This window comes from Mytilus edulis, chromosome 3 (genome assembly GCF_963676685.1).
Source record: "Mytilus edulis chromosome 3, xbMytEdul2.2, whole genome shotgun sequence".
Lineage (NCBI taxonomy): Eukaryota > Metazoa > Mollusca > Bivalvia > Mytilida > Mytilidae > Mytilus > Mytilus edulis.
In genome coordinates, this window is record NC_092346.1 from 4396069 (window position 1) to 4890509 (window position 494441).

Below are 494441 nucleotides of genomic sequence, written 5' to 3' on the forward strand. Positions count from 1 at the left end.
AAAGACGTTTACTATTTGGAGTTTAGTATGACGTCCATTATCAAAATAAAGAAAAGACCTATCCACTAAAGACCGTGCATATTTACGCTAAACATTTTTCATTTTAAGCTGAACAAAGAGATTTTGCAAAATACTCTACAAATTTTAAAATCAGTTGGTTTGATAAATGCAACAAACATCTGTTGAAGTCACTTGTGAAAAATCATTTTCAGAAACAGAATTGAAATTTGTAATTTTCATGACATTTATACATTATTTGATTTAACGAGGATAATATTAAAAGTAATGATAGGTTCGTCTTTAAAAGATTTCATCTTATCAACAATTTGAATAAATAAAAAAATTTGAATTTGATTGTTTTAGTAAAGAAATAAATTTCAATATCCGTCTGAAGGACAAAATATTGAAATTGCTAATCTTAAGCATTTTTAATTTGCCATAAAATTTTGAAAAATGAAAAAGGCTAAAACGTGGAGCATTTTTCAATTTGATTTAAAATTTGAAAAATGAAAAATGCTACAACGTGCAGCATTTATCAATTCGCCTTTAAAAATTGAAAAATGAAAAATGTTGAATTTTCATCTTTAATTTTTTTTCTCAAAAATGAAAATGTTTTTGTATTGAGAATTTTTCAATTTTTTTAATTAACGTTTTGTTTTTATGCTTAAAATATAATACATATGAGTGTATGTGTGAACCCATGTATACACATTTATTACCTTACCCCGAAAAGATAGGAAAAACAACAACGCACCAGCAAAATTTTGTGATGTGGCGCAGGATTATTTTGAAAAAAATATTATTATTTCCCTTGCTTAAATTTTCTTGCTACATTGAAGACCTGTTGGTGACCTTCTGCTCTTGTTGTTTTTTTCTATGGTCGGGTTGTTGTCTCTTTGACACATTCCCCATTTCCATTCTCAATTTTATTTTGTTTAAAACGAAGATAGATCTAGATCCATATAACGTTTCGAACGCAAGGACAATTCTACAGTTATCGATTAGTAAAGTTAACATGTGCGTAGCGCTAGATATTACATAAACCAACATTACCCACAATGCAGTATGTCTCAGGCGGTAGAATATTTCATTTGACTTGTTTAACGGATTAAACATTTTGGCTATTAAACAAATCACTCATTTTAAAATTATTATAACAGATATTCAAATAACAGGATTTGCAGTATCACAATGTCTCAGTTGTTTTTAAACATTGAACCTGATGTTCTTCTTTTACAAAGATATAATAAAATTAGAAAAAAACTGTCCAGCTAAATTGTTGCCTCGGAAATCAGCCATACAGATGTTTGTCATATTTTCCCTTCTCATATAAAAATATTTCCGGCTTTCGTGTAGCTTAACGTTTATTTATGCGGTATGGTCTTTGCTCATTGTTGAAGGCCATGCGGGGACCTATAGTAGTTAATGTCTGTGTCATTTTGGTCACCTGTGGACAGTTGTCTCATTGGCAATCATACCACATCTTCTTTTTTTATATATAACGACACGGGGCCTCGGTGTTCATGTGGTCTAAGTAGTGAATAAGTCAAAGTTGTGTATCACTAGCCTATCAACACTGAAGTTTTTAGTTCGAATTCTATACTTGTGGCACTGGATCGCATGACCCTAATCTTAAATTTGTCAGTTTCCACATTGCCGATCGGTGACTGGTTCTCTCTAGCACTTCGTTTTCCTCAATCATAAAACTGACTTCTACAAAACAATCTCTAGAGAAATCAGTATGAAACATACAAAACAAGAAGCTTTAGCTTTAGCAAGCTATACATGTGTACGTGTAATATTTTTTATTAGGAATAAAACCCATAGAGACCGGTCACCCAGCATCTAAGTTGAAATAATATTTTTTTTTAAACTTCAACAAAAAGACCATTCAGTGTTTCTGTATCAAATTAAAAAGTGTTGCATGCATGATTAAAAACGAGAACAGGCACTCTCCATAAAGTACGAGCAATAGTAAGTCTAAGTAACTATATAACAATATAAACAATATTTGTCATCTTAAACAAGAAATAAACGGTAAAGTAAGCTCACAAATAAGGCCACAACATGACAGAATGGGACACCATTCAAACACGGAAAACATACAATACTATACTTATAACTAATTTACAAAACAATAATCGAAAAAATATATATTAGATACAGCAACGGCAATCATAAACAGTAGGGGTAAACATGATTTCATAATTTCGAGCGCTAATCCCTCCCTTACACTGGGACAGTGTCGTACAGTTTAAGAAAATACTGTTTAGGGGGGAGGGGGTCCGTTGAAATAGATTGAACTCATTTGATCAAAATTTATAAATTATTGAGTCAGCGATTTCATTACCACAATTCAACTAAACCTTGTACTAAATAATTTTATGAAAGATACAAAGATTTTGCTGGAAAATGTGCCTGTACTGTATAATTCTTATTCATACGTAATGTCACATTTTTATTTCTATGATGATATTGTTTATAAAGCACGTAGTTTTATATAATATGCATATAAACTCATTAATCCTTTGGATGAATTTATTTCATGGTTATCAATATTAACCATAGTAAAATCTTTTATCGTCATACAATATTGTTTTTATTGGTTCTAATATTGATTTTTCATTTATGATTTCGTACTTTAGGCCGTTAATTTTCGCGATTGAATTGTTTTGCATTTGTGAATTCGGGGCATTTTGTAGTTGTTATGCGTAATGGGTTTTGCTCATTTGAAACATAACAACTTGTGACTTTTAAGTTATAGAGAAAGTCAAAATAACTGTCCTTTTGTTCGAAACATAGGTACTGAGTTTCTTTGCAACTGTTACAAAGAAAACAAATGGAATTCATTTTTTTAATGAGTCTTAAATTGAATTCCAAATAAACTGAATACATTTTTTCATTCTCCCTTTCATCAGATAGAAAACAGACAGTTTTTTTTTATCGCAAGATTTTAACACCAATCCTGGTGCAAGCTATACTTTATTGTAGTTTTAATATAGGTAGGCATTATATTCGTGATTATTTTTGCTCGAGCGATAGTGAGGGCTAAAATAACACGAATATGATGCTTATATCCATGCACGGTTTTCGTATCTAGGTCAATTTCGAATTGCAACACATTACAGTCATTATAAATGAATAAGTAACAACATGTACATCATTTAATGTTTAGAAGTATTTTAAGTTAATGAAATATATCAAATGCATGCCAATTATGATAAATTCATTATTCTGCAGTAGTCAACATACGCATGTGCAAATAAATTTTATTGGATTTAGAGCATGGTTTTTTTTTTCATAAAGCGAAAGAAGCACGCCACGTCACATTAGGTTCATATGAAAGAATTAGTTTTAAATAATAAGATAAAATCTACTTTGTAATTTCATTTATAATATTTCAAGAATAACTCAATGCATCATTTGCAGACAGATAAAATTTTAATATTTGTCACTGCCGATATAAATGTTACATTTGCCACTACCACCATTATAACTGTAATATTTGCCACTGCCAATACAACTGTAATATTTACTACTACCGACATATCTGTAATATTTGCCACTGCCGATATAACTGTCATATTTACCACATTATTGGTTACATGTACATAGTGTGCTAGTGACCTAATACGGTATATATGGGGTCAGTAAATTCCATATATGACCTATAAAAATTAGCAATTCTTCAATACTGTTAGCATTAAGACACTGTATACTTCCATTGATCCTACAAAAAAACCCTGATACCAACATTAACAATGATAATAATTTAGTCTTAGATGCATCCTTTTAGTTGTCAGTGGATTTCAACTAGCTGTCAGATAACTGCGAGTACTCTCAGATATGTTCATTGTGTCTTTTTGTGTCGGGATGTATAAGTACGTACCCGGCCACGTCCACTTGTATTTTTGTCCATCTGCTGAGTTTAGCCTTTTTCAACATATTTTTATAGTTCGTTCTTATGTTATACCACTGTTCCAGGTTAGGGGGGACCCGTTAACATGTTTAACCCGCCACATTATTTATGTATGTGTCTCTCCCAAGTCAGGAGCCTGTAATTCAGTGGTTGTCGTTTTTTTAATGTGCTACATATATGTTTTTTTCGTTCATTTTTTTTACAAAAATAAGGCCGTTAGTTTTCTCGTTTGGATTGTTTTACATTGCCTTATCGGGGCCTTTTGTAGCTGACTCTGCGGTATGAGCTCTGCTCATTGTTGAAGACTGTACGTTGACCTATAGTTGTCAATGTCTGTGTCATTTTGATCTCTTGTGGACAGTTGTCTCATTAGTAATCATACCACATCTTCTTTTTATCATAATACAACTTGTTAGGTTTAAATGTGTTTTATGAATTTACTACAATCTTAATCATCAATTTCTTCGTCTGTTGAAACTTTTTGGATTTTTTCTCAGAACCGTTTTGTTTTATAACGGGACGTAACACCACTACTAACCGTGTATGAAATAAGCCCCGCCTCCATACTGACTTATATGAAATATATGAAATAAACACGGTCTCCACGAGGGCGCTTTTAACCAATCACATTCCTAGAAACTTATAGGAGGAAAGATCAAACTGTATCTTGCCGCTTGACCTACAACAATATAAGCAGTGAATTTTAGTATGTTACACGTTTCTGTAGAGAATTCATATAAACCGCTTCAAATAGTTAACAGAAGCATTCTCTGCATTAGTACTACATTAAAATTATAACAACGAACATTAGAAAAGATATATACCGACAACATAATGTTGACCATTTTATTTCTTAATTTTATTGTTGCTTCACTAAATTCAATTTATTGTTCGATTGATTATAGGGGCATAATATCTTAAATGACAAGCAGTTGACATTTTGATACGCTAAAAAGTCAACACTTGCCCGAACAATGGAAGCATGTCGAGGTAACCACAATTAATGAAGGTTCGATTTTCTGTCACAAATGGATTATTTTGGTCTTTTGTGGATAGTTGTCTCATTGGCAATTAAACCACATCTTCTTTTTTATAATTCATTTCAATGATTAAGATGATAAACCATACATTTGCTATTGAAGGTGTGGACCTCTTCCATTTACGTTTAATACATTTCAACAATGGCTGGCTTATTTTTTTAAATTCAATTGTCGTAGTGTACATTTATCTTAAACGATATGTTATAGAAATTGACCAAGCAAGTCGGTATATTGGATTTAATCGGCACAGCTTGTGTGACCCTGATTAACCTGAACGACGTAGGCGTTCGGGTTAAAGGGTCACACGAGCGTGCAGATTAAATCCAATATACCGATTTGATTGGCCAATAACTGTTTTAACACATTACGCCATCAATTTACGTGAACGTTTTAGCAATATGCAAACGATGTTCCTCAATCCACGGCTCCTGAATAAAGTTTCTTGTAGAGTAAAGAAAGGGGGAAATGAGCCTTTTTGTAGAAAGAGGTTGGTAAGTTTGAAATTATTTTTATCGTTTCTATGTAATTTATTCTATTTTTTTAATTTTTTTTGGCAATCAATGACGATTAATACTTTCAAATCGCTGTTATGGAGTAAAGATTAATTGCTTTTCTTTCCTTAATGATATGCTTAGATGAAACGAGAACGATTTTAGTAAATAAATTTAAAATGTTGAATAAACAGAAACAACGATTCGTTATCCAATCTTTTACCCTCTCCCCCGACCCCAAATTTAAATTCGATACCAAAACAGTCCTTTTATAGGAATAAATATACCAAAAATCGTAAGGAAATTTATTGAGTTTAAAACTTATTCAAATAAGAACTATCTAAAGTAATCACTAGACAGTCAACACATATAAGTACCCGGCCACGTCCACTTTTATTTTTTCTTTATCTGATGAGTTAAGCCTTTTTCAACAGATTTTTATTGTTCGTTCTTATGTTGTACTGTTATTAAGTCTGAAGAAAGAAGCCCCGAAATGACAAAAAAACAACAATTGAAGCGAGAAACTATCAAACGGCATAATTTATGTACAAATAATAAATAAAAAAACAAATATGATACACAGTAACAAACGACAACCTCTAAAATACATGGACATGGACATATACAGAATGTCGCGTGGTTAAACTAATTTGATAGCGCAACCCGACCTAGTAACCTACATACCATACTATAGAAAAACAATAAACGGAAAATAAATACATATGTATGATGAACAACAACAAATAACAACCATGCACCATGCACTCAAGCACAGGCCCCGGACTTGAGACAAGCACAGGCCCAGGCTTGAGACAAGCACAGTTGTAATGTGGCGATATTCAATCGTTTTAAAGGTACTTACCAACCCCTACCCTGGAATATAGTGGTGTAACATTACAACATAAGACTATAAACAAAAAGTTGATACATAGCCAGAAATTAGTAGTGGTTTTGCTAATTAATATTCATAATATGTAAATGAGAATTGTACCACGTGATAGTAGTTTGAACTAGACTAGCTTGATAGGCTTGATATCATTAAAATCTTTAAAACCCGGATATTATAAGTTGCCCGTCACAGAGTCCTTATTTACAATCACTTTGATATTTCCGTAAAGTTGTCAGGCGGTCAAAATCAAAACAATGAACGCGAATTTAGTGATTTTTTCGTGCTTTCGTGAGTTTATTCTTCTTGAAATAGTGTCATTTTAATTTTACGTGGGAACCTAGAGTTCAACGACTACACATACAAGGTTTGGACTTGCTTATTCTGGAAATTCAAGTTTCAAATTTCACCCCGGCAACCTGTTTTTGTAATGACATTGTAAGCCTATTTTCAACACGAAGTTTGCAAATTTGACGTTTCAGCCATTTTCAGCCGGACAGCAAATCCCTGATTTGTCCGTTAAAAACCCGGATTTATTATTCGAGAATCAAGTGGAGATAATTAAAGAGAACGTCGTCAACAGATGTCGCTGCGTAGAAAAATAATTCCCCGCGGAAGACGACCCGGCAGGAAATCGTGAATTTGTTAAATTATAAGAAACTAAACGTATCACGAGCGGTATGCATGATATGATAATTTTAACAAGTATTTAAAAGATATGAGAAGTCAAATAATTTCATCGTTGAATCAGAAATTCAAGTCATTTATTTTCAGCCTTCGGAACCGCCATTTTTCAACATCGACTGTCATTGACAAATATTCAACTCTGGACGAATTGACACAAACCCGTTTTACTTAGGAAAAATAAATATGATAAGTTTATATTGATAAACTGGAGCATGGAGAACAGAACTGGGGTAGTCACATGACGTTACCCTTCCTTGTTTACACACGAGCACAATTCTAGTACACATCACAAATTGGTAAGGCCCTGCGGGGACTCCCTTCTCTTTTTGATGAAACTGCTCTGCTCTTGACTAAAACAGCTCCGAAATATGACAGACTTGCCACTAATGAAAAGACAGTCAACATGTCATTTGAAATGAACAAAATCTGTTATTTTTTGTGTAATTTATTTCCCTTTTTCATGCCCCAGTACACAAAAATACTAAAAATGAACAAAATTTATTTTACTTTCATATAAATCACACAAATGTTATGAATTCAGCGCATTAAACATGTAATAAAATGTACACAAACCTCCCAATAACATCCCTTTAGCAGTGCATTATTTTTTGGGAAGTCCAGGTGTAAATTATTGTGACACTTGTCAGGTTTTGTCCTGAATCAGTGAAAGAATGACATGTCCAGTGTAAACATTCTGAGATCAGATATATCATAGATAAATAACAGAGGAAAACAGTTTGAAGAGAGTCAGATCCTTATTTTGTAGCTTTCAGATGTAATTTCAAAAGAATGAAGATGATATCACTTCATAATATAATATTGCTTGTGCTTGTTCCCTATTCATCTTCCAGGTTCTAGCAGTCATTCAATAATTGTTCCATAGATGATTGTTCAATCTGCATCCAGTTTACCTATTAGTAAATTAATCTCTATTAATGAATACTTAATCTAGTTCATTCTTTTTTTTACAATTGTTAAGCTGCATGCACCTGCATTTGATGATTGAGGATTTATATATCAGGTCAACATGGTATTTTTTTTAATTCTTCATTATTACACATATTTCAGTCTCTATATATATATGTTACCAGAAATGGTTATATATCATATGTCTCATATGGTATATATTATTTGAGAACATTTATATGTCAATATATATTATACTATATATTATATGAATTATATAAAAAGGTTATATTCATTATACAATTATTTTTCACACTCCATGGCTCAAGCTGTTGAATGTTGTGATTGTTTTTTTTTTCAATTTGAGTACATGCATTACTATCCCACTGAATTACATATAATTAGCGAGAAATCTAAATATATAGTTAGAATGAAAAACCACTGCAGAGAACAAAGTTCAATATAAAATGCAATATTTTTATGACCTCTATTTTTTCAGGAATAGATTTTACTTTTTTAATCAGTCTCTCAATACAAAATGAAATAAAGCCCTGATTTTGTTTTTATTATTTATTATTTTTTCTAAATTTGTATTACTTTGTAATATTGCTACTTACAAACACATAGAAATTACATTTTTGGTAAAGCCTTCTTATAGAGTACTTTGATTAATTCAATTTTTAATCAAAATTGTCAAGGGTATATATGATATCCTATCGCCAGTGACTAGAAGTTGTTACATTTCAGTGTTCATCATTAATGAGGGCCCTCATGGGGTTTTTGATTATGTGATTACTTGGCCGTTTTTTTAATGATTATTTGATTATTAAGCCAAATATTTCATGATTATTTGATTACCTAGGACTGTATTTTTAGTTTATGATTATTTGATTACTAAAGATAAGCAAATATTTAATGATTATGTGATTATATTGGCAAAAAAATGGTGATTATGTGATTACTAGTACCCCCCCCCCCCCCATGAGGGGCATCATTAATAGGCCTCACATATTAAAATAATTACTTGCATAGATAAACATATTTAGAATGGAAATAAACATTTAATAAGTTCACAGATATAACTGACATTGGGTGTTAACTTAACAGAAATTCTCTAAAAACATTATTCTAGAATAGAATATATAACAGCAAAATTGTACATTTTATACCCATAATCTTTATAAAATATATTTTTATGTAGATCTACTAAGAAACAATATGTTTCTGCATCACTGAATGCTGAATCAAAATGAAGAATTTATGTGTATTCAAGAATAATAATTTATGATTCTTCTAAAAAGTATGCCATGAAATAATTATTTCCATCAAAGTAAATATTCCACGAAATGAAAGAATTTGCAAAAAATGCTCCTCTGGCTGTGTTGAAGATGAAATCCATTTTTTAACTAACTGTGAAAATTTTAAATCGGATAGAGATGCTCTCTTTGACTTTGTTTGCCAAAGAATTCCGAATTTTTCTATACTTGATAATCAGCATAAATTTATTTATTTATTAAACTGTGAAGACAATCAGGTCCTTAATGCTGTTGGTAAATTTATTAAAGTGAATATGAGTTAGTAATTGTATTGTAACTGTATGTAAAAAAAAATTGTTTGTATCTATGTATCTATGCAAATCAATATTCTTTTGCCTTATTCATGTATGCTCTGTATGCCCCTTGTGGGCCCTTAATTGGAAATAAAATATGTTCTGTTCTGTTCTGTTCTATACATGACAAAATAGAGGTATACACATGCAATCAGGGAATATTCTGCAACATTCCCCCCTTTAATGATGGAATTTCAACACCAAAGCTTTGGGCAAGTATTTTTTTCTAACAATTTACTGGTCCAAAACCCCTCACTTTATGTAAAAAAAATAACCATATAGAAAACTTTTTTTTATATTTCTTCTGAAGCTGTAGTAATATATTTTTTAAACTGAATATGTAATAATATTTGCAATTTCCCCGATTTCTAGATGATAATCAGATATTTTAATGCAATATGTAATTAAATAGTGATTTACCAAAGCAGACATACATTTTATTATACTTTCTCTCACTGTTTGGGTCTTGATACCTGACAGGTGCCCTCATTCCAATGATTAATTGTAATATCCAAGGTATTTTTCATATTTACACATTTTCCTTCGCACACTGATAAATTATTGGATATTTTACCCCAGAATGAACTCTTTCACTTACTAAAATTGAGCGAAATGGTTATTTTCTCTCGTTTCTGATCAGCCGTCCCTTCAACGACTTTTCATTCGAGTTATCTCCCTTTGGCCGGCCGCTAGTTTTGGGCCTGTTGAATTGACACAATGCCGTTTTACCTGGCGAGTTTTTGTATCAATAGGCATTTCGTGTTCATAATATCAGGAGGTATCATCCCTATAAAGGAAAATACGTTACCATTCCGTGTGTCATTTCAATTTACATTTATTTACCGAGAAGTGTCACGGCCGCGGCACGTTTTTTCATCTTTCCCAATCAAATAATCAAGGAAATTCTATTTTTTCATTCTTAAATGAATAACGTAGTTAAAGTTTGAAACCTGCCGTATTTAATGATGTATTTGGTTACGCATGCTAAATACACAAAATAGCTTTACGCCGTCGATTTCGTGTCGTCATTGCCGTTGCTAAAAAATGCCATTTTTTGAACTGAAAATCACGTGACCAGAATAATAAAATCGACGCCATTATGAGATTTGCTGTCCGGCTGTTTAGCCTGTATTTTACACTGCAATGTTAAAAGCCTCTCGCTTCGATTTTTAAAATAGCTCAGGAACCTGTATTTTTGCAACAACAGTCATTATCTTTCGTTTAAATGGTGTATATTGTTGTGTATATTCATTTTCTGCCCCGGCAACCTGTCTATCACTTAAATTAAAATTAAAAATGAATTTTTTTTCAAAATTCCCTATCATTTTTATGTAATTTCCGTGAACCGTATCCGATTTCTTTAGTATAATATTCAAATAAGCAAAGTGGCGTTGATTTCTGGATATGAAAGACTTAACTCATCAGATTGATACAGATACAAATCAATTTAACAAAAACTTGGACATTCCAGGGTACGAATACATTCCAACAACAAAAAGACACTCAGTACAGATCTGAGCGTACTCGCAGTTTCAGCGGTGAATACTGAAATAAAAATTTAAAAAATTGACTGTGACACTATAGCTATATCCCGTATTTCTAAATTCGTCTTTTTGGTGTTATCTAACAAAATAATATTCAAATTAATATCAGAAAAAATAGATAAAAACACTCTTTAAATTTTATTTTATATATTTATCTAGTTCCTAGTTTCGGAGGATAAACTAGTGGGGGTTTTCCTAACTATTTTTAACAGGAATTCCTTGGTTCAATGTATGGACGACCTGAATACCAAAACATATTTTTTTCAAAATTGAAATACTCTACGTGGTCTTTCTTTTTTTAGTTTTCACTGGACCTTTGCTATTCTCCATCCTTTGAAAAAAATATATAGACAAAACAAGTCGATTGTGCCGCAATGACCATTAGAGGGTTACGGATCTAAATGCCGAAATATGCGTGAAAATTAAGAAATAGCCAATTTTGAATAATGAAATGTTAATTTTGAATAATGGAATGGAATGCTGCGACCCTTTAGCCCCTAATTATAGATTAACCTTATACCTCATTCGAAAGCTTATTACGAGAGGAACAAAATGTATATGGTCAACATGTTCCGCAACGCATATTAGAGGAGTAACGAAGGACTTAAATATCGAAATACGCGTGATAATTAAGAAATAGCCAATTTTGAATAATGAAATGGATATTTTGAATAATGGAATGGACTGCTGCGACCCTATAGCCCCTAATTATAGATAAACCTTATACCTCATTCTAAAGCTTATTACGAGAGGAACAAAATGTATATGGTCAACATGTTCCGCAACGCATATTAGAGGAGTAACGAAGGACTTAAATATCGAAATACGCGTGATAATTAAGAAATAGCCAATTTTGAATAATGAAATGGATATTTTGAATAATGGAATGGACTGCTGCGACCCTTTAACCCTTAATTATAGATAAACCTTTTACCTCATTCGGAAGCTTATTACGAGAGGAACAAAATGTTTATAGTCAGCAAGTTCAGCAACGCATATTAGAGGAGTTACGAAGGACTTAAATATCGAAATACGCGTGAAAATTAAGAAATAGCCAATTTTGAATAATGAAATGGATATTTTGAATAATGGAATGGACTGCTGCGACCTTTTAGCCCCTAATTATAGATAAACCTTATACGTCATTCGGAAGCTTATTAGTATAGGAACAAAATGTATATGGTCAACATGTTCCGCAACGCATATTAGAGGAGAAACGAAGGACTTAAATATCGAAATACGCGTGAAAATTAAGAAATAGCCAATTTTGAATAATGGAATGGACTGCTGCGACCCTTTAGCCCCTAATTATAGATAAACCTTATACCTCATTCGAAAGCTTATTATGGGAGGAACAAAATGTATATGGTCAACATGTTCCGCAACGCATATTAGAGGAGTAACGAAGGACTTAAATATCGAAATACGCGTGAAAATTAAGAAATAGCCAATTTTGAATAATGAAATGGATATTTTGAATAATGGAATGAACTGCTGCGACCCTTTAGCCCCTAATCATAGATAAACCTTATACCTCATTCGGAAGCTTATTACGAGAGGAACAACATGTATATGGTCAACATGTTCCGCAACGCATATTAGAGGAGTAACGAAGGACCTCAATATCGAAATACGCGTGAAAATTAAGAAATAGCCAATTTTGAATAATGAAATGTTAATTTTGAATAATGGAATGGACTGCTGCGACCCTTTAGCCCCTAATTATAGATAAACCTTATACCTCATTCGAAAGATTATTACGAGAGGAACAACATGTTTATAGTCAGCAAGTTCCGCAACGCATATTAGAGGAGTAACGAAGGACTTAAATATCGAAATACGCGTGAAAATTAAGAAATAGCCAATTTTGAATAATGAAATGGATATTTTGAATAATGGAATGGACTGCGGCGAACTTTTAGCCCCTAATTATAGATAAACCTTATACATCATTCGAAAGCTGATTACAAGAGGAACAAAATGTTTATATACAATATGTTCCAAAACGAATATGAGAAGACCTAAATTGAAAAATACGCGTGAAAATTAAGAAATAGCCAATTTTGAATAATGAAATGGATATTTTGAATAATGGAATGGACTGCGGCGACCCTTTAGCCCCTAATTATAGACAAACCTTATACCTCATTCGAAAGCTGATTACAAGAGGAACACAATGTATATAATCAATATGTTCCGCAACAATTATTAGAAGACATAAATGCCAAAATACGCGTGAAAATTAAGAAATAGCCAATTTTGAATAATGAAATGGATATTTTGAATAATGGAATGGACTGCGGCGACCCTTAAGCCCATAATTATAGATAAACCTTATATCTCATTCGAAAGCTGATTACAAGAGGAACAAAGTGTATATAGTCAATATGTTCCGCAACGAATATTACAAGACCTAAATGCCAAAATACGCGTGAAAATTAAGAAATGCCAATTTTGAATAATGAACAGGATATTTTGAATAATGGAATGGACTGCTGCGACCCTTTAGCCCTTAATTATAGATAAATATTATACCTCAATTGAAAGCTTATTACGAGAGGAACAAAATGTATATAGTCAACAAGTTCCGCAACGCATATTAGAGAAGTAACGAACGACCTAAATATCGAAATACGCTTGAACAATAAGAAATAGCTTATGTTGAATAATATAATAGACTACTGTAACCCACCAGTCCCTAATAAAGGCAAAATTTATACACCAAATAAAAGCGTATTGATAGAGTAATAGACTGAGTATAAACGACATGTGCTGCAATGACCATTAGAGGGGTTACGGGGGACGTAGATGTCAAAATACGCGTGAAAATAAGAAACAGTTAATTTTGAATAATGAAATGGATATTTTGAATAATGGAATGGACTGCTGGGACCCTTTAGCCCCTAATTATAGATAAACCTTATACCTCATTCGGAAGCTTATTACGAGAGGAACAAAATGTATATGGTCAACATGTTCTGCAACGCATATTAGAGGAGTAGGGAAGGACTTAAATATCGAAATACGCGTGAAAATTAAGAAATAGCCAATTTTGTATAATGAAATGGATATTTTGAATAATGAAATGGAATGCTGCGACCCTTTAGCCCCTAATTATAGATAAACCTTATACCTCATTCGAAAGATTATTACGAGAGGAACAAAATGTTTATAGTCAGCAAGTTCTGCAACGCATATTAGAGGAGTAACGAAGGACTTAAATATCGAAATACGCGTGAAAATTAAGAAATAGCCAATTTTGAATAATGAAATAGATATTTTGAATAATGGAATGGACTGCGGCGAACTTTTAGCCCCTAATTATAGATAAACCTTATACATCATTCGAAAGCTGATTACAAGAGGAACAAAATGTTTATATACTATATGTTCCAAAACGAATATGAGAAGACCTAAATTGAAAAATACGCGTGAAAATTAAGAAATAGCCAATTTTGAATAATGAAATGGATATTTTGAATAATGGAATGGACTGCGGCGACCCTTAAGCCCCTAATTATAGATAAACCTTATATCTCATTCAAAAGCTGATTACAAGAGGAACAAAGTGTATATAGTCAATATGTTCCGCAACGAATATTACAAGACCTAAATGCCAAAATACACGTGAAAATTAAGAAATGCCAATTTTCAATAATGAACAGGATATTTTGAATAATGGAATGGACTGCTGCGACCCTTTAGCCCTTAATTATAGATAAACATTATACCTCAATTGAAAGCTTATTACGAGAGGAACAAAATGTATATAGTCAACAAGTTCCGCAATGCATATTAGAGAAGTAACGAACGACCTAAATATCGAAATACGCTTGAACAATAAGAAATAGCTTATGTTGAATAATATAATAGACTACTGTAACCCACCAGTCCCTAATAAAGGCAAAATTTATACACCAAATAAAAGCGTATTGATAGAGTAATAGACTGAGTATAAACGACATGTGCTGCAATGACCATTAGAGGGGTTACGGGGGACGTAGATGTCAAAATACGCGTGAAAATAAGAAACAGTTAATTTTGAATAATGATGATTGTACTACAATAAGCTTACTTATAGGGAGGGTAATTGAAATGTATTTTAAACTATTGCTACTATCAATATATTGTGCAGGAACCTTTCTTTGCTGATTGTCATGGATACAATGTATAAGAAATATTTCTTTAAAACCCTACTTCCGGATATATCCAATATGGCGGACATAGAAGTATTGATAGTATTTCATTTTAATATTTAACTTTTTTCCAAATGTAAAGAAAATGTTTTTTTAGCTGGTCACTAAATTTTTGGCTTTAAGTCATCCTCAAAACCACTAATTTTATTCAGCTTTCTATGTTTAAATACAAAGTTAACACTTCCGGGAAAAAAACCAATATGGCGAAAATTACAAAGATGAGTACTCAATCCATATCTTCGATGAAGAGTTTTGGATAGATTGATTAAAACAGAATAAAATCACTTAAGTTCTTAAACATCTTAAAAATGACTATTTTATTGCCGCAAATACATGTTTATTCACAATCGGAGAGCTTATTTTCAAAATTTACAAAAATCGTGGTATTTTTTCTTACATCTATAATGTACAAGCTCCTGATCAGATGAAGAGGCCTCACAAAGAGTTGACCAAAAGGGTTCTCATGGATCCTATTTTTCCCTTCGCCATTCATAAGCGTCTTGACTAGTTAGCATAGAAACAAATACAAAGTTTGTTACTCATTTGCACCCGCCATGGTATAATGCACGTTTTATACTTGGTGAAAAAGACTAGACCAAGTCGTGGGAATAGCCTCCATAAGTATTGCCTATTCCAAAAACACGTGTATTCTTGCTTCGTTAACCCCATATAATAAGTTTGTTCGATCTTACAACAAAACCACGGATCGTTCTATCAACGACATTGTTAAATCCATATCTGGAGACTTTGGGTATCAACCATCATTTTAAATGAGAGAGTCACATCTTCAAAAATCATCCATGTCCCAAACGCAGTTCCTTCTCCAGAAAACTGTAATCTCTCAATGCCTAGTGTATTTGAAAGGTCATGGATAGATATTTATCTGAAGCTTTTCTCACTTCCAAATTCAAGCCAAAGTTCGTCTGCCCCTATTTCACTGAATAGCGAAACAGCAATGACAGCAACATCAGTATCGACTGTTCGAGCCATGACTCAGTTAAAGTCTGTGTTTCACTGCATCAGACACATGTATCTTGATTCAAGTGTCAGCCTCGTCGTGTGAACATGGTGCTAAGCTTGAAACATCATCATGTGGTGGATGACACAAAACATCCTGAGTAAGTGTTGCTACAACTACATTTTCCTCAAAATTGTTTGAGCAATCTGTTGCGAATGAAAACTAAAAAGTTCTTTCTTATTGTCGTCATCTTTCAGAACACTTTGCCAATTTTTAGGATTTTGTTTGGACTCTGGGTTCGTCTGTGTATGCCCCTTCCCCTAAATGTAGCTCTTGCTTCTTATAAAAAATGCTCCTGATATTATATCTTATCTACCTCGTGATGTATTTCAAGTTTATCACCATGTTCACATTAAGAGGCTGCGATTGAATCATGTTGCATGTGTCTGATGAAACACGAACTTGCACGAGTCATGATTCGAATAGTCGTTACTGATGATGCTGTCATTACTGTTTCGCTATTCCGTGACAGGGGTAGACAAACTATGGGTTGTGGTTTGGAGGGCAAAAAGCTTTTGATAAATATATATCAATGACCTTTCAAATGTACCTGGCAATGAGTGATTACAAACACTTATTGTGATCCATGTCTTTACCGGTTGTGATATAGTTTTCTGATTGCTTGAAAAGGAAAAAATATGGGCGACATTGATGGCAATTTGAAGATGTGAATTTAACATAAAGAATGATGATTGATCAGCATAAATCACCGAGGTTTAACTGTAAGATCTGACAAACATATCAGATGAGGTTAACATGGTTTACGATTCAAGAAACTAACTATTTGCACAAAAGGGAAGACTAATTGAGGGTATTCCCTCAACTTGGTCTAGACTTTTCCAGCATGTAAAACGTGCAATATACTAAGGCAGGTGTTTAGGGGGGACGAGCTTGGAATTGGCTCTTATGCTACCCAGTTCAGGCGCTAATTGATGGCGAAGGGACAAAGAGGATCACTTATTTATAACTCTTTCTAAGGCCTCATCATTTTGGCAGAAGCTTGTACATTGTTGATGTACTGGGGAATGCAGTTCAATGCAAAAGATTTTACATCCTAAGCATCAGAAACAAAAGCCATACAATCTACAGTTTAAGTGGAAACATACTTCAACAAGTCAAGCATGACCCGTACCTAGACCTTAATATTTCGGAAGACCTCAAATGAACCACCCACATATTAAACGTGGCAAAGAAAGGAAATTTAATTCAACGTTAGGTTTTCAAAGAAGAAACTTGTGATACTGCCAACAAGATTGCAAAAAAAAAAACAACAGCTAACCTTTCGCTCGTCAGATCAACGATGGAATATGAAGCCATAGTATGGGACCCATACACGGTAAAAAAACACAAATAAGCTAGAAAGGATACAACGTCAAGCGACAAGATTCATCACCATCTATTACAAGTCAAGAGAGGACGGTTGTGTCTCCAATATGATTGCCAAACTGGAACTACAAGACCTATTTACAATTGCAAGACGAACAAGCTAGAAGTTGATGTTTATGTACAAAGTGGTTCAGGGGCTGATTCCCGTTATTGAACCAGACGAGTTTCTAAAAAAAAGCACTTCTTAAGAGAAACCTAACTGCCAAGAAGTTCGAAGAATACCACGCAACAAATATTGTGGAAAACAAGTTAGAATGTTTTGACATTCCACTAAGCAAAACACCACAATACTCAAACTCACTGTTTGAAAAGACAGTGATAGCGTCGAATCAGCTACACAACACTGTAGACTAAGTGCGCGCATCAAGCGTAGAGAGCGTCAAATCTGCTCTTAATGCTCGTCAATATATCTGCGCGCTCTCTTAAACCGTTATATTAGATCCAGAATTGGTATCGACAATGTATTCATTTTTATGGAAATATTCTTTATAAAGCACAAAGGTGTCAGTATTCACCTCAGAAACTAACCAAACCCTTGAATAGACTTATTAAGAAGGGATATAGCTACGATACTGTTGTCAGGTCATTAAAGATTGCATATTTTGGCGTTAATATTGATTCATTTATAGGGCCTTTGCATCGGAACTAAACACATTTATCAAAAAACAGTTGTTGGCATGACACGGGTTATGTTCTTCTCATATATGTTATGATGGTATGATACTAAACCCCTAACGGGAAGGATTGTGCCTGATGTTCATATTATGAAATCATAATCTTTCAGTCAGTTTAATTGAAGATTGGAGCTGGCATGTCAGTTAACTACTAGTAGTCTGTTGTTATTTATGTATTATTGTCATTTTGTTCATTTTCTTTGGTTCTGATATCAGACTCGAATTTTTCTGGAACTGAATTTAAATGTGCGTATTGTTATGCGTTTACTTTCTACATTGGATCGAGGTATAGGTGGATGGCTGTGATCTCACAAACATGTTCAACCCCGCCGCATTTTTGCGCCTATCCCAAGGCAGGAGCCTCTGTGTTAGGCTTGTATTATTTTAATTTTAGTTTCTTGTGTACAATTTGGAAATTAGTATGGCGTTCATTATCACTGAACTAGTACTAGTATATATTTGTTTAGGGGCCAGCTGAAGGACGCCTCCGGGTGCGGGAATTTCTCGCTACATTGGAGACTTGTTGGTGACCTTCTGCTGTTGTTTTTTTCGGTCGGGTTGTTGTCTCTTTGACACGTTCCCCATTTCCATTCTCAATTTTATATACAGATACAAATACAGAGGATGTCGCGGTCATTGTCAATGTAGAAAATCGGGTCTCCCCTGCACTGCTTTGTTTTCATATGGTGGTGACAATGAATGAATGTTTTTTTTTACCCAAATAGTAGTAAATTGATTTTTTTTTTAGTGTTTTAGTAATTCTATTTTGTTTTAATCAATCTATCAAAACTCTAAATCAAAGATGTGGATTGAGGACTCATTTCCTAAATCTACGCCAAATGTTTTTTACCGGAAGTGTTATTTAAACATTTAGATCAGAATAATTTAGTGGTTTTGAGGACAACTAGAAAACAAAGTTTAATGACAAGCAACAAAACCCACAACAAAAGCATTTTCTTTTTATTTTGAAAAAAGTTGAATATTAAAATAGAAAAAAGATATTTCTATGTCCGCCATTTTGGATATTACCGGAAGTAATGTTTTTAAAGAGATATGTCTTATACATTGTATCCACGACAAACACAAAAGAAAGGTTTGCTGCACAATGTAATGATAGTAGCAATACATTAAAACACATTTCATTTACCCTCCCTAAAAATAAGCTTATTCTAGTAGTATGTGCGCCATGTTGGACTATACCGGAAGTAGGGTTTTTGAAGACAATTAATCTCTATCATATAGCCAAAGGTAGTAGATAACAAAGGTTGGTACTTAATACTATGTTAGTAGCATGATAATTACACCTTTTCACAATAAGCCTTCGATATAGGGCTGATTTAAGTATGATAACCGCCATTTTGGATTTTACCGGAAGTGAGACATTTTCTGCAGATGTCTCCGTTTCTGAAATGAAAGAGTAATAGTTGAGGAAGGTCTATGCCAAATGTCATGCTTGTAGCAGGATGTGTACAAATTGTCTGAAATATACGTGTAGCCGCCGCACTAATATCACTATTCCCAAGAATGCTGTTGATTCTGATGATATTTACAATGTGCTCCCCTTCTTGTATAGCCGTTTGTGATCAAACCGAACGTGTAAATCTGCCACTTGAATCCCAAGACGGTGTTGATTTATTGACAACGTTGATAGAGTCTGGCGAGAGTCAGCGTTGCTCTTAGGGTCGCCAAGTTGGCATCGATGATGATCTTCATTTTGTGTTTGTTGAGCCGTAGCTTCCGCTGGATTTCATTGTTGATGTCTTTAATGTCATAGTACCATGTGCTCAGTGCGATGGAAAACCAGTTGGTACCATCGCCGGGAGAGTAGCAAAAGGAATTGTTTCCTGTTTGCATATGAATGTTAGCGATGGAGTTATTGGTTTCCAGGTTCACCAATGCCATCTCGTAGGTCTTGGATTCCTTGAGTTGCAGTGGGGTTGAACCGGGTAAGGATTTGGCTATCGTTTCCAGAAACGATGAAAGAAAACCCATGCTTGGGGTTGGTGTTTTTATCAATTTGCTTGAACCATGTGTTATCGATTTATTTATGGTACACCATTGTCACATTTATTTGCTTCCACTTTTCGATACCGTCATACTTCTAAGTTGTTTAATTACCTTCACCACGATTGCATATACTTCGGCAGGGCGACTGGTAAAGAGGAGTTATTTGAAGGTGAATTTTATCCATTTTTTTTTGTACACGACATTCATCTTCTGACCATCGGATTCAAACTGCAGGAATCTGTCGGAAATCACAAGTGCAAATACCTCGATGTTTGCAGGTACTTTGCGCTCGAACTCGATCAGGATCTGAATGTACTGGTGACTCACATCAATGACAAGAAGTGGGTACAGTTCGACGAAATCGGAGAGGTTAATGTTGAAGTAGTTTTTTAAAAACTCTGCGACTTTCTTGTACACTCTGGCGATCTTTGTTTGTGTGAAACTCGCATTGAAGTTTACCGCCGGGTAGCGTTCTGCGATGAGAGTGACGTAGATAGTTCGCAAATGGCTGTGGTCGAACACGATTGCATTTTGAGTCTGATCGTACTACGATGATGTATCTCGGTTTCTCCCGACCGCTCTTGGCAGACAAACGCCAGTGGAACTGTAAGTTTGGGGTAACACTTGTAGAATCACACTGTCGTATTCGGAAACCACAATCGATCTTACTCTTGCTCTGGATGGTCTTGTACAACCGCAGATTTTTTTTCATCGGAAGGAAGGACGTGAGGAACAAACCAAGAGATCTTACTAAGATTGATTTTCGCCACGTCCACAGGTTGATTTTCGCCACGCCGTTGACGGCAGTAGCAGGATGGCATTGTCGTCCGAGTCGCGTACGAGTGACAATTCGTGCTTGATCCATACACAATCTTGTTGTAATCGTCTGCAAAGCCGAAAATGTGTCTCGGAGGTATGGTGAATGAAAACGATTCTTTGTTGGCGGGCTTAGTCATAATATACCAATGACCTGCTGCAAACCATGTGTTTTCGGCCTCGGCTTCGGTAGATGGTATTTGTACCACAGCTAGTTGAATCCTTGGAATTTGGAGAAATTGTTGGGATAAATCAACATTCCCAGCATGATGATGGCAACGACTGGGATGTTCGATCAGCTAGCTTGAGAGCTTGTATTAATTGTAACTGATGGTCTTGAAGAGATACATGATTCCGTTAAGAATGAGAGAGACTAGATCTGCTTAAGCAGATGCACTACCGTCGTTATTGTACAGTCACCCCTCTACCAAGAGATAATTTTCAGCGGGATGAAGGAACAAGTCTTGGGTTTCGATGTTGATTCGGATTTCACCTGGATTATTCAGGTTGGCACCAGCTTGAGGCTCGTATTCGTGAACCTGATATTCTTGGAGACTTTCGTCGAAGGCCAACCGTTCGGTGGTATAAGGATGTTGGACATTATGTATTTATTTAACGCGCTGCAAGAATTCGTGGATAGTACCAATGCCAGAACCGGAGATCATGTTGTTCAACTTGGTTTGCTGCGGTTTGCTGCGTTGAACACTGGACTGTTGAGTAGAAATTCTGCGGTTTCGGGGGCGGGTAACTTTATCAACCACGTAGTCGACGGCTTTGGTGCCCCTTTTGCAACACCTTTCAAGGCTGCATTGGTGTTTGCACTCACGACCTTACTTCCTGTGGTTTTGGTAGCAGATGAAGTAAACATGTGTCCAGCCAAACTGGCGATTGTTTCAAACAGTCCTCTACCACCGTATGCGTACTTTCAGGCGTAACCTTTCTTGATTTGCAACATTTACTTATAGGATGCTATGATAAAGCGCCAAATATTCTTCGATGCTGATATGTCTACCCTTTTTAATAGCATGGAAAATCGATTCAATTTCGTTGCGCACACCATTATTTCCTGCTCGGTAAGCTGCAGCACACAGTTTCAAGCGATCGAGAATCTGCTTGAAGTTGAAAAAAGCACGGTTTGCAGCTCAATGCCAAACTTATACTTCTGGTAGATGTGGGACACGATTCCCTTCCACTTGTAATTCTTATTCGCCTTAGGGGTTATTGAAAGGATGGAATTGCCTTTATACATAGTACCGGATTTTTTAAGGATCTCTGCATAGTCGTCAGGGTCGCGGAGCTCGAACGATTATGGTTTCTTTTTCACCATGACTTCCCAGAAGCCAAGGGTTCCTTTGTACTTCACTCTATCCATAAAAACATTATCGCCGTCAAAAGTAACTAGTGAGCTTCTGATGAAGATACCAACGTTTTCAGATCGCAATCCAAAGGTGTGGTCGGCGGAAAAAGTCATACGGTGATCTGTGAAGCTGCCTCTCGCTGAGCCTCAACCACAGACTTGAACACCTTTTAAAGGTCCCGGCTAAGTTCAGTCTTGTCGAGACGATGCTGCATATAACTGGCTTGAATCTTCCGTTTGGTGTCTTGCAACTTACGTCATTTATCTAATAGATCAAATGCTGTTGCACGCCCCTAAGCGTTTGTGTGAACGCCCTAATTTATGAGTTGCCCATGAAGGTATTACACAGCTGATACGGATCCCTTTTCTTCGATAGATTCACGTGTCATGGGTATGTGCACTGGTGGCCTCAAATCGTCTTGGCAGGGCATTGGGATTGAGAAAATTGCTCCACCTAACCATAATGGTGGAGGTCCATGCGTTGAAATCACCTCCACCGCTTTAGGTCAGGTGAAGGATCACGCAACCGCATTTTCAACATATGCTCCTCATATCGACTGGAATCCACTCAAAATTGCATTTGCAGGGCTGGGTTCCCCTGTGTCCAGATATTTATCATACTTAAAATAATATTCGAGCTGATCCATTCTTTATCTTATACTGCATAGAACTCATTTAATTTGCATCGATATTTTCCATTTCCCTTGGACCAGCAATGCTTACACAGAGCGTCAAACTGTTTCTTGGTGAGATCGTTGCAGTGATTGCGTCGGATGTGGTCGATATTCTTAGCGTTCTGCTGGAAGAGGCAGGAGAAGTAGGCATTCTCCCGGATCGACTGGCTGGGCAGTGTGAAATAGTTCTGGCACAGGTAGAAACAATCGTCGTTGTCTTCACACGTGTTCTGTTTTCTCAACATCGTCGAACACCCTGAGGTTCACTATAAGGTTCTTGCGGCTGGGGTCAAGTTCTCGGGGGTCTAGAACATCGCTTCCTTGCTCGAAGAAAAAGTGTCGATACTCGGGTGTCGTGGTGGTAGTAAGGTGTTGACCACATCGATCAACGAGTAGGGTGTCTTCTTTGGGGAAGCTTTATTCTAGCGCTTGCTCCGACAGCTGGTAGATAGGTAGGTGAATGGATTATCCGAAGACGAACAATTGATTGTAGTCGGAGCCATCCATCGCGCAGGAATAGGTTGTTTAGCTGCGTCGTCTTACCACAGTCCGACTTCCCAATGATCGACCGTCTTATCGGTCATTGAAGTAGGAGGTAGTGATTACTCCTCGTGTGGGCGTTGGCACTGTATGAAATGTCCTTAATGTTCATTTATTAAACTAAAATAGCGATGATTTTCTGTGTGAAAGTCGTAGGAAGACGGACACAGTTTTGGTTTGTTGCCCCGATTTTGTTTTTTGTCCAGGGATTTATGAGATTTGAACAGCGGTATACTACTGTTGCCTTTATTTAACACCAGCGAGGTAATGACCAGCAACGGGTGACGGTGAAAGGTTGGCAACTGCAAGGTGTGCGATGCCAAGATGTCTCAGTTTTTTGCTACAACCGGTACAGGGTTCATGAACAATCTAATCAACCGATTACCCATGGAAATGCATCTAGCCAGGGACTTAACTTAGAAAGCGACACTTCCCGACGGCACCCTGAAGGCTTGGTGAAACCCATTAATCAAGTTGACGAGGCAGCATATCACCATGATCTGAGGGGTTCACAAACCAGTTCGACGCTAGTTTCATAACGCTGTGTAGCAGTTGGTGGTGTGGATGAGACCTGGGCGGACGACCTTTTTGATATGAGTGACTTCTCCTTAGACAGCAATTGGTATCCAACGAATAATAACGAATCCACAGTATTTCTTAATTTTTAGGCGTATTTTGCCATTTAGGTCTTCTAATATTCGTTGCGGAACATATTGACTAGATACATTTTGTTCCTCTTGTAATTAGCTTTCAAATGAGGTATAAGGTTTATCTATAATTAGGGGGTAAAGGGTCGCCGCAGTCCATTCCATTATTCAAAATATCAATTTCATTATTCAAAATTGGCTATTTCTTAATTTTCACGCGTATTTTGCCATTTAGGTCTTCTAATATTCGTTGCAGAACATATTGACTAGATACATTTTGTTCCTCTTGTAATCAGCTTTCGAATGAGGTATAAGGTTTATCTATAATCAGGGGATAAAGGGTCGCAGCAGTCCATTCCATTATTCAAAATATCCATTTCATTATTCAAAATTGGCTATTTCTTAATTTTCACGCGTATTTTGGCATTTAGCTCTTCTAATATTCGTTGCGGAACATATTGACTATAAACATTTTGTTCCTCTTGTAATCAGCTTTCGAATGAGGTATAAGGTTTATCTATAATTAGGGAGTAAAGGGTAGCCGCAGTCCATTCCATTATTCAAAATATCCATTTCATGATTCAAAATTGGCTATTTCTTAATTATCACGCGTATTTTGGCATTTAGATCTTCTAATATTCGTTGCGGAACATATTGACTATATACATTTTGTTTCTCTTGTAATCAGCTTTCGAATGAGGTATAAGGTTTATCTATAATTAGGGGCTTAAGGGTAACCGCAGTCCATTCCATTATTCAAAATATCCATTTCATTATTCAAAATTGTATATTTCTCAATTTTCATGCGTATTTTGGCATTTAGGTCTTCTAATATTCGTTGCAGAACATATTAACTATATACATTTTGTTTCTCTTGTAATCAGCTTTCGAATGAGGTATAAGGTTTATCTATAATTAGGGGCTTAAGGGTAACCGCAGTCCATTCCATTATTCAAAATATCCATTTCATTATTCAAAATTGGCTATTTCTTAATTTTCACGCGTATTTTACCATTTAGGTCTTCTAATATTCGTTGCAGAACATATTGACTATATGCATTTTGTTCCTCTTGTAATCAGCTTTCGAATGATGTATAAGGTTTATCTATAATTAGGGAGTAAAGGGTCGCCGCATTCCATTCCATTATTCAAAATATCCATTTCATTATTCAAAATTGTATATTTCTTAATTTTCATGCGTATTTTGGCATTTAGGTCTTCTAATATTCGTTGCTGAACATATTGACTATAGGCATTTTGTTCCTCTTTTAATCAGCTTTCGAATGAGGTATAAGGTTTATCTATAATTAGGGGCTAAAGGGTCGCAGCAGTCCATTCCATTATTCAAAATATCCATTTCAGTATTCAAAATTGTATATTTCTTAATTTTCACGCGTATTTTGGCATTTAGGTCTTCTAATATTCGTTGCGGAACATATTGACTATACACATTTTGTTCCTCTTGTAATCAGCTTTCGAATTAGGTGTAAGGTTTATCTATAATCAGGGGGTAAAGGGTCGCCGCAGTCCATTCCATTATTCAAAATATCCATTTCATTATTCAAAATTGGCTATTTCTTAATTTTCACGCGTATTTTGCCATTTAGGTCTTCTAATATTCGTTGCGGAACATATTGACTAGATATTTTTTGTTCCTCTTGTAATCAGCTTTCAAATGAGGTATAAGGTTTATCTTTAATTAGGGGTTAAAGGGTCGCCGCAGTCCATTCCATTATTCAAAATATCCATTTCATTATTCAAAATTGGCTATTTCTTAATTTTCACGCGTATTTTGCAATTTAGGTCTTCTAATATTCGTTGCAGAACATATTGACTATATGCATTTTGTTCCTCTTGTAATCAGCTTTCGAATGATATATAAGGTTTATCTATAATTAGGGGCTAAAGGGTCGCCGCAGTCCATTCCATTATTCAAAATGTCCATTTCATTATTCAATTTCTTAATTTTGACGCGTATTTTGCCATTTAGGTCTTCTAATATTCGTTGCGGAACATATTGTATATATAAATTATGTTCCTCTTGTAATCAGCTTTCGAATGATGTATAAGGTTTATCTATAATTAGGGGTTAAAGGGTCGCCGCAGTCCATTCCATTATTCAAAATGTCCATTTCATTATTCAATTTCTTAATTTTCACGCGTATTTTGCCATTTAGGTCTTCTAATATTCGTTGCGGAACATATTGTATATATAAATTGTGTTCCTCTTGTAATCAGCTTTCGAATGATGTATAAGGTTTATCTATAATTAGGGGTTAAAGGGTCGCCGCAGTCCATTCCATTATTCAAAATGTCCATTTCATTATTCAATTTCTTAATTTTCACTCGTATTTTTCCATTTAGGTCTTTTAATATTCGTTGCGGAACATATTGTATATATAAATTGTGTTCCTCTTGTAATCAGCTTTCGAATGATGTATAAGGTTTATCTATAGTTAGGGGTTAAAAGGTCGCCGCAGTCCATTCCATTATTCAAAATATCCATTTCATTATTCAAAATTGACTATTTCATTTTGTTCCTCTTGTAATCAGCTTTCGAATGGGGTATAAGGTTTATCTATAATTAGGGGCTAAAGGGTCGCCGCAGTCCATTTCATTATTCAAAATATCCATTTCATTATTCAATTTCTTAATTTTCACGCGTATTTTGCCATTTATGTTGCGGAACATATTGTATATATAAATTTTGTTCCTCTTGTAATCAGCTTTCAAATGATGTATAAGGTTTATCTATAATCAGGGGTTTAAAGGTCGCCGCAGTCCATTTCATTATTCAAAATATCCATTTCATTATTCAAAATTGGCTATTTATTAATTTTCACGCGAATTTTGGCATTTAGGTCTTCTTATATTCGTTGCGGAACATATTGACTATATACATTTTGTTCCTCTTGTAATCAGCTTTCGAATGAGGTATAATGTTTATCTATAATTAGGGGCTAAAGGGTCGCCGCAGTCCATTCCATAATTCAAAATATCCATTTCATTATTCAAAATTGGCTGTTTCTCAATGTTCAGGCGTATTTCGATATTTAAGTCCTTCGTTACTCCTGTATTATGCGTAGCGGAACATACTGACTATATACCTTTTGTCCCTCTCTCAATAAGCTTTCGATTGAGGTATAATATATATCTGTAGTTAGGGGCTGAAGGGTCCTGCCAGTCCATTCCATTATTCAAAATATCCATTTCATTATTCAAAATTGGCTATTTCTCAATATTCACGCGTAATTCGATATTTAAGTCCTTCGTTACTCCTGTAATATCCGTTGCGGAACAAATTGACTGTATACCTTTTGTTCTCTCTTAATAAGTTTTCGATCGAGGTAAAATATATATCTGAAATTAGGCTGAAGGGTCCTGCCAGTCTATTCCATTATTCAAAATATCCATTTCATTATTAAAAATTGGCTTTTTCTCAATGTTCAGGCGTATTTCGATATTTAAATCATTCGTTACTCCTCTAATATGCGTTGCGGAACATATTGACTATATACCTTTTGTTCTTCTCTTTATAAGCTTTCGATCGATGTATAATATATATCTGTAATTAGAGGCTGAAGGGTCATGCCAGTCCATTACATTATGCAAAATATCCATTTCATTATTCAAAATTGGCTAACATGTTTAACCCCGCCACATTATCTATATATGTGTCTGTCCCAAGTCAGGAGCCTGTAATTTAGTGGTTGTAGTTTGTTTATCGTTCATTTTTTTTTTACATAAATAAGGCCGTTAGGTTTCTTGTTTGAATTGTTTTACATTGTCTTATTGGGGCCTTTTATAGCTGACTATGCGGTATGGGTTTTGCTCATTGTTGAAGGCCGTACGGCGACCTATAGTTGTTAAGGTCTGTGTCATTTTGGTCTTTTGTGGATAGTTGTTTAATTGGCAATCATACCACATCTTCTTTTTTATATTTCCTCATTTTTACGCATGTTGTGGCATTTAGGTTCTCCGTAAACCCTCTTATGGTCATTGCGAATCAAAATATAGCTTAAGTGTCAACAGTCAATTTTTTTTATATTTATTGCACTATTCACCGCTTCAATTTGAATAATGAAACATAAACTATTTCATTATTCATTATTCATTTTTTTAATATTGAATAATGAATAGTGAACTATTTCATTATTCATTATTGAATAATGAATAATGAACTATGAATAATGGACGTACTTCAGCGCGGTCAGTTATTATGATATATATTCTGACTTTGTTTTGAACAAAGAAAATACCATTTCTTTTCATTCCTGTTCATATTAAAATTTAGTACATATTTTATACAGATTATCGTTGTAACCTTTATTATATACTTAATAGTAAATACAGATAAATTGTATGTGTAAAATGATCAATGGTTGACGACGTATTTAAGGGCATACAGTTTTGTTCCCACAGTGAATTGTTGACGAAAGTTTAACTACAAGCTTTTTCACTTAGTCAATTCAAATATGTAATAAACAGAATACCATCGTGTGCTACTCTTAGAGATATATGGGGGTGTCGACATTTTTTTTTTTTTTTTGCATTGCTATCTTGTGAAAAGACATATATAACTCTTTAGTTTCAAAAGATAAACGAAAGCGGAATTTTGTAAAATCATTTGGATATAATTTTGTAAAAAAACATTTGGAATTTATATTTTCCACATAAGTGTTTTTTAAATTTGTGTAATAAATCTGTAGAAATTATCTTTTTTAACATTTTCATGATTTAAATAAAAAAAAAAAAACTGCATGTTTTGCTGTATATTTATCCAATTTGAAAAAAAAATCATCGGTGATTTGTTCATAAAAATTGGCACACATAAAAGAAGGAAGAAAGATACCAAAGGGACAGTAACTCTCATAAATCTAAAATAAACTGACAACGCCATGGCTAAAAATGAAAAAAGACAAACAGACAAACATGTGCAATGGTACATAGACACAACATGGAAAACTAAAGAATAAAACAAAAGGAACCCCACCAAAAACTAGGGGTGATCTCAGGTGCTCCGGAAGTGTAAGCAGACCCTGCTTCACATTTGGCACCCGTCGTGTTGCTTATGTGATAACAAATCCGGTAGGTCACATTCATGAAAGGGGAGGGGATTCTAGTTACGACGTAAGGAACATATCAGATATCTATCATTTGTGAAACGGTTATTCCATAACAATCAACCAACTCGTGAAGGCGTCCGTAAAATTTACGAAGGGGTGATTTGAACTTCACCATATGGAACTCTTGGTTTATCAGCTTCCTTGTGAGCAGCAACACTCTATCTAGAAAATCATGATAGGAAATGCAAGCACGGGAATATCGTATCAATTGGGAGATATATACCCCGTATGCAGGTGCTGCTGGAATGTTCCTACTTGAAATGGAAAGTTCACAATTGGAAAGCTGAGATCATGTCTTTTGTCGTAAATGTTTTGTTTTCAGCCTACCCTCCTTGTCAATTTCTAGATGTAAGTCAAGATATGAGGCCGACTTAACTGTATCTGTAGTATGCTTTATCTCTAGTTCGATGAGATAGATGCGTTCCACCTAGTCACCAAATATTGAATTATTTAGTGAAAGAACATCATCTATATAGCGGAAAGTAGAGTTGAAGGATGTTGCTAACTTCTTGTCTTTCTTCCTAAGAAGTTCCTGCATGAAATCAGCCTCATAATAATGAAGCAACAAGTCGACAAGTAGAGGGACTCAATTTGTTCCGTTAGGAATGCCAACAGTCTGTTAAAAAACACGTCCTCCAAACCTAACAAATATGTTGTCAATCAAGAAATCAAGCATCTTGATAATATCAGTTTTTCGTTTGAATCAGAGTGATCTTTTATAAAGTAGGATTTATCCCTCCCTAAGACAAGATACTTGTATTTACGTTGACCATTCTTTTTTATGAAGCAAAGCAATACCAACTCTTTCAATTTGTCTTTTAGTTTGGAATGTGGAATACTTGTGTAAAGAGTAGAAAAGTTAAATGTTTTAATACTGTTTAATACAAGATAAAAAAAAAAAGACTTAGATTTTATGTACTCTAAAAGATCTTTGGAATTTTTAAGTATCCACATCTGATTCACGCCACCTCTAGAATAGGCAATTTCACAATAACTTTGAAGCCCGTCTTTGATTGCTGATAACATAGATGTTAATAATTTAGAAAGAGGTTTCGTTGAGCACTTGGAAGACACTTGTGTAAGGACACTCACTTATGTACTTAGTTTAAGTATCCAATACAGTGTTGGAAGATGCAGTTCTTCAGCTTTTGTTGAAATTCCAAAGGAACATAAAACAGACATATGATTATCCAGGATTTCCTCTTTGATAAGTGTCGTGAGGGTATATGTTGAGTTTCCAAGTGAATTGTCAATACCTTATTCGTTTATCAAGCAGTTAATGTAATGAGTTATACAAACAAAAACGATGTTGTTTGGGGGTTTATCTGCGGGGACAACAACACATTTGTCATGGAGGTAGGATAGGTGTTTTGCAACATTTGGGTCTTTAAAGATTGATGTAGCATGGGGATTGATAGACCCATTCATTTTTTTTGAATTTTGATTTGTATCAACGACCTCACTGCCTTAATCTATTCGGAAGGGTGTCTATGTCTTCCTTCTCGCGCTATGCTCATTGCCTAGCATAATCCTCGACTGAATCCATCAAAATTTTAAAGTTGTATTTCCAATTGAAGGATTTAGGCTCACGATATTTCGGACCTTTCGATAACACATTTCGTAGAGAAGAGTTATTAACAGAGTTGAGGTCACTGGTAATAACGTGGCCAGCAGGATTATATGTGAATTGGAAACTAGCACACGTGCAATCAGGAGGTTTAGAAGTCGTCAATATCGAGATCCTGCAAAACGTGTTTGTAATTGAAATTTTTTAGTTGCAATAGGTTTGGTATAGATATTAGTGATGTTTGGTACAGACGGGTCTTTGAAATTAGGAGGTAATTTCGATTGAAATAATTTTTGAAGAAGGATAATGCCTAAGTTGACGCCATCGGGACCTTTGTTGGCGAAGGAAAGCCTGTAATTTAGTGGTTGTCGTTTGTTGCTGTGTATCATATTTTTTTTGTCAATTATTTTGTACATAGATTAGGCCGTCATTTTTCTTGCTTGAATTGCAGTACATTTGTCAGTTCGGTACCTACTATAGCTGAATATGCGATATGGGCTTTGCTTATTGTTGAAGGCGAGTTGTTCATTTCTGTTATTTTGTCTCTTTTGTAGAGATGTCTCATTGGCAATCATACCACATCTTCTTATTTTTATATTGTCTTCTTCGCAATTATACAAATATATAACAAGCTGATACCAGTAAATTGTAATACGACGCGAAAATGTCGAAGCATATGTTATATTATAAAGTTTAAAGGGTTCATACCCTCGCGAATAGGAGAGTTGATCTAGGGAAGTGGGAACTGAATCATACGGGTTGATAGAAGAATGAGTAGTGATATCGTTCATCACAATAAAAGATCATTTACGTAATTTGATCACGCCAAAATAATTTTGTCACTATCTGCTATCGTTTTCAAAATGCGACTTATCGTGCATGCAGTATTTCCAACGATAGAGATTGACAGAGGAAAGATTGAGATCATTTAGATATACACTTGTTTAGATATCTTATAGCGTTATGCAAAATACATCGTATCGTGCATACACATCTTCATTTCGTTCAAACAAAAAATACTAAGTCTTTTATAATAGATATCTATATCAAAGGAGTTAAACTCCTATAATCACTGTCCCTTTGGTATCTTTCGTCCCTCTTTTATTGCTACACATATTTCTAAAATGACAAACGCTATTTTATGGGAATTTTTTTTTATATTTAATATAAACAATCAAATGATTTTTTTGGATTTAATAATCACCTTCAAATTTGTAATACGCGTCTTTATTGGAATTGAATCCGTTTCTTCAGTTTAAAGGTCAGACATTTAGAAATTTAACTGATCAAATACGGTGAACTATTTATTCATTGTAATACAATTACATAGCGGTACGGTCATTTAACCTGAATTTATTTCACAACAGGGCAATTTCTTTAAAGTTTTTAATAATTATTTTCTAAACTTCAAATGTAAACAAGAATAGATTCAACTTTAAACTATAAGGTTTTTACAATATATTGGAGTATTTTCTATATTTGACAAACTTATAAATATCTATATGGTAACTTTGTGTATTTGTTTATAATCCTGGTACATTTGATAACCATTTACACCACTGGGTCGATGCCACTGCTGGTTGACGTTTCGTCCCCGAGGGTATCACCAGCCAAGTAGTCAGCACTTCGGTGTTGACATGAATATCAATTATTTGATCATTTTTATAAATTTCCTGTATACAAAACTTTGAATTTATCGAAAAACTAAGTATTTTCTTATCCCAGGAATAGATTACCTTAGCCGTATTTGGCACTACTTTTTGGAATTTTGGATCCTCAATGCTCTTCAACTTTGTACTTGTTTGGATTTATAACGATTTTGATATGAGCGTCACTGATCAGTCTTATGTAGAAGAAACGCGCGTCTGGCGTACTAAATTATAATCCTGGTACCTTTGATAACTATTTGCAATAAAAGGATCGACATCCTTAATCAACAACAAAATTATATGGGTTGTAGAACTATATATTGTTCTTTGAACATTTCCCGTAAAATTTAATTATTTTTCATATTTGCAATATCTAGATCTGAAAACATTTTTTAGTTTTTTAGTTGAATAGTTTTTGAAAATTATGCAAGAATATTATATTGACTCCTTAATATTTGGAGTATTTTCCTTATATTTTATTCTGTTTAGAGCTGTCACTTTGGTAATCAAATCACTTATCATTATTCAAAATTGACACGAGTATTTGATTAATATTTTCTTCTGTTAGAAAGACGCCTTGTTGGCAATTAAACCACTTATCATTATTTAAAATTGACAAGAGTATTTGATTAATATTTTCTTCTGTTAGAAAGACGCCTTGTTGGCAATTAAACCACTTATCATTATGTATAGACATAGTCGTAAATGACCCTACCTTTTTATACATAGCCTGTACCTGTGATAATGAATTATGTTGTCATCTTGGAAATTTTACACAATCTTTAAAAAGTTACTACCGGTAAATTGTGACAAAATGTGAGAATGACCAAACTGATATCGTTTTATATGAACTTGATATACTTCGAAAATCCAAAACGAATAAAGAAAATCTGTCTCCTCTTTCCGTAGATACTTTCTAATGAAAATAAGACTTTTACAAATTATGCGCGTCAGATGCGCTGTTCCTGATTGACAGTCATCAGGAACGCTCAAACAATTGTATTTGAAATCCAGAGATGTATAAATAGTACTCGGAGGAAACGTAAGGGGCCATATGACCAAAAGGAAGACAAAAGGAATAGCAAAATCGTTTTAGATAAACATATGCATGAGGGAGTTTGATTCTAAGTTTCTATACATTTTTCTTGATTTTTCAACATTGAATCAAATGACATTCTTATTCTTATTTTTGATAAACTACTATTCAATCGGCAATATTTGTAATTAATTGTTTGTAATGTCGTGTTGATAATTGAAGCAACTTGATTTTAATGGCTTAATGTCGCACCACGGTATAATTAGTTTTCAAAGGAACGCGCCTGATAATTTGATACGCAAGAATTGACTATATATGGTATTTCTAACAGGATCATAATCTGATCAAATATTTTAAAACATGTTCTCAAAACTACACTCTTATATACATATTTAACAAAAATACCCACATTAAAACTTTTGCTGACGAGACCTTTAATTTTCAAAAAGTTACATTTGAATTTTTCGGAAATGAATTCTAGTTTGACCTACTCAAGAAATGTATAAAAAGTTCAGTTTTGAATACTTGTTCTCAGTCAGCGTAAAATAAAGCGTCTAACAACTATTGACTGGAACAGAAAAGATAACCTTGACTGCAATTTAAGGTAATTATATTATTTGTTCAATCAATTATTTACCTCAATCTATAATTTTGTAGAAATATTTGGATATCTCAAATTATGGTATACTGCTTTATTTATCTAAAAAAGAAAACCGGCTCAAGTGGAAATGTGTATTTTGATTTTAAATTGTTTCCACATATAACCACATTTTATTTTGAAAAATAGGTAAAACTTTACGATTGACTTATTTTATTGAAAAAATATAAAAAAAAAAGTCTATCCCAAATTCAGGTAGTTCAAAGCCAATCCCAAATAATAAAAAAAAATCTCAAGTAGCTATGCATGTTATAATTGCCACTCAGCAATGATCAGCATCAATTAACAATAATTGTTTCAATTATCATCAATATACTGAGACATCATTCTTTTTTTACTTTGGTAACCATAGTAGAGTGGGTGAATAGCATTACTGTTTTTTTTATCTGTCAATAAATAAACCGCATTTCTCCGTTGCCATGGAGGAAATGGAATTTTGATTGTTAAAGTAATCAGTGACATAAAGAATAGCCAATGAAATGTCACAAAATCGTAACATGATGTTTGATAAGCCAATCAAATTAACGCATTTTTTGTATCACTTTTTTCGTATTACACTCTGCGCAGTGTAAAACGAAAATTATTTTCATGCAGAGAATAAATAAGAGGCCACAACCATAAGCGAAGGGAGTTTAAATTTCAGCAAACGCTTGTACAGAAATGCACTTTTTTGTAAAATCTAATACATTGAATGTATAACGATATCCATTACCTCAGTCAAAATTCAATATGTAGTATACAAAAACGGAGACAAAAATATGTAGAACAACACGAGTTAGTATAAAACCAGGTTCAATCCACCATTTTCGACATTTGAAAATGCCTGTACCAAGTAAGGAATATGTTACTTCTTGTTCATTCGTTTTTGATGAGTTTTGTCATTTTATTTCGCAATGTGATCATAGACTTTCCGATCTGATTTTCCTCTGAGTTCAGTCTTTTTGTGATTTTACTTTTTGACATAAGAAAGTAAATACCTAAAACATGAGTCTGTAACTACGACCATTCTTTTAAACGATGTGATATTGTCTCTTTTTGCGTTTGTATCTACTATAACTTTATCTTCTATAAAAGTGTTTTTCCTGTATCATAATTATTGTATTTGCTGTCATTTATTTTATGGTCAGTCCACTAATAGACAATAAAAGGAAGAGAGTTGAGCTTTAAAAAGAAAACAAGATATCGCATTTGTGTTAAAATGTACTTTTTTCAATATTTGTTGTCTTTTAAAAAATGCATATTTATATAGATTAGACCGTTGGTTTTCCCGTTTGAATGGTTTTCCGTGTTGAAGGCCGTACTTTAACCTATAATGGTTTAATTTTTAAATTGTTATTTGGATGGAGTTGTCTCATTGGCACTCACACCACATCTTCCTATATCTATATATCGTGAACAATATTTTCAATCATAAAGAATGAAACAGGATTGATTGCGATTTGGAAAAAAAACTAGATAAACACTTGCTTAAAATGTTACCTCAAGAGCTGTCATACACGTCATCAATTTTATTTGAACAGTCGTTTTTTTTTTAATTTGATTGATTGGTTATGCTTTACTTTTGAAAAGTTGTAAGAACAATAAATCAAAGAGCGGTATTGTCATGTACCGTGAATTTATTTCACAACGGGGTCAATTTATAAAACGTTTTTAATATATGTTTTCATCTAAAATTTACATGGAAACAATATTGGATTAAACTGTAAACTCTAAGGGTTTAACACTATTTTGGTAGATTTTCTAACGTTTGACAAAATTATAAGCCTTTATTGAAATTTCTAGTATTTGTTTTTAATATAAAAAAAATTCTTTGTCAACGCTAAAATAATATGTGTTGCAGAACGTTATATTGTTTCTAGATAAATGTATAGTTTATTCTCATAAAATCATGCATAAAGGTTACAGAGAAGTAATATACATCCTCGAGTACAATTTATTCATTTTGATAAGAGACATACTTCGAAGAAAATTCACAAACACATTTAAAACTTTAAATATTCTGCAACATCTAGCACTCATACCATTTCTATTTAATTGACAAAATATACTATTATGGATAAAAAGAACGAGAATAGTATATTGATGTTTTAGTTTTGAATACAACAGTAGTTTTAAACACTAGGTTTATTTTACTTTGTTAGACAGATGTCTCATTGAAAATCATATTTTCATACAAGTAGTTAGTCGTAAATGGCCTAACCTATTTACATCTGGACTCAGCTCAGTGAAGACCCGTCTAAACAAAATTTAATTGATAATTCAACAACACTTACGGTTATCTTGATGATATGTTTTCATTAAATAATCAAGCTACCAATACTGCAGAAATTTACCCAAAGGAACTTACTTTTTTTTAAATACATCAAATGTAAACGGTAAAAACTGCCCTTTCCTTAATTTTGATATTACAGTTTTACATTGGAAACTCTACGCTATAATTTACGTCAAAAGGGACGTTTTTTTGTTCCCTATTGTAAAATTTCGCTTTTCCTTCGGCACAATCTTCCGGTGTGTATATATCACATATCATCCGCTATGCCTGTGTCTGTTGTGAAGTTTTGGATTTAAATAAGCGTTATATGTATTACAGGTAAATTATTAAGTCAGGGATTTCCTTACCATCAATTAAATCCTTTACTAAATTCGTCCATAGATATAGATATTTTGTTTTGAAGTTTGGTTGTACCTGTAAAACAAGTATTTCGAACGGGATAGTACATCCTAATTTTCACGCACATGTTGTTTACCGATAAACTTATCGATCATTTAAATAAACTTATTCTAAATGGTTACCAATTCAACCCTGTATCTTTGAATATGCTTTTTATTGGTATTATTATTGATTTTGCCAACGGTAAATTTGAAATCGAATTGAATAATACTTTCATATACACATGAACATTCATGGATAAACAATCTTTTATGATTGGCTTTTAACTAGGTATCAGTAACCGCGAGTATTTTCTGATCTGTACTACGTGTTTTTTGTTGTTGGGATGTATAAGTATCCATGTCCACTCGGTATTTTTTGTTAGATGTTTTCTATTTGTTTCCATCTGATGAGCCTTTTTCAAATGATTTTTAAAGTTTGTTCTTATGTTGTACTGTTACACCACTGTCTCTGGTTAAGAGGATTAACGTTGGCGCCTTCAAACTAAGTTTACCCCGTCACATTCTGTATGTGCCTGCCTGTAATTATGTGGTTGTCGTTTGTTGGTGTGTATCATATTTGTTTTTCGTTCAATATTTTGTACTTGAATTAGGCCGTTAGTTTTCTTGTTTGAATTGAAGTACATTTGTCATTTCGGAACCTACTTTAGCTGACTATGCGATATGGGATTTGCTCATTTTCGAAGGCCATACGATGACCTTGTTAATTTCTGTCATTTGGTCTCTTGTGGAGAGTTGTCTCATTGGCTATCATACCACATCTTCTTATTTTTATATTGTCTTCTTGGCAGTTAACACAATATATAACATCCCGCTACCAGTAAATTGTAACACGACGTGAAAATGTCGAAACTGATGTTATTTTATATGGTTTGAAGAGTGCATACCCTTGCAAATGTGAGATTTGATCTGGGGAAAGGGGAACTGAAATATTTGGGTTAATAGTAGAATAAATTGCTTATGCCGCAATAATTTTTCACCATCTGTTATCGTTAAAATTCGTGGCAACATGCATAGTATTTCCACTTTTAGAGATTGAAAAAGGAAATATTTATATTTGGAAACATATTAAAACTAGATAGTATGAATTTGTTGAGATATCGTATATCGTTTTCATATGGTACATACACACCATTTCTTAAAAAAACCAAGTGTGTAATAATATATCAGTAGTGTTTATCTCCTGTAATCACTATCATCGTACTTTAACACATATTCTTGAATTGTGTGTATTTTTGTTTAAATAAAGAACATCCATAATCAACAACAACATAATAAGGGTTGCAGATATATATATTGTTTTTTTAGTACAATCCTTTCATGTTGTTAAAAGACATCCTTTGGATATACAAAAATAAATTTTTAACTTTTAGGTTGCATTTCTGTAAATATTGACAAAGCAATTTCCCATAGGAACTCCTTTTACGGCTAATACTGTACCACTTTTTCTATGAAATTTTGAAAAAAAACTTATCCTAGAATTGAAAGTTCATATGTCAAAATATAGGGCTGTGCGGCATATTTTCAAAGTTTGTATAGCCTAAACTTCTCAGAGTTTAAAACTATCACTAATTTTCTTAACTACCCCTACCTGGAATGAAGGGTAACCACAGATTTCAATATACACAATATGCACATAGATATATGAAGATGTGGTGTGAGTGCTAATGTGACAACTCTCCATCCAAATAACAATTTATAAAAGTAAACCATTATATGTCAATGTACGACCTTCAACACGGAGCCTTGGCTCACACCGAACAACAAGCTATATAAGGCCAAAAAATTATTAGTTAAAAACTATTCAAACGAGAAACCAACGGTCAAATCTATATAAAAAACGAGAAACAAGAAACACGTATACATTACATAAACAAACGACAACTACTGTACATCAATTTCCTGACTTAGGACAGATACAAACATTTGCAGCGGGATTAAACGTTTTAATGGTACCAAACCTTTCCCTTTTTTCTGAAACAATAGCATATCATCACAACACAGAAAAACACGATAAAATATCAATTAGCAGGCTTAATTCAAATCAAAAATCGTAAAATTACACACTATGAACGAATAAATTTGATCTGCGATATCTGAATGCAAATGTATATTTACTGATAACATTTCCAAGTTATGTCTCTGTGAACACAGAGAGCATAACTTGGAACCAGTAGTAAACAAACGTAATTTTCTATGAATATTCTAAATCTCCCCAAAAGAGGCGTGGTTTAAGAAACAGCTGTATTTACAAAGTGCAATATATACAAACATTTATTTTGAATAGAAAACTCTCCAAAATCAGTTTTTCTCACATTAATACTCATTTATCAGAATGATAGCCTTAAAGAAATCACCGCATTTACTCGAAGTTTTCCTTACTGTACATTGTATACCCCCTCCCCTGTTTCATTTTTCTAATTTGAAAACAAGACTTTTATTATTGCCAGCTTACACTATTTGCATATTTTCTGATATTAAATGCCTATAACCTGTTTAAAACTATTTTGATAACATATTGACAGCATATCAGAATACTTTAACTGTTATGTTTAGCAGTCAATCATTACAACATACAAGATTATATGAAGTGTCCAATCCTGCCTCTGTCTCCAGTCCACATCTTACTGTATACCTATTTGTCAATTAAAGTTCACATTTTCTGCCTCAAATGGTCAATTTAAATATCTTAGAACAGCATCATACTCAACCATATATCTGACAGAATTTAGCTAATATATATACTAGAAGTGTTCAAACAAATTCATATTTGCAATAGTTGTATGTATGCAGATACCAGTCTGAGATATAAATTCACTTAAAATGTTATAGAGATGACTGCTAACATCTGATTTTTGCATAACTTCCATGCATAGTTATTGTTTTTTGTTTATATCAGGAACTTTAAAATCATAAAATAAAGCATTTACAAGTTAAATTATTTGTTTTATCACGATTTAAATGGCGATGGTTTAAGTTATTTAAAATTATTTGTAGATGGATATATGAGGTCTCAATCCTTCTAATATTGACAGCGAACTATTCAAACATCTCCTTTAAAAGGCTGTCCAAAGTATATAATGACTATTGTCTTGAGGATTTATGATGTTTGAATGAAATTAATATTTCGAATTTAAAAGTTGGTCAATGAATTTCAACTACATCATTTCGATGCACTTAACCGTGGTAGTGTTTTAAGGATGTTGGTAAACATTATTTGGGACTTTTTGCAAGATGATATTTGAAATCCTCTGGTTTTATTAATGGGGTGCCATTAAAAAAATTGCCGTCTAACAATTCTTTTCAGAATTTAATTACATATAGCGTAAAAACCCATTTACAAAATCCTTGTTAATTTATCATACTTTTGGAAAAATAACAGGTGCCAATTTTATTAATATAAAGTCTCCAGAGAATCATCTCAAATTTTCAATGGCTTCTTTCTCAAAAACAAGGACACTTACCTGTCATTTTTCTGCTTAATAAGTTCTATTGTACATGTTGTATTCAAACTATACATCTAGAACAGTTTTTCAAAAAAAACTTGTTATTTCTAAGACACAGTAGCGGACACATCTAGGTTCCAAGTGAAGGTTTTGCTTTTTTTTAATTGTAAGTATAAACACCAATAAATTGAGAATGGAAATGGGGAATGTGTCAAAGAGACAACAACCCGACCATAGAAAAAACAGCAGCAGAAGGTCACAACAGGTCTTCAATGTAGCGAGAAATTCCGGCACCCGGAGGCGTCCTTCGGCTGGCCCCTAAACAAATATATACTAGTTCAGTGATAATCTTGTATGATTTTTAATTTTAGTTTCTTGTGTATAATTCGGAGTTTAGAATGACGTCCATTATCACTGAACTAGTATACATATTTTTTAACGGGCCAGCTGAAGGACGCCTCAGGGTGCGGGAGTTTATTGCTACATTGAAGACCCATTGGTGGCTATTCTGATATCGGACTCGGACTTCTTTTGAACTGAGTCTCATTGTGCGTATTACGATGTATTAGTTTTTTCTACATTGGCTAATAGTGTAAGAGGATTGTTAAGATCTCAAAAAAAAAATGTTAAACCAGCCACATTTTTGCGCCTGTCTGGAGCCTTTGTTAGTTTCTTTTATATTTTTTGTTTTTTTTAGTATTTTTCAGAGTTATGTAGGACGTTCATTATTACTAAACTAGTTTATATTTTGTAAAGGGGCCAGTTCAAAGACGTCTCTGGGTGAGGTATTTGCATTACCAATTGGTATCCTTCGGCTGTTTACCGCTCTTTTATCGGGTTGTTGTCTCTTTGACACATTCCTAATTTCCATTCTCAATTATATTACCAATACATGAACCCGAAACAGGTATCAACATTTCGCATGGAATTTGTCTAGCCGTGATAAACAGATAGCATCACCGTGCAATTGGGTTTTTGTCGGTCTCTTTGATTTTCAATCGTTGGTTAAAAAAAAAGAATGTGTAGCTCCGTTTATTCGTTTAATGAATATGTGTTAATGCATCAAATCAGTTAGGTTCAGTTTCTTTTTTACTTTCGATGTGGACATTCTTTTCCAACAAATAACTAAAAACAATCATAACTCTTACTCTAGCTAAGAGGTTACATTGAATTTCACGTGAGTACGAATGCTGCACGTAGAAGAAGTTGTAAAACAGGAACCGTTGCTATGAATACAGCTGTGTCTTAAACAGCTTTAATTTCGTTGTTCGATAAATATCCTTTAGAATTCCTACAGACCGGGTAATGCAGTACCCAAATTATCCAGATTAAATAATGAATTATATGTTTCGAAGATTAGTTGTGGCACGATCATACAAAATTATCCCCATCAGCAAGTTCTGATAATTTCGATTTCATTTTCTTTTTTAAATATCGTCTTCAATCTGTTGACCAGACATCACACTTTTCCTATCACATATGATTGTGTTTCAACGTCAATGTCATACTGATTGCCATTCGGGATTTTTGTTTTAAGAAAATAAGCTGTAATTCATAGATATATGAAGATGAGGTGTGAGTGCCAATGAGACAACTCTCCATCCAAGTAACAATATATAAAAGTAAACCATTATAGGTCAATGTACGGCCTTCAACACGGAGCTTTGGCTTACACCGAACAATAAGTTATAAGGGGGCCCCAAAATTACAAGTGTAAAACCCTTCAAACGGGAAACGCAGCTGTCTTATGTATTTATGCATCATTTTAGGACTAAGTGGATGTTATCATAGAACCGCAGGAATTATACATGTACTTATACACGTAAATAAACTCATCATAGATACCAGGACTAAATTTAGTATATACGCCAGACGCGCTTTTCGTCTACCAAAGACTCATCAGTGACGCTCGAATCCCAAAATGTTTAAAATGTCAAATAAAGTACGAAGTTGAGCATTGAGAACCAAAATTCCTTAAAGTTTTGCCAAATACAGCTAAGTTAATCTATGCCTGAGGTGAAAAACCTTAGTATTTCAAAAAATTCAAAATTTTGTAAACAGTCAATTTATAATTATATAACCATATCAATGACATTTCATGTCAGCACAAAAAGTGCTGACTACTGAGAGTGTGATACCCTCGTGGAAATAAGGTGGTATGGGAGTCTAAAATAAAAATGATAGAATTTGTTCATACTTTGCCAAAACGTAGTATCTATTGATATATGTTGAAAAATATAATAAAAATGATAGATCACCGTGCATTTTCACAAGCTACAGGATGTGACAAAATGACACATTTTGTAGATTATACAGGAAAAAACACCATTTTGTGATAAGAAACTAAACAAAATGATAGAATTGTTAAATACTTAAGGAAAAGATAGCTTTCAGACAATGCTTTAAGAATATCAAAAGAAAAGATAGGGTCACCGTACTTTTTTTCCGGCAACAATGCAAAATAGGAAAATTCCATGTAGAATCCTTCAGAAAATGCACTGTTATTGAGTTACCTCCCCTTGAAATGCCAATTTAATTTGTTTTTAAAACAACCAAAAATGATCATCATTTGCAAAAAAATAATATTCATAAGTTATATTCTTATAAATTGGTTCTTTTAAATGAAAATTCACATCAAATATGTGCATTCCTGCATCAAATTTTGCTAACTTGTTAGAAAATTTGGACCTTTGGTTCTCTGTTTTTTACAATCCAAGATGGAGGAAGACACCCATACCACCTTAAGTTCGCTTTTGTTATGTAACGTCATATCCTTAAAACAATTGCGGGAAAATACTCGCGAGAGTGAAAAGGGAATATCCAAGATGACAAATACCATAGTATTTATTTTAAACATATATATTTATAGTGGATTGCAGCTTATATTAATCCCTTTCCACTTTGCGGATATGGCATTCAAGGCATTGTCTCCGGCAGGGGCGAAAAACAGGCAAATTTGTTTGAAATGAGGATAAAATGTTAGAATATGCCCAAAATACACTGTCAAAAAGAAAACCAATCAACAAACATCTAACAAAAGAGGTATCTGCCTAGTTCAAAAAATGTGAATAACGACTCTTAGGTTTGCTGTATCCAAAGTAAATTAACGAGTTCATAAACTCTAACACCACAACAGATGAAAACACAAAATGTAAAGAGCTATATGACATAGATGTTATGACATAGATGTTTAACACATTATCCAAATATCTCTGTATCAGCTTGTATACATATAGTGGAGTGATCAAGCCAACAATTTTCAGCTTTTATGGACCACCCTTCCCGCAGGCTGAATAATGACTTTTTGGAAAGAGAAATGTTTATTCTTTAATTTTGGCCTGGTCGTAGAATTGAAATAGGTCTAATCTTTTTTAAAGGGGCACTAGCTACGAGATATATGAAAAACCTAATATATTATTTTTACTGCTCTATCAGTAATGAAATGCAAATGGTGAAATGATAATTCCCTTTAAGAGGTTTTAGAGGTTATTAAAAGTCTCCAAAAATATCTGAATTGTTACTTAACAAGAAATTCATAATGAAATAAACAGTGACACTTCATTTTCAACTTAATTTAAAAATAATGAAACCATCGAATGCACATTTTAAAGGGAATTCAGACTAGCATCAAAACAGAAGATTGAACAACCGAATTTCAATTCATTTTTTCACATCGCATGTACTTCGAAAGATATGTTTCAAAATTTTACGGCATTTAGAAAGGTATCGAGGTCAATTTGGATTGTGCTTTAATGTATATGTTTTTAGCAGTCACAAATATTTGACAAGGCAATTAAATCAAATGAGTCAGTTAATGATGGACTAAAGTTTCAGCGTATATTCTAGTTCTAAGAACTTTTTAGGTTTTATGTGCCTTTGCCTTACAAAAATTAAAATCACAAAAATACTGAACTTAGAGGAAAATCAATTCGGAAAGTCAATAATCAAATGGCAAAATCAAATAACAAAACGCATCAAAAACAAATGGACAAGAACTGTCATGTTTCTGACTTGGTACAGGCTTTTTCAAATGTAGAAAATGGTGGATTAAACCTGGTTTTATAGCGCTAACTCTTTCACTTTGATGACAGTCTCATCACATTCCGTTATATTTACATTGATGCGTTAACTAAAGAGGCACATTAAATAAAATAGTCAAAATATGGGTACATCAGTCATCACCGTATAACAATTTTCACAGGAACAATTTAACAGAACACAAAAACATCTACTATCTACAAACACATTCACTGATTTGTGTGTCTAGACGTCTAAGTCAAATAGATTTGTCGTTCAATGTGCATACAAACAAGTTCAAACTTTATCTAGGCAATGTTAGCATACAGGGTATTGACTTGTGTATCTGACGTCAGAAAATTTTATACGTCACATAGATTTGTCGTTCAATGTGCATACAAACAATTTCAAAAGCACACATAATGGAACCCTTAGAAATAGTGGTGATATGCTGTATTTTTAACAAAGGGCATAACAACTTTAAAAACCTGAGATCAGTCATCGTGTTTATCGTCGTCTTCTTCCAATATTGCTCGGTGAGTTGAATAATTTCTACAACCATCAGACTCTTTACATGAACAAATAGCTATCAGGTACCAGGATTATAATTAAGTACGCCAGACGCGCGTTTCGTCTACATAAGACTTATCAGTGACGCACATTTCAAAATATTTATAAAGCCAAACAAGTACAAAGTTAAAGGGCATTGAAGATTCAAAATTCAAAAAAGTTGTGACAAATACCGGTATGGTAATTTATGCCTGGTATAAGAAAATCCTTAGTTTTTCGATAAATTCCAAGTTTTGTAAATAGGAAATTTATAAAAAGACCACATTATTGATATTCATGTCAACACCGAAGTTTTGACTACTGGGCTGGTGATAGCTTTTCTATATCATCACGAAGATGCCTGAACTTTCCCTTCGGATCATACAATGAGGTGATAAATGCACATCCTAATCTCCCATTTGAAAATTTATCGGATTTGGCTGAACGTTTTTGAATTTTTGTCCTAAATATTCTTCAACTTTTAACTTATTTGGTTTTTTTTAAACTATTTTGATCTGAAAACACTAGTGAGTCTAGACGAAATGTGCGTCTGACGTATCAAGATAAAAGCTTAGTGCCTTTATCTAGGAAGATTGAAAGAAGAGCAAATTTCCTTTTCAAGCAGATGAATTATATCACATTTATAACATTTCCACATCGTCCCATCATTATGGAACAGAACTGAAGGTATGGAACCAATACGATATGGCAATATCCTGACAACAGTCTCGTTTTCACGAATATTAGCAAGAATCAAAGCAAGACGAACTATTTTAACAGGTTTATATGTGCCTTAACAAAGTCGTCCGATTTACACTTGAGTTGTGAGGTCTTAGTTGTATCATCAAAAGTATCTAGAGGAGACCTCAACATAGAACTGTAGAAGACATGGGTTTTAGACTCATAAGAGCAGCCTTCCACAAAAGATTAAACCATCTAGTTTCCACGTTCAAGAGATTTAAGAAGACAATCATGAACATTTATTGAGGCTTCATTTCTATAGAAATACTAGTATTTATCAATTGGTAAGGATGATCGGCAATGTTTAATGGATCGGTCATAATTGAATGCATATCCCCTATCAAATCAGAGACATTCTTCTGATCTCGTGTCATTGCCGTTGGCTTGTTTTCTTCGTGTTCAATTTTTTTCATCTGTGGCTAATCCTGATCTTGATCTCATTTCAGAACTGAAATGTTGATTAACTATTTTCGTCTTAACATCGATTGAAGAATTCTTTTAGATTAAAGAAACAAGCCATGAGAGATAGCCTCATACACTAAAGTTCATCCTCGAACACGTCTGGAATAGACCATTTTACATTTGAAAAACAACATACAATTAATTGCCAAATGTTTGCACAGCATATTGTCCACCAGCATGTTTTGACATATCTAAAAATTGTTTTATAGTTGTAAATACTATTGCCATGTCGAGACTTGACATCTTTAACCGGAGTATAGACTACAGACGAAATTCAGAATTAGCTTTTTGTAAGAACCGGTCCAAAATGGAACAATTTGTTCAGTGCTTTCTGTAGAAAATGGAATCTAATTGAAGTTTTGTCTCGAAAGAAGTCGCAGAAATACAAAGACAGGACAGTTATCTCTCGGTTTTCGATGAAACAATGCACAATATTCCCATAAACATAAGACTAACGAGGAGGTTCATTCCGTTATGTTGGCTTGTCGAAAGGGAAACATGCCATAAGATTGTTTTTCGAATCATTCAACGTCAAATATCTTTCTAGTCCCAATTAAACCTTTATGAAACTCATGTAGGCGTTTGAGGATTCGTTTAAATACTGAAATACAATTCTAGCTATGGAGTGAAATGTATTTTTACCATCGATTGTTTCAGCATTTATCATGTTTAAGTCAATATTTTCCGCTCCCTCCTGTATAATACGAACACCTTTTCTAAATACACAATACAATTAGGTACATGGGACATGTCTTGGATGTTGTCTTTTCCGAATCTCTTAACAGGATGCACGAAAGCTATGAGAGTTTAGATTTTAGATTTTTAGAGCTAAACTCATGGTGTAATTGTAATGCCAAAACAAGATGATATGGGGTCAATAGGTTTATGTTTAAAGCAAGAATGCATTCTGTTATTGCCTGGACTTTTCGCAGGAAGTTTAGAAACATTACTACTATCTTTCAATAAGCATCAGATTAACGAGAAGGTCCATATCATATTCATTGAACTATAATGTAAAGTTAAAAATCCTCATTAGAGTTAATTTATAAAGAATACTGATTTGGAATGGCTTTGGAACTTTACAATAGGAAGTTTAAAACATTTTAATTCGGAAAGTCATGAAATTATCAGTGTAATCTAAATTTACAAATGTTGTAACCGCTTTGTTAAAATAATACAGGGTGTGCTTCCGTCCGCTGAACTGAGTGGACCATTCGACAAAATTTAGAAAAAAAGGAATTATAGTTTTACATTATGAATAAACAATCAAACTCTGTATAAAATGCAAAATCGTATGTTAAAAGACAAACAAAAAGTAACAAAATTCAAAGTTTTCCCATCTTGATATTTAAAAAAAATACAAATGATTGAAATGTCTATCGCTTTTAGCCTGCAGGTATGCCGCTCCATTAAATTCGTAAACTTATCATCTTTGTGTGTATCTGTCACTCCATGCACTAATTAATTTGCTATCTTGTCTTTCTCTTGTATAAGATTTAGAGGCACAACATTGTGGTTTTAACTTCATGATTGTTGAAAGTTCTATCGATATCAAATTGATTTGATTTTAATAGTTTCTTTAACATGTTTTGAATATTTTGTAGTTGTATTTAGCAGACAATGCACCAAACATTTTCTTTGGTTATTTTCACTGTTTTGAAAAGCACTGTCTTTGGATGTCCTTCTATGTGTATTTGCGATGGAACAAAGGTCAATTGCGGAGATAAAAGTTTAACAACAGTACCATCTGGAATTCCAAACACAACAACTCATCTGTGAGTACTTTAAAATCAGTTAAAAGTTCAATATTGCAGTGTCCATTACTTTTTTTTCCCGAAATAAAAAAACGGATTGAGATGTAATGATCTAAATGAAGCGAGTCAAACTAATCCGTCTGTCGTATACACTTATGATTTTTGACATTTTCTATAAAAAAAAAGATCATATTATGTCTGTTTGTTCTGTTCAATGTCAATATAGTTGAGTTATATGCTACTGTCGTACAAGTGAGAGGTTTAGCTAGCTATTAAATACGTAACAAACATTTTAATGACGTATAGTTTACAAGTATGAACAAATTTCATGTACAGGTAATTAAACAAGGTGTAAAGATGTGAACAAAATTAATATAAAACAAGTGTACATAGACCGTTGGTTTTCCCGTTTGAATGGTTTTACACTAGTTAATTTGCGGCCCTTTATAGCTTGTTGTTCGGTGTGAGCCAAGGCTCCGTGTTGAAGGCCGTACTTTAACATATAATGGTTTACTTTTTAAATTGTTACTTGGATGGAGAGTTGTCTCATTGGCACTCACACCACATTTTCCTATATCTAATTACATAAAACTTTTGTGAACATATTTTACTCTACATGGCGTTTGGTGTAAACACGGCATAAGTTAGTTATATGACAGTAGTTATCCATTCGTTTGGTGTGTTTTGGCATCAACACTGGTGCATGTCGAACATTTGGTGACGAAATATCTATGTAATTTATATTCACACCAATTTATAAGTTTTTAGTAAAAATGTCTGGGAACAAACATACTTGCAATGTAAGAGATGACATTCAAAGACATGTCATTGCACATAAATGATTTCATAGGATAAATGACTAAGTGTGTATTATACAAATATATTAGCATGATAAGTGCATATAACATAAGATAACTAGTGTTACAAAAATCAATTGATTTAAGAAGCTGCGCGCATCATAAAACTATGTTTATCTGTTTGTATTGAAGATGAGGACAAATGTGATGTCGCAATATATTTTAAGTGTTATGTTTCAGGGATCTGGTAGAAAATGAGTTAACATCGATAAATGGGACAGCTTCCAAGGGCTTAACAGCTCTTTCTAGTTTGTTAGTGAATTGATTTTAAAAAAAAAATATTTTCACCGTGTGATGCTAATTTGATGTCTCATTATCTGTTCATTTTGTATAAAACAAACAATTTGTTGAAGTTATATACTGAAGTACTGTCCTTGGGGATTTACAAAAAATATGTAATTGCAACTTGTCTTGTTATATATCGATTTTGATTTTACATCATTTCACCGTCCATTTCAAAACAGAAAACACGTACTTACATGAAATATTGTGTGACTAAATTTGTCACAATGCTCAAGACTATTTCATTATTTTTTCTAATAGACACGTCTTCTGAAAGTGTATACGATATTTTAAACGAGTACAGAAGTCATGGATTTCGATTAAATTGAGAATCTAACCATTTTAAACACTTCTGGAGGGGCGTTGCTGCGGAGTCGAAACTGACATGGAGTATTAAATGTAATACCATAATTTTAATTCAACCCCAATAATTCATTAAAGCCTATATATAGTTTTCGAAACGCAGAAAGATGCTTCATTGAAAACTCTCTGATTTAATACTTTAATAGCCCGACATACCTCACCGTAGAAAACCATTGTAAGAATAGAGATAACTATACTATCATTTTAGCCCGGTCAAACAGTTTTCCTACAGTGCAGATTGGTTTTTTTTTTTGGCTGTAAAAACCCGATCAAGCGTGACTTCCTGATATTTTTCTTTTCATTATCAAACACGGGAACTCAAATGATTAATTTCTGTATGAGGATATCTGCATATATTTGCTTTAAAGTGGAAGGAAAATAACTCAGCTTTCAGTTGATATCAAATTCAAATATCATATGAAAAACATATTGAGTGAGTTGGTAGAAATTCAATTCCATGTGACCTTTTTGATCCTTTTTGTGACATTCATCCATTGATGTGATGAGCAATTTGTACTCCGTTCGTGGTGTCATGATGTGCTGACGTAAATTCATTGGAGATATCCGATGTTATTCATCGGTTTACAGATTATAATGTATTAGGTTATGCTGCTGAATATTTATATGATCAAATGTTGGTATGAGTCTTTTAGGGGCAAAACAAGTCAATAAAAACATGACTTCATAACTGATATGGCTGTGTTTTAAATGTAAATAAAATAGAGTCTAAGGTTTAAACATATATATGTTCATTGTCAACAATAAAACTATACCCGACCAGACCCACTTGTAGTTTTGTCAATCTGATGAGTTAAGCTCTTTTCAATTGATTTTCATAGTTCGTTCTTATGTTGTACTGTTATACAACTGTCCAAGATTAGGGGGTCCCGCTTACATGTTTAACCCCGCCATATTATGTATATATGTGCCTGTCCCAAATAAGGAGCCTGTTATTTAGTGGGTGTCGTTTGTTTATGTGTTACATGTTAAATAAGTCCGTTCGTTTTCTCGTTTGAATTGCTTTACATTGTCATTTCGGGGCCTTTTATTGCCGACAAACATACATCATAGGTTATCATGACAATAATTGGGACACAACGCACACAACACAGCTTACCAATAAAAAAATTAAACGATGCCAACGAAAACGTTCCTGTGGTTAATAGTAAATATGACAAAAACGCCAACAATTTCTTTTTTTGTAGTTGATTATACATATTGCACTTGTGCTAGTTCCCAATTCACATATATTCCTGCTGGCCACGTTATTACCGTTGACCTCAACATTGTTAATAACACTTCTCTACGAAATGTGTTATCGAAAGGTCCGAAATATCGTGAGCCTAAATCCATCAATTGGAAATACAACTTTAAAATGTTGATGGATTCAGTCGAGGATTATACCAGGCAATGGGCTAAGCGCGAGAAGGAAGACGTAGACACTCTATCCGAATGGATTAAGGCAGTGAGGTCGTTAATACAAATCAGAATTAAGAAAGTGAATGGGTCCATCAATGCCCATGCTACGGCAATCTTTAAAGACCCAAATGTTGCTAAACACCTATCCGACCTCCATGATAAATATGTTGTTGTCCCCGCAGACAAAGCCCCAAATAACATCGTTTTTGTCTGTAAAAGTCACTACATTAATTGCTTGATAAACGAATTAGGTATAGACAATTCACTTGGAAACTCAACATATACCCTCACGACACTTACCAAAGGGTAAATCCTGGAAAACCATAGGTCTGTTCTTTGTTCCTTTGGTATTTCATCCAAAGATGAAGAACTGGATCTTCCATCACTGTATTCGATACCTAAACTACAAAAGTGTCCTTACAAACAACGGTATATTGCTGGGTCTTCCAAGTGCTCCACGAAACCTCTTTCTAAATTATTAACATCTATTTTATCAGCAATCAAAGACGGGCTTCAAAGTTATTGTGAAACTGCCTATTCTATAGGTGGCGTGAATCAGATGAGGATACTTAAAAATTCCAAAGATCTTTTAGAGTACATACAATCTAACTCTCTTTCATCGTGTAACAGTATTAAAACATTTGACTCTTTACACAAGTATTCCACATTCCATACTAAAAGACAAATTGAAACAGTTGGTATTACTTTGCTTCATAAAAAAGAATGGCCAACGCAGATACAAGTATCTTGTCTTAGGGAGGGATAAATCATACTTTGTAAAGAATCATTCTGATTCAAACAAAAAATTCTCTGAAACCGATATCATCAAGATGCTTGATTTCTTGATTGACAACATATTTGTTACGTTCGGAGGACGTGTATTTCAACAGACTGTCGGCATCCCAAAGGGGACAAACTGTGCCCCTCTACTTGCCGACTTGTTTCTTTATTATTATGAGGCTAACTTCATGCAGGAACTTCTTAGGAAGAAAAATAAGAAGTAAGCAATATCCTTCAACTATACTTTCCGCTATGTAGATGACGTTCTTTCACTAAACAATTCAAAATTTTATGACTATGTGGAACGCATCTATCCCATCGAATTGGAGATAAAGGATACTACAGATACAATAAAGTCGGCTTCATATCTTGACTTACATCTAGAAATTGACAATGAGGGTCGGTTGAAAACAAAACTTTACGACAAAAGAGATGATTTCAGCTTTCCAATTATGAACTTTCCATTTCTAAGTAGCAACATTCCAGCAGCACCTGCATACGGGGTATATATCTCCCAATTGATACGATATTCACATGCTTGTATTTCCTATCATGATTTTTTTGATAGGGGGTTACTGCTCACAAGGAAGCTATTAAACCAAGAGTTCCAAATGGTGAAGTTGAAATCATCCCTTCGTAAATTTTACGGACGCCATCACGAGTTGGTTGACCGTTATGGAATAACCGTTTCACAAATGATATCGAATATGTTCCTTACGTCGTAACTACAATCCCCTTCCCTTTCATGAATGTGACCTACCGAATTAGACTATTTACCGGATTTGTAATCACATAAGCAGCACGACGGGTGCCACATGTGGAGCAGGATCTGCTTACCCTTCCGGAGCACTTGAGATCACCCCTAGTTTTTGGTGGGGTTCGTGTTGTTTATTCTTTAGTTTTCTACGTTGTGTCATTTGTACTATTGTTTTTCTGTTTGTTTTTTTCATTTTTAGCCATGGCGTTGTCAGTTTGTTTTAAGATTTATGAGTTTGACTGTCCCTTTGGTATCTTTCGTCCCTCTTTTAAGTATTTGTATGAAAATTAAGTGTGGATTTTTACGAGGAGGGTTACGTTCAGGTCACTATGCATCCGGCGAATTGCTTTCTTGAAACAAGCAATAAAAAATAAATAAATTTCTTATAAAGGTGGACAAATTAAAAAACTTCCCTAGAAAAAGTATATGTACTTAAAAGAGGGACGAAAGATACCAAATGGACAATCAAATACATAAATCTAAAACAAACTGACATCCATGGCTAAAAATGAAAAAGACAAACAGAAAAACAATAGTACACATGACACAACATAGAAAACTAAAGAATAAACAACACGAACCCCGCCAAAAACTAGGGGTTATCTCAGGTGCTCCGGAAGGGTAAGCAGATCCTGCTCCACATGTGGCACCCGTCGTGTTGCTTATGTGATTGCAAAGCCGGTAAATAGTGTAATTCGGTAGGTCACATTCATGAAAGGGAAGGGGATTGTAATTACGACGTAAGGAACATATCCGATATCATTTGTGAAACGCTTATTCCATAACGGCCAACCAACTCGTGATGGCGTTAGTTGTATAATGCAAACTATCCCTTTAGTTATAAAAAAACATATGCATATTTTATTTTTAATTTGAGGTTTCTTATGACTTTAATGAATCGACTGAAAGGCTGTTTAAAGGTTTGAGTAGCTTTTCAGCTGATCTATGAATGTCGACATTTTTATAGAAAATTACAATAAAAAATTGGATGTGAAATACCTGAATATATAACATTATTTTTTTAATCTAATAACATGTTATAGTTTTCTTTTAATTGTCATTTTGAATATCACTTTTACTGTTTAGTGTATTTTTGTGATATCCATTTGATGTGGCTCGGAAAAGCTACGTATCGTCATTGTGTTTTTGTGTTATGCTAAACTTTTGTATTTTTATCTTCCATTTTTGCTTTGCTCTTTGTCCATATGCCCTTTTATGTTTCTTAATTACATATATGTGTGTTTAGTGATTAAGATTATAACTGAGAGTTCCTTATCAAATGGCGGGCGGTCTGCTTTGTACGAGCAATTGTGATATGTTCTCTGTGAAAATCTACGATTACACGACAGAATACTTTAAAACTTCTAATGTTAGTGTATTTGTGCTAGCCGCAATGTTTGCAAACACGACACCGATTGGCCTTTTTGGGAAATAATACTTTTGTCCATATGCCCTTTTGTGTTTCTTAATTACATATTTGTGTGTTTTTATAGTGATTAAGATTATAACACAGTGTTGACGGTTGTACCCTATTTTGACATTTAACATATAAACATGATAATGTCTGTTTGTTTTGTTTATATAATGAAATCTAATGCGACTGTCATACAAGTGGGTTGTTTAGCTAGCTATAACATGTATAAAACCAAGTTTTTTCTACATAAGAAAAAGCCTGTACCGAATCAGGAATATGACAGCTGTTATCAACTATTGATGTGTTTGAGCTTTTGATTATGCAATTTGATAAGGAACTCTCAGTTTTGAACTTTCCTCTGAGTTAGGTATTGTTAAGATTTTACGTTTGACTAGTATGTGATCTCAAAAATCCTGGTGTAAACATTGTTTAGTAATACAGTCATTTTTTTTTTAAATAGAGCACGGAAGCCAGGGGTTCCAATAAAATTGAAAAACAAACATTATTTAAAAAAAATATTATATATTCACTGTATCTAAACATGCTAAACTACACCGGCAAAAATGTTTGGAGTCGATGGTATATATCATTCGGCACGGTGATTATACATATATTAAGTATTTGTATGAACTTTCCATTTAAAAGCTAACTTAAGTAGCGTGTAAAGGGTATGCAAACAGGAAACAACTGTGATACAAACTTCTAGTTCGACTCGCACCTACCAACCCACCTGGACAAAGCAAAGTAAAAAAAAAACCAACTGATAGCCTATTCAATATTACCAAGTTAATGTCCTTTAACATAGACAATGAACGGCATACATAAACAATATATATTAATGTCACATAGCTATCTGTCAGTACAAATGTTATAAGGTTAAAACAGATGTACCAAATTTGAAATAGCTTTCTAGTTATTTTTTTTTGTGATAGATTTGTTTGGATTAAGGACGACATATGTTTTTTTTAATTTTTTTCAGATATCTTCCCAAAAATCGTTTGGCAATGCTAGATGAAAATGCATTTCAAGACTTGACGGCTCTTCGATTTTTGTAAGTAAATATTTTAATAAATGTCGCTGTTCGTAAGTAAATTTATTAATGTATGTCGCTGGTCGTAAGTAAATTTATTAATGCATGTCGCTGATCGTAAGTAAATTTGTTAATGTATGTTGCTGGTTGTAAATACATTTGTTAATGTGTGATACTGGTCGTAAGTGAATTTATTAATGTATTTTGCTGGTTATAAGTAAATTTGATACTGTATATTGTTGGTCATAAGTAAATTTATTAAACTATTTTTCTGGTCGTAAGTAAAGGAATAGGTCTTGAAAGGCCCGATTTTGGCCTCAGATTTCAGTTTCATCTGACGAAAGATTCCGACCACTTTTTAAACACTTAAGTGTCTATTTTATTTGATTATATTAGTTTCTGTTCAAGATTTTAACTGATTTTGTCATTAAAAACGATCCGACTCAAGCTCAAATATGAAAAATCTACAAAATATGCCGAAAAATGTCACTTTTCAGATGTTTTTTGTCAAAAATGAAAGTGGCCGCATCCGTGTTCATCCTCAACCTTTATATATGTTATGTATTATTATCAAATACAACTTACATTTTAATATTAAGGATGAACACGAATGTGGCCACTTTCGTTTTACACGAAAACCGTTTAAAATTTGACTAAAATGTTAGAAATTTGAAGATTTCAGTGATTTAGCATGACTTAATGGTGCTAGTACACGATATATGTTCACTGTATTGTCAAAAACAGCCCATATTTATGTAGCAGAAGCATTCTACTGTACAATGAATAACTAAACGTTTACTGTTTAACAGTTTTGTAAAACTGCTATATTTTGGGGCCAAAAAGAGGTCTTACCGGACCTACTCCTTTATTAATGTATGTTGCTAGTCGTTTGTAAATTTATTAATGTATGTCTCTGGTCGTAAGTAAATTTATTAATGTATGTTTTTGGTCGTATGTAGATTTATTAATGTATGTTGTTGGTCGTAAGTCAATTTATTAATGTGTGTCGCTGGTCGTAAGTAAATGTAATCATGTATGTCGCTGGTCGTAAGTAAATTTATTAATCTATGTCGCTGGTCGTAAGTAAATTTAATAATGTATGTTTTTGGACGTAATTAGATTTATTAATGTATGTTACTGGTCGTAAGTGAATTTATTAGTGTATGTTTTTGGTCGTAAGTAGATTTTTTAATGTATGTTTTTGGTCGTAAGTAGATTTTTTAATGTATGTTTTTGGTCGTAAGTAAATTTGTTCATGTACGTCGCTGGTCGTTAGTTAATCTGTCATAAATGACTAAATATTATTAGATACATAGCGAAAGCGAAGCTCGAACCCCATATGGAATTTACTTACCCTGTATTATATATCATATTAGGTCACTAGCACACTATGTAATGAATTTATCTTACCGACTATCTTTATTTGTTGAAGTTAGACTAAAGTTGTCTTATTTGCTATCATGATACATCTTCTTATTTCTGTATTAAAGTGTTCAAGTGTTCAATTTTAAGAACTTCTTCAATTGGTCTACACTGAACAAATAATGTAGACGATAAATATTTATTATCTAACAACCTTGATATCAACAATATTAAAACAGAACTTTAATAGTTTTGAATAATCAAACAGTGCCCAAGTCGTAAATCCACAACTGACTCTGTATTGAAATAAGCCCCGCCTCCCTACTTACTAAATATTGAATATACACGGTCTCCACGAGGCCGCTTATAACCAATCATGTTCCTAGAAATGTATAGGATGTAAGATAATGTTATATGCAAATCTGTAACATAAAAAATATAGCGTTACATATTTTATCAAAAGCATGAAGTAAGTTGCGTGCATATGACTCATTTGTATTGATAAACATGACAAATGTGATGTCGCAGTACATTTTCAAGGTGTTATGTTTCAGGTTTCTTGGCAATAACCAGTTAACGTCGATAAATGGAGATGTCTTCCAGGCCTCAACAGGTCTTTTGTATTTGTAAGTAAATTGATTTTGTAAAACTCGTTCATTGTTCATATAAAAATCAATTTGTTGAACACGTGAAAAAAGTTCTAAGGTTCTGTTTTCTGGGTTTAAAACTATATATCTGTTTGCACCTTTCCTTGTAATATCGATTTAATATCATTTCATTTTCAAACTTTCGAATAGAATATAAAAAAAACAAATTTGACATTGTGGTTTTATGTTCATTTACTTCAAATTGTTATACACTGCAACTTTGAAGCTGATATACAGTGATAAAGAACTTTCATTTAATTTCCATTGATTTATTAAAAGACTAAGTTCCACAACCTTTTTTGAATTTGGATCCTCCTTGCTCTTCAACTTTGTACTGTTTGGCTTTATAATATTTTGTGTGCGTCACTGATGAGTCTTTTGTAGACGAAACGCGTGTCTGGCGTACTAAATTATAATCCTGGTAAATTTGATAACGATTCCAAATCACAACAGCAAATCGACCTTACATTGTACATGGATTTCACTTTTCTTTTCTATTCCTGCTAAGGGCATATAGCCATCGACGTGGTAAGGTATATCTCGAATCATTTGCCTTTACATTCTTAGAGTTGAGCGTTCTTCATTAAAGTAAATGCAACAAATGTGCCTAAAGGAACGTTAATTCTAGATAAGACTCATCAATAGGTGAAGAGCAAACAATTTAATATTGTAATAGCTGTATAATTGTAATTCTAGTTAAATATCGTATTGTGAATTTTCAAGTGAGAAAATTATAATTACAAATACAGTATTCTATTGATAAATAATCTTCATTGCGCATAATAAGCTTTAAAAACAAATATTAGGAAATGTGTAGACCAACAGTTCTAACTAATAATTCAAGGCACTAAACACTCCAAAGAAACCGTTGTGTTAATAAAAAAATACATATGTATGAGGGGGAAAACGGTACATTTAAGCAAATACGAATACCTTTAGAGGTTGCACTGTATCCTAATACGAAAATATATGTTTATAGGAACAAAGAATACATACTTTTATTTATTCGTTTTTTTTTCAAAAGTGATTGTTTTCGAAGGGTTAAATATTACATAATGGTGTCTTGTCATGGCTTTGTTTGGACTTGTTTGTTTGCTTTTCGGCCTTGACTGATTGTCCCTAATATTCTATTAACTGTGATTGCATTCAGATATCGCAGATCAAATTTATTCGTTCATAGTGTGTTAATTTACGTTTTTTCATTGAGTTTAGCTTGCCAATTGATATATTATTGTGTGTTTTTCTATATTGTGATGTCATGCTTTTGTTTCAGAAAAAGAGAGAAGGTTGGGGAGCATTAAAACGTTAAATCCCGCTGCAAATGTTTGCACCTGTCCTAAGTCGGGAATCTGATGTACAGTAGTTGTCGTTTGTTTATGTTATTTATACGTGTTTTTCGTTTCACGTTTTTTATATAGATTCGACCGATGGTTTTCCCGTTTGAATGATTTTACACTAGTAATTTTGGGGCCCTTTTTGGTTTATTGTTCAGTGTGAGTCAAGGCTCCGTGTTGAAGGCCGTACATTAACCTATAAGGGTTTACTTTTATAAATTGTTATTTGAAAGGAGAGTTGTCTCATTTGCACTCACACCACATTTTCCTATGTCTAGATGATTTACATATTCAATCGGATATACGAGTTTCAGTTATTAATTGTTATTGCACTAATACGGGTTGTCATTAATTGTCTTGTGGCATACATCCCCATTCACATTCATCTGTTAATATTTTTTAATAACTTTAACGGTATTATTCTCTTGCGTTAAAAAACAAAATCTCTCAAGTTTTTATACAATGGCATCAACATAGGTATTGAACATTTGGTGACTAGCTATCTATCTGTTTTATATTCAAACTAACCAATACCTTTTAACTTTTTAACTTTTTAAACATAGGTATTTGTAGTGTAAAAGATAATATCCATAGAAATCACTTTGCACCTTAATGATTTAATGCATACAAAATACTGGACTTATTATTGTTTTATGCAAATCTGCTGGTGCATAAAACATGGAATAACAAGTATTCAATAACTTTAAATCATTTTGAGAATCGGGCATTTAACTCTGTATTGGCGAGTTACATATTAAAGTGTTATATTTCAGGTATCTGGACAATAATCAGCTAACATCGATTAATAGGACCATCTTCCAAGGCTTACCGATTCTTATTATTTTGTAAGTAAAATGAGTTTGAGATACATTTACCATCATGTTTTGCTAACTTCTAAGATGTTGCATTATATCTACAATATCGAGGTGTTCATTTTTTATATAACAATCTTTAAGTTGTGTCTTAGAAATTTAAAACAAAAACAGTTTTTCTCGTTATACTAGTATATCGATTTCGATTTTACATGATTTTATTCAGGGTGTTCCATTTAATAAAAAAAAAAACTTTATTTAAGTTTATTTGTGACTGAATTTGTGATAATGCTCAAGACGTGTTGGTTTATTTCTGATATTGACCTTTTACAGTAAATTAATACGACATTTAAAGCATAAAGGCTAGGATTGAAAATGGGGAATGTGTCAAAGAGATAACAATCCGACCAAAAGAGCAAAAAATCCCAAGGCCACTAATGGGTGTTCAACACAGCGAGAAAATCCTGTATCCGGAAGCCGGCTTCAACTGCCCCTTAACAAAAATATATACTAGTTCAGTGATAATTGACGTCACACTAGACTCCAAAACATATAATGAACAACATACAAAATTTACAGATGACAGAGGCTCCTGACTTTGGACAGGCGCAAAAATTTGGTTGGATTAAACATGTTTGATGAGATCTTAACCCTCCCCGTATACCTCTATCTAATGTAGAATTAAAAAAAAAAACACAAAGTAATACGCACAGTAAAACTGAGTTCAAAAGAAGTCTGAGTCCTATGTCAGAATAGGTATGAAAACAAACTAAGCAAAATAATAATGATACATAAATTAACAAAGGACTACTAGCAGTTACTAACATGCTATCTCCAGACCTCAATTTAACTGAGTAAATAATATGTCTTAATCATTTGAAAATCAATAACAATCTCTACCGTTTCGGATTAAGTATCATACCATCATAAATATATGAGAAGAACCTGGACCGTATCATGCCAACAACTTAGAATAAATGTGTTTATTTACGATGTACTCTATGATCAGTGAAACCGATTTATACCAAAATATGCCATCTTTGAAGTCATATGAAACCAATGAGTGGTGAAAATAATGTTTATCTAATTCTTAAACCAATGCATGTATATATCATAAACTTAGTCTTATGTGCACGATTTTATAATTTTTACGCAAATATATCGTATAATCTGTCTGTTATGATTTAACAAATATGGCTGCTCGTGTTTTGAAGCCGAAGTTTACCGATTGTCACCTTATAGTTAATAAATGACAAAAAGCATGGGTATTGAGCACGTGTTTAACATGCACAATCAGACAATTGTTTATTTTTATGACACATTCATGCGTATTGCGATCACCGGATTTTTGAAAAATTACCTGAAACCAGTAGATGATACTGATGCTCCAAGGGAAATTGATTCTAAAGCACTTTCCTATATACTCTGATATAATACGGATATGGATTTGTTAGCTGATAGTGTGATATTCCTGCATGAAAAAACCAGTACATCTTTATATGCCATGAATATTGCACACAAAGTCTTTATATATCAAGGTACACTATTTTTGGAAATTTGGCAAAAGACTCCTTTAAAACCCCTATAGGGTGTGTCGTGAACGTGTTTTATTGGCATGGTGACGAACATTCAACAAATCAGCAGAAAGAATTATGTGGTCTTTCCTAAGGGTGGAAATGATTTTTCAGGTCATTAAATTTATATCAATTCCAGATATTTCTGCACCCGAAAATAAACACGGGTTGACCAAATATTAAGGTTACTATGTATTCTAGCACTACAAGAGTTTGATCTTTAAGATCTAGACAAAATATTTCAAACGAGATCTTTTTACCAGACATAAGAAATACGATGGATAGTATATGTGCAGCAGGATTTATTTACATTTTATATAAGTACATGAGATTACCCCTAGATTTTGGTGTGGTTCGTGTTGCCACGTCTTTGGTTTACTGTATATTTTTTGATTACAGTTGTTGGTCATATGGTCTGGGGTTTTTTCCATGACGTGGCTAGGTTTTTTTGTCCCTTTATTATTCCTCGTGTCTTTTTTTTAAATACAGAGACTGTGAAACAATTGTGTGCAGCTTCAAAAGTTGGTAGTTTTGTCCTTTTGTTACAGCAATTTTTCAATATTGTATAAAATATGTGTAAATTAACATCGATATACAAATAAATTACGATGAAGTGTTCAAAGTGTTCAGTTCGAATAGTGTTAATAAAAAGTACGAATTGAATTGTGAACTCTAAACAATTTTTTTTTCATACAACAAAGTGTTTATAGTTACAAATTTATCATAAAGGCAAGACGTGTAGAGCAAAACAACTTTCTTGAAAGTAAGTTGGTGCTCGTTTATAGTAATTATGACAAAGCCGACAATACAATGTTGTTACTGTAACTGATAGCACATATGTAATATCATAACATAATACAGTACTACTATAGACTTTCTAGACATAGTCTAATTTAAGTAAAACATATATACAAAGGTTTTCAAAATGAACAAAACTCTGATAAAACCTAATTAATTCGAAACCAACGCTTTTACCCACCAAGGAGACCTTGAAACCAAAAAACCCGATAGCTGAATGCATATTCTGGAGTTAATGTCCGTTAACATAAACAATGAACGGCATACATAAACAATCGATATAAAAAGTGTAAAGCTTACTAGAAGTAAATATGTAGGGTTACAAAAGATATACCCAATTTGTAATCATGGCTTTTACTTTTTATTTGTAAATCTGGTTGTTATTATGATGGCAAATGCACTTGCTTTATTTTTATTTTTTTTCCCTAGGAGACTAAACAATAACCAGTTGGCAAAGTTAGATGAAAATGTTTTTCAAGACTTGACGAAGCTTCAATCGTTGTAAGTAAATCTATTGAACAAAAATAATTAAATGTGCTTCTTAAAATTTTTTTTTGTTACATTGTGATTCAGTAAATAGTGAATAAACCTAACTAGAACTATTTATTTAAACATGTGTTTCAAAGGCATTGTTTTATTTGAAAAAAATTATTTCTTATATAAATTTTAAACTTGTAATTTCTATCAATATTTTTAGTGATTTCTTTTTTAATTTCCCGAAAATTTCAGCGATTTTACGAAATCACTGAAACTGTTTGTGATTTATAAAACCACTTATTATTCTAGTGATTTTTGCATAATCTCTGATATTACAAATTCACTATAACATATACAGCTACTAAGAAATATATAATAAAGGGGCTTACAATCTTGTTATCTGGAATCATTCGTACGATATAAGTTTTGTGAATATAGATGCTTCCTTGTCTCCTTATATCAAACTTTAGAATACATGAGATGGACAGTTCTTGATTATATTGCAATAAACAGTAAAATCCTCAAACAACTGAACTCTGAGGAAAATTCAAAACTGAAAGTCCTAAATCAAAAGGCAAAATCAAAAGCTCATACAAATAAAACGAATGGATAACAACATTCATATTCCTGAATTGATACAGGTTATTTTTAATGTAAAAAATAGTGGATTTAATTTGGTTTTATAGCTAGCGAAACCTCTCACTTGTATGAAAGTCGCATCAAATTCCATTATATTGACTTCGATGTGTAAACAAAACAAACAGACATAATGGGTAAAAATGTCAAAAGGGGTACAGTAGTCAACGCTGTGTTATAATCATTATTATTATAAAAACACAAGTGTAACTAAGAAGCACAAACAGTCATATAGACAAAGCACATTATCAAAAATTAAAAAAAAACCAAGAATACAAATATTTACCACAGCTTAATAACACAATGAGGAGATGTATAGGTACAGAGCCACGTCATTTGTATTAAAAAAAAACATTAAAACCTCCATACAGTGGACAACCAAGTAGATTAAAGTCTATATACAGTAGAAGCGCCCTATATGTTATAAATATTGTGACTTGTATATCCATGTATTACAAAACATAATATATTAAATGATCAAATAATATAATTGGTTTTATGTGGATCAGTTATATATTTGTAATTGCATTTTAATATAATAGCAATCTTCAGTAAGTGGTGAAATCATCATTTCAAACCAATCAATCTTTGAGTAAAACTGTTTTAGAACAAACTTACTTGCATTGTAAAAGAGGGACAAACAATACCAGAGAGACAGTCAAACTCATTAATTGAAAATAAAATGACAACGCCATGGCTTAAACAATCAGAATGTTAATAAATATGTCCAAACTCTTTTATGTCATTTTTAAGTAGAAATAAACCAAAGAACTATGTAAGAGATGACATTCAAAGACATTTCATTGCACATAAATGATGTAATGCATTCAGGATAAATGACTAATTGTGTAATATACAAATTCATTAGTATGATAAGTGCATATAACATCGGATAACTAGTATTCAAAATGCTTAAATCAATTTAAGTAACCAGAATCAGATAACTATGTTAATCATTTTGAATTGATGAATAGGGAAAATGTGATGTTGTAGTACATTTACAAAGTGTTATATTTCAGGTACCTAGACAATAATCAGTTTACATCACTAAATGGGACATTCATTCAAGGCCTGAAGGGCCTTGGTTCTTTGTAAGTAAATAGATTAAGAAAAACACGCTTGCCACTTTGTGTTGCTAGTTTCCTGTCGAATTGTATCTTTTATCTTGTTCTGGTAATTTTTCATATCAAATTCTATCTGTTGAAAATAGTGTCTTCTACTTTTTGGCTTAGAAACATAAATATTTATTTGCACCGTTCCGTGTCAATGTTGTTATATATAATAATGGATTTCATATTATTTCATTGTACATTAAGGAAGAAGAAAAAAAAACATACAGCATCAATTCGTTTTTTGTGACGAATTGTCCACAATGCTCAGGACTGTTCAATTTTCTTCCTGAAATACATTTATAACGTAATTGATAGCACATGTTATATGAACATGGACGCTTGATTTCAATTTTATTTGAGATGCAAGAAGATAACTTAATAAAATTTGGTCTACGCTGCCGATTTGACTCTGATATAAATTGATAAAAAGTTTTAATAATCATCCTTTGACTGATTAAGGTGCAAATCACAAAGGCAAATCTTCCATACATGGGTTTACCACTTCTTATTCATTCCCGGTTAGGGCATATAGCTCTCGAAGTAACAAATAGCATATAACTTTATTAATCATTTCGTATTGATGAACAGCAAAAATGTTATGTTGAGGTTCATTTACAAAGTGTTATGTTTCAGGTATCTGAGCAATAATCAGTTAACATCAATAAATGGCATAGTCTTCCCCTCATTCCTTCAGAGAATGTAAGTACATTGATTGATATATTTATAACGTAATTTACAGCACATGTTATATGAACAGGGAAGCTTGATTTCAAATGTATTTGAGATGCAAACTACAAATAGAAGATTCCATAATGAAATTTGGTCTACATTGCGGCTTTGAATCTGATATAAATTAATAAAAAGTTTTGTTAAACATCCCTTTTTCAAAGTAAATGATTTTGCATTTCATTGGTTTAGCTGAGTGAATGTTAATCTGAAATGGCTTTGAACGCAATATTTTGTTTCTTTTAAGGTGAATGGCGCTTTTAAAAGTATCTGCAAATTATACTCTAAAATATTTGCACCTAAAATAGTAATTTTGTGTTCTCATTTTAGTCGATAAACCAACATTATATATAAAACAAGGCATCGATGTATTACGACAAAATGTCCATGGTTGTCGAGTCTTAAAGTTCTAGTAAAACTTACTAACATATTTATCTTTTAAAGTATTTGCTAAAGAGACACCCTAATAATAGATAAAGAATATCTGCAGAGCAATAGCACTTTCTCGAAAATAATTTTGGATGCATGACATTAGTTGTGTAAAATAAAGTATATGATAGAAGTGTCTGATCGGTTTTATACTGACCAATTGAGGAGCAGAACATAAAAGACGATTGCAACCTTAGAAGACATGTGTCAGCTTGCATTAACTTTTGTTTACCTCAATTATTTTGCTGCAGTATATGAACAGAATAACATGTTGATTTTACGTAGGCACTTAGATATGCAGCGTTATTCCTAGATGTTCATAGTCAACAATGACATGGCGGTACAACTGTTATGAACATACATGTTTTTCATGTAGAAAAAGTATCAACAACAATTGTGGGGAGGTCAATGAAATCTGGCAAAATCAAACGTTAGAGTATATGTTAAAAAACTCTTTCATTCAAATAGAACCTATATACCGACCTGCACCAAGAAGACTAAAAGCCAAAAAAAACAATAGCTGGATGCACAATTACTGAGTTTATGTATTTTAACAGAGACCATGAACAACATACATGAACAAATAATTATTAGCACATTTACATAAGGTAATATCAAAAGTACTTTATGGGGTTTTTTTTGTGGTAAATCTGTATGTATTTGTGAAGACAAATGTGATGAAGCACTGCCTGTCCTACTTTTTTCCAGAATACTAAACAACAATAGGATAGCAATGATAGAAGAAAATGCATTTCAAGACTTGAGGTGGCTCCATACCTTGTAAGCTGTTTATTAAACAAATAAAATGGTGTAACCGTATTATGCTGGCCGACCGGGATATAATATCTCACTTATTCTTTATATCACATGTTAAATTGCAGCATGAGTAAGTTATTTTTTATTAAATTAATTTCCTCTCTGGTTTTAAAAAAATCGTTTGGTCAACTTTCTTTATGATGAATTTTGTTTTAATATCATGACTGCTACGAGTATTAGGGACACCGTTCGAGATATACAAAAAAAACAAGGCATAAGAAACGTGTAATTAAATTCATCAAAAAATGGTACAGGCATTTTACATGTAGGAAATGGTGGCCTGATCCTGGTTTTATAGCTAGCTTAACTTTTCACTGGTATGACAGTCTTATCAAATTCCATTGTATTGATAACAATGCTTGAACAAACACACAGACATAAAAGATACTAATATCAATAATACAGTAGTCAACATTGTGTGTTTATCCTGATCACAAAAAAACCATACACAGTATAAATGTTCCCCTTTTTAACCAAGTGTGTTGGTGATGATCCCGAAAAAGGACGATAAAAATAAACCACTTTTACTTCCTCCATAAACATTCTTGTATATTCAGAGAGGAAATCGTTGTGCGAAACATCACATATGAATTTATAATTGAACATTGCTGAAAGTGGCGTTCAACACCAATGAACCAATCAATCAGTCCATTTGCTACTATAATCTGTTCATGATTCTAAAAGTAACAAAATTTGATTGAGCAATTTAATTTCAAAAATGTTATTCTCAGGATCCTGGATACAAATAATATGACGGATGTTCATAGGGATGCATTCCAAGGCTTACCATCCATTAAAACCTTGTAAGTAAATTAATTATGAAAAGACATGTGTTTGTCACTGTTGATATTGTGTTTGCTTTGGAATTAAATTGCAGAAATTAGTTTATACACTGGTCTCGATATAGTTGTTATAAATATATATAATTGTTTTATAACACATGTCATCAATATCATTGCAAATTAAACCGTTTGATGACTTTTAGAGCTTACCTTCAATATATTATCTTTGACGGTTAATCTTATAAGACATACAAAGAAAGTGACTACCTTATGTATTATAAACATCTGTCAATGTATGTAAACTGATCTATCCAACTTCAAGTTTACTTATATCTTCAATGTAGAACTATTTCTAGTAAAATGATCAATGCAACGTACAAATGATATGACGGGTGTATTTCGTAAAATTGTGTTTTTCGTTGATTTCTGAAGTAAAAAGGTAATAAAACAAGAATACCGAACCCCAAGACAAATTCAAAACGGAAAAATCAAAAGCTAAAACATATCAAACAAATAGATTACAACTGTCCTTTTCATGTATTCCTGACTTAGTACATACAATTTCTTATGTCGAAAATGATGCATAAACCTGGTTTTGAAGCTAGCTCAACATTTCACTTGTAAGTCGATTCAAAGGTATCTCAGAATTATTGCATCTGATATTCTTTATTATTGCATAGCAATATAATATTTCCCACAGAAAGTAACCAAAAGTTAGCGTGCAATAAATTATAATATTTCACTAGTGCAATAAATCATCAAAAGTCATGACGTCATCAACAACAAAATATTAGTTTAAACCAATTTATACTTTCAAATATTATATTACTATACAATAAAAGGGTTATTGCATGAATATTGGGGAATATTGTCCCTCGTAAAACATATATTGCACTCGCAAGCTCGTGCAATATAAAATTCTACTCGGGACAATAGTCCCCAATATTCATGCAATAACCCTATATTATATACTACTGCATGCTTGAAATACGTTATTCATAAATGAACCGATATTTCATAATTTAATTAAAAACGTGATCCAATCGAGAGAGTTTAGTAAATATATTAAAAAATAAAAATGTTGTTAAAGATCTTAAAAATGCTTCGTTCTTAAAACGTAAACGTGAATATCACCATGTGTATTGATATCAGATCATTTGTAAACTCAAATAAGTCCAAAATATGTTAGCAAAAGAAATAATACCCGTTAACATAAGATGAGCTATTTTGCAGGAATCTTGGTAGCAATCTGATTACGGTGCTGGATGCAAATGTATTTGCAGGCTTAACAACAATGACAAACCTGTAAGTTTAATTATTTGCCCGAATAAAGCATACAACTACATCATTATAAAAACATTGCAACATTTCAACAGGGCTAGAGCAAAATAAAATATTCTGTATAATGATTTTTCATCAAATGAGCCATGATATAATTTTAGCAATTGGATGTTTCTATATTGGCCCTGTTATAAATTCGAACGCCAATACAGCTATCGGGGAATCTATAACAGGGCCACTCAAGAAAAAAAAACGTATATTAAATGATTTGAATTCTTTTTAATTAGAATAAACTAAGAAACTTACCACGAAGAAGATACAGCATTGCATATCTTAACTTGTCTTTTTGATTCCCGTCCATTGCTATTGGTTAACATTGTCTGATTTCTTGTCCAAGTAATAATATTCTACTATTCTACTATTACAATTCATTTTATCTTGCAAGTATAAAGTACCTAGGAAGTAAAATCCAGACAGTTGAACTATTCTTACAATTGGATCGTTCTGCGTTCTGATGATTGGTCAACGGGAGTTAAGCAGTGTCAAGAATCAAAGTCGTGTTCGAAAAAGCTGTGAAATATTTTCATTTCCAAATTGCATTGACACTCATAAAACATCTTCTTACATCTGTTCAAGAACAAAACACTGAACATCATTTAAAAGTTTTATTTTATGACTGTAAGACATTAAAATATAATACAAATGTTTTTATGCATAGCGATACGTCCAAGTTAGTTAAGGCGTCAATATATTGAAACCGGAAGTGAACGTTCATGGTCCAATACGCTTTTTTCCGTATTGGCCCTGTTCGACACGAAATGTTAGCTCTTGATTTATATCAAAAGGACAACGTCATTAGTATTGCACATGTGGTTTTATCCGTATAAGGGCTGATTTGATCTTATCATTTTATAAAAATATGTATACACTGGTCTCGATAGAGTTGTTATAAATATGGTCGATTATATAAATGTTTTATAACACATGTTATCAATATCAGTGCAAAACAAACTGTTTGGCGACTTTCAGAGCTGACCTTCAATTTATTATCTTTGGCCATTAATCTCCTAATACATACAAGTAAAATGTCTATTTAATGTATTATGAACATTTACACATATAACTTAAATATCTAAACAGCTCTATCCAACTTAAAGTTTCCTAATATATTTTTACGTAAACCTTTTAGCAGAATTATTGCTAATTACATTTCATATGAGTAGTTTTTTCGAAAAATTGTATTTTGCAGGTACCTGGACAGTAATCTGTTTACCACCGTAGATGTTAATTTATTCCAAAACTTGACGTCGCTTTAAGAATTGTTAGTAAATTGTTAATGCAATTATTTACTGTGTATTGTATTGTTGTAATGATTGAAGTAGGTAAAACCTCAATAGTATGTAATCAGATCCAAAAGCATTTTCGTTGACGACCGATGTTGATCTAACATAATCTGTGAGTTAACAGGTTGCTTCACAGTTTATTTTTTAAGTTTAAAATCTGAAAAATTAAGATAAAAATATCGGCAAACCATCGCAAAAGGTATTATTTCGTTCAATTATACTGACGTATTTGAAAAACGCAACTCTAGCTTAATCTTTTAAATTATAATATTCAAATATCCTTTGATGTAAAGTGAATGTATACTCACCAATGTCATTCATTAGTTCACTGTCTAAACGAATTTGCGGTTCGAATTTTTAAAAGTTATGTTTAATGTTGAACTCATGTGGTATGCACTGAAACCATAGGTGTCACATTACCAATGATGTGTAATTGTTGACTGCATGTAACCAACGCCTAAATAATTGAAAAAAGGGATAGTTGTCTCATTGGCAATCATACCACATCTTTTTTTTTTTTATATCAACCAAATCTTTCGAACATGTTATGAGTTCTGTTTTGTACCTACTGATTTGGCCTCTGTGTTTTGATGAGGTTAACAATTAAGACTTACAATGTTGTTGTTTTTTTCTGCGGTCGATTCTCTGTCATTTCAGTATATTGGAAACATGTATGGCATCAATAACTCAGCTATGACATTCGACGGAACGATTAGTAGTTAACATTGCGGCTGTAGACAAGTTTCACAAATGACATTGCAGAATCAAATTTTAATTAATTGATTAATTCACTACATATTACACTGATCATGGATGGTAATTGACAATTCCCAAATGCATGTACCTTTATTGCAAGAAACGTTGTAAGTTGTATAGCAACAGCAAGTTGGCATGTTCCCTACCTGCAATTTCAAATTGTAAATGGCCGATTTCTGATGTTCATTGTTCAGGCTTAGCAATATGGAGATGCAACAACGATTCACTGATTCCAGTGTTCATTTGGATTGAAAGAATTGTTTTATGAAAACAAAAACTTAAAAAAAGGTTTATTGGTTTCAAATTTCTCCTAAAGAATTCGTGCGATTAAATCCGGTATGTTCAAAAAGCTCGGGTTAAACAGGTTTTAACTTTTTTAAAGAAGTATGGTATCCATGAGTAATAGTTCGATGAGGATAAATCATGTGATTTTTTAAATATTAAGCACAAACATATGTGTTACACTTTTTAAAGTTAACAAAATAGGGGTAATTAGAATATTTAAGGATGAATTTATAAGCTAGCTAACGACAATCTGAATTTTGCCAGTGAGAGGTTTCATTTTATCCTTTTATCAAATTTAAATGAACTTTTTCTCTTCTAATACAATAACATATTAAAAAGATTTTTTTTACAGGGACTTGCAAGGCAACCGAATAACAATGCTAGATGCGAATATTTTCCAGGGATTGGCGTCTCTCACAAGCTTGTAAGTTTATTTATAATTCCATCATAGAAATTACTGATATATTATGATACTATTAATTCGTATATTTAACTAATTTGATTCGTTCAGGGATAGTCAGATGTTAAACTATATTTTGGAAGGTAGATAGAAAACGGCGGATAGCAAAAGGCATATTGCACGGTTAGTTTTAGAATGTTTAAAAAACCAACATACTTAGTTGCGTCGTACAATGAATTCATGATATTTTTTAAAGTTTTATAAAAAAAAATCTTGAAATACCTTCAGTGTAAAAAAAGAAAAGGAAATGATATAACAACTAATATGTTCATATTGTCTTGGAGACAACATGATATCTATCAACTTCCAACAAAATTTGATGACGATTTTGTTACAAATATGGTCGGATATTAATAATATAACAATTATAGCCTTTGCATGAGGTCAATACAGGATTTTCGACCCAAAGAAGTAAATCGACCCCGGACTTAGTCCTCAAAATAGACTTCTTTCAGATCAATTTATCCTTGTATTGACAGAAAACAAGGGCTATAACTGTATATATTAATTACTTGATGTTAATCTTAGCAATATGGAGATGCAACAATGTTTTACTGATGCCAGTGTTCATTTGGATTGAAAGAATTGTTTCACGAAAACAAAAACTTAAAAAAAGGTTTATTGGTTTCAAATTTCGCTTAAAGAATTCGTTCAAAAAGCTCGAGTTAGTCAGGTTTGACCATTTTTAACAAGAAAGGAGTAAGGTATCCATGCGTAGTAATTCGATGAGGATAAATCATGTGAATTTTTTTCAGATAAATCACAAACATATGTGATGCACTTTTAAAGTTTACAAAATAGTGGTAATTAGAATATTTAAGAATGAATTAATGTGCTAGCTAACGACAATCTAAATTTTTCCAGTGAGAGGTTTCATTTTATCCTTTTATGAAACTTAAATGAACTTTTTCTCTTCAAATAAACAACATATTGAAGGATTTTTTTACAGGGACTTGCAAGGCAACCGAATAACAATACTAGATACGAATATTTTCCAGGGCTTGGCGGCTCTCACAAGCTTGTAAGTTTATTTATAATTCCATCATAGAAATTACTGATATATTATGATAGTATGATGTTAAATTATATTTTCGAAGGTAGATAGAAAACGGCGGATAGCATATTGCACGGTTAGTTTTACAATGTCTAAAAAACCAATATACTCAGTTGCGTCGTACAATGAATTTCATGATATCTTAAAAAGTTTTAATAAAAATGATCGTTTATTTAAAAAAAAATCTTCATTTACCTAAGATGTAAAAAAAAAAAGGAAATAAAATAACAACTAATATTTTCTTATTGTCTTGGAGACAACATGATATTTATAAAATTACAACAAAATTGAATGATGATTGTGTTACAAATATGGTCGGAAATGAATAATTTAAAAATTATAGCCTTTGTATGAGGTCAATACAGGATATTTCGACCCAAAGAAGTATATCGATCTCGGACTTCGTCCTCAGTCAACATACTTCTTTCAGGTCAATATATTCTTGTATTGACCGGAAACAAAGGTTTTAACTGTATATATTAATAACTTGATGTTAATCGATTTGGATAGTTATAATCTATATTACTAAATAAAAAGAGTTGAAATTAGGTGTCGACTTTCTTCTTTCACATAAAAAACTCGAATAATGTTTTATACCACAAAGGTATAATGACCAGCGTAGTTTATAACGTGTTCATTTTAAGATCTTTTGGGTTTTATTATAGAGTGAAATTGGGAAAATCCAGTTCGGATCCACCGTCTTTCATGACGTTCGGTTCTGAATTTGCTTGTCGCATCATCGTCATTCACGTCTGCCCTGCAAAATGAAGTTTATGTCGTAGCAAATACAATAAAAATTGACCTACACTGAAACACTTTGTGATACACATTACTTTGACGCTATCAGCAATTTAACAACAGATTGTTACGCGTCAAGAGTCTTTCCTGCAGAGGAACCGCAGCAATTCATCACGAAAAGGGTAGGGAATTCACTTCAGTTTTTGGTTAAAAATTGGTAACGAAGTGCGGTTGGATGCTTTTGGTGTATTTTGTATATGTTTGTTTGTCTTGAGATTGCAACACAGTGATGACTGCTGTAACCATATTTTGACCATTTTACCGATTATGTCTGTTTTGTTCACGCATCATTTTAAAAATAACAGAACTTGATGCCACTGTCATAAAAGTGAGAGGTTTAGCGCTATAAGGTTCAATCCACCATTCACAATTTGAAAGTCAGAAATATGATAATTGTTGTGCATTCGTTTCATGTGTTTTTATCTTTTGATTTTGCCATTTGATAAAGGACTTTCTGTTTTGAATTTTCCTCGGAGTTACAGTTTTGTGATTTTACTACTGATGTTTTTGAATGTGACCTACCCCCATTAATGTATATTGCATTAAATGTTCACCCAACTCATATATTTGGGTGGTTCTGAGCACAGAAATACCACACATCAGGTGCGGATCCAGAATTAACGTCTGGGGGTCATTGTTCTACGCAGCGCAGTATGCTGCGAAGTATTTTTTTGGTAAATTATTTCAGCAAAAGGTATACCCTAAAGGATGGTAGGATTACTTCAGGGTTTTTTGTTTGCAGAATTGTAGCGGTATAACAATGACAAACACAAAAAGTGTCTGTTGGGAACACTATTCCTTCGGATGTCATCTTGAGTGGTGGTATTTCGTTGATGACATGCCTCAAAAAGATTAAAGATCTTTCAAATATTGCCTTACACCAGCACTATATATCTTCAAATTATATACTAAAGTATATTTCAACTTCTAGTACAACTTAAATTAGGACAATCAATGCAAACACTAACATACATGTAGTTTCTCAATTGGCAAAATTATCTGTATATATATCTTGAATAAGGAAAGCTTTACATTTGTTAAACTATTAATATCAACCAGAAATTATGGTGTTTGTATTTTTGATGAAGTCTGTCTCCCTTATTTTAAAACAATGTCATCTTTTCTTTTCTAAAGATTAAAATATGAAACATAGCGGTTGGCTAACAGAACGTTTTACTATTTCTAATCTTCTTTAATGTGTATCATTTCAGAAACTTTAAGATGTGAATGCTTTCAATTGTTTAACTAAATTAAAAAGAGTTGTGAATGTGAAGGCTAATTGCATTTTATCAAAGAAAAGGTTCATGTTTTCCGTTTTTTGAAACTTTAATAGTATGTTACAGTAGCCGTAAAACAGTCAAGGTTTAGAATAAATTGGGCAAATGTTTCTTATGCTGACATGGCTGAGGAACACAAATAATACTTATTATGACGCTACACACCTCTGAGTAGTACATAAAAATTTATAGAATACGAAAAAAAGTGTATTTTGTAAGAGTGAAAAAAAACAATGTGCAAAACATTAAATGATTTCAAAAGACAAACTATAGACACACTATTTACATTTTTTTCTGATATTATATCCCCAAACAGCGCTTTATAAACATCATGACGTTTTTACAGAAACCTAGAAGATAATCAAATAACCATGCTAGATGCGAATGTATTCAAAGAACTGGTGGCTCTTACGACATTGTAAGTTTTTAAGTTTGCAAACTAACATGTGTGCCACCAATTTTTGTCGAAACCTTCTTTCATTGATATTTCACAAAAATATAAACTTTTATGTGATTAGATTTTTCAGTAATGTTTAAATATTCCTTCAGATTTCATCGTTATTTCTAAGAGATACAAGTACACAATAAATGATAAATACAAGGCTCTAATTCAGTGGTTGTTGTAAAAAAAAGATCCGTTTTTATGATGTCTTGTACTGTCATATCAAAGTTTTCTATTCGGTTTCGATTTGGAGACTAGTAGATATTTGTCAAATTTGCAATCCATCTGTAATTTCTTACTTTTTTATTGCTAAGATTATTTTAACTTAATTGATAAGATACTAGATGAAGCCATATGTATGTTGTAAATATATATGGGTACCCGTAATCTTATTTGCAACATTTGTTGTCTGGAGCATGCAAAATATGGCTCTGATTAAAATGTTTGAAATCCGTTCTTAAGGCTCGGGTAAGTCAGGTTTGAACTTTGTTAACAATAAAGAAGTAGGGTAAAACAAAAAGTCTTTAACAAGGAATTAATAAGCTAGCTAATGAATTTTGTCAGTAGAGAGGTTTCGTTTTATCGTTTATGAAACTTAAATGAACTTTTTTCTCTATCGATACAATAACATATTTAAGGAATGACATTTTTCAGGAACTTGCAAGGCAACCTAATAACAATGCTAGATGCGAATATTTTCCTGGACTTGGCGGCTCTCACAAGCTTGTAAGTTTATTTATAATTCCATCATAGAAATTACTGATATATTATGCTAATAACTTAATGAGAATCGAGTCGAATAGTTATAAACTATAACTATAAACAAATGAATAGAGTCGAAATTGGGAAATACTTTTTTTTCACATACAATCTACGAATATTGCTTTGTACCACAAAGAGGTAGTGACCAGCGTAGTTGATAACATGTTCATTTCATCTTTTGTGGGTATTTTTGGGTTAAATCGAAAAAAGCCAGTTCAGATCCTCCATCCTTCCCGACGTTCGGCTCTAAAATTTACGTGCCGCATCATCGTCATTGCACGTCTGCCCGGCAAAGTTAAATTTATTTCGTAGCAGATACAAAAGAAATTGACCTACACTGAAACACTTTGTGATACACATTCCTTTGACACTCTCAGCAATTTAACAATAGATTTTTCGACGTCAAGAGCATTTCCTTAAGAGGAACCGCATCAATGCAACACGAAAAGGGTGGGGTAAATACTTCCGTTTTCTGTTAAAATTTGGTAACGAAGTGCGGCTGGAAGTGGCCCGCACCCATTCATATTATACAATTGTTAGTAATGCATAAAATGTTCATCCCACTCATATATGGGGATGGTTGTGAGCACGGAAACACAAGACATCCGGTACGGATTCAGAATTTGATGTAAGGGTGGGGAAATCATTGTTCTGCGGAGCAGTATTTTGGGGTAAATTTTTTCAGCCGAAAAGTATACCGTAAAGGGTGGTGGATTACTTCGTTTTTTACAGAATTGTGGTGGTATAACAACGAAAAAAGCCAAAAGTTTCTTATGGTAGCCATATTGAGTGGTTGTATTTTGTCTGTCAGTCGCTTCAAAAAGATTTAAGATCTCAATATCCCCTTACACCAAAAGTGAGTTAAGTACATCACAATTTACAGAATACGAGAAACTTGTAAGTAAGAAAAAAAAAGAATGTTAAAAACATAAAATGATTTGAGGATTATATGACTTCAAAAGGCTAAATGTAAACTAAACATTTAAAAATCTTACTGATACTCTATCCCAAACAGCGCTTTATAAACATCATGACGTTTTTACAGGAACCTAGAAGACAATCAAATTACCACGCTAGATGTGAATGTATTCAAAGAATTAGTGGCTCTTACAACATTGTAAGTTTTTAAGTTTGCAAACTAACATATGTGCCACCAACTTTTACTTGTTTGCTTTTGTGTTATAATTCAATTATTCTTTCATTGATATTTCATTAAAATATTACTTTTTCTGTCAATGGACTTTTTAAATCTATTTCTTTCTTATTTTGGATGCCAATTTATTAGAACCACGAATTTGAATATCTACGGAGTACTTTTAATCTGATAGAATGTATTATGATTTTAACAAGTCAACAAAATGAAATATTAACGACAATAAAACTTTTCTTAAATCTGCGAAACGTTTACCTACTAATAAATAATACCAAAAATCTGACACAAACAGAAGAAATTGCCTCAAGCAATTAATGGAATCATTATACCTCAGTATGTTTTTTTCTATAAGAAAAATAATGAAATAGATGTGCTACCCCGGTATATAGTGTTATAATCATATTTCTCGTACTTTTTCATGCTTATTTTTCATTGGACAATAATGACGTCATTAACTATTCTGCTTAAATTGTGTGTGCTTGGCAACGTCAAACTCTAATATCAATAATAGTGTTGATGGTATAACCTGTGTGTGTTGATCGTAATTCCACTTAAACGACGCAATCATAAAAGAGAAAGAAAGTATTTTGGACGAATTTTCAAAGATCTTAAATATAGAACTTAATCTATAATATGTGTCTGTCGTTGTCTTCTAGACCTGTATTTGTGTATGGTGTACTTATCTTACTTTATTATATGCACAAGTATTTCTTGTCTTGTTTGCAATTAATGAAATATTAACAAATAGAACACGAACTAAAAATACAACGTAAAGTTCATCTTGTGCATGTAAAGTTATGTTACATTTGTCTTTTCTTTCAGGTGATATATGTACTCTTTTCGAAAATAAGTTAATTTGTTATATAAGAACACTAAATGACTGTGTTGTTCAGTATACTAAAACACCTAATGACTTGTTGTCCTTTCGCATATAAACTTTGCCCTCGGCTTTGCCTCGAGCAAAAGTTGGTATATCAGGGGCCACAAACTTGCTATTACCCTTACACCCAGCCGATAGGTGTATAATATACTGACAATACAACTTTTCTTAAATATTCGAAACCTTTATCTTCTAAATAATATTACCAAAAATCTGTAAGTACACAAACAGAATTTGTATTAATTTCATATTGACCACTTTTAAGTAACCGAATCAATCCATAAAGACTCAGTTCTGCCTGCACACAATTACAATAAAAGGAAGCGAAATATCCAAAAAGGACATCAAACACAAAAGTCGAAAATAAACTGACAACGTCGTGGTAAAACAGAAAGAAACCTACACACCAATCCCACTGGTCAAAGAAAATGATTGGTGATAATCTACGCAGGTAGTTTAAGTAAGTTTACACCGAGTTGCTGTAAATATAGTAATTTGGATAAACGCTTTCAGGAAGATTCATCGACAGCATTTCGGTAAAACACTCTAATGGCATAGGTGTTTGAATTCTTTTTAGCTTACTGTCGAGTTTATTACAATGACACATTAGAATGGACTATTTATTGCATAATAAACAAATGTCAAGACATATGCACTAGGATAAAAATGTGTTAAACAGCTCTAACTTACTATACGTTGACTATTATGTTCTTCATAAATCTGTTTGTATTATTAAAACGACATTGATAATGAGTCAATCTCATTTCTATATATTTTGTTCAGGAATATGAATAGCAATCATTTAACCAACCTAGACACAACAGTATTGAGCAGTATGACGAATCTTCAAATTTTGTAAGTTAAATAATTATACCGTGTATATCAAGTGTGCTGTCGTATTATATTGTACAAGACTGTGTATTCATATTTCATGTCAAATAACTGAAATACAAGTCGGAGGTTAAGCTTGCTGTACAATAAGGTTTAACCCCCGCTTTCTTCGGAAAATGCCTGTAGCAAGTCAGGATTATGACAGTTGCTGGCTTTTTTCTCTCCTGTCGTTGGTTGATAACGATTGATTTTGATGAACTTTCCCTTTTTTCAATTACCTCGACACATGATCAAAATTTGTATGTTTGTTATACTCTTTGTATTAGTGTTTGAACATAATTGCATCACACATTTAAAGTCTATCTATAACACGAAAAGAAACTGAGGGAATCATATGCGTATACTCTTATATTTAACTGGACAATCACCACAGGATTTAACCAAAAGCTATCCGATAATCCAGCTGTAATTAACATATTTCCTTGACCTTAAGTATAAAATAATACAAACCTTGAAAATTTGGGTTACGTTTGAACTTTTTGCATGCATGGAATGTTAAAAAATCTGAAATAGCAACAAATGTACATGCTAGTTTGGTATCAGGAATAAAACCACTAATTTAAATGTGTTTCTCTTATAAACATGTCAATACATTTGTATTAAAGGTCAAACGTTTTAAATTAAGATGACAGACGTTTATTGCTGTTGAAAACTCGATTATGTTTGAAGAAGAGACATTATTAAGGTAACAGCCATAATTTGAGATTAAAAAGCTGTATCTTATCTTATTTTTTTCAACGTAAATCTGTTTGTATTGATGAAGATCACTTTAGAAGTTTATTAAAAATATTATTTTGCAGGTACCTGAAATACAATAATTTAACCTACATTGATGTTAAAGTATTCACAGGGTTGATAGCTCTTCAAAACTTGTAAGTAAATAACCACTGAAAAATTACCACATTCTTTTGGTGGTTTGATGTTGTATTTAGTTTCACCTTATCTTCTATACTATCGCGTTTTGCTGTGTTATTTTTGAGTCTTTCCTCAGCAGTCTTTTGGAAAGAAATCTTTCAATTTTCCTCTAATTGTACAATGTTGTATGCAACCCGTTTTTATATCATTTCATTATACTTTTAAGATGTTAAGGGGAAAAAAATGTATAACAAGGATTGTTAGACTCTTGTAACTGAATTGTTACGATAGCTACAATAGTTATCAAAGGTACCAGGATTATAATTTAGTACGCCAGACGCGCGTTTCGTCTACATAAGACTCATCAGTGACGCTCATATCAAAATATTCATAAAGCCACAAAACATCTGAATCTCACTTATAGTTTTCCCTGCATTAAAAATAATTTAGTAGAAGAAGGTAAAGCAATATATTTTATTGAGATTATGGTTAATAAAATTGAGAAAGGAAATGGTGAATGTGTCAAAGCGACAACCACCCGACCATAGAGCAGACAACATTCGAAGGCTACCAATGGGTCTTCAATGAAGCGAGAATTCCCGCACCCGTTGGTGTCCTTCAGCTGGCCCCTAAAAAAATTGCATACCAGTATAGTTATAATGGACGTCATACTAAACTTCCGAGTCACTCCTACAGCTTATGTCTTTGCCATCTAAAGAAATTTCCCGTTTTGAGTTTTCTTTGGAGTTCGACATTTTTGTTATTTTACTTTATACATATACATGTAATACGATATTTTGGCCGAATAATATATTGCTGAAAGACAAAGTAAAAAACAATGCAAACCATTAAAGGATCAATTAAACGTTCGCATTTTCATTTTGCATTTCACTGATTGTCTTTGAACATCCATTTTGTAAACCAATTCCCCAATAAAAACCATTAATTCTCATTCATTGCTTGCTATTGGTTATTCGAACGAGAAAAATCTGATATTCATGATTTAGATAAATAGCTTTACTGCGATTACTGTCTTAATTTATTACATTACAAATCAGTCAGAGACCATGTGTGCCTACCATTTCAGAACTTCTGATCGAATTTCTTCGATCTTTATCCTATGCACTCTTCTTATTGTTTGCTTTTCTTTACACTATACTAGTACATTTATACATAAGTTAGGATAATTTAATTCAAATTACATAATATGTTAACCGTCATATATTGTTGAATTACCTCATTTAAGGGTGTTCGCTTGTCAGATTTTCAGAATCACCTGGTTTTCTCCATTTGAATGCCTTAAAACATTTGCCCATTGACCCCTATTTTTTCTTTTTATAAATCTTTTGCATGTATAATTATAAACCATTTATAAAAGTCTTATAAAATCTTATTTATGTTTTAATAGTTTTGAGAACTTTAACTTGTCAATAATAAAGCTATGAAAAATCAAGAGAGAATATTTTCCAGCTAATATCTCAAAAACATGCACATTGGCCTCTATAATTTTTTTTTCATTTTTAGATTCCTTAATTAATCCCAATATATACTATTTTTGTGAAAAGCTATTTATTTTGAAACTGAGTAGCAAACTTCCTTAAGACCGAATTTTAACCGAACATTATGGGGTTTTTTTTCCGGTTGCTGTCTTTTATAAACTTGTAATCGTGAGAAATTCATCCTCATTGTTCAGAAATAATGATGCACGTTTTGAATATTAACATTTCAAAAATTACATGTAGTATTTTTCTTTTAAAGACAGTTAGTTGGGAACCCAATGAACTGTAACAACTGTGAATTATTACAACTACAGCTATTTCTTCAACAAAATGAGGCTTTGAAGTATGCAAATGCATATTGTGATGGAATTAGACGTCTGGTACTTACTTTTGATTTCAGCGACTGCACAGGTATTATTATCCAAATGCATAATAAATTGAACAACTGAAGCAGCTGACCAAATGTTTATCTTAAAATATCTTATTTGTTTCTAAGAAACAATAAAACGAAACAAAAAATGTACTTCATTTTTAATTCATCATGCTTTACGTATTTTTCGATCATGAACTGAAATTGCATTTCCTTAAAACTTGTTGTTGTGTCTTAAATACATAAAAAAAGAAGATGTGGTATGCTGGCCAATGAGACAACTACCCACAAAAGACCAAAATGACACAAACATTAACAACTATAGGTCACCGTACGGCTTTCAACAATGATCAAAGCCCATACCGCATAGTCATATGTTCATTTTAAAGAGAAGCGGATCATACGATCTGAAATACTCACAATATATTATTGTTTTAAGGTTTATTTGTAAGTGTTTTCTTATTTCGTTTATCAGATGTGACAACAGTAGCTGCCAAAACTACTACTCAGCCCGAAACAAGCACAATTGGAAACAGTATATGTAAGTCCATTTTGACCTAAAAAAATAAGTCAAGCTTCATCGCTTTATTGTTTTTTTTTTTCAATAAAAATATTCACCTGTTACCTTTTACCTTATCTGTACGTTCCGCATCTGACAGGCACACCACCAAAAGCTGTATTTAGGATTTTGCTAAATACACGGGTCGTTATCACAAGATTGACACTACTTAATTCAATCATTGTCACATTGTTCCCGATTTTAGTATTTTAATCAGTATGACTTTCTACGATGACAATACGAATAATAAAATCTGGACAATTAAAATAAGGCGTATAGGTACAGCATGTACAGTTTTTAATTTGTTAGCCGGAATGACGTAACTGAACAGCGAATCAAATTATTCAACTTTATTTATAACTCATTAAGGACAATGCTGTTGATTAAAAAATACTCTTTTCCACGCCATTTTGTTTTCGAAATCAAATTAATATTACCAATAATTGATAAGTTCCAGGTCGACGGGTTCAAACAGAAAAAATGTTGAAAGCAGAGACAACTGTGCATCTTATAATCGACAATGCCAATACTAAAATAAGGCTTAGGCATAGTTATATTCTTTAATTCCGTCACACACCCGTGACATCACGGGTATGTTCAAGTAAAGTTGAAATAGGTGTACTGTATATATAACGGCTACTATTAATACAAATGTCTAGTATATAAAATGATTATGTTTGTTTGTACAAAAAGTGCTTCACAAAACAATGCTTACATGTATTGACATACTACAAATGTATTACTGCAAGGTTACAAATATTGTCATACAATATTCAATATCATATTTGGATATTTTGTGCATGGGTTATTACATTTATTGATTTCTAACCAATGAAGAATCAATCAATCAACAATCAATTAATTGCTATACTTTTCACAGCAATATCACGAAGTAACGTCGTAACAACTGAACCAATGAGTGACGATGTAACAACAGTGAAAACATCCATAGCCTTTTCAACAACAGTAACAAATACTCCTGACGCATCAATAATACAAACAACTATCGACGCCATAACAACAAAAGAACCAACTACTGACGACACAGCTCCAACCCCAAATATTGTAGAAACTACAATTAGTACAACTCAAGATACTCAGTTAACATCAACGACTTCACCTGTTACCCAGAGTAAGTACTCAATTACCATCAACGACTTCACCTGTTACCCAGAGTAAGTACTCAATTACCATCAACGACTTCACCTGTTACCCAGAGTAAGTACTCAATTACCATCAACGACTTCACCTGTTACCCAGAGTTAGTACTCAATTACCATCAACGACTTCACCTGTTACCCAGAGTAAGTACTCAATTACCATCAACGACTTCACCTGTTACCCAGAGTAAGTACTCAATTACCATCAACGACTTCACCTGTTACCCAGAGTAAGTACTCAATTAACATCAACGACTTCACCTGTTACCCAGAGTAAGTACTCAATTACCATCAACGACTTCACCTGTTACCCAGAGTGAGTACTCAATTACCATCAACGACTTCACCTGTTACCCAGAGTAAGTACTCAATTACCATCAACGACTTCACCTGTTACCTAGAGTAAGTACTCAATTACCATCAACGACTTCACCTGTTACCTAGAGTAAGTACTCAATTACCATCAACGACTTCACCTGTTACCCAGAGTAAGTACTCAATTAACATCAACGACTTCACCTGCTACCCAGAGTAAGTACACAATTAACATCAACGACTTCACCTGTGAGTAGTAAGTACTGAACAAAATTGAAACAGTTGAATACGGTACAAACAATTAATTTTAAATTTAAAAAAAAATCAAACTGTCCGTTTGAGGCTTAACTGTTTTGTAACCAAACAGATTACAATTCTGTCTCTATGTTTCATCGTGAGAAACCATCTAATTGCTGCTATAGATATATCAAACAAAGCTATTTTTTATATACCTTTTTGATTAGTATACGACATAGAATTCCAAGAGAACGTTGCATGTAACTTTAATACTTATATCGTTACCCTGATTTGTGGAACCTTCTTTTAAATAATCAAAAAGGTCCTTAGTTATACAAGCAGAAGCATTTGGAAGGATGGTTTAAGTCTGCAATTATATGTTGGGTTTGTTTACACGACTAAATCTGTTATTTTATTTATCATTAGTTAGTAATCAACAGATTCGTTTGCAAAAAAAAAGGAAACAACTCCAACCTTCCTAATTACGTGATTGTTTTACTTTAACAGTTGTTGTTTTGTGTGCTATTGTTAACCATTGGACAAAACATAAACATAAACTTATATGGCTATTCAAAATCATCTAAAAGGAAGGAAGTACTGGTTATAGACAGACAGCTTGCTTCTAATACAGTGTTAAATTCGTTTGTGATGTCATTCTTGTTTGGAGGAATTGCGTGTTGATGCTCTGTGTGGTAGTTTCAGTGACCGATTTATCATGTTCTATTTGTATTATATTGTTTGATTATTTTAAAAATTAGTTGTGAACTGTTCCTTAGAATAAACATTTATATCTTCCATGAGGTTAATGAACCCGACATGCCTAGGTACAGATAATTGATTTTATGTGAGATGGGATCATAGATTTTCCCCGAGGGTATCACCAGCCCGGTAGTCAGCAATTCGGTGTTAAGATGATTATCAATTATATGGTCATTTTTATAAATTTCCTGTTACAAAACATTGATGTTTATGGACAAACTAAGAATTTTCTTATCCCAGTAATAGATTACCTGAGCCGTATTTGGCACAACTTTTAAGAATTTTGGGTTCTCAATGCTCTTCAATTTTTTACTTATTTGGCTTATTAACTTTTTTGATCTGAGCGTCACTGATGGATCTTATGTAGACGAAACGCGCGTCTGGCGTACTAAATTATAATCCTGGTACTTTGAGAACTATTTACGAAACTATTAGATGAGATAAAACGAATTGATGTCAAGTAGTATAATTTGAAAACAACATTTTGTAATAGTATTGTTCTATTTTCAGAGGCCGACTATTCAGCTGTTATGACCGGAACCTTAACTGGAGTTTCTGTAGTGGTTTCTGTTATCGTATCTTTTGTGATACTAAAGGTTTGCGGTTTTAAATAATTTGCTGGGGAAAACAGTAGAATATCTATCATTCTCGTAGTAGGGAGATGCAGTATAGTTAACAATGCAATCACCATGCACAATAATCAACTGGTAGTTGTTTCTAAGTGAAATCACAACTGTATCATTAACATTCAATTAACAATATTAGATAAGAAAGTGCTTTTATCCAACATAGTATTAAAATATCAGATTTTCATCTTTATGTTTATTTATCATATCTGTAGTATTTTGTTAATTTATCTTCTTGGTAATTGAATATTTTTTACCTAAAAGTTGTAAATTAATTTAAAATTTTATTAATATTAGATTATGATTTATTTATGTATTAATATTATTTCAAGATTTATTGTTGTATTCCTTTTGATCATATATGCTTTTTGTTCTATTTTTTACATATTCGTATCTTTGTGTTACAGTATATCAATATTCCTATCGAGACAAATTCAGCGTGAATGTTGAATTATCTGTTTGTAAACAATTGTAATATTTGTAAAACTTGTTTTGTAATTTATTTTTTAGGGCCTAACGGTAGATTAGTGTACATAAATTTAGCCACCCTTTTTTAATAAAGTTTTAGTTTTTATTATTATTATTATTATTATTATTATTATTATTATTATTATTATTATTATTATTATTATTATTATTATTATTATTATTATTATTATATTATTATTATTATATTATCATTTTTATTATAAGTACAAAGTGTGTCTTTGGTAGGCAGTGGTCCATAACATGAAGTAGTTTCACAATTATAAATAGGTACAAATGAAAACACGACAAATCAGTGTGCCAATAACTTTACCCTATATATTATCACACATCGATTTGTATTATGTTGTTTCTGAAATTTAAAATAATCGCTTCAATATTAGTGATATGTGCATATATGTTGATTAGAAAATTTGTGATGATAGCCTTTTTTAAGGTTTGATTTTTAGAATGTATACTAACTGTATCGGTAGCATGTTTTATATTTTGATAATAAAAATTTAGATTTTTTTTATAATGAATTAACAATTAAATCCTTTAATCTGCTAGTATCACCTCTTTTCTTTGCGTCTTAACTTTGTGAGGACAATTTGTGTGTTTGTTTGAAGTTTATAGCCAGTTCTGTTTACACATATTTGTATGTTTGGGGCCAATCATGATTACATGAGACCTGAGACTATAACATGTGTAATAGTAGTACAGATGAGACTAAAATGTCTGTTTTGGTTGCTCACTACGTCATGCTGGAGATTGATTTAAATTCAAAACGGAAAGACCATGATCAAATGGCAAAATCAAACGCCCATACACATTAAACGAATTGATTACAACAGTCATATTCCTGACTTGGTACAGTGTACGCTCGTGTATGTAACAATGTATTAGATTTTAGCGAGAGAAATTTATGTATTGCTGAGAAATTATTACACCAGGGTTTTCGATATCACAAACTGGTCAAAACATTTACTAAATTTTATCACCGGTATAAGGAAATAATTCGTAAATATAACTCAACATGCAGACATCTTATACGTTCAGGTATTTCACATCCAAAATTTTATGGAAATATTCTTTATAAAGCACAAAAATGTCAGTATTCTCCTCAGATACTAACAAAACCTTTAAATAGACTTATTAAAAGGGGATATAGTTACGATACTGTTGTCAGGTCATTAAAGATTGCATATTTTGGCTTTAACATTGATTCACTGATAGGGTCTTTGCATCGGAACTAAACACATTTATTTCTAAAAAAAACAGTTGTTGGCATGACACGGGTTATGTTCTTCTCATATATTTTATGATAGTATGATACTAAACCCCTAACGGGAGGGATTGTACCTGATATTCATATGATGAAGACATAATCTTTCAATCAGTTTAATTGAGGTCTGGAGCTGGCATGTCAGTTAACTGCTAGTAGTCTGTTGTTATTTATGTATTATTGTCATTTTATTAATTTTCTTTTGTTACATCTTTTGACATCAGACTCGGACTTCTCTTGAACTGAATTTTAATGTGCGTATTGTTATTCTTTTACTTTTCTACATTGGCTAGAGGTATAGGGGGAGGGTTGAGATCTCATAAACATGTTTAACCCCGCCGCAATTTTGCGCCTGTCCCAAGTCAGGAGCCTCTGGCCTTTGTTAGTCTTGTATGATTTTAAATTTTAGTTTCTTGTGTATAATTCGGAGTTTAGTATGACGTCCATTATCACTGTACTATTATGCATATTTTAGGGGCCTGCTGAAGGACACCTACGGGTGCGGGAATTCTCGCTACATTGAAGACCCATTGGTTGCCTTCGGCTGTTGTTTGCTCTATGGTCGGGTGGTTGTCGCTTTGACATATTCACCATTTCCTTTCTCAATTTTATGGTCTTATGTAAATAATGTGGATTAAATCTGGTTTTAAAGCTATCTAAAGCTGTCACTAGTATGACAGTCGCATCAAACGATACCTTTTGTGGTATCAACCTTCTTGTACAATTTTTCTAGAGATCCATTTACTTTAACTAAAGTTATTGTCCGGAAACCAAATTCGTCTTCGGACGACGAAGACGCAGACGACAACATTATAGCATTATATAAACCTTTAACAGTTTTGTGGTCGTTTAGAAATGGTCTGATTCGAATGTTTTGTTGGGGAACCATACACACTGTTTCTTATTCCTTGATGATTTTGTCAAAGTAATTCATTTTTTTGTGTAACATAGTTGGATTGTACGTGGTCACACGTTATAAAAAAAGTTCCACGATAACATTTTTTTTCATTTTTATACATGTTTCTTGATCAAATTGAAACACCTTTTATACTGAAATGATAAACGTATACAGAGACGAATATAGTTATCAAAGGTACCAGGATTATAATTTAGTACGCCAGACGCGCGTTTCGTCTACATGAGACTCATCAGTGACGCTCATATCTAAATATTTATAAAGCCAAACAAGTACAAAGTTGAAGAGCATTGAGGATCCAAAATTCCAAAAAGTTGTGCCAAATACATTACTGCAGATAATTAACCTATTATGCCTGTTTAATGCTAATTCTATTTGTCAATTTAACGGCACTATAAACATTTATCAAAGCAGTGGAGGGTAAGCCAGCTATACAATTAGGTTAAACCCACCATTTATTCTTTGGCAAACGCCTGTACCAAGTCAGGAATATGGCAGATGTTTTAATGTTCTGTTAATAGGAAGCGTTTAATTTTATTTTGTTTCTGATCTTCCCTTTTTTGAATTTGACTTGGATTTTAGGATTTTTGTTACTATTTCAATCCTAAATGGAGGATAGAATATACAATACACAGTGTAATAAGTTTCATACAACAATCTGTATTTCTGAAATGAATGGACTATGACACAGACAATGTCAGTGCTGGACTAGCAAGGACCATAACTTTGCATATAAATATCAGACCGGAACAAAATTTGAATTTTTTAAAACAGTGTGAAAAACTTATTTGACGGACTGACATGTGAACAGACAAACAGAGTACAAACCTAAAGTCTCTTTCGACTTCGTCGGTGCGGGACTAAAACACAGTATAAAGTCATTGGTGGTCGTATGTTGATGTAGTTTATAAAGTGTTTCTCGTTTCTTGTATTTGATATTGATTAAACCGTTTTTCCTGTTTGAATGGTTGTACTGTTAGGCATTTTTGGTGTCCTTTATATCTTGCTGTTTGGTGTAGCGAAGGCTCCATGTTGAAGGCCGTACTTTAAATTTTAAATAGTTCACTTTTACAAGTTGGCACTCATACCACATCTTTTTATATCTGCTTCTGACAAGGGTAGAATTGCTGTTGTTGCCTATCACAATCAAAAGTATATCCTAGAGCACTGTCATTTGGGGTCTCCAGCAGATGAACAAAGTTCCGTCTTTATAGATAATAATTCAACTTACATTAGTTAGTTTTCTCGTTTGAATTGTTTTACATTGTCTTATCGGGGCCTTTTATAGCTGACTATGCGGTATGGGCTTTGCTCATTGTTAAAGGCCGTACGGTGACCTATAGTTGTTAATGTCTGTGTCATTTTGGTCTTTTGTGGATAGTTGTCTCATTGGCAATCATACCACATCTTCTTTTTTATATATTAATATTTTTTTCTTTTTTTTTAATTTGTGCACTGCTAGACATAGAAATAATGATGGTTATAAGGAAGGAAGGAGAAAAAAAGGACTTCTAATGTCTTTTGTTACATTATAGATCGTTTCTGTGTTTGTTACATTTTGGTGTTGTGTTTCTGTTGTGTCATAGTTCTCTCATATTTGATATGTATCCCTTAGGATTAGTGTGTAACCCATATTTGTTTTTTCTCTATCGATTTATGAATTTCGAACAGTGGTATACTACTGTTTCCTTTATTTTGTTATGAATGCTATTTCCATTTGTTTATTATAAATATCTGTCACGATATATACTGTACAATGTCTCATGTTTTGTTGCTTATACTATCATAATTGTTAATTGTAAGTGTTGGTCCCTGTAAGACCACAATTGGAATAAAAATAATATCTGTTTTCATTTGATTTGATTAAATATCTATTGTTGCTTAGTGTCTCTATGTTGAACTCTTTTCTTTATTAAAATACAAAATTAAGACTTTCACATTTCAACATTTTATTAATATTTCTACTTTTTGTTCAACTTATTACAACTGCCTTTTACTTAGGTATGAATAAATGCATAAAACTTGTAAAATAAGACTAGCAGACAGATATGGACAGATTTGTGGAATGATCGGACTCCTTAAAACCTGATGTATTTCTGGCTTAAAAAAACACATCTCATTCAAGCATAAAAGGGATAATCACTTAAGTTATAGTTTTAAATGCCAATATTTATTTTCTGATTTTAATTAGTCAAAACATACAAATTTAGTTTTCATACACTTGTGTTTATAATCTAACGTAACAGTACCCAAATTGCAACGAGTACCCAAATTGCACCTATTTAGCAAAAATAGCAGCGGAAATCTTACAAGATCTCCTAGAGACTAAACAATTTGTATTTTTATGATTTGATACTATACATGTCTTTCAAAATAGGTAAATATATTTAGATAAACACAAAACGTTCACAGTATTTATCAACAGATGAAGTGTTTACTGAAAAAGCAAAATGTACTGAATATCGCCATGCGACGTCATCAAAACGTCATCTTTTTAAAATTAGCAAATACAATATGTTTCAAGTATTCATTTCTTAAAAAAAGAAGAGTAAGCATGGACAAATATCCAATTGTTCAAAATATTTGAAAAAAATAAACAAAAGCTCTGTTATTCGACTTTTGACGATGCGAATTTAAGCATGGATGCAATTTGGGTACTCCTCATTACAGAATCATTGATGGTTTGGAGGTTAGTTCAGACTAATTTTTCTATGATTCCATATGAATTGAAAATCAAATTGGTGTACCTATATAGTAAAGAAGGATACGGCTACAAAATAAACACAAAATGGAAACTTTTGTCTTAATCATAAAAAAACGTAGTTGAAAAAACTGTCAAAATAGGTGCAATTTGGGTACCGTCACTTTATACACAACACATTTTAGATATAGCAAAGTTTAATGTTTGAGAAATATTCATCACAATTAAATTTTGTCATTTTGTTCAACTATGTTAAGTTTTTCTGACAAAAAACACAATTGGCCAATTGAAGTTGTTCTACTGTTGTTATCCGGTTAAAGGTATTACCATTATAATTGCTGTCATAATATGCACAAAATAACTTAAAGAAATTGGCCCAAAAAAAATAAAATATATAAAAGAATAATGCTAAAATATAATGTATACTGTAAATTCAGAAATTATTGCTTGCATTTATTATTGCAATTTTTTCATTTTAGACTAAAATGTGATTTAAATTTTAGTGATATTGAGAAAAATCCTTTTAAATTCATACAACAAATTTTAAAATGCGAGTTGAAACTTCTATTGCGATAACAACCCTGTGGTATTTTTCGCAATAACAAAAACTTAGCAATAATTTCTGAATTTACAATAGATTATAATGAACAAAAATAGAAGGAATAGAGAAATCATTTAAGAACACAGGCCCGTAGCCCGGAATTTTCAAAGGGGGGGGGGGGGGGGTATTTGGACTCACAAACTCAACTTTAACAGTCACTATTCGAACAGAATGTTGACTTTAACAATGCTTATTTGTTTTCAAGGGGTGTTTGTTGGAACCCCCGAACCCTCCCTCTGGCTAGGGGTATGGAACATAGAAATGAAGGACCGCCAACCAAATCTTTAAATGTCAATTCACTGACAAAAAAAAAAAAGATATTCTGTTAATTGTGTAATGTCCACATGGTCAATAATTTTCATTTTTTAAAAATAAGGTTACATTTTTTATTCATAATTTAAAAGCATCTTTATAAGTGTGCACATTTTAACATCACATATATAAATACACATACTGCCTGCAATAAGTAAATCAACTTATATGAAAATAATAAAAACATTAATCTAATATATCCTGTAGGCATTTTATCTTACTAAGTTGAATTCTTTATTTCAGCTATGAACTTTTAATGTGGCCCTGATAAATGAATATGTATTTAAATAATAAGTTATAATACATTTGTCATAATAAAAAACTAGAGCAAAAATTCTAAAAAAAGCTCTATAAACAATAATAAATATACTGACTAGTCCATCCATCTGAACACTAGTTTATGTATTATTTTTAGCACTTTCATGTAAAAATTTCTATTTCATATGCTGTTCTTTTACCAAATTATAAACATAATTGTTTCAAAAGAGGAAATAACAAATCATTCACTCCATTTGACATTCATATTCTGAAGCATTCTGGGTTAAATTGTCAAAAGATTGTTAATTTTCAGTAAAATACAGAAAAATTCCATCAAATAATGACAAAGACATTGATGTTTTACAAAACTTTAACTGATTAAACCTCAATGATGATTATGACACCAACCCTGATGACAGAAAGTATGGTCACTTGGTCTCTATATATTAAGGTAGATCATAAGTAAATATTTTTTGAGACAGAATTTTCTTATACTTAGCCAGAATGAAGATTTTAATATGCTCTTTTCAAATATATAATAAAAAGGAGGGGTCATCGTGCTATTTTTCAAGCTATGAGTCGTTGAAAATTGCCTAAATTTGGTTAGATTGTTCATGGGAAAACACATTTGTGTGCATAAAAAAAAATCTATGAGATAGAATTTTGAAAAAAATTGTGAAAAGATAGGTTTTGTAATATGTTTTCAGAAAATAAAAAGAAAAAATGGTGTCACCGAACTTGTTTTCTTGCTACAAGTAAAAAGAAAAAATTCCCTATCTGTCCAGTATAAATTTTTTACTAAAAGAGTTATCTTCCCTTAAATGGCTCGTTTGAAAAAAATGATTCTAAAAGCAAAAAAAATTATATTTGTTTAAATATTTTGGATTATACAATAAATTGCCAAGTTTTCTTTATATTATTAAACAGTCTAACCATTAAATTGCAAATTTATCTTCAAATTTGCAGATTAAGGCAAATAACTAGACCGATTTTTTACTGTGATTGCTCAATCCAAGATGGCGGTATACCATGAATCTACCTTAAGCTACAAAATTTTTTATATTAGACAAAATGTTAACCAAATACTTGTTGTAGGTCATCTGTATCCTAAACAATTGATATTCAACCATCCTTGTACTGAGAATTAATTATTATTCCTTTGATACAATTTATTAGTTTTTGTGGATATACCATGAATTTAAATGGTAAACAAAGTGCAAAATTTCTAAAAGTTTTTATGCATACTTTAGAAAAACCATGAAAATAAAATTTTTACCAAAATTGGTATCCACAAAAATAAATGAATCTATTTGGTTTTTATTTCACATTGATTCTACAACTTGACTCTAAATTCACACTTTATCATCAATAAGACTGTGGCATATTTTGGTAGTAAACTTGTATTTTATAATTTTGTCTAATAACATTCTTAATAATAAATAACAAATGAATACATATTTCTTAATTTTTTCTAGAATTTAAAATTGATACAATAAATCATATAGAAAAAGAAGATAAAATTAATGAACAATTATAACAAATTAAACAACAAACAACAATACCTGATATCTAAATTGCACAATGGTCATATTTACTGGCTTACAATGAAAGTACCCAGAATGCAATGCAACATTCAAACATTGCAACAATGTACCCAGAATGCAATGCAACATTCAAACATTGCAACAATGTACCCAGAATGCAATGCAACATTCAAACATAGCAACAACGTACCCAGAATGTAATGTAACATTTAAACATAGCAACAAAGTACCCATATCTCTATGTGAAAATTCAGATCATTAATAAAATTTACCATTACACTAATTACATTCTTGCTTAGCAACAACATACTAAAGATTCAAAGTTTACTTTCATAGAAAGTAACCAATTACACAAAATCCAATTCCAACATTTACACAAAGCAATTCAAAACCACTTGATTTCAATACATACATTTAACATGTATTCACAAACAAAATAGCTATTTAATTATTTACAAACTATTAAAGCTAATTTTCAAATGCTTGTAGATTGAAACTGGAATGAACGTTTGCTCACGCATTGTCATAAAGATTGACATCTTCAAACAATATAGATTGGGTCTTATTTTCATAGTCTTGTAATGTTTACATGTACAATATGGTGTTCTGAATCTCCAGAATAACACCCAATCAAATTAAAGTATAATTCAAACAGGTTTAACTCCACCTATTCTAGATGTCAATCTTTATTACAATTCTTGAGCACATCCCCATAGAAAAAGATGACAAAATTCCAGTGGAATTCCACTGGAAAGCCACTGGCAAAATCAGTGGATTAACCACTGGATTCCAGTGGAATTCCAGTGGAATCCAGCGGTAAAAAATGTCTGGCATTCCACTGATCTACTGGAATTCCACTGATTTACCAGTGGTAACTCCAGTGGAATGCAACAAGTTCCAGTGGAATTCCAGTGGTATTTTCTCTGGCATTCCACTGATCTACTGGAATCTTCACTGGTAAATCAGTGGAATTTCAGTAGATTCCACTGGAATTATCACTGGTAAATCAGTGGAATTCCAGTAGATTCCACTGGAATTATCACTGGTCAATCAGTGGAATTCCAGTAGATCAGTGGAATGCCAGACAATTTCTCTCCAGTGGAATTCCAATAAAAAATTGTTGTATTGAATAATTTGCGGTCACAGTACTTGTTTTGGAAATTAGGGTTTCAGTAAATCATGCATCATGCTAACTCACAGTTTAACAAAAACAACCATAAATCTTTGTGGTATGATCATTCTTTAATCTTCACTATAAAAAATTCATTTCTACTGAAAGTACAAATATAATGAAGCAATTATAATATCCACACTCTAAAAATTATACTGCATGAAAATTCCAATTTAAATAAAAAACTAAAAAGTTATGAGACATAGGATCAGCGTTTTCTTCAGAAAATTTGTTCAGATGGGGATATAATCACAAGCCCGCCTTGTTCTTAAATTGTATTAAATAATACACCATTTTTGAAGGGGCATTAATTGAGAGGGATCTCCGTCATCCCTTGCTCTGAAGAAAACCCCTGAGGATGCCCCTATTGTTTTCTACACCTCTGAAACCGCTTGGCCAATTGGAACCAAACTTGGTCACAAAAGTCTTTGAGCAGTCCCATTTCAAAATTGTATCCGTCATGTCCACACATGATCCAAGATGGATGCCATTTTGGGAAAATGTATTCAAAGATCTCCTCTTCTGAATCTACTGTACCAGTTGGAACCAAACTTGGTGACAATGGTCCTTAGGTGGTTTTCTTTAAAAATTGTATCCGACATGTCCACACCTGATCCATTATGGCCACCAGCAGGGAACATAGTTTAACATTGGACCCTAGGGGAAAAGATTGCTCATTTTGTTCCAATTTGTAAAAAAACATGGACGGTTGCTGCTGTTGGGTATCCAACAGGTTACCAGGTGTGCGGCTCCAGGCTCCAGGGAGCCTCTGGTTTTAGGCCTTATATATATTGTTTGTTCAATTATTACACGTTAATTTTGTATTTTTTTATTTTGTAATTAGAAATGTACATATGTCATTTGGGATCTATGCATTGTATCAGTATTTATGTTTATAATTCATATAGATTTACTTAAATTATATAAATTTAAAAAGGGCATGTTGTTTGTTATATATTATATTGTTTGTTCAATTATAACTTAATTATATGTACATTTAAAATAAGATATTTTTTTTTCCTTTTGATAGTGACCCCTGCGAAATGATTATGAATAATTCATGAATGTTCATGGATGATTCATGAATGATTCATGAACACAATTCATGAATTGTTGATAAAAGATTCATGAACAGTTAATGAACTAGACATGAACTACAAATGGACATGCATGTTCATGAACCAGTGAATAATGAACTATTCATGAACAGAAAGTGTTCATGAACTCTTTGGTTCATTAAAGTTCATGAACAAAAATAGTTCTTGAACTTTTATTATTCATGAATTGTTCATGATTTTATAGTTCATGAACACGCTTGTCCATTTGTAGTTCATATCCTGTTCATGTATAGTTCATAAATTTTTTATGAATGATTCATGAATTTGTTCATGAAATATACCAGTCCATGAATCATTCATGAACACATGAACTACTGTGTTCATGAACTGTTCATCAGTAATTTAATTCATGAACATTGTTTGTCCACTTGTAGTTCATGAACTGTTCATCTAAAGTTCATGAAATTATTAAAAAGGATTTTCTTGAATATTCATTTTTGTGTTATTATCATAAGTAAACTTCTCTTCCTGTCTGTAATTGAAATTGCTGGACTTCCAACTAGAAATGCTACATAACATCTTGGTGAAGTTGTTCTGCTTGAAATTCTTCCCAGTTGAACAGATCTTTTAATCAATAAATGCATCTAAGTTTCCCCCTGCAAAATCAAAAATCACTCCACAAAGAATCAAAAGTCCTTGATATTTGTTTTAAATAAACACTCAAGATTAAACAGTTTCTATCAGGTATAATACAATGTAATAATTTAATTTAATAATTGTTGTTTTTATTAAAATATCAATAGAGTAAGATTAATAACATGAATACTACTTGCCTTTTCATGACATTTCAAATAATGTACCCCCCCTTTTCCCCTTTTAATTTGCCCACACACAATCATAAGAATGGCTGAAGCATGAATTATGTTTACCTTGAAATAAAATATATTGTACAAATCTATCAGTTATTCCTGAATGGAAAACATTAAACCAACACTGTAAAATGTAAAGGTTACTTTCACTTTCTGGTGTTTTATATTTATTATAATTAATCAATAATTATTATAATGCTTCAACAAATAGTTATTCAGCAAAAAAAAAATAATCAAAAATATATATAATTTACTTATCTGATAACAAATCTGCTTTATTTTGACAGCTATATTACTTCATCTTCATTTGTATTGTAAGCGTCAAAACCACCATTTTGCTGACGTAATTATGACGTTTTTCTATTCCCAGTCACTTGTAATCATTTGTCTGCATTGCAATCTTTTGTCAAAGTCATTGAAGCGTTTTACAATAGGTAAACGTAATTCATTAAATATGATAATTATTGACACCGGTCTGCAATGTTTGGGAAAGAATGAATTGTCATTAATCTGGGCTTTGTTTCCAAGTTCCTCTATGTGCCGTATGATGGTTAAGAAAGGCACATGTTTGAACTTGGAGAGACAATCAGAAATTACATCTTTAGAAGAAAGAAATTAAGTTTACCATTGTCATGATTGTAAAAACGAAACATGAGAAACATCTCCAGCTCAAAGTAAGTTACAAAACTTCAAAGTTAGTCCCAAATTTTGTATGACTCTCAAAATGTAACACTCTTCTGGTGTAGTATGAAAAAAAAAGAAAAAGGTGCTGAGCTAATTTCTGTTGTTCAATGAAAAGGAAATATTTTTTTATGGACATACTTTTGCTTATAATTACTTAAGCTTACACTACATTTGTAAACACATCATGTATCACATGTATTGAAGTAATATGAGGCTCTACCTGCATGCTGTGAAAGGGAACTAATCAAATCTGTATGATTTTTTTTTAATTTTGCCTCTGCCATAGCGGAGGGGGCAATACGTTTTACCCTTGTCCCTCTGTATAGATGTACATGTACTTCCACTGATTTTTTTTCCCACTGGTATTCCACTGATTTTTTTTCCACTGGTATAATTTATTCAAAATTCCAGTGGAATGCATCTTTCCACTGGAATTTCAATGGTAACTCCACTGGAATACCACTGGAATAAGTCATTCCAGTGTTGTCCAGTGGTATACCACTGGATTCCAATGGTATACCACTGGTTTCCACTGGAATACCAGTGATATTTTCTATGGGGATGTTAATACAAACAAAGCCAGCAAACAGGCCAACCAAATTCTCAATTTACATGAATTAGAAAACTAGCTCTAATAAATAAGTCACTTAATATTGTTTGATCCATCGGCATATCATTTTAAATTCATAGATTTTTTAATCTCAATTGGCAAAAATATCTTCTAATACAAAATAAATTTTATTGAATTTTGGGTCAAACAAGTATGAAATCAAACTCACAGAGATTTAGTTTAGTACCCTGTGCAGTGTGTTGAAGTAAAAACCTATAACTAAACAGGGAAATGCAGATCATGAAGTTTAAGAAAATTGTCAAGAGTTCCATAGAACCCTGTGTCTCGCATGTGATTTCTGCTGTCAGTTTCACATGGTGCACTAGGGTCAAAACAATGTTGCAGGATGTACAAGTTTCAATACAAGCATTAGTCAACGGATGTATAAGTTTCAAAATTAACATTTTTAAGGTGTGTACAAGTTTCGGGACTAACACTTTCCATGAAATATAATGCCAAGACTAACAATGTTCACATGGTGTACAATTGTTAAGATGTTCATTCTTCACTAGGCGTACTAATGCTAAGACTAACACTCATTCATTCAGATGTGTTAAATCACATTCAAATACTATTGCAGAGAAAGTTGTTCATTATCTACCTAAATCATTAGAAATTTTAATGAATTAATATGGTACATGTTTATTATAATGAATACTTGTCACTGTATTATGCATCAGAAATTCTTATCTGAGACAGATAAATGTCTTTAAATGTGACGACTTTTAGCTTAAATGCTATCTATTGCTTTCAGCTTAGAATGTATTTTCTAATACTGACATATGGTTATCTAACCATTCCGTACTATATGAAATTGTACAAATAAATGTTATTAGTTTACGACATGGTGTGACTTTGAGGGTATTTTTTAATTTTTCAAATCTAAATTGTGAGATAAAAATGATAAATGCCAATATGTATTGTAAACTCTTCTGCTACAAGAAACTATTAATCTTTGAAACCTTTCCATCACTTTGGGTCACACTTGATATTCATAACATGAATTCCTCACATCGAAGTCATAAGAAACCTCAAATTAAAAAAAAATTATGCATATGTTTTTTATAACCAAATAGATAGTTTTCATTATACAACTTATGTACATATACTTTTTTCTGAGGAAAATTCTTTAATTTGTCCACAATTAGAAGAAGTTTTCTTATTTTTAATTGCTTCCTTCCAGGAAGAAATTCACTGACATAATTTCCGTATGCACAGTGACCTGAGCGTAAACCTCCTTGTAAAAATCCGGTGGTTGAAATACACATGGATCTGTCATTAAAATAAACAATTATCTGATTGTACATGTTATACACGTGCTCAATACCCATGCTTTTTGTTGGTTGTTTACTATAAGGTGACAATCAGTAAACTTCGGCTTCAAAACACAGCATTTAAAGAGCAGCAATATTTGTTAAATCATAACAGACAGAGAGAAAAAAAATTGACGATTAAACGATATATTTGCGTAAAAAATGATAAATTCATGCATAGAGGACTAAGTTTAAGATATATACATGCCCCATTGGTTCAAGAATTGAATAAACACTATTTTTCACCACTCACTCGTTTCATATGACTTTAAAGGTGATATTGTTATAGTATACACAGAGAGATAAATATGTTATGCATTTGTTCATTCAATTTGTTTCCATTTTGATGACATGGATATTGTAGTCAGATTTTGATCCACACAAATGTAGAACTTTGGACAATCTGTGCTGACTAACTTTCTCATATCTATAAATGATCAAAATTCATTATTTATTTATTTATTTATATTTAATGGATTTAATAAAAGAACTTCAAAAATATGAAACACTATTTAAAGCAATGTGTACATGTTTACCCTGGCAAACAATATAAAAATATAACCATGATATTATGCACTATACTGATTATAAAACAGCACAACTATTATGACAATACTTAAAATTTCATCGATTGTTAAAGAGTTCATGATTTTTAATTTGTTTATCAAACGAAGAAATATTTCAATTTAATAATTTGATTTGTTCAAGTTTAAAATTTAAAACACAATGTCATATGTGGATATCTTATTCTAACAAACCACAAATTTTTTTTCTCTCACAAATATCATTATACTTCATTATATTATAAATAATTGTCTTGCATGATTGAAGAAAAACATCCTTCTTAGAAAGTGCAAAAATTAGTAGTTATATATATGGCATTTATTTATATAACAAATAAGTTACAATAAGATATGAATGAAAATCACAACGTTATGTATTACATCTCTGACAATGTGTACAAAATAAGAACAAAGACAATAGATTGGTTGACATAAAAATGGCGGGAAGAATCTCAATGGGCAAGAGACAGCTACATCAAAAGCTTCAAATCAATTGATTGATTGTTGGTCTTTAACACCACTTTCATCACTATTGGTTTTGTCATGGTGGTCAGTCTTTATTGGTGGAAAGAGCCTGTCATAGTGGTCAGTCTTTACTGGTGGAAAGAGCCTGTCATAGTGGTTAGTCTTTACTCATGGAACAAGCTGTAATGCCAGGAGAGAACCTTAACCTCCAGCAAAAAAACTAGTCAATAAAGATTGAAGTAAAAAGGACCTGCTGTGTGCAGGGTTCAAACTCACAACCTCAATGTTGACAGAATATTGAACCAGTAAATAAACTTCTTAGACCATTCTGCTGCTGAGGTCACCTAAAACCATATTGAAGAAATGGATAAAATTGGATATTTTTGTTTCATTTTCCTCCTGTTTTAAAATTGCATTGATTTTGAGCAAACAAATTAACATTAATTCTTTGATATCTTTATCAAAGTTTAACGTAGGAAATTATCAATTTTCCCATCACAATCTGTTTCCTATTTCAGAATTGTTGGTAAAGAAAAACAATGTAGGATTTTTTGTATCCCTGCCTATACAGAGCAATTGGAATGAAGATAGAGAGGTGTCAGATTATTCAATGTTGTCCTGGAATATCAACTGAATAAATGGAGGATCTAATAATGGTGTCGCACAGAATGGACAAACTGTCTGGAAACCTTGACAACCATGAGGGACAGGAACTTGTGACCAGTATCTGAAACAAACACAAAAAATATAAAATTAAAAACAAAACAATCAGTTGTAAGAAACACCTTCAAAGTTAATAAAAATTACAATATCTGAATAATAACAAAGTTTAATCCCCCTAACCCCACCCAGTTGCTGAAATTAATGGTTTTGAAGTTCATCCAAACAAAATTAAAACCCCAGGCAATATTTAACATGATAAGTTGCTTTCAAAAACATATTTTAAAAAATGAGAAAATAAGGGGGCCAAAACGTAGGCTTATCGTACCTTGTCCTTGGCTAGGTATATGCATTTTTTTGAGTGACATTTTTGTGTAATGTTTTATTTTCACTCATTACTGCCAAGCTTCTGATTACATATCGTCCCTGGGCTTCTTAAATGTTGTAAATTACAAATTTTTCAAGAAAGAAAAAAAAATACACAAAAAGGCTTTGAAAATTTTGGCAAAATGCATGCTTCCAAAATGTCATATGTGAACTTGAACATTTTTGTAAATAGCAGTGAAATAAAAACTTTGACATTTTTGGATTATCCAAGAACTTAAATTATTTTCACAGAAATAAAGAAATGTACAATTATTTTTTTCCCAAAGCCGTTCTACAACGATTTTCCAGTTTTCATACAACATTTTGGAAGCAAACTTTACAAACAACTGACATTGGCAATTTTGTAATATGTCTTATTTCACAAATGTTGATTGGTCTAACTGTATGCTATTTTGTAATACCAAAGATTACCTCCCAACAAGACCATTGGTGTCAAAAAGTATTTTTAGCCAATAAAATGTCATATACGACATTTTAGAAGCCCAGCGAAATTTATTTAAGCTATTAACAGACTGAGCTTCATATATGATATATGTCTGCAATGTGTCTCAAATAAAGATATTTAAAAAAAACAAATTTTGCCATTATCTAATAAATCAATTTACTTACTTTGCTGTGTTTTTAGATGCCATGTGACCACATGGATTATAGCAATGAGTAGGAAGGTCAGAATCTACATACACACTTAGTTCACATCCCATCTTTAACTTTATAAATGGACCATCCTACAATAGAAATTATAGATTATATGACATCTGGACCAGTCAGAAATTACATAAAAAAATGTATGAACTACAAGCTACTGCTCTCTGATGATACCCTTTCCCAAAACTGCAAGCTACTGCTCACTGAGGATACCCTTGCTAAAATCTGCAAGCTACTGCTCACTGATGATATTCTTGCCAAAAACTGCAAGATACTGCTCACTGCTGATACCCTTGCCCAAAACTGTAAGCTACTGCTTACTGATGATATTCTTGCCCAAAACTGCAAGCTACTGCTCACTGATGATATTCTTGCCCAAAACTGCAAGCTACTGCTCACTGATGATATTCTTGCCCAAAACTACAAGCTACTACTCACTGATGATACCCTTGCCCAAAACTACAAGCTACTGCTCACTGATGATACCCCTGCTAAAAACTGCAAGCTACTGCTCACTGAGGATACCCTTGCAAAAAACTGCAAGCTACTGCTCACTGATGATACCCCTGCTAAAAACTGCAAGCTACTGCTCACTGATGATATCCTTGTCCAAAACTGCAAGCTACTGCTCACTGATGATATTCTTGCCCAAAACTGCAAGCTACTGCTCACTGATGATACCCTTGCCCAAAACTGCAAGCTACTGTTCACTGATGATACCCTTGCCCAAAACTGCAAGCTACTGCTCACTGATGATACCCTTGCCCAAAACTGCAATCTACTACTAACTGATGATACCCCTGATGAAAACTGCAAGCTACTGCTCACTGATGATATTCTTGCCCAAAACTGCAAGCTACTGCTCACATATGATACCCTTGCCCAAAACTAAAAGCTACTGCTCACTGATGATACCCTTGCTCAAAACTGCAAGCTACTGCTCACTGCTGATACCCTTGCCCAAAACTGCAAGCTACTGCTCACTGATGATATTCTTGCCCAAAACTGCAAGCTACTGCTCACTGATGATATTCTTGCCCAAAACTACAAGCTACTGCTCACTGATGATACCCTTGCCCAAAACTACAAGCTACTGCTCACTGATGATATCCCTGCTAAAAACTGCAAGCTACTGCTCACTGAGGATACCCTTGCCAAAAACTGCAAGCTACTGCTCACTGATGATATCCTTGTCCAAAACTGCAAGCTACTGCTCACTGATGATATTCTTGCCCAAAACTGCAAGCTACTGCTCACTGATGATACCCTTGCCCAAAACTGCAAGCTACTGTTCACTGATGATACCCTTGCCCAAAACTGCAAGCTACTGCTCACTGATGATACCCTTGCCCAAAACTGCAATCTACTACTAACTGATGATACTCCTGATGAAAACTAAAAGCTACTGCTCAATGATGATACCCCTGCCCAAAACTGCAAGCTACTGCTCACATATGATACCCTTGCCCAAAACTAAAAGCTACTGCTCACTGATGATACCCTTGCTCAAAACTGCAAGCTACTGCTCACTGCTGATACCCTTGCCCAAAACTGCAAGCTACTGCTCACTGATGATACCCTTGCCCAAAACTGCAAGCTATTTATCACTGATGATATCCCTGCCCAATACTGCAAGTTTACTGCTCACTGATGATACCCTTGCCCAAAACTGTAAGCTACTGCTCACTGATGATACCCTTGCCCAAAACTGCAAGCTATTGATCACTGATGATACCCCTGCCCAATACTGCAAGTTTACTGCTCACTGATGATACCCCTGCCCAATACTGCAAGTTTACTGCTCACTGATGATACCCTTGCCCAAAACTGCAAGCTACTGCTCACTGATGATAACCCTTGCCCAAAACTGCAAGCTACTGCTCACTGGATGATAACCCTGCCCAAAACTGTAAGCTACTGCTCACTGATGATACCCTTGCCCAAAACTAAAAACTACTGCTCACTGATGATACCCCTGCCAAAAACTGCAAGCTACTGCTCACTGATGATACCCCTGCTCAAATATTTCGGTAAACAGGAATGTGTGAAGTGATGAAAACGCATCACACGGTATAGCTGACTTATATACACCCTGAAACCACATTTCAGAAATTCTTGTATTGTAGTTCCTGAGAATAATGTGACCAAAAATTTCAAATTGGCTATCGTACATGTCATTTATGTATATGTAAAATGATACAAGTGTTAAGTTAACAGGAAGTTGTTAAGTGATAAATCTGGAAACCAATCACATGGTATAACTGACTTAAATAAACCCTCAAACCAAATTTCAGAAATCCTTGTATTGTAGTTCCTCATAAAGTTGCAACAAAAATAATCATGGGAAGGACTGAAGGATGGACTGACAGACAGACAGAGGTAAAACAGTATACCCCCACTTTTTTTAAGTGGGGAATTAAAAATATAGATTCTTAAAGTTTATTTCCTGCTTAAACATAGCAGGGACAAAAAAGGGAAAATATAACAAGTGAGAAATAACTAACAACAAGATGAAGGAAAAAAATCTGTTACAATTAGTAAACCATATACATACCATTAGACATAGAGGACAGGTCCTACTATCATCTTTCTGTCCCCATTCATGTTGACCGTGAACATGACCACATTTGAGATAAACATACGGTTGTTTATCTGCAGCACCCAATGTTCCTTTACTTGGTAAAACAAGAGTCATTAAACCTACAGGACACTGAGGACGGCCAGCGTTTATAGTCTCCACTAGGTTTTCAAACTCGTGTTCGCTCTAAAAAAGGATAAAATTGTGAATTTATATACTGTGAAAGTACTTTTATTCGTGGGGTACCAATTTTCGTGGTTTTGGTGGATGACTTTATCCATGAATTTAAGAGTCCAACGAAATAAAACAACCATTGTCCAAATATATAGATAATTTTTTTTTCTTTGAATTCAACTTAAAATGCATAAAACCATTTGAAACGTTTACCTTAAAGTTAAAATGATAGTGTGATTCAGGTTTTCATCACAATCCAGACAAATAATTTTATCTGTTTAACTAGTTGCCGCATTTGTTATTAACATACAGATTTATCAGATAGGTAGACATGACTGTCGAATGTCTAAATTATTTTGTTGCTGACTTGTAAATACTTTTTAAGATAAATTGTCCTTAAAATACAAACCGGAGATGCAACTAATCCCATGGCAGATCTCCATAGCAACGTAGCTCCACAAAGATCAATCAGAGTACCGTCATATAATATATTATCTTCTTCTGTAATCTATAAATAGAAATAATTAGAGTCATATAATGCATTGTCTTATTCCTTTATCTATAAACAAAAACAGTTATGATAAAACATGAATTCAACTGTCCACCAAAATAAATGGGGAATGTGTCCATGGGACACAGATGATGTCCCCGCTTAAATAACATATAAAGTTATAAAGAGATATAACTGAAGAATGGTAAAATTGATGCTATCCATTTGTGTACTTGATTTTGCAGTAATATGCATTGTGTATAAGTTCCATAGCATTTGGTTGAGGCAAACTTAAGTTAGAGAACAGATATGAAAATTTCAGCAAGGTTTCAATTTGTAAATGAACATAACTCTGGAATGATTAAAGGGACACAATCAAAATCAAAAATTTGATCTGTATTTTGTGTTAGTTAGCATTGTGTATAAGTTTCATGGCATTTGGTTGAAGCAAACTTTAGTTAACAAAAAAAAAATAAGCAATTTTATTTTCCATTTGTAAAGGGGTATAACTCTAGAGCGATTAAAGTCACGCCACCAAAATTCAAAGTTGATCAGTGTTTCCTGGTAATTAGCATTGTGTATAAGTTTAAGGTGGTACCCAACACCTTGACTAAAATAAATTTGGCTCGTTTAATTTTCATAAAATTTTGACAAAATATTTACTTTGACCCTTTGAAAAAACTGTAAAATTTCAGAAAACTTGAACCAATCACTTTCTAGGATAAAATTGGTTGGATGGATAGCAGTTTGACAACACTAATTTTGATCATTGAGAAGTTTAATATTAACTTCCTTAAGAATACAACGTTATTAAAACGGTTAGATGATTTTACAGAGTTATCTCCCTGTACTGTTAGGTACCACCTTAATAACATTTGGATGAGGTAAACTTAAGTTAGAGAACGGAGACCAACTGGGGGACGTACAGACATGGGTTAAACTTAATGTTCCCTCATCAACTACAGCAGGGGCATAAAACATAAACATTGCAACTGCCAATTACAACAAAATAAAGTATTGTATATCATGCTTCCACAACACAAGAGTGCACACGCTGAAATGTCTCGCCTTCTATACTAATCACTGATATTATGTTGATAGTCCTTAGTATAAAGCTAAGCTTTATAACAACTGTCACATAAACTTAACATTAACCAAGATAACTAAACATAGACCAATGAACCTTGAAAATGAGGTCAAGGTCAGATGAACCATGCCAGGCAGACATGTACAGCTAACAATGCTTCTATACAACATATATAGTTGACTTATTACTTATATAGTTTAAGAAAAATAGACCAAAACACAAAAACTTAACACTGTGCAATGAACCGTGAAAATGAGGTCATGATCAAATAAAACCTGTGCGACTGACATAAAGATCATAAAATATTTCCATACACCAAATATAGTTGACCTATGGCATATAGTATTAGATAAAAACTTTGACCACTGAACCATGAAAATGAGTCAAGGTCACATGACATCTGCCCCTTAGACATGTACACCTTACAATAGTTCCATACAACAAATATAGTAGACCTATTGCATATAGTATGAGAAAAACAGACCAAAACACAAAAATTTAACTTTGACCACTGAACCATGAAAATGTGGTCAAGGTCACATGACATCTGCCCGCTAGACATGTACACCTTACAATCGTTCCATACAACAAATATAGTAGACCTATTGCATATAGTATGAGAAAAACAGACCAAAACACAAAAATTTAACTATGACCACTGAACCATGAAAATGAGGTCAAGGTCACATGACATCTGCCCGCTAGACATGTACACCTTACAATCGTTCCATACAACAAATATAGTAGACCTATTGCATATAGTATGAGAAAAACAGACCAAAACACAAAAATTTAACTTTGACCACTGAACCATGAAAATGAGGTCAAGGTCACATGACATCTGCCCGCTAGACATGTACACCTTACAATCGTTCCATACAACAAATATAGTAGACCTATTGCATATAGTATGAGAAAAACAGACCAAAACACAAAAATTTAACTATGACCACTGAACCATGAAAATGAGGTCAAGGTCAGATGACACCTGCCAGTTGGACATGTACACCTTACAGTCCTTCCATACACTGAATATACTAGCCCTATTGCTTATAGTATCTGAGATATGGACTTGACCACCAAAACTTAACCTTGTTCACTGATCCATGAAATGAGGTCGAGGTCAAGTGAAAACTGTCTGACAGACATGAGAACCTTGCAAGGTACGCACATATCAAATCTAGTTATCCTATTACTTATAATAAGAGAGAATTCAACATTACAAAAAATTGAACTTTTTTTTCAAGTGGTCACTGAACCATGAAAATGATGTCAAGGACATTGGACATGTGACTGATGGAAACTTCGTAACATGAGGCATCTATATACAAAGTATGAAGCATCCAGGTCTTCCACCTTCTAAAATATAAAGCTTTTAAGAAGTTAGCTAACGCCGCCGCCGCCGCCGGATCACTATCCCTATGTCGAGCTTTCTGCAACAAAAGTTGCAGGCTCGACAATAAAACCCACCATGAGGCTTCATTTCTTACCTGATTACTCTTTAAAGGAGCTGATCTTGATTCTCTGAGTGGATAGACAGTACCACCAACAGATATCTCTCTCCACACACCAGGGGAGGCAATGGCATTAAACCCACCATGAGGCTTCATTTCTTACCTGATTACTCTTTAAAGGAGCTGATCTTGATTCTCTGAGTGGATAGACAGCACCACCAACAGATATCTCTCTCCACACACCAGGGGAGGCAATGGCATTAAACCAACCATGAGGCTTCATTTCTTACCTGATTACTCTTTAAAGGAGCTGATCTTGATTCTCTGAGTGGATAGACAGCACCACCAACAGATATCTCTCTCCACACACCAGGGGAGGCAATGGCATTAAACCCACCATGAGGCTTCATTTCTTACCTGATTGCTCTTTAAAGGAGCTGATCTTGATTCTCTGAGTGGATACACAGCACCACCAACAGAAATCTCTCTCCACACACCAGGGGAGGCAGTGGCATTAAACCCACCATGAGGCTTCATTTCTTACCTGATTACTCTTTAAAGGAGCTGATCTTGATTCTCTGAGTGGATACACAGCACCACCTACAGATATCTCTCTCCACACACCAGGGGAGGCAGTGGCATTAAACCCACCATGAGGTTTCATTATAAAAACACCATTTGTTGTTAAACCATCTATCTGTTCTCCCAAGTACCACTTTACTGCCTTTTCCTATAATTAATTGACATTGGTTTCATGAGTACATAAAATATTACAGTAAATTCAAAATTATTGCAAATAAATTTTGGTCAGAAATAAAACACATATACAGTGAAACCTGTCCAAACCGAACACCCACGGGACTTTACGTTTTGTTCGGTTTTCACAGGTGTTCGGATTGTAGAGGTAAACGGACACCAAAATAATTTTGGCATTTACTGACAAGGGATAATAGGTGACACAACAGACGACAGTTTATTTTTGGGTTGATTTAGATGTAAATGTAAAAATAAAAGAAGATGAAGATAGACGTTTTGCTACATTTTTGTTTGTAAATCAAACGCCACTTCTTCAATCACGCTCGTCGTTGGGAGATGTCCTACGTGGAGCGATTTTGCTTTTTATGATTATTTTCTCATCCGTTAATTCACTGACCAATTCAGATTCACAGTCACTGTCAAATGAAGATTCCGTAGTCGAATCGGGAACGTCATTCAACACACGAGTTACCCGACTAAACTGGTCACCCGCTGATTGATACTTCGGCACACGATAACAGTGAAACAACAGCAGGGGTCCAGTTTATTCTCTGACTTTATCGTTGCTAAATAGCTAACGGAAGTCATTGGGAGCATTCGAATCAAATATATAGGGCCTCTAAAGGGAATCCAGCAATCGAAATCCATTGACCTTGTTGTGTTGCACGACTTTTTAATCCGGTGAAAGGCTTTAAAACTATTATTTAATTCAACAGTTTAGCTACAGAATGGTAGTTTCGATTTTGTGGCCGTAATTATTTGAGTAAGGTGCATTTAATTGATCTGAGGGAAAGTTCCTTTCTTGTCATTATCGGCGATGGGGGTAGCTGACCAGTTTAACGTTTTTTACAAAAAAATCACTTTATACATGGACACACACATACTAATTAGTTTGTAATAACAACTCACAAGTTCATTAAACCTCAAATACCTTCGGGAATACTCTGTCATCCTGTGTTTGTTTAATTAAATCATGCAAATAATTAATAATATTTTATTGTTTTGATTGGTATTGATCGATTTTGACAGGTAATTTTTACATACAAATTTACTAACGAGCCTTCAAAAAGCGTTCGGAATTCGGTGTTGACAGGGTTCGGTTTTCTCAGGTTAGATTAACAGTAATTGATAGGGAAATTTTGTGGGACTTTGAAAATTATTCGGCTTAAACTGAAATTCGGTTTTATCAGGGTTCGGTTTACCCAGGTTTCACTGTATTTTGAATTTATCAAAAATCGAAATAATTAATTTTCTATTTCTGCTGGCGATCGCCATTTTCCCAATTTGTGAAAAAATAATAATTGTGGCGATTAAAATTCATCATTGGCGAAAGAATTTGGCGAAAGAAATATATTATACGATTTATTTTTAGCCATTTTGTTTATTTACATTTTTCGGGTTTCTCGGATTTTATCTTATCAGACAAGATTTTGACCGAAAATCAATTATCAGCTGATTGCATTTCGTGATACAATGTATCAACAAAAAAGGACTAATTAATAAAGGTGTTGATTGTATTGTTTAACAAAAGGGTTTGGTTAAATGGTGTCTGACACATGTCACAAAAGATCATTTATTAACTACTTTGCGACGCACGTGTTCGAAGCAAACTTATGAAGTCTGCTCTCCTTCTTTTAATGATAGTCCAGATACGAAAACTGTTGTTATGACGAAAAAAATTAGAAGCAAGAAAAATCTCTGATTTAAAACTTGATCCTTTGACTTTGATATAGATAATTGATTTTAAAGATTACTTTAAAGTCTTTTGTGTGACACGACATGTTTCAAGCATAGTTTTACGTCTCAACTTTTTCATTTACAATGGTCTAGAAAACTGTCGTAATGAAGAAATCTTTGCAAAAGATTTGGAACAACCCCTCGAAAGGGAGTAACCCTTCAATGCATACCTATACCTTAAATGAGGGATCAATTCTGGGTGATAAAAGATTTTGTTTTGTTGTAAAAACCACTTCATAATCATAGACCAAAAGGGTACCTATTTTTCTTTTGAAGAAACTTTCCAAAAGAACTGTATATCGTTCTTTGTATTTTGTGGTCAAATTTTGTCCAAGAATTTTGTTATATTATGGGACTGATATCTTCTTTATTATCAAAAGTAAGTGGTCCCCTCTATTAGAAAAGTTGTTCAAAATACATGTATAATGAATTTTCACCCTTTTAAAAAAAATCGGTCTTTTTAATAGTAAATGTTTAAAAGTGTTTATTCATTACAATGTAGACTCTAAGATAAGTTTTACAGAACAATCATAGACAACGATGTGGCAAACTCATCTTATTTAGGGGGAGAAAAAAGTAAAAGATAAATATATAATGTTACTTGGCCAAAAAAATAACAAAGTGGTGAAAAAAATATTGTTTTGGCGAAAGAGGTGGTGAAAAAAATAATTGACACAGGGGACTCCCTGCAGGTAAAGAACACAACTTTCTGCAACTCTTTGAAAAGGAAGGATAACAAGAATGTGTCCATAGTACAAGGATGCCCCACTTGCTCTATCACTTTCTATGTTCAGTGGCTTAGGCTTTAATTTTAAAATTTAACAGACTCAAGTAGAGAAATATTGATACACACTTGTTGCAGTGGTGAAATCTGTATTATTTATAATATCACGCTCGTAACACCTTTTTTTGTTAAGTTCTCAACCAACTATGATTTCAGATGTGTACCTACCCCTAAGAAAATATTGTTGCCAGAATCAAACCCTGCAGCATAGATTCTAGCAGTGCATGGTGGATCTCTATCAACTACAATTCTACATGAAAACCGTGATATTGTACTCTGTGTTATATTATCTGTAGCCAGCCTCTCATTTCCAGGAATGGTATCCATGACAACAAAATCAATTGGTGTTTCTGATGATCTTCCAATCTGCAATAGAAATATATCAATAAAGGTACCAAAACATTACATACTTTTATTCAATGTGATTATCCTTTGATTCTAAAGAAAGAAAATGCATTTCTGTTTTGGGAAGATTACAAGAAAATTACAACAAGATCCATTCAATTACAACTTAAAAAAAAACAACATTTGTTTGTTTTTATTTTTTTAAAAGTATATTTTTTGTGATTAACATTTAATTACAAATTTGTGAATCTGTTGTAAAAAGAAAGTAAATAATTAGTTAATAAGTCTAGAAATATAGATTACATCAATGCAACAAGTATGTTATGATATTTCTTTACTCCAGACAAATTTCAATATTTATAGCGTGCGGCTTGGCAAACTTTTTCAATAATTAAAATTTAACTGTTGGGAGTGGAGAAATAATTTTTATCCTTCCGTTTTAAATATTTGTAAAAAGTTGTGTTCTTTATATGGACATCATCAGACTTGGTCACCTTTTTCATGACGTCACAATAGGAAAATTCAAAAGATTCCAAAAAAAATTGACGTCACGATTAAATTTTGACCAATCATTTGACAAGAACAGATCTATATATCACTATATAGCTAGTGCATTTAGTGAGGAGAAATATGTGAAAAATAGCATAAAAATTATAGAAACAAACAGTCAACTGACCTGAAACATATCTGTGTCAGCATCATGTTTGTATTCCACTATCACAGCCTGGTTTCTAGACAAGGTGTATGTCACAGAGTGTTGATGTAGATCTTGTACTGCCTTAAATGGGGAAAAAATATGAACATGATTAATGTTGTTTAGTATGTTAATAACCAATTGATTTTAATGTACAGTCTTACCTGCTGTTGTGAACGTTAAATATCGCGGCAGTACCTTTTTGTAAACATAACGTCGTTCCCGGCAAATTTAACAGTTGCCGATTTAACGTTACGAAATTCCGCCAACATGTGGAGTTCGAATAACATCTTTGTTTTCTAGCTTGTTATGAATCCTACATTTCTTTAGTTTCTTGTATTTACATGCTTTATATCGTTGAATCGGTGTCGAGACGTACGAAATTATGCTTGCTTTCTTTGTAATTCATATGTATGTACGTACTGACAGTTATTTACATGATTTAATCTTGACCGGCAACGGACTATATTCTTACACGCAAGGATAAGGCGTGCTAAGAACTATAAAAACCGGACTTTTCTGATAACGAAACGAATTTGAACCGAGCTAAAAAGAATCCAAGAGGTAATAACGCATACACAAAAAACACATTCAAACGTTTTAACATATTGTATTTCATTTACCTGTATTTATTATTATTGATAATAATAATCTTTGATACTTTTAAAAGTTGTTTAGTCATTATTTAATATCCAGAAACCAAAGATATTGTTTTAAATTAAAGATTGGCAACAATATTTACACCTGCCAACTTTTCGGAATCCCCATACATTGCCATAGGGGTTTTGCGTGCAAGATGGCTGTCATAATCCTAAAAATCCTTCAAGGGGGCCTTCAAATACATTTTAATGTTGTGTTTTGGCTTCTTCATACTTTTTTAAGCCTACAGTCATTGTAAAATTAATTGTTTGTTTATAATTGTGGACAAAATTGCTCTTTCAAAATTTCAATTTGGGAGCCTCCATGGGGGAAATCCCCCGCAAATAGTGACAGTTGGTAGGTATGTTTAGCTGATATACTAAAAGAAGATGAAGTGTATAAAGACATCTACTTTTAGTTTGAAAACTGTATGCTGCCCTCTAGATGTTATTTGATTATTTAATATGTGGTTTTATTGCTGTCTTATATATATGGTCTTACCAGAATTTCATTTGATTATAAACATGATGAAGCTAGTAAAATGAAATTACTTATAAAATGTTTTTTCTTCAGTTATTAAAGTCATGTAAGTTATATCAGGTATACAAATGAATATGAAAATAAAATTTGTTGAATTTATTATTAATCTTTATATATATATATATATATATACATACACACCTAGTACGTACTGTAAGATTATAAAGTACCAAAACGCGATCTAAATGAATACATTTTCAGGAAATTTAGTCCACAAATTATGCTTGAACATTTTTAACAATTTTAGGCCACAATTAAAAATATTTTGGTTTGCCCAAACTCTACCCAAGGTTGAGACAGTGGGTAGGTAGGTAGGCATTTTCTTTTTTTTCTTTTTTTTTTAAGAAATTGAAGTATCCGATGTTTATAAGTCTTCATGCCTATCTGATTAAAAGAAAACTTCTTCAAATCAGAACATTAAAAGAATTTGAGTAGGCAGCTTTTTTCTGGGTAGGTAGGGTTTGGGCAAACAAACCTATTCTTTTTCATGGCCTTAAGAGTGAATATTTTTGCGACAAATATTCAGTTGCAATTTTCACAATAATAAAACCATCCTAAAATTTTCTGAAGATAGTCTAAAGTTTTTTTCAAGATAAATACTGGCATAAGCTTGTGATTTACTCTGGCTCTGTGTGTAGTTAACAGGGTTCTCACTTAGGTGAGTCCATGAGTCCTGGACTCATCATTTTCAAAACTGTTGAGTTCAAAGATTATATGCTCTGACTCTGTGTGTCATTAACAGGGTTCTCACTTCAAGGTGAGTCCATGAGTCCTGGACTCATCATTTTCAAAACTGGTAAGTTCAAATATATATGCTCTGACTCTGTGTGTCATTAACAGGTTTCTCACTTAGGTGAGTCCATGAGTTCTGGACTCATCATTTTCAAAACTGGCAAGTTCAAATATATATTCTCTGACTCTGTGTGTCATTAACAGAGTTCTGACTTAGATGAGTCCATGAGTTCTGGACTCATCATTTTAAAAATCTGGTAAGTTCAAATATATATTCTCTGACTCTGTGTGTCATTAACAGAGTTCTCACTTAGGTGAGTCCATGAGTTCTGGACTCATCATTTTCAAAACTGGTAAGTTCAAATATATATTCTCTGACTCTGTGTGTCATTAACAGGGTTTTCACTTCAAGGTGAGTCCATGAGTCCTGGGCTCATCATTTTCAAAACTGGTAAGTTCAAATATATATGCTCTGACTCTGTGTGTCATCAACAGGGTTTTCACTTCAAGGTGAGTCCATGAGTTCTGGGCTCATCATTTTCAAAACTGGTAAGTTCAAATATATATGCTCTGACTCTGTGTGTCATTAACAGGGTTCTCACTTAGGTGAGTCCATGAGTCCTGGGCTCATCATTTTCAAAACTGGTAAGTTCAAATATATATGCTCTGACTCTGTGTGTCATTAACAGGGTTCTCACTTAGGTGAGTCCATGAGTCCTGGGCTCATCATTTTCAAAACTGGTAAGTTCAAATATATATTCTTTGACTCTGTGTGTCATTAACAGGGTTCTGACTTAGATGAGTCCATGAGTTCTGGACTCATCATTTTCAAAACTGGTAAGTTCAAATATATATTCTTTGACTCTGTGTGTCATTAACAGGGTTCTCACTTAGGTGAGTCCATGATTCCTGGACTCATCATTTTCAAAACTGGTAAGTTCAAATATATATTCTCTGACTCTGTGTGTCATTAACAGGGTTTTCACTTCAAGGTGAGTCCATGAGTCCTGAACTCATCATTTTCAAAACTGGTAAGTTCAAAGATACATCAAGATAGAAATATTTTGTATGAACTGAACACACATATCATTATTTTAGCAAAAACTTAATAAAAGTAATCTGAATTCAATGTCATTTAATTGCTCTATCAGGTCATGGACATAAAAATCTTCTCACTGTTGGACTCACCACATCAAAAAATAATGAGTCCCTTGATTGACCTTCAAAAAATCTTAATGAGAACCCTGATCAATACATTTTAGAGGGGGGATAGGAGGGGTCCTGATCCCAAAATCCTGGGCTTATAAACATGAAATCCTGAGGTACTGAATTTAAATAAATTTAAATCATGGCATCCCAAAATCCTTAAAAACAGCAGATCCAGGAATCCTGATAAAGGTGCTATCCTTCCTCATTTTACCTGAGGCATGTCAACCAGAGTGATTATTTCACTAAGCACAACATGCATAAGCTTGGGTGATCTGTTTACACATTGTGTGTACTCTAATTACCTTAGCGGAATGCGGATTTTTAACAATATGTTTACAGAATGGTTTGACTCCATTTCCTATCTCTTGTAAGTGTGTACTTTAGTTACCTTAGCGGAATGCGGGTTTTTAACAATATGTTTCCGGAATGGTTTGACACCATTTCCTGTCTGTTTTTTATGTAAGATAAATTTACTCTTTCTTCTTCCTTTGTCACCGCTGGGTAAGTGTCCATTGTAACTAAAACAAAAAATTTAAAACAAATATAACACATCTTATTTAAACAATCCAAACTTTACTGATTAATGTAATTCATATATATTCCACAGGTGATATAGCGATTTACAGCTGGGTTTTTTTACATAGAAAATGTTAATGATTTTTATTACAAAATACAATCATCATTTTAATGAGTCCATAGCAATTTTTCAATTTACCAATACCTTTCATCAATTACAAATTGCAACTATTGTTCTGTGGTGCTGTGATGATGAAATTAAAAAAAAATGCAGCTAAGTTTGGAACACTAAAATCGGGTATTTGTCTAACTAGTTGAACAAACAAATGAAAACTTGAATCTAAGTTTGTTTGCCCCAAAAAATGTGTGCATCCTTACACTTTCGCATCTGTCACATTTTCAGCTTTTTTATTGGTTTTGTGTAAAATGATTTTGCAATAAAGTTGCAGCTGATGTATTGCAGTACATACATGTATGTTGTTTTCATTGTTTTGCAAATTTGAAATTAAGTGACATTCTCCATGTTCTGACAACATTTTTTGAGTTGAATGAATTTTAATTATGTTTTGGTTATTTGAATAATAGTTGGGTGTAAAGGTGCATTGGGTGCATATGTACCTTATACCTGAAAACTTCACATGTACTTACAATGTAAATGATCTATTTGTTAATAATTTAATTTTGGATGTAACGCGTCTTCCAATTGGCTGACGTTATTTTGTTATGAGCCCATAGACATACTTTAGTCATGTGACCGTGACGTCATCAACGTTTTTTCATGGTTATCTACGGTTTAAAATGGAATTTAGAATTAAATTATAAGAAATGACTGTAATATTTTTTCTGTCTATTCGAAATAACATAAAAAATGTGGTGCACACTGTTAAATAACCCGCTACTCGCGTTATTCAGTGTTCACCAAATTTTTTATGTTATTTCTTCATAGACAGAAAAAATATTACAGTCATTCCTTCAATAAAAAAAACCTTACCCTAAAACAACTAGCTCTCCATACTTGGTGTAAGATCTAAGGGCTCTTGTTGAAGGGTAACTTTGTAAAGGTGTTCCTGTGTGAACTTTACCCTAAGACAACTAGCTCTCAATATTTGGTGTAAAATCTAGGGGCTCTAGAAGGGGAACTTTGTAAAGGTATTCCTGTGTGAACTTTACCCAAAGACAACTAGCTCTCCATATTTGGTGTAAAATCTAGGGGCTCTAGAAGGGGTATTTTGTAAAGGTGTTCCTGTGTGAACTTTACCCTAAGACAACTAGCTCTCCATATTTAGTGTAAAGTCAAGGGGCTCTAGAAGGGGTATTTTGTAAAGTTGTTCCTGTGTGAACTTTACCCTAAGACAACTAGCTCTCCATATTTGGTGTAAAATCTAGGGGCTCTAGAAGGGGAACTTTGTAAAGGTGTTCCTGTGTGAACTTTACCCTAAGACAACTAGCTCTCCATATTTAGTGTAAAGTCAAGGGGCTCTAGAAGGGGAACTTTGTAAAGGTGTTCCTGTGTGAACTTTACCCTAAGACAACTAGCTCTCCATATTTGGTGTAAAGTCTACGGGTTCTAGAAGGGGTATTTTGTAAAGGTGTTCCTGTGTGAACTTTACCCTAAGACAACTAGCTCTCCATATTTGGTGTAAAGTCTAGGGGTTCGAGAAGGGAAACTTTGTAAAGGTGTTCCTGTGTGAACTTTACCCTAAGACAACTAGCTCTCCATATTTGGTGTAAAGTCTAGGGGCTCTAGAAGGGGAACTTTGTAAAGGTATTCCTATGTGAACCTTACCCTAAGACATACAACTAACTCTCCATATTTGGTGTAAGGTCTAGGGGCTCTAGAAGGGGAACTTTGTAAAAGGTGTTCCTGTATAAACCTTACCCTTATAAGACAACTAGCTCTCCATACTTGGTATAGGATCTAGGGGCCCCTGAAGGAGAACTTTGTAAAGGTGTTCCTGTGTGTGATAACCTTACCCTTACTACATTTTTGTAGCTCTCTATATCTGGTGCCAGATCTAGGGGCTCTAGAAGGGGAACTTTGTAAAGGTGTATATGTGTGAACCTTACCCTAAGACAACTAGCTCTCCATACTTGGTGTAAGATCTAGAGGCTCTTGAAGGAGAACTTTGTAAAGGTGTTCCTGTGTGAACCAGTTTTTCACTTGATATATCAGCAATGGCAGCTGAAATAAAAATAAATGGAAAAATTAAAAACTAATTGTTCAGAGAACAATTGAAGGTCTCTCCACGTCAAAGTTAATAAAAAGAATCTAGTTAGGTTTACTCAATGTTAAAATTGGCATCCAATTATAAGTTTCCTCATACCATGTTATACTGCAGATATCGATAGGATATATAAAAGGTTTCCATCTATTTTTGAATGAAGGGAGATAATGTGTTTCTTCCGGTGAAGTAAATTTCACTTACAGGTCTAATATGATAGCTTCTTTCACACTGATTCCAAAACTAAATAGTTTCTATATACTTTTGTATGTAGAACGGGAGAAAATTGGTCACTTTCGGTTTATCGAAAGTCATTTCTAGTCTTAAGTGATAAGTGTATGTGTCTATATTACAAAAGATATGGATTCCAAATACTTTTATATGAAAAAAGTGCCAAAATAGCTACTCCCCCTTTTTCTTAAGGTCACTTCCGGTTGTCATTTTTCAAGGTCATATGTCACCTTACCTTTTGTAAAAGGTCATATGGCTTTATAATGAGCCAAGTTAAAGTTATATTCAAATAACCTTATATAAAAAAATTTAAGGGGCACTAACTTAGAACTATGAGATGGCCCATGCTATTAAATTGTTTCAGACCAAAAAATTAATGTAACATATATCCTCATTACAATAAAGCAAACATGTTGCACTTGATATTTTATATATCTTTCAAAGGGTCAGAAAAAATGCAAAAACAAGCAAAAGTCACAATTTATAATTTGACCTTTGACCAAGACCTCATTTTCTAAGTTAGGACCTAGGGGTCTCAACTAAAAAAGACTCCAGGGTTATATGGTTTACGGTTTATGAGTTTAAAAAACATACAGACACAGGGTTCTCACTAAGGCGAGTCCATGAGTCCTGGACTCATCAAAATCTGTCTGGACTCATGATGAGTCCCGGGACTCGCCTTCAAAAATTCCTTAGCGAGAACCCTGCAGACAAATTTATTTGGTAAAGGAAGATGACTCCTATAAAATCTCACTGAATAATTAGTCAAAAATTCCTGAGGGTGTAACGAACAATTTGTTAAAAGATTTTTGTTGATATCTTTTTTTGTTACGAAGGAGATATCGATGCACACATTTGATAAACAGTGAATAAGGAGATAACCCTTACAAAGAAAATTGTTCGTCTTAGCAGGGTGAAATTTAAAAGCGCATAAACTGTATGATACAATATAAGAAATATTTAACATTCTAAGGGACATATTGTGAAACAAAAATTCAAAATGAATATTGTATTAAAGGAAACCAATTGTTTGACTTTCAAAGAGATTAACGGGAAATATGTCAAAATAGAAAGCACGAGTGATCTGTCTGACCAAAATGTTTCACTTGCGAGAAATGATTGACAGGTGTGAATAGATGTAGAGGCTCCGACAGGGAAAGTTGTACCAAAAGGAAAATAACTTAATTCACAATGCCTAGATACATATTTTATAAATACAATATGTTGGCCTTATACTTAAAATTGAGTTTCTTACAATAACATATAAAGGAACAGGACGTTAAAAGCGGGAAATAATATAACCATCCACGAAAACTCGTATAATTTACGGGATTGAAGTCTCAACAATTTGATTTAAACTTCTATTGAAAACAGTCTTGGTTGTTATTAGGCTTATTATTTTGAATTAGATGAAATATTTACGGTTTACAAATACAAATACAAAATAGTTTATTGGCACAAAACTATTGAAATAATTGGCAACACAATATATTGTTAAAAATCGTCTTTATTTCATTTTCAAATTATAAAAAAAAAAATTATATTTAATTTTTATTTTTATTCCTATATTTAATTTTATTTCTTATATTTAATTTTAATTCTTTCTCTTTGAATACAAAACAATATTTTACATTTATCTATCCTCCATAAATACTAATATATCTGTACAGGTAAAATTTAATTCTAATCAAGCTGGTACTGTGTCGTACAGATTGATTTACGACCTTCCACTTGGATATTGCACAGCAGGTGTTTATTACACTGGGACAACTGTCTGACCAGTCTGACATCTAGACGGATTAAGACATCCATAAAAATAAGTCCCTACCGTACTGTATCTGACAAAACAGTAAGCGGATCAGGGATCAGAACCCCCACCCCCTAATGCCTGCCTCATATTAATTATGGCACGTAAAATGTATTTCTATTTGTGTCTTGTAATCGAATTGTTGCGTTATGATATTAAGTAACTTTTGATTTTTGATCCTTGATAACCTCATGTTGATGTGCAGTGTCTTTTGTGTAAAATTTAACTTTTGTTCAATATTTTCAGGTGGTTATAGATTTTGATTGAGACTATGGTAACAGTTGTGTTCACATCTACCATTCATTATTTTACAAGCCAGTTTGTAATTTGTTATTTTCCATTTCCTCTCATAGAACTGTTTAATTTTGTGATAGTGCCATCTTCGCTTGTTGTTGTTTCCTCAACCGGAAGCACTCAAATACGGTAGATGGCGTGGTTTTGATTTGACTGGTTCCAAATTCGCTTGTCCGTGAACTCTCCATGCGTTTATCTAGGGAACAGACTATTTCCGTAAACAAACAAAATGGACCTGATTAAAGGAATGATCAACCCTGACGAGTCTTGGAGACTTGGAAATGCTGATCTCATTCAAGAATTCGCCACTTTACTGTGGGTCGAGAAAGGCGAAGATGATCTAATGAAAAAAGTTACAAGTGCAAGAATCGTGTACGAACTTTATCAACGTCTTACAGGAGAAAATGAGATGGATGCAATGAGAAATGAAACCATAGCTAAGATTGCGAAATGGGTTAAGGAGCATCCAAAGGCCACAAAGGAAGAAGTGTCAAAGGAACTTAAAAAACAAATTACATTGTTTGCGAAAAAAGTAGATCAGATGTGAAAATAGACAAACGGAACACTTGGACTTTCCACAAATAATACATGTTGTACCTCAGTGATAATTTTTATTTATGCTAACATTTTCGTTCATACTCAAAACAGACCTAGCTACCAACCATGGGAATACCTTTGTTAAAGATAGTGTGGTACAGTATTCGACAATCAATTGATTCGACACATTTCTTTAAAATAATCCATTTAGACAGGGACAACACTTACATTTTTAAAAATTATGTAGGAAGTTTTTATCAACATGATCAAGTTTTCGTTTACATCGCACTAATGCAGTGAAGATGGACATTTCACTAAGTACTATCATTAATTGGGACACAACTAAATATTTTAAGAAGACAGAGCAATGACATGTACCTCACACATTGTCCATGTTGTCAAAGAATATTTAACTGACAGGAACTTTTTTGTTAAAATAATATAGAAATTCATTTATGTACATGAATTGTAATATCGTAAATATATACATTGTGTACCTTGAATATTTATACAAAACTACTTTAACTTTTAGTTTTGAGTTTAAACAATATTTTACATGCATGTGTGTAAACAATGTTAGTTTATTAGTTTCTGTTTTTTCTAATTCATTAAAAACTTTTAATAGATTTGTATTCATATTATTAGCAAATAATTGGTTCAATAAATATAAAAAAGAACATGTGGTATGATTGCCAATGAGACAACTCTCAACAAGAGACCAAAATAACACAGAAAATAACAACTACAAAGTATAGGTAATCATACAGCCTTCGACAATGAGCAAAGTTCATTTAGAAGTTCATGTAAACCTTCAACACAGAGCCTTGGCTCACACTGAACAGCAAGCTATCTGGGCCCTAAAAAGGACTAGTGTAAAACCAAATGTGAAAACCAAGGTTCTAATCTATATAAAAAAAGAGAAACAAGAACCACATCATTGCACATCATCAAAGGACAACTTCATGTACTGAACATCAGATTCCTGACATAAGACAGGTGCAAACAAATTCAGCGGGTTTAAATGTTTTATTGTAATTAGGTACATTTACATGTACCAACTTTCACCCTTATTATATAGTGTAACATAACAACATAGAAAGACACACTATAAAATATCAATTGAAATAGCTTAACTCAATCAAAAGACATCTTAACACAAGTGAACAAACACTGAACGAATAAATTTGATCTATGATACAATGTAAATTTATACAAAATCAATACAATAAGGGGTGGATATAAGATAAGATAAGATAAGATAAATTTTATTTTCCAAATTAGGTCCCCAGGGGGGCATAAACACATAACATATATGATTGATACAACATACAGTATTTGACATAACATTGTAAAATAAACTATTGAAATAGTCATACAGGTATATAAATAAAGGCCACAGTAGTATACATCATTCACTGTTAGATCTATGCAAAAACAATTAAAAAAAAAACCAATAACCTTGAACAAAAAGCTGCCAAATACAATAAATATAATATATACCATTTTGTACACAGTAAGTTAAATGAAAATAATTTTGTTGTTAACTTGTTAAGTCAGTCAGGGGTAATATTAATACACTTATATAAGTAAATTTGTAGGATAGGATACTTATACAAGTGTATTTTTAAGGTCTTTCCTTTTTCAAAAGGGAAAGACCTTACTGTATTTCTTCTGTTTATTATTATTTTTCTGCCAAACTTTGGCGAAGTTAGCAGCCTTAACCGTAAGACGTGTCGCTTTCATGTTCACACTTTGTATCTGTGTCATGAATACCTATCTGAACTCACCCTGTGAGTCGAAATATTTTGTCGGTTTGGAGTAATCCCTCCGAAACCCAAAAACCTTGTTACCGTTCCAACACCGTAACTGTAAAAGGTAGAAAAAAAACAAAGGGTGAAATTTGTTCAGGACCAGACCCCGGTTCTTCGTTACATTTGGATCGAAAGGATTCAACGACTCATTGGTAGGGTTATGCCCCTATTAAAATTAACCGGTGTCGGTTGGCCACCCAAACTCAGAAAAAGTAAGTCGTAGACACCTAGGATCTTCACCATTCATCATCAATTCATGTGACTTTAAAAAATACCTCAAGGTCAAATGTGTATGTTGAACTTGACCTTTGACCTAACACCTTGTTACCGGATAATCTCAGCACCCATTAAACTTACAGAAGTTTTAAATAGTGGAAAATGTTTGGGTCATTATGGCGCAACTTTGTTACATTTTGACCGAAGAGATTTGACCTGTTTGTAAGGGGCATAACCCCTGTTTTAGGTTTCTGAAGAGACAAAATCAGCTTTTACTATATAACCAAAGTCCTAGACCCATGGGGTCTTCAGCAATGACATTGCGGACTAATGACCTTGACAAAGGTCAAAAGGTCAAGGTCATGTCCCAGATAGCGAATTTAGTGTTTTTAACCTTATATAAAGGATTTTCAGTGTGTTTTCAAGCTTTTCAAGGTTGACCTTGACCTTTGACCTTTCAACTTTTTATTGGATATCTCAAAACCGATTATACTTACAGAAATAGTAAATAGTGAAAAATGTTGAGTTGACTAAGGCGCAACTTTTTTACATTTTGACCGAAGAGCTTTGACATACCCTTAAGGGGCATAACCCCCATTAACGGTTTATGAAAAGACAAAATTAGCTTTAACTCTTGTACCAAAGGTCTTAGACCCATGGGGTCTTTTATTATGACATTGTGGACCAATGACCTTTACAAAGGTCACAAGGTCAAAAGTCAAGGTCATGTCCTGAAAGCGAATTTGTTGTTTTTGTCGTATTTTAACGGTTTTATGTGTGTTTGAGAGCTTTTCAATCCATTCTACGACGATTGGAACATGTATTTTACATTATGAATAGGAAAGACCTCTCAATTGTTCAAGAACAAGAACAATTGACATTTTAATTTTTACTTGTATCTATATCATGTATAAGGTAAAAAAAAAGTTATATCCCTTCAACATTCAGTTTTATAATTACTTATATTAGTGAAAAAAATCATCATATCTTCTTTCCTTGAATTCTTGGGACTTCTTTGCTTTAATAGAATTTCAAATTGTCTGTCCTTTGCAGATGTGATAATTAAAATAATAATTTATGTGTAATTTCATGACAATGAAAATTTCATTAGTCTGTTATTTTCAGAACACTGTGCTCCCACAGGGATATTTTCGAAGGCCTTGTGCAAATGACTGGAGCAGGCCCCCTCTAAGCAGTCAGTGGGCCCCACTTATTAAAATTTCTGAATCCGCCACTGACTATAGCTTAAATACAATTATAAAGTTGAAGTCATTTCCTTGCCCTAATCATACTAATTGGTCATTTAAACTAAAATAGTGAATTATATAGCAATACAACTTCATATTCTCTCTATATGACTTGTCATGGTGGTAGATTGAGAACTCTGGATGTACTAATAGTACCCTTCTCCCACCCCTCTTCTCCTTTCTCCTACCCCCGTACTCCGTTCTCCCATTAGAATAAAACATCTCCTTTTGAGATATTTTTTCTTGAAATATTAGATCATTTTTTAAAAGGAGAGATATGTTATTTTTTCTCCTTTCTCCAACTTTTTCTCCTTTCTCCCAGCCTTCCTCTCCTTTCTCCTACCCCCTTTCTCCTTTCTCCTATCCCCTTTCTCCCCGTCTCCCTTACCCCTGTCCTCCCCCTCAATAAGGAATCGAAATGTGATATGTTTGCTAATAAAACAGATATTCCCAAAAGTAAAAAAGACCAAGATGTGAAGATTCACAGGTCACCATATGCATGATACACACATGCACTTGTCTCAGAATTTTTTTCCTATATTATTAGTTACATGGTGTGTTAATATAGTGACCCCATCCTATTAGGTCACCAGCACACCATGTAACAATTTTATCACCACACTAGAACACACCCGTGATATCGCGGGTCCGTGACTAAATTAAAGTATATAACTATGAGCAAGCCTTATTTTAGTATTAGTATTGTCATCTGATAAAGTCATGCCGATTATAAGATTTACAGTTTTCTCTGCTTTCAAATCTTTCTGTTTGAACCCGTCAAACTGGAACTTATCAATTATTGGTAATATTAATTATTTGGAAAACAGAAGGTAACAATTTGACAATTTAGTAGTGTCAAATTAACCCTGTGATTATGAACCGTGTATATAGCATATTAATCCTGAATACACCGTTTGGTGGTGCGCCTGTCAGATGCGGAACCTACAGATAAGGTAATAGGTAACAGGTGAATATACTGTTGGTATCGGTATCGGACTCGACCCGGAACTTCTTAATTATTGGAAATATTAATAACGTGGAAAACAAAAGGGCGTGGAGTGGTGTAATTTTTAATCTACACCTTTGTACTATATTAGTTATATATAAAGTTGAATTCTTTGATTCGTCGTTTTTACGTGATGACGGCTGACAAATTGGACCTCGTAATTTTAGTATTATAGATGTACTGAAGTAGTATTTTGACTAGCGGTCTATCAAAGTGATCAAGTCTTCAATACTTAGTATTTAGATCCTACTTCCATTTGTCTATACAGAAAACAAATCCCAACAATAGCAACTTTTTACTTTAAATTTGGTTTATGAATTCAAATCATTCATTGTATTTTTAAAAAAAAAATCGTCTGTTGAATCCTTTCTGATTTTAATTTTTTTTTTTTTTTATATCAATAATCAGTTAAGAAGGCAATACATTTCAGCGTGTGCACTCTTGTGGAAATCATGTAAAAATAGATTAAAACCATAACATATACGTATACCCTAATAATGATTGAGGCCAGATTTAGTTTATTGTTGGCCCTGTAATTTAATCAAAAGCAAAAGAGTATTTATACGGAAATTACAAATATGAAATTAATTAAAAATTGTAGAAAATTACATTATACATGTTATAAGGACAAAAACTCGAATAAGATGTCAATTGTCAATTTTGCTCATGTTGACTTATGTGTACATCTTCTTTTCATGATATTTTTAAATAAAGTAAAATCACAAAAAATAGCTGAGGAAAATTCAAAACGGAAAGTCCCTAGTCTAAAATGGCCAAATTAGAAGCTCAAACGAACGGATAACAATTCAGTACGCGACATATCAGAAACAGGAGCGATGAGAGATTGGTTTTTAATTAGATTGAGATTCCAATCGCTTGAAAATATTCACTACTGATTTTCAACAATCGGTAAATTACTGTATTTTCGAAATGACTGCATTAACTACTGAAAACTTCTCACATTTAAAAGTGTAGGCAGATATGGTCAAATATCAGCTTGATTTAACAAATATCACAAGAAATGTCTGATAATATGCTTCTCCTCTTGATCCCATATTACGTAAAATAATGTCACATGAAAGAATAAACTGTTACCATTAATTATTCAAAGAACTCCTGATGTTGGAACGAATACGAAAACGAAAGTTTTATTTTGATTCAGTTCATATATATAATCATGTCCCATTTAGAAAAAAACATGTGAAAAAAGAACCTAGCTATTATGTGTTGCTCTCCTAGCTACAAAATGTATCCAAAATCAAAGATGTAGAACATATTATATCATAATAATTTGGTAACTAATGTAATTACTGTCTCCTACATGCCTTGGACATATTTTTTTTTTTAATTAATAACACTCCTAATGCTCAGATTGGTTGTCATCGTGCAACACAGTTAATAACACCATATAGGAAAAACATAGAACTCCTTTTGTCATAAGACACTGTCAAACATCCAAACATATACTATCCACACTCATCTGTGTCCACACTTGTATATATAACAATAAATATAAGATGCTACCGGCCAGTAGTCAGCACTTCTGTGATGAGTAAGACCTGCATTACATCATTGATATAGTCATATTTATAAATTAACTGAATAAACTAAATAAACAAAACTTTTTAATTTTTGAAATACTTAAAGCTTTTCTACCTCAGGAATAGAATACCTTAGCTGTATTTAGCAAAAAACTTTCGGAAATTTGCAAGACAGTCTTGTGTAGACGAAACGCGCGTTTGGCGTAAATACAAAAATTAATCCTGGTTTCTATAATGAGTTTATTTTTACCGAATATAAATAGTATATACATAACATTAACATATAAATAAGATATGTAAGCAGCAATTATTGTTTCAACTGTCGAGGCACTGAAGACCTATTGGTGACCTTCTGCTGTTGTCTGTTCTATGGTCGGGTTGTTGTCTATTTGACACATTTCACCATTACCATTTTCAATTTTATAATATAATCAAATGAAAAACAAAGTAAAGCACAGTGAATAATTAGAATGATTCTCTTAAGCACATTTAAACTTAAAAATCATCAATACACATTCAAACAAGTAACATAATTATAAACCATGTTATTGACAAACCAAACAGTTCCCTAGGGATGACATCAAAAGTTCAATGTAGGATAAAAAAAAAACTTAATTCACATAGTTTTTTCACTGACCCCCCACCCCCCTCTTAACTTAATTTGGGAAAAATTGATTTACCTATATGAATATAGGATAGGTAAAATCGATTTTGGATTAACAAAACTTGCAGCAATGTTGACCCCCGACCCCCAAACTATTTGATTTAAGTTTTTTATCATGCATCGATCTTTTGATGTCGTCCCTTATTTTGGATAACCATGTTATTGACAAACCGTAAAGTTATTTTGGATGCCCTGTGACCTTGAGAAATTACATTATTTTATAGTCCTGGGTCTTTGATTTGTCTTTGGCAGTCAACTCCTAGTCGATTTTATCATATTTTTCTTCTTCCTATTTTTTTCAAACTATATTGATATTTTCTAAGAGTTTTTTTCGTTCTTCTTAGTAGCAAACAAATCTTCAGATAAAACAATTCAAGCAATTTTCGTTTGATCAGATAACTTTGAAGAAGTTTTCAATTTCGAATTTGAATTGTAACTTAAACAGATATTCGTTCAAAAATCTTGTACTGTTTTCCATAATTTCGAATGACAGAAAAACACGAAATGTATTTGTTTCTTTCGATCTAATACAACAAACGATGTTCTAGGTTTCTTTTAATCCAAAAATAGTTTGAACATAAAACATATATAGTGATAAAAAAAAAAAATTGCTGGATAATAACCCCTCTACATGTATTTCATACTCTTGAATATTTATATCAAGCAAGACTGACATCGTGTTGCAATATTTATATAATAATTGCGACAATTTTGCAATGCTATAATTTTTATTATTGAATACCATTTTGAAAAAAAACAACTTATTTAATTAATATAGAATTGAAAAATTACCGATTAAGAACCAACCACGCAAGGGCGCTTGTCAATTGGGTTTAATAGAATAAAGATATGAAAATAAGGGGGTTAAATTAAAAATTAGTAATAATAATTACAAAAACACTCATCCCTGCCAAATCACACACATCTTCAAATAGACTGTCCTTATACAAATTGGAGCGCAAGCTCCGTCCAATCAGTTGGAATAAAATTGGTAATATTCACCATTTATATTTGACCATACACCTATAACCAAATATTCACCATTTATATTTGACCATACACCTATAACCAAATATTCACCATTTATATTTGACCATACACCTATAACCAAATATTCACCATTTATATTTGACCATACACCTATAACCAAATATTCACCATTTATATTTGACCATACACGTATAACCAAATAAAACACTCATTTAAATTAGCAGTTTGAAATTTCTTTTTCTGCACAATGCATTTAATTGTTTTTGGTTGTCCCGACCAGTGGCGCCGCGGATTCAGACATTTTAAAAAGGTGTATTCCTAACCCAGTATAAAAGGTGGGTTCCAACCATAGGTACCCATAGGGCGCAAGTTCCATATCAGGAAAGTCGCCTCCAAAAACATCAATGTAATAATAATAGGTACCCATTAAAATGCATTGTCCAAAAACAAAGGGGGTTCCAACTCCCGGAACCCCCGGGATCCGCCAATATCGACATACCAACAACAAAGGTTCCAACTCCCGGAACCCCCTGGATCCGCCTATATCGACATACCAACAACAGGTAGGAAAATAAGAAAGGTTTGTGAGAGCATAATTAACACTGGTTTCGCCCAACGACATGTTGTTCCTGCTACAAGTCAGTTATTTGAAACAAGTTTGTGTTGTTCCTGTTTGTCTTTGTTTGTATGTCTGTTATATTTCTAGTTCCGACGGTTTTGATGGTTGGAGTGCATGGTCGGTTGTTCAGTAAATTGCCATGTTATTCCTGTAAATCCTCTTTTTATTTTTCAATTGATTGTCCATAAAATATGTTCTTTTTAAATATATGTTTTTCAATTTATTAGAAATACATTTGAAAATATGCGCTGAATCAAGATAAAAGACAGTACACGGATAAGTAGTTTAATAAATAAAGGAATATCTTGAATAATTTTAATTGGGAGTAGGACCAAATATAGAAAAGTTGCCGATCTCTATAATAGTAAGGCTGCTAAGGCAGTACACGAATAAGAAGTTTATTAAATAAAGGAATATCTTGAATAATTTTAATTGGGAGCAGGACACAATATAGAAAAGTTGCCGATCTATGGTCAGTATAAGGAAAGAAGTTGAAGTAAAAAATGGTAATAACATAGACCATTTAAAAAAATTAAAAAAAATTACTTATATTATATTCACCGTTTTACTTAACTTTAGGATTAATTTTAATTGTTCAAAAATCTCAATACATTCTTATAAATGTTTAGATGCTCGACTGCCAATGTGCATCCCCCTTTTTGACCTACACTTTTTATTTTCCAAATTTATCTTACTCCTTGTTGATTTTTTTCATACATTTGTATGATAACATTCTACGTTTAAGAATATATCTTTTTTTTTCATGCGATGCGATATTTGTATATTCTTTGTTCGCATTTTTGTATTATGTTTCAGAACTGCATGTGCATGCGCTGCAGTCACATCCGGATGGCATCCCATTGTATCGTTGGTAACACCCTTTCAGTCCGTAGCGGTTGTGCTGTGTCCAATCATACCTTGACGGCGCCATTCCATTGTTGGAACCTTGGTAACGCCACCGCATTCCGTAGCCCTCCAAGTTGCGGATAGCAGTTTCCAGCTTCAGCTGAGAACATCAAAAGATTGAAGATTTGTCGGAAGATATTGGTATTTCCTACAGCCAAGAGCTTTGGAAACGTAAGTTTTTATTACTTTTGTTATATTTCGTTACTTTGTTCGTTGTTAGAGTCTGCAAACATGTCAAATGCTTACTTTAGGTAGAAACTTCACTGTACAAATCAGTACAAGTAACAATACAGTTTTAACTTTCTTTCGATTGTTTACGGTATAATAACGTATTGTAAACCAACTTATTTTCGCGGATACTTTATTTCGCGTCTTACCAATTCTAGTCCATTTCGCGCCTTTTAAAATTCGCGATTTTCTTATTTACTTGATGTAGATTAATAACGATTTACTTATTCGCGACGATTTATATTCGCGTTATTTTTCTCCTCGCGGAAGTCGCAAAAATAAATCGCTCACGAAAATAAGTTGGTTTACAGTATTTACTAGGAGAAATGTTATAACGTTGCATTAGATACTGACACTTGAACATTTTTAAGTGGATTTAGAGAAATCTGTTTTACTACTATTCCATTGTAGTCTTTAGTTTAAGCTGCATCATATCATCAGCCAATTATATTATAATTTTTTTTTTTAATTTAAAGTTATTTTATAGAGTTCAAATGGTATATAGAAAAAATAGATAAAAAATTGGTAAAACAAATATGTATTTCATTCAATATATCCGATTTACATATACATTTTTTTCACGGCGACCCGCAGTCAGATTCTACTGTGACGTCGACAATAGATAGATTGATTATTGCTTAACGTCGCGTCATTGACAATAGTGAAGGGCATTTTTTGAAGTTTCAGTATGGTATGAAAAATTACCAAATATGAAGAGAAATATATAGATATATAACATAAGGAGATGGGGTATGATTACAAATGAGACAGACATCAAACAAGAGTCCAAGAATTTAAGCAATAGAAGCCGTCACCGCGTGCAGCTTTCAACAATGGATTATACCATACCGTTTGTGAACAAATGTGTACTTGTCAAACCTAAATCTCAAATTTAAAATATATGTATCCCTGGATTTATACAGGAGGATAGGAAAGTAGTACAAAACCAAATCAATATATATAACTGTGATATATCTTTTGTCATTGCACCTTACTTTCAAATCTGAAAATCATAACTTCAAAAGTTGGTTGCCTTTTTTTACGATACTATTCGATTTATTTGACAAGGCCGTACAAGCGCTTTATTGTCATTTATAAGATAAACGTAAAAGGCCGTACAAGCGCCGTGTTTGCATTCATTTATAAGATCTGCGCAAAGAGCCGAACAGAGTGCATTATTATCACAAATATCAGATCCACATATCAGTGCAGGAAAGTCAGTATACGCGCCTTTTAATATCCGGAAATTCACAAAATACATCTTATAAAGTTGATAAGATACCGATATCTTATTAACTAAATAGGATTAAGTATATACTTTTAAAGATATCTTATGAACTTTACAAGATTTTTCATCCAGTATATCTCTAAAATATATATATGCAAAATATACTAGTATAAGATATTTTATAAACTTTACAAAATATCTCATCAAGTATATCTCTAAAAAAACATGTATGAAAAAATATACTATTATAAGATATTTCATAAACTAAACAAGATATCTCATAAAGTATCTTTCTAAAATATATATGAAAACATATACTAGTATAATATATCTTTTTGAACAATACAAGATATCTCATCAAGTATTTCTCTAAAATATATATTAAAAATAAACTAGTATAAGATATCTTATGAGCTAAACAAGATATATCTCATAAAGTATTTCTCTAAAATATATATGAAAAATATACTAGTATAAGATATCTTATGAACAATACAATATATCTCATGAAGTATTTCTCTAAAATATATATGAAAAAATAAACAAGTATTAGATCTCTTTTGAACAATAAAAGATATCTCATGAAGTATTTCTCTAAAATATGTATTAAAAATATACTAGTATAAGATATCTTATGAGCTAAACAAGACATCTCATAAAGTATTTCTCTAAAATATATATGAAAAATATACTATTATAAGATATCTTATGAACTATACAATATATCTCATTAAATATTTCTCTAAAATACATATGAAAAAATATACTAGTGTAAGATATTTTATAAACTAAACAAGATATATCATTGTGTATAAGATATCATTTAAACTTTATCATATATCTTATTCAGCTGACCATATATCTAATAAAGTTATCAAGCTATATTTAAAGTATGACATACATCTTATTAGTTTCAAATTGAATAAGATATCTCAAATCAAATACAAGACTTTATATTTTTGTGAAATAATTTTGAATATGATGCTAATACGATCTTTATATATAAAATAAGATAAGTGATTAACTGTTTGAGTTATCTTTAAAACTAATTGAGATAACTTATAAACCAATAGGGAAATCTTTTAAACGAATTGAGATATCTGATAAACTAATAGATGTTTGCACCTGTCCTAAGTCAGTAGTTGTCGTTTGTTTATGTAATATATACGTGTTTCTCGTTTCTCGTTTTGTTTATATAGATTAGACCGTTGGTTTTCCCGTTTGAATGGTTTTACACTAGTAATTTTGGGCCCTTTATAGCTTGTTGTTCGATGTGAGTCAAGGCTCCGTGTTGAAGGCCGTACATTGAAGTATAATGGTTTACTTTTTTTTTAAATTGTAATTTGGATGAAGAGTTGTCTCATTGGCACTCAGACCACATCTTCCTATATCTATAATAGAGAAATCTTTAAAACTAATTGAGAGATCTTATAAACCAATAGAGAAATCTTTAAAACTAATTGAGAGATCTTATAAACCAATAGAGAAATCTTTAAAACTAATTGAGAGATCTTATAAACTACTACCTTTATCTTATAAACTACTACCTTTATCTTGTAAACTTTATAAGATATATTCTAAACATATATGCTAAATAAAATAAATCTTTTATTATTACATATTATTGTGAAAACTAAATATTACGTTTTAAAAGAAGTTATTTTAAGATTCTAATCGTTTTCATTGAAAAGGCCACACACTGTCATTTTTGAGATATACGTGAACGGTCACACAAGCGTTCTATATCATTGATAAGATAAACGCCGAGGGCCATACAAGCGCCTTTTTTGTTGTTTATAAGATATACGTGACCGGCCACACAATCGTTCTACTGTCATTGATAAGATAAATATTGAGGGCAGTACAAGCGCCTTTTTTTGTCATTTATAAGATATACGCGAATGGTCATACAAGTGTTCTACTGTCATTGATAAGATAAACGTTGAGGACCGTACAGTCACGCGCCTATTTGTCATTTATAAGATATACGCGAACGGCCGCACAAGCGTTCTACTGTCAATGATAAGATTAACGACGAGGGCCGTACACGCGCCTTTTTGTCATTTACAAGATATACATGAACCGCCACACAATCGTTCTTCTGTCATTGATAAGATAAACATTGAGGGCCATGCAAGCGCCTGTTTGTCATTTACAAGATATACGCCAAAGGCCGTACAAGCGTTCTGCTATATAGATATACGTGAAAGGCCACTATAAAATATACGTGAAAGGCGGTTCAGTCTTTCTACTATAAGCTATACGTGAAAGGCGGTACAATCGTTCCACTATAAGATATACGTGAAAGGCCGTACAATCGTTCCACTAAAAGCTATACGTGAAAGGCGGTACAGTCGTTCCACTATAAGCTATACGTGAAAGGCCGTACAATCGTTCCACTATAAGATATACTTGACAGGCGGTACAATCGTTCCATTATAAGATATACGTGAAAGGCCGTACAATCGATCTACTATATATATATAAGCTATACGTGAAAGGCGGTACAATCGTTCCACTGTAAAATATACGTGAAAGGCCGTACAATCGTTCCACTATAAGATATACGTGAAAGGCCGTACAAGCGCCTTATTATCACGAATATCAGATCCACAACTCAAGGAAAGTCCGTACTCGCGCTTTTTTTAATTCATAAAAGATAACCTTATAAGATATACTATTGACTCATATTCCTTTCTAAAAGATATATTTCAAAATATATAAAATATCGTTTAATTTGTAAAAAGATACCTTATCCAATAAACAAGATATCTTATTAAATAAACAATATATCTTATTCAATAATCAAGATATCTTATTAAATAGACAAGATATCTTATTCAATAATTAAGATATCTTATTAAATAGACAAGATATCTTATTCAATAATCAAGATATCTTATTAAATAGACAAGATATCTTATTCAATAATCAAGATATCTTATTAAATAGACAAGATATCTTATTTAGTAAACAATATATTTAAGACATATTTTAAAGTTTGCAAGACACTTTTTCAATAAACAAGATATTTAAGATATATTTCAAAGTTTGTAAGATATCTTTATAACTTAAAATTAAATGAGATATATCAAATAGAAAACAGATACTTTATAAACATATTGAGATATCATATTTATTATTATTAATTTATTTGAAATTGAATAAATATAAAAACGGTTTGTCATATAGAAGTTATATTGCATTTTTATGAGATATTTTACTTAAAATCAAGTTATTAGAATATACATATCAATAGCAACCGATTCCATTGAGTGTGTAGACAACGGTAATATCTTTTATTAGCTGAGTGTTAACTAAACCGTAAAGTCATTATTAGGTCTGATAAACTACACTCTTTTCGAAGTAGTCTAGTCCAACAGACGGATATATTGTTTATCTGTCGGACCAGGGTATACTCTAAAAGAAGAGTAGTTTGCCTTACATAATAATGACTTCAGCCAACAATCAAGCTAACAAAATATATTATCTTTGCCTACACACTCAATGGAATCGGTTGTAAAGCATCTTATCTCTTAAATTAGAAGTGTCATAAAAGCAGAATGAATCGAGTGTGTATGCGTGAAGTCATTGTTATGCAAACTACCCTCCTTTTATAAAAGTAGACTAGTCAGACAGATAACAATCTCTTTGTCTGTAGGACTATATAGACTACCCCGAAAGGAGGGAAGTATGCATTAACTAATAATGACTTCACAGTTCAAGAAAAAAGCAAGCTTACCAAAGATTCTACCTTTACCTTCACGCTCAATGAATTTTACTGTAACTAATTTTGCGATATCTTTATACTCTATATAAAAGTAAATTTTAAATATACATACAGTTGTATGGTTGTCAGTCTTTTCGGTTAAAAAAAATAAATGTCTGATTGAGGAATGAGGTTAATTTTAGTACTTCTGACCCTGTTGCCATTGAAGTCCTCTAGTTTGTCGACCTTTCTCCATCTTGTAATGTATTTTGGAAGATGGTATCATGGGGTCTTTATAAGTTAAGATGACGCATGTCAATTGTTGAAAGCTACAATGTATACCCATAGCCAGGGGGGTTCGGACGACCCCCCCCTAAAAAAAATAAGCACTGTTAAAGTCAATGTTCTGTTCGAATTGTGACTGTTAAAGTCAAGTTTGTGAGTCCAACGAACCCCCCCCTCCCCCACCCTTTTTGAAATTTCTGGCTACGGGCCTGCAAGGTGACTTCTATATTATTTTGTTGTGCTGCTGAAACAAACGTCTACACATTGCTCAGCGATTTGAGTGTCAGACCTAGTGCATATACTGTTTACCAACTTCTATTGCTTAAAGTAAAAAAAAAAATAAGATAAAAAATCTGACCACTAGTATACAAGGTGACAATCAAGGACAAAATCAACCAAAAATGGCGGCGCCCATATGTAGTCGTTTGATACGCTTGTGACGTAACATTGAAAACGTTATAATGACCAAGGCTCTGTGTTGAAGACCGTACCTTGCCCTATAATGATTTACTTTTATAAATTGTCATTTGGATGGAGAGTTATTTGTCTCATTGGCACTCATACCCCATCTTCCTATGTTTATAGATTGATTGCAAATACATTTTAATATCCACTGCCATATATATAAATATATATATCGTGTTTGGGAGGCCGTAGTGAAGTTGAATACACAATTTTTGAGGGGAATACTATTTTATATTACGCTCAGCACTATGTTTCCCCCTCTTATTATCAATTATATATTTAAACCAGAAATGTTTTATGGAACAGACTATTAGTTCAAATGCTCTCCCATTTGGTATTGCCTCTTAGATATATTTCAATTTGATAGTGAAAGAAGTCTAGTTAGAACTCATCTTTAATAGCAACCATTTTATTTTCCGGGAGGGGGAAGGGGGGGGGGGGGGGGTGGTCGGTCTATGGATATTTTTTCCCAGACAGACTTTTTATCGAATTCGGCTAAAACAATCTAACCATTTTTTTCTTTCAATTTTAGCGATGAGGATGTAAGAAACAAATTATTTTTTTTCTCTCCAAAAACTGCAAACTTTTTTTTTCCAAAAAAAACCTAGCCCACCTAGAAAATCAAATGATTGCTGCCTAAATATATCTTTTGGCATTTAGTTTCTAGTTGATATATAGTACTCGCATATAATTTGCAAACATATAACGCCTCCTTGCTTTAAAAAAAATAGGTGTTTTTTGATTATGCAGTCTTCTTCCGTATCTCCCTCTTCATAATATAGGTGTTTGATGAAGAAGGTCGTTATCTGTTAGCTCAAAGATGAGATGTTTTATAAAGAACCTATAACAAATGAAAAGGATCAACAGACAACATTAGTATACAAAACACAACTTCGCAACACGAACCCCATCAAAACTACCAGGGGTGAGCTCAGGTGGTCCAAAAATGTAAGCAGATCCTCCACTATACAAACCAGGGGGAGCTCAGGTGGTCCAAAAATGTAAGCAGATCCTCCACTATACAAACCAGGGGGAGCTCATGTGGTCCAAAAATGTAAGCAGATACTCCACTATACAAACCAGGGGGAGCTCAGGTCGTCCAAAAATGTAAGCAGATCCTGCACCATACAAACCAGGGGGAGCTTGGGTGGTCCAAAAATGTAAGCAGATCCTCCACTATACAAACCAGGGGGAGCTTGGGTGGTCCAAAGATGTAAGCAGATCCTCCACCATACAAACCAGAGGCAGCTCAGGTGGTCCAAAAATGTAAGCAGATCCTGCACCATACAAACCAGGGGGAGCTCAGGTGGTCCAAAAATGTAAGCAGATCCTCCACCATACAAACCAGGGGGAGCTCAGGTGGTCCAAAAATGTAAGCAGATCCTGCACTATACAAACCAGGGGGAGCTCAGGTGGTCCAAAAATGTAAGCAGATCCTGCCCCATACAAATTCGGGTGATAAGTCTCATTCAGTATGTCACAGAGCATATCCGTCGTCATCTGTACAACAAATATTCCACAACGGTCCACCAACTCGAGATATAACTGTGTTCTTTTTTCTGTAGATGACCAAGCCTAAGAAGCCAGTGCAGTATTGCAATGTTACGAGGACGGATAAAGAGCCACAGCGCCGTCTTCTTAACCGTGGAGCTATAAAAAATGGACTTGGTGGACAAAAAATTGAATATCCGGTTAACAGAGTAATGCCACGTAACAAAAAGGGACAACCACTCAGCTCTAACCGCATTGATGTAAACCTCAATAATTTCTTGCCAAAATTGCCAGATGCCAATACTGGTAATACTAAAAGTAAGTACATTAAAAAAAGGAACGGACCATAATCTTTTTTTTAAAGCTCTGGGAGGAGATAAATCTGCCGAAGAAGCAGTTTTACAGTTTAAATGCCTAGCTTGCAAAAAGGCAGTGCAATTAAGTTTTTTTGCTCAGGCATTGCAATTAAGAGTGACACCTTAAAAAGGTGGATTAATATTATAGTTTGTTTACTTCATAATGTATATAACAAAGAGTTGATTGGACAATGGATATTATATTGGAAACAATTATGATATTCATTGACCAATCAACACTTTATGTGTAGTAAACAGACTGTTATACTCCACCTGCCCGTTGAATTTATGTGTTAATCTTAATTACATTGTCTGAGCAAACAACCAAACAAAATTGGCAAGTAAGGCATTTAAACTCTTGGTTTGCATGCTTTATTGCATGCTTTATTATTTTAACTGTAAAGAGGAAATTTGGTATGATTGTTAAGGATTATGTACCCTTGTGTTGCTTCAATGCTAAATATATGGAAATTTTATAGAAAATCCACAGCCTTTATCCTTGTTCCATCATATTTGGCAATTGGATGACCGATAGATATATGATTATTGCATGCAGTGCTAGCATTGATTTCCTTAAAACAAGTTTATTAATATAGTTATTGGTTAGAAAAATTTAAAAATGGAACAAATCAAGTACACCTTTTAGGGTGCGCTCGACTTTAGTGACTCAGCACGCGGTATTTTGGAATTTACAGATTGTTTAGAACTTTTTGCAAAAAATAAACACTAGCACATCATGGAAAAGCAAGTGAGTAATCTATGTTTCAAATTTTATAACAACAATCTCTGTATTAAAGGCTGTGGATTTTCTATAAAAATTTGATTTATTTGCCACAAAGTCCGCTTTTTCTATTAAATGCAATGCAACAGTAAACAATAATGCTTTGCATCAAGTTTCACCCTAGTAAATGTTCAAAATGGCCTGTTTCTATTATTCATTATATCTGTAGTTTTGATACAATTGATGTTTGAAAAATTCGTACAAAAAAGGCGACAGAAGGGTACATAAACCTTAATGAGACAACTATGAACCATGGGACAACAAAAAACTAGGATGTAAGGAAGTGCTGGTGTTTACGATTTCAAATAATAGACACCGCATATTAGGCTGTAAATACCTTACCGTGTTTAAAATATTTCATATAGTCTATGTTTTATGTTTTTCTAAACAGTACATCTCTTTGTTGTTTTAGTGAGAGGTGTAAACCCATATGCACCAGAGCCTAAGCCTATAACCGATGGCACCTCCTACTTGGATACATACCAGATGAAGCCTGGTTTCCACTTTCCGGATGTTGAAGACAAGATTAAAATTGCTGCTAGGCACCAGCTCCAAATAAAAGTAGTTCCAAAGGAAATAGTTAAGCTTGAGGATGAATTAGATAACAGACCTCGCACTAGAATGCATAGAGAGGTACGTGAAATACATTACAATTTGATTCTCTATTTTTTTTATTAAACATATTATAATAATTAGTTGGTTGTTTTTTTTCAAAACTGATTTAAAATTTCATGGTTTGCAAAAAATGAAGTTTTCTCCCCAAATCCAATGGAAATGACAAGTATAACTAAAACGAATATTTTTTTTGCTTTTTTAGGACAATGTAACAACATTATTATCGCCCTCTGACCTCAGTGTTATATCATATAACCGAAGTGACAGTCCATTGAACATACCTATGCCACCATCACGAAGAGCTAGTCCTTTATACGCTGGACCACCAACTATGCCACATGGAGAAGGAACTCATCTTTCCTCATCAGCAGAACTACAAATTGAAGGGGCTCTTGTACCACGTCCACCACCTATGTCATGTGGAGAAGGACAAGAACATGCATATATGCCATGCCCACCATCTATGTCACACAATGAAGATCGCATGTATATGCCACGCCCACCACCTGGCCCACGTGGGGTGAGACATGCTTTTATGCCACAGCCACCAACCGTACAACGTGAAGCAGATCAAGCACATATGCCAACAGTACCAAAAGAAGATGGCACTTCCTATTATAAGCGTAAAACTTCTGTTAAACTGGAAAACATGAACATTTTCCCACACCACAATACGCAGCTTGGACTTACAGCTGAAATATTGAACAACTGTATGCCTACTGCACCTACTCGATCTGAGAGGAACATTCGCGGACAGTCACAACAGAAAGGTGGAGGCAGAAAGACACTTCCTCCACTCCAAAGAAATATGCCTTATTAGATGGATAACTAGTAAATAAATGAATACGTTGTTGCAATAATACTTATGGTTCTAAAAGTAATATAATATCAATATTAAGCAAGTGAATAATGTGAGTTATAAGAATACCATCGAGTTGTAATTATATATGTGTGATTTAAATGTAATTGAACTTATTTTTACCTTTTGTGCTTTTTTACTTGTTTGTGCTATAACTTGTTTGGATACTACTTGTTTGTGCTTTTACTTGATTGCGTTATACCTGTTTGTGCTATAACATGTATGCTTTTGTGCCATATATGATACTATTAATTGATTTTTTACCTTAATAATAGAAATCGAAAGAAAGGGACTGACTAATGTCAATGTTAAACACTCAATTGTGCCTTTAGATATTTGTTCTTTTCAAAAACCATTTGCTCTGGATAACTACTTCGCAGTTAATATCAAAATTTGATAATTCATAATTTATAATGCTTGTGCTTGTCATAAATACACATGCTAATCCCAATAGCAACTGATTGTGCTAGCCAAGGAGTTTCGATTCGAGTATATGGACTGTTCTGATTGAACATAAGCATATAGAAAATTGCTAAAAAAAAAATAAAAAATATATATATAAAAAAAAAAAAAAAAATTAAAAAGAAATAAAACAAAAAAAAATTAAAAAATATTGTATTACAAATACTATAAAAAAAAATAAACAAAAATATAGATTTGTTTTATTGTGCATGAAGTTGTTTCAGAACTCAGTTAGTTGATAGATCAAAATTTAAATAAGCTCCAACAAAGTTTATGGTTGTTTTTGTTTGTTTGGTGCTAAAGTGGAAGGGGAAAGAGTGAGAACTGAAATGAACCCTTAATTTTTTACCTTGCTCCCATCTTGTCACCATCAATTCAAACAAGTATATACTTCTTTCAATATCAGATGTTATTTAACCATTACACTCAACCTCTATAATATCAATGTTAAGCAAGTGAATAGTGTGAGTTATAAGAATACCATCGAATTGTTATTATATATGTGTGATTTAAATGTAATCGAACTTGTTTTTTACCTTTTGTGCTATAACTTGTTTGTGTTACTGTTTGTTTGTGCTTTTCCTTGTTTGTGAAATACTTGTTTGTGCTACTACTTGTTTGTGCTATAACATGTATGCATTTGTGCCATATATGATACTATTAATTGCTTTTTACCTTAATAATAGAAATCAAAAGACAATGTAAAATTCTAAGTAAGTCTAAAAGATGATAAAAGAAAGGAGCTGATTAATTTTAATGTTAAACGTTCAAGCGTGTCCTTAAATATGTGTGCTTTTAAAAACCATGTGCTCTGGATAGGGCTACTTCTCAGTTAATACCAAATTCATGATTTATAAATGCTTGTGCTTGCCATAAATACACATGCTAATCCCAATAGCAACTGCGTGTGTTAGCCAAGGAGTTTCGATTCGAGTATATGGACTGTTTGGTTGAACTCCAGCATATAGAAAATTAAAAAAAAAAAAAAAAAAAAAAATAGAAAACAAAAATTAAAAAAAATGTTAAAAAACAAATAAAAAATTTTAAAATATTGTATTAGAAATATAATATAAAAAATACAAAAACATAGATTTTTTTATTGTGCATGAAGTTGTGTTGATTTCAGAACTCAGCTGATTGATCAAAACTCAAATTAGCGCCAACAATGTTTATTGTGGTTTTTATTTGTTTGTTTTTAAATTTTAAATTGGGAGGGGAAAGAATGAAAACTGAAATCAGCACTTAATTTTTTTAACCTTACTCCCATCTTGTCACTATCAATTTCAAAAAGTATCTGTACATACTTCTTTCAATATCATTTGTTATTTAAACATTACATTCAACCTCTGTTTAAAAAAAACACAAAATTATCAATAGATTGTACTAGTATATTAATGTTTACGACTGGTTTCTATATCATATAATAACATTTAATTTAGAAGTGAAATGCCCACACACTCGTGTATAAAATCACAAAAAGTGTCAGATCAGAAGGTTTTGTCGTTGTTTCTGCATTGTTTTTTTTTTATTATTTATTTTCGTTACTTTTATTTACCTTGCTCCCATCTGGTCACCATTAAGTTGAAAAAGGATTTGTACACACGTCTTTCAAACTCATTTTCTATTTAACCATAATACTCTGTTTACCAATTAATAGACATATTTTTTCTCATTTATTATAACTTTTTTTTAAATGTTTAGATATTGTACTTAGTAGACAGATAAACACAGTTTTTTTTTCTAAACATTAAACAAATTATTTAGTTACCTAGGTGCCAGATCAGAAGGTTTTGTTACGTTGTTATTTTTTTATTTATGGATTGTATTTGTTTATTTTTTTCTATTTTTTTATTTGCTATGAACAACACCAGGAGGAGAAGGATGATACTGTTGTGTGCTCGCTAAAGTTACTGTATGTAAATTACTACAAAAGGGGGTGCAGAGACATAAGAATATACGATAGGGAAATATCTTATAGAGTTTAAGTTGTTTTTTCGAAAGAACAATTCCCTTTTTTTTTTTTTTTTTATTAAAATCAAGTCTGTTTTTACTGAATTAAGTATATTTTTTTCTCTTAATTAAATTCGTTTATATCCCGCAATCCTGTTAATTTTCACTACTTTAAAATGAGTATGTTGAAGAAACGTACTCTTGATTCATTAGATATTCATTTTTTTTTATATTAAAATCAAGTCTGTTTTTACTGAATTAAGTATATTTTTTTAGATATTTTTTAGATATTCATTTTTTTTTTTATTAAAATCAAGTCTGTTTTTACTGAATTAAGTATATTTTTTTCTCTTAATTAAATTCGTTTATTTCCCGCAATCCTGTTATTTTTCACTACTTTAAAATGAGTATGTTCACGAAACGTACACTTGATTCATTAGATATTCATTTTTTTTATAATGGTGTCTCTTGAAGTTTTTTTTTTTTATTATTTCTTACTGAAAAAAAATGCAGTCTAACAAACTAAAAAATCGGGAAATAAAGGTCACATTCACGAATTTATATTTCAAATTTGGTGGATAAGTTAATTGCTTCTGAAAATTTGTTTCTTTAAGAACGCGAATCGTTAAATAGTGTCCAGATATAAATAACAACGATGTACAAATTACGGGTATGCGTTTTGTCAAAATTTAAATATACATTTCAGTGGATGGGAGATGGATAGTTGATTTTGTTAAAAGACTAATAGTTATTTAGAGGGATTTTTTTATCTTCTAAAAAAATATTCGTCTATTAAAATAAATCAACAACCAAAATGCACGTCTCCTTAATTTAAAAATAATACATTTCTGTAGAGGGGAGACGGGTATTTTGGTTGTTGATATTGTTAAAAGACTAATGGTTATTTAGGGGAATTCTTCTTCTGCACCTTTCTTCTAAATACATATTTGTCTATTAACAAAATCAACAACCAAAATGCACGTCTCCTTAATTTAAAAATAATACATTTCTGTAGAGGGGAGACGTGTATTTTGGTTGTTGATTTAGTTAAAAGACTAATAGTTATTTAGAGGGATTTTTTTATCTTCTAAAAAAATATTCGTCTATTAAAATAAATCAACAACCAAAATGCACGTCTGCTTAATTTAAAAATAATACATTTCTGTAGAGGGGAGACGTGTATTTTGGTTGTTGATTTTGTTAAAAGACTAATAGTTATTTAGAGGGATTCTTCTTATAAATAAGTATTTGTCTATTAACAAATCCAACAACCAACATTCACACCTCCCCTCCCCAGAAATTAATTTTTCAATTTTGATAAATAGTATACCAGTAATTTGTACATTGATGTTAATAATGTACACACTCAGTTTACGATTCGCGTTTTTAAAGAAACAAATTTGTAGAAGAAACATATTCACCAATTTGAAATATAAATTCTTGAATATGACATTTATTTTCCAATTTGTAAGTTTGCAGATTGCATATTCCTAGTAAGAAGTGGCAAATTACCTTCAAAAGACACCATTATAAAAAAAAATGGATATCTAATGAATAAAGAGTACGTTTCGTAAACACAATTCTTCTCTCTTTTTATAGGGAGTTTATTTCAACGTTTGGTTCCAGGGTAATTATTCTCACATTTTCGAGGGTCTTAATGGTGGTGTGTGTTTGGGGGGGGGGGTGTTTCCTTCTCCTCTTGGTACCAGCTGAACCCCTCAATTACGCATTTATGTTCACATGTCATGTTCGAGATTTTGACAATTGCAATAAAATTATAGCTCATTATATACTTGTTTTGTATTTTGAATTTGGGCTCTGTACGCAAATTGATCTTTTTTTCAAAAAAAAAACCAAAACAGACAACACCATGGACAAAAGTAAAAACAGACAACATCATGTTTGAAAATTGAAACAGACAACATCATGCACTAAAATAAAAAAAAAACGACAACGCCAATGCATAAAAAAAAACAGACAACAGTATGGGCAGAAATAAAAACAGACACCTTCATAGTCAAAAATTAAAACATACAATATCATGGTAAACAAATGAAACAAACATCTCCAAGGACAAAATTCAAAACAGACAACATCATGGTGAAAAATTAAAACTAACAACACTATGGCATAAGAAAAACAGACAACAGCAAGGACACAAAAAAAACCACAGGCAGTACCGAGGTCTAAATAAAAACAGACATCATGGTACCGTAAAAAATTAAAATATACAATACCATGGACAAAAATAAAAACAGACATCATGGTCAAAAATAAAAACATACAAAAACAAGGCCTTAAAAGCAAGGACAAAAATAAAAACAGACAACACCATGGACAAAAATGAAAACAAACAAAATCATAGAAGAAAAAAACCAACACCATGGTAAAAAATTAAAACATACAACAACTGTGTGAGGGCCTTAAAAAAAGACAACAGCCAGGACAAAAATAAAAACAGACAACACCATGGACAGGAGACAAAACAGACAACATCATGGTCAAAAATTAAAACATACAACACCAATGCATTAAAATAATTAAGACAAGGACAAATAAAAAAAGACAGTCACAATGCAAGTTCAACAATAAAAACAAACATCATCATGTACAAAAATAAAAGCAGACAACACCTTAGACAAAAAAAGACGACATCGTGGTAAAAAATTGAAACAACACCACGGCCTTAAAAAAAAGACAACTGCAAGGACTAAAATAAAAACAAACAGTATATATGAACAGAAATTAAAACAGACAACATCATGGTCAAAATTAAAACATACAACACCATGGCATAATAAAGGAAACAACAGCAAGGACAAAAATAAAAACAGACAGCAGCAAGCCCAACAATAAAAAAAGACAACATCATGACCAAAAATGAAAACAGACAACACTACGACAGAAATAAAAACAAACAACACCATGGAATAAAATAAAAACAAACAACACCATAGACAAATGAAGTAGTGTTATCAGTAAAGAAAGATAGATTGATACTATAAAATAAGAGAAAATTATATATGCAACTTGTGGTAGGGAGAAAGCCTGAACCACACTAAACATCAGTGTTAAACTATACAAGCTACATGATTTTTGTAAAAATAATTATTCAAATCAAATCAAATTTGGTAGGAATAATGCTGTCCGCTTTTCTATCCTGTGTTATACTCCAGGAAAGCCCGTTACAAACTGAACTCTAATAGTCACTTTAACTGTTACACTTTAATTACCATATCAGTTTACAAAATTACAAGCATGTCGTTGCTTTAGGTCAAACTTTAATTTTAAAGGGCCGGATCAAGCAATTTGAAAAGGGGGGTTGGTGGGTGTTCCAACCATACGTTCCCATTCAAATGCATTGATCGTCAAAAAAGGGGAAAACATGTTAGTAACTTCGCATCAGCATAATTGTTGAAAGTTTCATTATAATAACTAACTACATGTAAGGTCATTTGTCAATAATTTTGGATGTAACACGTCCTCTGATTGGATGTTCAAAAACTTTATCCTGAAACTCCCACTTTCATTTTCTATGTTCAATGGACCGTGAAATTGGGGTCAAAAGTCTAATTTGGCTTTAAAATTAGAAAGATCATATCATAAGCAACAAGTGTACTAAGTTTCAAGTTGATTGGACTTCAGCTTCATCAAAAACTACCTTGACCAAAAACTTTAACCTGAAACTCCCACTTTCATTTTCTATGTTCAATGGACCGTGAAATTCGGGTCAAAAGTCTAATTTGGCTTTTAAATTAGAAAGATCATATCATAAGCAACAAGTGTACTAAGTTTCAAGTTGATTGGACTTCAGTTTCATCAAAAACTACCTTGACCAAAAACTTTAACCTGAAGTTCGACGAACGAACGGACGAACGGAGCCACAGACTTGAAAACATAATGCCCCTCTACTATCGTAGGTGGGGCATAAAACACAGTTGACATTAGCGGGACAGATAGTTCAAAGCCACTAACAACTAATAAAAAAAATGCATGCATTTAAGACTAAGGTATGTCACCCTCCCAAGGGATTTTATTCTGACTCTGACATTGCTGTCTCAGCCCATCAATCTTTGTTCTAACTCCTAAATGCCTTTTCTTTTTTAAATCTTAAAATCCACTTGCTCAAGTGTAGATATCCTTTGATACATGAATATAATAATTCCATTTCATACTTTTTTTTTATTGATGTATACATGAGTCAATTACTTTCAAATTCCTACTATTTTCAGCAGTAAAATATGTGTTGCTATGTAACTTGTTTATCTTGACAACAAAGTATAAAATAAAGTATGCAGTGATCAAATACTCAAATGTTTGTTGTTTTGCATCATTTTAAACAAAAAATTCATTAATTCATGATTTGAGATGAATCACCCTCTTTATGATTCTTAGGTTGACAGGTACTTAAATAAATACATGAAATAGAAATAAAAAGATGTGGTATGATTGCCAATGAGACAACTATCCACCATGAATGAAGTTGATGTAAGCAATTATAGGCAACTGTATGGCCTTCAACAATGAAAATGCCATTGCTAATGGTGTACATGGTGTATATCTGTGAAAGTTTCAGTTTATTATATAAAGCCATTATTTTGATAGCATTTTTTTTCAACTAAAACAGAATTTACAGCATAAGGATTGCATCAAAAGTCCCCTTATTAAAAGAAACATCAAGTTTTGCAAGTGTTTAATGTAAAATATCAAAATCAGCTCAATGCATGTTCACATTTTAAACTATGAAATATTTTGTGCAGTTTCTTTCATACATGTTTTTCTTGTTTCATAACAGATTAGACCATTGTTTTTTTCTGTTTGAATGGTTTAACACCAGTCATTTTTGGGGCCCTCTGTTTGGTGTGAGCCAAGACTATGTGTTGAAGTCAATACTTTGACCTATAATGGTTTACTTTTATAATTTGTGACTTGGATAGCCAGTTGTCTCATTGGCAGTCATACCACATCTTCATATATCTACATGTATCTACATGAAAAACAAAACATGTCCATAATGAAGAAATCTGCTGAATAATTTACTTTGAGAAACATTTCAATATAAGAGCTAGATCTCAAAACAAAAAATAAAAAATAAAATATTGAAGACTGAATGTCAACCTCTTAATATAATTATATGGGTTACCATGGTTACTCACCATTGCTGTTTCTGTTAGGATACCTGCATCTCCTGTTAGTTTACATGTATTAAGAAAACATTCCTTATTCATCCCTTTTATTCTGTCAGCAATACAATCAATTAACATTTTTGTTTATATTATTCATGCTCTTTAATTTATAAAAACACATGACATAAGAATATAGATAGGTTAACATGATTTAGATATATATTGACATAAATAAAAACAAATAACATCAAAAAGTAGCTGCTTTATCTACTAAATGGTATAATGTATTTTGTACAAACAAAACAGAAATATTTGTAAAATCCTCATATTTTTACATTTTGTATTCTACTTGTTCTAGAACTAAATGAACTACTTAAATTTCTTTCCAAAAATGTACAAGAAATGAAACAAAAGATTTATACTTTTTGTTTTATCAACAAACCTTCTACTGCTAGTCATGACAGTATTCAAACATACTTTTTGTATAATTAAAATGAACACAACCTGTGGCAAAAACTTCAAATAAAATATTCCATGAAAGAAACACAAATGGCTGAAGAAAAATAGAACCGTGAGCATTGTGAGGGAACTAAAAAAAGGGTACCCCCACCCCACCATACTTTTTGTATATTGAAGTAAATAAATTTAATCCCACTAAACATGATCATGATGATGTGTAGAACACAGATAAAAACATTTATCAGGTTCTTGAACCAATGTTTATAATTTTATGATTCATTATAGGGTCTTTTGTAAAAAAATATTTTCAATATTGTAATAAAAAACGAATGTGAAACCGGTGAAGTGTTTTTAGTTGTCAATGTTTGTGTTCTACATAACCAGGAAAACCACTCGATTACAAATTTGTAACTATCAAATTGGCAAATGACAACCACAACTCTTCAAACACAGTACTGTTACTCCTTATTCAGAACTCAGATTTAACATTGCATTTTTGTCCCATGTTCATCAATCTCATAGATCAGGAATGTACACAATACACAATAACACTAAATCATGTAGCCTCACTGGACACAATTACGAACGATTTTTGAACTTTAATTATTTTTTTTCTTTGTAGAATACTTTTCTTGAATTGTTTGTACCATAGAATTAAAGATGTATGAATGCTTTTCATTTTGAATCATAATACACATAATTTTCTATTTATGTTGGGATACTTTAGTAAGATTTTCATGACCTGGTTTTATAGGTCTGGCAAGCCCAATATGGACGCAATTACGAACGGCACTATATTTATATATCTGGCAGAAAAAAATCAATGACAACGATCTAAATTTATGAAACATACATTAATCTTATCTTAAACACATTTCCTAAGAAAATAAGAAGTGTAATATATGGTATTTTACGTCAAATTCTTCAGCAGTGGTTGAAGACGAAATTAGTGACAACAAATTTTCTTTGAAAAGAAAATAATTCGGATTTTTTGTTTTTATGCAAGTTCTTTCGTCTAAGAAGCACTGAATTCTCTTTACAGTTAGTGAACCTATGATTTTAATTTATATTTAACCTTTACTTTCAGAGTTCTCGGGACTTTTCAATAAAAATACTATTTTCTTTTGACAATACTCAGGGTCACCCGAGTCTGAGAAAACGTTCATTTTTGGATTATTTGGGCAAGATAAAGGGTATCACACATATGAACAGATTCAGGAGATATTTTTCTATCTATATAATGACAAAAGAAGGCAATTTGCACTAGCTTGTGTGCTTTATTCATGTAATTTCCAAGAGAGGGAGTCATTATTTTGACATTTACCAAACTTAATTTTTCGTCGTCTGCAACATTAACCAAGTGCGCATAAACTTTTTTTTCGTGAAAACACAAGTAATGTAGTGTGTTTTTTATTAATAGAAACATTTATTAATTATCATGCATAAATATAATATAAGGGGGCAAACATTAAAAATTGTTCGTAATTGTGTCCAGTCGTAATTGCGTCCGGTAAGGCTAAATAATAGTGCCAGAGGTAGAAACGCAAATGTACATATGAAAACTAGCTCATCCCTAAACATTGGTCTAAATGTTGGTTTATATTAACAGAGGGTACAGATTGATTACATACAGGACAGTTAGCATTACTAGGATCACTATTCTCATTTTGTTTGTTGTTTATTTTTCTAAACGCGTCATCGATTTTTGATTCCTGATCAATTTTCTGTTTCTTCCTGCTACCAGTCATATCATCACCTGATAATCTCTTTCCAGATGAATGTCGTTTAGATTTATTTTGTCCGTTTCCTGAGAGATAACTTTGAGATGTATTATTTCCATTCCCTGATGAATGACCATGAAAATTATTGTTTCTTGATGAATGACCTTGAGATTTATTTTGACTGTTTCCTAAAACCTGGCTTTGTGATTTATTAGGTATCAATGTAGAACTGTCTGCTTTTGGATCTAATATTTTCAATGATGACCCAAAGTGTTTATTTGCCCAGACACTGCGCACTTTAGAAGCTACCTCACTGTCCACTGAAAAAACTGAAGAAGTTCTATTAATTTGACTTAATGGGTCATGATTTAAATTTGGTAACGTTTTATCATTGTCTTGAGGGTTATTTCCAAATTTCACCCGAGTCATTAAATCCTTTGTTTTAATACTTTCATTATGATCCATATTTGCTGAAGAATTTGAATCATAATTACTTTCATCTAAACTTTTTTCACTTAAAGAATTGTTCAGATTATTCTTCTGTTTGACATCTGTATTGTCATATTTCCAGTTTGATCCTGCACTGAAACTTTCATCAGGTTTTTCGCTATTATCCAACCCATCACATAGAATAAGATCGTCATCATCGGAGTCCGATAACATCAATTCGGCAAATTTTTTTTGGCGTAATAATTCTTTATCTGATATTTTCCCTGAGGTTGTGATTGCGTTAACACTTGTCTTAACAGTCTTTTTGGGCGAGACTTTTACAACAGACTTAGTTTTTTTAGGCGAGTCCTTTACAAAAGACTTAGAAGTACTGGGTTTATTATCATAGTTATATAGCTTTGATGTTGATGGTTTATCAGATTTATTAACTGTTGTCAAGACACCATTAATAACCATCTTTTTCTGTGAACTTTCTGATTGTAAACTTTGCCCTTTACCAAGAAATGACCTGATGTCAGGATTTGTCTTCTTTCCTGCTTTACCCAAATCTAAAAAAAATGTATGATAAAATGAATTCCAACATCCTCATCTCTTCAACTATCTGACACAATTTCTTAAACATTTGTGTGTGTGGGGCCTTAGTGGCTGAGTGGTCTAAGTAGTTACTACTGTAATCACTAACCAGTCAACACCGAGGTTGTGAGTTCTAACCCTGTGGTGCTTAAGAATTTTACATTTGTGATTTGGAATTTAAAAGAAAAACATATGTACTTTAATAAATGTAAATCAGACCATTATTTTTCTCATTAGAATTGTTTCACATTTAGTCAGGGCCTTTTATAGTTAATTATGAGGTATGGGTATTATAATCAATGCAAATCCAAAAACAGGACCAACAGATGTTTGCTGATTTTTCCCATACTTGTTCAAGTATAGTTAGACAAGTTTTTTCTATTTGTGATTTATGAATGATATGAGCCAATTAACATAACAGTATCCTGAAATGAAGCAAAAGTAACAGATGACTACAAACAATTAGGTATTTCTTTTCAAACTTATTGTGTGTAAGGTTGACTCAATGAACAGTATTTGGAAATTATATTTTTTCTTTTATTACAAGAACAAATTCGTCAGTACAAACCTGTATCTTTTTTCTCCTTATTTGTCTCATTCTTCTCCTTGTTTTCACTTTTATCTTTTGACTTCTTTTTCCCATATCCGTCTGGTTCCTTTATCTTAACATACGTTCCATTACACATGTTCTTATGGTCCTTCCACCAGGGGTCTCTCTCTGATGGAGCTCGGTTCATGGCTCGCTTAACATAACCAAAGTATGGTTTTCTATTTTGACACGGTCCATTACATCTCCACCAATGTTGTCTGAAATGGTCCACCTCGTCATGGAAATTATGATACACCTGTAATTAATTGTGTTAAGGAAGTTGTGTAAAGCCTCCTAATTGGGTTTTTGATTATGTAACTACTTGGTCGTTTTATAGTGATTATTTAATTTGATTACCAGACCAAGTATTCCATGATTATTTGATTATTTGATTATTTGATAATCTAGGACTGTTTTTTTGATAATTTGATTATCTTGTTTAAAAAAAAAATTAAGAATATTTGTGATTATGTGATTACTTGGACAGCCCCATGAAGGGCCTCTAGATAGAACTAGACATTCTGAGCAGTTTTGCATAATCAGATTTTAAACACTTACTTTCACTTTAACTTGATGTTCTATAATTAGCCATGGCAGTCGTGTTTGTTAATTGGCAGGAACAAAAAGCATAACAGAAATATATAATCTACATATATACTCCTGTGTGTTAAAAAATTATCACATAATTTCAGGCATTCTTAAAGGTGTTAATGTATAACCTACCACATTTTGTATATAAACATGTTGTCTATGTTTTTGCACATTAATCAGGTTTATATTATTACATGTATATAATTTGTCATTTCAAGTTTTGTTATAAACAGAATCGCTTTAGCTATTTGTTGAATATCAAACAGTAACCTATATAGCTATATTTGCTTGCATCTCTATCATTTAATCTCTGCTTGATAAATATCTCATTGGTAAATTTCTCATTGGCAATCATACCAGATCTTCTCATTTTATATTTGTAGGACAATCTTTTACAGTTTACAAATACAACTTTATCCAGAAGAAACCACAAGCATGACAAGTGACAGTTATAGCTCATATGCTAAAAATAGCATATAATAGGTCCCTGATTTATCCTTCTTATGAACTTTGAAATTGAAACAAAAAGAAAAACAAGAATGTGTCCCAAGTACACTGATGCCCACTCGGACTATCATTTTCTATGTTCAGTGGACCGTGAAATTGGGGTAAAAACTCCAATTTGGCATTAAAATTAGTAAAATCATATCTTAGGGAACATGTGTACTAGGTTTCAACTGGATTAGACTTCAACTTCATAAAAAACAACCTCGACCAGAAACTTTAACCTGAAGCGGGACGAACAGACGGACAGACAAATAGCTTACGGACGGACAGACGGTACGACAAATGGACAAACAGATCCACAGACCAGACAACATAATGCCCCTCTACTATTGTAGGTGGGGCATAAAAATACCAACTGCAATATATATATATAGACTAGGCCACTGAAAGCTGAATTTTGGTTCAGTTGGTGGCCAGGTGGTCTAGAGCACAGGACCCAAAGCAGGTGGTGTTTTCTCTATACCCCAATAGCACTGAGTTTGAATCCCAGCAATGGAAGAACAAAAATTTGCTTCCCCAAATTTGCAGATTTAAAATTGTAGTGCTGATATTTATAGGTATTATCAATATTGATACTCACTGTCAAATTATTTATTCTTTACAAATGATGACATGGCCTCCTAATTACATATCTATACTCACAGATATTTTAGTCCCTGTGGCATCATTAATCCTGTACATGTGTTTATGGAATTCTGGTCCATGTCCATCATGATCCTGTAAACAAAGACATTAAATCAATACAATACACATGATACAAGCATTTATACATAACAACAAACAACATTTATCTCCATTAACAGTGTGTAATTTATTTACCTTTTTGTTGTACTAGTTTACTAAATATATTTGATGTTAACCCTACATACATTTGTAAAACTCACTGTCAGACTGTAAGCAGATCAGAAACTATATAGATTCAAAGTGAATGCAAAATAAATCAATTCAAAGTATGATGACATCATTTTTTCTGGGAAATAATCTAAAATTACAATTTAAAACTAACCTTATTATTATCTGTAATAAACAGGTAGGCATGTATCATCTCATGCTATAATAAACAAACAAATCGATAACAACAAGATTGACAGGAAATGATTTTTCTGCATGTAAATGAAATTTACAAATCTCGACCCTGAACCAGGATCAAGTAAAACATGTAAAAAGAATAAATACATTTTTGTAGGGTTCAGAAATGGAAAGCACAAAATCAATCTTAGTTTCCCTGTTTGTGGTTTAAAGATCTACAACTCAACAACGATAAAAGCTAAAATTATGAAAATCAACTTGATCTTCATGGATCAGTCATCACGGTCATAGGAAATAACAATATGAGCATATCTTAATTTAAAAAGATTTTATCAAAGCTTGTTTGAGTTATTGCAGGGCCACTGTCCCACCTGCCTAACCACCAGCCTTGAATCCTGAAAATGTGACATAAATGTTATTTTTTTTGCTAGATATCTCTCAGGTCACATATATTTTTGTATTTCTGTTTACTCAACATGAACAAATTTCATTTAAACAGATTTTGTGGCTTACTTCTATAACTAGACATAAGTGACCTAAAGTTGTTAATTTCTTGGTCATTTTGGTCTCTTGTGGAGAGTTGTCTCATTGGCAATCATACCACATCTTCTTTTTTTATATCTTTTTAAATTTACATAATAAACTTACAAGTAGTGTTTCTACCAGATCTCTTCGAGGTCGTAACTTTAACAATGGTGAACTGAGTCGAACAGAACATAAACCTCCTCGTCTTTCATAACAACAAAGTCCAGCACATCTGAAATATATAACTTCATTACAAACATTAAGAAAATAGAGAAGTTGAAAATCACCAAAAAGTATTGTGTGAACCCCTGTCTAAGTGACAAAAATAACTTTGACAAATGACAACTCACCAGAAATATGGTTAAATGTCATTCCAAATCTAATTTAGGTAAGGATATAAAGGCTATATATCTGACTTTGCATTTCAATTAAATGAAATAGTTTCAGTGGTTGTTATTTGTTGATGTGGTTCATAAGTGTTTCTTGTTTTTTTAAAAGATGACATTATGTGTATAAGACTGTTGGTTTTTTGTTTGAATGGTTTTACACTAGTCATTTAAGGGCTCTTTATATTAAAGCTTGCTGTTCAATGTGAGACCGTACTTTGACCTATAATGGTTTACTTTTACAAATTAGGACTTGGATGGGGAGTTGTCTCATTGGCACTAATACCACATGAAAATTGGTATCTAACGAAAAATAATGAATCCACAGTATTATAATCACATAAAACAATACTTTCATGGCAGTATGACAGAACTTTGATATATGAGACAGGGTTAATACCCTCTCAAACTAACATTCCACAAGTGTACTTACAGGGTCATTCTTGGGCTCCATTTTACTTCTATTCCTGCTAATCTCCCCCAGAAGAATTCTTCATTAAATTGTAAGAAGAGTTCCCTGATGTCAGGATTAGGGTCAATTGTTTCCCAGCTTTCGTCCACTATAGACAGGTTAGCACCAGGTTTAGATGCTGATTGTGAGGGCTGCCATGAATCACGATCCAATTGTTCTTGTAGCTCAAGTGCCAATAAAAAATCATCATCAATAAAGTTCATCTCGTTCTACAAAATAAAAAAAATAGATAATCTATTAGTATTACCATATAATATTATGCTGGTACATGGTATTAATTGTTCCTCCTTATATGCCTTACAGCTCTGGGAATTTTGTGAAATATAAAAACCATGTTTTGGAATCAATATTCTGTAAGTAACAAAATTTGTAATACTGTTCAATATTTCTCACTGTGGATACAGAAATGTACATGATGTATGATCTCTACATTGGATAAAGTCCTGGCCACCGTTTTACAAAGCATTCTTAACTTTATGAACTTACAATCATCATATATGGTGCTGAAGTGGTCAGTGTGTCAATGTTAGATCATTGATCAAACAATTACATTAACATCTTTGTATGAATATAAATCAAACAAAGAAAACATGTCTCATGTTTCACACCCCAATTATACTTAAAAAGAGGCAAACAAATCAAAAACAATTCTGATTGAAATAGTTTCAAAGAGTAAGCTTTGGGAGACTAGATTTTTTAAAGCATTTCTTAAAAGAACCATTTTAGAAGAAAATTTGAAGAAAAACCTATAAAAATTATTTAACGCCCTTTAATAAAAGGAAGAAAAGGGAGGCTAGTGGAGCTATTCTCTTGATGAATAGCGGACATAAATAAATTATATATTTTCCGACACTGTTACCAATGTTGCTTTAATTATTTACCCTGCAATTTAACAATGAATATTAGCATAAAAGTTATTTTCCATCCAACTTGTTTATGTTGTTGACATGCACATGGTTGAATTTGTTTTTAAATGATACCAACAGTCATGACCAAAACACATACAGCAATGAGGACCCATACCTGCCAACTTTTCAAAATGGCCATGGGGGGTTTTGCGTACAAATTGGCTGTCTTAGTCCTAAAAAACCTTCAAGGGGGGCTTCAAATACATTTTAATGTTGTTTTTTGGCTTTTTTTATACTTTTATAAGCCTAAATTCATTGTAAAATTAATAGTTTTGTTTAAAATTGTGGACAAAATTACTCTTTCAAAATTTCAATTTGGGAGCCTCCATGGGGGAAATCCCCCACAAATAGTGACAGTTGGCAGGTATGAGGACCCCATATTAAACTGTAATGTTAACCTAAACAATTGGTAAACAGTTATTTTAACATAACCATGATAACTGTTTCCTCACAACAGAAGCAAGATACTATATACGAATTATAGTTATCCCATACCATTGTTAACTCGTACCAACCTCAACTCGTACCACTAAAAAAAAGTTGTACCAATGAAAACTCGTACCACTGCTACCTTGTACCATCTTATGTGAAGCCATTTAAATGGTGTTTAATGATGAATATATACTTTAATTTCACTCAATACCTCTTAAGATTGTAAAATGTATATAATTTGAAAGTACAATGACTGCCAATTTGTAGCTAATGTTCCTTGTATATTGGATAGACATTACGTACCGTGGCAGATTTGCTTTGTTGTCTCCCTTGAATAGACTCTTTTTTAAACTTTTACTGATCATAACTATTGGATTTAATTTCTAATCATTCCAAATCAGTTACATTGAATAGATTTGGGTACTTTTCTAATGTTTCTAATTTTATTCATTGAAAGAATCCAGTATAAAATTCAAGTATTTCAACTTTATATTTTTAATAAGTTTACAACAACAAAAACCATAAAACATTCATATTTTTTAATATATTTTTAATGGTATGAGTTTGCAGTGGTACGAGTTCTGAATGGTACAACTTCCCAGTGGTATGAGTTTATGTTAGTACGAGTTAACTTTTTTGGTACGAGTTAATGTGGTACAAGTTTACGGTGGTACTTGTTAACTTAAACTTGCTTCCCTAAGTACCTCTTGTACATACACCATGATGCATACATTTAAAACTTGCTACATGTATTTGTCAACCAATTATTGTACAGTTATAATTTCGATAGCAGGATTACCATTGAACATATGATTTAAAGGTTTAAATTTTGTACCATATTTTTTTTGTTAAATACCACTTAGCAAACTCAAAGAAAGACAACTCTGATTTTCTGTCCTGCACTAGTGTTCAGAGTTTATCTCTCCATTCATGCAAGTGGGAAAACATTAGTATTACTCACCTTTTTTTAATACTAATTGACTGGTCCAGGGACTTGTATCATAGACCTCACCAGTTCCTCATTGACACCTTTTGGCTACCTAAAAGCAAAGGTAGATTCTGTATTAAATATTTTAAAAGGTAGTACGTTTCTGTTTTGTATATGATCACATGATGATGTGTATTTCCTTAAAATTACCAATTTTAGGGCAGCAACCCAACAACAGGTTGTATGATTCATCTGAAAATTTGTGAGGGGATAGATCTTATTCTGATGGACATTTAAATCTTGAAAGATTTGTCCTAAATGTCTTGAGTTTCAAAGATATAAAGCAAAAACTGCATTTTACCACTATGTTCTAATTTTAGCCATGTCAGCCATTTTGTTTGGTAGGTGGGGTCATCGGACACATTTTTTAAACTATATACCACAATTATGATTGTGGCCAAGTTAATTAAATTTGGCCCAGTAGTTTCAGAGAAGAAGATTTTTGTACAAGTTACAAAAAATGACAAAAAAGTTGTTAAAATTGACTATAAAGGGCAATAACTCCTTAAGGGGTTGACTGACAATTTTGGTCATGTTGACTTATTTGTAGGTCTTATTTTGCTGAACATTATTGCTGTTTACAGTTTATCTCTATCTATAATAGTATTAAAGATAATAACCAAAAACTGCAAAATTTCCTTAAAATTACCAATTCAGGGGCAGCAACCCAACAATAGGTTGTCCGATTCTTCTGAAAATTTCAGGGCAGATAAATCTTCACCTGATCAACAATATTACCCCATGTCAGATTTGCTCTAAATGCTTTGGTTTTAAAGATATAAGCCAAAATATACATTTTACCCCTGTCTTCTATTTTTAGCCATGGCAGCCATCTTGGTTTGATGGCCAGGTCATCGGACACATTTTTTAAACCAGATACCCCAAGGATGATTGTGGCCAAGTTCAGGTTAAATTTGGCCCAGTAGTTTCAGAGGAAAGATTTTTGTAAAAGTTTACGGACGCCGGACGACGGACACCAAGTGATGAGAAAAGCTCACTTGACCTTTCAGGTCAGGTGAGCTAAAAATGAAACTAAAGACATATGATTTTTATGTGATTTCTTAATTGTTTCAGAAAAGGTATCACTCCAACAGCTTGAAATTCTTTTCTGGTATTGGCAAACTTTTTGGGAAATATGTGACATCTTTTCACCCCTTTATTCAAAATGTTATAAACAAGTAAACGCAGATTTTTGACATTGACATGATCGATGGATACACCAAAAAGAAATTATGTTTTAGCATTTTAACTACTGGATTAGCTGCGAAAACGTACATGTAGCTCTTAAGGTCCTTTTGGTGATTTTTTATATTTGGGGACCATGCAAAAAAAAATCGAAGGACAATAGAGCTACATTTTCGCAGCTACTACTGGATATGAAATCTATGGAAGATTCTGATTACATACATATGCACATATGACACAAACAGTAAGATTAATTTGCAAGAAAGCAATGAAAAGGGGATATACATTGTAGATGGTAAAATTTATGAGAGTAAATTTTAATATTTTCTAACTGTTTATTGCTTCCTTATCATGCTTATCAAGGATAATCAATTTATTAGAGATACACCTTATCGCAATTATGCTATTTTGTCCGCCATAACTGGACATCACAAAAGTTCCTGTAAAATTTTGACATCATAATAGAAAATATCTGAGGCACAGTGGAAAAGTGATTGTTGTATGATGTCAAAAGTTGAAGCAGGACAGCTGATTCTCGGGGTCAAGAGGGACAGATTTCCAAATATATATGTAGTGATAAGGTGTATAGTAAGACCTCTTATAATTATTACATGTAGATCTTACTGTACAAATGCTTGACTTAATTCAGTTGTGTGTCATGTGTGTATTGTATATATATCTTCATATTGGAAATAAACATATTTATTCTAAAACCAGTTGTTGGCATGATACAGATTATGTTCTTCTCATATATATATTTTATGATGGTATAATACTAAACCCTTAATGGAAGGGATTGTACTTTATGGTGATGATATAACTTTCAATCAATTTAATTGGGTCTGGAGCCATAGCATGTCAGTAGTCTTTTGTTAATTTATGTATCATTGTCATTTTGTTTAGTTTCTTTTGTTACCTATTCTGACATCAGACTCAGACTTCTTTTGAACTGTGTTTTACTGTGCATATTGTTGTGTGCTTGTTTTTTCTACATTGGCTAGAGGTATATATGTGGAAGGTTGAGATCTCAAAAATCATGTTTTACCCCGCCACATTTTTGCGTCTGTTCCAAATCAGAAGCCTCTGGCCTTTGTTAGTCTTATATGATTTTTATTTCTAATTTCTTATGTATATTTTAGAGTTTAGTATGCCATCCATTATCACTGACCTACTATACATTTTTGTTAAGGGGCCAGCTATTAAAGCACGCCTCCCAGTGCGGGAGTTTCTCACTGCATTGAGGACCCATCGGCTGTTGTCTGCTCTTTGGTCGGGTTATTGTCGCTTTGACACATTCCCCATTTCCATTTTCAATTTTATATCATGTATGCATGATCGGGTCGTTGTCGCTTTGACACATTCCCCATTTCCTTTCTCAATTTTATGATGCTTTGTTTAGTATAAGTTTTTAAATTCAGTAAAAGGCTCACCAGTTGTATGTTTTATCACAGGCACTAGACGTTCTGTCAATAGTATAAAAAATATTGGCAATTGGAAGAAAATAGTGTCCATATAATATTGGCAATTGGAAGAATTGCCAATATTTTTTATAAATATTTTTTATACTATTGACAGAACGTCTAGTGCCTGTGGTTTTATGTGGGTCTCATTGGGGTATAAGCGTGACGAAGGATAGCCGATTTTTTGAAATCGTCACACTTGACGGTCAAATTATTGTGCCATGAAAACAGGAAATGAAGTTTAGTGGTTTAGCTGAACACTGGAAATTACAAAAATATGAAAATTGCTTACGTACATAGTGTAAGCGGGATACTGGAATCTGACAAAACTGTAACTGGGATTTGCGATCAGAACCCCCTAATGAGACCCTCTTTTATGCACAGGCACTTGATTCTATGCATGGGAAGACCACATACGTAAATATATGTTGATAGTGGGTCTTCCCAAAGCTTGTAAATATATGTTGATAGTGGCGTCTTTCCAAAGCTCGTAAATAAACGTTGATAGTGGGTCTTCCCAAAGCTTGTAAATATACATTGATAGTTGGTCTTCCCATTGATAGAAACAAGTGCCTGTGCTTTTATGCCTAATTAAAATAAAGTTTTCTATCTCAGACTCAGGTTTGTCAGCTGTTTTATCCAATATGTTTTTCTTTATTTCCAGGATGTGTACATCAAATATAAAAAAAAATAAGCTATTTCAAAATGATTAACTTTAGCGTCTTTTAACTTATGTAAATAGTTTGTTTACCAGAAAATTTATAAAAGTTCTCTGCATCTCAAAAGTTCATTATGTACATTTTTTAACAGTTAGGACAAGCCTGAAGAACTTCCGGGAATGTGAAAAATCGGATTTCTCGGACTTTTTCTATGTGTTGATTATATCACCGGAAGTTGATTTTTGGATTGGAATGTTTTGTGACCAGCCAAAAAGATGTGATAAAAAAGGATGTTTTACCTTTATCATCTACAAAAATACAAATTTAATATAAATAAGGTAACACATGAATGTTTTCTCCCTGTCTGACACTCACACTATCCTTGGTTACTTGAAATTACGCATGTAATGATCGGAACAAGACATGCAGATGGTTACTAAGACAAAATAATTACACAGCAGACGTCGAACTGACAGATAATGACTGTAAACACCCAAAATCATTGAAGATGTAATTGAAAATTTACACATCGAATTCTTAAATCACGAATTGTATGATGGCTTTTTTCACTCAGCAAACGCTCAGGTTCTCTACTTATTTAAAGACCTATTCTCAAGTCAGATTTTTCCCTTCAATTAGACAATTTAGAATATATACCTTAAAATCATGGTCAATCTGGACTATCTATTGTGGTTATTTATATTTGAAATTTAAGTTTTGAATATGTACATGTATATCGAAATGAATTCTTACTTGTGCTTAACAACATGTACATCATGTACATGTTAAAATTTATTAATGCATTGGAAATCATACACTACATGTATGTACATGTTGTAAATAGGCAGTGTTTGTGCATTTCCGCATGTGGGGTCGCATAGCCAATTTGGCCCTTGTAAGCTAGGCTAATTACCTGCAACTGATTTTATAATAAACTGTCATATGATCGGGAAATGAAACCTGAAAGATACACGAAAATTATCAGTTATTATATTATATTATAAATAATTAACAATGATTATAATTATTTGTATGTAATGTATAAGTTAGAAAAAATAGAAACTCAACGTAAGTGTGCATTAAAATAATAAGATTATACTGAATTTGAATAATTGTAAAATGCTTAAAAAATTTGACTGCGAAAGTTATTTTCTAATAACATTCGAAACAGAAACAAAAAATATGAATTATCTAAAACGACTAAAAATAAAGTTTGAGTGTATGCACACAATTTAAAGCAATAAGATAAAATTTCATATGTCATGTACAATGTATGTCTAAAACTAGATGCATTTAATATTTATATTCATGATCATTTATTTTAAGAACTTAAACTGTTTTAATTTTGTATTGTTTTTCTCACTTGTTTGTAAAACTTTTTTTATTTGATTATTATCTAAAAAAAATATCATATATATATATATATTACATTATATCAATAACTATAATTAATATTTTAAAAATAATATTCAAAGACCAACCAGAATGACAAAATTTACAAAAACAGATCGATCCTTATAATTATTGATTTGTTATTTTGGGCACACTACGTTTGGGGATTAAAATGTTTGCGCGCAGCTTTTGATTACATTTGCGCACATTCATTTTACAGGAAAACTCGGTAAAAATACAAATAAAAATTAAATTAAATTATAATCATGATAATTGACTATATATTTTTTTATTTTCATAATAAATATGACTATCAATTATTAATTTTGAAAATATTTTTTAATTCAAATTATATATTGTTCATATTGACATGTAAAGTAATGAATTTATCAATTCTTTTATCTTTCAAATTAGCTATGTTTTATATTAACATTTTCACATTTTTTTCTGTATATATTTCTAGGATTTAGCGCTTGTGCATAACAAAACGGACTTATCTTACTCGAAATCCCACTTCCAACTCATCGTTGGTGAGCAGGAGACTAAGACTATCGGAATGAGTACTTATACTAGTAAACAATTGAACAATTTTTAAATAAATAAGACTTATTTATTTAAAAATTGTTCGTTCGTCCGTCTGTGTGTCCGTTCGCTTCAGGTTAAAGTTTTTGGTCAAGGTAGTTTTTGATGAAGTTGAAGTCCAATCAACTTCAAACTTAGTATACATGTTCCCCATGATATGATCTTTCTAATTTTAATGCCAAATTATAGTTTTGACCCCAATTTCATGGTCCACTGAACATAGAAAATGATAGTGCGAAATTCAGGTTAAAGTTCAGGCCTCGACAATAATGCTTGTCCGATTGTCCGGTACCAGAGGTAAAAAAGGTCGGACAAGTAAAAGCTATACCAAGCTTGTCCGATGGGACAAGTAGAATCGCAGAAAATAAATTTTAATCCAACTTTGATGAACAAAGTATAATTATTAACAAAAAAACAAGAAAAGAAGATTTGTTTGACATCTTTCCTTTTTAAACTGAAACTAATTGAAACTTTGTATTTCTCAAGACCCCTCAGACTTGCAATCGATAATTTAAAACTGGTTCTTTGTCAAGTACTTTTAACAGGTAAAAAGCACACTTTTCTCAGAAACCAGTCTTACCGATCCCATTCAACCATGCACTTTTTAGATAAGGTAACTTTAAAAGACAGTTTGTCACCAGCTCGGAAATGATTCGGCTCCAAGTTTAATAGACAGTTGGGCACTGTAGGAGACATATTTCATAGACATGATTAATATACAGTTTGGCAAGGCAGTAGACATTTCTGGACCAAGACAAATCAGAACTTCTTTTCCTAACTTATTTTGTTGCTTTATAATAATTAATACCAATGTCCATAACATATTTTTTAAATAAGAATGAGGAAATTATTTACCATAAAAATCATCAAATCATGTTTGATCTTTATGTAGAAAAAAACAAATCTTGCAATGCAGTGACCTATAGTTGTTAATTTCTATGTCATTTGGTCTTTTGTCTCATTGACAATCATACCTCATATTCTTTTTATTGATTGCATTTGAATAAAAAATTTTCAACTTTTAAAAAAATAGGATAAAAATCCAATGAGTGTACATTTAGAGGCCAATCAGATGGTGCCTCATGTGCAAAGTATGATGAGACTTTAGCATTGATAAAAACTAGAACCTAAGTCCTGTGAAACAACTAAATTCAGTTGTTCATGGCTCATATCTTTTAAAAGTATTTCAAAGGATATAAATCAAAATCTGTTCAATTTTTTTAATTCATTTTGTTCCTTGAATCAACTTGAAATGCAAAAAAGGTTAATATTAAGATTTTTTTTGGACAAGTTACAATTTCATTCGAACAAGTAAGTTTTGGTATGTACTTGTCCTACTGGACAAGTTGAAAAAAAAGTTATTGTAGAGGCCTGAAGTTTTTGGTCAAGGTACATGTAGTTTTTGATGAAGTTAAAGTTACATCAACTTGAAACTTAGTACACATGTTCCCTATGATATGATATTTCTAATTTTTATTCCAAATTAAAGTTTTTACCCAATTTCACGGTCCACTGAACATAGAAAATGATAGTGCGAGTGGGGCATCTGTGTACTATGGACACATTCTTGTTATAATGACATTTACGATATTTTTCTAGAAAAATATCAATGATTATTGATTAATGAATTATGTATTTCACAATAAATAGCTTCAGTTAATATACATCTGAATACATAATGGATATATAAAGTTTAACTTTCATGACTATGTAATTTTTTTCATTTTATTGCATTAGGTACAAATGTACATGTACACACTGCTTATTACCCTGATAACCACAAAACACAGACCAAGTATGAATTTTAGTGGCATCACTTTAACTGTTTTAGAGTTATACCCCTTTAGAAATTGTTTAATTATTTGTTTCCATTCTCTAACTTTAGTTTGCCTCAATTAAATGTTAATTAACTTATACACAATGCTTATAACCACAGTCTTCACGCTGAGTGGCAGCCCAGGCAGCCCAGGCTTGTTAAATTGATCTCGGGCCTGTAAAAATCATATCTACAGGCCAACAGAATCTAACTAAAAATTTTCAAAAATTGAGCTCCGGGCCTGTAGATTTAACATTTCATTGTAAAGACTGAACCATAAAACACAGATCAAGTTTGGAATTTTGGGGTGTCACTTCAGCTGTTCTAGAGTAATGCCTTTGTGCAAATGGAAAAATTGCTGAATTTTTAGTAAACTGTTATCTAACTTTAGTTAGCCTCAACCAAATGTTATGAAACTTATACACAATACTTATTGCCACAAAATATAGTTCAAGTTTGAATTTTGGGGGTGTGCCCTTTACAAATGGAAAAATAGCTGAATTTTTTGTTTCTGTTCTCTTACATAGTAAGTTAGCTTCAACCAAATGTAATGAAACTTAATGACAAGGCTTAATTATTATCACAAAATACATCAAGCTATCAATATAAAAAAGAAGATGTGGTATGATTGCCAATGAGACAACTATCCACAAAAGACCAAAACGACACAGACATTAACAACTATAGGTCACCGTAAGGCCTTCAACAATGAGCAAAGCCCATACCGCATAGTTAGCTATAATCAACTTTGAATTGTGGTGGTGTCACTTTACATACTTTAATCGTTCTAGAGTAATGCTTTACAAATGGAAAAAATTGCTGAATATATCTTTTCAGTTCTCTAACTTAAGTTTGCCTCAACCATGTCATGAAACTTATACTTATTACTACAAAACTCAGATCAAGAACAAATTTGGGTAGCCTCACTTTTACCGTTCTTCAGTTAATTATGTCCCTTCATAACTTTACATGTATATGATATGCAAGAGTGGGCATAATCTATCTGTGTCCCATGGACACGTTCCCCATTTATTTAAGTAGGCAACTGGGAAAATTATTTTGCTCATGAAGCAGATTGAAAGTAAAATGAAGTTATTACCCATAATATAAAAATAAGGCAATGTGGTATAATTGCAAATAAGACAACTTATATAATCCACAAAACTTCAAATAAAGTAGTTTTATCCAATTCAACAAAACCATACTACCTTCAACAATGAAAAAAAACTCATACTGTATAGTCAGCTATAAAAGTCCCCAATATTTATACATAAAAAAATTAAAACAATTAAATTGAAAAAACTAACAGCCTAAATTGTACATGTTATAACAAAACATAAGCATAAAAAATAAACATGATTAAAAACCATGTTCAACGACAAAAAAATGCAACCAGAAGGCCAATTATGACAAAAAAAATTAAATTACCTTTAGGTAAGCAATTCAGGCTCTTATCAGCCTCTATTTTGAAATTAAGGTTGCCAAATTAAAGTTAAATTAGATGAAAATGCATATTAAACAGATGTTAAAAAGCTTTAAATATGTTAAAGGGCTGTTAACATGATTATTACAGCAACCTAACATTAATTAATAATGTATTACAAGAAATGATATATATGTACATTGTATATATTTGTGCATCTGTGTGTCATAATTGTACTATATATATGAATTTGCAATCAGGACAAAATTAAATACCAACATGACCAATCAATATTTTTTTTAAATCTTCAACTGTAAATACAAATGAAATTACCATCATGATCATGATCTCATTTTCTTTATTATTCATCAATCATGATAAACTAAGGGACACCACAATAAGTGAAATCAGACTATATTAATTATGTAATATTGGTGTCACAGCCAGTGTAGACTGGAATCAAATGATGACTAATTATTGATCCATTTCTTCAGGTGTTCTAAATTAACCTTATTGATTCTAATGTCAATGGACAGGTTTATTTATAGATTGATTCTCAATGTTTGTCTTCATGAGTAATTGGATAATGTCCTGATAAGTACTTATAATAGCTTGTGGGCAGTACAAATTTGCATAATGATGAAAAATACTATGACTTAGCATAAATAGTACAGAGGAAGACTGAGATTGGGACAAGAAGCATTTATAAAATTAGAATTTTAGACACCACAAAAGATTTGACAAATTACCAACAACCCATCAGTACAAGAAAGAAAGAACTTTACATTTATAGCACAAGGCCTATTTAATGAAATAAAGATTATTTGATGTTGTCTGCATGTACTAATTACCCATCTAAAAAGCAGCCTACCCCCAAAAAATATGACATTTATGGTTTCAAAGTTTATTTAGTTTAAAGCTCTAATGTCAATTTGTCAATTCGATTTTTGTCTAAAACATGTACATGGATGTATCTTATCTGTTTATATTATTGGTATAAAAAATCCCTACGTACCATCATGTACAAAACTCTACAAGGCACGGGTATGTACATGATGTAGGCAACATCAAACAAAAACTTTTTCTTGATAATCTGATTTGTCATTCTATTGTTCATTGTTGTTCATCTCTTGACTTTAATCATGTTGATCAGCTGCACCTTAGAATCATTTTATGTAATAAATTTTCATTTCAGTAGGTTTAAGTCATACTGAGAATAAAAAATCAGAACAATTTACAAAAAAAATATTTAATTTAGAAATAAATGCTTAATTTTATTTAAAAAAAATAGATATTAAACAATCTTTGCATTACAAAAATTGTTTCTAGACTATATAAATATTAGGTTGAAATGTTAAGCTTTTTTACATTTATAATGCATTCAGTTTGATATCTTAAACATGTTTGATGTAAATTTAAAACTGAAAGAGAAAATTATGTTCTTAAATTCATATATATTTAATGAACATGATGAACAGAGTTTATGCAACTCCAAAATTCACTGATATATACAGAAGAATAAACATGATAAAGAAGATACAAAATCTGATACAGAATAAAAACTTGTTACACACAACCGATTTTCAGATGATATATCAGATTTGAATAATTGATGTAATATGCAATGACATATATTAAAATCTACCTCAATTGGTCTCTTGTGGATAGTTAATTTTATTTGAAATCATACCAAACCTTATTTTCGTGTAAAGAAAACATTATGTAAAAAGTGCTGAACAAACTGCCACATCTTTTATAGGTAAGTAACTACATTGAGTTAAAGTAATGAATTTTAACATATTTTAAGTAACATTGTATTTTATTTTCAGGTCCACAAAATCTTAAAGATGGGTTAAATACACCTTTAGGTGTAACAGTAGGGACAAAATGACCACTGAAGATCTACTTGTTCCAGGTGTGGTCATCAAAGAAAGATGGAAAGTGGTTAGTATTCATCATCCTTAGATTCTAAATAAAGTAATTAACATGGTAAAAGTACTGGTTAAATGATTTTGGAATATCTACCATGTCATGCATGTTCTCACAAACATGTTTAACCCCGCCGCATTTTTGCGCCTGTCCCAAGTCAGGAGCCTCTGGCCTTTGTTAGTCTTGTATTATTTTTAATTTTAGTTTCTTGTGTACAATTTAGAAATTAGTATGGCGTTCATTATCACTGAACTAACATATATTTGTTTAGAGGCCAGCTGAAGGACGCCTCCGGGTGCGGGAATTTCTCGCTACATTGAAGACCTGTTGGTGACCTTCTGCTGTTGTTTTTTTCTATGGTCAGGTTGTTGTCTCTTTGGCATATTCCCCATTTCCATTCTCAATTTTATGTCTACTAGTTACTTGAATTCAGCCAAAAAAATGTTCATGTGCTTCTGTAATGTTTAATGTTCTTAAGGTAATCAAATAAGTCAAAGTTTAAAGAATGTGTAGGTATTTTGAATAATTGAAGCAAAAAACTTGTATCCAGAAATTATCAAAAAGTACAAAAGATTTGTCCAACATGTCCAAAGTTCAAAGTTATATACAAAAATATGTTTTTAAATAAATTTACAAAAATGATACAAACAAAAATAAGAGAATCCACATTATCAATGATTATAAGGTAAATATTATTTTTGCCATGTAAGAAAATTGTTGTTGATGAAGAAGAGTCATTAGGGGAGATAACTGAACCAAATATGATAATATTTTTTTTTCCAGACCAAAAAGATTGGTGGTGGTGGGTTTGGAGAGATCTACGAAGGAACTGATCTGATTACTAAAGAGTCGGTGGCCCTTAAACTGGAATCTTCTCAACAGGCAAAACAAGTCCTTAAAATGGAAGTTGCTGTATTAAAAAAGCTTCAGGGTAAGAAAACAATGACGTTTAAAAGACAAACCCTTCATTGATGACTGACAAATTATTACATTCTTCAGTTACTTCAAAGCCAGTTTATTGTTTCAAAATTATATGCTTTCTTTAAGTGTAGTTAAATTTATCTGTAAGATGTGGATTTATTATTATAGTAACTATATATTAAGGTCAATTAGTAATAGCAATACCGTAAACTATTGGAAGGCCTGATATGATAAACATTCATGTATCCAAAGAAAAAAAACCAATATCCTGATTTATGATAAATATTAAACATGTTAAAGGAAAATTAGATTATGACGGACAGCAGCCATTTGATTTACAGTTAGACTATGGACAGTCACAAACAAAACATGGCAGTGTTGAATATTTACACTAGAACTTAACTTTCCCAAAACTTGAAACAGTGGTATAACTGCACAACATAAGATTAAATTGTAATAATCCGTTTGACAGTGCTTGTTACCCCAAACAAAAAAACCAACTCACACAGAGACTTATCCTATCTGGTTGAAAACTGAATACTGTCTTGAAAAAAAGTTTTGAAGAACAATGCTGTATTAAGTTACTCCAGGGATTATTTAAAATGTCACAACTAAAGGGTGTTATTCTAAAGATCAATGATTGTAATAAGCTAGTAGCTTATATATATATACTATAGTGTCACAGAATTCTTAAGGTGGTACCTAACACTACAGGGAGATAACTCTGTAAAATCAGCCAAGCGTTTTAATTACGTTGTGTTGTAAAGGGAATATTAAGCTTCTCAATGATCAAAATTGGTGTTTGTCAATCTGCTATATAACCAGTGTAATTTTTCTGATAAAATGGTTGGTTCAAAATTTTTGAAATTTATATATTTTGGTTAAAGGGTCAAAGTAAATACTTTGTCAAAATTTTAAGAAAATTAAACAAGCCAAATTAATTTTAGTGAAAGTGTTGGGTACCACCTTAAGTGGACTTAATTAATAAAAAAAATTAGAACATTGTACTGTTTTATTTACAGGACGAGATCATGTTTGTCGGTTTATTGGCTGTGGTAGAAATGACAAATACAACTATGTAGTTATGACATTACAAGGAAAGAACTTAGCAGAGCTGAGACGGAGTCAATCTCGTGGATGTTTCTCACTGAGTACTACACTGAGACTGGGAGCACAGATGTTAAAGGCAATAGAGTCAATACATGAAGTTGGTTTCCTTCATAGAGATGTCAAACCAGTAAGTTTAAAGTTCACTTTCTAAAGGGATAGGTGAAACAGGGAAATTTTTTAATTTAAATCTTGGTTTAGATCATGACATTAAAGCCTAGAAACATACTGTCAATCTTAAAAAATAGATATTCTTAAGGTGGTACCTAACACTTTTACTAAAATTAATTTGGCTCGTTTAATTTGCATAAAATTTTGACAAAGTATTGACTTTGACCCTTTGACAAAATTATAAAGATTTCAATAATTTGAACCAACCGTTTTATCAGAAAAATTACACTGGTTATATAGCAGTTTGAGAAACACTAATTTTGATCATTGAGAAGCTTAATATTCCCTTAACACAACGTAATTAAAACGTTAAACTGACTTTACAGAGTTATCTCCCTCTAGTGTTAGGTACCACCTTAATAGAAGAGAGATGAAAGATACCAGAGGGGTCATGAAACTCATAAGTCTAACAATGCAATGGCAAAACGTAGAAAACAAATCTGAAAATACAAACAAAAGTACACAAAACATATCATAGAAAACTATAGACTTACCAACACTTACCTAATCATAATATTGTTAAGATCTCAGGTGCTCTTGAAAGGTAAGCAGATTATGTTCCTCATTTTACACCAATAGTGTTGGAACATATCCATCATCACCTGTAAAACAGATATACCATAACAATAAACCAATTCATGATGACTCACAAACAGGGGTTTAAATTTGTTTGAATAATGAGAGTTCCAGGGTAATTTTAATTTAAACAGGAGATGAAAACAGATGCTTTTGAAGGAATATTTTATATAGTAATATTGTAGTTTTACTTGTGTAATCAAGACACAGTTTAGACAGCTTTTACTTTTAATAGAAGAATCATAACTGTTCTGATTTTATTACTACTATTTATACATTGATTAGTACATTTTAATTTACAGTCCAATTTTGCAATGGGAAGACTCCAGAAAGATTGTAAGAAAGTGTTTATGTTAGATTTTGGCCTAGCACGACAGTATACGACAGCCACTGGAGAAGTACGACCTCCTAGGACAGCAGCAGGATTCAGGGGAACTGTCCGATATGCTTCTGTTAATGCTCACAAAAATAAGGTACAAAAAAATTAAATCTGTTGGCTTTGCTTTTGTGAACCTACCGTAATCAGTAGTGAATAATTCGTATTTGTACAGAAATTCAGGAGTGAAAAATTGTCACAATTTAAAAACATTTGGTGAAATACAGTTATTTCAAATCATGGATAGTTAATTTAAAAAAAACGGTATTCCATCATCAAGCATTGTCAAGTAGAATTTGAAATGCTTGTAAATTAATTTAGAACACTTCACTAGTAAAAATTAAAAAAAAATCAAATTTTAAAAACAATTAAAAAAAATTGTGTTTGTCATATTCTGACTTATAAAAAGAATCTTACATTTCAAACAAATAGTTAAAATGTGTAGAAAATCAGTACTTAGATACTTTAAAAGAACAAAAAAGAATTGGAGAAACAGTGCCTTTAAATTACTGTAGAAACATTAATTTTCGTGGGGTTAAAATTTCGTGGTTTTGTCTCTCTGTAAGATTTCATGGGGATTTAATTTCGTGGTTTCCTTAAACTGGAAGTGGTTTTATATGGAAGTTAAATTTTCGTGGGGGTTTTAATTTCGTGGATATATTCTTTCCACGAAATAAACGAAATTAAATCCTCCACGAAAATTTCTGCTTTTACAGTAGTTATTGTATTTATGTTAGAAGGACCTTTAGCTAAAACAAAACATATGTAGCTGTATAAAACACCAAATATGAAGGATCAACTGATTATGGTTTTAAGTTAATACATTGCTATGGATAATTGTCAGCACCAAAACAAGTTGTCTATCAAAATGAAAAGTAACTGCATCAAACAATCAGAAAAACCTGTAATTTTTTGTTTTCTTATTTGCAGGAGATGGGCCGCCATGATGATTTATGGTCACTGTTTTACATGCTAGTAGAATTTCTATCTGGCCAGTTACCGTGGAGGAAGATCAAAGACAAGGAACAAGTTGGCATAATGAAAGATAAATATGATCACTCGTCACTTTTGAAAAACATGCCGAATGAATTTGCCACATTTCTTGAACACATTTGTAAATTAGAATACTTTGATAAACCTGACTACCAGATGTTACACACATTACTTGATCAGTGTATAAAACGTAAAGGAATTAAAGAATCGGATGCTTACGACTGGGAAAAGATCTACTCTGATGGTTCTGTAGCTACCACGATAACAACGTCACCTCCGATAGGAATTAAACAGACACATGGACAGGGGTACATATATATATATATATTTGATTTTTTATTGACCGATGTTTTATTTAATTAGTTGTAAGTGCGTTAGTGCCATTATTATTCATTGACTACCATTGAATACATGTATTTTCAATCATGAAGTAATAATTGTTTGTTTGTGTAATTTAGTTCAGCTCATGGCTGACATTTTTTTGAAGCCATATTAATGAACCAAGTACCCATGTTCTGTACTTTAAAATGGATGGAAATTTGCCGGGGTCCATTAGCCAATGGCACCCAAAATTTGAGCAAGGCTACAAATTGTTTTAAACATTTTTGTTTGATCATATAGCACTATAATATCTATATCTTATTGGTTCATTTAAAGATATTGACTAGGCAACCCTCTATAAATACAGTTTTCATTCCTGAGTCTTTAGGCCATTCTATTAAAACATATATGATACCCAAAGAATGCACTTTGAAAATTGGGTAACCAGCTGTATTATCAACTATAAAATTATTCTAATACTTCATTGTACAAAAACTCCCATCAAAAGATGACATTTTGAAATGCCTTTCCTGGATCTCAAGAACAGCTCTTTTAAAACATTTTAAAAAAAAGAAAAGAAATCTTTGGGCATATGTCAATGAGACAGCAACCCAATAACACAAATAACCAATAGACAAACTTCAACATATATATCAGTCAAAAATATATGCAATGTTTAAAAGGTATATTTTCAGAACTACAATATTTAGTGTTGACATGATTAACAAATTAAAATAAATCCAAAATTAATGGTCCAAATGAAACTTTAGAATAGATATACAAATATAAATTTTCATTGTATCTTTCATTTTAGGCTTCAGCCAGGAGGACCTCACACACCAGGACATGGGGCAACAGAAGCCATGGATGAAAATCTCAGTCAGGATGAGGTCGAGGACAAGAAGATGAAAGATTATATCATCGATAGTAAAAATATTGATAACAAACTACGTGAAGAACATGGCATTATGGAAAACCAGGAACCGAGAGGCGTACTGGAGATACAGGAAAAACATCAAGTGGAAGAATTAGTTAAAGAAGAAACCGTTGAAAATATCGCCAAACCTGAAACTAATATTGATATACTGGCTGAACGGTTGAATAAGATTATGAAAACTGAAGTCAAAGTTGAGGAACAAAAGCAGGATGTTGAAATTACACAAGATAATAGAGAGATTGTTCCGAAAATAACACCAGCCAAAAAAGTTATGATCATGCCTGAAAAAGATGTAGATTTTGATGATAATGATAGACATAGGGATGAAACTGTAGGTAAAAGAAGGGATTCTGGGATTGATCATATTAGTAAGGCAGGCATTACTTTTGCTGTCATGGAAACAGAAGATAAAACACATGATGGTGTCCTTGATGAGAATGCTACCCGAGCAGCCCCATTAACAGTAGCTAGTCAATGGCAGTCAGCCTTTGGTTCTAGCTCTGATAGTTCTAATGATGAGAGTGAAGGTGATAATAATGCTAAAGCCAAAAAGTTGTCTAAACATAGAATGAACACTTTAGGGGATGAGGAAGAATGGCGTCCAGATAATGCTTTACGTAATTCTCTTGTGTTACAGGATGATAACGATTTTCTTAAAGGATCTCTGAATTTCTTAGACGACGAATTAAATGAAAGCGATAGTCAAAGTAAAAGAAAAGATTCACATATGAAAACTAGTTCATCATTGGGACATATTGGTGATAGACATTTATTGAAATCTAGTCCCGGCAAAGGAGCTCTAAAAGACAAAAACACTTTAATGTCGTTATTAAAACAAGGAGGAAGGTCATCACCCCTGGCTTTTAAAGAGGGTTTATTACCTTCCTTAGGCCAGTTTAAAGTGGGTCCGTATGGTAAGCCACCAACGCCACAATCAAAAAGGGACAGTTCACCAGCAAAGAAAGGAACTAAACGGGAAGAAAATTCAGGTGTTAAAATGAAACGATCAGAAAGTGAAGGGAATAAATTAGATAAAATAGACAATATAATGAAGGGATTATTGGAGGAAAGTGATAAGTTTTCTATTGTAAAGTTTGACAATGATAAGCCTGACATTGCTCAAACGGACATTGATACAGTAGATCCAAAACCTGAGATTAAACCTAGTCAACAAGTCACTGCCCCTCCTCGACACAAAAGTGCAATAGATCAACCCGATCAAATTACCTCTAATCCTTACGGTACGAATTTAGATTTCAATTCTATAGGTAAACATTCGGAGCCTAGTACAAAACCAAAAATATCTGTTGATAAAACAATTAATCCAGTCAAACTTGATATTACAGACACTTTAAAACCAGTGAAAACTAGTGATAATGATAGTGGAATTCATATTACTGATAAAACTTCCGATTCTATTTTAAGATGTTTAGACGATAATGTGCCGACAGACAAAGTTGGTCATGTGACTGATGTATCATATCAGTCACCGTTATCAAATCTCTTGTCAAATCCTGGACCACAGTTACACATACCCACTAGTCTAGAAATTATAAATAGCCTCCCATCATCGCCAAAGAGAAGACAACTCCCTGTAATACAACAAGATAATGAAAGTAGAAAAATAACCGTTAGTAAAAATACTGAGTCATTAGAAAAAGCTGTGAGTAAGAATAGTGAGTTGTTAAATAAAGTCAACAGCAAAAAGAGTGGCTCGGTTGAAAATTTAGTCAACAAAACAGATGAATCATTAGAAAAAGTCATGAAGAAAAATACAGAACTTTCTGAAAAGTTAGTCCATAAAAAGGTTGAACTGCCGACAAAGGTAGTTAAACCTGTGATACCTAAGAAACCTGCAATTGAAATAAAATTAAATTTAGATGAATTTAAGTCTTCTAATCAGACGATAAATATCATGGAAATGGATGATCATTTAGATCTAGATGACTTTGAATCAGCGAAACATTTATTTGATAGTGGAGCTAAGATAGATTTAGACAATCTTGATTCCGATCGACAAAGTTCACATAGTTCTCATCATGACGATAAGGCAATAAACAAAGACAAAAAGGAAACAAAGCCTGTAATCTCTAGTCTAAAATCTGAATCACAAAGGGGGAAAGTTAGAAAACACAATAAACTTCATTTTGGGGTAAAAGACGGTAAATTAGTCAGAAATACCATGTCTCCTATACTGGAAGATCCAAGTAAATTAGTTAAGGAACAACTTAGAATATCTTCATCAAAAACATCAAATAAAAAAGATTCCAAAGAAAGTGAATCGAAAGAAAAATTAAAAAGTGATTCATTAAATGAAAGATTAAGTAGAGCTGATAAGCCAGCAGATCAAAAGCGTTCAAATTCGGTTAAAGTCAAACGTTCCTCATCTGCATCACGATTGGATCGCACAACGAAAGATTTAGAAGATGTTAAAGACAAGCTGTCAAGTTTATCACCAAACCCACCGGATGCTGATCGTCTTCCTAAACCACCACCTGGCCATGCGCCAAAAAATGCTGCAGTATTAGCGAGGTAAGATAAAGGATAAAAAACTTGTTATTCCTTCTCCTTTTCCTATATCTTTCACTCTGATTGGACTTTACTAAAAGTTAAAATCAAGGATTAATTCATTAAATGTTTTTTTACCTTGTCCCAATGGCTTTCCAAGATATGTAATGACTACTTTTCCCCTGGTGGTCATTTAAGAAAATATGTTGGTCCCAAAATTATTTTTATTGCCAACTACCTAATTTTCAAGTGTTGGCCCTTCACATTTTGGAGAATTTTGGAAGTCAAAACTTTTGGACCGCCACTTTTCAAGTTCTCTGCAAGATGTACTGTTGGGTGGCATGTAAAACTGCACATTAAACAATAAAAACAAGGATTCTTGCAGTAAGGCCAAATAAAAATATATGTGTGGTTCCAGTAACCCTACCGTCCCTACTTTTCGGCTTAAAAATAGCCTACCCTGAAGATTTTATTGTCATTTTTCATTAAGCACTGTTACAGTCAGAATGTTGCTCCCATAGACTCAATGTAAAAAAAAAACATAAAATTAAAAAAAATCCCTACCTACCTACCCTAACTTTTTTTCAGACGTAACTGGAACCACACATACTTTTTTATTTGGCCTAAACAACACATAAACTATTTGAAAAGGTAGAAATTATAATTTAGCAAAATCTTCCTCTTAAATTTGACAAAAAATCAGTCCTAGTAGAAAAGAGTTGAAAAATACCAAGGGGACATAACTGGATGGTTACACACTGAAATTTTTAAGGGAGATAATTAGCAATCATAAAATGATAAATGTTTCAATGTAATTTTAAATACTTGTAAAAATGGTACAAACATGTTGTACATTGTTGTCAGTGATTTGAAATTATGGTGTAGAGTGGGGGATCCAGTGCAAAACACTAAGAAAAAATACTACAAAACTTGGTAGATAAGAAAACAATTTTTAATCACTGTGATTTACATTCTTATATTTTTTATTTACATCAAGAACATATAGGTAAACCTGTTATCTATTTCATGTCTATAAATTTCATTTATTTTTAGTTATTTCATATATACTGCATGTTACGTATATAATTTATTTCATATAATAGCTCGACTGAATCTTTGTAAGGCATGGTAAGTATAATTGTAAGTGTGGTTATATATTTCTACTTTTTTCTATTAATTAATTAGTTGCACTGTGTCCTTTTATTTTGAAAAAGAGATATTGAATAGGGATTATTTTATGCCTTTCTATCAGCTACCCCCAACCCCCAAAAAGTAAAAGCGGCAACCCCATTCAATAATTACTGTGGATCCATATTAGTAATTATGGTGTATTTATCATAATGGATTTTGTATGTTTGGTGTATAATGAATTTAAGTGTTCAACAAAATACATGTTTTAAAAAGACTTCTTTGAAAATTTATAAAAACTGATTAAAATATTCCGGAATTCTGAAAATTGGTTACCGAATCCACAGTAATTGTGATAATTTGCAATTTCCATGTAACCTATTGCAACGTCATGTGTCTCTCCTTTATATATTTGTATAGCTTTGCTTTTGATGTTTTGCTTACTGCATGTTTTTATTTTATTTTGCAGACGTCGTCGCTACAAAATGGCGTCCACCAATACAAGTCCAAGAGAACCTTCCTCACCCAGGGCTCAATAATAATGGTGGACCATTTCTGTTTTCATATGTGATCACAATTCATAGTGATAAAACTGATTTGAGCCAGTCTTGCCTTAAACTGCAAGACATATGTTCACACCATGTGTTCAGTTTAACTCGTGCATTTACAATGTATTAAGATCTGTAAAAGTGATTTTAAGCATTATTTTGAGAGATCTGTATTATTTTATATCAAATTTATGAGTCATTCTGGTATAGGCCTAGTCCTCTTCTATTTGTATGTTTTGTATGAAAAGAAAATGTATTTGTAAATGCCACAGCAACTGACCAAGCAATTAAGAATACTTTATAAAGATATTACTTGTAAAACTTTGAATTTTATTCCCCATATTCATCATATTTTAAACATGTTGATCTTCTTTAAATTTTTCACTTGTCAACAGTTTTGTAGCACCCAGCACATTTCTACTCAAGTCTTTCTGTCATTTTAACCAATGCCAAAATTGTTTTTGAAATTAAAATATTAAGGTTTCATTAAAAATAAAAGAAAAAAGATTTTTTTCAGCATATTATTAAAGCTGCTGGCTCTTTAGAAAATATTAGAAATGTCTGACTGCACTATAAGCAATGAAAAATAGAGATAAATTCTGGCAAGGATACAGTTGTATATTGCAAGGCATTTGTTTGAAAGGTTATGCACTTATAAATGTTTACTTAAGGTGGTACCTAACACTACAGGGACATAACTCTGTAAAGTCAGCTAAACGTTTTAATTACGTTGTGTTGTAAAAGGAATATTAAGCTTCTCAATGATCAAAATTGTTGGTTCAAAGTTTTTTAAATTTTTATATTTTTGTTAAAGGGTCAAAGTAAATACTTTGTCAAAATTTTATGAAAATTAAAGGAGCCAAATTAATTTTAGTGAACGTGTTGGGTACCACCTTAATGTTCAATTCAGTGCTGTTAGCATGGTTAGTTGTAATAGCAAGCTATTCTACATCAAATAGAAATAGTGTATTACAAAATAGGATGCACATGTTTTGTTTCATTTTGCAATTTGTGTTTATGTCTTTCGATTGATATTGAAGCATTATGTATGGTTGTTTATTATAGATTATATACTTCTACCTCTTTTTTCAATCAGAATTTAGCAATACTTTTCTTTGATTCTTAAAACATATGCGATGTATACTTACATAAATAACGTAGATTTTTTATGTCAATATGAAAATACTGTTAAAACATTGAATTTTGTGGGATTCAAATTTTTCTCTCCAATAAAGCATTTGAAAGTATTGCTTAATTCTGATTTAGGAAATAGTAGCTAAATTCTGTGATTATTTTGTTTGTAGAAAAGTGCTAATATGCTTTATAACAGATCTTTTTTTTGTTTTTGTTCATAGTAATTATGTTTACATTAATTGTATATTTAATTTAGGGAAAAAACATTTATTATTTTTAATGGGAAGAGTTACTTCCACCTTGTTAAAAATCAAACAAACTGTGTTACAGTTTGTTTAAAACAGTTCAGATCATGTTTTGAAATTGAAATGTTAAGTTCAGATTTTTATACGACTGCAAAAATTGAAATTTTAGGGGTATTATAAGGTTTATTACTCTTAAAATTAATTGAGAACTTGGATTTTGAATGCCTCCCCTAAGGATACCCAGACTTGTTTTAAAAGAAGAGTTTCACAATTTATTTAAATACTAGTTAATGTGTTTGTTGTCCAAATAACAAAATCTCTATTACTCTCAAATAATGTGCTACTGGAAATCAAAATGTTTTTTATAGGAGAGTTTTAAAGAAGTGTAGATGAAAAGGTATTTGTTTTGTCTGAGAATTGTGTATAAAAGGATCATAAGCAAATATGAAAAATAATTTTTAAAGAATATTCTCAAAATCATATTCATAATATGACGATCAGTGCTATAACATCTGAGACATAGATAATCATTTTAAGAAACATGAATCACATGATCTGTATAGTTTTTTCATTTGTCATGTGACACTAAGTGCTATCATCTACATATAACATGATTTTGTACATTTACCATGTGACCTGTTGTCATTTCAGATAGTTAAAATGGAGGATCTCCAGATTCTGCAATATAAAAGATTAATACTCTGTGAAAGTATGATTTGTAATAGATCTCGGGCAATGTGTTATGGTTGTATTGTGATCCGCAATGTTTGTTCTCACAAGATTATGATGTTGTTTTGATATCTTTTGTATGGTTGTGTAGTAGAATGCCTGACCCTCAACATAGGCTTGTTTGTACTTAAATGGTTGTTGACATCCCAGTGAATCTGAATTGTAGATCTTTTTTTTATATTTGTATTATTACAATATTTTAAGAATTATATCTCAAGTATAGTCTTTTTAGATATATAATCTTTTTACATTTCTGGAGCTATGATGCGCATTGTTTTGAGAACAAGTTTATAGCCAAAAGTTATTCTGTACACACTTGATTTTGTTGACAAGTGGCAGCACCAACAGTCGTAATGAGAGAAAAAAAAATTGTAAAACCTGAGAATTTTTATTGTTTGAAACATTTTCAACATGTCAGAAGGGATTTTGAAATGTTCTATAAATGAAAATTGTTATCTTCTTATGCTTATGCTGTACACATTTTTCTCAATCTGGGAACACATTATTTCTATTTTTTAGTGTAATGAATAATCCCTGTTGTAGGGAATATGGAGCCATTTTAACTTTTCTCTTTAAACATTTTTCAATCTAACTTCGTTTTCACTTTAAATTCATTTTTTTCAGTATTCCACAATTTTTTTTTGACAATTGCTTCGTAAAATTGATTTTATAGGACTTAACATTGACAAATTAATGCATTGAATTTACATTACATTAAAGATGTTCACATGACGTAAGAAATAGATGTATTTACAATTTTAATTCTATTACTTAGATATACCAATGATTTTACAGTATATAAGTATTATTCGATATAAAAGTACATTCTCATATAAATTGTACATCTTGAAAATTAAACAATACTGATGCTCTTAACATTTGGACCCAACGTTTTTATTTTCCTCTTATGTTATATACAAAATGTGTTAAAATGTCAGAATGTTTGCCATCAAAATGAAGAATAGTTTTCAATGTAAGCAAAGTAAATCTATTCTAAGCTTTTAAAGGTCGCTTCTTGAAATTGTAATGTTAATTTGTTCAGTCATCAGATAATGTAAAGATATGAAATTAAATTATTTCTCCTTACATCAACACAAAAAAATAATAAAATCCTTGAATTAAAAATATTCTTTTCCTGTTTTATTTGCATGATGTTAAATATGATTTTTCATCACTTAAAATAAAAATTTGATAAATATTTTTAGGGAAAAGTCCTTGACATTTATTTATCGGGAAAATGATGTTATCTTCCTAAAATATAATAATCAATAAATATTTTGATATGAATATTGTTCACAAGTATCAGAACTCAATGTAAAAAAGTGAAATGGATAAATTCCCTAGGGGTCTTCATTGCTCTTCCTTCTTTATTTGGCCATTTAAATCTTTTTTGATGAGTTTTTTTGTAGACAAAAATTGTGTCTGAACTTAATTCTAATCCTGGTATCTATAATGAGTTTATTATTAAACAAAGCATTTCAAACAATATCCATTACTGATATACAAAATGTAATTTAAGTTTAAGTATGGAAAAGTGACTTTATGGTTCCTTAAATCTGAGAAAAAATTCTATTCTCTGCTTTCACAAATTCATGTATGCTAGTTTTACATAAAATACATATGGTGATATTTAGCTCATTTCGAAATAAATAAATATTACTGATGGTATCTGGCTTACTTAAATTTGGTGAAGATTTAAACAATGCTTTTCACTTTGATAGTTTAAAAATACTTCTATTTTTTAAATTTAAAATTTAAATTCTACTAGATTTTCATTTAAAAAACTACAAAAGGTTCTTTTTTTTCATTTTTTATTTCTTCAAATTCTAATTGATATTTCAGTAGACTGCCTTCAAAAGAGTCTTTGTGATAGCCATAGTATGTCTGTGCCATCTTATTCTTACTTCGAGATTTCACTGTCAGTTCAGAGCTTCGATGATCACAGATTTCACTGTCAGTTCAGAGCTTCAATGATCACATGTTGTGTTATTCTGTTGTAAGGCTTTCAGAATATGTTTATTGTAATACATTTGTATGAATGGTTATTATTATGGTAGAGTATTGAAAGTAGTCAAATTGTGTTCTAGAACTTTCTTATAATTTTTTAACATAAATAGCTTTTAATTAAAAGAAAAGTGATCACACATTGAATCAATTTGTTTTGGATAATATTCATTTCTCTGAAATCATTTATACTTCTTAATGACCCTGATTTCATTGTTAAGAATATTTTACGTTAAGTTTGCTTATCATTTCATATTTGAGTCTTAAGATTTTTAACTTTTAACGAAATGATTTAATTGTTTTCTGATGTCATTCATTATAGATAAGTTGAGGAGAGATATATTGTGAAAGGGTACATGCCCGTCTTTGGTTTTGATTGGTGTTAACTTTACTCCACATGAACACAAAAAGGCTTTATCATAGCAATCCCTTAACAACTTATTACATTGAAGATTTAAGAAAGTTCTATAACACAATTGTTTATATTTTTGTTATAATTTGATTGGTCAGAGTACTGCCATGTTTGTTTATGTTAATGATGCATTATGGGAAGCATTTTATTTGCTTTTCAAAAGATTACCATGCAATCTTGTTACTGTCAATAAAAACATTATATGCTCATTTGAATTAGTGTATCATTTATCAAATTTTATGTTACCACCCCTTTCTATTTGCAGAAAATGTAATATTAAGCAAAACAATGCAAAATGTTATTTTTTCAATGCCATGATTGTTGTCTTCAACATTTAAATTAAAAAAAAGAGTTGTATGATTGTCATAAGATACATTTCAATATATTTGTTTCTGATGAAAAATGTAAAGGGGAATTACCTGTCCCATTATTAAAAATCAACAATGGTTGTCTCAAAATACACCAGTGGCATATATTTAAGGTATAAGAGTATATTTAGAACACACAGGAATCTAAAAGAGTATACTGCTTGTCCCAATTCAACAAAAAATTCTTACCTTTCAAGTAAAATGTATTTTAAGCCAATCATCAACAGCTGGCAATTTTTAGCACTGTTCTGATTACATGTATGGGCAGATCTTTTCATAAGAAACAGTTTTGAAAGGCCAGTGGGGAAACTTCATAAATATGTGTATGACACAAAAGATTTCTAAAATAATTTAGAAACTGCAAGTAACTGTCAATGCAAAAGGGGGGGGGGGATATAATTGTCACATTCAAATATTTTATGCATTGTAAATAAATCCCTAACTGGTACAGCTCCTCAATTGTATTTTTTGATAATATCACTCAGTTTGCATATAATTTTTTTATACGACCGCAAAATTTGAAAAAATTTTCGTCGTATATTGCTATCACGTGGCGTCGTCGTCTGCGTCGTCGTCGTCGTCCGAATACTTTTAGTTTTCGCACTCTAACTTTAGTAAAAGTGAATAGAAATCTATGAAATTTTAACACAAGGTTTATGACCACAAAAGGAAGGTTGGTATTGATTTTGGGAGTTTTGGTCCCAACATTTTAGGAATTAGGGGCCTAAAAGGGCCCAAATAAGCATTTTCTTGGTTTTCGCACTATAACTTTAGTTTAAGTTTATAGAAATCTATGAAATTTTGACACAAGGTGTATGACCACAAAAGAAAGGTTGGGATTGATTTTGGGAGTTTTGGTTTCAACAGTTTAGGAATAAGGGGCCAAAAAAGGGCCCAAATAAGCATTATTCTTGGTTTTCGCACAATAACTTTAGTTTAAGTAAATAGAAATCAATGAAATTTAAACACAATGTTTATGACCACAAAAGGAAGGTTGGTATAGATTTTGGGAGTTTAGGTCCCAAGAGTTTAGGAATAAGGGGCCAAAAAGGGACCCAAATAAGCATTTTTCTTGGTTTTTGCACCATAACATTAGTATAAGTAAATAGAAATCTATGAAATTTAAACACAAGGTTTATGACCATGAAAGGAAGGTTGGTATTGATTTTGGGAGTTTTGGTCCCAACAGTTTAGGAATAAGGGGCCCAAAGGGTCCAAAATTAAACTTTGTTTGATTTCATCAAAATTGAATAATTGGGGTTCTTTGATATGCTGAATCTAACTGTGTATGTAGATTCTTAACTTTTGGTCCCGTAATCAAATTGGTCTACATTAAGGTCCAAAGGGTCCAAAATTAAACTTAGTTTGATTTTGACAAAAAATGAATCGGTTAGGTTCTTTGATATGCTGAATCTAAAAATGTACTTAGATTCTTGATTATTGGCCCAGTTTTCAAGTTGGTCTAAATCGGGGTCCAAAATTAAACTTTGTTTGATTTCATCAAAAATTGATTAAATTGGGTTCTTTGATATGCCAAATCTAACTGAGTATGTAGATTCTTCATTTTTGGTCCTGTTTTCAAATTGGTCTACATTAAAGTCCAAAGGGTCCAAAATTAAACTTAGTTTGATTTTAACAAAAATTGAAACGTGGGGTTCTTTGATATGCTGAATCCAAACATGTACTTAGATTTTTGATCATGGGCCCAGTTTTCCAGTTAGTCCGAATCAGGACCTAAAATTATTGTATTAAGTATTGTGCAATAGCAAGTCTTTTCAATTGCACAGTATTGCGCAATGGCAAGAAACATTTAATTGCACAATATTGTGAAATAGCAAATTATTTTTTTTAATTAGAGTTATCTTTCTTTGTCCAGAATAGTAAGCAAGAAATATCTAATTTCACAATATTGTGCAATAGCAAGAATTTTTTCAATTGGAGTTATCTTTCTTTGTCCAGAATCAACTTAAATCTTTGTTATATACAATATACAATGTATATTCACTTTTTACTACCAACTGATAAATTAAAATAATCTTTACCATTCAGTGATAACAAGCAGTTTTTTTACATCTTAATATTTTATGATGTATTTAAATGAGTAGTTATTGTTGCAAACTCCATTAGAAATTTTAATTGAGATTAGTTTTGGAATAAGGGAAAGGGGGATGTGATTAAAAAAATTGCGTTCAATTTTTCTCATTTGAAATTTCATAAATAAAAAGAAAATTTCTTCAAACATTTTTTTGAGAGGATTAATATTCAACAGCATAGTGAATTGCTCTCAGAGAAAACAAAAATTTAAAGTTCATTAGAACACATTCATTCTGTGTCAGAAACCTATGCTGTGTCAACTATTTAATCACAATCCAAATTTAGAGCTGAATCCAGCTTGACTGTTGTGTCCATACTTGCCCCAACCGTTCAGGGTTCAACCTCTGCGGTCGTATAAAGCTACGCCCTGCGGAGCATCTGGTTTAAATTTTATATACATTAGACAGTTGGTTTTCCCGTTTGAATGGTTTTACACTAGTAATTTTTGGGCCCTTTATAGCTTGTTGTTCGGTGTGAGCCAAGACTCCGTGTTGCAGGCCGTACATTGACCTCTGTATGTATGTATGTACTGGTAAATGCCTCCGATATCCGAAGAACCCCTCGCAAGCTGCGAGGCTACAGTGGCATCCATGTACACTCCCTAACGGGATTAATGGAGATGTGTCACTAACGTATGTTTATACGACAATTATTTTTAAAAGGACAATCAATCCCCACCCAACACAAAGGGAGTGCTAGGACACCGGGCAGTCTGTTATTATTGTGGAGGAAGCCGAAATACTTGGAGAGAACCACCGGGCCACTCGGTGGAAACAGACAAACCAGAGAGATATCAGAAGATTGATCTCCAGGTCAAAGTAAGTGACAACTTTGACCAACCGAGGCCCCCAAAGTACCCATTCTAGTTTAAACTCCGGTCTGGGTACCAGAGATGTGTGTGAGAGGGTTAAAATTACCCTTCTGATGTGCTGATATTTTTAGCACCCCGAGTGAGAATCGAACTCGGGACCTTCAGCACTGTAGCCATCGGTCTTAACCGCTAGACCACGGACTCACATTGATGGTTTACTTTTTTTTAAGTGTTATTTGGATGGAGAGTTGTCTCATTGGCACTCACACCACATCTTCCTATATCTATATAACCATTGTTTATACATATGTATTAAAAAAAAGTAGTACAAAATAAGCATGAATTACTCCAAACTGGAAACTGAAATGGTAAAAATAATCGAAGTGTTGTATAGATCTAGTATTTGGGGTACTGTGGATTCATTATTATTCGTTGGATACTAATTTTCGTTGTTCTCGTGGGTACAGGTGAACCACGAATTTAAATGTTCAACGAAGTACACATTTTCTACCATTTTGTATGCATACTTTGGCAAAACAACGAAATTACATATCCACGAAAAGGCAAGTTTTCTGCAATCCACGAAAATTAGTACCCACGAAAATAAATGAATCCACAGTATATCAGAACATAAGCAACTACAAAATGCAAAACAGGCCATGCCGATACATTTTGGGGCCTTTAAAAACTCTTCCAATTTAGCCGTTTGTTGTGATACGCGACAGAAAACAATACACACATAGCACTTACTTATGGGGTCTTTAAACGGGCTAATTTAGAGGGTGGTGTAATAGCTTGGAATATCCCCAAAACTAATTAGACAAAACACCGGTCATGACATTCACGTGTATTGAAATTACTGGGAAAATGTTAATAAGACTTTAAACAATCTCAACATAACGAGACTGACACAACATAACATTGTTGAAGGCCGTACGGTGACCTATAGTTGTTAATGTCTGTGTCATTTTGGTCTTTTGTGGATAGTTGTCTCATTGGCAATCATACCACATCTTCTTTTTTATATAACGAGACGCAAAAAATTATGAAAATGGAAAACGTTAAGAAGGTTTAAAATCAATTGGAAAACTAGTAAATTTGTTTTAAGAAAGTAAAATTTCGTGACCATTGTATTTTATCGATCTTTCGATATTGATCAATGTCTCTTGCTGTTGAAACAGTATGTTTCCCCACGCAGACTACACAATTATGTAACAGACTATGTCTCTATTGCAATGATATCTTGGTGGATAGTTGTTTCATTGGCAATAATACCACATACAACATCTTATTTTCATAATCATTTTCTTACATACTTAAAGTACACTATTACTTTTCACAGTGAGAAAGTGCAATAAAAGAGGGACGAAAGATAGCAAAGGGACAGTCAAACTCATAAATCGAAAACAAACTGACAACTCCATGGCCAAAAATGAAAAGACAAACAGACGAACAATGGTACACACAACATAGAAAACTAAATAATAAGCAACACAAACCCCATTAAAAACTAGGGGTGATAACTTATAATGTTTGACTATTAGAACAAATCTGTAAAACAAATGACAACAGATATATGTAGGACTCAAATCTATGGCGGGTTCCAAATCTATGTCAGATTCATAATCTATGGTAAATGTGAAGTTACAAAAGTCAAACAAATCAAATCTATGGCAGATTGTTGTTTTCTCCAAATCATGGCAGATTTAACACATAACGTCACAATTGAATAAGGCCATATTTCATCGTCGGCGCCTCTAACGATGGCAAAACCCATAGATTTTAGCACAATTCCAGATGAAGATATGTCCCTCGAAAACAATTTTAGGAAGGTTTACAGGAAGATGTGACCTATTATCCGGAAGAGAGACAGAATGTGCTGTACCGTCCGAACCCTGCGATGAACAATGACACCTCTTTTTCGGTACATGATATTTCTAGAAAATAATTATAGTTAACTGTCTACGTCTGGCAAAGTTTTTAAAGTGAAAGAAAAATTACCGGATACCAATTTGATTTAAATCGTTATCGAATAAAAAAAAAGATATATCAACAATGAAATAAATATTATTTGAAAGCTAAAACTGTTCACTTTTTTTTCATCAGTTTTGTTTTAGAAAAAAAATCCGTTTTGTTTGTTAAGGGACTTACTAGTTGGATTAATGAATAGGTTAAACAGGACTGTACCATGCACATATAAGAAAAAGTTTTATTTTTACGGAACACACCATTTCAATCTCGAAGTCTGTATTAAGGTATATGCATTCATCATATACGAATTGTTCACGATTTGACCATTATGGAATGTTTTATTTCACAAAGGTTTATAGACATGCTCCCGTTGTCGTACATATCAACTTCTTTAGGACAAATCATTAGTCGTATATGTACTGCATTGTTGTCCATTTGCACAATATATCTGCCATAGATTTGGAAACAACAAAAATCTGCTAAAGACTTGGAAACTACAAAACTTAACATAGAGTAGGATTGTAAAAAATCTGCCATAGATTTGGGATGGCATGACATCACATTTGCCATTGATTAGGGATCTGCCACAGATTTGGAAACCACCATAGATTTGAGTCCTAGATATATAATACCAGATTCTAATAGTTATAAATATAGCGACCTTTGCTAATTGTTTCATAGGAAGTCCATAAAAAAAATAGATAACCTAAGGTTATTGTTGCTGAATCCGGGATTTTCAAGCAAATTTTGATTTTGTTTTTGATAACCGGAATCGCTTATTCTACTCCATGGTCCTAATTCCAAGCTTAGAAAGTTTTGACAAGGTAAACGTGGATCTCTTTAGAAAACATAAAAATATATATTAAGTGAAATGATCATACACGTATACCATTGTTTGTGCTGTATTCTTGTCTCATAGTGTTGTCCTTTCAGTGGTTATTTAAACATTTTCATATAAGCAGGAGGTTTGGCTGGCTATAAAACCATGTTATATTTTTCTTAAAATGTCCTGTACCAAATCTTGAATATGGCAGTTGTTATCAAACAGTCCATTTTTATGAATGTTGGCGTTTGGTTTTTTTTTTTGCAGTTTAGTGTTTTGGTTGTTCCATTGCTTTCTTCTTATAGCGTTTGTGTTTCCTTTGGATTTAGATTTTAACCCGGATTTATTTCCCCTAAATCGATTTATGACTATTAAACAGCGGTATACTACTATTGCCTTTTTTATAAACTGAAAAACTTACAGTAAGGTAAATGTGGCTCATACCACCAAAATTCAGATTAATTCAAAATCAAATTAGTTCAAACGTCGCATTTATCTAAACTAACGGGTTTCCGTATACGTAACGAAAAAAAAATATTATTTGAATTTGCTGTGTTTTTAAGCTGAATAGGTAATATTCCAAGCATTCCCTCTGGTCATGTTGCAAAAGTAATTTATTGGTTTTCAAATATTTTACAAAATATCCTTCCATATACAACCGAAAAATCTGTTAATCATGTTCATTCTTTTTTTATTTTATCTAAAAAAAAAAGGCTATTGACCTCACTTTTTTATGTTATATTTTGAAATTATGGGTGAAAACAAAATATCGCCTTGAATTTTAACCTATTCTAATGTTTATTGTTCTACGTTTAATTAGATGTCCATTATATAACTAAACTATTTTTAACTGTGATTTCGTTAATTTCAATGTATTTTGACGAACAAAACAGGTCCGTGATCCTCATTTGTTATATTGAAATTTTAAAGAACATACACCAAGAAGTATTTTACAGAAATTTAAGAAAAATCTATCGTGAATCATTTAGACAATCCACCTTCTTAAAGGTAAATACTGATTATTCCTGTTAACGATCTGAACTTTAAAAATATAATATTTGAACATTCCATTATGGTTTTGATTAACTCAGATCCTAAGCTAATTCCAAAGATCAATATTACAGCTATATCGTCCAATATCCTGTTATAAATCAGTAATACGCGACATGTGACAGCAAATTAGGATGTTCTTGAATCACAGTTCTGAAAAAAAATTATATTGCAATATTGAAGTAAACGTTCTGAAATGATTTATAAAACCATGTACATCCACCATTTCTCAACAAGAAAATATCTGTAACAAGTCAGGAATACTACAGTTGTTTCCCGTTCGATTGGAACTTGATTTTGCCATTTAAAAAAAAGGACTTTCTGATTTGGATTTTCCTTGGAGTTTGATATTTTGTCCTTTTACTATAGTTCATGCTCACTAAAACGTTTTTATTCTATTTCCTTCTGTTTAAAATGTCTGATTTGAGCTCCTGTAGAATTTCCATGAAATTTAACTGTTCCATGAAGCTGTTATATGGTCATTTTTAGAAATTTCCTGTGTACAAAAGTAAGAATTTTTGGAAATACTACGGATTTTCTTATTCCAGGCACAGATTACTTTAGCCGTATTTGGCACAAATTAAAAAAAAAATTGTCCTCAATGCTCTTCAACTTTTCACTTGTTTGGCTTTATAACTATTTTGATCTGAGCGTCACTGATGAGTCGTATGTACACGAAACGCGCGTCTGGCGTATTAAATTATAAGGCTGGTACCCTTTGATAACTATCAGACTGATATCATCCATATAAATGCCACTCAAATAATCTTCTGACGTTTTCAGTTATCTATATAATTATAAAGTATAATAAATAATAGACTATTATAAAGTATTACCCAGTTAACGGAGACTCAAACGAATTTGCAGGCACTGAATTCACATCCAGAGTCCTACAATAAAGTGCTGACAATGACTGTCTTTTGATCTGTTGTAATTGAGCTGAAAGAACTGCAGAATCATTTTTTTAAAGTTTAAGTATGCATCGTATTGGCTTCATGTGATTATTGCACTTGACTAATAACAGTTGAGGAAAATCTTAACTGTTTACACCTTGCAATTTTATACATTGACAAATAAACGCATTCATTTCTATTTGAAACCACAAAAATGGACATATCGATGGAAAAATATATATGGACTGATCTTGCTGAAATGATGTTAAAAAAAGTTTTCCAATTTTACTTGCATTTTTTTAAATATTGAAATGTGTATCAAGAACAATTTACAGATCTAACATTGTTGAGTTGATGTTTAGACGAGTCAAGAACAATTTATATATAAAGAATGGATCTTTTATTGCAATACGTTTTTTTCTCAATTTGTGTTTACGGGGTAATGAACAAACATTTAATTGAGAAAACAAGTTAATTTTCCATCAATTTTCAAAAAGGTATATTTGATTCTTAAAAAACATATATTATTGTTGAAAAAAGCCAAACAGACCAAATATGTTCATGTAATTTCAGCATAGTATTGTTATAAACAAAGGAATAATAAAAAAAAATATCCATACCAGTAGGAGAAATTAATGGTAATGATGTGGTTCCTTTGTGTTTCTCGTTACTCGTTTTTTATATAGATTAGATCACTGGTTTTCCTGTTTGAACGGTTTACACTTACTAGTCTTTTTTTGGGCCCTTTATAGTTTGCTGTTCTGTGTGAACCAATGCTCCGTTTTGAAGGCCGTACTTTGACCTATAATGGTTTACTTTTACAAATTGTGACTTGGATGGAGAGTTGTCTCATTGGTACTTATACCACATCTCCTTATATCTATATATTCAGATGTTTTTGACTTATGTGTAATTGCAATATTATTGGTTTAAAGGTAATATTGTCTTAACAAATAATAACAAGAAAACCCAATACATATACTTACCAGCAGTAAAACCAGTGGGGGCGATTGCGTTCTAATAAAAGAAACGGTCACCAATCTTAAAATACATGAACTTAAGTCCAATTATACATCTGAATATTAGTCCTACCAGAGCACCTGGTACTGGTGTCTCTGACATTCCACCAGCAAATAAATCAATATCTTCAGGATGGCTTAAAGGAATGAAACATGATTTCGATTACGATAAATAGTATACTGTCACACTAATCATTGTATCGTTGCAGAGTAAAAAGTAATATCACAAAACTACTGAACTCGGTTGAAAAGTTAAAACGGAAAGTCCCTAGTCAAATCGCAAAATCAAAAGCACTAACACATCAAACGAATAGATAACAACTGTCATATTCCTAACTTGGTACAGGCATTTGCTTATGTCGAAAATGGTGGATTAAACCTGGTTTTATAGCTAGACAAACCTCTTACTCACTGGTTTAACAGTCGCATAAAATTCCATTATATTGACAACGAGGTGTAAACAAAACAAACATTGACCTTTGTCAGGAATGCAAACTTCAAATACTGTTTCACCTGAAAAAGTATTTCTTAATATCCAAATATTTATCAATTAACAATGAAATGGAACATAGAAGGTCGATCTTTCAATTCATTGTCCATGTACCTTTTCTTGATTATGTATTCTGACATTAATGTCCTGCTTGGATGTTAAATTTGACAAAAAAATGAGAATAATGAACATTAAAGGCGGTGCGATAACTGAGGTTGCCATACTATCAATAGTATACACCATACATATGAACCATTAACACGCACATGTATAGATTCATTGGTCGATCATAGTAAAACGGAGTCATGATATTGCCATATCGATTCGAGTTGAACCCAGGTCACTTGTTGTTCAGAAATTTGCACATTCGGACATTGAAATCCGAAGATGTATAAGTACCGAAACCGTTAGCGACGTATTTTATCAATGTCTAGCTTTTGTAATTAACGGTTTAAAGACCCAATGGTCGAATTCAGAGATAACACACATTCTTCTCAGGGCTCACACCGAACAGCAAGCTATAACGGGCCCCAAAAATTACTGTTGTAAAACCATTCAAACCAACGTCAAAAATCATGTGTTTTTATGTACACGAACGATAAATAGTGCATTTTAGTTTTGTGAATAGAAACAGAGAAATATATTTTCTAGGGGACAATAGACCAGCAGAAGTGCCAATTCTGACGGTCATGCATACTGCATTTTTGTGTGAACATAACAATATTGTTGAAAGGTTGATAGCAATGGGGTGGAATGATGGAGAAGAATTGTATCAAGAAGCAAAATAAATTCTCACAGGAGTTTATCAGCACATTATTTACACTGAATATCTTCCTTTAGTTCTTGGGGAAGAAGGTATGAACATGTTCGGGCTACGAAGTAAGCGATTTGGGTTTAATACATTATACAATCCTTCTGCAAATCCATCTACGAGAAATGCATTTGGAGCCGCAGTGTATCGATTTGGCCATTCTCTTCTTGGTTCTTTTGTTGAATCGTTTAACGAAGACTTCACACCACGAGCCAGGGAACCTATGGAAGACCATTTCTTCAGTACTCGTTTAATAAGAGATTTTACTACCTTCGGTCCAGATGCAATAGCCAGATGGATGACCACACAGTTCAAGAGCAGAACAGACCGTTTTCTGACCCCTGCAATAAGGAACAGATGATTTCAAACAATGCCAGGAAATGGCTTTGACCTTGGTTCACTTAACATTCAGCGTGATAGAGACCATGGTATTCCATCATATAACAGATGGCGACAGTTTTGTGGATTACAGCCGGCTTTACATTTTGGATCAGGTCACTTAGGTTTAACCAATCATTGTGCGTCTGCTGCTAGGGCATTACAATCTGTCTACAGGTGATTATATATTTTGTAGTTTTCGTAAGGTATAATTGGGAGCAAAATCAAATTTTTCTTCAAATCTCTGATGAATCCTAAAATTATTATTATAAAAGTATTGCGAAATTGTATACGTAGGTGAATACACATTCTAATGCATCAACGTTTGTAACGTTCATTTTGATTGGATAACGTCACTTTCTTACATGGCATCAATTGACAATTGATGCTATGGGACGTACGCGCAAGCGCGGACGGCATATGACAGATTTGAAATACATGTTTGAACGTTGTTTTCTGTCAGTTTCATTAGAATGGAGATAACAATATTGTATTTTAAGCTCCAACGGCATCAATTGGGGATTTGATAGTCGCAAATACCCGTTTACAGTCTCCGCTAACGCGTCGCCAGTAAACTTAATTTGCGACCATCAAATCCCCAATTGATGCCGTCGGAGCTTAAAATACAATTCAATTATCTCCTAATTCCTATGTTCTAAGGTTTTAGGACGCCTCCGGGTGCGGGAATTTCTCGCTACATTGAAGACCTGTTGGTGACCTTCTGCTGTTGTTTTTTTCTATGGTCGGGTTGTTCTCTCTTTGGCACATTCCCCATTTCCATTCTCAATTTTATTTTGATTCAATATTGACAAATATAGCAAACTGATTAAGCATTACAAAATAAATAAGTATAACATTCACATCTCTGAATAAAACAGAGAGACTCATTCAATTCGACAATTGAGTCTTTGAACCGTTCATGACAAAAGCTAGACAAGCGATAATGTACGTTACTAAACATCAAAATAACACTAAAAAGTAATTGTAATTTATTTGCTTACCAAGGTAATACATTCAAGAATTGAATGCTTTTTTTTTTTTTAAATTTGATAGGAGTTTAAAGGCGTTGATCGAAGCCCATTTTCTATGAAGTGTGGAATAGGAGCATTCATTTCTTATGATTTAAATTCAATGCTACAATCGCAAATTAAGAGTCATATCAAGCTTTTCTTGTTTTTTCACTACATTATGTTAACCTTGTTGCGGTTAACACTTGTAGCTTGAAAATTTATTGGCCATAGACCATTATAGTGGATAGCCTCGAGATTTTTGTTAAAAAAATCTAAATTAGGGATTTGTATGAAATATACATGTATTGTTCGTCTTTTATAATTCATAAAGTTTAAAAGAGTGTCCTCATATAACGTCAATGTCTTTCTTTGGAGTCATTAATGTCAGACCAATTTTATCAAAGTGTCCGAATGTGCAGATTTCTATACAATAAGCGTCCTGGGTTCTACTCGAATTGATATGGCAATAAAGCCCTTCACCAGTATTGTGCCATCCGTGAAATTATGATCGACCAAGGAATCAACACACGTGCGTGTACGGTGTATATTATTGACAGTGCGGCAACCTCAGTAATTTCACCGCCTCTAATGTTTATTATTCTCATTTTGTTTCAAATTTAACATTCAAGCAGGACATTAATGTCAAAATACTTAATCTAGAAAAGGAACATAGACAATGAATTGGAAGATTGAACTTTTATGTTCCATTTCATTGTTTATGTGATAAATATGTGGATATTAGGAAATACCTTTTCAGGAAAAACAGTATTTGAAGTTTGCATTCCTGACAAAGGTCATTATATGTTTTATTTACACATCGTTGTCAATATAATGGAATTTAATCCGACTGTTATACTGAGAGCATTAGCTAGCAATAAAACCAGGTTTAATCCACCATTTTCTACATAAGCAAATGCCTGTAGCATATCAGGAATATGACAGTTGTTATCTATTCATTCTGATGTGTTCGTGCTGATTTTGCCATTTGACTAGAGACTTTCCGTTTTTGAATTTTCTTCCTTTTTACACCACAATAACGATACTCATGATTAGTGTGACGTAAACTATTAATTATAATCGAAGTCATGTTTCATTCTTTTAAGCCATCCTGATGATATTGATTTATTTGCTGGGGGAATGTCAGAGACACCAGTACCAGGTGCTCTGGTGGGACCAACATTCAGATGTATAATTGGACTTCAGTTCATGTATTTTAAGATTGGTGACCGTTTTTTTTATGAGAACGCATTTGTTTCCACTGGTTTTACGGCTGGTTAGTATATGTTTTGTTAATCACAACTTTATTTTAATATTATTTGTTAACACAATATAACCTTTAAACCAATAATGTTGCAAAGACACATAAGCCCAAAAAGATGAATATATAGATATAAAGAGTTGTGGTATAAGTACCAATGAGATAACTCTCTATCCAAGTCACAATTTGTAAAAGTAAACCATTATAGATCAAAGTTCGGCCTTCAACACGGAGCATTGGCTCTAACAGAACAGCAAACTACAAATGCCACAAAACATGACTAGTAAGTGTAAAACCATTCAAACAGGAAAACCAGTTTTCTAATCTAAAACACGAGAAACGAGAAACACAAAGGCACCACATCATTACCATTCAAGTAGGAAAACCAGTGTTCTAATCTATATAAAACACGAGAAACGAGAAACATAAAGGCATCACATCATTATCATTCATTTCTACTACTGGAATTGATATTTGTTTTTCATAGCAATACTATGTTGAAACTACATGAACATATGGTCTGTTTAGGTTGGGTTTTTTTTAACAATAGGACATGTTTTTTTAAGAAACAAATATACGTTTTGAAAATTGAAGAAAAATTAACTGTTTTATTTCTCAGTTAAATTTTAGTCCATTACCCTGTAAACAAAAATAGAGAACAAAAGTATTAAAATAAAAGATCAATTCGCTATATATAAATTGTTCCTGATACACATTTTAATTTAAAAAAAAAAGTAAAATTGGAAAACTTTTTTTAACACCATTTAGCAAATAGTTATCAAAGGTACCAGGATTATAATTTAGTACGCCAGACGCACGTTTCGTATACATAAGACTCATCAGTGACGCTCATATCAAAATATTTATTAAGCCAAACAAGTACAAAGTTGAAGAGCATTGAGGATTTAAAATTCCAAAAAGTTGTGCCAAATACGGCTAAGGTAATCTATGCCTGGGATAAGAAAATCCTAATAAAATCAGTCCATATATTTTGTTTCCACCGATAAGTCAATTTTTTTTTTCAAATAGAAATGAATGCATTAATTTTTCAATGGACGAAACTGCCAAGTTTAAACAGTTAAGATTTACCTCAACTGTTATTCACCAAGTGCAAGAATCACATGAAGCCGATAAGAGATATACACAATTTTTAAAAAAAATATTTCTGCATTTTTTTCCAGCTCAATTGCAACAGATCAAAAGACAGTCATTGTCAGCACTTTATTGCAGGACTCTGGATGTTAATTCAATGCCTACAAATTCGTTTGAGTCTCTGTTAACTGGGTAATACTATAGTGTAGTTCTTTATATTTTATACTACTAGCATATAATTATTTATATAACTGAAAACGTCAGAACACTATTTGTGGCATTTTTTTTAGATGATATAAGTCTAAAATGATTCATGGAACAGTTAAATTTCATGGAAAATGCACAGGCATTAAAAAAAAAAACACATTTTAAACTGGAGAAAAAAAATAAAAAACGTTTTTGTAAGCATAAAAAGTAGTAAAATAAGAGAAATACATAATCCAACACGGACAGACTTTATTAAATGGTAAATCAAAAGCCCATACACATCAATCGAATGTAAAATAAGTCTATTATCCCTGACTTGGTACAAGCATTTTCTTGCATAAAAAATGGTGGATTTAAAATTTACTGAAATACATTATTTTTTCTAAACTGTGATTGAAGAACCTCCTAATTTTCTGTTACATTTCAAGTATAAGGGATCTATAACAAGATATTTGACGATCTAGATTTAACATTTATTTTTGTGGAATAGCTTAGGATCTGAACAATAACCATAATTTAATTTTCTAATAATATATTTCAAAAGTTCAAATCGTTAACAATAAACAGGAATAATCAGTATTCAGTTTACCTTTAAGAAGCTGGGTTGTCTAAATGTTCTACGATAGGTTTTTCTTAAATTTCTGTAAATGACCTAATGGTGAATGTTTTTTCAAATTTCAATATAAGAACTGAGGATTACAGACCTTGTTTTTACGTCATAATACATTGAAATTAAAGAAATCAAGGTTATTTATTTTAATTATATAACGGACATTTAATTAACCATCAAACAATAAACATTAGATATGTAATCATTCAACGAGAATTTGGTTTTGACCCATACATAGTTTTGAAATAGGATATATAAAGAGGGGTCAAGTGCCCTCTTTTTCTTGAAAAATGAAAGAAAAATGACATGATGAACAGATTTTTCGGCTGCATATGGAAGGATATTTTGAAAAAATATTTGGAAACCAATAAGGAAATTTTGCAACATGATCAGAAGGAATGTTCAGAATGAATAAATCCGGGTTACAATCTAAATCAGAGGGACATACACTATAAGAGGAAAACAACAAAACAACAGAAACACTGAACTTTAACAAAACAAAACCCCGCCAACATACATAAAAATGGACTATTTAGTTACAAATGCCGTATTCCTGATTTGGTACAAGATATTTCAACCAATGAATAGCCGGTTGAACATTTTCTATAGCTAGCCAAACCACTGGCTTATATCACAATGTTTAAATTACCACTGAAAGGACAACACCATGCGACAATACTGCAGCACCCCAAAAAAAACCCGCAAGAACATAAAGTACAGAGAAATACATGAATAACAAGAATGTGTACTCAGTACACAAATGCCCCACTCGCACTATCATTTTCCATGTTCAGTGGACCGTGAAATTGGGGTAAAAACTCTAATTTGGCATTAAAATTAGAAAGATCATATCATAAGGGACATGTGTACTAAGTTTGAAGTCGATTGGACTTAAACTTCATCAAAAACTACCTTGACCAAAAACTTTAACCTGAAGCGGGACAGACGGACGGACGAACGAACGGACAGACGGACGGACGAACGAACAGACGGACGGACGCACAGACCAGAAAACATAATGCCCCTCTACTATCGTAGGTGGGGCATAAAAAATATAAAAGAACATAACAACATGTAAAACGTAGAATAACAATGGACACCTCCCATGAAATTACGACAGCACACCAGGACACCACATACTAAGTATATATAAACTGTGGGTCCTATAAATAGATAAATGCACAAAAAAGCGACGTATTTTTTGTGACGTTTATATTATTGCTGGTAAAGTCTTAACAATAAAAAAAAGACGTTAAATTTATAGACAAGTACAAGAATTCTAAATGAAACCGTCAATATGACTTAAAATGAAAAAAAAACAGCATTTACTTTACGCTTTTTATTTTAATGGCGATTTTTCGATTGTTTAGAGGAATTAATACACAATCTTGTTCATTTCATCATAAATGCTGGTTCCACCAACAAGTCAAATATGTATTCGACCATATACGATTCAAGATACAGTCCTTTCGGGTAATTTATCGTTATAAGTCTCTTACCTACAATCATGTTTAAGTATGATCATTTCACTTAATATGTATGTTTTATGTTTTCTAAAGTGATCCATGTTTACCTTGTCAAGATTTTCCAAGATTGGACTTAAGACCATGGAGTAGAATAAACAATTATGGTTACCTTAGAGAGAGGGGAAATAAAAACAGAAGTTGGAAGAGCAAAAAATCATATTTAAAAGTGTCAAAAAAAATTTTGCTTGAAAATCCTGGATTCAGCATCATTAACCTTAGGTTATATAGATTTTTTTAGCACTTTCTATGGAACTATTGGCAAACTTCGCTTTGTTTACAACTTGTGAAATCTGGTATTATATATCCGTTGTCATTTGTGTGACAGATTTGCGTTAACGGTCATATGCATAATTGGGCGTGTAAAACGTTATAAGGGATGCACCATCTTTACGTAAGGAACCTTTGTGTTGTAGCGTCATTATAAACAGCAACCGTCTATGTAGAACGTTTTAATGAACAACGAAAATATGCATAATTGTGACAAATATGTTAATAATACATTACAGTTAATTCGAGTTACAAAGCAATGAACAGTACAAAGTAATATAACGAAAATATAACTAACTCCTAGGAAAATTAAAAAAATGAATGTCCCTAATCAAAATGCAAAATCAAATGCTTATACACATCAAACGAATGGATAACAACTGACATATTATTGACTTGGTACAGGCAGACCACACAGACCACAAACAAAGGAAGCCATGGGGAAAAATAATCAACCATAAACAAAATATATTTCAGATAGAATGGATTGGTTCAGACACAAACGTGTAAGATAAAACTAGACCTCACCTTTTGCTTATATAAGTAGTAAACTTGCAAAATTAAAACACAATTAAAATACGCACAATTTAGTTTGTAACAGGATAGACGCTTACTTGAACAGGTACGGCCTTAAACATTGCACAATAACATACACCGTACAACCAGCATTACAAAGTCCCAACGTGACTATATGTGAAACAATTTAAACAAGTAAACTAAAAATCTGATTTATAATAAAACTATCAACGCAAATTTATTATGACAAACCCTGAACTACAGAGGCATAAACATAGGGATGTCGTTGAATTGGCAATCATACCACATCTTATTATTTCTATATAGAGCGGCGGGGTCTAATATGTTTATGACAGTTTAACACCCCTCAAAATTGGGACAGTGGTTTAACAGTTTATCTTAAGGAAAAAACGAAAAATAAGAACGACGAATAAAGACTTACAGAAGGGGGAAAAAATGTCAGTTAATGAGTATACCCAGTTACTAAAAGCTAGTAACAAAAACGAACACAACACAAATTTGTGGATCAAAGATATCGGTATCATTTCACCGGGCAAAGTTACAAAGAGTTTATAAAACGGAGAAGAAATTTTCAAAATGGACAAAATCATTTAGAAGTGGAAGTCAAAATTCGAGAATTAAAAGTATTGGTGAAATGACAATGGTTTTTGGCCATCCTTCAATTCGTGGATAACAGCTAGTGCGACACAACCTATATAGAATAAGCACCTTCAATGATGATATTTAGTCATCAAGATGAACATCCGACTTGTCATGTTTTCAAATGGTATTGGTATAGTTTCCCTTAGTAATATTCCTTTCGATTTGATTGTACAATTAACCGAGTGTACAAACACAGAATATTCAAATGCTGAAAAAGGTCAAGAAAGTTTTTTTTATGCAGTGATATACGAAAAGAACAGTTTGTATGAACCAGATTAAAAAAAACTTTATCTAGAAAGGTCTTTAAGGCGGAGAGGAGAATCTAAATTTGGAACTTAAACATCCATACTAATTCCACTCCAAATATCGTAGATGAATACTATTCTGACCATTATTCTATGGACTGGTCGCTTCATTTATAACAGGGACAGTACATTTCACATGTTTCAGTTTTAAAATTATTTTCATATTATAACAATAGCCAAACATATGCAAGTGATCCTCGAAAATCGAAAGAATTCACAAACATATGGCAATAGTTATCAAAGGTACAAGGATTGTAATCTAAGACTCCAGACGCGCGTTCCGTCTACATAAGACTCATCAGTAATGCTCATATCATAATAGTTATAAAGCCATACAAGTACAAAGTTGAAGAGCATTGAGGACCGAAAATTTCCAAAACATTTGTGTCAAATACGACTCAGGTAATCTAAGCCGGGGATAAGAAAATCCTTAGTATTTCGAATATTTCATACTTTTGCAAACAGTTCAATTATAAAAATTACCATATATAATGAAATGCACGTCAACTTAAGACTGATATGTGAAAGACTGTATTGCAAAATGACTTTCTGTTTCTAAAAACCTTGTCACCAGAGATGCGTTTTGACAAAAAATAGCAGTGAAACCAATTCTAAAGATATTATGATATATATTAAAGTTTGACAAAACATACAAATCGAATTTACACAAAAGTCTTTTTTATATTACTCATATCGCAGTTTTACTTTTCCATTTTCATTCAGTTAGATAATTTGCGCTCTAATTTCGTTTCATTCACTGACTAATGCTCTATTGATTTTTACAATGAATTTTCCACGTGCGAAAAATAAATGTGCTGCCGTAGATTTACAGATCTAACATTCTTTGGCTGATATTAGACGAAACGTATATATATAGAATGATACATGGCAAAATCCGTATTGCATTCTGTATCACCATGAGAAACTAATATCAGTCCCGTGGGTCGTACATCCCGAGGACTGATGTTATTGTAGTCGTAATACAGCATGTGATACGGATTTTGCCATTATTTTTTTTTATCTGTTTATCATATATTTTGACACAATCATAGTCATGATATGTAAGAGGACACTCATTTGATTCTTAGGTGGGAGCCTATCAATATATACAGGCCCCCTTTTAGATGAAAATAAACAATGGTGTCTTATCACACATGAAAAATAAATATCCAAAGACCCCAAATACATTTTGTAATTATTTACAAAGGTATCAAATATTAACAGAACCTCCACAGAGAAGTATTATCATTTTAGCTTACCTGGCACAAAGGGCCAAGTAAGCTTTTCTCATCACTTGGCGTGCGTCGTCTGTTGTCGTCGTGGTCGTGGTCGTCCGTCGTCGTCTGTAAACTTTTACAAAGATCTTCTACTCTGAAACTACTAAGCCAAATTTAATCTTACATAGTCACAATCATAATTGGGGTACCTAGTTTAAAAAATGTGTTCAATGACCCGGCCCGCGTACAAAGATGGCAGCCATGGCTAAAAATAGAACATAGGGGAAAAATGTAGATTTTGGCTTATATCTCAAAAACCAAAGCATTGAGAGCAAATCTTATAGGTTGTTTTACAGAGTGTCTATTCGTCCGGCTAGCCGGACGAATAGTTAAAAATCTCTGTTCGTCCGGCCATCCGTCTGCGGATGCGCAAATCTTCAATATCAATAAAAGTGTCATGTGACACGGAAAGTGTCCCGGATGAGGTGTCCGATAACACACGAGCGTATGCTATGGACGTTTTGAGAATTGGAGATCGTTATTTATATTTAAAGATGTCATAGAGAAAACCAGAGAGAATGTGATTGCTTTAAACCAATGTATATAGGAGTACTAGTGATTCCAGAACAATAGCGTGTACATGACAACTGTGAGGAATAAGCCTGAAATCAAAGTGAAATTGATGATTTACCCCCATTTACCCCCATTTACCTTATGGAGGCAAAACGCATTCGGAAAAAAATACTATATCAAACTTGCTTGGATGCATTATTTTCAAGTTATACTACAACGGAGATCTATGAACATACTGATATGCCTTGACTGGGAATAAGACACCAGGGTTGGGGTTCCCCCCTTTTTTTCTGTTGTTTCTAATACACATTTTTTTTCTAAAATCGAAAACACAGTCCTATTTTTGGGGACAGTTACACGTGCCTGCCCTTTTCTCTAATTTCTTATGAATTTAAAATCGCCAAACAATTTAAATGAAGAATCGTGCATAATCATATGCGGACCTTACTTTAACCAAACTTCACAGAAACAATAAATTCATGATCTTTTGGAATCATAGATGAAGCCAATAATGATTGGCCCGACTATTTACCTTACAGGAAATTCAAAGGCAGAACATCAAAAGAGAGAATCATCACCCCCTACCCAAATTCCTTTAGATTATTAGAATAAAAAAAATCTGAATTAAATGTATAGTTTTTTTTTTCTATTTTATTAGAATGAGTTCTTTTTCATAAAACGATGTTAGACAATAGAATTATTTTAAAACAACTCGTGCTTTCTTTAAATCTTCAAAACACGATGCTATATCTTTATCATTAAATTATTGGCCGGACAAATAGCGAAAAACCGTAAAAATGCTATTTGTCCGGCTTGCCGGATGAATAGACATTTTTGACTATTTGTCCGGCTAGCCGGACGAATAGCCACTACCTTGTTTTTAAAGCATATACATATTCATTAGCGTGTGCAACATGTTCTGCAGATGAATCATCTTGCATTGAAACAATTTCCGTGGCTTTACCTTCAGATTGGTTCAAATAATAATTATGTAGACAAAAGGCATACAAACGAGATAAGCAGTTAAGACATGTCTGGTCCATTGAGCGTGTCGAGTATGTTTTAAATTTCATTGCTAAGCTTACTCTTATAGATTACTTCAAGGACAAGGCACTGCATCCTTTACCATGCAACTGAAATATTGTACTCTCTTCATATGATAAAACTGAGTCAAAGCACGATGTTGCGTCTCAAATACTAACTTAGTCCACACCATTTACTTTTCGTGAAAATAGCATTTTCATTGTCGAATAATTTGCCAGATACCTATTGTTCTTTTCTATCTTAATTAGTAGAGATCTGCTAGTTTAGTTTACAGCACAAACTAGAAAATCACTTCGTCGGTAACATTGCTGATCTGTCCCAAAGAGGACAGGGTATATTACATATGATTTCAATAGCTCAATAAGGGGTTTTGATGTTATTTGTTCTGCCAGTTGTTCGAATGCCGCTTCAAAATATTTAAACATTTAAACCAGTACACCTCTGAGCTAGATTGTATGGCTCAATCCACAATAGAGAATGGAAACGGGAAATGTGTCAAAGAGACAACAAACAGACAAAAGAGCAGCAAAGGGCACAAGGTTACCAATTGATCTTCAACGGAGCCAAAAAATTCCGCACCATTAGACTGGATTTAATAAACCCACTAACAATAGTATTTTTATGTAAAAAGATACAAATGTTTTGGAAATTTGATCACAAACTACTTTAAAACCCTTATAGCTTGTTCTAAAATGTTCTTCGAGTGTGTCATGGTCGTATTTGATCGGTATGATGAGGAAACATTGTACAACATCATCTAAAGTAAAAGGAGTTCTATTTCAAATGGTGGTAGATCTTATGTTCTTCATGACATTTTTACCCGTCTTAGAATGTTGTTTAGCTTCGATGTCGTATGTCTGTTAATCGCTTAACGTGATCTTTTTCCGAATATGACTGTTATACCGAATGTGAATTTGTGTTTCTATACGTGTCTCGGTATTTCGTGCATCCAACATTTGTGTATTTATTTTTGATGTTTCTGTTATGGTTTCGATTAGATAATATGTTATGGCTAATCGTTTGTAGTCCAAATTATTATGAAATTGCCTTTCCATAACATCGTTGTCATGAAAATTCTTTGGATTGCATGTTTGTTACGTAATATCTTCACTGTTCTTTGTTGTTCTGCAGTTTGCATGTGTGTCGACTAGCTATTATTATATTATTTGTCAAGTTGCGATTTCAGAAAGCTTTATATATTCAAAAGTAAAAATGTTTTACTCAACTTATGAAAATATTCAGGGAGCACATTTATATGATTTTTCATTTTAAAGCAACACTATGCACAGGATTTTTTGTTTATACAAATCAGTTTTGATTTAGAAGAAAAACCGACCTGGTCAGCAAATACAAATAATTACACTATTACAATTACAATTTCATGTCAATATTCTTGTCATGGTAAGAAAATAAATATGTCGCTTTGTTTTACGGTTACAGGGGAGATCTGATAACAAAGGAAACAGTATTTTGGGAGATAACTCTTACAATAAAAGGTATTTGACTAAAGAGAGTCATTCTCAAAAGCTTAAGATATTGGTCGAGTGGTAATACAGCCTGTGATACGGATTTTGCCATGTATTGATCTGTTAATCGTATATTTTAACACAATCATAGGAGACACTCATTTGATTCTTAGGTGGGGTCCTGGGAAAATATACAGGCCCCCTTTTAGATGAAAATAAGTTATATTGTCTTAGCACACATGAAAAATAAATACCCAATGACCCCAAATTAATTTTTATTATCATTTACAAAGTTATCCAATAGTAACAGACCATCCGGAAAGAAGTATTATCAGTTTTTGTTTTGAGGGATATGCAATGAACGTTTTCCCTCCTTTTCAACTATAAATTAAATATAGAGAATCAAAGAAGCCAGATTATTTAATTTCACTTTCAGATATATTGATGATGTTCTTTCCATAAACAATCCGAACTTTTCTGATTGGGTTCCATTAATATATCCCCCAGAACTAGAGATTAAAGAAACAACAGACACGGCTTCCTCTGCCTCATTTTTAGACTTATATCTCGAATTTGACTTACACAGTCATCTCAGTACCAGAATCTATGACAAACGAGACGATTTTAATTTTGAAATCATAAATTTCCCCCACCTTAGTAGCAATATAACAACTTCACCTGCATATGGGATATATATTTCCCCAACTTATTCGATATTCAAGAGCTTGCAGCTCCTACTCAGACTTTGTAATACGTCATCAGTGTCTGAGTAGAAAGTTGATGAAACAGGGGTATGTCAAAGAACGTCTCGTTCTTTTTCTAAAAAAGTTCATCGGAAGGTACCAAGACCTTGTTGATAAATATTCCGTATCAACTTCTCAAATAATACACGATGGTCTTGATGTATAGATCCTTCGTACTGATGTTGTTTATCATCTTAACAACGTGTTTTATAGTTCTTTCATTTGTCTTTGTTCTATTATTAATATTACTTTTACTGTTGAATGGTTTCATGTGATATCCGTTTCACACGTGGCTCGGTACTTATACATCTCGTCAATGTGTTTGTATTGGCTTTCAGTTTTTTGTGGTTTGTTTTGTATTTGCGACTTTTTGTATTTCTTTTGTTCTTATAACGTGACTCTGTACTTTAAAAGATCCCGTCAGTATGATATTGTTCTATTATATGTCATTATGATATATTTCTATTATGAATTACAATATACGTTGAACCACAAACGTCAAAATCATTCAATCGCGTAGTGGTATTAACTATTTTTGGATTTTTATAAATTCTATATATAACTTTTGGACTAGTTTAAATCTCGGTCTATTTCTTAAATTTATTCTTACATACTTTTGATTTTTTAACCCTGTATGCTAACATTCCCATGAAAATTTTAAAATTGTTTGTACGCACATTGAACGACAAATTTATGTGACGTATAAAATTTTCTGACGTCAGACACTCAATAAATGTGTTCGTAGATAGTAGATGTTTTTGTGTTCTGTTAAATTGTTCCTTTTAAAAATGGTAAACGATGATGACTGATGTACCCATATTTTGACTATTATATTTATTGTCTGTTTATTTAACGCATCAATGTAAAAATATCGGAAATTGATGAGACTGTCATTAAAGTGAGAGGGTTAGCGCTATAGAACCAGGTTTAATCCACCATTTTTACATTTGAAAATGCCTGTACCAAGTCAGGAATATGACAGTTTTTGTCCGTTCGTTTTTGATGCGTTTTGTTATTTGATTTTGCCATGTGATTATGAACTTTCCCAATTGATCTTCCTTTAAGTTCAGTATTTTTGTGATTTTACTTTTTTCTTAATAATATCGAAAAAAAAATAATTTAAATTTACTGGCAAATTTTATAATTCAGGATGATGAAACTCCTGTTATCGTGAATCCACCTTCGATTGTAATGACACACATACTGGTAAGCACACAAATTAATGGAGAAAGAATTGGTATTTTGATCAGTTTTCAAAATGATTTTTTTAGTATAAATCAGTGTCGCAAATAACCCATTTTCCCTAGCAAGTATTTTTCAAAAGTACAAACTTATTGATGTTACATTTCATATCATGTCAAGAATTTAATACAAATGATTTAGAATATGTTCCTAACGTCGTAACTACAATCTCCTTCTCTTTTCATAAATGTGACCTAACAAATTAGACTATTTACCAGGTTTTTAATAAAATGAACAACACGACGGTTGCCACATGTTGAGCAGGATCTGCTTACCCTTCCGGAGCACCTGAGACCACCCCAGATTTTTGGAGTGGTTCAAGTTGATAAGTCTTTTTATGTTGTGTCATGTGTACTATTATTCGTCTATTTGTCTTTTTTTTATTTTTAGCCATGGCGTTGTCAGTTTATTTTCGATCTATGAGTTTGACTGTCCCTCTGGTATCTTTCGTCCCTTTTTTATACAACAACTGGAAGCCATTGATAAAACTTTGACGTCATACGATATATGATGCCTCGCTCGGTATACGATTCAGGTTAAGCTGTGCGATAGGGTGTGTGCGATACGTGGTATGCAATAGCATAGCAAAACCTGTATCGCATACCCGTTTTTTTATGCAAAAACTTATTCATTACCGCATCTCTTTTAAATTAAAGACTCAAGTTTATATATCTTTAAAATCTATTTCCGATACTTATGTTACGTCATCAATGCTTGATGTCAAATATCGAATGACGTCAAATTTGGACATATGACGTCCAGTTGCCGTATTTCCTATCATGCTGTAACTAAATTAGATAAGAGCCAGCAAGAGGGTTAAGCAGAAGTCTGTTATCGGACGATCATCTGGTTTTGAGGGAGGTTGTAGAGAGAGCTAGAAAATCTAATGAGGTCTGGATATCTATTCTAAACATACAGGTGGCCATGCAGATTATTTGTTTTTACTCAGCCTTGGCCAGAATATTTATTTTCTGATCATCCTTAAATCGACTTCAGATCTAGCCATCTTCGTCGCCCCTCAGCATCAACTCTTCACCCAGTAAAGTAATTTATCTCTTGTGGTACAGATCATGTACTTTAGTTTATTTATAGATTACACATACAGTTTTTATCAACTACAATGTGGAGCAGTCAAAACGTAGTCTCGAATATATATATTCAATTAATATGAAAATACATTATCATTATATTCGAAGGTGGCTCCACGAAATAAGGCGTCTCATTATCCAAAATGGTAAATTTGTGAGTATTTGTTTTCCCTTTCATTTCTGGATTTTATGAATGAAATTGTATATATCAAGGTGAAAGGAGGGTGAACGTTCACCCTGTTTCACCACTCGACCAATATCAGTCCTCGGAACCTTCGGTCATTGGGATTGATATTGATTTCTCGTGGTGCATGCGATACAGATTTTGCCACGTATTATTTTATTTATATCAGATATATTTTTTGGGCCAATATTGTCGCATTTACACTACAATTGATACTATAAGAACAAACAAACCTTTACTCCTGGAAAAAGTTTTAGACATGACCGGAACTAGTCAATTAAATTTATCAAATAGTTCGTTTCATTGAATGTCGGCGTTTGTGTTTTTGTTACACTTCAGTATTCCTGTTGTTCCTTCATTTTCCTCTTTAAATTAATGTGTTTACTTTGGAAACCAGATTTATGACTCAAACGATTTATGACTTTTGAACACCGATGTACTACTGTTGCCTTTATTTTGCAAGACCATGACAAAATCATAAGACTGTTGGACAATTTTGTGCCGGAACTGGGAGTGACATTTATCGGTTGCCTGATCCAAGTCAGGAATATGACAGTTGTTTTTTTATCTATTTGTTTTATGGCTTTGAACTTTTCATTTTGCCTTTTGGCTAGAGACTTTCCGTTATGAATTTTCCTCAACGTTTTTTTTTTTTTTTGGTTATTGTACTTTTTGTTCAGTATACACAGGGTGAGGCAGATGGAAAAATTGTTCTGCCATTATTTTCAATAATCAACAGATATTAAAAAGTAATTCAAAGGGTTGCATGGTAATTAAATCTCCGGACACTTATGTTTAACTTCTTTGTATAAGATATTTTGGACAGAAGTCAAACATGATGAATTGTGGTTTCAGACACGATGCGTTTCTTCAACCAAAGAAGCAATACGGATTATACACTTCTTAGAAATATTGAAAGTATTGAACCAGTGATGTCTTGAACAGTAGGCGCTGCTCACGCTCTTGCACGATCCGACATATCAATATCTTCGGAGTTAACAACAAGACCGGTTAAAGATTTCAGTTTATTGTGTAGGTCCAATACCTCTTCCTCTTTCCGAGACCTTGTTTGTACAGCTAAAGATAGAAACACATGCTGCATTAAAGGCAGTGGTAATTGTAGTGAGCAGTTTACAAGTCAGACTTATTTACAACATTGCAACGATAGGATTGTGATTGGTTTATTAATGCCAATGCACTCTCATTCTCTTTTTCCCTCTCTCTTCACCTTTTTTTCGCAAAACAATATACTATTGCCTTCATGATATTTATTTTATTTTCATAGATCTAACATTCCTTTGAGTGTAAATAACCAATACTGGATTATATCGGATATGTTCCTTACAAATGATATCGGATATGTTCCTTACGTCGTAACTACAATCCCCTTCCCTTTCATGAATATGACCTACCGAATTAGACTATTTACCGGATTTGTAATCACTTAAGCAACACGACGGGTGCCACATGTGGAGCAGGATCTGCTTACCCTTCCGGAGCACCTGAGATCACCCCTAGTTTTTGGTGGGGTTCGTGTTGTTTATTCTTTAGTTTTCTATGTTGTGTCGTGTGTACTATTGTTTTTCTGTTTGTCTTTTTTATTTTTAGCCATGGCGTTGTCAGTTTGTTTTAGATTTATGAGTTTGACTGTCCCTTTGGTATCTTTCGTCCCTCTTTTATATCATATTTGCATTGTATCATGAATCGGTTGTGAACTTTACCATGCTTATTTCTCCTATATGATGTGTGGCATGCTAAACCTTTCCCAAAGGTGCCTTGGCTAAATATTAAGTATAAATAGTTTTGTCGATAATTTTCGTAGGTAAAGATATTTTTTTATTTTTTTACATGCTGGAAACAGGAGTATACCTAACAAACAAGCATACATATGAAAAGTTGAAATTATGTCACACGTTCAGAGTAGGATTCCATAGATTTGTTTTTTCTCAGTGATAATGAGCCAAAATTGTCCAAAATAAAAAAAAATATGTATTTTTGAAAAAGCCCGTTCTGACCATTTGACCACTGTTTTAAAACATCTGTACCACTTTTCCACTCTACGACACGTCTTCATTAAAAGGCTGTATACGCATATTGAAAAAAAAACATTTAAATTAGCTTTACAGTAGTTCGGATCATTAATTTTCTTGATTTACCATACATTTCAACGAACTATAAAGATGATTAAAAGTCCTTTACCTTTTTAGTGTGGCACGCGCTCTTCTTATATTTGTAATGTCTAATCACCTTGCTAATTGATATAACCAATCTTCAAGGATAAACTTTTAACCTGTAAACGATTTTTCTTGTTAGTGATGACAAAAAGGTATTAATCATTTATTTGATCCCTTGTTGAACAAATTAAGTTTAAAAAAAATGTATTTGTTTGTTGGCGCGATTTAAATGAAAGATTTTGAAAAAAAACAGCAAAAAATAGAAATTATCTTTATTCAAATCCGAGTTGTACATGTTGTAGCAGTCATGTTTCCCTATTTTTATTCTTCTTCAATAACCTTTTAATAGTTGAACGAAAAGACCCAAATTCAAATACAGACTTATTTCAAATTTGAAAGTACAAAAAATGCCATGCTTGGAATCTAATGCAGCCTTTACTTATATCAACAAGTATGACAAACCACTGGACATATTGCGAGAGGGAATTTTATTTATATTTTGTATCGAAATAAGGAGATGTAATTGCCAATGAGACAACTATCCAGAGTTGAAATGACGAAGATCAAATCAATTACAGATCGCAAGTATACTTGTATACAAGTATTGCTAACAATACTTTTTTTTTTCCATGAGTAATTAACTGATTCTGAATATGATCTGAATCTAAAGTACAAAAGCAGAAAGAGACATTCACAATATTTCACTTAGATTTTATCTACATTAGTCACGTTAGTTGACACTGCTCATTAGTTTAGAACATATTTCGGAATTCTTTTCCATAGTAATAAAAAAACTGAACAATAAAAAATATAATTGCTTTCATCACCATTAGCATCTAATTTACAAAGTACACACTTTTTGTTTTCTCTGACTAACTTGACAAGTATATAATGGTATAAAGACAAACCATGGCTGATATGTACTAGAGAATCTTTCATTTATTCAATGATTAAGTTATTTATTGAAAATGTCAACCTCACCTTCATACATGTTTTTATACGATTTTATATTCAATGCTAGATCATGTTTTGTATTCCTTTTTAACTATATTTAGCGTTTTTAAGAAACCTTGTTGCAAAGATAAATAAGGAGATATAGTATGATTGCTTATGAAGCAAGTATCCGCCAAAGTTCGAATGTATCTGATGTAATAAGCAATTATAAAAATAAAATTGAGAATGGAAATGGAAATGGCGATTGTGTCAAAGAGACAACAACCCGACCAAAGAGCCACACTCAAGATCAAACAATAGGTACTGAAACCAAAACCGTATAGTATAAAAGGCCCCGTCACGATCAACATGACAGACTTGAACTTAGGACTGAACTGCAGGTTCCTTACTTGGAACAGGTAAATACATAGTGTGGCGGGGTTAAACATGATTGTGAGTGATCAACCATTTCCTAATCTGGGGCAGTCTTGTAGCAGCACAATAAGAACAAACTTTAAAAAATCAGTTGAAAACGTTATTTATCTATCCCTTCCCATTAACAACAAAAAGACAGATAAGAGAGTTCTCGCAGCTACTATCAGCTAGTTCAAACCGTAACAATAGATAAAAAGACCAGAATATTATCAGTTCATATACCAAACATTGGCGGTGATTTTATAATAACCCGTATGTTTTCGTTAAGGTTGATATGGACTTTAAGGTCAATAAACTATCAATCTTGTTATATATCTTGGTGTCCGCCACCATCCGTCGTACGGAAACTGTTTAAAATTTCATATATTACTGTGAAACCAACATTTCATGTTAGTCTTTTATTTTTGGCTGGATTGGTGTTTGAAGGTCCGACACCGAATGAAGTTTCACATGAAAATTTTACTACGGAAGTATAACGGACACATTTACATTTAGGGTATACACACCGTACAGTTGATCTAATGTTTATTATATCCTGAAGAGAAAAGTAGAGCAAGGACAATCGACATATAACAGACGGGAAGTGCGTAACCTAAAACCTGTGCAAGAAATATACATGATATAGAGCATACAGGTATTCTGCCCTTTGAAATGTAAAACTTCATACAAATTATGTAGAATTACTATGTCTCGCATTCTGCTATATCGTAACAAGAGAGATAAGAATTGTATCAAATATATAGCTTCACTACAAAGTTATAGTGCTACTAACAATACAATTGGTGTGCTTTTCTCATTTTATGATTATTCAAATCATATATGATAATGTTTCTATAATATGTTTTGCCAAGGAAATGTATTTGATTATTGTTTTCTTTGAGTACAGTGGAAAATATTTCATTCCATTAGTAGGGGAATGATTGAATGATTTTTGATAGCTTAACGTCCAGTGGCAAATAGTGCATACATGTTCAGGACGAGAACAAATCAAAAATAAAAACAATAGGCCGGTCCTGTAATAGGGGCCGTCTGGAATGAAGTTCTGGAAAATTTGGACTGCCACTGGATAATGAGGGTAAATTGGAAAGGGACAGAAACATTTGTAGCGGAAGTTAAAGGTTCTCAAACATGCAGAGAGGGCTTGACTCTTTTTTCATTGTGATTTGTTCAAAGGAAAAAAGTGTAAAGCTTCAAGGAGTCTGGTAAAGGTTTTCATATTGGTTTGAATAATTGATTTTTAACAGATGGACGCCTTTATGTTCTAAATAACCTTAACCTTAACCTTAATTCTCTCCGCGCCAGAAGTCGCATAAGGCCTCCACGCTACTTTTCCACCCTTTTCTATCTTTTGCCGCTGTTCTGGCTACGTTCCAACTTGTCCATCCTTGTTGATTCCTTTCTCTCTCTGTTGTTCTTCTCCATGTAGTTTTTGGCCTTCCTCTAGTTCTTTTCCCTTCAGGTGCCCATTCTAGAGCTACATAGCTGTTGTTGTCTCTTTCATGCCTTAATATATGTCCTATCCATGTCCACCGTCTCCTTCTGATTTCACAACTGAAGTTTCTGGTGTTAGCTATTTCGTTTACTGTTTTGTTCGATGTTTTACTTTGCCATCTTATTTTTAGGATCTTTCTTAGGCATTGGTGTTCTACGGTATTTAGTTTCTTTTCTTCAATGTTTGTTAGTTTCCAGGTTTCACTTCCATACAATAATACAGGTCTAACTAGTGATTTATATAGGTGTGTTTTGGTTTTTCGGCCGATTCCTATTGCATACCATATATTTCTTAGGCGATGGAATGTCCCTCTTGCTTTCTGTATTCTGTTTTTAATGTCACAACTTTCTCCTCCCTCCTTGTCCATAACTGCTCCCAGGTATGTAAACTTGTCTACATCTTCTACTTTCTGGTCGTATAGTGTTATCAACTCTTTATTCTTTGTTTGATTGGATCTCAGAGTTTAACACTTTTTGGGGTAATGTTTCATTCCAACTCTTTCAGCTTCAGTTGTTAATTTCTGTGTTTTTTCATCAAGGTCGCTAAATTTTGAGGAAAGAAGTGCAATGTCGTCAGCAAAGTCAAGATCTTCTAGAACAATATTAAAGTTCCATCGTATCCCTCTGGCTTTGTCTGTAGTTGTTTTCCGCATGATCCAGTCTACGACTAGAAGCAAAAGAATACCTGACATTATGCATCCCTGTTTCACTCCTGATTTTATCTCAAACCATTCTGATGTTTCTCCCTGATCGATGACAGAACACTTAAATCCTTTATATATCTCCTTTATGGTTCTTATGATCTTGTCAGGTATTCCGTAGCTCTTCATGATATACCATAGAATCTCTCGGTGGACTAAGTCAAATGCTTTTTCGAAGTCTATAAAAAGTATTATTAAAGCTGCCCTCCATTCATTTGTTTGCTCAAGTATGTTTCGAAGGATAACAATTTGTTCAGTTGTTCCTCTTTTTGGTCTAAATCCTGCCTGCTCATTCCTCAATCTCTTGTCTATTCCTTCTTTTATTCTTTCTATTAGCATTCTGCAGAATACTTTACTAAAACAGGTAAAAGAGTCACTCCCCTCCAGTTGTTACAATCTGTCATATCGCCCTTCTTAAAGATCTTACAAATCAATCCCTTTCTCCAGTCTGATGGCCAATTTTTTCTTCTTCCCATAGGCTGTTAAATATTTCTGCCATTTTCTCTGCTATAAGGTCGATGTCTGCCTTTATAAGCTCTGGTGTTACACTGTCTATTCCTGCTGACTTCCCATTTTGTGTCTTCTTCAGTGCTCTTTTAACTTCAACTACTGTCCATTCTCCTAGATCGATCTCGTCTATTATAAAATTCGGTCATATCTACATCTTCCTCTGAAATTGGATGAAGAGGGTCTTGCCTATTTAAAACTTCACTAAAATGTTCTACCCATCTATTTAATATATTATTTCTTTCACTTTTCAGTTCTCCTTCTTTACTTTTTACTCCTGTGTGTTGCCTCTTTCTTTCACCTGTTAGGATTTTAGTGATGTTATAAAGCTCTTTGCTTCTGCCATTTTCTGCTGCTTTTTCTGCATCTTCAGCCATCATATTGTACCAATTCCTTTTATCCTCTCGGGCACTATTCTTAACCCCTTTAATTTTTCTGCTTGTATTCTTCGTTGAGTCTCACTTTTAATCTTTCCGATCTAATTCCTTCTAATTTATTTTTAATTTCTTTTCTTTCATCAACCATTTTCCATGTATTGTTGGTTATCCATGGTTTACTGATCTTTTTACTGCTCCCCAATACCTGTTTAGCTGCCTCAATGTATATCTCTACTGCACCTTCATATTCCAACACTGGATCTTCTATGTTACCTTCTTCTAGTACTTGGAATCTGTTTCTCACTTCAATATTGTACTGTTTTCTTACATCCATACTTTTTAGCTTGTTTATGTCATATCTCATTTGTTCTTGTCACCTTTATTTCTTGCCAGTTTCAGTCTGATCTTTGACCTTACTAAGTAGTGGTCAGTATACACATCTGCTCCTCTCATTACTCTTGTATCTAATACTGATGTCCTCATGTCCCCTCGTACCATTATATGATCTATCTGGTTTGTTGTTTTTCCATCAGGGGATTTCCATGTTACTTTATGTATTTCCTTATGTGGGAAAATGGAGCCTGTTATGATGAGGCCGTTGATTTGGCAGAAATTGCATAATAATTCACCATTTTTATTAATTGTCCCACATCCATGTTTTCCTAACACCTCTTGCATATGGCTATTGTCTTTGCCTACTTTTGCGTTCAGGTCACCCATAACTATAAGCATATCATTCTTATTGCAGGATGAAACATTGTCTTGTAGTTGTTGGTAAAATTCTTCTTTCTCTTCCTCTTTTTCGTCATTTGTTGGAGCATATGCTTGTATAACTGTCAGTTTCTTATACTTTGAATAGAATCTTTCTTTTATCATTCTCTTGTTGATTGGTGTCCATTCCATCAATGATTTCTTAGCTCTTTCATTCATCATTATGGGTACTCCCTTGACCTGATGTTCATCATCCCCGACATAGATCACTGTGTCTCTTTAAAGCTTGGTTTCACCCGATCCTTTCTATCTACTCTCACTGATACCTAGTATGTCCATACCACAATTTTTCATTTCCTTCGCTACTTGTGCTGCTTTTGATATGTCTGCCATTGTTCTAACATTCCAACATCCTATATACATATTCTGTTTTGGCGCTACTATGGAACCGATCGGCTTTTGGGCTTCCTTTCGGCTTTCCCCCAAATGGGTCATGTTTGGTTCCTCAGCAGTACACCAATCTTGGGTTTCTTCAGCGTTTCTGGTTTCTGTAACAAGTTCTTTTTTACAGAGTTGGGTAGTTAGCCCAATGTCCAACCTCCACTCTGGTGGGCCGGGTTTTTCTCTCTGGGTAGTCCTTCCCGTAGATGATTGCATTACCATGCTAACGGATTGCATCTGTCCGGATTTCTTTCTGGGTTGTCTCCCATAGCCTTTGACTTTCAACAGTCACCCACAAGGCAGTGGGGCTATTTACCCATAGATGGGGGATTGGTTTGCAGGCGCCAGGGCGTATCCACTCACCGGTGGGCCTAGCATGCCTTGCATCTAGGGGCCAAACCTCCTCCGAGACCTTGAGGTTTTGCCTGGGGCCGTGAGGTGCCCAGTTTCCATCTATCACCTCGTGGAGGATCCCATATCTGGGCCACATAGGTCTTACTGCATGAGAGGCTGTAACTGGCAGGAAAGACTAACGCACTCGGCTCTCCTTTTCACAGCAAGCTGCTAGCCAGTAATGAATGCTGAAAGCGAGAGTGACAAGCACATACACAACAACACACATACAGGTGCGCATCACACAGTCATTTGACAGACATGTTCTAAATAACAATCAAAATGATTGTTTGTTTGTTTGTGTCTTAAACGAAACAGAATATATTTTTGCTATGCTCGGACATAAAAAATAATGTGTATTCCTAAAAATTTACGAGCAGTAAATAAAGTTTAATGGTATGAATATAGGTGGATATCCATGCGAGAGCTTTGTATAAAATAACTTTTATGCATTGGGCTTTAATGAAATGCCATATTGTGAGAACGAATTTAATCCGTGACGCTTTAAATGCAATATCAGAAAATACAAACTAGATGTGTCAAAGCGACACGAATGGCCCGTCTCAAAAAGTTGAAAAAATCGGCAATTCCAATAACACATGTGGACACAAACATGATGGTAGTCTCACATATCAATAATAAGCTCAAAATCTGCAGGCGTATAGAAAAATGACCATATAACTGTGAATTTCAAAAATTACAACAAAAATTAGCCTAGCAAAACAAAACTTTATCTTGATCTGTAACTCATCATGGTTAACTCACATGCTAAAAACCATCCCAATATCTGAAAGTGTTTAGAAAATTTAGAAAAAAGTCCGTTTAACTGTGATTTTCAATAATTTATCAAAGTTCAAAGCCCGAATTTACAACAAAAATTAGCCGAGCGATACAAAACTTAAACTTGATCTGTAACTCATCTTGGTTAAATCACTTGCCAAAAATCAGCCCAATATCTGAAAGCGTTTAGAAAAAAGTCCGTATAACTGTGATTTTCAATATTTATCAAAGTCCATAGCCTGTAATTTCGGCCAAAATAAGCCGAGCGGAACAAAACTTTAACTTGATCTGTAACTCATCTGGGTTAACTCACATGCCAAAAATTATTCCAATATCTGAAAGGGTTTAGAAAAAGAGTCCGTATAACTGTGATTTTCAACAATTTATCAAAGTCCAAAGCCATTGATTTCGGCAAAAATTAGCGGAGCAAAACGAAACTTAAACTTGATCTGTAACTTATCATGGTTAACTCACATACCAAAAATCAACCCAATATCTGAAGGCGTTAAGAAAAAAACTCCACATAATGGTTTGTTGCGGAATGACGGAATGACGAAATGACAGAATTACGGATTTTGGAATTTCGGAATGACAGAATTACGGAATGACGGACACGGGTAAAACTATAAGGCACCGACAACTTCGTTGCGGGGCCATACAAACTATGCCAGAGTATTTAACCCATCTTTACTAGTTGCAAAAAAGTGTTTAAATGATCCTATGGCATTTCCTTCAAAAGTATAATAATGCTGAATTTTGAAGAGATCAATTTGAACAGAATCACAGAAAAAAATACAAATACTCTAACACTCACTGAATTTAAGATTCACTCGATTCTGGAAGTTGTATTTTAAGCTCCAACGGCATCAATTGGTTATTTGATGGTAAAGAAATAATTGATGCAAGCTATACTTTATTGTAGTTTTAGCATGGGTAGGCATTATATTCGTGATTATTTTTGCCCGTGAGATAGTGAAGGCTAAAATAACACGAATATAATGCCTACCAATGTTAAAACTACAATAAAGTATAGCTATAGCCTTGCATCAATTATTTCGATTCTGATTAGGACAATTATGGTATTTCTATGTCTGATAAGGGTAAATCGATTGTGTATATAGGCTCTTCCATGAACCTCCTTTTTTTTTGTAAAGAAGCAAACAGCTGGCACTCTGATTTTTCAGAGGGAGGAATTTGGAACAGCCAGCATGAACGGTTGTCGTATCTAGGTCAAATATGTCAATTTCGGAATGCAACACATAAACTTTTTGGAATTTTGGCCCTCAATGCTCTTCAACTTCGTACTTTATTTGGCCTTTTTAACTTTTTGGGATTCGAGCGTCACTGATGAGTCCTGGTATCTATGATGAGTTTATTTACAGTCATAATAAATGAATTAGTAACAACATGTGCACCATTTAAGAGTTTGGAAGTGTTTTAAGTTAATGAATTATATTAAAGATGTTAAAAACATGCCAATTTGATAAAATTCATTATTCTGCAGTAGTCAATATACGCATGTGCAAAAAAATATATTGGATTTAGAGGAAGGGGTCATTCAGAAAGCGAAAGAAGCACGTCATATTATAATCGCCAATTAAGTTTAGAGGTGACGCTGTAAACGGGTATTTGCGACCATCAAATCCCCAATTGATGCCGTCGGAGCTTAAAATACAATATTGTTAGCTCTATTCTAATGAACTGACAGAAAACAGCGTTAAATCATACATTAATAATCTGTTATATGTCGTCTGCTCTTGTGCATATTTTTCATAGCATCGTACGTTCATTTGAGATTCCCAAAGCTAAATGGTATTTCGCGGCCGGGAACAGAATACCTATCTGAGATAGCGGATTACTAACGGCGAGGGAACGGATTAATTGACTTAGGGAATGGCTTACTAATTAGAGGCAACAGGTTTTGATTCCGAGATAATGAATGAATGCATTACCAAACCGAGGGAACAGATTACTAATTCGAAGGAACGCTTGAAGTTATTATCGAGGTAACGGATTAAAAACAATTTATGTAATATGTCCTTTTCTGGGCTATGACTTAGTTTTTTTTTGTAAATTCTTATTACCATTGAGAAGAAACTTACGCCAGGTCCCCCAAAGTGCAAAAAACTTGCCTACTTAGCCCTGGTAAGACCCGTACTTGAATACGGTGCTGTCATCTGGGACCCATTCACCATCAGGGAAATAGAAAAAATAGAAAGCATACAGAAACTGTTTTGGGGTGCACGTTTCATCTTGCACGATTATAAATCCAGAGACACCGGGTGCGTCACAAATATGCGTTCTAAGCTGAAACTACCACCTCTCCAAGAACGAAGGAAACATCAGAGGCTGACTGTGTTCTACAAATAAACTGGACCCCTGTAGTGTTCACTTATCGCTCCACTGACATTCGGTGCAAGGCTTTAGATGGAATGGCGGACCAGGTTATTCTACAAAGTGGTTGAGGCCCTCAGGGATTGGTGCCGGCTATTGATCCAACTATTTACCTGCAAAAGATCAGAAACAAACGTCAAGTCAAGGCAAAAAACTTTAGTGACTTTCATTACACAAACATCGTAGAAAGACAAGAAACCAGAAATAACAGAGCGTATTTATTGATAGACTGCAAAACAGACACTCGAAAGAATTCTTTTTTTCCCAAAAACAATAGTGGAATGGAACAATCTGGACGAGGAATTTGCATGTCAAAAGACAGTTGAGGGATTCAAGGCTGTCCTCCAATGGTTGGACTAACCATCCCGCTCTCCTTCCAGTGCGCATATATATATCCGCGATCGGATCCTGCACTGTGTAACATACAGATACACACTAACGGATTTCGGGGAGTTGGGGGGGGGGGGGGGGGGGGGGTCGCAGAAAAAAAAACACTTGAAAATCTTAAAATAATTTTTGTATTAACTATTTCTTGTTTTAATGTTATCTTTACTATAAATTAAATATCTAGCACTGAATAGGGTGACTCGTTGTCGGTATACACTCCTTTAAATATGCACATGTCATAATTACATTGGCCGAGGGTTACTTGATAATAAGAGGATCAAAGGATTTAGTTAAGACAATGAAAGGCAGGTATCCCTATATTTTATTACGTCGTTGGTTTTATGATTAAAACGACGTTTTTTGTTAGCCTGATTTGAAGAAAACTTTTTTGGGGTGCACGTTTCATCTTGCACGATTATAAATCCAGAGACACCGGGTGCGTCACAAATATGCGTTCTAAGCTGAAACCACCTCTCCAAGAACGAAGGAAACATCAGAGGCTGACTGTGTTCTACAAATAAACTGGACCCCTGTTGTGTTCACTTATCGCTCCACTGACCTTCGGTGCAAGGCTTTAGATGGAATGGCGGACCAGGTTATTCTACAAAGTGGTTGAGGCCCTCAGGGATTGGTGCCGGCTATTGATCCAACTATTTACCTGCAAAAGATCAGAAACAAACGTCAAGTCAAGGCAAAAAACTTTAGTGACTTTCATTACACAAACATCGTAGAAAGACAAGAAACCAGAAATAACAGAGCGTATTTATTGATAGACTGCAAAACAGACATTCGAAAAAATTATTTTTTTTCCAAAAACAATAGTGGAATGGAACAATCTGGACGAGGAATTTGCATGTCAAAAGACAGTTGAGGGATTCAAGGCTGTCCTCCAATGGTTGGACTAACCATCCCGCTCTCCTTCCAGTGCGCATATATATATCCGCGATCGGATCCTGCACTGTGTAACATACAGATACACACTAGCGGATTTAGGGGGGTTGGGGGGGGGGGGGGGGGGGGGGCGGTCGCAAAAAAAAAAACCACTTGAAAATCTTAAAATAATTTTTGTATTAACTATTTATTGTTTTAATGTTATCTTTACTATAAATTAAATATCTAGCACTGAATAGGGTGACACGTTGTCGGTATACACTCCTTTAAATATGCACATGTCATAATTACATTGGCCGAGGGTTTACTTACTTGATAATAAGAGGATCAAAGGATTTAGTTAAGACAATGAAAGGCAGGTATCCCTATATTTTATTACGTCGTTGGTTTTATGATTAAAACGACGTTTTTTGTTAGCCTGATTTGAAGAAAAATACTTTTTCATATAGAAGATTTTTTTTTTTAGAAAATGACACTTGCTGAATCTAAGGATATTGCAAACTTTATTTCCACATCTGTATCTAGTGCTCAAATGTATAGCAAAATGAAAACTGGAATCCACCTATAGTTCTTTTCCTTTTCACAAACGTAATTGTACGGGTTAAAAAAATTCTTCTAATATGCGTGTCTGCACTATTTCCCAAGCATTGTCAATTCAACTTCACAGGACGAAATGTATTGCAAAGTTTGCGTTTTGTACGCTACTGTCGACAACCCCGGACAGTTTGTTAAAAAAAAAGACGTTCAGAATTGCGTAAAGCAAATGGTGAATGTCAATCTCACAAACAAACAAAAAATACCACCAAACAGCCTTATTAAGATCACAAAACTTTACCAACACACATGATAAGACGCGGCTAGTGGAATAGATGCAAGGGGTGATACAGCAATTGCAAAACGGGTAGATACGACCTGTAATTAAATAATTAAACTAATCAAAAGTTTATTTAGAGTAACCATATGCCGGATGAACAAAAAGTGTACCATTTATTGAAAAACATATGGTTTGGTATAACAAGAAAACTTATCTACTGTTCAAAAACATTTCTCAACCCCCCCTGCTTCAAGGTCTGGATCCGCGCCTGGATACAGATACCATTAGCTATGACCATTTTAATATCTAACCCGCTGCTATCAACCGATTGGATATATAATGAATAACAAACAAATAACGAATTTCAAACAAGCCCGTAACTTCATCAAAGCCTTAATTTACTTTAATTCACTTTGCTTCTGGAACATATTATCATTAAAAGTACTACACACTCCTTCCCCCTTAATGAAAAGAAAACACACAAAACATGCAAACATGTCAGTGGTCAGTGTCTTGTGCACGAAGACTCATACCTTTGCTACAAGTACACTAATTTGAACAACATTAGAATTAGAGAATTTAGATACATTGTTATAGTTTTTATGACTAAATACTGATTGCTTGATTGTATATATGTAGGACTCTAAAGTGCGATGGTCACGCTAAAGTGCGATGGTCTACGCTAAAGTACGAATCATGGTGTCTCACGCTAAAGTGCAATGGTTGTTTGTTCGCTAAAGTACGATGGTATATCACGCTAAGTGTGATGGACCAATAGGGTAAGGTTCTAGGGTTTTATAAAAAAAAACGTTAAAGAACACTCAATGTAAAAATAGTCCTTTTGTATAATCTAGTATTATAAGGTATACCATATGTGAAAGGCATTATAATTTAACAATAGTTTGAAGTGAATTATTCTAAAAGACCGAGCACGTAATAATTACTAAAAATGTAATTAAGGTGGCACAGAATACTATATTTCTTGTACTAGTCAATGATTTTTTTATAATTTGGGCATATTTACAAATATTGTGATAATTGGTGTAGCTTGCCGTTCACACGTAGTCTATCACTTATTGGAACACCTCCCCTTACAATCGTCCTTCTAATTAAAGATACAAAATGTTATCGGAATATGTAACATTTATTTGTTTAATTTAAATGAGAAAAAAGGCGATGTTTGCCGAGCTTAATTTACGCCTTTTTTGTAGCGACTATATACACATCCATGTTACATTATCCTACAATGTGCATGCTAATGATTTGGCCGACAATTTAAATAATTTACGCATGAAAACATGTCCCTTTATTTTGCCGACGTTGCTTTTCAATAAGAGCGACAACATTTTAACGGAGACCGCACAATAAACTGCAACAAAAACAATGGTTTAAATTAATTAAGTCATTGACATTTGGTTTAAAAGTTGTTAATCAAATGTCTGTAGTTCTATTAACTACATTTCTTACGTCTTTACTTTCGCGGACCATCGCACTTTAGCGTACGGAACCACGTACTTTAGCGTAGACCATTGCACTTTAACGAGACCATCGTACTTTAGCGTCCCCATCGCACTTTTTATAGAGTCCTACAGAACAGAACAGAACAGAACAGAACAGAACATATTTTATTTCCAATTAAGGGCCCGGCACAAGGGGCATACAGAGCATACATGAATAAAGAAAAAGAATATTGATTTGCGTAGATACTACAATTACTAACTCATATTCACTTTAATAAATTTAATTACCAACAGCATTAAGGACCTGATTGTCTTCACAGTTTAATAAATAAATAAATTTATGCTGATTATCAAGTATAGAAAAATTTGGAATTCTTCATATATATTTATCATGTTTATATAACCCGCATAATATTTTAGGTACCTCTCGATCATTATTATATTATTTTCAATTTTGGTATTTAGATTAAAGACCAGAAACGAAAGTAGAATAATTAGGGATTTCCCATTATTTATGATACAATATCCATTTTTACTGTATTCATCTGGTCTCTGGTCACTGAATTTATTTATGGAATATCCAGGTAAAAATGTCTGTTCGAGAATTCAGTAAAGGGTTAGGATAAGATTATGGTGTGTTACATTATTTATAGGTTGAATGCACATGCAGGCACTTGTTTCTATCCATAGGAAGGTCGACTATCCATATAAATTTATATGGATAGTCGACCTTCCTATGGATAGAAACAAGTGCCTGTGGTTGAATGGATTAGCAAGTTTAGGACACCATGGACACACTCAGTCCAACTATAATTATGATGAGGCCAAATAAAAATATATGTGTGGTTCCAGTAACACTACCGTCCCTACTTTTTCGGCTTAAAAATAGCCTACCCTAAAAATTTTATTGTCATTTTTATACGACCCCAAAAAAAATTTGGATCGTATAATGGTATGATGTCATCGTCTGCGTCGTCTGCGTCGTCGTCCAAAGACACATTGGTTTCCGGATAATAACTTTAGTTTAAGTGAATAGATCTTTATGAAATTTTTTCAGAAGGTTCAATACCACAAAATGAAGGTTTGGGATTAATTTTGGGGATGATGGTCCCAACCGTTTAGGAATTAGGGGCACAAAAGGGACCCAAAACAAGCATTTTTCTAGTTTCAGGATAATAACTTGTGTACAAGTATTTCAATTGCTCTGAAATTATATCACAACATTGTTTAAAACCACAAGTAGAAGGTTTGGATTCATTTTCAGAGTTATGGGGCCAAAGTTTAGGAATTAAGGGCCAAAAAGGGGCCAAAACAAGCATTTTTCTAGTTTCCAGACAATAACTTGTGTGTAATTGAATGAATCTCTCTGAAATTGTATCACAACGTACCATATAACAAAGGGGAAGCTGGGATTAAGTTTTGGGTTAATAGCCCAAAATATGTAGGATTTAGGGGCCTAAAAAGGGCCAAAAAGAAGCATGTTTCTAGTTTTCAAACAATCATGACGATAACTTGTGTTTAAGTGTATGGATCTCTCTGAAATTGTATTACAAGGTTCAATACTACAAAAGACAGCATGGGATTGAGTTTAAGGGTTATTGCTCCAATGGGGGTTTCAAAAAGGGGGGGTGGGGATTTTTTGTTTACCATTTTTAAAGGGATTCCTTTTTTTCAACATTTTTCAAATTTCAAATTTTGAAAAGTTTCAAGAAGAAATATTCAATTGCACAGTATTGTGCAATAGATTTGTTAGATCTTTGACCACATTAATTTTGTGACAAAAACCCATATTATGTAAAAAATTTGATCACAATCAAATTCAGACAGTATCAAGCTTGAATATTGTGACCAAATTTGCCCCCCACTGTTCAGGGTTCGACCACTGGGGTCGTATATAGCTGCACCCTGCAGAGCACCTGGTTCATTAAGCACTGTTAAAGTCAGAATGTTGCTCCCATAGACTCAATGTAAAAAAAAAACATAAAATAAAAAAATTTCCTACCTACCTACCCTAACTTTTTTTCAGATGTAACTGGAACCACACATACTTTTTTATTTGGCCTGACTGGCAAAACTATTTTATTTTTTTCTTGAACGCCTTCTTACGACGTACGTCCCAGAAAAAAATAAAATAGCCTTGCCAGACGTCATAATTATTTGAACTAGGACACACTCAAAAAATGTCCTATCCATTTCAACTATAAATTCAAAAATTTTCAAAAAAATATTACCTTCTCACCACATGACTGATCAGAGGCGGATTTTGGGGGAGGCACAGGGGCCCCTGCCCCCCCTTTTTCTTGGTTGATTATTTAGAGAATCACCGAATCATGACTGGGGAGGGCCCCCTCTTAGGCAGTCAGTGGGCCCCATAATAATTATGACGTCTTGAAAGGCTATTATATTTTTTTATGAAAATGTCTGGATCTGCCTCTGCTGATTTATATCAAATGAATACCAAAAGATGTAGAAAGTTTAAAGATTTATTGATTATTTTGGCCATAATATTATTCATGCTCATCATTTCAACGAGGTGAACAGAAAGTATATTTCTAGAATGAAAAGTTTATTTCTTTGTATTCTGAGTATATATGTAACCATGCTTACTAAATTAAAATCGTAAAAATTTGTGTTTAACCCATCAGATAAGAAAAACAAACCTCACGAAAACTAGGGCCAAATAAACAATAAAACTTCTACATCTTCTGGTATCTATTTTATAAAAATCACCCATGAAATTACTTGATAATATTTTTTTGAAAAGTATTGATTTTGTTTGAAATGATTGGACATTTTTTTAGTGGAGCTCACTTTTGTCCTCAGCTAGCTTTTAAATTATGAACCCGGTGTTACTAATTATATTTAAGGTGCACATATCATCATGATCATCAGGATTTTCTTTCTTTATTGTTCAAGACAGGTTGCTTGATTAGGCATTTTGATAAAATATAAAGAGGGTGGTAAAGGGTTATTTACGTGCAAAGTGTTTTGCTATTTTAATTCATGGCAGCCGTCATTTTTCACCGTGTTTCGTGAAATCGGTAAAAAGATCAATGTGCATGACATTTTTATTTGTTCGCTCATGATAGACATGAAATGGCAATTTTATTCCGCTTTTTCCGTTCAGATACCCCCCCCTTTTACCCCCTCTCTATAAAGGCACACAGAGTATAGACATTGGCTTACATCTCCTACATGTGAAATATCGCAGTTTGTTTTACTTATATAAAGAATGCATATATATGATCTCAAGATTTGTTTTGTAAATAATTTTCCACAAATGACAGAATGTTGAATTTTGTGAAATTTTGAATATAGTTTGCAAGGTTTGTCTGATTTACTAGGCACAAAACTTACACATTTTCACCATGCAGAGTACTGACTATCCTAATTTCTGTACCAAGACAAGAATATGACAGTTTTGTGTCATTCCTTTGATGTTTTTGACTTCCTCGTCATTTGATAAGGGACTTTTTCGTTTTAAACTTTTCTTTGATTTATTTTGATTTTTTTTTTTTTTTTAGAATATGTACTTTATCAGGATCATTATTTTCTTTATAATTTTTTCAACTGTAAGAATGCTTTACATTTTTAGACTGGCTTTTCAATTGTATCTTTTATAAACAACTGTTTTCAAAATTGTATTGTGTTGTCCTGAACACGCATGAAATATTTGCCACTGAACGTTAAACAATCATCAAAACGATCATTTAAAAAACTATTATTTTGATCAAATTTTAGAAGTACTTTTTTAATGCATGGATGCAGCGATGATACCTCCATTGTCTAATATGATGGAGTTAAAAAAATCAGTTATTCGAATGAATCTCACGTTAAATTTTTCATGCTATTTTCACATGACCTTTACAAAAAAATGAAGGTATTTTTTATGATTTTAATTAAATTTTAGAATAAAGATATTATTTGAATAATTTTATTTAAAAAATTTATGTCAATTTAAAGTGTACAAAATTCCGGTGATTTATGCACGAACAATAATATCTATGATCAGTTCACACAAGTTTCAAGTATATGCTCGTTTGATGTGAAAATGTTAATTGATGTGAGTAAAATTTCCATGTGCAGGACGAAATAAAATTATATCAGTATAATTTTATATTGATTACTAGGAAATTTACAAAACCGGACAGGGGAAATGAAAATAATATGAACACCATTCAGATCCCAACACATATTTTGTTTTCAATATCTCTACGGGAATAATGTTATATTTTCTATTCAATAAAGTTACACGTTTTTCGGTTAAATTCTAAGCGTATCGATCAAATTTGAAGCCATTTTTCTCAAAAACAAGGATGGTGACATTTGTCAGAGTTTCTTTACGTTTATGGATTCAGTATGCAATCCTGAATATTATGTTAGTTTTTTGTTTTTCCCTGTATATAAGAAGAGGGGGGGGGGGGGCAAGGGGGGTCCCAATAACAGCAAAACAGCAAATTGATTTGGCTCATAACAGATAACAAGGAATTAAAATGGACAAAAACAGATAACAGTAAATGAAATATTAAAATAATTTGACAAATCAGTATTTCTTATTACGGATATAATCCTTTGTAATGCATTCCATTTTTTATGACTATGTTTTTAGTATTAATTTATGTATCTAGAATGTGTTTGAATTACTACTCAATCAGAGGCGGATTTAGGGGGGGGGTTGCTTATATAGGGAATCACTGAAGCGTGACTGGAGCGGGCCCCTCTTAGGTCAGTCAGTGGGCCCCCACTTATGAAAATTTCTGGATCCGCCACTGTCAATATATTATAATATTTTTATACGCTCGTTTACGCAACCTATTATGGTATACTGTTGTCAGTCTGTTGTCAACATGTCGGACATTAACTCAAAAACTCATTAACCATTTGCATTAAACTTTGGGAAATTGGTTATATCTATTGACATGAGCTCCCTTTTTTTTTCTTTTTTTTTTTTTTATAAATTTTAGATATTAAGTTTCTGGGTAATGGGTTTTTATTCAATAAAATTTGTGGTTTTTTTCAGTTTTCTGATAATATCTCAAAAATGCTTTCACAAAGCAAGGAATTTTGGTGAATTGTTTATATATCTATTAACATGAGGTAACTTTCAATTTTTATAAATTTTAGATTTTACATTTCCGAGTTAACAGGTTTTATTGATTAAAAAGGGGTGATTTTCCAGTTTTCAGACATTAACACAAAAATGTTTTCAGCAGTTCTCATGAAACGTTGGTGTATTGTTTATATATATTGACTGAAGCTCCCTTTGTTGCTAATCAAAAAAGTGACCTAAAAGAGTTTGAATATTCTGACCTTTTCTAAATGACCATTTAATGAGGTGTGTGAATTTTTCTTAATAAAACTTTGAGGCAAAGTGGTATATAGGGTAGAAAAATCAAAAGCACCAATTATAAGCATGCAATTTATCAAGTACTTCGAACGAATTTTGACACTCTAAAAGCAATTTATTCCACTATTTTCAAAGGCCTTATTTGAACAATTTTTTATCAGCTGAGGTTTTTGATTGTACCAAATGTACTAGTAAGTAGAATACATAGTTTAGTAGGGAAACAATGGCTTGAAACGAAATAAATCTTTGTTTGTAATGAGTTATGTGAAGCTTCGGACCCCAGTACATGGTTTGAACTTTCATTGTACAATGCATTTGGTTCTGCTTTGAAAAGAATCACAGAGCTGAGTCTATGTACCATATTATATAAAAGGTTAAGTGGTTGTTAGAACCTAGTCCTTAATTGAGATCCTTGTCAGATATTCCTGGCCATATGTTTTCCTTTTTGTCATATTAAGAATTGTTTTAATTAAATATGTTCGTACGGAAAACAAGGAACATTATTCTCATACAAAAAATTAAGATAATTCTAAATACACATTCATAAAAATATGGAATTTATTACAAAGGATAATCATAAGATATACTTGAATTTTCCTGGACCTCACTTCTGTGATGGGTATATGTTAATGGAATCCTTCTCTGAATACGGGACAAACATATTAGTAGTGGTAGACCCCAATGTCCAATGATCTTCAATTTATACCGTATATTGACTGTCAAAAAAAATGCTAACATTCCAATATTTAAAAACAGTTAACAGCAAATACATTATCACAATAACAGATAACAAAAAAACTAAAAGCCCAATAACAGCTAACAAAGAATAAGACAATAACAGCTAACAGCAAATATATTTTCAAAATAACAGATAACAAAGAATTAAATTGCCGCATAACAGCATAACAGTTAAACCCCTTGCCCCCCTCTAAGAACATAGCCATCCATTGGAAAATCTAAAAAAGTAAGCTGAAAAAAATATATACCTATGTAAATTTGTCGCCAAAATTGACGTTTTCTTATGAAAATAGCAAAGAAAACAAAAATGGTGACCCACATTTTTTATTACATATTCTGATGTAACTCGATTCAAAGAACAATTGTGGCAAAAAGTTTGGAAATTTACTGAAAAATTGCAAACCCATCAGCCAAACACCTATTCTTTAACAAACAGTTGATATGTGATAGATCAATAATATCAATAAAAGGAGTTGTAAAGGATTTTTTTTATTGGACGGCAACCCAATTTATTACTAAATTATAGTAAGTGTAAGTTAAGTAAGTAATCTCTTTTAAAGTTAGATGTATCAAGTATCTTTAGAGCCCTTCTAAGAGGGCAGGTAAATGTTGACATGTGTCTAAATTACAATAGTATCAATCTATAAATTGGTCTGCATTGTCTGAATCTAAAAATGTTATGAATAAAATGAATTAAATCTATAAAGCATCGGCTATGAAAGAAACAATTTTCAAAAATGAAAAAATACGCACCAAAGATTCAACAACAAATAGATAAAAACATATTAATTTACAAAAAACATTAGTCGTGAAATAAGTTAACCATTCACAGACAAAAAATCCATTAAAATTTTTAATTTTTTCCACATCTTTTCTGGAAATGAGTAAACATGGTAAAGTTGCTGGTCTAACATTGATGAAATTTGTGTACCCACAATCCCCTTTCATTCACAAGGTAAATTTGCCTCATTTTGTTCCTTAGAAAACTAGTTTGTTTTTGGTTCACATAAGAACTTTTATGAATTAGATTATAGCTCCAACAATCATGATTGTATGAATATCTACTTAGTCAGATGTCACTTTGTTTATACATGTAACAACTTGAAGGTAAGTTTTCTATATTTAGCATGAATAGAATAACTTTATTTAAAGAGATATGAAGGACAAGTACCAAAGGCAACAATCTTATACAATAGAAAGACAATTTGTGCACTAAAAAATGTGAATGAAAGTATATGTGTGAGGTTTACATCCCTGAAACAGCAACTTGTCAACACAAAACCAACACACATCTAATGCACAATATATACTAAACATGCTAAACAGTACTCATTACTCAAAAAAATTTATCATACTATAATGTTCTAATAACTGGTACTGAACACAATGTGGTCTGGATGTTTGAACAGTTTCTTCTACCTTAATTAAAAAAACCTATTTCTTGCAAATTTTATATTTTTACAAATTATACTATTCCTACTAGGTGATAAGGCATCAAATAAATGCAGGATTATCAAATATTTCTAAATACTAGAACTGTAGTACATGAGTGAAGGTGGGAATCCTGTCGGGCCAGGTGAGCAAATAACAATCCAAAGAGCATCTAAATAGTTATTATCACGAAAAGAGTAATAGAGAGCTATTAACGTGAGTCATTTCTGTTTTTTATGCCCCCGCCATAGTGATGGGGGCATTAAGTTTTACCCTTGTTTGTCTGTACATCCATACATACTTCCATACATCCCAAAGTTGGTTTCCGTTCTCTAACTTTAGTTTGCTTGGACCAAATATTATAAAACTTATACAAAATGCTTATTACCACAAAACACACATCAAGTTTGAATTTTGGGGCGTCACATTTACCGTTCTAGAGTTATGCCCCTTAACAAATGAAAAAAATGCTGATTTTTTTTGTTTCCATTCTCTAACTTTAGTTTGCCTCAACCAAATGTCATTAAACTTTTACATTATGAATTGTATACACAATGCTTATTACCACAAAATACGGATCAAGTTTGAATTTTGGTGGTGTTACTTCAACCGTACTAGAGTTATGTTTCTTTACAAATGTTCTAAAAATATCAATGAGGTAATTGTTAAAATTCCTTTTATACGACCGCAAAAAATTTTGCAGTCATATATTGGTATCATGTCGTCGTCCACTTTGTTGTCTGCGTCGTCCGAAAACCCTTGGTTTCCAAACAATAACTTTAGTAAATGTAAATAGAAATCTATGAAATTTAAACACAAGGTTTATAACCCCAAAAGAAAGGTTGGAATTAACTTTGGGGGTTATGGTCCTAACAGTTTAGGAATTAGGGGCAAATTTGGGCCCAAATGAATATTTTTCTGGTTTCTAGACAATAACTTATGAAACAGTGTATGGATGTCTCTGAAATTATACCACAACTTCTTTCATACCACATAGGGATGGTTAGGATAGTCTCAAGGGGGGGGGGGGGGGGGGGTTATGGCTCAAACCGTTTAGGAATAAGGGCAAAAAAAGGGGAAAACAAAGGTTTCTTGGTAAATGGACAATTATATGTTTGGATTACCTCCCTTACACTGCTTTAAAATTATGTATAGAGAAATGTTGTATTGTCTTGAGGTGATTAGCTGTTTCCAGAAAAAATATATTTAGAAGTTAATGCTGATTAAGAAATATTAATTTGAGCAATGATTATATGTCATTTTCTAGTTTAAGACTTTTATGATGTATTTAAATGGGTAATTATAATTTTTATGGTTGCAAACTCCATTGGAAATTTGAATTGAGATTATGACCATATCTTGAGAGAAAGAATTTTTGTTTTTTGGAAAAGGGGGGGGAGTAATTTTTTTGGGGGAGGGGTCAATTCGCAACAGCATAGTGTATTGCACAAAATCAAAAAAAATGAATATAAATTTAAATCATATTAATTTTAAGTTCTATGACTACAGTTATTCTGTATCAGAAACCTGTTAAGTATCAAATATTTAATTACAATCCAAATCAGAAATGTATCAGGCTCAAATATTGTGTCCATTTTTGCCCTAACTGTTCAGGGTGGACCACTGCGGTCGTATCAAGCTGCGCTCGGCGAAGCAATTTATTAAAATTGGAGTTATCTTCCTTTTTCCATAATTGTAGTTGAATCAACTACAACCATTGCTTTATACAATGCAATGTTCACTGAAAAAAAATTATAACTTTATATGATATGATACACATCATATGTGTCCTATGGACACATTCCCGGCCATTTATTTCAATATTTTTAGGTAGATTTTTCATATTGAAATCATTTTCATATAAGTTTATACATTAAGTCATGTATTACTTACTTTTCAGGACATACTCAAGATGATATTGAATATGACCTCATAGAACGTGCAGCAATCTAGATTTTTGTTATCATCAAAGCCACAGATAGATCAGTAACTGATTACAATTAAAGTACTAACTATTGCAATGACGGTCTATAGTTCAAACAAAAACAGGCTATAATAGTTGTGGAAAGGTTCTCTCCAGATTGTAGATAAACATCGACCAAGCAAGATGGCATCTCGTTCTCTGGAGGAAGAAAACTATGTAAGAATGGTTTTGTTACTGTCAGGAATTTGTCCACGTGCAGCACGTGTCTTGTTTGATAGGGAATTTCCTCCAGCAGATTTAGGTGCAACACTGAATAAAGAGTCTAAAAAATTAAGAAACTTGAAAACGAAACATATAATCAACCAACAACAGTGGAACCTTCTTTTCCCAAGTCATCCTGGTAAGTACAGATATAAAAATTAAATAACCTCTGTAAGAGCATAGAGAAATAATTATTGTAAAGTTCAAAAAGACAAATTAGATTTAAACATTAAGTCTTAGGAGATATGGCATGAATCAAACTTCTTATTGCTTTGCAGAGTTCAGAACTGTTTTAACAGATGTAACTTCAACATTTGTTCTATGTTTTGTATTACTGTGAAAGTACTTTTATTCATGGGGTACCAATTTTCGTGGTTTTCGATGACTTAATCCACAAATTCAAGTGTCCAACGAAATAAAACTACCAAAAAGTACCATTGTCCAAATCAAGACATCATGACATGGAAAGATCCCCATCGGTAGGTTTGACTATTGATATGATCTAGAGAATTGATTGAATAATGCCAAATCTGAGAATACTATTAAGCAGTCACTGAACTACAACCGCATGCAGGATTATACCCATTTAATCTTAAATGAAATTTATTCTTACATACTTTTCATTTTTTAACCCTGTATGCTAACATTGCCTATGTGAAATTTAAAAATTGTTTGTATGTAAATTGAACGACAAATATATGTGACGTATAAAATTTTCTGCATCAGACACGCAAATCAATTTTAATGTGTTTGTAGATAGATGTTTTTGTGTTCTGTTAGATTGTTCCTTTTAAAATTGTTACACGATGATGACTGCTGTTCCCATATTTTGACTATATTATTTATTGTGTCTGTTTAGTTAACGCATCATTGTAAATATAACGGAATTTGATGAGACTGTCATCAAGGTGAGAGGGTTAGCGCTATAGAACAATTTAGGTTTAATCCATCATTTTCTACATTTTAAAATGCCTGTAAAAAGTCAGGAATATGACAGTTCTTGTCCATTCGTTTTTGATGCGTTTTGTATTTTAATTTTGCCATGTCATTATGGACTTTCCGAATTGATTTTCCTCAAAGTTCAGTATTTTTGAGATTTTACTTTTTATAGACTGTACAACTTTTGATCTTTTAATTCTCTTAAAAATATTTTTGATCAATGAAACTCAGATTTCCAGTATTGATATGCTAGTATGATTAAGTGTTCATATTATAACTTCATAGTTCTCGTACATTACATGTCTAAATGCTCTTGAAGATTTTGAAGTTCTGCTTCTAACTGTTTTCTAACATGAAAAGTTTTCCTTCTATGTAGACATTTTACAGTCTTGTCAATATGAATGTTCACCTTTGTTTCTTTCAGGTTTCCTAAGTTATGCAAATGTCGTTGTATTGTTCACATAATATTCCTATTTCTTTTCTGTTGAAAGCCTCTATATTTGCGAAATCATAAAACATAAATACCAAAAGACAAACAACAGTAAACACAACACAACATAGAAAATTAAAGCCTGAGCAACATTTACCCAACGTAAAACGGGCGTGATATTACGAGCTCCAGCAGGGTAGGCAGATCCTGTTCCACACCTGACACCTGTCAATTCGCGATTGCAGATGGTTAAAAAGCTAAACAGGCACCTTAAATGAAAAAAAAAAAATAGGTTAAGAATTAGTGGTTGTGGATGATGTGATCTGTTTCACTCTCCAAAATTTGTTGTGCTTTACTGCTCAAGCTGTAATAAAGTCATACAAATAGTAGGCAAAGTTTTTAGAGTGACAGGCCAGTATAGCAAATTTATAAATCTAAAATTGTTGGACTGATGTTAAGACGAATTATATATACAGATGTATTGTCAGCCTTATATCAGCATCACTGCTGGTGATGGATAAAATCTGTTATGGAGTCGTCACTGGTTTAGGCATACTTATAATATAATTACTTCTGTGACTGCATCTTACATTAATTTGTAGGATCCTTTACAATAGATCATTCAGCTGATCTGTAACAATTCCATCTTCATGCCTAATATATCATGTACTGTGTTACGACGCTAGATTAAAACTGACGAGGAACGGTATCGAAAGCTTTATTATGTGAATCCTAGGTGGTCGAGTTGTCTAAAGCGTTAGGCATAGTGCAAGGCGATTTGGTGCCACGATATCTCACTAACATGAGTTCGAATCCCGACTAGAGAAGAACAAAAAAATTGCAATAGCAAATTTACAGATCTAACATTGTTGGGCTGATGTTTAGGACATATATACATATCAATAAGCGGTAAATTTAAATTGACATATATATATATCCAGTGATTCCTTAAGTAAATCATTTTTTAGAATGACTAAAAAAAGACATGACTGACAGAAAAGTGAGAATATAAATCAACCTAGAAAATGTAACCAAAAAAAATAGCATTGCTTTGTGCAAGACAAGAAATTGTTATATATATAACCAATGACTTAAAACTAACTGACTAATTCAAACTATAAAAAAACTGGCTAACTCAAAAATATTAAGTATGTCTAAAACCCAAAGAGATAATTTCATATCCAGTTTTTATGAATTTTATTATTCTATAACTGAACTGATTTTTTTTGGCAGATGTTCCGAAGTCCGAACTATTTGACATTACCTTAATTATAACACTTCTAAGATATTTAACAAGCATGAGCCCTCCTTCTGGTGGATTTGACCGTTTACCTTTTGCAACGGAAACCACACCATGTTCAGATTTAGCTAGAATCAAATATTATAGGAACTTTGTTGCCCATAATGGTGCCGCTAAAGTAGATACTACACTTTTCAGCACTGTATGGGTGGATTTATCTAGGGTAAGTTACATCATGTTTAATCGGAGTTCAGTATTTTTTTAATTTTTCTTTTTTCTTATATTTATAGAATGCTTTACTCTGAATTGAAATATTAAAATAAAGACAAAGTGTCAGAAAAACATATAAGTTCATAAAACAGTTGTACAATTGTGTAATATTATCTAAAGTTTAAGAGTGGTTTATCTGTGAATCTTTTATATTCAATAGAAAACAACATAAGTAGAGATAATTAATTTTGATGATAAGGCTGAATACCTTCTCTCTGTTAATTTAAACTTTACTTAACCTAAAGCAGTCATTTGTGTGATTTATTTCTAGGCAATTGGTAGGTTAGGTGGTAAAAAATTAGAGGAGGAGTGTGATCAACTAAAAATCAAACCTCTTGATCAGATAAGAGGAGTAGATACGGACATGGAGCAGCAAATTGAAGAGATGAAGCAGCATATTGAAGAGATGGGGCAGTCGTATAAAAGTTTGACAGAAGTATTTAAATCTGGTCAGAAGTACAAAGCATCTTGGAATGATGGAGGTAAGAATTTGAAGGCATTTAAAAATGCCTTTGAAAATATTTTCAGCATCTTTTTTAAATTTCACATATATATTTATAACAAAAATCATTTCGCACGTCCAAAAATTAGTTGGCGTTCTCTAACTTTAGTTAACCTAAGGTTTGTTACAAAAAAAAACAAGTTTGAATTTTGGTGGCGTCCCTTTCTTGAGTTATGCCCTTTTACGAATGGGAAAATTGCTTAATTTTTCGTTTCTATTTTCTAACTTAAGCTTATTAGCACAAAACGCAGATGAAGTAGAAATTTTTGTGGCGTCACTTTTTCATTAAAAATGTCCTGTACCAAGTCAGGAATATGGCCATTGTTATATTATAGTTTGCTTCTGTGTGTGTTACACTTTGACGTTGTGTTTCCGTTGGGTCGTTTGTTTTCTCTTGTGTTTGAGTGTGAATTTACATTACTATAAGACGTGTCACGGTACTTTTCTATCCCAAATTCGTGTATTTGGTTTGATGTTATATTTGTTATTCTCATTGGATTTTGTTTAATGCTTAGTCCGTTTCTGTGTGTGTTACATTTTTATGTTGTGTCGTTGTTTTCCTCTTATATTTAACAGCGGTATACTACTGTTGCCTTTATTTACCACTTTAGAGTTATACCTCAAACAAATGAAAATATTGCTGATTTGTTCGTGTCTGTTCTGATACTTTTAAAATTTATCTTGCCTCAACTAAACGTTTTGAGTTTTACACACGATGCTTATTACATCAATTCACAAATCATTTGGGAATTTTGGTGATGCAAATTTAATTGTTGTAGAGATATACCCCTTAACAAATTAAAAGAATGCTAAATATAAAAAAGAAGATGTGGTTTTTTGCCTATGAGACAACTCTCCACAAGAGACCAAATGACACAGAAATTATTAGCTGTAGGTTACCATACGGTCTTCAACTATGAACAAAGCCCAAACCACATAGTCAGCTATAAAAGGCACCGAAATGACAAATGTAAAACAATATTTAGATTTTTAATGATGTCCCCAGTTTTCAAGTTGGTCCAAATTGGGGTTCAAAATTAAAGTTTGTTTGATTTCACCAAAAATTGAATATATGGGTTTTTTTCTCATATTCTGACTATTTTATTTATTGTGTCTATTTAGTTAACGCATCAATGTAAATATAATGGAATTTGATGAGACTGTCATCAAAGTGAGAGGGTTAGCGCTATAAAGCCAGGTTTAATCCACCATTTTCTACATTTGAAAATGTCAGTACCAAGTCAGGAATATGCGTTTTGTTATTTGATTTTGCCATGTGGTAATGGACTTTGCGAATTGATTTTCCTTTAAGTTCAGAACTTTTGTGATTTTACTTTTTGATATGCTTAATCTAACAATGTATTAAGATTTTTATACCACCGCAAAATTTTTTCGGTCGTATATTGGTATACGTATCACGTCGTCGTCATCAGCTTCGTCCGAAGACGAATGGTTTCCGGATAATAACTTAAGTATAAGTAAATAGAAATCAATGAAATTTTAACCTAATGATTATAACCACAAAAGGAAAGTTGGGATTGATTTTGGGGGTTATGGTCCATCGGTTTTGTAATTAGGGGCCAATTGTATCACAATGTTCATACCATCAAGTAGAAGGTCAGGATTTATGTTAAGCGTTATGGGGCAAACAGTCTAGGAATTATTAAGGGCCAAAAAGGGGTCAAAAACAAGCATTTTTCTCATTTCAGATTTTGGAATTTGAAAAGAATTTTTCTTCAAAATTTGTTTTTGGGGGGATTTATATTCAACAGCATATAGTGTATTGCTCAAAAACAAACAAAACAATTTAAGGTCATTAGACCACATTCATTCTGTGTCAGAGACATATGCTGTGTCAAATGTTTTATCACAATCGAAATTCAGGGTTGTATCAAGCTTGAATGTTGTGTCCATACCAACTGTTCAGTGTTCGGTCTCTACGGTCGTATAAAGCTGCGCCCTGCCGAGCCTCAGGTTTGATTTTAAGGGTCCTAAATTGAACTATGTTTGATTTTATCAAAATTGAATTATTGGGGTTCTTTGATATGCCGAATCTAACTGTGTTTTCAGATTTTTTATTTTTGATCCCGTTTTTAAATTGGACTACATTAAGGTCGAGAGGGTCCAAAGTTTAAGTTTATATGATTTTAACAAAAAATGAACTCTTGGGATTCTTTGATATGCTGAATCTAAATATGTATCTAATTTTTTTATCATTGGTCCAGTTTTAAACTTAGTCCAATTGGGGTCCAAAATTTAACTTTGTTTGATTTTATCAAAAATTGAATGTATGGGGTTCTTTGATATTCTAAATCTTACCATGTATTTAAACTTTTGATTTTTGGACCCTGTTATCAAATAGGTCTACACTGAGGTCAAAAGGGTCCAAAATTAAACTTCGTTTGATTTCATCCAAAATTTAATTCTTGGGATTCTTTGATATGCTGAACCAATCTATGATGTGTCAAATGTTTAATCACAATCCAAATTCAGAGCTGTATCAAGCTTGAATGTTGTGTCCATACTGGCCCCAATTGTTCGACCTCTGTGGTTGTTTCAACCTGCACCCTGCGGACCATTTTATTAGAAATGTATTTGTGAATGAATCATTGATTGAGTAAAGACCAGTGGCAAATATTCCATGCATATTATAAACGATTTATAAAAAAATGTTGATTGTCTTGTTGAGAATCATACCACATCTTATTTTCATATTGTCGTTATCCTTATAGTGTTGATTTTCCCATTGGCAATCATACCAAATCTCTTTATTTTTACTGAAATGTCGAAGTTAACGGAAATTCATCGCGACTGAATGCACCGACTACATGTAATGCTTGGTCTGCATTTAACTGTATGTGAAGAATAGTATTTCAGAACATGTGGATACCAGACAAAAATATGTTCTCCCTTGACACCATTTGCGAGTATGGTCTTGAGGAAACGATGATAATCCGTCGGAAGGGGACGATAAATTGCTAACCAGTGTTAGAAGAGAGATATATCTCTTGCACGTAAAACTTGTAGATTTCGAAATAGGGCAGGCTAATGCCGCTACAAGGCAGCACTCGCATCCGATAAGTGAAAAGGGATTAATATAAGTTGCAAAACTTCTTTGCAAATCCACTATAAATAAATATGTTTAAACTAAGTTTTCTTTCATTGGTCTTGTTAAAGCCTCGGTCACATCTTACCGGATAGCTCGAACGGACGACCAACGGATAACTTTTTTTCAATCCGTGCATGTCCGTTAGACGTCCGTTCTTATCCGTTAGACGTCCGTCCATATCCATTGCATCTCCGTTTTAAGCGTACGTTTTATCCGTCGACATCCGTTCTGTCCGGTGGAAAATTTTGATCATGTTCAAAACTTTGAACGGACGTCTAACGGATAAAATGTCCGTTGAACGTCCGTTTTGTACGGTACTCGTCCGTTTCGTTTCCGTTTTGTTTCTGTTACGTGTCCGTTATACATCCGTTGGAGGTCTAAAATATAAATTCATAAACAAACTTCTACCGGTCGTATAACGAATAAAACGGATGATGAACGGATCTGAAACGGATTGAAAATTTCGCGTCGGAAATGCCAATTATTGGTATGTCAGATTTCTTAAGTTTCATGAATTTTTATTATTCATAATCTATCTTAGAGTAAAGGTGCGTCTTCACGATCAAGCAGCTCTTATTCAGGCCAGACACTACCCTTTGGCGGACTTTTTAAGAACAAATCAAAACCAGTTACACAGGCTTTTCTACCTCAGGCATAGATTACCTTAGCTGGATTTGGCAAAACTTTTAGGAATTTTGGTCCTCAATGCTCCTCAACTTTTCTTATTGGCCCCTTTTAACTTTTTTGGATTCGAGCGTCACTGATGAGTCTTTTGTAGACGAAACGCGCGTCTGGCGTATATACAAAATTTAGTCCTGGTATCTATGATGAGTTTAGTTTACAGAATCATTTATTTATGCGATTTACATGTATCCTTATTTTCACCTTTAATTTTTCCGTAAATCTTGTTCATCCGTTTTATCCGGTACGCTTCCGTTGGGTGTCCGTTTTATGCGATACTCGTCCGTTGGATGTACGTTCGACATCCGTTCTGTCCGGTACGTTACCGTTTCTCGTACGTTGCATATCCTGTGTGTGTCCGTTATGCATTCGTTACACGTCCGTTTTATTCGGTCAGTATATCAACGAACTCCCAACGGATAAGAATTTTGTCAGCGGACTTTTATTTTCATCCGTCAGGCGTCCGTTAGTGCTATCCGGTATGGTGTGACCGAGGCTTAAGGGGTTAGTTAATAAAGTTTTTATTTATAACCTAGCAATATGTCGAGTTTAGACAAGTAATTCTGTAGAGAACTTTATTAATAATTGTTATACATATCAATTTTATTAAAAAAAGTCGTATTTTTCTTTAAATATCCATGGTAAAATTCATGTTCTAAATGACTTGTTTTGTGTACACTTAAGCCACACAAGGCCTACATTGACTATCGACTGTATAGACAAAGCAAGATTTAAACTTCATGTAAACATCGAGTTTAATCAATGTGAACGTAATTGTTTCGTTTAAAAATGTATAACACTAACACAACAGTTTAGGTTAATGTAAACACGACCTTAGACTCCTTATTCATTACATATGTCAAATATGGGGTTTATCAAAAGCAATGTATTGAAATTAGATTGGTTACTACAGACTTTTAATTACCTTCACTAAGTGATTTTCAGATTAAAAGTTATTTCTTTATTATAGTTACAAGATTGGTCGTTTATATAAATATACAATGTTAATTTTCATTGTTTAACGCGAGCCTACATTTTAAATGAATAAATTGATTGAAAACAGCGGTTCCTTATTTGTGCATTGTGATTAAAAATTCGTATGTATAATTACTTTCATTTGTTTCAAACTCTGTCTTGTATTGTTCTGGTCGTACTATTGCAAATATTAAATTTCATGTCTGTATCATGTGTTTCCATCAGTTTACCATCGAACTATCACATGGTTAGGTTTGAAATAAATGATTTCTTTAGTGCTTACCGTTTTAATTTATTGACATAACTGCACGACTCGATTCTCAATTGATAGTGGTAAGATAATCGTTGCAAAGAATCCTGTTAAACTTTTGTGAAAGACGGTTTTAATTTTGCAGTGTTCAAGAGTTTATGTTCTATTTTGAAGGCAATTGTAGTGACCTGCAATACCAGAACCGTTCCATTAAGTTGTTATATGTCTTGTGTTTCTGTCTCTGACCTAGGTTTTCTTTATTTGGCAGGTGTAGTGCATCATGACATATAAGACATTGTTATGTGTACTGTAACGGCCAAAAATCGCCTTTAAATTGTAGCCAACAAAAGACACAAATCAATAATAAAATTTAACAATATTTATTATACAAAAGTTTACAAGACGTATTACACAAATATTACTGTCAACTTAACTGTCAAAATATGAGTCCAATCTTTTATCTTTATCTGTATCCGGATATCTTTCGGAATCCAATCTGAAATTATTACGTTCACTACTAAGGTCACAATCCAGTATGATGTTGTTTGTAAATAAAAGTGTCAATCCAAATGCTGTGAATGCTAATGTCTATCGATGTCTAAGTCCAAGTCCAAGAGTGAGTGTTTAACTTTAGTGTCTGTATATATATAGTTGTCATGGAAGATTCTAGAACAGACTTTAATGGAACATCCTAGAAAGTTACAATAAAAGTTTCTAGTAAAATGTAGAAGTTTATATAACGCATCTTTTATTAGGATCATTCTGGAAAGTTCCAATCATTCTGTAATTGTTCCAGTGATTTCTAAACTGCACAGTTCTAAGATTATTCTGTAAACAACTATCAGACCACACAACACAAATCAGGCCAACATAAATAAATACAATAATTACAATATCATAACAGTACCATGATGAACTTTCGTGCATGACTGCTGTGTATATTTATGACATGGAACTATTGACCAGAATATGACTGTTTGACCCTTGACCTATGCACGTTGGGTGTGTCATCGGGATACAGTGTGTATATTACCTTGACCTAAAAATATAATTTTCAATTGACCTTGCTTCTCAATATGTGGCATGTAGATGTACTGTCATAAGTTGGTGAGTCTCATGGAAATAGAAACTTCATGTGAGCTTGACCTTTGGCTTCAATGTACAACTTATATATTTTGTTTGAATTAAATGAGGAATTGTCTGATTGGCACTCATACCACATCTTATTATATCTATTTTAGATATAAAGATATATTTGTTAGTTTTGTGTAGCACGACTACCCTTTCCTCAAAATCTGTTTTGTGTTTTTTAGCTCACCTGACCTGCAAGGTCAAGTGAGCTTTTCTCATCACTTGGCGTTCGTCGTCCGTCGTCCGTCGTCCGTAAACTTTTACATAAATCTTTTCCTCTGAAACTACTGGGCCAAATTTAACCAAACTTGGCCATAATCATCCTTGGGGTATCTAGTTCAAAAAATGTGTCCGATGACCTGGCCATCAAACCAAGATGGCCGCCATGGCTAAAAATAGAACACAGGGGTAAAATGCAGTTTTTGGCTTATAACTCAAAAACCAAAGCATTTAGAGCAAATATGACGGGGTAAAATTGTTAATCAGGTGAAGATCTATCTGCCCTGCAATTTTCAGATGAATCGGACAACCCATTGTTGGGTTGCTGCCCCTGACTTGGTCATTTTAAGAAAATTTTGCTGTTTTTGGTTATTATCTTGAATATTATTATAGATAGAGATAAACTGTAAACAGAAATAATGTTCAGCAAAGTAAGATTTACAAATAAGTCAACATGGCTGAAATAGCCAGTTGACCCCTTTAGGAGTTATTGTCCTTTATAGTAAATTTTTAACAATTTTTCGTAAATCTTAGTTATCTTTTACAAAAATCTTCTCCTCTGAAACTACTGAGCCAAATTAATCCACACTTGGCCACAATCATCTTTGGGATATTTAGTTTAAAAAATGTGTCCGGTGACCCGGCCATCAAATCAAGATGGCCACCAAGGCTAAAAATAGAACATAGGGGTAAAATGCAGTTTTTGGCTTATAACTCAAAAACCAAAGCATTTAGAGCAAATCTGACTGAGTTAAATTGTTCATGAGGTCAAGATCTATCTGCCCTGAAATTTTCAGTTGAATCGGACAACCTTGTTGTTGGGTTGCTGCCCCTGAATTGGTAATTTTAAGGAAATTTTGCTGTTTTTGGTTATTATCTTGAATATTATTATAGATAGAGATAAACTATAAACAGCAATAATGTTCAGCAAAGTAAGATTTACAAATAAGTCAAGTGACCGAAATGGTCAGTGGACCCCTTTAGAAGTTATTGCCCTTTATTGTCAATTTTTAACCATTTTTCGTAAATCTTAGTTATCATTTACAAAAATCTTCTCCTCTGAAACTACTGGGCCAAAATAATCCAAACTTGGCCACAATCATCTTTGGGGTATCTAGTTCCAAAAATGTGTCCGGTGACCCGGGCATCAAATCAAGATGGCCGCCACAGCTAAAAATAGAACATAGGGGTAAAATGCAGTTTTTGGCTTATAACTCAAAAACCAAAGCATTTAGAGCAAATCTGACATGGGGTAAAATTGTTTATCAGGTCAAGATCTATCTGCCCTGAAATTTTTAAATGAATCTATGTTGTTTGGTTGAATTATTTTCTTGAATATTATTATAGATAGAGATAAACTGTAAACAGCAATTATGTTCAGCAAAGTAAGATTTACAAATAAGTCAACATGACGGAAATGGTCAATTGACCCCCTAAGTAGTTATTGTCCTTTATAGTCAATTTTTAACAATTTCATAAAATTTGTAAATTTTTATTAACATTTTCCACTGAAACTACTGGGCCAAGTTCATTAGAGATAGAGATAATTGTAAGCAGCAAGACTGTTAAGTAAAGTAAGATGTACAAACACATCACCATCACCAAAACACAATGTTGTCATGAATCCATCTGCTTCCTTTGTTTAATATTCACATAGACCAAGGTGAGCGACACAGGCTTTTAAGAGCCTCTAGTTTCAAAAATTGCACAGTATTGCCCAATATATTTGTAAGACCTTGACATTTGTTTTGTGTCAGAAACCTATATTATGTCAAAAATTTGATCACAATCCAAATTCAGACAGTATCAAGCTTGAATTTGGTGTCCAAATTTTCCCCAATTGTTCAGGGTTCAACATCTGCGGTCGTATGAAGCTGTGCTTAGCGAGGAATTTTTATCCATTTTTGATTTAAACCCAATAAAAATCTTAATACATGCATACACCCCAAGAGTGGCTGGGGTATAGAAATATGGTCACGTGGTCTTCTCCTGACCGGCAGTAAAACGCTTGCCGAAGTGGGGCGTCCGTTTGGCTGTGCGGGATGTATCAAGTTCGCAGTCACGTCCGATCAGAAAGGGGACGTTAAATCCGATACCTCGTGTAAAGAGAGTGCCACGCTCTTTGCACGTTAAGATCCCTTGCAATAACTCTTTGAGGGGTCAGTAGGTGGCCTGTTGCAAGGCAAAATTTCTGTCCCTATCCAATATACCCTCATTTTCCAGTGGCAGTCCAAATTTCCCCGACCATCATCCCAGATGGCCTCTATTCTATCAACCTACCTAATGTATTTATTGTGAACTTGTTCTCGTCCTGAATATGCATGACATATTTGCCACTGAACGTTAAGCAACCAACAATCAACAATAATACATACATGATACATTGATGTTTTCACCTTTTGAATCAATCTTTAAAGTTATGTAACATATATACCTGGAAAAAAGTATTGGAACACCTGATTTTTTCCATTAGTCAAATCGCAAACCTTACGTTTTTCCTTTTTTCCTTCTAATAGTTTTCAAAGTACCAGGATTATAATTTTATACGCCAGACGTGCGTTTCGTCTACATTAAACTCATTAGTGACGCTCAGATCAAAATAGTTAAAAAGCCAAATAAATACAAAGTTGAAGAGCATTGCCAATCCAACATTCCAAAAAGTTGTGCCAAATACGGCTAAGGTAATCTACTCCTGGGGTAAAAAAAAAAACAAAAAAAAAAACAAAAAAAAAATATGGTTAAATGTTCATAGTTTTTGGGGTGAATTGGGTATTTTTAAAGCTGATAGACATGTTAAACACTGAAAATTTCAAATTTAATTATACAAAATTTTATTTTTAAAAAGACATAATTTTTTAGCACAAATGCACTGTTTACAACTATTGGTCTACGCGATTCTAATTCCATCGGACAACTTCGTGTTGGTGTCAAACACACCGATTTTGGTCCATTTTGTCAATGTATACCGGAAATTTCAATATTTTGTATAACTTCCGTTCACACGGATCACTGCTTCCAGCCGCCCTCTCATACCACCACATAACCGACGTATTTGTTGTTGTGTTAACTGTTGTCATTCACGGTTCAGTACATTATCCAATTCTGCAAGATTTGGCACAGGAGGTGTCATTTTTCGCACTTTCCGACCGATGACGTCCCAAATGTGCCCTATCGGGTTTAATTCCGGCTACATGCTGACCAGTGCAATGTTTCTACTGACGCGTCGTGAAGAAACGCTGTTACAGCCCGCGATCGATGCGGTCGTGCATTATTGTCCATGAAAATGGGCCTTGTCTTCAACGGGTGATTGTCAAAATGCGGCACTACACTTGCCTAAAGGATTTCCTTCTGGTATCTTTGTCCATTAAGGTTACTACAAACATTTTCCAGGTCCAACTCAGTCAAAGGACACGCATCCCCACGCCATAACGAAGCCATCACCGAAAGCGACTGCCTCAACAATGTTCCTTTTGGCATATGCGGTATTTGGCTGCCGCCAAACACTAACTCGGCCATCCGTGACATGCAACAAAAATCTGCTATCGTCGGACCAATGCACCCTTCTCCTAGAAATCAAATTCCAGCGACGACGAGCTCGACACCACCGTAATTGTTCAGCTTTGAGTCTAGACGTTAATAATGACCTTTTCACGGGACTTCGGGAACGGTATCTTGTCCCTTTGAGTCGATTTCTCAAAGTTCTTGAGGAGAGTGCACGATGTTGAAACCACTGTCTTTTCAATACTGTACTATTAAGAATGGGTTTCTTCGAATAACTCGGCTAAGAGCTCTGTTTCCACGATCGATAGTTACTGAAAGTCTTCCAGATCTGGGAAGGTCCATCACAGAATTGGTATTTTGGTGTTTACTTACAATTCTGCTGATGGTTGAATGGTGGTGGCCCACGCGTCGGGCAATCTACCTAAACGACATTCCAGCTTCTCACATGCCAATGATTTGCCATCTCACATCAGTAGAAAGTTGAGGATGACCCATTTTTTATTTCATTTTATATTTGGCGTTGCAATACTTTTTTTTCCAGGTGTATATATTAACTTATTAATCATTAATTAGATTGGTCAGTCAATATTAAAAATTCAGCCGTTTGTGACCTAGGTTTCCCTAATATTCCCTCCCCCTTTTTCAACTAGAATATGTTTTATTTTTGGTTTTTTTTTTACAAATTTATATCAAAATATTTATATTTTTATTTTTAAGTAATATCTTTATGGATATCATTTTGTCTCTGCGACAATAACAACATAATAGTTGTTATTTCAATTGTTATTTATGTTTTAAAGATAAACGTGCAATATAAATTTATATACGCCCGCTGTTTTCAGTCGACCTTGGACAATATGTTTCAACATGTGACTTCTCTTGAACGATAAGAATTAGTCAAAACATACAACTTGATAATATATGAAATTATATTGTTTTTACATTTTTACAGATAGACTGCAACTTTTTGAAAGAATTAGCAGTGCATCTGAATTTAAGACCCTTCTATCAAAGGGAACCTATGCGTCCTATGAGAACCGGGTATATTTAGCAGGATCTGTTAATACAGGCAAAAGCACTTTAGCAAGTGTCTTGATAGGCGAAAAAATACCAACTGATTGGAAGTCTACAGATGGCCTTATTATACATTTTGGAAAAAATGGAATTGACTTAAAGGAAAGGAAAATGATTCCATTATCAAAAGGTAAATTCATATTTACATTTCTGTTGGTTTACCATAATATTTGCTCTAGCAGTACTGTTTGATGAAAATGTTGAGCAGAAGTTTTTATACGAATGGAAATTTTTTTGGGGTTCGAATAATGTTATGATGTTGTCGTTGAAGACACATTTGGTTTCCAGACAATAACTTGAATGGATCTCTATGAAATATTACAAAAAGGTTAAATACCGCAGGACGAAGGTTGGGATCGATTTTGGGGGTTGTGGTACCAACAGTTTATGAATATGGGGCAAAAAAAGGGGCAAATAACACGCTTTTTTGTAGTTTCCGGATAACTACTTATGTGCTGGTGTTTGGATCTTTCTGACATTATAGTACAAAGTTCAATATCATAAATGGTAGGCTGGGATTGAGTATGTGAGTTACTCCCTTAAACACGCAGAAATTAGGGGGAAAAAACAAGCGTTTTTTTTTCTTTTCCAGACAATAATGTGCGTTTAAGTGTATGGATCTCTCTAAGGTTGTACTACAAGGTTCCATACCATATTAAAAGGGAAGGCTCATATTGAGTTTGGGAGTATAAAATCAGACGGGGAGGGGAGAATGTGTCAAAAAGATTGGGGGGATTTTTTTCAATGTATTTAGAAGGTTCATACATTTTTCTTCAACATTTTTGAAATTTCAAATTTTGTGAAAAGGTTCAAGACGGAATCTTCAATTGCACAGTATTGCGCAATATATATTTTTAAAGTTTTTTGATCAAAATTATTTTGTGTCACAGAAACCTATATTATGTCAAAAATTTGATCACAATCCAAAACAAATCAAACAGTATCAAGAATATTGTATCCAAACTTGCTCTCACTGTTCGTGGTTTTACATCTTGAGCAGTATCAGGCTGTGCTCAACGACGCATTTTATTCAAGTGAAATTCAAATTATAAGCTTGGTAGCTTTGGTTACTATTTTAAAGACTGGACACACATATTCTCTCTATCAATTTGAGATAAAAGTTACTTAATTGATATAAGAATTCATAAGTTATCAATAGATAAATTGACCCTTAACCACTTTTTTACCTCACCTGGCCCAACAGGGCTAAGTGAGCTTTTCTCATCACTTGGCGTTCGTCGTCCGTCGTCGTTAACTTTTACAAAAATCTTCTTCTCTGAAACTACTGAGCCAATGTTAACCAAACTTGGCCACAATCATCATTCGGGTATCTAGTTTCATAGATGTGTCCGGTGACCCAGCCAACAAACAAAGATGGCCGCCATTAAAATAAAACATAGAGGTAAAATTTAGATTTTGGCTTATAACTCTGAAACCAAAGCATTTCGAGTAAATCTCATGGGGTAAAATTGTTTATCATGTAAATTTCTATCTGCCCTAAAATTATCAGATGAATCGAACTACCCGTTGCTGGGTTGCTGCCTCTGAATTGGTTATTTTAAGGAAATTTTGCCGTTTTTGGTTATTATCTTAAGTATTTTTATAGATAGAGATAAACTAGCAATAATGTTTAGCAAAGTAAGATCTGTAAATAAGTCAACATGAAAAAAATGGTCAATTGACCCCTTAAGGAGTTATTGCCCTTTATAGTATTTTTTTTACCAATTTTCCGTAAATTTTTGTAATCTTGTACAAAAATCTTCTCCTCTGAAACTACTAGGCCAAATCTATCCAAACTTAGACACAATCATTATAAGGGTATTTACTTTACAAAAATGTGCCATGGCTGCCATGGCTAAAAATAGGACATAGGGGTAAAATGTAGATTTTGGCTTATATCTCTAAAACCAAAGCATTTAGAGCAAATCTCACGGGGTTAAATTGTTTACCAAGTCAATAAAATTGAGAATGGAAATGGGGAATGTGTCAAAGAGACAACAACCCGACCAAATAAAAAACAACAGCAGAGGGTCACCAACAGGTCTTCAATGTTGCGAGAAATTCCCGCACCCGGAGGCGTCCTTCAGCTGGCCCCTAAACAAATATATACTAGTCCAGTGATAATGAACGCCATACTAATTTCCAAATTGTACACAAGAAACTAAAATTAAAATAATACAAGACTAACAAAGGCCAGAGGCTCCTGACTTGGGACAGGCGCAAAAATGCGGCGGGGTTAAACATGTTTGTGAGATCTCAACCCTCCCCCTATACCTCTAACCAATGTAGAAAAGTAAACGCATAACAATACGCACATTAAAATTCAGTTCAAGAGAAGTCCGAGTCTGATGTCAGAAGATGTAACAAATATCTATCTGCACTGAAATTTTCAGATGATTTGGAATTGGGATTTTGGGTTGCTCCCCCCAAATTGGTAATTTTTAAAGAAAATTTGGCGTTTTTATACGACCGCAACAATTTTAATTTTTCGTCGTATATTGCTATCACTTTGGCGTCGTCGTCGTCGTCGTCTGCTTGCGTCGTCGTCTTGCATCGTCGTCGTCCGAATACTTTTAGTTTTCGCACTCTAACTTTAGTAAAAGTGAATAGAAATCGATGAAATTTTGACACAAGGTTTATTACCACAAAAGGAAGGTTCGGTTTGACTTTGGGAGTTTTGGTCCCAAAATTTTAGGAATTAGGGGCCAAAAAGGGCCCAAATAATCATTTTCTTGGTTTTCGCACAATAAGTTTAGTTTAAGTGAATAGAAATTTATGAAATTTTGACACAAGGTTTATGACCACAAAAGGAAGGTTGGGATTGATTTTGGGAGTTTTGGTTTCAACAGTTTAGGAATTAGGGGCCAAAAAAGGGCCCAAATAAGCATTGTTTTTGGTTTTTGCACCATAACTTTAGTATAAGTAAATAGAAATCTATGAAATTTAAACACAAGGTTTATGACCATAAAAGGAAGGTTGGGTTTGATTTTGGGAGTTTTGGTCCTAACAGTTTAGGAATAAGGGGCCCAAAGGGTCCAAAATTGAACTTTGTTTGATTTCATCAAAAATTGAACAATTGGGGTACTTTGATATGCTAAATCTAACTGTGTATGTAGATTCTTAATTTTTGGTCCCGTTTTCAAATTGGTCTACATTAAGGTCCAAAGGGTCCAAAATTAAACTTAGTTTGATTTTAACAAAAAATGAATCCTTGGGGTTCTTTAATATGTTGAATCTAAAAAAGTACTTAGATTTTTGATTATTGGCCCAGTTTTCAAGTTGGTCCAAATCGGGGTCCAAAATTAAACTTTGTTTGATTTCATCAAAAATTGAATAATTGGGGTTCTTTGATATGCCAAATCTAACTGTGTATGTAGATTCTTAATTTTTGGTCCCGTTTTCAAATTGGTCTACATTAAAGTCCAAAGGGTCCAAAATTAAACTAAATTTGATTTTAACAAAAATTGAATTCTTGGGCTTTTTTGATATGCTGAATTTTCAATTGCACAGTATTGCGCAATAGCCAGAAATATCTAATTGCACAATATTGTGCAATAGCAAGAAATTTTCAATTGATTGAAGTTATCTTTCTTTGTCCAGAATAGTAGTTGAGTCAACTTAAATCATTGTTTTATACAATATACAATGTATATTCACTTTTACTACCAACTGATAAATTAAAACAATCTTTACCATTCAGTGATAACAAGCACCTTTTGCTACATTTTAATATTTTATGATGTATTTAAATGAGTAGTTATTGTTGCAAACTCCATTAGAAATTTGAATTGAGATCAGATTTGGAAAAAAGGGAAAGGGGGATGTGAAAAAAAATGGGGGGGGGGGGGGTGGTTAAATTTTTCTCATTTCAGATTTCATAAATAAAAAGAAAATTTCTTCAAACATTTTTTTGAGAGGATTAATATTCAACAGCATAGTAAATTGCTCAAAGGCAGAAAAAATATTTTAAGTTCATTAGACCACATTCATTCTGTGTCAGAAACCTATGCTGTGTCAACTATTTAATCACAATCCAAATTTAGAGCTGTATCCAGCTTGAATGTTGTGTCCATACTTGCCCCAACCGTTCAGGGTTCAACCTCTGCGGTCGTATAAAGCTGTGCCCTGCGGAGCATCTGGTTGGTTATTATCTTGAATACTATTATAGATACAGATAAAATATAAACAACAATAATAATCTGCAAAGTAAGATCTACACATAAGGCAACGTGACCAAAATTGTCAGTTGACCCCTTAAGGAGTTATTGCCCTTTATAGTCATTTTTTAACAATTTTCATTTATTTGGTAAATTTTGGTAAATTTTTACAAATATTATCCTCTGTAACTAAAGGGCCAATTGTATTATAGATACAGAAAATTGTAAGTAGCAAGAATGTTCAGTAAGTAAGATCTACAAACCAATCACCATCGCCAAATCACAATTTTGTCATAAATCCATCTGTGTCCTTTGTTTAATATGCATATAGACCAAGGTGAGCGACTCAGGCTCTTAAGAGCCTCTAGTTAATATACTCATTACTTTTTTTATTCTGTTCTTTATGATGATAACTAACTTACGCTTGTACTTAACGAAAGAGATTAATCGCTCGTACTTTACCTATTGATTTATTTCCGTACATATAATGGGATATTTTATAAGACTTCAAACCCCGTGGCATTGATGTTAATTTTCTTGGATTTGTGAATTATAAGTTTCTTGTAATTTATTTAACTATGAATGGGTTTTTAAATGTTTGAGTCGTCATTATAAGAAATTGAAAATGTATGAATCTTAATTGTAAACTATCATAAACATTTGTTTCTGATGGGTGAAGACTGACATTTCTACCTATATATTTGAAAATACTTTCGAATGAACCCTTTTATTGACAGAATAATCATATACATACATTGATGCTTACTAATAGATTTTTTTCTTGCGGGAAATATGAAATGTGTTAGTAGTCTTTGCAATTGTCCGATGAGTCGAGTTTTTTAAAGTGAATTTAAGTCGAAGATTAGATAAAATGAGATATTCTAACCAATATGCGCGAGTCGCTATTTATATTGGAGTTATTTATGTGCTTTTAAATCTCTACATCACATTATATTACTGTCAAATTCAGAATCTGAAATACAAAATAAATATCGATACAAAAGCTGAAACATGCACCGTAAATTTTGGAGGAGAGGCGTTAATATATTATGAATCAGAATGTAAAGTGATTCATTAGTCTCTTTTTGACTCAACTAACCCAAATAATGAAGTAATGTTTTCTAATCACTTGGCGTCAGGCGTCCGTATTTTTTACTAAATTTTCTGCTTTGAAACAACTAACCCAATTTAACTAATCTCGGCAACAATCATGATTGGAGTATCTAGTTTAGATATGTGTCTGCTGACTTCGCCAGCCTAACAAAATGACCCGATTGACTAAAAATAAAAGAAAGTGTGTAAAATGCTACTTTTTTTTATTATTTAAAAAACGGTTATGAATAGAAAAAAAACTGACAGGAAAAATATAGATAAAGAAAATCTTGCAAGGGAAAACATTTTCAGTTAAGATGTACCGATTGTTCATTGATGTCAAAAGTGTCCGGCGACTTCTATTATTTTATGCGGATGTTTGTGTCGGCGTCTGAACACATTTGTCGGAAGACATTTTGTTTTATAGACAATAACTTCAGTAAATTTGTATAGATCTTCATGAATTAGTACCACAAGGTTCATACAACACTAAAAAGGTTGAGCTTGATTTTGAAGGTAATTGTCCATGCTGTTTAGAAATAAACCGCTGTAGATGAGCCAAAACAAGCAGGGTTTTTTTCTTGCTTCAGGACAAAAACATGTGTAGGGATCTATATGGGATTTTACCACAAAAATCTATTCATGAAAAGAAATGTTAGGGCTGAATTTAGGGATCATGGCCATCTGACATGGTTCAGCATTTTTTTTTATTTAGAAAATGGTTTTATAGCTAGTAAAACCTTTCACTCTGTTTGCAAGTCTGCAAAGCTAAAATTATCTCTTTTGTCGTAATTTTCAACCGTCCTACATTGTTAATTTTTAGATGTAAGTCAAAATATGAGGCAAACTGAACTGTAACTGTTGTATTCTTTATCTCATGTTAAATGGGATAGATGCATTCAACAAATTTTGAATTATTTAGTGAGAAAAAATCATCCATAGCAATAAGTTAAGGTTACTACTACCAACTTTTTTTTCTTCCTATGAAGTTCCTTATCAAGTCAGCCTCATACGAATAAAGAAAATAGTCGACAAGAAGAGGGCCACAGTTAGTTCCCATGGGAATGCCGATGGTTAGGTAGGCAGTTTCGCAATAACTTTTAGGTTGGGCGTTGGTTACTGATTTGGTTGATGTAAATAATTTAGGAAAGGGTAAAGTGGGGTACTTTGAAGACCCAGCAATATCCCGTTGCTTGTAAGGACACTTATGTAGAAGGGAGACGAAAGATACTAGAGGGACAGTCAAACTCATAAATCCACAATAAACTGACAACGACATGGCTGAAAATGAAAAGGACAAACAGACGAACAGTAGTACACATAACACAACATAGAAAACTAAAGAATAAACAACACGAACCCCACCAAAAACTAGGGGTGATCTCAGGTGCTCTGGAAGGGTAAGCAGATCCTGTGCCACATGTGGCACCCGTCGTGTTGCTTATGACATAACAAATCCGGTAAATAGTGTAATTTGGTAGGTCACATTTATGAAAGAGAAGGGGACAGTAGTTTATGTATCTAATACTGTGATGGGGGATCCTGCTCTTCATCTTTGGTTGAAATTTCGAAGCAACATGGAACAAGCATTTGATTATCCAGGATTACCCCTTGAATAAGTGACTTGGGGTATATATTGAGTTTCCGAGTGAATTGTCAATACCTAATTCATTTATCAAACAGTTTCATATAATGTGATTAACACAAAAACGATGTTGTTTGTCGCTTTATCCGCCTGGACAACAACCTATTGTCATGGAGGTAGTATTGTATTTTGTAAAATATGGGTCCTTAAAGATTGTTTAAGCATTGGTATTGATAGACCTATTCAGTTTTTTTAATTATATCGACTTCACAGCCTTTACCCATTTGGAAAGAGTATCTACGTCCTCTTACTTGCGTATAACCCATTATCTGACATAAGCCTCGACTGAACCCATCAGTAGTTTCAAGCTGTGTTTCCAATAAATGGATTTAGGTTGAAATTAGTATGGCGTTCATTATCACTGGACTAGTATATATTTGTTTAGGGGCCAGCTGAAGGACGCCTCCGGGTGTGGGAATTTCTCGCTACACTAAAGACCTGTTGGTGACCCTCTGCTGTTGTTTTTTATTTGGTCGGGTTGTTGTCTCTTTGACACATTCCCAATTTCCATTCTCAATTTTATTAGGTTCACGATATTTCGGACCTTTGGATCATACATTTCACAGATAAGTGTTATTGACAATGATGATGTCACCGGTGAAACGGATTATGTATGAGTTAGGAAATAGCACTGGTGCACTCAGGAGAATTGGACTTCTAGTCGTTGATATTGAGATCCTGCAACACTTGTTTTTAATTGAAAATTTTTATAACAATTGGTTTGGTATAGGTAAAAGATATGATTATTACAGACTGATCCTTGAAGAAGGGAGCTATTTTTATGTCCAATTTATGGGCATTATGTTTTCTGGTCTGTGCGTCCGTTCGATCGTTCGCCCGTTCGGCCTTCTGTCCGTTTGTCCCGCTTCATGTTATTGTTTTTGGTCGAGGTAGTTTTTGATGAAGTTGAAGTCCAATCAATTTGAAACTTAGTACACATGTTCCCTATGATATGATCTCTCTAATTGCCAAATTATTCCCAATTTTCAAGGTCCCCTGAGCATAGTAAAATGATAGTGCGGATGGGGCATCCGTGTACTGAGGACACATTCTTGTTTATTTAATATAGTTTATTTGCCCACGTTGACGGCATCGATGCCCAAAGAGACGATCATTGGGCAATTTTTTAAGAGCATTCTGTTTCGTTTGTTTGTTATTAGGTCTTTCCACTTTTCTGTGGAAAGACCTATTGTTTTTCTTCTGATTATTTTTTTTTTTTTTTTTTTCTTCCGCCTAATTTTGTTCTTGCGATAAACATTTGTTTCGCAATATGTCGCTTAGATATTTGGTATATGATATCGAACAGTTTATGCGCTTTTGAAATTTACCCTGCGTAAACGAATACTTTTCTTTGTAGGAGTTATCTCCCCAAACACTGTTTTCCTTGTTAGCGCATCTCCTTCGCAACCGTAAAATATTATGACAAATTTATTTTACAAAATTGCTCGTTATATCCTTCGCATGATTTGTCCTATTTTGACCGAAGTGATATGAACGCTCCATATGAGAGTTATTTCCCCTTATGCATTTGATATAAGTGATATGCATTTCTATCTTGTAAACCATAAGTGCTAAAGACCAAGGATCTTTTGATTTGAGGTCCTTGGTCCAAAAAAATAAAAATTAGGTCAAGGTCAAAGGTCAAGGTCATATTCCAATTTTTGAATTTGGCTTATTTCCACTAATTTGCAGAAACTGTATAAGATATCGACAAATTATTTTTTCTAAATTGTTAGTTGCGACATGTCGTAACACGTAAATTTTGATTGCAAGGGTACGTTGAACGTAAAAGTGAGTTTTCTCCCCTCTTGTATTTAAAAATACGTGTATGGTGATATAACTGATTAACCAAATATAATTAAGTCCTATGGTCTTTTGATTTGAGGTCCTTGGTTTATGACCTTGAAATTGATCTCAAGGTCATAGATTAATTTGACGTTCTAGTTTTTGACCTTTGCTTTCAGCTCATATTTATACATGATATATCCATGAGACTTTTGGCGAAAGGTATCAAACCATTAAACCTTGAAAAAAACAACCGGAAGTAACCTTGTGTAAACCGGAAGTAGCTATTTTTGTACTTTATTAATAAAAAAGTATATAGAACATGATCTTTTTGGAATCAGTGTCAATTTAATATTCAAATATTATCGGAAGTAACATTTTTCAAACCGGAAGTAACAAATTATCTCCCTTATTTAAAAAATATTGTATAGAAACCATATATTTCTGGAATCAGCGTACAATAACCTATCAGTTGACGATTGAAATGACATTTTAAACTTAATTTTACAACTTTCATATTAAAATACATTGTTTTCAGTGGAAAGACCTTCAATTGTTCTCTGAACAATTGGTTTTTAATTATGTATAACTTTTTTTCAGAAGGCTATATATGCTTGATGAAGCGAACATCGTTACAAATTCATACTGTCCTTTGTAAGATAGATTAATTTTATTCTTCGTGTAAACGATATGCCGAATTTCTGCAAATCGGGATCAAACTTAAACTTTGTTTGATTTTTACCAAAATTTAATTATACGGGGTTCCTTGATATACTGAATCCAACCTTGTATTCAGATTTAAGAATAAATTGCCTGTTCTCAAATTTGTCTATATTGTGGTTTTAATGGTCCACAATTATTCTTTTTTTCATTTCATCAAAAATAATGTTTCCTTGTGTTCTATGAAATGCTGAATTTAAACGTGTATTTAGATTATGGAGATTGGACCATTGAAGGTAAAAGTCAAATTAAAAAATGTCAGATCTTCTACCTCATGTATTGTGTCAGAAGCATATGCTGTGTTAAATATTTCAGAATATCCAAATTCAAAACTGTATCAAGTTATAATGAAGTCTCCATATTTTTGTAATACTTTGTATACATTACTTATTTCTGGATCAAATTTAATTGGTTTAATTCAAGGTCTTGAATTCTTCGGGTTCTTTGATATGTTGAATCTAATTTGGTATTTAGAATTTGGATTCTGATCCTGTTTTTGAAATTACTCATATTAAGATCCAAAGGGTCAAAAATTAAACTTTGTTAGATTTCTTTCTAAATTAAATTATTGATTTTCTTTCTAATGCTGAATCTCATGTGCATTATATATTTTTTTAATTCTTGGACACGTCTTCAAATAGGTCCACAATTATGTTCAAAGGGAGCAAAATTTTACTTTTTTAAAATTTTGAATTTAAGAGGTTCTTTAATGTGCTGTATCTAAGCGTGTATATTTATATTGAGCTTTTTCAGGCACAATTTACACGATGGTATAAATTAGGGTCTAACTTTAAACTTGTATGATTTTATCAAAAATAAAATCATTGTTGTTGTTTGAAGTACACATTCTAATCGTGTTTTCAATTTATTATTTTCAGGTACGTTTTTCATTCTGGTCCACATTGAGGTTCAAAGGTTCAAAGATTAAACAATTATTCTTGTTCTTTGATACGTCAAATCTAACAGAGTATTTGGAGTTTTTAGTTTTGAGCCCAGTTTTAAGGTTGGTTCAAATTGGGGTCTAATATTAAACTTTGTTTAATTTCTACAAAAATTGAATACATAAGGTTCTTTGATATGCTGAATCTAACTATGTTTTTCGATCTTTGATTTAGGATCCCGTTATTAAATTTGTCTACAAGGAGGTCCAAAGTGTTTGATTTATCAAAACATGAATTCCAACCATGTATTTAGATTTGGATATATGACAATAATTATATAAATAACAAAACGATGAGAGGGTGATTGAGAAGATAACTACCCCTGAAAACGTTGTCAAGGCAATGGTCAACTCCAAAAGACAATAATAAAAACATAGTTAGAAAAAGCATTGTCAACCTTGGCTTCACCTCGGTTGACAATGCTTTTTCGACGGGTACCAATCTGCTCTATCACCCGCTCAGCTATGTTGTATTTAATTTGTTAGATTCCATTATTGTCTTTTGCAGTTGACTTTAAACTCAAAATATTTTACTATGACATCACGTACATAAAAATGTAACGGGTATTTGAAAAATCAGAAGAAGTGAAGTAAGATGATTTTTTTTTTAATTTGACAGTCAATAAAAATTATTCTGTGCCACAACGGTCATCACCAGAGGGTGACATTAAAAAAAATCTCTCCCGCTCAGCCATGGGATAGAGGAAGATATCTCCCTCGTTATAGACAAAAAGGGAAAAAGTCTCATAAGCGTTCTCACTGGTACAATTCTTGCCAGATTTTTATAAAACTTATACTAATGTTTAATATCACTAGTATTTCGGACAAAATCTAAACGTGTCGACGATCAACTTGTTTAAAAAGACTTTAGAAAGACCTTTTCCCTTAGAAATATTAAATTGATTAAAAATGGTCACGTTAGCGTTCTGACGGGAACACTTCTTGCCAGATTTTTAGCTCACCTGGCCCGAAGGGCCAAGTAAGCTTTTCTCATCACTTTGCGTCCGGCGTCCGTCGTCCGTTGTCGTTAACTTTTACAAAAATCTTCTCCTCTGAAACTACTGGGCCAAATTAAGCCAAACTTGGCCACAATCATCATTGGAATATCTAGTTTAAAAAATGTGTCCGGTGACCTGGCAAACCAATCAAGATGGCCGATATGGCTAAAAATAGAACATAGGGGTAAAATGCAGGTTTTGGCTTATAACTCAAAAACCAAAGTATTAAGAGCAAATCTGACATGGCGTAAAATTGTTTATCAGGTCAAGATCTATCTGTCCTGAAAATTTCAGATGAATCGGACAAGCTGTTGTTGGGTTGCTGCCCCTGAATTGGTAATTTTAAGGAAGTTTTGCTGTTTTTGGTTATTATCCTTAATATTATAATAGATAGAGATAAACTGTAAACAGCAATAATGTTCAGCAAAGTAAGATTTACAAATAAGTCAACACGACCGAAGTAGTCAGTTGACCCCTTTAGGAGTTATTGCCCTTTTTAGACAATGTTTAACCATTTTTTCGTAAATCTTATTAATCTTTTACAAAAATCTTCTGCTCTGAAACTACTGGGCCAAATTCAACCAAACTTGGCCACAATCATCATTGGGGTATCTTGTTAAAAAAATGTGTCCGGTGACCCTGCCAATCAACCAAACTGGCCGCCATGTCTAAAAATAGAACATAGGGATCAAATGCAGTTTTTGGCTTACAACTCAAAAACCAAAGTAAAGCAAATATGACATGACGTAAAATTGTTTATCAGGTCAAGATCTATCTGCCCTGAAATTTTCAGATGAATCAGACAACCGGTTGTTAGGTTATTGACCTGAATTGGTAATTTTAAGGAAATTTTGCCTTATCTTGAATATTATTATAGATAGAGATAAACTGTAAACAGCAATAATGTTCAGCAAAATAAGATCTACAAATAATTCAACAAGACCAAAATAGTCAACTGACCCCTTGAGGAGTTATTGCCCTTTATAGTTAATTTTTAACATTTTTCATAAATTTTTGTAAATTTTTTGAAAATATTTTCCACTGTAATTACTGGGCCAAGTTCATTATAGATAGAGATAATTGTAGCAACAAGAATGTTCAGTAAAGTAAGATCTACAAACACATCACCATCACCAAAACACAATTATGTCATGATTTATCTGTGTCCATTGTTTAATATGTACATATACCTAGGTGAGCGACACAGGCTCTTAAGAGCCTCTAGTTTATTCAACTTATAATATAGGTTAATATCAGCAATTTCGTGAAGTTCTACAATGGTGGACGATCGATTTATTATACCCCACGCAACGAAGTTGCGGAGGGTATAATGTTTTTGACCCGTCCGTCCGTCCGTCAGTCCTGTTTCTTGTCATCGCAACTCCTCTCAAACCACACAACAGAATTTCACGAAACCTTTTCAGATGAAAAGGACATACTATGTAGTTGTGCATATCGACAGGAAATTGCGATTCAATTTTTTTTATAAGAGTTACACCCCTTTGAACTTATTTGCTTAATGAACTACTGCAACAGTTTGTCATCGCAACTCCTCTGAAACTACACAACAGAATTTCACGAAACCTTTTTTAATAATAAGGACATACTATGTAGATGTGCATATCGACAGGAAATTACGATTCAATTTTTTTTTAGGAGTTACCCCCCTTTGAACTTATTTACTTTATTGTACTACTGCAACAGTTTGTCATCGCAACTCCTCTGAAACCACACAACAGAATTTCATGAACATTTGTAGATAATAAGGACATACTATGTAGATGTGCATATCGACAGGAAATTACGATTCAATTTTTTTTTCTAGGAGTTACGCCCCTTTGAACTTATTTGCTTCAATGTACTTCTGCAACAGTTTGTCATCTCAACTCCTCTGAAACCACACAACAGAATTTCATGAAATTTTGTAGATAATAAGGACATACTACATTGTATGTTGATGTGCATATTGACAGAAAATTATTATTCAATATTTTTTCTTATACAATTTTTTTTTCTTACACTTATTTAATTTCTCCAATGACAATGTGGGGACGTGGGGGTATGTGAGCGTGCTCACTGAGGTTCTTTAATTTTAATAGTTATGCCGCTTGGAAATATAAAATAAGTGCGACGCGGGGGACATTGAGACTCATTTGTTATAGTGGAGCCTTTAATATTCAATAAGTACCTCAAGCACTGCAGTGAATTTGTTTTATGGTGATTTCCATCAGGTTCACGTACATTTATAGATATGGCCCAATCTTCATCTGGTTTTAACGTGTCATCATAAAGATATAGGAAGATGTATGAGTGCCAATATGACAACTCTCCATCTAAATAACAATTTTTAAAAGTAAACAATTATAGGTCAATGTACGGCTTTCAACACTGAGCCTTGGCTCACGCCGAACAATAAGCTATAAAGGAACCCAAAATTACTAGTGTAAAACCATTCAAACGGGAAAACCAACGGTCTAATATATATAAACAAAAAATGTGTAACAACGTATTAGATTTTAGCGAAAGAAATTTATGCATTACTGAAAAATTATTACACCAAGGTTTTCGATATCACAAACTAGTGAAAACATTTATTAAATTTTATCATCGGTATATGGAAATAATTCGTAAATATAACTCAACATGCAGACATCTTATACGTTCAGGTATTTCACATTCAATCTTTTATGGTAATATTCTTTACAAAGCACAAACATGTCAGTATTCACCTCAAAAGCCTACAAAACCTTTAAACAGACTAATTAAGAAGGGATATAGTTACGATACTGTTGTCAGGTCATTAAATATTGCATATTTTGGCTTTAATATTGATTCACTTATAGGGTCTTTGCAACGGAACTAAACACATTTATGTAAAAAAACAGTTATTGGCATGACACGGGTTATATTCTTCTCATATATTTTATGATAGTATGATACTAAACCCCTAACGAGAGGGATTGTGCCTGATATTTATATGTTCAAGACATAATCTTTCAATCAGTTTAATTGAGGTCTGGAGCTGGCATGTCAGTTAACTGCTAGTAATGTGTTGTTATCTATGTATTATTGTCATTTTATTTATTTTCTTTTGTTACATCTTCTGACATCGGACTCGGACTTCTCTTGATTTTAATGTGTGTATTGTTATGCGTTTACTTTTCTACATTGGCTAGAGGTATAGGGGAGGGTTGAGGTCTCATAAACATATTTAACCCCGCCTCAATTTTGCGCCTGTCCCAAATCAGGAGCCTCTGGCCTTTGTTAGTCTTGTATGATTTTTAATTTTAGTTTCTGGTGTATAATTCGGAGTTTAGTATGACGTCCGTTATCACTGTACTAGTATACATATTTTTTTAAGGGGCCAGCTGAAGGACGCCTACAGGTGCGGGAGTTACTCGCTACATTGAAGACCCATTGGTGGCCTTCAGCTGTTGTCTGCTCTATGGTCGAGCTGTTGTCGCTTTGACACATTCACCATTTCCTTTCTCAATTTTATTGAATCCTTGAACCATTTTCTATTCTTTTATATACTTTTATATAGTTTATAAAACTTCATCAATGTGTCTATTGGCATGAAAATCATCATTGACGCATAAACACAGGCCAAAATACCATACTCCTGTTCCTTGAGTAATCTTTGTTCTTTGTACTCCATCGCTTTTAACATTTAACATTTACTTTACCAAAAATGACTCTATCAATTAAATTAGATGAGAAGACAAAGATGCTGTTTACTCTGCTGATGATACTGATGAAACGGTCATGGCATCGTTCCAATTGTTGTGAAAAGCATCAAATATACCTCAGTTACAATCATGCATGGTTGATATTTTGTTTTAATTTTAAAATATATCACTGAATGTTTAATTTTAGGTAGTGCAGGTAATGATGTGTTTGCCAAACTATTTCGTGGAAAACTTCAACTGAAAGAACAGATGCAACCAGAGGCTTCTATTAGCAGTAATTCATCCTTTGTTGAAACAGGGGAAAGTTGCACTGCAGTCGATCAGACAGGCCGGATAACAAAATCAGAAATAGCGGAATTGGAATTATCAATCCAGAACAAAATGCGCCAAGAAATATTAACAGGAAGTTACAAGATGGATATTGCACCCTCTGACCTTGTTGATTTTGGAGGTCAAAAAACATATGATATGACACATCAATTATTTATCCAATGCAAAGGAACCTTTGTGTTGATGTTTGATGGAAGATATGGTTTATACGATGCCCTGGAAGAATACAAACCGAAAAGGATAACAGCTATGTGTATGTATAACTAAATTCAAATAACTTTAAAAGTTTCAGATCAATTGAACATAAAACAGGGGGGAAGAAATACTTAGTTTGAAATCACCAAGATTGACTGGGAAATGTGTGGTAAACATATGAGCCGAACTGAAGGCTAGTGGCTGGACGGACGAACAGACAGACAGACAGTATGCAAACCTTATCTCGTTCATTAACATATGTCTTTAAACATTAGAGATAACAATAACTCTCTAATTATTATTCTATAACAACTTCGTTTAGATAATGCATATTTAGAATCATAAAACACAACTGAACTAAAGCAAATACAAACTTCATCTTATGCCATTTTTTCTTCTTGTTGCTGTTTCTTTATATATGAAATTAAAACACAAGGTTTATAACACACACAAACGATGGTCGCGATTGATTATGGATGTTAATGTAGAATCACTTAAGTACAATATAACATTGTATTTGTGTTTGAATTCCCTCCCTTACACTGCTTTTAAATTATATATAAAGAAATCATGTATTGACTTGAGGTGATTAGCTGTCAATTTATTTTAAGAAGTTACTGCTAGTATTAAAAATGCTGATTAAGGTGTATTAATTTTATCCATCATTATGTATGTCATTTTCTATTTTACTTTTATCATGTATTTAAATGGGTACTTATGGTTGCAGACTCCATTGGACAATTGAGATCAATACCATATCTTGAGGGGAAAGAAAAAAAAATTGAAAAAAGGGGGGAGGTGGAAAAAAGTGCTGGGGTCATTTGCAACAGCATAGTGTATTTCCTAAAGCAAACAATGAATATATATATTCCAATCATATAACCATTTCTAAATTTTTTTACTACATATATTCTCTGTCAGAAACATATTATGTGTCAAATATTTTTAAATTACAATCCAAATTCACACCTGTATCAAGCGCTGATATTGTGTCCATTTTTGCCAAAATTTATCATGGTTGAACCTCTGAGATCGTATCCATCTGCGCTCGTCGACGCAATTCATGTTTTATATTTTCACTTTAGAACATCATTAATTGTGTTGTTATGACAAATTACAGATCTAGTTCGAATTCTGTTCCGATCTGATTATTTTGTGCCGATTTATGGTCCTTGGTCAAAATAATCAGTTTTCCATCCACTTAAAAAAAAGAAATGTTTTTTTTCTTTGGGGGGGGGGGGGGGGGGGGGTATGAAGAGGATATATAGAATAACCAAACATTGTCTCGCAATACAAAAGTTATTTGTACAAGGCTTAGTAACTGGAAGAAAGCGAGGCTGTGCCTGTATTTTTTATTTACGTCATAAATTAAACTTACAGAAACGCATTTTCAACGTCATAAACAAGGCGATATATGGTCAGTGATTATATATCATATATGAATATAGTATAACGATCAATGCGCAGTATATATTTTGATAATAAGTCCTCAGACTTTGAAAATTAAGTCAAAATAATCAGTATCCACACATATTTTTTTTAACAAACTTGATATTAATTTGATATTTGTTATATTGTTCACACCATGACGTAAAGCACTTTGTTCGATTATAATGAATTATTCACCGGTAGTGTATCAGTAATGTATCGGACGAGTTGGAACATCAGTGCCAAATAATTATTTTGTAAAATGGGAAGAAAGATATCAAAATGACAGCCAAACTGATGAATCGAAAATAAACTGACAACGCCATGTAAAGAGCTATGCTCCTCTGAAATATTAATTATATGCAAAATCGCTTTGTTACTGATTCAGGCGTACAATTCTTGTCAGATTTTAATCAAGTAATATCACAGATTTATATCACCAATGGCAGATCAACATTTTTTAAACAGATGTGCCCCATTTTGATTAGTATTGCATTTGCGCTCAAGCCTTCAAAATATTTATTATAAGTTTTAAGGAACAAAATAGTAGTTAGACAAATGAAATATGAGCAACGTGGGAACAGCGGGATCTTGACTTTAAGTTTGCACTCCATCTGTATGTATGTCTGTCTGTCTGTTGGTCTGTCACGTGTATCCATCCGTCAGTCCGTCAAATCAAATTTCAATCCGTTTTTATCCGACCGCAAAAATTTTTATTTTTTGGTCGTATATTGCTATCACGTTGGCGTCGTCGTCTGCGTCGTCGTCGTCCGAATACTTTTAGTTTTCGCACTCTAACTTTAGTAAAAGTGAATAGAAATCAATGAAATTTTAACACAAGGTTTATGACCACAAAAGAAAGGTTGGGATTGATTTTGGGAGTTTTGGTCCGAACATTTTAGGAATTAGGGGCCAAAAAGGGCCCAAATAAGCATTTTCTTGGTTTTCGCACTATAACTTTAGTTTAAGTAAATTGAAATCTATGAAATTTTGACACAAGATTTATGACCACAAAAGGAAGGTTGGGATTGATTTTGGGAGTTTTAGTTCCAACAGTTTAGGAATTAAGGGCCAAAAAGGGCCAAAATAAGCATTATTCTTGGTTTTCGCACAATAACTTTAGTATAAGTAAATAGAAATCAATGAAATTTTAACACAAGGTTTATGACCACTAAAGGAAGGTTGGGATTGATTTTTGGAGTTGAGGTCACAACAGTTTATGAATTAGGGGCCAAAAAGGGGCCCAAATAAGCATTGTTTTTGGTTTTTGCACCATAACTTTAGTATAAGTAAATAGAAATCTATGAAATTTAAACACAAGGTTTATGACCATAAAAGGAAGGTTGGGTTTGATTTTGGGAGTTTTGGTCCTAACAGTTTAGGAATAAGGGGCCCAAAGGGTCCAAAATTGAACTTTGTGTGATTTCATAAAAAATTGAATAATTGGGGTTCTTTGATATGCCAAATCTAACTATGTATGTAGATTCTTAATTTTTGGTCCCGTTTTCAAATTGGTCTACATTAAGGTCCAAAGGGTCAAAAATTAAACTTAGTTTGATTTTAACAAAAATTGAATCCTTGGGGTTCTTTGATATCCTGAATTTAAAAATGTACTTAGATTTTTAATTTTTGGCCTAGTTTTCAAGTTGGTCCAAATGGGGGTCCAAAATTAAACTTTGTTTGATTTCATCAAAAATTGAATAAATGGATTCTTTGATATGCCAAATCTAACTGTGTATGTAGATTCTTAATTTTTGGTCCAGTTTTCAAATTGGTCTACATTAAGGTCCAAAGGGTCCAAAATTAAACTAAGTTTGATTTTAACAAAAATTAAATTCTTGGGCTTATTTGATATGCTTTATCTAAATATGTACTTTGATTTTTGATTATGGGCCCAGTTTTCAAGTTGGTCCAAATCAGGATTCCATATCAAGTATTGTGCAATAGCAAGAAATTTTCAATTGCACAGTATTGCACAATAGCAAGAAATATCTAATTGCACAATATTGTGCAATAGCAATTAATTTTCAATTGGAGTTATCTTTCTTTGTATAGAATAGTAGTTGATAATAGATGTTGGAAATTTGCCAGACATGACTATGATGTCATTTTCTATTTTTATTTGCCAATAACTTTATGTAAATAACTTCATTGGAAATTTGCCAATATAAAATGTTGCTGATGAAGCTTTTTTTCCTTATCTTATCTAAAATGTTTTTAGATAATGTATGTTGGACATTTGCCAGACATGACTATGATGTCATTTTCTATTTTTATTTGCCAATAACTTTATGTAAATAACTTCATTGGAAATTTGCCAATATAAAATGTTGCTGATGAAGTTTTTTTTTTATTGTTTTATACAATAAACAATGTATATTCACTTTTACTACCAACCAATCTTTACCATTCAGTGATAACAAGCACTTTATTTTACATTTTAATATTTTATGATGTATTTAAAAGAGTAGTTATTGTTGCAAACTCCATTAGAAATTTGAATTGATATCAGTTTTGGAAAAAGGGAAACAGGGATGTGAAAAAAAGGGGGGGGGGGTTAAATTTTTCTCATTTCAGATTTCATAAATAAAAAGAAAATTTCTTCAAACATTTTTTTGAGAGGATTAATATTCAACAGCATAGTGAATTGCTCAAAGGCAAAAAAAAACTTTTAAGTTCATTAGACCACATTCATTCTGTGTCAGAAACCTATGCTGTGTCAACTATTTAATTTTAGATTTAAAAAGTTTGAAGAAGAAATCTTTAATTGATTTGTAAAGTCTTGACATTTGTTTTGTGTAAAAAAAAAAACATGTAATGTAAACAATTTGATCACAATCCAAATTCAGAGCTGTATCACGCTTGAATGTTTTGTCCATACTTGCCCCAACTGTTCAGGGTTCGACCTCTGCGGTCGTATAAAGCTGCGCCCTGCGGAGCACCTGGTTTCTTCATGCTTGAAGATATTTATTTGATATTTGCTTCGCATCCCGGTGCGGAGCTATTAGTTTCAATCGACAAACACGCCATCTTGAAATAATTACTTATCACGTGTAGATTCTGATTTGTTGCATTGTGATGCAGCTGAGATACAACAACAGCTATTGGTTTAAAGGAGATAAAGAATTACAGACTTTTCTCGTCCAGGATAAGACATCAAATGCCGGAAAATCAACTATGTGTACTTCAGTTCCGATCAACTGTCATTAATGCGTCTTCGTTTTATTATGCATATATTTCACAGATAAATTCAATACTGAAATTATCAATTATCAATACGTGTTTATTAGCTTTGTTACTTTAAAATTTGCACGATTTGGTTTGCTAAACAATGTTCCTATATAATGTTGACAAAAATGCATTATCTGTATTTTATAACTTCTGACAATCTAGGCACACCTCAAGAGTCGTGTCTATTTATAATCGTTTTAATTTTCAACAAGTAATTTATTTTTATTAAAAGCAAGGGTGTATAATTCACACTCTCAAATTACATCCATTTCATCAATCAATATCTAAATATAACACATTTCCAAAACTATATGCACACATATAACCTTAAATTTGGATAAGGCGAAGCAGTTCATACCTTTTTAGAAAGCTCAAACTTTTTTTTATCATGACAAGTTATAGTTCAAATTTTGTACCGGTCTGATGATTTTGTGCAGAGTTATGGTCCTTTGACTTGGATAATTCTATAAAATAATCAGTTTTCCGCATTTATTTTGTTATCATCCTTGAAGATATTGATTTGAAAATTGGAATATATTTTTATCATGACAAGTTACAGATCAAGTTCGAATTTTGCTCCCGTTTAATAATTTTTGTCGCAGAATGCTTGACACGGTTAAATTGATCCGACGACGGCGGCGTTAGCTAACTTCTTTAATTTTTGAAGATGGAATACCTGGATGCTTCATACTTTGTAAAAAGATGCCTTATCTTACGAAGATTCCGTCTGTTACATGTCTATTGTCTTTGACCTCATTTTCATGGTTCTAGTATATTCGATATGGAAGGACTATAAGGTGTACATGTGCAACTGGCAGGTGTCATCCGACCTAGACCTTCTTCTCATGGATCAGTGGTGATCGTTATTTTTTCTGTTTTTGTCTATTTTTCTTATACTGTATGCAATAAGTCTACTATATTTGGTGAATGGAATGATTGTAAGGTGTACATGTCAGTCTCACATGTTTTATTTGACCTTGATTTCATTTTCACAGTTCATTGGTCAGTCAGTGTTAACTTTTGTGTTCTGGTCTGTTGTTCTTTAACTATAAGCAATAGGTCAACTATATTTGTCGTATGGAAGAATTGTAAGCTGTACATGTCTGCGTGGCATGGTCCATCTGACCTTGACCTCATTTTCATGGTTCATTTGTCAATGTTTAGTTTTTTTGGTTAAAGGAGAAGGTCCGGTAAGGACTCATTTTGGCCTCAAATTTCAGTTTCATCTGACGAAAGATTTTGACCACTTTTTAAAGACTTAAGTGTCTATTTCACATGATTTAATTAGTATTAGTGAAAGATTTTAACTGATTTAGTCATTAAAAACGATCCGATTCAAGCTCAAATATGAAAAATCTCTCAAATATGCCAAAAAACGTCTCTTTTTAGATGGTTTTTGTCAAAAATGAAAGTGGCCGCATCCGTGTTCATCCACAACCTTTATATATGTTATGTATTATCATAAAATATAACTTACATTTCAATATTAAGGATGAACACGAATGCGGCCACTTTCGTTTTACAAGGAATCCGTCTAAAATTTAACTAAAATGATAGAATTTTGAAGATTTCAGTAATTTAGCATGACTTAATGGTGCTACAACCCGATATATGTGCATTGTATTGTCAAAAACAGCCCATATTTATGTAGCAGAAGCATTCAACTGTCCAATAAATAACTAAAAGTTTACATTTTAACAATTTTGTAAAACTGTTATATTTTGGGGCCAAAAAGGGGTCTTACCGGACCTACTCCTTTGTTTATTAGAAACTATAAGCAAATATAAGGTGTACATATATTTCTTGTTTGCTTTATATGACCTTGACCCCATTTACTTGGATCATGTATAAGTTTATGTTATAGATGTAGTAAATCTTTATATTTAGGCATATAAGCATAATATAAATGATAAGTAAAGAAGGCGAGACATTTCTGCGTGTGTACTACTGTGTGCAATTGAATTAAGTCATCAGTGTTTAATTTTTAACCGGATTTTTGTGACAAAAATGTCGGTTATTGATTTGGAGATGTACGGCGGGCGGGCGGGCGGGCGGCAATCAAATGTTGTCCGTGCATTAACTCATGAACCGTTCAACCAAAGCTTTTAAAATTTTAATATGTTGTTACTGACAACTAAATGAAGGTCAAGTTCAATAATGGCGATTTTGACTTTTACCGTTCAGGAGTTATGGTTCTTGAAAGATTGAAAAATAGAGTTTCCAGTCGTGTCCGTGCATTTACGCATGAACTGTTCTACCTAAGCTTCCCAAATTTTAATATGTTGTTACTGATGACAAAATGGAGGTCAAGTTCAACAATGGCGATTTTGACTTTTACCGTTCAGGAGTTATGGTTCTTGAAAGATTGAAAAATGGAGTTTCCAGTCGTGTCCGTGCAGTTACGCATGAACTGTTCTACCTAAGCTTCCCGAATTTTAATATGTTGTTAATGATGACAAAATGGAGGTCAAGTTCAATAATGACGATTTTGACTTTTACCGTTCAGGAGTTATGGTTCTTGAAAGATTGAAAAATGGTGTTTCCAGTCGTGTCCGTGCATTTACGCATGAACTGTTTTACCAAAGCTTCCCAAATTTTAATATGTTGTTACTGATGACAAAATGGAGGTCAAGTTCAATAATGGCGATTTTGACTTTTACCGTTCAGGAGTTATGGTTCTTGAAAGATTGAAAAATGGAGTTTCCAGTCGTGTCCGTGCATTTACGCATGAACTGTTCTACCTAAGCTTCCCAAATTTTAATATGTTGTTACTGATGACAAAATGGAGGTCAAGTTCAATAATGGCGATTTTGACTTTTACCGTTCAGGAGTTATGGTTCTTGAAAGATTGAAAAATGGAGTTTCCAGTCGTGTCCGTGCAGTTACGCATGAACTGTTCTACCTAAGCTTCCCGAATTTTAATATGTTGTTAATGATGACAAAATGGAGGTCAAGTTCAATAATGACGATTTTGACTTTTACCGTTCAGGAGTTATGGTTCTTGAAAGATTGAAAAATGGTGTTTCCAGTCGTGTCCGTGCATTTACGCATGAACTGTTTTACCAAAGCTTCCCAAATTTTAATAAGTTGTTACTGATGACAAATAGAGGTCAAGTTCAATAATGACGATTTTGACTTTTACCGTTCAGGAGTTATGGTTCTTGAAAGATTGAAAAATAGAGTTTCCAGTCGTGTCCGTGCATTTACGCATGAACTGTTCTACCTAAGCTTCCCAAATTTTAATATGTTGTTACTGATGACAAAATGGAGGTCAAGTTCAATAATGGCGATTTTGACTTTTACCGTTCAGGAGTTATGGTTCTTGAAAGATTGAAAAATGGAGTTTCCAGTCGTGTCCGTGCAGTTACGCATGAACTGTTCTACCTAAGCTTCCCGAATTTTAATATGTTGTTAATGATGACAAAATGGAGGTCAAGTTCAATAATGACGATTTTGACTTTTACCGTTCAGGAGTTATGGTTCTTGAAAGATTGAAAAATGGTGTTTCCAGTCGTGTCCGTGCATTTACGCATGAACTGTTTTACCAAAGCTTCCCAAATTTTAATATGTTGTTACTGATGACAAATAGAGGTCAAGTTCAATAATGACGATTTTGACTTTTACCGTTCAGGAGTTATGGTTCTTGAAAGATTGAAAAATGGTGTTTCCAGTCGTGTCCGTGCATTTTCTCATGAACCATTCAACCAAAGCTTTTGAAATTTTTATATGTTGTTACTGATGGCAAATTAGAGGTCAAGTTCAATAATGACGATTTTGACTTTTACCGTTCAGGAGTTATGGTTCTTGAAAGATTGTGAAATGGCGTTTCCATTCACGTTGTTGCATTTACTCATGAACCATTCAATCTAAGCTTTTCAAATTTTAAGATGTTGATACTGATGACAAAATGGAGGTCAAATTTGATATTGAGGATTTTCACTTTCACCATTCATCAGTAATGGTTCTTGTGATATTGCCAGGACACAAATAAATATTAATAAATCCGGTTTGCTGTCGTTGTGACAGCCTCTTGTTTTTATCATGCTTTAAGATATTGACTTGATATTTGTTATGAAGTTTTAGTTATGATACGTTATAGATCAAGTTAGAACTTTGTTCCAATGCAATGAATTGTTAAGCGGAAGGGAACTATGTATTGCCATGCAGTACTCATATAATGCTTGTTTTATAAAATTTAGGATGCTACAAGTTTTGGATGTCCTGGAAAATGAATCTACCGACATATATACTTCTTCTGAGAAACTTTACATAAAATTAATTGCGGTATACGCAGGGAATATGAAACGTTAAAAAAAGTTTCAGTTGATATTTTTTTAGTTGTTATACGACCGCAGAAAAATTTGCAGTCGTATTTTGGTATCAATAAGTCGTCGTCCGAATACATTTGGTTTTAGCACAATTATTTAAGTGTTAGTTTATGGAAATCGATGAAATTTACACACAAGGTTTATAACCACAAAGTGAACGTTCGGATTGATTTTAGGGGTTATGGTCCTAACAGTTTAGGAATTAGGGCCCATTGAAGGGCACATATCAGCATTGTTTTTAACTTGTGAAAGGGTGTATCCATCTCTCTGAAATTATACAATAAGGATAAAAAGCATTGAAATGTATTCTTAAGATCATAAGATTATAGTATTTTTGCTCTTTCGCATTAAATTTTAGAACCGTCTCGGAGTTGGGTTTTAGTCTCCTCGAGTGCAGAGTTAATGGGTTTAGAATGAAGATTTGAAAATGTTAGCTTGTCTATTTTCACGCGGTATATAGTAGTGAGAAGTCAATGCAGAAACAAGTCAAAGGTAGATAAATGGGTATAGAGAGACATGTCTTCCTGTTGACTGTGAACTGTCACGCAAACATCTGGATCAACGTTTTAATCATATCACATTATCAAATTATCTAGTTGACGACGCATTCAATTTGGCACTACACTTTTTAAACAGCCATTTATCCATACTAGATTTAAACTCATAAACATGAAAAAGTTGTGATGGAAGTATTTGAATTCAGTTAAATATCTTGATGTAATATCTTTATAGCTATTCTGAAGCATTGGATTGACTCCATTTTGACCTACTGTGTAGATGAATTTGTTGATGAACACAAATTACCGAAGATATTATTTGCTGCAACCCATGGTGATGCTTTTACTGAAGTAAGTTATAGCAAATAGATATTTGATCATTATATCCTATCATTAATGAGGAGACAGCAGCCCGTTACACTAAGCAATGTTACAATAAGGTAAAAAAAAATAAACTGTTTTATGCCCCACCTTCAATAGTAGAAGGGCTATTGTAGAGGGGCATTATGTTTTCTGGTCTGTTCGTTTGTTTGTTCGTTCGTTCGGTCGGTCGGTCGTTCGGTCGTCCGTCTGTCCCGCTACAGGTTTAAGTTTTTGGTCAAGGTAGATTTTGATGAAGTTGAAGTCCAATCAACTTGAAACTTGGTATACATGTTCCCTATGAGATGATCTTTCTAATTTTAATGCCAATTTAGGATTTTTGACCCCAATTTCACGGTCCATTGAACATAGAAAATGATAGTGTGAGTGGCGCATCCGTAACCTATGGACACATTCTTGTTTTAAACCAATCTTGTTCAAATGCTTTCATTGTTAAAAAGTGAATTTACTTATATATATAGGTATATATGTTACAGGCATTTTCTAAATTTAGGCAATTTGTAAAATGACTGAATTTTCAGGCAATTTAGAAAATGACTAACCTTGACAGGCTATATACAAAATGACTAAAAATAACTAGTCATTTTGTAAAATGACTGAAATTTTGCTGCGAAATTCCACAAATTACCTGTTCAGTTTCAGGCAATTCGTAGAAGGAGGATATCATTGAGATGCATATGACAAAAGATGATAAAAACACATTATCTTACAAAGAAAATAACTAATGGTTTGGTAGAACTAATTTATTCTCTAAAAACCAAATCTAAAGTTTTTTTATGCCTTAGATATGTTCTTTTTAGTGAAACTACGTTAAGTACGTACTCACTCTGTATTTCAGATACCAACAGTGAATTTATGATTATTTTGTCAATAATGCAAAAAGACAAACTGTTCTGTCAATAGAACAGAATTAATATCACATTTTTAGAAAATATAGACTCAAAACAGTAAAATTAAAAATATGAAATAGAGAAAAGTTCGTTTTGCTGTTGTTTTTTTTTGCTTTCAGTAACAAATATGTCATGCATTTTCTAAGATGTGGATAAAGGACAAAAATTAAGACTGCAGCTTGCAATTGAAATGAAGGTATTTAGGACAGGAACAGAAAATCCCCCTTCAGAACAGCCTTATAGTTCTCAAAAGAGTGGTCCTAACGTCTGAAAATGTCAGGGCTGATAGATCTTAACCTAACGAACGTTTTAACCCCATATCAAATTTGATCTGAATGCATTAGATTTAGAGTTATATTAAGCCAAAAAATGTATGTTCCATTTATAGCATTGTTGGCCATGTTGTTTGGCAATCAGATTTTTTAAACAAGATACTCTAATGATGATTTGGCCAAGTTTGATTAAACTTGACCTAGTAGTTCCATAGGAAAACATGTTTGTGAAAGTTAACAGACGAAGACGGAAGCCAGCCGCCGAGATGAGAAACGCTCACTTGACTCCATTGGCTAGGACAAGAAATCTCGGCGGCTGTCATGGGCAGATCTGCTTGAGTCCGTTTAAAGCTATAAGTCAAAAGATGCGGATAAACGAATCATGATAAGATACTTTGATTTTGTTTTTGGAACATATGAAAAAGAAGATATGCATGTGAGATGTGTGTGCTTATTGCAAAACCTTATGTTGCCTAACATTTAGTATTTTATCAGTAAAGGTAATGAAAGACCTAAAAGTGTGATGATCCAGATTTCTCCAAATGTGGTCTGAGTGCTAAATCAGATTTTACGCTAAACAATACATTTGCAAAAAATCAGGACAAATATTATGTAGTTCTGTCGTGCAACCATTTTGAGAAATTAAAAACAAATGTCAAGTTCTATGGTTGTGTGATTTTAATAATTCAGTAAAATGTATTCTTGATTATTTTAGCTCTTCTTTTTGTCGAGCCTTCGACTTTAGTCGAAAAAGCGAGACTAAGCAATCCTACATTCCGTCGTCGTCGGTGTCGTCGTCGGCGGCGTCCACAAATATTCACTCTGTGGTTAAAGTTTTTTAAATTTTAATAACTTTCTTAAACCATACTGGATTTCTACCAAACTTGGACAGAATCTTGTTTATGATCATAAGACAGTATCCAGAAGTAAATTTTGTGAAAATAAAATTCCATTTTTTCCGTATTTTAATTATAAATGGACTAAGTTTTTCTGCGGGAAAACATTACATCACTCTGAGGTTGTGGTTGTAGTTTTTTTAAATTTTAATAACTTTCTTAAACTATCCTTGGTTTGTACGAAACTTGGACAGAAGCTTGTTTATGATCATAATATAGTATCAAGAAGTAAATTTTGTAAAATGACAAATCCATTTTTTCCATATTTTACTTTAAATGGACTTTTTTTCTGCCAGGAAACAACACATTCACTCTGTGGTTAAATTTTTAAAAATTTTGATAACTTTCTCATACTATTTTTTATTTGTACCAAACTAAGTCAGAAGCTTGTTTATGATCAAAAGCAAGTCTCTAGAAGGAAATTTTGTTAATATTTTGTACCTGTGTATCTGTATTTTACTTATAAATGGACTTAGTTTTTCATCTGGACAGTTAACATTACATCCAGTCTGCAGTTAAAGTTTTTAAAACATTTATTAGATTCATAAACTATTCAGGATTTTTTACCAAACTTGGACAGAAGCTTCCTACAATCTAAAAATGGTATCAAGCGGAATATTTTTTATTGATTTTTTCCCTCATTTTTGTTGATCCTGCAATTTACAGCAAAAGTAGGCGAGACACTGGGTTCCGCGGAACCCTTACAAATTTTTTAATTCAGTAATTATCACAAATAAAACAGCGCTGATGTTCAAAACTTTCAATTGTTTTTCTTTTATTCTATAAAAATAATGTCAGGCATTTTGAAAAATGCCTTTCAATTTTTCCAGGCATTTTGTAAAATGCCTAGAAAATTTAGACATTACGTATAATGACTGAATCTTGCAGGCATTTTAGAAAATGCCTAAAGTTTTCAGGCATTTTGCAAAATGCCTAAATTTAGAAAATGACTGTAACAAATATAAGGTTCATTCTATTCTAGCCTGTTGTCCTATTTACGATTTTATTCTAAAAGATATAACTCTTATATGTCTTTGGATAGAAATAATTGAAATTTAATTGATAACATTGGCATGTAATTGACCCCAGGTCTGATAGAGACATAACTTGTGAACATAGAAAAAAAAAAGGTAGCGCCTTAAATTTAATTCTTAGGAGGTCAAAAATGGAGGTAGGGTAGTATAGATTTTTAGTATAAGTATAACTGTTAATGGAATTCTTTGAGACTGTCATACAAGTGAGAGGTTTCGCTAGCTATGAAACCAGTTTCAATCCAGCATTTTCTACTAAAGGATTTGCCTGTAACAAATAAAGGCAAGTCTATGACTGTTCTTCCCTTTCGTTTGATATGTATAGATATTTAAACGTTTGCACTCTTATTGGTAAATATTTTGAAAACTGTAACAAAGATAGAGGAATTTGGAACAATAAAAATGACAAGAACAATAAGACTTATAAGCGAATTGAACTCGTCGTTGCCCTTCACGAAGTATTTTACTTATTTTTGTATTCGACCGGAAAGTTTTTATTTGGGTTCGTAAAATGCTATAATGTCGTCGTCTGCGTTGTCGTCGTCCAAAACACATTTGGTTTCCTGACAATTACTTTAGTTTAAGTGAATGGATCTCTATGAAATTTTACAAGTTAGTTTAATGCCACGAAACGAAGGTTGGAACTTTTTTGGGGGTCGGTGGTACCAATATTTAAGGAGTAAGGGATCAAAAACAAACATTTTTGTACTTTCTAGACAATAACTTGTGTGTACAAGTATGGAACTTTCTGACATTAAACTCAAAGGTTCCACATCACATAGGGAAGGCTGTGATTACGTTTGGGGTAATTTCACTAAACATGTAGGAATCAGGGGCATAACAAGGGCCAAAATCAAGCTTTTTCTAGTTACAAGACAATAACTTGTGTTTAAGTGTATGGTTCTCTCTGAAATTGTACTACAAGGTTCAAAGGGTGTGCTGCGACTGATTTTTGGATCACCTGGCCCGAAGGGCCAAGTGAGCTTTTCTCATCACTCTGCGTCCCTCGTCCGTCGTTAGCGTTTACAAAAATCTTCTCCTCTGAAACTACTGGGCCACAATCATCATTGGGGTATCTAGTTTTAAAAATGTGTGGCGTGACCCAGCCAACAAACCAAGATGGCCGCCCTGGCTAAAAATAAAGCATAGGGGTAAAATGTAGATTTTAGCTTATAACTCTGAAACCAAACCATTTAGATCAAATCTGACAAGGGGTAAAATTGTTTATCAGGTAAAGATCTATCTGCCCTGAACTTTTCAGACGAATCTGACAACAGGTTGTTGGGTTGCTGCCCCTGAGTTGGCAATTTTAAGGAAATTATACCGTTTTTTTGGCTATTATCTTGAACATTATTATAGATAGAGATAAACTGCAAACAGCAATAATGTTCAGCAAAGTAAGATCTACAAATAAGTTAATATGACTAAAATGGTCAGTTGACCCCTTCAGGAGTTATTGCACTTTATAGTATTTTTTTACCAATTTTTCCTAATTTTTCTAATCTTTTACAAAAATCTTCTTCTCTAAAACTACTGTTCCAAATTAAACCATATTTTAACAAAATATTTTCCTCTGTAACTAATGGGCCAAGTTCATTATAAATTGAAAGAAACAAGAATGTTCAGTAAAGTAAGATCTACAATCACATCACCATCACCAAAACACAATTTTGTCATGAATCCATCTGTGTCCTTTGTTTAATATGCACATAGACCAAGGTGAGCGACACAGGCTCTTAAGAGCCTCTAGTTTGGGTAATTGTTGCAAAAGGGGGGTTGTGTCCAATTTGCTAAGGGGTTCAATTGTTTTTATTATTATTTTCAAATTTCAAATTTTTGGTAAAGTTACAAGAAGAAATCTTCAAATGCACAGAATTGCGCAATAAACATTTCTATTGTGGCAGAAAACTATATTATTAAAATTTTTATCACAATTCAATTTTAATCCTGGTGTCTAATAGGATTTTTAATAAGTATATAGGAAAATTGAAGTAGTTACGGTGTTAAGCCTAATCAGATATGCACATGGCCTGGACAATGATGTTTGACCTTTTTGGCATTATTGTCAAAATCTATAGTAGGAAAAAGATACTCTAATGAAAGTTCAAAACGGCAAATTCTTAATCAAATAAACAAACCTTACTAATTAAAAGGTAAAAATGAATGAATATCAAAATGGCATATCTTTAGCAGGTAAGTGATTGAGGCTCTAGGTTCTTGTTCCTATTTGTTCTCATTTGAATCTTTTTTGATCATCTGGAAATATTGTGTTAATCTGTTTTGTTATCTAAATGATATATATATATATATATATTTATATATGCATTTGCCTACATGGTGCAATTAATTTGTATCCTTACAGGATGACCGTATTCAGAGAAAAGCAATGTTCATTAAGGAATTGACAGAGATGTTTTCTCTAAATGATCTCAATGAACATATAATCTACCATACCATCTTTTTCTTTGATGCAACAAACAAGGATGACTCTGAAATGCAACAACTTACCACGCATTTGGTGGAAATTGCATTTGAGCAACCTTTTTGGGGTCAGCAAATGCCAGTAGCATGGGTTCCTTTGGAGTTACAGATATCAGAGATGAAAAGATTAGAGATAAATTTTATTCGAAAATCTGAACTACAGAAAGTCAATCTAGAGAATGGTGATCTGGCTCTTACTGATGCTCAGTTTGAAAATTTTCTTAAAATTCAACATTCCCTTGGAAAATTGTTGTATTTTGGGGAGCATGGTATTGATAACTTTATTGTTGTTCAGCCATCAGCATTTGTAAATGTAATGCGATCTTTTGTCACTGATGAATTGTTTTGGCCTAAAGATGCTGAAATTATAGAAATTTTGCCAGCATTGAGCAAGTTTGGAGTAATCCGTAGAACCGATTTATATAAACTATGGGAACAAACGCATTTCAAACAACTTGTACCAAGTGATGACCTGAAAAAGTTTGTCACTGATGTCCTTATTCATCTTGACATACTTGTTGAACGGAAGCAATTTAATCGCTCAAAAGGGTCAACTGAGTTCTTAGTTCCATGCATGATTAAAGAAGAAGCTCCAACCTCCTTTGTCAACATGGAGGAAATGGGAGACAAAATGATATGTCTGTCATACCGTCTGAAAAAGTCTTCCGTGCCAGCTGCCCTCATATTCAAGCTCATAGGCTCAGCATTGAATGTGCTGCCCATAAAAGAGCAAGATGGACATCCATGTCTATACTACCAAGCAGCTGCATTTTCGATTGATGATAACAACGAGTGTAGAATGCACATGAAAGGCAACAGAATAGTTATAATCCTGATTAATAAGGTATCCAGATTAGAAATATCATCAGACATAGCAGCAAGCCTCCAAGAATGTCTAACATTTACTCTAACAAATGTTCTCCAATTTTACTATGCCTGTATTGGAGAAGATATTAAAAGAGTTGACATTTTGAAATTGTTTGACACAGAAGTTGGAGTGCTTTGTTACGATGGATTTTGCTTTATAACTCTTAATGAAGCAAAAAACAGAAAGACATGGACTTGTGAGAAAAAAGAAATTCATGAGACACATCTCCACTGGATACTAGATGAGGTTTGTAGTTTTACATTTTTCTTAAACGAATTTCTACTCGCCATTCATTTGTAATATCAACCTACGTCCAATAAATCAAGGCCTAATGCTTTTTCTATTTTGATTATTTAGATAATGAATGACGGTTGATATTACTAATACTGCATAAAAAAAACAAGATATACAGGTAACATTTGCTCAATGACTTAACACCGTCTTATTTGTTTATTCATAATGTGGTCTGTCTAAAAGACTTTTCTACTTCAGTTTCAAGTTTGTATCATACTACAATGAACCAATATTACATACATGGTACAATAATCAATAGCTTCATTTTCTGTCATGATTTCTTTGCATGATGCATATCTTATAACATTTGTGGTATTGTTCAATAATTATAAAATATATCGTTATTTAGGAGTCGCGAAATTCTGTTGTACTCCCTTTATTTTGTATATTTTGTTAGTTCATTTCCAACGATTAAAAGAGATGAGTTTGAAAAAAACTCTTTCAACCCTGCTAGAATTCTCGTGTATTTGTTCTAGTACGGAACATTGTCGTATGCTTTCTTTTGTTATTGTGTGAAAATAAGAAGATGTAGTGTGAATTTCATTGGGACAATAATCCACCAAAGACCAAGTGCCGTAGATGTAAGAAGCGTTAAATCAGCATATAGACTCAAACAATAAACAGAACCCATACCACACCATAATCTATGAAAAAAATAAACAAAACACAAATATGATATACAATTAAAACAACAAGCACTGATTATCAGGCTCCTGAGTTGAGACAGGCACATACAGAATGTGTCTGGGTTAAATCTTTTTGCGGGCTCTAAACCCTTGGCAGTGGTTCAATTGTACAAAAGAAGAAAAAAACTGTGAAATTTAATTGAAAAGTTCATAACTTATTAGAACAATACAAAGCACAAAAACAGTAAACAATAAGACCACGGACAATTAAAAAACAGTTCTATGAGTACTCGTAGATGTGAATTTTCCTCAGAGTTCAGTATTTTTGTGGTTTTACTTTTTACTAAACACTAGTTCCTCATGTTCAATCTGTCACGATTTATAGTCAGAAACGTGAACCACAAGTTTGGGACATCAATGTTTATGAATTCTTGAACTGTTGTGCTTCTGATGTCGAACGGACCTTGAAAGTCCAAAACATTCGTCAGACGTGTTGCTATCTCCTTCTCGCCATATTTTGGAAAATAATATTACATACCTTCGGATTTAAAAAAATATACTATTGCTACTTTTTACTTGATATCTAATTAAGAAATAATTCATGGAAGCCATAGATTGTTGGAAATTTACACATGGCCTGGGCCGTGATATTAGAATTTTATCCTGAGCGTTAGCGAGGGATAAAATTAACGAATATCACGGCCTAGGCCATGTGTAAATTTCCAACAATCTATGGCTGCCATGAATTATTTCGATTCTAATAGGACAAATACGGTCATTAAAAAACTGAAGCGATGGTAGGTATGCTGTGTGTGTGGCTGTTCTTTTTTTTACTCCCGGTTCGATAAAGCTCAAATATTCATAAAATCTGTAGCTTGCATGGATTGTTTAGTGAATAACCGCTAGAAAAAAAATCTGTTTAATTCTTTAAATTCACAAATCCAACATTTGCCATTTTTAATTTACATGGTTTTCTCGTAAGCTACCGTCAAATCCAAAGTTGACAATTTGTAACTAAGGAGCCGCCATGTTGACTTGCTGAAATCAGTAAATATGCGAAAAATGCAATAGAATAGAAACAAAACCTACCTTACAAATCAATTATAATACAATATTATACGAATTTCGATGGTTCACTTTTCAGAAAACGTTCAACTGTAGCGTTTTCATTTGTATGACGTCATGTTTTGAAATGACTTAAATGCGTCAAAAACATTAAAAGACTTTCGCGGAATTTTATTTTATTTTTATTTTGTTGATTTCTCCGAGTTCTAGTGCATTACTTCTTTTTATTATGCATCCGAATTAGAATAAGTTATTTTGTCTTTTTTAACTGCAATTTAAAAAAAAATTCGGCAAATGGATTACAAATAGGTTCCAATACATGTGGATTTACGTGGGAAGTATATTGTAACAGCCATTATTATGTATATCTCTGATTCTGCGCTAAAGTATAGATATATGGAGAATTTTATCACGGTGTTGTTTACAAAGCGAAAGAAGCACGTCATATGAGAATATTCATTTACTTGTATCAAAAGCACATAATATTTTGCAAATTTAAAATGGAAATTGACTTGACCATTTAAGGTCAGAATCGTTTAAATGAGGGATTTTCCCTTGCCACTATAAATAGAACATAGATTTTAAACACCACCATTTTGTCTGCAAACATTCGAAACTTATGGATGAAAAGCAAAATTACGAATGAGTGCAATAATATTGAAAAGTAACAATATGACTATTATGAGATTTTTCTTAAAACAAATGGCATATTTCAGACAGATTTTTTAAAACTTTACTTTTTTATGCCCCATTTATTGGCATTATGTTTTCCAATTTTCGCGTCTGTTCTTTCGCCCATCCGTCTGTCTCGCTTCAAACTTTGTACACATGTTCCCTATGATATTTAAATTTTTGACCTCAATTTCACGGTCAGCTGAGCATAAAAATTGGTAGTGCGAGAGTGACATCCGTGTAATATTGATACATTCTTGTTTGATTTATTTATTCAGACTATCAGGCAAGATGAATGCCATCTTGGATGTAAAGGTAAGTATAATTTAAAATCACTTACATGTAAGATTTTGAATAATAAGGATTTATTAAGTAATTTGTTATGCGGTTTGGCTGTTTATTCAAGTATGCGTAGTATTTCTGCAATATGATAAAAAAAAAATATATGATGAAAAAGCTTTTGTTTCTATTACAAGGGGGATTGTAAGTCAATAAAATTGTATTTCCAAAAAATTAAATGAATAATTTATTTGAATTATGTTTAATTTATCTAATTGAAAATAGATCAATTCCGATTTCGAGCGAGACACTTGCCGCAATAAGTTTTTGTCGTTGATTTCCATGCTATATATTTATACTGGGTATTGAACACAACATACGTTTAAATATATCATACATGCAAATTATGTCATAAGATATAAACTAGGTATCATTTTTACATTTAAATATATATATATTTATATATACATGATATACACATGGAAAAAAGTATTGCAACACCTAGATTTTTTAAAACTTGAAAAATCAGCCCCTTATTTTGGATGGAATATGATAAAATATTTGTAAAATAATATTGAAACGTAGTTAATGATAACATTTGCATTAAAACGAACAATGTATGAAAAAAAAATGTTTTATCTAACCAAACTATTTATATAAAAATGAAGTGTTTTTTGTACAAAAAAATGCATTTTACAACTTTTACTGCAGTCGAACTTTACAATGTCAGACATTTCAAAATTAATCTTTAGATGATTGTTCACATCATGGTTGATCGTTATACGCCAAAAAAATTAGTACCTTGTGTGCAGCCTCCATTCAAACGTATAACCGCATTTTAACTTCTCCCGATTCCTGCCATAAGTCGACTTATTTGTTGCTAAGGTAGCAGCAACCATTTCTGACGAAGGGTATTGTTTATTTCATGACGTGTTTGAAATAGGTGTCCTTTCGTGCACTTTACGCCCAATAGTGTCTCATATATGCTCGATATAGTTCATATTCGGGCTGCGATCTGGCCAAGGAAGATAAACCGAATTGCATTGGAACAATGTATCTTCCTCCACGATGCTAATTTCTAACTTTGGCGGGCTCTTGCACTATATTTGATACGGGCAACTGTGTGTCTGTTCGTAGGCAAAGGTCCTCGAAATGGTCCTATCACACGATAACAAGTAGCGATGAGCCGATCCCGAACAGTTTTTGTTTAAAGGCTCCTGTATGTCATCACTGTCTTTTTAAGATTGTACTGTTTGCAATGGATTTCTTTCTGATCAACCTTCATTATGCTTGATTTTCTCTAGCAGATGTTATAGGGGATCTTCTTGATCTCGGAAGGTCTTTAACATCGTTTGTTGCCTTTCTGTTCTCTCATGCTGATTATCTGTCATCTTGCTGAAGTAATGAGTTGTGGATGAACAATTACAAGATGTCAATCACATAAATTTATAAATTTGGTTATTTAAAGTGTTAAAAACAATGAGGATAAAACATCTGTTTTATTGTTTACGAGTACAGTAGCTGTAAAGCTTTAAAGCCAAATTAGACTTTTGACCCCAATTTCACGGTCCAATGAACATAGAAAATGAAAGAGGGAGTTTCAGGTTAAAGTTTTTGGTCAAGGTAGTTTTTGATGAAGCTGAAGTTCAATCAACTTGAAACTTAGTTCACTTGTTGCTTATGATATGATCTTTCTAATTTTAAAGCCAAATTAGACTTTGACCCCAATTTCATGGTCCACTGAACATAAAAAATGAAAGTGGGAGTTTCAGGTTAAAGTTTTTGGTCAAGGTAGTTTTTGGTGAAGCTGAAGTCCAATCAACTTGAAACTTAGTACATATGTTCCCTATAGTATAATCTTTCTAGTTTTAATGCCAAATTAGATTATTACCCAATTTGGGGGTCCATGGAACATGGAATAGGATAGTGCGAGTGGTGCATCCGTGTACTTTGGACACATTCTTGTTCAAGTACTATAAGCAATAGCTAGCCTACAGCTGGTGTAAGTCTATCTGCAGGTATCATCTGAACTTAATCTTTATGGTTGATAGGTTAATGACTTTTTGTTTTTGGTCCATTTTACAAATATCATAAGCAAAAAGACAAATATATTTTGTGTATAAAAAAATGTAAGATGTATATGTCTAAGCATTTATTTGACCTGAGTTTCTGTGAGGTTTCTAGTTAAACCATAACCTTAAACATAAAACCAATGGTCAGTAAAGCAGGCAAGACATTTCAGCATGTGAACTCTTTGTTTTTATATTAAAGAGCTAGAACAATTTGTTTACCTGTGTATTAAAAGGGATGGTTCAATTGAAAATTTAAGTTTTTATGCCCCACCTACGATAGTAGAGGGGCATTATGTTTTCTGGTCTGTGCGTCCGTCCGTCCGTCTGTTTGTCTGTCTATCCGTTCGTTCTTCTGTCCGTTCGTTCGTCCGTGTGTTCGTTCGTCCGTCTGTTCGTTCGTCCGTCTGTTCGTTCGTCCGTCTGTCCCACTTCAGGTTAAAGTTTTTGGTCAAGGTAGTTTTTGATGAAGCTGAAGTCCAATCAACTTGAAACTTAGTACACATGTTCCTTATGATATGATCTTTCTAATTTTAAAGCCAAATTAAAATTTTGACCCCAATTTCACGGTCCACTGAACATAGAAAATGAAAGTGCATGTTTCAGGTTAAAGTTTTTGGTCAAGGTAGTTTTTGATGAAGTTGAAGTCCAATCAACTTGAAACTTAGTACACATGTTCCCTATGATATTATCTTTTTAATTTTTAAGCCGAATTATGTTTTTTATCCAATTTCACGGTCCATTGAACATGGAAAATGATAGTGCGAATGGGGCATTCGTGTACTTTGGACACATTCTTGTTTTTAATTTGAATTTCAATTTGGTGTTGCAATACTTTTTTCCATGTGTATATATACGTCTTGTAGGATTACCCGGTAAAGATTTAAGTCAAAGTCCAAATGATAAACACCTAGTGAGACTAGCTTCAGAATTGAATATCTCACAATTCAATGTTTTCCTCTTGCATCTTGGACTGCAGACCAAAGACTGGGAAAAAATTGAGTATAACTGGGGTCGGGCAGAAGATGCTATGGTTGTTGCATTGTTGCAATGGAAGGAACGCAATCAGAATGTGACATTTCAGAAAATCTTAGATGCCCAGGAAAGCATTGCGGACAACCGGCATCATTTATGTCAGGTAGGCAATATTATTTTTTCATCTGTTAATTTGAATTATGTTTCCTACTTTAAAACTAATTATCGTATTTTAATGTAATTGCAAAAGTATTGAGCAAGATCTTAAAAAGGTTCTATAGTGTTGACAATTAGGTTACATTGTCTGGATTTGTATGCAGGGATTTGCAGAACATAATTACATCCTCCGTGCATTAAGCTTCATACGAATCCGTAAGTTAGCTCCCACACCCCACCGATGTGTACATCTTCCTATATATATTCATTGAAAATGGATTGATGAATTTCATACAGCGGAAACTACTTTTTCTTTATCTACTTTGACCTCACCACTCACCAAAAGAAAGAAGTGAAAGTCTACATATTAGTCAACATATAAGTTGACTCTTTTTAAAGGTAAAGACCCTTTAATGAGTGTTTTTTTTCCTTTTTACGCTTTTGATTGATACCTCTAACGCTGCAAAAGAATTAACCAACACCGTATAGTCGGCTACAAATAGCCCTGACATGAAAAATGTGAAACAATTCAAACAAGAAACTAATCGCCTAGTTTATAACAAAAACGTTTACCAAATATAAATATGACAGGCATCAACCAACAACAACCACTGAACTATAGCTAAAAAACATTAATAGACAGTTTGACAGCTCAGGTTCAATACTAATTGTTTACATTCTTTCAATTGGACCACAACACTACGTTAAATAAAGTTCATCATCCTAATTTTTTATCATGAAATTTCATCCCCCTACAAACTATTCATAGCATAAAAGAAAGAAATAAACTTGGAAAGTGTATGAAAGTAATTTGCAAGTTATACACTGTCTATACTAGGTACTATATTCGTAAACAACGAAAATCAAATGACAATAACTGTGTCCTAGGACCAAATGGTCACCAATGATATTTTGAATTAAAGTTTAAGACAAAGTGCATCTAATTGTGCTCTTCTTGTGAGCTTTCATTATCACTTTGTAATTCATTTTAGAAGACATATTGTTAAAATATACTCTGATACTATCTGCCTAATACGGAACAAATTTAGTCATGATAATCCTTAGTGTTTCAGCATAGTATGTTTAGCTGTTTTCTTGTAAAAAATACAGATTTAGATAAAATGATTAGGACATCAGGATTTAATATTTCTCAATGGATCGAAATTGTTAATAGTTTTTATGGTCTAAATGAATATGTGTACCACTTTATGATATAAACTGAAAATGGGAAGTTCATCTGCATTATAAGTTCTACAGAACACTTGACAAAGTGGATATCGTCAAACATAACTTGCAAGGAGTTAATGCCCAAAGGGTTGGTTTAAACACATTTCATCGATTCATATTTATAATCTAAATCAGAAGGCAGAGATCTTCAAATGAATTAATTTTACTGAATTTGATCACATACCATATGAGTTACTAATTGAGATATCTTGAGTAAACATCAACAGATTCAGTTTAACAAAAAGGGAACAAGTAAGCTCCAAAATTTATTTGTTTTTTAAAAAAGCCTTAATGCCGAGTAAAAAAAAATCCTTCTAGGTTATAATGCTCATAAGTCAGCACAGTTCTGGAAAATTGTCAAACGTGATGTTGTGTTGATTTAAATATTCAAACATATATTGGATTCAAACTTTGATCTGTTTCCAACATTTGTTTAGGTTCATATTTAATCCTTTGAACATTACAATCTTCTCGATAAGGGTGCGGCCAAAGATATCTGACCTAATAACTGTTATAAATTATGAAAATTTTGACCCAAAATGATTTTTAACATAAATTGTTCATAATTTGTGAGTAATTACTTCATTATTAATAATGTGATATTATCAAAGAAAAATAGTTTGTACAACAAGTGTTATCACAACCATTTCTATTTAAAATTTTAGCACGTTTGCTAGGTTATAAACAACGAAACCTAAGGAACACACGAAACGTGTTGTGTTCATTGTTAACCCTTCGTAAACCAACTGCTTTGTCAATCGAATTTTAATAAAAGCTTTTGTCCTTGAATAAGAATTTAAAAAAAATGGTTTGTACTTTTGCATGACTTTTATCTAGAAAATTATAGTAGAAAAAAAGGTAAAATCAGAAAATATACTGAACTCAGAGGAAAATCAAATCGGAAAGTATCTAATCACATTGCAAAAACAAAACAAAAAAACACATCAAAAACGAATCGACAAGAACTGTCATATTCCTGACTTGGTACAGGCATTTTTTTCAAATGTAGAATTCACAGTTAATGTGGTAACCCCAATGCCCTGGTTACAAAAGAGAAAAGTAGGAACATCACTCATCCGTCAATTTTCCATTTTGGTATCAATATACATAATAATATAATCTTACCGTGTGTTTGAAATATGGTTGACGTTATTTCTAATGGTTAGCTGTTTGCCAATTGAGCGATAAAGGTTCATTGGAGCCTATAGTTCAAGTCAGTGACCAGATAATTCGTTTCTTTGCATTTGTGACGAAGTCCTTAATTTTTTAGTACTTCATATAGGACATTTAGGTTTTCAATCAATTGCATCATCTATAAGAAAAAAAGATAATTAATGTGATATATACAAATGACAGATTGTGGTTTTTTTTTAAGGTATTCAAGGGACAGCCAGGATTACTTGGTGAGACATTTATTTAACATATGATTTATATTCAATTCAGTTGCACTCTATAAACCATGTTACAGAAATCCAGAAACAAAAACTCTTTCAAAAGAAGCAAACCAATGTACTTCGGCAGGATAAGCGTCTTCTGCAATGCATACAGTATACAACTGCTTACAGCCATATCCTAGTTTTTGAAAACTCAGTTCGTTCCTATTACAATTAGAAATAATAATTATAATTAACACTATAAGAAGATTGATATGAGACAACTATTCATCCAAGTCACAATTTGTAAATGTTAACCATTATATCCGAATTGCTCTATTGAAATATCAGGGATCCTCAGAACAATCAATTTGAGAGAAAATGCTGTATAAATATTTGAAGAACTATATGTCCAAAGTCACTTAACGAAAAATGACCAAAACCATTAAAGTTCATTTCTTTAATCCATCTTATGTCGACCATAATTTGCATATCGCGACTCTAAGATGGTAAATGAAAAACACTTGACATTATCGGTCGTCCTTTTATAGATTATTGAAAGTATCGTCATTATAAAATGTTAGATGCATATAGAAAACAAATTTATATTGTGATTTTTCATAGGAACAAAAATTGATTATTGCCCGTGCCCCCGTTTTCTTGGAAACATTTGGTTGATTTTATAGGCCTAGTGTATCATTGAATCCTGCATCTTTGTGTGGAAGTTGACTCATGCATATTTACAAACGAAGGCATCTGTGGCCCATGGATATATTTTCCATTTATGTTTTTATCACTTATAATATGTGTATTGTCTTCCGTTGCCTTCTTCGTCGTCTGCGTCACATTTTCGTCAATTATGTGCAAACGGATAAATAAAGGCAACAGTAGTATACCGCTGTTTGAAATGCATAAATCAATAGAGAAAAAAACAAATCCTGGTTTCAAACTAAAAATGAGGGAAACGCATCAAATATAAGAGGAGAACTACGACCCAACAGAAACACAACATTAAAATGTAACACACACGGAAACGAACTATAATATAACAATGGCAATTTTCCTGACTTGGTACAGGACATTTTAAGAAAACAAAATATGGGTTGAACCTGGTTTTGTGGCATGCAAAAACTCCCGCTTTTATAACAATGTTAAATATAACATTAAAATGACAACATAATATTACAGGACTACAATACAGATAAATGGGAGAACATATAGCACAACGAAACACACGAAAAAAGTATCAGGTTTAAAATTTAATACGCCAGACGTGCGTTTCATCCACACATAGTCCACTAGTCTACAGTGCACAAGGTTGTGTTCTTCATATTCAAACTTGGTCTGAAAAAACTTCGATTTCCCTCAGGCAAAGTTGGCTTTAGATGAATTTGGCTATTTCTTTAAAGTATTTTTTACATATAGCTCTTCAACAGTTTCGGTACTTTTTTTTCAAATTTTGGCTTTGAGCGTTCCTGATGAAGGTAAATCCAGAAAAGCGCTTCGGACGCAAGAAATTATTTATTGTGTTGTTTTCATTTTTTTAGAATTTCCTATCAAAGATTTCTTAGAATATGTCGAGACAACAATTCAAATATTTAACTCGGCAATGTTGTTTATTTTAATACCGTGTTTATTGATTGGTTATTAATGTATAAGTCTATTCAAATAATAGGTTAACTATTATATGGTGCTTCAGACAAAATGCTTGTGTTATGTAAAAGCGTTGGTCGTTGACTATGCTTTGTTTTGGTGACACGAAACGCACAGACCTGTGTTACAAATAAGAATTTAAACAAATGAAAGGGTCTATGAATACACATGATACATCGACCTTTAAAGACCCAAATGTGGCAAAGCACTTTACTTACCTTCAGGACAAATATGTTGTTGTCCTCGCAGATTAAGCTCCAGACAACATCTTGTTTGTGTGTGAATTACATTACATAAACTTCTTGATAAAGGAGTAAGATACCAATAATTCACTTGGAAACTCAACATATACCCACATGACAATTACCAAGGTGCAAATCCTACTGATTAAGCATAAGCCGTTCAATGTTCCTTTTGAATTTCAACCAAAGATTAAGAACAGATCTTCAACCACTGTATTAGATACCTAAATTACATAAGTTTCCATACAAACAACGTTATATTGCTTGGTCTAACAAGTGCTCCACGAAAACCCTTTCTATATTATTAACATAAATTGTATAAGTAATCAGCCGGACTTTAAAGATATTGTGAACAACCTACTTTGTAGGCGGTGTGAAACATATTCAGATTCAAATCATTTCAAAGGTAATATTGAAAACATACAACTGTATATCCTCTTGCAATGGTATTAATACACTTCGCTTTTCTACCTTTGACTCAAGTATTCCCCTTTCCGGTCCTGCTTTGTTTCATAACGAAGAATAGCCAACGTATCTACTAGTATATTGTCTTTAGGAGAAATGTATCTTGCTTTGTAAATAACCATTCTGATTCAAACAAAAAATTCTCTAATACTGACATTATCAAAATGCTTTATTTATTGATTGATAACATATGTGTTATGTTTGGAATTCCTATGGAAACCATATGTGCTCCTGTTCTTGCTGGCTTGATCCTTCTTCATATGAGACTGGCGACATACAGGAGCTTTATATATAGGAAGGATGATTAGTATCTTGCGGTTTCCTAGCTAACATACGTGTTACATCTAGAATTTGACAATGAGGATCGCTCGAGAGAAAAAAAACTACTTAAGAGATAATTACAGCTTCCCAATTGTGAACTTTCAATTTCTCTGAATTAATGTATGTTATAAAGTGCTTAAGGTAATTTTAATATTGTATAATGCGCTGTTATAAATATTGTAAAATAATAATAATAATAATAATAATAATAATAATAATAATAATAATAATAATAATAATAATAATAATAATAATAATAATAATAATAATAATAATAATAATAATAATAATAATAATATTAACCACAATCTTTCCTGCATTTGCACTGATTTGATACAGCTTCTCGTGGACTATTGGTTTCCGAATGTATAGTCAATTAAGAAGTCTGTGATTTGGTATTGACTTGATTTATAACATACCTTTTCATACATTTAGAAATCATTCAGGAACTCAGGTTCAATGTCCCTCCGGCAAAGTTGACCTTAGGTGGAGTTTGGCTATTATTTTCATGTCCCTTAAGGTCATATAATTTTGGCTTTAAGCTTACCTGGTGAATCCGGAGTTAATCCAGAAAAGCGTTTCAGAAGCTAAAGAAATTGTTATTTTCATTTCCTATGGTGAAAACGTCAGTTAATTTATTACTCGAGAAAATGGCATCATTCAAGCAATATTTCTAATTGATTTAAGAGAAAAATTATGTGAACTTCATATAGTAAAATCTCGCAGACCTTTTTTTACTTTTTATACATGAAATATATTTCTTTTCTAGATCTGCATATGTTATTTATTCAGAATTCACTAAATGGACATGTCTTATGCAGTATTTTCCGATGACAATTTAGGTTGTTTTTTTTATCCAGTTGATTGTCAAATGATAAGTAGTAGTCAGGTTTTTTTCTTTTTTTAATTGTTTAAAATAATAAAAGTTTTCCTAAATATTTTGGACATACCGGTATATGCCTTCTTTTTCAGAAAATACTAGCTTTGAGTTTCAAGATACTCCCGAAGACAGATTTCTCTCTACATTATCAAGGAAGTTAGGGAATTGTGTGATTCAGCTAGGCATTGAACTTGGTTTAACATTTTCTGACATAGAAGCAGTTTATGTGAAACATCCGAAAGATTTGTTCTCGCAGATGTATGAGGTCCTGAAGATATGGAAACAGAAGACACCCGAGAATACATATCTCAATTTGATGCTTGCAATTCAGCGTGTTAGAGGAAAACAATTTCTCAAACGAAATTTTTGTTGTAATATCTGAGATTTGTTTCACCACTGTATATATGAATTGGTGTTAGATGACTTTGTATGAAAAAATAGATGTGTACAGTGAAAGTATATGAACAAAATATTTACAAAACACAAAAATGTAAAATAGATTTTAAGATTTGATTGAAAGTTACTTTTCAAAACAATATACTTAAAGTAGTACCTTTTATAATAAATTTGACTTGTCTATTCAATGGGATTGTTTGCCCTACAACTTGACAAAACTCAACGAAACAATAACAAATATTAATCACATTGCTTTGTGTTTACCAGAAAACTGAAGTTATGTTCAAAATATACAAATTGTCTGCGGTATTAAGGATTCTAGGATGGACAAGTTATAAATAGTTAGAATTTTAGACAAACATCATCACAAACTAATTCATTCAAGAAACCTGTTTTAGGGACATCCGGTGTTTTTTTTTTGTTTTTTTTGGGGGGGAGGGGGGTTTGGTGGGTGGTTTCTTCTCTCCTTTGTGTTACAAACGTTTATTTGTTAACAATTCTTATCAATACATAAATATAACCAACAGTAGATTACCAATGTTACAACCATTGCTATGTTTTAATGTTGTATTTACCAAGTATCTAAAAATTATTATGTATTTGTATATATTGCCCTTTCCTAAATAAATATTATTACTATTGTTAAATCTCATTAATTTTACGAAGGAAAAATTGAATTACAAAAATTAAAGGAATTGCTTCAAAAGGAGTGAACAGTATGAATCATTAGGGTAATATAAGCGTCTCCTACAAATCAAGACAACACATTTAATCAAAGGAAATCCGAATGGTATGAACTCCGGAAGACATATTGTATAATTAATCAGAAAAAAAATCGATTTGGTTTCAAATGTTAAAACTAAGCAGACAATACTAAAGAGACATTCAAAACGTTTGCGTTAAAGCTTTAAGGGGGTAGACCTTGGTTCAGGGAGATAACTCTGTAAATCATTTAAGTGTTTGTTAAAGACAAGTTCATCAATGTATTTTAAGCATTTACCTGAAACAGATTGAAAATAATCTATGTAACCTAGAAGCTTAGAATATATTTTTGAAAATGGTTGACACAAACGTACTGATGATTTTAAGAGTTATTTCCCTTAACCTAGGTCTACCTCCTTAAGAAACTGACAATGTCCTGGCAAATAAGGGGAAAACGTCGGAAAAACCAACTGCTGTCTACAAATCACTACATAGAATAAAAAGGAAATCCTTTCGGGTTCATTTGATTTATTCAATGTGCGTTATTTGACAAAAGAAAGGATCAGGTAAACATATATATAATCATTATAACGGTATAAATTTTACCGCACCAGATGTGCGTTTTAACATTTCATCTTTTTAGTGATGCTCTAGAGCAAACTCTTTAAAAATCCTAATCCTAGTTAAAATATGAAGAGCTGACAGAGGGATAAATGGATTTGTTCCTTTTGTCCAAAACCATGAACCGGAGCTTCTCATACAAGGTGGATTTAATTATTTACCGTCCTTGTCATAAAGCTACTCAATGAGTATATGTACACCTGTGGCTTTCAAATATTCCTGATGCAGGATTATCCAGAAAAGCGCTTCGGACGAACCACATTTATTAAGTTATTTTCGTTTTCATAAAAAGTGCCGTATATAAATTATTATAACCATATTTTCACACAATGTTTATGTGTATCCACACAATGTTTACGTGTATCTACATTTGTTTATAGTTGCACTGTACTGGTGATATAACCTACATGATATTAGCGGGATTTAGAACCTGGATTCGTAAATTGCGTATTCCAAGATATGAACCTGTTTTCTGTTCACTTCAGTGTTTGTTGTTTCGTTGTAATTTCCTCTTATAGTTGATGTGCTTTCCTCGCTTTTAGTTTGTAACCCAGATTTGTTTTCTCTCAATCGATTTATGACTTTCGACCAGCGGTATACTACTGTTGCCATATATTTATAGTAAATGCATTTGTTGCCTTATATATCTTAAACACCATGATAGATAGAAAAAATCTGACAGTGGACGAAACTGCTCAGAAACATCATGATTGGCTAACTCTTGTATTTCTAAAGTTATCGGATGACCCTTTCAGGAGCAATTACCCTTAAATGATAGAAATTGGCATATTTTCATTTTCCTACCTATTTTATATAATACATCCGGAAACTATAATAATAGATATGTAAAAAACTATAAAGTGCAACACTGATCAGAAATACAATGTCAACAAAAATGTAGAAAACAACTGAAACCATTAAATGGCTTATAAAGGAGTTATAGCGCTAGCCTAAAACAAAGATTTGGAATAATGTTTGGGTCCATTATAAAGATCTGCAAACTTTCTCAGAGATCGTCACAGACTCTACTGATCCAAATTCGACACTGAATAATTATAAGGGTAAATGGTATAAAGTTGGGTTTTTTTTCTGGTCAGCCAACAAACAAGGCAGTCATGGATACAAATATTGCATAGGGTAACATCTGTCAATTAATTTATATCTGATAACCACATGAAAAAATAGATATAAATTAAAAAAAAACATAAGGGTAAAATGTATTAATTGTCAGTATATCTTAAAACCTACAGTTGACATAGAAAACCCAATCGGAGGCAAAAATTATCAAAATGTTCAACCTTAATCAGCTTTGAACGTATGATTATCCGTCTTTTAAAAAAAAGATATTTATATCTACGTTGGTCCTTTTTTATTATGACAAAGTAGGGCCAATTCTTTCATATTTTTTTATGTTTTGAGGAGGTAATTCTTCTGTAAAGGCAAGCATAGAATTACATTACAAGAGGAAAGAGACTTAGGTTGTGTGTATTTTAACATCCTGACATTGACATACTGTCCCTAAAGTATGTATAGACAGAATGACTATGAATAAAGTTTTCAAAGGTACCAGGATTATAATTTATAAAAGAGAAGATGTGGTATGATTGCCAATGAGACAACTGTCCACAAGAGACCAAAATGACACAGACATTAACAACTATAGGTCACCGTACCAACTTGAACAATGAGCAAAGCCCATACCGCATAGTCAGCTATAAAAGGCCTCGATAGGACAATGTAAAACATTTCAAACGAGAAAACTAACGGCCTTATTTATATAAATAAATGAACGAAAAACAAATATGTAACACATAAACAAAGAACAACCACCGAATTACAGGTAGTACGCCAGACGCGCGTTTCGTCTACATAATACTCGTCAGTGACGCTCATATCAAAATATTTATAAAGCCAAACTAGTACAAAGTTGAAGAGCATTGAGGGTCCAAAATTCCCAAAAAGTTGTTCCAAATACGACTAAGATCATCTATGCCTGGGATAAGAAAATCCTTAGTTTTTCGAAATATTCAAATTGTTGTAAACAGGAAATTTATAAAAATGACCACTTTGTCGATGTCTGATTTTGAAAAGGCACAAATCTTTCCCTTACTATCACTTAGACCAAAAGCGGGTTCTTCTGGTAGTGCAGGGAACATTGATACCATTCTAGAATAAGCCAGTACCGGACATAGAACACAATCCTCAATTCTTTTAAGAGGAGTCTGGTGAATATTTTTGTGTTTTTGACTAGTTTTTGACCACTGTATATCGATAATTAATCCTTCCTCGGTAATTTGAATGTCACCTCTGGTTAACTGCTCCTTAGGGTTAAACGTTGTCCTTGAATTGTTAGCGAATTGTGATTTTCTAAGCATAGCATTAAAGCTTATCATAATAACAGCCCACATAACAGCATCCTGTACACTTGTCATATCTAGGATTTCAAATACGCGGTTCAAATGATAAGGTTCAAATGGTAATTTTATATTTGGAACATTAGTATTAAGCTTGTCAATACCTGACAAGGTTAGTCTGAGCGACGGTGAATTAAATTCCTCAGTATCAAAATTTAACAGAATGGCCCAAGTTTTAACACCTGATAAGTAGTTTCTAACGGATCCACTATTCTTAAAGTTATCTGACAAAAAACACACATATCCGCAGAGTGTCTCTTGACCAACAGGAAATGCTGATCTACAAAACTTTTCACAAAACAAAAGATATGTATTAAGCTGAGTCCTCAAATTTTTAAAGGTTCCCGGTCTGAAAGCTGCTTTTAAAACTGTTCTTGCTTTCCGACGAAGTGAAAGCCATTCATGTGATCCAGTTTCTGAAATTAAATTGAAAAGTCTAACTTAAATAAATTGTCCAACACTTCAATATCTAACATATAATTGTCATCTAAAGCAGTCGCCAGTTTAGCATAAGGGTTTTCAAGTGAAGTCCAACGCGACAATATATCTGCTGCTCGATTGTTTATTCCTTGAATATGAATCGCTTGCGTAGAGGTGGTGCAACTTGTGCATCAGCTGCTGGATGCACAGACTCGGAAATTTGTACAATAGGCAATTGGGCTTCCTCTTGCTACAAGGGCTACACCAAACACTCTAATGACAAACTTTATTACATCTCAAGCAAAATGGGCCTTTTTTGCAAACTTTCTGCTCATAAATGTCCATGTTTTTTGTCCTCTCTTACATCTGATCTCTGTGCTTGGCATTGCGTTGCCTTGGTGATTGTGGTGTTCAGTTTTTATATGACATATTGTTTCTTTATGCGTGTTTGCATATTTATATTTTGTATGCGTATTTGCATTTGATTTATTAAACACCACCTTTGAATGCCAGCACAGACTTCAGTTTTATATAGCCATTCTAAAGTACAGTACAAATTATTGATATTCATGTCAACACCGAAGCAAGGCTTTGATTGCTGATGAAATTGATGTTTAGAGTTTAGAAAGTGGTTTGGTTGAGCATTTGGAAGAATCAGCAATATAACAAAATAATGAGTATTGACATTTGTGTATCCAATAAAGTAAAGGCTTGTGATTATTCAGGATAATCTTTTTGGTAAGTCTTGTGGGTGTACATATTGGGTTTCAAAGTTCAATATTAGATTCCTTAATCAAGCTGTATTTGTATTGTGATTTACACACAAAACGATGTTGTAAAGGGGTTTATCTGGTTGGAATAAAACATGCTTGGTGGCCTTCTGCTGTTGGCTTCTCTATGGTCAGGTTGTTGTCGCTTTGACACATTCCCCATTTCCTTTCTCAATTGTATGATTGTCATGGAGTTAGTACAGGTTTATTTTTAGCAACATTTTGGTCATTGAAGATAGATGATGCTTAACTTATTTTCAAAGCTTGTGGTGCATATTACTTAGTGTATGTAGTATAAAGGTGTGTCCTTTTCCGGTCAGACAACAAACAAGACCATGAAGACGACCATGACTAAACATAGAATATAAGGGTAAAAATCAAATGCATTAATCATGAAGATCATAAAGGATAAGAATGTCTGACGAGAAAAATGCTGAGAATGTAGAGATCTGCCTTCTCCCTATTCTGCTATTTTCGCCAAATGATTTTATCTTACCTCCTATACATTTCTAGGAATATGATTGGTTAAAAGCGTCCTCGTGGAGACCGTGTATATTTGATATTAGGTTAGTAGGGATGCGGGTCTTATTTCATACACGGTTAGTAGTGGTGTTATGTCCCTTTATATTCCATATTATGTAAAAGGGAGGCGGGTCTTATTCCATACACGGTTAGTAGTTGTGTTACGTCCATTTATACTGAGAAAAAATCTTAAAGGTGTCAACAGATGAAGAAATTGATGATTAAGATGGAAATAATTTTAAAAAAAAACTCATTTAAACCTATCAAGTCGTTATTGTTGGCATCTGTTATTGTAGGATCAATGGAAGTAGCTAGTTTCTTAATGCTAACCGTATCAAAGACTTGCTCATTTTGATAGGTCACTAGTCTTAATTTCACATGTTAAGATAGTCGGTAAGATAAATTCGTTACATAGTGTGCTAGTAACATAATACGCTCTCACCCCATATGAAATTTACTGACCCCATATATACCGTATTAGGTCAACTATGTAACTAATATTGTTGCGTTGTCAATTGATATTTTAACAAAGGCAAAGTAAGCGATATGTTCATAATTAATTAACGAAATTTGAAAACCGGTAAACTATTTTTGGCAAGAATGAACGTAATGAATAGGGTTGGTTTTTTTCAAATGGAAAACATTTAAAGGTTGATTAAACATCAAGTGTTAATTTCCTCCTTTTTTGTATTTATTGAGAAAATATAAGATGTTGTTGAATGGAGTCGGAAAAAAAACTGTTGGTTTCGATGAATAATAGTCCCCAAAGAACATGATTCGTTTTCCTGGTAAAATATGTCTTTTTGATATCTATAGGATTATTTGTTGTTGCAATCAGATATATTTGCTGTTTGCTGTTTGTATCGTTTATAATCTAGCTATGTATGATTAGGAGCTAAAAATGTCTTTTAATGGTAATAAATCCTATAACTAGTGCGGATTTTTTTTAGCAATGTTGACTAACTTATAATTCAATTAAGGAATAACTGTAATATTTTTTCTGTCTATGAAAAAATGACATAAACAATTTGGTGCGCACTGAATAACTCGCGTAGCATTACATTATTGTTGGATGTAACGCGTCTTCTGATTGGTTGACGTTATTTTGTTATCAGCCCATGGACATAATTTAGTCATGTGACCGTGACGTCATCAACGTTTTTCATGGTTTTCTACGGTTTAAAAACCGATTCAGAGAGAAACTTTAAAAAACAAACAAAACAAGAAAAAAAAGCAGGTAGAATAGAATCTATTTAAGAAATGACTGTAATATTTTTTTCTGTCTATTCGAAATAATAACATAAAAAATGTGGTGCACACTGTTAAATAACCCTCTACGCAAGTTATTCAGTGGGCACCAAATTGTTTATGTTATTTCTTCATAGACATAAAAAAAATATTACAGTCATTCCTTAAATAGATCCTATTTTACCTGCTTTTTTTTCTTGTTTTGTTTGGTTTTTAAAGTTTCTGTCTGACTCGGTTTTTTTTATACAGAAATGCCGAAAATAGACTTAAATGATCAATCAGGGAAAATAACTTCTATAAGGAGTTGGTTGACAATTTTGAATTAGTTGCAGATCTATATTTGCTGTATGATTTTGGTCTTTAAACTTACAATCTATATATTACAATATCTGAACATACTGAGTAAATTAGTCTTCCAAGAGTCCAATTCACGATTTGCCCATGTTGACTTATTTGTAACTCATATTTTGTTGAACCTTTTTACTATTGAAAGATTCTCTCTATGATCTGTACAGTTTCCTTTATAAAAAACGCAAAAGGATAAAATCCTCATTAACTCATATAAGTTGATATATTTGTAAATATTATACAAACTAAGTTCAAAATGGTTCCAACTTTCAAAAATTCCCATAATTAATTAATTAAAATAGAAAAATCTAAAGGTAGTTCTTGTCCAAATGGAATGATTGTTTTCCCATCAAATACAGAAATGTCTCCAGTTTCTTGCAGTAACTATGAAATGTTTGTATGATTTACATTTTCAGTAAGATCTCTGTTAAAGACAAATACGAATATCTGACCAACAAAAAAAATCATGTTTATTGTTTTACATTAGTCAGTTTTGTGTCCTTTATGACTTGCTGTTCGGTGTGAGCCAATCCTCAGTGTTGAATACCGTACTTTGACAGATGATTGTTCAATTTTTGTTTATTGAGACTTGGATGGAGAGTTGTCGCATTGGTTCTCATACAACATCTATCTATTTATACATGTATATAGGAAGAAATGACATATAATTTCAGTTTAATTTTTTTCTATGCAAATTAAGATTTCTCAGTAATGATCGACATGTTAACAAATATTTCATCATACCTAGAAAAAAAACAGTACTGTAGACATTTCAGTATTAGTTTCTCATTAAAAATCTCATCAAAATCGGACCTAAAATTTATGTTTATGCACCACTATGTGGCATTACGTTTTCCGGTCTGTGTGTCCGTCCGTCCGTAAAAATCCGTACTCAAGTCCGTCCGTCTGAAATTAAAATTTTGGTGAAAGTTTTTTGTTAATATAATCGGCGGATCCAGTGGGGGTATGGTGGCTTTTGTGGGGAATATTTTAGTGATTATATAGGGTATCACTGATTCATAACTGGAGCGCATCCCCTTTCAGGTCAGTCAGTTGGCCCCATATAAAACTATATGGATCCGCCCTGTGTTCCCTATATTATGATCTTTCTTATTTTAAGGCTAATTGTTAAATTAGAGCTTTAATTGACCCCAATCTCACGGTCCACTTAACATAGAAAATGATAGTCCCGCTTAAGGTTTAAGTTTTTTATTAAATTTTTTGGTCAAGGTAGTTTTTGATGAAGTTGAAGTCCAATCAACTTGAAACATAGAACACATGTTTCCTATGATATGATCTTTCTAATTTTAATACCAAATTAGAGTTTTTACCCCAATTTCACGTTCCACTGAACATAGAAAAGATAATGTGAGTGAGGCATATGTGTACTATGAACACATTCTTGTTGATAATGTTTGGGGGTGGGGGGAACAAGAGTTTTATATGAATGACACCTAAGTAATTTATAGGAAAGTTTTGGTCCTCATATTTTTTACTTTCTATTTGGTACTTAGTTAAAATTCGATCCGTTGTTGGATTTTACGTAAACCGGAAATTAGGCAAACATCAACAACTTTTACTTTAGCAGCGATTTGCACATCTCATTCAACTTGTCAATGCCCGGAGACGTTATTCATTTAAATGTCGGCGGAACCAGGTAATATAAAGTAATAGTGTTGTGACCAGTATAACTATGAAGCAGTTAAACATGTTGATTTTATGACATATTTCTTGACATGAAATATGCTGTATTTTCTCTGGGAACAGAACACCACAGTGCAGGGCCGTAGGAAGGTTTTGTCAAGAGGGGGTGCGAAGGAGGTGGGTGTAGGAGGGGCACTCCCCTCCTACAGCTTAGATTTTTTTTGAAAATGGGTAAGCCAATTTCAGGGTTTAATGTGTTCTCAGAACGTTAAATACATGATTATCCATACTCTTCCAATAAGCTTTTAAACGGTTAATAGGGAGATATTTAATTGAAGAAAGCGTATAAACCATTGATCGCACTAGTACTGAAGGTACTTTTTATTTCAACATATTAAATCAATATAACAGTGGTACCTTTTAAAGTTAACATTACAATTTCATATATATGATAAAAACAATGGATTGCACACATCCCTTTTGTTCCGTAATTATTTGGGATAAAATAAATCATTCTTATATAAACATAAACCTACTGGCATTTTATCATGATCTATTTAGAGATTTTAAAGACAACATGGCTTCATGTCTTTCAAGTTTACTTTTATTATGAACACATAATGTGTTCATAATAAAAGTAAACGTAATAAGACGAATTCCATGAATGACGTACGTATGTCTTATTACAATATGATGGATTATAAAAAAACAAGCAGCTTAATAAGCATCTATTAAAATCCTTAAAAAAAACATAGTTGATTCTCTCTGAAAATTTCTCAATTTAAGATTTTATCCTTTGACGGATACATGATAAGCTTGGCTAGGGGCGATTCTAATCCTACAAATCTCAAACACCATCATCGGTTGCATTTACATGTGCCTGTTCCATGCCAAGTCAGAAGTATTTTGGTCATTGGCGAAGCATTTAATTTTTATAAGCTTTGGAAGAGGAATACCAACGATACAAGAAGCGTTTTTAATAAGAATTTAGGAAATTATGCTGTGCTTTAAGGTTAAGGATTACCCTTTTGGGTTTTACAGTTATTGTTTTATTTGACATACAGAGCTGTAAGTAATAGTTCCTGCTCTTTTGAGAAGTAGTTTACGCTGCCAGTTCTAACTTACTTTTTTGTGTTACATTTAGTAGGTAGGGGATTGTGACTGTCTTCGTGTCATATTGGGTCTTTTTTCATAAAACCAACACGTGCTATGTGATAAAAAAAAAAGATTAAGCTATTAAATTGTATGCCAATGTCACATCTATTATATATTAAACCCTTACCAGAATACGGCGTGTTGGTGTATTTATTGACGCATTACTTAAAATTTCCAACATATGTTTTAACATGTTCCAACATGTTGAATGAAAAATAATATCATTTACATTGTACCAATAACATTTAGCAATCGTAATTTAGACCAAAATGTAGGAAAATATTCCTTCTTTAAAATAATATATCATTTTCTCGCTTTGTTCTTTCTGCTTTCCAATATACAAAATAAATCGTTTTACACTCCCAAATTGAAAGACATGTTTTGACGGAATGTTGAAATTAAAAACTGAAATTTCGAAAAATTGTAGAAAATTCAGAAATGTTACCAGAAACTAGAAAAAAAGTGTTTAATGCTAGTATAAGGTTTCAGCTTCATAATGATATCAACTATTTTGGTTTGAACTTCGTAGTTTTAAGAAGAAAAAATCATAACACTGTATTTTTTGTTTTGCAATCCGGATGGAACTCAATCAAGGTTCAAGACCGAGGTATATACTGATAAGAATTTGCATGATGAATATTACAAACATATGTTCGATGAGGCATTAAAATGATTCCTAAGTCCTTGCCGTTTCACGGAATAGTCGTTTATTCTTGATTTTGGGCTTCTCTCTCCTTTATATCTTCTCAAGCAAGATGACCCCGTGAATTTAAAAGATCGATCTATATGACAGGAAATGGACCTCCGTCATGATTCTTTATATAACGAGTCAGACATGGATTATAGCTCTACGGGTGCTCTGTGAATATCCCGATTGATCTCGAGCCACGTTTCCATTCCTTTTTAATATACAATTCCTTGACCCCAATAAACAATTTTGAGATTAGGAGAATCTTTACTACAAGACTACCATACGTACTTCTTTTCATAGATTGCAAATATGAGTTGGTAGATCTAATGTAATTTTCCAATTTTATAGATAATGAAATTGAGAATGGAAATGGGGAATGTGTCAAAGAAACAGCAACCCGACCATAGAACAGAGTTCAACAGACTACAGTAGAAGGCCAACCATAGGTCTTCAATACAGCGAGAAATTCCCGCAACCGGAAGCGTCCTTCAGCTGGTCCCTAAACAAATCACGAAATAGAACGAAATTCATAACAGTGTGGTCGACAGTAAAACGTTTATTAGTAATTGTACTGAAAAGTTTACCTTTAACTTGTTTGTCGTGGGCGATGATTTTATGCTCACTCAGTCTATCGGAGGCCTTCAAGTGGGGATTTAAATAATCATTTGTTACACATTTTGATACATAAAATGAAACTTTCTTTTCACATATCATTTAAGGAATTTATTTTAAATAATTGTTATACCATCACTTACAACAGTTTCACTTTTAAGAATATTAATGTCCAGAGCTGATATCAATAAAATTTGATATAATATAAATAATAATAAAAAAAAAAGTTTATTCATGGTAAAAAAAAACCAAAAAAACTTTTAAGTTAAAGGGAAGGTCTATTAACAGGACAGATAAAACCAGGACAGTTATTTTCGATACGTTTTTATCTGTAACTTTTGTTTTACTCAATATATTGTTAAAATTTAAATTGCATAATAAAGAACATGATATTTACTTATATTATTTGCAAAAAATATAAAAATAAATAATAACTAAGTTAAAAAAAAATCTGCCAGGACAGTTTAATTTTATGAAAAAAATGGCTGAAATTGCCGAGAAAAGTTTACTTATAATTGAAATATTTTCCCCAAAACAACTGTCTGGCATAATATTTTTGTACGATTATAAAGATTATGAAATAATCATTCTAAAAATCTATAATTTAATATTTTTTTCAGCTTTTAAAGGTAAAAAAATCTGCCAGGACAGTAGCCTTTCACGTTGGAAATTTTGTTGAAATTATTTCAAAATACAAATACAAAGTTAAATATCTTCTTCAAAATAAATGTCTGGTAAACAAATGTTAGTTCATTGGAAAGTTTAGAATATAAGCTTTATGAAAATATAAAATTATATGAACTTTTATGTCATTAACACAAAAAAAATCTGCCAGGACAGTAGCCTACTCTGCTAAATTTTAAGAAACAAATGGCTGAAATTGTCGAGAAGAGTTTACCTATAATTGTTATATTTTCGACAGTACAACTGTCTGGCATAATATTTTTGTATGATTATAAAGATTATAGAATAATCTTTCTAAAAACCTATGATTTAATATTTTTTTCGTCTTTTAAAGGTAAAAAAATATGCCAGGACAGAAGCCTTTTACGTTAGAAATTTTGTTGAAATTTGTTCAAAATCAAAGTATAAAGTTTAATATCTTCTTTAAAATAAAAGTCCGGTAAACAAATTTTAGTTCATTTAAAAGTTTGAAATATAAGCTTTATGAAAATATAAAATAATATGGACATTTATTTCCTTAAAGCCAAAAAAAAATGCCAGGACAGTAGCCTACTCCGTTAAATTTCTGAATCAATTGCAGAAATTAACAACGCAATTATTTTTTTATAAATATAATATTGGAATAGTTTTTTTTTGCGATTGTCTAAAGTACAATTTTGTATACTACCATTAAGTAAAAGCTAGACCCAATCATAAAATTAAGAAAAAAAAGTGAATAAAAAAAATTGCCAGGACAGTTACTTATTATGTCTCAACTTATGGACAAATTTGTTTCAAATCAAAATCGAAAGTTGGATAGATTATTACTTTTTGTTATTATAATTCGTTGTTAAGTTTTAGCATTAAATTTTGGGAAAAGATAAAAATATTAATTCGATAATAGATGAATTTCATAAAAAGTGTCCCATGAGTCGTCGTATAGCTAAATATTTAGTTGGCACGTGCTAAACTTAACGATCTGTCATCGAATCTGTGTATTTGTATATTCTGTCATGTCAACCGTAAAGCGAGTGTGTGGTAATGAAGATATTTAGCTTTAATTTTAGGAAAAGCTTTTAAAGATAAAATTTAATGCAATAGATTGTGGGATATTCGCAATTGCAAATGCTCTATAATTTTGTTTTTACAAGTTTTTCAGGTTGGGTACATGTAGAACAACTAGAACAAGTATAGATTATCTCGTGATTTTTTTTTTGAAAAAGGTTAACTAGTGTTGTGGAATGTACTGAATTGTGACTGTGCATGGCAAATTTGATTCATTAGAAAACATGTAAAGGTGTAAATTGCAAAAAGAAGTTAAAAAATGCAACATTTGGAAACTCTCCAGTTTTATGTAAGAGGATAAAAAAGTGACACTTTCCTGTGCTCTAAACACATTACTTATTAGTGAATAAACACCTTTTGAGTATTTGACACTGGTCAATCAGTGACCTTTGAAGTTTTTATTACTGTCAAAACATAATTCCAATATATATCTTCTGCCTTTGATACAATGAATAGAAATCGAATTAAATCAACAAATAGTGTTTTAATAACCACACCAATATAATTATGTTTTCTAGAAATATTCACTTTAATGACTCTATCACGGATAAATTTCAAACTGAACACTTTGAATAGAATAAAAAAAATCTTTGAGAATTCTTCACTTCTTCCTATGTAATAGTACTGTCCTGGCAAATTTGTTTTTATTTTATAGTTTTATTTTTAATGATTTAGTCCTAATTATCATTTCAAAAAAGAGCCAGATAAGTTAATAAATATACCATTTTATTTATGATTAAAAATAATGTTTATTTCTGCCATTTATAAAACAGGTAGCATATTAAGCTAATGTCCAGCTGATAATTCAAACGGAGTAGGCTACTGTCCTGGCAGATTTTTTGTCGTTAATGAATTAAATGCCCATATCATTTTATATTTTCTCAAAGCTTATGTTCTAAACTTTTAAATGAACTAACATTTGTTTACCAGAAATTTTTTTTGAAGAAGATATTAAACTTTATATTTTGATTTTGAACAAATTCAACAAAATTTCTAACATAAAATTCTTCTGTCCTGGCAGATTTTTTTACCTTTAAAAGACGAAAAAAATATTAGTTCATAGGTTTTTAGAAAGATTATTCCATAATCTTTCTAATCATACAAAAATATTATGCCAGACAGTTGTACTGTCGAAAATATAACAATTATAGGTAAACTCTTCTCGACAATTTCAGCCATTTGTTTCTTAAAATTTAGCAGAGTAGGCTACTGTCCTGGCAGATTTTTTTTGTGTTAATGACATAAAAGTTCATATAATTTTATATTTTCATAAAGCTTATATTCTAAACTTTCCATTGAACTAACATTTGTTTACCAGACATTTATTTTGAAGAAGTTATTTAACTTTGTATTTGTATTTGGAATAATTTCAACAAAATTTCTAACGTGAAAGGCTACTGTCCTGGCAGATTTTTTTACCTTTAAAAGCTGAAAAAAATATTAAATTATAGATTTTTAGAATGATTATTTCATAATCTTTATAATCGTACAAAAATATTATGCCAGACAGTTGTTTTGGGAAAAATATTTCAATTATAAGTAAACTTTTCTCGGCAATTTCAGCCATTTTTTTCATAAAATTAAACTGTCCTGGCAGTTTTTTTTTAACTTAATTATTATTTATTTTTATATTTTTTGCAAATAATATAAGTAAATACATGTACCATGTTCTTTATTATGCAATTTAAATTTTAACAATATGTTGAGTAAAACAAAAGTTACAGATAAAAACGTATCGAAAATTAAACTGTCCTGGTTTTATCTGTCCTGTTAATAGACCTTCCCAGTTAATAGGGACCCGCGTTATTTCAGAAAATATCTTATTGATTAAGAGAACAAAAACTTCTACGTTGTGATCATTTAAGAGTGGCCTTCTATTTATTCAATGCTAACCATGTGGGCTTTGTTTTTTTTTTATATACCATAAATCGATTCGTTCATTCAGATATTTGTCAGTTTGCCTTGGCTCTTCAAGTCCAACACACAACTTCTCACGAAATTGGTATTTTTCTTACAAAAATTACATCCATGTGATGTATTCTTTTCATGGAGAATGAATGTTGCACCTTATTTTATTTGTTATCGTTTTTTTTTTGTGTGTATCATTGACGTATAAGACAATCTGAATCTTCTTTATTCAAATTTAAAACATACGAGATGGCAATTATGACACAAAATAACTAAATTAAACTTACAGCAGAAGAAAGATAATGAACATCGCTTTTATAGTCTTCTAAATATCGAAGACGCGTGGTCTTTTTAAAAATGATGTAAATTTATAAAGGAAACAACAAACAAAATAGTTCGAATATTTATATTAGAAAAAGTTACGGTGTGTAAATCATAACAATTATTTTATTTCAATGAAAATCAAACTGTCATGACTGTTGAATTTTTTCTGCTGCGAGCAAATTTTTAATTTTGGTCGCATTTTGAAAATCAATAAATCTTGTATTCTTGTTGGAAGCTGCACTGTGTAGTTTATACCCGGTTTTTTCAATGCCACACAAATCCAACACAGACAAAAAAAATGGTAGGTTCAAGAAATAATTGATGCAAACTATACTTTATTGTAGTTTTAACATGTGTAGGCATTATATTCGTGATTATTTTTGCCCGAGCGATATCGAAAAACTATTATAAAAAGTGTCCTAGTTCAGTGAAAATGTACGTCATACTTATTTCCTAAACAAATAAATAAACAAACATTAATTAACATACAACACTACCAAAGGCCAGAGACTCTTTACTTGTATGATTTTGTAAGAAAATGCATCTTTTGCAGTCGAAAACAAAATTGTCTGTCCAATGGAAAAGTCGAAGCCCAAAAAAGATAAACAGTGCATTATAGAAACATAGAAGCTGGTTGCAAAAGTTGACGACAAGATCTATTTTATAACTTGAGTATGGCCTAATACTATTAACCTGAAACAAATATATTTATAGCAATTCCCTTGATACGAAAGATCTACATGTTGCCTTGGGCTTTTTTTTTTGCTCTTTGGTTGGGTTTTTGTCTCAATGACAATTCAATTTTCATTCTTATCATAGATATAACTGCATGTTAAAATAAGAATATGAAGTGTGATAGGCAATCAGACACATTCTTTCCAGGGACCAACAGGCGTTATCAAGCTATAGGTCCCCGTATGGCCTTCGACCATTAGCAAAATACACACTTTATAGAATGAAAGCTCCAAGAGATCTTGGGATGAAAAAAACAAACATAAAAGATGAGCGAGAAAAAAAATAGGGATACCGCATGGAAATTGGAAAATGGTCCGCAACATCAATTTAGTCAACTCACTTAGTTGAAATTAAAGACCTGGCGAATTTTAGCCTTTTGCAATGGATGTGATGTATGTTTAAAAAAAAATCATGGTTTGTTTGGACATTTTTATAAATCAAGTCTTGTTTTTAAATTATTTGCAAGTACGTTTTAAGTCATGAACAAATAATTAATCACTCACAGAAAGACGTCAAATCCATCAACAAAAGAAAAAAATTAATAGACGACCGACAACGCACAGAATATCATGTATGTGTTCCGGACCATATGAGTATTTGGACCATACGCATATATCATGACCATAAGGGTATAAGGGTATACTAATATGGTCCAACCATACACGTATGGTCCAAATACTCATAAGGTCTGGAACATATTTTATTTGCGATCACAAATGCACGAAGACGTCCATTTCTATGTAAATTGGGTCGATTTTTTTATATAGATAAGATGAATGCGTTTCTGTTGCCAAGTGTTTTTCACAAGTATAGTAGCAGTATAGCAGAACGGTTTAAGTTTCCTATATACACCAAATGATACATTTTGCCAATACAATAACGTAAATGCATGCAAATTTCACAAGGTTTAATCCAAATAGCTTTCTTACTATCCAATAACTTTCAAGTACGAAAAAGACAGGGCAGAAGTATATTTTGTCTGTATGTTTCGTATTTGCACAACTTTTGAAAGTGGATTATGCATTCGTTCTAAAATAAAATTAGACCAGATAAAAGTTAAAAGATTACATAACTCGACAATCGCAATTGTTAAATCCGAAAAAGATAATCAATCAATACATGCATTCAGTAAGTCATTCTTTTTTCTGAAAGAACATGGCTTTGCGATATCTTATTATGAAAATTGATTGTCGAAACATAACAAAAACACAAGTAAAGGACGTTTAATTAATCAATATAAATCAAAACACAAATTTCTGATTAGTATTTCGAATTATTTTATATAGGCGTTGAGAACCTTTGGTGACCCCACGGTTTAAATGTTTATATTAAGGACGTCGTGAGCAATGGGCGTTATAGACGAACGTTCACCTAATCTGTCCCAGTCCATGGGATATTAAAGTGCGCCAATCAATGTCCATAGCCACACTGTTATGAATTCGATACTATATATGCTAGTCAGTCAGTAATAATGAACGTCATCCTAATGATGATCTCTCAAACTGTATCAGAGGTGTCCTATTCTGTGACAGAAAAACCACGGTAACCCGTCAGCGTGGAGGACAAATGCTCATCCGTGCCTGAAAATTCTTCTAATATTTTTTTATTTTTTTTAATTTATTTTTTTGAAAGAGGGGGTGCGACCGCACCCGACGCACCTCCCCTTCTGACGGCCTTGCAGTGGTTTATTACAATTTGCCGGGTTTACTAATTATACATGTTTTTTCGAGGTTCGTATGGATAGTAAACCAGGCAAATTGTAACAAACTCCTGTGATCTAGTAGTTCACCACTCATGCAAGGTAACAGGTCTGTTCGCTCCAAAACACATTCCCACCTGCACATATTGGTATCTGGTACCCCAAACTGATCCGGCCAAATGTCGATCCCTCCCACTTTGACCCAACCCCATAATAGATCAATAAATAAACTATTATACATTATTGTACATGTATATAGCAAATCCGGGTCCGTTTGCACCCATTCACGTCCTTGTTCAATCACAGTCGCCTCCTTTCACTTTCAGTGCTCTAGCTAGAAATCAAAACATTTGCAAAAGGGGCAGGGTGCCAGTGGAGGGCAGGGCACTTTTTATGATAAGAAAAGGCACTGCTCATTTTTTTGTCTACGTTTCTGTGTGTATCACGAGTTTGTGTAGTTATGAATGATATAGTACATCTTCATCAACATATTATTATGTTTTTACAGTTTAACTTCACTCTACCCATTATAAAAGAATTTTTTTTTTTATATATAGGAATTATAGCTTTTAATGCATCATATGATCTGAATCTGAGAGCATTACTAATTTAACAATGTTTAGAACATGGATTGCTAAAAGTATAATTATCAAGTAGAAATTGCAATATATATTTTTGAATATGTTCAACATGTTCAAAGACAGTTAATATCTTTAAGGTAACATTATTATGTTATTATATATTCAATTGGTAATTTATTCCTTTTTTTGATACTAGATAATATTTTAAGAGCACAAATTTGTAATAAGCTAAAACAGGGGAAGTAACTCCAAAATCAATTTCCACCACGTTTGGGTTAATTAAAAACTGTGCTTGTCGCTAACAAGTTCAGATGGAAGGCATTTCTGTAAAGGCATAGTTTTATTTTGATGACTTAAATTCAATTCTAAAGTCATGAAAGTCTTCACTTATCTAGCTCTTCCATTGTGACTTGGAGATCGAAAATGCCGACCCAAGCTAAATACACTCGCTGACACATTCATCAAAAGTATGACAAAAAGATACATTGTCCTAATTAAATTACCTAGTTATTAACACCTTTGAAGTCTTTATCATTGAATTTGTAATTGAGTGTTATGACATGATTAACCTGGGGGCAATCACACAGGTGTCATATATGTAATTAACTTGGAGATCAGAAATCCATATAACAAAATTTTACCAAGATAATTTTGGAAAAAGACGTCAGGGCAAAAGGGCGCGGATGAAGGCACCCAGGGCGCGGCGCCCTTCTATTTTGGGCTAGCGAGACCACTGACTTTCACACCCTACACGTTTGCACCAAAAGTCTGTTTGCACCCTACACATTCGCGTCCAAGTTTTATCGGTTTTGTTTTTCAAACTTGTATATGCTAAGCAATTTAAAATTGTTTATACTGAATCTTTTTAAAATTTGTAAGGAAGGTATGAGTGAATATTTTCTCTAATTTCCAGAGTTGTTGTCCAAACTTTGTTATCAATTTTTGGCAAGTGTATTCCTATAAGAATATTTGTTGCCATTGTCTCAAAATAAAGAGAGACAACGTTGTTTTTTTTGGTTAAAATCTCAATATTGTTTTGGATAGTGTATTGTTAAAAAAAGATTAATCATTGTTTCTAAATAAAGTGAGATTCTGTCAATGAGTTTTTATTTATGTTGAATAAATCTTAATCATTTTTGGTTAGTGTATTGCTAAAATTTATAAAGAATAAAAAAAATAGAAATTTTAAGAGTTAGAAATCAACATCAACTCTGCCGTAACCAATGTCCTGACCGATGAAAAATGCTTACCATATAACTTTTTTGTTAGCATTTTTCTTATTGGTCAGGAGTCAGGACATAAGTGTAACCCCAATTTTTAACAAACATTTTTTTTGTTTACAAAGAATACCATTGGGCATTGGTAAGTGATCAGGGTACTGTGATAATAAATCTGCTATTTTAATTTGTTCATCAACTAACTTAGGGTATGGTTATTTTTCAGATTCTCTACATCTCGCCAGACTTTAACATGGATACAAGACTCGTTTTTTACCAGGTAAGTACTGTGGATTCATTTGTTTTCATGGATTGGAAAACTCATTTTTCATTGAACGTTTAAATTGGTGGTCTGTATTTAATGAATGGTTATTATCTATTTTGAATTTATTGAACCATAAAACTAATTTTTGACTCTTCACATTGAATAATCCGTGATATAAAATCAAAATAAATTATTGCCATTCATTATAAATAAATTTCTATCAAAACTAAGGCTCAAAGAACTTTTTATATTATTTATATTAACAATAACAACGTACCCACATGTTGGCGTACGAATACACAACGTCAAAGTGGGCGTGTCGCCATCAAAATTGACAATATTGAAAATAAAACTAATAATTTTAACCAATCAGAAGACAGTAAAAACACAAAATTTATTTATTTACCCATGAAATCCATGAAAATTGGTATACATCAAATAATAATGATTCCACAGTATTACTGTCAGACAGTAACACATGTAAGTTTAGAAAAACAGTGATATGCTGCAAGAACTTATGAACTTATGATCAGAACAATCAAAATACCCTACAGCTTACATGGGTTTAGTCATTTTAACCTGGTTCTATGAACTATGTCTTAAACACACAAGAAAATAAGATACAAGAAATCGGAACATCATAAATTCTCACATCAAGAGCAGGTAGATTAATTGTATGAGTTTCCACAAAATAGAAAAAGAAAACTATTTTATTAAAGCACATATTGATACAGTCATGACAGTTTGTGAGTTTTATTTGTAATCTTATAGAGCACTGGTGTTAATTTAAAAAAAACTTATGACTTGATTGTAATTAAATAAATTAATTATACTGAATTGTTCATGACTTACAATTATCTTAGTCTTAATTTTTTTTGTGAAACCAACTCCATTTTTTCTATGTGAATTATTATCTTCAGTGAAGTACATGTAGCAATGAAGTGAAAATAACATTATTTTGATTATTTGACAGGCAGTATTATTTCTTTTTCAGTCTGTTAAGTGGAAGGATTCTATCACTGAAAGATGAGACTGGTGCAGTAAGTATTAACATATTATTCTATTGATACCAATAAACATGATATAGGCTTAAATTCTGCTTATATAAAAATAAGATGTGGTATGATTGCTAATGAGACAACAATCCACCAAAGTTCAAATGAAGTGGATGTATCTGTACAGCCTTCAACAATGTGAAAACCCATATATACCAGTTAAAAAATCATTAAAATGACAGATTCAACCAAATTTGCACAGATTCTTCACATAAACATGAAGCTGTGCATCTACTATATTAATTTTGTGTTTTCCAGGTGCAGGATTTTCCCATTGCGTTGAAGACTCAATTTTATTCCATAACAAACTTTTCTACTTCAATTATTTTCAGACAACAGAGGAAACACAGGAAACCCTCATTTTGTTCATAAAAAAATTGCAGATCAGATACACAATATTTTGAAATATAAATAAAGAAAAAGATGCATTGGCTATACAGTAAATATTATGTTATCTTCTAATTATATAAATTAATGATTGACAAATGTTTGATATTTTGTAGATATTTATTGACAGAGATCCCAAGCTGTTTTCTGTCATTTTAAATTTTCTTCGGAGTAAAGATGTGGATTTAAGGTAAGTACATGTGAACACTTTCTTTGCTCCACAGTTTGAAAACATAGAAACTTCAGTAGAAATATAAAATAGACATGGTTTTTATATTATTTTATCTTAGAAATCAATGAAGACTTAAAAAAAATAGTGATATGACTTTGCACATTTTGCATTAAATAAATGGACTTTATATGCTTTATAGTTTGTTTAAAAAATTTGCCTGACCTAATGTTATTATTTTTTTTTTTAACTTATTTTAACGGGAAAAAAAGAGATGTTCAGTTTACATCAATGAGACAGCAACCTGACATAACACATAATCTATCGGTGTTTCAAATATATTATAAATCACAACAATTGGCCTCCTTTTATTATTTCCATGGAGGTAAATAAGAATAACTTAAAAATAATACAATTATAATAATTAGTCTATTAATTATTTGAATGTAGACAGACCTCATGTAAATTCATATGCTTACTGTTATATATATTTTTGTTCCAGTGGTATAAGTTTATCTGCACTGAAGCATGAAGCGGAGTATTTTGGAATAACACCGTTAGGTAAGTTTGAATATTATATGAATGAAGACTTGAAATCCTACTCATGAATCATGTGACAGAGTATTTTGAATCCTACACTTGAGTCATGTGACAAGTCATTTTGAAATCCTAAACTAGTGGCAGCAGTTTTAAATCTTAGACAATAGACAAAATAACAAGATATAATTTTGGAGAGAAAAATACGCTTTAAGGTGAGCTTAAAATATCCAAAGCTAAATCATATAACAAAAGCATAATATTGAAAACAAAACCTATACAGCATAGTCAGCTATGAAAGACACAGAAATGACAAACGACAATTCAAAAAAGAAAACTGACGGCCTTACTTGTGTACAAAATAATGAATGAAAAAAACAAATATGTAACACAACAACAAATGACAACCACTTAATTACAGGTTCCTGACTTAGGACAGACACATACAGAATGTATAATATACATTCCTGTTGGATAAGTTTGAAACTCATTAAATTCCCATTTCCACATCTAACTTACATGTACCCTCACATGAAAAAACGCTACAAAAATGAAAAAAAATATTGATGGATAATTTGATAATCTCAAAATTTTGCTTTTATCTTCAAATGGAAGTCACAAAATGTTTGTTTAAGTAGTTACACATTTATACCTAACATAAGTATTCAATGCTCAAAAGCTGTAATTTAATTTTACATACAGACCTATTTGTTTCATTAAAAGTTTGAATATTTATATATTATTTTATTTGACAGTCAGAAGATTAGTTCTTTGTGAAGATTTGGAGCATTCATCATGTGGAGATGTATTATTTCATGGATCCTTAGGTCCTCCATGTAAGTACACTATTATTACATGGATCATATCAATGATATGCAGTTGAATAAGCATTGGTACATTTCATTGTTGGTGATAGAGATTTTTTCGCTACCCCCCACCCACCCACTTTTCAGTCATGGTCAATTAACTCTGAAAAGATGTGGTGTGATTGCCCAGACAACTTTCCACCACAAACCCAAAACACAGCAGTAATAACTATAGGTCACCATATGTCCTTTGATAATGAGCAAAGCCATACTGCATAGTTACACAAATGTAGCTATAAAAGGTGCCAGAAAACAATTCAAACAGAATACTAACGACCTGATTTAAGTACAGTTTGCATGTATTAGTTTGTGATTAGGTCAGTTTAAGAGTATTGCAAATTCAGAAATTATTGTGTGCATTTATTATTGCGATTTTGTCATTTTTGACTAAAATGTGATTTTAATTTTTGCAATATTGAGAAAAATCCTGTTTAGTTCATATGAAATATTTCAAAATGGGGTTTAAATTATTGCAAATATAACCTTGTCACATTTTTCACAATAATTAAAACATCACAATAATTTCTGAATTTACAGTAATCATTACTGGTACAGACAAGACAAGACAAGACAAATACTTTATTAGTACATGTAGTTCCAAAATATTTGCTATGCAGATGTACTAGCATTTATACAATTCATTTTCATGAAGATTAAACAAAAATGTTTTGTTAAGTAATTTTTTTTGGTATGACTTCAGATTAAAGTAATAACTTATGCTTATATATATATACTTTAAAAAAAAATGTGTATATGATTTTTGTTGTTCATTTGTACTACTTAAACCAATACATCCTTGTAGATAATTACCTTTTGTAATTACAGGCCCACCTGTGCCAGAGATTTTAGAGAAGAAACCAGTTAGTCAATCAACAAGTAATATAACCAGATCTCCACAACATACAACACAGGCTCATGCAAGGTAAGGGAGGTCTGAGGTCAATCAACAAGTAATATAACCAGATCTCCTTAACATACAACATAGGCTCATGTAGGGTAAGGGAGGTCAAGGTCAAACATGTAATATAACCAGATCTCCACAACATATAACACAGGCTCATGCAAGGTTAGTGAGGTCAAGGTCAAACATGTAATATAACCAGGTCTCCACAACATACAACACAGGCTCATGCAAGGTAAGGGAGGTCAAAGGTCAATCAACAAGTAATATAACCAGATCTCCACAACACACAACACAGGCTCATGCAAGGTAAGTGAGGTCAGAGGTCAATCAACAAGTAATATAACCAGATCTCCACAACACACAACACAGGCTCATGTAAGGTAAGTGAGATCAGAGGTCAATCAACAAGTAATATAACCAGATCTCCACAACATACAACACAGGCTCATGTAAGGTAAGTGAGGTCAGAGGTCAATCAACAAGTAATATAACCAGATCTCCACAACATACAACACAGGCTCTTTCAAGGTAAGTAAGGTCAAAGGTCAGTCAACAAGTAATATAACAAGATCTCCCCAACATACAAGAAGGGCTCATGCAAGGTGAGTGAGGTCAGAGGTCAATCAACAAGTAATATTACCAGATCTCCACAACATACAGCACAGGCTCTTTCAAGGTAAGTAAGGTCAAAGGTCAGTCAACAAGTAATATAACAAGATCTCCCCAACATACAAGAAGGGCTCATGCAAGGTGAGTGAGGTCAGAGGTCAATCCACAAGTAATATAACTAGGTCTCCCCAACATACAACACAGGCTCAAAGTGCAAGGTAAGCGAGGTCAGAGGTCAATCAACAATTTATATCACCACCAATTAACACATGCTAATGCAAGGAAAGATGGGTCAAAGGTCAATCACTAAATAATAAACAAATCAGTACACCATACAACACTGGGTTATACAAAGTAATTGGTGTTAAGAGGACGATACTATCTGTAAAGGTTTGCAGATCTCAATAGAATATAGCACAGGGTCTTCTAAGTTTAATGGGGTTACTACTGGAAGATCTCTTCAGCATAAATGAGGTTGGAATTGTGATGTTAATTTTGATGCCATGTGATACGTTTGATTGGAGCGTGCAACATCCTGTTCACATCAGAGAAACATTTTCAGTCTCCTCCAGGATTATCAAATTTTCAATTGAAAAAATTACATTAACAAATTAGTACCACAGACATGTCGATTTGGATTGATTGTTTAATTGATATTTAAGGTGGTATAGGAGTCTAGAATAAAAAATGAGAGAATTTGTTTATACTTTGCTAAAACGTAGTATCTTTTGATATATGTTCAAAAATAAAATAAAAATGATAGGTCACCGTGCATTTTCTCAAACTACAGGTTGTGACAAAATGACACATTTTGTATGGATTATACAGGAAAAAACACCATACTGTGATTAGAAACTAAACTAAAACAACCAAAAACAATCTACACTTGTAAAAATATTAATATTTATAAGTTATATTCTTATAAACTTGTTCTTTTAACTGGCGTACTAAATTATAATCCTGGTACCTTTGATAACTATTTACATTATATATCTGCATTCCTGCATCAAATTTTGCTAATTTGTTAGAAAATCTGGACCTTACTAATTTGTTAGAAAATCTGGACCTTAGGTTATCTGTTTTTTACAATCCAAGATGGGGAAAGACACCCTTACCACCTTAAAGGAAATGTGTTTAACCTTGCAGCCAGTTTGAAATGAAGTAGGTAGTTCTAAAGGCTTCAACTATTTCATATAACTGTCAGGTGTTGAAATAAAAATAGAAAGATGGGGAAATGATCACCGATGAGACAAACATCCACCAGAGACCAAATGATGCTGATGCATGTTAATTTTTGGAGTGTGCCACGTGCTAAGATGGCATTTAGAAAGAAAAAACAATCAATCAGTCATTATCAATTGAACAATAAACAGTAAACATTTAATTATTGTAGGAGCCAATCCATGCATATAAACCAAGCTCCCCCCAGACAAGATGCTGCTACCAGAGTTACTTCATGTTTTGGATGTGTAGAATCAAGAACGTCATTTCGTAATGTGCAAGTAGACAAACACAGGTCTGATGTTTTAGGTAAGATAATTATACATTATTACTATGCACAATACTGAAATTCATAATGCATATCCGTTATTATATAAATATACATCTGAACATGTAACAATTTTGCGATAAATGATAACTTGTATTAAAACTCTGTAAAAAGAACAAAGATTTGACATTGTTAGGCTAAATTTGAGACAAAGTATATATAATAAATTTACACCTGAAAAAACAAAACAATATTTTGAACTTTGACATCTAAAACCAAAGTTTATACTTTGCAATCATACCACATCTTCTTATATCTATTTATATTCAGATGTTATAACTGGATGATATTTTCTATCAATAAACAAATTCACTTTATTTTTCAGGATATCTGAATCCACTGAAAGTAACCATGGTCCAAGGCCATCATAATTGGATTTGTATTTCATATCCACATTTTGTTTGTTGTTTCAGGTAAATCAACAAATCTGTTTAATACTTTAGGGTGATAAAATTGTATAACATGTATTTAGAAAGATGATATTTAAGACGGAGATGAATAAAATGAAAAAAACAAATGTTTTGTCAGAAATAGAACTTCCTTTGAGTTTAATTTAAGCGTTAAATTTTTGGGAATCATTCAATAATTCCGGAATTTCTCTCAAACGTGTCTCCATGTCTCTGTTTCCCAAAATTGTTACCACATCAAAACATTTTGGCATGAAAAATCAATGTAACGTTAATTTATATATTATAGTACAATTGTACATGCATCACCTTGCAAAATGATTTTTATGAAAAAAATTAATGAAAAAATATAATTCTTTGTAGAATGAAGGATTCAACAGGGTGGCATCATATATGGAGTAGTCCTTACATGGAGAATGCTGTGGATAGAGTGGCATTAAATGCTAAGGTTGTGGCACAGAATCAAGAGAATACAAACAAAATGGTGGCAGCTTCCATGGGAAGTTTTGTTCAACTGTGGTTAATCATGGATGACGGCAGTAGCAGAGAAATAGGTAACATAGATGATAGAACAGGTCTTTTATTTGAATTGTTTTACATTAAGATTGTTGAAGGCCGTACGGTGACATACAGTTGTTAATTTCTGTGTCATTCGGTCTCTTGTGGAGAGTTGTCTAATTTGCAATCATACCACATCTTTTTTATATTAGTTGAGGACTAGGAATTTTTGTCAAATGTTAGGACTCCTTAGTTTTCCCCTACTATACAGAGTAAAATATTTTGCCCTATAACACCCATTTTATATTTCTAAGAAGACTTCAATAGCTAATAAAGTCTGATTCATTTTTTTCCTACAATTTTTTTTTAAATTAAATATTTCGAAAAGAGTTCCATAACCTTTCAATATTTTTAGCTATTCTGACTTATAGTATAAATTATAAACTCTAGATTATTTTAATATCACCCAAGTATATCCTGAAGTCAATCCTGGACTCTTTTAAGCTGACCATACAGTATGGGCTTTGTTCATTGTTCAATGCCGAATAGTGACCTTTAGTCACTTACATCCAAGTCCTTTGGTTTCCTTTGGATACTTGTCAAAAATAAAATTGAGAAAGGAAATGGCGAATGTGTCAAAGCGACAACAACCCGACCATAGAGCAGACAACAAGGATGTTTGATATTTTTTTTTATTTCCGATACCTTTCTAACAGCTGAAAGTTTTAAGTTAAAATACTGTTACTTGAAATCTTATTTTCCTTAAGTGTTTACTGAATATTTATGGTTAGAAAGGGAAATGGAGTTCCTTTGCTAAAATCTCATCAAGGGTGAAAACCCTAAGATGTGATGCAGCCAAGAAACTTCCTTAGAGTTGAGAGACTATTGATAATCTTAAAAAAAAATTCTAGGCCGTGAGGTTAGCTTATGATGTCATCATATTCTCACTGTACTTAAAAATAAGAATTATCACATATAAATATCTATGCAAAATTGAAGAAAAAAGCAAATAAATTGCTCGAGAAAATAATCTTGTTTACAATAATGATATTTATACATTTTTTTTGTAGGAATGTTTGATTTGAGTGTATCGGTAGACTCTTTGTTCTTTATTGGAAGTCAGCTCGTGGCATTGAGTCAGTTTGGTAAAATAGGGGTGTGGCATTCCATGACTCAGCATTGGCAGGTTAGTAATATAGAGTTGTCTGACAGCAAGGGACATAACTCTTTGTTCTTTATTGGTAGTCAGCTCGTGTCATTGAGTCAGTTTGGTAAAATAGGGGTGTGGCATTCCATGACTCAGCATTGGCAGATTAGTATTATAGAGGAGACTGACAGCAAGGGACATAACTCATTACAATTACTTGTACATTTGTGTCAACATTTATTATTCTAAGATTTTTAAAAAGCAACACAGACTATTTCATCGTTTGTTTCTCATGAATGCTTGAAAATTGTTGACCAAACAGAATACATGTATTACAAACACATTACTGATTAATAAAGTTATCTCCTTAAAAAGGTCAGCTCTAATATCATTCTGACATTTGATTTACTGTAAATTCAGAAATCATTGAATGCATTTATTTGTTATTTTGTCATTTAAGACTAAAATGCAATTTTAATTTTGGAGATATTGAGAAAAATTATGTTTAGTTCATATAAAAAATTTCAAATTATTGAGATTATAAACCTGTTGCATTTTTCACAATAATAAAAACATTGCAATAATTTTTGAAATTACAGTAGTCTGTGTTTGAATAATGTATAGTGGGTTGACACCTTAATTATGCCTGTTACCTTGTGTATTAGCATGTCAAAAATCGGGCTCAGGAAGTTGGTCAAGTACATACACTTTTATATCACGTTTACATGTTATCGTCAACTATATGCGTACACTAGTTGCAGCTGCACTTTTAAACACTAAGCATGTGATAATTCAAATGAGGTGAAGTTATTGTAAATCTGTACAAGGTTAATATCATACTGTTTATTAGCAATAGTGTTGATATAAAAGGTTATTCACAACTTTTGTACAATTGAATGAAAAATTGAAAACATTGCTGTACGAATTATATGAAAACATTTAACCAAAAGTAGAATAATAAATAAAAACTCAGCTGGTTCGAATTCCCAAAATTACCATCCTTGCTTATTAATTTTCTGTATATTTTCTAGATACAAGATGTGATACCCATTACCAGTTATGATACAGCAGGCTCATTCCTTCTGTTAGGTTGTCAGAATGGATCTATCTATTATATTGGTAAGTCTTAGAATTAGCCACACAAATTTATCTGCTAGTTAAATTTCACTCTACTGATAATAAACGAGCTTGCAATATTCCATCGGGTACCAACAAGTACTGACCTTCCAGGATTTGATTCATTTAGAACCTGTACTTAATTTTGAATATCTGAATTTTTTCCTTTTTTTCTGTACTGCAAGAATAATTCTTTCTTATGGAAAATGTGCTTTTAGTCCATTAAAACATTATTTTAATTTTATAAAAAAAAAGTTTTTATTTCCCACAGATATGCAGAAATTTCCCTTGAGAATGAAAGATAATGATTTACTAGTAACAGAGCTATACAAGGATCCTTCAGAAGACATGGTTACAGCTCTCAGTGTTTACCTAACACCGAAAACAAGTAAGTGAAAATCGATAGTATTCTCAGTACTAAGGATGTTCTACAAAAATTATAAAAAAGATAATGACTGAATTTTTGGTTTATCTCAGACCAAAAACTTATAAGTTTGATGAGCCATCAGTACTACCAGTGCTTTCATTGATGTACAAGTAGTAGTGTCTACACGTATGTATATCTTGTTAGTGTGTTGAGGGACTAGTAATATCCCAGAGTATGTATATCTTGTTAGTGTGTTGAGGGACTAGTAATATCCCAGAGTATGTATATCTTGTTAGTGTGTTGAGGGACTAGTAATATCCCAGAGTATGTATATCTTGTTAGTGTGTTGAGGGACTAGTAATATCCCAGAGTATGTATATCTTGTTAGTGTGTTGAGGGACTAGTAATATCCCAGAGTATGTATATCTTGTTAGTGTGTTGAGGGACTAGTAATATCCCAGAGTATGTATATCTTGTTAGTGTGTTGAGGGACTAGTAATATCCCAGAGTATGTATATCTTGTTAGTGTGTTGAGGGACTAGTAATATCCCAGAGTATGTATATCTTGTTAGTGTGTTGAGGGACTAGTAATATCCCAGAGTATGTATATCTTGTTAGTGTGTTGAGGGACTAGTAATATCCCAGAGTATGTATATCTTGTTAGTGTGTTGAGGGACTAGTAATATCAGTCTGCTGATTAATGTGCAAATATTAATCAGTTCAGTTTTTCAGACTCTCTAAACATGTGATTTTGACAAAGGATAAGTTCTGCCATTACTTTTATTGTGGTATATATATTAATCAAATGTTAAGACAGTGTCTGCACTTTTGGTTTGCTTAGACTAAAGCTGTAGTTAGGCAACAAAAGTATAAGAAAAGATATGTTATATGCAGTAAAAAAAATAAACTTTGTGGTACAAATGTATATAGATGAACCTACTGTTTAAATTAATCAGTACAGTATGATGAGTAATCTATGTTATTTTATTTGATTTACTTTATATAACAATTAATCAAAGTTGATGGTGATTTTACGGTTCTGTAAGCTCTTTGATTTGATTTACAATTCTAAAATCTAGATTCGTTATGTAGGGTGAGTAATTCAGTGCTTTTGATTGAAATTTTACCTCGACACCAAGATTTGTAAGGAGGATGAATAACCAGTTCTGTCCTAGCTTCTAGAGCATTACTGTTTGAAGACTGATTTCTCTTAAAAACGTCAACTAATGACCTTAAGATCTTAACATTTTGTATTTTAGGTTTGAGTGGTAACTGGATAGAGATAGCATATGGTACCAGTTCAGGGACTGTTAGAGTTATAGTCCAACATCCAGAGACTGTGGGTCATGGACCTCAGTTGTTCCAGACATTTACAGTACATAGAAGTCCAGTCACTAAAGTCATGTTGTCAGAAAAACACCTTGTATCAGGTACAGTTGTAATTTAGAAAGTGTTTAATGCAGTTTAAGAAGAAGAAAGATAGAGTATTGTGGGTTTATTATTATTTGTGGGGAACATATTTTTAAAAGTGGATTCCTTTGGTTTCAGTGAACTACAAATTGAAGTCTTTAACAATGTTAAGAATTCCCATAGACTTGAATGTAGAATTCTCTATACCGGTACTACAAAATCAAGTATCTTATTTCAATTCATGATATTGTATCAAATGGTGCAGAAAAGATTTTTATACAAAATACAGAATTTCATGTCATCAATATAAAACAGAAGGGGTCATTTTCTATCCTTTGGGCAAACAAAACAACATGTGAAACATTCTTTGCCTTTTTTGATGCATGTTTCATTACAATATTTTATTTCAAGATAACAAATTACATTTCAAATTAAACAAATGCTCTGAACAATGTGGAGTATGTGTCAGTGAGTTCACATTCAAAAGACAGTAGTGAATCCAGAACTATTCATAAAAGGGGGGGCCACTGACTGACCTAAGGGGGCTCTCTAGTCATGCTTCAGTGATTCCTTATATAATCAACCAAATTTTTCCCACGAAGGCCAGCCCCCCAGGCCCCCCTGGATCCGCCTAGGAAAGAAATCTAGAGTTCAACATATAGTCTTCGTTCACAGAGACTAAACTTGTCAAAGCTCTTTTTTTTTTAAAAACAATCAAACATCAAATTTAAATTGCAAAAATCATTGTAAGATATGACATAAGAAAACCACTAATGTCATAATTGTATTTTATATTTTAGTACAACATACGCCTAATTCTGATGAGGCTCTTGACTTGCAATTTGTGACTCTATTGTCATAACTGGGTTGTATATTTCAGTATGTAGTGAATACAATCACGTGAGAACTTGGAGTGTAACCAGATTTAGAGGAATGCGTTTTGTGACTCTATTGTAATAATTATGTTGTATATTTCAGTATGTAGTGAATACAATCACGTGAGAACTTGGAGTGTAACCAGATTTAGAGGAATGATATCTACACAGCCTGGGTCTACACCATTAGCATCCTTTAAGATCGTATCATTGGACGAAGTAGAGGAACAAGCTAGCTCTTCTACAGGAAATGACTTTGGTAACAAAAATATATCCATTTATTTTTTCACATTTTATTTTTATAAAGGATAGATGTATTTCATGTCAATGAGACAGCTACCCAAAAACAACAAACAAGTTACAACCCACAAAAAATAATGATGTACCAGATGTATTTTCTTTTGGTGTATATGAGAGTTTGCTCAGGCTATCCTAATCAGGTTTAAGGATTCATTTACTTAAAATCGTTTTGTTAATATATTGACAGTTGAAAATGTGCAAGTAATAATAGTTAATAATAACAAGAATTCAGAACTGATTTAGAGTAATCCCACTTGAGTCATTTTGAAGGCTTTTAATTTGAAATGTTGCTCTCATACATAAAAAAATGTTTGTGTGACAAAAATGAAAATTAGCAACCAGTTTCTTGTTGATTGGATTGTATCTAAGGACCAAAAATATAATGTGCAAGGCGTAATTGAATGAAAATGTACATTTGTCAAAAGTGATAGTGAGGTCTTCTTTAAACATAATGCATGCTCTTATGCACAAGAAATGTAATTTTGCTGACTAAAAAATTTCTCTTTTAGGACCTTACGGGGAACAAGATGATCAACAAGTGTTTATACAGAAAACTGTTCCAGAAACAGATAAATTGTTTATAAGGCTATCTTCTAATGGTCAGAGGTATGTGGTCATAAAAACTGATTAAATATGTATTTCTATTTTCCAATGGCCCATGTTTTGTTGTCATGAAAACAGATAAATTATTGTAAGGCTACTTTCTAATGGTCTATGATATGTTGGTATACAAACAGATAAAATTTATTTAGATTATCTTCTGATGATCAAATGTTAAGTGCCATAGAAACATTTAATAATAAAAGTAAAAAAAATGATAATCTTAATATTAGATTAATATTGTGATAGAAAAGGTTAATTCAGCTGAATGTTTTAATCAATTACTAGGAGTAAAGAGAAATCAAGCTTTTCAATGACACAATCAGTATTTGTTAAACTGCTATATCTCCAATAAAATTATTACTGTAAATTGTGTGGTTCAAATTTCTTGAAATATTTACATTTTTGTCAACAGCTCAAAGTTAATATTTTTTCAAAATTTTATGAGAATTGAACAAGCCAAATATATTCTAGTCAAAGTATTGGGGACCTCCTTATCAGGATCTGAGATACTGAGATGACCTAAATACAGATATTCTGTTTTGTATTAATTTGTAAGACCCTCTAAAGATATACAGTATTTTTTAATAGCATCTTTCATTGTCATGAAAACATTTCAATCTATATTTACGTTTAGGGGCCAGCTGAAGGACGCCTCCGGGTGCAGAAATTTCTCGCTGCATTGAAGACCTGTTGGTGACCTTCTGCTGTTGTCTGTTTTTTGGTAGGGTTGTTGTCTCTTTGGCACATTCCCCATTTCCATTCTCAATTTTACATAATTTTTTCAGAGTGTGTGTGATATCTTCTGTGGATAATAGCAGTATAGCAGCATTTTGTGTACATGAGTGTGAGGGATCTAATAGAATGGGTTCCAGACCAAGAAGATATATATTTACTGGTCATACAAATGGTACAATACAGGTAAATACAAAATATTAAGAATTTATTACTGTAGATTAATTTATTTTGATGGGTATCAATTTTCGTGAATTGCTGAAAACTTACATATTTGTGGATATTTGATTTCGTTGTTTTGCCAATCCCTGCATACAAAACCTATTGGAAATATGTTATTCATTGAACATTTGAATTCATGGTCTGCCTGTTCCCATGAAACACACGAAAATTGGTATCCAACGAATAATAATGAATCCACAGTAAGACTAATGTTCTATCCTCCAAGCAAAGCTGACCTTTAATGAATTTTATTTTCTTTTTTTGGTTCCTTTATAGCTCGAAATGTTTCACAGAAAAGTAATTTTTGAACAACACAAATGTTATGTATTTATAACAAGGATATATGTGTTGCCTTTCTACAAATAAACAATTTGTAACAATCAGAAAAATATGTCCTTTTACTTGTGTCATCAAGGGCAAAAACACGTCTATTAACCTATCCACCTGAGTAGACAATCCATCTGTTTGTCTGTCCACAAGAATCTGGGTAGAAAACTTCCATAAACTGTTTCTTGGCTTCTATGGTAGGGAATAATTGTATACTTGGTCTAGTGCTTCATAATGTCGAGTTGTAGCATGTAAGCTATCTTTACATTTGCCATGCAGCCAATTCTTGTTTGCTGATAGTTTGAATATTTTACAACATTCATTGTACCAGGACAAATTTTAAGTTAAACTTTTCTTGTCTTCTATGGAAGGGAATGATCAGTTATGCTTCAGAGACACAATTTTGAATTTGAAGCAAACCTGTATTCTGTATTGACATCATAAATAAAAGTTCTAGGGAAGTACATTGTCCAAGTCATACACAAGGTGATAGTATATAAGAAATCAATATCAGGTAAATGTCATTCGAATGAATGTGCAAAAAGCATAATGCAGTATAAAAATCAAACTTTACAAGAATAACCCTTGATAGATGTGGTTCAAGCCATACCCAGTATTGTACAATTAACAGAGTAATATTGCTATCTAAAAGCTAATTTCTGAATAAAATATAAACTTTTAAATCTCTTTGTAAATGATGCTATTCTTCTTTGTTGATACTTTTGTAGATGTGGGATCTGACAACAGCTTTGGAGATGATGAATAAATCTGATGGTGAACCAAGGAAAGGAGGGCCTACACCAGAGGAACTTATGAAACTTCTGGACCAATGTGATCTAACATCCAGAAATACTACACCTAGTATCAGCCCAGCCCCCTCAGTGCTACAGGTTCCCATGGGACCAACAGTCAGTTACCAAAGTTCAAGGCCAAATTCTATAGCCATGGACAGTGATGCAGGAGAGGAGGATGGGAATTATTACCCAGATACCATTGTTACTAAGATATAAACATGTGACAGTCATGTGACTGAGGATAAGATAATACAATTGTTACAATGATACAAAATGTGATAGACTTTTAACTTTTGAATGCAATGTTTTTGCGCCTAGTGACTTTCAAGTTTTAACCAGAAGTTTTTCTTTTCTTATAGCTTTAGATACAATCAGCTTTAACCATTTTTATGCCCCACCTACGATAGTAGAGGGGCATTATGTTATCTGGTCTGTGCGTCCGTTCATTTGTTCGTTTGTCTGCCTGTTCATCTGTCTGTCCCGCTTCAGGTTTAAATTTTTGGTCAAGGTAGTTTTGATGAAGTTGAAGTCCAATCAACTTTAAACTCAGTACACATAATCAGTATGATATGATCTTTCTAATTTTAATGCCAAATTAGAATTCCCCAATTTAACGGTCCACTGAACATAGAAAATGATAGAGCGAGTGGGGCATCAGTGTACTGGGGACACATTCTTGTTTTGGTATGTTTTGGTCGGGTTGTTTTCTCTTTGACACATTCCCCATTTCCATTCTCAATTTTATGGAGGATTCTCATAATGTCCTTCAAACTTCACTCAATGGATAAATCCTTGATGGCATTATAAGTTGAACACTGACTTTAAAGGAAGGATGTGATATTTTTGAATGATTTCTAATTTTATACAATTTGACAGATTATTTCTATTTGGATGTATTTAATATGTCGTAAATTTAGTATTTTCTGCATGGATTTATAATTTTGATTGCTGAAAAATATTTAATTACTACATTTTCAGCAGATGCTGCACACAAATAATGCTATCAAAATTTCATGTGTAACTTATTACTTTTGTGAAACTTATCAGTCACAATTTTTGACCCTCCTAAAAAAGATTACCGGTACTTAAAATTAAATGGACAGTATATCCTAATTATAAGGGCATTTGTATGAAGTCTCCAAACATGAAGATGTCAGATAGAGTAATGAAAGGTTGATAGAAAATCAGAAAGGGAATATGTAAGTGAGATAGTTGTCTTGTTGTGACCCTCATAGTTTGCTTTCTTGCTTATTGCTTAGTTATATACTTCGTATAAACAATTTTATTGAAAAGTAGTTTTTTTTAGTCAAAGATTTAATAAACTTGTTAATATTTGAAATCATCATCATTACTGATCAACTGATTAAGGGGGTTAGGCATATAAATAGTTTAACGCTTAGACTTTGCCGGGTAATTTCTGGTTATTGAAGTAGATTATTTGAAATATCCATAAGTGCTGGAATGTTTATTTATATTCTCAACTCCTGAGAATAAAAATTTTGTAAAGAAAGTCCGAGCAACCCATCTCCATATTCATGCTGTGAATTTTTACTGTTACATCAATAAAGATTGACATCTCAGTCAGCTCAGTCAGTTGAATGTAAAAAAATGTAAGAAGTGTTTGGTTTTTACCTCCCAATGTTTTGTTAATGGCTGTTGATCCACTATTCCATTTAATTGAATGTGGAGGGTAGGGAAGAAATTTTGACCATTTTTTGTTGGTTATTTATGATTGAATGTCCATTGGATGATGCCAAATTTTTGTAATATTATAATACAAGAACAAATTATTTTGGTTGTGTTAGGATTTTTAAGTCAATTTTCATATCAATTTACATGGAACGGCCCTCAGAGAATTGATGTAAATATTGATTTATTTTTAAAGCTTTATAATTGAATTATGTTATTGTTTATTGAAAATTGATCTGTGATAAATGTATTTGTTAATGAGTGCAACATTTTTTTTTATCTGACAAGTTCCTGGGGTACTATTAATAAGTTTAGGACCATCAATTTCAAAACCTACGTTACATTTCCATGGAATTTTGTATGTATGTCTTAAAATTTAAATTTTAAAATGATTACAAAATATTGTTTGAAGATTACAGGGTGGAGGTCCAAGACACCTAAGGGAGATAACTCTTTTATCAGTAATACACTTGTTTGCAGTTTCATCATTGTGTTTAAAGCATTCAGGTGAATTAGAATAAAAATACATGTAATCTATGTTACAGAGAAGCTTAAGACTATAGACATTAGTAGGGCTGTGCCAACTGTATCAGTGATTGAAAGAGTTATGTTCCTTAGTCCTTAATAGAAATGTGTAACCAAATTCTGCTTGATTGAAATATTATATTAATATTTGAATATTTTCTTCCATGCATATTAATTTATTAAATTGAGAGATAGTGCAATAAAAATTTGATTTATAAATTTGTTTAGTGTCTTTTTACAAAGAAATCTTCGTGTACAGGTTATACAACCAAGTGTATTTGTTTAACTCTGCACAAAATTACCAGACCTGAAAAAAATCGAACTTGATCTGTAACTTGTCATGATAAAACAATATACTGTGAAAGTACTTTAATTCGTGGATATCAATTTTCTTGGTTTGAGCATAATGTACATGTTTGTGGGTTCTTAAATTCGTGGATTTTAGTTTTCTAAAAAAAAAAATAAGAGTAAAGAATTGAAACCATTAGAAACGAAGATCACAAATTGTCTTGATTGAAGGAAATTGCAAAGTAAACATTCAAATTATTGCACCTGTGTTTATCGAAGTGATGACAGTAATTAACCTGAAATCTTGTGATCAGCAGATTAAAGACCATCAAATGTGTTAATTAGGTCATAAACATGTCAATATTGAAGAAAACAGTTACATAAACAAATGCTATTAATGGACTTTGAATTGTAAATTTTATTTTCTTATCAAAAGCAAGTCTTCCATGAATTTATTATTTTCCGTAAGAGAATTATGAGGATATAAAATGAACACTTTATCATAGCATATCATCACCGGAATTTCATTGAGCAACAATATTTTGTATGAGAATTAAAAGGTCTACAAGTTGTACAATTTAGGTTTTTAAAGATTAAATGAGAATACTTCTGTCTGCTGTTGTAGTTCATAGTGCACTTGGTAAATTTGATGATTCAATGTATTCTCTAAATATCATTGATTAGAACAACACTCATTATATTTCGTTGGACACTTAAATTTGTGGAAAAAGTCATCCACAAAAACCACGAAAATTGGTTCCCACAAATAAAAGTACTTTCACAGTATATATGTAACAGTAAATAGGTGAAATTAGGAATTACATGTAATTACTAAAATTTAGGAATTACATGTAATTCCCAATGCACTTAGTAAATACAAGTAATTCCTAAAACTGCCCAGTAATTACCAGTAATTACTGATTTTAAAATGAATTTTTACACCTATTTACTAACTGTTAAAACAATGTTGTAATATGGTCCACTGATCAAAAGTTATGGTAATACTAATTAGAAAATCAGTGAGTATTCAGCTATCAAAATTTTAAGGGTTTTGCAGAACCCAGTGTCTCGCCTATTTTTGCTGTGAGTCGCAGGCCAAACAAAAATAGGAAAAAAAAAATTTATAATTTTCCTCTAGATACTATCTTTTGACTAGTTCTGTAAGAATCTTCTATCAAAATTTGTTAAAAATTCAGGATGGTTTATGAAATCTAAACTTTAACTGCAGAGTGTATGTTATGTTAACTGGAAAAAAATAGTCCGTTTAAATAAGTAATACTAGAACACACCCGTGATATCACGGGTCCGTGACTGAATTCAAGTATATAACTATGCGCAAGCCTTATTTTAGTATTAGTATTGTCATCTGATAAAGTCATGCTGATTATAAGATACACAGTTTTTCTCTGCTTTCAAGTCTTTCTGTTTGAACCCGTCGAACTGAAACAATAATATTAATTATTTGGAAAACAAAAGGTCCTGGAATGGAGTATTTTTTAATCAACAGCATTGTCCTATATAAGTTATAAATAAAGTTGAATTCTTTGCTTCGCTCTTTTACGTCATGCCCACTAACAAATTGAAAACTGTACCTATACGCCTTATTTTTAGTCCAGATTTTTAGTATTTGTATTGTTATCTTAGAAAGTCTTACTGATTAAAATACTACAATAGGTAACAATTTGACAATTTAGTATTGTCAACCCTGTGGTTATGACCCGTGTATATAGCATATTAATCCTGAATACAACTTTTGGTGGTGCGCCTTTCAGATGCTGAACGTACAGATAAGGTAATAGGTAACAGGTGAATATACTATTGGTATCTGTAGCGGACTCGTCCCGGAACTTCTTAATTATTGGCAATATTAATTACATGGAAAACAAAAGGGCCTGGAGTGGTGTAATTTTTAATCTACACCTTTGTACTATATTAGTTATATATAAAGTTGAATTCTGTGATTCGTCGTTTTTACGTGATGACGGCTGACAAATTGGACCTCGTAATTTTAGTATTATAGATACAGATAGTTTTTTTTACAAACTTTATTTCTAGATATTATCTTATGATCATAAACAAGCTTCTGTCCAATTTTGGTAGAAATCCAGGATATTTTGAGAAAGTTATTAAAATTTAAAAAATTTAACCACAGAGCGAATATTTGTGGACGCCGCTGGCGACGGAATTATTAGGTTGGTTAACTGGCATAAAAACTAATCCCTTTATAAGGAAAGTATGGAAAAACTTGATTTTATTTTTACAAAATTTACTTCTTGAAATTTATCTTTTGATCATAAACAACTGAAGCTTCTGTTCAAGTTTGGTAGAAATCCAGGATAATTTGACAAACTTATCAAAATTTCAAAAATATAACCACAGAGCGAATATTTGTGGACGCCGTTGGCGACGGAATTATTAGGTTGGTTCGCTATGTCTCGCTTTTGCGACAAAAAACGCGGGTTCGACGAAAAGGAAAAGAATGTCAACATTGAAAGTAAAACAAAAGGGATGGACCATTTAGTTGACTTTGTCAATCCACAAAAAGATCATTTTATACAGGAAGAAACGATGATAAAATTTTGTTGGAGGTATATAAGCTTAAGTTTGGAGGTCTTGAAGAACTCATAAAAACACGGAAATATGAAAATGTGACTGCCATCAATTTGTATAAATTTGTTTGTGAAGAATGTCAGCTTCATCGCAAATGTCTGACAAAAGAAGTCGTAGTTAAACCTATTTTGTAAAAGGAATTTAACTAATGTTATTGGCCAAGTTGATATGCAGAGTATGCCTGATGGAGATTTTAATATAACAAAATTATGAGATTTTAAGAATTATCAAGATCATTTAACAAAGTTTGCCATAATCTAATGTCTATCTTAAAAAATAGCTGGCTAAATTGCCTATAGATTTCTCAAAAATGTTTTTCTCAATTTTGGATTGATATCATGCAATTTGTCTTTCATGCTCAAAATGATTTTAAAACAACCAACCAATATAGTAGACCTATTGCATATAGTATGAGAAAAACAGACCAAAACACAAAAATTTAACTATAACCACTGAACCATGAAAATGAGGTCAAGGTCAGATGACACCTGCCAGTTGGACATGTACACCTTACAGTCCTTCCATACACCGAATATACTAGCCCTATTGCTTATAGTATCTGAGATATGGACTTGACCACCAAAACTTAACCTTGTTCACTGATCCATGAAATGAGGTCGAGGTCAAGTGAAAACTGTCTGACAGACATGAGGACCTTGCAAGGTACGCACATATGAAATATAGTTATCCTATTACTTATAATAAAAGAGAATTCAACATTACAAAAAATTTGAACTTTTTTTTCAAGTGGTCACTGAACCATGAAAATGAGGTCAAGGACATTGGACATGTGACTGACGGAAACTTTGTAACATGAGGCATCTATATACAAAGTATGAAGCATCCAGGTCTTCCATCTTCTAAAATATAAAGCTTTTTTAAAAGAAGTTAGCTAACACCGCCGCCGCCGGATCACTATCCCTATGTCGAGCTTTCTGCAACAAAAGTTGCAGGCTCGACAAAAATGACAAAAAAAATCAGTAAATACCTGTAATCACTGAAACAACTAGTAAATACATGTAATTACTAAATTGACTAGTGATTACAGGTATTTACTGAAATGTTTAGTAATTACGTGTAATTCCTAATTTCACCTATTTACTGTAACATATACACCAAATATAACATCAAGCATGAAGAAAAAAAAGTGGAAAACTGATTTGTCAGACTGAAGGCTGGACAGACAAGTGGATTGAGTTCAAACCTAAAGACCCCTTCGACTTCGTCGGTAGGGATCTAATAACACATCTTCTTATATATACATTAGTATGGGATCACTAGGTGGAATGCCATTTTTCAAAAAATACAAGAAGAGAGTTTTGATGATACTTTCTTTTATAAATAATTTTTTTTAAACAATTAGTATGACAATTTCTATCAACAAGTAGTACAATATAAAAACCATTTAATGTAGCTGTTTTCTATTATTTCCTGACAAAAAAGTCGTTTATGTCTATCTACTCGATTGAACACAAGATGTAATTAAAACAATTACACAATTTTATAACAAAATCAATGACATAGAAAACTGTAAAATGGATATGAATTATAGTTACTATCAGATTTGGGATGTTGATATGGCAGAGTAAGAACTGAATACCTCCAAAACCAACATTAACTATCTTTCAAGTAATTTTGAATACACATAAATAATCTAAACCAATGTTCAAAATATCCTTCCCTCTTCCCCCACCCCCGTTAGCTTTAAAAGAATAGTCCTTCCAATGTATATTTCATATCTTACAAATGGCTTTAATGTTTATTCTCTAAACATAAACTTCTTATCTTGAAGTGAGAAAAACTGTCCTTTAACAGTTTTCAACAATATATACACTTAATTGTGACCCTTTATTATTGAAAAGGATACTTTATATTCTTTTGGATAGACTCGACTTTGTTTATCCTATTGGGTAGTCTTTTTTTTTTCAAACATGATAAAATATTTTTACAAAATGTCTATTCCATATCACATTTACCATGTACAATCATACATTTAAATGCATATATACAAGATACAAGTTCTTTCTTTATTTTAACGAAGTTCTGTCTCAAATAAATCAGTATCCAAATGTTCACAAACATGGTGTTTTATTTATAATGTTTTCAGATGATTATTTGCCGCCAAACATATTGCCCATTTTTCCTGCTGCCCCTTGCTGGAATTGTTTCATCATGCCCTGTAATCCTTGCATTCCACCTGAAGAAAAAGAAATCAATTAAATTTGAAGTTACCTTAAACCATTTACCCACACTGATGAGAATAAATATATATGTGGGTAAAGGCTGTTGCCCTTATCTTACTGTACAAAAAAAAACAGGTAATGGTGAAGGTTGGTACCTATAAAAACGTTTAAACCTGATGAACTTGTTTGCACCTATCTTAAGTCAGGAACCTGATGTTCAGTGGTTGTCATTTGTTAATGTGGTTGGTTTCATAAGTGTTTCTTGTTTTTAGCCCACCTGGCCCAAAGAGCCAACTGAGCTTTTCTCATCACTTTGCCTCCGGCGTCGGTATCGTCCTGCGTCGTTAACTTTTACAAACAAACAAAAATTACCAATTTTTACAAATTATTGTCCTCTGTAACAGAAGGGCCAAGTTTATTATAGATAGAGAAAACTGTAAGTAGCAAGAATGTTCAGTAAAGTAAGATCTACAAACACATCAACATCACCAAAACACAATTTTGTCATGAATCCATTTGTGTAACTTGTTTAATAAGCACATATACCAAGGTGAGCGTCACAGGCTCTTAAGAGCCTCTAGTTTATATAGATTAGACTGGTTTTTTTCCCTGTTTGAATGGTTTTACACTAGTCATTTTTGAGGCCCTAAATAGCTTTATGTTCCATGTGAAACAATTCTCCCTGTTGAAGACCATACTTTGACCTCTAAAGGTTTACTTTTACAAATTGTGACTTGGATGGAGGGTTGTCTTATTGGCACTCATACCACATCTTCTTAAATCTAGTTAAGGTGGTACCCAACACTTTCACTAAAATTAATTTGGCTCGTTTAATTTTCATAAAATTGTGACAAAGTATTTACTTTGACCCTTTGACAAAAATATAAAAATTAAAAAGATTTTGAACCAACTGTTTTGTCAGAAAAATTACACTGGTTATATAGCAATTTGACAAACACCAATTTTGGTCATTGAGAAGCTTAATATTCCTTTTACAACACAACGTAATTAAAACGTTTAGCTGACTTTACAGAGTTATCTCCCTGTAGTGTTAGGTACCACCTTAATTTAGTCTTTAGGTTCCTTTTTTTCATGTAGCTCTTAATGTGTTTATGTCTTATATATCCCTGGCTTTCAAATGTTTGGGTTTGAACATTCCTGATAAATGTAAATCTTGAAAAACCTGAAAGTAATAGCCACATTCATTTGACCTACACTGTCTTTTCTTACCAAGCAATGGCCAACACATTGTCATTTAATAACAGGGATCCATCATTTTAGCCTATTATATATATCTAATACCTACCCATTTGCTGCAGTACACGGGGATCCATCATTTTAGCCATCTGTTGATTGAGACGAGCCATCTGTGCAGGGTTAACATTCTTGCTCATATCACCACCTGAAAAATAAATTCCATTCTTTATTTATTTACATGAATATTTCATGTGTACATGCAGGGATCTCCATGGATGAAAATTGAACGATGGAGGAACTTTCATATCACAAACCGTGTCTACGCTGTATAGTGTAGCGCGATCTGAAGTATTTTATCCCTCTATACAAGGAATGGTGAACATGCTAAATCATTGCTTATTTAAATTATATTTATTTGAATTTTCATTATAGAATTTGAAGTATCAATATTTTCATTTATTGCCGTTTTTAACCATTCAAATGCCAAGTCTTCGTGGTCCCCCTTTAGTCGAGAATGACCAAAAGCTGTCATGAAGGTCCCCATGTAGATTTCTTGTATTTTTGGTAATTGTTATGGGGGTTAAAAATCAAATGATGTGGAGCTTATTTTTCATGGACAGTTGTCATATTCAGAACCCATTACCGGTATGGCTGATTTGCAGCAACAACAAAACGATTCGTACGGGTTATGTAAAAGGTTAAAGAGATTTGTAAAGCAAACATTGACAAATGAAAACGTTTTTAATGACTTTATCTGTCAAATTGATGCTGTGCAACATGCATCTTTCGAGTCTGAATAGAAACCGGAAATGCGGATGTATCAATTTGATTGTAATATACGAAATGAATTCGGAATTACGATACGATATTTCTTTACAGGAAATATTTAAGTTTTTACTTTTAAACTTTTAAAGTAAATCTAAATTATCGTTACAGCAGTATTCAAGTTATTTGCAATGAAATAATATTTACTGTTTTGCGTCTTATTTTGTACTTCTAATAAAAAAAAAAGGGGGATGCTGATTGCGTAAGTCAAAATAAAGCACGTGTTCGATTTGTTAAACTGTTTTCTTTGTAACTGGATTATTAATTTTTTTATTTAATCTAAATTATCATAATCATTTGCTAAAACTTAGTTGATTAATTCGACAAATGGATCGTCTTTCCTCAGATAGTATTCTCCTGTGTGGTTTGTTGATCTACCTGTACAAGCTCAGGTACAAGTGATTAGCGATCTTACTCCGGATATCCCTCAGGCCTTAGAACTGTATTGGATTATAACATAAAAAGCCTAAGGGTTATGCAATTACATGCATTTGATTATAATTGAAAAAAAAATGGTGTCGGGCTGCAAAAAACGATGAAGTTTTTAACGATGGCGGAAGACAATGTAACGATGGCGCAAGACAATTTAACGATGGCGCAAGTCATTTGACGATGGCGCAAGACATTTGAACGATGGCGGGGCGCCATCGTTAAACAGGCCATGGAGATCCCTGACATGTATAATATTTTAAATGTTTTCTTTATCAGTATACCAACAAACTACTGTCCAATCTCCCTGAATGAAAGTTGTTTCCTAGTACATTTTGTACTACAAAACAGGTGATGACAGTCTAAAACATAATTATACAAAGTTTATTCCTTTCAATATAAAATTTAACAAGACTGTGTCCAAAGTACACGGATGCCCCACTCGCACTATCATTTTCCATGTTTTATGGACTTTGAAATTGGGTAAATATCTAATTTGGCATTAAAATTAGAATGATTATACTATAGGGAACATGTGTACTAAGTTTCAAGTTGATTGGACTTCAATTTCATCAAAAACTATCTTGACCAAAAACTTTAACCTGAAGCGGGACGAACGAACGGACGGACGGACGAACGAACGAACAAACGGAGCCACAGACCAGAAAACATAATGCCCCTCTACTATCGTAGGTGGGGCATAAAAAGACAATACTAAGAGAACATTTAATACGATAATTTAAACAACACATAGCTGAGAGAGTGATAGAGCAGATTGTTCTTCCTAAAAAAAAAAAACTAAGTTGACAATGTTATCTTTGGGCAACAATCTCCTCTATAAACATATGACCTATTTGTTTTATATATATGTATTCATAAAATATATCTACATGACAAAATCTAAAGTTTACTGTATTGTTTCTCACTGTTTTATAACTTACCTTTGAATAATCCTTTAATTCCACCCATCTTCTTCACCATCTGAGCAAACTTCTTATATTGAGTAAGTAGCTCATTGACTTCCTTAATAGATACTCCTGCTCCTCGAGCTACTCGGTGGGCTCTACTCGGTTGCCTAGCAAACAGTCTTTCTCCATCTAAACTGTCAAGTTCTGAAGAAAAGATGTTCAACTACAGAGTTTCAAACTGAAATATTTATTTTTCAGACTCTTATGAATAATTTTGTGCACCAATTTTTTTTTTAACTATATGGACGGTATAAAATGCTGGATAGTGATCCCTATGTGTCAACCTAGCTCAATAGGTTATAAAAACACAAATGTCAATCAGAAAGCATCTTATAAACTGGAACCTTTATAAGACATGTTTCAATTCAGCATAAAACTTTAAAGTAGCAAATAAATACATAATAAGCAGTCCATTGAAAAAAAAAGAAATATTCCTTTTGCTGAGTTCTTAAAGCAATCTCTAAAATTTTATCCCCCCCCCCCCTATTTTTGTTTCTAAAAAGAAATATAGAAATTTTTACTCAGAAATTCAAGTAAATTTTAGTTTGAAATAATAAAAAAATAGCCTTAAATTTTTCTTTTTTTGTGTGCTTTAAACAAGTAAAATTTGGTTAAATAACTAGTTATTTTCCTTACCCATATCATTCATACTGTCCATCATTGTCATCAACTTCTTTAGACGAGCCATAGATTCCTGTTCTCCTCCTTTTGTTAAGAAGTCAGAACTAAATCCAGGTATCATTCCCTACAAATCATGTCAATGTTATTTAGAAAAAAATCATACAATAGTATACACCAAAAAAACTGACAAATATTGTTAATATCATTTTGTTAATACTATTATGTATACAATGTAAGAACTTCTACTAAGAAATTATCACGGCTAATTAAAGTGTTGGTATAAAAACTGAGAATGCAGAGACTTAAAGAAGACCAAAGAGTAAGAATTTTAAAAAAAATGATCAAAGTACAAGGTATAGGGGGGAAAAACCAACAAATTACAACGCTATTACAAAACATTTTCTAAAATCTTCCAAACTTTATTTATTTGAAGTTTTTTATTATCAGATGAACAACATATTATAAAATATACATGTTAAAATATTATAATTACCATTATCTGACTGAATGGTCCCATTTTCATAATGTTCTGGAACTGTTCGTACATATCTCTTAATGTAAATTGACCTGGAAAAAAATATCAAAAAATTGGAGTTATCTCCCCTTACTAAAGTTATTACTACTATTTTAATATTAGTAAAAAGTAATGAATTGTACAGGAAAATACAAATATACAATAAACATTTCATTTTATTTCTTTTGGTTATAAATCAATGTATCTCTGATATGAGTAAAAACACATATTATTGTGTAAATAGCCCTTTTTAATATGCAAATATCTTTAAATTTTTATAAGAAATCATCAATCTACAAAGGTATATAAAGAGTACATGACTACACTTTAGTACATTGTACTTCTCCAATACTTGCTAATTGAGGCTACAAACTGAGACCCAGTGTCTCCAAAAGCCTTGGGAAAAGTCCCCAGACCAAGGGCAGAAAGTGTCCAGCAGTAGTACACTGCATCCTGGCCCCAGTCCTCTTTACCAGCCGTGATGTCTTTGGACTGAGCTGAGGATGGGTCAGGTGTTAGTCATAGCACAGTCATGCAAGTACTACCTATGGGGTAGGAACTCAATGGGGCTTAGTCAGGGGAAGTGCAACCTTATTTTTAATACCAACATTTTTTACAATTTTGAACAGAAAAATAAATATCAAATTAGACTTTTTTGGTGGAAGTTGATTGTATTGTATATATTTGTACTCCTAATGTCTATAGTTTGTTATATTTTGTATAGGTACATTTGTCATTTTTATAATTTCATATTTTGGCATAAGCAAGATATTTTCAAAACCTTATAAATTCGTGATCTCACAGTAGTTCTAAAGCAGACGACATGTCAAGTTACAAGAAAATATATATAAACAATTGGAATTTTTCTACAGTACTGTAAAATCAGAAATTATTGCAGGGTTTTAATAATTGTGAATATGTGATTATTGCATTATAAGAACTCTAATTTTGATATCTGATAAATATATCTGTATAATTTTGCTAAAATGAAATAATTTATCTTGCATTTTTATTTATCCTTCAAAAACTGCAATAATAAATGCACCCAATGATACAGTAACAAGATTGTAATCTGTTTCCTCTATTATGAACTAGAAACCCCTCTATTGTTTGTGATCTTACCATGTTTTAACTTTTTCATTAGTTCTTCATTGTCATCAAGTTTCAATTCATTGACTTTGTCTATCAATCCCTCGATATCACCCATACCTAGAAAATGTAATATATTTATTTTAGTTACTAATCCAACAGGCTGTTTAACATTGGAAATTAACTGACAGATTGTTTACTTTCTTTATAGACTCTCAAAGGAAACACTACGGATTTATTCCTGATATCGTTGACATTTTAAAACAGTATGGACTTATGAGTTACCTTCTTGACTATATTGAAGATGGAACATTTCCAACAAAACAAATTTGGAAGTCTATTGTTTATAGCGCAGTCGATAGTATACAGTTAAACAATTGGTTAAACCGTGTTATTTCAGATGACAGCTTCACACGTTTCAGGAATATTCATACGTCAGTGACAATTACAGAATTTTGGAAACACTCAAATTCTTTTAATGAGATTAAAAATTCTTTTTTAATCACTAAATTACTAACTGAAATACCAAATACAACAAGTGATATATGTGATATATGTTCAAGGAATTTTAAAGATGTTTATGTACACGCTTGTTGCAATTGTCCAAGTACTAATGCACAGCGAGAAGTCTGGTGGGACATTTTAAGTGACAATTTTCCAGTGCAGCTTTACTGTGAATTAAACATGTATGACGACGAAATCCTGTTTCAAATGTTACTCGGTCGAAAACCACTGACAATTTTTTCAAGCATAGATGAATCGGTTCAATTTCTCAAGCTGTGCCATGCACATGTTATTCAGTGTGTAGCAGAATATAGTCGATCTCTTAGACAGTGTTATTAGATGTGTCAATACACGATGTGTCAATACATGATGTGTCACTGCAGTTATACTTTAAATATTGCTTTTATAGATTATTTATATATCATCTTTTGTGTATTTACCTTATACTTTGCTCTTATACTAATAATTTGTGTGTAATTATGTTGTAACGTTTGCTTATATTTATTAATTGTATGTTCATTGAATCTCATTTATGAGGAATTAAAGATATGAATGAATGAAGTAAAATGATATAACAATGTTAAAAGGGTGATATGCAATGAATAAACCTATAAAAGGCATTCATTTGAAACAAATTCAGATGATAACTAAGCACTTTCTTTGCTATTTTTCTATCATTATCTATTTAGCTTTATATAAAAATGGTCTTATCTTTGTTTAGTAAGATTTGACACCTTTAAGGAGGTAGACCTAGGTTAAGGGAAATAACTCTGAAAATCATCAGTACGTTTATGTCAACCATTTTTTAAGAATATATTCTAAGCTTCTAGGTTACATAGATTATTTTCAATTTGTTTCAGGTAAATGCTTAAAATACATGGATGAACTTGACTTTTACAAACGCTTAACTGATTTAAAGAGTTATCTTCCTGAACCAAGGTCTACCCCCTTAATATGAACAATATGATTAATAAAAAAATAGTTTGACCAGTGTGTTTCTTTATTCACATTAGCTACTAAAGGAGTGTATGGTTCAACTTATATTTCATAAACAATCAATTAAAACTTGAAATGTTAAGCACACCCAACTCACCTAACAATTTACTGACAAAAGGCTGAACCTTAAATGGTTCAAAGTCATCAATGTGTTCTCCAGTACCTATAAATATCACAGGACTTTTGGTGGCTGCAACTCTGTAAAAAAATGTTAATTAAATTTCATGTCTTCCATAATAAATAAAATATAACACAATTAATAATTTATATTAGAAAGATCGAAATAAAACATCAATAGCAAATGTTCCTTTTTTTTTTAATTTAATATACAGTCAATGTTATTTGATTTCCCAATTAGCACAGGATATTTATGTTTTCTATTCTTATGAGTAATTTGTGGGCAATGAATGGACTGATACCACCCATCTTTGTATAAAATACTGAACAATTATTATTTTAATTCTATATGTTCATTCATTAAATATCAATGAAATTCACAGCCACATCAGAAGAAAACAAAAATAATTGATTTTAACTGTCTACTTACGCACTAAGAGCACCTCCTCCTTTAGCATGTCCGTCCAGTTTGGTAATGATCACAGAAGCTACGTCTACTTTCTCTTTAAAGGCTCTGGCCTAAATACAAAAATAAATTAGATGAAAAAATGGATTTTCTAGATGTACATAAATTTACTTATTCATTGCCTCCATCAATTCAAATTTCAAATTCTAATGCAAACCAGCGTAAATATGTTTTTCTGTCATAAATTGAAATCAGGATTCAACTCAATCAAACAATAAGTTTTTCCTATTAGGTGTTAAGATTTCAAAAACATATTCAATGTATAAATATCAAAGCACATTGTACTGTCAATTGTTTTATTTAAATTTGCATTTCTCCAATTTCTTCTTGACATTTTTGTGCATTCTATTTTTCTATATCAAATAAGATAATTCTCATCTATAAATCAGATAGTAAATAGTATGCCCTGATCATGTATTCATAGAAACAATAAAACTTATACATAACCAATTACCTGAGATTCACAAGCTTGTCCAATGGTGGCATCCATAACAAATATAACGTTATCAGGATCCTGTAAACAGAAACAAATTGTAGTATATCTAATTTGTTATACAGTTAAGTTATGATCTGAACAAGATTCCATAAAATGAACTTTCTTGATGAATTTCACATTGTCTGTGATGAAAAATGTTATACTTGATGGTAGATAATTGATAGCCTCTGTCAAAATTTAAATCATTTCGGGTCCTTTTATAGCTGACTATTAAAACTATTATCTCACATAATCAAGACTGAAAATAAGTGAAGTATGTAACTTTATTTCTGTATTGAAAACTTACAGTAACATTTGAAACTTGCAACATTTCTTCAAACAATGAATCTTCCTGTTTGTGACGACCACTAGTATCTACGATGATAATTTCAAAGTTCTCGTCTCTGAATTTATCTACTCCTTCCTGTGCTATCACCACTGGGTCAATTTCTGTGTAACTGTAATTACAGAGAGATTATTAAAACTTGTGTTAGTACAAAATGTACTATGATTGTATGAAGTATTTGAAAGTACTCCTGTTTTTTGGGCAGAGCTCACATCTTTCCAAATCAATAGTTTTTTCAGTATAGTGTTTTGTTGGGTTTTTTCTTTGTCTTTTTTTTTTTTTTTTTGTCATGATCATGATGATATTATTTTTTTTTAGTAAATACAAAATATGACTTTAAATCGTTAATTTTTATTTTTGTGTATTGTTTGTCTCATTTTATCTATTGACTCTGAACTCAGGTGCACTTCCAATGTTTAATGATTTATAGACTTATTAAATGGTGTTGTAATACTTTGTTTTTATCATTATTCCATTCCACATACCTTCCATAAAATGGAATCCTTGCTTTTGTAGCGTTCTGTTTCAACTGATCAAAAGCTCCGGCACGAAATGTATCGGCACAAATCAAACATGTCTTCCATCCTTTCTTCTGGTAATAATACGCCAACTGTAATAAATACACAATGCTGTATTGTACAATGGCTAACAGTGCAATTATAAACCTAAAAATGACTGAATGTGTGGTTGATGTCTTTCAAACAAAACAAAAGAAGTTGATTGGTAAGAATATAAAATTGCTATGTGTAAGAAAATTACATATTTAGAAAGTTCTTGCTGAATTGAAGACCAATTAAGCTGTTTTCTGCTCTTTGGTCAGATTGTAGTCTCTTCAACACATTCTCTTTTTCCATTCTCAATTATATTCTGAAATTGATTTTATGGAGTTGTTTTCATCAAAGTTTTCGCAAACTTTTAGGGCTTGTGTTTTCTTATTATGAAAATTTTAATACAGTTGTCTTTCATAGATAAACACAAAAATTACTTACTTTTGAACATGTTGTAGTCTTTCCACTTCCCTGTAAACCTACGAACATGATGACATTACTACGACCTTTGGTTGGTGTCCATTGTTTCACTCCAGGATCGATCAACTGTAAAAATATTATAAGCATTAGATGTAAGTAAAATCATGTTTGAGATTACACAACAACATAAACAATTAGCCATAAACAAAATGATAAACTTCACATCATTAAATAAATAAAACATAGAAATTTTACAAGACAATGAATATTCAATCTATTACTGATTACAACTTTGGGTTAATTTGAACACAAAACGTATATACATCTGTATATTTTTATCTGATTTGGGGATCTAATCCACTTGTTATAAGCTAAATCGCTTTGACATGAGCTTGTATACATTATTACTTAGGGGCCAGTTGAAGCCCACCTGCAGGTGTGGGATTTTCTCACTGTGTTTAAGACCAATTGGCTTGGTCTGTTTTCCGCTGTTTGTTCAGAATTGTTGTATCTTTGACCAATTCCCTGTTTCCATTCTCAATTTTACTTTCTTAAAATCTGACCTTAACATTGTACATGTATCCAATACAAAACTTACCTTGACATTATACATGTATCCCATACAAATCTTACCTTGACAAGTTCCTTATACACAGCAGACTGGATCATTCTTCTTTTGTTTAACCCTCCTGCCATTTCATCAAAATCAATAACAGATCTATAATATACATATATAACATTCCATCAAATCATTTATTTGTTAACTAACATATATGGAGCAACAGTTGAGTAAACTGGTTAACATCTTGTTTTTGAAAAACTTCTGCTAGAGAAAAGATATCAAAATAAAACTTTGTAATGAATTGTAAGTATACAGACATGACCGATGATTCAATTTTTTTTAAATTCTGATACGTCATGTACGTCATTACCAAGGATCCGGAAATTTTTTCACCTAAATTTGGTCATTTTGAGAAAACTAAAAAGTTGGTACCCTTTTTCAAAAAAAGATTGTCAAAATCACATTACTGAGTATGCTCATACTTGTAGCCTCAAGGAACTTGTTTTACTGTTGCTTGCATCGCATTTTCTTCATGAATTTCCCTACCATATTCCGAAAATTGTTCAAGAGCAATATGGGAAGGCAACAGTTTAAAAATGAAATGATTTTAATGCCTTTACACAATAAATTTCTCAAGACAAGGCTGAAGTTTCTTTTGATTTTGGACACAAAATTGAAACCGGATGTTTTGCGAAATTTTAAAACGAGCAATTCCGAACTCATTTAGGGGTTTAGTCTTGTTTATCAAATTCACAGAAATTATCGGCTTTTTAATTTTGTTTACCTTTACAGTGTTTTAATATGAATGATAATACAATGTAGTAGCACTTGCTTTATTTCTAGCATGAAATCATTTTGAATTTACGATTTAGTGTCTTATCTGTGGAAGAGAATTTCGTCATGCGTATGCATGTACCATCATTGTACATAGTAAACAAAGCAAATGGGTCAGTAGTGACAAAATATTTTTTTCTACGTAAATTAAATCAAGTTTTAATTTAATTTTTAATCAGAATTGACAATTGTCTTAGCTGAAAAGTAATTAAATAATGAAGACAGTTGTTATGGAATTTTAATTTCTTCATAATACATTTTGTATTAGTTATGAGCTTGTGATCAATAGCAAGGTGTGAATTAAAAACACAGATAAAGAAATCAGCGATCATTAGCCAATACTTCCCCAAGGCATTAATATAGTTATTAGGAGGGAACTCAGGATTATAACTCTATACTGGAGTGACAGTTTTATTACAAGAAAGGGATAACAAAACAAAAGTTCAAAATGGCGATTTTGGAAACTCGATCTCAACAAAATGACCGAAATTATTTCTGTTAAAAAATAAAATTTGTCCTAAATCCCAATTCCATGTTTAGGACAAACACTTTCAGTTTAGTTCAAGACTGACAAATATTACCGTTTCCGGACTCTTGGTCATTACATGTATTAAAGGTAAAATAACTGTGTATTTGACTGTAAGATGGTTAAAGAGTTGTTTTAGAACTATAGTATAAAATGAATAACTTTGCCGTCATACATGTCATACATGTGTCTGTAATAGTCATGATACATGGTATATATTCTAACTACTGAAAAAAAGTCTAAAGAAATCAACCGTTATAACCCTGATCACATTTCCCCTTTGTTGCATTAATCCATGCTTGTTTATCATGTGATGCTATTGAGACTTAAATTTTGGTCTTAAAATGTCAACATAATATAAAATTGAGAATGGATCCTTGACATGGAAATTGAACATGAATCCTTAACATGCTTAAAGAGGAAAATGTAGTCAACCGACTACTGGCACAATGGTCATTTCAAAGTTTAATATCTACATACCTGACATTTTCTCTCAACCGTTTGACTAAGAATATGTTGACATCAGCCTCCAATAGAGCTGCACATATCTCCTTAAGCATGCCATTTAAGACCTGAAACACACATGAATGAAAAAAAAGTTGTACCTGGCTTTTATTAAATTTAATAACTGTCAATATTTATCATGTTTATAAGAAATTATAACCCATATTCATGATATTTTTTAAATAACTTTAATTTTTCATTACCATAACCAAGTATTTCAATTTAGGTTTTTATTCATCTACATGTATATATACCTTGCCTCAAGCGCTGGACATCATGGGTTCATTAATTGTAATCCCCTCCGACAAAGTCCAAGTCAAAGTAAACATCATGTAAAGACTTAAAAATTGGTATTTGCTACTTCACACAGCTTATGACTGGTCAGGCTAGAGTCAAAATAATGTGTCTGGGTAGAATGATATGTCTTACCTTTGAAAACTATGTCTAAAGCAGTGATTTTGCTAGTGCTTGTCATTTTTGTAATTTACGAAACGGTTTCAAAAAGACGAAAGTATTTCAAATTAATTTTGTCACTTAAATTTTGAAAGTGTAAAAAGATTTTAGCATTAAAAACCGAATGTATTAAAAGTTATCTATTCTTGATTTGCTTACAACATAGTCGGATCCAGGGGGCTGGGGGCCCGGGCCCTCCTTTTGTGGGAAAAATTTGGTTAATTATATAGGGAATCACTGAAGCATGACTGAGGCCCCCCCCCCCCTTAGGTCAGTCAGCAGGCCCCGCCCCCCTTATAAAAAGTTCTGGATCCGCCACTGTCCAACCTCCTTACAGTCATTTTAATTGTTCCAAAAAAGATTTTATACAAATCCAACTTAATAGAAATGTTTCCAAAATATCGGTTTAGCATTTAAAAAAATAAATGATTATGCAGTGTTGCAAGTTAATTTCTGCTGTGATTCCTTGTTTAAAAAATAAAAATAAGAAATCCAACTTTTGTTGATCAGGAATGTCCCCTGGAACAAACTAAAGGCTAATTGAGAACTAAATTTCCAGATCCCATGTAAAATATATTATAATAAAGGCCAAACTAGTCAAATAAAAAATAACTGCCAAGCATGCCTATAAGTCCTTTCAAGTTTGGCAAAGTCAAAGATGTAGTTAGTAATATACATCCTTGGTCCCTTGATGTTACACAAAATAAGGTTGATTTAAATAGCGTGCAAAAGTGACTCAAGCCCTCAAAGTCCTAGATTAAACCATGATCTATAGCACATTTAAAAAGTTGGGTTCAGCCAATCAGTCTAGCTACCCATTGCCTATTGATGTATTACTTCCATGAAATGGCACCCCATTGATTTAATTGACATTAAAACAAAAGTAAACCATACCATCAGCATATCTGTGTATCCCTTTTTATAGGAAGAGACGCCCTCCTTATGGTATACATGGTACAACAATGTATAATTAAAATACATTTTGCCATTTGTTTACCTTTCTTTCTGAAAACAATTATATTTTCTTCTCTTTGTAATAAGAAAATCCATTACAGAAACATCTTTACAAAGTATGGCCGAAACAACTGTAGCCGAACTAGCAGTATAACTGGAACAATTGCATTGATCATGAGGATATCCTCATCTTTAAAACTTCTACCAAATACTTTGTATTGGTATTCTACATATAGCCTCTTATCATTAGGACCATCACCATATGTAATGGAGAAATTTAAACACACTGTATCGGCACAGATTTAAATTTTAGTATTTATTTACACTGTTCCAGTATGGACGAGATGGGACTTACCCCCAGAAAGTTATAAACCTTACCTCTTCATTTATTATTGTAGCATTGCTGAGAGATTTCAGCGCTGAGGTAATTTTCCTCCCTAAATCTGCAAGAACCATGACTGTTTCTTAAACTTTTTTGAAATTTTAAACTGGTATTTTCTCTGATGTAAGACTTTATGGCACAATATGGAAAGTTTCCAGATATATTTCTGCCCAAAAATAAATGCACTTTCGTAATATTTGAAAAAAATGCTTTTTTGTAACTTTAGGTTGTATAATTATCTTTATATTTGTGCTTCTATATTTTCATCTAAAAACCAATGAATGGTTCATTTGTGTCATTTTGTCCAGTTTTCGTTCTCTCAATCTCAATTTTGACACGTTTAGCAGCAGTTACTTCCCCTTATAGACCGGTGTCCAATGAATTTTTTCTTAATAAAATTAATCACTTATAATAATAAGTTTCTTATAGATTTGATGAGTTTCTTATGAAACAAAAAATAATAGAGAGAAAAATTAAATCATCAATCATAATAATTCAGATAATTTCAATAATTTAAACTTTGAAAATGAGGTGGAATTTCGTTTCCGGTCTAAATTTATGATGCACCGATACAAGGGGAGAGAACTCAAACTATGCCATGAGATCAATTTCGAGTACTTAAAAAATATCCTTGATCATGAGATTATGATTCTTTAAACATCAATTCAAAATGGTAAATAACGATGTCTAGTTTTTTTTTATGATATTTGGTATAAAAATGGATAAAAGACATGTTTGATTGAAATTTTGCACAATAATTGATAACATCATCACTGACATCAGCTGATGTTTTTTTAATTGAAATCAATAAAGTTGTATTGACTATCAATTACAATAACAGTGACAGTTTCCATCATCATATACTCGTATTTTTGCTAACTCTTAAAAAGCTGCTGTGATGCAGTGTCTTTAGATTTACACAAAACGCATAAATAAAATTTCCTCAAGTCATAGACCGGTGCTTCCTGTTCCAAATAATTATGATGTCTTGATAGGTTATTATTTTTTTTTGCTTTAAAGCATTGTTTCTTGAGTCCAAGATTACTCTGACATCCAACGGCTGTTTTGAAAAGCTGGGGCCATGGGACATCAGAACTTGTCCCATATAATTTAAAAGATGATAATTGCCGGTCCCAACTGGATGTGTAACAAAAAATATGTTCCGGCGTGACATTTGTTCCGCTGGAACTAATTTCATAGGAAATATGTTCCGCCGGAACTTATATCACAGAAAATATGTTCCAGCACTGTAAAATTTGTTCCGGAACTAATTTTTTGACCAAATATGAAATAAGTTCCGGAACAAATATCATAGCTCCATGAATTTTGTTCCAGTTAATATTAAAAGTTTTAAATAAGTTCCTGTGATATTAGTTTAAGACCAATATGTACATATTTCAAAGAAATCAATGAATAAGTTCTTCTCAAACCTATTTTCACTGAAATAAGTACCTTTGCAACATATTGCACAGCGAAACATTTTCTTGTTACACTTAAATTATAAAGCAAGCTAAACATGCTAAATGCTGTACTGAGTGTGCTGGCATGGGATACATGTGCAATTATTGTAGACATGACTGTAAAGTTCTACAGGATAAAGCGATGGTAATTTATCATAATTTGTATCTATGTTTTATGTGGTATTCCTCCTTGGTTCCTGTTAACTGTCATGGCCCTGTTTCTAGTCATACATGTACTTGTCATGGAACAGTTTCAAAAGAGTGTGTCGATCTTTTGTTTCTTCATGTCTTTTGGAATCATTAATCAGTTATTTTGTCCTTTTCAAATTAGTTCATATGTTCATGTTCATCTTTGACTTTAATTTTTTCTGAAAGATTTTTCTTATCCTACTCTTTTCTGGCTCAAAGTGGGACTGTCATTTTGATATTTTTTACGTTAATATAATTAAACATTTGCTATAGTCCACAAGATTCTTATTGGATGATTTACATTTTTCATTTCAGTATTATATTATCAATATAATATACTTATTTTTATAATGCACTTGAATGATAACTTTAAACTCATTGATGACAAATGTTCAGTGTATAACATAACCTGTTTAACCAGTGGAACATATTTCACAGACTAGGAACTTATTTTACCAGGTGAGGAACAAATTTCACAAACCCAGAACTTATTTCACCAGGTAAGGAACAAATCTCTTAAACCTGGAACCTATTTCACTAGGCAAGGAACAAATTTCACCAACCTGGTACTTATTTCACCAGGTAAAGTGTGGAACTTATTTCATAGAGATGGAACAAATTATATTGAAATTATCTATGAAAAAAGTTCTCCCAGAACATATTTCCTGTGATAATAGTTCCACTGGAACTTTTTTCACAGGAACAAATTTTGGCTCACAGATGCATGCTTCATTGCTTCTGGAGCAGACTGACAGGCTTGGATTCTTATAAATCAGGCCGCAATTTTTTCATTATTGCTTTAATCTCTTCATTATGTACAGTAAGTTTCATCTGCTTCAGCTTGTCACCTTCATATTTGTTCAGCTTTCACAATGACCCATCAATTCTGGCATTTTAACTTTCATTTTCAAATCGATGTAAGGTTTAGAGAGACTTCGAAGTCTCTAGACTGAAGTACGCAAATTTTTACACAAATTTTGGACTAGAACCTTCCTAGCCAAACATGATAACATTTGGAACACAATCAGCCATTCTGGCAACTAATTTTGCATCATAAATGAACAAGGTGTTAGGATTATGTATTCATATTGATCCAGGGTCATTTGGGGGGGGGGGGGGTAGAACTCAGGTGTTTAAGGAAGATGAGAAGTTCCTAATTCTTGCAAAACGCCCTCTAGTTGCTATTTATAGGTCATGTCTGGTGAAGGAGGACAGACATCTATGACAGTTCAATGTAAATCATTTAAGGCAGTTGAAATAATTATTCTATTATTCAGTTCATGATCTGATGTCCTCCAAAAGTAACTAATATACATGATAAAAGAAGTCATCAATATGCTTCAATTGAAAGTGGGCATTACATGTCTTGGTGAACATGGGAAAAAAGTCCACTTCAGCAGTTGATAAATTAAAGAAATGCTTCAAGTACAAGTAGTAAATCAAGTTTCATACCTTCTTGTTTTGATCAATGTTGTCAGAACCTTTGATTTTATGTTTACAAAAAAAAACCAGTATTACTGCTAGCCTTTACTTTGCAAGCTTCACTTGAAATAAAATTAGCAAATTAAACGTTTTTTATTAACTTTTCAAATTGCTAATTACTTGCCCCAATTTCCAGAGTGAAAAAATCTGTAAAACAAGGAATTGAATTATTGTGGCCTTAGCTCTTTTCATAAAAAATATTGATCATGATTTTTAAATCAGTTGACAGTTAATTCATTTTCTACTCTTTTTTTTTAGGTTTCGAAGAAAGTTCTTGAGTATATGCGATATTTTTTGCGTATCCTGTTTATCACTTTTGCTAACCTGATTGCTATCCCAGCATACATTGTGTATGCCTTGCTTTTGTATCCTATAAAAAAATATTACCCAGAATTCTACTGGACACATGTAGAGCCTCGTCTGTTTCAAGCACTATTGGGAATGGTGGCAAGCTGGTTGTACTCTGGAGGATATAAAGGTATATTTGTGAAATAATAATTTTTGTATTTAATTTATGTGCTAACACCTTTTTTTAATTAAATGTTGCTACAATGTATTTACTGAATGTTTTTTTTTAACAATTGTGAGGACAAAAAGAGCAAAAAGTAAGGGTCACATAATCAAGAAAAGGTGGTCTTTTTATTACATTGTATATGGGAATGTTATTGTTTTAGCCACTAGTGCTATGCAGAGAATAGCAAATTGGTTCTTTCTAGTTCAAATTAAATCACAATTTGTTTAGGCACAGAGTTAAACTCTTAAAATTGGCCTTGCACAAGTTTGTTCAAAACTTTGTTTGTTTTTAAATTTTTGATGTTATATGTTTTTGTTGTTGTAATTTTACAATGCTATTTATTATCATGATTATGTTTTCAGTGATAGAGTCAGGAGATGACTTAACCAGCATACTGGACAAGGAAGCGTTGGTTTTAGTAAATCACCAGTCCACGTCTGATGTACCAATTTTAATGAGTAGTATGTACCCTAAAGGTGTGGCCTGTGGATCAATGACTTGGGTCATGGACTATATTTTTAAATTTACTAACTTTGGATGGATATCCTACTTCCATGAAGATTTTTTTATATGTCAGGTATTTCAATTATTACTCTATCAAGGGGTCAAATGGTAACAAGTACAATGGGATTTTGTAGTAGAATTTTTTTCAGCAAACATGCAAACACACCTAAAAGGTCATTTCTGGAATCATGTCTTTCACTGGAAAAGATCATCAATTTTGCACGCCTTTATGACATCATTTCCCAGATAGAAGGCGCGCCTGTATCCCTGTTCTATAAAGAGTTTCCAGCACTTTCATAATCGTCATTCTTTAGGGTAGTATAGAAATAATTAATGTTCCGTAAATACATAATCTTGATTGCTGAATGATCCGAGGGAGGGTGATCATCCTTTTAAGTTCTAATTTCCCAAATATTTTATGCAGAATAAAATGAAACTTTTTCACCCGTTTGCTCAACATTTGTTGGAAATTTATATGCATACATTTTTGTCACATGGTGATGGAAGTCACATGACAATCAGACAAATTCGTCTGAAAACCGTATCCTGGAACTGGCCTATGCACTAGCTGCGAAAACGTAGCTCTTAAGGTCCTTTTGATGATTTTTTATATTTGCGGACCATGTTTGGCTTTATTAATATTTCGATTTGAGGTCACTGATTTCGCAGCTAGCCTATGCACCTGCTACTGTTTGGAATTTTGGATAAGTTTAAACTTTAAAAAATTTATTCCATAGAGGGATTTCAGGTATTGAATTAAATTGGATTTTATTCCTATTTTCATGTTTTTTTTAGGGCAAAGATGGAAGAGATGAGGAATTAGTAAAATTAAAGAAGCACATGTTAAATTCTTACCTTCCAACAGGTAAAAAATGGATAGTTGTCTTTCCTGAAGGAGGATTTCTGTATAAACGTAGAAAATCAAGTCAACAGTAAGTAGAACATCAAATGATTACCTAGATATAAGAAGATATGGTATGAGTGTCAATGAGACAACTCTCTATCCAAGTCACAATTTATAAAAGTAAACCGTTATATGTCAAAGTATGGCCTTCAACTGTGATGGAGCCTTGTCTTACACTTAACAGGAAGCTATATAAAGGGCCCCAAAAAAATGACTAGTGTAAAACCATTCAAACAGGAAAACTAATGGTCTAATCTATATAAAAAATAAGAAAGAAGAAACACTTATGAACCACATCAGCAAACGACAACCACTGACCATCAGGTTTCTGACTTTGGACAGGTTCAAACAAATAAAAATAAAAACTACATTAATTTGAAATAAGGAGCTGCTGTATGATTGCAAATGAGACAGAAGGACAAGGATGTAAACACCATAGTCACTGCTTGACCTTCAACCACAAGGACAAGGATGTAAACACCACAGTCACTGCTTGACCTTCAACCACAAGGACAAGGATGTAAACACCATAGTCACTGCTTGACCTTCAACCACAAGGACAAAGATGTAAACACCATAGTCACTGCTTGACCTTCAACCACAAGGACAAGGATGTAAACACCATAGTCACTGCTTGACCTTCAACCACAAGGACAAGGATGTAAACACCATAGTCACTGCTTGACCTTCAACTACAAGGACAAGGATGTAAACACCATAGTCACTGCTTGACCTTCAACCACAAGGACAAGGATGTAAACACCATAGTCACTGCTTGAACTTCAACCCATTCTGTATTCTATAAATTGCGAGAAACACATGACAAGATATTAAATAATTCCAAAAGAGAAGCCGAAAATATTGAAAAAAAAATAACAATATGTTACTGGATTATAGGCTCCTGACTTAGGACAGGCACATAAAGAATGACAATTTTAGAAATCTGTTATGAAGGAATTCCCACACGTTAAATTAATGAATAAATATATGATTTTCATTGTTTGTATAAAAAAGAAGATGTGGTATGATTGCCAATGAGACAATAATCCACAAAAGACCAAAATGATGCAGACCGTAACAACTATAGGTCACTGTACGGCCTTCAACAATGAGCAAAGCCTGTGCATGTATTTTGTTTTCTGTATATTGATTGATATGCCTTATGTGTATTTGTAATAATGATTCACATCTTTAATTTGATACTGAAGGATTATATAATTACAGGTATGCCCAGAAACATAATTTTCCAGTGTTGGAACATGTGACACTGCCAAGAATTGGAGCTGTCAAAGTCATAACAGATTCTTTATATCATGATACTCTACAGAATGGAGTGAAAAAAGGTAATAATGATTCCTTCAACACTCCACTTGATATAATCTCAATTTTAATTAAACTTTCTGTTTGGAATTTCCTTCAGAGTTTGGTATTTTTGTGATTTCACTTTTTTATTAGGACTATAGAAATTTGCAACAAGCTGGAAATCATTGGTAAAAAGTTTAAAGATTGAAATTTTTGATTAATTTATCACAAAAATGGTACAAACTTAAAAATTTAGTCCCTAATTCTATACTTTATTGTAACCTTGGTGATGCCATTAAGCACAAGTATCATACACACATAAGTTAGGATAATAATTATGGATGTACATGTATGATATCTATTGCATTACAGTGGGTAAATGAAATACACTTAACACAAAAATACCTAGTCAAAGGTTTAATCAAAAAGTTTAAACGATAAAACTTTAAAAAAACAAATGGGTTATAACATGACAGACTTAAGAATAACATTTGAACTTTTAAGTTGTACAAAAAAGTAAAAACTTACAATAACTAATTAATTTTTATACGACTGCAAAAATTAAAAAAATTTTGGTCGTATATTGGTATCACGTTGGCGTCGTCGTCGTCGTAGTCCAAAGACTTTTGGTTTTTCGCACTATAACTTTAGTTAAAGTAAATAGAAATCTATGAAATTTAAACACAAGCTTTAATACCACAAAAGGAAGGTTGGGATTGATTTTGGGAGTTTTGGTCCCAACAGTTTAAGAATTAGGTGCCAAAAAGGGCCCAAATAAGCATTTTCTTGGTTTTTCGAACTATAACTTTAGTTTAAGTAAATAGAAATCTATGAAATTTTGATACAAGGTTTATGACCACAAAAGGAAGGTTGGGATTGATTTTGGGAGTTTTGGTTCCAACTGTTTAGGAATTAGGGGCCAAAAAATGGCCCGATTAAGCATTATTCTTGGTTTTTCGCACAATAACTTTAGTATAAGTAAATAGAAATCAATGAAATTTAAACACAAGGTTTATGAACACAAAAGGAAGGTTGGGATTGATTTTGGGAGTTGAGATCCCTACAGTTTAGGAATTAGGGGCCAAAAAGGAGCCCAAAAAAGCATTTTTCTTGGTTTTCGCACCGTAACTTTAGTATAAGTAAATAGAAATCTTTGAAATTTAAACACAAGGTTTATGACCATAAAAGGAAGGTTGGGATTGATTTTGGGAGTTTTGGTCCCAACAATTTAGGAATATGGGGCCCAAAGGGTCCAAAATTAAACTTTGTTTGATTTCATCAAAAATTGAATAATTGGGCTTCTTTGATATGCTGAATCTAAACATGTACTTAGATTTTTGATTATGGGCCCCGTTTTCAAGTTGGTCCAAATCAGGATCCAAAATTAGTATATTTAGTATTGTGCAATAGCAAGAAATTTTCAATTGCACAGTATTCAGCAATAGCAAGAAATCTTCAATTGCACAGTATTGTGCAATAGCAAGAAATTTTCAATTGCACAGTATTGTGCAATAGCAAGAAATCTTCAATTGCACAGTATTGTGCAATAGCAAGTATTTTCAATTGCACAGTATTGCGCAATAGCAAGAAATATCTAATTGCACAATATAGTGCAATTGCAAGAAATTTTCAATTGGAGTTATCTTTCTTTTTCCAGAATAGTAGTTGAATCAACTTAAATCATTGTTTTATACAATATACAATGTATGTTCACTTTTATTACTAACTGATAAATTAAAACAATCTATACCATTCAGTGATAACAAGCCCTTTTTTTTTACATTTTAATATTTTATGATGTATTTAAATGAGTAGTTATTGTTGCAAACTCCATTAGAAATTTGAATTGAGATCAGTTTTGGAATAAGGGAAAGGGGGATGTGAAAAAAAAATTGGGGGGGGGGGGGGGAATTCAATTTTTCTCATTTCAGATTTCATAAATAAAAAGAAAATTTCTTCAAACATTTTTTTGGAGAGGATTTATATTCAACAGCATAGTGAATTGCTTAAAGGCAAAAAACAAATTTTAAGTTTATTAGACCACATTCATTCTGTGTCAGAAACCTATGCTGTGTCAACTATTTAATCACAATCCAAATTTAGAGCTGAATCCAGCTTAAATGTTGTGTCCATACTTGCCCCAACCGTTCAGGGTTCAACCTCTGCGGTCGTATAAAGCTGCGCCCTGCGGATCATCTGGTTTGTATAGACATTAAGCTAATTTGATTCACTTTGTGAGCATCTATTTGGAGGATTGCAGGATATTTGATTTCTTGATTTAACCAATCACTGCAAACAAGGACTATAGAAAATTTGTTTTCATTCAATCTTTGAATTTGTGGTTCACATGTACCCACGAAACCCACAAAAACTTGTATCTAACAAATAGTAATGAATCCACAGTACTTTAGAAAATCATAAAAGTAGAACATTGATAATCTGATTGATTATATTTTATTTTTATAACTGTAGAAAGTTTAGTTCCTGCAGAGAGAAAGCTTAAATGGGTAATAGACATAACCATAGGTTACCCTGATAGAGATTCATTAAGTTTCCCAGGAATGATGGCAGGAATTTATTCTCCACGTCAAATAAACGTTCACTACCGTGCCTATCCAATAACAGAAGTACCACATGATTCAAACCATTTACAGACATGGCTGTACGACAGATATATTGAAAAAGAAGAATTTCTGGAACAATACTACAACAACAAAACATCTATGAACGATACAGATAAAGAGATACGACATCTCCCAAGATTGTCAGAACAAGAAATAAAAGAAGATTATCATGGAATCGTATTCATACATATATTTTATTTCATATCTTCTTATGTTTTCTGGCATGCTATATATTTACATCTCTTCACAGTCATTGGTTTTTGTTTTAGTTTAATTTTTTGAAATGCTGTCATTTAATTGGTTGGTGCTTTATTTTATTGTTGAGTTTTTAGAGATTTATGTAGTTGTTATCAAATTTGATTTGTTTTAAGTACACTACAGTTGCTTAAAGACATTTGTTTTTTTATTTAACTTTGTTTTATAGGTATTACAAATTAAACCATTTTATTGAACATAGTAGATTAAGTTATTGTTTAAATGTTTTCAATTGAATTATTTGTTTAAATCTGTACTTGCCAAATACTTAGTACTTAGTAATTTATTTTGCTTTTATATTTGTTTACTATTTATTTTAAAAATACCAATACTGTAGTTTGTTATAAGAATCTAATATTTGGTGGACAATCAAGGAGGAAGCCAACTGAAAAATTTGCCATAAAAGTAAAAAGTAGTGTTGTCAAATCGTACACTTTTGAGTAACCGGTTACTCGGATAATCGTTCGACCGATTAACCGGTTAACTGGTAGTTTGAATTGGTGCTTGTAAGCCCTTATCAATAGTACCCTACACATAGATAAAAGATGTGGTATGAGTGTCAATTTGAAAACCTTTCATCCAAGTCATAAATTTACGCTTTTAGAATTGAAGTTTGTCCTTTGGCATTTTAAGGCTTGTCTGTGTGAGTTCCTGGCGAAGTTTGACTTTTAATAATCAACTACACCGTATCAACTATAGCGTGTATACCAGCTTCAGATTGAAAAAAAAACAAAAAAACTTCTTGATCTCGTAGAATTGAATATGTCTGAAACTGATTATTCTTTCCTTTTTATTAGATAGATAGATAGAGACAGATAGATAGTTTATTAACGTCTCACCATTAATATACAAAATACAATATTTACATATATCATAAAACATATATCATTAGATCAGAAACGAAATAATGAAGTAAGTCGTAAAATTTAATCGCATTACTGATTTAGAGTTACTGCTAAAAAAACATGTAAACTAATTATGTGTCTTTAAGATCATGCCCCGAGCTGAGAGACAAGTTCTTACTAATTAGGGCCCCGCCAAAGGCGGGTCGCCCTATAGTGATCAGTCTGTCCGTCCGTCCGTAACACTTTGTAATAACTTTGTGTCCGCTCCATATCTAGAGAACCATTATGATTTCATACTTTATACTTTACATGTTTATTAACCACCACCAGAGGGCGTTTCATGATGTATGTACAACTTCCTAGGTCAAAGGTCAAGGTAAAAAAACTTTGGTTTCAGTTGACAACCCTGTGTCCTGTGGTGAAGATCGTGTCCACTCTATATCTTGAGAACCGTTATGATTTCAAAGTTTATGATTGACATGTATATGAACCAACACCAGAGGGTGTGTCATAATTTATGAACGACTGCCTAGGGCAAAGTTCAAGGTCAAAAACTTTGGTTTCAGTTGACAACCCCATGTCCTATGGTAAAGATTGTGTCCGCTCTATATCTTGAGAACCGTTATTATTTTAAAGTTTATACCTGAAATGTATATAAACCAATATCAGAGGGTATGTCATAATTTATGTACAACTTCCTAGGTCAAAGGTCAGGGTCAAAAAGTTTGGTTTCAGTTGACAACCCCATGTCCTATGGTAAAGATCGTGTCCGCTCTACATCTTGAGAACCGTTATCGTTTCAAAGTTTATACTTGACATGTATATAAACCAACACCAAAGGGTGTGTCATAATTTATGTGCAACTTCCTAGGTCAAAGGTCAAGGTCAAAAACTGGTTTCAGTTGACAACCCTGTGTCCTATGGTAAAGATCGTGTCCGCTCTATATCTTGAGAACCCTTATCATTTCAAAGTTTATACTTGACATGTTTATAAACCAACACCAAAGGGTGTGTCATAATTTATTTACAACTTCCTAGGTCAAAGGTCAAGGTCAAAAACTTTGATTTCAGTTGACAAACCCATGTCCTATGGTAAAGATACTGTAAAGATATCAAATCTATCAAAATTGAAAAAAAGTCCGGTTAACCGGTTAGCGTTTTTGGTATTCGGTATTCGGTCGTTCGAACGGTTAATCGGTTAACCGATTAACCGTTGACAACACTAGTAAAAAGGCTAAAAATGTTTGTTTCCAATAAAAAGTAGAAAAATTGTTTACTCTACAAAATAATGTTGTTTCTTTATAGGCTTTTGAGAAGAAACCCCATTTCTCTTTAACATGAATGGACATTGCCTAATACATTTCAGTAATATTTCTCATAATATCTTAGAATTGTTGGACACTGAGTCTTTCTTGTAAGTCACAGCTAAATGTGTTCAGTTGGATGTTAAATGATATTTTTATGAATTGTGTTCTTTTGTATGGTTTGATATTTTTAATGCATTTATATTAACAAATAGAGCTCTAGTGATTGTGTTCTGTTCAATGAATTAATATTTTCAATTCACAATGCCTTTCAAAAATTGTCATTTCAATTTTTTCAAAATATCTGTTATAAGATATTTCTAACCTACAGTGTATCATATCTAATCTGAACCTTATATTGAGGTTTTAAAAAAAATGTACAAATCAGTTCTTAAGTATCATTGTTGTGTAATTGTATATCTTATGCATGTTATCATATTCTTGACTTCACTACTGAAACCTCTAAAAGAAATCCAAATAAGATTTTATCTAGTCAGCATAGTTGAAGAGAAATCACTAGGTTCAATTCAATTATGGGTAGACATAGCTCATTTAATTTGTATAAGCATTGTTCTCCATTGTAGCTTTAATCACTCAGTTAACTTACATGATGTAAAAAAAAACCTCTGTTACATTTTTATTCTATTAATGAAACCATTTAGTACCATTGATTAATTATTTGAAAACACTCATGTGATTACAGAAATGTTTGTTATTTTATATTTTCATATTGTAATTATCTATATAAGATTGGTGATTTCAGAATTGATTATTGATAAATGAATCTTTTGTTACAGATATAATCAGGTGCTTAAGCTTGAATAATCTGAATACCTTCAATATTTAAAAGATTTCTCAATGGTACAAACCTGTTATTAAACTGGTGTATTTTAACAGGTTGCTCCAATATTTTTAGTTATCGGTAATTCGTATATTTTCCCTTTGATCTTACTGCCTAATATTTTCGAGTATCAACGTACTGGCTGTATCACTGAAAATATTAGGCAATACATAGTGTGACGTCATAATTACCGATAAACAGAATAATAGGTAGTTTTGTTTTTGATACTGACTATATCATGTGGAATATCTAAACTCGCCCGTTTCGTTTTTGATACTGACTATATCATGTGGAATATCTAAACTCGCCCGTTTCGTTTTTGATACTGACTATATCATGTGGAATATCTAAACTCGCCCGTTTCGTTTTTGATACTGACTATATCATGGGGAATATCTAAACTCGCCCGTTTCGTTTTTGATACTGACTATATCATGTGGAATATCTAAACTCGCCCGTTTCGTTTTTGATACTGACTATATCATGTGGAATATCTAAACTCGCCCGTTTCGTTTTTGATACTGACTATATCATGTGGAATATCTAAACTCGCCCTAACGGGCTCGTCTAGATATTCCACATGATTTAGTCAGTATCAAAAAGGAAACTACCTATTATTCTAGATGTATTCAAATCAGTACGGATTTGATAGGGTAAACTTTTAGCAGTTGATTTTAACCTCAGTTCCACCTGTGCAATGATGTTTCAACCCCTGATATTTTTTATGCTTTTCATAAGATTATTTATAGTTTTGTTCAGTTGCAAGAAAACAGCTACAATGTATATGATTTTGGTTGAAAATAAACAAATTACATTGAACAGACAATTATACAGTGTATAGTTTAAAGAGATATTTGTATAACCAGGATTTTGTATTAGAAGATACTGTCAAAATACTTTCATACAGGGGTTAAGATTTTTATGACTTGATAAAAATCAATGTTTTATGTAATTTTTAATTTGTGGTTTTAGGCGAGACAATTTAATTTATGAAAACCGATTTGAATTTTCATTGGATTTTTTAATAACCATAAGATCTATAAAAACTGATGAAAAAGAATGAAGGTATTGTTATAGTTATCTTTAATATAAATGTATATATTTTCTTGCTTTTTTATGTAAGCAGAAAATGTGTTCTACACAATCATGCTTTTCAGTTTATATCATGCCCATCTTTCTATATTTGTTATTAAGAAATCCAGAATGTCAACTTTAACATTTGCCAAAATACATTAATAAGCAGTCATATTAATCATTGCTTAAAACATTTTTTTGTAGAACTATTTAATGTGCTTCACTGCATATATTCTTACAGATCCATATACAGTTCTTAGAGATAATAAATATACATGTAAAACCTTGTTAATTTTTATGCTAATTTATATCTTAAAAAATCTGCTGATGCAAAAAATTGAAAATTCAATGTCCTATGACCTACATTTCAAGGTTCACTAGCTTTTGGAGGTTAATGTGTCAAACAACAGAGATCAATTCTATAATCAGACAAATTTTTGTAACGATACACCCAAGATTTAGGATTTTTCTAACTCCAACTAAAGTTTGCATTCCACAGATAATATTCAAGCAAAAATTACATATTACATTGTGTAATTTGAATTTTATTTTAGAGGAAAATAATATTTGGGGTTTCCTATAACTCAACATAGACACTGCCATATCTTCAGAGTGTTCAACATTTAGCATCCTCATAAACCAGTGACTGGACCTTAGTGAAATGTTGATAAAATCCCCAGTGCTTTAATAATGCATTGTATCCCTTTTTATGCCCCACCTACGATAGTAGAGGGGCATTATGTTTTCTGGTCTGTGCGTCCTTCCGTCAAGGTAGTTTTTGATGAAGCTGAAGTCCAATCAACTTGAAACTTAGTACACATGTTCCTTATGATATGATCTTTCTTATTTTAAAACAAAATTAGGCTTTTGACACCATTTTCATGGTCCACTGAACATAGAAATTAAAAGTATGAGTTTCAGGTTAAAGTTTTTGGTCAAGGTAGTTTTTGATGAAGCTGAAGTCCAATCAACTTGAAACTTAGTACACATGTTTCTTATGATATGATCTTTTATATTTTTAAACCAAATTAGACTTTTGACCCCATTTTTATGGTCCACTGAACATAGAAATTAAAAGTGTGAGTTTCAGGTTAATGTTTTAGGTCAAGGTAGTTTTTGATGAAGTTAAAGTCCAGTCAACTTGAAACTTAGTACACATGTTCCTTATTAGTTGATCTTTTTACTTTTAAGGCCAAATTAGATGTTTCACCCAATTTCACGGTCCATTGAACATGGAAAATGATAATGCGAGTGGGGAATCCGTGTACTTTGGACACATTCTTGTTTCATATTTTTTATTTATATCTTTTCTTACAGAAAAAAACATCAACTGTTTGATAATACACTAATCTGTGATGTTTGCTAAATTTTCATGTTGATACTAATGACACCAATCTTCTTATGACCTTCAACACTCAATGGGAAAGGCATGCATTATTAACAAACTTTAATAATAGATCATTTTACACTCTTTTTAATACTGAGTAAATTTGAAAATTAGACAACAGCTGATTCTGTTAAAACATAAAGATGATTGTTGTTTTTTGTATTCAAGTGCTTTTTTCAAGTGGAAGAGATTACTTTCCGGAAGTGATGCCAAGTTTGATTACTGATTTTACTCTCAATTTATGTTTAACTGGTAACTTCTAGAAATATGCTAGCAACACTTTCAACACATTATTGTTACTATAAATGTTAAAATGAAATATCTGAAGTGTTGACTGTGGTTGTATATTGTTCACAATGACAACTGACTGATGTCATCCAAACAAAAGTCAATCACTGTATTCAGTTAAATAAGTGTGTTTAGTCAACGATGCTGTTGTAGGATTTTTGTGTTCCCTTTAATTTGAAGTATTACTTAATCTACACAATTTTATAACCTTTGTTTTATAACCATTGTTGTTATTTCTATCTGAAGTCTCACAATTGTTATTGATAATAAAATCAATTAAATTATGTTGTCTTTTTTTACGATTTACTTTGATTGATTAGCTATACATCGAGGTTTTAGTCTCACCAGTGAAAAATATCCCAAGAGATTTACATTTTTTTTTTGGTGTCTAAGAAGGTCCATTTCAGAACAAGTACTTATAAATAAAATTGAGCATGGAAACAGGGAACGTGTCAAAGAGACAACAACCTGACCAAAGAGCCGAAAACAGCCCAAGCCACCAATGGGTCTTCAACTCAGCAAAAAAATCCGGCATGCTGAGGCAGTTGTCAGCCAGTTCCTTAAAAAAAGTTCTGAAAAAATGGGCGTCACACTTATATTGGAAACATAAATGAGCCAAAATTAAAAATACATACATGTACAAGACGAACAAAAGTCAGAGGTTCCTGACTGACAGGTAAGATCTCAACCCTCCACCTGAACCTCTAGCCAATGTGACAAAAAACCAGCCATACGAATAGTAAAACTCTGTTGAAAAGATGTCGGAGTCTGGTGTAATGAATATTTAAGTTTGGTTTCAGGTGAACAGGTATACTAAATTTGTAAAAAGATGCCCTATATTATGAAGTTTCTTTCTGTCATATGTCCTTTGTCTTGAACTTCTTTTCATGGTTCAGTGACTACTTGAAAAAAAAGCTATGATTATTTGTAATGTTAATTTCTCTCTTATTATGAATAAAAGTACAACTATACTTGGTAAATTCACACCTTGCACATTCCTCATGCCGGTCATAGTTTTCACTTGACCTCAAACTCATTTCATTGATCAGTGAACAAGGTTTAGTTTTCATGGTCAAGTACATATATATAAGCAATTGGTTTACTAAATTGATGTATGGAATGATTGGCTGGGCTGGTGTAATCTGACCTTGAACTCATATTCATTGTTCAGTGGTTTAAGTTAAGTAATTTTTTTCTCTCGCAGTATTCAATAGGTTCGCTGTATTTGGTGTATAAATTTTTAATGATGTACATGTCAGTCTGGCAGGTTTTATTTGACCTTGACCTTTTTTGATTGTTCACTGTTAAATTTTGGTCTGTTTTCTTAAACAATAAGCAATAAGTCAACTATATTTGGTGTATGGAAAAATTTTTGTTTAAATGTCTGTCTGGCAAGTAACATCTGACCTTGACCTGTTTTTCATGGTTCATTGGTCAATGCTAAGTTTTCATGGTTAAGTTTGATTCTTAGATACTACATTTAATATGTCAACTGTAATTTAACCATGGAATCAATGATTGTAAAAAGAACATGTCTGTCTGGGAGGATTCATCTGATCATGACCTCATATTCATGGATCATCGGTCACTATAAAGTTTCCATGGTTTGGTCTATTTCTTTTATACTATAAGCAAAAGGTCAACTATATTCAATAGATATAGGAAGATGTGGTATGAGTGCCAATGAGACAACTCTCCATCCAAGTCACAATTTATAAAAGTAAACCATTATAGGTTAAGGTACGGCCTTCAACACAGATCCTAGGCATGGCATGATTGTAAGGTGTACATGTATTTCTGGCTTGGTTAATCTGACCTTGACCTCATTTTCTTGAAGTATGGTAAGTTAATACAATACTTGTAGTAAAACAGGCAAGACATTTCAGAGTGTCCACTCTTGTTCTCATTTTTGAAGTCTGTATGGTTGCATATAATTGCTAACATCAACTTCATTTGTACTTTGGTGGATAGTTGTCTCAATGACAATCATAACATACCTTATTTTTTATATTCACAACAAATTTAAGTTCATGTAACAAATCAGGCAATACATGGTGGATTATAGTTACTTACATTCACATCAATTAGTCTTTGGTAATTGATTTCTCATTAACAATCATACATCCATTATTTTTTTTATCTATATGACTTGTGTATTCATGAATCAAGTTTTACAAAGTTGTGAAGTGGCAGAAACAAAAAAGTTCAATAGTAAAATCTTGGATTTATTTTTATATAAAAAGTTTAACAACCATACAAATAAAAGAAAACAAAAATGTCCATATAATATTGTGACATAAAAGATTTCATTACTTTAAAAAAATTATAAGCACTATAATCTTCAATTTATTGATAAATGTTCAATATCCTATCATGTAGGATCAAATTCTCATAAAAACCATGCATCAAGAGAAAACTGGCCATTTGTCAACATTTCAAAATAGTTCTGATAGGTTTTATGAAAACAAAAATTCCAATATCAAGAAAATGAATATATGATCATGACACCATGTCCTAAACAGACTTTGAAATGTCCATATTTTGTGAACCATGAAATTTGGTCATAAGTTTTATCACAGTTTTGCTACCCTCAGGATACATGAGATAATATGTTAGTATCATTCTTACCATTATAGAGTGTGTTCTCATCCAAGATTTAGCTAATCATTGTTGACATAAATTGTACATCATACTTGAAAGATATATCACTTTCAGTTTTGTTAAAGTGTATTGTTGGTAACAGCACTAGAAAACCTTTCGATGATAAAACATTACTAATACATTGTAATATCTCAAGCATTTTACTTTTGACTTGAAGCATTGTACATTTAGTTGAAGTGTTGTTTTCTTAATTGAAGTGTTGTACTACACCATTCAGATACACAACTCGATTTATAGGTGGTATACCTGTCCATTTAGATATAAAACTCATTGTTCTCTAGAAGACATTTAGAACTGTATATGTGTGTTCGCAGCAGTAAACACTTTGTTTGACACCTTTTAAAGATAACTCATTGCAGGCAAGTGCCTTAAAAGACATATTTATAACTGTCCATGTATGTTCAAGGCAGTAAACACTTTGTATGACACCTTTTAAAGATAACTCATTGCAGGCAAGTGCCTTAAGAGACATATTTATAACTGTCCATGTATGTTCAAGGCAGTAAACACTTTGTATGACACCTTTTAAAGATAACTCATTGCAGGCAAGTGCCTTAAGAGGCATATTTATAACTGTCCATGTATGTTCAAGGCAGTAAACAACGTTGTATGCCACCTTTCAAAGATAAAACACTATTGTCTGTGGTAGGAGTAGCATTGAGGTCTTCATTACTCTTTTCATGTTTCAACTTCGGTTTTTCACTGAAATGACAAGAACATTACTGCATAAAAACTTGCTAAAAAACATCTAAAATCATAAAAATATCAAACACCTTATTTTCATGCACGAGAATGTGATTCATCATGTAGATTTTGACAAATATTGTCAGTTTAACATGCTTCGAAATTGGATATCATTTATTTTAGTAAGTCAAACAAACCTATACAGAAAATTCTAACACGACGCCCTTTAAACCCTTTGAGTACACACCCGTGGTAAAATATGAAAATGTTGTTTGGGCTATTCCGATCATACTCCCACGTCATATGTTTTTTATGAATGAGCTATCCAACGTCATAGAACATTGACGTCAGAATATAAGCATTTTACGGGAAAATACACGCTTGAGAAACCCAAAACTATCACAACAGGGAAACGTAAACAAATGATGCTAAAATTTGTTATAAACCATTTTTTTATATACATATAAGACAGATGTAAACTTATCATTTAAATTATCTAAACCTATCTAAATATGTTATTAATGTAAATAGTTTAACCATGTCACTAATTCAGTTTGCTCCCTTTTTTACGTCAATTTAAAAGTGCGTTTATCTATGGGAACGGCAAATATTTGCCTTCACCTTGAGAGCTTCAATCCAAAAGAATTGCTGTTATTGTCCTATTAGAATCGAAATAATTCATGGGCGCTTGAATATATCGTGATTTTACCCAGGGTTGTCCTTTTATGCCAATATTTTACCCCTTGCTATCGCTCAGGGTAAAATATTTGTGGGCCAACCCATGGTAAAATCCTGATATATTCAAGCCCCCATGAATTATTCTTAAACAATATTATTTTACATTACATTGTGTTGTACATTATTTTAGGAAGAACAAATATGAGTTATATTATAACAGTATCAGGAGCAGTACAGACAACAGGTAAACATCAGATAGAATCCAGTTATAATTCCTATAAATTGGCACAATTTTCGAAGTTGAGAATCTGTTTTTGGTTCATAAGAGCTTTAAATTTTTTTGGTAATGAACAGCATAAAAAAAATAACAAGTATGACTAACCCTGACTAAATTCATATAATCATGATAATAGTAAAACAAAGAATAGGGAGTATGTATCGTTGACACAAGATCAGTACATGCTCAGCAAAAAACATACAAACGCACTATTAAACTAGGATTTTGAGGGCTTTGGTCACTTTTGCACGCTATTAAATTCAACCTATTTTTGTGTAAGGGACCTAGAATGTATATTACTAGCTTCATCTTTGACTTTGTCAAATTTTAAAGGACTTAGGCATGATTGGCAGTTATTGTTAGATATCATTTGACGTTATTATGACCTCATTATGAAAGATTCTGACATGGGATCTGGAAATTTAAGTCACAATTTCTCTTCAGTTTGTTCCAGGGGACATACCTGATCAACAAAAGTTGGATTCCATTTTTTTTTTTAAACAAGGAATCACAGCAGAAATTAACTTGCAATGATTATCTCACTGCATAATCTTTATCCTTATAAAACATCTAAATCCATATTTGTATATCATTCCTCTAAAGTTGGAACTGTATAAAATCCTTTTTGGAACAATTATGACTGTAAGGAGGTTGTAAACAAATCAAGAATAGTCAATAGATCACGTTTTCTACTTTCAGTTTTAAAATTAAATGAAAACGGGAAATGACACATGGATAATAAATTCAAAACAAGTCCGGATTCATCAGGAACTTATCATTTTTCGATTTAAATTCCTTTAGTAAGAGATATATATTTGTCTAATTGATACTAAATGATTTTGTATTTAAGTTTTTGGAGTCTATAAATAGTCAGAGGATACTTTTACGCATGCGTAGAACTTCATGCGTAGAACATAGTACAGCAAGCACCTGCGACTCGTGAACAAAATTCTGAATGTTTTGAATAAAGTTCTATATTTTTTAATGGAAATTGTCGAAAGTTTTTGATAAAAATTTATATCACATATGACGAAAATGCATTCGAATGACGAATCTACGACAAACGAACTTCAAATTGTGATCGTTTGAGAAATATTCAAATTCAAAATTGAAATGTGAAATACAAATTCAAGCAAAGCTAATCAAATGACTTATTTTGTTAATGTTGTTATGCAAGATGTCTGTGAAAGTTTTATATATAGATAAAACTATGCATTTTGAAATTATCTAGGATATGGTGTTTTCAAATGCCAAATATCAATTGACTCTCCAAAATTTTAATTCTGTAAAAACTTTGTAAAAACATGGGAGTAAAGCAATGTAAAATGAAAAATATAGTTTCTCTACTTACTTTCGATTATTTGAGAATTTACTGAACATATCCTTTAAACTTTGTTGTTTTATATCAACAGCTGGTAGCTTCTTCTTCCCTCTCGATAAACCCGAAACACGACAACCAGACATCATGGAAGCTGAAATTATATCATGGATGTTAAATGACATATTATATTATCTTTTGATAACTCCAAATATAAATCTATTTGTTTTTAAACAATTTTTTGTTACATTTCCGGTATGTTTTCATTTTTCTTGCAAAAATGGTTTTTAACCTTTTTATTCCCCACCTACGATAAGTTTTTGGTCGAGGTAGTATTTGATGAAGTTGGAAGTCCAATCAACTTGAAACTTAGTACACATATTCCCTATGATATCAGGGCTCACACTACTTCAGAATTATAGGGAGAAGTGACTTCTCTTTTTGAAACTGATAGGGAGAAGTGATGAGATTTGAAAGAGAAGTGCTCATTCGCGCGGTGCTCTACATTATGTTTGGATTTTACAATAGTATAAAGGGCCATATGTAAATAATGTTCTTTTTATGCTGTTCAATTCATATGAGTAAAAAATTACAATTAAAGTAACATTTGAAATTAAAAGTTGTTTAAGTTTTACTAAGGTTCTTGTGAGAAACTACCAACTAAATATCTAGCACTAAAAAAAAATTATTTTATTTTAAAAAATGTAAAGAAATTATAATATATCAATTACAATTTAATTAAAAATTTTCTTGTGTATGAAATTCAGTGTTTCTTATAAAAAAATATAAAAGTTATTAAGCTGGGCCATAATATATTGATATTAGTATAATAGTCTCAGAGTTAAGCAACTTTAATCAATAGTTTGAAACAATCCATAAAAAATATAGGGAATTATATACACCAATTAATTAGATGTAACCAAAAGTCTCTTAATGCGTGTGGAATGCGTAATTTTTCTCTTTGGGATCAATGTTCTTCTGTCAGCTGTTCCATCCGTGCGTCCGTAGTAATTATTGTAAAAGTACGGATTTTGGTCATAGCTGGTCCGGTTCAGATCCGTAGTTTAGAAATCGGTCAATGGCGGACGAATGCAAGAAAATTTACAAAAATAAACGATGTTTGACAAGCTATTTGGAAAGGAACATGACGGTTTTAATGCAATAAATGGATTAAACATTTACTGGAGGCAACTTTTATCACTTTTAAATGAAGTAACAAACTTATTTTGCCGCCGAAATTTAGGTTGATGTACGTTTTCGAGTAACAAGCACCGGAAATGCACGAAGTGATAAAAAGTTGTATTTTCATCAAATAACCTGCTACACACTGCGAAGACAATGTTTCAACCTCTTTTCTAAAGATAATGAATTGTTTATGTCTGAATTTCTTTAATTATCAGTAAAAAATTGATGTTTCATCAACTTGGTAAAAATTGAAAATGTCCGATGACGGAAGCGACTGAAAGCGACTATCGTCAAGAACAGGGCGACTTGTTTTCGCTTTTGGGGGTCGGGGAAAGCGAAGTGACGGTCGGTAAGGCGACTTCTTCGCCCAAGTCGCCTGGTAGCGTGAGCCCTGTGATATTATCTTTCTAATTTTAATGCCAATTTAAAGTTTTGACCTCAATTTCACGGTCCACCAAACATGGAAAATGATAGTGGGAGTGCGGCATCCATGTACTATGGACACATTCTTGTTTATAAATAATCCACTGAATACTGAATTTGATTCGGCCGATTACAATCTAATGATAAACGATAAACAACTATTCCCTGTGAAGGGGTTTAACATTCATGGCTCAAAACAAAAGGAAGTAGTTATTTTTTTCAAAATATGAATTTCATGTTTATGCCATAAGAATGATAATACTAATATCAACCCTACAACTATGAACAGGTACTGAAATAATGTAAGGTAATGGTACAGTATATTTTTGACATATATATATTGATGAGTGATGTTTTGTTTTTTTTCCTTATAAAGTCTTGTAGCAAAAGTTTCATGAAAATTCATTGTTAAAAATTGTTTTCATGTGGTGTGATTTAGGACTTAATCACTAAAAAACTAAAAACCTCAATTTATTTTTTTTGTATTTTTGTGTTGTTAAGTTGCTGTCTAATTGAAGTATAAAGTCTTTTATAGTTGTATTTTAAAATTGAGTTATTTTCTTTAGTTATCATATTAGATGGAAAACTAGTTAATTATCCTACTTAATAATTAGCGTATGAAGGAATTCATGCATCTTGCTCTCCAACATGGTTGCAAAGAAAAATAACTCTTTACTTTCAAATACCATACAAACAGTTCCTTTAAATAAGTACTAACCTTTCTGTACATTTTTCACTTTCATTTTGGATTCCTGTAAATATATGAACACAAAATGAATAAAATTTCCTAAATCGACAACACTTTTCTCTATACTTGGAATAAAAAAGTCAATACAAAAATATCAATCTAGAAATTTTATTTATATTTTAAGCCATGATAGTTAAAAACTTAAAGATGCAGTACATATAAAAGTCTTCTAAAAAATATGGATAGGCAGAAATTAGTGGAATTCACAAAGTATCAGCTAAAAGATGAGTGTTCTGTCTAAAAAAATCATATGATTTTTATGCATTTAAATTGATGCAAAATTCAAGTGAATAAAATCTGTAAATATACTGATAACTTACCTGAGGACTGGTTCCTGGTTCTGTTTTTACAACAATAATATCATCATCATCTTCCTCTGGACATTCTGGAATGACTTGACTTAATAAACTCTCACAAGAATCTACTTTATTTATCTGTCTTCCTGAAGACTTGGAATTATCTTGATTACTTATATCCTGACTAGAGTTATTTGTCAGTCTTCCTGAAGACTGACTACTATTTTGACTGCCTAAATTCTGACTAGAGTTATTTGTCTCACTGTTGCGAACACTAGACTCACAATCACTTAAGTCATCCATATCCTCAGGTTTGGGTAAACAGTCAGAATCAATGCTGTACAAGTTGCTATGGGAACTGACTTGACTCAGATTTTCTAAGCTTTTCTGTGAATCAGATCGTGCCATTGATGGCTCTGATGATGACTTGTGTATAGGACCTAAAGACTTGGTATGTGTAGAGGTAATTTGTTTTTCAGATACTACCCGTTTGAATGGATTTCTAGAATGAGGACTAGATTCTATACTATTTTGTGAAGATGACTTAAATCTATTCCAACTAAAAGCAGATTTATCTGAAGGTTTGGAATTGTCTTTTTTAAGTTGAGGTAACGTGCTCTTAATTTCTTGTTTTGTTTCAATGTCAGATTGAACAGAGGTAGATTTTTCAGGTTTCTGGTCCACTTTTATGTCCTCTGCGACAGGTTCAGTTTTAATGCATGGTGAAGAAGATGAAGCAAAAAACCTGAAAAATAACCCCAAAAATTGTAAATATTAAAGTGAATAGGATAAATTACTCATCTCCAGTGGTTCCAGAAGTGTCAGCAAATCCTGTGGCAAGAAAAATGCCAAAAAACACATTGCATCAAGAATTTTGCCCTAATAATAGCGAAATTTAAACTCAACAAACACTATACCCCTTTACAGAATTTTCTCTAAAAAAACTGTGTTTGTATAAAACATACGATACAACTGATTCTATCAAATAACACTATATTAAATCAAGCAGTACTGTGGATTCATTTGTTTTTGTGGTTTCCAATTTTCCTGGATTGATGTTTACTTGCATTTCCGTGGATATTTTATTTATATGGTTTTGTCAAGGTTTGCATACAAGCCTGTAAAAATTTGTAATTCATTCAACATTTTAATATGTGGTTCACCTATGTCAACAAAATTCCTTGAATAATAATGGATCCACATGCTGTCTACAGTGATAGTTATGATCACTGCTATCCAAAATGCATTTGATTTATCTTATGTATATAGTTTAAAGTCAATGTTGGGTTTTTTGGTTTTTTTTGCATTTATATGTTGAGAAACAAGTGGACAAACATGCATATTTGTCAATTTGGTAAGAAACATACCTGCTTTTCACAACTTCCTTTGCCTTTGGTGCATTTAGGTTAAATTTTGTTTTCTTTGAAGGACTCGCTAGAGCAAATCTATTTCTTCGTGGAGAAACAATATCATTTTCTTTATCATTTTTCTCTTCAGCATTTTCACATATAGATGAATCAACATCTGCTTCAACTAGAGAACTGAAAAATTCTGGTTTCCTTGGAGATTTCGTAAACTTTTGGTACTTTTTAGGAGAGAGTTCTTCTTCGCTACTGCTGTTTTTTCGCCGTCTTTTACAAGGGCTTTGTTCATCTTCACTGCTACTTATCTCCTGTAATTTCCTCTTTGGTGAGTTCTGATACATACCAGTCAGTTCCCCGTCAGTTTTAACTTCCAAACTATCATCAGCTAGATAAATGGATAAACACAATCTCTAAAATAAGCATATTCAGGGAGAACAACATTTATGTTATGGTTGTCATCAGCTTTCAACTATCGTCTATAAGTTTGGTACTTTTTGTCTGTTGTCTTCATTTATGTTGTATTTTGTGCTTATTGTCCTTTTTAATAGTGAAAGCATTTCCAATTGATTTTACAATTTGTTTTTAGGTTGTGTTTTAACAAAACTGTCCTTGATTAGCAGGAGATATGAGCACTCACTAACATGTTTAATCCCAATATTCTGTCCATAGTCCGGTTGCTTTAGAGTTAACTTGTTGTTGCTTGTTGCTCATTGTCATATTTTCTATATATTTTTTTGTCACTTATAAAATGATTTTTTTGACATATCAAATAATGAGTTGCCTGAATAAAACACTGGCATTCTGCAAGCTCAGAAAAATAAATGAAGCAACCAAACAATACCTAACACAAAGTTACATCACCAATTGCTGCTTTTTATGATTACAACTATGGACTGAACAGGCTTTGAAATACATGATTTTATAATTTCTACACTCGTATTTCTGTTTGTTCGTGTGCATTTGTAGCTCTGACAAACATTTTAGGTAGTGTCTTAGAACAACCTGTAGAAACCTCAGTAAGTCAGGATTTGTAAGTGGTGTCATTGAAAGTCAAAATTGACCTCTAGATAATGGAAATGGGGGTTGTTGTCTCTTTGACACATTCCCCATTTCCATTTTCAATTTTAATGTGTCAGAGAGATAAGAACCTGACCACAGAGCAGAACATGTATATTAAATATATAGATATAGGAAGATGTGGTATGAGTGCCAATGAGACAACTCTCCATCTAAATAATAATTTATAAAAGTAAACCATTATAGGTCAAGGTACGGCCTTCAACACGGAACCTTGGCTCACACCTAACAACAAGCTTTATAGGGATTCAAAATTACTAGTGTAAAACCATTCAAACAGGACAACCAACGGTCCAATCCATATAAAAAACGAGAAACGAGAAATAGTTTGGATGTGTACTTTGTCGTTACAGTCATTTATTACCGAATAAAATGAGATTCATACTCCTATATCTATTTGTATTTACCAGGTTTGACAATTTCTGTTCTGTGTATCTTTGTTTTGATGACTACTTCCTTTCCTTTCAGATTTGGTCTATTCTGTGTCTCAGTTAAGTGAGTTTTAGGTCGGATCCTATAATTTTTGTTCCATATACTCAGCATATGTAAACTTTCTGATTTCTTCTTACTGGCTTTTTTTGGCTACAAAATAGTAAGTAAATAATTGTATACACTGATAATCAACTAAATGTCTTAAGTATTTGAGACTGTAGAAACCCATAGAAAGACTATTTTCTGACTATTCTATCACCATAAACATTAAATCCTTAAAAACAAATTAACGTTAAATTTGTTTGATTGTAATGCTTTCAGTTTTTGCTTTATAATTTTCCCCCAGCAATCTTATTCTGTATATAACAATATTCTTTCATATACTCAAATCCGATTCTGGTAAAATGTTTCAAAATTCTTGAAATTTTCATTGTAAAATTAATGCAAGTAATATGTTTATGATGTCTTTACTCTTAATCCATTGGATGTTGGATGTGTATTGATTGATATTTAAGACTTTTTCAACTGATTTTGATAGTATGTAATTAAAAGCATTTTTATAGTATATGCTATTAAAAGCAAACGAGTTCAGATGATTAATGATAATCTGTGTATTGATAGTTTACCTATGAAGATGTTGTTAATTTCATTGAAAATGGCACATGCACTCTTGAAAAGTAACTAGCAATCATTTTTTCATATCACTCTACTGTGCTGAGAAAGGAAATAATCAGTCAGTAAGATCAAAGGAAAATTTTGTTAAAAAGCCTATTGCTGAATAATCTGTTCATATATATATGTGTACATCTTGAACTGTGAATATTTTACCAAGAATTCTCATATCATTATGACAAGACTTCTTTTTTGTAGTAATAAAATTTTCTATCGTGAAAAGTGTTGCTGTTAAGTTACAAAGACCTAAAATTGTAACAGACAATTAACCTTACCACAAAGTTATCAGGATTAAAATTGGCAAATTTCTCCATTGAATAAATGTTGATATTACCCAAAGCAATCTGCAGAGCTTTCTCTTGTGGTATATATCTGATGAATGTTAAGGACTCCAAGTAATTAAATCTTTCAATAAAAAAAAGGTACCAGTGCTTCTAAGAACAGATTATAATATCTATTTTTAAGTTTAAAAGCACTTTTTTTTAACACATTTAGTATTTAGCATCATTTTACAAATAAGATTGAAAAAAAATGCTGATTTCAAAATAAAAGTCAATCACAATTATTTAAGCAGATTATGCCCTTTTCATGATAAAAGGATACGGTCCGGCATAGGTGACATCATTGGGCTCTATACCATCTTCATAATCATGTAGGGGAACCAGTCTTTTCTTTAATGGGTCAAAAACAAGTTGGTACAGAAATGTATTATAAGCCTTTATAAAACCATCTATATATTCATCAGAAACGGTTAACGGCATCTTCAAATATGTGGTGGGAAACTTCTTCAGAAGCTAAAAATGCAAAGAAATGTATAAGTAGAAAGGCTTGAACAAATATTTTTATTTTTGAATAATTCGCCACTTACCATTCAAAATATTTCAACTGATTGTGACAAGTGAGATAACTCCCCTCTCATCATTCTTAGTAAGTTTATTGATTAGGAAAAGGGAGATAACTATTCACTTACCATAATAATTGATTGTGACAAGGGAGATAACTCTCCACCTGCCATTCTAACCATAATAATTGATTGTGACAAGGGAGATAACTCTCTACCTGCCATTCTAACAATAATATTTGATTGTGACAAGGGAGATAACTCTCTACCTGCCATTCTAACCATAATAATTGATTGTGACAAGGGAGATAATTCTCCACTTAACATTCTGAGCATTATAATTGATTGTGGCATTGGAAATAATTCTCCACTTAGTATTCTGAACATTATAATTGATTCTGACATTGGAGATAATTCTCCACTAACATTCTGAGCATTCATTTGATAAGAACAAGGGACATAATTCTCCATTTACCGATGATGGCATGGGAAACAATTCTCCCCTATATATCATAAGCATTTTAAGCGCTTGTGACAAGGGAGATAATTTACCATTTCAGTGATTGTTACAAGGAAGATTATTCTTTACTTACTGTTTTTAGGTCTGCTTGTCTGGCTAATTTAAACACTTTGCAAGCTTTAACTAATCCAATGCCTGACAAAGAAGGGAGATAATCACAGCCAGATAAAATACACATGTAACGAAATTTATCGAACGTGTAGAAACCATTCTGTATTTCCATCACTTCATTCAGTCTACTTTTTTCTATCATTACTCCATTACCAAAATGGTCCATTTTAAATATTACCTAGACAGAGAAACATAATGATTCATTAGTACCTTATTAAATAAGTTTGATTGAGGTGAAACAAATCAAAATATTTTTTTAACCCTGATCTACTGAAAAAAAAAGAAGGTAAAAATCTGATTAAATATTTTCCCTTGGATAAAACAATGATAACTGTGTTGCCTACATTAATAGTAACAGTGGAAACAGCAAACTTTATTTTTTTACCAAGGAAAGAATCTTATAAAACCGAGAATATAGAAATCTTCATGTACTTACTCTTTCACAACCAAACAGTAATAAATCTGAGTCCTCTGTTACAATAATCTGAGCAATACCAGATTTACTCAAGAGAGCCAATTGAGCATCAGCCTCATAGGGTGCCACTATACAATCAATTCCCCTTTCTCTGCAGACCTATAATATAGAAACATTTTAATAAGAAATATTTTACATAATGTTTTCTACCAATCAAACTTTAAAGACTCTGACATTTTTACACATCAGGCTTGTTTACAAACACTAATCTGTTTTTGTAGTTACTTTCCTTGTTTGAATTGTTTTTAATTTGTCATTGAAAAGTGGAGGACCCAAAGTTTTGATATCCAAACTTTATAAAAAAAACTGCAGAACTTTGGTATTTTGCATAGGATATAATAGTGCCAACCAGCAGGAAATAGAGATATATTGAGAAAGACGGTTTGTACATATAAAAGGAGAAAATTAGTATGTATAATAGCAATGTGTATACCTCCATAAGTCTGAGAGCCATTTCTGGACTTATATCTATACATCTCTGTAAACATTCCCTGGCTTCCGCTCGATTCCCTTCTCTCAACAACTGGGCCGCTTTTTTCTTATACATATTTCTCTTTCTGAAAAACAAAAGTTTCATAGAAAACAATAAATTCTAATCTTATCCCAACTACTATTTTGTCTGTTTCAGAAAATTGTTATTATTGTCTAGAAGTAAGTAAACTGTTTTCCATACAATGATACTGCAGATCTCCAAATGTCTGGCTTTTTTTAGTTTGTGGGGTTGTTGTTTCATTAACATACTAGGCAGGGATATGGAAACACCTAATCACTTGTCTTGTACTTGTTATAATTAACAAAACAAGAATGTGTCCATAGTACACGGGTGCCCCACTCGCACTATCATTTTCTATGTTCAGTGGACCGTGAAATTGGGGTCATAATTATAATTTGGAATTATAATTATTAGAAAGATCATATCATAGGGAATATGTGTACTAAGTTTCAAGTTGATGTAACTTTAACTTCATCAAATAAAATTAAGAATGGAAATGGGGAATGTGTCAAAGAGACAACAACCCGACCAAATAAAAAACAACAGCAGAGGGTCACCAACAGGTCTTCAATGTAGCGAGAAATTCCTGCACCCGGAGGCGTCCTTCAGCTGGCCCCTAAACAAATATATACTAGTCCAGTGATAATGAACGCCATACTAATTTCCAAATTGTACACAAGAAACTAAAATTAAAATAATACAAGACTAACAAAGGCCAGAGGCTCCTGACTTGGGACAGGCGCAAAAATGCGGCAGGGTTAAACATGTTTGTGAGATCTCAACCCTCCCCCTATACCTCTAACCAATGTAGTAAAGTAAACGCATAACAATACGCACATTAAAATTCAGTTCAAAAAAAATCCGAGTCTGATGTCAGAAGATGTAACTAAAGAAAATAAACAAAATGACAATAATACATAAATAACAACAGACTACTAGCAGTTAACTGACATGCCAGCTCCAGACTTCAATTAAACTGACTGAAAGATTATGATTTCATCATATGAACATCAGGCACAATCCTTCCTGTTAGGGGTTTAGTATCATACCATCATAACATATATGAGAAGAACATAACCCGTGTCATGCCAACAACTGTTTTTAAAAAAAAAAACTACCTTGACCAAAAACTTTAACCTGAACTTCGCACTATCATTTTCTATGTTCAGTGGACCATGAAATTGGGGTCAAAACTATAATTTGGCATTAAAATTAGAAAGATCATATCATGGGGAACATGTGTACTAAGTTTCAAGTTGATTGGACTTCAACTTCTTCAAAAACTACCTTGACCAAAAACTTTAACCTGAAGCGAACGGACGGACGCACAGACGGACGGACGCACGGACGAACGGAGGCACAGACCAGAAAACATAATGCCCCTCTACTATCGTAGGTGGGTCATAAAAATCTCAGGGAAAGTACTTATATTTTTGTTAAGTATTTGTCCTTGGACAAGTGAAGAATTTTAATATTTCCACACCAAATCCTTATCTTCTTTTATTCGCATTTACTGAAATTACTGAACATGTTATAATCTTGCATGACACCCTGTTTTGCAGTCGATATAAATGTATTATTTAACTCTTATTTTATTAAAATTTCTCAAGTATGATTTCATGGCTATTGTAAATAGTTTTAATCTAGATTAATTGGTATATGAGTTTGTGTTTTTTATACGGCAAATATGCAGTATGGGCTTTGCTCATTGTTAAAGGCCATACAGTGACCTATAGATATCTTTTCTGTGTCATGTGGTCTATAGTTGAGATTTGTCTCATTGGCAATCATTCCACATCTTTTTTTTTATAAGTAACACATCAATAATAAATACACAATTTAAGCAGGTAAGAAGTGCATATTTAACTGGTCTAATTTTCACAATATTTCCAGCATTCTGTATCTTTTCTTTCAGGGCCTTTAATTATCATGATTATCATGATAATCATGATAATGGGATGTAATATTGCTTGAAGCTGCTTGAAGTTGATGCCATCTGAAATGGTTTTCTTATAAATTGTGTTATAGATCCATTAATTTCTAGAAACAAGAGTGTATTTCAAAATTCCCTGTCTACCAGGACGCTATATGATATTTGACTTACTCTCTCCTGTTTTTTTCTACGTCTTTCTTTGAGGGGAGATGACATCCATCAAACACCATGATAGGTTTAAGATTGTTCTTTAACATATACTCCAAGTATTTCATGCAATAGTATACATATCTGTAATAAAAAAAAAAAAACTTAAATTTGGGATAAACAAAGCAGGATAATCATGGTCATGATAACGATTATGCAATAAATGCCATAGCTCTTTTTCTCTTTTGATAACAATTCAAGCCATGGGGAAAAAAAACAAATGTGCTTAATCATGGTAATGATTGAGAAAAACATAAATGACTGATAAATCATCTAAAATTTATTAAAAAAACAACAATATTTGAATCATATATACATACTGGTCTGTTTTCTCTCCCAGAGCCAATTTCTCAGCACATGAAAAAGCTCCCTTGTGAAGCCAACAATAAGCATCTATAGCCACTGTACAACCAGAAAACTTGGCTATGTTTACATGGTCATGTATCTTCTTCAAAAATGGTAACAGTCCTTGGATACCCATGACAACAAGTCCAGCTGATACTACCTATAAATAAAGATAAAATGTGATGCTATCATTCACGTCATTTTTATTGACTTTTTCAAAAGATTAAAAAGCTGATCTGCCAAACCCTTCTGTATTACACTTCAGCATGGTCAGGTGGTTTTAACTTCATTACATGCAACAGTATTCGTCCATACCAATTAAGCAATTTTAATCAAATTAAGTCATCTTGTAGACCTCCAGATTTTTGGGAAAATTCAATGTTCACCCCCAAGAACTGGTTTGACCACAACATAACAATTTCAAGTTTATTTAGAGTTTACACAGTGTGTTTATATTAAGTATGTGTAAATCAGACCTGTTTGCCCCATTTAGGCTGGTGTGAGTACAAAAAATTGTAAAAACTATGCCAAAATCGTAGTGGTAAACAGGTCTGGTAAATGAAGACATGTTCCCATAGTTAAGGACTTTATTCATTATAGGTTGAAAAATACAAGCAAAGTTCAGATGTCCTATATTTTGACTTTAGTGGAACCTTAATATCGGGTCTCACTTATTAGCGACAAGAAGCGTCAAGAAGCGACAAGAAGCGTCAAGAAGACTATTTAGCGACAAGAAAACATTTTTTTTTTATTAAATATAAAGAAATATGCATTTTAATTTTTTTACTATAGGCGGGCAGAAATAAATTGATTTCTTTTTTCATATTATATTGATAGAGGAAGAAAGGGATTGTGTAGTTTTTATTATTATATTGATAAATGAAGAAATTTAACAATTGTAAGGAAGAAAGGGATCGTGTAGAATATGTTTAAGATAATGCATGTATCTAGCTGTTTTCAGTAATGTCAGAGTATGAATAAACAAATAGAGATAAATATAGATTGGGCATAATAGTGTAACGGGTCTTTCTTCAGAGTATGTTTTGGGACTATGTCATTATTTTGGGTCTATGTATCTGGGATCTAATCCATCTTGCCCATTAATGTAGGGAACTATTTACTTTATACAAAACATAAAATCTCAATGGCTTTAGTCAGCTTGGTAGAGCAAAGGAAATGCTATATGAAATGGAAATAAAAACAAAGATTTTTCAACTTTTCTTTGAAGAATTTATTGAAACAAAAATATGAAATATTATTTCCTTTGAAACAGTACAATTGCATTGATATTTGACAATTCTTGATAAGGTAATAACAGGTAATTAACCAGGCGTGTGTCCCATGTTTTATTGCTACAATAACATCCAATTAACACCTTCAACTTTGTGCATGCGCCCTACTATACAATTATACGCGCCAGACAATACAATCATTGTAAATAGTGAACACCTGTTGAAAACTCAAGTTTGTCATTAATTTCCTTTAATCTTCAATCAATATGCATCAATATGATACATATCGTTAAATGGGGCAATACACCAAATAAAATGATGAAACATATTCACATTTTAATTTTGTTTTCCTCTTGTTTGATTTCAGTTCTTTGTATTTCAAAATTTGTGTGACCGTCTGTATTTTCTGGACAATGATGCACACATTGAGGCACACATAATGCATTTTGCAAGTTTATTATATATTGTACAAAGAGAGTTTTAAAAAAACAAATTACAAGGTAAATATATTATTGTCATTGTTGTTCTCAAACACAAGTAAAAGTAATATCATAATACAACAGGGTAAACGTAAAAGCAATTAGATCTATGTTTCATTTTTCTTCTATTCATATTGACTTTCTTGTCGCTACAATTGTTTTCTTTTGCATTTTGATACCAGTGTTCTGCCCAGAAATTTTGGATAGCATCACATTTTGCGTTAAAAAAAATAACTGTATTTTTTTTAATGTCGTTTGTCGCGTCGCGTTGATGCTCTATTCCCTTTATATGTTTTAGTTTATATTGTTCAATTCATAACTGAGAATACAATTAAACTATAACCACAAAAACAGTTGTTTCAGTTTATGTCTTCTTTATTCATTTATAGTTACAGAATAATTTTTTTCCTCTTGTGCCAAATAAAAATAAATATGTGGTTTCAGTTACCCAACAATTAGTCAAATGAATGAATGGTTCATTATAGTGCAACCTGTATTTATACAAAACTAAATTATCTAGTACACAAAATTAACTACTTTTTATATTATATCAAGTAAAGATAAAGTAGCAAAAGAAGCAAAAAAAAATCAATTTAAAAACTTTTTTTTATCATGTTTATGAAATTCATTGTTTCATGCCACTCAATGAATTAGTCCCAGTTGTTTCTTATCTTTACATCAAAATCATATGTATTTTCAACAAAGTTATCTAACAAATAGTCTGTTAATGCGTAGTTTTCTCTCTTGGTTTAATTTTTCTGTCTACTGTCCATCTGTTGTCATTATCGTGAAAATGCGGATTTTTGTCATATCTGGTCCGGTTCGGATCCGTAGTTTACACAAAAATGTGCAATGGCGGCCGTAGTAAAATTTACGAAAATGAGTCCGAGAATGAACATTGTTTGACAAGCTAGAGATTGTGAATGAATAAGAAGCTTTTAATGCATTAAATGGATTAAACATAAACTTAAGCCAATTATGATAACTTTTTAAAGAAGTATTAAACTTATTTTAGCTCTAAACCAAAATTCTCGCTCTCGTATTACCGGAAGAGAAAGAAAGTAATTTTTGGAGAGTTGCACAAATAAACGACCTGTTTAAAAAAAATAAAAATCGTTTCAATCTTTGAAATTTCGTAATACAAAACGTTGATTTCGAATTGTTTTGTGATTGCATTTTTCCATGTCGATATTGGTGATTGCAGACACGTGGTATTAGTCATGTCACAAGTGTCAGCTTGGGATATTCGCATCCAAACACTTTTACAGTTATCACCCTGAGGGCAATTAACACCTAGCTATTTAATCTCTTGCCTTTAGTGTCCGACTTAAAGGGATTACAATTAAAGGTGATATAACTTTTATGATCATAATCGATAATAGATGAAAGTTCAAAATTGAGGACAAGTAAAGTAGCATCTTCAAAATAATTATAGCGTCACGGGAATAATTATAGCGTCGCGGGAATTATTATAGCATCACGGTGAAAAAATATAGCGTCGCGGTACCGCGACGCTAAAACGGCCTGGGGAGAACACTGTTATTCTTTTTAACATTTATTTGGAATAAGTAATTTAAATTAAAAAAAATGTTTTCTTGTTGCTTCATGTCGCTAAAATTATTCTTCTGGTCGCTTCTTGTCGCTAATAGGGCTCTTCGCGGTTAATTCGGCCATATTGAATAGGGGGCAGATTTTCATAATGGATGTAAAAATACGGGAAATCATCATTTAAACAGAGCAGGTGCTTGGAAACACACGACAAACATACAAGAGGCGCAGATTTCCAAATAGCATTATCCAAAATAGCTGCAGAACCGTATGGTCAAGATCATGATAACTGTCCGCAAAAAGTCAGAAAATAACATAAGAGCTACGGTTCCGCAGCTACATATATCCAAAAGGTCTTTTCTTGTCTAAATATGTTAAAATGAGGAGTTGATTGCAAGATTTGGCACTTGAGGGGTTTAAACAGATCATCTTGGAACCTGAAATTTGCCTGAACATTTTAGTTTTGTGTTTTGTTCACGCATCGTTGACAATGTTATGGAATTTGATGCGACTGTCATACAAGTGAGAGGTTAAACTGGTTTAGCTAGCTATAAAACCAGGTTCAATCCACCATTTTCTACATTAGAAAATGCCTGTACCAAGTCAGGAATATGACAGTTGTTATCTATTCGTTTGATGTGTTTGGACTTTTGATTTTGCCTTTTGATTTTGGACTTTCCTTTTTGAATTTTCCTCGGAGTTCAGTGTTTTTGTGTTTTGACTTCTTTTTTTTTATATGGAGGCGTCTTTGATCACTACATTAACTGCTTAATAAAGGGATTATGGCCAAAATTATGTCTTTTAGATCTCTCTTTTTTAGAACAACACAACAGAGCATAAAGATTACAATATAGTAACCTTCTGCTATCTGAATAAGAGTAGAAATTTTAAACAAGTGAGCTCTTTTTTACAAAAATCTTATTTTGATTTTCATGATTCCCGCTGTATTGCCAATCTTATTTTCGTATAAAATGAGGTGTTATTAGTCAGGGACAACTTATTTTCACCAGCAAGAATTAAGACAAAATATATATTTTAATCTATTAACTATTTGTTTACGATATTTGGAACATTTTTTTTTTTATTTTGACGTGTCAAGTACGAAACTGAATGTTTATATCTAAAATGGCCGCCAGTGGAGGAAATTTTTCGAGTCCCGAAAATTATTCTGTCGATATGGAAAATTCTTACACTTACACACCGAATCAAGGAAGTCAGAGTTCGTCTGAAGAATTTCAATTTGTACATTCATCAAAATCTGGAGGTAATTTGTAATGTCTACCACCAAAATGTATACAAGTTGTTTTTTTGTGCCTCAAATAATTTTTGTCCAACATTGTCAAAAGTACAAATATTAGACTAAAGACTAATTATATATATAAAGACTACTGAGGTAGATAGGGACTTATTTAAAATATTAAAATAAAATATTTTCAATAACTCAAAAACTCTGAATTGAAACGTGCATATAACATGTATAACTTAGCGAGATTATTCTGCCAAAAAAAATAGATAATTGACATGGTCTTTTTCATAAAACAAATGTAAAATCAGTCAAAAATGCAAAAATAGCTAAAAATCACATAGTATGTGGGTAATGCATATTCTTTAGACTTACTTAACATCTAGAAATTGACAATGAGGGTCTATTAAAAACCAATTTTTACAATAAAAAAGACGATTTCAGCTTCCCAATTGTGAACTTTTCATTTCTATGCACACGATTTAGCATCATTCCAGCGCCTGCATACTCTAACAGAGTATATATACATGTATCTCCCATATTGATACAATATTCCCGGGCTTGTATTTCCTTGATAGACATGATAGAGGGTTGCTGCTCACAAGAAGTTTCGTATGGTGAACATCATAAACATGGTGAAGTTAAAATCATCCTAATGTAAATTTTATGGACGCCATCAGAGTTGGTTGACCATTATGAAATATCCTTATCACAGATGATAGAGGAATAAGTTCCTAATGTTGAAACAACAGTCCTGTCCCTGTTTAACAAATTTGACCTACTGAATTAGACTTGTTGCAAGGTTTGTGCTTATATGAGTAACATGACGGGTGTCACATGTGAAGCAGGATCTGCTTACCCTTTCAGAGCATCTAAGATCACCCCCATCTTTTGGCGTTGTTCATGTTGCTTATTAGTCTTTAGATTCCTATGATGTGTTTGTGTATTGTTTGGCTATTTGTCTTTTTCTTGGTTCAAAATGTAGCAGCTGTTAGTCAATGAAATAAGAGAATAAAAATATTAAGCACCAATTTTTTCAATGTAATATTGATAAAAATTAGGTGAAGCATTTGAAAACAAGATGAAATCCATAGACATGTTTTTTAATATGAATAATTTCCTCTCAAGACCATGTAAAAAATTTAACTTGTTAATTTTGTTTGTGGTTACAAACATGTTTGATAACAGAGCTTTACTTTTCTTTAATATACCACATTTGTACCAGACCTATATCCTATACAGTCAGGGCAATTACTTAGGCCTAAAAAAAATAATGTTGTGTTTCCGATCACCCCCTTGAAATTTTGAAGGGACGGTAGGTACATGTAGGGATTTTTTTTTTTTTTTTTATTTTTTTTTTTATAATATTAATATATAAAACTCAATTTCCAGTTACCAGACAAAAGTTTGGGATTTGATAGAAAGAGATTGATTACCCACTTTTAAAATCCCCCTGAAATAACTTTTAGTTTACCCCCTTTTAAAATATCCTAGAAAAAAAACTAAGTCCAAACCTAAAAAAAATTTGGGCAGCACTTCCCCTAGGAAATTAGCTTTTTAAACCCAATCCCCTATTTCAGGACCAAAAGTTTGGGATTGTCAGAGAAAGAAACTGAGAAGATGTGGGGCAGATTCATTTATAGGAACATGAACCAAACATCATCCCAAACCTACAGATAGACAAATATATTATATACACTGTACCTGGCAGGACACTTTCTTTTGGCAAAGCATCTGTGGCTTTTCATCACAGGAGTTTGAAATTCTATCAATAAGGGGGTAAAAATATACCAAAGTCGACTATCACAGTAGAGCTTCTGTCGAAGAGAGGATTTCAAACTCCTGTGCTTTTCATCAATGTCTAAAGCGTTGATTGGCTGACCAGTTTCAGATGGATTAATATCAGGTTCATTTTGAAGAAGGGTCTGGCATGAAAATTTGATAAATCTAATTCCAAAAGATTGCATTGTTCCAACAGTTGTGTTATTGTCATCAATCTCGGTCCAGTCATTTTTGCCGGTGGCCGAGCACAAAATTTGTGTTGTGTATTTTTTTTCATCGGTGTTAGACATTGGATGAATTTCATTGCTAATGTCAAAAAAGGTGTCACTTTCTGTAAAATTTAGAAATATTTTTTTCTCCGCGAAATGGTCACACTTTCCGCGTTGAACATTGAATAGGACGCGTTGTGGTGCCATGTTTCAAACACTGACAAACGAAAATAACTACTGCGCATGCTCCCGCATATATAATTAGCAAAGAAGATTCCACTTTCCAGTACATTCTAAAAATAAGCCTCAAGTTTAAAATTAGCGTTGTTTTCTTTTGGGGCGATAAAAAGATCAAGGGACTTAATTAGAATTTTTTATTTTCTTTCAGAAAAAACGGTCGGTAGGTATACTGGTATACAAATTATTTTTTTTCCCACATCAGCTTTAAAAACTTTTGAGTCAGGGTCTGAAGGACGGTCGGTCGGGTGACCAGAAACACAACATTTTTTTTTTAAGCCTTACATGAATGATTTCTAAATCACTGATTCAAATGTTGTCTTTTTATTAATTATCACCAATTTAAATAGCATGAATAGTAGGCAGTACACATAAATCACTAAGCTAAGTGATTTAATTTTATCTTATCATTACATGAATATAGCTTATTTTACATGTATTGACTATTGCAGGCACAGCAGAAATAGAAGGTTCTATAGAACCAACTGAAACTACTCCATCACAAGATATTTATGGTGTCAGGAAAAGAGGTCCAGCTTCAGCATTTCTTGAAGGAAGAGGGTTTGGTTGGTTGTTAGAAGAGGATGATGATGTGGATGAAGATGATCTCAAACCACTTTTGTATGTTCTAAATAAATAAATTTAAGTAAAATCACGAAAAAAATGAACTCAGAGGAAAATTCAAATAGGAAAATCCCTTATTAAATGGCAACGTCAAAAGCTCAAACACATCAAAGCAATGGATGACAACTGTCATACTCATGATATTTGTATGTAGAAAATTGTGGATTGAACCTTGTTTTATAGCTACATTGTAGCTAAACATCTCACTTGTATGACAGTCACATCAAATTCCATTATAATGACGATGCATGAACAAAACAAACAGACACAATAAGTAAAACCTTGTACATACCTATTTCTACCTAGACATGTTTACAAAAAAAAAACCTCTCCTAAAAGATTCTGACTTAAAAAATCAAAGTTATCAAATATATTTTGGATAATTTATCATAGAAGATTCTTGTGACTTCTATTATAAATTGTAGGCAATTCATGTCTGTCTATTAATCAGTGTTTAATATAAACCTTATTACATGTAATATAAATTACAATTACAATGTATGCTCATGCTGTCACTAATTCCCTTTTTTTTTGGAATTACCAGCTTGTTGGGTGTTTTCAAAATAGTCTTCTTTATTGTGTATCTTTTAACTTTTAATCATTCATTTGTCATTCTAGAACAAGAACAAAAACTTACTTATTGGAATTTGAAGGATTTTAATAGGTCATTGTTTTAATTAACGAAAAGCGATGTTTCATGACTTTATTACCATGATTACAATTTATCTTTCAGCATGTTCAGTGAAACTATGGTAATTTTGGAAATAGTGACAGTATGATAAATTTATTAAAATCAAAATTCAAACAGACAAATTCTTCAAATTAATTAATTTTTGATGATCACGATGATCATAATGACCTGTCATAGAAGCAGGTTGGTTACCTGTTACAACAAATTATGCCGATTGTGGCTGTTGATTTTCTTTTGATCATAAACTTGTCATAAATATGCAGTAGGCTAAAATTGTATGTTTTTCTTTAGTTTTCTTATTTGATTGCTGTCTTCATTTGCCCCACATTTCTTTTTATGACAGCTTATAATGATAATCTTTTTTTTTTAACGACATTATAATTTTACTCATTAAATATTGCTTGTTACAAAAACTATCAAGATTCCAAGCCTCTCTTGACGTACCCTTTTTCACTCCTCTGACTACCCAGGGAATAATCAGCTGATTAGAATCATTGACTTAAATGATAATCTTAACTAAGGACAAACACATAAAAAGTCTAAAAACACATAGCTTCCAAGCCTAAAGGAGTCATTAACTGTTTGATTTGTTTTATAAGTGTTAATGGCATGACCCCTTAGGGTGTTTATTTAGCAATATGACAAATGTATGAATGTATAACATTTAAATTAACAATTCACTTAAACATTGCAATAATTTTTTTTTTCAAAGTATGGATTATTGAAACAATGCTTGGTAATTAACAAGGTTTCCTTAAATGTGGAAATCTTGTATTCCGGCTACATAGAAGGGAATGAAATTGAATTTTTCATTCTTTTAGAAATGTCTGTCAATGGTTATCTGTATAAAAAGTATATATTTAGCTGTTATTATGAAACTACACCAAGACTTTACTATTTTATATTGAAATAAGCTTAAGAAATCATATTGCCCAGTAATGCCCAGGGGTCTGTTGTTCAACTTGTGATTAAACTAATCATATGATTAATTTTAATCAGTCGTTAAAAGTTAATCGGATGATTAGTAAATGCAATGATTAAATTGCGTTGTTCAACTTATTTTAATCATTGTATTTACTAATCATCCGATTAATTTTTAATCATATGATTAAATTTGGGTAGTTAGCTAGTGTTTCCCACAATGCATTGTAAATCAGGGCCTACAAAACTTCCTTTGATGCATTAAATTATAACATTCTTCTTTTAAACAGGTTTTGGGTGCCAATAATTATTGAATAAATATCTTATAACATGTTCATGTTTTTTCTTATGGAAACATAAAAATATTTTAGATATGTTTCCAGTTCAAAATGAAATATGCTTGAATGAAAAAATAATTTCAGTGAATGCACTGATTAAGTAATCTCAAATTCAAAAGTAATATGCATTTATTTACCATGAAAATGGTTTCGGGTGCATTTTGTAGGCTTTGTAATAATCAGCATTTGCATTCCACTTTAAATTATGATTAGGGCCAGAGTTTTTCATGTTATTGCTCATAAATCTTGATATCTGAAATGATGAGGTCATGCAGGTGGTCGAAAAACCAACATTCAATGAATAACTTGAAATCAGTTTGTTTCTTAATTATATTAAAAAATTTCAATCGTTGTTGAAATAGTCTTATCATGCAACATGTGACTGTTCTACCTCAGAAGCAATGTCAGAGATTGTCTTCGGTCCTCAATCAAAATGCATCATTCATGACCATGATTTTAATGCCGGAATTTGGTGTCTGACAACAACGACAGTGTCCGTGATTGCAATGATAATTCAGTTGAAGTCTTTGTTTTTACATAATGATTCCTTCAAATATCTGTTAAAATATTTTTTGTTAGTTAAGTCATACCTTCTACACATGCGAAAGATACGCTTTTGTTTTATAAATGACGAAATAATTTGGAATAACGATCTCCATTGACGCGTATTTGACGGGTGCTTTCTTTCACGTCCGCATTTTATCAAGTATGGCATGCCAAGTTAACATTTCAGATCATTTTTACGGATGGTGTAGATCGTAATAAATAACAGAACTGTAATCGATTGCAGTTCACACGGCATAAGAAGATACAGCGTGAAAATTTTAAATATTCACTTGTGCAAGTGTAATGGCACAGTCCGAGAACCTTTTCAATGATTTTTTAAAACTGAAATAACAAATTGTTAGTTCTAGAAATTTTCATAAAGGGGGAGGGGCACTGACTGCCTAAGAGGGGGGCCCGCTCTAATCATGCTTCAGTGATTCCCTTTATATAATCAACCAAATTTTTTCCACAAAAGGGGGAGGGGGCCTGGGCCCCTGAAAACACCTCTGAAATATACACACGGAAAAAAGTATTGCAACACCTTGATTTTTCAAAAATTGAAAAATCAGCCTCTTTTTTTGGATGATATATAATAAGATATTTGTATAATATTATTGAAACATAGTTTATGATAACATTGGCATTGAAACGAACAAAAAATGTTTAAAAAAAAATGATTTATATAACCACAATTTTAATAACAAAATGAAGCGTTTTTTGTACAAAAAAATGCATTTTACAACTTTGACTGTAGTCGAACTTTACAATGTCAGACATTTCAAAATTAATCTTCAGATGACTGTTCACATCATGGTTGATCGTTATACGCCAAAGAATTAGTACTTTGTGCGCAGCCTCCATTCAAACGGATAACCGCATCTTAACGTCTTCTGATTCCTGCCAAAAATCGACTAATTTGTTGCTAAGGTAGCAGCAACCATTTCTGATGAAGGGCATTGTTTATTTCATGATGTGTTTGAACTGGGGTGTCCTTTCGCGCACTTCCCGCCCAAAAGTGTCCCATATATGCTCGATATGGTTCAAATCTGGGCTACGATCCGTCCACGGAAGATGACCCGAATTCCATTGGAACAATGAATCTTCCTCCATGATGCTTATTTTCAATTTTAGCGAGCTCTGCACTACATTGGATACGGAAAACTGTGTGTCTGTTATTGAACAAAGGTCTCCGAAATGGTCTTATCGCACGATAACCAGTAGCGATGAGTCAATCTCGAACAGTTCTTGTTAAAAGGTCCCTGTATGCCAAACACTTTCTTTTTTGGATTTTATTGTATGCAAGGGGTTTCCTTCTGACCAACCTTTTTTATGCTTGATTTTCCCTAGCAAATGGTATAGAGGGTCTTCTTTATTTCGGAAGGTCTTTAACATCGTTTAGTGCCATTTTTAATTCTCAAAACGACTTCTAGTGGAATGGTGATGACCAACAATACGTGCAGTTATTACAGCGACCTCCTGCTTCACTCATGCTGATAATCTGTCATCTTGCTGCAGTTAAGAGTTGTCGATGACCCATTACAAGGTGTCAATCACATAACTTTAAAATTTTGGTTATTTAAAGTGTTGAAAACAATGAGGATGAAAACACCTGTTTTGCTGTTTACGGGTACAGTAGCTGCATGTGCAGATAAAAACTTACCGAGTCGATATTTATTGATTAAACTCAGGTGATACTTGAATAATGTTTAAGTAGTTCTATTTTACCAAATTATATCACAAAAAAATAAAAAGTGTTTTTTTAATTTCAATTTCAATTTGGTGTTGCAATACTTTTTTCCATGTGTATAGTTCGTTCTGATGTTGTACTGTTTATACCACTGTTTCAGGTTAGGGGGAGGGTTGCGATCCCGCTAACATGTTTAACCCCGCCACATTATTTATGTATGTGCCTGTCCCCAGTCAGGAGCCTGTAATTCAGTGGTTGTCGTTTGTTTATGTGTTCCATATTTGTTTTTCGTTCATTTTTTTATATATATTATATATATATATAAATAAGGCCGTTAGTTTTCTCGTTTGAATTGTCTACATTGTCTTATCGGGGCCTTTTATAGCTGACTATGCGGTATGGGCTTTGCTAATAGTAAATATAAAGACAAGAAGATGTGGCATGATTGTCGAAAAAACAATTCCCTATCGGGAACCAAAAGATGTAGTAGTTAACAGATATAATATAGGTCACCGTATGGCCTTCAACAACGAGCAAAACTCACATCGAAGCATAAGCTATAAAAGACCTATAGATATGACAAATCAAGGCAGTAAAACAATTCAAACTAAAAATCTAAAGCAACAAACGACATGCAACAATTGAATTACAGGCACATCCAAATGCTGATTTACGGTATACAAGTAGAAGATGTTTATGTGAACGTGGAAAAAGTCGCACTAATTTATGTATTTCTTATTTCGGACATTTGGACTTGTTTCTTATATTATTTATAGTTTCTGTTTAATCTTTCGGACAATTTCATTCTAATTCAACAGACAATGTACTTTGATTTGCATTCTTAAAGATCTTTCATGTGTGTCACTTTTTAATCTAAAACTGTGAGAAAAACTATACAAGGGATTGTGTTAATTTATGTGACACAACTATTTCATTTCATAATTATTTTAATCCGTTAATGTCGTACATAGATAATTCTTTTCAATATATATTTTATCAGTTCTTGTCCAGGACATGTTTGATAACAATGACATTAATCCGTTTTTCAATTACGGTCTATTGTTACTTTAAAGTGTTAATCTTATGTTTGTAAAATTTGTCAACTTTATTGTTATGTAATCTTAATTCTTTGACAACCTGTAAACATTGTCTATCTTTATAATGTTTCGACTGAAGTTAATTCTTTAGTCGGAGTCAGCCTTTTGAACTGACATCATCCGTTCATTAAAGTGAAAATAAAATCTATACTGAAAGTCTTCGTTTGTATTCAGTCTGTGAGTTAGTTCCGCCAGTGGATTTATGTTCAATAGGCAGGGGACCAGTCTTCGGTCACTGTCATTCGTTTCGGCATCTTCGCCAGTTTCAGCAACAGAACCTGTTGCACGGTATCAAACATTCCAGTAACAATAACGTTGTCACATTTGGCGGAGGTAATCCAGAGGCGTGTTGTCTTTTTAGTACAACACACGGTACCGCGTACCTCAGCAGTCAAGCGACCAGAGTTCTTCCCCATCTTCGTATCAACTTTCAGTGATGGATTTTAATCTAAGACCGCAGTGGAGTATGTGGAGACAGAATCATTTCACACATCAATATCCAGTTTGTGGTAAATGTGGACTTGCACATCATCGTTTCGAAATGTGTCTAGCTTACAACAAAAGATGTTTCTCGTGCGACAAATTCGGACATTTCGCAAGACAGTGTTTCACAGCTAGACCAAGTTTATTCGGTAAAGTTCGATATACTAAATCAACAAGTTCGAAAGTGTCAAGTGAACAAAAGAATTCAACAAAAAAACAACTTAGAGACAATCGCCGTTTAATGCTATGGTAACATTATTTATTTATGAAAGCTGTTCGTCATAATTTGCTGAATGGTTCCGCACAATAACATGTGGCCCGTCTCAGCGTACGTTTAGTTTTTTTGCAATTAACACTGTCACTGAGCGGTAAAATACAAACGAAAAACTGCCGAAATGTACAATTTCTCTCTGTTATCAAATGCCCATTGTATGAGTGCGTCCGATCCTTCGCCCCATCTTGTCAAATCTCTTTCCAATTTATGTTTTCAACTCAACTCCTAGCAACTATATTGTGTTTCTTTCAAATATTAAGGTATTTTATGGCTGAAATCTCTTTCTAGGAGCTAAATATCTCTTAAACGCCTCATATTTCGAGGATAAACTAATTTTTGCATTGACACAGCAGCCATCTTGGATGCTATAATCATATGATTAAAATTTAATACACCTCAAAGAGGTGGATTAAGTTTAACGACAGTTTTAGCCTTTTTAACGCAGCGTTAAAATTAACAACAAGTTGAACAACACACTAATCATATGATTAATTTTAATCGAATGATTAGGAAATTTTAACGACGCGTTAGCACTAACGACAAGTTGAACAACAGACCCCAGTATTCCTCATTTCTGGGAGTATTGCCCAGCCCGGGAAAACCCGGGTTTTCCCACCCGGGAATTCCCGGGCGGGTAATACTTTGCCAACCCTGATAAAAACACATAGCTTCCAAGCCTAAAGGAGTCATTAACTGTTTGATTTGTTTTACAGAGAAGAACTTGACATTGACTTGAAGGACATTTACTACAAACTGAGGTGTGTTTTGTTTCCACTACCACAACTAGGATTCAACAGACATGTGGTCAGAGAAAGTCCAGATTTCTGGGGACCTCTTGTGGTTATATTGTTATATTCTCTTGTATCATTATATGGACAGTTCAGAGTAAGTATATAAATTGGAAAATAGGAACCAAAAATCTGATAAAATGCATCATATAAACAATATTGAATACTGATGAGGTTCTTTAAAAAGCTAATCAGGTAATTTATGAAAAATCAAAGGAATTTTACTATTGGGTTCCTTCTACAATAATAACAAAAACATGGTTTGACTTCAACCAGGTGCTGTTGCTTTATATCATCACTGTCTTAAACATGTTATAAATTGTTTAAGGTAAATTTTTATATACATCATTGTAATTTGTATATGTTAAATATGGACAGATTCGAACAAATTTGACTGTTTCAACTGAACAAAGACTTTATATACACCCTTTTATTGGAGATACACCACGTATTATGGTTTACAATTGTATCAACAATTTGGACAATAACTCAAAAACTATTTTTTTCAAATTTTCATGAAGCATTGGTGAATTATTTATATCTATTGATGTAAGCTCCCTTTCGATTTCATGAAGTTTTCAATTTTCCTATTTGGAGTTACAAAAAAAACCATTTAAAGGGAAACTTCGCAAAAAAATCAAAAATTGATATTATGTTTATTCTGTATAAAAATGCTCAAATTCATAGATATTAAAGTTTTATTCTGCTAGATAAGAGATCACCATCGATTTTAAATTTAGAGTATCAATTCTCTGCGGTCAGCCATTTTGTCACCTTCTCCGATTTGCAGTCACGATATGTCTAAGGACCAAAACTAAAGTAACCCGATGTAGTCGTAATTGCGTGTCGATATCTCGTCAATCGTATGGTTGTTTTATCCGACTAGTTAACTAGTTAACTAACTTGATACGGAAAATTTTCTTCTTTTTTTTTAAATAACCATGATCTGTTATTTTTAGACTGATAATATAGGAATTTAATAGTGAAAATTTCAAATCATAAACAAGTCTTCCATGAAACTTGAATTGTTTTCGGAAATCTAATTAGTTCATAATTCTTTTATGTAATAAACTTTATTCAAATAAATTAGGATCTTCGCTCCACTGATCACCCGCATGGCTAAAGGTATTACTTCCAAAGATATTGTAGGGGGTGTGAGGTGACACGTCCAGGTATTCAAGTGATTTCCTGTCGAGTTTGCAAATTCATGCATCGTTTCACTTCTTAGTGTATTGATAAGTGTACACGGCCGATAACTTATAACTTTCCATTTTTAACTATTAGGTGTATAATATAGATCTCTATCTTGCGTGTCCGAAAGTGATATTACTAAACTCATACGCTTGTTTATGAAAAACATTTCTGGTGAAAAGAAAATTATTTATAAAAATATAAATAATACCCAAAAAAAACCAAACAGATTTGATGAAATAAAAATCTATATACGTATTTTTTCCAAGGGTAAATTTGGTAAAATGTAATATATACTCGTTGTCAATGGTGAAGGCCAGAAATATTGATTTAATAAAATGTACGCACTTGTCGACCATTCGTATATACGCCTGGATTATAAGTTACGGACCTATAGCGCAAATTAAAACATATACATGTATATATAGAACATAAGAAAGAAACACCCTTTTTGCGTAAATTGGGGTAAAAGTTTTGTAAAATGACAAGTCCACGTATGCCAACATGCAAAGAAGAAGAAGAAGAGATTTAAATACAGGTCGATATATAACTTTATTTGGCTCATCGAAGTTATGGACATTTATATATCACTTAGATTGTTCTCGAAAAAAGGAAGAAATTCGCCATCATCACAATTGTTCCGACATGTATGTAATATATACGCAACTGGAAGTACACTAATACCGAGTGATGTGAATATTTTCCGGGAAAACTATATAGTATCAAAGTTTCAAATCAATTTCGGGATTTATTTTCTCTCTTGATATCTAATGACAGCAATTTAAAGAATAAACTGCTTGTCCGTTTTAGTGGTATTCTTGCCAGTTGAAACAGACTTATAATTACATTAAAAAACAGGGAAAGATGACATTTAATTCGTTTATTTTTTTTAATACATCGTTGGTCAAATAGCTCAAGTATTATATATAGTTACGGTGTGAGACAAAGAGTATTTTAAGAAGGACATTCCCGATTATGTATAAATTTTGTTGATGTTTTTCACACTTGAAAGCATATCTGTTCGTAATTTGTTGATTCCATTCCAATTAGATCCTTTTATTTCCTGTCAATTTTTTAAAACATCTTTTTTCAAATATCTGAAGTATTCATGTGTTGTGAGATTTAAAATATTTTGATGAGCAGTTTAATTCCTAAATAGGTAATTAAAGATCACTTTGGATGGACTAAATTATATAATTGCAATTGTTAATGATCTGTTTGAAATATTTAAGGCTGCCGTTCCTAATTTGAAATAGTACAATTTTTAGTCCATAAACTCGTGTTTAGAAGGCAATTTATTTATAAATTCTTCAATTAAAATAATTCAGTATTTTATCGTTACTAAAGTAATCAAAAGTCATAATTCATTAAAAGTGATCTTATGCAAAATATAAAAATATACAACAGCTATCCAGTTATTGTGCGATCTTTTTATTCCCGTTATTTAATTTTAATTTTTTTTTTTTACATTCATGTGTCTGAAACTTTGTCTGACTCCCGTTTACAATTGATACGAAATGTTGTTCACACCTGAAATGCCAGTGAACCGTGACGCCTAGATTTCACTGAATGAGGATCAAAAGATTAGAATTACATAATGCTAATCTTTTAATTACCTTGAGTTAAACTACGCATTCCACATTCTTTAGGTGTCACAAAACAATACACATTTTATTGTTTCCACCGTACAAGCAAGTGAAAATGATTGCTGGAAAGGTCAGAATACAAACATGTATTTTTAATACACTATCGATCATGTCAGTTTCGTATGTTTGTTTAAAGTATTTTTAGAAAAAAAATCATAAAAATGTTCTATTGTATGATTTACTTTTATTATTAAAATTCGTTTTAAAAAATCCACACGATCTTATTTTAAAAGTTGCATGGCTATCACTTATTTTTCGTTGGTTAATAGCTACACCAAAAGTCGTCGATGCGCTTTAAATCGCGTTATTAGATGGTTAACGAACAAGACTTAAATGAGATATTTTCACTCCCGGCATGCATCAAAGACTTAAACTACGTCACATAAGTCAGGAAGTTTCAAAAAATAAAATTAATAATTCCCAATTTTCTTCTTTATTAGATTTCATATCAAAATAAAACTTGGTGAATATGTTTTTTATGGTATTATGAACATAATAAGATGAAAAGTGAAAAATCGCGAATTATCCCTTTAACTATGAAATAGAACTAAAACTGGTAAAGTGAACTAATGTGCCCTGTCCACTAATGGCACCTACTGTGGATACATTATTATTGGTTGGATACCAATTATCGTGGATTTCATGGGTATAGGTGAACCACGAATTAAGATGTTCAACGAATTACAAATTTTCTTAAGGAAATATGCAGACTTTGTCAAAACCACAAAATTAAATATCAAAGAATATGCAAGTTTCCCTCAAACCACGAAAATTGGTACCCACGTAAATAAATGAATCCACTGTATCATGTAGCACATGACAAGGAAAAGTCGGTTGGTTTTATAACAATATTTCAAGCTCTAAATCTTTAAAGTTTGAAATAGTGTGAATGAATTAAACACACAAACTATTAAAGATCTGCCATTATCTTACCTCCTATACATTTCTAGGAATGTGATTGGTTAAAAGCGCCCTCGTGGAGACCATTAGGTTAGTAGGGAGGCGGGGCTTATCTCATACACGGTTAGTAGTGGAGTTACGTCCCTTAATATTCCTTATAAGGTAGTAGGGAGGCGGGGCCTATTTCATACACGGTTAGTAGTGATGTTATGTCCCTTTATAAAAACAAAACGGTACTGAAAAAAATCGTAAAGGTTTCAACAGACGAAGAAAGTGATGATTAAGATTTAAATAAATTCATAAAACACATTTAAACCTAACAAGTTGTTATTGTTGGTATCTGTTTTTGTAAGATCAATGGAAGTAGTTTCTTAATGCTAACAGTATTGAAGACTTGCTCATTTTGATAGGACACTAGTCTAAATTTCACAAGTTAAGATAGTCGGTAAGATAAATTCGTTACATAGTGTGCTAGTGACCTAATACGGTATATATGGGGATTTACTGACCCCATATATACCGTATTAGGTCACTAGCACACTATGTAACTAATATTATGATGTTTATTTATTTTTCAGGTTATATCATGGATTATAACGATATGGATATTTGGATCATTAATTATATTCCTGTTAGCAAGAGCTCTTGGTGGAGAGGTAAGGTTAAGGATAGACAGATTTGACACAACAGATAGAAAGAACATAACAGATTTGACACAATAGATAGAAAGAACATAACAGATTTGACCCAATAGATAGAAAGAGCATAACAGATTTGACACAATAGATAGAAAGAACATAACATTTTGACACATTCTATTTTCTGAATACCAAAATAATCCTTTTTTTCACAAATGTCAAATACTTTTATTTTTTTAAGGAAAAATGAAAAAAAAAGTATCCACTGACTCAAAATGAAAATCTATATGTAGAAATTTTAGGTTTTCAAAGTATTTTATTAATTTTAGTGATATGCTATATTCAAATAAATAGTGTTAAGAATTGGAGTAAACAGAGATAATATATATGAGACAAATGAGCTCGTTCATTACACTGACTTGATAAAAAGCTTCATATTGTGACTCACAGGTGATATTTTACGATATCAATCTACAGGCAAGATATTTGTGTGTATCCACACTTAATAACAGATGATGGTTTATTTCAGGTATCATATTCCCAGTGCCTTGGAGTGATTGGTTACTCAGTATTACCTCTGGTCATCACAGCATCGGCTTTACCATTGTTCCGTTCTATGTACTATGTAGGAATTCTTATAAAAGTAAGTACAAGTCTTGATGCCTCAAAATATCAGTTTTGTCCCTAATCTACAATATTATTAGATTTAACTTAGATCAAGTCTATTTAGTATGTCAGCAATTTCCAATGAGAAAATATATATTTTTATTTTTTGCATATTATTTTTTACAGCAGAATTCTCTTTTGACTGTCATAACTGAAAAAGCACTGTGAATTGTTTAATTTCATAGCTCATTGAGAATACATATCAGACAAATTAAAATTTGATAGAACTACCTTTTTTGGCTCACCTGGCCCACAGGGCCAAGTGAGCTTTACTCATCACTTGTCATCCGTCGTCGACGTTAACTTTTACAAAAATCTTACTGGGTAAAATTATTTATTAGGTTAAGATCTTCTGCCCTGAAAATTTTCAGATCAAACGGACAACTGGTTGTTGGGTTGCTGCCCCTGAATTGGTAATTTTAAGGAAATTTAGCCGTTTTTGGTTATTATCTTGAATACTATTATAGATAGAGATAAACTGTAAACAGCAATTATGTTCAGCAAAGTAAGATCTACAAATAAGTCAACATGACCAAAATGGTCAGTTGACCCCTTAAGGAGTTATTGCCCTTTATAGTCATTTTTTACCAATTTTTCATTAATTTTTGTAATCTTTTACAAAAATCTTCTCCTCTGAAACTAATGGGTCAAATTTAACCAAACTTAGCCACAATCATTATTAGGTTATTTAGTTTAAAAATGTGTGCGGTGACCCAGCCAACCAATCAAGATGGCCACCATGGCTAAAAATAGAACATAGGGGTAAAATGTAGATTTTGGCTTATAACTCTGAAATCAAAGTATTTAGAGTAAATCTGACAGGGTTAAATTGTTTATCAAGTCAATATCTATCTGCGAGCTCTGAAATTTTCAAATGAATTGGACAAGTGGTTGTTGGGTTGGAGTTATTGCCCTTTATAGTCAATTTTTAACAATTTTCATTAATTTGGTAAATTTTTGTAAATTTTTACCAAATCTTTTCCTCTGTATCTAAAGGGCCAAGTCGATATAGATAGAGAAAATTGTAAGTATCAAGAATGTTCAGTAAAGTAAGATCTACAAACACATCACCATCACCAAAACACAATTTTGTCATGAATCCATCTGTGTCCTTTGTTTAATATGGACATAGACCAAGATGAGCGACAAAGGCTCTTTAGAGCCTCTAGTTTTTGGCCTAAAAATATCAGATTTTCCTCTGTTCACTATATATTGTACCATATTTACCATTGATCCAGTCTATTTAGTATGTCAACAATTTTCGCCAAGTATATATTGTCATGTTCAGAGTTCAATCAACCTCTGGTGATATTTATATTTTATATTTTCAGCTTCTTGGTGTTATGTGGGCAGCGTACAGTGCAGGATCATTATTGTGTGTTCAAGAACTTCAACATAAAAGACCTTTGTTATTGTACCCTGTATTTCTGTTATATATTTATTTTTTATCATTATACACAGGGGCATAGTATTTATTACATTCTGCATGAATCCTTATGTTTCTAACTGTAAATGGTGTAGATCTGGCTCCCGAAATAATTTTAAAAGAAAATGGTGTTTCCAACATTGTTTTGTTTAGTGAAAATGCTATTGCAATTTTTGTGTGAAAATACCTGTAGTAATGCATTCGGGAACTCAAAACAGTTAAATTGTTGTTAATAAACTTGACAGTTTGTTGTGCCATATCAAATCTAACATTAAAATAGGCATGGTATATTCTTTTAAATTAGTATCTTGATATTTGATTCTAAATGTTATGAAATTGCTAGGTTTTATATCATTTTCAAAACCTATATTCTACAAAAGTAATTCAAAGGAATATTGTAAAAAAAAAAACTATTGGATAATTTCCAGTTATGTTATTATTTCTTAGGACACATCTCTCCAGTTATTTTTTTTTTATGATAGATCTGAATTTTACCTTGAATGGTCAAAAGGAACAATAGAAAACAAACCCCAAGAAAACAACATGTGACAGAGTTCTAAAAATAGTTTATTTTACTATAGTTATATTGAGAGTGAATTGTTTTACTACAAATTAAGCTGTTAGTTCTCAATATAGTTGTTACATATTTTTCACTTTAGAGCCTTTTATAGCAGACTATACATGCTGTCAGTATGCTTTTTTTTTTATCTCTCACTGTTGAAGGCTGTAATTGCTTAAACCCATTTCAAGTGAACTTTGGTGGATAAGTGTCTCATTGGCAATCATATGGCATCTCCATATGTATTAGAATGTGAAATCATGCTTTAAATGTAATTTGAGTTTATACTTTTAAAAAGAATCTGTTTCCTGTTTCATCTGTACCTAACATGATAACATTATGCAACTTAATACACTAAGGCTTAAGCATATTTTATGAACTCATGTGAGTTCATATTGTGAAAATCAGGATTACTCATGTGGGATTTTTGTAAAGGTTGGATAAAGTTATTTGGAATAATGCGAAGATTTAATTAACTCATTTGGAATAATGTGAAGGTTTGATAAACACATGATCGATAATCTGAAAATTTTATAATCTCATGTGGAGTATTAAATGAACTTGTGATTTTTATAGGGGAAATGTAAATAATATTTCATTAACATATGTGGTTGTTTCACATAAATGTGTAAATTTCTAACTTATGGATTTATACAGATTGGTGTGTCATCATTATTTGTATTTATATCGAAGAACTGTGATAAATAAAACTTGAAATAAAAAGTTTAAAATACAAAAATATCTTTGGTCATTGTATGGATGAGTTGCTGACAGTGGCATATAAACCATTCACTTTTATTTCATAAACAAGAGCACACACTAAAATATCTTGCCTGATTAACTTATGATTGAGTACATGTTCAAAGTCTGTAAAATGAAGGTTTTAGTTCAAGTATCGCATAAACTTAACATTATCAATGACCCATGAAAATGAATTCATGTTCAGATGAACCATGCCAGACAGACATGTACACCTAACTTCCTAATTATCATTCCATACATCAAATATAGTGGTTCTATAGCTTAAAATACCTGAAAAACTTATCAAACGACAAAATCTTAATGTTGACCAATGAACCATGAAAATGAGGTCAAGGTTAAATGATCCCTGCCAGACCAAAAATATTGTTTACAGTAACTTGTTTTTATCTTGTTACATTGAACTTTATATAATTTACACACAATTATGACCTGTACAGAAATTGCTCCTTTGTGTGATGTGTACAAATCATAAAGGAATTATAAAAAAAATATATAAACACAGTTATTCAATGTTTCTCATTTATTAGTTTGCTTGATGGTACATGTATAACAAATTAACAGCATTATATTTGACAGTAATGGAAAACTAAAATACATGTATTACAAATATAACAGCATTACCAGAGTAGGTTTACAAATAATAAGCTGACAACTTAAAGACTTGCAGCATTCTTCAGTAAATGCATTTTGAAAATGTGTCATTAAGATTGTTTCTTTTAATGAAAGATACATACCCCATTTCCATTCTCAAATTTATTAAGAGGATATTATCCGTAATAATTTGGAATAGTGTATATTGTAATGTTGTGTATTTTGAACAAAGATGAGGGTTTGGATGGAGTCTTTATTTTTGTATTCTTTACTTTTTATCTCAATACCGGTACTCTATATTTATTTACCCAGTTTTCTCTGCTCTTGTGTGATTAGAGAATTAATATCTATTCTGTTATCCACATTCAGGTGCTCATTGATCTTTATTCTATTCACGCCAAAATGACAATTCAACGAAAAAAACATCCAAAGGACTTCAATAAATACTACTATTTTTAAACATTAAACAAAAGGTTGAACACTTTACAATTTCATTTTGTCATGATGAGTGTTAAATTCCTTTTAGTTTCAATACTGAGGGGGGATAGGAGGGGTCCTGGTCCCGAAATCCCGGGCTTAAAAACACGAAATCTCTAAATTCCTGGCTTAAAAATACGAAATCCTGAGGCCCCGAAATCCAAAAAAAAGAATTCCCGGATCCCGAAAGGGTAAATCCCGAAATCCCAAGCTTAAAAACACCCGATCCCGGAGTCCTGATAAAGGTCCTATCCCCCTCAACACTGGTCTGGGCAACATTCATTGATTAGGGAGAAAAAATAATTTGATGGATACTTGATTTAGAATTTTGAAAAATTCTGCTTACAACATTATTTCATTTGTAGAATGACGAATTGTCAACATCATAGGTCACCTATACTTAAAAGTCTCAAAAAATAGTTTCCTTAATACATTGTTGAATCCACAGAAATATTATTTACCTAGTACACATTATTCTTAAAAGTGAACAGTTTGTACACATAAACATGATAAAGCAGTTACACTAACAGTATGACAAACAACAACAAATACAAACGTCACTCAAAACATTTCAGTTTGAAACATATTAAAAGTATCATGCTTGTTTCAAGCTAGAACTAGCTATGCAAAATTGAAAAAAATTATAAGGATTATACATATAATCGATGTCATGAATGTAAAAGGAATCTCTATCCTAATTATCATACATGTGCCATTCTTTTTCCAGTTACAATAAAAGTAGAGGATGCAAATAAAAGTAGAGGATGCAAACTTACTTTTATACTTAGTAACTTGCATGAAATATCAGACATACACAAAATTGACACAAAATGTTTTAAACAACAATACGATTATGGAAGCACAAGGGAAAGTGAAAAACAGCACACTATAAACCAATTAATTGTTTAAGAACACCCAAAGCTTATCACTAGAGAGAGATAATTGTTTTTTGTTAGAGGTTAATTAAATTTTCCAAGATTTGTACAGTTTCATAATTCATAGTAGTTGGTATTTATTAGTTAGAACGTCAGGGATTTATAGCTTTAAAAAGGTGTGTCTGTTAAGACTCTATTACGGTAAAGAGTGCACCTTGTCTAGAACATGTCTGAATTTTCTTTTGTTTTGATGATACTACAAATATTTTCATGAAAAGTTAAAGTATTTAAGGTGAGTAAGATAACAAAGTACATGTACTATTATTTCATATCTGTGGATGGCAGTTTCTTTGAGAATCAAATTCTGTAGGAAAAAATCTGTATTGCATTCTAAGTACATGTTGTATTTCAAAATCAATATTTTATCTTATGAATTTATTAATTCACCATAGCATGCATGCTTGTTTTCAGATAGTACAAGCTGTCCAAAATTCTCATATTCATATTTTGTGATTATTGTACACAAATAAATGCACTTTTGTAAGAAGAAGGAAAACTTGTTTTTCCACAAAGTTTTCAATACAGTCTTATAGTTAACTGAGTTATCTCCCATTATAAAGCTATTTTTATAAATTTTGAATCAATCAAAATATTTTTGTGATAAATGTACTGCCATACAATAAAATCAAATGAATCTAGTAATATAAGTCTGATAAATAAATTGCATATCTGCCTCACAATTTACATGAACAAGCCACATCTAATTTACAGTATTATTTAAGGCTTATTATTTTCACATACACTCACAGACTCAGATGTTTATTCTTAAATGCAATAAAATAAATGCATCTCCCAAAAAGACTATTAAGTCTCAGGCAGTGATAGTTAAAGAAATGATGTGTCAAAAATAAAATACAGTGGACACATAGAAATGTCTTGCCAACATAATTAACCATAATGACTGAATATCTTAAAAATCTGTAGGATAAAAGTTGAATCAAGTTTAAAAGAAATATAGATTTAAGCACTGCATTGAGGGTAATATTATATTTCTCAACTCAAGACCATTTTCAATTTAAATGTATTTAGAATTGAACTATCAAGAGTAGAGAAATATCATATTGCACAATATTATGTGGTGATATTTAAATATATTCATGTATGCTCACTATATCTTCAATTGTCAATGCTCTGCAAAAAGACATACATGGTGGGTCTCATTGGGGTCTAAGCGTGAAGCGGGATTGCCGATATTTTGTAAGCGTGACACATGAAAATCAAATTATTGTTTCTGGAAAATGGGAAATGAGGTCAAGTGGGACCCGAGAAATGACAAGAAAATGAGAATTGCTTACGTACATAGTGTAAGCAGGATACGGGAATCTGACAAAATAGTAAGCGGGATCCAGGATCAGAGCCCTTAAATGAGACCCCCTACATGTTCTTTCTAATTGACCTCAATAGGCATGGTAGTTTTTTTTTCATGATATCTCAATGGTAAATTCTGAGGCAAAGCAAGAAAATTTGAAGTCATAATTGAATTTCCGTCAATCAACAAATGAAATTAAACAAGCCACACGTTGAGATTAATAATGAAATAATAAATCAGACTGTTATCATGGTTATAGCATCAGTATAGTTACAGAACAACTTACAATGATTCTAAACAGCAACTACAGATTAAGCATGAAGGTTTAACCCAATATAGATTGATTGATTCATTGATTGTTTGTCCATCTGCAAATATTGCATGCATATTTATCAACTAATACAACAGACAGGTAGAAAATTTTGAGTGCCATAACCATAGTTACTGAAATATATTAGATGGAGACCACACACCATCATGACCATAAGGCATATGCACTCAAAATTCAATGAAATATGAACTAATCAATGAACATTTATTATAAAAATAAGGAGATGAGGTATGCTTATGGTATAATTCCAATTTTTTCTCGTTTACCGTGTTACTACAGGCTTTATGTAAGATGAAGTGGTGTAAAGCTATAATAAGTATATCAATCAACCTACATAATACATATAAATATTTATTTACCCTCATTTCATAATGTTCATAATTCATTTTTTTGTTCAAATTCAAGTCAGTCACAAGATTTATTACACATTTGGCACCTTAGTTTTGTTTTATAAGTTTCACCAATTACATTGAATCATGATCAAAGAATAGCATGACTAGATCAAATTCAAATGTACATTGGATCTATAGTGCTACTACATGTACTAGTTAACACATCTGTCTTTAAGAAAAACAAACACATTTTCAAGTCACTAATTGAACTATTTCTTTCATAAAAAGCAAATGGGGAACATTCCAGCAATTGGAAATAGAAATATTTTTAGTTATGTTAAAATAAGTGCAGATAAAAATCTTACCATCAAATTCTACCATTTTTTTATCAATTTTAAATACATGAAATAAAATTTGAAAAATAAAACAGATACATGTATATATAGAGTGGTGTTACAATTTTTTTGTACTTCAAAATATGAGATTATGTCAAATCTTCTATTAAGATTACACTTTAAACTTAATTTGTCTTAAACAAGTTAAAAAATAGTCAAGAGTGGCAAAACATTACAATTACTGTTAAAAATGTAAGAAATGTATACATTTTTATACCTGTTCAGATGTAAAAAAAAAATATGCAAGAAATGCATAGATTTTATATCATTGGTTATTCAGAAACAGCATAAATAAAAACTTCATAAGAACAGATTGTTGTACATAATGAAAAATGAAAATTTCTTCCTAATGTATATTTGAGGCTATGTATCAACATCAGGTCGGAAGACTTGTGAAAGTTTCCGTGTGTGGAGTCTTGCTGATATACAATGGAAGTTCTGACAAGTACTCAGCAATTGTTCTATAACTGTCCAACGATTTGTCGCAAAGTCAAGTTTACATACAATGTTATAGCGACATATTCTGGTTAATCGCCTATATTCTACAGTCCCACAACAATAAAGAGCACCGTTTACCATACTTAGTCCTACATTGTACATCTCGTCTGGTAAATCTGGACCCTGACGCCACTGATTGTCCGATATATTAAATATTTCAACTGATTTCAGAGCTTCTCTACTTATTGTTTGTGAGGCATGTGAGTAAATCTGGCCTCCTGCTACGTAAATCTCACCATGCACTAAACATGCACCAAATTTAAATCGTGGAGTTGGCATTCCTGCTCTTGAAATCCAGTTTCCTTTCGTTGGGTGGTACATTACGACTAGATTATGAGCACCAACACCAGTTCTGCCACCTAACAGAAATATATACTCATCATATACAACTGAACATAAGTCTACAAGTGTTGTAGGTAACATACCCTGATAACTCCATCGATTCTTCTCAATGTCATAAACTTCAATAATTTCTGTTGGATGTTGGTTCTCTGTAACTCCACCAAAACAGTAGATTTTCTTGCCTAAGCTTGCCAAAGTAAAGTTTGACTTCGGGAACAGCATTGGTGCCATGGATAGCCATTTGTTGTGATCATTGTCATAGCAATAGAAGTCTTTTCTAACAATTCTCTCCTCTAAATCATCAAAAGAATCGTCAGAATCGAAATGTTCTGAGGGAAAGTCATGATAAATGTAGTTACCTCCCCCTGAGTATAACATTCCTTGTTCTGTAACAACACACGATAAATCTTCTACTTCATAATCTCCTAGGCGTTTGGCAGTTGGATAATCTTCCATATAAAATGTTTCTCTAGTTAATGGATTGTAACAATTGATAGAAGTGTTCCTGCGACCATGATCAGTCCCTCCTACAAAAAGTAGGCAGTGCTCGGGTTTAATCATTCCAGACCTCAAGGCCAAACTGAAGTTGTGTTTCCCACAATAAAGTTCAGGATTACTTTCTAATTTAATCAAACTTTCTAGAAGATTAATACAAGTGTCAGAATCCTGAATATATTTATTGTTCATGACATTGTCTTTCAAATACTTTACAGACAGGAGTCCAAGTCTAATATGGGGCAGCAAACCACCAATAAAAGATCGTCGATCCTCTTCTTTCTCGGAAATCCATGTCATAACTGCTTCAAACACAATTTCTTCACGTTCAACATTTAATTCATCACTTGATATCAAATCTTCTACTTTATCTAACGATAGACATAAAAATTCTTCTCCACGACAAACTTCTGTAAAATTCTTCTCAATATGTTCTCTAGCCTTTAATCGTAGACTATCACAATTATGAATATGTGCAAAATTGAATATACCTATACAGTTAGAATTGTCAACTTGTGTTTCTAAAAATTTGGCACAAGCTCTTTGCACTGGTAAAATCTGAAACAGGGAAGCAGCTCCTAATAGATTCTGTACATTATCCTGGTGAATATTTATGGAACCAGTATAAGAATAGTCAACAATGAAACTAACAGATTCAAAATCAATTTCATGTAACTCAATATGTGATTGTTTACTTTCATTTAAATCTAATGTAAACATGGCCTTGAAATATGGACTAGCAGCAGCCAAAACAACCTTGTGACAAGACAACGATTGACCTTGAACACAAAGAGTGATATCCTTCAGCAAATCATCTTCATACAGTAAGTTCATTTCCTTCAGAAAATTCCCAGCATGCATTTCATTTTGGAACATAACAGATCCAACATTTTCATATTGTAGCTGGCATTCAATGTCGTCCCTTTCAGAGGTGGACGATTGACCACTGATACTGGTATCCATGATGTACAACTAACTCATGCCTTTTGTTCTTATTTTCTATAGATATTCATCTTCTTATTCTGAAATATAAAAGAAACTGTTTTATTTACAACTTTTTAAAATCTTTCATTGAAATTAAAGTTTATATATATCTCATCATGACTCATGTTAAAAACTTTTCAGCTGGGCCAAAAAACACCAATAAAAGATTTTTATCTTCTTCTTTCTCTAGATGTTAAATCCATGTCATAACTGCTACAAAAACAATCTTTTCAAATTAAAGTTAAAACTTTACATTTTGAAAGGAATTTCATCCTTGCCAAAGTATAATTTAAGGAAATTTATTCAGAAAAATTAGCATGATCTATAGGTTCAATGCTAATCCTTTGCTGAGGACCAATTGGAGGAACCCTTATAACCAACCAAAAATGAATTAAAGCTATTTGAATTATATTCAAGGGTGTTCCATATCATGCAATCTGTTTACAAGTTTTAATTGGTTGATATAAAGAGATCATATCTTCAATCAGTTTTAATATAAATGCTTTTAATGCTTCAATATATGAACCTATTTTTGTGTCATTATTAAACAGCCTGAGGCAGACATTATTGTGTCATAACCCACAAACATTATACATTTATTTACTGGCTATGTTAGGACAATAGCAAATGTGTTGTCCTTTAGACAATAACTATTTAACGTAATCATCACAGCTACCACTATCATCCCTGACATTCACACTAATAAGCTTTTCTAAGGTTTTTTTAAAAGTCCTATCAAATTTATCAAGAGCATTATCATGTAACTATTTTGTATCTTTTATTACTCTTTAAAAAAATACTTTTAGCCAATTGTTTAGTATATTTATATTATTATCATAAGCAGATCCAGAGAGATTTTCGAGGGGACAATTTAAAAAAAAAGAATTTAATTATGTAATAGTTTCATGGTGTTCCGGAAGTTCAAATATCTCTTGTCAAGAAACATCGAGATACAAATGTAGATTATATATTGACATCATGAATACTATAATATGGTATTAAAGTATGTCATATATACTGCTTGCTTGTTTGTTTTAATTGTAGGCAAATAAACAAACAAATATTTTATTTGCCAATAATAGCGCACAAAATGAGCAAGTATTTTCAAACATAATATAAAAGAAAATGATAAATAGGTTAAACAAAGTACATAATATGATAAATTTTTATCTAATTGATTTACATTAAATTTTAAGGTTTAACTGAAATAAGAAAGTTGAAATAATAAAGATATTTAATGAACTACATGCAAATGACATGTAACTACAATGAACTATATGAGCATAAGATTACTGATTTGGATTACCCTCTTTCAATATAGAATATTAATTATCATAACTACTTGAGGGAAGAAATCCCATCACAACAGAATAATATAGGATTAAACGCCTTTTTAAAGGAATTTATTGGTGTATAAACTCGACCAATTCACTTCACTCACAAACAAATAAAAGTTTATTATATGTTTGAGAATGTCTTGGTCCAGTTTATACATGCACCAATAAATTCCTTTAAAAACATTGAAAAGGGCGTTTAATCCTTATAATTTTTTTAAATTGGAGAAAAGGAATATGTTTCCACACTCGTAACGTCTATCACACGGAAATTGGATATATGTGTCATTGAATAGGCCTGGCACCTAAATACATTTGTTGGTTAATGCAAAAATATGTACTCAATAAAATTTGTTATCTGATAAAAAAATAACTACAAAAACTTTTATTGTCATTTAAACGAATGTTTTTGTGTTTATTATCTAATTTTAAATTAACAATTAACGTGCAGTGAAAATAAATTTTGTTAACGTTGATGTTATTAATGTCGCCATCTTGTTTACATTGGTTACAAAAAGAAGTTGTCAATGTTGTCTATCAAAAAATAAACAACGTCAAGATCAACTACCGCTCAAATCAACATATTCCCATATATCAGTCAGGGGACTTACTTAAATGAGTGATTTTCTAAATCACTGATTCAAGTAACATTATTTTCAGAAAGGTTAGAAGTAAAAGTTGTCTTTCTTTAATAATCACCTATTTAAGTAGTACAAATTAATCACTAGAAGAAGTGATTTAATTTTATTGTAGCTTTAGATATAGAATACTGATGATCCAGGGACTAATTATGTTCTAAAATGATCAGAACCAACATCTGTGTTGATAGGATGACCAGGTCATTTGAGGTGATGACCTTGTACTGAATCTAGGATGATGACATAAAAAATCACTTGTTTAAGTATCATACCTCAATTTCCTTCTCAAAAATCACTTCTTGAAGTATCATTATTTTGATAACCCCACTAATTGCAACACCCCCGAACAGTAGAATTTCTATCTCGAACAGTAGAATTTTATTACATAACCTGAAAGATGAAACCTTGAACTTTACAGGAAAAACACTCCCACTGCTGGGAAAAATCTTTAAAGAAAGTATCAATTCATTACGTAAAGCCGTTATTATAGCATTTTTTCAACTAAAATAGAATTTGCAGCTAAATGATAGCATCAAAGGCATAAACCTTGCTACTTAAAAGAAGCAAAAAGTTCATTTTTTCAATTTTACTAATTAAAAGATATTATTTAATCTAGAAATGATCTATGTGTTTAAAATTTTGATAAAACTACAAAATCACAATTTTTGACAAAACTTCGAATTTGCTACTCAAATAGGTGATTTAAAAATCACTTATTTCAGTAAGTCCCCTGACTGTATGCAAATCATATAAGAATAATACCTATATATACTGTAAATTCAGAAGTTATTGCAATGTTTTAATTATTGCAAAAAATGCCACAGGGTAATAATAGAAATATTTTATGTGAATTAAACAGGATTTTTCTCACTATAGCAAAAATTAAAATCACATTTTAGTCTCAAAAGAAAAATCACAATAATAAACTGCAGTAATAATAAAAATCCCAAAATCGCAATTATAAACTGCAATAGTTTCTGAATTTACAGTAATGTATCCAACAAACTAGCAAAACATTTAGAATTTTTTGGCAACATTCAATAACTTATTATATTTTGAATTGAAGTACATGTACATTTGTAAGTAAGTAAGTAAATGACTTTATTTAAAGAGGGTGACTCAATTAGCTTTCGCTAATCTACCTTGAGGCCCTCAAGCTTGCTTGTAATTACATTAAAACCCCATCATAACATGCAAAGAATATTTATCTCTTTTACTCAGTAGCCATTACATAGGGGGATATAGGACCTTTATCAGGACTCCGGGATCGGGTGTTTTTAAGCTCTGGATTTCGATGCACACTACTTTTTTTGGGAATGAAGTGTTATTGCAAATTTTGACTGCATGAACACATATCTGTTTTAAACAAAATGTCTAAAGACTAAATCATTAAATAATAATAAAAGGGGGAGGGGTTCATTTTAAAAATTATGGTCATCAAAACCATAATCTTCGATTTTTACCTTCTGTTTTTTGTTAGGTCATGATGTATTTTCTCACTCCTTATAATAAATCTTGATGTTAAATGCTTATTACAAGTAAGTTTTTGAGTTGACATTTCATCCTGTTGTCATCCAACAGTTTGTACAGAGTTGTCTCCCTTTTGAATAAATTTTTATTTCCGGAACTTTGTTGCAGGTGCACTGAAAGTGAAAGTTGCAAATATCCCTCCTGGTTAGCTTAAATTTCACTGTATATGTCATAGCTACACAACCAATTAATATGCATAGTTAAAAATATCTAAAGAACTGCAAAGGGTTCGAAATTGAGTGACTTATTTTTTGTGATCTTTTGTCAGTCTGCCAGTCGACCGGCATCACGTTTTCCCACAGTAAATCCCGTTGTTTTCAGTACATTTAAAGAAAAAACAATTTACATAAAGTCAGATTAGATATGATTACAAATAAATATACCCCGCTTATACCATGGCTTTGAAAAATGGGGGGTATACTGTTTTACCTCTGTTTGTCCATCTATACATCCATCAAACGGTCAGCCCGTCCTTCGGCGTTGGTACCTCGAATGACCAAATAACACTGTTATTATCCGAATAACACTTGTAATGGCTGGATAACACTTTGAATTTCAATATTAACACATATTGGTGACTTTTAAACTTTGATTATTAAATTATTATATATTATCGATGTATTTTATAACTTAAAAATGATTTACAAAAAGCAGAAAAGTTCATAAAAAACTTTTTAAATTTGGTGTGCACATCGAAAATGGGCGTGATTGGACCTGATACCAGAAATCACAATGGCCACCATGTTCGATGTACACACTAAATAATAAATTTAAAATGATCTTAATGAAATTATCTGCGATTTGTAAATCATTTTTTAGTTATAAAATACATTGATTATATATTATTATTTAATAATCAATGTTTAAAATTCACTAACATGTGCTAACATTCAAATTTCAAGTGTTATTCGGTCATTACAAGTGTTATTCAGATAATAACAGTGTTATCCGTTCATTCATGTTACCCGCCTGTCCGTCTGTCCCATGAATATTTTCGTTGCTTTTTTCTCAGGGTCTACAATACAAGGATTTCTGAAAATTTGGTTTCAGGGTTTATTTATGTCAGGTTTACCGTGTAATGCGTTTTCAGATTCATCACTTTCCAAATTCCTGTTTACCAAACACTTGCATCATTTTACACATGATAGCAAAGTTGAAAATATCATCACATTTTTCTCATGAACTACAATACAAGCATTTATGAAATTTAGTTTCAGAGTTTATACAAGTCAGCTATACCGTGTGATGCATTTCAGATTCATCACCCAACAACTTCCTGTTTAAAGAACACTTTTACACTATTTAAATTATTCCCTTGCAGCGGGGGTATCATCAATGAGTAGTAGCAATGAGCGCTGCAAAGGAGCAGAAATATAAATTCCAATACAAGCACAAATTATACAAAACACAAAATTCAATATAGATTGGTACAATATTGATAAAGTTATTAACATTGATATAGAATAGCATAGGAAGGGAACATGAAAACAGGTGCATGTAACAATGAAATATTTTTCAAGTAAAGTGCTTCATTCTAAGTATTCAACAATTTTAACTTTTCATTCTTTAAGTTGCATATTAATGTATATAATTGATCATATATATAATGATCTTCAGAGGACATTAACCATATAAATTTTTCATCGCATTTTAGCTGGCTAAAAATAGAACATAGGGGTAAAATGTAGATTTGGGCTAATATCTCTGAAACCAAAGCCTTTAGAGTAAATTTCACATGGGTAAAATTGTTTATCAGGCTAAGATCTTTCTGTCCTGAAATTTTCAGACGAATTGGACTACCCGTTGTTGAGTTGCTGCCCCTGAATTGGTACTTTTAAAGAAATTCTGCAGTTTTTGGTTATTATCTTGAATATTATTATAGATACTAAGAGATAAACTGTAAACAACAGTAATGTTCAGCAAAGTTAGATTTACAAATAAATCAACATGGCCAAAATCGTCAATTGACCCCTTAAGGAGTTATTGTCCTTGTGTCCATGTAGTGTCTTTCTACAGACTATAACCTTGTGGATTATACTTTAAAAAATATCAGCTAAGCCTGTTTTACCACATTAAATTTTTTGTTCAGTGTAAAAATATTTTTGATAAAAGATGTTTTTGTTATATTTTCAGCAGTAGAATGAGTACAGACATATCTCAGTATATTATCCCCAATGACACAGGGGTCTGTCTGTTGGACTGTATCACAGCCTTTGAGGGTCTGACACCAAAAGAAAGACTGTATGCTCATTACATAGCACAGGCATCATGGTATGGTGGACTCATAGTTCTGGTCCAGGTAAAGTAATCTGTGAACATGGGTCTGTCTAGAAAGGATTGCATTCATTGTAAAATTTACCTCCATTGTTGGGTGGACTTATTAAAATTTCCTGGTCCAGGTATTATAATCTGTCAACATAGTTCTGCCAAAGAGGGGAATTTCTCCATTGTAAAACTTTGACACCAAGTGAACCAATAACACATGCACAAGTCCAAACCAATAAAGAATTGTGCCTTGGGTATTGTTATGTGATGACTGAATAAAAGTGAGGAATGTTATTTGTCAGTTTTGTTACTCGAGAAATGCTGACTTCTTGATTAGATATAAACATATAACATACAACATATTTTATTTTCAAAATAAGATCCCCCAGGCATCCAGGTTTGTGGGGTGAGGTTGGATGCACATACACAGAATATAATCTTTACAACATACATATTAATTTTACACAACATTCACATATTTTAAACCTAAAATATTGATATACAATGATACAGGCTATTATACATGTTATATGTTGAATGAATATAGTATTTATGAGATAAATGTCCTCTCAGTTGATATTGCAGTTGTCTTTATTTTATTTTTAATGTTTTTGCAGGAAATGTCAATAAATGTATCTGTCTTCAGCCTACCATCTGAGCACTCATTATTTTATATTTTTATTTAACAGACATCTCCAGAATCTCCTGGCATCTTTATTTTACTGCAGAAGATATTCAGAGCACAGCCAATCAGTGAGGTGAAATCTCTGGCACTAAAACAAGGGATAACAGAGGAGGAATGGCAGGTATAAACCTATAAGGGGTTTATTGATTCATGGGTCTATTAGTCTGATTTAAAGATTTTTCCTCGTATTTGGATTTTTATTCAAGAGGGTTTGAAGTTTTGAAAGTATAGTTTTCTGCATCTAAGAGAAGACATTTGTATATTTACATCTAGTTGCCATATTGGTCTAGTGGTATTGTTGGGGTAAACAGTATTGAATTATAGAAATGCTCTTGCTTTATAATATATGTTATAACCTTAAATTATGAATGGGGAACAACAATCTTCACAAATCATAAATAGACCTCCAATAAAACTTGTTATGGATTTCTTTCTGATTTTCTGTAATGAAATTGTTCAGGAAATTCAAATAACAAACTAATTGAACATCTTAACCTGAAGTAGAAGGTCTGGTGGCAAGATTTATCTATTAGACAAATATAGACATATCCTGTTCAAAGAGCAAGAAAATAGAAATGAAAAAGTTAAACTTTAGTTTGATATCAATTTATAAAGAACAAGACGATGGAAACAAAAATGAAACAAATCATACTTGGTATTACTGAAGACTTTGACTAGATATCAATACTATTTACAACCCATTAAAACAATTAATGATATCTATTTCTAGTAAATAAGAAGATGTGGAATTAGTGCCAATGAGACCAAAGGCCAAAGTACGGCCTTCAACAGAGAGCCTTGGCCCGCACTGAACGGCAAGCTATCAAGGTCCCCAAAATGACTAGTGTATAACAATTCAAACAGGAAAACAAATTGTATATAGATATAAAAAGATGAGGTATGAGAAAACTCTCCATCCAAGTCACAATTTTTTTAAGTAAAATAATCTAAAAAAGGTTGAGAAACGAGTTACATTTATGAACATGACTTTATATTTCAGGCCATAATGATATACAGTGCTGCTTTCCATGCTGTGTGACTTTATATTTCAGGCCATAATGATATACAGTGCTGCTTTCCATGCCAACTCAGGAAACTACAAATCATTTGGAGATACCAAGTTTATTCCTAATGTGCCTAAAGTATGTATTGTAAATGAAGTCGTCTTTCTTTGCTTCAAATTTGGTTGACTAGAAATTATCTTACTATCTAGATGATGAAGTACAGTTATTTATATAAACTTACTCTGTTTGAATACAATTTTGATATGTAAAACATTAATGTGGCTTGAACTAAATCTACATTCTCAAAGTATAAAAATCATTGTAAATTTTGTTCATTATATTGATAAGTTAAAAATAATCTATTTATTAGTGGATTTAGTGAATGCATGTACATATTTGTTCAAGTTAACCACATCACCTGTATTGGGTTTGCTCATTTTGTGAAGACTGTAAGGTTGTCCATTGTTGCTTATATCCACATCATCTCCTTATTTTGATATTGTAAGCAGAATTTGTCAAAAACAGAATCAATTATACACAAACGATGTGTTTCCATCTTTATATCAAGACAGGGGTCAATGATACTTCTCATATATAAAGGCTGTTCCAGATTTAAATGCATGAGTTGATGAGCGACATTTTTAAGACCAAAACCACCTATAATATAAAATTTTCATTTTACTATTTAATTCTAAAAGAAAATGCAGCTTCACACAATAAAGTTGAGTGCCTTCCTTCCATCTTGCATTTAAATCTGAAACCATGACAACAGCCCTAAGCATTATGTGATAATGTGTGAGATTAATATATTATTTGTTTTTATCTCTTTACAGGACAAATTTGAATCCTTGATATTGTGCTGTAAAGCAGCAGTTGATGATCCTAAAGGTATAAAGGCATTATGGGATAGTGTGTCAGACCGAATGTTTTCATTGGTTACTAGACAGAAAGAATTAGGTTTGGGAGAAAAGGTCAGTATGGTCAGCTTTCTGGAATTTATTTATGCTGTGGTGTCATAATTGGTTTTGAAAATATTTTAGGGGTTGATGACATATTCAGTACAGAATTGACAGGTTTGATAAAAAAAAGATTAATGTCAAATTATCCACGAACTTAAAAGATCATTCTTTGAATTACATATTTTTCTAAGAATTGTACCAGCAATGAAAGGAATTTTTATACCTCACTGAGGGGCATTATGGTTTTTCAGTCTGTGCATCCATTCATTGGACACATTCTTGTTGATAATGAAGTTGAATAAAAAAAAAAATGTTAGGATTCAATACAGTATGGTAAAGAAAAAGCATACAGTTTATAAGTTTCAATATTTTGGATTGAAGTTAATACAACATGTGTATTATAACTTGTTAATAGTTTAAATATATTTCTGAATCAAATTTCTACTAATTTTTCAACTTTTATTTGTTTTCCTAATATAGCATTTTATAACTTTGAAATTGATATTTTCTTGTATTAAATACAAGGTACATAAATGTCTCTTGCTTATCCATGTGAAATGTACCAGGTCAGAAACAAATTCCTCTTTCTGATTTAAGGGAACCACAACCTATTTTTCAAGTAACTGCAATCTAGACGATGCAAAGCTGTGTCAAGAATTTATGGATAGCAAAGTAAGTACTTTATACTTTAGTATTTGATTGACACAATTTGTCCATCTATAGGGCTTGGGTTTGAACTTTTGAATAATTTAACTTATTTGCTTTCCTTTAGGCTACTTTAATTGATTTTAGTGTGAGGTCTTCATTCCACCAAATTTTGTACAGTGGAAGTTTTGAAAGAAAAAGTAATATTTCTGCAAATTCTCATGATAATAACACATTCATGCTTATGGTAATTTATATTCAAGAAGAAATATAAAAAATTCTTAGGTTAAAATTAGTACAGACATCTAGACAAGAAATTGGAACTTTAACATGCTAATTTTTAAAAAAAAAATGGTATAATTGTCCTATATGATGATTTTAAACTAAGACATAATTGGTATACATCACTTCTATATTTTTAAACTTGTAAGTTTATTGTACTCAGATAACTGGAAAAACTTTTTTTTCTCAATTTTTTTAGCTCACCTGGCCCGAAGGGCCAAGTGAGCTATTCCCATCACTTTGCGTCCGGCGTCCGTCGTCGGCGTCCGTCGTCGTCCGTCGTCCGTCGTCGTCCGTCGTCCGTCGTCGTTAACTTTTACAAAAATCTTCTCCTCTGAAACTACTGGGCCAAATCAAACCAAACTTGGCCACAATCATCATTGGGGTATCTAGTTTAAAAAATGTGTGGCGTGACCCGGTCAACCAACCAAGATGGCCGCCACGGCTAAAAATAGAACATAGGGGTAAAATGCAGTTTTTGGCTTATAACTCAAAAACCAAAGCATTTAGAGCAAATCTGACATTGGGTAAAAATGTTTATCAGGTCAAGATCTATCTGCCCTGAAATTTTCAGATGAATCGGTCAATCGGTTGTTGGGTTGCTGCCCCTGAATTGGTAATTTTGAGGAAATTTTGCTGTTTTTGGTTATTATCTTGAATATTATTATAGATAGAGGTAAACTGTAAACAGCAATAATGTTCAGCAAAGTAAGATCTACAAATAAGTCAACATGACCAAAATAGTCAATTGACCCGTTTAGGAGTTATTGCCCTTTATAGTCAATTTTTAACCATTTTTCGTTAATTAAAGTAATCTTTTACAAAAATCTTCTCCTCTGAAACTACTGGGCCAAATTAATCCAAACTTGGCCACAATCATCTTTGGGGTATCTAGTTTAAAAAATGTGTGGCATGACCTGGTCAACCAACCAAGATGGCCGCCACGGCTAAAAATAGAACAAAGGGGTAAAATGCAGTTTTTGGCTTATAACTCAAAAACCAAAGCATTTTGAGGAAATCTGACAGGGATAAAAATGTTTATCAGGTCAAGATCTATCTGCCCTGAAATTTTCAGATGAATCGGTCAATCGGTTGTTGGGTTGCTGCCCCTGAATTGGTAATTTTGAGGAAATTTTGCTGTTTTTGGTTATTATCTTGAATATTATTATAGATAGAGATAAACTGTAAACAGCAATAATGTTCAGCAAAGTAAGATCTACAAATAAGTCAACATGACCAAAATGGTCAGTTGACCCGTTTAGGAGTTATTGCCCTTTATAGTCAATTTTTAACCATTTTTCGTAAATTAAAGTAATCTTTTACAAAAATCTTCTCCTCTGAAACTACTGGGCCAAATTAATCCAAACTTGGCCACAATCATCTTTGGGGTATCTAGTTTAAAAAATGTGTGGCATGACCTGGTCAACCAACCAAGATGGCCGCCACCGCTTTAAATAGAACATAGGGGTGAAATGCAGTTTTTGGCTTATAACTCAAAAACCAAAGCATTTTGAGGAAATCTGACATGGAATAAAATGTTTATCAGGTCAAGATCTATCTGCCCTGAAATTTTCAGATGAATCGGTCAATCGGTTGTTGGGTTGCTGCCCCTGAATTGGTAATTTTGAGGAAATTTTGCTGTTTTTGGTTATTATCTTGAATATTATTATAGATAGAGATAAACTGTAAACAGCAATAATGTTCAGCAAAGTAAGATCTACAAATAAGTCAACATGACCAAAATGGTCAGTTGACCCGTTTAGGAGTTATTGCCCTTTATAGTCAATTTTTAACCATTTTTCGTAAATTAAAGTAATCTTTTACAAAAATCTTCTCCTCTGAAACTACTGGGCCAAATTAATCCAAACTTGGCCACAATCATCTTTGGGGTATCTAGTTTAAAAAATGTGTGGCATGACCTGGTCAACCAACCAAGATGGCCGCCACGGCTAAAAATAGAACAAAGGGGTAAAATGCAGTTTTTGGCTTATAACTCAAAAACCAAAGCATTTTGAGGAAATCTGACATGGGATAAAAATGTTTATCAGGTCAAGATCTATCTGCCCTGAAATTTTCAGATGAATCGGTCAATCGGTTGTTGGGTTGCTGCCCCTGAATTGGTAATTTTGAGGAAATTTTGCTGTTTTTGGTTATTATCTTGAATATTATTATAGATAGAGATAAACTGTAAACAGCAATAATGTTCAGCAAAGTAAGATCTACAAATAAGTCAACATGACCAAAATGGTCAGTTGACCCGTTTAGGAGTTATTGCCCTTTATAGTCAATTTTTAACCATTTTTCGTAAATTAAAGTAATCTTTTACAAAAATCTTCTCCTCTGAAACTACTGGGCCAAATTAATCCAAACTTGGCCACAATCATCTTTGGGGTATCTAGTTTAAAAAATGTGTGGCATGACCTGGTCAACCAACCAAGATGGCCGCCACCGCTTAAAATAGAACATAGGGGTGAAATGCAGTTTTTGGCTTATAACTCAAAAACCAAAGCATTTTGAGGAAATCTGACATGGAATAAAAATGTTTATCAGGTCAAGATCTATCTGCCCTGAAATTTTCAGATGAATCGGTCAATCGGTTGTTGGGTTGCTGCCCCTGAGTTGGTAATTTTGAGGAAATTTTGCTGTTTTTGGTTATTATCTTGAATATTATTATAGATAGAGATAAATTGTAAACAGCAATAATGTTCAGCAAAGTAAGATCTACAAATAAGTCAACATGACCAAAATGGTCAGTTGACCCGTTTAGGAGTTATTGCCCTTTATAGTCAATTTTTAACCATTTTTCGTAAATTAAAGTAATCTTTTACAAAAATCTTCTCCTCTGAAACTACTGGGCCAAATTAATCCAAACTTGGCCACAATCATCTTTGGGGTATCTAGTTTAAAAAATGTGTGGCATGACCTGGTCAACCAACCAAGATGGCCGCCACGGCTAAAAATAGAACAAAGGGGTAAAATGCAGTTTTTGGCTTATAACTCAAAAACCAAAGCATTTTGAGGAAATCTGACATGGGATAAAAATGTTTATCAGGTCAAGATCTATCTGCCCTGAAATTTTCAGATGAATCGGTCAATCGGTTGTTGGGTTGCTGCCCCTGAATTGGTAATTTTGAGGAAATTTTGCTGTTTTTGGTTATTATCTTGAATATTATTATAGATAGAGATAAACTGTAAACAGCAATAATGTTCAGCAAAGTAAGATCTACAAATAAGTCAACATGACCAAAATGGTCAGTTGACCCGTTTAGGAGTTATTGCCCTTTATAGTCAATTTTTAACCATTTTTCGTAAATTAAAGTAATCTTTTACAAAAATCTTCTCCTCTGAAACTACTGGGCCAAATTAATCCAAACTTGGCCACAATCATCTTTGGGGTATCTAGTTTAAAAAATGTGTGGCATGACCTGGTCAACCAACCAAGATGGCCGCCACCGCTTAAAATAGAACATAGGGGTGAAATGCAGTTTTTGGCTTATAACTCAAAAACCAAAGCATTTTGAGGAAATCTGACATGGAATAAAAATGTTTATCAGGTCAAGATCTATCTGCCCTGAAATTTTCAGATGAATCGGTCAATCGGTTGTTGGGTTGCTGCCCCTGAGTTGGTAATTTTGAGGAAATTTTGCTGTTTTTGGTTATTATCTTGAATATTATTATAGATAGAGATAAATTGTAAACAGCAATAATGTTCAGCAAAGTAAGATCTACAAATAAGTCAACATGACCAAAATGGTCAGTTGACCCCTTAAGGAGTTATTGCCCTTTATAGTCAATTTTTAACAATTTTCATTAATTTGGTAAATTTATGTAAATTTTTACCAAATATAGTTCTCTGTTACTAATGGGCAAAGTTCATTATAGATATAGTTGTAAGAAGCAAAATCGTTCAGTAAAGAAAGAACTTCAAACACATCACCATCACCAAAATACAATTTTGTCATGAATCCATTTGTGTCCTTTGTTTAATATGCACATAGACCAAGGTGAGCGACACAGGCTCTTTAGAGCCTCTAGTTATAGATAGAGATAAACTGTAAACAGCAATAATGTTCAGCAAAGTAAGATCTACAAATAAGTCAACATGACCAAAATGGTCAGTTGACCCGTTTAGGAGTTATTGCCCTTTATAGTCAATTTTTAACCATTTTTCGTTAATTAAAGTAATCTTTTACAAAAATCTTCTCCTCTGAAACTACTGGGCCAAATTAATCCAAACTTGGCCACAATCATCTTTGGGGTATCTAGTTTAAAAAATGTGTGGCGTGACCTGGTCAACCAACCAAGATGGCCGCCACGGCTAAAAATAGAACAAAGGGGTAAAATGCAGTTTTTGGCTTAAAACTCAAAAACCAAAGCATTTTGAGGAAATCTGACGGGATAAAAATGTTTATCAGGTCAAGATCTATCTGCCCTGAAATTTTCAGATGAATCAGTCAATCGGTTGTTGGGTTGCTGCCCCTGAATTGGTAATTTTGAGGAAATTTTGCTGTTTTTGGTTATTATCTTGAATATTATTATAGATAGAGATAAACTGTAAACAGCAATAATGTTCATCAAAGTAAGATCTACAAATAAGTCAACATGACCAAAATGGTCAGTTGACCCGTTTAGGAGTTATTGCCCTTTATAGTCAATTTTAACCATTTTTCATAAATTAAATTAATCTTTTACAAAAATCTTCTCTGAAACTACTGGGCCAAATTAATCCAAACTTGGCCACAATCATCTTTGGGGTATCTAGTTTAAAAAATGTGTGGCGTGACCTGGTCAACCAACCAAGATGGCCGCCACCGCTAAAAATAGAACATAGGGGTAAAATGCAGTTTTTGGCTTATAACTCAAAAACCAAAGCATTTTGAGGAAATCTGACATGGGATAAAAATGTTTATCAGGTCAAGATCTATCTGCCCTGAAATTTTCAGATGAATCGGTCAATCGGTTGTTGGGTTGCTGCCCCTGAATTGGTAATTTTGAGGAAATTTTGCTGTTTTTGGTTATGATCTTGAATATTATTATAGATAGAGATAAATTGTAAACAGCAATAATGTTCAGCAAAGTAAGATCTACAAATAAGTCAACATGACCAAAATGGTCAGTTGACCCCTTTAGGAGTTATTGCCCTTTATAGTCAATCTTTAACCATTTTTCATAAATCTAAGTAATCTTTTACAAAATCTCCACTGAAACTACTAGGCCACAATCATCTTTGGGGTATCTAGTTTGAAAAATGTGTCCGATGACCTAGCCATTCAACCAAGATGGCCGCCACGGCTAAAAATAGAACATAGGGGTAAAATGCAGTTTTTGGCTTATAACTATGAATTCAAAGCATCTAGAGCAAATCTGACAAGAAGTTAAATTGTTAATCAAGTCAATATCTATCTGCCCTGAATTTTTCAGATGAATTGGACAACTGGTTGTTGGGTTGCTGCCCTCCAATTGGTAATTTTTAAAGAAATTTTGCCGTTTTTGGTTATCTTGAATACTATTATAGATAGCGATAAACTGTAAACAGCAATAATGTTCAGCAAAGTAAGATCTACAAATAAGTCAACATGACCTTAATGGTCAATTGACCCCTTAAGGAGTTATTGCCCTTTATAGTCAATTTTTAACAATTTTCATTAATTTGGTAAATATATGTAAATTTTTACCAAATATAGTTCTCTGTTACTAATGGGCAAAGTTCATTATAGATATATTTGTAAGAAGCAAAATCGTTCAGTAAAGTAAGAACTTCAAACACATCACCATCACCAAAATACAATTTTGTCATGAATCCATTTGTGTCCTTTGTTTAATATGCACATAGACCAATTTGAGCGACACAGGCTCTATAGGTTGCATTTTTGTAAATATTGACAATGCAATTTCCCATAGGAACTCCTTTTACGGCTAAAACTGTACCACTTTTACTATGAAGTTTTGAAAAAAATCTTATCCTAGAATTGAAAGTTCATATGCACCACAATTTTTTTCAAAGGTCAAAATATAGGGCTGTGCGGCATATTTTCAACGTTTATATGCCCTGAACTTCTCTGAGTTTAAACTTACACTAATTTTCTTAACTACCCCTACCTCGAATGAAAGGTTACCACAGATTTCAATGTAAACAATATGCACGTGTTTATTTACTGGTAACATTCCCAAGTTCTGTCTCTGCGATATGGAACACAGAGAGCATAACTGGGAACCAGTATGTAAACAAAATGAATTTTCTATGAATATTCAATTACTCCCCAAAAGAGGCGTGTTTTGAGAAACAGCTGTATTTACAAAGTGCAACCTTTAGAGCCTCTAGTTCATAAATCTTAGTTATCTTTTACAAAAATCTTCTCCTCTGAAACCACTGGACCAAATTAAACCAAACTTGGCCACAATCATCATTCGGGTATCTAGTTTAAAAATTGTGTCCGGTGACCTGGCCAACTAACCAAGATGGCTGCCATGGCTAAAAATAGAACATAGGGGTAAAATGCAGTTTTTGGCTTATCACTCAAAAACCAAAGCATTTAGAGCAAATCTGACATGGGGGTAAAATTGTTTATCAGGTCAAGATCTATCTGCCCTGAATTTTTGAGATGAATCGGACAACCCGTTGATAGGTTGCTGCCCCTGAATTGGTAATTTTAAGGAAATTTTGCTGTTTTTGGTTATTATCTTGAATATTATTATAGATAGAGATAAATTGTAAACAGCAAAAATGTTCAGCAAAGTAAGATCTACAAATAAGTCAACATGACCAAAATGGTCTGTTGACCCCTTTAGGAGTTATTGACCTTTATAGTCAATTTTTAACCATTTTTCGTAAATCTTAGTTATCTTTTACAAAAATCTTCTCCTCTGAAACTAATGGGCCAAATTAAACCAAACTTGGCCACAATCATCATTCGGGTATCTAGTTTAAAAATTGTGTCCGATGACCCGCCCAACCAACCAAGATGGCCGCCATGGCTAAAAATAGAACATAGGGGTAAAATGCAGTTTTTGGCTTATCACTCAAAAACCAAAGCATTTAGAGCAAATCTGACATGTGGTAAAATTGTTTATCAGGTCAAGATCTATCTGCAACAACAAAAGAGAGTTTTTAACGACCTCAGCTGGCTATACAACCCTTGCACAATCAACTGAATTTTGCAGAAATCATTAATAGGATAGATTGCCCTTATATGATAATTTTTTATTACCTTTTTGGTTTTTTTTGGCAAAGGGGGAGCAGGGGGTTGCGCAACAACAAAACAACTTCACAACTTTCTCATTACTTTGCATTTCTCGTTAGATAAATTTTACAAAATTCTCCCTTGAAACAACTGTCAAATTTAAACAAACTTGGTTTAAATCACCACTAGGATATCCAGGGACCACTGTGTATGATGACCCTGCCTGCCCACATGGCTGAAATAAAACAGGTTTCAAATGCACTTTTTAGTATTATATCTCTGAAACTAAACGACAGTACAACAGTTGCATTTATCATGCATCAATTGTAAATAAAAATATCAGGTGAGCGACACAGGGTCCTTGGACCCTCTAGTTTTTATGCATGAATGCTCACTTCAAAAATGTCATAATTCCCTATTATTGGTTGAGAGAAAGCTAGCAATTTCATTAAAATCTGAATTAACCCATATTTTAACAGGATCTTAGTGCCTATAATACCAGATTATTTAAGACAGAAAAGAATGGGCAAACCTGTTATGAAGTTCGTTTAGCCAGTGCATTAACAGAAGGTAAAACTATTTCAGATGTGTTCTCGCTTGATCCATTCAATTTTGTCAAAACGAATATTTGTGGGTTGAAGAAATTTAGCATTTTCTTGTTTCTATTGTTATAATACATTTAGCATTTGTTTGTTTCTGTGGTGATAATTAATTTGGCATGCAGAAAATGTGTACATTTTGACAACTGAATTTATGGTGATCCTTGCAAACGAATTACACATAAAGAGATATCCTACAAAAGATATAGAATTCACAGTAGTTGTTAGGTTGCTATGTATTGAATCCAATAGATTAAATTACAAAAGACATGTAATTGGTTCTAATTAACAAAATTTGTCAAAAGAAATTTGATACAATGTACCCAGAATTTTAGGTATGAATCAGTTAAAGGTTGAATTGTGTAATTTTGTACAATTAATTTTAGTATATTTTATAGGAGGTTCCATTGAGGGTTGCCCTGAGGGAATTTTAGGAACACACCAGTTCACATCATCAACATCAAAGTCCTACTCATTTACAGTTACCAGGGGAGATTACTCTAAACTCATGGCAAAGGTTGCTGAGAATCTCGCAAAGGCCAAGGTATGTTTTTCTGAACTTAAAATCTCTTATAGGTTTCATTATTGTTTCAAACTTGCCTCCCGATGTAATATTACACAGTGTACTACATATTAAAATCTAGCTAAGGCTAGCCATCATAAGAATTAAATAATCAGAACTGTTCAAAAATTTATAAAAAAGATTTTTTTACAAAATCTAAGATTTTTTTGGTGTGGGAAAGAGTGATGAGTAAGTGGCAATAACAACAATCTTAGCAATCTCTAGTGTACTCATTATTTTGATTTAATTTCATTTTTTTATGCCCCCTTTATGGGCATAATATTTTCTGGTCTGTCCGTCCTTTCGATGTCCGGCTTCAGGTTAAAGTTTTTGGTCAAGGTAGTTTTTGATGAAGTTGAAGTCCAATCAACTTCTTAGTACACATGTTCCCTATGCTATGATCTTTCTAATTTTGTAATGACAAATTACAGTTTTTACCACAATTTCACAGTCCACTGAACATAGAAAATGATTATGAAAGTTGGCCATCCGTGTACTAGGGACACATTCTTGTTTTCTTTTAAGTTGTCTAATTGGCACTTATACCACATCTTCTTATATCTCATAAAAATTATATATATACCTTTAATTTACCTATACTTTACTTGTTATTTTTAGGAGCATGTGGCAAATGACTTGGAGAAACAGATGTTGACAGAATATATCAAAAGTTTTACAACAGGGTCCATCCCAGCTCATAAAGATGGGTCCAGGCACTGGATTAAAAATATTGGTCCAATTGTAGAAACGTAAGTTTTATCCATACCATTACTACAGTTAAGGGCAAACGTTGATTCAAAGTAAGAAACTTAACTATTTTCAAAGTTTTTTATGCCCCACCTACGATAGTAGAGGGGCATTATGTTTTCTGGTCTGTGCGTTCGTCCGTCCGTCTGTTCGTTCGTCTGTTTGTCATCCGTCTGTCCCGCTTCAGGTTAAAGTTTTTGGTCAAGGTAGTTTTTGATGAAGCTGAAGTCCAATCAACTTGAAACTAAGTACATATGTTCCTTATGATATGATCTTTCTAATTTTAAAGACAAATTAAACTTTTGACCCCAATTTCACGGTCCACTGAACATAGAAAATGAAAGTGTGAGTTTCAGGCTAAACTTTTTGGTCAAGGTAGTTTTTGATGAAGTTGAAGTCCAATCAACTTGAAACTTAGTACACATGTTTCCTATGATATGATCTTTCTAATTTTAATGCCTATCTATATTTTTTACCCATTTTCACGGTCCATTGAACATGGAAAATGATAGTGCGTGTGTGGCATCCGTGTACTTTGGACACATTCTTGTTTGATGTTTATTATAGACATACTCTTTATAATATAAGACATTTGAGCTTCCACTTGATTAATATTTACTGGCATCTAATCTATAACGGTATATTTTTTCTATATTACAGATATATAGGTTTTATAGAATCATACAGAGATCCTTTTGGTGTAAGAGGAGAATTTGAAGGTATATTTACAATTTCTTTCTATTTGTTAAGTAAAGTCAAAAATTAAAACATAGTACATTGCATAAAGTTTGAGTGGTTTTTTTTCTCCGGTTTATCCTACATCCCTGAAAAGTGGTTTTTGTTTTTGTCGAGCCTGCAACTTTTGTTGCAGAAAGCTCGACATAGGGATAGTGATCCGGCGGCGGCTACGGCGGCGGCGGCTATGGCGGCGGCGGCGTTAGCTAACTTCTTAAAAGCTTTATATTTTAGAAGGTGGAAGACCTGGATGCTTCATACTTTGTATATAGATGCCTCATGTTACAAAGTTTCCGTCAGTCACATGTCCAATGTCCTTGACCTCATTTTCATGGTTCAGTGACCACTTGAAAAAAAAGTTCAAATTTTTTGTAATGTTGAATTCTCTCTTATTATAAGTAATAGGATAACTATATTTGATATGTGCGTACCTTGCAAGGTTCTCATGTCTGTCAGACAGTTTTCACTTGACCTCGACCTCATTTGATGGATCAATGAACAAGGTTAAGTTTTGGTGGTCAAGTCCATATCTCAGATACTATAAGCAATAGGGCTAGTATATTCAGTGTATGGAAGGACTGTAAGGTGTACATGTCCAACTGGCAGGTGTCATCTGACCTTGACCTCATTTTCATGGTTCAGTGGTTATAGTTAAATTTTTGTGTTTTGGTCTGTTTTTCTCATACTATATGCAATAGGTCTACTATATTTGTTGTATGGAACGATTGTAAGGTGTACATGTCTAGTGGGCAGATGTCATGTGACCTTGACCTCATTTTCATGGTTCAGTGGTCATAGTTAAATTTTTGTGTTTTGGTCTGTTTTTCTCATACTATATGCAATAGGTCTACTATATTTGTTGTATGGAACGATTGTAAGGTGTACATGTCTAGCGGGCAGATGTCATGTGACCTTGACCACATTTTCATGGTTCAGTGGTCAAAGTTAAATTTTTGTGTTTTGGTCTGTTTTTCTCATACTATATGCAATAGGTCTACTATATTTGTTGTATGGAACTATTGTAAGGTGTACATGTCTAGCGGGCAGATGTCATGTGACCTTGACCTCATTTTCATGGTTCAGTGGTCAAAGTTTTTATCTAATACTATATGCCATAGGTCAACTATATTTGGTGTATGGAAATATTTTATGATCTTTATGTCAGTCGCACAGGTTTTATTTGATCGTGACCTCATTTTCACGGTTCATTGCACAGTGTTAAGTTTTTGTGTTTTGGTCTATTTTTCTTAAACTATATAAGTAATAAGTCAACTATATATGTTGTATAGAAGCATTGTTAGCTGTACATGTCTGCCTGGCATGGTTCATCTGACCTTGACCTCATTTTCAAGGTTCATTGGTCTATGTTTAGTTATCTTGGTTAATGTTAAGTTTATGTGTCAGTTGTTATAAAGCTTAGCTTTATACTAAGGACTATCAACATAATATCAGTGATTAGTATAGAAGGCGAGACATTTCAGCGTGTGCACTCTTGATAATTTTGTGCACGAGCACCAAAGATTTATATAGAAATGTATATTTAATTTACATCAAGTACTATTCCATATTCAAATCACAGGAAATTCCACAGAAAATTTTGTCAGCAGAAATTTTGATAAATTTTTATTCACAATTTGTCTTTCTCAAAATAGAATTTGTTGTTTTGACATTAGAACGAATATTAATGACAACACTAGGTCAAATTACTGGTGTTTTTTTTTATTTTATACATAACAAAATATATCTCCTTCAAAGAAATAGCAATGTATAAAAAAACTAATAATTTAATTATGAGTAACTTTATAGTCAATAATGTATGTTCAACAGTTCAAGTTTGATAATATTCATGATGAATAAATGAATTACACATATTAAAAAAAAGAAGACTTGGGGATCACAATGCCTAAGAATCTAATGCCATTTACAACTAAATACATTTCTTTAACAGACAAGACATTTAAGTGTGTCCACTCTTGTTTTCTTTTGACAGGTTTTGCAGCAGTAGTTAACAAGGAAATGAGTAAAAAGTTTACAGAGTTAGTAAACAATGCTGAACACTTGTTGGCATTACTCCCATGGCCAGCAGCATACGAAAAAGATACATTTTTGAAGCCTGATTTCACATCTCTGGATGTTTTAGCATTCGGAGGATCAGGAATTCCTGCTGGAATAAATATTCCTAACTGTAAGTGTGAAAAAAAGAAAACAAATTATGTTCTCATTCGTTCCTTTTTCTGGCTTGCATACAGAGGCAGGATTTCAAGAGTTCTCATTTTGAAATAAGTGAAGGCCTGGATTTTCTTGATGACATCCATTAACATTTATATGTAAGGGTGGTGCAAATAGAAATGTTAATTTACTGACCCGTGTTAAAATACAAATACATGTATGAGCAATAACAGAATTGGCAAATGATCAAAGAAATAAGATGAGCGCTAATGAAAGAATCAAATCAAGATTGATTTTTTTTTAAATCAGGCAAATGTCATACACAAGGCTTCCAAAACGGTCATATATTCCGGAAAAATGTATTTTGTCCGGTTAAAGTCTGGCTGGTCAAAGCATGAAACGGTCATCTACTTTTAGTTGAATTAGTTTATAAAGATGATTTGATGAAATTTTAAAAAAAGGTTTTAAATAAAAAATTGTCAGAACTACGTTGTATGAACTAGAACACGTGTGTGTATGTGCTCAAGTGGGACATTTAATTATGCATCCTACATTTCTTCAAAAATGCTAAAATTTTCATTGATACCTGTATCTAACGTTCAATTCAAGTATTTTCTTGAAGAAATAATGCGGAAAGAGCTTCTTCAGTCAGTCGTGCTTTGTAAATGTACACGGATTTTTTTATGTATCCATTTTTGGTCCATGTTTTACCATTGTCAAGTCAACATCTGGTTTTAGAAAATGTGATTTTAAAAACGAAAGTAAAGTTTTTGACGTTATTTTGCACAAATAAAGAGTCTAATGCAGATATGAGCACGCTGATGTCCACACTTAGAATGATGCACTGCCAATTAAAGTTATGTCAGAACATCAAATTCATATCAAAGTAAAGTTTAATATCGTTTTTTAGCTCACCTGGCCCAAAGGGCCAAGTGAGCTTTTCTCAGCACTTGGCGTCCGGCGTCTGTCGTCCGTCGTCCGTCGTCTGGCGTCGTTAACTTTTACAAAAATCTTCTCCTCTGAAACTACTGGGCCAAATTTAACCAAACTTGGCCACAATCATCATTGGGGTATCTAGTTTAAAAAATGTGTCCGGTGACCCGGTCAACCAACCAAGATGGCCGCCATGGCTAAAAATAGAACATAGGGGTAAAATGCAGTTTTTGGCTTATAACTCAAAAACCAAAGCATTTAGAGCAAATCTGACATGGGGTAAAATTGTTCATCAGGTCAAGATCTATCTGCCCTGAAATTTTCAGATGAATAGGACAACCCGTTGTTGGGTTGCTGCCCCTGAATTGGTAATTTTAAGGAAATTTTACTGTTTTTGGTTATTATCTTGAATATTATTATAGATAGAGATAAACTGTAAACAGCAATAATGTTCAGCAAAGTAAGATTTACAAATAAGTCAACCTGACCCAAATGGTCAGTTGACCCCTTTAGGAGTTATTGCCCTTTATAGTCAATTTTTAACCATTTTTCGTAAATCTTAGTAATATTTTACAAAAATCTTCTCCTCTGAAACTACTGGGCCAAATTAATCCAAACTTGGCCACAATCATCTTTTAGGTTAGTAGTTTGAAAAATGTGTCCGGTGACCCGGCCATCAAACCAAGATGGCCGCCATGGCTAAAAATAGAACATGGGGTAAAATGCAGTTTTTGGCTTATAACTCAAAACCCAAAGCATTTAGAGCAAATCTGACATGGGGGTAAAATTGTTTATCAGGTCAACATTTATCTGCTCTGATATTTTTAGATGAATCGGACAACCCGTTGTTGGGTTGCTGACCCTGGATTGTTAGTTTTAAGGAAATTTTGCTGTTTTTGGTCATTATCTTGAATATTATTATTGATAGAGATAAACTGTAAACAACAATAATGTTCAGCAAAGTAAGATTTACAAATAAGTCAGCATGACCGAAATGGTCAATTGACCCCCTTAGGAGTTATTGTTCTTTATAGTCAATTTTTAACAATTTTCATAAAATTTGTAAATTTTTACTAACATTTTCCACTGAAACTAATGGGCCAAGTTCATTATAGATAGAGATAATTTTAAGCAGCAAGAATGTTCAGTAAAGTAAGATGTACAAACACATCACCATCACCAAAACACAATTTTGTCATGAATCCATCTGCTTCCTTTAATATTCACATAGACCAAGGTGAGCGACACAGGCTCTTTAGAGCCTCTAGTTTTTTAATCTAATGTCAATCATTGGGATGGCCATCTGATAACCATAATTGCCTTTTGTGACTTAGTCTAAAGGGAGTAAAATCGGGATCAGATATAAAATGTCTGGCTGGCTCAAATATTTTTTGGAAGCCTTGGTCATACACCAATATTTTTAAAAAGAAAGAAAAGTTCATCACATATGATATGTTGCAATGGCTCCTGCTAAGTTGAAATATCTACAAAGAGAACACAGAAATATTCAGCATATAAAAGGATGAAGGGAAATCCCTGACCTTTCCTCATGATATTGAAAATTGATTATCTAACAATCATGTAATGTAATTAAATTGCCAATTTTTTATGTAGATGATGACATAAGACAATCAGAAGGTTTTAAGAATGTGTCATTAGGGAATGTATTAACAGCTGCATATAAAGATACTAAAGTCAGTTTCCTTGACGAAGAAGATACGGTAAGTTAAGCTAAGAGAGAATACAACAAACAGGAGTGATAGATTATATGAAAGGAGTAGGTCCAATAAGGGCTGATTTTTGTTATGTCAAAAATGAAAGTGGCCGCATCCGTGTTCATCCTCAACCTTTATATATGTTATGTTTTATCAAATACAACTTACATCTCAATATTATGAATGAACACAAATGTGGCCACTTTCATTTAAGACAGAAACCATCTAAAATTTATTCAAAATGCTAAAATTGTGAAGATTTCAGCAATTTAGCATGACTAAAACAGCCCATATTTATGTAGCAGAAGCATTCTACTTTTCAATAAATAGCTAAAAGTTTACATTTTAGCAGTTTTGTAAAGCTGCTATATTTTGGAGCCAAAAAGGGGTCTTTCTGGACCTACTCCTTTTTAAAAGTGAAAGACAATAATTTATTTTGGGGGATTATTTTAATAAAACACTTTCATGGCCAAAGAAAAGGAATATCATTTCTTCAAAGTACTTTTATAGATTTTCATTTATCAAGAAATATTTCTTCTGAATTTGACAAGTAGTTGCATGTTATCTCCCTTGGCTAAATAGGAGCTTTATTTCATGCTGAAGTCTGGAACTTTGATATATATTCAAAAATTTCAGTAAAAATAATTAAAAATTCTCGTTAAAAATACATGTAAGGAATAAATTGTTTATTGTTAATTGTTTCAGTTTAACATGGAAACATGGAAACACTGACAAAGAAATACCAGTTGAATTTTTGTTATGTAGGAGCAGTTGCAGAACAATGTTATTACTGATTGATTTCTTTTTTTAATTGCATTAAAATTTGACAGTAATTCACACATTGCAATAATATTATATTTGAACTAAGAACGGTGTTGGTAAAGGCCAAGAGACGGCAACCCAACAACACAGCTTTATCAACACAGAGATCTTACATTATGAAAATATGTTGAGCATATTTAAGTCCATTTAAAGTATGATTGTAAAGAATGTTTCCTTCTTTTTAGGAGCTGTTTATTAAGTTAAAGGTACCATCTTTTGAGGTTCAAGTTGGTCTTCATGAACTTCTTGGACATGGCAGTGGAAAGTTATTTATAAAGGTAAATATAAATAAACTTTGAATTTTTTTTTTATACCATTTTTAAAAATTCTTCTTCTACAAACGGGGAGGGTGTGAATTTTTTTAGTCCTGTCTGTTTATCCTGATTGATTGTTCTCAGAACCTGTGAATCAGAGCACCTTGACTGATATCAGCATTCATATTAGCATGATTATCTGTGTATACGGGTAATGAGTTTTCATATTCATTGCTCTTCCATTTTCTGTTTTAAATAATTAATACTAGTAACGGGCACTAGTGAGCATTATCCCACAGTTCGAAAAGTTATTAAAATGTTATTTGTATAAAAAACACAATAAATGGAACATCTTTTCTATATATTTTCAAGTGTGCAGGTTTCCTGTAAATACAATCGATGAATCTCGTTTTTCATCTAGATACAAATTAATGGAGATTTGGCTGACTATGCGTTAATGTGACTGCAATTTTCAGTGTGGCAGCAACCTCACAACATGATTTATACAAATATATGTTCACCATATGATCTTCTATGCTAGATTGAAGTTCACACTAGATTACAAGCTCTATGCAAATCTTGATTGAATTCCACTGAAAATCATGCAATATCTAACAATAGTCAAATGTGGCTAAATCTAAATCGCCTCAGGTCCTCTAATAACAAATCATGTTTTAAAAAATATTTATTGTAGGGAGAAGATGGCAAATTTAACTTTGATGTTGATACTGTAGAACATACAGAAACTAAAGATAAGGTTGGTTTTTAGTAATTATTATTAATGCTTTTTCAAATATATCTAGTATTTACATAGATTAGATTCGTTTTTCTGTTTGAATTGTTTTACACTATTCATTTTGGTGCCCTTTATATCTTGCTGTTCAGTGTGATCCGAGGCTCCGTCATGAAGGCCGTACTTTGACCTATTATTGTTTACTTTTTACACATTCTGACTTTGATTAAGAGTTGTCTCACTGGCACTCATACCACATTTTCTTATTTCTATAGTCTAATATATAGTAGTATTTTAACACTCCTTATCAAGGATTAATTTGGTTTATATGTTAGCATGTGTAAAGTCTCTTAAATTCAGTTGTATAGTCCCTCAACCAATAACCAATAAGACCAAATCTCAAAGGGATGAAAATTGGTTATTTTCTAGTATGATGGTATAAACAGATTGACTTAGAATTGTTAGTTTTAAAAGGAAACTGATTTAATATAGAATACAGGACCAAACTTTAAAGGGGCACTAGCTGTACAAATCATGTTCACCAATTTGTCTCAAATTCTCTTATTTGATTTATAACATACTAAAACACATATTCAAATTACAGCAAGTCTGAATTACCGTTAACAATTCATAAACTAGATTAAATTGAGAATGGAAATGGGGAATGTGTCAAAGAGACCAAAGAGACAACTACACGACCATAGAAAAAACAACAGCAGAAGGTCACCGACAGGTCTTCAATGTAGCGAGAAATAGATAATATACATAAGAATTTTGTGTGTGAAGGTCTTGATGCATGAAATTGGTTTATTGTTTCTAGTATAAACGGTACATGTAACAATGTTTGATTTATATTTAGATAACCAAATGGTACAATCAAAATGAGACTTGGGATAGCAAGTTTACAACCTTAGCCTCGACTTATGAAGAATGTAGAGCTGAATGTGTGGGCATCTATCTGTGTTTGTCTGCTGATGCCCTCAGGTAAGGCCATTGTTTTACTTACAAATTTACAACCTTAGCCTCAACCTGACGTACTGTAGATTCATTTAAAATTGTGGGTACCAGTTTTCTTTGATGAAAGCAACATTGTATTTTCGTTAATATTTTATTCAACCGACATCTGCATACAAACCAATAGAAAAGGTGTGCTTTGTTAAACATTTATATCCCATTAATCCATGAAAATTGGTATCCATGAATAATAGATGACATTTTTTGCTATTATTTGCTATCAACCTTTTAAAAAAAGCTGTTGAAGTAAAAAGTTGTTTAAAAAATGTTATTACTTATTTTAGTATTTTAAACCAATGATACTTTACCACTGAGTTAGAAAATTGAGTTAATATATATTTGTCTGACAATTTCAGAATATTTGGGCACAAGGAAGATACTGCTGATGATTTAATCTATGTTAACTGGTTAAATATGGCTAGAGCTGGTTTACTGGCGTTAGAATTCTACTCTCCAGATACTGGATCTTGGAGACAGGTATATGCCTATTTGATATTCTTATATTCAAAAACAATGGGAGCTTGTTAAATCTGTGCAGTTTAAATTGCGAGAAATTTAAAATGGAAGACCATTTCCATGGTCTGATTAATGAGTGGATATACACAGTCCTGTGGTAAGCTGAACAATGCCATAAGTGAATAATGGGCCATAGAATTGTTTCAGTTGATCTAATTAAACTGCATTAATATCTAATAATAATCTTTTATTTAAATTTCCTGCTAAAAAAATAACTTTGTTAGTCCACATCAATTAATCAATGATATAATTTTAGGACTGAAAGCTTGAAAGCTTCAAAAGTATTTATATACTGTATATATAGTTAAGTAAGGGGTGGGGGATTGTTCCATGGATTATCTTTCGCTGTTTATATTTTTGTCCTATGGTCTTTGGTGAAAAGTTATCTCATTTGCAATCATTCCTCACTCACTTATTTTTATTATGATGATGACATCAGCGTATCATTTAATGCAGTCTCCAAGACAATTGATAATGATGGGGAGAAATTGACCTTTAACCTCTCTGTTGTAGGCTCATATGAACGGCCGATATGTTATATTACGAGTAATGATAGAAGCTGGACAAGGACTAATAACAATCACCAAAACAACAGGGGATGATGGGAAAGAAGATATACATTTAAAACTGGATCGTACTAAAATTTTACCAGTTGGAAAACCAGCCATTGGAAATTTCCTCAGAAAACTACAGGTAAATATATTTTAAAAGAAGATACTGTGGATTCATTTATTTTAGTAGATATCAATTTTCATAGATTGAGGAAAAGTTGCATTTTCATGGATATTTGATTTCGTGGTTTTACCAATGTCTCGATTCAAGCCTATATAGAATTTAACAATTAAATGTGTGGTTCACTGATAGCCATAAAACCAACTAAAATCGATATCCAACAATGAACAAATATCAATGAATCCACAATGCATGATATTATGCTTTAATATTATAAATCATTGTGCTGAAACTAGGCTTAAAGAAATATAAATCATTCAGGAAAACCCTTTTTCTTAAGTCTAGAGGTCTGCATAATAATTTATATTACATTGATTTATGACTAAATTTGCACAATTAGACCTCCACAATGGAAAAGAAGGGAAGAAACTTGCTCAAGTTGTGTCAATTTAAACATCAAAAGTTGTGCTCCAAATTGGGGAAACAAGTCTACATGTGATGTGGAGGGGTATCTGTGATTATTAGATCACTTATTTTAGCATCCTTTGTTTACAGGTATACAAGTCTACCGGTGATGTTGAGGCAGCTACTGCTATGTATGGTCATTACTCTGAAGTACACGATGATGAAGAACCACATTTCCTCAGTTTGAGAAGTGTAGTGTTAGCTCGTAAAACTCCAAGGAAAATGATGGTTCAGCATAATACCACAGTAGAGGGTAAGTAAGCTTTTACCTAATTTATCTAAAAAAGTGCCAAAATATTCACTAAGAATTGATACTTGCAGACAGAGTTCAAAATTTGGACACTGAGACTTGAGTCAATTACTGTTTTAGAGTTATGCCCCTTTTTTAAATTTGGAAATAATTTTTACATTATTGTTCATTGATTGAAAACTACCAATACAATTTTGGATGAAAAGTTAAGATACATCAACAGTAAGGTAACAGGGATTTGCAATGTTTTCAAATATTTTCTTTTGGTTTGCTTCTCTTATCTTGATATAAACCTTTATCCTCAAGCATTATTTTTTTTATTCATTACACTTTTTCGAGTTCAAAAAAAATATATATAGCAATCATTCTGTTTTAAATTTTTGACATTGCAATTTCTTAATTTAAATGAAAATAAATTACCAGAATTCTTAATTTTATTGGTTTGTCAAAATTCAATCAGAGTTATCTCCCATCTACAATGATGGAATTGTTTCAATTCTAATGTAACAAAGTGCAATAATAAACTATTTTCTACACTTTAGAAAGGAGTAGGTCCGGAAAGGGCCGATTTTGGCCTCAAATTTCAGGTTCATCTGACGGAAGATTTTGGACACTTTTTAAACATTTAAGTGTCTATTTCAGTTGTTTCAATTAGTTCATGTGAATGATTTTAACTGATTGACTCATTAAAAAAGCTCTGATTCAAGCTTAAATATGAAAAATCTATCAAATATGCAAAAAAATGTCACTTTTCAGATGGTTTTTGCCAAAAATGAAAGTGGCCACATCCTCAACCTTTTTATATGTTATGTATTATCATTGAATACAACTTACATTTCAATATTAAGAATGAACACAAATGCGACCACTTTCATTTAAGAAGGCAACCGTCTAAAATTTAACTAAAATTCTAAAAATGTAAAAAGTTCAGTAATTTAACATGACTTAATGATGCTAGTACCTGTTGTATGTGCATTGTATTGTCATATCAGCCCATTTTTGTGTAGCAGAAGCATTCTACTTTCCAATAAATAACTAAAATTTTACATTTTAACAATTTGGTAAAACTGCTATATTTTGGGACCAAAAAGGGGTCTTACTGGACCTACTCCTTTCAATGATTCATTCTGTGTATTTGCTATTTACTATCAATTCCAAGTTTACTATTTGCGGCTGTCACATATATATTAAATAGAGAGTCTCCATAATATACTTTATCGCCTAGGATAGTAAACTTGGAATTGACAGTTAATAGCAAATTCAATTTATGTATAGTAAATGTTTGTTCATAGTATACAGAAAAACAGAAAAAAAATAACGGACTTTGGAAAAAAGGGGGAGGTATAAAACAAATAGATTAAAAACTAATTAAAGTTTGTGTTATGTTCTTCTAGGTATCTCATTCATGAATTTTATCAGGAAATTTTCTTAGTCAGCAACCATGACTGCTGTTGATAAAAATAGAATGAAAAACAAACGCAAGCTGCTTTTTTTTAGTTATAAAAAAACAGATTAAAAATGATGAGCTGGTCAAGGTTTAATTAAAAGTGTGCACAATTTTTGGGGTTATTTCAAATTGACTGAAAATATTAAAGCCATTCCTAAATATGATTTAATTCTAAATTACATTTTTAAAGAGTAAGTCATAAAAAAAATGTTGATGACATTGTCTAGGAGCTGATAGATAAAAAAAACTTCCTGCCAATCTGAAGACATGTTACATTCAAAATTGAATTATATAGTGAAAGAGAGTCTTTACATTCACTCCATCTTCTGTCCATCTTGCAATTAATTCAACATTCTACCCTACTTTTGTACTGCTACTGAAATACCGATAACTCTCGTTATCTAGAACTCTGTTGACTAGAAATTTTTGGATGAGTTGAAGTTATCTTATGGTCCTGAGCTTTGTACGATATTAATATATGTACTTAGACTCCTGATGAGTCCCAATTTGGGTTGACTCGAACTATATTTAGGTTCCAACGTTGAAATAATTCAAATTGCATTATTTATCTCAAACTAATACACATATGTCAAAACATCACCTCAGAGATTTAATTAAATTGATTGGAGAGTTCACCTGCTAATACATCTGTACTTAAATTTTCAGTCACTGACCACTGCATGGTCTTAATCTACTAGTGTTTACCTGAGATAATATTTGATCACATGATGAATAATTACTATTAATGATACATTGATATAGTTTAGAAAAAATTATTCATAAAGTTTGGAAAATTTAATGATAAGTTCTTGGAATCTTCATCTTTGAATACCCTTTTGTTTTGTGGTCCAAAGTGTAACAGGTTTCTCTGATCAAATAACAAACTTTAAATTGCTTCATTTGAGGAAACCCATTATGTATCTACAACTCTCATCCGAAGTAAATTGATGATAAAACCATATGTCTAATATTCCATAAACTAATTAAAAAAAACCTGATGTCTTATATCCCACAAACTAGTGGAATTCGTAAATCATGAAAAGTAATGTCCAATGGCCTAACCCTGTTTCCTGAAATTTTTGGTTTTATTCTAAAGTTTAATATACGAATTTTAAATCATCTAAAATTAATGTCCAATGGCCTAACCCTGTTTCCTGAAATATTTGGTTTTATTCTAAAGTTTAATATACGAATTTTAAATCATCTAAAATTAATGTCCAATGGCCTAACCCTGTTTCCTGAAAATATTTGGTTTTATATTAGCAGGTTTAATATAAGAATTCTAAATTATCAATCATCAAAAGATGAAAAGAAACAAAAACCTACTTCCTATTCAAACACAAGTCAAAACAAATCATTTCGCGAAAAAGATCACTTCAATGTTCTAACCTTATTTCTAGAAATGTTTTTTTCTGACAATTTGATATAAGAATTATGAAATAGATTAACTACATGTGGAAAAACTATATTAAACATCTCAAGCACTTAAAATAACTGCTGATGAATTACAATTTACACAATATGTTCAGATATTAATGAAATCATTAGGTTAATTTATTGCAGTGTCAGTATTGATGATATAATAAACTGTTTTAAAATTGATTTCATATTTTTATGATAATGACTATTAATTATGTCTATATTTACTCTTATAAATTCTCCTTGTCTAAAAGTGCTCTGTCCTCATTTTTTGGCACTCTACATATAGATAATCACCCCTTCAGTAAAGTTTATTGAATGGTAAGAATGGGATATAAGAAATGAACTGAACGCCAAAGTACTTGACACTGCAAAGGCGTAAACATCAATGAATAATTTAATTTTGGATGTAACACGTCTTCTGATTGGCTGACGTTATTTTGTTATGAGCCCATAGACATAATTTAGTCATGTGACCGTGACGTCATCAACGTTTTTTCATGGTTTTCTACGGTTTAGAATGGAATTTAGAATTAAATTATAAGAAATGACTGTAATGTTTTTTCTGTCTATTCGAAATAACATAAAAATATGGTGCACACTGTTAAATAACCCGCTACACGCGTTATACAGTGTGCACCACATTTTTTATGTTATTTCTTCATAGACAGAAAAAATATTACAGTCATTCCTTTTAAAAATAACAAATTTATTGTCCGAAAATTTTAAATATACCAGCCTTTATTTCATTTTTTTTCTTCTTCAATCATGATTTGAATTTTCTCATTTGAATTGTTTTACCATTGCTATGTCAGGGTCTTTTATATCTTGCTAAGCAGAATAGGTTTTGCTCATTGTTGGAGGTCACTGTGAACAAAATTGTGATTATCAAAGTGATCCATCAGAAACTTTTCTAGTGCTCATCAAAGCCCATCCTAGTTTCCAAAAAAATTAGATGAGACTCTTTTCTGTCAAAATCTTATTCATTGTTTTTTATTAAAGCTTTCTTGTGTCATACAAGGTAAATTATATTAGAAAAAAAACTAAACTAAAAAGCTTTCTTTCATGGTTGTCACTATCAAAAATCCTTGGCTTCTTGAAAAATGTATTCTTATGATTTCTTTATTTAATGATAGACAAATCCTTAGTTAGAAACCTGCATCATTGTACAGGAAATTCGTAGATTCGAGAAGGCCATAAAATCACCTATTCTACCTATAATTGTCCCCCACATAATGAGTTATAGTGGACATGGAACTGCCAGGGGTCTGTCTGTCTACCTATCATGTTAGCGCTGTCTGTCCAGTCTTGTTAGCTCTCTCACAGGTACAATTCTTGACATATTTATAAAACTTAAACTATAGATTAATATCAGCAATATTTCATACTAGTTCTCTTTAAAGGGAGGACTATTGACTTTTTTTAAAGAGTTATGTCCCTTGGAAATAAAAATTATGGAAAATAGCTTTTTTATCGCTCTCTCTGGTACACATTTTATCAAATTTACACTATATGATAAAATCAGCAATATCTCAAACAAGTTCTATAATGGTGGATGATTGACTTTTTAAGATAATTACACCTGATGTAAGAATCCTAGGTTTTGATTGGTTGATAGCCGGTTTATTTTTCACCAATTTTCTGTTATCAAATGAATATCGTTCATTTTTTAACGCTGCCGGGGTATTTGCCAAAAGGATATGCCTTTTTTACCCTCATTACCGTGGTATTTGCCAAAAAATACTCTATCCGACTGGACGCTTGTAACGTCACAATCATCTATGCGTTTTTCAACGTTAACATTCGGTGTAATTAAACAGATATAGCATGTTCTTGAGGGGTATTTGAGAAAAATACCAGTCTTGAGAATGAATTTCCCTCGCCTTACGGCTCGTGAAATTTTACATTCTCTCCACTGGTATTTTGCGCAAATACCCCTCCTTAACATGATATATCTGTTTAAGAGTTATGCCCCTTGGAAATATTAAATATATGAAATGTGGGGGACATTGGAACTCTGTTCTTATTTTCAAATTAGGATTTATTGACCAATATCACAATGAAACATAGCTAACAGAATGACTAGATAGAAAATATGTCTTTTAATTGAAAATTTCCAAACTTGTATTCAATTCATGTGATTCTTGTGTAAACTTTCTTTGTATTTATCCTTTTCAAATTGTTTCATTTAAATAATTGATTCCCCAACTCATCATTGATTGATTGTTGGTGTTTTAAGCACTACTTTTGGGCTTATTTATGGCAGCCAGTTTTTATTGGAGGAGGAAGCTGGAGTGCCTGAGGAAAACTGACAATCTTAGTCAATTCAGGCGGGCTTCTAACTGACAACCTCTTTTACTGGCTATTGATTACAGTAGAAGAGCTACATAGACCACTTGGCCACCGAGGCCCCAAGATTCCTTTAAAAAAAACTTTTTTTTTTAAATAGGAACTAATTAATTTTTTGTGAAAATAATTAGAAGGGAATGTCAGAAACATTTATGCTACACTCCCTCAGTGATATATGAAATTTATAAATCAATAAAGACAAGCACTCACTAGGTTCTAGAATTTAGACTGGTACATAGCTATACTTTCTATTTGACCATAAAATAATGAAACTTCTATAAACAAGCACTTTCATATGCGAATCCAGTGTGGGCCCTAGGGGACCCGGGACCCCCCCCCCCCTTTTTGTGGGAAAAATTTGGTTGATTATATAGGGAATTATTTAAGCATGACTGGAGCGGGCCCCCCTTTAGGAAAAGTGCTGGATCCACCACTGACTTTCACTTTTCTATGTTACACATCCTTACGTTACCAAAAGGTTATGTGCACTTTTACTAGTGATTATTTTTACATTTAATTCTCTGATATCAATAAGATAAATGACCCTGAGTGGCCAATTTGTTTGATTATGATATCAAAGGTGATATTTGTATATATAGTTTTGGCTTGCTTTTCCATATCTTGGTCAAGGTTATATATACTAAAAAAACATCCTTTCAAAAACATGTGTTTATGATTAAAGCCTCTCATGTTTTACCATATTTTTATTTAGCAAGTTATAACAACAAGTTAATAAATTAGAAAAGTGGAAAATATAAACAACATATCTTTATATATACGTTTATTTTTAACTGACCTTGAAGGAAAGTTGATATTGTTATAAAGTAGATAGATCACATGGTTTTCTTGTATATATCAGAGGTGTGCTCTCTGATACATGGACAGTATTTTGAAATATGGTCCATTGTACAAATGTACTACAAAATATGAATTTGTACATCAGTAGTGATTTTCTTGTTTCATACTAGACCTTTTACCAAACTTTTAGGACTTATTCTTTTTTATGCATAAGAATGTTTCTTACCTCTCCTTTGATTCAGTTTTTTTGTATCTCTCTATTTAGAAGTTAGCCATTATTCATTATCTGACCATTATGTTTTTGTAATTTACAGTTTTTTTTCTTTTTTAATAAATTGAAATGTCCATCACAGTAAATTTTTTATTATTTTTTATATTTAATCATTCATGGAAGATTTTATGATTTTACCTACACCTCCAAAAGGCTAGAGCAGGTCTGGTAACCACTCCAACCCATATGTTCATATATGTGAAAGACCTTTGCGGTATGGGCTTTGATCATTGTTGAAGGCCGTACGGTGACCTATAGTTGTTAATGTCTGTGTCATTTTGGTCTTTTGTGGATAGTTGTCTCATAGGCAATCATACCACATCTTCTTTTTTATACTTTTGTAGAAAACTTTCGTTAAAAATTTCCTGACTTCCATGGGGGAGTGATTTACTTTCAGTCTGTAGTTTGAAAAATTTGAGTTATAGTGTGTAAGCAATTCTAGAATCAAAGTTGATCAATAGTTTGAAATTTTACAACACTCACTGCACAACATGTACAAGGAATATTTTGATTTAACTATCTTTCTTTTGCTTATTTTGTCCAAGTTTACCAGATTTTATTATTTTATACACATGTTATTGCCTTGAAATGTCAGTCTTCTTAAGCATCAATCACTTTCCATCTCCGTCAAGACAATTACAACTGATTCTAACCAATTATTTAGAATACAAAACAACTATTTAATTACAATCCAAATTCAGAGCTGTTTCCAGCTTGAATGTTGTGTCCATACTAGCCCCAACCGTTCAGGGTTCGACCTCTGCAGTCGTATAAAACTGCACCCTGTGGAGCATCTGGTCCATTCATTTGTTTATTTCTTAATTTTTGTGAATTAACATTGTTACAGTAAATGATAATTAATACACTTTCATACCACAACAAATATTGTATTGGTACATGTATCTCTTATATTTGTATCCATATAACAAACAAAAAATGAAAAGGAATAACTTTGCATTACCTTTTGAATACTATGACTTTTTAGATATTTAGACATATTAAGACTAATTAAGTAGATGTTGATAATATTGGCTTGACATGCTTGAAATTCTATCAGATTACTTTTGGAGCAGTTATGAGTCTTTGAAGCATGCTCACAAAAGTTCTTTTGATGAAATCATTTTCATATTAGTCAAAATTTTCTTTACTTCGACCAGCTTTGGAGGAGATATAATCAAAGAATTGATATAAATCAGCACAGAAGTTTACTTCCTAGCTCATCTATCCCCAAGCATCATGTCAGGCATTGTCATTACTAAAAACCAATAAATGTATTCTAATCTGAGGAACATATGAACATTTTAACAAAATTTTAACTAATGATACCGACGATCCACCACAAAGTAATATAAATAGAACCATACCAATAGTAAGCAAATACATATAAAAAAGGGGTGGTAGGATTGCCAATGAGACAATTCTCCACAAGAGACCAAATCGACACAGAAATTAACAACTACATGTCACTGTATGGGGATAAACCAGCAAAGTCAATACCTCATAATCAGCTATAAAAGGCCCCGAAATTACAATGTAAAACAATTCAAGCGAGAAAACTAATGAATAAACAAAAAACTAATATGTAACACATAAACAAACGACAACCACTGAATTACAGGCTCCTTATAGCATGTTCTCAAAACTAGATATCATGTCCCATTTAGAAAAAAACACGTGAAAAAAGAACCTAGCTATTATGTGTTGCTCTCCTAGCTACAAAATGTATCCAAAATCAAAGATGTAGAACATATTATATCATAATAATTTGGTAACTAATGTAATTGCTGTCTCCTACATGCCTTTAACATAATTTTTTTTTAATAAATAACACTCCTTATGCTCAGATTGGTTTTCATCGTGCAACACAGTTAATAACACCATATAGGAAAAACATAGAACTCCTTTTGTCATAAGACACTGTCAAACATCGAAACATACTATCAGGGGTGGATCCAGCCATTTTAAAAAGGGGGGGGGGGTCCTAACCCAGGACAAAAGGGAGGGTGTCCAATTACATTCAAATGCATTGATCGTCCAAAAAAAAGGGGGGTTCCAACCCCCGGAACCCCCCCCCCCCCCTCTGGATCCGCGCCTGTACTATCCACACTCATCTGTTTCCACACTTGTTTAGAATACAAAATAATACAAAGATAAGAGAGGCACAATGTCATTACATAAGAAACAAAAGAAAATGGTAAAAAGTAGTAGTCAGCACGATACAATGAGTATTGCTAGACAACAAAATGGTCACAATTATAACTATACACCCTTTCAACTTCAGTTGTGACTTAACTTCAAGAAGATTTAGCTTAGGGATGGCCAGGAAATTCAAAACCCTTTTTCTTGTTCCTTAGTGATTTGATGTTACAAGGTGTTTTTTATGCCCCACCTACGATAGTAGAGGGGCATTATGTTTTCTGGTCTGTGCGTCCGTTCGTCCTTCCGTCCATCCGTCTAACTGTCCGTCTGTCCCGCTTCAGGTTAAAGATTTTTGTCAAGGTAGTTTTTGATGAAGTTGAAGTCCAATCGACTTCAAACTTAGTATACATGTTCCCTATGATATGATCTTTTTAATTTTAATGCCAAATTAGAGGGTTTACCCCCAATTTCACGGTCCACTGAACATAGAAAATTATAGTGCAAATGGGGCATTCATGTACTGGGGACACATTCTTGTTAATCCTGGTATCTAGACTATGATGAGTTTATTCAAATTTATCCACATCTTTTATACTCTGGGCTATTTCAAGCTTGTGACATAAGGTATAGCTCAATCTTAAAATATAATATTATCATATAATTGGAACAAAAGTAACATTGACAAATTCCTACTTCACAGAAAGACGCATGATTACAATAGGTTTGCAAATTATCTTCCCTTTTATACTTAAATATATTTAGGCGTAAGTGTAGATTTTTTTCCTACTCTTTACTTCAAAGATATTAAGGTGTGAGAAATTGGGGAAGTTTTTCAGTGATTCAGCGGTATAAGTAGCTGGTATTTTTAGCAGTACAAGTTGTCATAAGTGCCACTCAAACAAACATGTATTTCCTTATTATGTCTTGTCACTAAAGATTAGATAGCCACATATTTTATTAATCAAGTTTTGATGTACACAGTTAGGTTTACAAAGTATTACATAAGTACAAAGGGTTGGTCTTTCCTGTAAATATAGATCATATTATTCATAAGTTTTAAAATAGAATCTGCTTTTTATTCATAGACATTCTCCAAATGTCTGCAATTTCCAAAAGATAAAAATGATCTCATTATCATGTTATTCACAAATCATCTAATCAGAGGTGAATGTAATTAGTTCGACTTGCCAGAATCTTACAATCAGACTAGTAGAAGTTAATTCTGGTGTACAGTAAAAAGTTACAATTGTTGTTCTTTAACAACTACAACTGACATCATGAACGTTTTTATCAAATTTTCTGCAAAAAGGTCACTTTTATTTAATTTACTGAAGACCCGTTTCATACCACACATATTTCTGAGGTAAAATAATTAGGTGGTCAAAATTTTCTGCCAAATGGTCAATTCTATCTTGAGATTATGAAGACACAATTTATACAACATATAAGAAGTGAGACCAAAATTCTAAGGTTAAATTCAGATGGACCTTAAGTTCAATTTTGTTTTAACTGTGTGGAGGCCTAATTTATACAAGATTTTAGTGTTTTGACCAAAATTGTTAGGCCAAGTTTAAGTGTAAATATAAAGTAAACCTTATTAAACCCTATATAACTCATTTAATGTATACATATAGCCTGATTACAAATTTTGAATTTTTGTCCTAGTTTTACCCTTTCTGATACATATAAAAGGACAAATCAAATATACATTGAAAAAACAGCAACCCAGTGACAAAAAACAAATAATGCGATCAACACATAGTGTGGAACAATATCCAAGTGTACAAAATGATCTCACTGTGCTGCTTTGAAGACCGATTGTGACCTTTGAATGTTTTCTTCTCTTTGGTTTGGTTATTTGTCTCTTTTGACATATTCTACTCTTCCATTCTTTATTCCAAATACCTATGCAAATTTTCAATCCCTATATTACTTAAGTCCCGGAAATCTTCAATAAATTGAACAGATAAACAAAATGTGCTATCACTTTGTCTGTGTAATCTGAAAGGTCAAAAGAATATCAGTTATACACTTTAATATAGATGCATCATAATTTTTGACAAACAGAATTTTATATTTTATATTTTTTAAATACATGCATTTTGTGATTAAAACTAGTTTTACTGAACAATTACAGACTTTTTGTTTAGGAGCCAGATGAAGCCCGCCTCTGGGTGTGGGATTTTCTCAATGTGTTGAGGACCAATTGGTGGCTTTTGGTTGTTTTCTGCTCTTTTGCTGGGTTTTTGTCTCTTGCCTATTCCTAATTTTCATTATCCATTTTATAATTTTATATTCCAGGACCTACGGTGAAGTTACAAAGTTACGAATCATCAGCAGATGGACTGGTTCAATCATTTATCGACAGATTTCCTACATCAGAAGTGGATGACATTCTAAAGGAATTAATGGAAAAAGATCAGCCGTATTTCACCAATTAAAAATATGACTATGTGTTAAATAGATAGGACCAGATATAGACATTCCATCCTAATACAGTGAAATCAATTGTCAAATTATCCAAGATAATTACTTGAAATCAATAGTCAAATTATCCAAGATAATTACAAGTACAATCTACAGAACTAGAAAAATTTGTAACAGTCATTTATAATGATTAAATTATTCTAGAAATCCTGATGCTTCTTTTAGTTATTTTTGTTGTTGGGTGACTGTGCTAATTGATGTAAAGCTTTTCTCATCACTTGGCGTCCGTTGTCGGCAGCGGCGGTGTAAACGTTTTACAATTTGAACTTCTTCTAGAGAACCACTGAATGGATTGAAACCAAACATGGCATGAATGTTCCTTATGAGGTGCTGACCAAGTGTTGTTACTTTGTAGCCGATCCATCATCCAAGATGGCCATCAGAGGGGAACTAAGTTTAACATACAAATGTCTTCTTTTAGAGAACCACTGAATGGAATGAAACCAAACATGGCATGAATCTTTCCTATGAGGTGCTGACCAAATGTTGTTACTTTGTAGCCAATCTATTATCTAAGATGGCCGCCAGTAGAGACTTAGTTTAACATAGGACCCTAAGGGAAATACATACAAATGTCTTCTTTAATAGAATAACTGAATGAAATGAAATCAAGCATAACTATATTAAACCAAATTTCGCCTAAAACATCATTATAAGTATCTGTTACAATTTTTTACATTTTTTAATTTTATTTCAAAATCCCAAGTATAGAATCAGGTGAGCGACACAGGCTCTTGAGGGCCTCTAGAGTTCATATTGTAATTTGGTTTGCTTTCTTCTTGATGTTTACTCCTCATCCTTTTATTCTACCGCAAAATATTTTACGTTCATATGTATTGGTATCACTTCCTCATCATCTGTAGTTGTCAACTTCGTCCAAAGCCACTTAGTTTCCGGACAATGACTTAAGTTTAAGTGAATGAATCTCTATGAAATTTAAACACAAGGTTTGAAACCACAAAAGGAAGGGGTTAAAATTAGTATTTTCTAGTTTCCAGACAATAACTTGTGTTTAAGTGTATGGACCTCTCTGAAGTTAAACCACAAGGTTCCATGCCAAAAAAAGGAAGGTTGGGATTGATTTTAGGGGTTATGGCCCAAACTGTTTAGGAATTAGTTGCCAAAAACAATACTTTTCTTATACTTTGTATAAATTGCTTATTTCTTGACCAATTTCAATGGGGTTTTATTTTTTAATTCTTGGGGTTCTTTAATATGATGAATCTAACTGTGTATTAAGTTTTTGGAATTTGGTCCCCATTTTTAAATTGGTCCACATGAGGTTCAAAGGGTCTAAAATTTAACTTCATTTGATTCTAGCAAAAATTGAATTCTTGTGGTTCTTGGATATGCTTAATCTAACCATGTATTTAGATTTTTGATTCCTGTTATCAAATTGGTTCACATTGAGGTTAAAAGGGTCCAAAATTAAACTTTGTTTGATTTCATCAAATATTGAATTCTTGGGATTGTTTGATATGCTGAATCAATCCACGGCCATGTATTTAGATATTGGATATTGGACCATAATAGGTCAATTTAATTTTTAAACGACCGCAAAATTGAAAAAATTTTCGTCGTATATTGCTATCACGTTGGCGTCGTCGTCTGCGTCGTCGTCGTCGTCGTCCGAATACTTTTAGTTTTCACACTCTAACTTTAGTAAAAGTGAATGGACATCTATGAAATTTTAACACAAGTTTATGACCACAAAAGGAAGGTTGGTATTGATTTTGGGAGTTTTGGTCCCAACATTTTAGGAATTAGGGGCCAAAAAGGGCCCAAATAAGCATTTTCTTGGTTTTCGCACTATAACTTTAGTTTAAGTTAATAGAAATCTATGAAATTTTGACACAAGGTTTATGACCACAAAAGAACGGTTGGGATTGATTTTGGGAGTTTTGGTTTCAACAGTTTAGGAATTAGGGGCCAAAAAAGGGCCCAAATAAGCATTATTCTTGGTTTTCGCACAATAACTTTAGTTTAAGTAAATAGAAATCAATGAAATTTAAACACAATGTTAATGACTACAAAAGGAAGGTTGGTATTGATTTTGGGATTTAGGTCCCAACAGTTTAGGAATTAGGGGCCAAAAGGGGACCCAAATAAGCATTTTTCTTGGTTTTCGCACCATAACGTTACTATAAGTAAATAGAAATCTATGAAATTTAAACACAAGGTTTATGACCATAAAAGGAAGGTTGGTATTGATTTTGGGAGTTTTGGTCCCAACAGAATAAGGGGCCCAAAGGGTCCAAAATTAAACTTTGTTTGATTTCATCAAAATTGAATAATTGGGGTTCTTTGATATGCCGAATCTAACTGTCATGACTGTGTATGTAGATTCTTAACTTTTGGTCCCGTTTTCAAATTGGTCTACATTAAGGTCCAAAGGGTCCAAAATTAAACTTAGTTTGATTTTGACAAAAAATGAATCAGTTAGGTTCTTTGATATGCTGAATCTAAAAATGTACTTAGATTCTTGATTATTGGCCCAGTTTTCAAGTTGGTCCAAATCGGGGTCCAAAATTAAACTTTGTTTGATTTCATCAAAAATTGAATAAATGGGGTTCTTTGATATACCAAATCTAACTGTGTATGTAGATTCTTCATTTTTGGTCCTGTTTTCAAATTGGTCTACACTAAAGTCCAAAGATTCCAAAATTAAACTTAGTCTGATTTTAACAAAAATTGAAATCTTGGGGTTCTTTGATATGCTGAATCCAAAAATGTACTTAGATTTTTTATTATGGGCCCAGTTTTCAAGTTGGTCCAAATCAGGATCTAAAATTATTATATTAAGTATTGTGCAATAGCAAGTCTTTTCAATTGCACAGTATTGCACAATGGCAAGAAATATCTAATTGCACAATATTGTGAAATAGCAAAAAAAAAAATTAACTAGAGTTATCTTTCTTTGTCCAGAATAGTAAGCAAGAAATATCTAATTGCAAAATATTGTGCAATAGCAAGATTTTTTTTTAATTGGAGTTATCTTTCTTTGTCCAGAATCAACTTAAATCTTTGTTATATACAATATACAATGTATATTCACTTTTTACTACCAACTGATAAATTAAAATAATCTTTACCATTCAGTGATAACAAGCAGTTTTTTTACATCTTAATATTTTATGATGTATTTAAATGAGTAGTTATTGTTGCAAACTCCATTAGAAATTTTAATTGAGATTAGTTTTGGAATAAGGGAAAGGGGGATGTGATTAAAAAAATTGGGTTCAATTTTTCTCATTTGAAATTTCATAAATAAAAAAGAAAATTTCTTCAAACATTTTTTTGAGAGGATTAATATTCAACAGCATAGTGAATTGCTCTAAGAGAAAACAAAAATTTTAAGTTCATTAGAACACATTCATTCTGTGTCAGAAACCTATGCTGTGTCAACTATTTAATCACAATCCAAATTTAGAGCTGAATCCAGCTTGAATGTTGTGTCCATACTTGCCCCAACCGTTCAGGGTTCAACCTCTGCGGTCGTATAAAGCTACGCCCTGCGGTTTTAAGTTCATTAGACCACATTCATTCTGTGTCAGAAACCTATGCTGTGTCAACTACTTAATCACAATTCAAATTCAGAGCTGTATCAAGCTTGAATGTTGTGTCCATACTGGCCCCAATTGTTCAGAGTTCGACCTCTGCTGTCATATCAAGGTGAGCCCTGCAGAGCATCTGGTTTTAAACATGTTATTGTTGACTGCTTTTCCACAACTGATTATCATATGATTATTGAGGTTAGAAAAGTGACATGAAACCCACTAAAAATCAGTATAGTTAGATCAGTTATATTGGAAGGATAAGGAATCCCTGCTTCATTTTGTGGCACCTGTCATGCTACTCATTTCAAGTAAAAATTTAGTGATTAGTGATCTTTGGTAATTTCATACCCCAGAGTATGAGAAAGGAGTTGTGTCAATATATATGATTTTAGTCAAGCAGAATCTAAAATTATAACACATCAACTTTTTATGTCCTGAAATCTATGTAATATTTGCCACTGGATATAAAATACTAATCCATCCATGTCAATGGAACTAAACTTAAACATGGCCTATAGATTTGTATACGAAGGTAGTGCAGATATGATTGATATGAGGTTAAAACATATTGTTTTTACTTTCAATTAATAAAGGTATTAACATTAATGTTGAGATATCAAGGTTAATATTTGTGTTCTATAGATGTGGTTGATATACTTTGTGTAGATAGTAATGAGACAAATACCTAGCAATTTAACTCATCATGTACACCAGTGTATGTATATGATTATGTTGTCACACTATTGATTGGTTGACTTAATTTCAGGAGAGGGGTAGAATTGTGAAAGATAATTTGTAAGTTTCTATATACAGGCTTTCTGCATATAAAAGAAACCTTCAATAATTTATGGTCTATATATCCTAACCTCATTTTCAGTTGTAATAGAAATGTTATCTTTCATCCCGATCGCTCATTTTATTATATAGTGCATTAATAGTTTGTTTTTTTTCTTGTCATACATATGCTTGCTGTTGTCTACTCTATGATTGAGCTTTTGTCTCTTTGACACATTCCCTGGTCATTTCCATTCTCAATTTTATTGAAATATTTGCCACTGGTTGATTTGCAAACAAAAATTAATCAATTTGTCTCCCGGCCTCTTATCAATTATCCAGATCGTCGGGTTTAGCATGCAGAAAAACTTAAGAAAAGCACCAAATCTGATATTCATTTCTCGATATAACATTGAGAAATATAAAACTATAAAAGATAACCGTACATTCCTTATTTTGTTGTTGAGCTATACGTATAAGTACATATTACGTTGTATAGTGTATATACTATAGTAAACCTTAGTCATGTATAGTAGTTTAATGGCTATAAATCAAAGAATTATTACGCGTGCGATACTCTATCTTTTCTCCATGTAATTAATTGCCATAAAAATATGGCAGTTTTATTAACTGCTTTGGGAAATTTAATTGAATATTAACTTCGTGGAATTTAGAAAATTTCAGGTATTCAATCAAAGGTTATTCTTAATCCGTAATTTATTGGAGATCCTATCCTCTATAAAGTTAATGTAAAAATTGATAGAATTCTTTATTAACCACAAAATCTAAACAAGAAATCTGCACATATGTAAATTTTTATGTCTAATCATGAAGCATTGATACATCGGGTCTGATACAATCTGATAATGTTGATTAGGTAGATAGATTTGTGTGACTGTCTAGTCTATAGTGAATAATAAGAAAGCGACAGACCCCTTAACGTACTTATTGCTATGAACTAATTTAGTCAAAGTTATTGTATGCAAGGAGCTCTTTGGATATTCCAAGTCCACCTTAAAATGAATTAAGGATGTCTATAAATTATTGAGGGCATCCTGCAATAGTTTTGGACCTTCACCATTCGATTTAATATTTTATGATATCTAGAGGTCCTGAAATATTTCAGAATATCATGTCACAAAAGTTCAAATGCATAAATATTGCTTCAGATCAACTATAGTAAACTTTTTGCAAATCTAGTGTTATCGAAAAATGAACTCTTGTATGGTCTTCAAGGTCAGAAACAAATCAATTCCTGCATGTTTGTAAAAAATACCCTAGCTTCATTTTTTTACGGAACTGTTCTGACTGAAATATCAAGATCTTTATTATAATAAATGATATCGGTAAAAATTTGCCAATATATAAAATGTTTATTACTAGTTTTTAGACTCCTAAATATTGTTTTATGGCTGCTCTAATGTTGGGGCTATATTGAAATCATCATCCGTACTTCCGTCCGTATACACGTTCGTCCGACAAATATTTCGTCCGTATTTTCTAATACTCGACAGGGGTGAGCTGTAATGTGTGATCATTTTTCAGATACTTAGTACCTACTCCGTTTTTGCCTCACTTTAAAGTCGTCAATATTTTGAATGAACCTAAACTTTGATGTCACATATTTCTCCAATACCATTGAACCACATGTCAATGATTTCAGAGATCAATCTTTTTTGTTTTTCTTTTTCGGATTAGTCAGACACATAGTCCCTTTTTTCGGATACTTTAAATTATGAGTGGATGTACACATCACGTGCATTCTTGTTCAAATTCCAGTAGGTCTTAACAAATTTCGGATGCTTATCTACACGTGAAAGAAATTTGGAAATTGGCTCTTCCTCCTGCATTGGCAAATGTCGTCATATTTTTCATTTAACCGTAATCCAAAATTTGATGTCAAACATAGTTCTGTAGGCGGACAGAATTCGTCTGAAGATTCAAGCAGCGCTGAACTCCGAATTGTCTTATTTAATGCTTACTTTGTCTCTCTTTTGATCTATAAATTTGCCGACATGGTAATTATATTAGGCTTTCATACAAAAAGAATTTTGTAGTATTTTTCATATGCCGGATTATGATAGTATCAAGAGCGGATGTTTATATATTAAACAATTTTAAGTGCAATGAAGGGGAGGTTTTAATGAGAATTACATCAAATTAAACTCTAGGATATACACATGCCAAGATTCTTCAAAATCGTAACGCGAAATTCTATGAAATTATTTTGTTTACGAATTTGGCATTCAAGTGTGAAGGTCTTGGTCAACAAGAAAAAAAAACATGTTGTTTTAGTTCCCCCCGATGTCATGGACTTCGGTATCGCTAATTGTTTTGACTCCACAACCTATCACGGTAAATCAGATTAAAAAAATAAACGTACTTTTAAGTTCAGATAACTGAGAACAGGTGCGAGCGGAACAGGATACCAGGGTATACTGACCCTGCACCCTTCAAGTCGGTACAAGTGATCTTTGTGGAGGCGTAGGAACTGATGAATGATAAGAACTTCATTTAACTTGATAGAGTCAAGTGCAAGTATTTCCCCTACAATCTTAATTTAAAAATGCATTTAGTTTATCTTAATGATGTTGACGTTACGTGAAATTGTTCATGCCACAATTCGCCAAATATAGTGAAGGTTTTATGCCGATGTCACAAGCATGCATGGTAAAATCTTCATTTTGGCAAATTATAAGAAAGTTCTGTCTCTTCTGTCTCTAGAAGTCTATACTATAATGATCTACCATAATTTTGAATGTGCTTTTAACAAAGTGTCCCCTGCTCAGTTTTGAATGTGCTTTTAACAAAGTGTCCCCTGCTCAGTTTTGAATGTGCTTTTAACAAAGTGTCCCCTGCTCAGTTTTGAATGTGCTTTTAACAAAGTGTCCCCTGCTCAGTTTTGAATGTGCTTTTAACAAAGTGCCCCCTGCTCAGTTTTGAATGTGCTTTTGATAAAGTGTCCCTTGCTCAATTTTGAATTTGCTTTTGATAAAATGTCCCTGCTCGATTTTGAATGTGCTTTTGACAAAGTGTCTCCTACTCAGTTTTGAATGTGCTTTTGACAAAGTGTCTCCTGCTCAGTCTTGAATGTGCTTTTGATAAAGTGTCTCTTGCTCGATTTTGAATATACTTTTGACAAAGTGTCCCCTGCTCAGTTTTGAATGTGCTTTTGACAAAGTGTCCCTTGCTCAATTTTGAATGTGCTTTTGATAAAGTGTCCCTTGCTCAATTTTGAATGTGCTTTTGATAAAGTGTCCCTTGCTCAACTTTTTTGCAACAAAGATATACGCATAACCCTCAAGCAAATGCTTTTCTATCTCAAGTAATAACAGTCAGTGTATATCGAAATATTTGAAGGCTAGAAATTTCATGCTAAATCTACTATAAAATTACAGCACATTTAAACAATCTTTATACGTAAGGGTTAATTATATCAAGAATATTTGATAACTCGATTCCATCATAATTTGCTAATAGTTTAACGTTTGTGTGCCTTTTTATTCATTGGGAGTGTATGGGTGGTAGTCCGTCAGTTCGTAACCGTAATGTTAAATACATTCGTCAGTGTCTGTATTAGAAATAATTTTGTATTTGGTCTGGTACTTCACGAATTTGAGTTTTACCGTATTAGCAATAATAGATATATGTAAAAATGTAAACCAATGAACCGTAATAACAAAGGCTTGATTTATGTACAAAAAATTAACCGAATATCAAATTTTGTTAATGTATAAAACCGAGAGCGATATACCGTTCGTCAATTGATTGTAAATAAAAGTTATTTAAGAATTGAATGCTTCTTTTTAAAATTTATTGGGGTGTAAAATCGTTTACCGAAGTACATTTTGTATGAAACGTTTCCCATTCTAAAATTGTATTCGCTCAGTGTATGTTCATTTGTGTTAATATGTTTTTTGACTGAGTAGCCATTTCAATTGATATTTTATAGTGCTTCTTTCTATATTGTGATGTTACACTATTGTTTCAGATTAGGGTGAAGGTTGGTATCTATTAAATGTTTAAACCCGCTACATTTGTTTGCACCTTTCCTTAATCAGGAATCTGATGTTGAGTAGTTGTCGTCTGTTGATATAGATTAAACCGTTGGTTTTCCCGTTTGAATGGTTTTACATATGTTTATTTTTGGACCCATTTTAAGCTTGCTGTTCGGTGTGAGCCAAGGCTTTGTGTTACAGACCGTATTTTGATATATAATGGTTCACGTTTACAAATTGTGACTTGGATGAAGAGTTGTCTCTTTGGAACTCAAACCACATCTCCTTAAATCTACGTAAATGTATAATAATAATAATGTCTCCTTTCTAGGAAAGCTAGTACATCAACTCGGTAGTCCTTTCAGTGACATGATGATGCCCTATGTTCGATTTTTCCTATGTAGATATAGGAAGATGTGGTGTGAGTGCCAATGAGACAACTCTCCATCCAAACAACAATTTATAAAAGTAAACCATTATAGATCAATGTACGGGCTTCAACACGGAGCCTTGGCTCACACCGAACCACAAACTATAAAGGGCCCCAAAATTACTAGTGTAAAACCATTCAAACGGGAAAAACCTACGGTCTAATCTATTTAAAAAACGAGAAACGAGAAACACGTATAAATTACATAAACAAAAGACAACTACTGTACATCAGATTCCTGACTTAGGACAGGTGCAAACATTTGCACCGGGATTAAACGTTTAAATGGTACCAAACCTTCTTCCTTTTTCTGAAACAATAGCATAACATCACAACATAAAAAAACACACGATAAAATATCAATCGAAAGGCTTAACTCAATCAAAAAACGTAAATTAACACAATATGATAGAATAAATTTGATCTGCGATACCTGAATGCAAATGCACAGTTAATAAAAATATTACGGACAAACATTGAAGGTAAAAAGCAAACAAACAATGACCTATAGTTGTTAATGTCTGTGTCATTTTGGTCTTTTGGGGATAGTTGTCTCTTTGGCAATCTTACCACATCTTCTTTTTTTATAAACAAGTATGTACATGATACGAGTTTGTCTCATAGGCAATAACTGGTATATTCTATAATCATACAATCGTGCTAAAAGTACACCTCATCAGATAGTATTCCATTTTTACGCTTAATTTAGAACAACAGTATCGTGCATTTCTTTGATTTATATATATCGCGTGCATAAAACAGAGGATCGTAGTAAAGTATCGAGTTTCTAAATGATCTACAAACTTGCCAACTGGATTATTTATACACTCTCACTCCACAAGATGGACTATCTCACTCCACAAGATGGACTATCTCACTCCACAAGATGGACTATCCCACTCCACAAGATGGGCTATCCCGTAAACGATGGTAAACATCAACTGTTTCTAAGTACCATCCTTTAGAAGAGTAGTGAGGAAAGAAACTACAATACAATTAATTTTATCATATATACACCAAGCCGTTGTTTTTATCTCTTGGACCGTTCACGTTGTGTCATCTTGTACATTCGTACATAGCTGTTTATAAACGGTACTGGTTTTGCTCATTGTTGAAGGTTGTTTGTTGTCCTGAAGATTTACACATCCGTAACCTTTAGCTATTTGGGTGAATAGTTGTTGTACTGGTCATAATACCACATCTGAGATTTATATGATAACTGAAACCCTTTGTCAAATTACCGTAACATTGAGAATGGAAATGGGGAATATGTAAAAGAGACAACAACCCGACCTGAGAGCAGACAACAGCCAAAGGCCACCTCCGGCTCTTCAACGAAGCTAGTAAATTCGCACCCAGAGGTGGACCTCAGCTGGCCTCTAAATAATGCTTAAACAGTATTGATTGTTTATATATACAGATCAGTGCATGTTGTTGAATCTTTCGATATTTGTGGCCTATTCCTCGTCATTTGGTCATATCGGTTTCAATGAGGGGAATATCTTCTTATCATGTATGAACAGTTAAAAAATACAACTTCGTTCAATGTTACCTTGAGATATATATATAGTGGCAAAATAAACAATATAATTGATGCTTTAAATCACAATGCAGTGTGACTTGTAATACCATATCTTATTAGATGACGTCTGCCGTCAATCATATCATTGACCGACAGAGTCCTTGTCAACAACGCTGCGTCATCAGGGACGTTTTCGAAATGTTTCAAATGAAAAATATTGTACATTTGTTAGTTGGAATAACATTACTGTATTTGAAAAAAAATGTCAATATCAGTTTTTGTATTTCGTAATTGACGGTTGTAAATATTTGTTTTGTCAGGAACTTTCAAATACGGTACTGTAATTACTCAAATAAACTTCCAGTGGTATTTTTAGACGCCATGTATAATTGAAAAATCTATTATCGCAACATAAAATATTCATTTGTTGTATTCTCGAAATAGATATATCATTTTTTTTTTCTAGTAAGAAATGTCATTTGTGTGGTATACATTTCTATAATGTACAACAAGACACAGAAAGAATAACAATAATAGAGGGGGAGTACCAAGGATGTAAAAATAGCTTGGATAGTTGTCAGAAATCCCTGTCTAAATGGATTTAGTATTTTCGAGTGATTTACATAAATATCAAACAATAATTATCACATTTTATTACAAAAATACAGTAAATAAATAAGTCAAAAATAACAACGGAGTAAAAAAAATTATCACTGAAGTACGCCCTTCATTGTTTATGTGGAATTTCACAGTAGCTGCTCTCGTAAATACAGGATCCCTGCTCCTGTCTCCGATCCATAGAATCAAATGGACTCTGTGTCCGTTTTATATTCCGCCATGATGACGTTCGTCGTCGTACATTTCAAATGTACATTTTGGTTTTTGTGACATCAAGTCGGGACAATGGTCAATGTCGTGAATTGTAACCCCTTCATGTAGTTCGTGTATTCTGCAAAAATAATAACAATATGTAAACAAAGGTTAAACTAGATGTAGAAAGACGTCCTTAAATTCAGAAAATGAAAAAGTAATGATCACAGTGCAATCTCAGGCCTCCGTCAATTGGAAAATTTGATGTTCGTATAGATGTGGTCAAATATGAATTTGACGGTCGGAGATGTGGTCAAATATATAATTGACGATAACACCGTGACATTTCCAACCGTCAAAGACCGTGAAACAACACATAACTAAAAAGGTAATAGATCAGAACGGTACCCCCATATCTCGGTCAATAATGTTTTTTTCTTTCTTCTAGAAGTCACAACACAAGTTACACTATCATCCTTTTACAGGATTTTCACCATTTATAAAATCTGTAACATACGCATTTCTTAATATCTATGTTATATAGGCTATTTAACTTTAAAAAGTAATTGACGACTCGAACAGTATGCAATGTCCCTTGTATTTTTTTTTTATTTTTTTTGGCGTGTGTTTTTCATTGTTTATTACTAGTATTTACGACATTACAGTGATCTAAAAAAAACTTAGCTCACCTAACTTACAAATCTAATTCTCTGTTTTCTTTGCTGTTTCTTTGATTTTCTTCTATTACAAGTATTTTTACATTGACTTCTCTTCTTAAAACTGTTTCCTGTGTAATGACAACCTCTTGACTTTACACAGCGTCCTTTTCTACTATCAAAATACCACACTCGCCTTTGCCTCGTGCATTGTGAATTGTCAGGTGGAGTAAGCGTACATACTTTATTCCGTATTTTCAGATTGTGTAATTCTGTGGATAAAAATATATATCGTGTTATACACATACATGTATATAAAAAAGAAGATGTGGTATACACGCCTATAAGACAACTCTTCATAAAAGCCCACATGACACAGAAATTTACAATTATATGTCACCGTAAGGCCTTCAACAATGAACAAAACCAACCCATACCGCATAATCAGCGTATAAAAGACCACGAAATCACAAGTGTAAAACAATCCAAACGAGAAAACTGTATGCATACTGGTAATACAGGACCGAAAAGAGTGAAAAATAAGATAAAAATCCCCCCCCCTCCTAAAATTAAATGGTTGTTCCTTAGTTTTTAAAAGTATTAATAAATTTCCCTTATTTTTTCTGAGTTAGAAGGATGGTAGTAATAAAGTTTATAAATACTATCCGTTTATTACTTCTAGTATTTAAATATTAAATTTACTTGTATGATAATCAGACTAGTATCCAATATCTAGTATTTTTGTGATAATTGGAGAGATAAAAACATTATAGATGAGAGTGCATTAAAGAGTTGTTTTTGTTGACCACTGGTCTAAAAAGGTGTGAACTATCATATAAGTAAATAGAAACATCTGTCAAGAGTTGTTGAAAACAAATATTTCATTAAATTGTTACGTTCCTAGTTTGGCCTCTGGTGTTTATTTCTATACAAGGGCAATGTTTATCATGTTTACGGATGATAACTTCATCTAAACAGTTGTATAAACAGAAATGACGAAGCACAGGGTCAGAATTGATTTGTCATTCTGTCGTATATATTTTTATCAGGGGTGAAATTTGCATACTTTCCTCGTTTGTCAATACAACGATCAGCTTTAAAAGAGGGACGAAAGATACCAGAGGGACAGTCAAACTCATAGATTCAAAATGATTGATTCCCACCCCTCACCCTCGCTTATCATATATGTCCCCTCAATTCCTGAATCTGATTTCCTTTAAGGGCAGCTGGTTTCGGTCTCGCTTGGCTCTGTTAAAATGTACCTATACATACATTTTGACAGAGACAAGTTATATAAGTTTGCCGCTTTGAGTTTATTTGCAAACATTTCATGCATATTCGAACCTACTTTTTATGACATATTGTATGGAAATTTCTAATGTACTTTTGAAGAAATACCGATTTTCTTGTAAAAATTCCAAATGGCATATTTTCTCATGACTGGAATCATCTGAGGGAATCATATAGCAATTCATTGGCGGGTCGGCCAGATGGGGGAAAAAGGGGGGGGGCTTCCTCGTTATAGCCGAAGAATTTGTGTTTTCACTAAATTAGTCTGTCATTACACTGCTGGATCCCCTTTATTACAGTGCACTCATCAAGAGCCCCCGTTACCAAAATCTTGGATCCATGCACAAGTAGTCATGCATGTAAAATCAAGATCGATGAGATTGCAATGCGACAACAAATGTTATCTCGCGTCTGATGAGTAACGGAAATTCTTTGTTTTTATGCCCTATGTATTTTTCTGAATGATTCATACTGATATTAGGCTGACTTTGGTCTACGTGTTATTTTACGGAAAATTATCAATCGCACAAGATATTTGACCCAACTAGCGTGCTTTTTATAAGTGACGATCTACACACATGTCATGTTGTGAACATATTCTTTCGATGTTCACTACATCATATACATGAAATTATAGACTACTCATTCATACTGTTCTATTCCTGACATGACATACCTCCCACGCAAGTTTCTCTGTTCTTGATAAAAAAAAATCGCAAAGAGTTTCCCCCCAACATAAGTGTAAAACAACATTTACAAGAGTAAATAGCTTCCTATTAGCATACGAATTTGAACATTGTAGGTGTTATGATGCGGAAGGTACGGCTCATTTTATTGTATTGAAACTTGTCACTATCAAAACTCCTGTTTCTACGTCTGCCCTGCACAACCCGGCTTTCCCAAGCAGGGGCAGATTCAGGCGTCCCCCTTTAAATTTGCAAAGCATGCGTTGTGTAGCCTTTTTATATAATATTCAAGTTTGCGCCCCCCCCCCCCTCATCTAAACTCATGGATCCGTCCCTGCCAATAGCCACAAAATAAGTACATTTTGAAACTCACGATCTAAAATTTGTTTAAATGACCACCTATTGAATTTTCGATCGTCATACTAGTAAAAAAAAAAAAGGGCATTATAAGGTTTATTGGGATGGAAAAAAAGTAAAATAACGAAAATACCGAACTCCGAGGAAAATTCAAAACAGGTATCCCCTAAGCAAATGGCAAAATTAAAAGAGCTAATAAACTTCAAACGAATGGATAACAACTGTAATATTCGTGGCTTAGTACAGGCTACTCCCGGTCCAATTGTTTTTCAAAACCAAATTTAGAGGCGACACTGTAAAGGTGCTTCCGATCGTCCAGAAGGCAAAAACTAAGAAAACCAATACCATTAAAAAATGAATTGGGTGAATTTCAATGTACAGTAATGTTTACCTGTGAAATTGTCTTTTTTCATACAGGCCCTTTTACAATCTTTTCTTCTGCCGAAGAAGTCCCCTGTTTGGTGACACCCTTTAAAACGAACACACGCGTCTTTTAATCCATCATAATAATATCCCTTTTGTTTACGATCACAGCTATATCTACTGTTTATGGAAGGCTGTCGGGAACATAAATTTGTCACACTTGTATCACTGCTATCTCTCTGTAGTTCGTAGTACACTTCGTTTTTGTATTTGTTTAATCTATATCTGTTTAGTTTTTGTAGCTTCTTCCGTCTTGGATTGGAAACTGGAATTAAAGTATGCAATAATATCAGATTAGAGGCGTAAGTTAACATGGTTGATATGCATGGGTTTGTTTAGGACACTTTATCATGTTTACTCTGAATTTAAAGATACCATTACATATTGACGATGTGAATCTACTAAATTACTTCCTGCTTGATGAGATTTAACACTTTTGAATAGTCAATCGAAATGTCCATGTTGGCCGACAGTTGTCTTATGGAGCAATAGCATGTATAAATACCCTTCCACAATGAGCAAAACCTATACCGTATAGTATATTATAATGATACGAAATGACAAAATATGAAATAATTCAAAACCAATCGTTTCATCGGTAGTTTTAAACACAGTGTATTTCGTTTAAGATTATCTATGTTTTGTGACAAACAATGACTTTTTATAGTGATAATACGATAGATTAAAGTCGACATGTTGCACCTTTGCGGAGATTATAACTCTATGTTGTCGTTGTGAGATTTTAGTGCATGCTTCATTAAAAGCAATCGGTATCTGTGCACAGAAAACTGGTGACAACATGAACTATAAAACTAAACTAAGGTCAATGTACTGATGTACTAATTCCTACGGAGCCTTTATTGGAAAGTTTTCTTTATAAACATCAGTTCAAATAAATTAGTTTTTTCACATAAAAATGTAGGTGGTCACCAATTGATGGTCGATAAACATTTCCCATTGGTGTCCTAGCAACCGTATTAGCCGAACTGACGCCTTAATGTACCCTGGGACAAATACGTAATAGTATTTATCAATATAAAATCAAATAGATTCTCAAGCAGTCCATTTCTTTACTTGGAAGAAACAAGACCGACGCCTTTTCGCCACTTATCAATAGATATTACAACAATTAAATTGATATCAGAACTTTTTTCTGATTTCCTATTTTTTTCATTCCTAACGTTTTTACATGAATAGACGTTTATCCCAAGTACTTGCCACTGGACATTAAGCAATGTTACAGTTTTGTACATAATAAAAGTTAATACAAAATAAACGAAAACTAAATGAACTAGTTAATTCTATAGACTGCAATGATGAATGAAAATATTTTGAGAAATATCCTCCCAGTGAGACTATATTTACCTGTTCTGCATGTTGCCTCGTATTTACATTGACCATGGACACAAAATTGGTCTGTCCTACGTACGACACATTTTGTTCCTTCAAACGGACAATAAATATGCTGAAGAGAAATAAAGAAGATAATAAGACATAGACAGATATGACTTGACATTAAGTGCCTAAAGATTAACTCGTCATCTTTTCTAATTTGAAAATGGATAGACATTTTACGTGTAAAGTGAGTTAAACATCGATATCGTGTTTCTATACACCTGCTAAATAATTACGTTTCTACATAAAAATCACTGCCAAATGCCGCCAGTGTCATAATTATCCTATTAAAGCTATTTTATGTGAAATAGAATAGCTGTAATTATCAATTAATATAAACATTCCTTGGCGAATTGATAAGGTATTCGACGTATTTTACAGGTAAGATCATTGAAGATGTTAATCCCATCATTAACCCAGACTAATATTTTGTAAACAATTTTAATTTTCCTTGACATAATAGCTAAAATTTGACAGAGTAATATAGTGTGGGTGTAGAGATTGGAAAGTATCCAGCGAAAACATGTGATTCAAACAAAGTAAGGTCAAGGTCTTTTAAAAAAAAAATATCAAGGCCATTGGTTGATGCAGTGCAAACTGACAATTCATTTGTTTTCATCGAAAATCTCCATTATGTCTATTTCATGTGCTTTAAATGACATATTTACTTTCTCTCCTTCTGTTTGGTGACAAGATTTTATGTAATTAGAAGAACTGTTGATTTTAGATCCTGATAACATGGGGTCAAGGACTTACCGCGCATGGATCTAAACATTGACACATTGTGTTTCCTTCTACATCTGCTTCGTAACCATATTTACATTTCTTTGCACAAGGACTTTCTGCAGTGTCCCATATTCCAGTTTTAGGTCTAATATCAATCACCAGAGAACTCACACAACCTCTTATCAGCAACTGTACAAAGAAAACATTCATTTATTTGGGAGAAAGTTTTGATAAAACTTAAAAGGTGTCAGAAGTGTCAATGTTCCCTACACAGTTTAATCTTGTTTTTGTTTACAAAACGAGAATAACAGTCCAACATGAAGTGTCCACCCTGGGTGTTGTAGCGAAAAACAAGCAAAGAATTTTTATTATTTTAACTAATGTACTATTACGTAATACGTAAATTCCTTTTAATTAAATAAAGCGACAGAGAAAATATTTAACATACGTATAAGCAAGTTGTGCGAAGATTTTAAATCAATGCAGAATTTCATAACTATTTATGCTTATTTTTAAAATTTTTAAAATTAATTTGTTTACTATAATTTTGTCTAGAAATTTATGTGTTTACTATAATTTTGTTATGTGTGAAATAATGTACTCACGGTTAAAGAATAAATTCCTAAGACAAACTGAATAGCATCCATTCTTGTGAACATTTTTCGTCAACATTGGCAGATTTTTTTCGGTGCAGTTATTTATATACGTCCTAACATTACGCACATATTTTTTTACTTCGCTAAGAATGCGGAGGTCACGCAATAAACAGACGAAATGTTTATTACTTTTCGGGACAACCCACTCTAACTTTCATTCATTATTTCTTCCATATATGTAAGATGGGTTGTAACATTCATCTTCACATGATTTCATTGGTTTTCTATTTTAAGGGGCGGAGCTTTATGGACCATTGAGAAAAACATGTGAATCAACAATGTATTGAAAACAGATAATAACGACAGCATTACACATCACTTTTGAATGTTTATAATCGAAAAGCATTAACACAGTTAGATCTTAGGTCAAAACATCTTTTAATAGATACTTTTATTTTCAAGTAGAAACTATGCAGCTGTCTTAATTGGATACATTTTATACATATACCAAATAATTTTGCACATATTGAAAAGATTAGTGATAAATTCTTTAGAAAGAGGGAAAGAGCGTCGAGTGATTACGTTAATTAATAAAAAAATTTCAAAAACATAAATTTTTCTTCAACGATTTTGCTTCGGAAACAGAGCTTTTCTAAAATATAAATTGGATAAGATAAACTAACATTGCTATAATATATCTTAAATAAATCACATTTTTGAATTGGTTTAATTTACTATTAGTCCCAAAAGATTCAAATTTGATGGGTAATTTGTATCCAGACGGAGGTATTTCGATTATTTTCTGCCGTATTAATGTGATATCGCTTTATATCCTGTTATGTTCTGGTTTTGGCGCGCTTAATTAGTTAGTTGTAGCTAGCTAGCTCATTTGACAGAAGTAACTCGACCAAAGCACATATATAAGTACCGTATGAGTCTGTTTAAAGTTTATAGTTATCCGAATTGAAGTTAATGATTTGACTAGAGATCACCAGGGCCATCGAACACTCTTGTACATTTGAGACTTTGAAAAAACATGTCTGTTACGAGTGGTGAAAAGAAGTTGGTCTTATCAAGGATTTGTGTACTATACAAATTCTAGGTCCAATATACTTTGTTTTGCCTGGAATTAATACAAGTTAAAAGAGGAGACAGCTGAAAACTTTAGTCACACGCCCTGGTGAAATCAACAAAGCATCTAATGTACTAAGTGTACTTAACTGTCTTGAAGATTACTTGAATGCAGCCAATTTTGTCTCGACATAACAAAGTCGCAGAGGCGTCCGAAGCGCTTTTTCTGGATTTAATTTCAGCAGGAATGCTCAAATGCAAACATTTGAAATCCGATGGATGTATAAGTACCGAAACAGTTGAAGAGCTGTATGAAAAAAACCTAAAACGAATGGACAAATTCATCTAAGGTCAACTTTGCCTTAAATGATTGTTGTTTTTTGCATAATTTAAGCGTAAAGTTTGTTATAAGGTCAGTTGACAATCAACGCAATGCATAGCGATTCGATAGTACTTGGTATGCAGTTGTATTAGCAACTGGCCTTTGTCGGGACCTCGGTAACCGCATGGTCTAAGTAGTTTTATCACTGTACCAATAGCCTGTCCACACTGAGACTTAGTGTTCGATCCTCACACACGCAAGTGCGACTCTAATTTTAATTCAATTTGGTTAGCAGTGCTAATGTTCCTGTCTAATGACGCTGGTTCTCTTCGAGCATCACGGCTTCCCGTAGATATATATAAAAACTTGGTGCCGCTTACCGAAATAGGCTAATAGAGCTAAAAGTGGCGTTGAAACACCATAAATGTATCAATCAACCTTATTAATATTCATTTATCGTCCAATCAAACGGCACAAGAATCGATTTGAAATAAAATAAGCTCGACCCCCGTAGATAGTGCTGGATGTAATAAATATTCATTCAACACACCAAGAGTGACTGGGGTATAGAAATATGGTCACTTGGTCTTCTCCCGACCGACAGTAAAACGCTTGCCGAAGTGGGGCGTCCGTTTGGCTGTGTGGGGTGTATCAAGTTTGCAGTCACGTCCGGTCAGAAGGGGGACGTTAATTAAATCCGATGCCTCGTGTAAATAAAGTGCCACGTCTTTGCACGTTAAGAACCCTTGCAACAACTCTCTGAGGGGTCTGTAGATGACCTGTTGCAAGGCAAAATTTCTGTCTATATCCAATATACCTTCATTTTCCAGTGGCAGTCCAAATTTTCCCGACCATCATCCTCTATTATAACAACCTACCTATTGTGTTTATTGTTAACTTGTTCTCGTCCTGAATATGCATGAAATATTTTCCACTGGACGTTAAGCAACCAACAATCAATCAATCATATTAATATTCATTTATTGTCCAATCAAACGCCACAAGAATCGATTTGAAATTAAATAAGCCCGACCCCCCCTAGATAGTGCTAGATGTTTTCGTACCAGGGCAACCTCCCCCCTCCCCCCCCCCCACACACACACACACTGTTTTAAACAGCATGACAGCTTCGTGTAGTTACGTTGCGATCGTCTAACCTGCATATCGACCGAAGTCGATTTTGCACTTTTCAGTGAACAAATGTATTTCGATTATTGGTCATACATCATTCCTGGCAAATTTGTTTACCATGTGGTGTACTTTTATTTACAACGTTTTTGCATTTTTTAGTTAAACTGTTGACCTTTCGTTGTACACAGGATGAGAGTTTATAGTTAATATATCTATTTATCACAGAATTAAAAATCAGTTAAAAGTAAGGAAATACTTGAACTATAGCAATGTCAAAAAACGCATACAACTGAAAATTAGCCGACATGCAGTCTACAATCAATTAGAATACTTCTTTTGGTGGATAATTTGCTAATTGCAGAGTAAATTATCCTTAAATATTTTATTCTTGTCAGTAATCACTTGTAATGACTATCTGTCGACAGGTGTTATTAAAATAGCAAGAGATCGTCTGCTATCTGACAGAATGACCAATCAATTGTAAGACGATACTGGTTGTTAAGGTTAAAGTTTGACTGAAATGTCTGGAGCTCTCGTAAACAACAGTGTTCTTGTAGATGGGAACTTTAAGGAAACGTTTTTGATCAAAGTACGTCAACGAAATTATTTTATTTCTTGGGGGTGCAATTTAAATACACCGACGACTGAACATTTTTGGCTAAGAGCTTAATTTTGCCACTTTTCTAAAAAGGAAATGTGGCTTAACCGAAGTATCTGTAAATTGTAAACACTATTTAGATGGTAGGATATGACCCTTTATGGTTTCAGAGTTCTATAAAAGCAACCGCGTATTTTATCGTAAACCAATGTTTTTACGATCATGTATGCTGATGCTTTACGTAATACCGATTTTTGCCGTTGTAATTTTCTGAAATATAGTTTTATATAATGGCTGAAAGGCAGGACGGTCTAACCAATGTTCTTAAATAACCAGGAAGATTGGTCGATTGCATGGTGTTGATTCACTAAAGAACAGAAGTTCACTTTAACTGATCATGACTTTAAAGACAAAAGAGTGTGTTTCTGTTGCTGTGTAGAGCTGTATTCCGATGTATAGGGACAATGCTAGAGCTCAATGGTTCGTGTCATTTTGGCGATTTATGGCGGATTGAAACGGTTAACGCACCATCGAAATGTTCGTCTTCGGCGGGAAATAAATTTATATTACTGTCTTATCTGTCGATACCCATATTTTGGCATTGCATACGGTTATGTGTTCTCTGACTTTTAATGACGTCCTTCAACTAAATCCTTTGGATGTTGGAAGTGCACTGATTGGTCAACATTATAGTTCTAGATTTTAGTTGTTATTGAATTTGAATTATAGCTGTCAGTAACTACGATTGCTTTCAGTTCTGTATTTTGTGTCTGTTTAGTTGTGATGATGAAAAAAGTATACTGCCACGTGCTGTCAGTGTTTTTGTTACATGCTTTGTATCGACCAGGAACCGATAAGTTAAGCCCTTTTTAAATGTTTTTTTGTTGTTGTTATGTTTACTGTAACAGAATTGTTCCAGTTTAACGCATTCAAACGTGTTTGACCCGTCAAATTATTTAGGAGTCTGCCTCAAATTCAGTGATTGTCTTTGGTTCATGTCTGTCATATTTGATTTTCGTAAAACTTTTTTTTTTAAATATGCCGGTATATTTCAGTAACACTAAATAACAATTTTAAATAGATCAATGTAGAAATATAAGCTGTCTAATTTGTTTGTTAAAATCACTGAGTATTTTTAACTTTTTTGGATTCGAGCGTCACTGATGAGTCTTGTGTAGACGAAACGCGCGACTGGCGTATATACTAATTTTAGTCCTGGTATCTATGCTGGTGGAGATTTATTTCCCCGAGGGTATCACAAGCGGAGTAGTCAGCACTTTTTGTGCTGACATGAATTGTCATTGATATGGTTATATTTATAAATTTACTGTTTACAAAGGCGTTTCTACCTCAGGCATAGATTACCTTAGCTGTATTTGGCAAAACTTTTAGGAATTTTGGTCCTCAATGCTCTTCAACTTCGTACCTTATTTGGACTTATTAACTTTTTTTGGATTCGAGCGTCACTGATGAGTCTTTTGTAGACGAAACGCGCGTCTGGCGTATATTCTAAATTTAGTCCTGGTATCTATGATGAGTTTATTCATGCATCATTCACCATATGTTCACATTTTTCAATAAAAAGGAAAAAACAATTACGGTACATACTAAAAAAGAAAAAAAACAACACGCACATGCACGTGTCTTGTAGACTGAACTTGATATCACGTTTCCAAACTTGTTATTTTGCGCAGGTTTATATCTCTTTATATCATACTAATGCAGAAACAGTATAGTTATAGAACACGGTGTAGTCCAATACAGATAAGTGATTCTCATAAAATGTGTCAAAATATTACAAAAATCTTGGTAAACATACTACAAATTATCTTAGTTATTGTTTTAATTAGCTATATGAGTGATTGTGATGTATAGTTTCCGTTTATATAACGATAAATCATTACTACCATGATTTCAGCATTTTCTTGCACTGCGGTTCATATGAAGGTCGTGCATATGAAGGTCGTGAATAGAAAGGGTAGATTTTTCTTGCACTGGGGTTCATATGAAGGTCGTGAATAGAAAGGGTAAATTTCAGTGGCGAATCTAGAACTTTTCATAAGGGGGCCCGCTGACTGACCTGAAAAAAGGGGGGCGCTGACGGACCTAAAAGGGGGGTCCGCTCCAGTCATGCTTCGGTGATTCTCTTTATAATCAACCAAATTTTCCCACTTTATTTGATCTTATTGGTTTGTGCTTCAACATGTCATTTATCATTTAAAGTGGAGGGGTTAAAACATACCATCCATTTATTGCATCGCCATTTTCTGGTCATTTGTGTCTCTTTAGGAAGCTACATGCAGCTTTTTTCTCATGCAGTGGTAGTACTTATGTCATAATGAGTAACAATCCAAAACACTTATTGTATAAAATGACTTTCCAATATGGTAACATGGCACAAATGAATAACAACCAATCAATCGGCGGGAGATATATTGAACAAATTTTTTCCAACCAAAAAGGCCAACATGGTTTAAATAGAAAATAATGAAGTGTTACCCTTTTTCAAGTCTTTGCTTATTATATCAAAAATTATAAAAGCTAGACAGAAACTTAAAACACTAAACAATGTATACAAATGACTCATCATTGCCGAAATCTTCAGCCGAATCCATATATTAGAGTAATGTCCAATAGCGACATTTTTTACCTTTGAGATGCATTTTTGCCTGATATCTTAAAAATTATTTTAGATAGAAACTTTATAAAAGAGAAAAATTGATCATCAAGACAAGATCAACAAATAACCAGATGCTCCGCAGGTCGCAGCTTGATACGACCGCAGAGGTCGAACCCTGAACAGTTGGGGCAAGTATAAACACAACATTCAAGCTTGATGGATTGTGATTAAATAGTTGACATAGAATGAATGTGGTCTAAGACCTTAAAAAAAATTCAATTGGACATTTACCTATTATGGTCCAATATCCAAAATCTAAATACATGGTTAGATTCAGCATATCAAAGAACGACAAGAATTCAATTTTCGTTAAAATCAAACTAAGTTAAATTTTGGATCCTTTGGACCTTAATGTACCCCAATTTGAAAACGGGAACAAAAATTAAGAATCTAAATACACGGTTAGATTCGGCATATCAAAGAAACCCAATAATTCAATTTTTGATGAAAAAAGTGTAATTCTGTGGACCCTTTGGCTCCTAATTCCTAAACTGTTGGGACTCAAACTCCCAAAATCAATCCCAACCTTCATTTCGTGGTCATAAACCTTGTGTTTAAATTTTATAGATTTCTAATTAAGAAATAATTAATGCAAGCTATACTTTATTGTACTTTATTTGAATAACACGAATATAATGCATACCCATCAATTATTTTGATTCTGATTAGGACAATTCTTCTATGAACCTCCCTTTTTTGTTACTAAAGAATCAAACGGCTGGCACTGTGATTTTTCAGAGGGAGGAGTTTGAACAGCAAGCATGTACGGTTGTCGTATCTAGGTCAAATATGTCAATTTCGGAATGCAACACATAAGTTACAATAAATGAATTAGTAACATTAAGTGCACCATTTAAGAGTTTGAAATTGTGTTTAAGTTAAGGAAATATATTAAGTGCATGATAATTTGATAAAATTCATTATTCTGAAAAAGTCAGTATACGCATGTGCAAACAATTTTTATTGGATTTAGAGCATGGGTTTGTTTACAAAGCGAAAGAAGCACGTCATATTAGAATTACTTATACTAAGTTATTGTGCAAAAACCAAAAAAATGCTTATTTGTTTCCCTTTTTGGTCCTTTGATTCCTAAACTGGTGGGACCAAAACCCCAAAAATCAATCCCAACCATCCAAACTTTGTCTCTATGAGAAATTAAAAACTAATTGTCAGTCTGAGGAATATCTAACCCGTAATAATTTTATACATAGACAGTTACTCTCAAATTTCAGAATTTGTGATCATTACCTAGGCATTGAATAGGGAATATACAGAAACATTCCAAGAGCATAAATATTATGTAAAAAATAATAGAGCCCTAGAAGACGAATTTCATTTCTTGTTGTATTGTGACATTAACATATCATTTCGTTCTAATTTATTGGCTTATCTAAAAGACTATGTACCATCATTTCAACATCTTGATGAATTTAATAAACTAAAACACATTCTGAACCCCATTCCTGAACTTGTTTGTCATAAAAAGTCTTCATTAAGCAGTCTTTAGAACTGAGGGGGGTCAGACCCATGTCAGACAAGCTCATGATTGTGTTTTATACATAAATTTATATAATTGAACTTTTAAAATATGTTCTATTATATTGTATTGTTTTTCATTGTATTCCATTGTATTTAAAATGTATATTTGTTTGTTTGTATTGCTTGACCCTTGTGGGTGTAATTTTGCAATGAAGATTATTATAAACCTTGTGTTAAAATTTTGTTGATTTCTATTTACTTATACTAAAGTTAATATCCAGAAATCATTCGTCTTTGGACGACGCTGACGACGACGACGACGACGATGTGATACCAATATACGACCAACATATTTTTAATTTTTGGGGTCGTATAAAAATCGGACATTTCTGTAAAGGATGATGGTGGGTTCTAAAGAGCTTCAGTCTAGTTTTTATTTTCAGATTTAGTTTTTATCTTCAAACACTCTGTTTTAATTAATGCCGACTTAAAGTAATGTTGAATTCACTATATTTATATATAACATATTAATGTTCTCATAATAAATATATATATTTATATTATGAGAACCTTATTTTACTGATTAAATACCATGATAACAACGGACACTTTATTGATATACTACACGTCATATCGCACCAACTTTTGACGTTAAATAGATTGTGTGGCGTCTTGTTTGTTTAAAGGTTCTAAATAAGTATAACAGGGTCTAGTTAGTAAATATTATTGTCATTAAGTGTCGTGTTATAAGCGTGTGACGTGAGCAACAGACCGAGTGACGTTTACGTCTCCTAATTATGACTTGACGGATGAAGTGACAGGTTAATTGTCACTTTATATGTTTATATATGACTATCATTAATTTTATTTTTTGCACGATGAAAAACACCACTTAGCAGCCAATATTTCATATAATATTCTATTATAATATGTTTTCTTTGACATACTGTATTCAGTTTGAAATTTAATGATCTTTAATCGGTTATTCCTTTACCATAGTCGGATCAAGAGGGGATGGGTGCCTGGCGGATTTTCTTGCTGGACAAACTTGTTTTTCGCCTTCTTCGAAAAACAATATTTTTTTGGCGACAAGTCGAAAACATTTTTTCTTTCAATTTCAGCATTATATAGTGGCATCTGAAGGTGAAACAAACATTTTTTTTCTCAGGATCAAAAACAAATTATTTTTATCTCCAAAACCTGGAAACAAACTTTTTTTCTAAAAAAAAAATCCATATGTGAATTGTTTTCCAGTTGTTATCTTTACTTGTCAGAACTCTTTTTTAAATTTAAACTGAAGCAACTGAGATCAAATGGACTTATTCCATAGGATGGTCCATTATTTCAGTCAACTGGGGATTTCAGCAATATTGCCTTACTGGTAGATCTTGTCCTGCTAATCTGTTTAATTTTTGAAAGTTATTATGCATCTATCGACAGTTTTCTAGGTGATAGGTACATAAATCTACACCAAAAAAAAGTTGAGCCGATAACTTTAATAAGGAACAGACTAACAATTTCAGCAAATTTGAATTATTAGAAAAGATTGTTTTGCTCATAATTTATGCTGTCCATAGTTTCTATCTATTTATTTTAGTCCTCAAGATGATAGACAAAAACACATATTTGGCGTAAAACTCTTCATTTAAGATTAATAATGCCAGTCTGTAAAAGTCATCTGAAATTAATTTAAACATTCACGCAAGACAAAATTGTGCGCGCAACAAGTGTAACGAGCTTTAAATCTGCTCTCGCGAAACGTCAGTAAAAAAAAAGCCAGTATTGGTAACTACAACATGCCCCAGATACAGATAAGTTGGCAGTGGGAGTAGGGAGGGGGTTAAGTCAGACAATGAACGATAGACGACGACGACGACGACAGACGGCAGACGACTGATGCAATGTGATGTGACGGAAAAAAGCTTACAATGGTCCTTTGCTCAGGTAAGCAGGATTTACCAGAATCGTTACAGTGAATACGTTTTGAGAATCTCTTATTAAGAAATGATCTAACACACATATTTGTTCAAAAATCACACTAAAAAAAAAACAGAAAAAGAGATCAATAAACGGACTCAAAATGGTAAAAAGACTTATCAGAAAGAAAAACAATATTTTAACTTAACCATTGTTGAAATACATGTACACTTGTAAATGTAGCGTTCATTATCACTGAACTAGTATATATATTTGTTCTGAAGGACTCCCCCGGGTACGGGAATTTCTCGCTGCATTGAAGACCTGTTGGTGACCTTCTGCTATTGTCTGCTCTATGTTCGGGTAGTTGTCTCTTTGACACATTCCCCATTTCCATTCTCAATTTTACCATGTATGTACGTACTGGTGTGTCAAGTCAATGAAGAATGAACGAAAGTTGGGTTGCAAATGAAGACAAAGTAAACACTCTCCTAGTGTCACATTTAAACAGCCCATGCAAGTCACCTCTTAAGATAAAAAGGGTTACATTTTGGTAATTTATTATCAATGAAATATGTTATTATGCACCACTTTAATGCACGAACTGCACACGTAGGAATTATCGTTCACGCCCTATCTGATTCAGTGCTTAATCACAGATCAATTTAATATGATATGTGAACGGAATTCCTAGCTAATCGTTGCCAATTATTGAAATTGTAACTTTTTGTATAATCGTTATATCGGAGTGAGTGTGCATTAGATGACTAACTTAGAATGTTTCTAAATCCTCCCTTTTGAAAAAGAAAGGAACAAATATGCTAAGAAATGCAGAATGATTCAGATTAGGTTCTCCAGATGATTTGTGTTTGATAGTGTTGTGGATTTGCCTAATTATTAATGTTTTACACTTTTATAAGTCAAAACATCATTTAAGCAAAACAGCAAACCATTACGAAATTTTTATATTTATTATATTTTATATATTATTTACATATACCCCCCCCCCCCCCCCCGCCCCCCAAAAAAGACAGATAATTTAACTTTACAAGATTAGCCCCATTGATAGCATCAATCTCTTTTTAAGAAAATAAAATACTGTTAAAATCTATAGCAGCGGAATACTGGAAATAATTATATGATATAAAAAGAAAGTTGTCACTTGTTTAGACGTACTTATCAAATAATTATTTTTGTGACTAAAAATATCAAGTACTGTGTTACAACTCTATATTCTACCGATGGGGAAATGTAACACTAGGTCACTGGAAGCTGCATTTTTAGTTCGGTGTAGGTGGCCTAGTGGTCTAGAGCACTGTATACAATGCAGGCGAGGTAAGAACAAAAATTTTTCTTACACAAATTCGCTGATTTGACATGTTTTTAAGATAGGATAACATGTATGACATGTATTAACTTTTGGAAAATTGCAACGTAAAAATGTAAAAAATCACTTTTGGGAAAAGGGAAGCCTGCTTCTTTTCCTGTCATATACAGATTTGTTATGATAAAAAAAAAATAAGGAAAAATTTCCTTTTGGTATCTCCATCGTACATTTACTTTTTTCTGTAGAAATTGCAATTTATGTAACGGTGTATTAAAAAAGCTTTGTTCACACGGGCCCTCCAACCTTTTAATTTCGATAGTATTCTTAAACTCAACTTTATAAAAAAAATAAGGAGAAGTAGAATATTGCCAACGAGACAACTATCCGCCAGAGTTCAAATGCAGTGGATGTTAGCAAATTCATTAAGATATATAGGAGCAAACTCGACCAAAAAGATTTTGAGAGAAAAAATCTTTGACTTTGAGATTTTAAGGTCACAAACTAAAAAAAATAATAGACCGAATATGATAGTCCTTTGTTTTAATTTAAAAATATTCCATATCTTGAGTCAAGAAAAGCAAACCTAAGATTTGAAATGTAGCAAAAGTTATGTTGAATGAAACGATACATTCGATTATTCAATGAAGCGTGCATGAGGAATAATAGTTTAAACGGTAGAATCATCAAAAGTTTTGATCTTTTTTCAAAATAGCAACGAATGATAATGAAGATTTGGAGTAGAGCTTTAGATTATAAAAGGATCTAAATAGGTTTGAATATAAAAACAATAGTGTTAGAGTCTCGGTACCAATTTTCACACAGGCGTATCCAAAAGGAGGGGGTACCTGGGGGACAATCCGCCACTCCTTTTTGTTGGAAAAATTTTGTTGATTATATAGGGAATCACTGAAGCATGACTGGAGCCCCCCTGGCAGCAGTCCTTATGCGACAATAACTGTTTTTCAGGGGTATCATTTGCGCAAAATTTTGTTTTCCAAATGTATCAATTGCGCCAATATTCGGAACTCATTTGCGTCAATTTACCAGTCAACGCCCTCCCCCGGCCCCCCTTACGAAGAGTTCTAAATCCCCATACTTGAATAACTCCACATTGCGACAATTTTTTACTATGAAAAAACAATTTATTTTTATTTTTATTTGAGTACGTTAATTCCTTAGTTTTAATAACAAAAAAGGTTGCTTTTAAATCAATTCTCGCTTGATGATGATGATGATGATGATGATGATGATGATGATGATGATGATGATGATGATGATGATGATGATGATGATGATGATGATGATGATGATGATGATGATGATGATGATGATGATGATGATGATGATGATGATGATGATGATGATGATGATGATGATGATGATTGATGATTGATGATTGATGATGATGATGATGATGATGATGATGATGATGATGATGATGATGATGATGATGATGATGATGATGATGATGATGATGATGATGATGATGATGATGATGATGATGATGATGATGATGATGATGATGATGATGATGATGATGATGATGATGATGATGATGATGATGATGATGATGATGATGATGATGATGATGATGATGATGATGATGATGATGATGATGATGATGATGATGATGATGATGATGCAGCCGCATCACCATCATGCATCCGCATCACGGTGATGCGGCTGCATGATAATGAAAATGAAAGCTACGCCTAACCAGCAAATTATATGTGCAATTTAAAAAACCTTTTCATATTATGTTATCAACTTTAGGGAACGACTATTTACTTCAGGGGTTGTTTTTCTTTCCTAAAACAATGTTCTGAACCCCAATTGGACGAAGAAAAATATTGTTGTCAAGCAGATGATAAAAAAAACCTGAATCTAGATTTTCACCATGCCTTATAGTGTGCAATTTCGAAAGAAAATAATTTGAAAAACGAAATTAAATGTTTGGCGGCTTTTTGCGCGAAAACAAATTTCTGACTCAGACAAACATTAATAAACCCACCCTTTTTTTATAAGTTAAATGGTTCAGTGCTCCCTTACACGGCAGTCTTTTCATGAAAATTTGATGCGATTAATTACAATAAAATAATATAGTACTAGTACATGTTTCTGGAGTATGTAAATATAGGAAGATGTGGTATGAGTGCCAATGAAACAACTCTCCATCCATTGTCTTTTTATATAGATGAGAAAATTAGTATAGGAAAGCGGTTCCAAAATTTAAAGTAGTTTTAAAATGAAATAAATGACGACTAAACACATGAACCCGTCATTGATTTAATTGTTCTCAAATAATTGTAATCATTTTGTAATCATTGTACCAAATTTAACTTGTGATTATTCTGCCTGTAATGGGCGTCTTTAATTAACAATAAAATATATTTGATTTTTTGATATATTTATATTGACACCAGTTTCAAGGGTTATGGTTATGGTAATGGTTAGGGTTAGGGTATTTTTTTAAAATTTATTTTCACTGATAACAACAGGATCTTGTAGTACTTTCCGGAATGTTTCGATTCCCCGTTATTACTTTGTATTTTATATGGAAAGCACTGCTTCCTGTTATTAAAAATCTGTCAACAAACACTTTGTCAGATCATTAGATGTATTTAAACATGTAAAACCAACTTAAGATCGTTACTTGTGTAATGGGTATACTTTAGACAGTCATTATTCATGGTAAAAACTTTAATTGATTATCTTTATATAAGAAATGTAACCAAACATAACTGCCACAGCGAGCCATAGGGACTTGTTTCTATCATGGGCATGGGAACATTGGGATCATAGACACGAATTCTAGTCAAATCGGCACCTGGTAAAATCGGCACTTGGTCAAATCGGCACCCAGTATAGTCAAATCGGCAGCTAGTCAAATTGGCACCTGGTTAAATCGGCACTTGATGTAGTCAATTCGGCACCCATGTTAAATTTGTTTAATATATGATGTGTTCAAAATATAACTTTGTACAATTTATAATTTGTACAGGGTTTTTGTACAAGTTATAAGTTTTTTGACACACATTTTCTTACACCAGGTGATACAAGTTTATCTTTAAAAATGTTCTAGTTCAATCTTTAAATTCAAATTTATATACTTTAACCTAACATTTCGTGCTATTATCCTTGTCCTCACAATGGAAATGAGGATACCTGAATAGTTTACATTCGAATTTTAATTTCTCCTGATACCACATATATCCATAAAAAGTCTTTTTGTGGTCTAATCATGTTTGTGTATTAATTCTCGCTATTGGATTATATCATATAGTTGTGAAAATATGACAGAAATATGCGAAACAAAAGCTGGTGTTACATTGATGATTGTGTTTTCACTATGTACTTGATTAAAGTTATTTATTAATTGAAAAGAAAATTTATCAAAACCATGAAAACATCAGTCACATAATGTTGAGAAAACTTTAAATGATCAACTTTTGTATTTTTACAGCTTGATGCTTTTTAACAAAATAAATCATGATCGAATTTATACATTTTTAGAAATATCTATATATATTTGGGACTATTATGCTAGTATACTTAAATTACTAACTTAGCATAATAGTCCCAGTCCCATATATTATATCAAATATTATTGGATGCCAAATTGACTTTAAATAGGTGCCAATTTGACTAGATGCCGATTTAACCAGGTGCCGATTTGACTTTTTCTATGGGTGCCGATTTGACCAGGTGCCGATTTGACTTATACCCACAGACACTTGTTTCTATACGTTGATAGTGGGTCTTCCATTGGATAGAAACAAGTGCCTGTTCCTGGTATACACATATAATTATATAGTCGAATTTCTCATGGAGAGAAACAATCTTGTGTACCGTATACCTGATATAGCCAACAAGCAAATTTCCTGTAAGTTTTCTGTTTCTAGGGCAATTGATTAATTCGGGCAATCAGAAAATAATTCAATATTAAAACAAACATAATGTCAAAACATGCAGTGATTTTGCTAGCACTCGTCACTTTCATAATTTATGAAACGATTATCGCATTGACCATGTTGACGAAAGTATTTCAAACCGATTTCATCATTTGAATTTTGAAAATGTAAAAATATTTTCGCATCAAAATACTATAAATTTACCTGTCTTTATGTTTTTGAAAATTTTATGACCCCCAGGTAATTAACAATTGCAAGTTACAAGTTATGATTACAACTAATCCACTCATCGCCATCGGATGGGTCACTAATCCTTTAATTATTATTAAACCTCATAATTGACCATCATAATTATTTCCCCTGGGAAAATCAGTCAGTCAGCATTTCAACAACCAGGAGTATAGTTTTATCATTTTATCAAAATTGTTACCCCCAGACAGTTTGCATTTGCATATTTCTCAAACGATCACAAATTGAAGTTCGTTTGTTGTAGATTCGTCATTCGAAAGCATTTTCGTCATATTTGATGTAAATTTTAATCAAAAACTTTCAACAGTTTCCGTTTAAAATATAGAACTTTATTCAAAACGTTCAATGTTTCCACGAATCAACAGGTACTTCCTGTACTGTATGCTACTCATGCATGAAAGTATTTCTTTAACTATTTATAGACACCAAAAACATAAAATACAAAAAAATCATTTAGTATCAATTAAACGAGAGAGACAAATATATATCTCTCACTAAAGGAATTTAAATTGAAAAATTGCAATTTCCTGATGAATCCGGACTCGTTTTGAATTTATTAGCCATGTGTCACTTTGCATTTTCATTTTATTTTAAAACCGAAAGTAGAAAAACTTGATTTACTGGCTATTCTTGATTTGTTTACAACCTCCATACAGTCATTAAATCGTTCCAAAAAGGATTTAATATATAGTTCCAACTTCATAGAAATGTTATCCAAATATCACTTAGACATTTTATAAGGATAATATGATTATGCAGTGAGATAAATATATCATTGCAAGTTAATTTCTGCTGAGATTCCTTGTTTAAAAAAGGTGAAACACACTGAAGAGAAATGGTGAACTAAATGTCTGGATCCCATAAAAGAGTCTTTCATAATAAGGGCCAATACAGTCAAATCATACAATAACTGCCAATCATTCATAAGTCCTTTAAACTTGTTAAAAGTCAATGATGAAGCTAGTAATATACATCATTGATCCCTTGCTGTTACACAAAAATAGGTTGAATTTAATAGCGCGCAAAGTGACTAAAGCCCTCAAAATCCTAGCTTAAACCCTGACATGAGCTGGTCTGGTTTGTATTTTAATTCCCGAATCAAAATACATGTATACTAAACCCTCCTCTCAGGATCATGGTTTCTTCGTTCATAGTCCTAGATATAAGATGTTTAAAAAAAAAAAGATTTGGTATGAGTGCCAATTCACAATGAGACAACTCTCCATCCAAGTCACAATTTGTAAAAATAAACAATTAAAGGTAAAGTCTTCAACATGAAAGTTAGTCCTGTAAATATACATTTTGTATATGTCTTTCACACAATTATATTTTCAATATTTTAAAAACCTTTTCATGCCGATTTTATCTCAATCATGTCAATGATAAAACTGCACATGGATACACATTTTCAGGTCCAAGGTACCCTGTGCAGCTTCTCTCTTTTCCTGCAATACTTATAAGAGTAATATAAGTTAATCATCACATCAAATATACCAGGATCAATTGATGATTTTTCTACATAAAATACATACCTGCCAGAGTTTTACTTGCAAAATGGCTCTGAGCCTCTCATAGTCCTACAATACCTGTTAAGGGGCATTCAAATGCATTTTAATGTTGTTTTTATGCTTCTGCCTAGTTTTACAATCCCAGAGCCATGGTAAATTGATTGATTTGTTTTAAATTGTGGACAAAATTGCTGTTTCAAAATTTCAAATTTGAAGCCTCCATCATGTCCACGGCTGAAATCCCACACATATAGTGACAGTTGGGAAGTATGCAATGTAAGACTCATCAGTGGTGCTTGAATCTAAAGAGTGGGTAGGCTGAATCAGTTATGAAGTTGAGGAGTATTGAAAAACCCCCAAAAATGCTTCCAAATAACCCTAATATGCCATGCAAATTTGCCTAGGGTAGAAAAACTGATTGTGTTTTGAACAATTATAACCTTCGTTGAAGAGTAAAAATGGCAGTTTTAGTCAATATGGTTGAATCACCACTAACAATGAAGTTATCTTTTCTATTTATTAAGAATATTTTTTCTCTTTTGCAGAGAAAAAAAGAGGATGATTTGAATGTGACATGAGTCAGATATCTCGGACAAAGTGTAAAGAAGCCACACCCAGGTGTGGACATGTTGCTGCTAGTTATGGCCAGTATATGATTGTATGGGGTGGATATTCTGTATGTATACAAGTTTTTACTGAATATTTTATAAGTAATAAATTTTGGATATTAAACAAAACAAATATGGATATTATGTTTCAGAAAACAATGTGCAGAAAGAAAGATAAGATATGTTTACATTCTGTGATAAAAACACAAACAGATTTTAGCATCCCTCTTGTTTTGTTTGCAATAAGCCATATAAAAATAAGTACCTTGTGTATCAATGCATATGTTATGGCTTTATGGCTAAAGGGGGATAATTCTATATAAATATCTGTTATATTATTGACAATGTAATAAAAAAAAAGTATTACAGTGTCATGCACATAATGAATGAATGTATAATTGAAGTGTGAACCCATATTACCACATTTGTTTCATTATCTTATATTTTAGAAAGCTTGTTATTTATTGTTCCCTAAAATCTACATACACATCATACATGTTTTTGATCATATATTTTTCAGATAGAAAATAATTTTCAGTATTACTTAGCAGCCAAAGAATTGTGGATTTACAACACAGAAAATAAAGTTTGGTAGGTTAGCTTGTATTATTTTAAACAAACAATTTTTGTTTTTATTTTCAGTCTGTTAATAATTTTGAGTTTTATCTGCCAGCTAATGAATTGTGGGTTTACAGTACAGAGAATAACATCTGGTAGGTTTTTAAAAGTGGTAAACAAACAGAATGTCACAGGACAAAATGTCACAGGACAGAAAGTCTCAAAGGAGTAGGGGCATTAAGGCTTGGATTTTGCCCCCAAAAATAAATGTTTGATATCTATTTCCAATTGGCACATAATGTTTAGAAATGCATAGGTTCAAGAAATATAAATGAAAAACAAAAAGATTTTTACCTGATGACGTCACAATTAAGTCATATGTACTATTTTCCAAAAAAACGATGAAAAATACAGATTTTATGCAGTTTTCCATCTTTATTTCTGTTATGGAAACATCGTGGGCAGGCAAGAAACAACAAAATAATTTAACAGAAGCTTAATTATTACTATTGACATAATCCCACCAAATATTTAGTTGTTTTCTTGGGTGTGCACATTCTTTTTCAATCTAAAATATGCATCAAATTTGATGAAAAACAAGGAAAACATGAAATTTTACAAAATATGCAAAATAAATCATGATTTGTTGCCATGGAAACTTGTTCAATTTCAAATTTGCTTTGTTTCTCTGAGTACCTTGTACTGTAGTACGGTTTTCAGTTATTTAAGAGTACATATATGATAACTTTAAAATTTGCAGTAATTTTTGGGCCAAAAAAGGGCCTTTATGCCTCTACTCCTTTGATAGGACAAAAAGTCACAGGACAAATGTTACAAATAAATTGTTAAAAATTGTTTCAATATATTTAAGAAAAAATCTTGAAATATTTCCATTTTATTACATATATATATATATATTTTTTTTACAGTTTTACTTTAGGAATTTTCTTTGTACCATGAAGCCATAAAAGTACCTAGCCACTTTGACAATTTTTTTCTTAACAATTTTTTGATCATCTTTGATAATTTAGAAATTAATTTGGTTTACAAAGTTGGTTTATATACATAAGTTTAAGAAAAAATAAGTGTTTTCTTGTTCAAAGAAAATAATCTCAAAACTGAATTGTGACTTTTTACTGTGACTTTTTTTCTTATCCTGCATTCCTTAAAAGCTATATATATAGCATTAGTCAAGGAAAAAAAAATTTTTGTTATGGATCACCATTACCGTTTGTAGGAGCACCAGGCTTAAATTTTCCTGTGCCACCTTAATTTAATATTCAAACACCATGTTTATTATGTCCTCCACCACATTTCAAAAGTAAATAGATTGCAGTAACATATTTTACATTTGATGAAAAGCTCATTATGTTTGTGAAATATGGTAAATCCAAAGAAAGTTTTACTTACTTACTTACTGGATACCCGCAACACAATTATGTCATCAGCAATTCAGAAATCTTATTAATGTTATCAGCAGAGCCTACTGGGATGTGCATAGACAGCTGATTTCATTATCTACCTTGTTAATGTAGGGACTTACACAAAATACAAAATATTTAATATTGGAAATGAAAAATTGCTATACCACCCATGATTTAAAATTTATTAAGACTTAACTCTGAATTCATTTTTTTACCTCCAAGAGAAAAAAAAGATGTTTGATAATACATGTATGATTATTTAGAGTAACCTCCCTTTTAAGTTTTTATCCATTTTATTATTTTAGGCATTGTATGAAAACTGACCCTCAACTATGCCCATTTGAACTCTCAGGTGCCTGTGCTTGTTGCTATGGAGATTCTATGTATGTATTTGGAGGTCACAACAGCTTTGGAAACAGCAATGAGCTATACAGACTAGATTTAAAGACATATACATGGCACCTTCTTGAATCTGACCAATCACCAAGTCCGAGAGATAAAGCTGTGGCCTGGTTCTATAATCAAAAGTAAGAACACCTCAAATAAACAGTTGCCATGGCTGCATTTGAATTATCATTAAGTTTGCCTGCTTTATGACAAGGATTTAGAGCTGTTATGCACGAGAGTACTACCTTCTTAAATATTGAAACAAAATCTTTCCATAGTTTTTTTTTTAATGTTTTACTTGAATCTGAAAAGATGAAATGACTGAATGCACAAGCTTATTTTGCTGGCATGAATTCCATCACAAACAAACTTATATGTGGCACTTCATTTTATTATAAATGCTGTAACTATTAATATATTTTTTCCTGAACATGCATGAAATATTATCCAATCTATTGGAAGCAAACAACAATCAATTGATATTTATCAGTTTAGTTTTAGAAAGTGTTGTTTCCTTTTTAAATGACTACTCTTTGTTGTATTGTCATTGATGACAGATGTTTTGTTGAAAACATAATGCATGTCTTAATTTCATGTCAATGTTATTTTTCAGGTTTTATTGCTTCAGTGGATTTGGTCCATCTATGAGTGGTCACATGACAGATAATGGGGCATATGTTGAGGATTCAGAGAATACTGTAGTAAGTACCAGTAGATGTTAAGTAGTGGGTACCAGTCTAAAAGTGTTAATCTGACTTCAGGTTCTTCCCCAAAGATGGGTACCAGTCTCAGCTCTGGTAGTGGTTGCATATGAAGTCTTTGTATTTAGCTGACAGTTTCAGTTTCTATAGAATTCACAAATGATCAAGCTAAAAATCACTCTTGTCTTGTTGGTTGAATCACTTTTAATCAGGTTGATTTCTGGTGATTAAAGGTGAAGGTGATTTATGAACATATATATCAAATGATGAAAATGGGAAATTTTAGAAGGGGACTTTATTTGCAACAATATTTTATCTGGAAAGTATAGCAGATATCTGGAAAATAAAATGTAAGCATTATTTGACAAAAAGTATATCAGATACATTTGTAGCTGGAAAATAAAATGTAAGCATTATTTGACAAAAAGTATATCAGATAGCTGGAAAATAAAATGTAAGCATTATTTGACAAAAAGTATATCAGATAGCTGGAAAATAAAATGTAAGCATTATTTGACAAAAAATATATCAGATAGATGGAAAATGGAAGCATGAACATTACCATCAATAGAAGAATTTAAGATCTAAAAAAAATGCCACTGAGAAAGATTTACAAATAAGAAAACATAGAACAGTAATTCCATTACACAATACTAAATGCATTACAGGTAAAAATGGAAATATCAAAATGGAATGCATGTTGTGCTAGGTGAGCCATTCAGGCTCTTATGAAACTCTTGTTCTCAATTTATCTAGTCAACAATTGTTTTCCATTGTAGTTTCCAAGGAGAGGTTGGAACAATCAGCTATGTGTATATGACACAGTAAATAAAGAATGGACAAATCCTAAGTGCAAGGTAATAACTGTAACATCTTGGTTAATATATGGGAGAGGGGTAAATCTAATCTGGGACAATCTTAGACCTAAATGACTATATATATATATATAATATATATAAAAAAAAAAGGAGAGGTGCCAATGAGACAACTATTCACCAGAGTTCAAATGTAGTTGATGAAAGTAATAAAAGGCAACCATATGGCCTTCAACTTTGAGAAAAACCCATACCATATGGTCAGCTTTTAAAGCCATGGTATGAAACATATGAAATAATTCAATTGAGAAAACTAATGGCCTAATTTATAACAAAACAATTTACCAAAATCAAATATGACAAACATGAACAAATGACAACCACTAAACAGGCTCCTGACTTGGAACATGCACACACGGACTACTCAGGTGTAGATGAATTTATTTATAAATAATAGTTACATGCATGGATTTGACTAAGTCTGAAATATTTTCTATATTTAGAAAGAAATAGTGAAACACAAGCTCTATTGATTTTTTGTCTGAATATTTTCATTTACATGTAAATGAATAACAGTTGCACAAGTGCAAAGCAACATACATATAAATTACCTAAAAGCAGTTTGTTTAATAGGGAAAAGTTAAGATTTAAAGTATTAGACATATTGCATATATGGGTTCAAATGCAAATGTTAATACACTTTGATTCACAATAAGCAATATTTGCATTTGTAGCATTAATTCTTTGCACTTTATTACCAGGGTGATGTCCCTTTACCAAGAGCAGCTTCATCAGCAGCTAGAATAGGTTCTGATGTGTACTTATTTGGGGGAAGACATAAAACAACACGGATGAATGATCTACATTTTCTAGATTTAGAAACCTTGACATGGTCAGGAGAGTAAGTGGTCATGAATTATAGATTTTGTTACATAATTTCTGATTGGACATGGTCAGGAGAGTAAGTGGTAATAAACTATAGGGTTTGTAACATAAGTTTGGATTGACATGGTCTGAAGAGTAAGTGGTTTTAAAATAAAGGGTTTGTAACATAAGTTCTGATTGGACATGGTCTGGATAGTAAGTGGTAGTAAATTAAAATTGATTTTGACAAGTGGTTGTAAACTATAATGTTTGATATATTAGTTCTGATTGGGCTTGGACATGGTATCAAGAAAACAAAATTATTTAATAAAACTGTCTATTATAGTATTTTTGATTGGACATCATCACATGAGTAAGAGGAAATAAATTAAGCTGTTTGTTACATAAGTTGTGATTAGACATTTCTATTGGAGTCAGTTGTAGTTGAATACACCATGATATTAGTTTCCTGAGGAAATTATCAGGATAGAACATGAAACATGAATAACACTGTTTTAATATGAGATCTGAATGGACAGAACATTTAGCAATCAAAAGTTCATCTGAAATGAAACACACAACAGTGGTGACAGATAAACATGGAAAGGACAGAATAGTATGACAAGGTCACTGTTTGAAGTAAACAATTAAAACAAATCTTGATAGCTGTAGGTTTATATTTTGGCAAAACATTTATGATAGGGTATGTAATATTACAAATCTAAATATATGAAAATAATGCAGTACTAGATGTCACAGCTGCTTACTGCTACCACAAAAGGATCAAACTATAAAAATATATAATCCATTGCACAGATGGTAAATTTAAGGTAAAATGAAACACTTTTAAAGAGCCCTTTTTCTAATTTGGATAAAGCAATGTCAGTCAACTAACATTATTTAAAACAATCAGTTCATTTAGTAATTCTCAATTTTATAAACGCTGTGTATTTATTTTTCATTTTGAAACTTAATTCTGAATTTATGCTTTATAGACCTGAAACTGTCTTCTACGTATTTAATCTAATAACCAGAAATATTTATCAATCAATGAAGTATGTTTTTTTATTTGTAGATTGAGGACAGAGGGTTGTCTGCCTTGTGGAAGGTCATGGCATACATTGACTGCAATACCAAATAATAGGTTATTTTTATATGGAGGCTTTGATCAAAATAATACACCTCTTAGTAAGTGATCATTAAAAAAGGGCAACAGTATATATACCGCTGTTCAAGAGTCATAAATTGATTAAGTGAAATCAAATCCAGGTCACAAATCAAAACTGAGAGAAACACATCAACTTTAAGAGGAAAACAATAGAACAGCAGAAACATTGAACTGCAACAAAAACATATACAAAAAAACTGACTATTTGCTAACAATTTTAGAGAGAAGTTTAATGTATTATATATAAATGAAATTGATGATAAAAGTAATTTGATTCTGCCCTGTGATTTATTATTTTTCTAACGGAATTGAACTTTTAAATGGAGATTCTACATTTATTAATTTGAATACTTATTTCCAGTCATACAGCGGTCCTTAATTTCAATATTGTGAAGGGCTTTGAAATTTTTGTGTGTGTGTAAAACATTAATTTGCTATAGATATATATACCTGGTTTTCCAAATGTTTATTTTTGAGTGTTCCTGATGAGGGTAAATCCACCAAAGCCCTACATACACAAAATGAATTTCATAAAATAAGTTATACCAAAATGTGTCTAGAGGTCAACAGAATATCCAGAGAAATAGAGGAGTGTAAATATACTAATATGTCAAGCTGTATATTGCCCTAGTCTTGACATTTGTTTATGAATACAGTGACTATCAAATTCCTGTCACCAGTACCAAATTCTGTGACAAGAACAATAAGATATACCAAACAACAACCACAAGGTTCTGTGCATATTTTCTTGTCTTTGAAAAGGGTTATGTAGAAATCATATTACCAGTACTATTAACTTTTAGACTCTTAAAGTTGAGTTGGTCCTTGTTTTTTGGGTTATTTTTTTAGAATGTAGAAAATAAATCAATTCTAAAGCAGAGTGATGATTTTTTTTATTGATTTTTTTCTTTTTAAAACTGCATCAAGTAAAGTAAATATCCCTAATAGATAAGTTTACACATAATTTTTATTTTTTTATCTAGCAAAAGAGTATCTCATGTTGAACTACATTTTAAGTAATTTCTAATGCTAAGAGACACATTTTTTGATAATGATAATGATTATGATGAGAAATGGTTGGCTAGAAGAACTTTTGAATATTTTATAAGATGTCTGCCAAGATTTTTTTTGCTACAAAATCGTGTCAACTAATTGCCTGTGATCTCCTCTTAGGTGATGGGTGGATACTAGATACTATTACACTGTCATGGTGCCACTTAGATTATCTACCTTCAAACCAGCCACGTCTGTGGCACACATCAACTTTATCAACTGCTGGAGAAATTATTATCTTTGGCGGCTGCTGCAATAACATTTTAGATTATTCTCTAGAAAATGTAAGTATTATCTACCTTTAATTAAAAATGATATTTTCTTCTTCTTATCATTTGCCTTTACACTTGAATACCAGTCTCCTCAACAAATCTGGTGGTCTTCTGTAGGGGTCTGTATAGTTTCTCTTTGGGTGTTGTTTCTGAGTTGAGGTAGCATGTCGTTCTTCAAAGCTTGTAGCACAGAGAGGGCATCAGTCAGGAATACTACTTGAGTTGTATTATTGATTTTGTTTTTGATGGAGTGTGCAGCATGAGTAAGGGCTTCTTCTTCAGCTTTTTAGTTTGAACAATGTAGGCCTGTTGGCATTGCCTCTGACTGTTGATCTCTATTGGAGTACTTAATGTATATACCAGCCCCTCCTTTTGTTGTTGCATTTGTGGCTGACCCATCTGTATGTTCTCTTACCCTGGTTTCTGAATGGTACTCTTCTTCAAGCATGCTCATTGTCAGTGTGTTCTTTACATTGCTACTAGTCTGTTCATCTTTGGTGGTAATGAGCTGAGCTGAGGTCTGGATGGTGACATTTCAAAGTTTATTTTCACACGGGTTGTTATTCATTATGAAATATATATTTAGTTAGAGCTTCCTGGTGTTTAAAAATTATGTGATTCTTTAGATAGTAAGGCTTCTGTCTGTATAAAATTGAGAATAGAAATGGGGAATGTGTCAAAGAGACAACAGCCAAAGGCCACCAATGGGTCTTCAATGCAGCATTTAATGTGTGCCTTGAAATACCAATTCTAGCTTTTATTTGACATGAGAGAGATATTGACGGTGTTGGAGAGCTGCCATGAAGCTCTAAACTGTAATTGTGCATACCATACTGTCCTCCAGTTGGTGTTAATATATTATGCTCTTGACAAAGAGAGAGTTCTTATATGGATGGCTTATTCTTAACTGATCTGTGAATAGTGTTGAAGAAACTTTAAGCTATATTTATGGACATCCAATGATTTGAAAATTAGTATTTACTGCTTCTTTACAATGGAATTGATGAATTAATTAGCATCACCACGGAAACCCTGTTTGAGTCCAATTTGACTCAGGTTCTTTATGATATATTTGCATTAGATCATCCAGTGAAAAACAATTGAGGCTTTGGGGAATTTTGTTTTAGCCAAGCACAGGCATACATGTAAGAGGGATGGCTACTTTGATAATTACCATTGTGAGAAGATGCAGAAAAAATATTGTTTTTTGTCTCACTTGACTGTGTCAAAACCCGAGTCATAGGCATGCTGTTTCTGGCATCGGCAGCAGTGGTGTCAACAATGTATAAGTTTGTGATAAGGTCTAGTTTATGGTGAACCACTAGTGGTAAATCAAAGATATTTGGTATGCAGTTGTATTAGTATTGGCACATCTCATTAACATGAAGATTATTTGGCCCCGCCCCTTCAGTTATTGTCTATTGACTTTGAAACTTTTGCTTAGTTTTCATGTATTAGTTTGTGATTAGGTTGGTTTATTGGGAACCACTAGCTATATATATACAGTGGTAGGTCAATGATATCTGGAATACAGTTGTATTAGCATTGGCACATCTCATTACCATGGAGATTATTTGACCTTACCCCTCAGTTATGTTTTTTTTACTTTTAAATTTTGCTTCGTTTACATGTATAAGTTTGTGTTTAGGTTTATTTAAAGGGAACTACTTATGATAAGTCAATGGTATTTGGAATGCAGTTGTATTAGCATGGGCACATATCATTTCCATGGAGATTGTTTAGCCATGTACCTTCAGTCATGGTTCATTGACTTTGAATATTTGCAAAACTTATATGTTAAAGTGTTGATATTTTAATTTCAACATTTGCCATATGGAACCAGGAAATTACAAAAAAGCGAGACATATCTTTGTGATAACAGTTTATCTAAATTTTAAAAAAGATGAAATTTTATATTTTTCAGAAAATAAGTGGAGAAGTATTGACAATACAACTACAGCCTTATTCTCTACTCAGGTAATTATATCATCTTGTAAAATAACGAATTCAGAGAAGCAAAGAAGAAAAACTTATTCAGTAGTGCTAATTTGACTTAAAATTGTATAATTATATGATTTTACTTGAAAAAATCAACATCACAGTTGAAATGAAAATCATTAAAAGAGTGGATAAGTCTGAAGATGATAATTTCAGATCAAAATTGGTTGAATATAATAAAATTGAGAATGGAATTGGAGAATGTGTCTGAAAACAACCCTACCACAAAGCAGATAACAGCCTAAAGCCACCAATGGGTCTTCAATACAGCATATTTAGCATACTATCTTTTCTTAAAAATTGTAAATGATAAATTGATTTATTTCCAGATTATGTTTAGATGATGTATACCAAAGAAAATCACAGACTGAAGACTTATGGGAGGAGCTTCCTCAGCCATTGTGTCTATGGTTACAGGATAAAAATAAACTTGAACAGATTAGTACAACTTATGACATGGATAGTGACAGTGAAGGTGATCTTGGGGTCAATGAACCAGGTCTGGCATGTTCTATATCATAGCAACCACTGTGTCTATGGTTATAGGATAAAAATAGACTTAAACATTATATGTATCAGTTATGACACGGATAGTGACTATGATGGTGAACTTCGGGGTCAAAGAACTTCTACATCATAGCAACCATTGTTTAAATGGAAACAAATGTAGGATGTTGTTGTTATTAATACAACAAACACACAGATGTCTTACTGGTCTTACATCATGGAAAAAACTATTGAATGATAATCATGTGATAATTGATACTATCTTAAATCTGTTCTAAAGTTTTCTTATCAGTGGCAGATCCAGCCATTTTTAAAAGGCGTGTTCCAACCAAGGATAAGAGAGGGGTTCCAACCGTATGTCCCTATTTAAAAGCATTTATCGTCAAAATAAGAATGGAGTGTTCTAATCCCCTGAACCCCCCTCTTTGAATCTGCCACTGCTAATCATGTTGATGAAAATTAAGATATTATTGTGATCTCAGCTTATCCTTTTGAACTTTTTGTATTGCCAATCATTCTATTATTTCTTGATTTTTTGTCAACTTATATTTGTTCTGCCTTGTAAAGTTCCCCTGATAACTTTGTTTTAAACAATGTCATAATATCTGTTCATTGTGGAACAAGTATTCTTTATTTCTTTTAGGTTTAATTCTGGTAGGGACAAATAATGTAATATTTGTTCCAGTGGAAATCATATTCAAGAATTTTTATTCCATTTGGAAATTAAAAGTTATAAAAGTAAAACCATCAATGCAAAGCATTGGTTCACACAGAACAGCAAGCTATAAAGGGTTTCAAAAATGACTAGTTTAAAACCATTCTAACAGATAAAGGCAGATGTGGTGTGAGTGCCAATGAGACAACTCTCCATCCAAATAACAATTTAAAAAAGTAAACCATTATAGGTTAAAGTACGGCCTTCAACACGGAGCCTTGGCTCACACCGAACAACAAGCTATAAAGGGCCCCAAAATTACTAGTATAAAACCATTCAGAATGTTTACATCTTAATGTAATTTTTCGATAACTAATGAGATATCAGTTTCTATAGTTATCTTTTTTCTTGAAAAGAATGTCCCTTAGTTGCATGGATGTTAACACAAGAACTTATCAGGTGGATTAAATAGATGTTAGTCTTTCCTGATAAATTGAGTTTGAAAGGCCATCGATAAGAGAAAAAAAAGTCTTTGTGTTTTTAAGGATAAAAATTCATAGGAATTGTTTTTTTTAGCAGTGAAAACATTGTATTTTAAAGAAATGGTCTCCAATTTCATGAACTGTTTACATTATTATTTGTATCATTGAGCATTTTTATATGATTGTAATTATATCTCTTTTGGTATGAATATATATTTTGTAAACGTATGAATTTTCTGTTTTGTGTTTTTGGGTAAAGATTGTCCATTACTGATGTTGAATTAACTACTATCAAAACTTAATACAATGACATTTTTAATGTTATTCCTTACTGATAAAGTAAAGCAATCTTTACCCTTCAGTGCTTACAGGTGGTTTGATTTTGTTGTTTGTAACTCTCTGATGTTCATGAAGAGAGACATATTGTTACCTATCTGGGAGCAGCAGAGTAAGCTATGACAATCCATTTCTTGTATTTAAATCCTTTTAATGAAGTGAAGGCGTCTCCTATGGCATAACATGAATAACCTTGGTGGTTTAAAAAGTAAAATCACAAAAATAATGAATTCCGAGGAAAATGAAAAGTCCCTAACAGGGTTGGCAAAAACCCGGGTTTTAAGAGTATTGCCCAGCCCAGTGGGAAATACTGGGAAAACCCGGGTTTTACAGGGTTTTAATGGGTAATACTGGGCAATACTGGGTAATATGAAATACTGGCCTAAATTTTAACGAGAATTCAGTGATCAAACTTGAATGCAATACATTTAAGAAATTTTAAACATATTTTGATTTATAAATAAGTTTACTTGTTTGAAAGTCTGATAATACAAGTGTATACATTTGAAAAAGTACTATTCTATCAACTATGAGACAAGTATACATGTCAACAAATATTAATGGAAAAGGCCTTTATCAATAATTCTCCTAAAAGTCTATTAAATCAGCCTCCTGTCTAGATTGGTGGAACTGTTATTATAAATTCAAATAATTTAATTCTCAAATGTATACAACATCAAGAATTAAATAAGAAAATGTAAGAAAAATTACTTTGCATAATTTATATGTACATCACTAATTAATAAGAAACTATTTAGATTAGGACATAGATATGTTTATATAACAATATTCAGCCTTAATTTTCATTTCTATAAATGTTAATGACTTAAACCTGTAGGGTGTTTATTTAGCAATATGATTGCATAGAAATTTAATAAATTTATATTTCACATAAACACTGCTAAGTTTGGATTATTGAAACAATACATGAAAATGAAATGGAAATAAATTTATGGGAAAACAAGGTATCCTAAAATGTTCAAATTTTGTATTCTGCTTCCATAGAAGTAGTGGGGAAGAGAATGAAATTGAATTTTCAGTCCTTTAGAAGTCACTCTCAATGGTTACCTGTATAAAATGTATATATTTAGCTATCATACTATGAAACTACAACAAGTCTTTACTATTTTGTGTTGAAATAAGCTTAAAAAATCATATTGCCCAGTATTACCCAGTATTACCCGTTTCTAGGAGTATTGCCCAGCCCGGGAAAACCCGGGAATTCCCGCCTGGGTTTTCCTGGGCGGGTAATACTTTGCCAACCCTGGTCCCTAATCAAATGGCAAAATCAAAAGCTGAAACACATCAAACGAATGGATAACTTGTTGACTTGGTACAGGCATTTTCTTATTAACATCATAAACTGTTCAAGTTGCATTGAACTAAAATAACTATGTTGGGTGTGTAGCCTGTTGTACATGTTGGTATGTAATGTACATCATACTGTGACCTTATATTAACAACACATATAATCAAAGTATCGGAGGCGAGCATACAGTAGTCCACAATAGACGAAAGTTGTGAAGAGATTATCGACAACCTGTCATCAAATTAAATTTAAATCACCAAATACTTTGATATGACAACCACTGGCAATATTCTACACTTGTGATAGACGTATGTGACTGGGTTTAACTAGGTTAAAGCATATAGTTTTAATTTTCTTGATTTTGGCTCTGAGCTGTTACAATATGCCATACTAATATTCCCTTGTGTTAAATAGGCAGTCAAAATATCCATGTTCTTTTCAACTTGAAGAACACACATTCTGAAATTAGTGTTTAATTTGCTGGTCCGTGATATACTACAGAAGTATTTGATTTATAGGCATTAAACAAACAACAATAATAAAATAATACAATAATTTATTGAGTTCTTGTAAAAGACATAAAAAATAGCTAGAAGAACTAACAAAACAACAACATAATCTGCAATAATTTCCTTTTGTTGGATTTTTGCCTTCTTTATATAGATATCTCAGGAAAAGTTGTATGCTTTGTATACATTTATTACAATATTGTTCCTATCAATTTCATAAACAATGAAAAATCTCAATAAAATTCAATTTGGTTCTTTAAGGTTTTTAAGCTAGTGCTACAAAAATAAATAGATTTTTGTTGAAATCCTTTAGCTCTATTAATGATATAAAACTAAAAGGAAAATTGCTTTGAAGAAGTAAATTGTAAAGACAGCAAATAAAATGAAATTAACTAAATTCTACGCCTAATGTGTTTATTGTAAGTGGAGATTACAGGTATGAAGATATACATGTAAACATGACTACTGAAAATTCAAATAGAACAGTACTTAATATAATGTGATTTAAGAAGAGATAATCTTATTAATGAAAACAGTAGAACAATCTAAATAATACAGAAATGCTAACAATTTCTTTTTCAATCTAAATAAAGTGTTGTATATTTGTCAAAATCTTGATAAAATTATTTACAATACGATTATATATAATTTTAGCTTTATTTTCAGAACCTACTGCAAATTTGACACGAAATAGCTCTTCACAGAAAACAATGTTTTTAAAACATGTTTAGTTATTATCATTTTGCAATTCTCATACCCTTCACAACACTCTTCATGAGTTTACATGAGTCTAGAAAAGAGACAACTTATGAAACCAAAATACCACATCTTTTTGACACTATAGTATATCATGAAACAAAAAAGCATGTATTTACAATGATACATCTCTAATTAAAACAACATATCTTTAAACAACATCATCATATCTGTAAACAAAAACAGCACACACTTTAAAACAACACGCCTGTTAGAAACAATAGCATATCTTGCAACAAATGCTTAAATTTAAAACAAAAAACAAAAAAAACGAGGCATATTTTAAAAACCATAATGGTACATCTCTAATAAAAACAGCACATTTTTTCAACAACTATAGCAAATATTTCTAAAACAGCGTCACATCTTTAAAAACATCACCGCTTCTTTCAACAACATCAGAACATCTTTCAATAACGAAAATGTATCTGTTACAAACAATAGCACATTTTTACATTACCACAAAAAATATTTGGCGGTTGAATATTGGTATCACATTGTTGTTGTTGTCGTCTGCATCGTCTGCATCGTCTGCATTGTCCGAAGTCGGATGATTTCCGGATACTTCTTTAGTATATAGACATCTTTGAAATATTTACAAAAGGTTTAAAGCCACAAAATGAAGGTTGGGATTGATTTTGGGGGTTATTGTCCTAACAGTTTAGGAATTGGGGGCCAAAAAAGGGGCCCAAATAAGCATTTTTATAGCTTCTAGACACTAACTTGTGTTTAAGTGTATGAATCTCTCTGAAATAACACCACAATCTTCTATACTAGAAAAGGATGGTTAGGATTGACTTTAGGGGGTTATGGCTCAAACCTTTTAGGAATTGGGGGCAAAAAAGGGGGAAAACAAAGTTTTTTTCTGGTTAAAGGACAATTAAGACAATTTAAAAACAGTGTAAGGGAGGTAATCAAAATCCATTTAAAGAACAATGTTGTAAATGTTTGATTACCACCCTTGCAGTGCTTGTAGATTATGTATTAAGAAATGTTGTATTGTCTTGAGGTGATTAGCTGTCAACTTATTTTCAGAAGTTACTAATAATGAATGTGACCTACCGAATTAGACTATTTACCGGATTTGTAATCACATAAACAACACGACGGGTGCCACATGTGGAGCAGAATCTGCTTACCCTTCCGGAGCACCTGAGATCACCCCTAGTTTTTGGTGGGGTTCGTGTTGTTTATTCTTTAGTTTTCTATGTTGTGTCATGTATACTATTGTTTTTCTGTTTGTCTTTTTCATTTTTAGCCATGGCGTTGTCAGTTTGTTTTAGATTTATGAGTTTGACTGTCCCTTTGGTATCTTTCGTCCCTCTTTTATATTAATTTTAGCCATGACTAAGTATGTCATTTTATGTATTATTATAATCTATAATCTTTTTCTCCATTAGAAATGTGAATTGAGATTATGACCATGTCTGGAGGGAAAGAATTTCTTTTTGGAATAATAGAAAAGGGGAGGTGAAAAAAAAAATGAATATGGGAGGGGGGGGGGAAACAATTTGTTGGGAGGGGGAACATTTTTTTCCTCATTTCCAGATTTCAGAATTTAAAAAGAAAATTTCTTCAAATATTTTTTTTTGAGGGGTTAATATTCAACAGCATAGTGTAATGCACAAAAGCAAAAAAACAAA

General features: G+C 32.6%; 17 protein-coding genes and 1 long non-coding RNA gene across 28 annotated transcripts; 11 read left to right on the plus strand and 7 right to left on the minus strand.

Annotated features, from left to right (window-relative positions):
- The first annotated feature begins 56800 nt into the window (after positions 1 to 56800).
- LOC139514422 (leucine-rich repeat-containing protein 15-like) lies at positions 56801 to 84769 on the plus strand. The gene is made up of 11 exons (XM_071303639.1): positions 56801 to 56805; positions 61931 to 62002; positions 63634 to 63705; positions 64360 to 64425; positions 66429 to 66500; positions 78662 to 78733; positions 80475 to 80626; positions 81061 to 81126; positions 82025 to 82276; positions 84126 to 84211; positions 84752 to 84769. Exons 1-11 carry the CDS (start codon positions 56801 to 56803, stop codon positions 84767 to 84769), a joined length of 933 nt encoding a protein of 310 aa, XP_071159740.1.
- A 13016-nt stretch (positions 84770 to 97785) lies between these two features.
- LOC139515648 (protein pellino-like) lies at positions 97786 to 119172 on the minus strand. Its single transcript, XM_071305273.1, has 10 exons — positions 119041 to 119172; positions 116551 to 116665; positions 114356 to 114485; positions 110830 to 110931; positions 109977 to 110174; positions 107076 to 107261; positions 103910 to 104008; positions 103303 to 103512; positions 100713 to 100828; positions 97786 to 99783 (listed from the first exon to the last, which is right to left on the minus strand). The coding sequence occupies exons 1-10, from the start codon at positions 119045 to 119047 to the stop codon at positions 99660 to 99662; spliced, it is 1287 nt and encodes a 428-aa protein (XP_071161374.1). The 5' UTR covers positions 119048 to 119172; the 3' UTR covers positions 97786 to 99659.
- A 9413-nt stretch (positions 119173 to 128585) lies between these two features.
- LOC139515649 (uncharacterized) lies at positions 128586 to 142793 on the plus strand. Its single transcript, XM_071305274.1, has 4 exons — positions 128586 to 128745; positions 136055 to 136298; positions 137530 to 137750; positions 137935 to 142793. The coding sequence occupies exons 2-4, from the start codon at positions 136055 to 136057 to the stop codon at positions 138550 to 138552; spliced, it is 1083 nt and encodes a 360-aa protein (XP_071161375.1). The 5' UTR covers positions 128586 to 128745; the 3' UTR covers positions 138553 to 142793.
- Positions 142794 to 148111: 5318 nt separating this feature from the next.
- On the minus strand, positions 148112 to 159235 carry LOC139515647 (DNA-dependent metalloprotease SPRTN-like). Its single transcript, XM_071305272.1, has 8 exons — positions 159156 to 159235; positions 155733 to 155811; positions 153393 to 153640; positions 152697 to 152805; positions 152026 to 152070; positions 151662 to 151736; positions 149901 to 150177; positions 148112 to 149307 (listed from the first exon to the last, which is right to left on the minus strand). The coding sequence occupies exons 3-8, from the start codon at positions 153632 to 153634 to the stop codon at positions 148151 to 148153; spliced, it is 1905 nt and encodes a 634-aa protein (XP_071161373.1). The 5' UTR covers positions 153635 to 153640; positions 155733 to 155811; positions 159156 to 159235; the 3' UTR covers positions 148112 to 148150.
- Positions 159236 to 159267: 32 nt separating this feature from the next.
- Positions 159268 to 366686, plus strand: LOC139515660 (uncharacterized). 3 transcript variants are annotated; one of them, XR_011662824.1, is made up of 9 exons: positions 159268 to 159401; positions 166106 to 166220; positions 166989 to 167136; positions 168149 to 168363; positions 169283 to 169453; positions 170287 to 170657; positions 171485 to 174139; positions 175713 to 176462; positions 365984 to 366686. XR_011662824.1 is itself a non-coding variant. In XM_071305289.1 (8 exons), the coding sequence occupies exons 2-8, from the start codon at positions 166164 to 166166 to the stop codon at positions 175780 to 175782; spliced, it is 3687 nt and encodes a 1228-aa protein (XP_071161390.1). In that variant the 5' UTR covers positions 159268 to 159401; positions 166106 to 166163; the 3' UTR covers positions 175783 to 180524. The 3 variants fall into 3 exon arrangements, 2 of the variants coding, with proteins under 2 accessions (XP_071161390.1, XP_071161391.1); XM_071305289.1 differs by lacking the exon at positions 365984 to 366686 and having other exon boundaries at positions 175713 to 180524; XM_071305290.1 differs by lacking the exons at positions 175713 to 176462; positions 365984 to 366686 and adding an exon at positions 175219 to 175470.
- On the plus strand, positions 190578 to 193311 carry LOC139514424 (peroxidase-like protein). The gene is given in 3 exon segments (XM_071303640.1): positions 190578 to 190974; positions 191011 to 191200; positions 193137 to 193311. Coding segments are annotated over 3 exon segments (762 nt in total).
- On the minus strand, positions 213013 to 213585 carry LOC139514473 (craniofacial development protein 2-like). Its single transcript, XM_071303780.1, has one exon. The coding sequence runs from the start codon at positions 213583 to 213585 to the stop codon at positions 213013 to 213015; it is 573 nt and encodes a 190-aa protein (XP_071159881.1).
- LOC139514763 (uncharacterized) lies at positions 221475 to 233292 on the plus strand. Of its 2 annotated transcripts, none has more exons than XR_011662688.1 (3): positions 221475 to 221507; positions 230340 to 230763; positions 233227 to 233292. It is a non-coding gene; the product is annotated as an uncharacterized lncRNA (long non-coding RNA). The 2 variants fall into 2 exon arrangements; XR_011662689.1 differs by lacking the exon at positions 221475 to 221507 and adding an exon at positions 228490 to 228584.
- Positions 233292 to 289680, plus strand: LOC139514474 (uncharacterized). The gene is made up of 10 exons (XM_071303781.1): positions 233292 to 233456; positions 233775 to 233985; positions 244824 to 245075; positions 260159 to 260554; positions 270216 to 270331; positions 275813 to 277045; positions 279735 to 279771; positions 282671 to 282942; positions 285538 to 285565; positions 289189 to 289680. The coding sequence occupies exons 1-10, from the start codon at positions 233292 to 233294 to the stop codon at positions 289476 to 289478; spliced, it is 3000 nt and encodes a 999-aa protein (XP_071159882.1). The 3' UTR covers positions 289479 to 289680.
- Positions 298070 to 326403, plus strand: LOC139515650 (BTB/POZ domain-containing protein KCTD3-like). 2 transcript variants are annotated; one of them, XR_011662821.1, is made up of 19 exons: positions 298070 to 298194; positions 309058 to 309111; positions 310091 to 310136; positions 310655 to 310728; positions 311210 to 311268; positions 312000 to 312080; positions 312936 to 313032; positions 315017 to 315153; positions 315498 to 315585; positions 315943 to 316133; positions 317148 to 317263; positions 318256 to 318343; positions 318612 to 318728; positions 319967 to 320137; positions 321096 to 321251; positions 321802 to 321898; positions 322681 to 322813; positions 323905 to 324731; positions 325183 to 326403. XR_011662821.1 is itself a non-coding variant. In XM_071305276.1 (18 exons), the coding sequence occupies exons 1-18, from the start codon at positions 298154 to 298156 to the stop codon at positions 324184 to 324186; spliced, it is 2028 nt and encodes a 675-aa protein (XP_071161377.1). In that variant the 5' UTR covers positions 298070 to 298153; the 3' UTR covers positions 324187 to 326403. The 2 variants fall into 2 exon arrangements, 1 of the variants encoding a protein (XP_071161377.1); XM_071305276.1 differs by having other exon boundaries at positions 323905 to 326403.
- LOC139515651 (signal recognition particle subunit SRP54) lies at positions 330400 to 345378 on the minus strand. Its single transcript, XM_071305277.1, has 15 exons — positions 344992 to 345378; positions 343183 to 343274; positions 341414 to 341498; positions 340802 to 340906; positions 340298 to 340422; positions 339774 to 339924; positions 339446 to 339505; positions 338956 to 339044; positions 338506 to 338606; positions 336942 to 337028; positions 335799 to 335872; positions 335321 to 335429; positions 334658 to 334828; positions 332572 to 332667; positions 330400 to 331279 (listed from the first exon to the last, which is right to left on the minus strand). The coding sequence occupies exons 1-15, from the start codon at positions 345067 to 345069 to the stop codon at positions 331194 to 331196; spliced, it is 1509 nt and encodes a 502-aa protein (XP_071161378.1). The 5' UTR covers positions 345070 to 345378; the 3' UTR covers positions 330400 to 331193.
- Positions 345551 to 356582, plus strand: LOC139515652 (acyl-CoA:lysophosphatidylglycerol acyltransferase 1-like). The gene is made up of 6 exons (XM_071305278.1): positions 345551 to 345668; positions 348385 to 348604; positions 349003 to 349217; positions 349940 to 350076; positions 351273 to 351391; positions 353823 to 356582. The coding sequence occupies exons 1-6, from the start codon at positions 345666 to 345668 to the stop codon at positions 354254 to 354256; spliced, it is 1128 nt and encodes a 375-aa protein (XP_071161379.1). The 5' UTR covers positions 345551 to 345665; the 3' UTR covers positions 354257 to 356582.
- LOC139515661 (exonuclease 1-like) lies at positions 362433 to 380918 on the minus strand. Of its 2 annotated transcripts, none has more exons than XM_071305291.1 (14): positions 380826 to 380918; positions 376684 to 376868; positions 376328 to 376447; positions 374164 to 374287; positions 373692 to 373829; positions 373218 to 373433; positions 372387 to 372577; positions 372059 to 372155; positions 371087 to 371261; positions 369606 to 369987; positions 368263 to 368983; positions 367913 to 367946; positions 365620 to 365740; positions 362433 to 363331 (listed from the first exon to the last, which is right to left on the minus strand). In XM_071305291.1, the coding sequence occupies exons 2-14, from the start codon at positions 376842 to 376844 to the stop codon at positions 363217 to 363219; spliced, it is 2595 nt and encodes an 864-aa protein (XP_071161392.1). In that variant the 5' UTR covers positions 376845 to 376868; positions 380826 to 380918; the 3' UTR covers positions 362433 to 363216. The 2 variants fall into 2 exon arrangements, with proteins under 2 accessions (XP_071161392.1, XP_071161393.1); XM_071305292.1 differs by having other exon boundaries at positions 380879 to 380899.
- Positions 380919 to 381073: 155 nt separating this feature from the next.
- Positions 381074 to 398652, plus strand: LOC139515662 (protein YIPF4-like). The gene is made up of 6 exons (XM_071305293.1): positions 381074 to 381231; positions 383891 to 384059; positions 390813 to 390984; positions 395203 to 395280; positions 395792 to 395905; positions 397260 to 398652. The coding sequence occupies exons 1-6, from the start codon at positions 381078 to 381080 to the stop codon at positions 397395 to 397397; spliced, it is 825 nt and encodes a 274-aa protein (XP_071161394.1). The 5' UTR covers positions 381074 to 381077; the 3' UTR covers positions 397398 to 398652.
- Positions 398653 to 402508: 3856 nt separating this feature from the next.
- Positions 402509 to 408945, minus strand: LOC139515654 (kelch-like protein 3). 2 transcript variants are annotated; one of them, XM_071305280.1, is made up of 2 exons: positions 408800 to 408945; positions 402509 to 405402 (listed from the first exon to the last, which is right to left on the minus strand). In XM_071305280.1, the coding sequence occupies exon 2, from the start codon at positions 405341 to 405343 to the stop codon at positions 403409 to 403411; it is 1935 nt and encodes a 644-aa protein (XP_071161381.1). In that variant the 5' UTR covers positions 405344 to 405402; positions 408800 to 408945; the 3' UTR covers positions 402509 to 403408. The 2 variants fall into 2 exon arrangements, with proteins under 2 accessions (XP_071161381.1, XP_071161382.1); XM_071305281.1 differs by having other exon boundaries at positions 403392 to 405402; positions 408873 to 408931.
- LOC139515653 (dipeptidyl peptidase 3-like) lies at positions 408934 to 445136 on the plus strand. Its single transcript, XM_071305279.1, has 19 exons — positions 408934 to 409010; positions 411000 to 411165; positions 411821 to 411937; positions 412869 to 412958; positions 413654 to 413791; positions 414377 to 414451; positions 422367 to 422457; positions 422885 to 423030; positions 423667 to 423797; positions 424456 to 424514; positions 426521 to 426715; positions 429247 to 429353; positions 430355 to 430447; positions 431118 to 431180; positions 432016 to 432140; positions 432527 to 432647; positions 433200 to 433379; positions 433914 to 434076; positions 444798 to 445136. The coding sequence occupies exons 2-19, from the start codon at positions 411007 to 411009 to the stop codon at positions 444935 to 444937; spliced, it is 2193 nt and encodes a 730-aa protein (XP_071161380.1). The 5' UTR covers positions 408934 to 409010; positions 411000 to 411006; the 3' UTR covers positions 444938 to 445136.
- Positions 445137 to 455901: 10765 nt separating this feature from the next.
- On the minus strand, positions 455902 to 462426 carry LOC139515655 (uncharacterized). Of its 2 annotated transcripts, none has more exons than XM_071305282.1 (6): positions 462213 to 462426; positions 461638 to 461796; positions 460852 to 460951; positions 459455 to 459751; positions 456773 to 457002; positions 455902 to 456213 (listed from the first exon to the last, which is right to left on the minus strand). In XM_071305282.1, the coding sequence occupies exons 1-6, from the start codon at positions 462264 to 462266 to the stop codon at positions 456196 to 456198; spliced, it is 858 nt and encodes a 285-aa protein (XP_071161383.1). In that variant the 5' UTR covers positions 462267 to 462426; the 3' UTR covers positions 455902 to 456195. The 2 variants fall into 2 exon arrangements, with proteins under 2 accessions (XP_071161383.1, XP_071161384.1); XM_071305283.1 differs by having other exon boundaries at positions 456764 to 457002.
- A 12847-nt stretch (positions 462427 to 475273) lies between these two features.
- LOC139515657 (kelch domain-containing protein 1-like) lies at positions 475274 to 490112 on the plus strand. Of its 4 annotated transcripts, none has more exons than XR_011662822.1 (12): positions 475274 to 475419; positions 478942 to 479072; positions 479525 to 479595; positions 481292 to 481513; positions 481987 to 482074; positions 482854 to 482931; positions 483651 to 483790; positions 484829 to 484941; positions 486095 to 486258; positions 488171 to 488223; positions 488574 to 489503; positions 489715 to 490112. XR_011662822.1 is itself a non-coding variant. In XM_071305284.1 (11 exons), exons 2-11 carry the CDS (start codon positions 478971 to 478973, stop codon positions 488764 to 488766), a joined length of 1224 nt encoding a protein of 407 aa, XP_071161385.1. In that variant the 5' UTR covers positions 475285 to 475419; positions 478942 to 478970; the 3' UTR covers positions 488767 to 490112. The 4 variants fall into 4 exon arrangements, 2 of the variants coding, with proteins under 2 accessions (XP_071161385.1, XP_071161386.1); XR_011662823.1 differs by lacking the exon at positions 479525 to 479595 and adding an exon at positions 479647 to 479717 and having other exon boundaries at positions 475281 to 475419; XM_071305284.1 differs by having other exon boundaries at positions 475285 to 475419; positions 488574 to 490112.
- Positions 490113 to 494441: the final 4329 nt, after the last annotated feature.

Coding starts and splice junctions, on each gene's coding strand:
- LOC139514422 (XM_071303639.1), top strand. Junction 66,501..78,661: donor TTACCATCCATTAAAACCTT/GTAAGTAAATTA, acceptor ATTATTTTGCAG/GTACCTGAAATACAATAATT. Junction 81,127..82,024: donor CACAATTGGAAACAGTATAT/GTAAGTCCATTT, acceptor TACTTTTCACAG/CAATATCACGAAGTAACGTC.
- LOC139515648 (XM_071305273.1), bottom strand. Junction 114,486..116,550: donor GGAGAGCTAGTTGTCTTAGG/GTAAGGTTCACA, acceptor TTTTTGTTTTAG/TTACAATGGACACTTACCCA. Junction 103,513..103,909: donor TGGGATTAGTTGCATCTCCG/GTTTGTATTTTA, acceptor ATCCTTTTTTAG/AGCGAACACGAGTTTGAAAA.
- LOC139515649 (XM_071305274.1), top strand. CDS start 136,055: ATGACCAAGCCTAAGAAGCCAGTGCAGTATTGCAATGTTACGAGGACG. Junction 136,299..137,529: donor CAATACTGGTAATACTAAAA/GTAAGTACATTA, acceptor TTGTTGTTTTAG/TGAGAGGTGTAAACCCATAT. Junction 137,751..137,934: donor GCACTAGAATGCATAGAGAG/GTACGTGAAATA, acceptor TTGCTTTTTTAG/GACAATGTAACAACATTATT.
- LOC139515647 (XM_071305272.1), bottom strand. CDS start 153,634: ATGAACTTTATTGATGATGATTTTTTATTGGCACTTGAGCTACAAGAA. Junction 152,806..153,392: donor TGGAGCCCAAGAATGACCCT/GTAAGTACACTT, acceptor TATATATTTCAG/ATGTGCTGGACTTTGTTGTT. Junction 150,178..151,661: donor CCACAGGGACTAAAATATCT/GTGAGTATAGAT, acceptor AATTAATTACAG/GTGTATCATAATTTCCATGA.
- LOC139515660 (XM_071305289.1), top strand. CDS start 166,164: ATGACCACTGAAGATCTACTTGTTCCAGGTGTGGTCATCAAAGAAAGA. Junction 167,137..168,148: donor TGTATTAAAAAAGCTTCAGG/GTAAGAAAACAA, acceptor TTTTATTTACAG/GACGAGATCATGTTTGTCGG. Junction 168,364..169,282: donor TTCATAGAGATGTCAAACCA/GTAAGTTTAAAG, acceptor TTTAATTTACAG/TCCAATTTTGCAATGGGAAG.
- LOC139514473 (XM_071303780.1), bottom strand. CDS start 213,585: ATGATGAATGAAAGAGCTAAGAAATCATTGATGGAATGGACACCAATC.
- LOC139514474 (XM_071303781.1), top strand. CDS start 233,292: ATGAGCCCTCCTTCTGGTGGATTTGACCGTTTACCTTTTGCAACGGAA. Junction 260,555..270,215: donor GAAAAGGATAACAGCTATGT/GTATGTATAACT, acceptor ATATCTTTATAG/CTATTCTGAAGCATTGGATT. Junction 277,046..279,734: donor TCCACTGGATACTAGATGAG/GTTTGTAGTTTT, acceptor TTATTTATTCAG/ACTATCAGGCAAGATGAATG.
- LOC139515650 (XM_071305276.1), top strand. CDS start 298,154: ATGCCCGGAGACGTTATTCATTTAAATGTCGGCGGAACCAG. Junction 315,586..315,942: donor CATTTTGTTTGTTGTTTCAG/GTAAATCAACAA, acceptor AATTCTTTGTAG/AATGAAGGATTCAACAGGGT. Junction 321,899..322,680: donor CTATCTTCTAATGGTCAGAG/GTATGTGGTCAT, acceptor TAATTTTTTCAG/AGTGTGTGTGATATCTTCTG.
- LOC139515651 (XM_071305277.1), bottom strand. CDS start 345,069: ATGGTTCTTGCAGATTTAGGGAGGAAAATTACCTCAGCGCTGAAATCT. Junction 339,045..339,445: donor GACAAGCTTGTGAATCTCAG/GTAATTGGTTAT, acceptor TTTTGTATTTAG/GCCAGAGCCTTTAAAGAGAA. Junction 335,873..336,941: donor AATGAAAAAGTTAAAACATG/GTAAGATCACAA, acceptor ATTTTTTTCCAG/GTCAATTTACATTAAGAGAT.
- LOC139515652 (XM_071305278.1), top strand. Junction 348,605..349,002: donor GTACTCTGGAGGATATAAAG/GTATATTTGTGA, acceptor TTATGTTTTCAG/TGATAGAGTCAGGAGATGAC. Junction 350,077..351,272: donor CGTAGAAAATCAAGTCAACA/GTAAGTAGAACA, acceptor ATATAATTACAG/GTATGCCCAGAAACATAATT.
- LOC139515661 (XM_071305291.1), bottom strand. CDS start 376,844: ATGGGTATCCAAGGACTGTTACCATTTTTGAAGAAGATACATGACCAT. Junction 374,288..376,327: donor GTAGAAAAAAACAGGAGAGA/GTAAGTCAAATA, acceptor TTTGTTTTTCAG/AAAGAGAAATATGTATAAGA. Junction 373,830..374,163: donor TGGCTCTCAGACTTATGGAG/GTATACACATTG, acceptor TCTATATTATAG/GTCTGCAGAGAAAGGGGAAT.
- LOC139515662 (XM_071305293.1), top strand. CDS start 381,078: ATGTTTATATCTAAAATGGCCGCCAGTGGAGGAAATTTTTCGAGTCCC. Junction 381,232..383,890: donor ACATTCATCAAAATCTGGAG/GTAATTTGTAAT, acceptor TGACTATTGCAG/GCACAGCAGAAATAGAAGGT. Junction 390,985..395,202: donor CATTATATGGACAGTTCAGA/GTAAGTATATAA, acceptor TTTATTTTTCAG/GTTATATCATGGATTATAAC.
- LOC139515654 (XM_071305280.1), bottom strand. CDS start 405,343: ATGGATACCAGTATCAGTGGTCAATCGTCCACCTCTGAAAGGGACGAC.
- LOC139515653 (XM_071305279.1), top strand. CDS start 411,007: ATGAGTACAGACATATCTCAGTATATTATCCCCAATGACACAGGGGTC. Junction 423,798..424,455: donor ATTGGTCCAATTGTAGAAAC/GTAAGTTTTATC, acceptor TCTATATTACAG/ATATATAGGTTTTATAGAAT. Junction 434,077..444,797: donor GCATAATACCACAGTAGAGG/GTAAGTAAGCTT, acceptor TTTATATTCCAG/GACCTACGGTGAAGTTACAA.
- LOC139515655 (XM_071305282.1), bottom strand. CDS start 462,266: ATGTTCACAAGAATGGATGCTATTCAGTTTGTCTTAGGAATTTATTCT. Junction 460,952..461,637: donor AATGTTTAGATCCATGCGCG/GTAAGTCCTTGA, acceptor ATTTCTCTTCAG/CATATTTATTGTCCGTTTGA. Junction 457,003..459,454: donor GAAAAAAGACAATTTCACAG/GTAAACATTACT, acceptor TTTTATCCACAG/AATTACACAATCTGAAAATA.
- LOC139515657 (XM_071305284.1), top strand. CDS start 478,971: ATGAGTCAGATATCTCGGACAAAGTGTAAAGAAGCCACACCCAGGTGT. Junction 482,932..483,650: donor GGACAAATCCTAAGTGCAAG/GTAATAACTGTA, acceptor CTTTATTACCAG/GGTGATGTCCCTTTACCAAG. Junction 484,942..486,094: donor TCAAAATAATACACCTCTTA/GTAAGTGATCAT, acceptor ATCTCCTCTTAG/GTGATGGGTGGATACTAGAT.